The sequence below is a fragment of the Dendrobates tinctorius genome, unplaced genomic scaffold (genome assembly GCF_039654945.1).
Source record: "Dendrobates tinctorius isolate UK_male_01 unplaced genomic scaffold, ASM3965494v1 ptg000019l, whole genome shotgun sequence".
NCBI classification, from domain to species: domain Eukaryota; kingdom Metazoa; phylum Chordata; class Amphibia; order Anura; family Dendrobatidae; genus Dendrobates; species Dendrobates tinctorius.
The window spans coordinates 87248349-87825064 of NW_027361687.1; the positions used below are offsets into that span (position 1 = coordinate 87248349).

Sequence of the window (576716 nt, forward strand, 5' to 3'; positions counted from 1 at the left end):
AAGTGTTGAGACAGCCGTGCCTTTGTTTTGCTGATCCCCAAGTGTCCAGCGAGTGGAATCTCATGGGCAATGCGCAAAAATTCAGTTCTGAACTGTAGGGGGACAACTAGCTGTCTTTCCCTCAACCACTCCTTTTGGGAGTCTCCGGGTACTGTCTCCCGGTACAACCTTCCTCGTTCCCAGAACACCCTCTCCTTATCAGACTCGGAGGTGGGCGTCTTGGCGAGACCTCTCAATTTCTCCAGACTCACATCTGAGTGCAGAGCAGCCTGGAACTCCTTGCTGGAGGCTGCCAGAAGTGACGTCAGGAACTTCCTTACTGGGACCCTCTGGAACTGGCTCTGGGTTCACCTCTGGTTCAGTCTCTCCTGTAGCAGACGAGGGTCCAGAAGACAGTGCGCTACCTGCGATCTGGGCACTCTGACTGCGTGTGACAGCTGCTATGTATGCTGTCTCCCTGGGGATTTCTACAGACCCTCCAATCGGCGCTGCCATGGGCCCTACCTCCCCATCCACCCCCAACACCTCAGGAGCAGTGCTACTTATGGGCCAGTTACCTTCCTCGGTGGCACTGGTCAGCTGCATGGCATTACCTTCCTCATGGTCTCCATGCACCTCCCCATTTCCTTGAGCACCGTTGATTGCTCCTGCCAGGGGTTCCTCAGCCGTCTCTCTCTGCAGAGTGATGGGGCTGAGCACTTCGGTACCTGTGGACACATCTACCGTTTCAAAGAAAGGGTTAACAGGTTCAGTCGGCACAGATACATCATCATCATTCCTAGGAAAAGAATGGTTATCAGGTTTCTTTGGTACATTTACATCACCATCAGCATCATTCCTGGGGAAAGAATGGTTGTTAGATGCATCATTACTCATCAAGGCATTAGCAGGCAACACATTCCGTTTCCCGTCATCATCATCATCACCAACAACAGGGTTAACGTTACCCTTATCAAATTGGGGAAGGGTGTCAGGGACATAGTATGCAACCATCTGTCCCAAGTCAGTACCCAATAAAACATCAGTGGGCAGGTTTTCAGACACTCCCACCTCCCTCAACCCGCTCCCAGCACCCCAATCAAGAAAAACCCCGGCCACTGGCAAGGGACAACGGGTGCCTCCAATCCCGGTGACAGTCAGGGTTTTCCCCTCAACAAACTCTTCAGGGGCCGCCAGTCCAGGACAGATGAGGGTTCGTTCAGCCCCGGTGTCCTTCATGCCTGTAGCAAGATGGGCCCCCACCTGAACATTTTGAACGTTGTCATCAATCCTCCCAACCACACCTCGCACCAAAAGAACAGAAGCGTTGGGTCCAGAGGCCTTGGCTGGGGGGTTCTTCGGCCTATCCGGACAGCTGTAAAAGAAGTGACCAGGCCGCGTGCAGTGGTGACACAGGCGACTGTCAGTAGTAGGCCTGGTGATGGCAACAGGGACAGGGACTCTGGAGAGACGGCTAGCTGGGGCACTCGGGTTGGTTGCAGGCTTACCCCCTCTTCAGCTGGTGGTGACTGGCCTCCGCGTCTCTGGCTTCCGGTTGGCCTCATAGTTGTCGGCGATCTGCGCTGCTTTGTCCGCGGTCCAGGATGAACTGTCAGACCTCAGCTGGGCAGAGATGCAGGAACTGGTCTTTGATCATCAGGTCCCATAGCAGCTCAAAGGTGTTCACTGACAGGACCCACTTTGACCAGTGGATCCATGGACTGAGTCCTTGCACCACATCACTATAGCTATTGTGTGGGCCACGTTGGAGGTGCCAGAACTTCTTTCGGTATACCTCAGGTGTCAGCCGGTATTTGGCGATCAGGGCATGCTTTATGGTGTCAGTCATCATCGGCTTCTGGCGGAAGAGAAGCAAACGCCTCCAGAGCTTTGCCTTTTAGCCCTGGGGTCAAGTACCTGGCCCATTGGGCCTTTTCCAGCTGGTACTGTCTGCAGACTTTCTCAAAGGCTCGCAGAAACGTGTCCAAGTCCCCATCCTTTTCCATCATGGGAAAATGCTCTGCCCGGGGTTTAGGAGTCTGGGCACTGTTGGGCTCACCGCTTCGGGCTGTGTGGGCATTCCCCCCTTGTCGGAGCATCTCCAGTTCATGGGCTCTCTGAGCTTCTGCTTGGCGCTCAGCTCTCTCCGCCTCTGCCTGGCGTTCGGCTCGGGCCTCCTGCCGATATTGCTGAATCAGCCTCACCCGCTGCTCACTGTCTTCGGCGGGGAGTGCGTCCAAGACCGCTTGCAGGTATGTGTCCAGCGTGCTCTGGTTGAATGTGGGGCCAGCGCTCAGGAGTGGAGCCTCTGCTGCAGCCCCATTGTCACTTGGGCCAACTTCTGCATCCGCTGGACCCTGGGTATTGTCCAGCTGCACCAGAGCCACGATCATTTGATCTCTGGTTCTGCTTGCGGCGTCAATGCCTTGGTACGTGCATACTGCAGCAAGGGCTTCCTTCTTCTGCTGCTTATACCACTCCACTCTCACTGCCGCCATGAGTCTGTTCTCCAAAACCTATGATACAGGATTCCCGCAGGAACCATGCAGGTCTTTAGTGAGAGGGATGATTGCTCAAACCAAATCACAAATGCTCTAGGATTAACCCACAGCTCTGACACCAATATGTGATGAACATCCCACTTCTAACACCAATATGTGACAATCCCACCACTGACACGGGTGTATCAGCGGACGGAGGGATGCGACACACTGCCGGCACACGGCTATCACAGGCACAGTGGGACTTATCTTAGTTATAATAATAATAATAAATTTTATTTCTATAGCGCTGACATATTCCGCAGCACTTTACATTTCAGAGGGGATTTGTACAGACAATAGACATTACAGCATAACAGTAATCACATACAGTAGATTATAACAAATACCAAGAGGAAAGAGGGCCCTGCTCGCAAGCTTACAGTCTATGAGGAAAGAGGTAGACACGAAAGGTGGGTGGTAACAGTTACCCTGATTGTATGGACCAGCCATAATAAGTGTGTAACAGTACAAACACAGAGGGCTAATGGATGCATAAAGCATGTGGGAACATGATGCGGGGAATCTGGTTATGGTAAAACTTTTGGCTGTGCCACACAGCGATAGATTAGGTTAATGTGTTGAGGCGATAGGCCAGTCTGAATAAATGCGTTTTCAGGGCACTTTTAAAATTGTGGGGATTGGGGACATATCGTATTGACCTGGGAAGTGCATTCCAAACAATTGGCGCAGCAAGTGTAAAGTCTTGGAGACGGGAGTGGGAGGTTCTGACTATTGAGGATGCGAACCTCAGGTCATCAGCAGAACGGAGGGCATGGGTAGGGTGGTATACTGAAACAAGGGAGGAGATGTAGGGTGGTGCTGAGTTATGGAGGGCTTTGTGGTTGAGGGTAATAAGTTTATACTGAATTCTGGAGTGGATGGGTAGCCAGTGTAATGACTAGCACAAGGCAGAGCCATAAGTGTAACGATTGGTAAGGAATATGATCCTGGCTGCAGCATTCAAGACAGATTGTAGAGGGGAGAGTTTGGTAAGAGGGAGACAGATTAGAAGAGAGTTAAAATAGTCGAGACGAGAATGAATAAGAGAAACAGTAAGAGTTTTTGCAGAGTCAAAAGTAAGAAAAGGTCGAATTCTAGAAATGTTTTTGAGGTGCAGATGACAAGAGCAAGCCAGTGATCGAATGTGGGGGCAAAGGAAAGCTCGGAATCAAGTATGACCCCAAGACAGTGGGCCTGTTGCTGGGGAGTAATAGTGGAACCACACACAGAAATGGCAATGTTGGGTATAGGTACATTAGTAGAGGGAGGAAACACCAGGAGTTCAGTCTTTGACTGGTTCAGTTTCAGATATAGTGAGGACATATTAGACACAGCGTTTAGACAATCGTCGGTGTTTTCTAGAAAGGCTGGCGTGATGTCAGGAGAAGTGTATAATTGGGTGTCATCAGCATAGAGATGGTATTGGAAACCAAATCTACTGATTGTTTGACCAATAGGGGCAGTGTACAAGGAGAAGAGGAGGGGGCCTAGAACCGATCCTTGAGGAACCCCAACAGTAAGGGAAAGGTGAGAGGAGGAGGAACCGGCAAAAGATACAGTAAAGGAGCGGTCGGAGAGATAGGAGGAGAACCATGAGAGAACGGTGTCCTTGAGGCCAATGGAACGGAGCATAGTGAGGAGGAGCTGGTGATCCACAGTGTCGAATGCTGCAGAGAGGTCCAAGAGAATTAGTATGGAGTAATGACCATTTGATTTAGCTGTTAGTAGATCATTGGAGACTTTAGTGAGGGCAGTTTCAGTGGAGTGTAAAGAGCGGAAATGGGATTGGAGAGGGTCGAGAAGAGAGTTATCAAAGAGATAGAGGATAAGACAGGAGTGGAACAGGCATTCCAGGAGTTTAGAGATGAAGGGAAGATTAGAGACAGGTCTATAGTTAGCGGCACAGTTTTGGTCGAGGGATGGTTTTTTAAGTAGTGGATGTATGATGGCATGTTTAAATGAGGAGGTAAAAATACCAGAAGAGAGAGAGGTTAAATATTTTAGTTAGGTGAGGGGTGACAGCAGGGGAAAGGGACTGGAGGAGATGTGACGGAAATGGGTCACTGGTGCAAGTGGTTGGGCGAGAAGATGCAAGGAGCCTGCTTACTTCTTCTCCTGTGACTGGTTCAAAATCAGAGAGTGAGCTAGATGCAGTGGGGGAGGGAGGACAGTGCATGGTATGAGGTGATTGGGAGATAATTTCGTGTCGAATCTGGTCAATTTTTTCTTTGAAGTAATTGGCCAGATCGTCAGCTCGGAGCTCCGTGGTTGGGGCCTGTACTCTTGGGTTGAGTAGAGAATGAAAAGTGTCAAAGAGACGTTTCAGGTTATTGGACAGTGAGGTGATGAGGGTGTTGAAATAGGCTTGTTTGGAGAGGTGAAGGGCAGTGTTGTATGTTCTAAGCAAACTTAAAATGGATGAAATCTTCGTGTAGATTGGATTTTCTCCACAGACGTTCGGCGCACCTGGAGCACCGCTGAAGGAAACATGTTTGCACCGTGTGCCAGGGTTGTCGCCGTCTGCTTTGTGGTGTTCTATTTATAGGGGGTGCAAATTCATCCAGGGCACTTTGAAGTGTTTCATTGTAATGCTTCAATGCAGAATCAGGACATGAGAGGGAGGAGATAGGGGCCAATGAAGACTGCAAGTTCTTCATAAGTTTCTGGGTGTTAATGGCCTGTATGTTTCTATAAGTCTGGACAGTGGGGGTGACCTGAGCAGCCTGGCAGTTCTTGATATAGAATGAAAGAAGATTGTGGTCAGAGAGCGGGAGAGGGGAGTTTGCAAAATCATCCACTGCACAAAGCCGAGAGAAGACCAAGTAGAGGGAGTTTCCGTCTTCATGCGTTGGAGAATTAGTAAGCTGCGAAAGGCCAAATGAGGAGGTTAGAGATAAAAGGTGAGTAGCAGATGGTGAGAGGGGAAGAGCAATGGGGATGTTGAAATCTCCCATGATGATGGTAGGGATGTCATAGGAGAGAAAATGTGGAAGCCAAGTGGCAAAATGATCCAGGAACTGATGGGAGGGGCCGGGAGGAATATACACCACCGCCACTCACATGGAGAAGGGGGTGTAAAGTCTGACGGCATGGACCTCAAAAGAACGGAAGACTAGTGAGGGTAGATGAGGGATAACCTGAAAGGTACATTTCGGTGATAGGAGCAGACCAACACCTCCACCTGCTCTATTGTCTGATCTAGGGGTATGAGAGGTGTAGTCCCCCGTATGAAAGAGCAGCAGCAGCGGTAGTGTCCGACTGCTGGATCCAGGGTTCAGTAAGAGCCAGGAGGTTAAGAGAATTAGAAAGGAAGAAGTCATGGATGAAGGAGAGTTTGTTACACACTGAGCAAGAATTCCAAAGTGCACAATTAAGAGAGACAGATGGCATGCAGGGAATATTAATAAGATTAGAGGGGTTTCTGAGTGTAGCAGTCGGGGGGTTTGACTTTCTATAACATGGGGGACCTGGGTTGGGAGCAATGTCTCCTGCGACTAGGAGAAGGAGGAGAGAAAGAGTGAGCAGATGGTTAAGTGATTTGTGAGAGTGTCTCTTATGTTGAATGGTAGGACTGACTGGATCTGTGCAATTTAACAATGTGAAAAGAGCATGAGTATATACATAGGAGAGGAAAGGAGCGTAGAGACTTAATGCCAGGGCAGTGGATGTGTGTGAATGCAGCGGCCAGAATATAAATTACACAAATGCATATGGTATATATTTGATGTACTCCAAATGTACAGGGAGTAGATGTATATAAATGTCTTACCTGTCTCCTGCCCTGTCTAACTGCCATGTTATAACTGCCAGTAGTACTTTGATACATGTACTTCGATTACATGTGCATAAATGCCCCCTGCATAAATGCTCCCCCTAGCTATGTCTGAATATATAGGAGGTTAAGGCTAAGATTTTTTTTTTGCTCTCTCTCTTCTCGTTAATCAATCACACTAAATTGAGACACCAGGACCCAATAAAATGTTGTGGTCAAATAAACAGATGTCCAGCACTACATGGATCATAAAGCACTTTGAAAAGTTTCTTGACCTCACAACATCAGGGGACAAGCAGAGTAAGTTGAAATAACTATATACCAGATATAAGCTTGCATAGTTGAAAACACATAGATAGCATTCAGGATTAACTGCTTGGTGACATTGAATGGAGAAACACAGGAGTGGATTCAGAGCAGAGATTGAAAAAGCTGGTTACTAGAGTTGAGCGACTTTTGCTTCTTTAGGGTCGAGTTTCGTTTCATGAAACCCGACTTTTCCAAAAGTCGGATAGAGAAAAATCGGCCGACTATAGGGAAAAGTCGGGGGTCCGACCGAAACACGAAACCCAATGTAAGTCAATGGGGAATTAAAGTCGGCAGTGAGAGGAGGACAGAAAACACACCTACAGTGCCCATTTGAATGCCAAAAGCATCAATTCTTCTTACTTAAGCTTGTCAACCTTAATTAACTTCATAATACTAGTTACACACTGAAAAATGGGGGTTATTTGGCTAAAGTTGTGGGGGGGGTAGGGCTGGCTCCAGGTTTTCATGTGCCCTGGGCAAAAGAGCGCCCTTTTAACACATACCACAACTCATGATGCTCTGATACGGCAGAGAAATAGCGGTATAGTACAATGAAAAATACTTCACTTTTTACATCTCATGACGAGGCCCATCTATTTCTCCATACAGAATCATTGGTCCCATATAATGTTTGAAACAGTATATGATGAGCTCCACATAATGCTACAGTATATGTTGGTCCCCATGGATGAAGCTCTACTGTCTTATGGGCCCAAATAATGGTCCAAACATAATGGGCCCCATTTCTGATGCACTAGTGTATAATGGGCCCTGTAAATGCTGCTCCAGTGTCTGATGTCCACCTTTGGAATGTTCCAGTGTATGGTGGGCCCCATCTATCATTCTCCAGAGTATAGTGCTCCCCAAAAATTGCTGTCCCAACATTGAAAACAATGAAATAAGTCTCCTCGCTAGGGAATCTCTGTACTAGTCTGGACTCCTCGTCGTCCCCATCTTCCATCTCACTGCACAGTATTTCAACCTTGCAAGTGCTGTGATCCTGAGCAAGCAGGGGGGCCCACTTGTTAGCGACGGCACTGGCACAGGGCCCGATAGTACGGTGGTGTGTCTGACGGCGGGTGTGCTGAACCTGCACTTTCATCTGCAGCTTCCTCTTTGTCACCGTGTAAGATGGAAGTGTATATGGGAAGGGTAACCTCAGTTTCATCAGGGTCAGATTCAGGCCGTGTAGCGTGCGAGGGGAATGTAGTGGTCTGGGTCAATGTACCAGCAGATTCATCGAGCAGTGGCTGGGCATCAGTGCACTTGCGTCGCCCCCAGGAGTATGGTCGCCACAGTGGCATTACCTTCTCCCTAGGGAGTGTGATGTCATGCTTGGGAGCAACGAAGGATCTCTCTAGCAGGTTAACTTATTGGGCGGCGTTATTCCCACGAGTCATGACCCTCCAAACAGCGTTCATGAAGGCAAAGTGTTTGTTTTACGTGGGCAGTATGGTTGCAAAGCTGAACCTTAAAGGAATGTCCAGAAGGGCACTACCAGGAGTGGAGCCTACGGCGTAATTTGACTCAACATGGGCAACCTCAACCATCCAGCCACAAAAAAGATGCACACATTGCAAGCTTAATTCTGTTAACGAACGAGACTCCGTCATGCCCCGCGGTCCGAGTCCGGCTTACTAGAGGGACACGCGAGGCTCTGGCACGTGAGATTGGCCAATAACTGGTGTGTCATGCCCTTACATGTCCGTGGCTGCATGTGCGCTACACTGAAAAGGCCAGCGCTTGTCGCTTACAGGTGCAGATAACCCGCTGAACAACGTTAGTGATGGGTATCTGGGATTACAATTATTACCCGCGAACGATGATTTCCCAGTAAGTGCAGGTCAACCGCAGTTCCGGAATTAGGCCTAACCGTCATTCCTGAAAAAATGAAAAGCTTACGTGTGCAAACCACAGGTGCTGTAGCTTGCTTAACAGCTCGCCAGCCGTTCTCAGGCCCAGTATGGATTACACGTGATTGCACAAAGGTGAGAAAGGGTACCGTATCCCCGGATAACATGTATGGATAGCATAGTGTACACATTCAAAATATATGTCTATAGATCAGGAGGCAGGCTCAGACGGTGTCAGGCCCAGTATGGATTACACGTGATTGCACAAAGGTGAGAAAGGATACCGTATCCCCGGATAAAATGTATGGATAGCATAGTGTACACATTCAAAATATATGTCTATAGATCAGGAGGCAGGCTCAGACGGTGTGAGGCCCAGTATGGATTACACGTGATTGCACAAAGGTGAGAAAGGGTACCGTATCCCCGGAAAACATGTATGGATAGCATAGTGAACACATTCAAAATATATGTGTATAGATCAGGAGGCAGGCTCAAGCGGTGTCAGGCCCAGTATGGATTACACGTGATTGCACAAAGGTGAGAAAGGATACTGTATCCCCGGATAACATGTATGGATAGCATAGTGTACACTTTCAAAATATATGTCTATAGATCAGGAGGCAGGCTCAGACGGTGTCAGGCCCAGTATGGATTTGACGGCCCAGACTACACAGCGGAGGAGCAGGGAGAGGTAAAGATTGCAAATGCTGGGGCCCTGCCCAAGCAAGGGGGGCCCACTCGTGGGCGTCGGTACTGGCACTGGGCCCCTCATAGTACAGCGGTGTGTCTGACGGCGGGTGTGCACCACCACCGTCAGAGACACTTGATTGCACTATGAGGGACCCTGTGCCAGTGCCCGCGCCCAAGAGTCGGCCTACCCACCTGTCCAGGGCAACGGCACTCGCACGGTTTCATGCGCTAGGTGGTGACCCCGGCCATGGGGGGGGGAGGCAGCACAGTTAGGGAGTTTTAGAAAGTGGCATATGTTGATGTTGGACATTCAGCTGATGCAAAAGGCGAAATTGTTCAAGTCCCAGGAAGAGGAGAACCAAAGCAAGCCATTTTTCTGTCACCCTATGTGTCATCAGGGGAAGTGGGACAAAATCTTTGGAAACCCATGCATGGTTCATTTTAATGAAGGTTAGATCATCCACATTTTGGGTTGACAGACGGGTCCTTTTTTCTGTCAGGATTGATCCAGCTGCACTGAAGACTCTTTCCAATAGCACACTTGCAGCTGGGCAAGCGAGCTGCTGTAAGGCATATTGTGCCAATTCAGGCCAGGTGTCCAGTTTAGCGGCCCAATAGTCAAAGGGGAATGACCTGTGCGGGAGAACATCGATATGGGAGGAAAAGTAGTTTGTAACCATAGTTGACAACTGCTGTCTCCTGTCACTTTCCATCGATGCAGTATTACCAGTTGTGTGAGCGGTACTGGAAAAATCAGTGCACAACATTGTCATGAAACCCCTGTCTCCAGTGCCACTTCTGCTGTGTGCACCACGATCACCTCTGCCAAGCTGCCTCCGACCCGTACGGCTCGTGTGAGAACCATCACCGCTGCTGTGTGCTGGGAATGCCTCAACCAACTGGTTTACCAGAGTTGCTTGTTTATTAGCCAATATTAGGTCAAGGTTCTCGTGTGGCATGATGTTTTGTAATTTGCCTTTATAGCGTGGATCCAGGATGCTGGCCAACCAGTAGTCGTCATCGTTCATCATTTTGGCAATGCGGGGGTCCCTTTTTAGGATCTGCAAGGCATAATCTGACATGTGGGCCAATGTTCCCGGTGTCAATGATGCACTGTGAGTGCTTGTTGGAGGAGCACTTTCTGGCAAATCCACATCCCTCCAGTCACTCACAAACCCTGTACCAGACCTTGCCACGCCAACATTTTCACCTGCCCCACGAGATGCATCCTCCTCCCCTAAGTAATCATCCCCATCATCATCCTCCTCCTCCTCTTCTTCCTCCACCTCGTCCAGTAGAGGTCCCTGAGCAGACAGTGGCTGAATGTCATCAAGGATTCCCTCCTCCTCTTCCTCCTCGTCAACATTGGCTGCAGACGCCTGCTCCTTAAGGTGCATCATAGTTTGCATGAGCAGACGCATAAGTGGGATGCTCATGCTTAGGATGGCGTCGTCTGCGCTTACCAGAGAAAATGGAGAAAAAGCTACTGACCAAAATGCAGGGATCACTGCAAAATTACAAATTTTATTGGTAACAAAAAGACAACATCCATGTAAAAACATTTAAAAAGTCATACAATGACATGAAACTATCACAAAGGCTTATAATAAAGCCCAAAGAGCTCCTGCCCCTGATGAAGCCACCTTTTGGTGTGCGACACGCGTAGGGCACTCCACAAGCTCCCCCTTTGTATGTGGCATTATATAGGGATTATGCAGGCAGGATTTAATCTTGGTAATTTTAGCCTCTTGGCTACACCATGATTGCTATACTTTTCATCTATGCTCAGTACCCTATGGTGTTTATTCTCATGGCTCAGTTGCTTACATTTGTTATTACTTGCATTCATTATTGTACCATAGTCTATTTGGATGGATTATTCAATGGATCATTATGTTTAGTATTACATCTCTGAACATTTCTTCATTGCAGGTATGCTATTGTATGTGATATATTCTAGAGCCTTTTTTATGTATGTCCACTTACTGGAGGGAGCTCTTTGGGCTTTATTATAAGCCTTTGTGATAGTTTCATGTCATTGTATGACTTTTTAAATGTTTTTACATGGATGTTGTCTTTTTGTTACCAATAAAATTTGTAATTTTGCAGTGATCCCTGCATTTTGGTCAGTAGCTTTTTCTCTATTTTCTCAGTTTGTGTTTATACTGACTACTGGTTGATCCGCATATCTTCTTCAGTAGTGCCCTCCTGAGTTTTTACATGTCTGCGCTTACCAGCCGTGTGCATTCCTCAAAACACTGAAGGACTTTACAAAGGTCTTTCAGCTTCGACCACTGCACACCTGTCAACTCCATGTCTGCTCTCAAAGTGCCTGGCCGTGTATCCTCCCACAAATGCATTATGGCCTGCCTCTGCTCGCACAGCCGCTCCACCATGTGCAGGGTGGAGTTCCACCTTGTTGCAATGTCGATAATGAGGCGGTGGTTGGGAAGGTGGAGCAATCGCTGCAGCTTCTGCATACGAACGGAGTGTACAGGCGACCGGCGGATGTGCGCGCACAGTCTTCGCACCTTCTGGAGCAGGGCTGTTAACTCCGGATAATTTTTGAGGAAGCACTGCACCACCAGGTTCAAGGTGTGAGCCAAGCAAGGTATGTTGCTGAGTTTTGAAAGGGCTATGGCTGCCACAAAATTACGGCCGTTATCACTAACTACCTTGCCTGCCTCAAGATGTATACTGCCCAGCCATGACTCAGTTTGTCGCTGAAAGTACTCGGCCAGCACCTCGGCGGTGTGTCTGTCGCCCAAACACATCATCTGCAACACAGCCTGCTGACGCTTTCCACTAGCTGCTCGATAGGGGGACACCTCGTGTGCAACAGTGGCAGCTGCAGATGGAGTGCTCGTACGACTGCGCTCTGTGGACGAGCTTTCGCTTCTGGAGGAGGAGGAGGAGGGTCGAACACCTACAGCCAACTGTTTCCTATACTGTGGGCTAGGCAGCACTGTCCCACCACCGCTGTCCCCTGTGGACCCTGCATCCACCACATTAACCCAGTGCGCAGTGATGGACACGTAACGGCCCTGGCCATGCCGACTGGACCATGCATCTGTTGTGAGGTGCACCTTTCCACTCACTGACTGCTTGAGTGCATGGACAATGAGGTCTTTCACATGATGGTGGAGGGCTGGGATGGCTTTGCGAGAGAAGAAGTGGCGACTGGGTAGGTCATAGCGTGGTACTGCATAGGTCATGAGTTCGCGGAAAGCTATGCTTTCCACCAACCGATAGGGCATCATCTCTAACGAGATTAGTTTGGCAATGTGGGCGTTCAAACCCAGTGTACGCACATGAGAGACTGAGTACTTTCTTGACCTACTCATAGTCTCTGGGAGGGTGAGCTGGACTTGTGCATATGGTGGAACTAGCGGTGGACAGGGCGGACTGAGAGAGGGTTGATGATGGTGATGGAGTTGGTGTTCTTTCTGATGGCCTAGATTCAGTATTTCGTTGATATAACAGTGGGATTCCCTGACTGCTTTGGCCTTGCAACGACACCTCAACATTTGCTGCTGTGCTAACCGGTGGTTTTACAGTGGGGGAAACAATGTAGCGTTGCTGACTACCTTCTTTGTGATCAGTTGCACATGTGGTACTTGAGGTTTGGTGTTGTGTCCACGCTTGCAATTGCATGCTAGTTAAATGTCTAAGCATGCAACTGGTATTCAAATTTTTCAGATTTTTCCCTCGGCTAAAGGTCTTTGCGCACTTCTTACAGATAACCTTGGCCTGATCATGAGGATTTTGTTCAAAAAAGTGCCACACTGCACTCTTCCTACTTTGGCAGACACTTTGCGGCCTAGCACGCTGTGCTATTTTGACCGTCTGGACAAACTGTCCAGCAACTCTTCTGATTTTTGGAACCTGTCTTTGGAGTGCTCCGGGCCTGCCAGATAACAGCTGTTACGATGTCGATGTCTGCTGTGGATGCTCCTCCTCCTCCTCATCTGAGCTATTGGAAGCAGCACCCTCTTCCCCCAATGGATGCCAATCTGGGTCATCCATCACCTCCTCTTCAATGTCATGTGCACCTTCCTCTGTGTCCCCGTGTATGGTGGTATAGTATACGGGAAGGGGCACCTGAATCTCATCAGGGTCAGAATCTGGTTCATTACACTGCGAGGACAATGTAGTTCTCTGACTGAATGTACCAGCAGAATCATCTATCAGTGGCTATGCATCAGTGCACTCCATGTCAGATTCATCTTGGCCTGGGTAATTCACCATTTCACTTGATAACCAAGGCATGGTATGTGAAAACAGCTCCATGAAGTAATCAGTTGTATGGCCTGCGTCTTCCTTCAATCTTGGTTGGGGTGAAGGACACAAGGAAAGGTGTGGTTCATGAACATGACCCTCCAATGACGACTCAGTGCTTTTATTTTTTACAACTTCAGAAGAGGAGGCGATAGAGCTGGAGGCTGAGTCAGCAATGTAAGCCAAAACTTTTTCCTGATGCTCTGGCTTTAAAAGCGGTTTGCCAGCTCCTAGAAAACTAAGCCTTCGAGGCCTTGTGGAGCCAGACGATGACGCAGGCTCAACACCTCCTGCATTCAGTCCTATTTTGCTTTTGCCACTACCATCAGATCCACCACCAACACCATCATTACCAGCTTGCAACCCCCGTCCAATTCCACGGCCTCTTCCACCAGCCTTCCTCATTTTTGGTAAAAATGTACACAAAATCCCACAAACTATATAGTAATGTAAAACAAGGTACAAGGTTTATATAGGACAGGGGAGACGTCGAATTTCTGAACACACTTGTGGACACTGTTGTGTGAGGCCCAGTTAATATCACACCGCTATGTCACAGGCTCAATGTTGCAGGTGTGAAAAATGTCACTATAGGACAGGGGAGATGTAGAATTTCTGAACACACTTGTGGACACTGTTGTGTGAGGCCCAGTTAATATCACACCGCTATGTCACAGGCTCATTGTCGCAGGTGTGAAAAATGTCACTATAGGACAGGGGAGATGTAGAATTTCTGAACACACTTGTGGACACTGTTGTGTGAGGCCCAGTTAATATCACACCGCTATGTCACAGGCTCAATGTCGCAGGTGTGAAAAATGTCACTATAGGACAGGGGAGATGTAGAGTTTCTGAACACACTTGTGGACACTGTTGTGTGAGGCCCAGTTAATATCACACCGCTATGTCACAGGCTCAATGTCGCAGGTGTGAAAAATTTCACTATAGGACAGGGGAGATGTAGAATTTCTGAACACACTTGTGGACACTGTTGTGTGAGGCCCAGTTAATATCACACTGCTATGTCACAGGCTCAATGTCGCAGGTGTGAAAAATGTCACTATAGGACAGGGGAGATGTAGAATTTCTGAACACACTTGTGGACACTGTTGTGTGAGGCCCAGTTAATATCACACCGCTATGTCACAGGCTCAATGTCGCAGGTGTAAAAAATGTCACTATAGGACAGGGGAGATGTAGAATTTCTGAACACACTTGTGGACACTGTTGTGTGAAGCCCAGTTAATATCACACCGCTGTGTCACAGGCTCAATGTCGCAGGTGTGAAAAATGTCACTATAGGACAGGGGAGATGTAGAATTTCTGAACACACTTGTGGACACTGTTGTGTGAGGCCCAGTTAATATCACACTGCTATGTCACAGGCTCAATGTCGCAGGTGTGAAAAATGTCACTATAGGACAGGGGAGATGTAGAATTTCTGAACACACTTGTGGACACTGTTGGATTGTGTGAGGCCCAGTGAATATCACACTGATATGTCACAGGCTCAATGTCGCAGGTGTGAAAAATGTCACTATAGGACAGGGGAGATGTAGAATTTCTGAACACACTTGTGGACACTGTTGGATAGTGTGAGGCCCAGTGAATATCACACCGCTATGTCACAGGCAGAAATTGGCTAGTGTATGACAAACTACAAGGTGTATATAGAATTGGGCAGAATAGGAATCTCCCTAGAGTATAGGTCTGTAAGAACGGAACATGTCCTCGACTTATTCTTACAGAGTGACACACAGATAGCTTCGCTGTGGCCGTGATAACAGCCGTTACACGGTACTGAGAGAGGAGCGTGCACGTACACGGCTGTCCGGTGTCCGTAAAATGTTCAAGCTCCGTGTTTTTTAAGTATACGGGCTGACACACGCTGTCTCTCTATAGTTTTGAATGTGATCAAACAGCAAATATACTTAACTGTTTGAAAAGCAGACAAAACTAGAAGGTGGAGGTCTGTAAGAACGGAACATGTCCTCAACTTATTCTTACAGAGTCACACACAGATAGCTTCACTGTGGCCGTGATAATAGCTGTTACACGGTACTGTGTGAGGAGCGTACACCGCTGTATGGTGTGAAAAAATGCACGCTCAGTACCTCACCAGGGCAAAAAAAAATTTGGATTGCTTTTAAAAAAGCAGTTTGCAGAGCAGTGGGAAAACAGCAATGCAGCTATCAGGAAGCCTTATAAGGCAGCCTAACAACCAACACAGCTGATCCAGCAAAATATAGCCTCCACTTGCACTGCACACACAGTGACTGGTGTTTTGTACAGGCAAAATCGCTAGCAGCAGAAGCAGTTTTTGGTGTCTTCTTCCCTGCCTAACGCTCTCCCTACAGAATCAGCAGCAGCAGCTCTCCCTATTCTGAGATCAGCATGAGTAACATGGCGGTCGGCGTGCACGCCCTTTTATACCCCCTGTGACGCCCCACAAAGCAAGCCAATCACTTGCATGCCCTTCTCAAAGATGGTGGTGACCCCTGCCTATGTCATCACGTTGCCCACAGTGTCCGTGGATCCTGATTGGCTGAAAAAGGGCGGAAAACAAACTTTTGAAACGCGACTTTGGCGCTAAAGTCGCCGAGCTCGTGGCCGGCCTCACCCTTGGGTCGGGTTTTGTTTCATGAAACCCGACTTTACCAAAAGTCGGCGACTTTTGAAATTTTTCGACCCGTTTCGCTCAACTCTACTGGTTACATTTATGAAGAGAATAGAGATGCATGTCACATTCATCCATGTTTTAACTGCCAGTAATACTTTGATACATGTACTTCGATTACATGTGAATAAATGCCCCCTGCATAAATGCTCCCCCTAGCTATGTCTGAATATATAGGAGGCTATCCCACCACTGGCACCATGTGACAAAAATATCCAGCAAGCTAATATCGCTCTAACAATTTGCCGCAGGGGGGTATTTTGGGTACCCCACCACTGCTATCAATCTTCTACGAACTGGAGGGATTTATGTATATCCCACTTTCTCAGTTCCCCTTTGGAACTCACAGCTCTCCGGTGCCCCCCTCTTACCCTCAGTCAGGGACCTGCACCTAGGATAATTAGTCGCCGGACTGGCTGCTTGTTGTGAACCGGCGGTTAGGCTACTGCAGTGAGGGAATTATCAATGCTGTGGCAGCAGCCCCTCATTCAGCAATATAAGACCCTTCTGGACTGCCAAATAGCCGCAACAACCGTACACAACGCACTGCCACCAGCTCCTGGTTTCTCCGCTTAAGATATAGACTCAAGGGAGGGGTTCGAAGCCAACCCGAACAGTAGCGTAATTATCTAACAAAGGCGCTTAGTTCGTTTCTTAGAGCATGGAGACAAACTGAATAATCTTATCATTTATTTCCCAAAATGAGGGCAGTGATTACAGATAAAATTTGCTATAAAGTTGAGACATTACATATGTACAGTTACAAATATGAAACAAAAGAATGGATGAAAGCGGAAAGTACACTCACGGTTGTTCATGACTCTTTAGGCAAAACCATGTGGCTGAGTGGGGGATGGGCCGCTTAACCAAACGTCCCCGTTCATCTGCTCGTCTCTCTGGTACAAGGACTGGAGCTCTTCTGAGCTGGTTTTGCCAAGGGAATGCCTTATAGACTCTGCTGTGTGACATCACGGAAGGGGCAGTCTGGAGAGGGTCTGCCCCTACTCTTGGATTTAGAATCAAACTACAAAACTTAATATAACTATATCTAAACGATAAAAACCCGCACCAACACACATAGGGCATCATTGTTTGCGATTCACCGAATAGAATCCGAAGACACCAAGCATGCCGTACACAGGATGCTTTGTTTGGGAGCAATCTATCAGTTTCTGGAGGTCCTAGAACTATGCAAGAGGCACCGTAGCGAAGCCGGGTTCGCGCAGATCACAGAAATATGACTATTATTTCTCTGTCATGTATGGTTTTTGCAGTGCAGTCTCTGATAGTTTTATTCAGCAATATAGTCTTAAACAAAGGAACATCTGTTACACTTAGCTGTCCAGCGAGGGGGGATGGAGAGGCTTCGATAGGAAGTAGCCGGGTTCAGGTTTCACAGCTATCACATGAAGACACTGGTGTTTGCAGAAAGGGGGGTTTGCGGGTGCTGCTGCAAAGCTGGCAGTCTACATTGTCATAGAATGGGGGATTTCTAGAAACATCTTTTACAGACAAAGCCTCATACTTCACAGACATTGTATATCACACTAAGCATAAGACAGGAGCACCAGAGCAGGCTAGGGGATAAGGCAGGAGCCCCAGGGCGGGCTAGGCACAAAGCTGGAGCACCAGGGCAGGCTAGACACAAAGCAGGATCGCCAGGGAGGGCTAGGCAAAAGGCAGGAGCCCCAGGGCAGGCTAGGCATAAGGCAGTAGCCCCAGGGCAGGCTAGGCATAAGGCAGGAGCCCCGGGGCAGGCTAGGCATAAGGCAGGAGCCCCAGGGTGGGATTAGCATAAGGCAGGAGCCCCAGGGCAGGCTAGGCTTAAGGCAGGAGCCCCAGGGCAGGCTAGGCTTAAGGCAGGAGCCCAAGGGCAGGCTAGGCTTAAGGCAGGAGCCCAAGGGCAGGCTTGGCTTAAGGCAGGAGCCCCAGGGCAGGCTAGGCATAAGGCAGGAGCCCCAGGGCAGGCTAGGCTTAAGGCAGGAGCCCCAGGGCAGGCTAGGCTTAAGTCAGGAGCCCCAGGGTGGGCTAGGCTTAAGGTAGGACCCCTAGGGCAGGCTAGGCTTAAGGCATGAGCCCCAGGGCAGGCTAGGCTTAAGGCAGGAGCCCGAGGGTGGGCTATGCTTAAGTCAGGAGCCCCAGGGCGGGCTAGACATAAGGCAGGAGCCCCAGGGTGGGCTAGGCATAAGGCAGGAGCCCCAGGGCGGGCTAGGCTTAGGACAGGAGCCCCAGGGCATTTAAGGCATAAGGCAGGAGGCCCAGGGAGAGTTAGGCATAAGGCAGGAGCCCCAGGATGGGCTAGGCTAAAGGCAGGAGCCTTAGGGTGGGCTAGGCTTAAGACAGGAGCACCAGGGCATTTAAGGCATAAGGCAGGAGCCCCAGGGCTGGTTAGGTATAAGGCAGGAGCCAGAGGGCGGGCTAGGCTTTAGACAGATGCCAGAGTGATGGATAGGCGTAAGAAATATGCCCAAAGGCAGGCTAGGCATAAGGCTAACTCTTTGCACTCTTTGCATAAAAGGTTAGGCACCCATAGGGGTGAAGAGCTAGTTTTCACCCCCCTACTGTGTACTTGGACATTGAGGGCTAGATCCTTTGTTGTACAGAGCGGGGCCACTCCACAACCCCATGCTCCAAGCGACCAGGCACTTCTTGTCTGTCCTCCGTAAATGGGTGATGCCTTCTTCCCCACTTACTGTCGTGCATGTGCATTCAGACTGGACAAGAGCGAAGAGTGTACTGCCTTGTTTTGTGTGCCAAATCGACATTATGTTAAAGACTAATGTAATGTCTGCAAAGTATGATGTTTACTGTTGGAACCTTCCAGAATCTCCCCTTTCCTTCTGAGTTACATTGTACACTGTAAACATGAAGAGAGAAGGAAAATCCGGCACTGGAGACTTGATAAATCCACGATAAGTTTTATTCACATAATTTCATGATAAAACCATAAAGGGGAAAACAGACCCCCACGCCTGACGCGTTTCGAACCTTACACCAGGTTCTTCCTCAGAGACATGAAACAAAACAGTTCACAAAAATGATTATAAACATTCCTAATCATTCTAGACTCACTACTATATCGCAATGAAATTTTATCCATGTTATCTGATATTAATACATATCATCCTCTCAACAATGATCCTACAAGCTGTATTCAGCAGGGTTTATCTGTGATTTTGCAGGAGGGTCTTGCTTTGGGAGTATTGGACAAGCGCATGGCTGATTTTTTATATGTGGATAAACCAGTGTGTCCTGTATTTCACGCCTTACCCAAAATTCATAAAGGCGTGTTTCCTCCACCTTTCAGGCCCATAGTGGCCGGTATTGGAGGGGTTAATGAAAAACTCTCCGAGTGGATAGATAGAAAATTACAACCTTTGGTTTTGAAAACACCAGGTCACATTAGAGACACCAAACAGCTTCTGCAGGCACTTCAGGAGGTTGCATGGGGGCCTCACCACACATGGATAACATGTGATGTTGTTGCTCTATATTCATGTATACCTCATGATTTGGCATTATCTGCTGTTTCCACCATTTTGACTGAAGAAAGTAATTTCAGTTCTGATCTTAAAAAATTTATCATTATGGCGTTACAACATCTTTTGAACACCAATTTTTTCAAATTTGACACTAAGTACTATCTTCAGGTGTGTGGCTGCCCAATGGGGTCAAAATTTTCTCCTACTCTGGCCAACTTATATATGTCCTTTTGGGAGAACAAATATATATATACTATGGATAATCCCTATTTAGACAATGTATTGTGGTGGGGGAGATACATTGATGACGTGATCCTATTGTGGTTTGATCGTTGTGATGTATCTCCCTCTCCTGGCATGCTTGAGTTTTTTAAGTATATTGGGACTAATTCTTTGAATATTAAATTCACCCACGAAATACATGGCATTTGTGCCACATATCTAGATGTTAAAATTATGGGAGATGTCAAAACAGGGAATATATATACTTCCCTATATAGAAAAGATACCAGTGGTAATGCCATATTGCATGCGGATAGTTGTCACCCGCCACATGTGACACGAAATTTACCGTTGGGTGAATTAATCCGTGCCAAAAGATCATGCTCTAATGACGCTCTTTATGAATCCGAGCGTCGTAAAATTTGCACCAGGCTATCAAAAAGGGGTTATAAGAACTGGATGTTGAATAGGGCTATTAAGAAAGTGGATAACAAAACTAGGAGTAGTTTATTGCAGAATGACATGGTACACACTAATCAAAATAAAAATATTCCCACTTTTCCTACCGCTTTCAGTTCAGATTACAAGGGTGTTATTAAAATCATAAATAAACATCTTCCCTTACTGCATCAAGATCCAGTCTTATCGCAGATATTGGCTGGTGGACATAGGTGTGTTCCAAAGAGAGCTAAAAATTTGAGTCATTTTTTGTCCCCCTCATTGTATTTGTCTGATTGCACTAAACCTACGTGGTTAAATTACTTGGGTAATTATAAGTGTGGTGAAAAATTGTGTGGTTTGTGCCGCTATATGGATATTACAGATAAATTTGTTAATTTTAGTACACAACAAACCTACAAAATTAAAACCTACATGAATTGTAACACCACACACTTAGTGTATATGGCAGAGTGCACATTGTGCAGTTTATATTACATTGGCTGTACTACACGCAGCCTGAAGAGGAGACTAAGTGAGCACATCACCGCTTCTAATCCAGAGTCTATGTCCAGTCGTAGGAATGTGTCTGGCTTGTCCAAACATTTCCTTGAAATACACAAGGGTAATTTATACAGTCTTAAAGTTAAGGGAATAGAACGGGTATTGAAACCCCCCAGAGGGGGTGACTGGGAACATTTACTACACTGTCGGGAAGCCTTCTGGATACTTGCGCTTGATGCACGATATCCGCAAGGTTTAAATTTTAGAAATGATCTTATGTATTTCTATTGAGTGCTGAGATTTTTGGTGTTTTTTTTATTTTTTTTTTTGGGGGGGGGGGGGGGTTTGTCATTTGATAGTTGCTATGTATTTATGCATTTATACGTGTGTATTGCACATGTTTTTATATATTCTATGTCTTGTCCATTGTTGTTTAGGTCTTTTCCTTTTTTTTTTCCTTTCTTCTTGCAAGGGAGTGACTCCACCAGTGATGTGAGGGCTTAGTTGTCTGCCTCTTTGATTATACACATGTGTGGAGTCCCTCTGCTGATTAGGAATGTTTATAATCATTTTTGTGAACTGTTTTGTTTCATGTCTCTGAGGAAGAACCTGGTGTAAGGTTCGAAACGCGTCAGGCGTGGGGGTCTGTTTTCCCCTTTGTGGTTTTATCATGAAATTATGTGAATAAAACTTATCGTGGATTTTATCAAGTCTCCAGTGCCGGATTTTCCTTCTCTCTTCATGTTTGCAACACATGGTGGTCAGCCATTTGATCCCTAGGCACGACCGGCTTACAGGACTATTTTGGTGAGCACAAATTTCCCTTTCCCCTTCCTAATTTTCTAAATATACTGACTAACTGTGCTCCCATTAAGCCGCACATTTGTTAACATGCAAGCCGGGACTAAAAATATTACAGCAACTTGCTTGTTAAGAAGAAAAAAAGCTGATGAATTATTTGGCATTTCCTCTGATAATGAGGATAAGATTAGTATGGACATGCATTCACTTTTCTCTGAGTTGGAGAGAAAGATGACTTCTCACCTTAAAACTTGGTGGGACTCAGTGACTCTTGAGAAATACGTCAGTCATAAGATGATACCGCGAGGTTTGAGATTAAAGAAGGTACCGACTGTGATTTATAATGATACCTTTCTACAGAAGTGGAATGATATTTTGAGTGAATGCTCTTTGAAACTAATATCTCTTATTGTGGAGGAAGAATCTGTCAAATTGACTAACATTGAAGCTTCCATCAAAGATTTGGAGTCTAAGTTGGATGTATTTTCTGATCATATGACATTTTCTAAGAGCTATGAACGATTACATGCTAATATTGATAATTTGGAAAGCGGCATTACCAAGTCCAAGAAAAATAAGTTCCTGCGTGATCACAGGGACTATGACTCTAATATGGTTTATCCTTGGAAACAATTCACTCCGTATAAGCCTAGATCTATTCTCAAGAGGAATCAATCATTCCGTAGTAACAACGTCAGTTTTTCCTCATGTGAACAGTCTTTTAACTCACCTACTACTTCTGAGGGTTCAATGGACTCTAATCGGGTGTTACCTTTAACATCACATGCAAAAAACGATCAAAGAAAACAAGGCGAGGTGGACGCCGACGTAAGAAGAAAGCATCAATATGGTCTGCGGAATGTGAATCATTGGAGGAAATAAACGATAATATTGCTGCGTCTGATGAGTTTACAGTTATAAACATTTCAGCTACCATACTGAGTGAAGCTCAGCTGAGCGTTTTGAAGAGAGGACTTTCCTTTGTTCCTACATGTAGAGGGGATTTGTTTCAAACATTATGTGATGTCAATCGATTCGTGCGATTATTAACAGTTAAGAGACATTTCTTTACTCCTGAGTCTGGTATTGGTAATCAATTTTCTGATATATCATCCTTGAGTTCAAACAATGTTGATTTGTTGCCACTTGCTGCTCCTGTTAGAGATCAAATTTTGTTTGACATGTTGTCTAGTTTGGAGAACACAAATCAACATACAGCAGTACAATGTGACACAAATGTACAGATATCTAACCCCACTTTTTATCCCCTGATATCTAGAGTGCCCATTATGGACACTTTCCAGAGGGCAATAGAACGTGATGTTAAATCTCTGTTGGATTCAGATGTGCAGTCTTGTAGGAATTTATCTGCAATTGAGCAGCATGCGCTTCATTTACTAAGTAAGAACCAACATATAGTGGTCCGCCAATCAGACAAAGGGGGGTCAGTGGTGTTTCTAGACTCACTACTATATCGCAATGAAATTTTATCCATGTTATCTGATATTAATACATATCATCCTCTCAACAATGATCCTACAAGCTGTATTCAGCAGGGTTTATCTGTGATTTTGCAGGAGGGTCTTGCTTTGGGAGTATTGGACAAGCGCATGGCTGATTTTTTATATGTGGATAAACCAGTGTGTCCTGTATTTCACGCCTTACCCAAAATTCATAAAGGCGTGTTTCCTCCACCTTTCAGGCCCATAGTGGCCGGTATTGGAGGGGTTAATGAAAAACTCTCCGAGTGGATAGATAGAAAATTACAACCTTTGGTTTTGAAAACACCAGGTCACATTAGAGACACCAAACAACTTCTGCAGGCACTTCAGGAGGTTGCATGGGGGCCTCACCACACATGGATAACATGTGATGTTGTTGCTCTATATTCATGTATACCTCATGATTTGGCATTATCTGCTGTTTCCACCATTTTGACTGAAGAAAGTAATTTCAGTTCTGATCTTAAAAAATTTATCATTATGGCGTTACAACATCTTTTGAACACCAATTTTTTCAAATTTGACACTAAGTACTATCTTCAGGTGTGTGGCTGCCCGATGGGGTCAAAATTTTCTCCTACTCTGGCCAACTTATATATGTCCTTTTGGGAGAACAAATATATATATACTATGGATAATCCCTATTTAGACAATGTATTGTGGTGGGGGAGATACATTGATGACGTGATCCTATTGTGGTTTGATCGTTGTGATGTATCTCCCTCTCCTGGCATGCTTAAGTTTTTTTAGTATATTGGGACTAATTCTTTGAATATTAAATTCACCCACGAAATACATGGCATTTGTGCCACATATCTAGATGTTAAAATTATGGGAGATGTCAAAACGGGGAATATATATACTTCCCTATATAGAAAAGATACCAGTGGTAATGCCATATTGCATGCGGATAGTTGTCACCCGCCACATGTGATACGAAATTTACCGTTGGGTGAATTAATCCGTGCCAAAAGATCATGCTCTAATGACGCTCTTTATGAATCCGAGCGTCGTAAAATTTGCACCAGGCTATCAAAAAGGGGTTATAAGAACTGGATGTTAAATAGGGCTATTAAGAAAGTGGATAACAAAACTAGGAGTAGTTTATTGCAGAATGACATGGTACACACTAATCAAAATAAAAATATTCCCACTTTTTCTACCGCATTCAGTTCAGATTACAAGGGTGTTATTAAAATCATAAATAAACATCTTCCCTTACTGCATCAAGATCCAGTCTTATCGCAGATATTGGCTGGTGGACATAGGTGTGTTCCAAAGAGAGCTAAAAATTTGAGTCATTTTTTGTCCCCCTCATTGTATTTGTCTGATTGCACTAAACCTACGTGGTTAAATTACTTGGGCAATTATAAGTGTGGTGAAAAATTGTGTGGTTTGTGCCGCTATATGGATATTACAGATAAATTTGTTAATTTTAGTACACAACAAACCTACAAAATTAAAACCTACATGAATTGTAACACCACACACTTAGTGTATATGGCAGAGTGCACATTGTGCAGTTTATATTACATTGGCTGTACTACACGCAGCCTGAAGAGGAGACTAAGTGAGCACATCACCGCTTCTAATCCAGAGTCTATGTCCAGTCGTAGGAATGTGTCTGGCTTGTCCAAACATTTCCTTGAAATACACAAGGGTAATTTATGCAGTCTTAAAGTTAAGGGAATAGAACGGGTATTGAAACCCCCCAGAGGGGGTGACTGGGAACATTTACTACACTGTCGGGAAGCCTTCTGGATACTTGCGCTTGATGCACGATATCCGCAAGGTTTAAATTTTAGAAATGATCTTATGTATTTCTATTGAGTGCTGAGATTTTTGGTGTTTTTTTTTTTGGGGGTTTTTTTTTTTTTTTTTTGTCATTTGATAGTTGCTATGTATTTATGCATTTATACGTGTGTATTGCACATGTTTTTATATATTCTATGTCTTGTCCATTGTTGTTTAGGTCTTTTCCTTTTTTTTTTCCTTTCTTCTTGCAAGGGAGTGACTCCACCAGTGATTTGAGGGCTTAGTTGTCTGCCTCTTTGATTATACACATGTGTGGAGTCCCTCTGCTGATTAGGAATGTTTATAATTAGAGTTGAGCGACTTTGGTCGGATCGGGTTTCGTGAAACCCGAATGAAACAAAATAAGTTTCAGATGAAACTCGTCCGACTAGAGCAAAACAAAGTCGGAGTTTCGTCCGAAACCCGACACCAATGCAAGTCAATGGGAAATAAAAGTCGGACGAAACTCCGACTTTTTTTTGCTCTAGTCAGACGAGTTTCATCTGAAACTTATTTTGTTTCATTCGGGTTTCACGAAGCCCGATCCGACCAAAGTCGCTCAACTCTATTTATAATCATTTTTGTGAACTGTTTTGTTTCATGTCTCTGAGGAAGAACCTGGTGTAAGGTTCGAAACGCGTCAGGCGTGGGGGTCTGTTTTCCCCTTTATGGTTTTATCATGAAATTATGTGAATAAAACTTATCGTGGATTTTATCAAGTCTCCAGTGCCGGATTTTCCTTCTCTCTTCATGTTTGCAACACATGGTGGTCAGCCATTTGATCCCTAGGCACGACCGGCTTACAGGACTATTTTGGTGAGCACAAATTTCCCTTTCCCCTTCCTAATTTTCTAAATATACCTTCTAATTGTACACTGTAAGCTGGTAGCAGTCCCTTCCCCCAAGTCTTATCAGCTCTGCCAGCCTCTGAAACCTGAGAGTGAGCATTTCCTCTTGAAGTCTCCCCCCCTCCTTGGCCATGCCAGGACAGGAAGTCCTTTGTCTCTAGACATGTGCTTGGATCAATATGAGAAGTATTAAAACAAGTCATATTGCAAAAACCATACACAGCATGGATATAACAATCATATTTCTATGATCCGCGCAGACCCGGCTTCGCTACGGTGCCTCTTGCATAGTTCTAGGACCTCTAGAGACCGAGATATGGGTTGCTCCGAAATGGAGTGTTGTAACTAGTGCATTCTTGATGTTTTCTTGTTGGATTCGTTAAATCACAATCAATGATACCATATATGTGTTTGTGCGGGCTCCCCTTGCTAAGATATGTTCCCCATAAGTTTTGTAGCCAAATCATAACTTGAAGAGAGGGAGGTTGGACCTCTCCAGACCGCCCCTTTCATGAGGTCACAAACTCTAGTCTAAGGGATTCCCTCCCCAAACTCTGTCAGTTGGAGCTACAGCGTTCGTGCTGACCAGAACCCAGATGGGTGGAGACGTGTGGCTCCGCCTTCTCTCCCCAGCCGCATGGCTTGCCTGATACCGACTACGCACATGTGAGTGTATTCTCTGCTCTTTCATCCATTTTTGTTTTATACTTGTATTGTACATATTTTATGGCTCAACTTTATAGCAACTTTTATCTATACAATCACTGCCCACATTTTGGGAATAAATCGTAAAATTATCAGTTTTGTCTCCATGCTGTAAGAAACGAACTATATGGCTCTTTTAGATAATCGCTACTGATTGCAGGGGTTTGCCACGGACCCTCAATTTAACTTTGTGAATTAAGAAAAGCGTGGATGGTGGCAGTGTGGTGTGTGCGATTGATTAGGCTAGTTGACAGGACAGAAGGGTCTTATATTGCTAAAGGGGGGCTGCAGCCACAGCATTGATAATTCCCTTACTGCGGTAGCCTAATTGTCCGTGCACAACAAGCAGCCCATCCGGCGACTAATTATCCGAGGTACAGTTCCCTGACTGACCTGAGGTTAAAGGGGGCGCCGGAGAGCTGCGAGTTCCGAAGTGGAACTAAGAAAGTGGAATATACATAAATCCACGCAGTTCTTGGAAGGTTGTTAGCAGTGGTGGGGTATCCAAAATAACCCGCCCTGCGGTAAATTATTAGAGCAAGTTTAGCTTGCTGCATATTTGTCACATGGTGCCAGTGGTGGGATAACTAAGATAAGCCCCCACTGTGCCTGTGATAGCCGTGTCCCGGCAGTGTGTCGCGTCCATCCGTCCACTGATACACCCGTGTCAGTGGTGGGATAGTGACATAGTGGTGACACAGGGTCCGCTGTTCGTCGCGTTTTGGTGTCAGCGGGACCCCCGTTCGTCACATATTGGTGGCAGACGTTCGGCTCTTCATCACATACTGGTGGCAGCGGTGGGCTGTTCATCACTTATTGGTGTCAGAGCGGTGGGATAGTCCTAGAGCGTTAGTAATTTGGTTTGAGCAATCATTCCTCTCACTAAAGACCTGCACGATTCCTGCGGGAATCCTGCATCATAGGTTTTGGAGAACAGACTCAGTGGTTACTAGTCTTGAGACATTTTTGTGTACTTGCAAGTATTCCCACCCTTTTTCTTTGTTTTTCATTTCTATCTTTTATTTGGCAACCATGGCGGCGATGGGAGCAGAGTGGTATAAGCAGCAGAAAAAGGAAACTCTTGCTGGGTTATGCACGTATCGGGGCCTTGTTGCCATGAACCAGAACAAAGACCAACTGATCGCAGCTCTGGTGCAGCTGGACAACACCCAGAGCCCAGCGGGCGCAGGAGCTGGCCCCAGCCAAGGTGGTACCGCAGCTGAGGTCCAACCACCATATGCCGGTTCCACCTGCATCCAGGCCAGGCTGGACCCCTACCTGCAAGCGGCCTTGGATGCATTTCCTGCCGAAGACTGTGATGGACGTCTGCAGCTGATCCAGCAAGCTCAGGAGAGAGCTGAGCGCCAAAGAGAGGCTGAGAGAGCGAGCGCCAGGCACAGGCTGAGAGAGCCGAGCGCCAAGCAGAAGCTCAGAGAGCCCATGAACTGGAGATGCTCCGACAAGGGTGGAATGCCCCCACAGCCCGAAGCAGTGAGCCCAGCAGCATCCAGACTCCTAAACCCCGGCCAGAGCATTTTCCCGTGATGGAAAAGGATGGGGACTTGGACAAGTTCCTGCAAGCCTTTGAGAAAGCCTGCAGATAGTACCAGCTGCCTAGAGACCAAAGGGCAAGGTACTTGACCCCAGGGCTAAAGGGCAAAGCTCTGGAGGCATTTGCTTCTCTTCCCTTGGAAGACGACGATGATATGATGCCATAAAGCAGGCCCTGATCGCCAAATACTGGCTGACACCTGAGGTATGCCGAAAAAAGTTCTGGAACCTCCAACGTGGCCCACACGATAGCTATAGTGATGTGGTGCAAGGACTCAGGACCCACTTTGACCAGTGGATCCATGGACTGTCAGTGAACACCTTTGAGCTGCTACGGGACCTGATGATCAAAGACCAGTTCCTGCATCTCTGCCCACCTGAGGTCCGACAGTTCACCCTGGACCACGGACCACTGAATGCGGACAAAGCGGCGCAGATCGCCAACAACTATGAGGCCAACCGGAAGCCAGAGAGAAATGAGGATGATTGACCTCATGGAGATCAACATCCGACACTGCGGAGACACCATCACATGTTTCTCAACGCAGTGATTCTAGAGCACTGCCCCCATACCCTTATGGGAAATATGCAAAGCATGCAAAACAGAAGCCGCGGAGACACCATCACATGTTTCTCAACGCAAGCAATGACTAGCCAGGTCTTAAACCGGGAAAGAACAACCACGGGAAGGGTAGTCTCCAATGAAGGAAACCACCTATGCCAAAACATGGTATCCATCCACAGACAGCTGTTTCGGGGTATTTGCCCCTCATCAGTGTGGAGTAGGAAACTGGCTAGTAGGAGCAATGCCTAGTAGAAGACTGAGAAATGAGGATGATTGACCTCATGGAGATCAACATCCGACACTGCGGAGACACCATCACATGTTTCTCAACGCAGTGATTCTAGAGCACTGCCCCCATCCCTTATGGGAAATATGCGAAGCCAGAGACGCGGAGGCCAGTCACCACCAGCTGGAGAGGAGGTAAGCCTGCAACCAACCCCAATGCCCCAGCTAGCCATCACTCCAGAGGCCCTGTCCCTGTTTCCAACACCAGGCCTACTATTGACAGTCACCTGTGTCAACACTGCAAGCTGCCTGGTCACCATAGTTACACCTGTTCGGAGAGGCCGAAGAACCCCCCAGCCAAGGCCTCTGGGCCCAACGCTTCTGTTTGTTTGGTGGGAGGTGTGGTTGGGAGGATTGACGACAATGTTCAACCCGTTCAGGTGGGGGCCCGTCTTGCTACAGGCCTCAAGGACACCGGGGCTGAACGAACCCTCATCCGTCCTGGACTGGTGGCCCCTGAAGATTTTGTTGAGGGGAAAACCCTGACTGTCACCGGGATTGGAGGTACCTGTTGTCCCTTGCCAGTGGCCCGGGTTTTTCTTGATTGGGGTGCTGGGAGCGGGTTGAGGGAGGTGGGAGTGTCTGAAAACCTGCCCACTGATGTTCTATTGGGGACTGACTTGGGGAGGATGGTTGCATACTATGTCCCTGACACCCTTCCCCAATCTGATAAGGATAACGTTAACCCTGATGACGGGAAACGGAATGTGTTGCCTGCTAATGCCTTGATGAGTAATGATGCATCTAACAACCATTCTTTCCCCAGGAATGATGCTGATGGTGATGTAAATGTACCAAAGAAACCTGATAACCATTCTTTTCCTAGGAATGATGATGATGATGATGATGATGTATCTGTGCCGACTGAACCTGTTAACCCTTTCTTTGAAACGGTAGATGTGTCCACAGGTACCGAAGTGCTCAGCCCCGTCACTCTGCGGAGTGAGATGGCTGAGGAACCCCTGGCAGGAGCAATCAACGGTGCTCAAGGAAATGGGGAGGTGCATGGGGACCATGAGGAAGGTAATGCCATGCAGCTGACCAGTGCCACCGAGGAAGGTAACTGGGGCATAAGTAGCACTGCTCCTGAAGTGTTGGGGGTGGATGGGGAGGTAGAGCCCATGGCAGCGCTGATTGGTGGGTCTGTAGAAATCCCCAGGGAGACAGCATACATAGCAGCTGTCACAGGCAGTCAGAGTGCCCAGATCACAGGTAGCGCACTGTCTTCTGGACCGTCTTCTGCTACAGGAGAGACTGAACCAGAGGTGAACCCAGAGCCGGTTCAAGAGGGTCCAAGTAAGGAAGGGACCCTGATGTCACTTCTGGCAGCCTCCAGCAAGGAGTTCCAGGCTGCTCTGCACTCAGAAGCCAGCCTGGAGAAATTGAGACACCTCACCGAGATGCCCACCTCCGAGCCTGATAAGGAGAGGGTGTGATATACAATGTCTGTGAAGTATGAGGTTTTGTCTGTAAAAGATGTTTCGAGAAAGCCTCAATTCTATGACAATGTAGGCTGGCAGCTTTGCAGCACCACCCACAAACCCCCCTTCCCTTCTCTTCACACACACCAGTGTCTTCATGTGCAGAGAACTATGAAACTTGAAACCTGAAGTCTCAGTGTAGAATTCTTCTCCTCCCTCCCCTGCACAGCTACAGGAAATCCTTTGTCTAAGTCCATGCGGTGGAGTAGAACTTTAAGAGACCGCATTGCAAAAACCATACATAGCAGAGACAGAACATTCATATTTTTGTAATCTTAGCGGTCCCAGCTTCGCTGCGGTGGCTTTTGCGAAGTCCTCGGATGTCCAGAGACTGAGATATGGGTTGCGCCCAAATGCAGGGCCCTATCTCGTGCATTCTTGATGGGCTCAATACGCTGGGAAACATGATACCACCGGTGAGTTCATACTAGCTTCCCCCATAGAGTTATGATCTTCATAAGTTTTGTAGCAAAATCATAACTTGGAGAGAGGGAGGTGGGTCTTCCCCAGACTGCCCCTTTCGGTGATGTCACACACCCAGGGATATAAGGTACCCCTTCCGTACAGGGAGCTCAGAAGAGTTCCAGTCCTCGTGCCAGAGAGAAATGCAGATGAACGGGGACGTCTGGTTAAGTGGCCCATCCCCCACTCAGCCACATGGTTTTGCCTAATGAGTCATGAACAACCGTGAGTGTACTTTACGCTTTCATCCATTCTTTTGTTTCATATTTGTAACTGTACATATGTAATGTCTCAACTTTATAGCAACTTTTATCTGTAATCACTGCCCTCATTTTGGGAAATAAATGATAAAATTATTCAGTTTGTCTCCATGCTCTAAGAAACGAACTAAGCGCCTTTGTTAGATACTGTAATTACTCTACTGTTCAGGTTTGCTTCGAACCCCTCCCTTGAGTCTATAACTTAAGCGGAGAAACCAGGATCTGGTGGCAGCGCGTTGTGTACAGTTGTTGCGGCTACTTGGCGGTCCAGAAGGGTCTTATATTGCTGAATGTGTGGCTGCGGCCACAGCATTGATAATTCCCTCACTGCAGTAGCCTAACCGCCGGTTCACAACAAGCAACCTGTCCGGCGACTAATTATCCTAGGTGAAGTTCCCTGACCGACCTGAGGGTAAGCGGGGCGCCGGAGAGCTGCGTGTTCCAAAGGGGAACTGAGAAAGTGGGATATACATAAATCCCTGCAGTTCGTAGAAGATTGATAGCAGTGGTGGGGTACCCAAAATACCTCCCTGCGGCAAATTGTTAGAGCGAGATTAGCTTGCTGGATATTTTTGACGCATGATGCCAGTGGTGGGATAACTAAGATAAGCCCCCGCTGTGTCTGTGATAGCCGTGTGCCGCCAGTGTGTCGCGTCCCTCCGTCCGCTGATGCACCCGTGTCAGTGTTGGGATTGTGGCATATTGGTGACACAGGGTCCGCTGTCCGTCACGTTTTAGTGGCAGCAGGACCCCCGTTCGTTCCATATTGGTGTCAGAGCGGTGGGATAATCCTAGAGCATTAGTTCATCCTGGACCGTGAACCAACTAACGCAGACAAAGCAGAGCAGATCGCCGACAACTACGAGGCCAACCGGAATCCAGAGACGCAGAGGCCAGTCACCACCAGCTGGAAAGGGGGTAAGCCTGCAACCAACCCTAGTGCCCCAGCTAGCCATCTCTCCAGAGGCCCTGTCCCTGTTGCCGACAGCAGGCCGGCTACTGACAGTCGCCTGTGTCACCACTGCAAGCGGCCTGGTCACTTCTTTTACAGCTGTCTGAATAGGCCAAAGAATCCCCCAGCTAAGGCCTCTGGGCCCAACGCTTCTGTTCTTTTGTTGGGAGGTGTGGTTGGGAGGATTGATGACAATGTTCAACCTGTTCAGGTGGGGGCCCATCTTGCTACAGGCCTCAAGGACACCGGGGCTGAACGAACCCTCATCCGTCCTGGACTGGCGGCCCCTGAAGAAATTGTTGAGGGGAAAACCCTGACTGTCACTGGATTGGAGGCACCCGTTGTCCCTTGCCAGTGGCCCGGGTTTTTCTTGATTGGGGTGCTGGGAGCGGGTTGAGGGAGGTGGGAGTGTCTGAAATCCTGCCCACTGATGTTTTATTGGGGACTGACTTGTGGAGGATGGTTGCATACTACGTCCCTGACACCCTTCCCCAATCTGATAATAAGGGTAACGTTAACCCTGATGTTGATGATGGGAAACTGAATGTGTTACCTGCTAATGCTTTGATGAGTAATGATGCAACTAAACCTTTCTTTCCCAAGGTATGATGGAGATGTGAATGTACCAAAGCAATCTGATAACCATTCTGTTCCTAGGAATGATGATGATGGTGTTGTATCTGTGCCGACGGAACCTGTTAACCCTTTCTTTGAAACGGTAGTTGTGTCCACAGGTACCGAAGTGCTCAGCCCCGTCACTCTGCGGAGTGAGACGGCTGAGTAACCCCTGGCAGAAGCAAGCAACGGTGCTCAAGGAAATGGGGAAGTGCATGGGGACCATGAGGAAGGTAATGCCATGCAACTGACCAGTGCCACCGAGGAAGGTAACTGGCCCATAAGTAGCACTGCTCCTGAAGTGTTGGGGGTGGATGGGGAGGTAGAGCCCATGGCAGCGCCGATTGGTGGGTCTGTAGAAATCCCCAGGGAGACAGCATACATAGCAGCTGTCACACGCAGTCAGAGTGCCCAGATCGCAGGTAGTGCACTGTCTTCTGGACCGTCTTCTGCTACAGGAGAGACTGAACCAGAGGTGAACCCAGAGCCAGTGCCAGAGGGTCGCAGTAAGGAAGGAACCCTGATGTCACTTCTGGCAGCCTCCATCAAGGAGGTCCAGGCTGCTCTGCACTCAGATGCGAGTCTGGAGAAATTGAGAGGTCTCGCCAAGACGCCCACCTCCGAGTCTGATAAGGAGAGGGTGTTCTGGGAACGTGGAAGGTTGTAACGGGAGACAGTACCCGGAGATTCCCATAAGGAGTGGTAGAGGGAAAGACAGCTATTCGTCCCCCTACAGTTCAGAACTGAGTTGTTGCGGATTGCCCATGAGATTCCACTCACTGGACACTTGGGGATCAGCAAAACAATGGCACGGCTGTCTCAACACTTCTATTGGCCCAAGATGGGGACAGATGTAACACAATACTGCGGCTCCTGTGCCACCTGTCAAAAAGTGGGTAAGGTGGGGCCTGCTCTTAAGGCTCCCCTTATTTCTTTGCCGGTGATAGAGGAGCCTTTCCAGAGAATCGCGGTGGACATTTAAGGCCCGCTGGCCATCCACAGCAGCTCTGGAAAGCAATACATCCTCACCGTGGTAGACTACACTACCCGGTACCCAGAGGCAGTAGCTCTGTCTTCAACCAGGGCAGATAAGGTGGCTGACGCACTGGTGACCATCTTTTCAAGAGTAGGATTTCCCAGGGAGATGCTTACCGATCAAGGAACCCAATTCATGTCTTGCCTAATGGAGGCTCTCTGTGTGAAAATGCAGGTGACGCACCTGGTATCGAGTGCGTATCGCCCACAGACTAATGGTTTGTGTGAACGCTTCAACGGTACCCTCAAACAGATGCTCCGCATGCTGGTTGAGACCCAAGGGCGCGACTGGGAGCGGTACCTCCCACACCTGCTAACCGTATCCCAGCTGTCGCAGTTGGTGGAAACCCTGGAACCCTTCTGAGACGTGTTCACCAACCGACCTGGGAGGACGGAGTTAGCGGTTCATGAGGTGGACACCGGGAATCACGCCCCACTTCGGCGAACACCTTATCGGATCTCTGAGGCGGTGCAACAAGTCATGCGCCAAGAGATCGATGAGATTTTAAGGCTAGGGGTGATTCGATGGTCAAAAAGCACGTGGGCTTCACCTGTAGTCCTCGTGCCTAAAAAGGATCCAACCACCTGGTTCTACGTGGACTACAGGGGGCTCAACGTCATCACAACCTTTGATGCCCACCCGGATTTGAGTCGGGGATACTGGCAGATTCCCCTGAGGCGCAGGAGAAATCCACCTTTATCATCCCCTTTGGACTGTACGAGTCCACAGTCATGCCCTTCGGCATGAAAAATGCCCCTGCCACTTTCCAGCGGATGGTCAACCACCTACTTCGGGGACTGGAGGAGTACGCAGTTGCGTACTTAGATGACACCGCCATCCTCAGTTCCACCTGGGAGGAACACCTTCAGCATCTCCAGGAGGTGCTCAAGCATCTTCACCAGGTAGGCCTGTCCATCAAGCAGGGAAAGTGCCATATGGGCATTAGCAAGGTCCACTACCTGGGGCACCGGGTAGGCGGGGGTTCCATGAGTCCGGAGCCAGAAAAGGTGGACGCAATCGCGTCCTGGCCCACCCCCAGGACCAAGAAACAGGTGAAGTCCTTCTTGGGCACTGCAGGGTACTATATATAAAAAAATAGGAAATCTGGTACTCCCAATTGCAGAGAAAAGAATTTTCGTTTTATTCACAGCTTTAGTTTTCCAAAAGACATTTATTGTGTAACGTTTCGGTCCTTAAAATGGACCTTCTTCAGACCTGGGAATAATCTTGTCAATACTCACAAAAGACCTCGTGGGCCAGAGTAGCAGGGAGCAAATGTGAAAGAGCCGATCTGTTAAAACAAAAACCAGACCGTTTCATGTGTAGTCTCATTAGTGAATTCAAGGGTGTCCAGACACAACAAAAGTGTGCGCAGAGATTCAAAATCTCCATTATCCTCTCGTCACTTTGGTCACAGGCAGCTGTGCCATCGAGCCTGTCACATAGCGCTCAGATATCAGTGGGCCTCACACAATCCACAAGTGTCCAGTGTCCAAAAGTGTGCGCAGAGATTCAAAATCTCCATTATCCTCTCGTCACTTTGGTCACAGGCAGCTGTGCCATCGAGCGTGTCACATAGCGCTCAGATATCAGTGGGCCTCACACAATCCACAAGTGTCCAGTGTCCAAAAGTGTGCGCAGAGATTCAAAATCTCCATTATCCTCTCGTCACTTTGGTCACAGGCAGCTGTGCCATCAAGCGTGTCACATAGCGCTCAGATATCAGTGGGCCTCACACAATCCACAAGTGTCCAGTGTCCAAAAGTGTGCGCAGAGATTCAAAATCTCCATTATCCTCTCATCACTTTGGTCACAGGAAGCTGTGCCATCGAGCGTGTCACATAGCGCTCAGATATCAGTGGGCCTCACACAATCCACAAGTGTCCAGTGTCCAAAAGTGTGCGCAGAGATTCAAAATCTCCATTATCCTCTCATCACTTTGGTCACAGGCAGCTGTGCCCTCGAGCCTGTCACATAGCGCTCAGATATCAGTGGGCCTCACACAATCCACAAGTGTCCAGTGTCCAAAAGTGTGCGCAGAGATTCAAAATCTCCATTATCCTCTCGTCACTTTGGTCACAGGCAGCTGTGCCATCGAGCCTGTCACATAGCGCTCAGATATCAGTGGGCCTCACACAAACCAAAAGTGTCCACTGTCCACAAGTGTGTGCAGAAATTCTAAATCTCCCCTGTCCTATAGACACCTTGTACCTTGTTTTACATTACTATATAGTTTGTTGGATTTTGTCTACATTTCTACCAAAAATGAGGAAGGCTGGTGGAAGAGGCCGTGGAATTGAGCGGGGGTTGGCAGCTGGTAATGATGGTGTTGGTGGTGGATCTGATGGTAGTGGCAAGAGCAAAATAGGACCGAATGCAGGAGGTGCTGACCCTGCGTCATCGTCTGGCTACATAAGGCCTCGAACGCTTAGTTTTCTAAGAGTTGGCAAACCGCTTTTAAAGGCAGAGCATCAGGAAAAAGTTTTGTCTTACATTGCTGACTCAGCCTCCAGCTCTATCGCCTCCTCTTCTTCAGTTGTAAAAAGTAAAAGCACTGAGTCGTCATTGGAGACTCATGTTCATGAACCACACCTTTCCTTGTGTCCTTCACCCCAACCAAGATTGAAGGATGACGCAGGCCATAGTACTGATTACTCCATGGAGCTGTTTTCACATACCATGCCTGGATTATCAAGTGAAATGGTGAATTACCCAGGCCAAGATGAATCTGACATGGAGTGCACTGATGCACAGCCGCTGATGGATGATTCTGCTGGTACATTCACTCAGAGCACTACATTGTCCTCGCAGTGTACAGAGCCAGATTCTGACCCTGATGAGACTCAGGTGCCCCTTCCCGCACACTATACCACCATACACGGTGACACAGAGGAAGGTGCACATGACATAGAAGAGGAGGTGATGGATGACCCAGTTGTTGACCCAGATTGGCATCCATTGGGGGAAGAGGGTGCTGCTTCCAATAGCTCAGATGAGGAGCATCCACAGCAGACATCGACATCGCAACAGCTGTTATCTGGCAGGCCCGGAGCACTCCAAAGACAGGTTCCAAACATCAAAAGAGTTGCTGGACAGCTTGTCCAGAGGGTCAAAAGATCACAGCGTGCTAGGCCGCAAAATGTCTGCCAAAGTAGGAAGAGTGCAGTGTGGCACTTTTTTGAACAAAATCCTCATGATCAGGCCAAGGTTATCTGTAAGAAGTGCGCAAAGACCTTTAGCCGAGGGAAAAATTTGAATACCAGTTGCATGCTTAGACATTTAACCAGCATGCACTTGCAAGCGTGGACACAACACCAAACCTCAAGTGCCACATGTGCAACTGATCACAACGAAGGTAGTCAGCAACGCTACATTGTTTCCCCCACTGTAAGCCCACTGGTTAGCACAGCAGCAAATGTTGAGGTGTCGTTGCAAGACCACAGCAGTCAGGGAATCCCACTGTTATATCAACGAAAGACTGATTCTAAGCCATCAGAAAGAACACCAACTCCATCACCATCATCAACCCTCTCTCAGTCCGCCCTGTCCACCGCTACTTCCACCATATGCAGCTCTCAAGTCCAGCTCACCCTCCCAGACACTATGAGTAGGTCAAGAAAGTACTCAGTCTCTCATCCGCGTACACTGGGTTTGAACGCCCACATTGCCAAACTAATCTCGTTTGAGATGATGCCCTATCGGTTGGTGGAAAGCACAGCTTTCCGCGAACTCATGGCCTATGCAGTACCACGCTATGACCTACCCAGTCGCCACTTCTTCTCTCGCAAAGCCATCCCAGCCCTCCACCATCATGTGAAAGACCGCATTGTCCATGCACTCAAGCAGTCAGTGAGCGGAAAGGTGCACCTCACAACTGATGCATGGTCCAGTCGGCATGGCCAGGGCCGTTACGTGTCCATCACTGCGCACTGGGTTAATGTGGTGGATGCAGGGTCCACAGGGGACAGCGGTGGTGGGACAGTGCTGCCTAGCCCACGGTATAGGAAACAGTTGGCTGTAGGCGTTCGACCCTCCTCCTCCTCCTCCAGAAGCGAAAGCTCGTCCACAGAGCGCAGTCGTACGAGCACTCCATCTGCAGCTGCCACTGTTGCACACGATGTGTCCCCTATCGAGCAGCTAGTGGAAAGCGTCAGCAGGCTGTGTTGCAGATGATGTGTTTGGGCGACAGACACACCGCCGAGGTGCTGGCCGAGTACTTGAAGCGACAAACTGAGTCATGGCTGGGCAGTGTACATCTTGAGGCAGGCAAGGTAGTTAGTGATAACGGCCGTAATTTTGTGGCAGCCATAGCCCTTTCAAAACTCAGCCACATACCTTGCTTGGCTCACACCTTGAACCTGGTGGTGCAGTGCTTCCTCAAAAATTATCCGGAGTTAACAGCCCTGCTCCAGAAGGTGCGAAGACTGTGCGCGCACATCCGCCGGTCGCCTGTACACTCCGTTCGTATGCAGAAGCTGCAGCGATTGCTCCACCTTCCCAACCACCGCCTCATTATCGACATTGCAACAAGGTGGAACTCCACCCTGCACATGGTGGAGCGGCTGTGCGAGCAGAGGCAGGCCATAATGCATTTGTGGGAGGATACACGGCCAGGCACTTTGAGAGCAGACATGGAGTTGACAGGCGTGCAGTGGTCGAAGCTGAAAGACCTTTGTAAAGTCCTTCAGTGTTTTGAGGAATGCACACGGCTGGTAAGCGCAGACGACGCCATCCTAAGCATGAGCATCCCACTTATGCGTCTGCTCATGCAAACTTTGACGCACCTTAAGGAGCAGGCGTCTGCAGCCAATGTTGATGAGGAGGAAGAGGAGGAGGGAATCCTTGATGACATTCAGCCATTGTCTGCTCAGGGACCTCTCCTGGACGGAGGAAGAAGAGGAAGAGGAGGAGGAGGAGGAGGATGATGGGGATGATTACTTAGGGGAGGAGGATGCATCTCGTGGGGCAAGTGAAAATGTTGGCGTGGCAAGGTCTGGTACAGGGTTTGTGCGTGACTGGAGGGATGTGGATTTGCAAGAAAGTGCTCCTCCACCCAGCACTCGCAGTGCATCATTGACACCGGGAACATTGGCCCACATGTCAGATTATGCCTTGCGGATCCTAAAAAGGGACCCCCGCATTGCCAAAATGATGAACGATGACGACTACTGGTTGGCCAGCATCCTGGATCCACGCTATAAAGGCAAATGACAAAACATCATGCCACAGGAGAACCTTGACCTAATATTGGCTAATAAACAAGCAACTCTGGTAAATCGGTTGCTTGAGGCATTCCCAGCACACAGCAGCGGTGATGGTTCTCACACGAGCCATACGGGCCGGGGGCAGCTTGGCAGAGGTGTTCGTGGTGCACACAGCAGAAGTGGCGTTGGAGACAGGGGTTTCATGACAATGTTGTGGACTGATTTTTCAAATACCGCTCACACAACTGGTAATACTGCATCGATGGAAAGTGACAGGAGACAGCAGTTGTCAACTATGGTTACAAACTACTTTTCCTCCCATATCGATGTTCTCCCACACAGGTCATTCCCCTTTGACTATTGGGCCGCTAAACTGGACATCTGGCCTGAATTGGCCCAATATGCCTTACAGGAGCTCGCTTGCCCAGCTGCAAGTGTGCTATCGGAAAGAGTCTTCAGTGCAGCTGGATCAATCCTGACAGAAAAAAGGACCCGTCTGTCAACCCAAAATGTGGATGATCTAACCTTCATTAAAATGAACCACGCATGGGTTTCCAAGGATTTTGTCCCACCTTCCCCTGATGACACATAGGGTGACAGAAAAATGGCTTGCTTTGGTCCACCTCTTCCTGGTACTTCACCTATTTCGCCTTTTGCATCAGCTGAATGTCCAACATCAACATATGCCACTTTCTAAAACTCCCTAACTGTGCTGCCTCCCCCCCCATGGCCGGGGTCACCACCTACCGCACGACACCGTGCGAGTGCCGTTGCCCTGGACAGGTGGGTAGGCCGACTCTTGGGCGCGGGCACTGGCACAGGGTCCCTCATAGTGCAATCAAGTGTCTCTGACGGTGGTGGTGCACACCCGCCGTCAGACACACCGCTGTACTATGAGGGGCCCAGTGCCAGTACCGACGCCCACGAGTGGGCCCCCCATGCTTGGGCAGGGCCCCAGCATTTGCAATCTTTACCTCTCCCTGCTCCTCCGCTGTGTAATCTGGGCCGTCAAATCCATACTGTGCCTGACACCGTCTGAGCCTGCCTCCTGAGACATATATTTTGAATGTGTACGCTATCCATACATGTTATCCGGGGATACGGTACCCTTTCTAACCTTTGTGCAATCACGTGCAATCCATACTGTGCCTGACACCGTCTGAGCCTGCCTCCTGAGACATATATTTTGAATGTGTACGCTATCCATACATGTTATCCAGGGATACGGTACCCTTTCTAACCTTTGTGCAATCACGTGCAATCCATACTGGGCCTAACACCGTCTGAGCCTGCCTCCTGAGACATATTTTGAATGTGTACGCTATCCATACATGTTATCCGGGGATACGGTACCCTTTCTAACCTTTGTGCAATCACGTGCAATCCATACTGGGCGTGAGAACGGCTGGCGAGCTGTTAAGCAAGCTACAGCACCTGTCCAGACAAGTACAGGGATTCCCTAGCGAGGAGACTTATTTGATTGTTTTCAATGTTGGGACAGCAATTTTTGGGGAGCACTATACTCTGGAGAATGATAGATGGGGCCCACCATACACTGGAACATTCCAAAGGTGGACATCAGACACTGGAGCAGCATTTACAGGGCCCATTATACACTAGAGCATTAGAAATGGGGCCCATTATGTTTGGAGCATTATTTGGGCCCATAAGACAGTGGAGCTTCATCCATGGGGACAAACATATACTGTAGCATTATGTGGAGCTCATCATATACTGTTTCAAACATTATATGGGACCAATGATTCTGTATGGAGAAATAGATGGGCCTCGTCATGAGATGTAAAAAGTGAGGTATTTTTCATTGTACTATACCGCTATTTCTCTGCCGTATCGGAGCATGATGAGTTGTGGTATGTGTTAAAGGGGCGCTCTTTCGCCCAGGGCACATGAAAACCTGCAGCCAGCCCTCCCCCCCCCCACAACTTTAGCCAAATAACCCCCATTTTTCAGTGCGTAACTTGTATTATGAAGTTAATTAAGGTTGACAAGCTTAAGTAAGAAGAATTGATGATTTGGCATTCAAATGGGCACTGTAGGTGTGTTTCCTGTCCTCCTCTCACTGCCGACTTTTATTCCCCATTGACTTACATTGGGTTTCGTGTTTCGGGACGACCCCGACTTTTCCCTATAATCGGACGATCTTGCTCGACCCGACTTTTGGAAAAGTCGGGTTTCACGAAACGAAACGCGACCCTAAAAAACCAAAAGTCGCTCAACTCTAGTGGCAGCCATTCATCTGTTCATCACAAATTGGTGGCAGCGGTGGGCTGTTCATCACAAAGACAATACAACAAATAAAACTAATAAAGGCTAAGCATAAGGCTGGAGACCCAGGAAAGGCTGGGCATAAGTCAGGAGCCCAAGGGCGGGCTAAGAATAAGGCAGGAGCCCAAGGGCGGGCTAAGAATAAGGCAGGAGCCCAAGGGAAGGCTAAGCATAAGGCCGGAGCCCCAAGGAAGGCTAGGCATTAGGGAGGAGACCCAGGACAGCCTTAGCATAAGGTAGGAAACCTAGGGCAGGATTAGCATAAGGCAGGAGCCCCAGCACGCTATTAGCATAAGGCAGGATCCCCAGGGCGGGCTAGGCATAAGGCAGGATCCCCAGAGTGGGCTAGGCATAAGGCAGGAGGCCCCAGGGCGGGCTAGGCATATGGCAGGAGCCCCAGGGCGGGCTTGGCATGTGGCAGGAGCCCCAGGGCGGGCAAGGCATAAGGCAAAAGCCCCAGGGCGGGCTAGGCATAAGGGAAGAGCTCCAGGGCGGGATTAGCATAAGGCAGGAGCCTCAGTGCATTTAAGGCATAAGGCAGGAGCCCCAGAGCGGGCTAGGCTTAAGCCAGGAGCCCCAGGGCAGGATAAGCTTAAGGCTGGAGCACCAGGGCAGGCTGAGCTTAAGGCAGGAGACTCAGGGCGGGCTAGGCATAAGGCAGGAGCCCCAGGGCGGGCTAGGCATAAGGCAGGAGCCCCAGGGCGGGCTAGGCATAAGGCAGGAGCCCCAGACGGGCTAGGCGTAAGGCAGGAGCCAAAGGGGGGGCTAGGCGTAAGGCAGGAGCCCCAGGGCGGGCTAGGCTTAAGCCAGGAGCCCCAGGGCGGGGTAGGCTTAAGGCAGGAGCCCCAGGGTGGGCTAGGCTTAAGCCAGGAGCCCCAGGGCGGGCTAGGCTTAAGGCAGGAGCCCCAGGGCGGGCTAAGCATAAGTCAGGAGCCCGAGGGTGGGCTAGGCTTTAGACAGATGCCCGAGCGATGGATAGGTGTAAGAAATATGCCAAGGGCAGGCTAGGCATAAGGCTAACTCTTTGCACTCTTTGCATAAAAGGTTAGGCACCCATAGGGATGAAGAGCGAGTTTTCACCCCCCTACTGTGTATTTGGACATTGAGGGCTAGATCCTTTGTTGTACAGAGCGGGGCCACTCCACAACCACATGCTCCAAGCGACCAGGCACTTCTTGTCTGTCCTCCATAAATGGGTAATACCTTCTTCCCCACTTACAGTCGTCCATGTGCATTCAGACTGGACAAGAGCGAAGAGTGTACTGCCTTGATTTGTGTGCGTAACCGACATTAAGTTAAAGACAATACAACAAAGAAAACTATTAAAGGCTAGGCATAAGTCAGGAGCCCCAGGATGGGCTAAGAATACGGCAGAAGCCCCGGGGTGGGCCAGGCATATGGCAGGAGCCCCGGGGCGGGCCAGGCATATGGCAGGAGCCCCAGGGCGGACTAGGCTTAAGGCAGAAGCCCCAGGGCGGGCTAAGCTTAAGGCAGGAGCCCCAGGGCGGGCTAAGCTTAAGGCAGGAGCCCCAGGGCGGGTTAAGCTTAAGGCAGGAGCCCCAGGGCGGGCTAGGCATAAGGCAGGAGCCCCAGGGCAGGCTAGGCATAAGGCAGGAGACCCAGGGCGGGCTAGGCCTAAGGCAGGAGACCCAGGGAGGGCTAGGCCTAAGGCAGGAGCCCCAGGGCGGGCTAGGCCTAAGGCAGGAGCCCCAGGGCCGGCTAGGCATAAGGCAGGAGCCCCAAGGTCGCCTAGACTTAAGGCAGGAGTCCTAGGGCCAGATAGGCATAAGGCAGTAGCCCCAGGGTGGGCTAGGCATAAGGCAGGAGCCCCAGGGCCAACTAGGCATAAGGCAGGAGCCTCAGGGCGGGCTAGGCATTAGGCAGGAGCCCCAGGGCGGGCTAGGCATAAGGCAGGAGCCCCAGGGCGGGCTAGGCATAAGGCAGGAAACCCAGGGCGGGCTAGGCATATGGCAGGAGCCCCAGGGCAGGCTAGGCATATGGCAGGAGCCCCAGGGCGGGCTAGGCATATGACAGGAGCCCCAGGGAGGGCTAGGCATAAGGCAGAAGACCCAGGGTGGGCTAGGCATAAGGCAAGAGCTCCAGGGCAGGATTAGCATAAGGCAGGAGCCCCAGGGCAGGCTATGCTTAAGGCAGGAGCCCCAGGGCCGGCTAGGCATAAGGCAGGAGCCCTAGGGCCGGCTAGGCATAAGGCAGGAGCCCCAGGGCGGGCTAGGTTTAAGGCAGGAGCCAAAGGGCAGGCTAAGGTTAAGGCAGGAGCCCCAGGGTGGGCTTAGCTTAAGGCAGGAGCCCCAGGGCGGGCTGGGAGTAAGGCAGGAGCCCCAGGGCAGGCTATGCTTAACGCAGGAGCCCCAGGGCAGGATAGGGTTAAGGAAGGAGCCCCAGGGCCGGCTAGGCATAAGGCAGGAGCCCCAGTGCCGGCTAGGCATAAGGCAGGAAGCCCCAGGGCCGGCTAGGCATAAGGCAGGAAGCCCCAGGGCCGGCTAGGCATAAGGCAGTAGCCCCAGGGCCGGCTAGGCATAAGGCAGTAGCCCCAGGGCCGGCTAGGCATAAGGCAGGAGCCCCAGGGCCGGCTAGGCATAAGGCAGGAGCCCCAGGGCCGGCTAGGCATAAGGAAGGAGCCCCAGGGCCGGCTAGGCATAAGGCAGGAGCCCCAGTGCCGGCTAGGCATAAGGCAGGAAGCCCCAGGGCCGGCTAGGCATAAGGCAGTAGCCCCAGGGCCGGCTAGGCATAAGGCAGGAGCCCCAGGGCCGGCTAGGCATAAGGCAGGAGCCCCAGGGCCGGCTAGGCATAAGGCAGGAGCCCCAGGGCCGGCTAGGCATAAGGCAGGAGCCCCAGGGCCGGCTAGGCATAAGGCAGGAGCCCCAGGGCCGGCTAGGCATAAGGCAGGAGCCCCAGGGCCGGCTAGGCATAAGGCAGGAGCCCCAGGGCCGGCTAGGCATAAGGCAGGAGCCCCAGGGCCGGCTAGGCATAAGGCAGGAGCCCCAGGGCCGGCTAGGCATAAGGCAGGAGCCCCAGGGCCGGCTAGGCATAAGGCAGGAGCCCCAGGGCCGGCTAGGCATAAGGCAGGAGCCCCAGGGCCGGCTAGGCATAAGGCAGGAGCCCCAGGGCCGGCTAGGCATAAGGCAGGAGCCCCAGGGCCGGCTAGGCATAAGGCAGGAGCCCCAGGGCCGGCTAGGCATAAGGCAGGAGCCCCAGGGCCGGCTAGGCATAAGGCAGGAGCCCCAGGGCCGGCTAGGCATAAGGCAGGAGCCCCAGGGCCGGCTAGGCATAAGGCAGGAGCCCCAGGGCCGGCTAGGCATAAGGCAGGAGCCCCAGGGCCGGCTAGGCATAAGGCAGGAGCCCCAGGGCCGGCTAGGCATAAGGCAGGAGCCCCAGGGCCGGCTAGGCATAAGGCAGGAGCCCCAGGGCCGGCTAGGCATAAGGCAGGAGCCCCAGGGCGGGTTAGGCTTAAGGGAGAAGCCCCAGGGCGGGCTAGGCTTAAGGCAGAAGCCCCAGGGCGGGCTAGGCTTAAGGCAAGAGCCACAGGGTGGGCTAGGCTCAATACAGGAGTCCCAGTGCATTTAAGGCATAAGGCAGGAGCCCCAGGGTGGGTTAGGCATAAGGCAGGAGCCCCAGGGTGGGATTAGAATAAGGCTGGAGCCCCAGGGCAGGCTAGGCTTAAGACAGGAGTCCCAGTGCATATAAGGAATAAGGCAGGAGCCCCACGGCGGGCTAGGCATAAGGCAGGAGCCCCAGGTCAGGCTAAGCATAAGGCAGGAGCCCCAGGGCGGGCTAGGTTTAAGGCAGGAGCCAAAGGGCAGGCTAAGGTTAAGGCAGGAGCCCCAGGGTGGGCTTAGCTTAAGGCAGGAGCCCCAGGGCGGGCTGGGAGTAAGGCAGGAGCCCCAGGGCAGGCTATGCTTAACGCAGGAGCCCCAGGGCAGGCTAGGGTTAAGGAAGGAACCCCAGGGCAGGCTAGGCATAAAGCAGGAGCCCCAGGGCCGGCTAGGCATAAGGCAGTTGCACCAGGGCCGGCTAGGCATAAGGCAGTTGCACCAGGGCCGGCTAGGCATAAGGCAGGAGCCCCAGGGTGGGCTAGGCTTAAGGCAAAAGCCACAGGGCGGGCTAGGCTCAATACAGGAGTCCCAGTGCATTTAAGGCATAAGGCAGGAGCCCCAGGGCGGGTTAGGCATAAGGCAGGAGCCCCAGGGCATGCTAGGCATAAGGCAGGAGCCCCAGGGTGGGATTAGAATAAGGCAGGAGCCCCAGGGCAGGCTAGGCTTAAGACAGGAGTCCCAGTGCATATAAGGCATAAGGCAGGAGCCCCAGGGCAGGCTAGGCTTAAGACAGGAGTCCCAGGGCAGGCTAAGCATAAGTCTGGAGCCCGAGGGTGGGCTAGGCTTTAGACAGATGCCCGAGTGATGGATAGGTGTAAGAAGAATGCCCAAGGGCAGGCTAGGCATAAGGCTAACTCTTTGCACTCTTTGCATAAAAGGTTAGGCACCCATAGGGGTGAAGAGCTGGTTTTCACCCTCCTACTGTGTACTTGGACATTGAGGGCTAGATCCTTTGTTGTAAAGAGTGGGGCCACTCCACAACCCCATGCTCCAAGTGACCAGGCACTTCTTGTTTGTCCTCCATAAATGGGTAATGCCTTCTTCCCTACTTACATGTGCATTCAGACTGGACAAGAGTGAAGAGTGTACTGCCTTGTTTTGTGTGCGTAACCGACATTAAGTTAAAGACAATACAACAAATAAAACTAATAAGGGCTAGGCATAAGTCAGGAGCCCCAGGGGCGGCTAGGCGTAAGGCAAGAGCCCCAGGGGCGGCTAGGCGTAAGGCAGGAGCCCCAGGGGCGGCTAGGCGTAAGGCAGGAGCCCCAGGGGCGGCTAGGCGTAAGGCAGGAGCCCCAGGGGCGGCTAGGCGTAAGGCAGGAGCCCCAGGGCCGGCTAGGCGTAAGGCAGGAGCCCCAGGGCCGGCTAGGCGTAAGGCAGGAGCCCCAGGGCCGGCTAGGCGTAAGGCAGGAGCCCGAGGGCCGGCTAGGCTTAAGGCAGGAGCCCCAGGGCCGGCTAGGCGTAAGGCAGGAGCCCCAGGGCCGGCTAGGCGTAAGGCAGGAGCCCCAGGGCCGGCTAGGCGTAAGGCAGGAGACCCAGGGCCGGCTAGGCGTAAGGCAGGAGACCCAGGGTGGGCTTAGCTTAAGGCAGGAGCCCCAGGGCGGGCTTAGCTTAAGGCAGGAGCCCCAGGGCGGGCTTAGCTTAAGACAGGAGCCCCAGGGTGGGCTAGGCATAAGGCAGGAGCCCCAGGGCAGGCTGGGAGTAAGGCAGGAGCCCCAGGGCGGGTTAGGCTCAAGGGAGAAGCCCCAGGGGCGGCTAGGCCTAAGGCAGGAGCCCCAGGGGCGGCTAGGCCTAAGGCTGGAGCCCCAGGGGCGGCTAGGCGTAAGGCTGGAGCCCCAGGGGCGGCTAGGCGTAAGGCAGGAGCCCCAGGGGCGGCTAGGCGTAAGGCAGGAGCCCCAGGGGCGGCTAGGCGTAAGGCAGGAGCCCCAGGGCCGGCTAGGCGTAAGGCAGGAGCCCCAGGGCCTTCTAGGCGTAAGGCAGGAGCCCCAGGGCCGGCTAGGCGTAAAGCAGGAGCCCCAGGGCCGGCTAGGCGTAAGGCAGGAGCCCCAGGGCCGGCTAGGCGTAGGGCAGGAGCCCCAGGGCCGGCTAGGCGTAAGGCAGGAGCCCCAGGGCCGGCTAGGCGTAAGGCAGGAGCCCCAGGGCCGGCTAGGCGTAAGGCAGGAGCCCCAGGGCCGGCTAGGCGTAAGGCAGGAGCCCCAGGGCCGGCTAGGCGTAAGGCAGGAGCCCCAGGGCCGGCTAGGCGTAAGGCAGGAGCCCCAGGGCCGGCTAGGCGTAAGGCAGGAGCCCCAGGGCCGGCTAGGCGTAAGGCAGGAGACCCAGGGCCGGCTAGGCGTAAGGCAGGAGACCCAGGGTGGGCTTAGCTTAAGGCAGGAGCCCCAGGGCGGGCTTAGCTTAAGGCAGGAGCCCCAGGGCGGGCTTAGCTTAAGACAGGAGCCCCAGGGCGGGCTAGGCATAAGGCAGGAGCCCCAGGGCAGGCTGGGAGTAAGGCAGGATCCCCAGGGCGGGTTAGGCTCAAGGGAGAAGCCCCAGGGCGGGCTAGGCTTAAGGCACGAGCCCCAGGGCAGGCTAGGGTTAAGGAAGGAGCCCCAGGGCCGGCTAGGCATAAGGCAGGAGCCCCAGGGCCAGCTAGGCATAAGGCAGGAGCCCCAGGGTGGGTTAGGCTTAAGGGAGAAGCCCCAGGGCGGGCTAGGCATAAGGCAGGAGCCCCAGGGCGGGCTAGGCATAAGGCAAGAGCTCCATGGCGGGCTAGGCATTAGGCAGGAGCCCCAGGGTGGGCTAGGCGTAAGGCAGAAGCCCCAGGGCCGGCTAGGCGTAAGGCAGGAGCCCCAGGGCCGGCTAATCATAAGTCAGGAGCCCGAGGGTGGGCTAGGCTTTAGACAGATGCCCGAGTGATGGATAGGTGTAAGAAAAATGCCCAAGGGCAGGCTAGGCATAAGGCTAACTCTTTGCACTCTTTGCATAAAAGGTTAGGCACCCATAGGGGTGAAGAGCTAGTTTTCACCCCCCTACTGTGTACTTGGACATTGATGGCTAGATCCTTTGTTGTACAGAGCGGGGCCACTCCACAACCCCATGCTCCAAGCGACCAGGCACTTCTTGTCTGTCCTCCATAAATGGGTAATGCCTTCTTCCCCACTTACAGTCATGCATGTGCATTCAGACTGGACAAGAGCGAAGAGTGTACTGCCTTGTTTTGTGTGCGTAACTGACATTAAGTTAAAGACAATACAACAAATAAAACTAATAAAGGCTAGGCATAAGTCAGGAGCCCAAGGGCGGGCTAAGAATAAGGCAGGAGCCCCGGGGCGGGCCAGGCATATGGCAGGAGCCCCAGGGGCTGCTAGGCATAAGGCAGGAGCCCCAGGGCGGACTAGGCATAAGGCAGGAGCCCCAGGGCGGGCTAGGCATAAGGCAGGAGCCCCAGGGCGGGCTAGGCATAAGGCAGGAGCCCCAGGGCGGGCTAGGCATAAGGCAGGAGCCCCAGGGCGGGCTAGGCATAAGGCAGGAGCCCCAGGGCGGGCTAGGCATAAGGCAGGAGCCCCAGGGCGGGCTAGGCTTAAGGCAGGAGCCCCTGGGCCGGCTAGGCATAAGGCAGGAGCCCCAGGGCCGGCTAGGCATAAGGCAGGAGCCCCAGGGCCGGCTAGGCATAAGGCAGGAGCCCCAGAGCCGGCTAGGCATAAGGCAGGAGCCCCAGAGCCGGCTAGGCATAAGGCAGGAGCCCCAGGGCAGGCTAGGCATAAGGCAGGAAGCCCCAGGGACGGCTAGGCATAAGGCAGTAGCCCCAGGGCCGGCTAGGCATAAGGCAGTAGCCCCAGGGCCGGCTAGGCATAAGGCAGGAGCCCCAGGGCCGGCTAGGCATAAGGCAGGAGCCCCAGGGCCGGCTAGGCATAAGGCAGGAGCCCCAGGGCCGGCTAGGCATAAGGCAGGAGCCCCAGGGCCGGCTAGGCATAAGGCAGGAGCCCCAGGGCCGGCTAGGCATAAGGCAGGAGCCCCAGGGCCGGCTAGGCATAAGGCAGGAGCCCCAGGGCCGGCTAGGCATAAGGCAGGAGCCCCAGGGCCGGCTAGACATAAGGCAGGAGCCCCAGGGCCGGCTAGGCATAAGGCAGGAGCCCCAGGGCCGGCTAGGCATAAGGCAGGAGCCCCAGGGCCGGCTAGGCATAAGGCAGGAGCCCCAGGGCCGGCTAGGCATAAGGCAGGAGCCCCAGGGCCGGCTAGGCATAAGGCAGGAGCCCCAGGGCCGGATAGGCATAAGGCAGGAGCCCCAGGGCCGGATAGGCATAAGGCAGGAGCCCCAGGGCCGGCTAGGCATAAGGCAGGAGCCCCAGGGCCGGCTAGGCATAAGGCAGGAGCCCCAGGGCCGGCTAGGCATAAGGCAGGAGCCCCAGGGCCGGCTAGGCATAAGGCAGGAGCCCCAGGGCCGGCTAGGCATAAGGGAGAAGCCCCAGGGCGGGCTAGGCTTAAGGCAGAAGCCCCAGGGCGGGCTAGGCTTAAGGCAAGAGCCACAGGGTGGGCTAGGCTCAATACAGGAGTCCTAGTGCATTTAAGGCATAAGGCAGGAGCCCCAGGGTGGGTTAGGCATAAGGCAGGAGCCCCAGGGTGGGATTAGAATAAGGCTGGAGCCCCAGGGCAGGCTAGGCTTAAGACAGGAGTCCCAGTGCATATAAGGAATAAGGCAGGAGCCCCACGGCGGGCTAGGCATAAGGCAGGAGCCCCAGGTCAGGCTAAGCATAAGGCAGGAGCCCCAGGGCGGGCTAGGTTTAAGGCAGGAGCCAAAGGGCAGGCTAAGGTTAAGGCAGGAGCCCCAGGGTGGGCTTAGCTTAAGGCAGGAGCCCCAGGGCGGGCTGGGAGTAAGGCAGGAGCCCCAGGGCAGGCTATGCTTAACGCAGGAGCCCCAGGGCAGGCTAGGGTTAAGGAAGGAACCCCAGGGCAGGCTAGGCATAAAGCAGGAGCCCCAGGGCCGGCTAGGCATAAGGCAGTTGCACCAGGGCCGGCTAGGCATAAGGCAGTTGCACCAGGGCCGGCTAGGCATAAGGCAGGAGCCCCAGGGTGGGCTAGGCTTAAGGCAAAAGCCACAGGGCGGGCTAGGCTCAATACAGGAGTCCCAGTGCATTTAAGGCATAAGGCAGGAGCCCCAGGGCGGGTTAGGCATAAGGCAGGAGCCCCAGGGCATGCTAGGCATAAGGCAGGAGCCCCAGGGTGGGATTAGAATAAGGCAGGAGCCCCAGGGCAGGCTAGGCTTAAGACAGGAGTCCCAGTGCATATAAGGCATAAGGCAGGAGCCCCAGGGCAGGCTAGGCTTAAGACAGGAGTCCCAGGGCAGGCTAAGCATAAGTCTGGAGCCCGAGGGTGGGCTAGGCTTTAGACAGATGCCCGAGTGATGGATAGGTGTAAGAAGAATGCCCAAGGGCAGGCTAGGCATAAGGCTAACTCTTTGCACTCTTTGCATAAAAGGTTAGGCACCCATAGGGGTGAAGAGCTGGTTTTCACCCTCCTACTGTGTACTTGGACATTGAGGGCTAGATCCTTTGTTGTAAAGAGTGGGGCCACTCCACAACCCCATGCTCCAAGCGACCAGGCACTTCTTGTCTGTCCTCCATAAATGGGTAATGCCTTCTTCCCTACTTACATGTGCATTCAGACTGGACAAGAGTGAAGAGTGTACTGCCTTGTTTTGTGTGCGTAACCGACATTAAGTTAAAGACAATACAACAAATAAAACTAATAAGGGCTAGGCATAAGTCAGGAGCCCCAGGGGCGGCTAGGCGTAAGGCAAGAGCCCCAGGGGCGGCTAGGCGTAAGGCAGGAGCCCCAGGGGCGGCTAGGCGTAAGGCAGGAGCCCCAGGGGCGGCTAGGCGTAAGGCAGGAGCCCCAGGGCCGGCTAGGCGTAAGGCAGGAGCCCCAGGGCCGGCTAGGCGTAAGGCAGGAGCCCCAGGGCCGGCTAGGCGTAAGGCAGGAGCCCCAGGGCCGGCTAGGCGTAAGGCAGGAGCCCGAGGGCCGGCTAGGCGTAAGGCAGGAGCCCGAGGGCCGGCTAGGCGTAAGGCAGGAGCCCCAGGGCCGGCTAGGCGTAAGGCAGGAGCCCCAGGGCCGGCTAGGCGTAAGGCAGGAGCCCCAGGGCCGGCTAGGCGTAAGGCAGGAGACCCAGGGCCGGCTAGGCGTAAGGCAGGAGACCCAGGGTGGGCTTAGCTTAAGGCAGGAGCCCCAGTGCGGGCTTAGCTTAAGGCAGGAGCCCCAGGGCGGGCTTAGCTTAAGACAGGAGCCCCAGGGCGGGCTAGGCATAAGGCAGGAGCCCCAGGGCAGGCTGGGAGTAAGGCAGGAGCCCCAGGGCGGGTTAGGCTCAAGGGAGAAGCCCCAGGGGCGGCTAGGCCTAAGGCAGGAGCCCCAGGGGCGGCTAGGCCTAAGGCTGGAGCCCCAGGGGCGGCTAGGACTAAGGCTGGAGCCCCAGGGGCAGCTAGGCGTAAGGCAGGAGCCCCAGGGGCGGCTAGGCGTAAGGCAGGAGCCCCAGGGGCGGCTAGGCGTAAGGCAGGAGCCCCAGGGCCGGCTAGGCGTAAGGCAGGAGCCCCAGGGCCGGCTAGGCGTAAGGCAGGAGCCCCAGGGCCGGCTAGGCGTAAGGCAGGAGCCCCAGGGCCGGCTAGGCATAAGGCAGGAGCCCCAGGGCCTTCTAGGCGTAAGGCAGAAGGCAGGAGCCCCAGGGCCGGCTAGGCGTAAGGCAGGAGCCCCAGGGCCTGCTAGGCGTAAGGCAGGAGCCCCAGGGCCGGCTAGGCGTAAGGCAGGAGCCCCAGGGCCGGCTAGGCGTAAGGCAGGAGCCCCAGGGCCGGCTAGGCGTAAGGCAGGAGCCCCAGGGCCGGCTAGGCGTAAGGCAGGAGCCCCAGGGCCGGCTAGGCGTAAGGCAGGAGCCCCAGGGCCGGCTAGGCGTAAGGCAGGAGCCCCAGGGCCGGCTAGGCGTAAGGCAGGAGCCCCAGGGCCGGCTAGGCGTAAGGCAGGAGCCCCAGGGCCGGCTAGGCGTAAGGCAGGAGCCCCAGGGCCGGCTAGGCGTAAGGCAGGAGCCCCAGGGCCGGCTAGGCGTAGGGCAGGAGCCCCAGGGCCGGCTAGGCGTAAGGCAGGAGCCCCAGGGCCGGCTAGGCGTAAGGCAGGAGCCTCAGGGCCGGCTAGGCGTAAGGCAGGAGCCCCAGGGCCGGCTAGGCGTAAGGCAGGAGCCCCAGGGCCGGCTAGGCGTAAGGCAGGAGCCCCAGGGCCGGCTAGGCGTAAGGCAGGAGCCCCAGGGCCGGCTAGGCGTAAGGCAGGAGCCCCAGGGCCGGCTAGGCGTAAGGCAGGAGACCCAGGGCCGGCTAGGCGTAAGGCAGGAGACCCAGGGCCGGCTAGGCGTAAGGCAGGAGACCCAGGGTGGGCTTAGCTTAAGGCAGGATCCCCAGGGCGGGCTTAGCTTAAGGCAGGAGCCCCAGGGCGGGCTTAGCTTAAGACAGGAGCCCCAGGGCGGGCTAGGCATAAGGCAGGAGCCCCAGGGCAGGCTGGGAGTAAGGCAGGATCCCCAGGGCGGGTTAGGCTCAAGGGAGAAGCCCCAGGGCGGGCTATGCTTAAGGCACGAGCCCCAGGGCAGGCTAGGGTTAAGGAAGGAGCCCCAGGGCCGGCTAGGCATAAGGCAGGAGCCCCAGGGCCAGCTAGGCATAAGGCAGGAGCCCCAGGATGGGTTAGGCTTAAGGGAGAAGCCCCAGGGCGGGCTAGGCATAAGGCAGGAGCCCCAGGGCGGGCTAGGCATAAGGCAAGAGCTCCATGGCGGGCTAGGCATTAGGCAGGAGCCCCAGGGTGGGCTAGGCGTAAGGCAGAAGCCCCAGGGCCGGCTAGGCGTAAGGCAGGAGCCCCAGGGCCGGCTAAGCATAAGTCAGGAGCCCGAGGGTGGGCTAGGCTTTAGACAGATGCCCGAGTGATGGATAGGTGTAAGAAAAATGCCCAAGGGCAGGCTAGGCATAAGGCTAACTCTTTGCACTCTTTGCATAAAAGGTTAGGCACCCATAGGGGTGAAGAGCTAGTTTTCACCCCCCTACTGTGTACTTGGACATTGATGGCTAGATCCTTTGTTGTACAGAGCGGGGCCACTCCACAACCCCATGCTCCAAGCGACCAGGCACTTCTTGTCTGTCCTCCATAAATGGGTAATGCCTTCTTCCCCACTTACAGTCCTGCATGTGCATTCAGACTGGACAAGAGCGAAGAGTGTACTGCCTTGTTTTGTGTGCGTAACTGACATTAAGTTAAAGACAATACAACAAATAAAACTAATAAAGGCTAGGCATAAGTCAGGAGCCCAAGGGCGGGCTAAGAATAAGGCAGGAGCCCCGGGGCGGGCTAGGCGTAAGGCAGGAGCCCCAGGGCGGGCTAGGCGTAAGGCACGAGCCCCAGGGCGGGCTAGGCGTAAGGCAGGTGCCCCAGGGCCGGCTAGGCGTAAGGCAGGTGCCCTAGGGCGGGCTAGGCGTAAGGCAGGAGCCCCAGGGCCGGCTAGTCGTAAGGCAGGTGCCCCAGGGCCCGCTAGGCGTAAGGCAGGTGCCCCAGGGCCAGCTAGGCGTAAGGCAGGTGCCCCAGGGCCGGCTAGGCGTAAGGCAGGTGCCCCAGGGCCGGCTAGGCGTAAGGCAGGTGCCCCAGGGCCGGCTAGGCGTAAGGCAGGTGCCCCAGGGCCGGCTAGGCGTAAGGTAGGAGCCCCAGGGCCGGCTAGGAATACGGCAGTAGCTCCAAGGCTGGCTAGCCGTAAGGCAGGAGCCCCAGGGCAGGCTAGGCATAAGGCAGGTGCCCCAGGGCAGGCTAGGCGTAAGGCAGGAGCCCCAGGGCCGGCTAGGCATAAGGGAGGAGCCCCAGGGCCAGCTAGGCATAAGGGAGGAGCCCCAGGGCGGATAGGCGTAAGGCAGGTGCCCCAGGGCCGTCTAGGCGTAAGGCAGGAGCCCCAGGGCCGGCTAGGCGTAAGGCAGGAGCCCCAGGGCCGGCTAAGCATAAGTCAGGAGCCCGAGGGTGGGCTAGGCTTTAGACAGATGCCCGAGTGATGGATAGGTGTTAGAAAAATGCCCAAGGGCAGGCAAGGCATAAGGCTAACTCTTTGCACTCTTTGCATAAAAGGTTAGGCACCCATAGGGGTGAAGAGCTAGTTTTCACCCCCCTACTGTGTACTTGGACATTGAGGGCTAGATCCTTTGTTGTACAGAGCGGGGCCACTCCACAACCCCATGCTCCAAGCGACCAGGCACTTCTTGTCTGTCCTCCATAAATGGGTAATGCCTTCTTCCGCACTTACAGTCATGCATGTGCATTCAGACTGGACAAGAGCGAAGAGTGTACTGCCTTGTTTTGTGTGCGTAACTGACATTAACTTAAAGACAATACAACAAATAAAACTAATAAAGGCTAGGCATAAGTCAGGAGCACAAGGGCGGGCTAAGAATAAGGCAGGAGCCCCGGGGCGGGCCAGGCATATGGCAGGAGCCCCAGGGGCTGCTAGGCATAAGGCAGGAGCCCCAGGGCGGACTAGGCATAAGGCAGGAGCCCCAGGGCGGGCTAGGCATAAGGCAGGAGCCCCAGGGCGGGCTAGGCATAAGGCAGGAGCCCCAGGGCGGGCTAGGCTTAAGGCAGGAGCCCCTGGGCCGGCTAGGCATAAGGCAGGAGCCCCAGGGCCGGCTAGGCATAAGCCAGGAGCCCCAGGGCCAGCTAGGCATAAGACAGGAGCCCCAGAGCCGGCTAGGCATAAGGCAGGAGCCCCAGGGCAAGCTAGGCATAAGGCAGGAGCCCCAGGGCCAGCTAGGCATAAGGCAGGAGCCCCAGGGTGGGCTAGGCATAAGGCAGTAGCCCCAGGGCTGGCTAGGCATAAAGCAGGAGCCCCAGGGCGGGCTAGGCTTAAGGTAAGAGCCCCAGGGCAGGCTAAGGTTAAGGCAGGAACCCCAGGGCAAGCTAGGCATAAGGCAGGAGCCCCAGGGCGGGTTGGGAATAAGGCAGGAGCCCCAGGGCAGGCTATGCTTAAGGCAGGAGACCCAGGGCGGGCTAGGCTTAACGCAGGAGCCCCAGGGTGGGATTAGCATAAGGCAGGAGCCCCAGTGCATTTAAGGCACTAGGCAGGAGCCCCAGGGCAGGCTAGGCATAAGGCAAGAGCTCCAGAGCAGGATTAGCATAAGGCAGGAGCCCCAGTGCATTTAAGGCATAAGGCAGGAGCCCCAGGGTGGGCTAGGCATAAGGCAGGAGCCCGAAGGCCGGCTAGGCATAAGGCAGGAGCCCCAGTGTAGGCTAGGCATAAGGCAGGAGCCCCAGGGCCGGCTAGGCATAAGGCAGGAGCCCCAGGGCCGGCTAGGCATAAGGCAGGAGCCCCAGGGCCGGCTAGGCATAAGGCAGGAGCCCCAGGGCCGGCTAGGCATAAGGCAGGAGCCCCAGGGCCGGCTAGGCATAAGGCAGGAGCCCCAGGGCCGGCTAGGCATAAGGCAGGAGCCCCAGGGCCGGCTAGGCATAAGGCAGGAGCCCCAGGGCTGGCTAGGCATAAGGCAGGAGCCCCAGGGCCGGCTAGGCATAAGGCAGGAGCCCCAGGGCCGGCTAGGCATAAGGCAGGAGCCCCAGGGCCGGCTAGGCATAAGGCAGGAGCCCCAGGGCCGGCTAGGCATAAGGCAGGAGCCCCAGGGCCGGCTAGGCATAAGGCAGGAGCCCCAGGGCCGGCTAGGCATAAGGCAGGAGCCCCAGGGCCGGCTAGGCATAAGGCAGGAGCCCCAGGGCCGGCTAGGCATAAGGCAGGAGCCCCAGGGCCGGCTAGGCATAAGGCAGGAGCCCCAGGGCCGGCTAGGCATAAGGCAGGAGCCCCAGGGCCGGCTAGGCATAAGGCAGGAGCCCCAGGGCCGGCTAGGCATAAGGCAGGAGCCCCAGGGCCGGCTAGGCATAAGGCAGGAGCCCCAGGGCCGGCTAGGCATAAGGCAGGAGCCCCAGGGCCGGCTAGGCATAAGGCAGGAGCCCCAGGGCCGGCTAGGCATAAGGCAGGAGCCCCAGGGCCGGCTAGGCATAAGGCAGGAGCCCCAGGGCCGGCTAGGCATAAGGCAGGAGCCCCAGGGCCGGCTAGGCATAAGGCAGGAGCCCCAGGGCCGGCTAGGCATAAGGCAGGAGCCCCAGGGCGGGTTGGGAATAAGGCAGGAGCCCCAGGGCAGGCTATGCTTAAGGCAGGAGACCCAGGGCGGGCTAGGCTTAACGCAGGAGCCCCAGGGTGGGATTAGCATAAGGCAGGAGCCCCAGTGCATTTAAGGCATTAGGCAGGAGCCCCAGGGCAGGCTAGGCATAAGGCAAGAGCTCCAGAGCAGGATTAGCATAAGGCAGGAGCCCCAGTGCATTTAAGGCATAAGGCAGGAGCCCCAGGGTGGGCTAGGCATAAGGCAAGAGCCCCAGTGCGGGCTAGGCATAAGGCAGGAGCCCGAAGGCCGGCTAGGCATAAGGCAGGAGCCCCAGGGTAGGCTAGGCATAAGGCAGGAGCCCCAGGGCCGGCTAGGCATAAGGCAGGAGCCCCAGGGCCGGCTAGGCATAAGGCAGGAGCCCCAGGGTAGGCTAGGCATAAGGCAGGAGCCCCAGGGCCGGCTAGGCATAAGGCAGGAGCCCCAGGGCCGGCTAGGCATAAGGCAGGAGCCCCAGGGCCGGCTAGGCATAAGGCAGGAGCCCCAGGGCCGGCTAGGCATAAGGCAGGAGCCCCAGGGCCGGCTAGGCATAAGGCAGGAGCCCCAGGGCCGGCTAGGCATAAGGCAGGAGCCCCAGGGCCGGCTAGGCATAAGGCAGGAGCCACAGGGCCGGCTAGGCATAAGGCAGGAGCCCCAGGGCCGGCTAGGCATAAGGCAGGAGCCCCAGGGCCGGCTAGGCATAAGGCAGGAGCCCCAGGGCCGGCTAGGCATAAGGCAGGAGCCTCAGGGCCGGCTAGGCATAAGGAAGGAGCCCCAGGGCGGTCTGGGAGTAAGGCAGGAGCCCCAGGGCAGGCTATGCTTAACGCAGGAGCCCCAGGGCAGGCTATGCTTAACGCAGGAGCCCCAGGGCAGGCTATGCTTAACGCAGGAGCCCCAGGGCAGGCTAGGGTTAAGGAAGGAGCCCCAGGGCAGGCTAGGCATAAGGCAGGAGCCCAAGGGCGCGTTAGGCTTAAGGGAGAAGCCCCAGGGCGGGCTAGGCTTAAGGCAGGAGCCCCAGGGCGGGCTAGGCATAAGGCAAGAGCCCCAGGGCGTAATTAGCATAAGGCAAGAGCCCCAATACATTTAAGGCATAAGGTAGGAGCCTCAGGGCAGGCTAAGCCTAAGGCAAGAGCTCCATGGCGGGCTAGGCATTAGGCAGGAGCCCCAGGGTAGGCTAGGCGTAAGGCAGGAGCCCCAGGGCCGGCTAGGCGTAAGGCAGGAGCCCCAGGGCCGGCTAAGCATAAGTCAGGAGCCTGAGGGTGGGCTAGGCTTTAGACAGATGCCCGAGTGATGGATAGGTGTAAGAAAAATGCCCAAGGGCAGGCTAGGCATAAGGCTAACTCTTTGCATAAAAGATTAGGCACCCATAGGGGTGAAGAGCTAGTTTTCACCCCCCTACTGTGTACTTGGACATTGAGGGCTAGATCCTTTGTTGTACAGTGCGGGGCCACTCCACAACCCCATGCTCCAAGCGACCAGGCACTTCTTGTCTGTCCTCCATAAATGGGTAATGCCTTCTTCCCCACTTACAGTCGTGCATGTGCATTCAGACTAGACAAGAGCGAAGAGTGTACTGCCTTGTTTTGTGTGCGTAACTGACATTAAGTTAAAGACAATACAACAAATAAAACTAATAACGGCTAGGCATAAGTCAGGAGCCCAAGGGCGGGCTAAGAATAAGGCAGGAGCCCCGGGGCGGGCCAGGCATATGGCAGGAGCCCCAGGGCCGGCTAGGCTTAAGGCAGGAGCCCCAGGGCCGGCTAGGCTTAAGGCAGGTGCCCCAGGGCGGGCTAGGCGTAAGGCAGGAGCCCCAGGGCGGGCTAGGCATAAGGCAGGAGCCCCAGGGCGGGCTAGGCGTAAGGCAGGTGCCCCAGGGCGGGCTAGGCGTAAGGCAGGTGCCCCAGGGCTGGCTAGTCGTAAGGCAGGTGCCCCAGGGCCGGCTAGGCGTAAGGCAGGTGCCCCAGGGCCGGCTAGGCATAAGGCAGGTGCCCCAGGGCAGGCTAGGCGTAAGGTAGGAGCCCCAGGGCCGGCTAGGAATAAGGCAGTAGCCCCAAGGCCGGCTAGCCGTAAGGCAGGAGCCCCAGGGCAGGCTAGGCATAAGGCAGGTGCCCCAGGGCAGGCTAGGCGTAAGGCAGGAGCCCCAGAGCCGGCTAGGCATAAGGGAGGAGAACCAGGGCGGATAGGCGTAAGGCAGGTGCCCCAGGGCAGGCTAGGCGTAAGGCAGGAGCCCCAGGGCCAGCTAGGCATAAGGCAGGAGCCCCAGGGCGGATAGGCGTAAGGCAGGTGCCCCAGGGCCGGCTAGGCGTAAGGCAGGTGCCCCAGGGCCGGCTAGGCGTAAGGCAGGTGCCCCAGGGCCGGCTAGGCATAAGGCAGGTGCCCCAGGGCCGGTTAGGCGTAAGGCAGGAGCCCCAGGGCCGGCTAGGCGTAAGGCAGGAGCCCCAGGGCCGGCTAGGCGTAAGGTAGGAGCCCCAGGGCCGTCTAGGCGTAAGGCAGGAGCCCCAGGGCCGGCTAGGCGTAAGGCAGGAGCCCCAGGGCCGGCTAGGCGTAAGGCAGGAGCCCCAGGGCCGGCTAGGCGTAAGGCAGGAGCCCCAGGGCCGGCTAGGCTTTAGACAGATGCCCGAGTGATGGATAGGTGTAAGAAAAATGCCCAAGGGCAGGCTAGGCATAAGGCTAACTCTTTGCACTCTTTGCATAAAAGGTTAGGCACCCATAGGGGTGAAGAGCTAGTTTTCACCCCCCTACTGTGTACTTGGACATTGAGGGCTAGATCCTTTGTTGTACAGAGCGGGGCCACTCCACAACCCCATGCTCCAAGCGACCAGGCCACTTCTTGTCTGTCCTCCATAAATGGGTAATGCCTTCTTCCCCACTTACAGTCATGCATGTGCATTCAGACTGGACAAGAGCGAAGAGTGTACTGCCTTGTTTTGTGTGCGTAACTGACATTAAGTTAAAGACAATACAACAAATAAAACTAATAAAGGCTAGGCATAAGTCAGGAGCCCAAGGATGGGCTAAGAATAAGGCAGGAGCCCCGGGGCGGGCCAGGCATATGGCAGGAGCCCCAGGGTCTGCTAGGCATAAGGCAGGAGCCCCAGGGCGGGCTAGGCATAAGGCAGGAGCCCCAGGGCGGGCTAGGCATAAGGCAGGAGCCCCAGGGCGGGCTAGGCTTAAGGCAGGAGCCCCAGGGCCGGCTAGGCATAAGGCAGGAGCCCCAGGGCCGGCTAGGCATAAGGCAGGAGCCCCAGGGCCGGTTAGGCATAAGGCAGGAGCCCCAGGGCCGGCTAGGCATAAGGCAGGAGCCCCAGGGCCGGCTAGGCATAAGGCAGGAGCCCCAGGGCCGGCTAGGCATAAGGCAGGAGCCCCAGAGCCGGCTAGGCATAAGGCAGGAGCCCCAGGGCAGGCTAGGCATAAGGCAGGAGCCCCAGGGCAGGCTAGGCATAAGGCAGGAGCCCCAGGGCAGGCTAGGCATAAAGCAGGAGCCCCAGGGCGGGCTAGGCTTAAGGCAAGAGCCCCAGGGCAGGCTAAGGTTAAGGCAGGAGCCCCAGGGCGGGATAGGCATAAGGCAGGAGACCCAGGGCGGGTTGGGAATAAGGCAGTAGCCCCAGGGCAGGCTATGCTTAAGGCAGGAGACCCAGGGCGGGCTAGGCTTAACGCAGGAGCCCCAGGGCGGGATTAGCATAAGGCAGGAGCCCCAGTGCATTTAAGGCATTAGGCAGGAGCCCCAGGGCAGGCTAGGCATAAGGCAAGAGCTCCAGGGCAGGATTAGCATAAGGCAGGAGCCCCAGTGCATTTAAGGCATAAGGCAGGAGCTCCAGAGTGGGCTAGGCATAAGGCAAGAGCCCCAGTGCGGGCTAGGCATAAGGCAGGAGCCCGAAGGCCGGTTAGGCATAAGGCAGGAGCCCCAGGGCCAGCTAGGAATAAGGCAGGAGCCCCAGGGCCGGCTAGGCATAAGGAAGGAGCCCCAGGGCCGGCTAGGCATAAGGCAGGAGCCCCAGGGCCGGCTAGGCATAAGGCAGGAGCCCCAGGGCCGGCTAGGCATAAGGCAGGAGCCCCAGGGCCGGCTAGGCATAAGGCAGGAGCCCCAGGGCCGGCTAGGCATAAGGCAGGAGCCCCAGGGCCGGCTAGGCATAAGGCAGGAGCCCCAGGGCCGGCTAGGCATAAGGCAGGAGCCCCAGGGCCGGCTAGGCATAAGGCAGGAGCCCCAGGGCCGGCGAGGCATAAGGCAGGAGCCCCAGGGCCGGCGAGGCATAAGGCAGGAGCCCCAGGGCCGGAGAGGCATAAATCAGGAGCCCCAGGGCCGGCTAGGCATAAGGCAGGAGCCTCAGGGCAGGCTAGGCATAAGGAAGGAGCCCCAGGGCGGGCTGGGAGTAAGGCAGGAGCCCCAGGGCAGGCTATGCTTAACGCAGGAGCCCCAGGGCAGGCTAGGGTTAAGGCAGGAGCCCCAGGGCTGGCTAGGCATAAGGCAAGAGCCCAAGGGCGCGTTAGGCTTAAGGGAGAAGCCCCAGGGCGGGCTAGGCGTAAGGCAGGTGCCCCAGGGCCGGCTAGGCGTAAGGCAGGTGCCCTAGGGCGGGCTAGGCGTAAGGCAGGAGCCCCAGGGCCGGCTAGTCATAAGGAAGGTGCCCCAGGGCCCGCTAGGCGTAAGGCAGGTGCCCCAGGGCCAGCTAGGCGTAAGGCAGGTGCCCCAGGGCCGGCTAGGCGTAAGGCAGGTGCCCCAGGGCCGGCTAGGCGTAAGGCAGGTGCCCCAGGGCCGGCTAGGCGTAAGGCAGGTGCCCCAGGGCCGGCTAGGCGTAAGGCAGGTGCCCCAGGGCCGGCTAGGCGTAAGGTAGGAGCCCCAGGGCCGGCTAGGAATACGGCAGTAGCTCCAAGGCTGGCTAGCCGTAAGGTAGGAGCCCCAGGGCCGGCTAGGAATACGGCAGTAGCTCCAAGGCTGGCTAGCCGTAAGGCAGGAGCCCCAGGGCAGGCTAGGCATAAGGCAGGTGCCCCAGGGCAGGCTAGGCGTAAGGCAGGAGCCCCAGGGCCGGCTAGGCATAAGGGAGGAGCCCCAGGGCCAGCTAGGCATAAGGGAGGAGCCCCAGGGCGGATAGGCGTAAGGCAGGTGCCCCAGGGCCGTCTAGGCGTAAGGCAGGAGCCCCAGGGCCGGCTAGGCGTAAGGCAGGAGCCCCAGGGCCGGCTAAGCATAAGTCAGGAGCCCGAGGGTGGGCTAGGCTTTAGACAGATGCCCGAGTGATGGATAGGTGTTAGAAAAATGCCCAAGGGCAGGCAAGGCATAAGGCTAACTCTTTGCACTCTTTGCATAAAAGGTTAGGCACCCATAGGGGTGAAGAGCTAGTTTTCACCCCCCTACTGTGTACTGGGACATTGAGGGCTAGATCCTTTGTTGTACAGAGCGGGGCCACTCCACAACCCCATGCTCCAAGCGACCAGGCACTTCTTGTCTGTCCTCCATAAATGGGTAATGCCTTCTTCCGCACTTACAGTCATGCATGTGCATTCAGACTGGACAAGAGCGAAGAGTGTACTGCCTTGTTTTGTGTGCGTAACTGACATTAACTTAAAGACAATACAACAAATAAAACTAATAAAGGCTAGGCATAAGTCAGGAGCACAAGGGCGGGCTAAGAATAAGGCAGGAGCCCCGGGGCGGGCCAGGCATATGGCAGGAGCCCCAGGGGCTGCTAGGCATAAGGCAGGAGCCCCAGGGCGGACTAGGCATAAGGCAGGAGCCCCAGGGCGGGCTAGGCATAAGGCAGGAGCCCCAGGGCGGGCTAGGCATAAGGCAGGAGCCCCAGGGCGGGCTAGGCTTAAGGCAGGAGCCCCTGGGCCGGCTAGGCATAAGGCAGGAGCCCCAGGGCCGGCTAGGCATAAGGCAGGAGCCCCAGGGCCGGCTAGGCATAAGACAGGAGCCCCAGAGCCGGCTAGGCATAAGGCAGGAGCCCCAGGGCAAGCTAGGCATAAGGCAGGAGCCCCAGGGCCAGCTAGGCATAAGGCAGGAGCCCCAGGGTGGGCTAGGCATAAGGCAGTAGCCCCAGGGCTGGCTAGGCATAAAGCAGGAGCCCCAGGGCGGGCTAGGCTTAAGGTAAGAGCCCCAGGGCAGGCTAAGGTTAAGGCAGGAACCCCAGGGCGGGATAGGCATAAGGCAGGAGCCCCAGGGCGGGTTGGGAATAAGGCAGGAGCCCCAGGGCAGGCTATGCTTAAGGCAGGAGACCCAGGGCGGGCTAGGCTTAACGCAGGAGCCCCAGGGTGGGATTAGCATAAGGCAGGAGCCCCAGTGCATTTAAGGCACTAGGCAGGAGCCCCAGGGCAGGCTAGGCATAAGGCAAGAGCTCCAGAGCAGGATTAGCATAAGGCAGGAGCCCCAGTGCATTTAAGGCATAAGGCAGGAGCCCCAGTGCATTTAAGGCATAAGGCAGGAGCCCCAGGGTGGGCTAGGCATAAGGCAGGAGCCCCAGTGTAGGCTAGGCATAAGGCAGGAGCCCCAGGGCCGGCTAGGCATAAGGCAGGAGCCCCAGGGCCGGCTAGGCATAAGGCAGGAGCCCCAGGGCCGGCTAGGCATAAGGCAGGAGCCCCAGGGCCGGCTAGGCATAAGGCAGGAGCCCCAGGGCCGGCTAGGCATAAGGCAGGAGCCCCAGGGCCGGCTAGGCATAAGGCAGGAGCCCCAGGGCCGGCTAGGCATAAGGCAGGAGCCCCAGGGCCGGCTAGGCATAAGGCAGGAGCCCCAGGGCCGGCTAGGCATAAGGCAGGAGCCCCAGGGCCGGCTAGGCATAAGGCAGGAGCCCCAGGGCCGGCTAGGCATAAGGCAGGAGCCCCAGGGCCGGCTAGGCATAAGGCAGGAGCCCCAGGGCCGGCTAGGCATAAGGCAGGAGCCCCAGGGCCGGCTAGGCATAAGGCAGGAGCCCCAGGGCCGGCTAGGCATAAGGCAGGAGCCCCAGGGCCGGCTAGGCATAAGGCAGGAGCCCCAGGGCCGGCTAGGCATAAGGCAGGAGCCCCAGGGCCGGCTAGGCATAAGGCAGGAGCCCCAGGGCCGGCTAGGCATAAGGCAGGAGCCCCAGGGCCGGCTAGGCATAAGGCAGGAGCCCCAGGGCCGGCTAGGCATAAGGCAGGAGCCCCAGGGCCGGCTAGGCATAAGGCAGGAGCCCCAGGGCCGGCTAGGCATAAGGCAGGAGCCCCAGGGCCGGCTAGGCATAAGGCAGGAGCCCCAGGGCCGGCTAGGCATAAGGCAGGAGCCCCAGGGCCGGCTAGGCATAAGGCAGGAGCCCCAGGGCCGGCTAGGCATAAGGCAGGAGCCCCAGGGCCGGCTAGGCATAAGGCAGGAGCCCCAGGGCCGGCTAGGCATAAGGCAGGAGCCCCAGGGCCGGCTAGGCATAAGGCAGGAGCCCCAGGGCCGGCTAGGCATAAGGCAGGAGCCCCAGGGCCGGCTAGGCATAAGGCAGGAGCCCCAGGGCCGGCTAGGCATAAGGCAGGAGCCCCAGGGCCGGCTAGGCATAAGGCAGGAGCCCCAGGGCGGGTTGGGAATAAGGCAGGAGCCCCAGGGCAGGCTATGCTTAAGGCAGGAGACCCAGGGCGGGCTAGGCTTAACGCAGGAGCCCCAGGGTGGGATTAGCATAAGGCAGGAGCCCCAGTGCATTTAAGGCATTAGGCAGGAGCCCCAGGGCAGGCTAGGCATAAGGCAAGAGCTCCAGAGCAGGATTAGCATAAGGCAGGAGCCCCAGTGCATTTAAGGCATAAGGCAGGAGCCCCAGGGTGGGCTAGGCATAAGGCAAGAGCCCCAGTGCGGGCTAGGCATAAGGCTGGAGCCCGAAGGCCGGCTAGGCATAAGGCAGGAGCCCCAGGGTAGGCTAGGCATAAGGCAGGAGCCCCAGGGCCGGCTAGGCATAAGGCAGGAGCCCCAGGGCCGGCTAGGCATAAGGCAGGAGCCCCAGGGTAGGCTAGGCATAAGGCAGGAGCCCCAGGGCCGGCTAGGCATAAGGCAGGAGCCCCAGGGCCGGCTAGGCATAAGGCAGGAGCCCCAGGGCCGGCTAGGCATAAGGCAGGAGCCCCAGGGCCGGCTAGGCATAAGGCAGGAGCCCCAGGGCCGGCTAGGCATAAGGCAGGAGCCCCAGGGCCGGCTAGGCATAAGGCAGGAGCCCCAGGGCCGGCTAGGCATAAGGCAGGAGCCCCAGGGCCGGCTAGGCATAAGGCAGGAGCCCCAGGGCCGGCTAGGCATAAGGCAGGAGCCCCAGGGCCGGCTAGGCATAAGGCAGGAGCCCCAGGGCCGGCTAGGCATAAGGCAGGAGCCCCAGGGCCGGCTAGGCATAAGGCAGGAGCCTCAGGGCCGGCTAGGCATAAGGAAGGAGCCCCAGGGCGGTCTGGGAGTAAGGCAGGAGCCCCAGGGCAGGCTATGCTTAACGCAGGAGCCCCAGGGCAGGCTATGCTTAACGCAGGAGCCCCAGGGCAGGCTATGCTTAACGCAGGAGCCCCAGGGCAGGCTAGGGTTAAGGAAGGAGCCCCAGGGCAGGCTAGGCATAAGGCAGGAGCCCAAGGGCGCGTTAGGCTTAAGGGAGAAGCCCCAGGGCGGGCTAGGCTTAAGGCAGGAGCCCCAGGGCGGGCTAGGCATAAGGCAAGAGCCCCAGGGCGTAATTAGCATAAGGCAAGAGCCCCAATACATTTAAGGCATAAGGTAGGAGCCTCAGGGCAGGCTAAGCCTAAGGCAAGAGCTCCATGGCGGGCTAGGCATTAGGCAGGAGCCCCAGGGTAGGCTAGGCATAAGGCAGGAGCCCCAGGGCCGGCTAGGCGTAAGGCAGGAGCCCCAGGGCCGGCTAAGCATAAGTCAGGAGCCCGAGGGTGGGCTAGGCTTTAGACAGATGCCCGAGTGATGGATAGGTGTAAGAAAAATGCCCAAGGGCAGGCTAGGCATAAGGCTAACTCTTTGCACTCTTTGCATAAAAGATTAGGCACCCATAGGGGTGAAGAGCTAGTTTTCACCCCCCTACTGTGTACTTGGACATTGAGGGCTAGATCCTTTGTTGTACAGTGCGGGGCCACTCCACAACCCCATGCTCCAAGCGACCAGGCACTTCTTGTCTGTCCTCCATAAATGGGTAATGCCTTCTTCCCCACTTACAGTCGTGCATGTGCATTCAGACTGGACAAGAGCGAAGAGTGTACTGCCTTGTTTTGTGTGCGTAACTGACATTAAGTTAAAGACAATACAACAAATAAAACTAATAACGGCTAGGCATAAGTCAGGAGCCCAAGGGCGGGCTAAGAATAAGGCAGGAGCCCCGGGGCGGGCCAGGCATATGGCAGGAGCCCCAGGGCCGGCTAGGCTTAAGGCAGGAGCCCCAGGGCCGGCTAGGCTTAAGGCAGGTGCCCCAGGGCGGGCTAGGCGTAAGGCAGGAGCCCCAGGGCGGGCTAGGCATAAGGCAGGAGCCCCAGGGCGGGCTAGGCGTAAGGCAGGTGCCCCAGGGCGGGCTAGGCGTAAGGCAGGTGCCCCAGGGCTGGCTAGTCGTAAGGCAGGTGCCCCAGGGCCGGCTAGGCGTAAGGCAGGTGCCCCAGGGCCGGCTAGGCATAAGGCAGGTGCCCCAGGGCAGGCTAGGCGTAAGGTAGGAGCCCCAGGGCCGGCTAGGAATAAGGCAGTAGCCCCAAGGCCGGCTAGCCGTAAGGCAGGAGCCCCAGGGCAGGCTAGGCATAAGGCAGGTGCCCCAGGGCAGGCTAGGCGTAAGGCAGGAGCCCCAGAGCCGGCTAGGCATAAGGGAGGAGAACCAGGGCGGATAGGCGTAAGGCAGGTGCCCCAGGGCAGGCTAGGCGTAAGGCAGGAGCCCCAGGGCCAGCTAGGCATAAGGCAGGAGCCCCAGGGCGGATAGGCGTAAGGCAGGTGCCCCAGGGCCGGCTAGGCGTAAGGCAGGTGCCCCAGGGCCGGCTAGGCGTAAGGCAGGTGCCCCAGGGCCGGCTAGGCGTAAGGCAGGTGCCCCAGGGCCGGTTAGGCGTAAGGCAGGAGCCCCAGGGCCGGCTAGGCGTAAGGCAGGAGCCCCAGGGCCGGCTAGGCGTAAGGTAGGAGCCCCAGGGCCGTCTAGGCGTAAGGCAGGAGCCCCAGGGCCGGCTAGGCGTAAGGCAGGAGCCCCAGGGCCGGCTAGGCGTAAGGCAGGAGCCCCAGGGCCGGCTAGGCGTAAGGCAGGAGCCCCAGGGCCGGCTAGGCTTTAGACAGATGCCCGAGTGATGGATAGGTGTAAGAAAAATGCCCAAGGGCAGGCTAGGCATAAGGCTAACTCTTTGCACTCTTTGCATAAAAGGTTAGGCACCCATAGGGGTGAAGAGCTAGTTTTCACCCCCCTACTGTGTACTTGGACATTGAGGGCTAGATCCTTTGTTGTACAGAGCGGGGCCACTCCACAACCCCATGCTCCAAGCGACCAGGCCACTTCTTGTCTGTCCTCCATAAATGGGTAATGCCTTCTTCCCCACTTACAGTCATGCATGTGCATTCAGACTGGACAAGAGCGAAGAGTGTACTGCCTTGTTTTGTGTGCGTAACTGACATTAAGTTAAAGACAATACAACAAATAAAACTAATAAAGGCTAGGCATAAGTCAGGAGCCCAAGGATGGGCTAAGAATAAGGCAGGAGCCCCGGGGCGGGCCAGGCATATGGCAGGAGCCCCAGGGTCTGCTAGGCATAAGGCAGGAGCCCCAGGGCGGGCTAGGCATAAGGCAGGAGCCCCAGGGCGGGCTAGGCATAAGGCAGGAGCCCCAGGGCGGGCTAGGCTTAAGGCAGGAGCCCCAGGGCCGGCTAGGCATAAGGCAGGAGCCCCAGGGCCGGCTAGGCATAAGGCAGGAGCCCCAGGGCCGGTTAGGCATAAGGCAGGAGCCCCAGGGCCGGCTAGGCATAAGGCAGGAGCCCCAGGGCCGGCTAGGCATAAGGCAGGAGCCCCAGGGCCGGCTAGGCATAAGGCAGGAGCCCCAGGGCCGGCTAGGCATAAGGCAGGAGCCCCAGAGCCGGCTAGGCATAAGGCAGGAGCCCCAGGGCAGGCTAGGCATAAGGCAGGAGCCCCAGGGCAGGCTAGGCATAAGGCAGGAGCCCCAGGGCAGGCTAGGCATAAAGCAGGAGCCCCAGGGCGGGCTAGGCTTAAGGCAAGAGCCCCAGGGCAGGCTAAGGTTAAGGCAGGAGCCCCAGGGCGGGATAGGCATAAGGCAGGAGACCCAGGGCGGGTTGGGAATAAGGCAGTAGCCCCAGGGCAGGCTATGCTTAAGGCAGGAGACCCAGGGCGGGCTAGGCTTAACGCAGGAGCCCCAGGGCGGGATTAGCATAAGGCAGGAGCCCCAGTGCATTTAAGGCATTAGGCAGGAGCCCCAGGGCAGGCTAGGCATAAGGCAAGAGCTCCAGGGCAGGATTAGCATAAGGCAGGAGCCCCAGTGCATTTAAGGCATAAGGCAGGAGCTCCAGAGTGGGCTAGGCATAAGGCAAGAGCCCCAGTGCGGGCTAGGCATAAGGCAGGAGCCCGAAGGCCGGTTAGGCATAAGGCAGGAGCCCCAGGGCCAGCTAGGAATAAGGCAGGAGCCCCAGGGCCGGCTAGGCATAAGGAAGGAGCCCCAGGGCCGGCTAGGCATAAGGCAGGAGCCCCAGGGCCGGCTAGGCATAAGGCAGGAGCCCCAGGGCCGGCTAGGCATAAGGCAGGAGCCCCAGGGCCGGCTAGGCATAAGGCAGGAGCCCCAGGGCCGGCTAGGCATAAGGCAGGAGCCCCAGGGCCGGCTAGGCATAAGGCAGGAGCCCCAGGGCCGGCTAGGCATAAGGCAGGAGCCCCAGGGCCGGCGAGGCATAAGGCAGGAGCCCCAGGGCCGGCGAGGCATAAGGCAGGAGCCCCAGGGCCGGAGAGGCATAAATCAGGAGCCCCAGGGCCGGCTAGGCATAAGGCAGGAGCCTCAGGGCAGGCTAGGCATAAGGAAGGAGCCCCAGGGCGGGCTGGGAGTAAGGCAGGAGCCCCAGGGCAGGCTATGCTTAACGCAGGAGCCCCAGGGCAGGCTAGGGTTAAGGCAGGAGCCCCAGGGCTGGCTAGGCATAAGGCAAGAGCCCAAGGGCGCGTTAGGCTTAAGGGAGAAGCCCCAGGGCAGGCTAGGCATAAGGCAGGTGCCCCAGGGCCGGCTAGGCATAAGGCAGGTGCCCCAGGGCCGGCTAGGCGTAAGGCAGGTGCCCCAGGGCCGGCTAGGCGTAAGGCAGGTGCCCCAGGGCCGGCTAGGCGTAAGGCAGGTGCCCCAGGGCCGGCTAGGCGTAAGGCAGGCGCCCCAGGGCCGGCTAGGCGTAAGGCAGGCGCCCCAGGGCCGGCTAGGCGTAAGGCAGGCGCCCCAGTGCCGGCTAGGCGTAAGGCAGGCGCCCCAGGGCCAACTAGGCGTAAGGCAGGCGCCCCAGGGCCGGCTAGGCGTAAGGCAGGCGCCCCAGGGCCGGCTAGGCGTAAGGCAGGCGCCCCAGGGCCGGCTAGGCGTAAGGCAGGCGCCCCAGGGCCGGCTAGGCGTAAGGCAGGCGCCCCAGGGCCGGCTAGGCGTAAGGCAGGCGCCCCAGGGCGGGCTAGGCATAAGGCAGGAGCCCCAGGGCGGGCTAGGCATAAGGCAGGAGCCCCAGGGCGGGCTAGGCTTAAGGCAGGAGCCCCAGGGCCGGCTAGGCATAAGGCAGGAGCCCCAGGGCCGGCTAGGCATAAGGCAGGAGCCCCAGGGCCGGCTAGGCATAAAGCAGGAGCCCCAGGGCCGGCTAGGCATAAGGCAGGAGCCCCAGGGCCGGCTAGGCATAAGGCAGGAGCCCCAGGGCCGGCTAGGCATAAGACAGGAGCCCCAGAGCCGGCTAGGCTTAAGGCAGGAGCCCCAGGGCAGGCTAGGCATAAGGCAGGAGCCCCAGGGCAGGCTAGGCATAAGGCAGGAGCCCCAGGGCAGGCTAGGCATAAAGCAGGAGCCCCAGGGCGGGCTAGGCTTAAGGCAAGAGCCCCAGGGCAGGCTAAGGTTAAGGCAGGAGCCCCAGGGCGGGATAGGCATAAGGCAGGAGACCCAGGGCGGGTTGGGAATAAGGCAGTAGCCCCAGGGCAGGCTATGCTTAAGGCAGGAGACCCAGGGCGGGCTAGGCTTAACGCAGGAGCCCCAGTGCGGGATTAGCATAAGGCAGGAGCCCCAGTGCATTTAAGGCATTAGGCAGGAGCCCCAGGGCAGGCTAGGCATAAGGCAAGAGCTCCAGGGCAGGATTAGCATAAGGCAGGAGCCCCAGTGCATTTAAGGCATAAGGCAGGAGCTCCAGAGTGGGCTAGGCATAAGGCAAGAGCCCCAGTGCGGGCTAGGCATAAGGCAGGAGCCCGAAGGCCGGTTAGGCATAAGGCAGGAGCCCCAGGGCCAGCTAGGAATAAGGCAGGAGCCCCAGGGCCGGCTAGGCATAAGGAAGGAGCCCCAGGGCGGGCTGGGAGTAAGGCAGGAGCCCCAGGGCAGGCTATGCTTAACGCAGGAGCCCCAGGGCAGGCTAGGGTTAAGGCAGGAGCCCCAGGGCTGGCTAGGCATAAGGCAAGAGCCCAAGGGCGCGTTAGGCTTAAGGGAGAAGCCCCATGGCAGGCTAGGCATAAGGCAGGTGCCCCAGGGCCGGCTAGGCGTAAGGCAGGTGCCCCAGGGTCGGCTAGGCGTAAGGCAGGTGCCCCAGGGCCGGCTAGGCGTAAGGCAGGTGCCCCAGGGCGGGCTAGGCGTAAGGCAGGTGCCCCAGGGCCGGCTAGGCGTAAGGCAGGCGCCCCAGGGCCGGCTAGGCGTAAGGCAGGCGCCCCAGGGCCGGCTAGGCGTAAGGCAGGCGCCCCAGTGCCGGCTAGGCGTAAGGCAGGCGCCCCAGGGCCAACTAGGCGTAAGGCAGGCGCCCCAGGGCCGGCTAGGCGTAAGGCAGGCGCCCCAGGGCCGGCTAGGCGTAAGGCAGGCGCCCCAGGGCCGGCTAGGCGTAAGGCAGGTGCCCCAGGGCGGGCTAGGCATAAGGCAGGTGCCCCAGGGCGGGCTAGGCATAAGGCAGGAGCCCCAGGGCGGGCTAGGCTTAAGGCAGGAGCCCCAGGGCCGGCTAGGCATAAGGCAGGAGCCCCAGGGCCAGCTAGGCATAAGGCAGGAGCCCCAGGGCCGGCTAGGCATAAGGCAGGAGCCCCAGGGCCGGCTAGGCATAAGGCAGGAGCCCCAGGGCCGGCTAGGCGTAAGGCATGTGCCCCAGGGGCAGGCTAGGCGTAAGGTAGGAGCCCCAGGGCCGGCTAGGAATAAGGCAGTAGCCCCAAGGCCGGCTAGCCGTAAGGCAGGAGCCCCAGGGCAGGCTAGGCATAAAGCAGGTGCCCCAGGGCAGGCTAGGCGTAAGGCAGGAGCCCCAGGGCCGGCTAGGCGTAAGGGAGGAGCCCCAGGGCCAGCTAGGCATAAAGCAGGAGCCCCAGGGCAGATAGGGATAAGGCAGGTGCCCCAGGGCCGGCTAGGCGTAAGGCAGGAGCCCCAGGGCCGGCTAAGCATAAGTCAGGAGCCCGAGGGTGGGCTAGGCTTTAGACAGATGCCCGAGTGATGGATAGGTGTAAGAAAAATGCCCAAGGGCAGGCTAGGCATAAGGCTAACTCTTTGCACTCTTTGCATAAAAGGTTAGGCACCCATAGGGGTGAAGAGCTAGTTTTCACCCCCCTACTGTGTACTTGGACATTGAGGGCTAGATCCTTTGTTGTACAGAGCGGGGCCACTCCACAACCCCATGCTCCAAGCGACCAGGCACTTCTTGTCTGTCCTCCATAAATGGGTAATGCCTTTTTCCCCACTTACAGTCGTGCATGTGCATTCAGACTGGACAAGAGCGAAGAGTGTACTGCCTTGTTTTGTGTGCGTAACCGACATTAAGTTAAAGACAATACAACAAATAAAACTAATAAAGGCTAGGCATAAGTCCGGAGCACCAGGACGGGTTAAGAATAAGGTAGGAGCCCCGGGGCGGGCCAGGCATAAGACAGGAGCCCCAGGGCGGGCTAGGCTTAAGGCAGGAGCCCCAGGGCGGGCTAGGCGTAAAGCAGGAGCCCCAGGGCCGGCTAGTCGTAAGGCAGGAGCCCCAGGGCCGGCTAGGCGTAAGGAAGGAGCCCCAGGGCCGGCTAGGCGTAAGGAAGGAGCCCCAGGGCCGGCTAGGCGTAAGGCAGGAGCCCCAGGGCCGGCTAGGCGTAAGGCAGGAGCCCCAGGGCCGGCTAGGCGTAAGGCAGGAGCCCCAGGGCGGGCTAGGCGTAAGGCAGGAGCCCCAGGGCGGGCTAGGCGTAAGGCAGGAGCCCCAGGGCCGGCTAGGCGTAAGGCAGGAGCCCCAGGGCCGGCTAGGCGTAAGGCAGGAGCCCCAGGGCCGGCTAGGCGTAAGGCAGGAGCCCCAGGGCCGGCTAGGCGTAAGGCAGGAGCCCCAGGGCCGGCTAGGCGTAAGGCAGGAGCCCCAGGGCCGGCTAGGCGTAAGGCAGGAGCCCCAGGGCCGGCTAGGAATAAGGCAGTAGCCCCAAGGCCGGCTAGCCGTAAGGCAGGAGCCCCAGGGCAGGCTAGGCATAAGGCAGGTGCCCCAGGGCAGGCTAGGCGTAAGGCAGGAGCCCCAGGGCCGGCTAGGCTTTAGACAGATGCCCGAGTGATGGATAGGTGTAAGAAAAATGCCCAAGGGCAAGCTAGGCATAAGGCTAACTCTTTGCACTCTTTGCATAAAAGGTTAGGCACCCATAGGGGTGAAGAGCTAGTTTTCACCCCCCTACTGTGTACTTGGACATTGAGGGCTAGATCCTTTGTTGTACAGAGCGGGGCCACTCCACAACCCCATGCTCCAAGCGACCAGGCACTTCTTGTCTGTCCTCCATAAATGGGTAATGCCTTCTTCCCCACTTACAGTCATGCATGTGCATTCAGACTGGACAAGAGCGAAGAGTGTACTGCCTTGTTTTGTGTGCGTAACTGACATTAAGTTAAAGACAATACAACAAATAAAACTAATAAAGGCTAGGCATAAGTCAGGAGCCCAAGGGCGGGCTAAGAATAAGGCAGGAGCCCCGGGGCGGGCCAGGCATATGGCAGGAGCCCCAGGGGCTGCTAGGCATAAGGCAGGAGCCCCAGGGCGGACTAGGCATAAGGCAGGAGCCCCAGGGCGGGCTAGGCATAAGGCAGGAGCCCCAGGGCGGGCTAGGCGTAAGGCAGGCGCCCCAGGGCCGGCTAGGCGTAAGGCAGGCGCCCCAGGGCCGGCTAGGCGTAAGGCAGGCGCCCCAGGGCCGGCTAGGCGTAAGGCAGGCGCCCCAGGGCCGGCTAGGCGTAAGGCAGGCGCCCCAGGGCCGGCTAGGCGTAAGGCAGGCGCCCCAGGGCCGGCTAGGCGTAAGGCAGGCGCCCCAGGGCCGGCTAGGCGTAAGGCAGGCGCCCCAGGGCCGGCTAGGCGTAAGGCAGGCGCCCCAGGGCCGGCTAGGCGTAAGGCAGGCGCCCCAGGGCCGGCTAGGCGTAAGGCAGGCGCCCCAGGGCCGGCTAGGCGTAAGGCAGGCGCCCCAGGGCCGGCTAGGCGTAAGGCAGGCGCCCCAGGGCCGGCTAGGCGTAAGGCAGGCGCCCCAGGGCCGGCTAGGCGTAAGGCAGGCGCCCCAGGGCCGGCTAGGCGTAAGGCAGGCGCCCCAGGGCCGGCTAGGCGTAAGGCAGGCGCCCCAGGGCCGGCTAGGCGTAAGGCAGGTGCCCCAGGGCCGGCTAGGCGTAAGGCAGGTGCCCCAGGGCCGGCTAGGCGTAAGGCAGGTGCCCCAGAGCCGGCTAGGCGTAAGGCATGTGCCCCAGGGGCAGGCTAGGCGTAAGGTAGGAGCCCCAGGGCCGGCTAGGAATAAGGCAGTAGCCCCAAGGCCGGCTAGCCGTAAGGCAGGAGCCCCAGGGCAGGCTAGGCATAAGGCAGGTGCCCCAGGGCAGGCTAGGCATAAGGCAGGTGCCCCAGGGCAGGCTAGGCGTAAGGCAGGAGCCCCAGGGCCGGCTAGGCGTAAGGGAGGAGCCCCAGGGCCAGCTAGGCATAAAGCAGGAGCCCCAGGGCAGATAGGGATAAGGCAGGTGCCCCAGGGCCGGCTAGGCGTAAGGCAGGAGCCCCAGGGCCGGCAAGGCGTAAGGCAGGAGCCCCAGGGCCGGCAAGGCGTAAGGCAGGAGCCCCAGGGCCGGCTAAGCATAAGTCAGGAGCCCGAGGGTGGGCTAGGCTTTAGACAGATGCCCGAGTGATGGATAGGTGTAAGAAAAATGCCCAAGGGCAGGCTAGGCATAAGGCTAACTCTTTGCACTCTTTGCATAAAAGGTTAGGCACCCATAGGGGTGAAGAGCTAGTTTTCACCCCCCTACTGTGTACTTGGACATTGAGGGCTAGATCCTTTGTTGTACAGAGCGGGGCCACTCCACAACCCCATGCTCCAAGCGACCAGGCACTTCTTGTCTGTCCTCCATAAATGGGTAATGCCTTCTTCCCCACTTACAGTCGTGCATGTGCATTCAGACTGGACAAGAGCGAAGAGTGTACTGCCTTGTTTTGTGTGCGTAACCGACATTAAGTTAAAGACAATACAACAAATAAAACTAATAAAGGCTAGGCATAAGTCCGGAGCACCAGGACGGGTTAAGAATAAGGTAGGAGCCCCGGGGCGGGCCAGGCATAAGACAGGAGCCCCAGGGCGGGCTAGGCTTAAGGCAGGAGCCCCAGGGCGGGCTAGGCGTAAAGCAGGAGCCCCAGGGCCGGCTAGTCGTAAGGCAGGAGCCCCAGAGCCGGCTAGGCGTAAGGAAGGAGCCCCAGGGCCGGCTAGGCATAAGGAAGGAGCCCCAGGGCCGGCTAGGCGTAAGGCAGGAGCCCCAGGGCCGGCTAGGCATAAGGCAGGAGCCCCAGGGCCGGCTAGGCGTAAGGCAGGAGCCCCAGGGCCGGCTAGGCATAAGGCAGGAGCCCCAGGGCCGGCTAGGCGTAAGGCAGGAGCCCCAGGGCGGGCTAGGTGTAAGGCAGGAGCCCCAGGGCAGGCTAGGCGTAAGGCAGGAGCCCCAGAGCGGGCTAGGCGTAAGGCAGGAGCCCCAGGGCCGGCTAGGCGTAAGGCAGGAGCCCCAGGGCCGGCTAGGCGTAAGGCAGGAGCCCCAGGGCCGGCTAGGCGTAAGGCAGGAGCCCCAGGGCCGGCTAAGCGTAAGGCAGGAGCCCCAGGGCCGGCTAGGCATAAGGCAGGAGCCCCAGGGCCGGCTAGGCGTAAGGCAGGAGCCCCAGGGCCGGCTAGGCGTAAGGAAGGAGCCCCAGGGCCGGCTAGGCGTAAGGAAGGAGCCCCAGGGCCGGCTAGGAATAAGGCAGTAGCCCCAAGGCCGGCTAGCCGTAAGGCAGGAGCCCCAGGGCAGGCTAGGCATAAGGCAGGTGCCCCAGGGCAGGCTAGGCGTAAGGCAGGAGCCCCAGGGCCGGCTAGGCATAAGGGAGGAGAACCAGGGCGGATAGGCGTAAGGCAGGTGCCCCAGGGCAGGCTAGGCGTAAGGCAGGAGCCCCAGGGCCAGCTAGGCATAAGGCAGGAGCCCCAGGGCGGATAGGCGTAAGGCAGGTGCCCCAGGGCCGGCTAGGCATAAGGCAGGTGCCCCAGGGCCGGCTAGGCATAAGGCAGGAGCCCCAGGGCCGGCTAGGCGTAAGGCAGGAGCCCCAGGGCCGGCTAGGCGTAAGGCAGGAGCCTCAGGGCCGGCTAGGCGTAAGGCAGGAGCCCCAGGGCCGGCTAGGCGTAAGGCAGGAGCCCCAGGGCCGGCTAGGCTTTAGACAGATGCCCGAGTGATGGATAGGTGTAAGAAAAATGCCCAAGGGCAAGCTAGGCATAAGGCTAACTCTTTGCACTCTTTGCATAAAAGGTTAGGCACCCATAGGGGTGAAGAGCTAGTTTTCACCCCCCTACTGTGTACTTGGACATTGAGGGCTAGATCCTTTGTTGTACAGAGCGGGGCCACTCCACAACCCCATGCTCCAAGCGACCAGGCACTTCTTGTCTGTCCTCCATAAATGGGTAATGCCTTCTTCCCCACTTACAGTCATGCATGTGCATTCAGACTGGACAAGAGCGAAGAGTGTACTGCCTTGTTTTGTGTGCGTAACTGACATTAAGTTAAAGACAATACAACAAATAAAACTAATAAAGGCTAGGCATAAGTCAGGAGCCCAAGGGCGGGCTAAGAATAAGGCAGGAGCCCCGGGGCGGGCCAGGCATATGGGAGGAGCCCCAGGGGCTGCTAGGCATAAGGCAGGAGCCCCAGGGCGGACTAGGCATAAGGCAGGAGCCCCAGGGCGGGCTAGGCATAAGGCAGGAGCCCCAGGGCGGGCTAGGCATAAGGCAGGAGCCCCAGGGCGGGCTAGGCATAATGCAGGAGCCCCAGGGCGGGCTAGGCTTAAGGCAGGAGCCCCAGGGCCGGATAGGCATAAGGCAGGAGCCCCAGGGCCGGATAGGCATAAGGCAGGAGCCCCAGGGCCGGCTAGGCATAAGGCAGGAGCCCCAGGGCCGGCTAGGCTTAAGGCAGGAGCCCCAGAGCCGGCTAGGCATAAGGCAGGAGCCCCAGGGCAGGCTAAGCATAAGGCAGGAGCCCCAGGGCAGGCTAGGCATAAGGCAGGAGCCCCAGGGCAGGCTAGGCATAAAGCAGGAGCCCCAGGGCGGGCTAGGCTTAAGGCAAGAGCCCCAGGGCAGGCTAAGGTTAAGGCAGGAGCCCCAGGGCAGGATAGGCATAAGGCAGGAGACCCAGGGCGGGTTGGGAATAAGGCAGTAGCCCCAGGGCAGGCTATGCTTAAGGCAGGAGACCCAGGGCGGGCTAGGCTTAACGCAGGAGCCCCAGGGCGGGATTAGCATAAGGCAGGAGCCCCACGGCAGGCTAGGCATAAGGCAAGAGCTCCAGGGCAGGATTAGCATAAGGCAGGAGCCCCAGTGCATTTAAGGCATAAGGCAGGAGCCCCAGAGTGGGCTAGGCATAAGGCAAGAGCCCCAGTGCGGGCTAGGCATAAGGCAGGTGCCCCAGGGCCGGCTAGGCATAAGGCAGGTGCCCCAGGGCCGGCTAGGCGTAAGGCAGGTGCCCCAGGGCCGGCTAGGCGTAAGGCAGGTGCCCCAGGGCCGGCTAGGCGTAAGGCAGGTGCCCCAGGGCCGGCTAGGCGTAAGGCAGGCGCCCCAGGGCCGGCTAGGCGTAAGGCAGGCGCCCCAGGGCCGGCTAGGCGTAAGGCAGGCGCCCCAGGGCCGGCTAGGCGTAAGGCAGGCGCCCCAGGGCCGGCTAGGCGTAAGGCAGGCGCCCCAGGGCCGGCTAGGCGTAAGGCAGGCGCCCCAGGGCCGGCTAGGCGTAAGGCAGGCGCCCCAGGGCCGGCTAGGCGTAAGGCAGGCGCCCCAGGGCCGGCTAGGCGTAAGGCAGGCGCCCCAGGGCCGGCTAGGCGTAAGGCAGGCGCCCCAGGGCCGGCTAGGCGTAAGGCAGGCGCCCCAGGGCCGGCTAGGCGTAAGGCAGGCGCCCCAGGGCCGGCTAGGCGTAAGGCAGGCGCCCCAGGGCCGGCTAGGCGTAAGGCAGGCGCCCCAGGGCCGGCTAGGCGTAAGGCAGGCGCCCCAGGGCCGGCTAGGCGTAAGGCAGGCGCCCCAGGGCCGGCTAGGCGTAAGGCAGGCGCCCCAGGGCCGGCTAGGCGTAAGGCAGGTGCCCCAGGGCCGGCTAGGCGTAAGGCAGGTGCCCCAGGGCCGGCTAGGCGTAAGGCAGGTGCCCCAGGGCCGGCTAGGCGTAAGGCAGGTGCCCCAGAGCCGGCTAGGCGTAAGGCATGTGCCCCAGGGGCAGGCTAGGCGTAAGGTAGGAGCCCCAGGGCCGGCTAGGAATAAGGCAGTAGCCCCAAGGCCGGCTAGCCGTAAGGCAGGAGCCCCAGGGCAGGCTAGGCATAAGGCAGGTGCCCCAGGGCAGGCTAGGCGTAAGGCAGGAGCCCCAGGGCAGGCTAGGCGTAAGGCAGGAGCCCCAGTGCCAGCTAGGCATAAAGCAGGAGCCCCAGGGCAGATAGGGATAAGGCAGGTGCCCCAGGGCCGGCTAGGCGTAAGGCAGGAGCCCCAGGGCCGGCAAGGCGTAAGGCAGGAGCCCCAGGGCCGGCTAAGCATAAGTCAGGAGCCCGAGGGTGGGCTAGGCTTTAGACAGATGCCCGAGTGATGGATAGGTGTAAGAAAAATGCCCAAGGGCAGGCTAGGCATAAGGCTAACTCTTTGCACTCTTTGCATAAAAGGTTAGGCACCCATAGGGGTGAAGAGCTAGTTTTCACCCCCCTACTGTGTACTTGGACATTGAGGGCTAGATCCTTTGCTGTACAGAGCGGGGCCACTCCACAACCCCATGCTCCAAGCGACCAGGCACTTCTTGTCTGTCCTCCATAAATGGGTAATGCCTTCTTCCCCACTTACAGTCGTGCATGTGCATTCAGACTGGACAAGAGCGAAGAGTGTACTGCCTTGTTTTGTGTGCGTAACCGACATTAAGTTAAAGACAATACAACAAATAAAACTAATAAAGGCTAGGCATAAGTCCGGAGCACCAGGACGGGTTAAGAATAAGGTAGGAGCCCCGGGGCGGGCCAGGCATAAGACAGGAGCCCCAGGGCGGGCTAGGCATAAGGCAGGAGCCCCAGGGCGGGCTAGGCTTAAGGCAGGAGCCCCAGGGCGGGCTAGGCGTAAGGCAGGAGCCCCAGGGTCGGCTAGGCGTAAGGCAGGAGCCCCAGGGCCGGCTAGGCGTAAGGCAGGAGCCCCAGGGCCGGCTAGGCATAAGGAAGGAGCCCCAGGGCCGGCTAGGCGTAAGGAAGGAGCCCCAGGGCTGGCTAGGCGTAAGGCAGGAGCCCCAGGGCCGGCTAGGCGTAAGGCAGGAGCCCCAGGGCCGGCTAGGCGTAAGGCAGGAGCCCCAGGGCGGGCTAGGCGTAAGGCAGGAGCCCCAGGGCGGGCTAGGCGTAAGGCAGGAGCCCCAGGGCCGGCTAGGCGTAAGGCAGGAGCCCCAGGGCCGGCTAGGCGTAAGGCAGGAGCCCCAGGGCTGGCTAGGCGTAAGGCAGGAGCCCCAGGGCCGGCTAGGCGTAAGGCAGGAGCCCCAGGGCCGGCTAGGCATAAGGCAGGAGCCCCAGGGAGGGCTGAGCTTAAGGCAGGAGCCCCAGGGCGGGCTAGGCACGAGGCAGGAGTCCCAGGGCGGGCTAGGCACGAGGCAGGAGCCCCAGGGCAGGCTAGGCACGAGGCAGGAGCCCCAGGGCGGGCTAGGCACGAGGCAGGAGCCCCAGGGCGGGCTAGGCTTAAGGCAGGATCCCCAGGGCGGGCTAGGCACGAGGCAGGAGCCCTAGGGCGGGCTAGGCACAAGGCAGGAGCCACAGGGCAGGCTAGGCTTAAGGCAGGAGCCCCAGGGCGGGTTAGGCATGAGGCAGGAGCCCCAGGGCAGGCTAGGCTTAAGGCAGGAGCCCCAGGGCAGGCTAGGCACGAGGCAGGAGCCCCAGGGCCGGCTAGGCGTAAGGCAGGAGCCCCAGGGCCGGCTAGGCGTAAGGCAGGAGCCCCAGGGCCGGCTAGGCGTAAGGCAGGAGCCCCAGGGCCGGCTAGGCGTAAGGCAGGAGCCCCAGGGCCGGCTAGGCGTAAGGCAGGAGCCCCAGGGCTGGCGAGGCCTAAGGCAGGAGCCCCAGGGCCGGCTAGGCCTAAGGCAGGAGCCCCAGGGGTGGCTAAACCTAAGGCAGGAGCCCCAGGGCAGGCTAGGCGTATGGCAGGAGCCCCAGGGCAGGCTAGGCGTAAGGCAGGAGCCCCAGGGCGGGCTAGGCATAAGGCAGGAGCCCCAGGGCGGGATTAGAATAAGGCAGGAGCCCCAGGGCGGGCTATGCTTAAGGCAGGAGCCCCAGGGTGGGTTAGGCATAAGGCAAGAGCCCAAGGGCGGGATTAGCATAAGGCAGGAGCCCCACTGCATTTAAGGCATAAGCCAGGAGCCCCAGGGCGGGCTTGGCTTAAGGCAGGACCCCCGGGCGGGCTAGGCTTAAGGCAGGAGCCCCAGGGCGGTCTAGGATTAAGGCAGGAGCCCCAGGGCGGGCTAGGCTTAAGGCAGGAGCCCCAGGACGGGCTAGGCATAAAGCAAGAGCCCCAGGGCGGGATTAGCATAAGGCAGGAGCCCCACTGCATTGAAGGCATAAGCCAGGAGCCCCAGGGCGGGCTAGGCTTAAGGCAGGAGCCCCAGGGCGGGCTAGGCATTAGGCAGGAGCCCCAGGGCGGGCTAGGATTAAGGCAGGAGCCCCAGGGCGGGCTAGGCATAAGGCTGGAGGCCTCAGGGCGGGCTAGGCTTAAGGCAGGATCCCCAGGGTGGGCTAGGCATAAGGCAGGAGCCCCAGGGCGGGCTAGGCATAAGGCAGGAGCCCCAAGGCCTTCTTTGCATAAGGCAGGAGCCCCAAGGCCAGCTAGGCGTAAGGCAGGAGCCACAGGGCCGGCTAGGCACGAGGCAGGAGCCCCAGGGCAGGCTAGGCACGAGGCAGGAGCCCCAGGGTGGGTTAGGCATGAGGCAGTATCCCCACGGCAGGCTAGGCTTAAGGCAGGAGCCCCAGGGCGGGCTAGGCACAAGGCAGGAGCCCTAGGGCGGGTTAGGCATGAGGCAGGAGCCCCAGGGCAGGCTAGGCACAAGGCAGGAGCCCCAGGGCAGGCTAGGCACGAGGCAGGAGCCCCAGGGTGGGCTAGGCTTAAGGCATGAGCCCCAGAGCGGGCTAGGCTTAAGGCAGAAGCCCCAGAGCGGGCTAGGCTTAAGGCAGAAGCCCCAGGGCGGGCTAGGCATAAGGCAAGAGCTCCAGGGCGGGATTAGCATAAGGCAGGAGCCCTAGTGCATTTAATGCATAAGGCAGGAGCCCCAGGGCGGGCTAGGCATAACGCAGGAGCTCCAGGACGGGCTAGGCATAAGTCACGAGCCCCAGGGCGGGCTAGGCTTAAGGCACGAGCCCCAGGGCGGGCTAGGCTTAAGGCACGAGCCCCAGGGCGGGCTAGGCTTAAGGCACGAGCCCCAGGGCGGGCTAGGCTTAAGGCAGGAACCCCAGGGCGGGCAAGGCATAAGGCAGGAGCCCCAGGGCCGGCTAGGCATAAGGCAGGAGCTCCAGGGCGGGATTAGCATAAGGCAGGAGCCCCTGTGCATTTAAGGCATAAGGCAGGAGCCCTAGGGCGGGATAGGCATAATGCAGGAGCCCCAGGGCGGACTAGGCATAAGGCAGGAGCCCCAGGGTGGTCTAGGCTTAAGGCAGGAGCCTCAAGGCGGGCTAGGCTTAAGGCAGGATTCCGAGGGCGGGCTAGGCATAAGGCAGGATCCCCAGGGCGGGCTAGGCATAAGGCAGGAGCCCCAGGGCGGGCTAGGCATTAGGCAGGAGCCCCAGGGCGGGCTAAGCATAAGTCAGGAGCCCCAGGGCGGGGTAGGCACAAGGCAGGAGCCCCAGGGCCGGCTAGGCACAAGGCAGGAGCCCCAGGGCCCGCTAGGCATTAGGCAGGATCCCCAGGCCAGGCTAGGCATAAGGCAGGAGCCCCAGGGCCAGCTAGGCATAAGGCAGGAGCCCCAGGGCCAGCTAGGCATAAGGCAGGAGCCCCAGGGCCAGCTAGGCATAAGGCAGGAGCCCCAGGGCCGGCTAGGCATAAGGCAGGAGCCCCAGGGCCGGCTAGGCATAAGGCAGGAGCCCCAGGGCCGGCTAGGCATAAGGCAGGAGCCCCAGGGCCGGCTAGGCATAAGGCAGGAGCCCTAGGGCAGGCTAGGCATAAGGCAGGAGCCCCAGGGCATGCTAGGCATAAGGCAGGAGCCCCAGGGATGGCTAGGCATAAGGCAGGAGCCCCAGGGGCAGCTAGGCATAAGGCAGGAGCCCCAGGGGCAGCTAGGCATAAGGCAGGAGCCCCAGGGCCGGCTAGGCATAAGGCAGGAGCCCCAGGGCCGGCTAGGCACAAGGCAGGAGCCCCAGGGCCGGCTAGGCATAAGGCAGGAGCCCCAGGGCCGGCTAGGCATAAGGCAGGAGCCCCAGGGCCGGCTAGGCATAAGGCAGGAGCCCCAGGGCGGGCTAGGCTTAAGGCAGGATCCCCGGGGCGGGCTAGGCTTAAGGCAGGACCCCCAGGGCGGTCTAGGCATAAGGCAGGAGCCCCAAGCAGGCTAGGCATAAGGCAGGAGCGCCAGGGCTGGTTAGGCACGAGGCAGGAGCCCCAGGGTGGGCTAGGCTTAAGGCATGAACCCCAGGGCGGGCTAGGCTTAAGGCATGAACCCCAGGGCGGGCTAGGCTTAAGGCAGAAGCCCCAGGGCGGGCTAGGCATAAGGCACGAGCTCCAGGGCGGGATTAGCAGAAGGCAGGAATCCCAGTGCATTTAATGCATAAGGCAGGAGCCCCAGGGCGGGCTAGGCATAAGGCAGGAGCCCCAGGGCGGGCTAGGCATAAGGCAGGAGCCCCAGGGCGGGCTAGGCATAAGGCAGGAGCCCCAGGGCGGGCTAGGCTTAAAGCAGGAGCCCCAGGGTGGGCTAGGCATAAGGCAGGAGCCCCAGGGCGGGCTAGGCTTAAAGCAGGAGCCCCAGGGCGGGCTAGGCTTAAGGCAGGAGCCCCAGGGCGGGCTAGGCATAAGGCAGGAGCCCTAGGGCCGGCTAGGCATAAGGCAGGAGCTCCAGGGCAGGATTAGCATATGGCAGGAGCCCCTGTGCATTTAAGGCATAAGGCAGGAGGCCCAGGGCGGGCTAGGCATAAGGCAGGAGCCCCAGGGCGGGATAGGCTTAAGGCAGGAGCCCCAGGGCGGGCTAGGCTTAAGGCAGGAGCCTCAGGGCGGGCTAGGCTTAAGGCAGGAGCCCCAGAGCGGGCTAGGCTTAAGGCAGGAGCCCCAGAGCGGGCTAGGCTTAAGGCAGGAGCCCCAGGGCGGGCTTGGCATAAGGCAGGAGCCCCAAGGCGGGCTAGGCTTAAGGGAGGATCCCCAGGGCGGGCTAGGCTTAAGGCAGGAGCCCCAGGGCGGGCTAGGCATAAGGCAGGAGCCCCAGGGCGGGCTAGGCTTTGAACAGGTGCCAGAGTGATGGCTTGGCGTTAGAAACATGCCCAAGAGCTGGAGCCTCAGGGCGGGCTAGGCATAAGGCAGGAGCCCCAGGGCAGGCTAGGCATAAGGCAGGAGCCCCAGGGCGGGCTAGGCTTTGGACAGGTGCTAGAGCGATGGCTAGGAGTTAGAAACATGCCCAAGGGCTGGAGCCCCAGGGCGGGCTAGGCATCAGGCAGGAGCCCCAGGGCGGGCTTGACATCAGGCAGGAGCCCCAGGGCGGGCTTGACATCAGGCAGGAGCCCCAGGGCGGGCTAGGCATAAGGCAGGAGCCCCAGGGCTGGCTAGGCATAAGGCAGGAGCCCAATGGCAGGCTAGGCATAAGGCAGGAGCCCCAGGGCGGCTAGGCTTTGGACAGGTGCCAGAGTGATGGCTTGGCATTATAAACATGCCCAAGGGCTGGAGCCCCAGGGCGGGTTAGGCTTAAGGCAGAAACCCCAGGGCGGGCTTTGTATAATGCAGGAGCCCCAGGGCGGGCTAGGCATAAGGCAGGAGCCCCAGGGCGGGCTAGGCATAAGGCAGGAGCCCCAGGGCCGGCTAGGCATAAGGCAGGAGCTCCAGGGCGGGATTAGCATAAGGCAGGAGCCCCTGTGCATTTAAGGCCTAAGGCAGGAGCCCTAGGGCGGGCTAGGCATAAGGCAGGAGCCCCAGGGCGGGCTAGGCATAAGGCAGGAGCCCCAGGGCGGGCTAGGCTTAAGGCAGGATCCCCATGGCGGGCTAGGCTTAAGGCAGGAGCCCCAGAGCGGGCTAGGCTTAAGGCAGAAGCCCCAGAGTGGGCTAGGCATAAGGCAGGAGCCCCAAGGCGGGCTAGGCTTAAGGGAGGATCCCCAGGGTGGGCTTGGCTTAAGGCAGGAGCCCCAGGGCAGGCTAGGCATAAGGCAGGAGCCCCAGGGCGGGCTAGGCTTTGAACAGGTGCCAGAGTGATGGCTTGGCGTTAGAAACATGCCCAAGAGCTGGAGCCCCAGGGCGGGCTAGGCATAAGGCAGGAGCCCCAGGGCAGGCTAGGCACAAGGCAGGAGCCCCAGGGCGGGCTAGGCTTTGGACAGGTGCCAGAGCGATGGCTAGGAGTTAGAAACATGCCCAAGGGCTGGAGCCCCAGGGCGGGCTAGGCGTCAGGCAGGAGCCCCAGGGCGGGCTTGACATCAGGCAGGAGCCCCAGGGCGGGCTAGGCATAAGGCAGGAGCCCCAGGGCGGGCTAGGCATAAGGCTGGAGCCCAAGGGCAGGCTAGGCATAAGGCAGGAGCCCCAGGGCGGCTAGACTTTGGACAGGTGCCAGAGTGATGGCTTGGCGTTAGAAACATGCCCAAGGGCTGGAGCCCCAGGGCGGGCTAGGCTTAAGGCAGAAACCCCAGGGCAGGCTTTGCATAATGCAGGAGCCCCAGGGCGGAAGCAGCATAAGGCAGGAGCCCCAGGGCGTTAGAAGCATAAGGCAGGAGCCCCAGTGCGGAAGAAGCATAAGGCAGGAGCCCCAGGGCGGGCTAGGCATAAGGCATGAGCCCCAGGGCGGAATAAGCATAAGGCAGAAGACCCAGGGCGGGCTAGGCATAAGGCATGAGCCCCAGGGCGGGCTAGGCATAAGGCAGGAGCCCCAGGGCGAGCTAGACTTAAGACAGGTGTCAGACTGATGGCTATGTTTAAGAAATATGCCCAAGGGCTGGAGCTGGAGAATCCCATATAATGTAATGCAGACTTCACTTAGTACAAGGTGGGCCATGCAAATGGATACACCTAAATTATATAGGAATGGTTGGTGATATCAACTTTTTGTTTGTGGCACATTAATATATGGGAGGGGGGAACTTTTTATGATGGGTGGTGACCATGGGGGTTATTTTGGATCCAAACTTTTTTCTTTTTTTTTTTTTTTTTTTAATGGGACGAGGGTCATGTGACACATCCAACTTCTCGAGAATTTCACAAGAATAACAATTGTTTGCTTGGTTTTAACGTAACATTATTCTTTCATGCGTTATTTACAAGTTTCTCTTTGTTTACAGCCATCTACTTGTCGCATAAGTTAATACCTGAGAAGCGGATAGAAATTGTGTTGATGTCTGGTGATCGCAGTAATTGTGTCAATGCAGCAGATTTCAGTGCAAGACACCCTACATGCAAGAAAACGGTCACCATTCTTTTTTTAATTACGTGTATCCATGTAAATGGCCCACCCAACAAAGTTTGCCTCATCACTTTACATGATGTTCTGTGTAAACTGAGGGTCCTGTTCCAATTTTCCTGTAGAATGTAAGCCCGCAAGAGCAGGGTCCTCTTCACTTTGTATCAGTCTGTCATTGTCAGTTTTGTATACTGTGATATTTGTATTTTGATGTGACCCCGTCTAATGTAGAGCACCATGGAATTAATGGTGCTATATAATCCATTTTGTTTCGCCCATTCTGCAAATTCAGCTCGCTAATCTGGGTCATCCTCGTTGAGATGCTGCAGCAGCTGGATTTTGTAAGGGTGCCAATTGTGAGTAGCTAATATCCACCGAAGGGATGTTCTACTGATGCCAGATCGTCGTGCTAAATTTGCAGAATGGGCAAAAACAAAAATTGGAATAAAACCCTCAATTTACACAGAACATTATGTCCAGTGAAGAGGCCAACTTTTTTGGGTGGGCCATTTATATGGATACACCTAAATAAAATGGGAATGGTGACTGTTTTCTTGTGTAGGGTATCTTGCATTAAAATCTGCTGCAATGACCTAGGTACTGTGTTCACCAGACATCAACAAAATTTCTATCCGCTCCTCACGTGTTAACCTCTGCGACATGTCAATGGCTGTAAACAAAGAGAAACTTGTAAATAACTTATTAATGAATAAAGTTATGTTAAAACCAAGCACACCATTGTTTTTCTTGTGAAATTCTCAACAAGTTCCATGTGTCACATGACCCTCTTCCCATTAGAAAATAAAGTTGGATCCAAAATGGCCAACTTCAAAATGGTCGCCATGGTCACCACCCATAAGTTTTCCCCCTCCCATATACTAATGTGCCACAAACAAGAAGTTGATATCACCAACCATTCCTATTTTATTTAGGTGTATCCATATACATGGCCCACCTTGTATAATGCAGACCCCACATAGTAAAATGCAGATGAGGTTAGACAATAGACAAAGATCTCTTACCTGACATTATTTTTCAAGCGGTTGAAACAAAGCATAGGTAAAATAGACAGAAGCAATTCATTGCTAACATTTTTTTACAGGCTATTATGACATGGATATATGTTAATAAATCTTTAAAGACAAATAACTTTAGTAATTGAAGTCATGGTAAAATTCCCTACTATTCACTTTGTATTGTAACTTGGGGTTGTTTTTATTACCCACTTCCTATGACAGAGTACAATGTGGACCCCTACAGAGTACAATGCAGATCCCCATAGTACAATCCAGATCCCATATAGTATAATGCAGACCCCACAGTATAATGCAGACCCCCCCAGTGTAATGCAGACATGAAATTTAAGACAATAAAACCAAGACAAAGGGATTACTTACCTGACAACACAGCATTTTTCACACGGATGAAACAAAGCAATAGTATAAATACACAATACACTGAAGCTGTTCATGGCTAACATGTTTATTTACAGACTATTATGACATTCATAAATTTTTAAAAACAAATAACTTTTGTAATTTAAGTCAAGGTAAAATTCCCTACTATTTACTATGTATCGTAACTTAGGCCCCCCTCACACATAGCGACGCACCAGCGATCCCGACGATATGACCTTGTCAGGATCGCTGGTGAGCTGCCCAAACAGGCAGATCTCAGCAGCGATCAGGACAGCGACGACACGGGTAACAAGAGCACGTCGCTTAGTTACCCGCTGTGTACCTTAGATACCAGCGCGCTGGTGCGGGGAGCTGGTAACCAAGGTAAACAGCGGGATTCTAAGTGCTGCTGCGCTTAGAAACCCGCTGTTTACCTTAGTTACCAGCTCCCTGCACCAGCGCACACTGGTATCTAAGGTACACAGAGGGTAACTAAGTGACGCGAACGCTTAGTAACCCTCTGGTCTCCCGCCTGCCACACGCAGCGATGCATGCTGGCCAGCAGGAGACAATCGATGAAAAAAATGTCCAGGGCTTTTGAGCACAATCAGCGATACCCAGGCATGGGGCCGGTCGCTGATAGGTGTCACACACAGCGATATCGCTGGTGAGATCGCTGTTGCGTCACAAAACTTGTGACTCAGCAGCGATCTCGCTGTGTGTGACGGGGGCTTTAGAGTTCTGTTCATATTACTCACTTCTTGTGACAGAGCACAAATGCAGAGACACAGAACAATGAGGGGTGACGCAGAGCACAATGAGGGGTGACGCAGAGCACAATGCAGACCCCCACAGAGTACAAGGCACCCAGAGTACAACCAAGATCCCATATGGTATAATACAGACCCCTACATAGTGTAATGCAGATCGCACATAATATAATGCAGATACCACATAATATAATGCAAATCTCCCAATAGCATAATGCAGACCCCCACATAGTGTAATGCAGACCCCCACATAGTGTAATGCAGACATGAAGATAAAGACAATAAAACAGACAAAAGGATCACTTACCTGACAACACAGCATTTTCCATATGGACGAAACAAGGGAATTGTAAAAAACAAACTGTTCATGGCTATCATTTTTATTTACAGTCTATTATAACATACAGATGTATTTTAATGTGCAATATTGAACAAAAAAAGATGTGGCACTCACTATTTTAAATGAATGTGACAAAGTCCTTTATTACACACTTTGGCATTAGGACTAAAACATGATGTGGAGGTTTGAGAGGCATGCAGGGAGAGGCAGAGTGGACGACGACCGTTTCTCTTAACGCTTTAACAAGTCCAGACATATTTTAATAAATCTTTAAAATAAAAAAAACTTATGTAAATTTATGTCAAGGTAAACTTCCCTACTATTCACTATGTACTGTAACTTAGGGTTTTATTTACATTACCCACTTCCCGTGACAAAGAGTACAATGCGACATGCACAGTGCGACACAGACCCCCAATTACCACAATGCGGGCGTCACAAAGCACAATGCGGCGCGTCACAGAGCACAACGCGGCGCGTCACAGAGCACAACGCGACGCGTCACAGAGCACAACGCGGCGCGTCACAGAGCACAACGCGGCGCGTCACAGAGCACAACGCGGCGCGTCACAGAGCACAACGCGGCGCGTCACAGAGCACAACGCGGCGCGTCACAGAGCACAACGCGGCGCGTCACAGAGCACAACGCGGAGCGACACAGAGCACAACGCGGCGCGACAGAGCACAACGCGGAGCGACAGAGTACAACGCGGCGCGACACAGATCACAACGCGGAGCGACACAGAGCACAACGCGGAGCGACAGAGTACAACGCGGCGCGACAGAGCACAACGCGGCGCGACAGAGCACAGCTAGGCGCGACACAGAGCACAACGCGGCGCGACACAGAGCACAACGCGGCGCGACACAGAGCACAACGCGGCGCGACACAGAGCACAGCGCGGAGCGACAGAGCACAACGCGGCGCGACACAGAGCACAACGCGGCGCGACACAGAACACAACGCGGCGCGACACAGAACACAACGCGGCGCGACAGAGCACAACGCGGAGCGACAGAGTACAACGCGGAGCGACAGAGTACAACGCGGAGCGACACAGCACAACGCGGCGCGACACAGAGCACAACGCGGCGCGACACAGAGCACAACGCGGAGCGACAGAGCACAACGCGGCGCGACAGAGCACAACGCGGCGCGACACAGAGCACAACGCGGCGCGACACAGAGCACAACGCGGCGCGACACAGAGCACAACGCGGCGCGACACAGAGCACAACGCGGCGCGACACAGTACAATGCGGCGCGACACAGAGTACAATGCGGCGCGACACAGAGTACAATGCGGCGCGACACAGAGTACAATGCGGAGCGACACAGAGTACAATGCGGAGCGACACAGAGAACAATGCGGAGCGACACAGAGAACAATGCGGAGCGACACAGAGAACAATGCGGCGCGACACAGAGTACAATGCGGAGCGACACAGAGTACAATGCGGAGCGACACAGAGTACAATGCGGAGCGACACAGAGTACAATGCGGAGCGACACAGAGTACAATGCGGAGCGACACAGAGTACAATGCGGAGAGACACAGTACAATGCGGAGCGAAACAGTACAATGCGGCGCGACACAGAGAACAATGCGGCGCGACACAGTACAATGCGGAGCGACAGAGCACAATGCGGAGCGACACAGTACAATGCGGAGCGACACAGAGTACAATGCGGAGCGACACAGAGTACAATGCGGAGCGACACAGAGTACAATGCGGAGCGACACAGAGAACAATGCGGCGCGACACAGAGTACAATGCGGAGCGACACAGAGTACAATGCGGAGCGACACAGAGTACAATGCGGAGCGACACAGTACAATGCGGAGCGACACAGAGTACAATGCGGCGCGACACAGAGTACAATGCGGAGCGACACAGAGTACAATGCGGAGCGACACAGAGTACAATGCGGAGCGACACAGAGTACAATGCGGAGCGACACAGAGTACAATGCGGCGCGACACAGAGTACAATGCGGCGCGACACAGATTACAATGCGGAGCGACACAGATTACAATGCGGAGCGACACAGTACAATGCGGCGCGACACAGAGTACAATGCGGCGCGACACAATACAATGCTGCGCGACAGAGTACAATACGGAGCGACACAGAGCACAATGCGGAGCGACACAGAGTACAATGCGGAGCGACACAGAGTACAATGCGGCGCGACACAGTACAATGCGGAGCGACACAGAGTACAATGCGGAGCGACACAGAGAACAATGCGGAGCGACACAGAGAACAATGCGGCGCGACACAGAGTACAATGCGGAGCGACACAGAGTACAATGCGGAGCGACACAGAGTACAATGCGGAGCGAAACAGTACAATGCGGCGCGACACAGAGAACAATGCGGCGCGACACAGAACAATGCGGCGCGACACAGTACAATGCGGAGCGACACAGTACAATGCGGAGCGACACAGAGTACAATGCGGCGCGACACAGAGTACAATGCGGAGCGACACAGAGTACAATGCGGAGCGACACAGAGTACAATGCGGAGCGACACAGAGTACAATGCGGAGCGACACAGAGAACAATGCGGCGCGACACAGAGTACAATGCGGAGCGACACAGAGTACAATGCGGAGCGACACAGAGTACAATGCGGAGCGACACAGAGAACAATGCGGCGCGACACAGAGTACAATGCGGAGCGACACAGTACAATGCGGAGCGACACAGAGTACAATGCGGAGCGACACAGATTACAATGCGGAGCGACAGAGTACAATGCGGAGCGACACAGAGTACAATGTGGAGCGACACAGTAAAATGCAGATATGAAGTTAGACAATAGACAAAGATCACTTACCTGACAGCATTTTTCACGCGGATGAAACAAAGCCATAGTACAATGCGGCGCGATACAGAGTACAATGCGCCGCGACACAGTACAATGCGGAGCGACACAGAGTACAATGCGGAGCGACACAAAGAACAATGCGGAGCGACACAGAGAACAATGTGGAGCGACACAGAGAACAATGCGGCGCGACACAGAGTACAATGCGGCGCGATACAGAGTACAATGCGGAGCGACACAGTACAATGCGGAGCGACACAGAGTACAATGCGGCGCGACACAGTACAATGCTGCGCGACAGAGTACAATGCGGAGCGACACAGAGTACAATGCGGCGCGACACAGTACAATGCGGCGCGACACAGTACAATGCGGAGCGACACAGAGTACAATGCGGAGCGACACAGTACAATGCGGCGCGACACAGAGCACAATGCGGAGCGACACAGAGTACAATGCGGAGCGACACAGAGTACAATGCGGCGCGACACAGTACAATGCGGAGCGACACAGAGTACAATGCGGAGCGACACAGAGAACAATGCGGAGCGACACAGAGAACAATGCGGCGCGACACAGAGTACAATGCGGAGCGACACAGAGTACAATGCGGAGCGACACAGAGTACAATGCGGAGCGAAACAGTACAATGCGGCGCGACACAGAGAACAATGCGGCGCGACACAGAACAATGCGGCGCGACACAGTACAATGCGGAGCGACACAGTACAATGCGGAGCGACACAGAGTACAATGCGGCGCGACACAGAGTACAATGCGGAGCGACACAGAGTACAATGCGGAGCGACACAGAGTACAATGCGGAGCGACACAGAGTACAATGCGGAGCGACACAGAGAACAATGCGGCGCGACACAGAGTACAATGCGGAGCGACACAGAGTACAATGCGGAGCGACACAGAGTACAATGCGGAGCGACACAGAGAACAATGCGGCGCGACACAGAGTACAATGCGGAGCGACACAGTACAATGCGGAGCGACACAGAGTACAATGCGGAGCGACACAGATTACAATGCGGAGCGACAGAGTACAATGCGGAGCGACACAGAGTACAATGTGGAGCGACACAGTAAAATGCAGATATGAAGTTAGACAATAGACAAAGATCACTTACCTGACAGCATTTTTCACGCGGATGAAACAAAGCCATAGTACAATGCGGCGCGATACAGAGTACAATGCGCCGCGACACAGTACAATGCGGAGCGACACAGAGTACAATGCGGAGCGACACAAAGAACAATGCGGAGCGACACAGAGAACAATGTGGAGCGACACAGAGAACAATGCGGCGCGACACAGAGTACAATGCGGCGCGATACAGAGTACAATGCGGAGCGACACAGTACAATGCGGAGCGACACAGAGTACAATGCGGCGCGACACAGTACAATGCTGCGCGACAGAGTACAATGCGGAGCGACACAGAGTACAATGCGGCGCGACACAGTACAATGCGGCGCGACACAGTACAATGCGGAGCGACACAGAGTACAATGCGGAGCGACACAGTACAATGCGGCGCGACACAGTACAATGCGGAGCGACACAGAGTACAATGCGGAGCGACACAGAGAACAATGCGGAGCGACACAGAGAACAATGCGGCGCGACACAGAGTACAATGCGGAGCGACACAGAGTACAATACGGAGCGACACAGAGTACAATGCGGAGCGAAACAGTACAATGCGGCGCGACACAGAGAACAATGCGGCGCGACACAGAACAATGCGGCGCGACACAGTACAATGCGGAGCGACACAGTACAATGCGGAGCGACACAGAGTACAATGCGGAGCGACACAGAGTACAATGCGGAGCGACACAGAGTACAATGCGGCGCGACACAGAGTACAATGCGGAGCGACACAGAGTACAATGCGGCGTGACACAGAGTACAATGCGGAGCGACACAGAGTACAATGCGGAGCGACACAGAGTACAATGCGGAGCGACACAGAGTACAATGCTGAGCGACACAGAGTACAATGCGGAGCGACACAGAGTACAATGCGGCGCGACACAGAGTACAATGCGGCGCGACACAGAGTACAATGCGGCGCGACACAGAGTACAATGCGGAGCGACACAGAGTACAATGCGGAGCGACACAGAGTACAATGCGGAGCGACACAGAGTACAATGCGGCGCGACACAGAGTACAATGCGGAGCGACACAGATTACAATGCGGAGCGACACAGTACAATGCGGCGCGACACAGAGTACAATGCGGCGCGACACAGTACAATGCTGCGCGACAGAGTACAATGCGGAGCGACACAGTACAATGTGGAGCGACACAGAGTACAATGTGGAGCGACACAGTAAAATGCAGATATGAAGTTAGACAATAGACAAAGATCACTTACCTGACAGCATTTTTCATGCGGATGAAACAAAGCCATAGTACAATGCGGCGCGATAAAGAGTACAATGCGCCGCGACACAGTACAATGCGGAGCGACACAGAGAACAATGCGGAGCGACACAGAACAATGCGGAGCGACACAGTACAATGCGGCGCGATACAGAGTACAATGCGGAGCGACACAGTACAATGCGGAGCGACACAGAGTACAATGCGGAGCGACACAGAGAACAATGCGGAGCGACACAGAGAACAATGCGGCGCGACACAGAGAACAATGCAGAGCGACACAGTACAATGCGGCGCGATACAGAGTACAATGCGGAGCGACACAGAGAACAATGCGGCGCGACACAGAGAACAATGCGGAGCGACACAGAGAACAATGCGGAGCGACACAGAGAACAATGCGGCGCGACACAGAGTACAATGCGGAGCGACACAGAGTACAATGCGGAGCGACACAGAGAACAATGCGGCGCGACACAGAGTACAATGCGGAGCGACACAGTACAATGCGGCGCGACAGTACATTGCGGAGCGACACAGAGAACAATGCGGAGCGACACAGAGTACAATGCGGAGCGACACAGAGTACAATGCGGAGCGACACAGAGTACAATGCGGAGCGACACAGAGTACAATGCGGAGCGACACAGACTACAATGCGGAGCGACACAGACTACAATGCGGAGCGACACAGAGTACAATGCGGAGCGACACAGAGAACAATGCGGCGCGACACAGGGTACAATGCGGAGCGACACACAGTACAATGCGGAGCGACACAGAGTACAATGCGGAGCGACACAGAGTACAATGCGGAGCGACACAGAACAATGCGGCGCGACACAGAGTACAATGCGGAGCGACACAGAGTACAATGCGGAGCGACACAGAGTACAATGCGGCGCGACAGAGTACAATGCGGAGCGACACAGATTACAATGCGGAGCGACACAGTACAATGCGGCGCGACACAGTACAATGCGGCGCGACAGAGTACAATGCGGAGCGACACAGAGTACAATGCGGAGCGACACAGATTACAATGCGAAGCGACACAGAGTACAATGTGGAGCGACACAGTAAAATGCAGATATGAAGTTAGACAATAGACAAAGATCACTTAATTGACAGCATTTTTCATGCGGATGAAACAAAGCCATAGTACAATGCGGCGCGACACAGTACAATGCGGCGCGACACAGTACAATGCGGCGCGACACAGTACAATGCGGCGCGACACAGAGTACAATGCGGCGCGACACAGAGTACAATGCGGAGCGACACAGAGTACAATGCGGAGCGACACAGAGTACAATGCGGAGCGACATAGAGAACAATGCGGTGCGACACAGAGTACAATGCGGAGCGACACAGAGAACAATGCGGCGAGACACAGAGTACAATGCGGAGCGACACAGTACAATGCGGAGCGACAGAGTACAATGCGGAGCGACACAGAGTACAATGCGGCGCGACAGAGTACAATGCGGAGCGACACCGAGTACAATGCGGAGCGACACAGAGTACAATGCGGAGCGACACAGAGTACAATGCGGCGCGACACAGAGTACAATGCGGCGCGACACAGAGTACAATGCGGCGCGACACAGAGTACAATGCGGAGCGACACAGATTACAATGCGGAGCGACACAGTACAATGCGGCGCGACACAGAGTACAATGCGGAGCGACACAGAGTACAATGCGGAGCGACACAGAGTACAATGTGGAGCGACACAGTAAAATGCAGATATGAAGTTAGACAATAGAAAAAGATCACTTACCTGACAGCATTTTTCATGCGGATGAAACAAAGCCATAGTACAATGCGGCGCGATACAGAGTACAATGCGCCGCGACACAGTACAATGCGGAGCGACACAGAGTACAATGCGGAGCGACACAGAGAACAATGCGGAGCGACACAGAGAACAATGCGGAGCGACACAGAGAACAATGCGGCGCGACACAGAGTACAATGCGGCGCGATACAGAGTACAATGCGGAGCGACACAGAGTACAATGCGGCGCGACACAGAGTACAATGCGGCGCGACACAGTACAATGCTGCGCGACAGAGTACAATGCGGAGCGACACAGAGTACAATGCGGCGCGACACAGTACAATGCGGAGCGACACAGAGTACAATGCGGAGCGACACAGAGAACAATGCGGAGCGACACAGAGAACAATGCGGCGCGACACAGAGTACAATGCGGAGCGACACAGAGTACAATACGGAGCGACACAGAGTACAATGCGGAGCGAAACAGTACAATGCGGCGCGACACAGAGAACAATGCGGCGCGACACAGAACAATGCGGCGCGACACAGTACAATGCGGAGCGACACAGTACAATGCGGAGCGACACAGAGTACAATGCGGAGCGACACAGAGTACAATGCGGCGCGACACAGAGTACAATGCGGAGCGACACAGAGTACAATGCGGAGCGACACAGAGTACAATGCGGAGCGACACAGAGAACAATGCGGCGCGACACAGAGTACAATGCTGAGCGACACAGAGTACAATGCAGCGCGACACAGAGTACAATGCGGCGCGACACAGAGTACAATGCGGCGCGACACAGAGTACAATGCGGAGCGACACAGAGTACAATGCGGAGCGACACAGAGTAAAATGCGGCGCGACACAGAGTACAATGCGGCGCGACTCAGAGTACAATGCGGAGCGACACAGAGTACAATGCGGAGCGACACAGATTACAATGCGGAGCGACACAGTACAATGCGGCGCGACACAGAGTACAATGCGGCGCGACACAGTACAATGCTGCGCGACAGAGTACAATGCGGAGCGACACAGTACAATGCGGAGCGACACAGAGAACAATGCGGAGCGACACAGAACAATGCGGAGCGACACAGTACAATGCAGATATGAAGTTAGACAATAGACAAAGATCACTTACCTGACAGCATTTTTCATGCGGATGAAACAAAGCCATAGTACAATGCGGCGCGATAAAGAGTACAATGCGCCGCGCCACAGTACAATGCGGAGCGACACAGAGAACAATGCGGAGCGACACAGAACAATGCGGAGCGACACAGTACAATGCGGAGCGATACAGAGTACAATGCGGAGCGACACAGTACAATGCGGAGCGACACAGAGTACAATGCGGAGCGACACAGAGAACAATGCGGAGCGACACAGAGAACAATGCGGCGCGACACAGAGTACAATGCAGAGCGACACAGTACAATGCGGCGCGATACAGAGTACAATGCGGAGCGACACAGAGAACAATGCGGCGCGACACAGAGAACAATGCGGAGCGACACAGAGAACAATGCGGAGCGACACAGAGTACAATGCGGAGCGACACAGAGTACAATGCGGAGCGACACAGAGAACAATGCGGCGCGACACAGAGTACAATGCGGAGCGACACAGAGTACAATGCGGCGCGACAGTACATTGCGGAGCGACACAGAGAACAATGCGGAGCGACACAGAGTACAATGCGGAGCGACACAGAGTACAATGCGGAGCGACACAGAGTACAATGCGGAGCGACACAGAGTACAATGCGGAGCGACACAGAGAACAATGCGGAGCGACACAGAGTACAATGCGGAGCGACACAGAGTACAATGCGGAGCGACACAGAGAACAATGCGGCGCGACACAGGGTACAATGCGGAGCGACACAGAGTACAATGCGGAGCGACACAGAGTACAATGCGGAGCGACACAGAGTACAATGCGGAGCGACACAGAACAATGCGGCGCGACATAGAGTACAATGCGGAGCGACACAGTACAATGCGGAGCGACACAGAGTACAATGCGGCGCGACACAGTACAATGCGGCGCGACACAGAGTACAATGCGGAGCGACACAGAGTACAATGCGGCGCGACACAGTACAATGCGGCGCGACACCGAGTACAATGCGGAGCGACACAGAGTACAATGCGGAGCGACACAGAGTACAATGCGGCGCGACAGAGTACAATGCGGAGCGACACAGATTACAATGCGGAGCGACACAGTACAATGCGGCGCGACACAGTACAATGCGGCGCGACAGAGTACAATGCGGAGCGACACAGAGTACAATGCGGAGCGACACAGATTACAATGCGAAGCGACACAGAGTACAATGTGGAGCGACACAGTAAAATGCAGATATGAAGTTAGACAATAGACAAAGATCACTTAATTGACAGCATTTTTCATGCGGATGAAACAAAGCCATAGTACAATGCGGCGCGACACAGTACAATGCGGCGCGACACAGTACAATGCGGCGCGACACAGTACAATGCGGCGCGACACAGAGTACAATGCGGCGCGACACAGAGTACAATGCGGAGCGACACAGAGTACAATGCGGAGCGACACAGAGTACAATGCGGAGCGACATAGAGAACAATGCGGTGCGACACAGAGTACAATGCGGAGCGACACAGAGAACAATGCGGCGCGACACAGAGTACAATGCGGAGCGACACAGTACAATGCGGAGCGACAGAGTACAATGCGGAGCGACACAGAGTACAATGCGGCGCGACAGAGTACAATGCGGAGCGACACCAAGTACAATGCGGAGCGACACAGAGTACAATGCGGAGCGACACAGAGTACAATGCGGAGCGACACAGAGTACAATGCGGCGCGACACAGAGTACAATGCGGCGCGACACAGAGTACAATGCGGAGCGACACAGATTACAATGCGGAGCGACACAGTACAATGCGGCGCGACACAGAGTACAATGCGGAGCGACACAGAGTACAATGTGGAGCGACACAGTAAAATGCAGATATGAAGTTAGACAATAGACAAAGATCACTTACCTGACAGCATTTTTCATGCGGATGAAACAAAGCCATAGTACAATGCGGCGCGATACAGAGTACAATGCGGCGCGACACAGTACAATGCGGAGCGACACAGAGTACAATGCGGAGCGACACAGAGAACAATGCGGAGCGACACAGAGAACAATGCGGCGCGACACAGAGAACAATGCGGCGCGACACAGAGTACAATGCGGAGCGACACAGTACAATGCGGCGCGATACAGAGTACAATGCGGAGCGACACAGTACAATGCGGAGCGACACAGAGTACAATACGGAGTGACACAGAGAACAATGCGGCGCGACACAGAGTACAATGCGGAGCGACACAGTACAATGCGGCGCGATACAGAGTACAATGCGGAGCGACACAGAACAATGCGGCGCGACACAGAGTACAATGCGGCGCGACAGTACAATGCGGAGCGACACAGAGTACAATGCGGAGCGACACAGAGAACAATGCGGAGCGACACAGAGTACAATGCGGAGCGACACAGAGTACAATGCGGAGCGACACAGAGTACAATGCGGAGCGACACAGAGTACAATGCGGAGCGACACAGAGTACAATGCGGAGCGACACAGAGTACAATGCGGAGCGACACAGAGTACAATGCGGAGCGACACAGAGAACAATGCGGCGCGACACAGAGTACAATGCGGAGCGACACAGTACAATGCGGAGCGACACAGAGTACAATGCGGTGCGACACAGAGTACAATGCGGTGCGACACAGAGTACAATGCGGAGCGTCACAGAGTACAATGCGGCGCGACACAGTACAATGCGTCGCGACACAGAGTACAATGCGTCGCGACACAGAGTACAATGCGGAGCGACACAGAGTACAATGCGGCGCGACACAGAGTACAATGCGGCGCGACACAGAGTACAATGCGGCGCGACACAGAGTACAATGCGGCGCGACACAGAGTACAATGTGGAGCGACACAGATTACAATGCGGAGCGACACAGTACAATGCGGAGCGACACAGTACAATGCGGCGCGACACAGAGTACAATGCGGCGCGACACAGAACAATGCGGCGCGACACAGAGTACAATGCGGCGCGACAGTACAATGCGGAGCGACACAGAGTACAATGCGGAGCGACACAGAGAACAATGCGGAGCGACACAGAGTACAATGCGGAGCGACACAGAGTACAATGCGGAGCGACACAGAGTACAATGCGGAGCGACACAGAGTACAATGCGGAGCGACACAGAGTACAATGCGGAGCGACACAGAGAACAATGCGGCGCGACACAGAGTACAATGCGGAGCGACACAGTACAATGCGGAGCGACACAGAGTACAATGCGGTGCGACACAGAGTACAATGCGGAGCGTCACAGAGTACAATGCGGCGCGACACAGTACAATGCGTCGCGACACAGAGTACAATGCGGAGCGACACAGAGTACAATGCGGAGCGACACAGAGTACAATGCGGCGCGACACAGAGTACAATGCGGCGCGACACAGAGTACAATGTGGAGCGACACAGATTACAATGCGGAGCGACACAGAGTACAATGCGGCGCGACACAGTACAATGTGGCGCGACAGAGTACAATGCGGAGCGACACAGAGTACAATGTGGAGCGACACAGTAAAATGCAGATATGAAGTTAGACAATAGACAAAGATCACTAACCTGACAGCATTTTTCATGCGGATGAAACAAAGCCATAGTACAATGCGGCGCGACACAGAGTACAATGCGGCGCGACACAGTACAATGCGGAGCGACACAGAGTACAATGCGGAGCGACACAGAGTACAATGCGGAGCGACACAGAGTACAATGCGGAGCGACACAGAGAACAATGCGGAGCGACACAGAGTACAATGCGGCGCGACAGTACAATGCGGAGCGACACAGAGAACAATGCGGCGCGACACAGAGTACAATGCGGAGCGACACAGAGTACAATGCGGCGCGACACAGTACAATGCGGCGCGACACAGAGAACAATGCGGCGCGACACAGAGTACAATGCGGAGCGACACAGAGTACAATGCGGAGCGACACAGAGTACAATGCGGAGCGACACAGAGTACAATGCGGAGCGACACAGAGTACAATGCGGAGCGACACAGAGTACAATGCGGAGCGACACAGAGTACAATGCGGAGCGACACAGAGTACAATGCGGAGCGACACAGAGTACAATGCGGCGCGACACAGAGTACAATGCGGCGCGACACAGAGTACAATGCGGCACGACACAGATTACAATGCGGAGCGACACAGTACAATGCTGCGCGACAGAGTACAATGCGGAGCGACACAGAGTACAATGCGGAGCGACACAGAGTACAATGCGGAGCGACACAGAGTACAATGTGGAGCGACACAGAGTACAATGCGGAGCGACGCAGTAAAATGCAGATATGAAGTTAGACAATAGACAAAGATCACTTACCTGACAGCATTTTTCATGCGGATGAAACAAAGCCATAGTACAATGCGGCGCGATACAGAGTACAATGCGGCGCGACACAGAACAATGCGGAGCGACACAGAGTACAATGCGGAGCGACACAGAGAACAATGCGGAGCGACACAGAGAACAATGCGGAGCGACAGAGTACAATGCGGAGCGACAGAGTACAATGCGGCGCGATACAGAGTACAATGCGGAGCGACACAGTACAATGCGGAGCGACACAGAGTACAATGCGGAGCGACACAGAGTACAATGCGGAGCGACAGAGTACAATGCGGAGCGACAGTACAATGCGGCGCGATACAGAGTACAATGCGGAGCGACACAGAGAACAATGCGGCGCGACACAGAGTACAATGCGGCGCGACACAGAGTACAATGCGGCGCGACACAGAGTACAATGCGGAGCGACACAGAGTACAATGCGGAGCGACACAGAGTACAATGCGGAGCGACACAGAGTACAATGCGGAGCGACAGAGTACAATGCGGAGCGACACAGAGTACAATGCGGAGCGACACAGAGTACAATGCGGCGCGACAGTACAATGCGGAGCGACACAGAGTACAATGCGGAGCGACACAGAGAACAATGCGGCGCGACACAGAGTACAATGCGGAGCGACACAGAGTACAATGCGGAGCGACACAGTACAATGCTGCGCGACACAGAGAACAATGCGGAGCGACACAGAGTACAATGCGGAGCGACACAGAGCACAATGCGGAGCGACACAGAGCACAATGCGGAGCGACACAGAGTACAATGCGGAGCGACACAGAGTACAATGCGGAGCGACACAGAGTACAATGCGGAGCGACACAGAGTACAATGCGGAGCGACACAGAGTACAATGCGGAGCGACACAGAGTACAATGCGGAGCGACACAGAGTACAATGCGGAGCGACACAGAGTACAATGCGGCGCGACACAGAGTACAATGCGGCGCGACACAGAGTACAATGCGGAGCGACACAGAGCACAATGCGGAGCGACACAGAGCACAATGCGGAGCGACACAGAGTACAATGCGGCGCGACACAGAGTACAATACGGCGCGACACAGAGTACAATACGGCGCGACACAGAGTACAATGCGGCGCGACACAGAGTACAATGCGGCGCGACACAGATTACAATGCGGCGCGACACAGATTACAATGCGGAGCGACACAGAGTACAATGCGGAGCGACACAGAGTACAATGCGGAGCGACACAGAGTACAATGCGGAGCGACACAGAGAACAATGCGGAGCGACACAGAGAACAATGCGGCGCGACACAGAGTACAATGCGGAGCGACACAGTACAATGCGGCGCGATACAGAGTACAATGCGGAGCGATACAGAGTACAATGCGGAGCGATACAGAGTACAATGCGGAGCGACACAGAGTACAATGCGGAGCGACACAGAGTACAATGCGGCGCGACAGTACAATGCGGAGCGACACAGAGTACAATGCGGAGCGACACAGAGTACAATGCGGAGCGACACAGAGAACAATGCGGAGCGACACAGAGTACAATGCGGAGCGACACAGAGTACACTGCGGCACGACAGTACAATGCGGAGCGACACAGAGTACAATGCGGAGCGACAGATTACAATGCGGAGCGACACAGAGTACAATGTGGAGCGACACAGTAAAATGCAGATATGAAGTTATACAATAGACAAAGATCACTTACCTGACAGCATTTTTCATGCGGATGAAACAAAACCATAGTACAATGCGGCGCGACACAGAGTACAATGCGGCGCGACACAGTACAATGCGGCGCTACACAGAGAACAATGCGGCGCGACACAGAGTACAATGCGGAGCGACACAGAGTACAATGCGGAGCGACACAGAGTACAATGCGGAGCGACACAGAGTACAATGCGGAGCGACACAGAGTACAATGCGGAGCGACACAGAGTACAATGCGGAGCGACACAGAGTACAATGCGGAGCGACACAGAGTACAATGCGGAGCGACACAGAGTACAATGCAGAGCGACACAGAGTACAATGCGGAGCGACACAGAGTACAATGCGGAGCGACACAGAGTACAATGCGGAGCGACACAGTACAATGCGGCGCGATACAGTACAATGCGGCGCGACACAGATTACAATGCGGAGCGACACAGTACAATGCAGCGCGACACAGAGTACAATGCGGCGCGACACAGTACAATGCTGCGCGACAGAGTACAATGCGGAGCGACACAGAGTACAATGCGGAGCGACACAGAGTACAATGCGGAGCGACACAGAGTACAATGCGGAGCGACACAGAGTACAATGCGGAGCGACACAGAGTACAATGCGGAGCGACACAGAGTACAATGCGGAGCGACACAGTAAAATGCAGATATGAAGTTAGACAATAGACAAAGATCACTTACCTGACAGCATTTTTCATGCGGATGAAACAAAGCCATAGTACAATGCGGCGCGATACAGAGTACAATGCGGCGCGACACAGTACAATGCGGAGCGACACAGAGTACAATGCGGAGCGACACAGAGAACAATGCGGAGCGACACAGAGAACAATGCGGAGCGACACAGAGAACAATGCGGAGCGACACAGTACAATGCGGAGCGACACAGTACAATGCGGCGCGATACAGAGTACAATGCGGAGCGACAGTACAATGCGGAGCGACACAGAGAACAATGCGGAGCGACACAGAGAACAATGCGGAGCGACACAGAGAACAATGCGGCGCGACACAGAGTACAATGCGGAGCGACACAGTACAATGCGGAGCGATACAGAGTACAATGCGGAGCGACACAGTACAATGCGGAGCGACACAGAGAACAATGCGGAGCGACACAGAGAACAATGCGGCGCGACACAGAGTACAATGCGGAGCGACACAGAGTACAATGCGGCGCGACAGTACAATGCGGAGCGACACAGAGTACAATGCGGAGCGACACAGAGAACAATGCGGAGCGACACAGAGTACAATGCGGAGCGACACAGAGTACAATGCGGAGCGACACAGAGTACAATGCGGAGCGACACAGAGTACAATGCGGAGCGACACAGAGTACAATGCGGAGCGACACAGAGTACAATGCGGAGCGACACAGAGTACAATGCGGCGCGACAGTACAATGCGGAGCGACACAGAGTACAATGCGGAGCGACACAGAACAATGCGGCGCGACACAGAGTACAATGCGGAGCGACAGAGTACAATGCGGAGCGACACAGAGTACAATGCGGAGCGACACAGAGTACAATGCAGAGCGACACAGAGTACAATGCAGAGCGACACAGAGTACAATGCGGCGCGACACAGAGAACAATGCGGCGCGACACAGAGTACAATGCGGAGCGACACAGAGTACAATGCGGAGCGACAGAGTACAATGCGGAGCGACACAGAGTACAATGCGGAGCGACACAGAGTACAATGCGGAGCGACACAGAGTACAATGCGGAGCGACACAGAGTACAATGCGGAGCGACACAGAGTACAATGCGGAGCGACACAGAGTACAATGCGGAGCGACACAGAGTACAATGCGGAGCGACACAGAGTACAATGCGGAGCGACACAGAGTACAATGCGGCGCGACACAGAGTACAATGCGGAGCGACACAGAGTACAATGCGGAGCGACACAGAGTACAATGCGGCGCGACACAGAGTACAATGCGGCGCGACACAGAGTACAATGCGGCGCGACACAGAGTACAATGCGGCGCGACACAGAGTACAATGCGGCGCGACACAGATTACAATGCGGCGCGACACAGTACAATGCGGCGCGACACAGTACAATGCGGCGCGACACAGTACAATGCGGCGCGACACAGAGTACAATGCGGAGCGACACAGTACAATGCGGAGCGACACAGAGTACAATGCGGCGCGACACAGAGTACAATGCGGAGCGACACAGAGAACAATGCGGAGCGACACAGAGTACAATGCGGAGCGACACAGATTACAATGCGGAGCAACAGATTACAATGCGGAGCGACACAGTACAATGCGGAGCGACCCAGTACAATGCGGAGCGACCCAGTACAATGCGGAGCGACACAGTACAATACGGAGCGACACAGTACAATGCGGAGCGACACAGTACAATGCGGCGCGACACAGAGTACAATGCGGGGCGACACAGAGTACAATGCGGAGCGACACAGAGTACAATGCGGAGCGACACAGAGTACAATGCGGAGCGACACAGAGTACAATGCGGAGCGACACAGAGTACAATGCGGAGCGACACAGAGTACAATGCGGAGCGACACAGAGTACAATGCGGAGCGACACAGAGTACAATGCGGAGCGACACAGATTACAATGCGGAGCGACACAGATTACAATGCGGAGCGACACAGAGTACAATGTGGAGCGACACAGTAAAATGCAGATATGAAGTTAGACAATAGACAAAGATCACTTACCTGACAGCATTTTTCATGCGGATGAAACAAAGCCATAGTAAAAATAGACTGAAGCTATTCATTGCTAACATTTTTTTTACAGGCTATTATGACATATGGATATATGTTAATAAATCTTTAAAGACAAATAACTTTTGTAATTGAAGTCATGGTAAAATTCCCTACTATTCACTATGTACTGTAACTTGGGATTCTGTTACTTTTACCCACTTCCTATGACACAGAGTACAATGTGGACCCTTCAGAGTATAATGCAGATTCCACCAGAGTACAAACCAGATCCCATATAGTATAATGCAGACCCCACATAGTGTAATGCAGACATGAAGTTAAAGACAAAACAAAGACAAAGGGATCACTTACCTGACAACACAGCTTTTCTCACACGGATGAAACAAAGCAATAGTATAAATACACAATACACTGAAGCTGTTCATGGGCTAACATGTTTATTGTCAGGCTATTATGACATTTATCTGTATTTTAATAAATTTTTAAAAACAAATAACTTTTGTAATTTAAGTCAAGGTAAAATTCCCTACTATTAACTATGTATCGTAAGTTAGAGTTCTGTTCATATTACTCACTTCCTGAGACAGAGCACAATGCAGAGACAGAACAATGAGGGGCGACCCAGAGCACAATGCGGGGCAAAGCAGAGCACAATGCAAGGTGACGCAGAGCACAATGCAAGGCGATGCAAAGCACAATGCAGACCCCCCAGAGTACAAGGCACAGCCCCCCAGAGTACAATCCAGATCCAATATGGTATAATACAGACCCCTAATGTAATGCAGATCTCCCCATAGTATAATGCAGACCCCCGCATAGTGTAATGCAGACATGAAGTTAAAGACAATAAAACAGACAAAGGGATCACTTACCTGGCAACACAGCATTTTTCATACGGATGAAACAAGGCAATAGTAAAAACAGACAAACTGTTCATGGCTATCATTTTTATTTACAGACTATTATAACATACAGATGTATTTTAATGTGCAATATTGAACAAAAAAGATGTGGCATTCACTATTTCAAATGAATGTGAAAAAGTCCTTTATTACATACTTTGGGATTAGGACTAAAACATGATGTGAAGGTTACAGTGGCATGCAGGGAGAGGCAGACAGGATGATGATCGTTTCTCTTAACAATGCTTCAACTGGTCCAGATATATTTTAATAAATCTATCTGGACCAATGCGGCGCGACACAGAGTACAATGCGGCGCGACACAGAGTACAATGCGGCGCGACACAGAGTACAATGCGGCGCGACACAGAGTACAATGCGGCGCGACACAGAGTACAATGCGGCGCGACACAGAGTACAATGCGGCGCGACACAGAGTACAATGCGGCGCGACACAGAGTACAATGCGGCGCGACACAGAGTACAATGCGGCGCGACACAGAGTACAATGCGGCGCGACACAGAGTACAATGCGGCGCGACACAGAGTACAATGCGGCGCGACACAGAGTACAATGCGGCGCGACACAGAGTACAATGCGGCGCGACACAGAGTACAATGCGGCGCGACACAGAGTACAATGCGGCGCGACACAGAGTACAATGCGGCGCGACACAGAGTACAATGCGGAGCGACACAGAGTACAATGCGGAGCGACACAGAGTACAATGCGGAGCGACACAGAGTACAATGCGGAGCGACACAGAGTACAATGCGGAGCGACACAGATTACAATGCGGAGCGACACAGATTACAATGCGGAGCGACACAGATTACAATGCGGAGCGACATTTTACAATGCGGAGCGACACAGTACAATGCGGAGCGACACAGTACAATGCGGCGCGACACAGAGTACAATGCGGCGCGACACAGAGTACAATGCGGCGCGACACAGAGTACAATGCGGCGCGACACAGAGTACAATGCGGCGCGACACAGAGTACAATGCGGAGCGACACAGAGTACAATGCGGAGCGACAGAGTACAATGCGGAGCGACACAGAGTACAATGCGGAGCGACACAGAGTACAATGCGGAGCGACACAGAGTACAATGCGGAGCGACACAGAGTACAATGCGGCGCGACACAGAGTACAATGCGGCGCGACACAGAGTACAATGCGGCGCGACACAGAGTACAATGCGGCGCGACACAGAGTACAATGCGGCGCGACACAGAGTACAATGCGGAGCGACACAGATTACAATGCGGAGCAACAGATTACAATGCGGAGCGACACAGTACAATGCGGAGCGACACAGTACAATGCGGAGCGACACAGTACAATGCGGAGCGACACAGTACAATGCGGAGCGACACAGTACAATGCGGAGCGACACAGTACAATGCGGAGCGACACAGTACAATGCGGAGCGACACAGTACAATGCGGAGCGACACAGTACAATGCGGAGCGACACAGTACAATGCGGAGCGACACAGTACAATGCGGAGCGACACAGTACAATGCGGCGCGACAAAGAGTACAATGCGGGGCGACACAGAGTACAATGCGGAGCGACACAGAGTACAATGCGGAGCGACACAGAGTACAATGCGGAGCGACACAGAGTACAATGCGGAGCGACACAGAGTACAATGCGGAGCGACACAGAGTACAATGCGGAGCGACACAGAGTACAATGCGGAGCGACACAGAGTACAATGCGGAGCGACACAGATTACAATGCGGAGCGACACAGAGTACAATGTGGAGCGACACAGTAAAATGCAGATATGAAGTTAGACAATAGACAAAGATCACTTACCTGACAGCATTTTTCATGCGGATGAAACAAAGCCATAGTAAAAATAGACTGAAGCTATTCATTGCTAACATTTTTTTTACAGGCTATTATGACATATGGATATATGTTAATAAATCTTTAAAGACAAATAACTTTTGTAATTGAAGTCATGGTAAAATTCCCTACTATTCACTATGTACTGTAACTTGGGATTCTGTTACTTTTACCCACTTCCTATGACACAGAGTACAATGTGGACCCTTCAGAGTATAATGCAGATTCCACCAGAGTACAAACCAGATCCCATATAGTATAATGCAGACCCCACATAGTGTAATGCAGACATGAAGTTAAAGACAAAACAAAGACAAAGGGATCACTTACCTGACAACACAGCTTTTCTCACACGGATGAAACAAAGCAATAGTATAAATACACAATACACTGAAGCTGTTCATGGGCTAACATGTTTATTGTCAGGCTATTATGACATTTATCTGTATTTTAATAAATTTTTAAAAACAAATAACTTTTGTAATTTAAGTCAAGGTAAAATTCCCTACTATTAACTATGTATCGTAAGTTAGAGTTCTGTTCATATTACTCACTTCCTGAGACAGAGCACAATGCAGAGACAGAACAATGAGGGGCGACCCAGAGCACAATGCGGGGCAAAGCAGAGCACAATGCAAGGTGACGCAGAGCACAATGCAAGGCGATGCAAAGCACAATGCAGACCCCCCAGAGTACAAGGCACAGCCCCCCAGAGTACAATCCAGATCCAATATGGTATAATACAGACCCCTAATGTAATGCAGATCTCCCCATAGTGTAATGCAGACATGAAGTTAAAGACAATAAAACAGACAAAGGGATCACTTACCTGGCAACACAGCATTTTTCATACGGATGAAACAAGGCAATAGTAAAAACAGACAAACTGTTCATGGCTATCATTTTTATTTACAGACTATTATAACATACAGATGTATTTTAATGTGCAATATTGAACAAAAAAGATGTGGCATTCACTATTTCAAATGAATGTGAAAAAGTCCTTTATTACATACTTTGGGATTAGGACTAAAACATGATGTGAAGGTTACAGTGGCATGCAGGGAGAGGCAGACAGGATGATGATCGTTTCTCTTAACAATGCTTCAACTGGTCCAGATATATTTTAATAAATCTATCTGGACCAATGCAGCGCGACAGAGTACAATGCGGCGCGACACAGAGTACAATCCGTATATACTAACCTCATTGTATAATGCAGACCCCCCACATAGTATAATCTAGACCCATAGTATAATCTAGACCTCCACATAGTATAGTGCAGTACCCATACAGCATAATACAGACCCCACATAGCATGAAGACCTCCCATATTATAATGCAGACCCCATATAATATAATTTAGACCCCAAATAGCATAATGAAGACCACCACATAGCATAATGCAGACCCCATGTAGTATAGTATATGCTAACCCCATATTGTATAATGCAGACCCCCACACAGTATAGCGCAAACCCCATACAGTATAATACACAGTTTAATGAGAAACTAGGTCTGAGCTGAAAAAGTAAATTAATGTGTATGCAAAATGTAAACGCATATAAACACATGACCTTGAGGCTAAGTGCACACGTACCGGAACTCTCGCGGAAATTACCGCGAGAATTCCGGAATTCCAGTCCGCGGGAAAATCGCATTTTAAAATCCCGCGATTTTCCCACGGAAAAACTAGCATTTTGCAAGCGTAATTAGCTTGCAAAATGCTATCGTTTTCCAAGCGATCTGTAGCATCGCTTGGAGAACTGAATGACAGGTTGTTCACACTCTTCAAACATAGTGTTTGACGAGTGTGACCAACTTTTTACTACTGAGGCTGCCTATACAGCCTCAGTAGTAAAAGATAGAATGTAAAAAAAAAAAAAAACGGTGTTATTCTCACCCTCCGACGTCCCGCGCATCCGTTCCCAGTAATCCTTTGCGAAAATGCCCGCGATGACGTCAGTTCTCGCGGGATCGCAACGTCTCGCGGTAATTCGCGATGACGTCTCGCGAATGACCGCGAGACTTCGCGATCCCGCGAGAAGGGACGTCATCGCGAGCATTTTCGCAAAGGACTACTGTGAACGAGAGCGTGGAGAGAAGCGGGAAGGCTGCGCGGGACGTCGGAGGGTGAGAATAACAATATTTTTTATTTTAAATTCTATTTTTTACAGGGATATGGTACCCAAAGCCCGGAGGACAGTCTCCTCTCCTCCGGACCATGGGTACCATCCGCAATTGTTCTGCTTACTTTCCGCATGGTGTGCACAGCCACATGCGGGAAATAAGCGGAACAATGCATTCCTATGGGTGCGGGATCGCCGCGATTCCGCAAATTAATGAGCATGCTGCGGTTTTTACCGCGAAGCAATTCCGCCGCGGTAAAAACCGCAGCATTAGCACAGCATTGCGGAATCCCATAGGAATGCTTATTTTTCGCGTTTTCGCGGCAAAACCGCCGCGGAAACGCGAAAAAAACGCCACATGTGAACACAGCCTTACACAAAGAAAACCAAACACAAAAAACAAATATCCTAAAATAAAAAAGTAAAAAATAAATTGCAAAAATTTCATGAAGGTAGTAATAAGGGTATTTAGTAAACAATTATTCATCAAAAGAATGTACAAGCCATCCCGCCACGTCAAGACAACCCTTGTGGGACAACAGTCCTAACTCTTGTATTTAAAACTTTTCCATTTGTCAAGTGACGTAAATCTGATCAAGGACCGAGGGACTGAACCACCAGTAAAAGCATAGGCCAAACAGAATGGATTTCCCAACTCAGAAACGTAATGCTGACCTTATATTGCATAATTCAGACCCCCACATAGCGTAGTGCAGACCCCATACAGCATAATAAAATGAATACATAATACAATGAAGACTCCACTTAGTATAATGAAGACCCCACATAGTATAATACATATAGTATAATGCTGACCTTATATTACATAATGCAGACCCCCACATAGTATGACGGTCACATACAGTATAATGCATAACCCCATATAGCATAATGCAGACCACAAATAGTCTAATGCAGAACCCTAAATGGCATAATACAGACCTCACATATATATACAAGCCCAGCTACATATTAAATGCAAGGGAATAGAGCACCAATCGTGACCCCCTATATAGAACAGCACCAACTCCAAAAAGCATGAAAACTAAGGAGGAAATGGAGTACCAGGTGATAAATAGGTAAAAATCAGTATAAATTGTATTACATATTAAAAAAGTGCAAACAAAATACAATCACATAGACTTCAAAACCATACAGATAGATGGTGATCACCCATTAGTTGCCAAAGCATCAAATATCCATTAAATTGCCAATACAGAGCTATAGTAAAAGCCTCAAAGAAAGTCATCCCAGATAAACACTGACATAATTAAAAAGTGTAACACAAATAAATGTATATTCAGGGAGAGGCTTACCAAATAGATGTAGGGCAGGATGAGGAACCCCGACTCTCGTTCCGTTTAAAGCCAGCGAAACGAGCATGGGGGTTCCTCATCCTGCCCGTTTGGGTCACCAGCATACTGCCCTACATCCATTTGGTAAGCCTCTCCCTGAATATACATTTATATTACTCTTTGTTAGTTATGTCAGTGTTCATCTGGGATGACTTTGAGGCTTTTACTATGGCTCTCTATTGGCATTTAATGGATATCTGATCCTTTGGTCCGTGTGTAATCCGTATTTTTGGCGCACCCATAGACGTGCATTGGCGTATTACGGCCGTAGTACGCTGACAATCGCAGCATGCTGCGATTGGCACGGACTGTAGAATACGGATGAGAAATATACGGCTGGTGCGAGGTACCCCATAAAGAATCATTTGTCCGTGTCTAATGCGTGCTTTTAGCGCCTCTCACTCGGCCGTATTCGTCGCCAGTGTGACCCCGGCCTAAAAATAATGTACAACTACCTGATAATCAGTCAAGTGATGGCTCCCCAATCCGACTCACGTTTCACCGCTGGCTTCTTCTGGGAATTTTCATTGCGTTTTTAATAGACTATTAAATATTTAAATTTTAATATTCTGGATCTCTTCTTGTCTGTAGGCCCCACATATAGTATAATGCAGAATCGCATAGACCAGAACCCCATATAGCATAATGCAGACCCTACAAAATATAATGCAAAACCCATATTGCATAATGAAGACCCCGTATAGTATAATGCAAACCCACACATAGCATAATAGACCATCCACATAGCATAATACAGACCATCCCCATAGCATAATGCAGACCACATAGTAGCATACAGACCCCCAAATAGCATAATTCAGTCACCCACATAGTATAATGCAAACCCCACAAAGTATAATGCAGTACCCCGTATAGCATGATGTAGACCATTATAAAGACCTCATAGCATAATGCAGAAACCCATATGGTATAATGCAGACCCATGTAGCATAATGCAAATCCTATATAGCATAATGCAGACCCCACTTAGCACAGTGAAGACCCACATATAGTATAATGCAAACCCAACAATATGAAGACACCATATAGTAAAATGCAGACCCATACAGTATACTGCAAAACCACATTTTAGTATAATACATATAGTATAATGCAGAGCCCCCATATAGAGTACTTCATATAGTATAATGCAGAGCCCCATCTATAATATAACGCTGTAAGCGTCACTGTCTGAAGCCTTTAAAGACTGCGCAAGCGAGACGCGCCTGCGCAGTCTGGCTCCAGACAGGATGAGGCATCCAGCATTACAGGTAAGGGGTATGGCGGTACGCAAAGCGCTATCCGGTGCCATTTTACTGAAGAAACATTTGCAGTGTGTCTTCAGCAATATGGCACCAGACAGTGTGGTATGGGCATGCGCGTACTCCGGCGCCACACTCCTCCCCCGGCCTCCGACAGAACGGGACAGCGCTGGAACACAGGAAAGGAGGGCGAGTATAAATGTGGTTTTCTTTTGGGGGGTGAGAGGACCATGCATATCAGGATTGGGGGGTGAGGGGACCATGCATACCAGGTAAGGAGGGTGAGATGACCATGCATACCAGGAAAGGGGGGTGTGAGGATCATGCATACAAAGGACAGGGGGGTGAGATGACCATGCACACCAGGATAGGGGGGTGAGGGGGCTATGCATACCAGGATTATTATTTTTTTATTTTTTTTTTGGGGGGGGGGGGGGGGGTGAGAAGACCATGCATACCAGGATAGGGGGGTGAGAGGACCCATGCATACCAGGATTGGGGGGTGAGAGGTGCCATGCATACCAGGATGGGAGACCATATACCAATAAAAATGCTCACCACCCGGGCATAGAACGGGTTTCATAGCTAGTATAGTATAATGTAGAGCCCCAAAAAGTATAAAGCAAACCCCTTAAAGTATAATGCAGAGCACACATAGCATAATGAAGTCCACATAGCATAATATACTCAAACATAGTATAAAGCAGACCCTACATAGTATAATGCAATCCCCCATATAACATAATGAAGATTACACATAGCATAATGCAGACCTCCCAGACAGTATAATGCAGCCTGGGGTCTCCCTGACACACGGGCCCCATAGCAACATGCCATTGGCTGGGGGACCTAGATAAATGTCTAGTTTACTGCCTCAGTCATTGTATTGAAGCAGATAATTACCTGTGGTCCGCGTGCAGCCGCGCGTTATCACGCGCTGTATTGTCAGGAATAACAATGCACGTGGCAAGTATTTATAGAGCGCGGGGCTGCCATCACCGGAAGTGCGTCAGGACCGGAAGTGCGTCATCGCCGGTGACGTGTCATGTAGGTGGTTCTCCAGTTGTCATGGTCGCGGGGAGATGCCGGCGCATGCGCATTAGCAGTGGCCATCTGCGTAGAAAGGGCGAGAAGCCGGCGCATGCGCATTAGCAGTTGACACCTGTGTGGAAAGTACCGTTGTCATGGCAGCGGGCGGACATGCGTGGTTGGAACTGCCTTGTCAGGATGTAGCAGTGTCTGTTGTTAGGGATAGAAAGAAACGTAGGATAAAGCAGAGAATTGTGGGTGGAACAATCATAGTGTTACTCGAATGTATGGCAGGTGTCTACGTCTGATAAATGTGTGCCTAACGTGTCAGCACTTGTGTGACCCTGGATGTTACTAGTGTGAACACGGCTCATGCCATATCACAGAAAGACAATGTGAGATAAATGGGGATTGTCAAAGTAAAGAAACGTCATCCAAGCGATAAATATACAAAATAAACATTGTATGAAATAAAAAAAATACATAGAATGAAACGTATATTATACATGTAACACTCCAAGCCGGACGATACATTCCCAGCTTCAGATTAAACCAGCAATGACATCCGCCACAATCAAGAGACGCGACGTCACAAAGAAAAGCTGCAAATATTCAGTCCATCTGCCTGCAGTCTGGGACGGAGACATTGGGATTGTAGGAATTTATCTCCCAGAAAGAATTCATTATATGCAGGAAAGAAAACAAATCTCAAGTTTCCAAAGTATCTGATAGTAATCTCCGCAGTACAGGGCCAGGTTTAGACAGATTGGGGCCCTAGGCAAAATTCAAAGTGGGGCCCCATGCCCATATAAAACACCTACATGTTACACCGATATCAGTGTCACCAGTGTTTTCAGTCAGTGTGCCGTCCATGTGCCATCCGTGTTTTTCCGGTATGGATAATGGAAATGAAATTACAAAGCTTCTCATATACTTCCCATGTTAAACACAGATGGCACACGGACGGCACATGTACGGCACACGGACGGACATGTACAACACAGGGACAGCATGTTTATGAGTCGCCCTCCCAGGGCTGTGGGGTACTCGGTACTGAGCTGATGTCGGCGGGATGTGTCACAGCAGCGGTGACCCGGTCCGTGGCCCTGGGCGCCCAATTAATAGGGGAGGTTGAATGGTGAAATGTAGTTAATGGAATAGTTCGTGGTGGTTTTCGGCAAGTGAGGTGTTGAGCCGACGCTGCATGCAGATCCGCTGGGACTGATGGTGTGGTGCAGCAGAGATGGTATAGCTCCCCACAGGTGGAGCTGTAGCCCCAGGGCAGTGTAGGTGCAATGGATGAGGAGAGGCACAAGCGGTGTAGAAACTGGTACCAGATGTAGCGGTGCTGGGTGTGTTTTACTCCTACGTTCCGTACTATTCTTTCCTTCTTATGGAAGATCAGTTTTCAGTTCAATGTCTTTCTCTTTCTTTCCTTTCTCGTGCCAGCAGACCCAGGTCACTGAGATCTGCTGCAGCACTCCTTCCTCCATCCCTCTCTCAGGGATCTCCTTTCCTCACTCCTCTCTGAGTGACTTCCTCTGACTGACTCCTGAAATCCTAAACCTTCCCGCTCTTTTATGTATTCTAACTCCACCCGCCTCCCAGCACGTTTCGTGTTCCAAGCAGGGAGCCACCAGAGGTGCTCTGCTACACTCCAAGCAGGGAGCCGCAATGTGGCTTTGCTGAACTACCGTGTTGTGTGGGATGCAGGTGTTGGAGCGTGGTCAGGAGCCTCCAACTTACCTGGATGGTGGGGCACCACACCTCAGGAGGAGGTGCAGTACCTCTGTGGCGACTGAGCCTCAGGGGCACAACATTTACACAGACCCATAGACTTGTATTGGCCCTTGTCATCTGTGCTGCTGGGAAAACACGGACATGAGTGCAGCACCATAGGTCAAATAGGGGACATGAGGCATCCGTGAAAACATGATAGTTCGTGTGAAGGGGGCTTTACAGTCACATAATAGAAAACATTAGCAGAATTGCCGTCTTTTTCTACATCCTACCTCACAAACAGCAGAATAAATTCCCTAAATTCCCTCTGGCTCCGTGGCCGATGGTTCGGGGTCCCTCATGGTTATTATTCACTTTGCAGCTATAATATAAGGTGAAGCGACAAAACCCCTGCAGCCTAGTGCTAAGACTGACGGAGTCTCCCGGAGCCAAAAGACCCCTGCAGCCCAGTGCTAAGACTGGCAGAGACCCCAGGAGCCACAAGACCACTGCAGCCTAGTGCTGAGACTGGCAGAGACCCCAGGAGCCAGAAGACCACTGTAGCCTTGTGCTGGTGTAAGGAGGTGAGACAAGACGGAGTCAGCGGTGTGTGGTGCCCTTTAAGGCCGGAACTATCGGGGCTGTCACCACTGCTAGCAGGGGAGATTTCCTCTGAGAGGAAGAGACCATCTGATCAGACATCAGGGGGTGCGGGGTACTTAAGGAGGCCTGAGCGTGGGAATTGGTCAGGCTTGGCGTGAAGGCAACAGGAGACGGTTGACTCCCTCTCCACATTTCCAACTGACGACTCTGTGCCCAGACCTCCACGTGTTGACTCTGAGAATAATCTTGATACTATTGAATTACCATCTGTAGCTGTACCGCTGACTGCCCTTTCTTTACCCAGGATACCGGAACAACAGCTTAAGGACTACTCCGAGAGACCGCGGATTGTTGCGGCTAGTATACGTGTTCGTGACCCGTGCCCGGTGCCATTTCAGGGACATTCAAGCAAAGGACTGTTTCCACGATCCAGCATACCAAAGACAAAGAGGACTGAATCCTTCGGCACTGTCAGGCGATGGTGTTATTCGATTCTTCACAACAGAGCCAGAAACTTTGTGCACCGTTTGAGACACCGCCGGGAGATATTCCAGCCTTCCCCCTGTGAGATTCAACCGATAAGTGTCACGTTATCTTGTATAATCTTTTGCCATTGCCTTTACCTTCCTGCAAGGAGTATTACTGTTATCGATTGTTTAGTAAATACTTGTTAACCCTTTCTCTGCCACCGGTTACTCACTGCATCAGATGAATTATTCCCCCTTTACATTTTGGTGTAGTCAGCAGGATGCAGTCCGGTAGCATGGAAACAGCAGAACAGGTGGTGGGGCCCAGAACCAGTATTTCTTTGGGGGCCATGTTGAGTAATTTACCAAAGTTTACGTGGTCCAATACTATGTTGTGGAGTTGGAAGGAGCATATGAGGGGTTTGATGAGGATGCACCCGATGAGCCCCGCACTCGAGGCTGAGGTGGCCATTATGGCTCTAGATGGAGAGGCTCGAGATTCTGTGATGTTGCACACCCCCCGAGACTGAGACACATTTGCTAAAGTACTTGGGTCACCCTCCCAGGGCTGTGGGGTACTCGGTACCGGGCCGGTGTCAGGGGGATGTGTCACAGCAGCGGTGACCCGGTCCGTGGCCCTGGGCGCCCAATATCAATGGTGGTTTTTAATGTAGTTTATATGGAAAGTTTGTGACGCCACCTGTGGTGTTTGGCAAGTTAGATGGTAAGCCATCGCTGCTTGCAGATCCACTGAGACTGATGGTGGTGATGCAGCAAAGATGGTGTAGCTCCCAACAGGCGGAGCTGTAGTCCCAGGGCAGTGTAGGTGCAATGGATGAGGAAAGGCACAGAATGGTGTAGATGCGGATACCCAGATGTAGCGGTGCTGATGCGGGAATGAATGGGGACACCAGAGCTTGCAGTTTCAAAGCTTTACTCACAGTTCGTAGTGCACACAGGTGCCTGCTTCGGTAACGTGTCCTCCGGGGCAGAGGCCCAGCCAACCTCCAGGCAAGATAGGACTCGCCCTACCAGCACCCCGCCAACATATGCCTTCCTGAACGACTCCTCTATTGCACCTTTTAGTGTGAAGAGCTCCAGTACGTGGTTCTCTGAAGTTCCTCCAATCAGATCAACTCTACTTGTATGACAGACAGCTGTAGCCTGCTTTGGGGACTCCGTTCTCCTGAATCCCGGCTCTCTATCCGTTTGCTGTTGTGTCCCAAGTCTTAAATGGGAGTAGTGCATTTACAGCCTCCTACTCCACCGGTGTCTGCTGCAGAACCATAAGTGTCCATACAACCTCGGGGACCGGGCCCCGGCCTTGTGCTGAGAACCTATAGGCAGGGTTCCTATCCGACCCACTCCTCCTCTCTGTTCTCTCTCCTCTTCGTTCCGTACTTGTCTTTCTCTCTCTTATGGAAATGCAGGTTACAGTTCTACGTCTCCCCTTCTCTTTCTTTCCCGTGCCAGCTGGCTCAGGTCACTGAGGCAGCTGCAGCACTCCTTCTTCTATTCCTTTCCTCCGGGGGTTCTTCCACTAAGACCAGTCCTCAGCCTCTCCTGACTGACTGTCTTTCCTCCGCCTGACCTCCCTCTCTGGGACTCACCCCAGACTGACCTTCTGTCAGACTGACCTGTAATTCTATCTTTCCCATTCTTTTTATACTAACTCCACCCACCTCCCAGCACATCTCGTGTTACGAAGCAGGGATCCACAAAAGGTGCTCTGCTACCCACTAGCACTGAGCAGCAATCTGGTCCTCAGCTGAACTATCCTGTGTGTGGGATGCAGGTGTTGGAGTGTGGCAAGGAGTTCCCACCTTACCTGGATGGTGGGGCACTACACCTTAGGAGAAGGTGCAGTACCTCTCTGGCGACTGATCCTCAGGGGCGCCACATACCCCCCCCCGTTAAACACAGCACGTCCGCGGGCTGCAAGGTAAACAAAGTAAACAGGAAGGAAACATACAAATTTTTGTAATGCATAATAAACTTTTCTTATACTAAGCTTCCTAATATAGTGGTCCCCATGGATGAAGCTCCACTGTCTTATGGGCCCAAATAATGCTCCATATATAATGGGCCCCATTTCTACTGCTCTAATGTATAATGGGCCCTGTAAATGCTGCTCCAGTGTCTGATGTCCACCTTTGGAATGCTCCAGTGTATGGTGGGCCCCATCTATCATTCTCCAGAGTATAGTGCTCCCCCAAAAAATTCCTCCCAACCTATAAAACAATTAAATAAGTCTCCTCGCTTGGGAATCCCTGTACTCTGGACTCCTCGTCGTCCCCATCTTCCATCTCTCTGCACTTGGACTGTTTAAGCAGAGGGCGTACAGACATGATGTCATCGCGCTCTCTGACCAGAATGTCACTGTCAGGAAAAGCGGAAGACGTCATGGCAGTGGAGCAGGGAGAGGTAAGTATTTCAACTTTGCAAGTGCTGTGATCCTGAGCAAGCAGGGGGGCCCACTCGTTGGCGACGGCTCTGGCACAGGGCCCCTCATAGTACGGCGGTGTGTCTGAAGGCAGTGGCTGAGCATCAGTGCGCTTGTGGCACCCCCAGGAGTACGGTCGCCACAGTGGCATTACCTTCCTCCTAGGGAGTGTGATGTCATGCTTGGGAGCAACGAAGGATCTCTCTAGCAGTTAAACCAACACACAACACAGTTCCCTCTCCAGGCCAGCAGGGAGAGCTCTGAACCTGACTGCTGAGGAGCTGCTCTCTGTGGTTGGGAGGAGGGAAGTTAGGGCAGTCTGTGAAGGGAAGGGGAAGTGTGTGGACGTGAGAAGGGGAGCTGGAGGATGAGCAGAGTTAAGGCTCACTCCTAGCTGGAGCGCATGGTCCGGATTCCAGTCTCCGAGTTTGTAGGGACACTGACGGTCCTGCAGCAGAAACCGGAGTAAGCAGCAGCTGTAAATGCTCTGTCCCCAACTAAGGCTCGGAGGCCCCAGCAGCGATGTGTGTGAGCCAGAAGGAAAAGGCTACGGCTGCCTGCCATACGAGAAAGTTCCAAAAGAGAGTCAACAGGGGGAACTTCAGTGAACTCAGTACTGCGAGTAACTCCGATAAGCGCTAGAACAGAGGCCACACTACCTATCTGCAGAGAGAGAATTCTTAATTTGCTTCCAGGCTGACCAACTCCTTCTCCATCTGTACTCTGGGACCTGGATGCTGGACGGCACTTACCAAGTACAGGTAAAGGAACTGCACGACTGTGTCTGTCATCTTTCTCGTGCGCCTGGCGCACGCCTCTTCTACATCCTGCACTGCACACCATCTCCCAACTCTTTCATCTGCCCTGCGACTACGGCCCTACCTGTGCAGGGCTTCTACATCTTATCAGCACCACAACATCTGTCCCAAAGAAGCGACACTGCAGCGTGGGTCAATCAGATCAGAAACCACAGGTGGCGACACGTATCATTCACCTATAAACGTTATTCACACCTTTGCATGGATGTCCAGGGCCACGGACCGGGTCACCACCACCATGACACATCCCTCTGAGACACCGGCCCGGTACTGATTAACCCCACTGCCCTGGCTGGCCACCCACACTCCATGTCAGATTCATCTTGGACTGGGGAATTCATGATTTGACTTGATAACCAAGGCATGGTATGTGAGAAAGAGCTACATGGACTAATGTGAAGTGTGGCCTGCTGCATCATTCACTTTTGGTGGGGGTGAAGGACACAAGGAAAGGGGTTCTTCCTGACCAGGAGCCAGCACTTGATGACTCAGTGCTTGCATTTTTTGAAACTTCAGAAGAGGAGGGCATATCAGCTGGAGTCTGTTTCAGCAATGTAAGCCAAAACCAGTTCCTGATGCTCCGGCTTTAAAAGCGGTTAACCTACTCCCAGAAAAGGTAGCCTTCCAGACCTTCTGGAGCCAGACCTGACGCAGGCTCAACACCTCCTGCCTTAGCTGCTATTGTGCTTTTGCCACTACCAGCAATGTCTAATAGAATCACTGCACACATACACTTAAGGAGTATTTGCTCATTAGTGAAATTTATTGAAAACAAGTGCTCTTATAGTGATTGCGACAGAATGACGTTTTGGTCATTCAAGACCTTGATCACATTAGTCGCCGTAGTAGTTCTGAACTAAGGGCTGTCCTGAATTAGGTAATGGTCACTTATGCCTTTAGGTTACCCAGGGTTAGAGCGGACGCTCTATGTGGGGTGGTGGAGAGACGGTGGAGTGTGTTAACACTCAGTTGTAGTTAACACACTCCACCGTCTCGCCACCACCCCACATAGAGCGTCCGCTCTGACCCTGGCTAACCTAAAGGCAAAAGTGACCATTACCTAATTCAGGACAGCCCTTAGTTCAGAACTACTACGGCGACTAATGTGATCAAGGTCTTGAATGACCGAAATGTCATTCTGTCGCAATCACTATAAGAGCACTTGTTTTCAATAAATTTCACTAATGAGCAAATACTCCTTAAGTGTATGTGTGCAGTGATTCTAATAGACATTTATGTGGGACTCATGAGCCTCCTTCACTAGCACCATACCCCCGTACCTATCGTGTGCTAGTCTGTTGTGAGTTCATTTTCCCCTTCACTACTGAGGCCCGAGGAACTCCCTCTTCTGGTAAAGAAAGGTAGTGAGCCTGATTATCAAACACATGAGTCTGATGATGATGACTGGCTGAGTGGAGTTACTGACTGGATATAAGGCTGCCGATGCCCTTCTGCCCTGCGGGTGATTTCTCTGTGGGATCCTTGGAGACCAGTCTGAATTCCTGCTCCTCTAAAGCTGTTTTCTGCTCGGCTTTTTGCATTTGTGCTTAGACTTTGTTTACTTTGTTTTTTTTTGGATTTCTGCCATTCCCTGCTGGGGTGTGCTGAATTCCTTTAGCTCTGTCTTCTGAAAATACCTGAGTGCTGATTTAGTTTTTGAAGCCTAGCTGCTTCAGGGTCTTTTTCATATCAGCTTGTTGGCTTATGTCTTTGATAGGGTTTTGGCAGATTGCAGACAGCAACCTTCCTTTCCTGTTCTGTTTAGCTAGCTTGGGCCCCATCGTTTGCTCAGCCTATCTTTCTATCTGTGTGAGTGTTTTTTCATCTTGCTTCACCGTCATTATATGTTGGGGGCTGCCTTTTACTTTGGGGTCTGCTCTGGGGCAGTTTAGATTTCCTTTTCTGTCTTTAGGCTATTTAGCACTCTGGCTGTGATCGAGGGGTCTAGGGCATCGTAGGAACCCCCCACGGCTACTGCTAGTTGTGTTGATAGGTTCAGGGGTCTGCAATCTGATAGTTGCCAACTTCTCTGGTTTTCTGGACGTAGCTTCTATTTTTGTGTCTGCCTCCTACGGTGACTCAATCATAACACTAGCCATTGAATCTCATGCCACTACCAGCAGATGCACCACCACCATCAGTACCAGCTGGCCCCCCCACGCCCACGTCCGTGGCCTCTTCCACCATACTTCCAAATTTTGGAGAAAATTTACCCAAAATAACATCAGATATATGGTACTGTATCAAAAGTGTACAGCTGTATACAGTCAAAGGATAATTGTAAATCTCCGTATATATTTCATTAGTCACACAGATGCTCACAGGCTCAGTATGGATTAGACAAGAATATAAAAAGTAGAAAAAGGGTACAGTATCAGCAGATAGCAGGTATATATAGTATAGTTTAAACATTCTAAATCTCCGTATATATTTCAGGAGGCAGACACAAGCGCACTCCGGCTCAGTATGGATTACAACACAATATAAAAAGCCGTTAAACGGTAATGGATCTGAAGCGTACAGCTGTATACAGTGTAGGGGTCATTGTCAATCTCAGTATTTATTTCCAGAGTCAGAAACAGTCTCTCACTTGGTCAGTTTGGATTAGACCAGAATATAAAAAGCAGTAAATGGGTAATGTATCACAAGCGTAGAGCTGTATACAGTGTTGGGGTGATTTTTAAATCTACATATAAATTGCAGGAGTAACCCACAGACTCTCACATGCTCAGGATGGATCACACCACAATATAAAAAGAAGATCCGCAAGAAATTATCACACATGTGGGTCAATGTTCCAGGTGTCAATGATACACTTAGAGTGGTGGGTGGAGGATGATTTTCTGGCAGAAAGGGTACAGTATCACGAGATACCAGGTATATATAGCATAGTTTAAACATTAAAAATGTACATCTATATATCAGGAGTAGTGTTGAGCCGCCCCGCTAGTGTTCGAGATCGGTTCCGTTCGTCAAACAGGAGGCAAGTTCGTTGAATGTTCATCGAACGTTCGACGATCACCGTAGAACCCCATTGAAAACAGTGGCAGGCAAACACAAACACATACAAGTTCCAAGCCGGTCAGGCTACATCTACGCTCTTACCATTGTGGACCACTACTCAAGATTCCTGGCATTTGTGCCTGTCAAAGATCTAACTGCCAGGACAGCAGCCAGAGCATTCCAACAACATTTTTGTAGACCACATGGGTATCCTGAGAGAGTGCTCAAGGTCCAGCTTTCGAGGCAGAAGTGTTCCACGAATTCTGTAGCTTGTATGGTTGTAATAAGATCCGGACAACACCGTATCACCCACAGACCAACGGCATGTGTGAGAAGATGAACCAGGTGGTGATGGACCTCCTGAAGACTTTGCCCTTGGAGGAGAGAAATCTGTGGCCAGAGAAGTTGCCAGATCTGGTAGACCTCTACAACCATATTCCCGTGAACTCCACCAACTGTACCCCAGCTTACTTAATGAGAGCAAGACCTGGTAAGCTGCCTATTGATCTGGACATGGGAGTCCTGACCCCTGGAGTAACGTCACCAGATGCTGACTGGGACACGGAAAGGCGGCAACAGTACAGAAGAGCTCAGGAATGTTTGGAGAAAAGTCTAGCCCAGGCAAGACAAAAGCAGGAGAAGCTTTACAATCAGAATGCACCTGTCATCCCTTTGTCGCCGGGAGAGCAAGTCTTGAAAAGGAAGAGAAGATTGCACAAGTTGGATGATCAGTGGGAAGCTGAACCTTATACCATTATGCCCTCGAATTTTGATAATACTAAGGTATGCCTTGTTAGTAAGGATGGAGGCGAGACCTCAGCAGCGGTATCGAGAGATCATTTGAAGTTGTGCCCTGACCAGTTAAAAGAGAGAAAAGAAGAGCCAGATAACAGCCAACCCATAGTGGAAGAAAAGAAGGTCAGCACAATACTTGGAGAATTCCCTGCGAACTGGAATAAAGTGAATGATGCAATAGTGGTGCCAGTGTTGATATTTCCTCAAGTGGTAGCCCAGGAAGAAGTGACTCAAGAGAATCCTGAGGATGAGGAAAACCAGGCAGCAGATGCCACATCAGCAGTGGAGCCAGAGAACCCTCGCCCTGCCAGTGGTGAACCTGTTATGCCCCTAGTGAGTCTAAGAGTCCATAGGAGAGTGCTGCCCAGTTTACCACCCGGTAGTGTATCCAGTACCGTACACACTACACCAGTAGAGTTATGCAGGTCTACCCGCATCACACAAGGTATACCGCCCCTTAGATATCGTATATAGTTAAATCAATGTAAATGTTGAAACTGTTGAAATGTAAATGGGCAACTGTTTTTCAAGCTTTTGGGCCTACAGGTAACCTGTAAGAGTTCCCTTTGAATTTTTATGGACACTGAACCACAGGACTTGTGTGTGGTCAAAAACTTTATTTGTATATAATTTACCATTTGCCCAGGAATGGACCATGGACATTGATGCTGGACTTATCATCATAGGACCATTTTTGGGAACACTTGGTTCTTGTAAATTTTTCCTTTTAAATCTTGTACAAATTATTATTGTTTCAGTATTTGTATGTTATTCATGAATTCTTTTGTTCAGCCCTGGAGTGCTGACTTTCACTAGGGGAGAATGTGGCTCCCCCAGGAGTATGGCTGCCACAGTGGCTTTGCCTTCCTCCAGGGGAGGGTAATGCCAGGCTTGGAGGTAATGATGGGTCTCTCTCACAGTCAATCCATACATGCAACACAGTTCCTCTCCAGGCCAGCAGGGGGAACTCTGAACCAGGATTAAGGGGAGGAGTGCTCTCTGTGGGCCAATATGAAGGGGTGGTCAGTTAGTCTGCAGAGGGTGAAGTGTGCAGACGTGGAGAGAGAAGCTGGAGGTAGAGCTAGGAAGGAGAGCTCCCTCAGCTTGAGAGCGCATGAACTGGAGCCTGGTCTCCATGGTTGTACAGATACTAAAGGTCCTGCAACAGATACCAGAGGGGTAGGAGGCTGTAAATGCCCTACTCCCATCTAAGACTTGAGGCACAACAGCAGCTTGGATAGAGAGCCGGGATTCAGAAGAGAGGAGCCCCCGAGATAGGCTACAGCTGTCTGCCATGCAAGTAAGGTTCTTGAGAACATCTGTCAGGAGGAACTCTAGAGTAACTAAGTACTGGAGTGCTTCACACCACAAGGCACTAGAAAGGAGACTGCACAGCCCGTCTGTGAGAGAGAATCCATGAGTTGCTTCCAGGCTAGCCTGCTCTGTTACCATCTGTAATCAGGACCCTGGACTGCTGTTATCAAGTAAAGGTACAGCAATTGCCCCCCGCTGTGTCTTGTCTGCTTCCTACCCTGTCGGCACTGCTACATCCCCGTGGCAACCACATTTACACTGCCCTGGGACTACGGTTCCAACTGTGGGGAGCTGCACCACACTATCAGTCCCAGCGGATCTGCATGCAGTGTCGGCTTAACACCTCCCTTGCCGAACACCACAGGTGGCGTCACAAACTATTCCATTAACCACAAAAACCACCCTTGATTTGGGCGCCCAGGGCCACGGACCGGGTCCCCGCTGCTGTGACACATCCCCCCTGACACCGGCCCGGTACCGAGTACCCCGCAGTCCTGGGAGGGCGACCCATTAAGAACCACAGATTTAAGGAGGGACATATGGAAGTGTTTGGGAATGTGGAGTGAGGCAGGTAACTTTAACTTGTAAGCAACATCGTTAATTTGTCCCAGGATCTCGAAGGGACCGATGTAGCAGGGACCCAATTTATAGGAAGGAATCTTAACCCCTTAGTGACGGAGCCAAATTTTTGAAATCTGACCAGTGTCACTTTATGTAGTAATAACTCTGGAATGCTTCAACAAATCCCAGTGATTTTGAGATTGTTTTTTCGTGGCACATTATAATTTATGATAATGGTAAATTTAGGTCGATATCTTTTGTTTATTTATAAAAAAAAAATCAGAAGTTTGAGGAAAAACTTTGAATGATTATCCCTTTAATCCAGATAGTCATACCACAGCAAAACATTACTAAATAACATTTCCCACATGTCTGCTTTTCATCAGCATTCAGCACCATTTGTAAAATGTTCTTTTTTTGTTATCATTTTAGGAACTTTAAAAATATAGCAATAATTTGTAATTTTTTCAAGGAAATTTACAAAATTTATTTTTTTAGGAATCTATCGAAGTTTGAAGTTCCTTTGGGGGTCCCATATATTGGGAAACCCCAAAAAATTATACCTTTTTAAAAACAGCACCCCCTGACATATTGAAAACTGCAGTCAGGCAGTTTATTAACCCTTCTGGTGATTTTCAGGAATTAATGCAAAGTGACATGAAAAATAACAATGTGTATTTTTACCACTTAACTGCCGCTAACTTCAGAACAGGTTACCACAGCCGTCAGACTGGTATTTGGTCGTGAATTGCCATGGCAAACACCAAGACCACACAATCATTATCTGAGGGCACCAATGGGGATAAAGAGGAAACCACCTTACTCTGCTAACCTTTTATATGATGTAGTCACTATTGACAGCAGCATCTAAGGGGTTAAATTAATTTGGACGGTGCAAACACTGATTGTGGCTGATGTAGCAAGTTGTCACTTGTCACTGTTGTATTAGTTACCGGCCGGCTGGCCGTGTCACTCAGGACGGGGCACATTATCACCAACCGTACTTTTTTTTTCTGGTTAGCCTCAGGCCATGTTCAGACCTGTGAGTATTTGCTGCTGGGCCTCACTGAGGTGAGTGAGGAGCTGCATGGTGTGTTGAAGCAGTTCAGCAGCAATTATCAGGGTTTGAGACCTCCCGTTTGGCTCAACCAGGAAATCAAATAGCGGCTGGCAATGAAGCCCCCTAGAGGCGCTGCTGGGGAGCAGGACTTGCTCATATAGACGGACTAAGCCAGACAGGTGGGTGGAGTTGGTCCCCATGGTGCTGTCTGGGGTTCCCCGAGGTGAAGGGGTACGTCCCGGTAGTGAGTAGACTGGTGTGATAGTCTGCGGGGTTTACGCCAAATCTTCCTTACCACCGAAGAAACCGCCCCTCCTGGTCGTTCAGAGGAAGGCGACCAGGGAGTGTATTTTTCCCCCATTTCCCAGTTCCCTCACCGGTGTGAGCAGCAGATGTGCTGCGGGGGAGTAGGGGCATGTCTCAGGCCTCGCCATTAGCCAACCCAGAGAGGCTCAAACCTCATGGTGAAAAGGGTTGGAGGGTGGTGTTCCCGTGGTGAATAGCGGGGGTGTGAGTGTGGTGACACAGGGGGACGCCTCTGTTGTCAATCCCAGAATGAGTTTACCGAAATGTGACAAACGAATGTGTGGCAATAAACGTTCAGGTCCGGACCTGTGTGTGAACGAGCATGTATGGGTGGCCACCAAAAAACATCCAGTGGAAGTGTGTTGCGGAGTCTTACCAGCTCATAGTGAACATACACATACATAACTCGTTCCCCAGGTCGACGCTTTGGAGATGAGTGGTGCCTCCAGAACTTACTTTGCCAATACCAACGGTGCGTTTGTCATAAACCTGAGATGCAGGTAGTTGCAGGAGTGAACTCTGGATCTGGGCGTCCCCGCTGTAGGTGGTGCCTTGATGAGGAGTGGTCTTGAGGGTTCAGAGGCCCCTCATTAAGGGGAGGGTACTGTCATGATCCAGGTCAGATTTGACAGATTAAATGCACAAAGTAACCTTTTTTTTCCCTTGGCTGTGTACCAAAGGTGGTTTTGCCCCCGGTGGCCATTAGGGTTACTGCACTGTGGTGATTTCAGGTAGTTTTCCCCCAGTGGCCATTAGGGTCATTGCACTCTGGTTACCTTAGTTTGTGCACGTGATTAAGTAACAGGTGTGATTGCTCTATAAAAGAGTATCAGGTGTGTTAATCACTGTTGGTGATAGTTCCTCATTTGCAAGCAAGCTTGGGTAAAGGATGGAGCTGAACGAGAGTCAGCCCAGTCAGAGTGCTGGAGTAGCAGCTATGGTGTCTGCAAGGAGGGCTGACATGGATTGGTGGAGTGTCAGCTATGGTATCTGCAAGGAGTGCTGACATTGCTTGGTGGAGTGGCAGCTATGGTGTAGAGCTGCACTCAGGATGCTGGACTCGCTTGCTGACAGCTGGACTCAAAATGTTGGACTCTTTGGAAGAAAAGCTGGACTCATTTGCTGGACTCTGTTTTTGGACAGCTGCACGCAGGTGTGGACTCTGTTTGCTCCAAGGCTGCACTATGGTGCTGAGAAGAGTCCAGGACAACTCAGTCAGAGTCCTGGAGTGGCAGCTATGGTGTCAGCGAGAAGTTCGTGGAAAGCATGGTGGAGTGGCAGCTATGGTGTCAGTGAAGAATTCTTGCAAAGCTTGGTGGAGTGGCAGCTATGGTGTAGAGCTGCACTCAGTTGCTGGACTCTTTTGCTGAAGCTGAACTCAGGTGCGGGACCCTGTTGCTGGACAGCTGCACTCAGGTGCTGGACTCCGTTGCTGGACAGTGCACCCAGATGTTGGACACGGTGGAGGAAAAGATGCACGCAGGTGGAGGGCTCTGCTGCTGGGAGCGTAAGCAACAGAGCAAAGCTAAGTGGTGTTCCCCTGTTTTGTCACTTTTACTTATGTGTGTTTAGGTGCAGTGGTGGGATTAGTTTCCGCACTGACCAATTCCCTATTGAAGGTTTAGGTGCAGGGCGAGTCAGGGTTTTTAGGTTCCTGATCGGCGCCCGGTGCGGAACCGGCCTAGGGAACGTTAGGAGTGTAGAGACACTGACTCAGGGGAGTGCAGGAGGTCTCCATTTCCCCGTTCCCTATCACAGGGCCACCATTGTTATTGTTACCCAGGTTTTCCCTATTCCCTTGTCTTATTGTATTAGTTACCAACCTGCTGGCCACATCACATAGGACAGTTATATGTGCCGCGTCCTGTTGTATTAGTTACCGGCCGGCTGGCCGTGTCACTCAGGACGGGGCACGTGACAGACACCAGCTCTCTCTAGAGCTTCCTTAGTCTCCTTCCAAATCTTAGAGAATTCCACGGACAGAGAGTCGGCAGCTGGTACACCCAAAATAGGGGCGACGGGAAGAGGCATGCCAGCAGGGCTGGCTTCAGGTTTTTGAGGGCCCCAGGCAAAAGAGTCTCAGTGGGCCTCCACTTTAACACATACACGATTCATGCCGTGTGGCATCCGTGGTGCCGGCCAAAAACAGACTTGTTTTTCACACGAACACGCATGTGATCCACACAGACACACGCTCTGTGGCAAAACACGTTCAAGTGAAGGAGGCTATTGATTAGTAGTGTACGTATGAAAGAAAGATGAGAAAGAAAGAACAGAGAGAAAGAAAGAATGAAAGAATGAAAGAACAGAGAGAGAACAGAAAGAGAGTAAGACAGAACAGAGAGAAAGAAAGAAGGTAAAGAAAGAACAGAGAGAAAGAAAGAAAGAACAGAGAGAAAGAAAGGAAGAACAGAGAGAGAGAAACAAAGTACAGAGAGAGAAAGAAAGATTAGAGAGAGAAAGAAAGAAAGAAAGAGGGGAAAGAAAGAAAATACAGAGGGGGGAAAGAAAAAAAGAACAGAGAGAAAGAAAGAGTGGACAAAAAAAAGAACAGAGAGAGAAAGAAGGAAATAAAGAAAGAATGAAAGAAAGGGGGAAAAAAGAGCAGAGAGGGAGAGAGAAAGAAAGAGGGAAAAGAAATAAAGAAAGAACAGAGAAAGAAAGAACAGAAAGAGAAAGAAAGAGTGGACAGAAAAAAGAACAGAGAGAGAAAAAAAGAAAGAGGGAAAAGAAAGAAAGAAAGAACAGATAGGTAGAGAGAAAGAATGAAAGAAAGAAAGAGGGGAAGGAACAGAGAGAAAGAAAGAGGGTAAAGAAAGAATAGAGCGAGAGAAAGAAAGATGGGAAAGAAAGAACAGAGAGAGAAAGAAAGAACAGAGAGAGAAAAGAAGAACAGAGAGAGAGAAAGCGAGGAAAGAAAGAACAGAGAAAGAGAAAGAGGGGAAAGAAAGAAAGAACAGAGAGAGAGAAAGAAAAAAAGGGGAAAGAAAGAAAAGAGGGAGAAAGAGAGGAAAGAAAGAACAGAGAGAGAGAAAGAACAGAGAGAAAGAAAGAAAAAGAAAGAAAGAAAGAAAGAGGGGAAAGAAAAAGTAAGAAAGAACAGACTGAAAGAAAGAACAGAGAGAAAGAGAAAGAAAAAGGGAAAGAAAGAAAGAAAGAAAGAAAGAACAAGAGAAAAAAAGAAAGAGGGGAAAGAAAGAAAGAACAGAGAGAGAAAGAGAGGGGAAGGAATGAAAGAACAGAGAGAAAGAAAGAAAATGAACAGAGAGAAAGAAAGAGTGGACAGAAAAAAAGAACAGAGAGAAAGAAAGAAAGAAAGAAAGAAAGAAAGAAAGGGGAAAAAAGAACAGAGAGGGAGAGAGAAAGAAAGAGAGGAAAGAAATAAAGAAAGAACAGAGAAAGAACAGAGAGAGAAAGAGTGGACAGAAAAAACAACAGAGAGTGAAAAAAGAAAGAGGGGAAAGAAAGAACAGAGTGGTAATGAGAAAGAAAGAGGGGAAAGAAAGAAATATTGAGAGAAAGAAAGATGGGAAAGAAAGAAAGAACAGAGAGTAAGAGAAAGAAAGAGAAAGAAAGAACAGAGAGAGTAAGAAAGAACAGAGAGAGAAAGAGAGGAAAGAAAGAAAGAAAGAAAGAGGGGAAAGAAAGAGAACAGAGAGAGAGAAAGAAAGAACAGAGAGAGAGAAAGAAAGAAAAAAAAAGATTAGAGAGAAAGAAAGAAAGAAAAACAGAGAGAGAGAGAGAAAGAAACAGAGAGGGAAATAAATATTCTATAAAGATACCATAGCAGCCCAGCTACCATTGCAGTGCCCACCTGAGCCTCCCGATGCAGGACATATCATGATCCGCTTACATGGCTGGCATCCCCGATTCCAAGGCAATCCTGCTGTTCGCGCTGTTGGAGGACACGGTGATGGATCTGAAGCATTCTCTGAAGTGTCTCCATGGTTCCGTCAAAATCTCCTCCCAAAATTACCTCATTTCCAGTCAGCTTCCAGCATGTCACTTCCGGTAGAATGTCACGTGCGAGTTTTAAAGTGCTCCCTGGGGCTCCGCCGTGTAAGCGGGAAAAGTAAGCTCCCAGCTGGGGCAGTCTCTCTCTCAAAATTGGTACTGTCCCGCTGGATCCGGGACGGTTGGGCGGTATGAATGCTCCCCACCATACACCTCATACACACACGGCCCCGCACGCCTCATACACGCACGGTTCCGGTTTGAATTCCTCATACACACATGGCTCTGCTCTGTACACACACGGCTCCACTCCGTACACCTCGTACACACGCGGCTCCCCTCCGCACACCTCATACATACACGGCTCCACTCCGCATACCTCGTACACACACAGCTCCGGGCTCTGCTCTGTACACCTCGTACACATGCGGCTCCGCTCTGCACACCTTGTACACACGCAGCACCGCTCCGCACACCTCGTACACATGTGGCTCCGCTCCACACAACTCGCACACACTTGGCTCCGCTCTATACACCTCGTACACACACGGCTCCGGGCTCTGCACCGTACACCTCGTACACATGCGGCTCCGTACACCTCGTACACACACAGCTCCACTCCATACACCTCGTACACACACGGCTCCGTGCTCCGCACCATACACCTCATACACACACGGCTATGCTCTGGTACACCTCGTACACACGTGGCTCTGGGCTCCGCACCGTACACCTCGTACACAAGCGGCTCCACTCCGTACATCTCGTACACACACGGCTCCGCATCGTACACCTTGTACACATGCACACACGGCTCTGCTCCGTACACACACAGCTCTACTCCGTACACATGGGTCGCCCTCCCAGGGCTGTGGGGTACTCGGTACTGGGCGGGTGTCAGGGGAATGTGTCACTGCAGCGGTGACCCGGTCCGTGGCGCTGGGCACCCAAGCAATGGAGGAATGAAATGGAGTTTTAAATGAATAGTTCGTGACGCCACCTGTGGTGCTCGGCACGTGAGGTGTTAGGCCGACGCTGCTTGCAGATCCTCTGGGGCTGGTGGTATGTTGCAGCAAAGATGGTGAAGCTCCCCACAGGTGGAGCTGTAGCCCCAGGGCAGTGTAGATGTAATGGATGAGGAGAGGCGCAGGCAGTGTACAAGCCAGCACCCATATGGAGCGGTGCTGAGTGTGTTGACGCAATAATGAATGGAGGACACCGGGGCTTGTAGTTCCAAAGCTTTACTCAGTCTGCAGTACACACGGGTTCCTGCCTCCGGGCTGTGTCCTCCGGGACCAAGACTCAGCCAACCTCCAGGCAAGATAGGATGCTCCTCTCCAACACTCCGCCAACATGTACCTTTCTGAACGTCTCCTCAATAGCACCTTTAAGTGTAAAGATCTCTTAGTACTGAGTTACACTGGAGTTCCTCCTGACAGATGTTCCCAAGAACTCTACTTGTATGGCAGACAGCTATAGCCTGCTTCGGAGACTCCCTTCTCCTGATTCCCGGCTCTCTATTCAAGTGATGTTGTGCCCCAAGTCTTAGATGGGAGTATTGCATTTACAGCCAACTACTCCACCGGTGTCTGCTGCCAGCTGGCTCAGATCACTGAGGCAGCTGCAGCACTCCTTCCTCCATCCCTTCTTCCAGGGATCCCCACTCCTCTCCGAGTGGCTCTCCTCCTCCTCAGACTCCCCGTCTGACTGCCCTCGCAGACTGACTGACCTGACCTGTTCTGTAATTCTAATCCTCCTCACTCTTTTATATGTTCTAACTCCACCCGCCTCCCAGCACATCCAGTGTTCCAAGCAGGGAGCCACTAACGGTGCTCTGCTACACTCTATGCAAGAGCCGCAATGTGGCTTTGCTTGAACTACTCTGTTGTGTGGAGTGTGAGTGTTGGAGTGTGGAAAGGAGTTCCCACCTTACCTGGATGGTGGGGCACTACACCTTAGGAGAAGGTGCAGTACCTCTGTGGCGGCCGAGCCTCAGGGGCGCCACATACCCCCCGTTAAACACAGCACGTCCGCGGGCTGTAAGGCAAACAAAGTTGACAATACAGGAACATACAAAATTTTAATAATGCTGAATAAACATTACCTATACTAAACTTCCCAATATGAGAGGCACTCGTTCTTGAACGTTGCAATCAATTCTTAATTATCTATCAAAAATCTTAAGTCAAAAGTGCAAGTTTCAATACAATACGTAATTCAAAGTACTATCATCTATTGATCACTATCACTTCAGTACTCTCTATTAGTACATTTCTTCATCATCTTTTCCTTTCTCACATTCTCTACTTTTCTGTCATCAGCTCAAAGTGACTTTCACATCTACATTTTCAACTCTTTAATCTTTATTCAATTCTCTCTTTTCCCTGTCAAAACATTTCTTAATTCTATATAAAAGTAATTTCCTAGTCACCAATACTCTTATAGACACAACATTATCAAATACTTCACATTAAAACTTATCAACAGTTCTTGTAAGTGCTGGACACCTCTCCCAGCTGGGATCTCTTGCAGTGTCCCTTGATTGGAGTCTTGCTCCAATGAGGTAGATATTATCTTCGAAAAGTGTCCATGTAAAACCAAGAGAGGGCACCTAAAGATGTGCAACTATTTACAATTACAGTTTTGGATCATACAGCATCCATGATCTCCTCAGTTCCATTTAGAAAACAACGCTGCCAATAAAGCGGGGCAACTCTGGAAAAATAAACTAGGACATGATAACCAAAAATAGGAAAACTGGTGCAAAACAATGGCACAACTGTGCAAATAAACCCTCCTGGGTAACGAGAGTTAGTAATTTTTGCAGGTTACTAGTTGAGGTAGTCCCCTCCTGGGGTTCTGGAAGCTGTTGAACTGCTACCCGGTGCAATACTTTGGGTGTCTTCATCCTGTTGCTGATTGCTTGCTATAGGGTGCTGAAACCGTGGTAGAGGGAACCCATGATGCATGTCAGTGCCCATCAGCTGCTCTCCATTGGCAGGTGGTTCCATTGCCCTGATGCGGGGCTTGACATCTGGGGAAGTCATAGCCTGCTGGCGTTGGTAAGCGGCTATGCGGGGGCTTGGTAGCCAAGGGATCCCGAGGTCACTATCCCAAAGCGATCTAGATTCCTCCAATCCCCAAAGATGCTGAATCGTGTGCCCCTGTTCCAGCCGTACCCTCCTCAACAGCGACCTCCTCCACCTCCCCATCTCCGACAGTCCAGCACCCCCAGCCGACTCTTCCAGCTGCCCCATTTCGAGTTCCCACAAGCCAGCCTCGGACAGCGTGAATTCGGGGGTTAACCCATTAGGAGGGCCGTGGAATATACCTGGCGCCTCCTGGCAGTGCGGTCTCGGCTCCGGTGCAGGCGTAGTGGCGGTGGGACACCGGGGACGGCGGTGGAGCTAATGGCGGCTCCGCGGGGGTCTCTGGCAGGACCTGCGCAGCTGCGTCAGGTCCAGACGGGGGCTCTTCTCCCTCTACTCCAGCTCCCGTGGTCTTGTACCAGCTTCACATGGTCCAGGGCTACCAACTCAAGTGGCTGTTTTGTGATGATTGGCTGTAGAGGAGCTCTCTGGCTTGACGTTGGTATTGTCAAGTATTTACCTCGTGGGGAGATCAAGCATCTTGACTTACCCCCGAAACCCCACCGTGACCATAAAACCACTACCACCACCTCGGCGCCAACTAATACACAGACACCGGTATTTCTTTTGGAATTTTTATGGCCACAGCAGCCTTTTATTATAACAACAAACAAACAATAAACACTGTATTATAAATAACATGAGTAAAATGAATTTAACCCTGGAAGGAGAAGTCCTTGAAGCCACAAGATCATGGTGAAATAGTCCAAAATATTGTGAACAACCCCCGACCATTTGCTCCCAGCCGTTACCCCACAGGCTCGGGAGCACCAGCACACCAATAGATGTTGTCCACAAACTCCTTGGAGATCCGCCCTCTTCCGACGGAAAACTCCGCATCCACCTTTCACCAGATCACGACCAGCATACCTTTAAACGAAGGAGACCCTACCCACCGAGTCTCCAAAACCAATTTCCACCGACTTCAAGGACTCCCCCTCCCCCAAAACCGCCACGAGGGGCCTTTGAACGCCTCAATGACCCGAGACCCCCACAACCCGCCAAGCGACGGCCTTCTCTATACCCTCCTGAAGGGCGAGGGCCCAAATATCAGAACCCACTGCATTCAAGTGAATCCCGTCCGCCAACCAGTAATCGCCCTCACCCTTTTCCAAATCGAAATGTCGCACAGCAACTCCCCCATTTTTAACGATAAAAGCAGACACCGCTCTGTTGACCTTGATCCTGGCCCGATTGACCTTTTCCAAAGATCTCATGGACCGCCAACGCCTACGTGACACAATCTCAGACCACACAATCGTGATCTCCTGATACGTTACCCACAACCGCAAGCAATCTTGCTTAATGTCCTTGATCAATTCCCGAAAGGGACGGACAGCCAGATCGTTACCCCCAGCATGAATAACGAGAACATCTGGTGCCCGGTCCAACCGGACACACTCGTGAATTTCCGGCAACACCCGACGCCACAGCAGGCCCCTAAAACCGAGCCACCGCACCACCGCCACCGTTCTGGAAATCCCCAACTGTCTGCCATCGTTCCTGACATCAGCTCGCACCGCTCCCCAATAAACAAAGGAGTGACCAAATATCCAGACCAGCAGCGGTTCTGCACCTGAAACACAAAACGACACTCACAGGAAAACATATCTGCAGCAAAGATAGAACTCCAACCCCTGTAACATTCAATCGACCCCATGGACACCACCAACCAAGCCCACCTCCCTCACACCTAAGGCCGAACATAACTGCGATAACAATTAGACCTCCACCCGCCGATGCGCTGTATGAAAGAGGGACCCAAACCACGCTCAGCTGCCTCAGTCACCGCACCAATCCTAAAAGAATGAGAGGCAAATCGAGAATCATCTAACCCCAAGCACCGAATGGACTTTTTAAACACCGTGCCAAATTGATACCGAGACAAACTACCACCGTCTGCGTGACACAACAAAGATCTGCCCAAACTGGGACGAAGGTCCCAAAAATTACACAAACACTGAACAGGGCACATTCCAGAACCAGAAACGACACCCAACACAACTCGACGGCCTTTTCCAGACTGGTCCGTTTTTGACCTACGCAGCCAGAACTCAACCCCCTGGGGAGTCAAAACCACATCCCTGGCTAGCAACCCACCCATCGACTCTTTATTGTGAGACACGAGTTCCCCAATCCGCAGTGCCCCAAAAAATGCCAAGGAAAAAGCCAAACAAACAACACAACCTCATAACCATCTGCGCATACCGATCCCAGAACCAGTCCCAATTGCTCCAGCATATTAAACGACACGGGCCATCTTAAATCAGCCCCCCCTCGGAAACGGTGAAAACCTTTCGCCGCCTGTCTCACCAGAAACGTTTTCGTCAAATCCCTGCATCCACGCAATCGAAAACCGAAAGACAAACCAGCCAACAAACGTGTCACCTTCGCACGAGACCAACCTTCGCTCGCGCCCCGCCCCAACCAAGACAACAAAAGATCCTCTTGCTCAAGCCCAACCCCACTGGTGGGGCCAGCCGTAAGGACATTTTCTCACATACGCCACACATTCCGGTAGGCCTCCCAAGTTTTTGGTGCCAATGACAATACAATCAGTTACTCTGTGGCTCGTAAGCCACCCTCCACAGCTCCTCCGGACAAATCAGACCCTCGAACTCTGCTTCCGGAGCCAAGGAACGAAAACGATCCCACTGCAAACAAGAGAGAGAGTCAGCTATCTCATTCTTCACTCCAGGCACATGCGTCGCAGTCACATGCGCATTCAAAGACAAACATGATAGCACCAACTTCTGCAAAACCCTGACAACTGGAGGGGACGATGCAGTAAGACCATTAATCATGCTCACAACACCCATGTTGTCTCAATTAAAACGAACGCGCCGATTCGAAAATCCTGACCCCACAAACGTACCGCCACCAGAATCGGAAAAATCTCCAACAACATGATGTTATGCACCAACCCAGCCGAAACCCACGCAGCGGGCCACTGAGCTGCACACCATTGCCCTCTAAAATAGGCACCAAAACCGAATCCACCTGCCGCATCCATAAACAAATCCAAAGCATCGTTACAAACCACATCAGCCATTACCAACGAACGACCGTTGTACTCCTCCAAAAAGGACTCCCAGACCATCAAATCAGCCCTGAGCTCCGCCGACAATCTCACAAAATGATGAGGAGCCCGAATCCCCGAAGTAGCGCTAGCCAGCCTACGTGAAAAAACTCGACCCATCGGCATCACCCGACAAGCGAAGTTAAGCTTTCCCAACAGCGACTGAAGATCCTGCAACGATATGTTCCGCAACCGACGTGCACGAACCACTTCAAACCTCAAATCTTCTAGCTTGTCCTCAGGCAACCGAAATTCCCATTCGACGGTATCGATGACGATCCCCAAAAAACGCAAACATGTACTGGGGCCCTCAGTTTTTTCGGGCGCCAACGGGACCCCGAACCGATCCGCCACCCACTCAATCGCTTTCAAAATCCTGAGACAACGTGAAGAATCCACCGGGCCAATGCATAAGAAATCGTCCAAATAATGAACCACCGAATCAAAACCAGAAACGTCGCACACGACCCACTCAAGAAAAGAACTAAACGCCTCGAAATACGCACAAGACAATGAATAACCCATAGGTAAACACCTATCTACAAAAAACCTGCCTTCCCAAAAACAGCCCAACAACCTCACGCTTTCTGGGTGGACCAGAAGTAAACGAAAAGCGGATTCAACATCAGTCTTAGCCATAAGGGCACTGCGACCACATTTCCGGACCCAACTTGCCGCCTTGTCAAATGAAGAGTATACCACCGAACAAATCTCTGGATCAATACCATCGTTAACCGACCTCCCACGTGGGTAAGACAAATGCTGAATGAGCCGAAATTTATTGGGCTCCTTCTTCGGAACCACCCCCAACGGGGAAACCACCAAACTCGGAAAAGGAGGGGACACCAAAGGGCCCGCCATGCGACCCAACGAAACTTCTTTCCGGAGTTTCTCCGAAACAACTGAAGAATGCTCCAAGGTGGAGCGCAAATTTTTCAAAACAAACGGGATTTCAAACGGAGGACTCGGAATGCGAAAACCCTCCTTAAAACCTGAATACAACAGCCCCGCTCTTTCCCTATCAGGGTACCTATTTAGATAGGGGACCATCCTTTCCAGATTCGCTGGAGTCTCCCCCTTGCGAATTACCACCACCAGATCTGGACTTCCCTTTCTTGAAACACTTTGATGCCCCGTGTGAGGCACCATTGCAATGTGAGCAGAGGTGTTTAAATTTACAGTTGGCCCCGAACTTACACTGGCCGTCATTAAACTGCCAGCTCACCCCCGCCTTGTGCGTTCCTGACTGCCCTTGACCCCCGCCACCCGTAGAGCCGGAGTTGCCGCTATTCTGGCTGGTGCTTCCAGCCCCCCCATGAAAGGAACTCCCAGACTTACTTTGCGCTATCACACGCATCCACAAACCAATGTCTTTTTGGTCCCAGCAGATAGCCGGACGCACAGCTCTCCTCTGACGAAATTGCTCGTCATACCTCAGCCACGCCTGACCGCCATATACTCTGTAAGCCTCCCCAATAGTGTCCAAATAACAAAACAACGCTGAGCAATTATCGGGTGCCTGTTCCCCAATAAGACTCGCCAAAATGGCAAAAGCCTGCTGCCAATTTACAAATGTCTGAGGAATCAAGCGCCACCTCCGCTTTTCCTCATCCTCCTTTTTGCTATCCTCTTTCTTACATTTATCCAAATTAAACTTCTCAAGAGGCAATAGCGAAAATATTTCCACATATTCATCCTTCCAAATCCGCTCTTTCACCGCCTTTTTTAAATGAGCCCCCAACGAACCTTCAAAGCACACATACACCTCGCCATGCGCCCGATCATCCAGATGCACACGACACTCCTTTTCTCTGTCGGTTTGCACCGACACCGACACTGGCTCACCAGCACAAGGGCCCGACACTGCCGCGCCTTGACCTGACAACCCGCCACCCTGTGGCCCGACCCACGCTGCTACCGGTGACGACCCAACAAAACCCCGCTCCAAACGTAAAAGCAAGCTATGCACTTCCGCCAGCATTTCACATACACCCCCGGCCGACCCAGAACTGCTCAACCCAGCCTCAAACCCACCGCCCCTGGATTCTGCTAAGGGGCCCCCTACCACCACTGACGAAGATAAAAGCAGGTGACAAACAGGGGACATAGACGCATACTCACCGGGCTGCGAAGGGGCTGTGTGCCCTCCAGCCGGAAATCCTGGATCCCCTGACGCCTCGTGGACCTCGCGGCTCCCGGTGGCGGACTCACCGCCTTGTTGTTGTGGCCTGAACACCCCCGCAGCCTGGACCGGGGTAGGAGGCCTGAACCCCTGGACTGAACCAGGCAGCGGTATCCCCACATCCGAAGCCTCCTGGCCCCCCCCGCCGAGAGTCATTCCAGACGTGCCATCCCGAGGCACCTGGGTGCCTGGGGCCCCCACGGCAACTTTGAGCCCGACACTGTCCTCCGCTCGAATCTTCTTGCTGTCGGCCCCGACCCAGCCAGGCTGCTCTCCGGTCCCGCTGCAGCCCCAGGGCTGTAAAACACGTTCAGGGGGCCAAATTTTTCCTCCAATTACCTCCTCTAAAATCAATATGGACTTTGTCAATGCCTGTGACTCTCAATGACTTCGCATCACAATTGTGATGGATTTTAAAATGTTTAGCTATAGGTTTCAACAAATCTAGGTCATTGATGTCACAGGCATTAAGGATATCGTGGTAATAATCTCTGGTTCAAGTTTTGAGAGCTCGAGATGTTAAACCTACATATATTTTTGGACATGGACAAGTAGCGTAATAAACCACCCATATGCTATCACACGCGATGTGTTGTGTGATCTTATAGTTCTTCCTGCCATCACTTGATTCAAAATGGGTGGCTTGGCGCATATTGGGGCAGGCAATACAATTGCCACATGGGTGGAAGCCCCATTTCAATTTTAATGGCCCAAGTGTTAATTGAGGCTGTGGTCCCGGATAGTGGCTGTGGACCAATTGATCCCTTAAATTGGGTGAGCACCTGTAGGTGATGGAAGGATTCTTCGAAATGAAATTGCACAAGGTGGAATCAAGACAAAGAATGGACCAATATTTTTCTAGAGCTTTTTTCATTTCGTACCATCTTTGATTATACGTGGAAATAAATCTTACCGTAGAGTCATTTTTAGATTTCTCCCTTGGTTTAAGAAGCTCAGGTCTTTCAGCTTTTTTTGCCCTTCCATATCCTTTTTTAATACTTCTTTTAGAGTATCCACGTTCCGCAAATCTAGAAGATAGAGCACTTGCTTGTTCAGAAAAAACCTCATCGCTGGAGAAAATCCGTTTAATCCTCAAAAATTGTCCAGTAGGTATGCCATTGATGAGTGGCCTAGGGTGAGATGATTTGGCATGAAGCAAAGAATTGACTGCAGTTTCTTTTCTGTAAACATCAGTCTCCAAGAAACCGTTGTGACTTTTAGCAATCATAATGTCCAGAAAATCTATATTAGTCTGGCTGGATTTGCAAGTCAATTTGATATTAAGATTGTTGTCATTTAATATATCCACAAAATGGAGAAGGTCCTGTTCCGGGCCCTGCCACAAGAGCAAAATGTCATCTATGTAGCGGACCCAAAACAGGACCCCCACAATGAATGCTATAGGCCTGGAAAAAAATATGTCTCTTTCCCACATGTCTAAGAAAAGGTTTGCATATGAAGATGCGAATGAGGCCCCCATGGTGGTACCCTGCTGTTGGAGGTAGATGTTACCTTTACAGGTAAAAAAATTGTGCTCCAAGGAGAATTTGAGAAGATCAAGAAGGAGTTGTATAAATTCCTCATTGTAGTTAGTCATGTGCAAAAAACTTTTCACAGCTCGTATCCCATCGTCGTGATGTATTGACGTATAAAGGGACTCAACGTCCATGGTGACAAGCCACATGTCGTCATCAATCAGAATGCCTTCTATCCTTCTCAAAACATCGCTAGTGTCCTTGACATAGGAGGGCAAATTACTAACCAAGGGTTTTAGATGGAAATCTAAAAACTTACCTACAATTTCACAAAGATTACCATTTCCTGAAACAATAGGACGTCCAGTGGGTGTTTTAGAGTCTTTGTGAATCTTGGGAATAAAGTAGATACACGCCATTCTTGGATATTGCGGTATAAGGTGATCTTTGAGATCTTTGGTGATCACTCCTTTAATAAATGCTTCATCCAAAATTGCTTGAAGTTCTCCCTGGAATTGTGAAGTCGGATTAAAGGTAAGTTTTTTGTAGCATATGGTATCTCTCAGTTGTTTGAATGCCTCCCTTTCATACATTGATATCGGCCAAACCACTACATTCCCCCCTTTGTCTGCCGGTTTAATGATAACCCCTTTAAGATTTTTCAATTCCTTCAAATCTATTCTTTGAGCAGGTTCAAGTTGTCATTGAAAATTCTACTCGGAATAGACTCCAGCTCCTTGGTTACAAGCTTAACAAAAAGATCAATGTTAGGGTACAGATGCAAAGGGGGGAACTTTTTTGGAATTGGGGGAGTAAATTTACCTATACTCGTGGAGTTCTCAGATTCCTGTTCTAATTCTTCCAAAATAGATATTGCCCGCAATTCATTTTCATTCCAAGTTTCACCATTACTGGACTTACTATGACGTTTCTTCAACACCAATTTGCGGGCAAATAAGTGGAGATCCTTTATGGCTGCAAACGAATCGAAAGGTTAAGCAGGTGAAAAAGATAAACCAAGGCCTAAGACTTCCAATTGGGGCCCAGTCAGTGAAATATCCGATAAATTAATTACCTGTAGTCCTGAAGTAGAAGGAGTAACCGTACGTTTTTGCCTCCTGGGGGTATCATTGTGTCTCTTATAATTATTTCTTCTTAAATTATAGAAACGCCCACGCGGCTCATTCTCTTCCCTTGAAGATAGTGATGAAAGGGATGAGGATCTAGAAGCATTAGTGACCTTGTTTGAATTGTGAGGAAGCCATTTATACATGGTGCCACTTTTGAAATCTTGTAAATCTCTTTGAAATTTCTTTGCTTTAATTTCTTTTACTTCCTTCTCCCATATTAAAAATTGGGAGTCGATATCTTTATTAAAGGTTTCAAGTTCTTGAACAGATAGGGATTGTGAAAGCTTTTGGCGAATATTCTCAACCTCTACATCAAATTTGTCGAGACTTTTCTTATTATTCCCAATAAGTAGCTCAATGAATAATTTGGAACACCATGAACAAGCTTCTTCCCAGCGTGTTTTAAAAGTGTTGTCGTCAATAGGAAAAGAAGGCATGACCCGGACACGGAGGCCTCTAGGGATTAAACCCTTTGCAAGGTAATTCTCCAAGGAGGCCTTATTCCACCATGCACGGGTTCTCCTTTTTAAAATAGTTCTCATGGAGTTCTTTAAATCAGATTTATGCCCATTTTTAATATTATCAATATGTATGGTGTCCCCGCTAAACACAGTGTCCAAACAGGATAGCCAATTCTTATCTCTCTTTTTAAAATCCATCCTAACAAATGGAGAAAAAACTGTAAACAAGTACAGCAAGAAATATCAATGACCAAATAGATATAATGTTGAAATTTACTTGGTACTTCCAATATATATAGGAAAACCGAAAAAACAATGGAAGCTCAAATACCATAAAAAATTGATTTTTATTTAGTATATGCAACAATGCAAATTCTACATATTTTAATAATAAAAGACAATTTTTATTTAGTAAATGCAACAATGCCGATTAAAAGCAGGTAACACCAATACAAAAAATTGCTTGCACAAATATCCTATGGTATAGATGGATGATGCATTCCCTGCATAAAAATGTACCCAGATAAAGTTTGATGCAAAAAGGTTATTTTACCAAGAAATGTCCAAAAGACTAGCCTACATGACCAAATCCTTGTGAAATGTATATATATGGACGAAGGCTTATACCAAAATATAAGAGAGAAATCTCTATTAATAGAGCAATGCAAGCATAACAATAGTGAAATAAGTAAATTGACTATGCAAAAAAGGGGATACCAATTCCAGACAAACAAGTCCTCAAGATGTATGATTAAATTGCTATACTGGCATTGCCCAAGAAGACACTAAACTCTGCAGAGTAATCAATACAGAGGAGGACAATTTTATATTACAGGAGGATTTATGTAAACTTGAAGCTTGGGCAGATAAATGGCAAATGAGCTTTAATGGGGATAAATGTAAGGTCATGCACTTGGGTAGAACAAATAAGATGTATAAATAAGTGCTTAATTGTAAAACACTGGGCAAAACTATCACTGAAAAAGACCTGGGTGGACGACAAACGCACATTTAGTGGCTAATGTCAGGCAGCTGCTGCAAAGGCAAATAAAATAATGGGATGCATTAAAAGAGGCATAGATGCTCATGAGGAGAACATAATTTCACCTCTATACAAGTCACTAGTGCGACCACACTTAGAACACTGCGTACAGTTCTGGTCTCTGGTGTATAAGAAAGACATAGTTGAACTGGAGCGGGTGCAGAGAAGAGCAACCAAGGTTATTAGGGAACTGGGGGGTCTGCAATACCAAGACAGGTTATTACACTTGGGGTTATTTAGTTTGGAGAATCGAAGGCTTAGGGGTGATCTTATTACAATGTATAAATATATACTGGGACAGTACAAAGACCTTCCTAATGATCTTTTTACTCTTAGACCTGTGACGGGGACAAGGAAGCATCCTCTAGATCTGGAGGAAAGAAGGTTTAAGTATACTCACAGACGCAGATTCTTTACTGTAAGAGCAGTGAGACTATAGAAATCTCTGCCATATGATGTTGTAATGAGTGATTCTCTACTAAAATTTAAGAAGGGACTGGATGCTTTTCTTGAAAAGTATAATATTACAGGGTATATACACTAGTTTCCTTAATATTGTGTTGATCCAGGGAGCTAGTCTGATTGCCGTATATGGAGTTGGGAAGAAATTTTTTTCCCAATGTGAAGCTTACTGTTTGCCACATGGGTTTTTTTTTGCCTTCCTCTGGATCAACATGTTAGGGCTGGTTAGGATAGGATATGGGTTGAACTAGATGGACTTAAAATCTTCCTTCAACCTTAATAACTATGTTACTATGTATGTTACTCTATACCAAGTAATAGAAAGAAAATAAATGGATTCCAGCATGTAAGAGGAGTTCTTCAGGGTTTCCATTTAGTTGGCACGAATCACAGATGTGGGTGAAGGATCCTGTTTTGTGAACCAATTTGCACAGTACTGTCAGCCTCCCTTCTATTTCAGATATGGATGGCACAACACTCTAAGGAATGTGCCACTGACTGCGGTGCCCCTCCTCCACCACAGAATCATATAGCTGGGTAGAAACCTCCCCTTCTCCCCCCACTTTCATTCTTTGGTTGTGTTGGTTTTGCCCGTATTACAAGGGCCAATGGTGTGTTAGACATCTCAGCCCCCTCCCCCCAGCAATACCTGGGTATTTAAGGGCAGTGGCAGTGAGCACCTCTTCCCCTTTTGGGTCCCGGAGGTGTTCGTCTGCGCTGTCTGGTGAAGAGATAGAGAGAGAGATGGCTGATCCCGCGTTGGACTTTCTGCGTGCCAGGGCGTCGCAGGAGGGTGAGCAGTGGGTGCAGGCCCTGACTTCAGGGCTTAGAGTCTATCTATCTCCCAACTGCTGCTGCAGCGATATCAGGAGGCCGGCGGTCCATGAGGTGTTCCTGCCCATCTCAGCCCTTCCCCCATTACCCCTTCTGCTTTCTGGGCGCGCGTTTACGCGGGCATCAGAGAAGCAGAGTATCCCCATCTTTCTCTGCTTCATCTGTCGTGGCTTCGCCCCCTGTCACCATGTCTCTGCCCCCTGCGTGTCATAGTGCAATGGCTCCACCCACCGTTATGGCGCTGGTTGTACAGCCAGCAGCTGCTGTGGATCCCTCTGCGGCTGCTAGGCACTTGGGTGTGCACCAGTCAGACAGGGCACCAGGTCACTCTTCATCTGGCCATGCTCTCTGCTCTGTTGCCTGCCAACTCTTTGGCTATACACTCAGGCCGGATGGAGAGAGTGGCTCAGCACACTTTATCACAGCCCAGCCCCCCTTCACAGGACAGCGTGCAAAGCAGGGCAGACGCCATTACTGAGCCACCAACAGTAACCCCTTCACTACTGCTATATTCTGTGCAACCCCCATATAGTACGGGGATGTGGAAACCACAAAAAATACGACCAAAGATCCTATCCAAGCAAAAATGGTATCTCTTTATTAGGGAAGTACAAACAAATGGGAGAAAATGGGGAACATGTGCAAAGGAGCAAACAAAGTGCAGCAGTGCTAGAGGACGTGCAAGACTAACAACGGCCAAAACAAATATATTTGGATACCAAAGTATCACTCTCATGATATTCTAGAGGCAAAGGATATCTCATTGTAATCTCCAAAATTATATAGCAAAATACAATCAAAATTGCATACTTAATCACCAGCAATCAGATATATGACTTGCTTACAATGGCATTTAGAAGGCCTACACTATAACAGACCTGTGTCCGTGTACGTCCATACCTAATATGTACCTATAATCATTTGAATAGTGTGACCAAAATATTAGCGTAGCCAATTACTACTAATACCTCTAAATGAATATTATTGTCGGTGAGAGTTCGTCATGTCAGGGAGACACATTACCCACCCTCCCAGGGGACACATGCTAGCACCCACCCAGGAAGGGGTCAATAACCCCGAGATAGTATTACCTCAAATGGTGAAGGTTCAGACGACCGGGCGGTCCGCTCGTCACCCAACGCATCTTTCGGAGGTGTACTCCTTCGTCAGGGAGCGTGAAATCAAATAGAGTCCGCAGTTTAAAAACCGCCAGACCCGTGATGTGGACTGGAAGTGACGCATGCAGATGGGGTCTAAAGGCAGTACCTCAGCCCCCTCAGAAGATACACCTGAGCCTGCGTTAGTAGGCTTGCAGCAACCTCTTAGTGTGCCCCCTCCCCTGCCTGAGTGTGCTGTTTCTGGCATGGCTGCTTTCTGTATTGTGGTTTCAGGGGTCACTTTGGCTCCTGCTGTGCCTCAAGGGGTGGCTTCTTTTCCTGCTACTTCTAATGAGGATGAACCAAATAGGCGTAGTCACCGTGGTTCCAGTGGGTCCTCATCGACTTCATCCCATCGCCATCATCGTTATGGACGCCACTCATCACGCCGGCGTAGCAGGCATTCCACGCATGCACCTCTGAGGTTTAGATTTCACGGGCGGGGTCGCAGATTACGGTCCTCAAGATGGCGATCTCCGTGCAACTTCCGAGTCTTCCAGCGCATCGACAAGTCCCGATTATCAGCCTCGTTCTTGTGGCTAGAGACAGTAGCTGAGAGATACTGCCAGGGCGTCCAGCCTGGCTGAGCCGAGAGCGGCATCCAGGGCTGTCAGCCTGGCCCTCACTCATCCAGATGTCATTCCAGGTGCCGGAATTCCTCCTTCAAGTGGAGTCCCTCCTGCGACTGAAGTGGGTGAGTGCAACTTTTCTTTTGCAGCAAAAATGGATGATTCTGAGTTGTTACTGTGTGATGTTCAACATGTGACTGGACACACCGCCTCCAGCAGGGCGAATTTCTATCACACACGTGACCCTGAAAACACACTGCCTCCAGCAGGGCGAATTTAAATATTATGGGAAAACACCAGAGAAACCGATACAATGGAGGGCCCTGCGATAGGGAACAGGGACGTGGAGACCTCCTGCACACCCCTGAGCCAGTCTCTACACTTCTAACAGTCCCTACACAGGCTCCGCACCTGTCACCGAGCTGGAACCTAAGAACCCTAGCTCGCCTTGCACCTAGCCCTTTCTAATGAAATGGACGGTGCAGAAACTAATCCCACCACTGCACTGAAACACACATAAGGGAAGTCACAAACAGGGATAACACCACTTAGCTTTGCTCTGTTGCTCTTGCTCCCAGCAACAGAGTCCACCACCAGAATGCAGCTTTCCTCCAGAATCGAGGCTACTTCTCCAAGCTTTGTCAGAGCTGCAAGGAACACCTCTCTGTAATGCCTTCCATCACCAGACTTTACACCAGAGCTCTCCTGAGCTGCAAGGAACTCCTCTCTGTAGTTCCTTCCTCCACCAGACTTGGTTGGAAATGAGCAATATCACCAACAGTGATTGCAACACCTGACACTCTTTTATAGCAGAGCCAGAGCAATCACACCTGCTTTATAATCACGTGCACTAAACTAAAGTAACCAGAGTGCAATGACCCTAACGGCCATCGGGGGCAAAACTAGAACTGAAACCACCACGGTGCAATGACCCTAATGTCCACGGGGGCAAAACTATCTTTAAGCACACAGCTTAAGGAAAAAAAAAGGTTACTAGTGCATATATCTGTCATAATCCAACCTGGATCATGACATTTCGGCCCTTAGGGCTTTGAGCAATTTTCAACGCCGGTTGGTAATACACAAGTGAAGCAAAGGATCTCGGGAAGTAAAGTTGAGACACCGTTAGCCAGTATATTTAAAGATTCCCTTTATTTTGGTATCAGTCCTCTTGGTTCTCACTTAGAAAGCGAAACAAAAGAGAAAATATGGTCAATTGATTATATAGATGTATGGTCTTTAGTATTGGTTGACCAACATATGGTCGATAAGGAAAAGCGTTTAACTGAGAGGCCTTTTGATAGGAGCAGACAGAAGGTCGCAAAAACCATTAGTAATTGGTTACAGGCTTTTGCGGTTTTGGGCTGTGTCATGGGCCAAAATCATCCAGAACGGTGTTCTGATTTGTTCATTTACCAGGACATGATTTACACTTCTTACAAAGCGCATGGCGGTTCTGCCTGGTGGCGGTACGATGAGGAGTTCCGGAGCCGACTGGCCCTGCAGCCTGAAAGAGGTAGGGGGGTTAAGGCTACGGGTGTGTGGATCAGGTTAATGCTTTCTCAAAAACAGTCCCCCTTTCCAACAGTGGCCACTAATCACCCCTCAACAGCAGGTCACAACTCAGTTGTCATCCGTAGACCGGGAGCCTGCTGGTTATTCAACGAAGGTCACTGCCATTTCTATGGTTTATGCAAATATAAACATCAATGCTCCTCCTGCGGAGGAGCTCACCCCGCGGCACGCTATCCCTGCCCCACAAACAAATTGTCAGTCAAGCCTGCCTCTAGTGAAAGCAGGGATCATAAGGACCCCGGTGAGAGTATCCGCAATGGGCCCTTGGTTAGACCAGTACCCCAATAAAGATGCAGCGGGTCAAATTCGATTCAGTTTTTCATATGGGTTTTTCATTCCTTTCAAATTTACTAGGTCCCCTTTGTTTGCTGCTAATTTAAAATTGGCTTGGTACCACCCCGAAGTTTTATGCGAGAAGATCGATAAAGAAGTGAAGTTAGGCAGGATTTCGGGCCCATTCAACACTCCTCCTTTTTGTAACTTTAGAGTTTCCCCTTTGGGCTTGATTCCAAAAAAGGAACCTGGCACGATTCGTCTTATGCACGATTTATCCTACCCCAAGAGTCTGTCAATGATGGAATTTCTTCAGCGGACACATCGGTATTATATGTTTTGTTTGACAGGGCGGTATCCTTGGTTCGCCAGGCTGGCACTGGCATCCTCCTGGCAAAGTCTGATATCGAGTCGGCCTTCCGTCTCTTGCCAGTTCACCCTGTTTTCATCTGTTGGGATGCCAGGTGGATGGTGGTCATTACGACATGTGCCTCCCGATGGACTGTTCCATATCTTGTTATTATTTTGAACTCGAGTCGAGTCGGGTTTCATGAAACCTGACTTTCGCAAAAGTCGGGTCGAACGAAATCGGCTGACTATAGGGAAAAGTCGGAGGCCGACTGAAACACGAAACCCAATGCAAGTCAATGGGGAAGCAATGTCAGCAGGGAGTGGAGGACAGTAAACACACCTACAGTGCCCATTTCAATGCCAACAACATCAATTCTTATTACTTAACTTGTCAACCTTAATTTACTTCATAATAATAGTTATGCACTGAAAACTGGGGCTTAGAGTTGAGCGACTTTAGTTGGATCGGGTTTCATGAAACAAAATTTGTTTCAGCTGAAACTGGTCCGACTAGGGCAAAAAAAAAGTCAGAGTTTCATCCGAAACCCGACCCCAATGCAAGTCAATGGGAAATAAAAGCCGGCATTGAGCGGATGACATTCATCCAATCGATGCCGACTTTTATTCATCATTGACTTGCATTGGGGTCGGGTTTCGGACGAAACGCCGTCTTTTTTTTGCTCTAGTCGGACCAGTTTCATCTGAAACGAATTTTGTTTCATGAAACCCGATCCGACTAAAGTCGCTCAACTCTACTGGGGCTTATTTGGCTAAAGTTGTGGAGGGGTAGGGCTGGCTACAGGTTTTCGGGTGCCCTGGGCCAAAGAGTGTCAGTGCGCCCCTTTTACACATACCACAACTCATGATGCTCCAATACGGCACAGAAATATAGGTATAGTACAATGACAATTACTTCACTTCTTACATGACGTCACATGACTGATCTATTTTAATTTGTACAATAGCTCAAAAAAAGGACAGTATATTACTCCATAAAGTATTATGGCCACCACATTGTGCACCATACAGAATAATGAGCCCCATATATTTCTCCATACAGAATAATTGGTCACATATAATGTTCCATACAGTATATGATGAGCTCCACATAATGCTACAGTATATGATGGTCCCCATGGACGATGCTCCAGTGTGTTATGGGCCCAAATAATGCTCCATATATAATGGGCCCCATTTCTAATGCTCCAGTGTATAATGTGCCCCATAGATGCTGCTCCAGTGTCTGATCTGCCCCATTTATAATGCTCAAGTATATGATGGGCCTCAAGGATGATGCTCCAGTGTATGATGGGCCCTAATAATGCTCCATATATAATGGGCCCCATTTCTAATGCTCCAGTGTATCATGTTCCCCATAGATGCTGCTCCAGTGTCTGATCTGCCCCATTTATAATGCTCAAGTATATGATGGGCCTCAAGGATGATGCTCCAGTGTATGATGGGCCCTAATAATGCTCCATATATAATGGGCCCCATTTCTAAAGCTCCAGTGTATCATGTGCCCCATAGATGCTGCTCCAGTGTCTGATCTGCCCCATTTAAAATTATCCAGTATATGATGGGCCTCATGGATGATGCTCCAGTGTTTAATGGGCCCTAATAATGCTCCATATATAATGAGCCCCATTTCTAAAGCTCCAGTGTATCATGTGCCCCATAGCTGCTGCTCCAGTGTCTAATCTGCCCCATTTATAATGCTTCAGTAAATAATGGGCCTCATGGATGATGCTCCAGTGTATGATGGGCCCTAATAATGCTCCATATATAATGGGCCCCATTTCTAATGCTCCAGTGTATCATGTGCCCCATAGATGCTGCTCGAGCGTCTGATCTGCCCCATTTATAATGCTCCAGTATATCATGGGCCTCATGGATGATGCTCCAGTGTATGATGGGCCCTAATAATGCTCCATATATAATTGGCCCTTTTTCTAATGCTCCAGTGTATAATGGGCCCCGTAAATGCTGCTCCAGTTTCTGATCTGCCCCATTTATAATGCTCAAGTATATGATGGGCCTCATGGATGACGCTCCAGTGTATGATGGGCCCTAATAATGCTCCATATATAATGGGACCCATTTCTAATGCTCCAGTGTATCAAGTGCCCCATAGATGCTGCTCGAGTGTCTGATCTGCCCCATTTATAATGCTCCAGTATATGATGGGCCATAATAATGCTCCATATATAATTGGCCCTTTTTCTAATGCTCCAGTGTATAATGGGCCCCGTACATGCTGCTCCAGTGTCTGATGTCCCCCGTTTGGAATGCAGTATTTGATGGGCCCCATTTTTAATTAACCCAGGCATGGTATTTGAAAAAAGCTCAAATGAGTAATCTGAAGTGTGGGCTGCTGCATCCTTCACTTTTGGTGTGGGTGAAGGACACAAGGAAAGGGGTTGCTCCTGACTATAAGCCTGCACTTAGTGACTCAGTGCTTGCATTTTTTTAAACTTCAGAAGAGGAGGCGATAGAGCTGGTGGCTGTTTCAGCAATGTAACCCAAAAACAGTTCCTGTTGCTCCGGCTTTAAAAGCAGTCTACCTACTCCCAGAAAATGGAGCCCTACAGGCCTTCCAGAGCTACACCAAGATGCAGGCTCAACACCTCCCACCACCACCATCAGTACCAGGTGGCCCCCCACGCCCACGTCCGCGTCCTCTTCCACCATAATTCCTCACGTTTTGGAAAATGGACCCAAAATACCAGCAGATATATGGTACTGTATCAAAAGCGTACAGCTCCATACAGTCTAGGGTCTAGGGATAACAGTAAATCTCCATATATATTTCATGAGTCATACACAGATGTTCACAGGCTCAGTATGTATTACCCAATAAAATAAAAAGTTGAAAAAGGGTACAGTATCACCAGATACAAGGTATATACAGTATAGTATAGTGTAAACATTCTGAATCTCTGTATACATTTCAGGAGCCAGACACATACGCTCTAAGGCCCAGTATGGATTATACAAGAATATGAAAAGCTGTAAATGGGTAATGTAACACAAGCATACAGCTGTATACAGTGTTGGGGTAATCTTAAAGCTCCTAATATATTGCCGAAGTAACAGACATATGTTCACAGGCTCATTATGGATTACACCAGATTCTAAATAGCTAAAAAGGTTACTGTATCAGAAGCGTACAGCTGTATACAGTGTTGGCCAAATTTGAAATATCGGTATATATTTCCGGAGTCACCCTCAGATGCTCACTCAGTCTGGGTTTGACCATAATAAAAAATGTTGCAAAAAAGGTACTGGATAACAAGATAGCAAGTATATATATTATACGGTACAATTGTAATCTCTGTATACATAATCCCATAGTCACTCTCAGACACTTACTCAGTATGGATTTGACCATAATACTAAATGTCGAGCAAAGGTACTGTATAACAAGATACAAGCTGTATCGATTATAGGTTAAAAATTGGTATCTCCGATTCACTGTATATATAGAAGGCGTAAACCACGCACGCTCACTCACTATGGATGATACTGTAATACAAAATTGTGAACAAAGGTACTGTATCAGCACATACCAGGTATATCCAGTCTAGGGGTAATTGTAAATTTCCGTATATACTTCTATAGTCAGACACAGACACTCACAGGCTCACTATGTATTACACTAGAATTTAAAAAGTAGAAAAAGGGAAAGGTAGTCGAAGCGTACAACAATCTACAGTGTTGTGGTACTATTAAATCTTCGTATATATTTCAATCTCAGTAAGCCAGTCCAGACTCTCCGCTTCTGGAAACTACATGGATACAAGTACAGACAGAAAGTCGAGTGTTAGCAGAAATTTGGGAATTACTCATCGCAGGAAAACCTCCCGGTAGATGTTGAAGAGGCAATGCAGCCCCTCAATTACTGTGTCTGTGGAGACAGCGAAAATGGTTCTTTGTGAAGAAAGGATTGCTTTATCGCAGTAGCGTGGATCACATCACCGCTAGAGATGAGCGACTTTGCCTTTTTTCGGGTCGAGTCGGGTTTCGTGAAACCCTACTTTCGCAAAAGTCGGGTCGAACGAAATCGGCCGATTATCGTGAAAAGTCGAAGGCCGACTGAAACACGAAACCCAATGCAATTCAATGGGGAAGCAAAGTTGGCAGGAAGTGGAGGACAGGAAACACACCTACAGTGCCCTTTTGAATGCCAAAAACATCAATTCTGATTACTGAAGCTTTTCAACCTTAATTTACTTCATAATACTAGTTACGCACTGAAAAATGTGGGTTATTTGGCTAAATTTGTGGGGGGGTAGGGCTGGCTCCAGGTTTTCATGTGCCCTGGGCCAAAGAGTGCCCCTTTAACACATACCACAACTCATGATGCTCCGATACCGCAGAGAAATAGCGGCATAGTACAATGAAAAATACTTCACTTTTTACATCTCATGACTGATATCCATTCTTAATAGCTCTAAAAACGGACAGTATATTACTCCATACAGTATTATGGCCACCGCATAGTGCGCTATACAGAGTAATGAGGCCCATATATTTCTCCATACAGAATCTTTGGTCCCATATAATGTTTGAAACAGTATATGATGAGCTCCACATAATGCTACAGTATATGTTGGTCCCCATGGATGAAGCTCCACTGTTTTATGGGCCCAAATAATGCTCCATACATAATGGCACCATTTCTAATGCTCTAGTGTATAATGTGCCCTGTAAATGCTGCTCCATTGTCTGATGTCCACCTTTGGAATGCTCCAGTGTATGGTGGGCCCCATATATCATTCTCCAGAGTATAGTGCTCCCCAAAAATTGCTGTCCCAACATTGAAAACAATTAAATAAGTCGCCTCGCTATGGATTCCTTGTACTAGTCTGGACTCCTCCTCGTCCCCCATCGTCCATCTCACTGCAATTGGCTGTTTAGGAATAGGGCATACAGACGTGATGTCATTGCGCTCTCTGATCAGACTATCACTGTCAGGAAACGCGGAAGATGTCGTGGCGGTGGAGCAGGGAGAGGTAAGTATTTCAACTTTGCAAGTGCTGTGATCCTGAGCAAGTGGGGGGGGCCCACTCGTTGGCGACGGCAGTTGCACAGGGCCCCTCTAATAGTACGGCGGTGTGTGGCGGTGTGTCTGACGGTGGGTGGGGGAGACACTTTTGCGTACTATGAGGGGCCCTGTGCCAGTGCCGTCGCCCATGAGCATGCCCCCCCACCAGCTAAAGGAACCTGCACTTTCATCTGCACCTTCCTCTTTGTCACCGTGTAAGGTGGTATGGTATGCGGGAAGGGGAACCTGAGTTTCCTCTGGGTCAGATTCTGGCTGTGTAGAGTGTGAGGGGAATGTAGTGGTCTGGGTCAATGTACCAGCAGAATCATCTAGCAGTGGCTGGGCATCAGTGCACTTGTGGCGTCCCCAGGAGTACGGTCGCCACAGTGGCATTACCTTCCTCCTAAGGAGTGTGATGTCATGCTTGGGAGCAACGAAGGATCTCTCTAGCAGTTAAACCAACACACAACTAGTGTTGAGCATTCCGATACCGCAAGTATCGGGTATCGGCCGATATTAGCTGTATCGGAATTCCGATACTTAGTTCCGATACTTTTTTCATATCGAATACCGGAATCGGAAGTTCCCATAATGCTAGGAGCCCGCTCGATTTGATTCAGCCAATGGGGATCCTCAGAAGTGTGGGCATATCCTGTTAGGCATGTAGGCATGTTAACTACTGGCATGGCTGTGATTGGCTGCTGAAATGATGTCATGATGCACTATAAAAAGCGCTGCAGCCACCATTTCTGGTCTCTCTGCTGTGAATTCAGTTAGGGACAGGCTGCTGTTGAAGACTGTGAGGGACAGTTAGAAATAGCGATTCTAAAAACAATATTGTGCTTTATCCAGGCTACATAAACCACCACTGTAGCTTGCTTTTCCCTAGCAGCGCTGTTTTCACAGCTATCTGCAAGGGCTGTGTGAGTGCAGACCCGCGCTGTGTAGTGTGTCCTGCAGGCACGTCTGCTTGTAGGCCGGCCAGCGTGTGTCTCTGCCTCATACACATTTTTCTTTTATTGCTGCTTTTTTTCTCTCCTGTATAGTGTGCTTCCATACGTATCCATATACGTTGGTTGCAAACACTAAAGGAGTGGACAGCGGAGCCTTTCAGCAGCCTTTCAGTGCTATAGCCCATTTCTCTGCACTGTTTTTGTCTGTCTGATAGGTCTCTCTGTGTGTGAGTGCAGCTCACGTTGCAGTGTGTTCTACAGCCACCGCTAGCTGTAGTCCGCTCAGCGTGCGTCACTGCCTCATACATAGTCCTTTTTTTGCAGCAAATTTAGCCAGATTTTTGCTCCTATATTAGTGTGCTTCCAACCGCATCCATTGTCATTGGTTGGTTGCAAACACTATATAGGATTAGATAGAGGAGCCTTTTTGCTGGCTTGTGCCCTTCAGGGCCAGCCAGGCTAGTATCACCCTATTTTTTGGAGCCTCATCAATTGCATTGTAGGTTAGCTTCCTGCATTGTAATCGCTCCAAAAAGTTTGTGATACTATAGCTTTCAAACTTTGGTCAAATCCTTTCCTTTCCCCCCACCCAAAAAAAAAGGAAATAAAGTTCACCAAACACTCCACTTTACAGTTGTCTAGGCCACATTAGATCATATTAAAGTGTAGTACACACACTCTTAGCCAAATTAGTGTTTCTTATACTGGTTAGCAGGTGTTCAGGAATAAGAACACTAAGCCACCCCTTTTTTACTTTTCTGCCTATCTTTATCAGTCTACCAAGATGAAGAAGGCAGGGAGTAAGGCACGTGGTCGTGGCCGTGGAGTTTCAGCAGGGAGAGGACGGGGGGATTCAGCAGGGAGAAGACGTGGGGATTCGTTATCTGCTGCGGCCACCAGTGACCCGGCATCCCCACTTTTACCAGGCAACAGTCCTTCATGCGCAGCTTTGTAGGACCTCGCCGTACCCCACTGCTGCGTGATGAACAAATTGAAGCCGTTGTCGGATGGATGGCAGCTAACGCATCCACTTCAATGACTTCCGCATCCTCCCAAGGCCAGAGCACTGAAGAGCAACCATCTGTCTCTTCACCACCTGCCAAATTGCCCAGGCAGTCTGAGAGCCCTGGACAGGAGCCATCTCAATCTTTACTTCTGTTCTCAGAATCTGTTGGCTTGGAAAGAGGTGGCCAGCCAAGCAGCATTCTAGAGCGTGAAGAAGAGGGAGTATGCAGTGATGCGCAACTGCTTTGTCCCTCTGAATCTGAAGAGGCGGGTGGGCCAGTGCCTATGGTCAGCACACCTCAGTATGCATCAGATGATGATGAGACTCAGTTGCCATTTTCTGGTGCGTACGGTGCTGGCGAGACAACCCAGGACCAGCCGGTGCTTGAAGAGGGGAGTGGAGATCATGAGGTCATTGACCCATCATGGCGTCAGCCACAGGAAGGTGGTGGGAGCAGCTCTGAGGAAGAGATTCCCCGAACGGCCAAAAGAGGAGGGAGAGGGCGGGGGCAGACCTGGTTGCCTGTAGCCTCCACTTTGGCACCCGTGAGGAGCAATCCTCTTCCAAAACACAAAACGGGCGCTCCCAGGACTTGCAGTGCGTGGTCTTTTTTTGACACAGTTGCAGATGACATTTGCTTTGTCAAATGCAAGCTGTGTCATCAGAAAGTGAAACGAGGCAAAAATGTGACCAACCTCAATACCACAAATATGTGGAAACATGTGCGTACCAAGCACGAGGTGGAGTTACACAGACACACTGAAGATGTAGGCCAACCTTCAGCAGCACCTACCACCTCTTCAGCTCGTGTTGGGGCCTCTTCCTCCAGCTCACACACAGCTGGTTCGGCTTCCTCACTGGAACGCCATGGAAGAACCACTGCCACTGTTGTCCAGAGACCCAGTGAAATTCCACCCACTGAACCACGTTCGCAGTCATCAGCACCCTCCCAGGCCACTCACCAGCAATCGGTAGCACAGGCATGGGAGAAAAAGCGGCCATACTCGGCAAACCATCCCCGAGCACTGGCTCTGAATGCCGGCATTGCCAAACTACTGGCCCTTGAGATGCTGTCATTCAGGCTGGTGGAGACTGACACATTCCGGAACTTTATGTCATTGGCAGTTCCACAATACAATGTGCCCAGCCGCTTTTATTTCAGCAGGCAAGCTGTCCCTGCCCTGCAAAAGCATGTGGAGGGAAAAATTAAAAATGCGCTACTAAATGCCGTCAGTAGCAAGGTCCACCTGACCACCGATGCGTGGACCAGTAGCCATGGACAGGGACGATACCTTTCCCTCACTGCCCATTGGGTCAATGTTGTGGAGCTGGGTACAGATCTGGAGAGTGGCTCTGTACGTATTCTGCCAACTCCAAGGATTGCAGGAATGCAGTCTGTACATATTGAGTCCTCCTCCTACTCTAGTTCCTCGGAATCAGCACTGCGTGAGCCTGTTAGGCCAGATATGAGCACAGGTGTGGCCAAACGTCAACAGGCCGTCCTTAAATTAATTTCTTTGGGGAATCGGAGCCACACAGCACAGGAGCTCTGGAATGCCATCAAGCAGGAGAGCGATGTGTGGTTTGTGCCAGCGAATCTCCAGCCAGGTTTGGTAGTGAGTGACAATGGCCAAAATCTAGTGGCAGCTCTGGGCCTAGGCAACCTCACTCACATACCATGTCTGGCACACGTGCTCAATTTGGTCGTGCAGAGCTTTCTGAGGGACTATCCGGATCTTGATGCACTGCTGCACAAGGTTCGCCTAGCGTGTGCTCACTTGCGGCGTTCCAGCATGGCAAGATCGCGCATTGCATCTCTGCAACACCAATTCCGCCTGCCAGAACATCGCATCATATGTGACCTCCCCACCAGGTGGAATTCAACGTTACATATGTTGGAGCAGTTGTGTGAGCAGCAGGCAGCAGTAATGGAGTACCAGCTGCATCAGGCGCAAACAAGTCGCACTGTGCGCCGGACACACTTCACCACCACTGAGTGGGCCACTATGAGGGACATCTGCCAAGTTTTGCATGCCTTTGATGACTCCACGTGGATGGCCAGTGCAGATGATGCACTAATCAGCATGACTGTCCCCCTCATCTGTCTGCTTCAAAAAACCTTACAAGCACTAAGGAGGTTTTTGAAGAGGTCGAGGATGAGCAGTCAGAAATACCATCTGCTTCTGGCAAGTCTGCGCAACATGCTTCCACACAAAGGCCCAGGCAGGGGACACTTAGTGAGGAGGATGACGAGGAGTCAATGGAGGAGGAGGAACACATCTCTCCAGAGGAGGGAGGTACACAAGGCTCTAGTAGTCAGTGTGTACAGCAAGGGTGGGGTGATGCTGAGCAGGCAGAGATGCTGCCTCAAGCTGGGGACAGCGTTTCCGGTCCAGTTGGCAGTCTGCAGCACATGGTTGATTTCATGCTGCAGTGCTTGTTAAATGACCGCCGCATCGCCAACATTCTCCACACGGCTGATTATTGGGTGTACACCCTCCTAGATCCTCGCTACCGGGACAACTTACAAAGCCTCATACCACAGTTGAACCGGGAGCGAAAAATGCGGGAGTACCAAGAAACACTTGTGCAGGCCATCATGTTCTCCATTCCCCCCACAAGTGTTGCTGGTAGTGCTTTTCAAAGCAGCCATGTGGGTAGAGGCAGTGGAGGAAGCTCTGCACAAAGAGGTAGCAGAGGCAGTGCCGCAGGACAAGGCAAGTCCAGTATGGCCCAAATGTGGAAAAGTTTTGTGGGACCGCCACAAACGGCTACACCATCACAGACGGCTCCAGTCAGCAGGAGGCAACGTTTCCGTCAGATGGTGACAGACTACTTGTCGTGCCCTGTTAGTGTTCTCCCAGACGGCTCTTCCCCGTTCAAGTATTGGGTCTCTAAGCTGGATACATGGCCAGAGCTTAGCCAGTATGCATTGGAGGTGCTGGCTTGCCCTGCTGCCAGTGTATTATCGGAACGTGTCTTTAGTGCTGCAGGTGGTGTGGTAACAGACCGTCGCACGCGACTATCCGCCGATAATGTTGACCGACTTACTTTTGTGAAAATGGACAAGGCCTGGATCTCACCTGAATTTGCCAGTCCTCTTCCAGAATAAATAATTGGCTGGCAACAGGATCCAGGTCTCCTGTTGTGTTCATGTTTCTATGACCTGAACTTTATTTCCTGGGCTATAGCAACGCCCGTTGTTGCTCAGAAGTGCTGTCCGCACAGACAAAACACTCGCTCATGTGTAAGTGGGGTTCGGTAACGTCAGCTGATCCCCTGCTATGTGTACGGCAAACTCTCCTGCTGCCTACAACTTCTGACTACCTCTGATTTAATATTTTCTCTGATTTGCCCTCTGTCTCCACTCTGTTTTGAGTATTTCCTCCGGCCTACAACACCGCCTGTTTCTGCTCTCAAGTGCCGTCTGCACAATCCACACTTGATCCTGTGGTACATGGGTCCTGTAACATCTGCTCATCTCCAGAGTTGAGCACGGCAATGTCTCCTGCTTTGTCTACATTCCCACTACTTGTAGTGGAAATGTGGACAGAGCAGGAGACATTGCCTGACTCACCTCTAGGGAGAAGCTGCTGTTACAGAACCCCAGTAACACAGGAACAAGTGTGGGTTGTGCAGACGGCATTTCAGAGCAGCAACTGGCGTGGTTGGAAGCCAGCGGAAATACTCGAAACAGAGTGAAGACAGAGGCCTAATTGGAGTACGTTGACAGTTAGTAGTAGTCTAGAAACAATCGCAAACTGCCACCAAGTAGGCCTCGGCCTACTACCTGATTTTCCCTGGGCTCCGACACCGCCAGTTGGTGCTCAGAAGTGCTGTCCGCACAGACAAAACACTCGCTCATGTGTAAGTGGGGTTCGGTAAAGTCAGCTGATCCCCTGCTGTGTGTATGGCAAAGTGTCCTGCTCCCTCCACACTCAAACAACCTCAGATTTACACCTGGCTCCAAGTAGGCCTCGGCCTACTACCTCATTTTCCCTGGGCTCCGACACCGCCAGTTGGTGCTCAGAAGTGCTGTCCACACAGAAAAACACACTCGTTCATGTGAAAGTGGGGTTCGGTAACATCAGCTGATCCCCTGCTGTGTGGCGGGCAAACTGCTGCTGCCTCCAAATTTTAGCTACTTCAGATTTAAACATTCTCTGATTTGGCCTCTGTCTCCACTCTGTCTCTAGTATTTCCCCTGACCTCCAACATGTCCAGTTCCTGCTTACAGTTGCCGTCCACGCATTCCACACGTGTTCCTGTGTTACTGGGGTTCTGTTACATCAGCAGATCCCCCAATGTGTGTCCGCCACTGTCTCCTGCGCTGTCCACCTTCCCACTGCAAGCGGTGGGAATGTGGACAGAGCAGGAGACATTGGCAGACAAACATCAGGGGATCTGCTGACATTACAGAACACCAGTAACACAGGAACACGTGTGGATTGGGCAGACGGCTACTGTACGCATAAACTGGCGGTGTTGGTAGTCACGTGAAATCCTGGAAACAGAGTGGAGACAGATGCCTAATTGGAGCACGTTGACAGTCTGTTGTAGCCTACAAACACTGTAAAACTGCCACCAAGTAGGCCTCGGCCTGCACCCTGGTTCTCCCTGGGCTCCAACAACGCTAGTTGGTGCTCAGAAGTGCTGTCCACACAGAAAAACACTCTCGTTCATGTGAAAGTGGGGGTCAGTAACGTCAGCTGATCCCCTGCTGTGTGGAGGGCAAAGTGTCCTGCTCCCTCCAAAGTCAAAATACCTCAGCTTTACACCTGGCTCCTAGTAGGCCTCGGCCTGCACCATGATTGTCCCTGGGTTCCAACAATGCTAGTTGGTGCTCAGAAGTGCTGTCCACACAGAAAAACACACTTGTTCATTTGAAAGTGGGGTTCGGTAACGTCAGCTGATCCCCTGCTGTGTGGAGGGCAAAGTGTCCTGCTCCCTCCAAAGTCAAAATACCTCAGCTTTACACCTGGCTCCTAGTAGGCCTCGGCCTGCACCATGATTGTCCCTGGGCTCCAACACCGCCAGTTGGTGCTCGGAAGTGCTGTCCACACAGAAAAACACACTCGTTCATGTGAAAGTGGGGTTCAGTAACGTCAGCTGATCCCCTGCTGTGTGGAGGGCAAACTGCTGCTGCCTCCAAATTGTAACTACTTCAGATTTAAACATTCTCTGATTTGGCCTCTGTCTCCACTCTGTCTCTAGTATTTCCCCTGACCTCCAACACCGCCTGTTCCTGCTCACAGTTGCCGTCCACGCATTCCACACGTGTTCCTGTGTTACTGGGGTTTTGTAACGTCAGCAGATCCCTCAATATGTGTCCGCCACTGTCTCCTGCGCAGTCCACCTTCCCACTGCAAGCGGTGGGAAAGTGGACAGAGCAGGAGACAGTGGCAGACACACATCAGGGGATCTGCTGACATTACAGAATCCCAGTAACACAGCAACACATGTGGATTGGGCAGACGGCTGCTGTACGCATAAACTGGCGGTGTTGTTGGTCACGTGAAATCCTGGAAACAGAGTGGAGACAGATGCCTAATTGGAGCATGTTGACAGTCTGTTGTAGCCTACAAACAATCTAAAACTACCACCAAGTAGGCCTCGGCCTACACCATGATTGTCCCTGGGCTCCAACAACGCCAGTTGGTGCTCGGCAGTGTCTTTGGCACGGGGACTCCCTGTTGCCCAGCCAGGTTCCAGCACGCCTGCTGTTTCCGGGTAGTGTCAAGGTCACTATGCCACCAATCCGTTGTCCTGTCGTCTTGCGGCCGGGTTAGCCGACTCTACAGTGCCTGCAGTTTAGGTGACTCCTATGTGGGCTGCGGGAACTGGCACTGAAGGCTGGATCCGTAGTGCCAATGGGACATGGACCCCCTGTAGGACTGTGGGTTTCGGTAACTGCGGCCGGCTTGCGGCCTGGCTACTTTGCTTTGAATGGGTACCTTCTGCTACCCACCCGGGTTCCAGCACTGTCTGCTGGTTCTCGCCAGAGCCTTTGGCCTAGGTGCCTCCATCTCGGTATCCGAGGTCCAGCACCGTCAGCTGGTCCTTGGTAGTGCTTTCTAGCACAGGTACCTCCTGCCTAGTAACCGTGGTCCAGCACCGTCAGCTGTTCCTCGGTAGTGCCATTGGCTCTTGTAGCTTTTGCTACCCATCTGGGTTCCAGCACCGTCAGCTGGTTCTCGGCAGTGTCTTTGGCACGGGGACTCCCTGTTGCCCAGCCTGGTTCCAGCACGCCTGCTGTTTCCGGGTAGTGTCAAGGTCACTATGCCACCAATCCGTTGTCCTGTCGTCTTGCGGCCGGGTTAGCAGACTCTACGGTGCCTGCAGTTTAGGTGACTCCTATGTGGGCTGCGGGAACTGGCACTGAAGGCTGGATCCGTAGTGCCAATGGGACATGGACCCCCTGTAGGACTGTGGGTTTCGGTAACTGCGGCCGGCTTGCGGCCTGGCTACTTTGCTTTCAATGGGTACCTTCTGCTACCCACCCGGGTTCCAGCACTGTCTGCTGGTTCTCGCCAGAGCCTTTGGCCCAGGTGCCTCCATCTCGGTATCCGAGGTCCAGCACTGTCAGCTGGTCCTTGGTAGTGCTTTTTAGCACAGGTACCTTCTGCTTAGTAACCGTGGTCCAGCACCGTCAGTTGGTCCTCGGTAGTGCCATTGGCTCTTGTTCCTTCTGCTACCCATCCGGGTGCCAGCACTGTCTGCTGGTTCTCGCCAGTTTCTCAGCCTTCTTGTACCTTCTGCTACATTTCCAAGATCAAGCTTTTTGAAATTGTCTTTGGTAATCCTTATTGATCTCCATGACGATGACCCTGATGATGACGACCCTGAAGACCACACCAAAGAAGACCAGAAATATGACCCTAAATAATAAGACCAAGAGGACAAAGAACATGAACACAACCTCCAAGATACAGAACAAAAGACAGAAGAACAAGAAGCAGAAGAAGCAAAAGCAGAAGAACAGAAAGCAGAAGAACATTAAGCATAAGACAAAAAATCAGCATAGAAGAAATCAAAATTATTAGCAGAAGAAGACTAAGCAGTAAATGGGGGTGAGTCCGTTCCTCCTCGTGGTGCCCCTGGAAAATGCCTGCTGCTGCAGGCCAAACTGAACGCGGACAAATCCTGTTGTAAATCTTTTGTGACAGGCAGAACGTAAGGTGTAATCTTATAACTTTTATAGATAAGTACTACAGGAATGCCTGTCACCATAAGAAAATGAAGAAAAAGAAGAATAGGAAGAAGATGAAGAAATAGCATATGAAAATTAATAATAGCTGAATAAGAAGAATATGAAGAATGGAAAAAAAAATTAATGGGAAGAAGGTGAAGAAGAAGAAGATGAATAAGGTGAAGAAAAAGTTGATGAAAAAAATGCTACTGCTGCGGATCATGAAGGAGAAAGTGTGGGAGAAGTACAAAAGAAGGTGAAGAGCATGGAAGTTGTGAAACATACATATCTGACTAAATATAAAAAAGTTAACATAGTCAATATCTTTTTAACTCCGAACGTCTTGAAAAAAAAAATTGGAATTAATGCTAAGCCATGTGATTTGAATAAACCACTATGCTTTTAATGTCTCCTCCACCTCCCACAATACATTGTACATGATTCTTATTTGTTTTCAATTATGTAGAATTAGCCAACAAGGAAATAAAGGGCTTTTTTTAATTCCGATACCGGAAGTCCCATTGACTTGAATGGGACTTCCGGTATCGGAATCGGCGATACCCGATATTTTTTTCGTATCGGGCGATACCATCCGATACGATATTTTTGGGTATCGAACGGTATCGCTCAACACTACACACAACACATTTCCCACTCCAGGCCAGCAGGGAGACCTCTGAACATGACTGCTGAGGAACTGCTCTCTGTGGTCGGGAGGAGGTAAGTTAGGCCATTCTGTGCAGGGAAGGGGAAATGTGTGGACGTGAGAAGGGGAGGTGGAGGATGAGCAGAGATAAGGCTCACTCCTAGCTGGAGCGCATGGTCCGGATTCTGATCTCCGAGTTTGTAGGGACACTGACATTCCTGCAGCAGAATCCGGAGGAAGTAGCAGCTGTAAATGCTCTGTACCCAACTGAGGCTCGGAGGCCCCAGTCGGCCCCAGTCGGTTGCCAGACATACGAGAAAGTTCCAAAAGAGAGTCAACAGGGGGAACTTCATTGAACTCAGCACTGCGAGTACCTCAGATAAGCGCTAGAACGGAGACCACACTACCTATCTGCAGAGAGAGAAATCCAAATTGGCTTCCAGGCTGACCAACTCCTTCTCCATCTGTACTCTGGGTCCTGGACAGCACCTACCAAGTACAGGTAAAGGAACTGCACGACTGTGTCTGTCATCTTTCTCCTGCGCCTGGCGCACGGCTCAGCTACATCCTGCACTGCACACCATCTCCCAACTCTTTCATCTGCCCTGCGACTACGGCACTACCTGTGCAGGTCTTCTACATCTTAGCAGCACCACAACATCTGTCCCACAGAAGCACCACTGCAGCGCAGGTCAATCTAATCAGAAACCAGAGGTGGCGTCACGTATCATTCACCTATAAACGTAATTACCACTTTGCATGGACGCCCAGGGCCATGGAACGGGTCACCACCACCGTGACACATCCCTGTGAGACACTGGTCCGATACCGATTAACCCCACTGCCCTGGCTGGCCACCCACACTCCATGTCAGATTCATCTTGGACTGGGGAATTCACAATTTGACTTGATAACCCAGGCATGGTATGATAGAAAGAACTACATGGACTAATGTGAAGTATGGCCTGCTGCCTCATTCAGTTTGGGTGGGGGTGCAGGACACAAGGAAAGGGGTTCTTCCTGACCAGGAGCCAGCACTTGACCACTCAGTGCTTGCATTTTTTGAAACTTCAGAAGAGGCGGGCATATTTGATGGAGTCTGTTTTCGGCAATGTAAGCCAAAAGCAGTTCCTCATGCTCCGCCTTTAAAAGAGGTTAACCTACTCCCAGAAAAGGTATCATTCCAGGCATTCTGGAGCCAGACTATGACGCAGGCTCAACACCTCCTGCCTTAGCTGCTATTGTGCTTTTGCCACTACCAGCAGATGCACACCACCATCATCACCAGCTGGCCCCCCCACACCCACGTCTGCGGCCTCTTCCACCAAATGTCAAAATTTGGCACAAAATAGACACAAAATAACATCAGATATATGGCACTGTATCAGAAATGTACAGCTCTATTCAGTGAAAGGATAATTGTCAATCTCCATATATATTCCATCAGTCACACAGAGACACTCCCAGGTTCAGTATGGATTAGACAAGAATATAAAAAGTAGACAAAGCGTACAGTATCATCAGATAGCAGGTATATATAGCATAGTTTAAGCATTAACAATGTACGTCTATATATCAGGAGTAGTGTTGAGCCACCACGCTAGTGCTTTGGTTCATCACACAGGAGGCAAGATCGTCGAATGTTCATCAAACCCCATTGAAAACAATGGCAGGCAAACACAAACACATAGAAAACAATTACAAAACACCTTAAAAGGTGTCCCAAAGCAGAGAAAATGCTCAGAAGACAAAAATTACATATGGAAAAGGGCAACTACATTTAGAAAAGATGTGGAGGAGTAAAAGGAGGAGGTGGAGGAGACACAGATATAGGCTTGTCATTCCCTTATGAAGTCAAGAAAGGCTGGAATAAAAATGTAAAATACCAACCAAAAAAAAAAATTCTGAAATCGAACACGTCGGACTTCCCACCAATAAATTATGCCAACTGGCAATCGGGCGGCGTTATTCCCACGAACCTCCAAACAGCGTCCATGAAGGCAAAGTGTTTGCTTTCCGGGGGCAGTATGATTGCAAAGCTGAACCTTAAAGGAATGTCCAAAAGGGCACCACCAGGAGTGGAGCCTGCTGCTTAATTGGACTCCACCCAGGAAACCACAACCATGCCATCTCAAGAAAAGATGCACATATTGAAAGCTTTGTCGATTGTGTGTGTGGTGTGGTATGTCCGTTTGTAGTTGTGCTAGCAATTTGTCAGCTTTATTCCGTTAACGGACGAGACTCCGGCATGCCCCCGTGGCACGCATCATGCTTACTAGAGGGATACGCGAGGCTCTGGCACTATCATGGTCTATCATGGCATTACATATCCGGGCTGAATGCGCGCTACACTGAAAGGACCAGCTTTTGTCGCTTACAGGTGCAGATAACCAGCAGAACACCGTTAGTGATGGGGATCTGTGATTCCATTTATTCCCCGCGAACGATGATTTCCCAGTAAGTGCAGGTCAACAGCAATTTCTGAATTAGGCCTAACCGGCATTCCTGAAAAAATGCAAAAAATTACATGTCCAAACCACACTTGCTGTAGCTTGCTTAACAGCTCGGCAGTCGTTCTCAGGCCCAGTATGGATTCAAAAAGATTCTAGAAAGTTGATAAAGGGTACAGTTTCACCGGGTAACACTTATATATGTAGCATAGTTTACACATTAAAAACCTATGTCTATATATCAGGAGGCAGGCTCAGACGGTCTCAGGCCCAGTATGGATTAGACGTGATTGGACAAAGGTGAGAAAGGGTACTGTATCACTGGATAACAGGTATGTATAGCATAGTTTACACATTAAAAACCTATGTCTATATATCAGGAGGCGTCTCAGGCCCTGTATGGATTAGACGTGATTGGACAAAGGTGAGAAAGGGTACCGTATCACTGGATAACAGGTATGTATAGCATAGTTTTCACATTAAAAACCTATGTCTATATAACAGGAGGCAGGCTCAGATGGTCTCAGGCCCTGTATGGATTAGAGGTGATTGGACAAAGGTGAGAAAGGGTACCGTATCACTGGATAACAGGTATGTATAGCATAGTTTACACATTAAAAACGTAGGTCTATATATCAGGAGGCAGGCTCAGACGGTCTCAGGCCCAGTATGGATTAGACGTGATTGGACAAAGGTGAGAAAGGGTAACGTATCACCGGATTACAGGTATGAATAGCATAGTTTACACATTAAAAACCTATGTCTATAGATCAGGAGGCAGGCACAGACGGTCTCAGGCCCTGTATGGATTTGACCAGCTTGTACAAAGTTGAGAAAGGGTACATTATCACTGGATAGCAGGTATATATAGCATAGTTTATATATTTAAAATCTCCATGTTCTCAGTATGGATTAGACAACAATCTAAAAAGTAGAAAAAAGGAAATGTATTTGAAGCGTACACCAGTACACACTTTTGGTGTTATTTTTAAATCTTCATATATATTTCTGTCTCAGTAAGACAGTCCAGCCTCTCAGCAATAGGAAATGAGATGCATACAATTACTGACATAAATTCTAGTGATTGCAGAAATCTAGGAATTCCTATTCACGGGATAAACTTCCGTCACAATTCTCAGAGGCGATGCAGACCCTCAATTAATTAGTGTGTGGAGACAGTGAAAACCTTTCTTTGTGAAGAAAGTGTTGCTGTATCGCAGTACCGTTGATTCCATCACCATTACTCATCTCCATCAAATTTTGATCACAGGGAGAGATGTAGACATGGTGCTCACTGCCTATCATGATCTGTCACGTAACTTTGGAGTGCAAAAGACAGAAGCCACAGGCCGTAGGCAATTCATTTGGATTGGCATGAGAGGGCACAAAAAATGTGCGCTGGAATGTCACACGTCTGTGGGTAGGAAAACTGTGAAAGCTGATGAGAAACCACCACTGCATCTCATTGTGAGTCGACGTCCATAAGAAATGGAAGCCATTGATCATCTGAAGCTAGATCCCGGCCAGCGGGACAGGGCATAGCTACGTCTTAACCATCATCTTCTATCATTTCACCAAATTTGTAGTGGCAGTTGCAGTGAAGGATTTGACAGCCTAGACTACACATCGGAGGAGCAGGGAGAGGTAAACATTGCAAATGCTGGGGCCCTGCCCAAGCAAGGGGGGCCCACTCGTGGGCGTCGGTACTGGCACTGGGCCCCTCATAGTACGGCGGTGTGTCTGACGGCGGGTGTGCACCCTCACCGTCAGAGACACTTGATTGCACTATGAGGGACCCTGTGCCAGTGCCCGCGCCCAAAAGTTGGCCCACCCACCTATCCAGGGCAATGGCACTCGCACGGTTGCGTGCGCTAGGTGGTGACCCCGGCCTTGGGGGGAGGAGGCAGCCCAGTTAGGGAGGTTTACAAAATGGCATATGTTGATGTGGGACATTCACCTGCTGCGAAAGGTGAAATTGGTCAAGTCCCAGGAAGAGGCGTACCAAAGAAAGCCATTTTTCTGTCACCCTATGTGTCACCAGGGTAAGGTGTGACAAAATCCATGGAAACCCATGCATGGTTCATTTTAATGAAGGTTATATCATCCACATTTTGGTCAACAGACGGGTCCTTTTTTCTGTCAGGATTGATCCAGCAGCACTGAAGACTCTTTCCGATAGCACACTTGCAGCTGGGCAAGCGAGCTCCTGTAAGGCATATTGTGCCAATTCAGGCCAGGTGTCCAGTTTAGCTGCCCAATAGTCAAATGGGAATGACCTGTGAGGGAGAACATCGATATGGGAGGAAAAGTAGTTTGTAACCATAGTTGACAAGTGCTGTCTCCTGTCACTTTCAATTGATGCAGTATTACCAGTCGTTTGAGCGGGACTTGATAAATCAGTCCACAACATGGTCATGAAACCCCTGTCTCCAACGCCACTTCTGATGTGTGCACCACCAACACCACTTCCAAGTTGCCCCCGGCCCCTATGGCTCGTGTGACAACCATCACCGCTGCTGTGTGCTGGGAATGCCTCAACCAATCGGTTTACCAGAGTTGCTTGTTTTTTAGCCAATATTAGGTCAAGGTTCTCCTGTGACATGATGTTTTGGAATTTGCCTTTATAGCGTGGATCCAGGATGCTGGCCAACCAGTAGTCATCATTGTTCATCATTTTGGCAATGCGGGGGTCCCTTTTTAAGATCTGCAAGGCATAATATGACATGTGGGCCAATGTTCCCGGTGTCAATGATGCACTGCAAGTGCTAGGTGGAGGAGCACTTTCAGGCAAATCCACATCCCTCCAGTCACGCACAAACCCAGTACCAGACCTTGCCACGCCAACATTTTCTCTTGCCCCACGAGAAGCATCCTCCTCCACTAAATAATCATCCCCATCATCATCCTCTTCCTCCTCTTCTTCCTGCACCTCGTCCACGACAGTTCCCTCAACAGACAATGGCTGACTGTCATCAAGGCTTCCCTCCTCCTCTTCCTCATCATCCTCGGCTGCAGACGCCTGCTCCTTGATGTGCGTCAAAGTTTGCATGAGCAGACGCATAAGTTGGATTCTCATGCTTATGATGGCGTCGTCTGCGCTTACCAGCCATGTGCATTCCTCAAAACATTGAAGGACTTTACAGAGGTCTTTCAGCTTTGACCACTACACACTTGTCAACCTCATGTCTGCCCTCAAAGTGCCTGCCCATGTATCCTCCCACAAATGCATTATGGCCTGCCTCTGTTCGCACAGCAGCTCAACCATGTGCAGGGTGGAGTTCCACCTTGTTGCAACGCCGATAATTAGGCGGTGCTTGGGAAGGTGGAGCAATCGCTGCAGCTTCTGCATATGACTGGAGTGTACTGGCAACCGGTGAATGTGCGAGCACAGTCTTCGAACCTTATGGAGCAGGCCTGTTAACTCAGGATAATTAGTGAGGAAGCACGGCACCACCAGGTTCAAGATGTGAGCCAAGCAAGGTATGTTTCTGAGTTTTGAAAGGGCTATGGCTGCCACAAAATTCCAGCCGTTATCACTAACTACCTTGCCTGCCTCAAGATGTAGACTGCCCAGCCATGACTCAGTTTGTCGCTGAAAGTAGTCGGCCAGTACCTCCGCCGTGTGTCTGTCGCACAAACGCATCATCTGCAACACAGCCTGCTGACGCATTCCACTAGCTGATCGATAGTGGGACACATCGTGTGCACCACTGTCAGCTGCGGATGCAGTGCTCGTGCGACTGCACTCTGTGGACAAGCTTTTGCTTCTGGAGGAGGAGGAGGGTCGAATGCCTACAGCCAACTGTTTCCTATACCGTGGGCTAGGCAGCACTGTGCCATCACAGCTGTCCCCTGTGGACCCTGCATCCACCACATTAACCCAGTGCGCAGTGATTGACACGTAACGGCCCTGGCCATGCCTACTGGACGATGCATCAGTTGTGAGGTGCACCTTTCCACTCACTGATTGCTTGAGTGCATGGACAATGCAGTCTTTCACATGAAGGTGGAGGGCTGGGATGGCTTGGTTGATGATGGTGATGGAGTTGGTGTTCTTTCTGATGGCCTAGATTCAGTCTTTCGTTGCAATAACAGTGTGATTCCCTGACTGATTTTCCCTTGCGACGACAACTCAACATTTGCTGCTGGTGGTGTGCTAACCGGTGGACTTAAAGTGGGGGAAACAATGTAGCGTTGCTGACTACCTTCTTTGGGAGCAGTAGCACATGTGGTACGTGAGTTTTGGTAGTCTGTCCACGCTTGCAAGTGCATGGTGGTTAAATGTCTAAGCATGCAACTGGTATTCAAATTTCTCAGATTTTTCCCTCGGCTAAAGGTCTTTGCGCTCTTCTGACAGATAACCTTTGCCTGATCATTAGGATTTTGTTCAAAAAAGTGCCACACTGCACTCTTCCTACTATGGAAGACATTTTTAGGCCTTGCACGCTGTGCTATTTTGACCGTCTGGCCAAGCTGTCCTGCAACTCTTTTGGTTTTTGTAACCCGTTTTTGGACTGCTCCGGACCTGCCAGATAACAGCTGTTGCGATGTCGATGCCCGCTGCGGATGCTCCTCCTCCTCTTCTGAGCTATTGGCAGCGGCACCCTCTACCCCATTAGATGGCAATCTGGGTCAACAACTGGGTCATCCATCACATCCTCTTCAATGTCATGTGCACCTTCCTCTGTGTCACCGTGTATGGTGGTATAGTATGTGGGAAGGGGCACCTGAGTTTCATCTGGGTCAGATTCTGGCTCAGTACACTGCGAGGACAATGTAGTGCTCTGAGTGAATGTACCAGCAGAATCATCTATCAGTGGCTGTGCACCAGTGCACTCGATGTCAGATTCATCTTTGCCTGGGTAATTCACGATTTGACTTGATAACCCAGGCATGTCATGTGAAAACAGCTTCATGGAGTAATGTGTAGTGTGGCCTGCCGCATCCTTCAATTTTGGTTGGGGTGAAGGACACAAGGAAAGGTGTGGTTCATGACCATGAGCCTCCAATGATGACTCAGTGCTTTTATTTTTTAAAACTTCAGAAGAGGAGGCGATAGAGCTGGAGGCTGAGTCAGCAATGTAAGCCAAAACTTGTTCTTGAAGCTCCGGCTTTAAAAGCGGTTTACCTACTCCCAGAAATGGGAGACTTTGAGGCCTTGTGGAGCCAGACGATGACGCAGGCTCAACACCTCCTGCATTAGGTGCTATTTTGCTTTTGCCACTACCAGCAGATCCACCACCAACACCAACACCATCATTACCAGCTGCCAACCCCCGCCCACTTCCACGGACTCTTCCACCACACTTCCTCATTTTGGGGGAAAATGTACCCAAAAAAACACCAACAATATGGTACTGTAAAACAAGGTACAAGGTGTATATAGTAGTGGGGAGAATTTGAATCTCTCTAGACTTCAGGACACAGCTGGATTCTGTCAGGCCCTGTTTATTTTACACCGCAATGTGACAGGCAGATTCTGGATGGTGTAATAAAGGTGGATAGAGGACTGTGGAGAATTGGAATCTCTCTAGACTTCAGGACACAGTTGGATTCTGTCAAGCCCTTTATTGTTGTGAGTTCATTTTCCCCTTCGTCACTGAGGTCTGGTGAACTCCCTATTCTGGTAAAGGAAGGTAATGAGCCTGATTATCAGGCACCTGAGTCTAAGGATGATGACTGGCTGAGTGGAGTCACGGACTGGATATAAGGCTGCCGACGCCCTTCTGCCCTGCGGGTGATTTCTCTGTGGACTTCTAGGAAACCAGTCTGATTCCTGCTCCTCTAAAGCTAAGTTTTCTGCTTTGCCTTTTAGCATTTGTGTTTTGTTTTTGTTTGCCTTGCTTTTCTGGATTCTGCCATTCCCTGCTGGGGTGAGCTGAATCTCCTTTTGCCGGTTGCTCTGTCTTCAGAATATTCCTGAGTACTGACATAGCTTTTTGAAGCCTAGCGTCTTCAGGGCCTTTTTCACTGTTAGTCTGTTGGCTCTTATTTTCATAGGGTTTTTCACGGATTGCAGACAGCAGCCTTCCTGTCCTTTCCTATCCAGTTAGCTTGGGCCCCGTCTTTGCTCAGTCTATCTTTCTGTCTGTGTTGTGTTCTTTCTTCTTGCTTCACCGTCATTATATGTGGGGGGCTGCCTTTCGCTTTGGGGTCTGCTCTGGGGCAGTTTAGATTTCCCTTTCTGTCTTTAGGCTATTTAATTCTCCGGCTGTGATCGAGGGGCCTAGGGCATCGTAGGAGCCCCCCACGGCTACTGCTAGTTGTGTTGATAGGTTCAGGGGTCTGCAATCCGATAGCTGCCAACCTCTCTGGTTTTCTGGACTTAGCTAGCATTTCTGTTTTTGCCTCCTACGGTGACTCAATCATAACAGAATCACCCGCCATACCGCAGAGCCTAGGGTACTCAATAGCAGTAAAGAATTGTGTTTAAAAAAAAAAAAAGTGTGTATATTCTTTCCTCTACATCTCTGAGGCCGTAGGGGGAATTTTTTTTTCTCTCAATGGAGATAAAGCAATTGTCTGATCGTGTGGAGCAGCTCGCTGTAGAAGTGCGGGGAATTTCCACCTACCTTGCTCGTTGGCATGCTGTTGAACCAAAGATCCCTACACCTGATGTATTTTTTGGGGATCGATCTAAATTTTTGAGTTTCAAAAATAATTGTAAATTATTTTTTGCCTTGAAGCCTAACTCGTCAGGGAGTACCGCGCAGCAGGTTAAAATTGTCATCTCTTTGCTGCGTGGCGATCCCCAGGATTGGGCGTTTTCTTTGAAACCAGATGATCCTATTCTGACTAATGTGAACGCTTTCTTTCAAGCCTTGGGGTTGTTGTATGACGAACCTAATACTATTGATCAGGCTGAAAAGACCCTGTTGGCATTGAACCAGGGTCGAGATTCTGCAGAGTTGTACTGTCAAAAGTTCCAAAAGTGGGCGGTCCTTACTATCTGGAATGATAATGCCTTGGCTGCTGTCTTTCGGAAGGGTTTGTCAGAAGCCGTAAAAGATACTATGGTGGGATTTCCTGTTCCCTCTGGTCTGGACGATTCTATGTCATTAGCCATTCAGGTTGATCGGCGTTTACGTGAACGCAGGATTGCACGAGAGGTGTTGCTACCGGTAGAACAGACGTCTGAACCTATGCAATGTGATAGAGTTTTGTCTAAGGCGCAACGTCAGGAGTTCAGAAGGCGTAATAAGCTGTGTTTTTTCTGTGGAGATGCCTCGCATATTATTTCTGTTTGTCCTAAATGAGAGAAACGCTTTGCACACACGTTTTCTGTTGGTGGTGTTCAACCTAAGTTTCTTCTGGCAATTACTCTGATCTGCTCCCTGTCCACATTTTCCGCCAAGGCTTTTGTGGATTTGGGAGCAGCGCTAAACCTAATGGACTTGGATTTTGCTAAACATTGTGGATTTCCGATGACACCTCTGCAGACGCCTATCCCTTTGAGGGGGACTGATGCTACTCCTTTGGCGAAAAATAAACCTCAGTTTTGGACCCAGGTGGTCATGCGGGTCGCCCCAGACCATCAAGAAAATTGCAGATTTTTGGTGTTACATGGTCTGCATGATGCCGTTGTTCTGGGGTTTCCCTGGTTGCAAATTCATAATCCAGTCTTGGATTGGAAATCTGTGTCTGTGGTGAGTTGGGGTTGTCGGTGTGCCTGTAGTGAGGCTCTGGTTTCTTCCACCTCTCCTCAGTCGCATGATGTTCCTGACTATTTGGCGGACTTTTATGATGTATTTAGTGAGAATGAGTCTGTGTCCTTGCCTCCTCATAGGAGTTATGACTGTGCAATTGAACTGAGCCCGGGGTGTAAATTTCCCAACAGTTGTCTCTTCAATTTATCTGTACCCGAGCACGAGTCTATGCGGTCCTATATTAAGGAGGCGTTGGAGAAGGGTCATATTAGACCATCCTCTTCACCCTTAGGTGCCGTTTTTTTTTTGTGGCCAAAAAGGATGGTTCTTTAAGGCCTTGTATTGATTATCGTGCCCTCAACAAAATTACTATTAAATATCAGTATCCGTTACCCCTGATTTCGGATCTATTCTCTAGAGTTGGAGGTGCTTGCTGGTTTACCAAGCTTGACCTCAAGGGGCGTATAATCTTATCCGCATTAAGCAGGGGGATGAATGAAAGACGGCGTTTAATACTCCGGAGGGACATTTTGAGTACCTGGTGATGCCTTTTGGGCTCACTAATGCCCCTTCTGTCTTCCAGTGCCACATGAACGATATTTTCCGAGACTTTGTCGATAAATTTTTGATTATCTATCTGGATGATATTTTGATCTTCTCCAAGGATTGGGATTCTCATGTGTTCCAGATCTTGAGGGAGAATTCCCTGTATGTCAAAGGATCGAAATGCCTTTTTGGAGTACAGAGGATTTCATTTTTGGGATTTATTTTGTCTCCATTAACTATTGAAATGGACCCGGCCAAGGTACAGGCCATTTATGATTGGGTTCAGCCCACTTCTTTGAAGGCCCTCCAGAAGTTTTTGGGTTTTGCTAATTTTTATCGGAAATTTATAGCAAAATTTTCTAGTATTGCCAAGCCATTGACTGATCTGACTAAGAAGGGTGCTGATTAGTGTTGAGCGATACCGTTCGATACCCAAAAATATCGTATCGGATGGTATCGCCCGATACGAAAAAAATATCGGGTATCGCCGATTCCGATACCGGAAGTCCCATTCAAGTCAATGGGACTTCCGGTATCGGAATTAAAAAAAGCCCTTTATTTCCTTGTTGGCTAATTCTACATAATTGAAAACAAATAAGAATCATGTACAATGTATTGTGGGAGGTGGAGGAGACATTAAAAGCATAGTGGTTTATTCAAATCACATGGCATAGCATTAATTCCAATTTTTTTTTTCAATACGTCCGGAGTTAAAAAGATATTGACTATGTTAACCTCTTTTATATTTTGTCAGATATGTACTGTATGTTTCACAACTTCCATGCTCTTCACCTTCTTTTGTACTTCTCCCAAACTTTCTCCTTCATGATCCGCAGCAGTAGCATTTTTTTCATCAACTTTTTCTTCACCTTATTCATCTTCTTCTTCTTCATCTTCTCCCCATTAATTTTTTTTTCCATTCTTCATATTCTTCAGCTATTATTAATTTTCATATGCTATTTCTTCATCTTCTTCCTTTTCTTCTTTGTCTTCATTTTCTTATGGTGACAGGCATTCCTGTAGTACTTATCTATAAAAGTTATAAGATTACACCTTACGTTCTGCCTGTCACAAAAGATTTACAACAGGATTTGTCCGCGTTCAGTTTGGCCTGCAGCAGCAGGCATTTTCCAGGGGCACCATGAGGAGGAACGGACTCACCCCCATTTACTGCTTAGTCTTCTTCTGCTTATAATTTTGATTTCTTCTATGCTGATTTTTAGTCTTATGCTTAATGTTCTTCTGCTTTCTGTTCTTCTGCTTTTGCTTCTTCTGCTTCTTGTTCTTCTGTCTTTTGTTCTGTATCTTGGTGGTTGTGTTCATGTTCTTTGTCCTCTTGGTCTTATTATTTAGGGTCATATTTCTGGTCTTCTTTGGTGTGGTCTTCAGGGTCGTCATTATCAGGGTCGTCGTCATGGAGATCCATAAGGATTACCAAAGACAATTTCAAAAAGCTTGATCTTGGAAATGTAGCAGAAGGTACAAGAAGGCTGAGAAACTGGCGAGAACCAGCAGACAGTGCTGGCACCCGGATGGGTAGCAGAAGGAACAAGAGCCAATGGCACTACCGAGGACCAACTGACGGTGCTGGACCACGGTTACTAAGCAGAAGGTACCTGTGCTAAAAAGCACTACCAAGGACCAGCTGACGGTGCTGACCTCGGATACCGAGATGGAGGCACCTACGCCAAAGGCTGTGGTGAGAACCAGCAGACAGTGCTGGCACCCGGATGGGTAGCAGAAGGAACAAGAGCCAATGGCACTACCGAGGACCAACTGACGGTGCTGGACCACGGTTACTAAGCAGAAGGTACCTGTGCTAAAAAGCACTACCAAGGACCAGCTGACGGTGCTGGACCTTGGATACCGAGATGGAGGCACCTAGGCCAAAGGCTGTGGCGAGAACCAGCAGACAGTGCTGGCACCCGGATGGGTAGCAGAAGGAACAAGAGACAATGGCACTACCGAGGACCAACTGACGGTGCTGGACCACGGTTACTAAGCAGAAGGTACCTGTGCTAAAAAGCACTACCAAGGACCAGCTGACGGTGCTGGACCTCGGATACCGAGATGGAGGCACCTAGGCCAAAGGCTGTGGCGAGAACCAGCAGAGAGTGCTGGCACCCGGATGGGTAGCAGAAGGAACAAGAGCCAATGGCACTACCGAGGACCAACTGACGGTGCTGGACCACGGTTACTAAGCAGAAGGTACCTGTGCTAAAAAGCACTACCAAGGACCAGCTGACGGTGCTGGACCTCGGATACCAAGATGGAGGCACCTAGGCCAAAGGCTGTGGCGAGAACCAGCAGACAGTGCTGGCACCCGGATGGGTAGCAGAAGGAACAAGAGCCAATGGCACTACCGAGGACCAACTGACGGTGCTGGACCACGGTTACTAAGCAGAAGGTACCTGTGCTAAAAAGCACTACCAAGGACCAGCTGACGGTGCTGGACCTCGGATACCGAGATGGAGGCACCTAGGCCAAAGGCTGTGGCGAGAACCAGCAGAGAGTGCTGGCACCCGGATGGGTAGCAGAAGGAACAAGAGCCAATGGCACTACCGAGGACCAACTGACGGTGCTGGACCACGGTTACTAAGCAGAAGGTACCTGTGCTAAAAAGCACTAGCAAGGACCAGCTGACGGTGCTGGACCTCGGATACCGAGATGGAGGCACCTAGGCCAAAGGCTGTGGCGAGAACCAGCAGACAGTGCTGGCACCCGGATGGGTAGCAGAAGGAACAAGAGCCAATGGCACTACCGAGGACCAACTGACGGTGCTGGACCACGGTTACTAAGCAGAAGGTACCTGTGCTAAAAAGCACTACCAAGGACCAGCTGACGGTGCTGGACCTCGGATACCGAGATGGAGGCACCTAGGCCAAAGGCTGTGGCGAGAACCAGCAGACAGTGCTGGCACCCGGATGGGTAGCAGAAGGAACAAGAGCCAATGGCACTACCGAGGACCAACTGACGGTGCTGGACCATGGTTACTAAGCAGAAGGTACCTGTGCTAAAAAGCACTACCAAGGACCAGCTGACGGTGCTGGACCTCGGATACCGAGATGGAGGCACCTAGGCCAAAGGCTGTGGCGAGAACCAGCAGACAGTGCTGGAACCCGGGTGGGTAGCAGAAGGTACCCATTCAAAGCAAAGTAGCCAGGCCGCAAGCCGGCCGCAGTTACCGAAACCCACAGTCCTACAGGGGGTCCATGTCCCATTGGCACTACGGATCCAGCCTTCAGTGCCAGTTCCCGCAGCCCACATAGGAGTCACCTAAACTTCAGGCACTGTAGAGTCGGCTAACCCGGCCGCAAGACGACAGGACAGCGGATTGGTGGCATAGTGACCTTGACACTACCCGGAAACAGCAGGCGTGCTGGAACCAGGCTGGACAACAGGGAGTCCCCGTGCCAAAGACACTGCCGAGCACCAACTGGCGTTGTTGGAGCCCAGGGACAATCATGGTGTAGGCCGAGGCCTACTTGGTGGTAGTTTTAGATTGTTTGTAGGCTACAACAGACTGTCAACGTGCTCCAATTAGGCATCTGTCTCCACTCTGTTTCCAGGATTTCACGTGACCACCAACACCGCCAGTTTATGCGTACAGTAGCCGTCTGCCCAATCCACACGTGTTCCTGTGTTACTGGTGTTCTGTAATGTCAGCAGATCCCCTGATGTTTGTCTGCCAATGTCTCCTGCTCTGTCCACATTCCCACCACTTGCAGTGGGAAGGTGGACAGCGCAGGAGACAGTGCCGGACACACATTGGGGGATCAGCTCACGTTACAGAACACCAGGAACACAGGAACAAGTGTGGAATGCGTGGATTGCAACTGTGAGCAGGAACTGGCGGTGTTGGAGGTCAGGGGAAATACTAGAGACAGAGTGGAGACAGAGGCCAAATCAGAGAATGTTTAAATCTGAAGTAGTTACAATTTGGAGGCAGCAGCAGTTTGCCCTCCACACAGCAGGGGATCAGCTGACGTTACCGAACCCCACTTTCACATGAACGAGTGTGTTTTTCTGTGTGGACAGCACTTCCGAGCACCAACTGGCGATGTTGGAGCACAGGGACAATCATGGTGCAGGCCGAGGCCTACTAGGAGCCAGGTGTAAAGCTGAGGTATTTTGACTTTGGAGGGAGCAGGACACTTTGCCATACACACAGCAGGGGATCAGCCGACGTTACCGACCCCCACTTTCACATGAACAAGTGTTTTTTTCTGTGTGGACAGCACTTCCGAGCAACAACTGACGATGTTGGAGCCCAGGGATAGTCATTTTGTAGGCTGAGGCCTACTTGGAGGCAGTTTAAGATCAGTCGTTGTTTGAATTTGGAGTCAGCAGCTGTTTGCCCTCCACACAGCAGGGGATCAGCTGATGTTACCGAACCCCACTTTCACATGAACGAGTGTGTTTTTCTGTGTGGACAGCACTTCCGAGCAACAACTGACGATGTTGGAGCCCAGGGATAGTCATTTTGTAGGCTGAGGCCTACTTGGAGGCAGTTTAAGATAAGACGTTGTTTGACTTTGGAGGGAGCAGGACACTTTGCCCTCCACACAGCAGGGGATCAGCTGACGTTACTGACCCCCACTTTCACATGAACGAGTGTGTTTTTCTGTGTGGACAGCACTTCCGAGCACCAACTAGCGTTGTTGGAACCCAGGGACAATCATGGTGCAGGCCGAAGCCTACTAGGAGCCAGGTGTAAAGCTGAGGTATTTTGACTTTGGAGGGAGCAGGACACTTTGCCCTCCACACAGCAGGGGATCAGCCGACGTTACCGACCCCCACTTTCACATGAACAGGTGTTTTTTTCTGTGTGGACAGCACTTCCGAGCACCAACTAGCATTGTTGGAGCCCAGGGAGAATTATGGTGTAGGCCGAGGCCTACTTGGTGGCAGTTTTAGATAGTTTGTAGGCTACAACAGACTGTCAACGTGCTCCAATTAGGCATCTGTCTCCACTCTGTTTCCAGGATTTCATGTGACCACCAACACCGCCAATTTATGCGTACAGCAGCCGTCTGCCCAATCCACATGTGTTCCTGGGTTACTGGGGTTCTGTAATGTCAGCAGATCCCCTGATGTGTGTCTGCCACTGTCTCCTGCTCTGTCCACGTTCCCACCGCTTGCAGTGGGAAGGTGGACAGCGCAGGAGACAGTGGCGGACACATATTGTGGGATCTGCTGACGTTACAGAACCCCAGTAACACAGGAACACGTGTGGAATGCATGGACGGCAACTGTGAGCAGGAACTGGCGGTGTTGGAGGTCAGGGGAAATACTAGAGACAGAGTGGAGACAGAGGCCAAATCAGAGAATGTTTAAATCTGAAGTAGTTACAATTTGGAGTCAGCAGCAGTTTGCCCTCCACACAGCAGGTGATCAGCTGACGTTACCGACCCCCACTTTCACATGAACGAGTGTTTTTCTGTGTGGACAGCACTTCCGAGCAACAACTGACGATGTTGGAGCCCAGGGATAGTCATTTTGTAGGCTGAGGCCTACTTGGAGGCAGTTTAAGATAAGACGTTGTTTGACTTTGGAGGGAGCAGGACACTTTGCCCTCCACACAGCAGGGGATCAGCTGACGTTACTGACCCCCACTTTCACATGAACGAGTGTGTTTTTCTGTGTGGACAGCACTTCCGAGCACCAACTAGCGTTGTTGGAACTCAGGGACAATCATGGTGCAGGCCGAAGCCTACTAGGAGCCAGGTGTAAAGCTGAGGTATTTTGACTTTGGAGGGAGCAGGACACTTTGCCCTCCACACAGCAGGGGATCAGCTGACGTTACCGACCCCCACTTTCACATGAACAAGTGTTTTTTTCTGTGTGGACAGCACTTCCGAGCACCAACTAGCGTTGTTGGAACCCAGGGACAATCAGGGTGCAGGCTGAGGCCTACTAGGAGCCAGGTGTAAAGCTGAGGTATTTTGACTTTGGAGGGAGCAGGACACTTTGCCCTCCACACAGCAAGGGATCAGCCGATGTTACCGACCCCCACTTTCACATGAACAAGTGTGTTTTTCTGTGTGGACAGCACTTCCGAGCACCAACTAGCGTTGTTGGAGCCCAGGGAGAATTATGGTGTAGGCCGAGGCCTACTTGGTGGCAGTTTTAGATTGTTTGTAGGCTACAACAGACTGTCAACGTGCTCCAATTAGGCATCTGTCTCCACTCTGTTTCCAGGATTTCACGTGACCACCAACACCGCCAGTTTATACGTACAGCAGCCGTCTGCCCAATCCACACGTGTTCCTGGGTTACTGGGGTTCTGTAATGTCAGCAGATCCCCTGATGTGTGTCTGCCACTGTCTCCTGCTCTGTCCACATTCCCACCGCTTGCAGTGGGAAGGTGGACAGCGCAGGAGACAGTGGTGGACACATATTGGGGGATCTGCTGACGTTACAGAACCCCAGAAACACAGGAACACGTGTGGAATGCGTGGACGGCAACTGTGAGCAGGAACTGGCGGTGTTGGAGGTCAGGGTAAATACTAGAGACAGAGTGGAGACAGAGGCCAAATCAGAGAATGTTTAAATCTGAAGTAGTTACAATTTGTAGTCAGCAGCAGTTTGCCCTCCACACAGCAGGGGAACAGCTGACGTTACCGAACCCCACTTTCACATGAATGAGTGTGTTTTTCTGTGTGGACAGCACTTCCGAGCACCAACTAGCATTGCTGGAACCCAGGGACAATCAGGGTGCAGGCCGAGTCCTACTAGGAGCCAGGTGTAAAGCTGAGGTATTTTGACTTTGGAGGGAGCAGGACACTTTGCCCTCCACACAGCAGGAGATCAGCCGACGTTACCGACCACCACTTTCACATGAACGAGTGTGTTTTTCTGTGTGGACAGCACTTCCGAGCAACAACTGACGATGTTGGAGCCCAGGGATAGTCATTTTGTAGGCTGAGGCCAACTTGGAGGCAGTTTAAGATAAGACGTTGTTTGAATTTGGAGGCAGCAGCAGTTTGCCGTACACACAGCAGGGGATCAGCTGACGTTACCGAACCCCACTTACACATGAGCGAGTGTTTTGTCTGTGCGGACAGCACTTCTGAGCTCAACTGGCGGTGTCAGAGCCCAGGGAAAATCAGGTAGTAGGCCGAGGCCTACTTGGTGGCAGTTTGCGATTGTTTCTAGACTACTACTAACTGTCAACGTACTCCAATTAGGCCTCTGTCTTCACTCTGTTTCGAGTATTTCCTCTGGCTTCCAACCACGCCAATTGCTGCTCTGAAATGCCGTCTGCACAACCCACACTTGTTCCTGTGTTACTGGGGTTCTGTAACAGCAGCTTCTCCCTAGAGGTGAGTCAGGCAATGTCTCCTGCTCTGTCCACATTTCCACTACAAGTAGTGGGAGTGTAGACAAAGCAGGAGACATTGCCGTGCTCACCTCTGGAGATGAGCAGATGTTACAGGACCCAGGTAACACAGGAACAAGTGTGGATTGTGCAGACGGCACTTGAGAGCAGAAACAGGCGGTGTTGTAGGCCGGAGGAAATACTCAAAACAGAGTGGAGACAGAGGGCAAATCAGAGAACATATTAAATCAGAGGTAGTCAGAAGTTGTAGGCAGCAGGAGAGTTTGCCGTACACACAGCAGGGGATCAGCTGACGTTACCGAACCCCACTTACACATGAGCGAGTGTTTTGTCTGTGCGCACAGCACTTCTGAGCACCAACTGGCGGTGTCGGAGCCCAGGGAAAATCAGGTAGTAGGCCGAGGCCTACTTGGAGCCAGGTGTAAGGCTGGGTTCACAAGTGACGTTTTTTTTGCGTTTCCGCGGCTGTTTTAACCGTGCGATTTTGCCGCGAAAACGCGAAAAATAAGCATCCCATGCATTCCTATGGGATTCCGCAATGCTGTGCTAATGCTGCGGTTTTTACCGCGGCGGAATCGCTTCGCGGTAATAACCGCAGCATGCTCATTAATTTGCGGAATCGCGGCGATCCCGCACCCATAGGAATGCATTGTTCTGCTTATTTCCCGCATGTGGCTGTGCACAACACGCTGAAAGTAAGCAGAACATTTGCGGATGGTACCCATGGTCCGGAGGAGAGTAGACTGTCCTCCGGGCTTTGGGTACCATATCCCTGTAAAAAAAAGAATTTAAAAATAAAAAATATTGTTATTCTCACCCTCCGGCGTCCCGCGCAGCCTTTCCGCTTCTCTTAACGCTCCCGTTCCCAGTAGTCCTTTGTGAAAATGCCCGCAATGGCGTCCGATCTCGCGGGATCGCGAAGTCTCACGGTCATTCGCGCGACGTCATCTCGAATTACCGCGAGACGTCGCGATCCCGCGAGAACTGACGTCATCGCGGGCATTTTCGCAAAGGACTACTGGGAACGGATGCGCGGGACGTCGGAGGGTAAGAATAACACTATTTTTTACATTTTATCTTTTACTACTGATGCTGCATAGGCGGCCTCAGTAGTAAAAAGTTGGTCACACTCGTCAAACACTATGTTTGATGAGTGTGACCAACCTGTCAATCAGTTCTCCAAGCGATGCTACAGATCGCTTGGAGAACGCTAGCATTTTGCAAGCTAATTACGCTTGCAAAATGCTAGTTTTTCCGCGGGAAAATCGCAGGAATTTAAAATGCGATTTTCCCGCGGACTGGAATTCCGGAATTCTCGCGGTAATTTCCGCGAGAGTTCCGGTACGTGTGCACTTAGCCTAAATCTGAGGTTGTTTGACTGTGGAGGGAGCAGGACACTGCCATACACACAGCAGGGGATCAGCTGACGTTACCGAAACCCACTTACACATGAGCGAGTGTTTTGTCTGTGCGGACAGCACTTCTGAGCAACAACGGGCGTTGCTGTAGCCCACGAAATAAAGTTCAGGTCATAGAAACATGAACACAACAGGAGACCTGGATCCTGTTGCCAGCCAATTATTTATTCTGGAAGAGGACTGGCAAATTCAGGTGAGATCCAGGCCTTGTTCATTTTCACAAAAGTAAGCCGGTCAACATTATCGGTGGATAGTCGCGTGCGACGGTCTGTTACCACACCACCTGCAGCACTAAAGACACGTTCCGATAATACACTGGCAGCAGGGCAAGCCAGCACCTCCAATGCATACTGGCTAAGCTCTGGCCATGTATCCAGCTTAGAGACCCAATACTTGAACGGGGAAGAGCCGTCTGGGAGAACACTAACAGGGCACGACAAGTAGTCTTTCACCATCTGACGGAAACGTTGCCTCCTGCTGACTGGAGCCGTCTGTGATGGTGTAGCCGTTTGTGGCGGTCCCACAAAACTTTTCCACATTTGGGCCATACTGACCTTGCCTTGTCCTGCGGCACTGCCTCTGCTACCTCTTTGTGCAGAGCTTCCTCCACTGCCTCTACCCACATGGCTGCTTTGAAAAGCACTACCAGCAACACTTGCGGGGGGAATGGAGAACATGATGGCCTGCACAAGTGTTTCTTGGTACTCCCGCATTTTTCGCTCCCGGTTCAACTGTGGTATGAGACTTTGTAAGTTGTCCCGGTAGCGAGGATCTAGGAGGGTGTACACCCAATAATCAGCCGTGTGGAGAATGTTGGCGATGCGGCGGTCATTTAACAAGCACTGCAGCATGAAATCAACCATGTGCTGCAGACTGCCAACTGGACCGGAAACGCTGTCCCCAGCTTGAGGCAGCATCTCTGCCTGCTCAGCATCACACCACCCTCGCTGTACACACTGACTACTAGAGCCTTGTGTACCTCCCTCCTCTGGAGAGATGTGTTCCTCCTCCTCCATTGACTCCTCGTCATCCTCCTCACTAAGTGTCCCCTGCCTGGGCCTTTGTGTGGAAGCACGTTGAGCAGATTTGCCAGAAGCAGATGGCATTTTTGACTGCTCATCCTCGACCTCTTCAAAAACCTCCTCACTTAGTGCTTGTAAGGTTTTTTGAAGCAGACAGATGAGGGGGACAGTCATGCTGATTAGTGCATCATCTGCACTGGCCATCCGCGTGGAGTCATCGAAGGCACGCAAAACTTGGCAGATGTCCCTCATAGTGGCCCACTCAGTGGTGGTGAAGTGTGTCCGGCGCACAGTGCGACTTGTTTGCGCCTGATGCAGCTGGTACTCCATTACTGCTGCCTGCTGCTCACACAACCGCTCCAACATATGTAACGTTGAATTCCACCTAGTGGGGAGGTCACATATGATGCGATGTTCTGGCAGGCGGAATCGTCGTTGCAGAGATGCAATGCCCGATCTTGCCATGCTGGAACGCCGCAAGTGAGCACACTCTAGGCGAACCTTGTGCAGCAGTGCATCAAGATCCGGATAGTCCCTCAGAAAGCTCTGCACGACCAAATTGAGCACGTGTGCCAGACATGGTATGTGAGTGAGGTTGCCTAGGCCCAGAGCTGCCACTAGATTTCGGCCACTGTCACTCACTACCAAACCTGGCTGGAGATTCGCTGGCACAAACCACACATCGCTCTCCTGCTTGATGGCATTCCAGAGCTCCTGTGCTGTGTGGCTCCGATTCCCCAAAGACATTAATTTAAGGACGGCCTGTTGACGTTTGGCCACACCTGTGCTCATAATCTGGCCTAACAGGCTCACGCAGTGCTGATTCCGAGGAACTAGAGTAGGAGGAGGACTCAATATGTACAGACTGCATTCCTGCAATCCTTGGAGTTGGCAGAATACGTACAGAGCCACTCTCCAGATCTGTACCCGGCTCCACAACATTGACCCAATGGGCAGTGAGGGAAAGGTATCGTCCCTGTCCATGGCTACTGGTCCACGCATCGGTGGTCAGGTGGACCTTGCTACTGACGGCATTTAGTAGCGCATTTTTAATTTTTCCCTCCACATGCTTTTGCAGGGCAGGGACGGCTTGCCTGCTGAAATAAACGTGGCTGGGCACATTGTATTGTGGAACTGCCAATGACATAAAGTTCCGGAAGGTGTCAGTCTCCACCAGCCTGAATGACAGCATCTCAAGGGCCAGTAGTTTGGCAATGCCGGCATTCAGAGCCAGTGCTCGGGGATGGTTTGCCGAGTATGGCCGCTTTTTCTCCCATGCCTGTGCTACCGATTGCTGGTGAGTGGCCTGGGAGTGTGCTGATGACTGCGAACGTGGTTCAGTGGGTGGAATTTCACTGGGTCTCTGGACAACAGTGGCAGTGGTTCTTCCATGGCGTTCCAGTGAGGAAGCCAAACCAGCTGTGTGTGAGCTGGAGGAAGAGGCCCCAACACGAGCTGAAGAGGTGGTAGGTGCTGCTGAAGGTTGGCCTACATCTTCAGTGTGTCTGTGTAACTCCACCTCATGCTTGGTACGCACATGTTTCCACATATTTGTGGTATTGAGGTTGCTCACATTTTTCCCTCGTTTCACTTTCTGATGACACAGCTTGCATTTGACAAAGCAAATGTCATCTGCAACTGTGTCAAAAAAAGACCACGCACTGCAAGTCCTGGGAGCGCCCGTTTTGTGTTTTGGAAGAGGATTTCTCCTCACGGGTGCCAAAGTGGAGGCTACAGACAACCAAGTCTGCCCCTGCCCTCTCCCTCCTCTTTTGGCCGTTCGGGGAATCTCTTCCTCAGAGCTGCTCCCACCACCTTCCTGTGGCTGATGCCATGATGGGTCAAGGACCTCATCATCTCCACTCCCCTCTTCAAGCACCGGCTGGTCCTGGGTTGTCTCGCCAGCACCGTACGCACCAGAAATTGGCAACTGAGTCTCATCATCATCAGATGAGCACTGAGGTGTGCTGACAATAGGCACTGGCCCACCCGCCTCTTCAGATTCAGAGGGACAAAGCAGTTGTGCATCACTGCATACTCCCTCTTCTTCACGCTCTAGAATGCTGCTTGGCTGGCCACCTCTTTCCAAGCCAACAGATTCTGAGAACAGAAGTAAAGATTGAGATGGCTCCTGTCCAGGGCTCTCAGACTGCCTGGGCAATTTGGCTGGTGGTGAAGAGACAGATGGTTGCTCTTCAGTGCTCTGGCCTTGGGAGGATGCGGAAGTCATTGAAGTGGATGCGTTAGCTGCCATCCATCCGACAACGGCTTCAATTTGTTCGTCACGCAGCAGTGGGGTACGGCGAGGTCCTTCAAAGCTGCGCATGAAGGACTGTTGCCTGGTAAAAGTGGGGGATGCCGGGTCACTGGTGGCCGCAGCAGACACCGAATCCCCACGTCCTCTCCCTGCTGAATCCCCCCGTCCTCTCCCTGCTGAAACTCCACGGTCACGACCACGTGCCTTACTCCCTGCCTTCTTCATCTTGGTAGACTGATAAAGATAGGCAGAAAAGTAAAAAAGGGGTGGCTTAGTGTTCTTATTCCTGAACACCTGCTAACCAGTATAAGAAACACTAATTTGGCTAAGAGTGTGTGTACTACACTTTAATATGATCTAATGTGGCCTAGACAACTGTAAAGTGGAGTGTTTGGTGAACTTTATTTCCTTTTTTTTTTGGGGGGGGGGGAAAGAAAAGGATGTGACCAAAGTTTGAAAGCTATAGTATCACAAACTTTTTGGAGCGATTACAATGCAGGAAGCTAACCTACAATGCAATTGATGAGGCTCCAAAAAATAGGGTGATACTAGTCTGGCTGGCCCTGAAGGGCACAAGCCAGCAAAAAGGCTCCTCTATCTAATCCTATATAGTGTTTGCAACCAACCAATGACAATGGATGCGGTTGGAAGCACACTAATATAGGAGCAAAAATCTGGCTAAATTAGCTGCAAAAAAAGGACTATGTATGAGGCAGTGACGCACGCTGAGCGGACTACAGCTAGCGGTGGCTGTAGAACACACTGCAACGTGAGCTGAACTCACACACAGAGAGACCTATCAGACAGCCAAAAACAGTGCAGAGAAATGAGCTATAGCACTGAAAGGCTGCTGAAAGGCTCCGCTGTCCACTCCTTTAGTGTTTGCAACCAACGTATATGGATACGTATGGAAGCACAATATACAGGAGAAAAAAAAAGCAGCAATAAAAGAAAAATGTGTATGAGGCAGAGACACACGCTGGGCGGCCTACAAGCAGACGTGCCTGCAGGACACACTACACAGCATGGGTCTGCACTCAGACAGCCCTTGCAGATAGCTGTGAACACTGCTGCTAGGCAAAAGATAGCTACAGTGGTGGTTTATGTAGCCTGGATAAAGCACAATATTGTTTTTAGAATCGTTATTTCTAACTGTCCCTCACAGTCTTCAACAGCAGCCTGTCCCTAACTGAATTCACAGCAGAGTGACCAGAAATGGCGGCTGCAGCGGTTTTTATAGTGCATCATGACATCATTTCAGCATTCAATCACAGCCATGCCAGTAGTTAACATGCCTACATGCCTAACAGGATGTGCCCACACTTCTGAGGTTCCCCATTGGCTGAATCAAATAGAGCGGGCTCCTAGCATTATGGGAACTTCCGATTCCGATATTCGATATGAAAAAAGTTTCGGAACTAAGTATCGGAATTCCGATACAGCTAATATCGGCCGATACCCGATACTTGCGGTATCGGAATGCTCAACACTAGTGCTGATGTGTTGAATTGGTCTCCGGAGGCTGTTGCTTCCTTTCAGGAGCTGAAGCGAAGAATTACCTCCCCCCCGGTTTTGCGGCAACCTGATGTCTCACTCCCGTTCCAGGTAGAGGTGGATGCTTCTGAGATTGGTGCAGGAGCTGTTTTGTCCCAAAAGGATCCTGTAACATCTAAAATGAATCCCTGTGCTTTCTTTTCTCTCCATCTGAACGTAACTATGATGTGGGGAATCGGGAACTGTTGGCCATGAAATGGGCATCTGAGGAGTGGAGACATTGGTTGGAGGGAGCTAAACATCAAGTTGTGGTCCTCACTGACCACAAGAATTTGATTTACCTAGAGTCGGCTAAACGCTTGAACCCTAGACAGGCTAGGTGGGCCTTGTTTTTTACACGTTTTGATTTTGTGGTCTCTTTTCTTCCGGGAACTAAGAATGTCAAGGCAGACGCCCTCTCTAGGAGCTTCTTTGCTGATTCTCCTGTGGTGACCAAGCCTGCTACCATCTTAGGCGAAGGGGTAGTTCTTTCTGCCATCTCGCCTGATTTGAGACTTGCTCTGCAAGAGTTCCAGGAGGACAAACCTGAGCGTTGTCCCAGTGGAAAGTTGTATGTTCCTGACCAGTGGAAGAAGAGAGTGATGTCTGAAGTTCATTGCTCTGCATTGGCTGGTCATCCAGGTATTTTTGGTACTAGAGATCTGGTGAGTCGCTCTTTTTGGTGGCCCACCTTGTCTCATGATGTCAGGAATTTTGTGCAGTCCTGTGGGACTTGCTCCCGGTCTAAATCTTGTTCTCGCTCTAGTGGGTTGTTGATGCCTTTGCCGGTCCCCAGGAGGCCATGGACCCATATTTCAATGGATTTCATCTCTGATATGCCTGTCTCTCAAAGAATGACTGTTATTTGGGTGATTTGTGATAGGTTCTCTAAGATGGTTCATCTTGTACCACTCCCTAAGTTGCCATCTTCCTCTGAGTTGGTGCCCCTGTTTTTGCAACAGGTGGTTCGCTTGCACGGGATTCCTGAGAACATTGTGTCTGACAGAGGAGTTCAGTTTGTGTCTAGATTTTGGAGGACTTTCTGTTCCAAGCTGGGAATTCAGTTGTCCTTCTCCTCTGCTTTTCACCCTCAGACCAATGGGCAGACAGAGAGAACAAACCAACCAGACCTTGGAGTCGTATTTGAGATGTTTTATTTCCGCTGATCAGGATGATTGGGTTTCATTTTTGCCCTTGGCCGAATTTGCTTTAAATAATAGAGCTAGTTCTGCCACTTTGATGTCACCTTTTTTTTGTAACTTTGGGTTTCATCCTCGATTTTCTTCAGGGCAGGTGGAGCCTTCTGCCTGCCCAGGTGTTGACACTTTGGTGGAGAGAATGCACCAAATCTGGGACCAAGTGGTAGATAAGTTATCTCTCTCCCAGGAAAAGGCCCAGCGGTTTTCCAATCGACATAGGACCATTGGTCCCCAGTTTAAGATTGGTGATATGGTGTGGTTATCATCAAAAAATATTGCTATGAAGGTGGCTTCTCCTAAGTTTAAGCCTAGATTTATTGGACCCTACAAGATTTTGGAGATTATTAATCCGGTCTCTTTTCGGTTGGCTCTCCCTGTCACATTTAAAATCCATAATGTGTTCCATAAGTCCTTGTTGAAGAGGTTTGTTGAACCAGTTGTTCCTGGGGTGGCACCTCCGGACCCTGTATTGGTTGAAGGTAACATGGAATATGAGGTAGAGAAAATACTGGATTCCCGTCTGGCTAGACGGAGACTCCAGTATTTGGTTAAGTGGAAGGGTTATGGTCAGGAGGATAATTCCTGGGTCTCTGCCTCTGATATTCATGCCAAAAGATTGGTGCGTGCCTTTCATCGGGCTCACCCTGATCGCCCTGGTGGCGTGGATGAGGGTTCGGTGACCCCTCCTCAAGGGGGAGGTACTGTTGTGAGTTCATTTTCCCCTTCGTCACTGAGGTCTGGTGAACTCCCTATTCTGGTAAAGGAAGGTAATGAGCCTGATTATCAGGCACCTGAGTCTAAGGATGATGACTGGCTGAGTGGAGTCACGGACTGGATATAAGGCTGCCGACGCCCTTCTGCCCTGCGGGTGATTTCTCTGTGGACTTCTAGGAAACCAGTCTGATTCCTGCTCCTCTAAAGCTAAGTTTTCTGCTTTGCCTTTTAGCATTTGTGTTTTGTTTTTGTTTGCCTTGCTTTTCTGGATTCTGCCATTCCCTGCTGGGGTGTGCTGAATCTCCTTTTGCCGGTTGCTCTGTCTTCAGAATATTCCTGAGTACTGACATAGCTTTTTGAAGCCTAGCGTCTTCAGGGCCTTTTTCACTGTCAGTCTGTTGACTCTTATTTTCATAGGGTTTTTCACGGATTTCAGACAGCAGCCTTCCTCTCCTTTCCTATCCAGTTAGCTTGGGCCCCGTCTTTGCTCAGTCTAGCTTTCTGTCTGTGTTGTGTTCTTTCTTCTTGCTTCACCGTCATTATATGTGGGGGGCTGCCTTTCGCTTTGGGGTCTGCTCTGGGGCAGTTTAGATTTCCCTTTCTGTCTTTAGGCTATTTAATTCTCCGGCTGTGATTGAGGGGCCTAGGGCATCGTAGGAGCCCCCCACGGCTACTGCTAGTTGTGTTGATAGGTTCAGGGGTCTGCAATCCGATAGCTGCCAACCTCTCTGGTTTTCTGGACTTAGCTAGCATTTCTGTTTTTGCCTCCTACGGTGACTCAATCATAACACTTTATATTTTACACCGCAATGTGACAAGCAGATTATGGATGGTGTGAGAAATGTGGATAGAGGACTGTGGAGAATTGGAATCTCTTTAGACTTCAGGACACAGTTGGATTCTGTCAGGCCCTTTTTATTTTACACCGCAATGTGACAGGCAGATTATGGATGGTGTAAGAAAGGTGGATAGAGGACTGTGGAGAATTGGAATCTCTATAGACTTCAGTAAACAGTTGGATTCTGTCAGGCCCTGCTTAATTTACACCGCAATGTGACAGGCAGATTCTGGATGTTGTAAGAAAGGTGGATAGAGGACTGTGGAGAATTGGAATATCTCTACACTTCAGGACACAGTTGGATTCTGTCAGGCCCTGTGTCTATAACACCGTAATGTGACCGGCAGAAAATGCCTAGTGTATGACAATCTACAAGGTGTATATAGAATTGGGCAGAATTGGAATCTCCCTAGAGTGTAGGTCTGTAAGAATGGACAAACTCCTCGACTTTTCCTTACAGAGTCACACACGTAGATAGCTTCAATTTGGCCGTGATAACAGCCGTTACACGGTACTGAGAGAGGAGCGTGCACGTACACCACTGTACGGTGTATGTAAAATTGTCAAGCTCCGTGTTTTTGTATACGGACTGACACACCCTGTCTCTCTCTAGTTTTGAATGTAATCTAACAGCAAATATGCTAAACTGTTTGAAAAACAGACAAAACTATAAGGTGTAGGTCTGTAAGAATGGACAAACTCCTGGACTTTTCCTTAGAGTCACACACGTAGATAGCTTCAATTTGGCCGTGAAAAGCGCTAGCAGCAGAAGCAGTTTTATTTTTCTTTTTGCCTTCCTAACGCTCTCCCTACAGATTCAGCAGCTGCAGCAGCTCTCCCTATTCTGAGATCAGCATGAGTAACATGGCGGTCGGCGTCCCCGCCCTTTTACACCCCCTGTGACGCCACACAAAGCAAGCCAAACACTTGTATGCTCTTCTCCAAGATGGTGGTGACCGCTGCCTATGTCATCACGTTTCCCACAGTGTCCGTTCTTTCTGATTGGCTGAAAAAGGACGCTAAAGCATCTTTTGAAACGTGACTTTGGCGCTAAAGTCGCCAACCTCGTGGCCGACCTCACGCTAAGGTCGGGTTTCGTTTCATGAAACCCGACTTTGGCGAAAGTCGGCGACTTTTGAATTTTTTCGACCTGTTTCGCTCAACTCTAATCACCGCTACTCGTCTCCATCAAATTGTGATCACAGGGAGAGATGTAGACATGGTCCTCACTGCCTATCATGATGTGTATGGTCATTTTGGAGTGCAAAACACAGAAGCAACAGGCTGTAGGCGATTATATTTGATTGGCATTAGAGGAGACATTGAAAAATGGTGGCAGGAATGTCACAAGTCTGTGACTATCACAACTGTGAAAGGTGATCATAAAGCACCACTGCATCCGCTGGTAAGTTGACGTTCATTACAAATGGTAGCCATTGATCATCTGAAGGTAGAGGCCAGCAGGACAGGCCATAGCTACATTTTAACCATCATCGATCAATACTCCAAATTTCTAGTAGCCGTCCCTGTGAAAGATTTAACTGCCCAGACTACATAGCGGTGGAGCAGGGAGAGCTAAGTATTGCAACTTGCAAGTGCTGTGGCCATGACCAAGCAGGGGGGGTACACTCGTGTGTGATGGTACTGGCACAGGTCCCCTCATAATACGCTGGTGTGTCTGACGGCGAGTGGGCCCCCCCACCATCAGAGACACTGCATTGTACTATGAAGGGCCCTGTGCCAGAGCCATCTGCCCTCAGTGGGCCCATCCACCTGTTCAGAGCAACGGCACTTGCCGGGTGCACCAGGTGTTGACCCCAGCCATTGCTGGGTGGGGAGCCCACTTAGGGAGGTTTAAAAAATGGCATATGTTGATGTGTTGCCTGGACATTCAGCTGCTGAAAATTGCGGAATTGGGCAAGTCCAAGGAAGAGGACAAAAGCGAGGCAGTTTACAGCATACATACATACTACATATATTCAACATTCATACAACATACATACATACTACATACATACTACATATATGCTACATTCATAAAACATACATACATTCTACATACATACTACATATAAACAACATTCATACATACATACTACATATATACTACATATATACTACTGTACATTCATACAACATACATACTACATACATACTACATACATACTACAAATATGCTACATTCATACAGCATACATACATACAACATACATAAAACATACTACAGATATACTACATACAAACTACATACATACAGCATACATACCTACTACACATATACTACATTTATACTACATTCATACAGCATACATACATACTACATACATACATAGTCCCTAGTCTCACTTTATGGCAAAAGCTGCGTGGGAACTTTCTCACACAGCAATGCCAAAAGTGAGACTAGGGACTATTTTTTTTACAGTGGCGGAGGAATACATTGCGGAAGGATACCTACCTCCTGTCATTGGATTCCTGGAGCTCCCTAGAGAGTGGTTGCATCAGCTGATGCTGCTGTTCTCCACGGAAGATCGTCATGGGACACTGTGGATCAGGGAGTATTTGGTGGTTTGTTTTTTTCATATTTTTTTAACAGATGACACTGGCTTTGGGGTACAATATGACAAGTAATGGTGAGTATGTACTCTATGTTATATGTACTGTATATCTATATGTATGTATTGTATGAATGTATGAATGTATTGTATGTAATATGTAGTATGTATGTAGTATGTATGTAGCATGTTTTATGTATGTTGTATATATGTATGTAGTATGTATGTATGTTGTATGAATGTAGTATATATGTAGTATGTATGTTGTATGAATGTAGTATATATGTAGTATGTATGTAGTATGTATGTATGTTTTATGAATGTAGTATATATTAAGTATGTATGTAGTATGTATGTAGTATGTATGTATGTTGTATGAATGTTGTATATATGTAGTATGTATGTATGCTGTATGTATGCTGTATGAATGTAGTATATATGTAGTATGTATGTAGTATGTATGTATGCTGTATAAATGTAGTATATATGTAGTATGTAGGTAGCATGTATGTAGTATGTATGTAGCATGTATGTAGTATGTAGTATGTATGAATGTTGTATGAATGTAGTATGTATGTATGTTGTATGAATGTTGTATATATGTAGTATGTATGTAGTATGTGTGCTGTATGAATGTAGTATGTATGTAGTATGTATGTATGCTATATGAATGTAGTATATATGTAGTATGTATGTAGTATGTATGTATGTTATACGAATGTAGTATATATGAAGTATGCATGTAGCATGTAGTATGTATGTATATATTGTGGTGTAGTGACCACTATGTCAGCTAGGGGGTGCTGTGTGGGTGTCCCAGGACGGGTGTACAGGCACATTCAGTGTGGTAACAGGAGCAGGGTCCTAAATGACCATTATGGGTCTCAAGGTGGGTGGCCTTGAGATGCAGACTCCAGGGTGTATTGATCAGCAGAGGTACTGCTGATATTTCTGTTACACTGTGTCAGGGAAGCCTGTGTGTGTCTGTGCAATAGAACCTTTAGTGATGTCATAGCCAAGTGATCACCTGTGGGTGTGGTTACAAGGCTATGTAATTGAGGTGTTTGGCACATGTGAGAGAGGGTGAGGGAGTCTGTTAGAGTGTGGACAGACTTCCATGTGTTCAGGTGGGACACTACAGAAAGTTGTATATGGGGAGAACTACACCTCCCAGCATGTGCTGAGACTCTCGGTCCGAGTCTCCAACCACGGACATTTGTGTTCTTTTGCCTAAGCTAGAGGCTATTTTGGTAATGTGCTGCCTTGTGGGTTTATGATGCAAATAAACCTCATGAACTTTGGGAAGAACCTGTCGCATATTTGTCTCCCGCTGCACCTAAGCGAGTCACATCCCTACAATATGTTGTATGAATGTAGTATATATGTAGTATGTATGTTTTTTTTTTTACATTCAACACATTAGCCGGATGATGGGACTACTACTGTCCCATCATTGGCTAATGTGTCAATCACTGTCATTGTAGCAGGCATCACCTGATGGGACTTGTAGTCCCATCGGACGATGCCTGCACACCCAAACAGACCTCTGGCAGGCCCGTACAGACCACCGGCAGCCGGCACAGACCCCCGGCAGGCCCGTACAGACCCCCGGCAGGCCCGTACAGACCGCCGGCAGCCGGCACAGACCCCCCGGCAGCCGGCACAGACCCCCGGCAGGCCCGTACAGACCACCGGCAGCCGGCACAGACCCCCGGCAGTCGGCACAGACCCCCGGAAGGTCCGTACAGACCCCCGGCAGCCGGCACAGACCCCCGTTAGGCCTGTACAGACCCCCGAGATACCCGCACAGAGCCCGCCCGCACACTCAGACACGCACAGTGTCCACCCATGCACCGCCCATACTCTTCCCCCCCTCCCAAACTGGATGTACAAGGAAAGAAAGGGTCTTTTTTAAATCCGATATTTCTGTCCAATTGACTTGAATGGGATTTCCAGTATCGGAATCGGCGATACCCGATAGTTTTTGTGTATCGGGCCGATCCATTCCGATCCGATATTTCTGGATATCGGATGGTATCGCTCAACACTACTCCTCGGCTTTTTTTTTCCAGAGTCACACACAGATAGCTTCACTGTTTGAAAAGCGGACAGCTTTATAAGGTGTAGGTCTGGAAAAATGGAAAAACTCCTCGGCTTTTTTTTCTAGAGTCACACACAGATAGCTTCTATTTGTCCGTGATACCAGCCGGTACACGGTAGTGTGTGAGGAGCGTACACCACTATACGGTGTGTTAAAAAATGAACGCTCAGTAACTCATCAGAACCAAATAATAAAAGTTGGAGTGCTTTGAAAAAAGCAGTTTGAACAGTAGTGTGCACACAGCAATGCAGCTATCAGGTAGCCTTAAAAGGCAGCCTAATCACCACCAGCGCTGCTGCACACAGCAAAAATCCTCCCCTGTCACTGCACACTAACTGGACAGTGAAAACGCTATCAGCAGAAGCAATTTTTTTTTCGTCTTCCCTGCCTAACGCTCTCCCTATTCAGAACCAGCAGCAGCAGCACCTCTCCCTATTCTAAGATCGGCAGAAGTAAGAGGGCAGTCGGCGGTCAAGGCCTTTTATACCCACTTTGACGCCACTCAAAGCCAGCCAATCAATTCATTGCCCTTCTCTAAGATTGGTGGTGGCCGCTGCGCATGATATCGCGTTGCCCACAGTGTGCGTCCTCCATCATTGGCTGTGAAAAGGCGCTGGAATCAATTTTTGAAACGCGACTTTGGCGCTCGGCGACCTCATGGCCGACCTCACGCTATGGTCGGGTTTTGATTGGCGAAACCCGACTTTAGCGAAAGTCAGCTATTTTTTAATTTGACCGACCCGTTTCACTGAACTCTAGTTGTAAGATCGGGAACGGGTTTCAGGTCTGTCACACACTACTTGGATGATTTTCTGTTTGTGGGGCCAAAAGATTCAGTCGTGTGTTCACAGTTATTGAATTTTTTCAAGGAGATTGCTCACCATTTTGGGGTGCCTTTATCTGAAGAAAAAACTGTCGGTCCAGTTACGACCCTGTCCTTCTTAGGTATTGAAATTGACACCGTGAACATGGTCTATTAAACACCAGTTGAAAAAGTGGAAAAACTGATGTACTTAATTGAAGGTTTTTGTTCTGTTAAAAAAGTTACCCTACAACAAATGCAATCCTTACTCGGGCTCCTGGTTTTTGCCTGAAAAGTCATGCCAATGGGTAAGGTGTTTTCAAGGCGTCTGTCATTGGCTACTAGGGGGGCTTCTCTCCCCGGCCATAAGATCAGGATAACAAGAAGTTTACGTGCAGATTTGGAAGTGTGGAAAACATTCTTGATTTCATTTAATGGCCGTAATTGTTTCATGTCTTCAGAAATTACCAGTCAGGAGTTACAGTTATTTTCAGATGCGGCCGGGTCGGCTGGTTTTAGTGTAATTTTCAAAGAACAGTGGTGTGCAGACGAGTGGCCAGAGTCATGGAAGGCTCAGGGGTTTTGTAAAAACCTTACGCTACTGAAACTTTTCCCCATTGTTGCAGCGGTGGAGATATGGGGTACTCAGTTTGCCAACAAAAAATATGTTTCTGCTGTGATAATCTCAGTGTGGTTCATTGTATAAATCAGTTGTCTTCCTGTTGTTAGTTCATTTTCCCCTTCATTACTGAGGCCCGAGGAACTCCCTCTTCTGGTAAAGAAAGGTAGTGAGCCTGATTGTCAAAGACCTGAGGCTGATGATTGTGACTGGCTGAGTGGAGTTACGGACTGGATATAATTCTGCCGACGCCCTTCTGCCCTGCGGGTGATTTCTCTGTGGGATCCTTGGAGACCAGTCTGAATTCCTGCTCCTCCAAAGCTAAGTTTGCTGCTCGGCCTTTTGCTTTTGTGCTTTGACTTTGTTTTTGCTTTGTTTTTCTGGATTTCTGCCATTCCCTGCTGGGGTGTGCTGAATTCATTTAGCTCTGTCTTCTGAAAATACCTGAGTGCTGATTCAGTTTTTGAAGCCTAGCTGCTTCAGGGCCTTTTTCATATCAGCTGGTTGGCTTATGTCTTTGATAGGGTTTTGGCAGATTGCAGACAGCAGCCTTTCTGTCCTTTCCTATCTGGGTAGTTTTGGGGCCCCGTCTTTGCTCAGTCTATCTTTCTGTCTGTGTTAGTATTTTCATCTTGCTTCACCGTCATTATATGTTGGGGGCTGCCTATTGCTTTGGGGTCTGCTCTGGGGCAGTTTAGATTTCCCCTTTCTTTCTTTAGGCCTATGTATTTCTCCGGCTGTGATCGAGGGGTCTAGGGCATCGTAGGAACCCCCCACGGCTACTGCTAGTTGTGTTGATAGGTTCAGGGGTCTGCAATCTGATAGTTGCCAACTTCTCTGGTTTTCTGGACTTAGCTTGTATTTCTGCTTTTGCCTCCTACGGTGACTCATTCATAACATCTTCCCCTCCAGTTCTATGCCTTTTTCGTCACCTGGTTCTTGTGTGTTTGAATAAGAACATATGGTTCCGGGGTCACCACGTTCCAGGAGTAAAAAATGATATCGCTGATGTTTTGTCGCTTTTCAATTGGCAGGTTTTCAGGGAGCTCCTCCCCAGTGCCCACCCGGTTGGCCTGCCTTGCCCTCCTTCTCTCTGGAACATTGTTGCCAACAGTTGTTGTCATTGGTCCGTTCGTCAGTAGCTCCCTCTATGTGGCAATCATACTGTAAGTCTTGGGTTTAGTGGTGCCGTTTGATCAAGGGGAGACCAGTTCACTCTTAGCAAGTTTTTTCCCTGAGCTTGTTCTAGTCTGGTCAGAAATTGTTCCCAGAGCAGTGGTGCAGGGTGCCCGGGATAGGATGGCAGTGGAGTGGACTAGGCGCACCATCAACGCACGTATGTCCAAGTTTGTGCTGGATAAGTTTGGTGTGGTGGTGAGGCACCGCCAGCTGGAGGGTGACAATGCAGCTCTCTTGAGGTCACTTGGTGTCCACCTCATTGATATTGGTATATTGGTTTAGATATCCTGTTGTCAGGACTCCCAGATGCGATAGAACAAGCATTGTATTTGTTGAGTGGGGGTTGGAGTCCCGCGTAGGTCTACACGGGATCCTCCTTGGCTGTTTCAAAAAAGGAAGCAATGGAATGGTGAGGCTAAGTAGGCTGACTTGCCTACAGATGTTGCAGGGCATTTGGCTACTGGCCGTTTTAAAAGTGCTTCCATATACAGTGGGGCAAAAAAGTATTTAGTCAGTCAGCAATAGTGCAAGTTCCACCACTTAAAAAGATGAGAGGCGTCTGTAATTTACATCATAGGTAGACCTCAACTATGGGAGACAAACTGAGAAAAAAAAATCCAGAAAATCACATTGTCTGTTTTTTTTTTCATTTTATTTGCATATTATGGTGGAAAATAAGTATTTGGTCAGAAACAAGCAATCAAGATTTCTGGCTCTCACAGACCTGTAACTTCTTCTTTAAGAGTCTCCTCTTTCCTCCACTCATTACCTGTAGTAATGGCACCTGTTTAAACTTGTTATCAGTATAAAAAGACACCTGTGCACACCCTCAAACAGTCTGACTCCAAACTCCACTATGGTGAAGACCAAAGAGCTGTCAAAGGACACCAGAAACAAAATTGTAGCCCTGCACCAGGCTGGGAAGACTGAATCTGCAATAGCCAACCAGCTTGGAGTGAAGAAATCAACTGTGGGAGCAATAATTAGAAATTGGAAGACATACAAGACCACTGATAATCTCCCTCGATCTGGTGCTCCACGCAAAATCCCACCCCGTGGGGTCAGAATGATCACAAGAACGGTGAGCAAAAATCCCAGAACCACACGGGGGGACCTAGTGAATGAACTGCAGAGAGCTGGGACCAATGTAACAAGGCCTACCATAAGTAACACACTACGCCACCATGGACTCAGATCCTGCAGTGCCAGACGTGTCCCACTGCTTAAGCCTGTACATGTCCGGGCCCGTCTGAAGTTTGCTAGAGAGCATTTGGATGATCCAGAGGAGTTTTGGGAGAATGTCCTATGGTCTGATGAAACCAAACTGGAACTGTTTGGTAGAAACACAACTTGTCGTGTTTGGAGGAAAAAAAATACTGAGTTGCATCCATCAAACACCATACCTACTGTAAAGCATGGTGGTGGAAACATCATGCTTTGGGGCTGTTTCTCTGCAAAGGGGCCAGGACGACTGATCCGGGTACATGAAAGAATGAATGGGGCCATGTATCGTGAGATTTTGAGTGCAAACCTCCTTCCATCAGCAAGGGCATTGATGATGAAACGTGGCTGGGTCTTTCAACATGACAATGATCCAAAGCACACCGCCAGGGCAACGAAGGAGTGGCTTCGTAAGAAGCATTTCAAGGTCCTGGAGTGGCCTAGCCAGTCTCCAGATCTCAACCCTAGAAAACCTTTGGAGGGAGTTGAAAGTCTGTGTTGCCAAGCGAAAAGCCAAAAACATCACTGCTCTAGAGGAGATCTGCATGGAGGAATGGGCCAACATACCAACAACAGTGTGTGGCAACCTTGTGAAGACTTACAGAAAACGTTTGACCTCTGTCATTGCCAACAAAGGATATATCACAAAGTATTGAGATGAAATTTTGTTTCTGACCAAATACTTATTTTCCACCATAATATGCAAATAAAATGAAAAAAAAACAGACAATGTGATTTTCTGGATTTTTTTTTCTCAGTTTGTCTCCCATAGTTGAGGTCTACCTATGATGTAAATTACAGACGCCTCTCATCTTTTTAAGTGGTGGAACATGCACTATTGCTGACTGACTAAATACTTTTTTGCCCCACTGTATATATATATATATATATATATATATATATATATATATATATATATACATACAGTACATATAGAAATTAAAAGCTGTGACCCTCACCCAGCAATTACTTGTGTTTGTCTGTCTCATTATTGATAAGGTAGTTTTGGGAAGGGGAGGGTGAGAGATATGATTGGGATTTTGGTTAGGGGTCACCGCAGTCTTGGTAATAAAACAGTTCATTTTAATTAAACAGAAAAGCCTAGAATACATTTTCCATTATGAGAAAATCCTTCACATTTTAACCTAATTTATAGAGTTGGACTTCTTGTTTTTTTTTTTTTTTTTTTTTATTTTCCAATAATCTTTATTAGAGTTTCAAGATTTTTGAGGGAAGGGAGGGAATACAAAAACAGAGGGAGGGTAAGGAAACAAAAATCCCTGTAAAGACAGGGAAGCCCCCAAGCATGGGGGAATAGACCAGGGTTTCCCAACTCCAGTCCTCAAGGCACACCAACAGATCATGTTTTCAGGATTTCCTTAGTATTGCTCAGGTGATAATTGCTTCACCTGTGCAATACAAAGGAAATCCTGAAAACATGATCTGTTGGTGTGCCTTGAGGACTGGAGTTGGGAAACCCTGGAATAGACAGACTATATACTGTACATAAGACATCAGAGATCACAAAGTTTTACATATTAGCTTAAAAAATGCAAGTAATCATTTGAGTGATCATCGAGTTAAATATCAGTAGAAGTAAAATCAGTACACAGGATTATGTTATACTTCACATATCTGTGTTAGCTACTAAAAGCTGCAAACTCGATGTTACCAACCAGTTGCGTATCTTTCTAAAGTAAGGCTTATCATAATGATTTAAAATCTTCTTATCAGTACCTGCAAAAAAAAAGACTGTTACCCTTATTTGCCTCCAATGTGTCAATTAACAAACATATATAAAGTAGAATGTAGGAGATATAGTAGTCTGCCCCGTCCGGGACATCCGTTGATATCCCTAGGACCTATTGGGGGTAATGTCCGGTTCAATTCCAGAATATTAAGAAGTGGAATACATTAACAATTAAGACCACTGAGAAAACCTGGAGCAAGTATAAATAGTAAATGCAATTCTTTCAGTCAAGATAATGGTCTGAGTTCAAGGAGGAAGAGATTTTGCGGGGGATCTTAAAAATTCTAAGAAGTCAGTCCCTTCGTCTGGAGAAGTGATGGGGACCAGCTTCGTTGCATATTTCACCAGTAAAGTCGAAGATTGAGTCCAAAAATATGGTATCTCGGCACGTAGCAGTTCGCGTGTAGTAGAGGAGAATGATTTCCTTTTTTTTAAAGTGCTTCTTGATAAGTCTTTAAAAAAGGATAGATGACTATAGCGGGAAGATTTGAATTCTGGATCTTTAGACAGTCCAAGAAGCGCACTTCTTAACCAGTTTGGATGAAACGACACAATAACATCTCTTGCTAAATCTTGCGGCAGTTCAAGTGGTCTGCGTATTTGAAAAGTTTTTTCAATCAGATAAGCTTCGTTGGCATTGGGGAATAAGGAGGTGACCATTGAGGATATGTAACTCTTTAGCTGGAAGACCTGAACTGACTCAGGAATCACTCGTATTTTTACATTGTTTTTTCTTTTAAAATCTTCATAATTGGACAAGGTGGAGTTGAAAGAAGCAATGTCCTTTTTAATAGCATTCAGTGAGTCTGAGAACGCGGACAGCATATGGGAGTCGCTTGATTGTAATATGTTGTTTTTAAGTTTGAGTGACTCAATTATCTCTGGATCATGGGGATAACGTCCAGAAGCCCTTGAAGAAATCGGAGCAATTAAATGTGTATCGTCGGCTAGTATTGTTGATGACTTGTGATTTCCATTAGGAAGGTCGGTCAATTTTAAAGTAATAGGGGGTCGGGACTCATGCTTTCCATGGGGGTCGGGAACTTCAAGATTTTTTATGGTGGTTTTAAAATTTCTAGCAGAATTAGGATAGGAGTCGTCAGTGAGGCGCAATAAAGTGTCCCTAAAAAGATTTTTAATAAAGATTTCAGATGCCTTGAACTCTTTTTGTTTAAATAAGTTACTCTGGATAGTATGGTTTTCTACCGAAACATCTAATGATTTCAAGAGGGCAACACACATTTTGGTTACGAAATCTTCTGAAGGATGGTCACCTGAGGCGGGTATGTCGTCTATCAACATAGTGTTAATCTCAGAAGTACTATTTCCCTCAGAGGAAGAGTATGAAGATAAAATCTTATCACTACCATTTACTTCATATGAATCAACTTCGTAAAAGGATTCTGTAGATGCTCTCCAGATCATCATCAAAACCAAATGTAATCTCATTTATCTGGGAACTTGCCATCTTTTTTTGGTATGCCTCCCCTTTAAATGCTATAAAATTGGTAGGGTCTGTATGAAATCCATTTTTTTCCCCATCCCCCAATTTGAATTGTTTAGAATGTTGTTTTTTACACTCCTGGACCTCAGGGATTTTAGTAGCATTGTTTTCTAAAAATATTGTGTTATTTATCACCCCAGATGACCGATCCACAGATCCCTTCCCTCCATATTCTACTAATTCTTTTTTATAGTTTAAGGCCTCATCCAGAGCCTTCTGCTCATTTATGGTTTTTAATTGTTCCCCTTGTGATGAATTGAAGTATAATTCCCCATTCATGCTCTGCTGTGATGGAGTTTTCCCCCGTTCCTCCTCCCCCAACGGTTGAGTCCAGGCACCTCCATTTCTGAGTGTTGCAGGCACAAACACCGCTGCATCATATCTCAAGTTGCCTTCTCCTGGTTCAAAACATTCCACTCCCATCTCCCCCCACCATGTTCCAACTTCTGTCCCTTGTATGTTCACTCGATAACTCCCATTAGTCTCTTCCCCAGACATAAGCACCGACCTTCCACCACCTGCTGTATGAAGCTCCAGTCCCTGTCTCCGGGCATCTGACGCCCCCCCGGCGTCCAACACCAGCCGCTGCAAAGATCGCGCTGGCCTCTGCAGTCCCATCGCCGGCCGCATTATATCCTGACCTCTGTCGCCAGGTTCCCGATGTCCCCCGGATCCTCCAGCTGCTGACAAAGCCGCATCAAGTATGGAGAGCGTAGCCGTGGCTTCTTCCATCACAAATAAGGTCGCCGCTGCTGTTCCCGCTCTGCCTCCTCCATCTCCCTCTGCGTCGCATCCCAGCAAGGCCCCGACGGGACTCACCGCTGTGATCTCCTGCTTCTCTGTCTCCACGGCAACCATGCGATCCTTCTTGCCGGCCGCCTGGGGAGACATCACCGCTGCATTCCTTGGCCCGCTCCTCACCCCTGAGCTAGATGACAGCGTCCAGACAGTCCTCTTCTGTAGTGCCGGTTCCACGCTCCTCTTCTGTACAGTTGCTGCAGCGGTATTACTGCCTCTCCTCCTGCCGCCGGGAGCCGGTGGTGACGTCATCACCCTTCTTCCCGGTTCTCTGTAAATGCTCCGGTTGCTTGATTTTGAGCCGGTAGGCTCCTTCAGCGGCAGCGCTTCCATCTTCTTAGTCACAGGCTTCTCTGCAGCCGCCATCTTTCTTCCACCAGACAGCGGGGATGACACAGCATTTTCAGGCCGCTTGTTTCCAGCCCCTGCAGAAAGCTTTTTATCCACTGGATTTTCCTCCTTCTTCATTTCTTTAGTTCCAGGCATGTTCTCATAGGTCTTCCACATCAGGTAGTTGCAGAAAATCCACTTCTTCTAGGCTTTAGGTAGCTTCTTTTAGGGGAATCTCAGGAGCTCTTGCAAAGCACGTCTGCTCCTGGCCCCTGCAAACCACGCCCCCCGACTTCTTGTTTTTTTAACATCTTTATGTCTCTTTCTCTACAGTATAACCGGAGATGTCTAAGCACCTGCATACTCTCTAACTCCAATGGATCATTACTGATGATTTATGATTAACTGTATTTTCTTTTAGCAAATTTTAATTAAAATTAACTTATATAATAGAAAATTATTATGATTGACTGAATCTATTAAATATTTTTTCCGTAGAAAAAAATAATTCTAACAAAGTTTCTAATTAAATCTATAAATATTGTGTTATATTTTATTGCTTGATGTTTCCAGAAAACTCCATTGCCACAACTCACAGCTGTTAGTAGAAAGCATCATTTAGAATATCCTATCATCACCAGCTCTTCCTTCCCAGGAGCTTAATGCTCACATTTTAGCGAAAAATCAAGAACATGTGAAAGGCTCCATTCAATTATATGATAACTAAGCGGTATATGCAAACTTGCGGATGGATCAAAATCGGCAAAATAAGTCTATGGGGGTCTGTGAAAAAAATCACACAGCATTCAGATGCCATCTAAATGCTTTCTGTATTTCATGGACTGCTAGATAGGAAAATATAGAGAGACTGTGTTTTTCTGTTTCTCATCTGAGAAAAACTGATTAAACGTATAACAAACTCTGATGACAAAAGCTGACACATTGACCAAACTCTGATGTAACTCTGCTCTGATAAAGAAACGCTGGTGAAATTTGGATGGATTTTCTTGTATGAGAAAATCACTGATGTTTGAATGAGCCCTAAGTGTGAAGTACCCTGTTTGTAGGTAAACCTGTTTGTTCTCCTTTTAATGTATTCATTTTTTATACCTCACTATTGGAATAAAATATATGCAAAGCCTGGTCACAGGTCCTCTTTACAAGGAATCTGGCAACATGAGTTCACACTCTACCCAAAGTCAATAACGAGAGACCTGTCAATCTTCTGCCACACTGGGAAGAGCTGGACAGGGCCAGTACCAACCTAGTCTAATCTCTGGCTATGGCCCCAGTCAGATCTTCTAACTACATTTTATCTAAAATTTCAGACACTTAAACCTGGCTGCAGTGATGCATTCAGGCTCCGATTCATGTTTCTCATGGTTTAGATAGCATGAATCAGCTGATCGCTTCCCTTTCATCTCTTTCTTACCCTGTAGCATGAACAGGTGAAGCATTGCTTTTAATTAATGACGACTTGTATACTGTTTGCTATAGTTCATCAAGTGATTGCCTTTTCTTCTAGATATTATTTTGTTCCCAGCAGCTGAACCTTTGATAATCCATGAATATGTACATTCCCCCAAGCTGTGTATCCACGAAGAACTTCACATGACATATGTATAAATATATTTCACCTCTCGCAAATGATGTCCTGATATTCTGAGGCTAGACAACGCCATTCCTACAGTGACTGAGGTCACACAATCTGCAGTGCCTGTTTCACATGTAAGTCTCCGATCTTGTGTATTCTCCAATGATAGCAATCTGGTAATTGACCAAGTGGAGCACGGTCTGTAACTGGTTTTATTCAACTATGTCTCTAAACATGTTGTGCTGGCTAACTAAGTATAATTTGTTAATGGTATTGCATGATTTTTTTGCATGAAATTCTAGATATTTCTATTGCAGGACAACCACATAGGGCCTTAGGACATGATTTTTCACTATAAGATATATCATACATATTACATATAACTACTCTATGTGTCATCTGGGACTGATGCTCTTTATGCTTATGTTCTTGGTTTTGCATGAGACTTATATATTTATTATTATTTGGACTCTTTATAGTCTCTGAGTAAGATCTTCTGTTTGTGGATGACATACACAGTAAAAGTGGATTGCCTCACTTGCAAATAAGGTAACCAAATGCTCTGACATCTGTAAAATGATCACATCATTGTATGAAGCAATAGCTAAGTAAACATCAAGCATATACAATAGTTCTCCTTAAAATACTATGAGACTTATGGAGATATGACAAGCAATAGCACCATACCTCCTCCATAGCAACTCAATTTTTGAGGAATGATGGGGAAAATACAGGTGCTTCTCACTAAATTAGATTATCATCAAAATGTTAATTTATTTCAGTTCTTGAAAATAAAAAGTGAAACTCATATATAGAGTGATTACAGAGTGATATATTTCATGTGTTCATTCCTGTTAGTGTTGATGATTATGGCTTACAGCCAATGAAAACCCAAAAGTCATTATCTCAGTAAATTATAAAAAACAAAATTAGAAAATTAACAAAAAAACACCTGCACAGGCTTCCTAAGCATTTTAAAAGGTTCCTTAGTCTGTTTCAGTAGGCTCTGCAATCATAGGGAAGACTGCTGACTTGACAGATGTCCAGAATGCAGTCATTGACACAATCCACATGGAGTGTATGCCACAAAAGGTCATTGCTAAAGAAGCCGGCTGTTCACAGAGTACTGTATCCAAGCATATTAATGGAAAGTGGAGTGGAAGGAAAAAGTGTGGTAGAAAAAGGTGCTCAAGCAACCGGGATAACCGCAGCCTTGAAAAGATTGTTAAGAAAAGGCCATTCAAACATTTAGGGGAGATTCACAAGGAGTAGACTGCTGCTGGAATCATTGCTTCAAGAGCCACCACACACAGACGTATCCAAGACATGGGGGCTACAAGTGTCACATTCCTTGTGTCAAGCCACTCATGACCAATAGACAACACATCTTCCTTGGGCCAAGGAAAAAAAGTACTGGACTGTTGCTAAATGTCCAAGGTGTTGTTTTAAGATGAAAGTTAATTTTGCATTTCATTTGGAAATCAAGGTCCCAGAGTCTGGAGGAAGAGTGGTGAGGCCTCAGTCCAAGCTGCTTGAGGTCTAGTGTGAAGTTCCCACAATCAGTGATGGTTTGGGGAGCCAAGTCATCTGCTGGTGTAGGTACACTGTGTGTTTTATCAAGATCAAAGTCAGTGCAGCCAGTCTGCCAGGTATTTTTAGAGCAACCTGGGCTTCCATAACACCTCAGCAGTGCCACAGGCTGATTTCCTCCATGCCAGGCCGCAATGATGCAGTAATTGATGCCAAAGGAGCCCCGACCAAGTATTGAGTGCATTTACTGAGCATACATTTCAGTAGGCCAACATTTCGGACTTTAAAATCATTTTTCAAGCTGGTGCTATAAAGTATTCTAATTTACTGAAATAAAGACTTTTGTGATTTCATTGGCTGTAAGCCATAATCCTCAACATTAACAGAAATAAACACTTGAAATAGATCATGCTGTTTGTAATGACTCTATATTAAATACATTAATATATTACATATATTACGAGTTTTATTTTTTGCATTAAAAAACTGAAATAAATCAACTTTTTGATGATATTCTAATTTAGTGAGAAGCATCTGTAAATCTCCCATTGTTGCAATGGGTGGCAGAAAGTGCAGATAGGTCCAGAACATTTATCACATGTCCTGGTATAATCTACCAGCTCTAATGAGCAAGATGTTTAAGTAAATACCTGCTTTAGTTGTTTTAGTATGCTTGTCATTTAACACATTAGCATTGTAAAATGCCTGAGGCAGATCCTTCATCTTTGCATACACTGGGTATGACAATGATAGATGTTATCAAAATAAATGCTTTGAATGCTTAAATACTATAAATTGGAGCAATCAGGTTGTATAAATAGTTAATGCCGGGTCAGTATCAAGAAGTCAGAGTCGGGAACAAACCCATAGTCACACATAGCGACTTACCAGCGATACCGACACCGATATCAAGGTGTCAGGATCGCTGGTAAGTCGCTATGTGATCGCTGGTGAGCTGTCACACAGACAGCTTCACCAGCTGATGATCAGCACAGCGATGCTGAGCGCCCGGCATCGCTGTGTTCATTAGCGCTGATGCCATATCCTTGTAAAAAATAGAATTAAAATAAAAAATATTGTTTTATTCCCACCTTCCGACGTCCCGCGCAGCCTTCCTCTCTCCACGCTCCGGTCCCAGTAATCCTTTGCGAGAATGACGGCGAGAGTCACGGTCTCGCGGGAGCGCAAAGTCTCGCGGTCATTCGTGCAAAGGATCACTGGGACCGGGAGCGTGGAGAGAGGCGGGATGGCTGCGCGGGATGTCGGAAGCTGAGAATAACAATATTTTTTATTTTAATTCTATTTTTTACAGCTGATCGCTGGTCTTCCGCCTGTCACACGCAGCAATGCGTGCTGGCCAGCGGGAGCCCAGCGACCAAAAAAATGTCTAGAGGTTTCTTACAGCGATCAGCAATACCGGCAGGGGGGCCGCTCGCTGATCGCTGTCACACACAGCGATCTCGCTGGTGAGATCGGTGTTACGTCACAAAAGTTGTGACTCAGCAGCGATCTCGCTAGCGAGATTGCTATGTGTGACTCTAGCTTAAGCCAGTAGGAAAGTCTAAACACAAGTAAATTTCAAGAACTGGAAGTGCAGAATAAGCTAGAGTAGCTCAGAAGAAGTAAACCTGAGGGAGAAACACCTATAACTGGTAATTGGAAGCAGCAAGTTAAGGGTTAAAATATTGTATAGCCCAACTCAAGTCTCACAACAGGGAGTTAATGATGCAATACTTTCAGAAATTAAACCCAAAGCTCCCTGCATGGATGGCAGTACAAGTCCGAGAATACTACATAGAATTGCTGCCATGTTGTTCCATGTCATCCGCAATGAATGTGTGGTGCAGCCTACTGGCAAAAGCAGAATGACTGAGTACAGATTTAGATGTTGCTGCTATTTTTTTGTACTAGAAAAAGAGGTTAACCCCTTAATGACAAGTGACATACTGGATACGTCATATGCTGCCTCCCTTATTTTTATGTGGACTCACAAGTTGACCTTGCATCTTTGCTGATATAAGATGGCTGCGATAATCAGGAATTGTGCACAACTAAGGTCAAGGTCAGACTTGCAAGTACAATGCGAGAAACTGGCGCGAGTCTCTTGCATCGATACCTGGCATTGCCGCCGGTACTTGGAACCGGAGTGTGTGGCTGCATGTATTCCTATGCAGCCGCAAACTCCAGTCCGAGTGTCGGCTGCACTGCCCGGTATTGATGCGAGTATCCGCATTGTACTTGCAAGTCTGACCCCAGCATTACAGATAGGCTCGTAGCCTGTTAAGTGTCGCTCTTACAGCACGCCGACACGGGATCGCGCTATTCGATGTGCCCATGACTTGATCAATGCCATGATGCTGAAGACCCCTTTGCCTGTCATGACAGTACTCCTGTGAAAGACAGCTTCTGACTGGCTTTCATAGGTGACCATGATTTTTGCTACATACAGCAATACTGTGGCATTACTGTATATAGCACAAGCGTTTGGATGATCGCAGGTTCAAGTTCCCTAAACAGATTGTCAAACACAGTGAGAAGTAAAATAAAAATGTTCTATAAAAATATGAAAAAAAAAATTAGACCACCATCCTTTTCCCCGCATTAAAAATTAAGAAATGAGAAAAATAAACACATAATTGATATCAACTACTGAAAGCCAAAAAAGAGTAAATATTTCTCTCTCACCCATGACAGCACCACGGAGAGAGGGGATCCGCCCTTCAGGGACAGGAACCTACAGAAAAAGGGCGGTACCTCTCCTCCGCCTTCAGTTGGGTTCCTGTCCCTGACGGGGGGACCCACAGTACGGCGTACCTGTGAGGAGTCCGGGGCCGGCCTGTCCGGGTATCGGCAGCGGGGAGGCCCCTGTCGCGGCAGGTGCGGTGCCCAAAGCCGCCACCGCCGGGGCCGATGCGGGCTGCCGAGTGAGCGGGGGGGAGAGACGCCGGAGTCGCCGCTCCGGAAAGGAGGTCGGGGCTCAGTGGGACCCGGTGGAGCATGGGCAGCGCCATGGTACGGAGAGTACCAAGATGGCCGCTGCCCCGGAAGTAGACCAACGACTTCCGGGTCCCGAAACCGGGCGCATGCGCAGGAGCGCGCTTCCCGACCAGCGCGTGCAGAGGGAGCGGTGACGTCACGCGGCGCCAAGTTTAAAAAAGGTGAGGTGCAGAAACTCCTGGCTGGAAGCAATCCTAACAATGGAGGATAGCGACCAGCAACAGGAGCAGAGGCAGCAGCTGAAACAGCAGCAGCAGCAGCACCACCAACACCACCACCGACAAAAGGAACGAAACACAGAGTGGCATTCCAGCAGTCACTCCACGCGGCGTAGCACGTAAGCAGCGAGGAGCAGAACGCCACCAGGAGATCAGCCTATACAGGACCTGACTCCGTCTCCCGAACCGGTACCTGCAGCCGCGCGCCTTTTTTGGGGTAAGTGATCTTTGTGAATGTCACCCTTGTAATGCAATCCCTCTCCCTTATTAGGGAAAGAAGAAGGCTAAAAAGAAGAACAGGGAATGTCCCACTTGCGCTAAACCCCTACCGGTATCATGGGAGAAAAAACTATGCGAGTCCTGTACAAAAGAAATTGTTTGTCAGGAGACTCCGGATTTCGCATCTGACCTAAGGGCCGCAATTAAATCAGAGGTCCAGAGTGCCCTCGAATCCCTTAAACATAAGGATAAACCGAGGAAAAAAGACACGGTAGAAACCTCCCAGTCAGACTCTTCCACATCGAGAGAAATCTCGACTAAATCCTCAGAATCCGCCTCCTCATCCTCAGACGAGGAAACAGGAGGACGCCATTGTTTTCCCCTAGAAGAGGTAGACAAACTGGTGAAAGCTGTAAGGTCTACCATGGGGGTATTGGACCCGAGGCCGGATAAGACAGTCCAGGACATAATGTTCGGGGGGCTAGGCCAGAAAAAACGGAGAGTATTTCCGCTAAACGAAATCGTCAAGGGTCTAACCAACAGGGAATGGGACAAGCCAGACAGGAAAAATACTACAGTCCCTTCCCTTAAAAGGAAATATCCCTTTGAGGAGGAGGCATCCACGTCTTGGGACAGAGCCCCGAAACTCGATGTGGCAGTCGCTAAAGCCTCAAAGAAATTCGCCCTTCCCTTTGAGGACATGGGCACCCTCAGGGACCCCGTAGATAAGAAGGCAGATACCTTTCTAAAGGGGGCTTGGGAGTCTGCAGGTGGTAACCTCAGGCCAGCGATAGCGGCGACATGTACCTCAAGAGCCCTAATGGTATGGGTGGACCAACTTGAGAAACAGCTGAGGGAAGGGACACCTAGAGATAAAATTCTAGATTCTATCCCAGTAATAAGGGGAGCGGCTGCATTCCTAGCAGACTCATCGGCCGATTCAGTCAGACTGTCGTCCAAAACAGCAGCACTTTCAAACGCGACCCGAAGGACACTATGGCTTAAAAATTGGCCAGGGGACCTTCAGACCAAAATGAAATTATGTTCCATCCCCTGTGAAGGAAAATTCCTTTTTGGGGAAACGTTAGATGACATCCTCCAGAAAGCAGGGGACAAGAAAAAAGGATTCCCAAATTTAGGGCCAGCGGCATTTAAAAGACCCTTTCGGAATAGGAGGTTTTTTCAGAGAAGACCACCAAGGGAACAAAAGTGGGATGATAAAAGAAGAGATAGAGGCTTCTTCTTTAATAACTCTCCCCGGGACAAAAAGCCCTCCAAGTGACAGTACGCCAAGGGTGGGAGGAAGGTTATCCTTTTTCCTTCCAGCCTGGAGGAGAATTTCAACAAACCCCTGGATAATAAACCTAATCCAGGAGGGCCTAAGGATAAACTTTTTCTCTCTCCCGCCTCAAAAATATGTAACAACGCCGCTGAGAGCCAGCATGCGAGAACAGGAAGCGCTAGAAAGCGAGGTTCTAGGCCTAGTAAAAAAAGGAGTCCTCCAGGAGGTCCCCCTGCAGGATATGGGCAGAGGGTTCTACTCCCCTCTTTTTCTAGTGACCAAACCAGACGGCACCTTTCGTACAATTATAAATCTGAGAAACCTAAACAAATACGTCAAGAACCAGAGCTTCAAAATGGAGTCGATCAAATCTACCACCAAAGTCCTGTTCCCAAACTGCTACATGACTGTGTTGGACCTCAGCGACGCTTATTATCACGTCCCTATCCACAAAGACTCCAGGAAGTATCTGAGGTTAGCCGTCTCAATAAAAGGCAAGGTCAAAGAATTTCAGTACAGAGCCCTGCCGTTCGGAATATCGATAGCCCCGTGAGTATTCCACCAAAATAGTAGCGGAAATGATGGCTCATATAAGGGAACAAGATATAATAATCCCGTATCTAGATGATTTCCTAATAGCGGGCAGCTCGGCTCAAAAATGCAGGGAACAGAGAGACAGGGTGATGAACACTCTACAAGACCTGGGCTGGCTTCTAAATCTAAAAAAATCAAGATTGGAGCCCAGCAGGGTACAAGAATTCTTGGGCCTAACACTAGACTCAAGCATTCAGGAGTGTCGCCTCCCAAACCACAAAAAGGAGAAGATCGCTCAAATTACAGCAAGAGCAATCCAAAATCCCTCCATGACACTAAGGAAGGCCATGTCACTGTTGGGTTCACTATCTGCCTGCCTACCAGCAGTTCAATGGGCTCAGTTACACACGAGAAATCTCCAGTGGGACGTATTGGCCAACCAGGCAGAAGTAGGGGGACACCTAGAGGGTCGCATTACCCTAAATTCAAGCACTATTCATTCCCTAGCTTGGTGGGGAAACCAGGAGAACCTGTCCAAAGGGATCCCCTGGGCACCAAAGATAACACACGTAGTGACAACAGATGCCAGTCCCACAGGATGGGGAGCGCACATGAACAACGAGGTGACTCAGAGCGAATGGGGAAATCAAGAATTAAGAGCCTCCTCAAATCAAAAGGAGCTTCTAGAAGTAGGCTATGCCCTGACACACTTCCTACCCCTACTCCAGAACCACCATGTCCGTATCCTTTTGTCAATCGGGTCACAGTGGCCTATATAAACCACCAGGGGGGAACCAGGTGCCGAACCCTAATGGACACATCCGCCAAAATCCTCAAACTAGCGGAGGCAAACCTATTATCTCTGACAGCCCTACACATCCGCGGTACAGAGAATCAAAGGGCAGACTTTCTGAGCCGCACCCAATTGCGACAGGGGGAATGGGTACTAAAGCAGTCCATTTTTCGGCAGATTGTAAAAATGTGGGGGACCCCAGACGTGGATCTGTTCGCCGACTTCAAAAACAAAAAAGTAGACGCCTTCTGCTCCCTAGATCCCAGGGGGAATCCTCTAACTCTGGACGCATTTATGCTCCCATGGACACAGAATCTAACATATGCCTTTCCCCCAATCATGCTCATTCCAGCAGTCCTAAAGAAAGTCAGGCAGGACAGGGCAAGAATGATACTGATAGCCCCCTTCTGGCCCAAAAGAACCTGGTTTTCCTGGCTAAGAATGCTCTCAGTAACCGACCCATGGGTCCTACCGGATCTCCCTGACCTGCTATCGCAGGGCCCAGTGCTACATCCTCAGGCACCGAACCTCCATTTAACAGCATGGAATTTGAGAGGGCACTGATGAGGGACAGGGGTTTTTCAGAAAACCTGATAACTACACTACAAAAGAGTAGGAAACCGGTTACAATGAGAGCTTATGGTAGAATATGGAAACAATTTCTATCCACCTCTAGGGCAAAGGTTCAGGACGGGGTTCAGATTGATAAGATCCTAGAATTCCTACAAGTGGGCCTAGAACAGGGTCTGGCGGTCAACACATTAAAAGTACAAATAGCGGCATTAGGCGCGCCCTCTATAACCATGATGTGGCAGGTGACCCCTGGGTAGCACGGTTTATTAAAGCCGCAACCAGATCGAGGCCAATAGCCAGTCAAAGATTACCATCATGGGACCTGAATCTTGTACTTTCAACACTGACAGGCCCTCCGTTTGAACCAATTCACTCGGCACCCCTAAAAATCCTATCTCTTAAAACGGTGCTTCTGGTGGCACTAACATCAGCCCGAAGAGTGAGCGATATTCAAGCCTTGTCAGCGGGGCCTCCTTTCACAAAAATTCTAGAGGATAGAGTTATCTTAAAACCTGACCCAGCCTATTTGCCCAAAGTGTCATCACATTTTCACAGGTCCCAGGAGGTAGTCCTTCCTTCCTTCTGCCCAAATCCAAAAAATAAGGGGGAAGAAAAGTTCCACACTTTAGATGTTAAAAGGTGCCTAGTACAGTACTTAGAGGCCGCCAAAAAGTGTAGGAAGGAAGGCTCTCTCTTTGTATGTTTCCAGGGTCCTCGGAAGGGGCTCAAAGCATCCAAGAGTACCCTGGCAAGGTGGATAAGGGATGCGATTGCCCTGGCATATTCATCCAGCGGGAATACCATCCCAGAAGGGCTGAGAGCTCATTCCACAAGGGCAATGGCGACCTCATGGGCTGAAAGATCTGAGGTATCAATAGAACAAATCTGTAAGGCGGCCACCTGGTCATCGCCTTCGACCTTTTTTAGGCACTATAGATTAGATCTAGCCTCTACATCTGACCTGACCTTCGGGAGAAGGGTCCTTCAGGCGGTGGTCCCTCCCTAAGCTACCAATCTCTGAAATTCTCTCCGTGGTGCTGAGAGAGAATAGCTTAGTTACTCACCGATAACGGTGTTTCTCGGAACCCATGACAGCACCCAGAGCGACCAGAATGGTGACCGGTCTGCAAACCCTGTCTTATGAGGAAAGGTTGCAGGATTTGGGATTGTTTAGTTTGCAAAAGAGAAGACTGAGAGGAGACTTAATAGCTGTCTACAAATATCTAAAGGGCTGTCACATTGTAGAAGGATCAACTTTATTCTCATTTGCACAAGGAAAGACTAGAAGCAATGGGATGAAACTGAATGGGAGGAGACACAGATTAGATATTAGAAAAAACTTTTTGACAGTTGGAGTGATCAATGAGTGGAACAGGCTGCCACGAGAAGTGGTGAGTTCTCCTTCAATGGAAGTCTTCAAACAGAGGCTGGACAGACATCTGACAGGGATGATTTAGCGAATCCTGCTTTGAGCAGGGGGTTGGACCAGATGGCCCAGGAGGTCCCTTCCAACTCTACGATTCTATGATTCTATGATTCACCCGCTTATTCCCCTCCCCTTCACGAGTATAGTGAGCACGTGTTATTGTTAGTAGAGTGTTTCCGTTTAGGCACGGTGCTTTGATAAGTAAGCAGTATTATAATATTGTGTATGTATTTCTGTTGTCTAACTAACCTGGAGACCCTCTGATGCTCTGTAACCAACTGAAGGCGGAGGAGAGGTACCGCCCTTTTTCTGTAGGTTCCTGTCCCTGAAGGGCGGATCCCCTCTCTCCGTGGTGCTGTCATGGGTTCCGAGAAACACCGTTATCGGTGAGTAAATAAGCTAATCTTCAAAGAGTTTAGAAAAGATATAATGAAATTTATTGAATCAACAGATACATTACATTAATAACAAAGACCATGATGAATAGCAATGCCATAATTGGAAAGATTTTTTTCTATGCATTGATTGGAGTTGTAAGCGCAATACCCAAGCCTATTTTCCTTGAACAGGAAGCAGGCAACACTCAATATACTAGTATGTCATACAGACCAAGTCACAATTAAGTGATATACAGATCAGGAATGTTACACATACTTAATTAAAATGTAAAAAAAAAAAAATACTTTATTTAGAAATAATATAAAATTTGACAAACAAATCATATAAAACCAGCTGCCTGGTTGGATTTGCATATTACTTAGTCTAGCTGCAAAGGCAGAATCACAATGTCAAAAAAGGGAAAATATTACCTTATATATCTTATAAATGAAAGGGAATAATTTCAGTCCTTGTTATGTAATTGCATATTTTTTACTGCTGCTGTAGCTGTTCTCCTTGCCTAGGTGGGTTTGAGACAACCGCTTTTATATGTTTTGATTGTCAAATTTTATATTCCTTCTTAATAAAGTATTTTTGGGGATTTTAGTCAAGTATGAGTAACACTCCTGATCTGTATGTCACTTAATCTGTCACCCCATTTTTCGAGTATCAGCAGCCGGCACCGTCATCAGGGGCTTATCTACAGCATTCTGTAATGCTATAGATAAGCCCCCGATGTAACCTGAAAAATAAGAAAAATGAGTACTCACCGGGGGGTCGGTCCGGTCTTGGTCCGATGGGTGTTGTGGTCCGGCGCCTCCCATCTTCTAACGGTGACGTCCTCTTCTTTGCTGCCTGTCGTGGCTCCTGCGCAGGCGCACTGCTTTGCGCTGTTGAGGGCAGAGCAGAATACTGCAGTGCGCAGGCACCGAATCTCACCGTTGGGACCTCTAGACCCAGGCTAGAGTTCTGCTAAACCCGCCACCACGCGTCGGGACAGCACAGACATTTGACCTTGGACAGTCGACACCCTCTCTACCTCTTCCCGGCGTCCGATGCCGTGACACTGTCTTCTGAGTGGAGCTCTCCTTCTCCCGCCGTACTATTCCCTCCAGGGGTGATGTTCCCTCCAATTAGCAGGACCTTCAAGGGGTGAGCGGATCTTTGCCATCTCTTTTCCCGAGTAGGGCAATTTTTGGACAGGTGTCCCACTCTTCTGCACACCAGCACTCACGTCTGTGTCTCCTGGTTGGTGCTTTGGTCTGAATCGTCAACCTCGGTGGGAAGTATCTCTCATCTGCAGTTGCTCTTCACTCCAGGATATGAGGTAACACTCTGAAGCAGACACTGAAGTCTTCTTCATGCTCCGCACCTCTCCTCTATCTCCCTTCGTCTGCTTTCACGTGTTACCTCGGGGTATGCCGCTGGTCAACAAGACAGCAGTTAGGGCTTCTCCAAGACTCTTGATTTTTTTTCCCAAATTCCTCTTATCTTCAGCTGTGAATCATGGGTCCATGACGTCTCTTCTTCATTCGGGCTGAGTACTCTGCAATTGTAGCATGTAGGCGGTCTTCTTCGCCGAGTGGCACTAGTGTCACGTTGGGGGGGCCGTCTCTCTGTCTCGCACCCCCTCTCCTTTGTACCCAATGAAACAGTCGCATGCGCAGCTCCCCTATGTCAGTGGGGTCCCCATGCGTCTCCTCAAGTATACGTAGTACTTTGTCCAGGGTATCTCTTGCCTGGGTGGGTCTAAGCATAATAGAGTCCCATGCATCTTCCACTAGGGCCATCACAATTATTTCTGCCTCCAGGGCCGGCATCATGGAATGCATCCGCATCATCCCTCGAGTGCGCTCCTTCCAACTCGACAACATAACATTGCATCTAGTGAATTTTGGAAAATTAATTAATATGGCTCCCAGGGAAATGCTAGACCTGGGGCCTCTACAAATTGCTTGGTCTGCCCCCTCCACACCATTATGTGACATCTTGCCAACTACGCCACTTGTAATAATGCTACAGGTACTGATGATGTCACCACTGATCGGAGTCAGACCAAGAGCTAGGGTCCCGTTACACTAAACGACACACCAGCGATCCCAACGACGATACGACCTGGTCAGGATCACTGGTGCGTCGCTACATGATCGCTGGTGAGCTGTCAAACAGGCAGATCTCACCAGCGATCAGGACAAGTGAGGACGCTGGTAACCAGGGTAAATAGCGGGTAACTAAGAACGCGCGTCGTTTAGTTACCCACTGTGTACCCTGGTTACCAGCGTGCTCACGCTGGGAGCTAGTATCCAAGTTAGGCAGCGGGTAACTGCAAGTGCTTAGTTACCTGCTGTTTACCTTGGATACCAACTCCCAGAGTGAGCACGCTGGTAACCAGGGTACACAGCGGGTAACTAAGCGCCACAAGTGTTGAGCGACTTCAATATTGTCGATCACACTCATTTAGCGTCCTGAACTCAGAGCGTGTAACTACAATCGAAATGCTTCTGTGTGATGTGCAATATTTTAGCATTTGGGGCCCCATTTTAAAATTGGCCTAGGGCCCCACTTTGCCTAAAACCGGCCCTGCTCATACACATGACATGATGCAGCATCACAGATCACAACCTCTGCCAGGGCCTCCTATATAAGATACACACACACCATACTCTTATATGGCCTAATACAGTATGTCATATGAGGCCTGAATACCGACTGTACAGACCACATTATCATCCTCCTGTATGCCGTACATAGGCAGAGAGTGCGGTCTGTACAGTATCTAAGAGGTCGACACTCAGTATGTCTTATAGGGTGACTAATAGGAGGCTGACACTCAGTATGTCTTATAGGGGGTCTAATAGGAGGCCGACACTCAGTATGTCTTATAGGGGGCCTAATAGGAGGCCGACAGTCTATATGTCTTATAGGAGGCGACACTCTGTATGTCTTATAGAGGGCCTAATAGGAGGCTTAATAGGAGGCCGACAGTCTGTGTGTCTTATAGGGGGCCTAATAGGAGGCCGACACTCTGTCTTATAGGGGTGTAATAGGAGGCCGACAGTCTGCATGTCATATACGAGGCCAATATGCTATACATACCGCAATATCGGCATCCTATATACTGTACATACCACACTCTCAGCCTCTTATAGAAAGTATCTGTTATAGGAGACCAAGAGTGCGGTCTGTATGTGATATAGGATGCCAAGAGTGCAGTGTGTACGATATATGAGGCTGAGAGTGCGGTCTGTATGTGCTATAGGATGCCAAGAGTGCAGTCTGTACGATATATAGGAGGCTGAGAGTGCGGTCTGTATGTGCTATAGGATGCCAAGAGTGCAGTCTGTATGATATATAGGAGGCTGAGAGCGTTCTCTTTTGCACACTGTACAGCTTGCCCAATGGCACGTTTTGGTGGGAGAGCCCAAAAAAATGAACGCGTAATAAAACCCTTTATGTTAGCCATAGGGTGGGCCCCTAGAGTCAATTCCCCTGGTGGGCCCTAGGCACCCCAGTCTGACCCTGGCAGGGTCTTTTTTCTCCCACGTTGGCACCCTCAACAGTGACGCTTGAAGTCTCTGTAGTCTCTCCTCTGGATGAAGCTGGGACCTCAGGGGTTAAAGCAGGAAGCAGGGAGACGCTTGGAAACTGAGTCTCTCCTGCTTTAAATCTCTGAATGATACATTGACAGTATCTCTGCAGGAACGATGCTGCGCACACTGGGAAGTCTCTGACACACTCTGGGGTCTTGGCACAGCGGTCCCCGGGACTGCGCTCACGGGTCACTATCTCTGCACTGTCAGGGGAGAAGTCTCCTCTGGTCACGGAGGCTACTGAGTCCACGTACTCACATACAGCTTTCACTATGTCTCAAATTTCAGTATCAGTGCTCTGAAGGGGAGTCCTCTCTCTCTGGGAGAGCTGTGCTGCAGCCTGCTTTCTCTCTGGTGTGCTCCCCCCTGTCTCTGGCACACTCTCCTCTGTGACTGGCGCACTCTGCTTTCGTGCCCTCTGCCTGCACAACTTCCAGTCCTCAGCCCCTTCCTTTTCCTCCCTGCCCCTTGCAGTCACATGTTCCAGTTGGTCCAGGGCAGAAAGTCTTCCCCCTGGCAACCCTGCTGTCTGGCTAAGTGGTTCCGGATAAGGAGCAGGGGAGGTAACCTCCTTTGATCTCTTTTTCCTCTTCACCCCCTTACAGAAGTATGACAATTGTCACAATTCTAAGTAGATAAGTCTAGGTACTTGCTCTGATTGCCCGATATATTAAATTTTTAGAAACATATATGGTAATATCTGTTAAGCGTCAGATTCCTGCAGCTGCACAGCAGGAAACCAGAGCCATACATCCAGCAGTCTCCCATTCCTTTCCGAGCGCTCAGGGACCTGTACAGCAATCTTGGCGATCCAGGCGCCCTGCTCAGACCAGCTCTCTGGGTCTGGATGTTGCTGCCACCTCTGTACCAGCAATTGTAGCGCAACCTGCTTTGCAGGAAACCACTCCAGAGGCTAAGTCCTCTCGCCACACTACTGGGCATGCCCACAAGACGATCTCCCAGTGAAGATCGGGGGTCACGTACTCAGGTCCTTGTCCTGATCTGATTGGCCCATCTCAGAGGTCTGGAAGGTCCCGGAAGCGCATGGCTATAAAAGGCCCGCATGGCTACTCGCCCATGCGCTAGTATAGACTATACTTGCTATGTGTGAATGGTGATGGATGTATGATTCTGGTGACTCACTCATTATGAAACCCCTTCCCTCTGATATTACGTATGTGGTTAGGGAATTAGAGTTATAGTCAGCGCCAGTCAGTGGCAAGCCATACGCCACAGTGCATACCGCACCGCTACACTAGCGTCCGATAGTGTGATGCCTCACGGCACTGTCGTACAGCGGCAGTAGTTACCGCCGCGTGCAGTTAGCAGCACTTACTGGTGTCCACGGTACCGAAGCCGCACGCATTGTAGGTCAAGACGGACACCGACCTCTGCCTTGCGCCGTGTCCTGTGACCATATACCGTGTGTGCACGCCAGCTGAGACCTGTGAAGCTAACACGCTCGTCATTTATGCTTTATTTAAACTAAAGTGCCTCTGTGAGTTTAACAAAGTCTGCTCTGCGCACCTCGGGTGACGTTTAACCCGAGCGCAGTATACCGCCATATAGCGAATCTGCCATTACTCAGCAGTGGTTGTTACACCTACTGCATGGTGGACCCCGGGCGGCGAACGCACTTCCTATTATTTATATTTAGTGCTTTCCGCCCTCCCTAACAATAACAGACCAAACCCAAAATAAAATGTAATCTATGGTGCATTACCCATGCCCCACGATGTATGGCCTGATGTCCCAACATACTTTTCATGATAGCCTTCTTCTTGTGGTGGAGCTCTTGAGTTCTTTGAAATCTTGAAGGGATTTCAGTCAGGGTTTCCATTTACAAGCAACTTTCACAGTTGGATGATGTAACAGTTTCCAAGCACACTGTTATACAACACTGTTCCGGGCAACTTAGATAGTAAGATTTTAATCAAGCTGCTTCTCGTCATAAGGTACTGACACACTTAGCGATGTACCAGCGATCCCGACCAGCGATATGACGTGGTCAGGATCGCTGGTACATCACTAAGTGGTCGCTAGTGAGCTGCCACACAGGCAGATCTCACCAACGACATAGCAGGGGTCGGGGGTCGCTACTTACCTGTCAGACGCGGCGATCCTGTGTCCTCCTGCCCGGCTCCACGCTCGTCTCTCCACAGGAAGCGCCGCAGGAAGCTGACGACGAGAAACAGTCCAGGACGTTCTCGCGCGATTAGCGATAACCAGCGGGGGAGCAGGTCGTAGGTAAGTATCAGACATAGCGATATCGCTAGCAATATCGCTATAACGTCACAAGTTATAGCGATATTGCTAGCGATATCGCTTAGTGTGACAGTGCCTATACAATTCTTCCAGGCAAACATACATGAAAGTCTTTTCACAGGCAATTTCTCTTCACACACAGTGTCTTTACACAGAGCATGAACTGTACCTTACTGGGCAATGAGGTGGGCACATTAGGAGGGATGAGTCCACTACTGTCGGTTATCTCTCACTCTTATCCTGCTGTAAAACAGAGATTGCTCCTGGATAGAGAAGAGTGAATATTTCAGTGTTCGATTCAGATTATGTTCCCTGAATTTGCAATATTCGCCGAACGCCATTCACCTCATTGGGAGTAAAAAACAAACACATGCACAAAACCTTATAACGGCCCCAAATGCTGCCAAAACACAAAATTAGGAGCAGACACCAGGAAAGTGGCCTCAATTTACTCACAGTACTATAGGCCTGACGGTCTTGGATGCCTACTGATAAAGGCAACTCGCATGAAGGAGGCCCAACCTTGAGTGTGTAGAAAGATGCACCGGATCAGGGGTACCGCTCTTGTGCCAGTCTGGGAACTGTCGGGGCTTTCACCATAGTTGCCGGGGGGAAGCTTTCTGACACAGACAGACCTCTGAACTCAACAGCAGATGGCGTGTCAAGGATAAGAGGCTGTGCACGGGAAAGCATCAGTCTTGGAGGAAAGACAGAGCGCGTTGCAGGGGAAGGTTTGTTCTCCCTCCTTAGAGCAACGTGATAGCGCAGCCCTGCGCTGTAGATCCCCGAGATACGAGCACACTGACTGTGAGTAGGAAGCTGCTGTGTTCCCGCTCGCTCCTGTTACTGAGAAGCTGACTCATACCATCCCGGTGATTGCTGCGACGGTGCCGCCTAAGACTGACCTGGTGACTCACACGGAATTGGGTAATTCCTCCCCCATCTCCACCGCAAAACCGAGTCAAGCACCGCTGGTGGTGTTTCAGACTGTGCCGCATTCCACACGATGAACTGTGAACGCAGGATCTCGCTTAGGACAGCAAGGATATGCAGCCTTCATTGGGAACCAGATCCTCAACTTATTCAGGACCATGCCAAAGACTTCACGCGCCACTCCCGTGGACGGCATCATGGGATTTCAAGCCTCTACAGCCAGGAAGCCAGCGGACTGATAACTTTATGTGCTTTCTGAACAGTTGTTCTTTTCTTTATCTCACTCCCCATACTCCCTGCTTAACCCATTATCTCCCTGCGTGGAGTATTCCCTGTAATAAAAGAAATAGGAAAAGTGTTCCAGCTCTTTAAAATCACAAACATTTTTATTCATCCATTTAAAACATGAAAAAGGCAAAAAAAAATCCTCAGGTAACATGGACATGTGCCAGGGGGAGATTGTGTTCAGCGACGCTTTTCGATCTGTATATAGATCTTTATCACAGATTAACATTGCTCAACAGCACAATGTAAATATAATACATTCCAACCAATCAAATTCAGTAACATGTCACATGGTCAAACGAGATGATATCCTCATTATTTGGGGGAATCAGGTATCTGCTATACAAGATTTTATAAAATACATTAATTCCAATGATTACAATATACAATTTACGTATAGATGGGAATAAGATTTCCTTTTTGGACTTAGATCTGCAATGACAAGTGGATCAGTTGATCATCAGTGAAATGCATTGTAAATCCCTTAGTGGGAACACGATCATACATGCCAATAGTGGTCACCCAAAGCATACAATAAAAGCCATTCCGGTAGGAGAACACATTAGACTTAAGAGGAATTGTAGTAATGAGGAGGATATGAATGAGGAATTTAAAAATTGATATAAAAAATTGGAAAAATGGAACTACCCAGATAGGTCTTTAAAGCAGGCACGTAGTATAGCTTTGAACAAAAATATGGAAGATTTGGGTAGAGATAAGGGGAGGGGGAAAAATAAAAATTACTGATAGGGGTTTGTTATAAGTCTCCAAAAATCATGGAAGCAACAGAGAATATCCTCATAAAGCAAATAGATGAAGCAGCGACTCAAGGAGAAGTCATTATTATGGGGGACTTCAACTACCCTGAAATACATTGGGGAACCGAAACCTGCAGTTCCAGCAAAGGTAATAGGTTTTTGACTACTATGAGAGACAATTACCTTTCACAACTGGTTCAGGACCCAACAAGAGGGGGGGGCACTGCTAGACCTAATATTAACCAACAGGCCAGACCGCATATCAAATGTAAGGGTTGGGGGTCACTTGGGTAATAGTGATCACAAATTAATAAGTTTTCATGTATCCTTTAATAAGATGTGTAGTAGAGGGGTTACAAGGACACTAAACTTCAGGAAGGCAAATTTCCAACGGATGAGAGATGATCTCGGTGCAATTAACTGGGACGATATCCTGAGACATAAAAATACACAAAGAAAATGGGAGACGTTTATTAGCATCCTGAATAGGACCTGTGCACAATATATACCGTATGGGAATAAACATGCGAGAAATAGGAGGAAACCACTATGGCTAAATAGAGCTGTAAGAGGTGCAATAAGAGATAAAAATAAAGCATTTAGAGAATTAGAGCAGGTAGGTAGTGATGAGGCATTAACTAAATACAGAAGATGAAATACATTCTGTAAAAAACAAATCAAGAGAGCAAAGATTGAGACAGAGAGACTCATTGCCAGAGAAAGTAAAAATAATCCCAAAATATTCTTTGACTACATAAATAGTAAGAAACTAAAAAATGATAGTTAAAACCACAATACACCGGCACTCCTAACAGTGCCAACTGAAGCTGCAGGTGCTCTAGCCGCCTCTGTGCTGATAGCTGGCAGTAATAAGTACAAAAATTCAAAAAATAAAAGCAAAAAGTGCACCGCGCTAGAGTTGCTGCTAAACAGGTGAAAAAATGCCTGCTTGCAATAATTGGTGACTGAAGAGATATAGATAATATGGAATGTCAATGGTAAATAACCTGCCTACCTTAAGATGAACCGGTACTCCAACCAGAAAATGATGCCAAAGTGAAATGGGGGTCATGTGAAGTAAAATCGCTTTATAGCTGATCCCCATAAATGGCTGCAACGGGAAGGTCCTGGGCGCTGGAGCAGGGAGGTGTAAACTGAGCCATACACCGGTGGTTGCACAGGATCACAGTGACACATGGGATGAGTGCACCGGCTGAAGGAAGGCTGGGAACCGGAAAGCGTCCTCCCCTGGATGGAACCCACCTAACCCTCACCGAGAGCTTGATGCGCGGCGTATGCCGGCCGGAAGACGCCGCTACCAGTGTCGGAGTGGAGAGGGGGCGTGGTCTGGGTGACGTCACCTAGACGGGGAGCTGGGAACCAAGAGACAGTAGCTGAGATGGGACCCCGCTTTTACGATCGCCGTTATTAACCCTATAACGGCGACCGCAAAAAAAAAAGCTGCGATTTTACATTTAATTTCTCTTTCCTCTGATGTGATCGCACTTCAGAGGAGAGAGAAAGAGGGTCCCCGATCCCCCCGGTACCTCTCCGTGGTCTTCTATCCCCACCCGGTGGTCCTGCATCCCGCCGACGTCCTCTGGTGGGCGCCACCATCTTGGATACGGGGAAAATGGCTGGCGCATGCGCAGTGCGCCCGCCGGGAATCTGCCGGCTCCGGCTGGCAGATTCCATTCATTCATTTTGATCACGATGATAAACTATCATCGTGATCAAAATAAACAAAATAGTACATAATCCCCCCCCGTTTATCACCCCTTAGGCTGGTTTCACATTAGCGCTTTTTAAGCGCACGCACGGCCGGGGGTAGCTCCGCCCCCGAGCCGGCTCTCTGCCCGGCGTGCCCGCCCCTTGTAGCGCCGCCTCCTAGGGCACAGCGGCGCCTGCGATCGGCGCACCCTATCTTTAGCATAGGGTGCGCAGATTGTGCGCAGGCCGTGCGCTAGTTGCGCTTTGACCTGCGCTGCGCACTTTTGACGGTGCGCCGTGCGCGCCAAAATCAAACTTTTCGGATTTTGGCGCGCACGGCGCACCGTCAAAAGTGCGCAGCGCAGGTCAAAGCGCAACTAGCGCACGGCCTGCGCATGATCTGCGCACCCTATGCTAAAGATAGGGTGCGCCGATCGCAGGCGCCGCTGTGCGCTAGGAGGCGGCGCTACAAGCAAGGGGTGGGCACGCCGGGCAGAGAGCCGGCTCGGGGGCGGAGCTACCCCCGGCCGTGCGTGCGCTTAAAAAGCGCTAATGTGAAACCAGCCTTAGTTAGGCCAACTTAACGAAATAAAGAAAATATTTTTTTTTCAGTTTTCCATTAGGGTTAGCGATAGGGCTAGGGCTTGGGTTAGGGTTAGGCTAGGGTTAGGGTTGGGCTAGGGTTAGGGTTAGGGCTAGGGCTCGGGTTAGGGCTAGGGTAAGGGCTCGGGTTAGGGCTAGGGTTAGAATTAGAGTTAGGGGAACTAGGATTAGGGTTAGAATTAGGATTAGGGATTAGGGTTGGGATTAAGGTTAGGGTTGGGATTAGGGTTAGGGGTGTGTGGGGGTTAGGATTGGAGCAAGAATTGAGGGGTTTCCACTATTTATCAACTTTGGGGGTCTAAAAATTGGGTCTAAAAAATCACTTTTGTGGAAGTAAAAAATACTTTTTATTTTCACGGCTCTGCGTTTATAAACTTCTGTGAAGCGCTTGGGAGTTCAAAGTGCTCACCACACATCTAGATAAGTTCCTTAGGGGGTATAATTTCCAAAATGGGGTCACTTGTGGGAGGTTTCCACTGTTTAGGCCCATCAGGGGCTCTGCAAATGCAACATGACGCCCGCAGACCATTCCATCAAAGTCTGCATTCCAAAATGGCACTCCTTCCCTTCCGAGCTCTCCCATGCGCCCAAACAGTGGTTTCCCCCCACATATTGGGTATCGTCGTACTCAAGACAAATCGCACAACAACTGTGAGGGTATGAATTCTCCTGTTACCCTTGTAAAAATAAAAATTTGGGGGCAAAAAATCATTTTTGTGGAAAAAAAATGGATTTTTTATTTTCACGGCTCTATGCTATAAACTTCTGAGAAGCACTTGAAGGTTCAAAGTGCTCACCACACATCTAGATAAGTTCCTTAATGGGTCTAGTTTCCAAAATGGGGTCACTTGTTGGAGGTTTCCCCTGTTTACACCCATCAGGGGCTCTGCAAACGCATCATGATGCCCGCAGACCATTCCATCAAAGTCTGCATTCCAAAATGGCACTCCTTCCCTTCCGAGCTCTCCCATGCGCCCAAACAGTGGTTTCCCCCCACATATTGGGTATCGTCGTACTCAAGACAAATCGCACAACAACTGTGAGGGTATGAATTCTCCTGTTACCCTTGTAAAAATAAAAATTTGGGGGCAAAAAAATCATTTTTGTGGAAAAAAAATGGATTTTTTATTTTCACGGCTCTATGCTATAAACTTCTGAGAAGCACTTGAAGGTTCAAAGTGCTCACCACACATCTAGATAAGTTCCTTAATGGGTCTAGTTTCCAAAATGGGGTCACTTGTTGGAGGTTTCCCCTGTTTACACCCATCAGGGGCTCTGCAAACGCATCATGATGCCCGCAGACCATTCCATCAAAGTCTGCATTCCAAAATGGCACTCCTTCCCTTCCGAGCTCTCCCATGCGCCCAAACAGTGGTTCCCCCCCACATAAGGGGTATCAGCATACTCAGGACAAATCACACAATAACTGTGGGGGTATGATTTCTCCTGTTACCCTTGTAAAAATAAAAATTTGGAGGCAAAAAAAATCATTTTTGTGGAAAAAAATGGATTTCTTATTTTCACGGCTCTACGTTATAAACTTCTGTGAAGCACTTGAAGGTTCAAAGTGCTCACCACACATCTCGATAAATTTCTTAATGGGTCTAGTTTCCAAAATGGGGTCATTTGTTGGAGGTTTCCACTGTTTAGGCACATTCTGCGTTGAAAAATTCAAACGGCGCTCCATCCCTTGCGAGCTCTGCCGTGTGCTGAAAAAGTGGTTTACCCCCACATATGGGGTATCAGCGTATTCAGGAGAAATTGTACAACAAATTTTGTGGTTGATTTTCTCTTTAACCCTTGTGAAAATAAAAAAAATTGGTTCTGAAGTAAAATTTTTGCAAAAAAAAGTTAAATGTTAATTTTTTCCTTCCACATTGCTTTAGTTCCTGTGAAGCACTTACACGGTTAATAAACTTCTTGAATGTTGTTTTGAGCATGTTGAGGGGTCTAGTTTTTAGAATGGTGCCACTTTTGGGTATTTTCAGTCATGTACACCCCTCAAAATGACTTTAAATATGAAATTTTTTGTGAAAAAAGTACTTTTTTTACGGATCAATTTGTGAAGCACCTGGGGGTTCAAAGTGCTCACTATGCATCTAGATAAATTCCTTGGAGGGTCTAGCTTTCAAAATGGGGTCACTTGTGGTGGAGCTCCAATGTTTAGGCACACAGGGGCTCGCCAAACCCGACATGGCAACCGCTAAGTATTCCAGCATATTTTCCATTCAAAAAGTCAAATGGCGCTCCTTCCCTTCTGAGCCCTGCTGTGCGCCCAAACAGTGGCTTATGACCACATATGAAGTATCGGTGTACTCAGAAGAAATTGCCCAGCAAATTTTAGGATCCATTTTATCCTGTTACCCTTGTGAAAATGAAAAAATTGATGCTGAAAGAAAATTATTGTTGGAAAAATTAAAATGTCCATTTTTTCCTTCCATGTTGCTTTAGTCCCTGTGAAGTACCTGAAGGGTTAATAATCTTCTTGAATGTAGTTTTCAGTAGCTTGAGGGGTGCAGTTTTTAGAATGGTATCACTTTTGGGCATTTTCTGCCATATAGATCCCTCAAAGTGACTTCAAATGTGAGGTGGTCCCTAAAAAAATGGTTTTGTAAATTTTGTTGTAAAAATGAGAAATCGCTGGTCAACTTTTAACCCTTATAACTTCCTAACAAAAAAAAATGTTGCTTCCAAAATTGGGGTGATGTACAATAGACATGTGGGAAATAAAAGGGGATAAAAATTTAAAGTTTTAAAATTGCAAAATTTTCAAAATTTTCGCCATATTTCCATAAATGGTAGATCTTCCAGTGAGAAACTTATGGTGGAGGGCGGCATAAGACAGGCCAGTGGACAGGAAGCTGAAGAACAACAGAAATGGAACATTTTAGAATGCACAAATTAACAAAAGACCAGGTACATACATACCAAACTTGTTAGTGATTCAGATCTACTAACACACATATATTTGGTCGCACAATGACTAAGTGATATTCAGTACATATTACACATGACATTCTGGTCTGTAAGTTTAAACATATCTGGAATAAGATGAGGGCATTAAACTCAGTCCAAGAAGCAAAAAATACATACTTTGGGCAACACATTATGAAGATAGCGAATGTAGTTGTGTAGTACATACCGTAATGTGAGTAGAAGTCACTCCTCTGCAGATATAGCTTTGCGCATCCTTGTGTCCTGAAAGGTTATCCCAGGACGCACTGTCTCCAAGAGTAGATCAAATGTTGCAAGGCTCATGCGACAGTATTGGTAAAATTTTTCCGGATGCTCCCGCAGAGAAGAATAGAGGCGGTGAAAATGACCTCTTGTGAGTCGTTGCTTCAAAAGTGGATGGACCCACATGTGTCTCCTCCTCCGCGGATCCACTATCACTGGGTATGGTTGACCAAAGCGGCGTGACAAAAGTCAGTTGAAGAGAACCTGCTCAGTTGTGTTGAAACTCAGACTGTCTGCCATGGAGGAGGAGGAGTGCCGAGAGATGGCTGCTCTAGCATGAGGCTCCTGAGTTTTTTAGTTTTTTTCCCGTTTAATTGTTCATTCTTCCTTTGGTTCACTCACCATTGCGTAGCTACAGAATTCGGCAGAGCTAGGAGTAGTGTGGAGACTGAGATCAGCTGGGACCGGTGTCTTTCTGTCCTCGTGGAGCTCCGTGCCTGGACTCAGCTGGGAGAGAGTGAAGCTGCTGGCTGCCTGCCAACTTTCCTACAACTTGTACCCATTTCCAGCAAACAGATGATCCAAGGATAAGAAACCTGGTGGAGTGTGCGGTGCTGGAGTTTGTTGTGAGTTCATTTTCCCCTTCGTCACTGGGGTCTGGTGAACTCCCTATTCTGGTAAAGGAAGGTAATGAGCCTGATTATCAGGCACCTGAGTCTAATGAGGATGACTGGCTGAGTGGAGTCACGGACTGGATATAAGGCTGCCGACGCCCTTCTGCCCAGCGGGTGATTTCTATGTGGACTTCTAGGACACCAGTCTGATTCCTGCTCCTCTAAAGCTAAGTTTCTTTTTTGCCAGTTAGCTTTTTGTTTTGTTTTTTGTTTTCCTTGCTTTTCAGTATTATGCCATTCCCTGCTGGGGTGAGCTAAATCTCCTTTTGCCTGTAGCTCTGTCTTCAGTATATTCCTGAGTACTAACATAGCTTTTTTGAAGCCTAGCGTCTTCAGGGCCTTTTTCACTGTCAGTCTGTTGGCTCTGATTATCATAGGGTTTTTCACAGATTGCAGACAGCAGCCTTCCTGTCCTTTTCTATTTAGTTAGCTTGGGCCCCTCTTTGCTCAGTCTATCTTTCTGTCTGTGTTTGTATTTTCATCTTGCTTCACCATCATTATATGTTGGGGGCTGCCTATTGCTTTGGGGTCTGCTCTGGGGCAGTTTAGATTTCCCCTTTCTTTCTTTAGGCCTATTTAATTCTCTGGCTGTGATCGAGGGGTCTAGGGCATTGTAGGAACCCCCCACGGCTACTGCTAGTTGTGTTGATAGGTTCAGGGGTCTGCAATCCGATAGCTGCCAACTTCTCTGGTTTTCTGGACTTAGCTAGCATTTCTGTTTTTGCCTCCTACGGTGACTCAATCATAACAGGAGTTGTTCTGGAGATCTTGTGGTCCATGTGGAGCTGTAGGGCTACAGGATTCAGCAGAGCTGGGAGTAGTGTGGAGACTGCGATCAGCTGGGACCGGTGTCTTTCTGTCCTCATGGAGCTCCGTGCCTGGGTTCAGCTGGGAGAGAGTGAAGCTGGCGGCTGCCTGCCAACTTTCCTACAACTTGTACCCATTTCCAGCAAGCAGATGATCCCGGTATAGGAAAACTGGTGGAGTGTGCGGTGCTGGAGATGTTCTGGAGATCTTGTGGTCCAGGTGGAGCTGAAGGGGTGAGCTGGGCAGGTTTGGACTGACTGTTGGTGTGTCCCCTGATGTCCCTGTCTTGTTGCACCCATGCCCTCCCCCCCAGCAGTGCTGGGAGCACCCTTTATGGAAAGTTGTACATTTAACTCTGCTAAGCTGTGACTGTTCAGTCTTTATAGCTACAAGCTGAGTGTAATCATGGCCACTGCACTCTGTAAACCTACTCTTATGATTTCAAGGGACGATTTATTATTCTGGAATCATCCGCAATTTCTCATGGACTCCCCTTCTTGGAGCATGATTGCTAATTCAACAATTGAATACATAAAATCCATTACTACTGTGAAACCTGTGGAGGTGTACTGCAAGAGAGGTAGGAGAGGAGGTGTCCTGGCACGCCTTCGGAGGAGAGGGTTCAGAACAGCTCTTCCTTCACTCCACTTGGCTAATGTCCGTTCCTTATCTAACAAAATGGAGGATCTGAGCTTACTTTGTAACATGAGATCTGATATGGCCAATTCAGCTGCTCTTTGTTTTACTGAGACCTGGTTGAATGAGACCATCCCTGATTGTAGTCTGGATCTACCTGGTTTTGTTATCTACAGAGCTGACCGTGATTGTGTAGCTTCAGGTAAACAAAGGGGGGGTGGGGTATGTCTCTACATCAACACTAGCTGGTGCTGTGATGTTAACATACTGGGAAAAGGTTGCTCTCCAGATCTAGAGTATCTTGCACTCAATTGTAGACCATTTTACTCTCCAAGAGAGTTTTCATCTATGGTTCTGGTTGCAGTATATATTCCCCCTCAAGCATCTGTTAAAGCTGCTATTGGTGAATTAGCTTGCAAAATATCAGAATGGGAGAAAGGATCTCCAGAAGCATTTGTGATCGTAATGGGGGACTTTAACAAAGGAAAACTCAACCTGGATCTCCCCAAATTTACTCAACATATAAACTGCTTCACGAGACAGAACAATACGCTTGATCACTGCTATACAGTCATAAAAGGGGCCTACAGGGCAGTGAGGAGAGCAGCAGTGGGCTTTTCAGATCATTGTCTAATTCATTTAATTCCAGCCTACAGGCAAAGGTTGAAAACATCCAAACCTACAGTTTATACAAAGAAGACATGGTCTGAGGAGGCAAAATTGCAACTACAAGCATGCTTTGAATGCATGGACTGGGAGGTATTCCAGGAAACATGCTCGGGTCTGGATGAATGGGTTGATGCAGTGTCCTCATATATCCTGTAGGGCTGAGGAGAACCAGAAGTGAACCCGCAGGACCGCGACGATGAACCTCCTCGGGGCGAGCTGGCCAAGTGGACTACCCCCTATACAGGGAGCGTCTGGGGCAAGCCTCGGAGAGACTATCGCCGCGGAAGCTGATACCCAGGGACAACAGCAGGAGGAAAACCAGAGGTGGCCACAAGGGTTGCGGAAGGACCAGCAGGGGAGGGTTTGTAGACAGGAACGGATTTAGGCTGACGATGGTAGATATTGCAGGAGAGGACTTGAGACCGGGGACGGGTGAGGCAGGCACTAGGAGAGAACACAGGGAGAGATTACAAGCAGACACAGGGACACAGAGAGCAGGACAGAGTGCTAGGCTGGGAAAGCGCAGGGACGCGTGGACCTGAATCAGCAGTGCTAGACACAATTGATATTCAGGCACTGGGCAGGAGGCGAGGCTACCTGATATAGGACTGCAGGCAGCGCTTCCGGGTCAGGGTCGGCCAGGAGGTGGAGCAGCAGCAACAGGGGAGATGAGTGGCAGGATCACTGGCGCGCAGTGCGCAGGCGCACCCGACGGGCATGGAAGGCCGGTTGCAGCGGCGGCAGAGAAGGAGCAGGATGGCGCGTGCGCACCTCGGGAGCACGCCGGGTGAGGTGAGTGCGCCGGTGTTCGGGAGGAGGGGCAGAGGATGCACACTCGGGCGGCATGATAGAAGCAGCGGGGAGCGTGGCAGCGAGTGGCGTGACATATCCGTTTTTGTGAAGACACGTTTATTCCATCCAAATCTGTCCACTTTCAGGGAAACAACAAGCCGTGGTTTACAAATAAAGTCAGGTTGATCCGTAAGAGAAAAGAGGAGGCTTATAAAGCAGGCAATATTACTGAATTCAAGAACCTTAGGAACTCGCTATCTTAAGAGATCAAGTTAGCCAAACACGAGTATGCAAAGATTCTGGAGGAAAGGTTCTCATCAAAAGATACTAGATCTGCATGGAGAGGATTAAGAGAGGTCACCAATTATAAAAGCCACCCCACTATAGTGAACCCCAGCAGAAGTCTGGCAGCAGATTTAAATGAATTCTACTGCAGATTTGAGGCAAGCTCTACACACAGTGGCTATTCATCTCTAAGCTCCTCAGTCTGTTCATATAAAGATCATTCATTGTGCAACACCCAAGTAGTGATCTCCGAGGCAGAGGTGATATGCATCCTGAAGGGACTTAAGGTCAAAATGGCACCTGGCCCTGATGGTGTATCTCCAATGTGTCTGAAAGTATGTGCTACCCAGCTTGCCCCTATACTGACAAATATATACAATGTGTCACTGAAAGAGTGCGTTGTACCTCAGTGTTGGAAAAGTTCCACAATTATCCCTGTCCCCAAGAAAGTGGGATCCTCTGAGTTGAACAACTATAGACCAGTAACACTCACATCTGTAGCTATGAAAGTCTTCGAAAGAATTATGATGTCCCACCTGATAAAATTTACGCAGAAGCTATGGGACCCGCTTCAGTTTGCCTATAAGGAGAATCGTTCGGCAAACGACACTGTCAATCTGGCACTGAAGTACATTTTGGATCATACAGATGAACTGCACTCATATGTCCGGATTCTTTTCATGGACTTTAGCTCAGCGTTCAATACCATTGATCAGAATTTACTTCATAAGAAAATGGTAGCTCTTGGAGTCCCTCTCAACTTATGCTTGTGGATTTATAACTTCCTGACAGCCAGGAAACAGAGTGTAAAAGTTGGACCATTCAGTTCGGACACCTTGGTCACAAACATCGGGGCACCTCAGGGGTGTGTTTTGTCCCCGTTACTGTTTTCTCTCTATACGAATGATTGCATCTCTTCAGCAGACTCAGTAAAAATCTTGAAATTTGCCGATGATATGACACTGATTGGTCTCATCAGGGGAAATGCTGAAGACTTGTATCGGAGTGAGGTGAAAAGAATATGTGACTGGTGTAAAGCCAATAATCTTGTACTCAACACTAAAAAAACTGCTGAGATAGTTGTGGATTTTAGGAAAGATCAACATGAGATACTTCCAATCTACATCCATGACGAAGTGGTTCTTAGGGTCACAGAGACCAAATTCCTTGGTGTTATCATCTCTCATGATCTTAAATGGGGGAAAAACGTGGATGCTGTAATAAGAAAAGCACAACAGAAGATGTTCTTCCTGCGTCAGCTGAAAAGATATGGTTTGTCTAAGAATCTGCTGATCTTATTCTTTAATGCTGTCATCAGATCTGTGATTTGTTCCTCTCTGATAGTCTGGTATGGGGGATCCACTGCGCATGACAAACTCCGCTTACAAAGGACTTTCAGAACAGCAGAGAGAATTATAGGTTCCCCCCTGCCTAAAATGCAGGATCTTTATGATAAGAGTATTCGATCCCACGCATTGAAAATTTAATCCGATCCCTCTCACCCGGGACACTCCACATTCCAACTACTCCCTTCCGGACTTCACTTCAGAGTCCCCAAATGCAGCACCAACCGCCATATGAACAGCTTCTATCCACTCTCTGTTCAACAATTAAATCGTCATGTGTAGACTATATACTGTATCTGTCTTGTTAGATGTTACTTGTTGTATCTGTTGTTATATATTATGTTGCCTCTTTGCCACAAAGAATTCCTTGTATATATGTAATATGTACTTGGCGATAATAAATTTGATTGATTGATTGATTGATGTTGCACATACAACACCAACACACCTAGTCAAGGCAAGGTCACAAATGGACAGAATGGAGGCAGCCACCTGTTCCTGAGCCAATAAATAGGATGCAGGCTAATGATTTAAATAGTTTGCAGGCCTCAAAACCGTTAAATGTCAATTTTGCAAGCCTGCGAGAAAATCTCGCCATACGGATTACATACGGATGCTGACATGCGCAAAATATGCGACCATGCCTTGCTTACAGATGACTACGGAGCACTATTTAGGGGTCATTCATCCGTATTACGCATGTAAAATTCGGACCGTATTTTGCGTCGGTAAGTGTGACCCCGGCCTAAGAGGTAAACTGCAGCATCGCTGCAGAAACATTAGAAGGAGAGGGGGGAGTGAAAAACAAAGTCTTTTGTTTCTTGTGCTTCTTTGGGGCAGGAGTCACCTGCCTGTACCGACTACCACCGTGTGACCGCCTTACATTGCTTGACGGCCTGGAGATGGTGGACCGTGTCCGTGATGAGAAAAAGAGGGAATGTGGGTCACCCCTCTGCTGCTCGGTGGTGGCGGTGCTCCTTGAAGGAGAATATGTGGTGTCGGTGCTCCTAGAAGGAGAAGTGTTGTCGGTGCTTCTTGTGGGAGAAGTGGTGGCGGCGATCCTAGTAGGAGAAGTGTTGGTGGTGCTCCTAGGAGGTGAAATGGTGGTGGTGCTCCTAGGAGGTGAAGTGTTGGCGGTGCTCCTGTGATGAGGAGTGGTGACGGTGCTCCTAGGAGGTGAAGTGGTGGCGGTGCTCCTATGATGAGGAGTGGTGGCGGTGCTCCTAGGAGGCGAAGTGGTGGCGGTGCTCCTACAATGAGGAGTGGTGGCGGTACTCCCTTACTGATGCTGAGTGGTGGCGGTACTCCTGGAATCATGAGGAGTGGTGGCGGTGCTACCATACTGATGCTGAGTGGTGGCGGTGCTCCGAGACGGAGATGTTGTGTTGGTGCTCCGACCAGAAGAATAGGTGGCGGTGGCCGAAGCTGGTTGTGTGGTGGCGGTGCGCCAAGATGGTGGAACAGTGGTGGTAGTGGTGCTCCAGACAGGAACAGCGCTTGCCATGGTTGTGGCGGGGGTGGAGTGTCCAGCAGCACTCGGCATTGGTGTGGTGTATTGGTGTCTGGCTTGGCTAGGAATGCAGGTGGCCGTGCAGTGGTATGCAGCAGAAGTCGGTACTGTGGTGAAGCAAGTCAGTGGTGGCACAGGTGAGAATGACACCACTGACTGCTGTATGTACTGATTCTGTTGCATAGCCTGTAAGTAAGCAGTGTTGCAGGCCTGTAACACATTCAGCTGTTGCTCAGGACTAAGGTGTTCCGCCTTGGCCCGTTCAATTTTACTAAAGAAATGGTGCGCTGGTCTGTTGAGGTCGACCTCCAGCCGGTCAAGGCACTGGTCGACAGAGTGGAAGCGGTGTTCCATTTGGGTAAAACCGCATTCCATGAGTGAAAAAACGCTTTCCACTCTGTCTGACAGCGACTTGAGGCTGGCATGAAAGGCCTCGCCCAAGTGCATGAACTGGGGCAAGACAGGCCTGTCTGAGGCCCTCTGCCACTGGCGGGTAGTGCCCACATAACCAGTGGCAGAGACCTGGGACAGGGGAACACCTGTATGACCAGCTTCCTGGTCACCAGCTGTCCGTGTTGCTGACCAGCAAGATGCTTCCTGGCTGTCGGATGGCTGGGACAGGTCCGAGGTCGATTGATGAAGGACCGCTCCAGGGACAGGTTGCAGGGTGCTGCTCCAGGTGCTGTGGAAAGAAAATTAAATCATTACTATCATGCATTTACAAGAAGCATCAGCTGTGGAATAGAAAAGCACAGGTTATTAAAAAAAATATATATATAATACTTACGGACTGACCGGTCTCAGGAATGCCAACTCACGATGATAGCGGTACTTTGTTCTGGCCCTTGCCGCTGAACCACTGCAAACCTGTCCCTCAGCAAGAACATCAGTGTTGAAGCGGTCTTTCATCGAGAGCCATGTGCGGACTTTGTTCACTGTTTAAAAAACAAAGAAACACGACATCACAAAAGAATTCAATACACAATGCAGTCACTGTTGATCAAGAGGACACTGGTTTGTTTACAGCAAGAATATATCTTGCAAGAAACACACCAGTTTCATCAGCAGCAACAGTTAAAGCATGATCAATACAGCATTACAATACACAATGCATTCACTATTGATCCTGAGGACACTGGTGTGTTTACTGCAAGAATATATCTTGCAAGAAACACACCAGTATCATCAGCAGCAAGAGTTAAATGATAATTAATAAAGCATTACAATACACAATACAGTTACTGTTGATCCTGAGGACACTGGTGTGTTTACTGCAAGAATATATCTTGCAAGATACACACCAGTATCATCAGCAGCAATAGTTAAAGCATGATCAATACAGCATTACAATACACAATACAGTCACTGTTGATCCTGAGGACACTGGTGTGTTTACTGCAAGAATATATCTTGCAAGAAACACACCAGTATCATCAGCAGCAACAGTTAAAGCATGATCAATACAGCATTACAATACACAATGCAATCATTGGTGTTCCTGAGGACACTGATATGTTTACTGATAGAATATATCTATCAGGAAACACAACAGTATCCTCAGGAACAAGATTCAATGCGGCATCACACCTCAGGGAAATACTTACTAATAGAAAAAAATGTTAAAAAAAAGGGACCTTCAAAGACTGGATATTTACATTACGTCTCCTCACCGTGACTTGGCCAGGCTGCTCCCGCTGTTCCACCTCACTTGCCAGGTCCGATGCTGAGGTCTGCAAAAGAACACAAATTATTACCCATTTGTAGAGGCAGCTATACTTACACAAAGGCAGCAAAATCCTCACCTCATGCTCTGCTTGGGCCAGTTCTTCTTGGGATGGCGAATATTCAGATCCAGAAGACATGCTTGAATAAAAAAAAAAACATTAGTACATAATATATTTTAAAGGACAGGCACACATATATAGATTTTAGAATACTCACATTTTAGCTGCTGAAGCTGTTATCCAAAGTTGTGTCTTGTCTCTTGCTGGGTGGGTGTATTGTCTCTTGCAGTGCTTCTTATCTCTTGCAGACTGTCTGTAGAGTAAGTGGTCTGGCACTACAGACCCCTTCTTTTATGTACACTCCTCCAAAACAATGTTGCTTGTTTAGGGGGTGGATTAAACAAGTGTCTAGACATTGTTTACTCTTAAAGTGCGCGCTCACAAGGCGCTGACATGCGCACTTCACAGCGCACGTCAGCGACCCCATAGACTATAATGATGTTTTTCTTGCACATTGCGTGCGCACACGCATGCATGCGATTTTTTAACGATGTTGAGCTGAACAAAAAATGCAACATGTAGCGTCCGGCGCGTCTGGTCGCACATCTGGAAAATGTGCAGCGCACGAAAACGCTGAGGCACATGTGCAATAACTAGACACTGTGCCCGGCACTTTAAAGATAGGGGACAATTGCGTGTGCGACCGATAGCGCACGATGCACTGTGTGATAAAACACTAGTGTGAAACCAGCCTAAGGCCCTGATTTCTTTAAAAGTGAACACTCCTTGATTGGTGTTCATCTGCTGCATTGGTTGTAGTGGAAGACCTGTCAGTCTCTATTATACAGGGTGGGCCATTTATATGGAAACACCTTGGTAGGGTGTGTGTATATAGTTTCACCTAAATTAAATCGGAATGGTTGGTGATATCAATTTCCTTTTTGTGGCACATTAGTATAAGGGAGGAGGAAAACTTATCAAGATGGGTGGTGACCATGGTTGCCTTTTTATAAATGGCCCACCCAGGCACAGTTGTGGCCAAAAGTGTTGACACCCCTGCAATTCTGTCAGATAATACTCAGTTTCTTCCTGAAAATGATTGCAATCACAAATTCTTTGGTATTATTATCTTCATTTAATTTGTCTTAAATGAAAAAACACAAAAGAGAATGAAACAAAAAGCAAAATATTGATAATTTCACACAAAACTCCAAAAATGGGCCAGACAAAAGTATTGGCACCCTCAGCCTAATACTTGGTTGCACAACCTTTAGCCAAAATAACTGCGACCAACCGCTTCCGGTAACCATCAATGAGTTTCTTACAAAGCTCTGCTGGAATTTTAGACCATTCTTCTTTGGTAAACTGCTCCAGGTCCCTGATATTAGAAGTGTGCCTTGTCCAAACTGCCATTTTTAGATCTCTCCACAGGTGTTCTATGGGATTCATGTCTGGACTCATTGCCGTCCCACATCTGAGTTGAAGTAGGCCGCAAATTAGTCCCTCATTTGGCCAACTTCAACGGATGACCTGAGAGGGTGCTGAGTAAATTCAGGCAATGAGTTAGGAGGTGCATCATCGAGCTCAAAGTTCGGGTGCTCTCTAACCATCACAAAATTATGTAGAACCACACAGGCCTTCACCACCTCTTCCACTGTTTCCAGTTTCAGATTAATGGCTGTGCCGAGAATGCGCCATCTGGAGACAAGCATACCAAAGGCACACTCAACAGCTCTTCTGGCCCTGGTCAGCCTGTAATTAAAAATTCTTTTGGTGTGGTCCAAGGCCCGGCTGGAGTAGGGTTTGAGAAGGTTTTGGCACATCTGGAATGCCTCATCCCCAACCATTACAAAGGGCTGTGGTGCACCTTCGGTGTTGGGAAGAGGCCGTGGCATGGGGAAATTAAACTGGCTGCCATACAACCTCCGGCCCATGTCAGAGTTCTTAAAAGCCTGGGAGTCATTCCCACGGCCAAATGCACCAATGTCAACTGCAACAAACAGACAGTCTGCATCTGAAATGGCCATGAGTACTGTAGAAAAGTACTTTTTATAGTTATAGTACTCAGAGCCTTTTCTTTTTGGATGTGTTTCCCATCAACGGCACCCAAACAGTTTGGGAAATTGCAGATTGTCCAGAATCTTTCAGCAATTTCAATCCACTTTTCCATGGTGGGCAGGGGCATAAATTCGGGACCGTGAACGTCCCACAAAGCCCGGCAGATGTCCGCAACTATTCCAGACAAGGTTGATATTCCAATCCAGTACTAGAAGTGCAGTGAAGAGAGGCTCTCTCCAGTAGCCAGGAATCTGGGAAACTGAGAAACAACAAAAATTAATATTTGTGTATATGGATTTTTACAACACCAATAAATAAAATTTAAAACAAGAAAAAAAAATGGCATACAAATAAATATGCAGCCTTTTTTTTACTACTTGGCATAAAAATAATACTGCAGCCTTTGGTTATCTACATGACAGAACAATAATTCTGCCAGCTTTGGAATAGTACATGTGAGAACAAAGAAAATTATGCAGGCATTGGTTTTGCAATACTATGTACCGGAATGTGACCAGGAGCCGTTCCTCAGGAGGAATCGCATGACGGAGCTGTGTGTCCTTCTCCGGAGGGCATCTTGGACACGACCAAGCAAATACCTGAAGCTTTGTTGGGACATCTGTGTGTAATCAGTAAATTTATCCGGGTTTGCCTGGAGCTTGCTGTAGAGGGTGTGGTACGCTCCATGGCTCTCCCGGAGTTCAATAATCAGATGTATCCACACACGCCGCCGCTGCCGTCTTCGCTGTCTCTCTCCCTTTGTTGATGGCAAACAACTGCATAAGCCTGAGCCATCCTGATGTCCAGATCCAAGTTGAAGTGAAAACTCTTCCAGCGCAGATCCATGTTGTCAAGAGAAAATTAAAGCAAATGTGAAGAATTTAGCTGTAAAGTGGGTCTATATAAAGAATTCCAATAACACAAGCCCACTGCTGTCCCATTGGTGGAGTCTGTTGCAAGAATTTTTCAAGGATTTTCCTCCTGTGATTGTGACACCATGTGCATAAAAAAAGCAAATGCATGGAAAAACGCATGAAAACGCATACAAACGCAGCGTTTTTTGTCGTAATGTGCATGATGATGCGACGAAAAATCGCAGCGTTTACAAGTGTTTGTAAGAGTTTTTTGCATGCGTAGCATGTGCGCTCGAAACGCTGTGCAAAAAAGCGCAAGTGTGAAACTAGCCTAAGTGGGTTAGTCGTCATCTGTAATTTATAAGCAGTAATTCCCTTGTGGCAACTTGATATTAATAGATGCAGGCCTTTGCTCCTATGGCTTATCGGATGCTCTCTGATGCGGCCGTGTGATACATTGCTTGGAGGTCTATTTTTCAAAATGGGGTCACTTATGGGGGGTTTCCACTGTTTAGGTACATCAGGGGCTCTCCAAACGTGACATGGCGTCCTCTCTCGATTCCAGCCAATTTTACATTCAAAACCTCAAATGGTGCTCCTTCCCTTCTGAGCCCTGCCATGGGCCTAAAGAGTTGTATTCCTCCACACATGGGGTATCGGTGTACTGAGGAGAAATTGCACAACAAATATAGTGGTTCATTTTCTCCGGATACCCTTGACAAAATTTTAAAAAATTGTGTTCGAAGTAAAATTTTTGTGAAAAAAAGTTAAAAGTTCATTTTTTCCTTCCACATTGCTTCAATTCTTGTGAAGCACCTGAAGGGTTAATAAACTTCTTGAATGTGGTTTTTAACACCTTGAGGGGAGCAGTTTTTATAACAGTGTTACTTTTGGGTATTTTCTGTCATCTAGGTCCTCAAAGTGACTTCAGATGTGAGGTGGTTCCAAAAAAAAAATGATTTAGTAAATTTTGTTGGAAAAATGAGAAATCGCTGGATAACTTTCAACCCTTATAACTTCCTTAACAAACAAAAATGTCCAAAAATTGTGCTGATGTAAAGTAGACATATGGGAAATGTTATTTATTAACTATTTTGTGTGACATAACGCTCTGATATTAGGGGCATAAAAATTAAAAGTTTGAAAATTGTGAGATTTTCAAATTTTTTGCCAAAAATACACTTTTTTCACAAATCAACCCAAAGTAATTTTGAAGAAATTTTTTCCACTATCATAAAGTACAAAATGTCATGAAAAAACATTCTCAGAATCAGTGGAATGGTTTGGACAGGATTCTTGCCCTACACTCGCAGGGTTAAGTGTATCCATGCAGGCCTTTGCTCCTATGGCTTATCGTGTGCTCTCTGATGCGGCCGTGACATGCATGCATACGTGTCTGACCCCACCATGCTCTCATCTTTCAGCATCTTAATGGACTGCTGGTTGCCATGGTACTACCAGGTGCCGTGCACCTCATGACGCCGACGCTGACTTGCATTGCGGGCTCTATGGCAACGGGATGCGTCGCATCCAGTCACGGTAAGGATACCTCCGGTCCGACAGATATTTATATCCACCGATGTTAGTCTTTAGTCACGCCCCCGATGAAGGGCTACACCTCCAAAACGCACGTCGGGGTAGACACGTTGACCCGGGCCACCTGGACACATGTGGGTTCCCCTGCATAAGGCATTGATACCGTTGGCTATGTTCATTTGACCTATGTACATAATGCTTTTCTATGGAACGGGTTAAGCCCTGTGTTTATTTGGGCGATGGATGGGAGGGACACTTAGATGTATGTCTTGCCACTTGGAGATATATTTAATTTTATGTACTTAGTCCTTCTCCCCTTAATTAGCATGAATTACATAATATGATATGGAGTAATAAGTTTATATCCCATATTGCATGGTTATATGGTGGCCTTATGTCTATGATGTACTAAAACTATTTATTAATGTACAAAGAGAATATCAACAATAGGGTCAAAGCATCTCTCTGTTTGCATGGTTGCACTTTGGATCTGTTTGCACATGTTGTCCATTGGTCCTGTCTTGTATAACTAATAAAGGATATATTTTCTATCTTATCTGGATCTTTGATTGCCTTTTTTTGCTTGTGGTCTCCACATTCCCTTTTTTTGCTTCCAGGATGGTGTGGAAGAAGACAGTAAGTTGGGGAGTTGCAGCAGCTCTGATGATGGTGAGGCTGTAGCTCCGGTAGTGGTGAGGAGGCAACGGGGTCATTGCAGGCTGTAAGCTTTCCTGAAGAGGTGGGTTTTCAGGTTCCATCTGAAGGATCCGAATGTGGTTGATAGTCGGACGTGTTGGGGCAAAGAATTCCAGAGGATGGGGGATATTCGGGAGAAGTCTTGGAGGCGGTTAGGTGAGGAGCGAATAAGTATGGAGGAGAGAAGGAGGTCGTGAGAGGACCAGAGATTACGTAAGGGAAGATATCGAGAGATTAGTTCAGAGATATATGGTGGAGACAGGTTATAGATGGCTTTGTAGGTCTGTATTAGTAATTTGAACTGGATACGCTGAGGGAATGGGAGTCAGTGAAGAGATTTGCAGAGGGGTGAAGTGGAGGAGTAGCGAGGAGAGAGATGAATTAGTCAGGCAGCAGAGTTAAGGATGGACTAGAGAGGTGTGAGGGTGTTAGCAGAGAGGCCACAGAAAAGGATGTTGCAGTAGTCGAGGTGGGAGATGATGAGGGCATGCACAAGCATTTTAGTAGATTGAGGGTTGAGGAAAGGATGGAATCTGGAAATATTTTTGAGCTGGAGGCGACAGGAGGTGGAAAGAGCCTGGATGTGCGGTTTGAAGAACAGGGCAGAGTCAAGGGTTACTCCGAGGTAGCGGACTTCTGGTATGGGGGAAAGCATGATGTCGTTAATTGTAATAGATAGGTCAGGTAAGGAAGATCTGTGAGATTGAGGAAAGATGATGAATTCAAATTTGTCCACATTGAGTTTGAGGAAACGAGAGGAGAAGGATATTGCTGATAGACACTCCGAGATTCTGGACAGCAGAGAGGTAACATCTGGGCCAAAAGGTATATCTTAGTGTCGTCAGCATACAGGTGGTGCTGGAATCCATGGCACTTTATGAGTTGTCCCAGGCCAAGTGTATGGATTGAGAAGAGTAGCATATCAACAGTTGAGGACAGCTATCCATGCCGAGTTTGAGCAATGGCTGTCTATACTCAACCTGCAGCCAAGGAAGGCCATGTGCAATAATGGTGTAGGGGAAAGGGCCCTGGAAAAAGGGCCCGCCGTGTGTCCAGGCCGGAACTAGGGGGGCTGTCACCCGAGTTCCCGAGGGGTATGTTCCCGGGGGAACAATTTCAGGCCAGGACCAACAGTCGACCAGGATATGTGAGGGTGGGTCAAAGAAAGGGGGCGGAGCTACTATAAAATAAGCGGTGGAGACCAGCAGGGGCGTCGAGAGAGACCAGAGACAGGAGGGAGGAGTCTAAGTGGCATCCAGGAGCAAGAGTGAGTCAGCACTTTCGGGACAGCAGTGACGGGGGCTTACCTGACAAGGGAAGTGGCCGGTGCTGAGCAGTGCGAGGAGGATACTCAACGAAACCCATGGCTACCTCTGCCCCATTCCATACCGCAGCTGCAGCCTGTACAGCGAGACCCGCAGCCGCCTCTGCCTCGCCTCCCGATGAGACAACCCCGGCGGTGGGGGACTGGCAACTCTTCTTTGGCTGGACCCAGCGGCTAAGGTACTGCCCGGACATCCCCCGGACACAAACTCTGCAGGACTTCAAAACAAAAAAGAAAAAAAAAGCAGACCACTGATAGGAATGCACACTGCCAGTAAATCATAAAAAGAGATGACTTTATTGATAACAAATGATTAAAACATTAAAAAACACACAGTGAAAACTGCATAGGTCCTGTGCACACCATAAGTATTATAAAGATAGTACAAATAATAGCTCCATAAGAAAAAGCCAAGTGAGAATCAAATACAATCATATAAATAGCAATTCATTTAACTATGCAGGAGATTTCAAACAGACATAAATGGTCACTAGATAAAGAGCTGCACAATAAATCCCTCATGGAAAAGCGGACCACTATACCACATCAAACAGCTACAGGCATAAATCGGCCTGGAGAAAGGAATGCACACTATAGCATGCTGAAATGGGTATGCCAATGCATCGGCCAAATATATCAATCTGTAAGAGTGCAAAAGCACATACAAATGGGAAAAAAAAAATGCTAAGATGAAAACATCCACACAAAAAGAAGGCACAAGGCCTGACATAAGGGTAGTGGTCCTTTGAACATTCAGAAAGAGTCCGTTACATACATACCAAAAATGGAGCCATGGGAGACCAATTGGTGAGCACAGGGCGCAGAGGCGGGAAGTTAGAGATGAGCGACTTTGCCTTTTTTCGGGTCGAGTCGGGTTTCATGAAACCCGACTTTCGCAAAAGTCAGGTCGAACGCAATCGTGAAAAGTCGAAGGCCGACTGAAACACGAAACCCAATGCAAGTCAAAGGGGAAGAAAAGTCGGCAGTGAGTGCAGGACAGGAAAAACACCTACAGTTCCCATTTTAATGCCCAAAACATCAATTCTTATTACTTAAGCTTGTCAACCTTAATTTACTTTATAATAATAGTTAAGCATTGAAAACTGGGGGTTATTTGGCTAAAGTTGTGGGGGGGGGGGTAGGGTTGGCTCCAGATTTTCGTGGGCCCAGGGCCAAAGAGTATCACTGGGTTCCTTTAACACATGCCACAATTCATGATCCTCTGATATGGCAGAGAAATAGCGGTATAGTACAATGAAAAATACTTCTCTTCTTACATCACATGACTGATATCTATTTTAAATTCTCCAATAGCTCCAAAAACGGACAGTATATTACTCCATACAGTATTATGGCCACCGCATAGTGCGCTATACAGAGTAATGAGGCCCATATATTTCTCCATACAGAATCATTAGTCCCATATAATGTTCGATACAGTATATGATGAGCTCCACATAATGCTACAGCATATGTTGGTCCCCATGGATGAAGCTCCACTGTCTTATGGGCCCAAATAATGCTCCATATATAATAGGCCCTATTTCTAATGCTCCAGTGCATAATGGGCCCTGTAAATGCTGCTCCAGTGTCTGATGTCCTCCTTTGGAATGCTCCAGTGTATGCTGGGCCCCATATATCATTCTCCAGAGTATAGTGCTCCCCAAAAATTGCACCCAACCTTTAAAACAATTAAATAAGTCTCTTCGCTAGGGAATCCCTGTACTCTGGACTCCTCGTCGTCCCCATCTCCCATCTCTCTGCACTTGGACTGTTTAGGTAGAGGGTGTACAGACGTGATGTCATTGCGCTCTCTGACCAGAATGTCACTGTCAGGAAACGCAGAAGACGTCACGGCGGTGGAGCAGGGAGAGGTAAGTATTTCAACTTTGCAAGTGCTGTGATCCTGAGCAAGCAGGTGGGGGCCCTCATTGGCGATGGCACTGGCACAGGGCCCCTCATAGTACAGCGGTGTGTCTGATGGTGGGTGGGCCCTGGGTTGGCCCTCTGAGCCCTCCCACCGGCAAAGACACTTTTGCGACCGGCAGATACACTTTTGCGTAATATGAGGGGCCCTGTGCCAGTGCTGTCACCCATGAGTATGCCCCCCCCACACCTGCTCAAAGAACCTGCACTTTCATCTGCACCTTCCTCTTTGTCACCATGTAAGGTGGTATAGTATGCGGGAAGGGGAACCTGAGTTTCATCAGGGTCAGATTCTGGCTGTGTAGAGTGCGAGGGGAATGTAGTGATCTGGGTCAATTTACCAGCAGAATCATCTAGCAGTGGCTGGGCATCAGTGCACTTGTGGCTCCCCCAGGAGTACGGCCGCCACAGTGGCATTACCTTCCTCCTAGGGAGTGTGATGTCATTCTTGGGAGCAACAAAGGATCTTTCTAGCAGTTAAACCAACACACAACACAATTCCCACTCCAGGCCAGCAGGGAGAGCTCTTTACCTGACTGCTGAGGAGCTGCTCTCTGTGGTCGGGAGGAGGTAAGTTAGGGCAGTCTGTGAAGGGAAGGGGAAGTGTGTGGACGTGAGAAGGGGAGCTGGATGATGAGCAGAATTAAGGCTCACTCCTAGCTGGAGCGCATGGTCCGGATTCCGGTCTCGGAGTTTGTAGGGACACTGACGGTCCTGCAGCAGAAACCGGAGGAAGTAGCAGCTGTAAATGCTCTGTTCTCAACTAAGGCTCAGAGGCCCCAGCAGCAACGTGTGTGAGCCAGAAGGAAAAAGCTACGGCTGCCTGCCATACGAGAAAGTTCCAAAAGAGAGTCAACAGGGGGAACTTCAGTGAACTCAGTACTGCGAGTACCTCAGATAAGCGCTAGAACAGAGGCCACACTACCTATCTGCAGAGAGAGAATTCCTAATTTGCTTCCAGGCTGACCAACTCCTTCTCCATCTGTACTCTGGGTCCTGGACGACACTTACCAAGTACAGGTAAAGGAATTGCAATTTGCAGGGAATTCTCCAAGTATAGTGCTGACCTTTTCTTCTTCTATGGGTTGGATGTTATTTTGTTCTTCCATTCTTTCCTTTAACTGGTCAGGGCATAATTTCAAATGATCCCTTGATACTGCTGCTGTGGTTTCTCCTCCATCTTTACTAATAAGGCACACCTTGGTATTGTCAAAGTTTGAGGGTAGAATGGTGTAGGGTTCAGCTTCCCATTGGTCATCCAATTTATGCATCCTCCTCTTCCTTTTTAGGATTTTTTCTCCTGGTGACAAGGGAACTGCAGGTGCATGCTGATTGTAGTAACTTTCTTGTTTTTGTCTTGCCTGAGCTAGACTCTTTTCCACACACTCTTGTACTCTACGGTACTGTTGCTGCCTCTCTGTGTCCCAGTCCGCATCTGGTGACGTCACCTCAGGTGTAAAGACTCCCATATCCAAATCAATAGGCAGCTTACCAGGCCTCACTCTCATTAGGTAGGCTAGAGTGCAGTTGGTGGAATTCACAGGAATGCGATTGTAGAGGTCAGCCAGATCTGGCAACTTTTCTGGCCACAGATTCCTCTCCTCCAAAGGCAAGGTCTTCAGTAGGTCGATCACCACCTGATTCATCTTTTCACACATGCCATTGGTCTGTGGATGGTACGGTGTTGTCCTGATCTTCTTACAACCATACAAGTTACAGAATTCCTGGAACACTTCTGCCTCAAAAGCTGGACTTTGATCTGTGAGCACTCACTCAGGATATCCGTGTGGTCGACAAAAGTGCTGTTGGAAGGCTCTGGCTGCTGTCCTGGCCGTTTGATCCTTGACAGGCACAACTACCAAGAATCTTGAGTAGTGGTCAACGATGGTAAGAGCATAAATGTAGCCTGAACGGCTTGGGACCAGCTTCACATGGTCCAGGGCGACCAATTCAAGTGGCTGTTTGGTTATTATTGGCTGCATAGGAGATCGCTGGCTGTTACGGTCCTTTCTGTGCAGGTTGCATTGTCCACACTCCCGGCACCAATTTTCAATGGCTTTCCTCATACCAGCCCAGTAAAATCTCTCCCAGAGCAGGGCTTCCAACTTCTTCCATCTGAAGTGTCCAGCTCCATTATGGTATGCTTCCAAGACCATTGATGCCTCTCTCTTCGGGACTACCACCTGCCAGATCAACTCATGAGTGCGGGCATTGATACTCCTCCGACACAGCTTTCCTTCATAGATGAACAGCCGACCTCTTTCCTTCCACAACTGTTGTTGGGTTTCTTCAGGAGCATCTGACTCTGGGAGTGAGTCAGCTTGTGACAGTAGCTCTTTCACCAGGCGGACTGCGGGGTCGCTATCCTGAGTTTCTGCCCAGTCATGATGAGGCAATGGATTTAGGGTGGCCTCTTTCAAGCCAGACCGTCATTGGCATTCTTGTGGCCCGCTCGGTACTTGATGGTGAATTCATAGTTAGACAGTCGAGCCATCCATCGCTGCTCCAGTGCACCTAGTTTTGCAGTTTCCAAGTGAGTCAACGGGTTGTTGTCCATGAAGATGGTAAACTTGGCTGAAGCTAGGTAATGCTTGAATCGTTCAGTCACAGCCCAGACTATGGCAAGGAACTCCAGCTTGAAGGAACTGTCAGTTCCTTTCAGTGGGACGAAGCTTCCTGCTGGCGTAGGAGATCACTCTTTCTTTGCCATTCTGTACCTGTGACAGTACTGCTCCCAGTCCCACGTTGCTGGCATCAGTATACAACACAAAGGGATTGTCATAATCTGGGTAGGGCAGAACTTAATCTCCTGTGAGAGCCATCTTCAGTCGGGTGAAGGACCTCTCCAACTCGTCTCTCCATTCTAATGTGGAACTTTTCTGTTTGGCTTTCTTGGACTGCCCCACCAGAAGATTTTGCATAGTAGTGGCTATCTCAGTGAAGCCTTTGATGAACCTTCGGTAGTAGCCTACCAGCCCGAAGAATTGACGTACTTCATTGACGTTGCTGGGCTTCTGCCAGTCCCGGATGACTGTGACTTTGTCAGGATCGGGTGCCACACCTTCTGCACTCACTACATGACCGAGGTACTGTACCTTGGGCTTCAGGAGGTGGCATTTGGAAGGCTTCACCTTCAGGCCAAAGTTGGACAAGGCTTCAAACACCTCAGCCAGGTGCTTCAGATGGTCTTCATAAGTCTTGGTGAAAACAATGACATCATCAAGGTAAAACAGGACTGTCTCGAAGTTCTTGTGTCCCAGACAGCACTCCATCAGCCGTTGGAATGTCCCAGGAGTGGTGCAGAGCCCGAATGGCATGTAGTTGAACTCGCAGAGCCCATTGGGGTGGTGAAGGCCATTTTCTCCTTGTCCGCCTCTGCCACGGGAACCTGCCAATACCCACTAGTGAGATCCAGGGTGGAAAAATAGTAAGCAGTTTTAAGTGCAGCTAATGACTCCTCAATTCTGGGTAATGGGTAAGCATCCTTATGTGTAATGCTGTTAATTTTCCTGTAATCAACACACATTCTCATGGTACCATCCTTTTTCTTTACAAAAACTATTGGAGCTGCCCAGGGGCTACAACTGTCTCTGATAACCCCTGCTTCCTTCATTTCTCTCAACATACTTTAGGCACATTGATATTGTGTTGGGGGTATAGGCCGGTACCTTTCCTTAATGGGTGGATGTTCTCCAGTGGGGATATGGTGTTGAACCCCTTTTGCCTTCCCAAAATCTAGAGCGTGTTTACTGAATACCCCTCATACTCCTGGGTCACCCGGTAAACCCCATTCTTTTGGTATGAAGGGGTGGAGTCAGTCCCCACCTGCAGTTGCTGGAACCATTCCTTCAGCTGCTTTACAGAGCCATTGTCCTCCACCTAGTCGGATGAGACAAAGGGCTCTGCTGCCCGCAATGCATTATTACTGACAGTGAGCAGCTTAGCAACTGTGGCATACCGAGGTATGGTGGCCTCCTTCTCCCCACAATTCAAAAGGCGTACGGGTACTCTCCCTTTACGTACATCAACTACCCGTCTGGCTGTCAGGACACTGGGCCTGCTATCAGAGTATACTGGCTCCACCAATGCCTGGTAATCTTTTCCTCTGAGGCCTATGGCTGTCCGACACCAAATCAACATTTCACATCTGGGGGGTATTGCAATGGGGAAAGCATCCCTCACTCTGACGCTGCCAAATTCTCCGCCAGAGAGTTCTACCTGCTGTCTTTGCATCAGGGCCTTGACCTCCTTCTGCAGGACTCGTTGTTCACTGGAACCAGCAGTCTCAGCCACCTGTTGCAACAAGACAATAACCTCGGAAAGACAATTTTCAATTACATTTGTACCAAGAGTCATCATGGGATTACATTCTCGTCGATCAATATCCACAACTATCAGACCTTGAGATTTTAACTCTACCCGACCCAATTTAACAGTAATTTCTTTACATCCTACTTGTGGTAAAGACTGACCATTACTGGCAACTACTGTGAGCTCATCACTTGGGCCACGGGTAAGTTCAGAGTCCACCCAATACCGTTTGTAGAGGATATAGGGCATAGTGGTCACCTGGGAGCCAGTGTCCAGCAAAGCGTTAATAGGGATGCCGTCAATCACCACTGGAAGGATCGGTCTCCCTCCAACATACTTGGCTCGCCAGTCCTTTGGGCCTTGTGGTCCTACTCCTGGGGGATGGCCCTCTTCCCCAGGGGTTGCTCGTTTAAATAACAGAATCTTGCAAGATGGCCTGCCTTGTGGCAGTGACGACAGATGGGATGTCCGTCCTGGTCATAGCGATCGTTGTTCCTCCCTCGGAGTGGCGGGGTTCTCTTCTTCCGGAGCCATGGGACATCCTCTGGACTGGAAGAAAGCTGGATCTTCTCCTTGGAGGACACCTGCAGGGACTGCACGGTTTTAGTAAGTGCAGCCATCCCTTTGGTCAACTCCTGGACCTGAAGACGCAGCTCTTCCGTTGGATCTTTATCCAGAGTCTGTGCATCAGCCTCCACAGGGATGGAAGGGAAAGATGTTGCTTCCTGATGGTAGGTGATCGCTGGGCGCCTAGGGGGTGCTGGACAGCTGACAGTTGGTTCCTGCAGCACCCAGATAGCCCTGTCCTTGAAATCAGCAAAGTCTAGGTCAGGGTTTTGTAGGGCTATGATGCGTAGGTGTGCTCGGTGGGTACTGGATAGGAGTCCTTCAATAAATTGCTCTTTTAGCAGTCTGTCTCCATCTTTCACACTGTCAGAGTCAATCTGCTTGACGGCTCGCAGCGCCCCCTGCAGGTTAAGAGCATAGTCCCTTATATTGTCCTGCGCTTTCAGTTTACATCCAAAGAACCTCATCTTGATTTCAGCTGCAGTGCGGGTGTCAAAGGTGCTTCTTAGCTTGGCCAAAATCTTTTTAACAGTCTCTTTGTCAGTGTCCTGCCAGGCTTTTACTTCTCTCTGTGCTGCCCCTGTTAGCTGCCCAATAAGGATATTCACCTTCTGGCTTTCAGATAGAGGATACACCTCAAACAAACTGCACAGTCTCTCTTTAAATTCAGGGTATGTGACTCCCCTGAATACTGCGGTAGCCAGGTGGCTCCCGGTATGTAAGGCGTAGGCAGCGGCATTATGGGGACCGCTGCAGGGGGCGCTGTTTCTTGCGGTGCCCTGGAAGCAACACTGGCCGCTGGATTCAGCGGCACTACTGGAGCCGCAGCCACATTGAGCCCTGCATCTTGCGGCACTGAGGGGTTTGCGGGGGCGTCCGCCGCTGCATCGGCACTTGCCTCAGACATTCTCCTTCCCCCCTAGTTAACGATTGCCAGGCCCCGGGTTGAGCGGCTTACCAGCTGTAGGCCTCAACTCCTCCCTTCTCTCGCGCTGTCCTCTCTTCCCGCACGGCACTTCACTTCCTTGCGCTCTTTGGCAGGCTCCGCCCATGACGGCCCACCTCTTTGGTTTCCCACGTGCGCCAAGCAGCGGGGTAATGGCGGCAATTTTACAGTCTATAGCACACAACACAGTCTCTGGCACACAGGACCCGGGGATACCGGGCTCTGTAATCCTGTTCGTGACGCCAAAATGGGCCGGCCTCCCAGGGCTGTGGGGTACTCGGTACCGGGCCGGTCTCTCAGAGGGAAGTGTCACAGCAGCGGTGATCCGGTCCGTGGCCCTGGGCGCCCATGTAAAAGGGGGTTTGAGTGGTGGAATAAAGTTTATGAGTGATTCGTGATGCCACCTGTGGTGTTCGGCAATGAAGGTGTTAAGCCGGCACTGCAGACAGATCCTCTGGGACAGATGGTGGGGTGCAGCAGTGATGTTATAGCCCTCCATAGGCAGGGCTGTAGTCCCAGGGCAGAGTAGATGAAGAGAATAGGAGTTGAGGAAGAGGGTGCAGTGTCTGGCACAGAGTTGTAGTAGTGCTGAAGAAGTTGCAGAAAGAAGGCAAGGACACAGCAGAATGTAGTTGCTTTACCTTTACTTTGAAAGTGCAGTCCAGGGTCCAGATTACAGATGGCACAGGAGATGATTAGCCTGGAAGCAACTTAGGAATCTCTCTGTCAGATGGGTTGTGTGGTTTCCTCTCTAGCGCTTATTTTTAGGTACTTGCAGTACGGTGTTACACTGAAGTTCCACTTGCTTATTCTCTTTAGAACTCCCTGGTATGGCAGACAGCTGTAGCCTTCTATCTCCTTTGGCTCACATGTCGCTGTGGTGCCTCCGAGTCTTAGATGGGAATAGAGCATTTACAGCTTCCTATTCCTCTGGTTTCTGTTGCAGGACCGTCAGTATCAATACAACCTTGGAGACCAGGCTCCAGATCATGCGCTCTAGCTGAGAATGAGCCTCAACTCCCTTCTCAATCTCCCCGCTCCACTTCTTACGTCCACACACTTCAATCCTCACAGAACTAACTACTTTTTCCCCTTCCTGGCCCCCAGAGAGCAGCTCTTCCCCCAGTTTTGGTTCAGAGCTCCCTCTGCTGACCTGGAGTGGGAACTGTGTTGTGTGTATTGATTAACTGCTAGAGAGACCCTTCATTGCTTCCAGGCATGACATCACACTCCCTAAGAGGAAGGTAATGCCACTGTGGCGACCATACTCCTGGGGGCGCCACAGTTGCCCCCTACGGCTCGTGTGAGAACCATCACTGCTGCGGTGTGCTGGGAATGCCTCAAACAAATGGTTTACCAGAGTTCCTTGTTTGTTAGCCAATATTAGCTCTAGGTTCTCCGGTGGCATGATGTTTTGGAATTTGCCTTTATAGCGTGGATTCAGGATGCTGGCCAACCAGTGGTCGTCATTAGAGATGAGCGACTTTGCCTTTTTTCGGGTCGAGTCGGGTTTCATCAAACCCGACTTTCTCAAATGTCGGGTCGAACAAAATCGTCCGATTATCGTGAAAAGTTGAAGGCCGACTGAAACACGAAACCCAATGCAAGTCAATGGGGAACCAAGGTCGGCAGGGAGTGGAGGACAGGAAATACACCTACAGTTCCCATTTTAATGCCAAAAACATCAATTCTTATTACTTAAGATTGTCAACCTTAATTTACTTTATAATAATAGTTAGGCATTGAAAACTGGGGGTTATTTGGCTAAAGTTGTGGGGGGGGGTAGGGCTGGCTCCAGATTTTCTTGGGTCCAGGGCCAAAGAGTCTCAATGGGCTCCTTTAACACATGCCACAATTCATGATCCTCTAATATGGCAGAGAAATAGCGGAATAGTACAATGAAAAATACTTCACTTCTTACATCTCATGACTGATATCCATTTTAAATTCTCCAATAGCTCCAAAAACGGACAGTATATTACTCCATACAGTATTATGGCCACCGCATAGTGCGCTATACAGAGTAATGAGGCCCATATATTTCTCCATACAGAATCATTAGTCCCATATAATGTTTGAAACAGTATATGATGAGCTCCACATAATGCTACAGTGTATATTGGTCCCCATGGATGAAGCTCCACTGTCTTATGGGCACAAATAATGCTCCATATATAATAGGCCCCATTTCTAATGCTCCAGTGCATAATGGGCCCTGTAAATGCTGCTCCAGTGTCTGATGTCCACCTTTGGAATGCTCCAGTGTATGGTGGGCCTCATATATCATTCTCCAGAGTATAGTGCTCCCCAAAAATAGCTGTCCCAACATTGAAAACAATTAAATAAGTCTCCTCGCTAGGGAATCCCTGTACTAGTTTGGACTCCTTGTCGTCCCCAACTTCCATCTCACTGCACTTGGACTGTTTAGGCAGAGGGCGTACAGACGTGATGTCATCGCGCTCTCTGACCAGAATGTCACTGTCAGGAAACGCGGAAGATGTCACGGCGGTGGAGCAGGGAGAGGTAAGTATTTCAACTTTGCAAGTGTTGTGATCCTGAGCAAGCAGGGGGGGCCCACTCGTTGGTAGAGTTGAGCGACTTTTGGTTTTTTAGGGTCGCGTTTCGTTTCGTGAAACCCGACTTTTCCAAAAGTCGGGTCGAGCAAGATCGTCCGATTATAGGGAAAAGTCGGGGTCGTCCCGAAACACGAAACCCAATGTAAGTCAATGGGGAATAAAAGTCGGCAGTGAGAGGAGGACAGGAAACACACCTACAGTGCCCATTTGAATGCCAAAAGCATCAATTCTTCTTTCTTAAGCTTGTCAACCTTAATTAACTTCATAATACAAGTTACGCACTGAAAAATGGGGGTTATTTGGCTACAAACTGTGGGGGGGAGGGCTGGCTCCAGGTTTTCATGTGCCCTGGGCGAAAGAGCGCCCCTTTAAAACATACCACAACTCATCATGCTCCGATACGGCAGAGAAATAGCGGTATAGTACAATGAAAAATACCTCACTTTTTACATCTCATGACGAGGCCCATCTATTTCTCCATACAGAATCATTGGTCCCATATAATGTTTGAAACAGTATATGATGAGCTCCACATAATGCTACAGTATATGATGGTCCCCATGGATGAAGCTCCACTGTCTTATGGGCCCAAATAATGCTCCAAACATAATGGGCCCCATTTCTAATGCTCTAGTGTATAATGGGCCCTGTAAATGCTGCTCCAGTGTCTGATGTCCACCTTTGGAATGTTCCAGTGTATGGTGGGCCCCATCTATCATTCTCCAGAGTATAGTGCTCCCCAAAAATTGCTGTCCCAACATTGAAAACAATCAAATAAGTCTCCTCGCTAGGGAATCCCTGTACTTGTCTGGACAGGTGCTGTAGCTTGCTTAACAGCTCGCCAGCCGTTCTCACGCCCAGTATGGATTACACGTGATTGCACAAAGGTGAGAAAGGGTACCGTATCCCCAGATAACATGTATGGATAGCGTACACATTCAAAATATATGTCTCAGGAGGCAGGCTCAGACGGTGTTAGGCCCAGTATGGATTGCACGTGATTGCACAAAGGTTAGAAAGGGTACCGTATCCCCGGATAACATGTATGGATAGCGTACACATTCAAAATATATGTCTATACAGCATGAGGCAGGCTCAGACGGTGTTAGGCCCAGTATGGATTGCACGTGATTGCACAAAGGTTAGAAAGGGTACCGTATCCCCGGATAACATGTATGGATAGCGTACACATTCAAAATATATGTCTATACAGCATGAGGCAGGCTCAGACGGTGTTAGGCCCAGTATGGATTGCACGTGATTGCACAAAGGTTAGAAAGGGTACCGTATCCCTGGATAACATGTATGGATAGCGTACACATTCAAAATATATGTCTATACAGCATGAGGCAGGCTCAGACGGTGTTAGGCCCAGTATGGATTGCACGTGATTGCACAAAGGTTAGAAAGGGTACCGTATCCCCGGATAACATGTATGGACAGCGTACACATTCAAAATATATGTCTATACAGCATGAGGCAGGCTCAGACGGTGTTAGGCCCAGTATGGATTGCACGTGATTGCACAAAGGTTAGAAAGGGTACCGTATCCCCGGATAACATGTATGGATAGCGTACACATTCAAAATATATGTCTATACAGCATGAGGCAGGCTCAGATGGTGTTAGGCCCAGTATGGATTGCACGTGATTGCACAAAGGTTAGAAAGGGTACCGTATCCCCAGATAACATGTATGGATAGCGTACACATTCAAAATATATGTCTCAGGAGCCAGGCTCAGACGGTGTTAGGCCCAGTATGGATTGCACGTGATTGCACAAAGGTTAGAAAGGGTACCGTATCCCTGGATAACATGTATGGATAGCGTACACATTCAAAATATATGTCTCAGGAGGCAGGCTCAGACGGTGTTAGGCCCAGTATGGATTGCACGTGATTGCACAAAGGTTAGAAAGGGTACCGTATCCCTGGATAACATGTATGGATAGTGTACACATTCAAAATATATGTCTATACAGCATGAGGCAGGCTCAGACGGTGTTAGGCCCAGTATGGATTGCACGTGATTGCACAAAGGTTAGAAAGGGTACCGTATCCCTGGATAACATGTATGGATAGCGTACACATTCAAAATATATGTCTATACAGCATGAGGCAGGCTCAGATGGTGTTAGGCCCAGTATGGATTGCACGTGATTGCACAAAGGTTAGAAAGGGTACCGTATCCCTGGATAACATGTATGGATAGCGTACACATTCAAAATATATGTCTCAGGAGGCAGGCTCAGACGGTGTTAGGCCCAGTATGGATCGCACGTGATTGCACAAAGGTTAGAAAGGGTACCGTATCCCTGGATAACATGTATGGATAGCGTACACATTCAAAATATATGTCTATACAGCATGAGGCAGGCTCAGATGGTGTTAGGCCCAGTATGGATTGCACGTGATTGCACAAAGGTTAGAAAGGGTACCGTATCCCTGGATAACATGTATGGATAGCGTACACATTCAAAATATATGTCTCAGGAGGCAGGCTCAGACGGTGTCAGGCACAGTATGGATTTGACGGCCCAGATTACACAGCGGAGGAGCAGGGAGAGGTAAAGATTGCAAATGCTGGGGCCCTGCCCAAGCAAAGGGGGCCCACTCGTGGGCGTCGGTACTGGCACTGGGCCCCTCATAGTACAGCGGTGTGTCTGACGGCGGGTGTGCACCACCACCGTCAGAGACACTTGATTGCACTATGAGGGACCCTGTGCCAGTGCCCGCGCCCAAGAGTCGGCCTACCCACCTGTCCAGGGCAACGGCACTCGCATGGTGTCGTGCGGTAGGTGGTGACCCCGGCCATGGGGGGGAGGCAGCACAGTTAGGGAGTTTTAGAAAGTGGCATATGTTGATGTTGGACATTCAGCTGATGCAAAAGGCGAAATAGGTGAAGTACCAGGAAGAGGTGGACCAAAGCAAGCCATTTTTCTGTCACCCTATGTGTCATCAGGGGAAGGTGGGACAAAATCCTTTGAAACCCATGCGTGGTTCATTTTAATGAAGGTTAGATCATCCACATTTTGGGTTGACAGACGGGTCCTTTTTTCTGTCAGGATTGATCCAGCTGCACTGAAGACTCTTTCCGATAGCACACTTGCAGCTGCGCAAGCGAGCTCCTGTAAGGCATATTGTGCCAATTCAGGCCAGGTGTCCAGTTTAGCGGCCCAATAGTCAAAGGGGAATGACCTGTGTGGGAGAACATCGATATGGGAGGAAAAGTAGTTTGTTACCATAGTTGACAACTGCTGTCTCCTGTCACTTTCCATTGATGCAGTATTACCAGTTGTGTGAGCGGTATTTGAAAAGTCAGTCCACAACATTGTCATGAAACCCCTGTCTCCAACGCCACTTCTGCTGTGTGCACCACGAACACCTCTGCCAAGCTGCCCCCGGCCCGTACGGCTCGTGTGAGAACCATCACCGCTGCTGTGTGCTGGGAATGCCTCAAGCAACCGATTTACCAGAGTTGCTTGTTTATTAGCCAATATTAGGTCAAGGTTCTCCTGTGGCATGATGTTTTGTAATTTGCCTTTATAGCGTGGATCCAGGATGCTGGCCAACCAGTAGTCGTCATCGTTCATCATTTTGGCAATGCGGGGGTCCCTTTTTAGGATCTGCAAGGCATAATCTGACATGTGGGCCAATGTTCCCGGTGTCAATGATGCACTGCGAGTGCTGGGTGGAGGAGCACTTTCTGGCAAATCCACATCCCTCCAGTCACGCACAATCCCTGTACCAGACCTTGCCACGCCAACATTTTCACTTGCCCCATGAGATGCATCCTCCTCCCCTAAGTAATCATCCCCATCATCCTCCTCCTCCTCTTCTTCCTCCACCTCGTCCAGGAGAGGTCCCTGAGCAGACAATGGCTGAATGTCATCAAGGATTCCCTCCTCCTCTTCCTCCTCATCAACATTGGCTGCAGACGCCTGCTCCTTAAGGTGCGTCAAAGTTTGCATGAGCAGACGCATAAGTGGGATGCTCATGCTTAGGATGGCGTCGTCTGCGCTTACCAGCCGTGTGCATTCCTCAAAACACTGAAGGACTTTACAAAGGTCTTTCAGCTTCGACCACTGCACACCTGTCAACTCCATGTATGCTCTCAAAGTGCCTGGCCGTGTATCCTCCCACAAATGCATTATGGCCTGCCTCTGCTCGCACAGCCGCTCCACCATGTGCAGGGTGGAGTTCCACCTTGTTGCAATGTCGATAATGAGGCGGTGGTTGGGAAGGTGGAGCAATCGCTGCGGCTTCTGCATACGAACGGAGTGTACAGGCGACCGGCGGATGTGCGCGCAGTCTTCGCACCTTCTGGAGCAGGGCTGTTAACTCCGGATAATTTTTGAGGAAGCACTGCACCACCAGGTTCAAGGTGTGAGCCAAGCAAGGTATGTGGCTGAGTTTTGAAAGGGCTATGGCTGCCACAAAATTACGGCCGTTATCACTAACTACCTTGCCTGCCTCAAGATGTACACTGCCCAGCCATGACTCAGTTTGTCTCTTCAAGTACTCGGCCAGCACCTCGGCGGTGTGTCTGTCGCCCAAACACATCATCTGCAACACAGCCTGCTGACGCTTTCCACTAGCTGCTCGATAGGGGGACACATCGTGTGCAACAGTGGCAGCTGCAGATGGAGTGCTCGTACGACTGCGCTCTGTGGACGAGCTTTCGCTTCTGGAGGAGGTGGAGGAGGAGGAGGGTCGAACGCCTACAGCCAACTGTTTCCTATACTGTGGGCTAGGCAGCACTGTCCCACCACCGCTGTCCCCTGTGGACCCTGCATCCACCACATTAACCCAGTGCGCAGTGATGGACACGTAACGGCCCTGGCCATGCCGACTGGACCATGCATCAGTTGTGAGGTGCACCTTTCCGCTCACTGACTGCTTGAGTGCATGGACAATGCGGTCTTTCACATGATGGCTGGGACGGCTTTGCGAGAGAAGAAGTGGTGACTGGGTAGGTCATAGCGTGGTACTGCATAGGCCATGAGTTCGCGGAAAGCTGTGCTTTCCACCAACCGAAAGGGCATCATCTCAAACGAGATTAGTTTGGCAATGTGGGCGTTCAAACCCAGTGTACGCGGATGAGAGACTGAGTACTTTCTTGACCTACTCATAGTGTCTGGGAGGGTGAGCTGGACTTGAGAGCTGCATATGGTGGAAGTAGCGGTGGACAGGGCGGACTGAGAGAGGGTTGATGATGGTGATGGAGTTGGTGTTCTTTCTGATGGCCTAGAATCAGTCTTTCGTTGATTTAACAGTGGGATTCCCTGACTGCTGTGGCCTTGCAACGATACCTCAACATTTGCTGCTGTGCTAACCGGTGGGCTTACAGTGGGGGAAACAATGTAGCGTTGCTGACTACCTTCGTTGTGATCAGTTGCACATGTGGCACTTGAGGTTTAGTGTTGTGTCCACGCTTGCAAGTGCATGCTGGTTAAATGTCTAAGCATGCAACTGGTATTCAAATTTTTCAGATTTTTCCCTCGGCTAAAGGTCTTTGCGCACTTCTTACAGATAACCTTGGCCTGATCATGAGGATTTTGTTCAAAAAAGTGCCACACTGCACTCTTCCTACTTTGGCAGACATTTTGCGGCCTAGCACGCTGTGATCTTTTGACCCTCTGGACAAGCTGTCCAGCAACTCTTTTGATGTTTGGAACCTGTCTTTGGAGTGCTCCGGGCCTGCCAGATAACAGCTGTTGCGATGTCGATGTCTGCTGTGGATGCTCCTCATCTGAGCTATTGGAAGCAGCACCCTCTTCCCCCAATGGATGCCAATCTGGGTCAACAACTGGGTCATCCATCACCTCCTCTTCTATGTCATGTGCACCTTCCTCTGTGTCACCGTGTATGGTGGTATAGTGTGCGGGAAGGGGCACCTGAGTCTCATCAGGGTCAGAATCTGGCTCTGTACACTGCGAGGACAATGTAGTGCTCTGAGTGAATGTACCAGCAGAATCATCCATCAGCGGCTGTGCATCAGTGCACTCCATGTCAGATTCATCTTGGCCTGGGTAATTCACCATTTCACTTGATAATCCAGGCATGGTATGTGAAAACAGCTCCATGGAGTAATCAGTAGTATGGCCTGCGTCATCCTTCAATCTTGGTTGGGGTGAAGGACACAAGGAAAGGTGTGGTTCATGAACATGAGCCTCCAATGACGACTCAGTGCTTTTACTTTTTACAACTGAAGAAGAGGAGGCGATAGAGCTGGAGGCTGAGTCAGCAATGTAAGACAAAACTTTTTCCTGATGCTCTGCCTTTAAAAGCGGTTTGCCAACTCCTAGAAAACTAAGCGTTCGAGGCCTTATGTAGCCAGACGATGACGCAGGCTCAACACCTCCTGCATTCGGTCCTATTTTGCTCTTGCCACTACCATCAGATCCACCACCAACACCATCATTACCAGCTGCCAACCCCCGCCCAATTCCACGGCCTCTTCCACCAGCCTTCCTCATTTTTGGTAGAAATGTAGACAAAATCCAACAAACTATATAGCATGTAAAACAAGGTGTCTATAGGACAGGGGAGATTTTGAATTTCTGCACACACTTTTGGACACTGGACACTTTTGGATTGTGTGAGGCCCACTGATATCTGAGCGCTATGTGACAGGCTCAATGGCACAGCTGTGACCTAAGTGACTAGAGAATAAGTGAGATTTTGAATCTCTGCACACGCTTTTGGACACTGGACACTTTTGGATTGTGTGAGGCCCAATGAATATCTGAGAGCTATGTGACAAGCTCGATGGCACAGCTGTGACCTAAGTGACTAGAGGATAAGTGAGAGTTTGAATCTCTGCACACACTTTTGGACACTGGACACTTTTGGATTGTGTGAGGCCCAATGAATATCTGAGCGCTATGTGACAAGCTCGATGGCACAGCTGTGACCTAAGTGACTAGAGGATAAGTGAGAGTTTGAATCTCTGCACACACTTTTGGACACTGGACACTTTTGGATTGTGTGAGGCCCAATGAATATCTGAGCGCTATGTGACAAGCTCGATGGCACAGCTGTGACCTAAGTGACTAGAGAATAAGTGAGATTTTGAATCTCTGCACACACTTTTGGACACTGGACACTTTTGGATTGTGTGAGGCCCAATGAATATCTGAGCGCTATGTGACAAGCTCGATGGCACAGCTGTGACCTAAGTGACTAGAGGATAAGTGAGAGTTTGAATCTCTGCACACACTTTTGGACACTGGACACTTTTGGATTGTGTGAGGCCCAATGAATATCTGAGTGCTATGTGACAAGCTCGATGGCACAGCTGTGACCTAAGTGACTAGAGGATAAGTGAGAGTTTGAATCTCTGCACACACTTTTGGACACTGGACACTTTTGGATTGTGTGAGGCCCAATGAATATCTGAGCGCTATGTGACAAGCTCGATGGCACAGCTGTGACCTAAGTGACTAGAGGATAAGTGAGAGTTTGAATCTCTGCACACACTTTTGGACACTGGACACTTTTGGATTGTGTGAGGCCCAATGAATATCTGAGTGCTATGTGACAAGCTCGATGGCACAGCTGTGACCTAAGTGACTAGAGGATAAGTGAGAGTTTGAATCTCTGCACACACTTTTGGACACTGGACACTTTTGGATTGTGTGAGGCCCAATGAATATCTGAGCGCTATGTGACAGGCTCGATGGCACAGCTGTGACCTAAGTGACTAGAGAATAAGTGAGATTTTGAATCTCTGCACACACTTTTGGACACTGGACACTTTTGGATTGTGTGAGGCCCAATGAATATCTGAGCGCTATGTGACAAGCTCGATGGCACAGCTGTGACCTAAGTGACTAGAGGATAAGTGAGAGTTTGAATCTCTGCACACACTTTTGGACACTGGACACTTTTGGATTGTGTGAGGCCCAATGAATACCTGAGCGCTATGTGACAAGCTCGATGGCACAGCTGTGACCTAAGTGACTAGAGGATAAGTGAGAGTTTGAATCTCTGCACACACTTTTGGACACTGGACACTTTTGGATTGTGTGAGGCCCAATGAATATCTGAGCGCTATGTGACAAGCTCGATGGCACAGCTGTGACCTAAGTGACTAGAGGATAAGTGAGAGTTTGAATCTCTGCACACTCTTTTGGACACTGGACACTTTTGGATTGTGTGAGGCCCAATGAATATCTGAGCGCTATGTGACAAGCTCGATGGCACAGCTGTGACCTAAGTGACTAGAGAATAAGTGAGATTTTGAATCTCTGCACACACTTTTGGACACTGGACACTTTTGGATTGTGTGAGGCCCAATGAATATCTGAGCGCTATGTGACAGGCTCGATGGCACAGCTGTGACCTAAGTGACTAGAGAATAAGTGAGATTTTGAATCTCTGCACACACTTTTGGACACTGGACACTTTTGGATTGTGTGAGGCCCAATGAATATCTGAGCGCTATGTGACAAGCTCGATGGCACAGCTGTGACCTAAGTGACTAGAGGATAAGTGAGAGTTTGAATCTCTGCACACACTTTTGGACACTGGACACTTTTGGATTGTGTGAGGCCCAATGAATATCTGAGCGCTATGTGACAAGCTCGATGGCACAGCTGTGACCTAAGTGACTAGAGAATAAGTGAGATTTTGAATCTCTGCACACACTTTTGGACACTGGACACTTTTGGATTGTGTGAGGCCCAATGAATATCTGAGCGCTATGTGACAGGCTCGATGGCACAGCTGTGACCTAAGTGACTAGAGAATAAGTGAGATTTTGAATCTCTGCACACACTTTTGGACACTGGACACTTTTGGATTGTGTGAGGCCCAATGAATATCTGAGCGCTATGTGACAAGCTCGATGGCACAGCTGTGACCTAAGTGACTAGAGGATAAGGGAGATTGGATTGCTTTTAAAAAAGCAGTTTGCGGAGCAGTGGGTAGACAGCAATGCCAGCCTGTCAGGAAGCCTTAAAAGGCTGCCCAACAACCAACACCACTGATACACCACTATATAGCCTCCCCTTGCACTGCACACAGTGACTGGTGTGTTGTGCAGGCCAAATTGCTATCAGCAGCAGAAGCAGTTTTTTTTTCTTGTCAGCAGGACAAAAAAAAAAATTGGGATTGCTTTTAAAAAAGCAGTTTGAGGCCCAATGAATATCTGAGCGCTATGTGACAGGCTCGATGGCACAGCTGTGACCAAAGTGACTAGAGGATAAGGCAGATTGGATTGCTTTTAAAAAAGCAGTTTGCGGAGCAGTGGGTAAACAGCAATGCCAGCCTGTCAGGAAGCCTTAGAAGGCAGCCCAACAACCAACACCACTGATACACCACTATATAGCCTCCCCTTGCACTGCACACACAGTGACTGGTGTGTTGTGCAGACCAAATCGCTAGCAGCAGAAGCAGTTTTTTGGTCTTCTTCCCTGCCTAACGCTCTCCCTACAGAATCAGCAGCAACCTCTCCCTATACTGAGATCGGCAGAAGTAAGATGGCGGTCGGCGTGCACGCCCTTTTATAATAATAATAATAATAATTTTTATTTATATAGCGCCAACATATTCCGCAGCACTTTACAATTAAGCGGGGACATGTACAGACAATAAATTCAATACAAGTTAAGACAATTCAAACAATGACATTAGGAGTGAGGTCCCTGCTCGCAAGCTTACAATCTACAAGGAAATGGGGGGACACAGTAGGTGAGAAATGCTTGTTAATTCAGGTCTGGCAATTATAATAGGGATTTTCATATAAAGCTGCATGATCCGGTCATCAGCCCGTGTGTTTAAGTGCAATAGACAAGTATCAAGTGCAGTTATGTGCATGAAGGGTGTGGAGACAGATGAATAGTAGGGTGCAGATTCAGAATAATATTTGGAAGGAGGGAACAGGGCAAAGTTAGCTTGCTGAGTAGTTGATGTGATAGGCTTCTTTGAAGAGATGGGTTTTCAAAGCGCGCTTGAATAGGTCAGGGCTAGGTATCAGTCTGATTGTCTGGGGAAGTGCATTCCAGAGAGCTGGAGCAGCACGAGAGAAGTCTTGGAGACGGAGGTGCGAGGTTCGGATTACGGGGGATGTTAGTCTTAGGTCATTTGTAGAACGGAGGGAACGTGTAGGGCGATAGACAGAGATGAGAGAGGAGATATAAGGCGGTGCAGAACAGTGGAGAGCTTTATGGGTGAGAGAGATGAGTTTATACTGGACCCTGTAGCGAATAGGTAGCCAGTGTAATGACTGGCATAAGATGGAGGCATCGGTGAAGCGGCTGGACAGAAATATGACCCTGGCTGCCGCATTCAAGATGGATTGGAGAGGAGAAAGTTTGGTAAGAGGGAGACTGATCAGAAGAGAGTTGCAGTAGTCCAGACGAGAATGAATAAGAGCGACAGTAAGAGTCTTAGCAGTTTCAAAGGTGAGAAAAGGTCGGATTCTGGAGATGTTTTTAAGATGCAGGTGACAAGAGCGACTGAGTGATCGGATGTACGGAGTAAAGGAAAGTTCAGTGTCGAATATGACCCCAAGACAGCGGGCATGCTGCTTGGGAGTTATGGTTGAACCCTCCAGGGTTATTTCGATGTTAGGTAGAGTGAGGTTAGTAGAGGGGAGAAACACAAGAAGTTCAGTTTTAGAGAGATTTAGTTTCAGATAGAGGGAGGACATGATGCTAGAGACAGCAGACAGACAATCCTTGGTATTTTGAATTTTATACCCCCTGTGACGCCCACCAAAGCAAGCCAATCACTTGCATGCCCTTCTGAAAGATGGTGGTGACCCGTGCCTATGTCATCACGTTGCCCACAGTGTCCGTGGATCCTGATTGGCTGAAAAAGAGCGCAAAACAAACTTTTGAAACGCGACTTTGGCGCGTAAGTCGCCGACCTCGTGGCCGACCTCATCCTAGGGTCGGGTTTCGTTTCATGAAACCCGACTTTGCCAAAAGTCGGTGACTTTTGAATTTTTTCGACCCGTTTCGCTCAACTCTACTCGTTGGTGACGGCACTGGCACAGGGTCCCTCATAATACGCCGGCGTGTCTGATGGCGGGTGTGCACCCCCACCGTCAGAGATACTTGATTCTACTATGAAGGACTTTGTGCCAGTGCCGTTGCCAAAGAGTGTGCTCACCCACCTGTCCAGGGCAACAGCTCTCGCACGGGTGTGTGCGCCTGGTGGTGACACCGGCCCTGTCGGGGGAAGCAGCCTAGTTAGGGAGGTGGAAAAATTGGAATATGTTGATGTTGGACATTCAGCAGCTGCAAATGGAGTAACTGGAGAAGTCCGCGGAAGAGGAGGACAAAAGCAAGCCATTTTTCTGGCAACCTACGTGTCAGCAGGGGAGGGTGGGACAAAATCCTTTGAAATCCATGCATGATTCATTTTAATGAAGGTTAGATCATTAACATTTTGGGTCGACAGATGGGTCCTTTTTTCTGTCTGGATTGATTCAGCAGCACTGAAGACTCGTTCAGATAACACACTAGCAGCAGGGCAAGCGAGCACCTGTAAGGCATATTGTGCCAATTCAGGCCAGGTGTCAAGTTTACTGGCCCAATGGTCAAAGGGGAATGACCAGTGAGGTAGAACATCGATATGGGAGGAGAAGTAGTTTGTTACCATAATTGACAACTGCTGTCTCCTGTCACTTTCGATCGAGGCAGTATTACCAGTCGTGTGAGCGGTACTTGAAAAATCAGTCCACAACATGGTCATGAAACCCCAGTGCCCAACGCCACTACGGCTGTGTGCACCACGAACACCTCTTCCATGTTGCCCCCTACGGCTCGTTGGAAAAACATCACCGCCGCTGTGTGCTGGGAATGCCTCAAACAAATGGTTTACCAGAGTTGCTTGTTTGTTAGCCAATATTAGCTCTAGGTTTTCCTGTGGCCTGATGTTTTGAAATTATAGCGTGGATCCAGGATGCTGGCCAACCAGTAGTCGTCATCGTTCATCATTTTGGCAATACGGGGGTCCCTTTTTAGGATCTGCAAGGCATAATCAGACATGTGGGCCAATGTTCCAGGTGTGAATGATGCACTGCGAGTGCTGGGTGGAGGAGCACTTTCTGGCAAATCCACATCCCTCCAGTCATGCAAAAACCCTGTACCTGACCTTGCCACACCAACATTTTTTCTTGCCCCCTGAGCAGACAATGGCTGACTGTCATCAAGGCTTCCCTCCTCCTCGGCTGCAGACGCCTGCTCCTTAATGTGCGTCAAAGTTTGCATGAGCAGACGCATTAGTGGGATGCTCATGCTTATGATGGTGTCGTCTGCGCTTACCAGCCGTGTGCATTCCTCAGAACACTGAAGGACTTTACAGAGGTCTTTCAGCTTCGACCACTGCACACCAGACAACTCCAGGTCTGCCTGCAAACTGCCTGCCCGTGTATCCTCCCACAAATGAATTACAGCCTGCCTCTTTTCGCACAGTCTCTGAACCACGTGCAGGGTGGAGTTCCACCTTGCTGCAACGTCGATAATTAGGCGGTGCTTGGGAAGGTGGAGCAATCGCTGCAGCTTCTGCATACGACTGGAGTGTACGGGCGACCGGTGGATGTGCGAGCACAGTCTTCGCACCTTATGGAGTAGGGGTGTTTGAGCCGGGCAAGGTATTTGTCTGAGTTTTGAAAGGGCTATGGCTGCCACAAAATTGCGTCCGTTATCACTAACTACCTTGCCTACCTCAAAATGTAGACTGCCCAGCCATGACTCAGTTTGTCGCTGCAAGTAGTCAGCCAGTACCTCCGCAGTGTGTCTGTTGTCGCTTAAACACATCATCTTCAACACAGCCTGCTGACGCTTTCCACTAGCTGTTCGATAGTGGGACACCTTGTGTGCAACACTGGCAGCTGCGGATGGAGTGCTCGTGCGACTGCGCTCTGTGCACGAGGTTTCACTTCTGGAGGAGGAGGAGGGTCGAACGCCTACAGCCAACTGTTTCCTATACCGTGGGCTAGGCAGCACTGTCCCACCGCCGCTGTCCCCTGTGGACCCTGCATCCACCACATTAACCCAGTGCACAGTGATGGACACGTATTGTCCCTGGCCATACCTACTGGACCATGCATCTGTTGTGAGGTGCACCTTTCCACTCACTGATTGCTTGAGTGCATGGACAATGCGGTCTTTCACATGCACGTGGAGGGCTGGGATGGCTTTTCGCGAAAAGAAGTGCCAACTGGGTTGGTCATAGCATGGTATTGCGTAGGCCATGAGCTCGCGGAAAGCTTTGCTTTCAACCAACCGGTAGGGCATCATCTCTAACGAGATTAGTTTGGCAATGTGGGCTTTCAAACACAGTGTACGCGGATAAGAGGATGAGTACTTTCTTGTCCTACTCAGAGTCTCTGGTAGGGTGAGCTCGACTTGAGAGCTGCACATGATGGACCTAGCAGTGGACATGGCGGACTGAGAGAGGGTTGGTGATGGTGATGGTGTTGGTGGTCTTGCTGATGACCTAGATTCAGTCTTTCGTAGCAATAACATTGTGATTCCCTGACTGCTTTGGCCTTGCGACGACACCTCAACATTTGCTGCTGGTGGTGTGCTAACCGGTGGGCTTACAGTGGGGGAAGCGATGTAGCGTTGCTGACTAGTGACTACCATCATTCGGAGCAGGTGCACATGTGGTACGTGAAGTTTGGTAGTCCGTCCACGCTTGCAAGTGCTTGGTGGTTAAATGTCTAAGCATGCAACTGGTATTCAAATTTCTCAGATTTTTCCCGCGGCTAAAGGTCTTTGCGCACTTCTTACAGATAACCTTTGCCTGATCATTAGAATTTTGTTCAAAAAAGTGCCCCACTGCACTGTTCCTACTATGGAAGACATTTTGAGGCCTTGCACACTGTGCTAATTTGACTGTCTGCCCAAGCTGTCCTGCAACTCTTTGTGTTTTTGTAACCCGTTTTTTGACTGCTATGGGCCTGACAGTTAACAGCTGTTGCAATGTCAATGCCTGCTGCGGATCCTCATCCTCCTCTTCTGAGCTATTGGCAGTGTCACCCTCTTCCCCCAATGGATGCCAATCTGTGTCAACAACTGGGTCATCCATCACCTCCTCTTCAATTTCATGTGCACCTTCCTCTGTCACCATGTAAGGTGGTATAGTATGCGGGAGGGGGCACCTGAGTTTCATCAGGGTCAGATTCTGGCTCAGTACACTGTGAGGACAATGTTGTGCTCTGAGTGAATGTATCAGCAGAAAAATCTAGCAGTGGTTGTGCATCAGTGCACTCATCTTGGACTGGGGAATTCACGATTTGACTTGATAACCCAGGCATGGTATGTGAAAAGAGCTCCATGGAGTAATCTGTAGTGTGGCCTACAGCATCCTTCACTTTTGGTAGGGGTGAAGGACACAAGGAAAGGTGTTGTTCCTGACCAGGAGCCTCGACTGACGACTCAGTGCTTTTATTTTTTGAAACTTCAGAAGAGGAGGCGATAGAGCTGGAGGCTGTGTCAGCAATGTAAGCCAAAACTTGTTCCTGAAGCTCCGTCTTTAAAAGTGGTTTACCTACTCCCAGAAAAGGGAGCCTTCGAGGCCTTGTGGAGCCAGACAATGACACAGGCTCAACACCTCCTGCCTTAGGTGCTATTGTGCTTTTGCCACTACCAGCAGATGTACCACCACCACCATCAGTACCAGCTGGCAACCCCCGCCCACGTTCACGGCCTCTTCCACCATACTTACTCATTTTATGAAAATGTACCCAAAATACCACCAGCTATATGGTACTGTAAAACAAGGTACAAGGTGTATATAGTATTGGGGAGAATTTAAATCTCCCTAGAGATTTTAGGAGGCTGAACAATTATCTCAGGTCCACTATAGATTACACCTCAATTTAACTGGCTGAAATTGGCTGGTGTATGACAAAGTACAATGTGTATATAGTATTGTGGAGAATTTGAATCTCCCTAGAGATTTTAGGAGGCTGAACTATTATCTCTGGCCCACTATAGATTACACCTCAATTTAACAGGCTGAAATTGGCTGGTGTATGACAAAGTACAAGGTGTATATAGTATTGGGGAGAATTTGAATCTCCCTAGAGATTTTAGGAGGCTGAACTATTATCTCAGACCCACTATAGATTACACCTCAATGTAACAGGCTGAAATTGGCTGGTGTATGACAAAGTACAAGGTGTGTATATAGTATTGGGGAGAATTGGAAGCTCCCTAGAGATTTTAGCAAGCTGACAATGATGCTCTCAGTCCAAGTATGGCAGCAGGCAGCCTAATAAGCAGGACTGCTGCACACAAAAGTGTGGAAAAATGAACGCTTGGTAACTGTGAAGAAAAGTATTTTTGCTTTTAAAAAGGCAGTTTGCACAGCAGTGTGCAAACAGCAATGCAGCTATCAGGGAGCCTTATAAGGCAGCCTAAAAACCAACAGAGCTGATGCACAAAAATATAGCCACCCCTGTCACTGCACACAAACTGTTGTGTTTTAAGTGAAAATCGCTACCAGCAGAAGCAGTTTTTCTGTTCTTCTTCCCTGCCTAACGCTCTCCCTTATTCATAATCAGCAGCAGCAACCTCTCCCTATGCTAAGATCGGCAGAAGTAAGATGGCAGTCGGCGTGCATGCCCTTTTATAGCCCCTATGACACCACACAAAGCAAGCCAATCACTTGCATGCCCTTCTTAAAGATGGTGGTGACCGCTGCCTATGTCATTGCGTTGCCCACAGTGTGCGTCCTCCATCATTGGCTGAAAAAGGGCGCTGGAAGCATCATTTCAAACGCAACTTTGGCGCTCTGGTCGCCGACTTCATGGCCAACCTCACACTATGGTCGGGTTTCGTTTCATGAAACCCGACTTTAGCGAAAGTCAGCGACTTATGAATTTGACCGACCCATTTCGCTCAACTCTAGCGGGAACCCAACACGTGTCGCCATTACAAGGATGGCTTCGTCAGGGGAAGTGAGTGTTGTTATCCATACAGCCATTAAATACCTCAAATATAAGTGGTAAACATCAACATGTGTGCAGGAATACGCCGGACCGGAAGCGGAAGTGACGGTTGATATACAGTGCTGGCAGATGTCTCTGCCAGCACAAGCCCAGTGCACACGCGCCGCTACAACCAGCGCGATGCACGGGACCAGATGCAGGAAAAAGACCTATAGCGCATACGCAGCTCCCGGGAGCAACAGAAATAAGAGCCCAATGTAGATGCACTAAAGATGTGCGAATAGATTGAATAAAGCCTCAACAACAGAAATGTAAACAGACCAAATGAGAGACAAGAGATAATCCCCCATAGAATGAAAAAAAAACTAAATTAGTTGTTTGCATAGATAGAAGATTGAACACATTATACACAAATAAACAAAAAGGACTTTATTGTGTTTTTTCTTTCTAATATGTAGCATAAATATATGCAAATTGTGCATGCAGACACATTGTGCATGTATTGATAAAAAAAAATACAAAAGAGGTTTTTTAAAAGAAAAATATATGTAAAAATAAAAATGAAAAGAAACAAAAAAATGTTTTGGTTTATAAAAATAGAGAAATTAACGCACAGTGCCAATGAATGACCAAGTAAAATATGTGTAGGCAGAAATGCACGTGCACATATACACACACACAATAAGCGTGTGTGTATACAGGTACATGCGCATATGCAAAAATGAGCCCACCTGTGTGGAGGCCATTATATAAAGCATGTGTGCAAAACTGTGCGTGTGTATATGCACATACACCCGCACATGTATGGTAAATGTACTGTACACATCAACCCACACGCATAAAAATGAGCCCAAAAAGAAAAAAAAATTTATTATGGTGTAAAAAACAAAAAAACAAAAATGTGCAGTACTGAAACACTCCGTTAAGAGATGTCTGATGATACAAATATCGGATGACCAAGGAGACATTGTATGGTGTATGGTTCTCTGGCTGAAATATCATACATTAAAAAAACACGCAGGCCTAAAACCAAAATGTCCAAATGTCCCGAAGAAACTGTGGATCCAATCTTCTATATGTTGGATAAAAACGAGGAGTCCAAAGAGATTTCTTCTTCCAAACTTGAAAAGAGTCACATGTTCCTATTGAGTAAGGATACAGAAGTCCAAACAGGAACCTCCAAATATGGGATAGAAAATTCTATCCCCAATCCATTATGGAAGCCAATCCACGACACATAGATCCAAACGGAACCTCCAAAGAAGAGGACGAAGCCATTTTCCATCCACTATAGACATCACTCAGAAGTATAGCGAGTTCAGACCCAGAAAAAAGGTGTAATTCAACCTAAAAAGCCTGTGAACAAAAGATCTTCATTAATCCCAGTTGGTGCTATGGAATGTAATGAGAAAATTCACCGTGATTCTGCCTGTAATAATTTATTCTCAAGGGGTCCACCTCTGCCGGATCCATACACTTGTTGAAGACCCACAACAGAAGAATTAGAACATCTACCTCCATGATACTTAAAGTGTGAAGCCACCAAAGTTAGGGTCTTACCTTTCCGGGCATCAATGGACGCTGTGTTGATGGTAGAGAAGTGTTTTTGAATCCTCCGGCGTAACTCCTGGGAAGTTTTACCAACATAAATCTGTGGACACGGCAGACAATGGCATAAACAACATTAGTTGTTTTACAGTTAATGTTTAACTTGAGTGTGTGTTTTTAGAAAAAATTATTGGCACTCAACTTTTTGCAATAAGTGAAGGGTTTTATTTGCAGTCACATATAAACGTTTCGGCTGTAACAGTCAGCCTTCATCAGTACCCTGCGAGGTCAATAAAAAACAAAATATAAACAAATCAGATGCTACACATAGGTTCAATGCCAAAATAATAAGTTAAAGAAAAAACTATTCATAGGTGCACAGTGCATCAGTGATTGGGAGGACGGGTTAAAACACTGAGAGGTGAGGTTTAGACAAAAGAAGAAATAGGAGAAACAAAGCGGACAAACCCGGACTGCTCTTGTTCACTAGATCTCTGAACATCTACAATTACATGACAATTCAAATGTGTCAAATATTTGTATGATCCTATTGGAGATTATGGGTGAGGCTCCATTAGGAGTGGACTATCACATACTTACAAAAATAAGCAGCCACTGTAGTAAAATAAGTAAGAAATGTGCCATCTACACCGAATTATGAGGCCTAGAGACCTGATATATGGGTAAATATTTAATATAACCTAATCGGATAAATAAATATAAAATAAACCATGAGCATATAATCAGACCTGGAAGAGAGGGCACTTTAGATCAGCATCCACAGGATGTGGAAGAAATAGAATCACTCTTGTGTGAGGTCTGGTGGGAGAGACACAGGAAAAATCTGGTAACTGAAGTCTATTGCAAATCAGTCAATGAAAAAGAAAAGAAGTGTTTACCTACATTTAACTTAAAGTTGGAGTGACTTAGTTGTCACTAAGTATGCAGGAAAGCGACCTCAGGAATATATAAGAATATATAGATGGCCGTGTGCATATGTATATGTATTGTTAGGAACGGCGGAACGCACTAAATAAAAATAATAATAAAGTGCGTTCGCCGCTCGGGGTCCACCGTGCAGTAGGTAATGTAACTGCTGCTAAATGGTGGCAGGAGCAATATGGTGGAAATGCACAGAGGGTTAAACTTCACCCAGGTGTGCAGAGCAATCTCAGTTAACTCACAGAGATGCCAAAAAGCTCAAACACAAATGACTGAGCCTGTAGTAGTCACAGTACTCAGTAAAAAACGCACACACGGTATAAGGTCACAGGAGTAGCCCAAGACGGCGGCACTATGTCCGTCTAGACCTACCATGTGCGCGGCAATGCAACTGCGAATGCAAAGGAGGCTGCTACTTCAGGGCGGCGCGGACACTGCCGCTAAACGACAAAGGCAAAGCGCAAGCACAATGTCGGACGCTAGCAGCTGTGGATGTTGCAGCAGAGGAGCACTGGCACTGATTCTAAACTCAGTCCCTATCCACATGCGTAATATCAGAGGGCAGGGGTTTCAAATGAGTCAGTCACCAGAATCATGCATCCATCTTCACACACACACAGCAGCAAGTAAGTCTATACTTATTTGTTGACAAATATGAACGCAACTGGAGTCTTGTGTCGGACACGCCTGGAGAATGGCGCGAGACACTTCCATGGGCTCTGGGGGTGGAACCTCTGGCTCGGGTAGTTCCAGAGGCTCAAAAAAATTGGGAGCTGGTGTAACCTTCCATTTGGATTGAGCACGCTCCATACCGCGCTCCGAAAAAAGGAGATCAATGCGGGTAGAAATGGCAATCAGCTCTTCCAAACTGGCAGGAACCTCTCTAGTGGAGAGAGCATCTTTAACGTGCTCCGCCAAACCTCTCCAAAACACAGGGATGAGGGCTTTATCGGACCACTCCAACTTGGAAGCCAGTGTCCAAAAGCGGACGGCATACTGACTAACCGAGAGAGCACCCTGAGTCAAAGCCAGAAGCTGAAGAGAGGTATCGTGCGTGACCCGTGGACCGAGGAAGACCTGCTTTATAGCTGTTAGAAAGTGAGCAGCGGTCCGGACCTCTGGGTCACCACGCTCCCATAGTGGCGTAGCCCACTCCAACGCTTTGCCCGACAGCAGGGAAACAATAAACCCCACCTTGGCCCGTTCCGTAGGGAATCATGCAGCCAGTAACTCTAGCTGAATGGAGCACTGGCTGATGAAACCCGTACAGGAGGCGCTATCGCCAGAAAATTTATCGGGCAACGGGAGGCGGGTAACTGTCGGCGCGGGGGAGGAAGTGGACATACGGGAAACCGCATCTGTGATTGCCTTTACAGCAGCTTCGGTGGATTGTGCAGCTGAGAGAGCCCTCTCAAGAGTGGCCAGCCGGCCCTCAAGCTGCCGAATACACTGCAAGAGTTGCTGTTGTTCTGCCATCACTAGCCAGACCCTGGCGCTAGTATAATGTTGGGAATGGCGGAACGCACTAAATAAAGATAATAATAAATGTGTTCGCCGCTCGGGGTCCACCGTGCAGTAGGTGATATAACCGCTGCTAAGTGGTGGCAGGAGCAATATGGTGGAAATGCACAGAGGGTTAAACTTCACCCAGGTGCGCAGAGCAATCTCAGTTAACTCACAGAGATGCCAAAAAGTACAAACACAAATGACTGAGCCTGTAGTAGTCACAGTACTCAGTAAAAAACGCACACACGGTATAAGGTCACAGAAGTAGCCCAAGACGGCGGCACTACGTCCGTCTAGACCTACTGTGTGCGTGGCGTTGCAACTGCGAATGCAAAGGAGGCTGCTACTGCAGCGCGGCGTGGACACTGCCGCTATACGACAAAGGCAAGACGCCTTGTCGGACGCTAGCAGCTGTGCATGTTGCATCAGAGGAGCGCTGGCGCTGATTCTAACTCAGTCCCTATCCACATGCGTAATATCAGAGGGAAGGGGTTTCAAATGAGTCAGTCACCAGAATCATGCATCCGTCCTCATACACACAGCAGCAAGAAAGTCTATACTAGCGCATGGCGGAACAGCGATGCGTGCCTTTTATAGTAGCCGGGACCTTCTGCACGCTTCCAGATCTCTTAGATGGACCAATGAGAACTGGAGCGGGACCTGAGCACATGACTCCTGATCTCCAATGGGAGATTGTCCCATGAGCATGCCCAGTAAGAGGACAGAAAGACTTAGCCTCAGGAGAGATTTGCTGCAAGGCAATCTCCTCTGCAATGGATAAATAGGAGGAGAGTGCAGAATGTGAGGATCTGGATCCCTGCTGAGTAAACACAGAAATCCGACTGCTAACATGTATATATGGATGGCCGTTTCTGTGGGTAAATGAAGGCAGGGATTAAAGGCGGCTGACATCCAGAGTAAAATAAGTCTGTGTGATAGGAAGTCAGTTCTCTTACCATTGGTGGGTGGTGGCGCTGTGTGACCCGAATGGTAAGCGGAATCCATCACTAGTGTGACAGGTCCTGGAAGCGTGTACTGTCGCGGTAAATGAAGGTGGAGGGCGGGATATGCTCGGTTATGATAGGAGCGCGTCACAGGAAATGACGTGGTGGTACGTGTCATCGTTCTAAAACCCTGTGAAACAGAGCGGTGAAGGAGTGGCGTTCCTGTGTGTGACGTGTGGGGGAGTTGGGGCGGACTTGCGCCTTCTATGTGCCTGCACTCAGTGTCCAAATATGAAGGCCTTGGCAATCTATATAATGCCTTGTGTCAGAACATGTATGTCTGCACTACGTTTGTAGTAAGGATGGCGCAGATCAGCGCCTTCTATATATCTGCGACCTGTATGCTGCCTTGTGTTTGAGCACCTAGGTCTGCGCCGCCACTGAGGTTATGTCTGTATATAAAGAGCCTATTCTTGTTTGGGAAAAGGAACTAAGAGCATAAAGGAAAGAAAAAAGGGGAAAAATGGTGTTGGAGGACAAAGAACTGAGGGACTAAAGAACCGAGGGATACGGGAGGGGAGAGTCTGAGGGGTAAACAAGACCAGGAAGGTGACATTTGCGTGATGTTTCAATAGAGACGACTCTGTGGAGATAAGACAATATGAATTGTCATGCATGATACCAATAAGTTCAATGACAAAAACAGATCCACACAATTAGTGTAACCATATCATAACATTGTGGATTTCAATTAAGTTAGTTTGATATATGACAAATACCATAATATGTGGATAAATAGAAGCCTATGGTCAGAACACACTACACTCTGTACGGAATAAACTAATTAAATGAAAGATAATAAGTCATATTCTCTATTCAGGCCTTTTGGAGTTAAGGTCTATAATTCATGTATCCAAAAGGCTTCTCTTTGTTTGAGAAGTTGGATACGATTGCCGCCTCTTCGGGGAGAAGGGACGTGCTCGATGACTTGAAATTTCGATTGTGGAATGGTGTGTCCGGCTGTTCTGAAGTGATGGGGTAAGGGTAGTAGTGTATTTCCACATCTTATTGTGGACTTGTGTTTGCTGATGCTGTCCTTTATCGGTTGTGTGGTTTCACCGATATAAAGAAAACTGCATGGGCATTTAATCAAGTATATCACATAGGTTGTGTCGCAGGTGGTAAAGTCTTTGATCTTATATCGCTTGCCCGAATGTGGGTGATAGAAATCGTCACCCTTTAGTACATTCCCACATTGGTTGCAATGTAAGCATGGGTGGGTGCCTGTCCTAGGAGTGGAAAGGAATCTTTGTGTCGATGATCTTAAACCAGAGGCAATATCAGCTTTAATCAAAGTGTCCCAGATGTTTTTAGGGCGTTTGTAACATGGTAGGAAGTTCTGACGAAATTCAATGACCTCAGGATGTGCCTCCCTCAGGAGACCCCATTGTTTCCTTATGGAGCGATGCAAAATGTGTACATATGGATGAAACGTATGCACAAAAGGTATTCAACCTGTTGTTGTAGTGCGAGTCGAGGTGGGAGGATGAAGTGCATGATACAATAGGTCAGAGGGATAGCCTCTCCCTTTAAATTTTTTGTACATCTCTTTTAGTCTAGTCTCACTGATGGCAGGATCAGAGACAATACGTTCAACCCTCCTGAATTGTGATGAGGGTATGGATTTCTTAGTGGACAGGGGAAGTAGTAAACTATTGCGATCTGTTGATTTAACAAAAAGATCATTGCTCAAATGCCCTTCTCGACTCTTGATAATCTTGGTGTCTAGAAAACTCTCTTCGTGTAAATCACTCGTGATGGTAAAGGATAAGCCAGACCAGGCCGTTTTCAATGTGCTGTGGAACTCCTCCAAAGAGTGTGGGGGACTTTTCCAAATACAAAAGACATTGTCATATTGAACAATGGGTCTTGAAAAGAGGGTTGGAATACACTATTTCGTCTTCAAAAGTAGCCATGAATGCATAGGGTGGCGCGACGTTGGACCCCATAGCGGTCCCCTTCATCTGCAAATAAAATGTGTCCTCAAAGAGGAAGTAGTTTTTAGTGAGTACCAGTGTAAGTAAGTCAATACAGAAATCGACCATGTCACTACCCATTTGAGATCTTAGTAATTGTCGTTTAACACAGCTGATGCCCAGGTCATGTGGAATTGAAGTGTAAAGGTCCTTAACGTCAAAGGACACTAAAAGGGAGTCTCTAGGAATAGGGCATAAAGAATGTATGACCTTAAGAAAATCCCATGTATCCAATAGAAAGGATAGTGCTTGGCGTGTGAGGGGGGTAAGTATTTTCTCCAACAGTATGGAAAGTGGTGACAGAATAGATTCTGTCGACACTACTATAGGTCGGCCTGGGGGGCATTCCAATCTCTTGTGTATCTTTAAAAGAATGTAAAACACCGGAGTAATGGCGTCCGATTTTGTCAGGAAATCACGTGTTTTTGTGTCAATCACCCCTCTGAGGCTATAATCAGTGATAATGGTATTAATGGAATCTTTTACACTTCTTATAGGATCATGTGACAATTTTGTATAGAACTATCACTGAGTTGGCGCATCACCTCTTTTCAAGTAGTCCTGTCTGTCCATTACAACGATCGCCCGTCTTTATCGGCGGGTTTAATGATGATGTTGGGGTCTCTACGAAGGGCTTCTAATGCTTGAAAGTCTACTGCATCGAGGTTAGGGGAAACATGTAGTCTCCCATTCTCGATGTCCTGCCGTAATTTGAAGAATGCTTTATCAATAAATTCAATAAAGGATTCCACCGCATGTGAGCCAGGTGGAGGTCGGTATGTGCTCTTATTGCGGAGCCCCAAACGGTCGATAGAAATAGGACAAGGAGTAATAGATGGAGGGGAAAATACCTCTTTGTCCTTTTTGGCAAAATGTACTAAGAGTCTTATACAGCGATAAAACCGTTGTAAGTCCATGTCCATTTGAAAAGTACTCATTCTGAACGAAGGGCAATAGGATAAACCCTTCTGCAGAAGATTGTTTTCTGCAATACTGAGAGATCTGGAAGAAATATTAATAACTAGGGAATCTGTACCTGGGATCTCGCTATCCTGTAGGAATCTGAGCCTCTTCTTCCTTTGGCACGGCGGACCCTCTTCTGCGTGGTCGTCTTCTGCGTTGATCTAAAAAATGTGATGATCCTGAACGATAATCTCTTCTGTCTGTCTCAGAGCCTGACGTAGAAGGATCATTCGAGGATTGATGATCAAATCTGGAGGAGTTAGATCGAGAAGTGATGTTATAATGCCAATGGTACACCCTATTATTATTATAATCTTCTGTGTCTCTCTGGAATTTAATCCTCTTCCTCTGCTCTGTGTCCCGTCTATGTTGGTCTATGACCCCCTTAAGCTTATCTTTTAGAGAATTAAGTTACTCAGTCATACTAGAAGAAGCAAATTGTGACTCAATGTTCTTAATGGTGTCACGACTGGTATTGATAGCTGCCTGTAGATGTTCAACAGTAAGAGCCATTAGGTCAAATGAGCATTTATTCAATATTTGCTCAAACTTCAGGCAGAAGTCCGGGGAGTCACTAAATAAGGTGAGTCGTAACGGGACCCTGAGTCCTCTAGGGATGCGCTGGACTTGGAGGTATTCTGATAATGTCGCACAGTGAAGTTCAAGATTCGTCTGGTGTCTTAGTTCACGCTCCAGGTCTCTCCCTCTCGTCTCCTTAGGTGGGACTTTAAGGAATTCACTAGAAAAATTTAGCTTAGAAAGAATGGCATTAGTTTCTTCTTGATTGTATGAAAAAGTCAAAGAGGACATAGCAGCTAGCGTGCACACGTAAGGGTGAGAACGTTACAAGTATATCGTGGCACAGCTGTGTTGGTGCACAAAAGAAGGTTCCCACACCAGTATAGATAACTAGAAAAAATTTTTGGCACTCAACTTTTTGGAATAAGTGAAGGATTTTATTTACAGTCACATATAAATGTTTCGGCTATAACAGTCAGCCTTCATCAGTACACTGCGAGGTGAAAAAAACCCAAAATATCAATGGACGCTGTGTTGATGGTAGAGAAGTGTTTTTGAATCCTCCGGCGTAACTCCTGGGAAGTTTTACCAACATAAATCTGTGGACACGGCAGACAATGGCATAAACAACATTAGTTGTTTTACAGTTAATGTTTAACTTGAGTGTGTGTTTTTAGAAAAAATTATTGGCACTCAACTTTTTGCAATAAGTGAAGGGTTTTATTTGCAGTCACATATAAACGTTTCGGCTGTAACAGTCAGCCTTCATCAGTACCCTGCGAGGTCAATAAAAAACAAAATATAAACAAATCAGATGCTACACATAGGTTCAATGCCAAAATAATAAGTTAAAGAAAAAACTATTCATAGGTGCACAGTGCATCAGTGTTTGGGAGGACGGGTTAAAACATTGAGAGGTGTTTCTAGTGAATTCCTTAAAGTCCCACCTAAGGACCTACATTGAGCTCTTATTTCTGTTGCTCCCAGAAGCTGCGCATGCGCTATAGGTCTTGGGTCTTTTTTCTGCATCTGGTCCCATGCATCGCGCTGGTTGATTCCTGCACACTTGTTGATGTTTACTACTTATATTTGAGGTATTTAATGGCTGTGTGGATAACAACACTCACTTCCCCTGACGAAGCCATCCTTGTAATGGTGACATGAGTTGGGTTCCCACCTCTGTGCCCTGTGCTCACCAATTGGTCTCCCATGGCTCCATTTTTGGCATGCATATAACGGACTCTTTCTGAATGTTCAAGCGACCGCTACCCTTATGTCAGGCCTTGTGCCTTCTTTTTGTGTGGATGCTTTCATCTTAGCATTTTTTTTGGCCATTTGTATGTGCTTTTGCACTCTTACAGATTGATATATTTGGCCGTTGCACTGGCTTCATTGGCATACCGATTTCAGCATGCTATGGTGTGCATTCCTTTCTCCAGGCCGATTTATGCCTGTAGCTGTTTGATGTGGTATAGTGGTCCGCTTTTCCATCAGGGATTTATTATGCAGCTCTTTATCTAGTGACCATTTATGTCTGTTTGAAATCTCCTGCCTAGTTAAATGAATTGCTATTTATATGATTGTATTTGATTCTCACTTGGCTTTTTCTTATGGAGCTGTTATTTATACTATCATTATAATACTTATGGTGTGCACAGGACCTATGCGGCTTTCACTGTGTGTTTTTTAATGTTTTTAATCATTTGTTATCAATAAAGTCATCTCTTTTTATGATATACTGGCAGTGTGCATTCCTATCAGTGGTCTGCTTTTTTTCTTTTTTGTTTTGAATTCATGTATTGACAACTGGTTTGCACCTCCGCCCTATATTCATTCAGGTATTAGCAGTGCACCAGTTCACATTCTTCATTCTACCAACTCTGCAGGACATCAGAGACCGATAAGTGATACTCCATTGTTCATATTCCCGTTTAGTCCAAGGATCTGTAGCCGGCCATATAGCTGTCACTTCTTGCCGTACCGTTTAGTTCTGTGTTATTTGTGTATTTGTGTTTGGCTTCCCTGCATGGAAAACCATTGTCAGCTTTATCCTTTATCTATATATAAAAGTTGAGTTTAACCCTTGCTCTGTCTCCGGCTCGTCACTTCATCCTGTGTACCTGTGAGTACCACAACAGTACAAACCTGGTGGCGGCCCTATACCAAGCTAACCTTACACACATGCCTTGCCTGGCTCGCAACCTCAACCTGATGGTACAGCAATTCCTCTGCCACTCTCCCAACCTGGATGCGCTGCTGCAGAAACAACTGTCGTGCTGACTTCCACCATTCCACTTCAGTTGGTATAGAGATATTTTGTACTACCGGTTAACCTGTTGATATACGATATGACCACACCGTGGAATTAAACTCTGCACATGTTGCATCAACTCTGGCAGCTGATACCTTGTGCAATATGACGTTTTTCATAGCCTGGCACAACGCAATACGGACGTTGTGCAATTCCCACTTGCGTAGTGGATACAGTTGAATGACTTCTGCACCCTGCATGTTTTGTTAAAGGCTACTAAGATGGTTAACAGTGATGATGCCATCATCAGCATCCCTATTACTGTTATCTACATGCTGGAGCACACATTAAATAGTGTGGGTGAGGAAGTGGTGGAGATACAGTAGTCCTGAGGGAAGAGGGGGAAGCAGAGGAGGATACTTTTAGGATTAACAATTTCTATAAGTTCAGGTCTGATGTCTCACAGATGGTTGCCATCAAAACACTTTGGAGTTAGACCTCTTGAAAGAGACTGACCCATGAGCGCCTTCTTGCAGCACTATTTGCAACATGAATTTTACCCTTATAGTTATGATTCCAAATAGTGCTGACTACTGAATTGCCAGTGTGTTCTATCCACATCACAAAAGTAAATTTTGCCAGTTGCTGCGCCCCTGGAAAGGGACTCGCCCATGCTACAGCATCAAAACATGCTGGAAGACAAACTAGATCAGTGTTCCCCAACTCCAGTCCTCAAGGCCCACCAACAGGTCATGTTTTCCTTAGTATTGTCCAGGTGATAATTCCATCACCTGTGCAATACAAAGGAAATCCTGAAAACATGACCTGTTGGTGGGCCTTGAGGACTGGAGTTGGGGAACCCTGATCTAGATGGCAGTTTTCACCAACACAGCAGTGAGGCACACAGTTTGCATTCCTGAGATAGCCTTCCAACCACAGAAACATTCACTTGTTAACACAAATATATAAGCAGTCATGCAGAGTTTGTATGTTCTACCCGTGTTTGTGAGGGTTGACTCCTAGTAATTATTTTTCTACTCATATTACAAAGACATACAGATAGTAAATTTGGATTGTGAGTCCCAATGGTGACAGTGCCTGTAATGTCTGTAAAGCGAATGTTGAATTATTAGCTCTATATAAGTGATAAAACTCCACAAAAAATTTAAAGTGATGCTCAGCCACAGTCAGGTGGCACACAAATCATTTTCACAGATTACTATTGTCAGAAAAATGTAAAGATCGTAACATGGGTAGCTGACTCAAGACAGAGATGGACTGCCGGTATCGGAGGCCTACTGCTACAGGCAACACACATGAAGGAGACCCAATGGGGAATCTACACATTTGCAAAAATTTATTTGCATGCACCAACAAAATGACATCAATTTCACCACAGTAGAAATAGTTTAATAGGGACTGACAGATCTTCCACTACACCCAATCCAGCAGGTAGACACCCTATATGAAGTGTTCCTGGTTAAAGAAATAAGGGCCTTACACCACAGATGTGACATCAATTTCACCACAGTCGAAATAGTATAAAAGGGACAGACAGGTCTTTCACTAAAACAAACCCAGCAGATGGACACACAACCAGGGGTGCTCACATTTAAAAAAAATTAGTGGCAGACACCAACCAAGTGGGATCAATTTTCCCACAGTAGAAATATTATAATAGGGACTGAGAGGTCTTCCACTACACCAACCCAGCAGATGGACACCCAAGCAGGACTGTTTATATTTCCACAAACTAGTGTTAACATCTCCAGTAGCAACAGCCAGCACATAAGCCCCACTAAAGATATCAGAGACTGCAAGATAAATACAGCACATTAAAAACTACAACATACAGTAACATAAGATGCTTTTAGATAGGACATCACGTTAGTGGTTCACTAGTGCTTACAGAAACATTAACACCTATCCACATACACCTCGAACACTAAGGCTAAGCCCCCTTCCACCACGATCTCACTTTTTCCCAGTCATGTTGCAAAGATAGTGTGCTAGAAGCACACTGTTAGAAACTAAAAATTAGATTTTTTTTACTCTGCACAACCTCTACACACAGCTGAATTTCAGCAACACAAAATTAGAAGGTGTGATGAATCACATTGCTCACAGAAGAATTGTTTCAGTGTGGATGAGGCCTGTATGACAAAGAAGATCTGCTCCAAAAAATTTCAAAATGAAATGTTCCCTACTGAATGACGATAGCAACAGATGTTTTTTCGCGTTTTTTTGTGTCGATGAGGCCTGTATAACATTAACTACATGTTCCAAATAATTTATTCTTGAGATGTCCCCTACTGTATTACTTTAGTAACAGAATAATTTTTGTGAGCATAACATAGACTAGATGCTCAAAACAATTTCAATCTGAGATCTCCCCTTATGAATCACATTATTAACACAAGAAAAATATTTTTAGTGGAGGAGGCCTGTATAATCTAGAAGATTTTCCGTGGCATTGAAACGCCCTATTTCCAACAGTTGCTGCTGGTAAGGTGCAGGTTTGCAGCAGAAATATGGCCAACAGTACGTTACATGAACTGATCAGGAAAAGGGCCATGGAACCGGGGGGAATTGGATCGGATAACAGGATCAATGGACGTATGAGATCCAGGATCCAGCCTACAATGATTACTCATTTAACCAACACAAATTACCAGAGAGTGTTTGATGTCCTTCAGAAGTTAGGGGTAACAGATGCACATCTCAAGCTAGGCATAAAAGATGGCCATGAGAAATTGAATGCCAAAGATGCACATAATCTAGAACATAGGCTGAAAGCAATTTCAAACTCAGATCTTGGCTGCAGTATCACGTTTGTAAAAAAAATAAAACAAATTCATTTTAGTGTGCAACAGCTCTGCACACAGAATTTCAATGCCACTAAATGAAAAGGTTGGATATAGCGGGCTGTGTCATGTTTTGCAACACAAAAAAATTATAATTTTTTAAATGTGCATTAGGTCTGCAGACAGGTTCATATCACCGCCACAAAATGACAACGTGGTATACGGCTGGTGATATGATATTTAACAACAGAAAAAAATTATATACAGTATTTATATTTTTTTAATGTGCATGAGCTATGTACACTGTTGAATTTCACAGCCACTAAATAACAAGGTGAGATATGGCATTGTGAATCATGCTAGCAACTGCCCAAAAATATGGCTTGCTGTTTCACATTTAACTAGTGAAAACATAAGATTTAGAGCACTATACTTGTGCATGGAGCACAACAGAAGCAGTGCACAACACACTTGTGGACATGTGCCCTGCTGGCTCTGACTATGGACGTCAGTAATGGCAAAAAAAGGCTGGAAGGTAAATTTAACAGCCACACTGTACACTAGCTAGCTATACTATCTGACTGATACACAACCGCCTAGATAACTAGCTAAAATCTTGCTGATAACAGTGCCAGTGTCAGGAGCAGTCTCTCTGTGCTGTTAGGCTAGGTTCACATTAACGTTTGTGTGTGCAGCATTTCCTCTGCATGTCAGAATGCATACAAACGCATGTTTATGCTGCCTTTTTTATCTGCATCAGCTTACGCACAATGTAAAAAAACACTGCGTTTGCATGCGTTTTTGCATGAATTTGCATTTTTTCAGCGCATGCGTTCGGAGAATTTCCTTGACACAAGCCACACCCAATGGGCGTCTCATTTCCTGGACATGATTATGTGAAAAACACATGCATTTCGAACACATGCGTACGCATGTCCTTGCGTACGCATTCGTTCCCATAGACAGTAATGCATTTATTTGATGCACTCATCCGCATGCGCATGAATGCGCATATTTGACGGATTTTTGCCACTTCCAAAAATCCAACATGATGCGTTTGCCGGACCCCGCCGCACACCGAAAAACAACGCATACATACGCTGATGCATGCGAACTGATGCAAACGCATGCCCCTGCATACATCATGTTAAAGATAGGGAAACATGACGCATACGGATTACTACGGATGAAACGCTGCACAAACAGCCGCAAATGTGAAATCAGCTTTACAGTGTCAAAATAGCGCTAAAACAAGATATCCACTCTATATATGGAAAGGAACAGGTGATTTCAGCAGCCAATGACACAAGTCATTGTGTCAGGACATTGTGGATGTTTCCTGCACCCTAATTGGCTAGCCGCTATGTGCACACATAAAGTTAGGGGAAAAAAATTACTACTTACAAGTATACCATGCCTCTGAGCTCTGCAAACCCCCTCCCCTCATCAAATGCAAAATGCACATGATACACCACCAATATGATTGCTAAAGTGCTGAAAATAATTTGGTGGCAGCGCAGATATTTTCCCACACCTTTACGGAATGTTACAGATTTTTCAGATTTTATAAAACTTTGCTCGTGTTTCCGATCACGAATCCAAACGTGCCACATTTGTGCCAAATTTATGTTTGACGATGGTTTTCCGCTCATCACTACTTAAGTACTCCTTCACCATCTTGGTCAACTACTCCATCCTTGTCTTCACATAAGGCCAGTTTCACACGTCAGTGTCTCCGGTACGTGTAGTGACAGCTTTCTCATGTACCGGAGACACTAACACACGTAGACACATTCTAATGAATGTGTCTATGCAGATGTCAGCGTGTCTTTATGGACCGTGTGTCCGTGTGCAAAACACGCTGACATGTCCGTTTTTGTGCAACAGCACGCATTATATGGACCCATACAAATCAATGGGTCCGTGTAAACATGTACCGCACACAGATGCTGTCCGTGTGCGATCCGTGTGCGTTTTTAAAAGTCAAATGGTTAACATTGAAGCTAATATTTCCAATACACGGACATGGACACACGGATGGTACACACGGACATACGGATAGCACACGGATGTCACACGGATGGCCTATGTATCCACACGGACACACGGACACGGATAGCTCCGGTACCGGTTTTTCCAGTACCAGAATTATCTGGACGTGTGAAACTGCTCTGAAGCAAACAGAGGCCTAATACAGGCACTTCCCAATGATCAATGAATCCTACAAAAAATGGAAGTCAATGCCCAATGTAAATTAATTGTAATCCATCTTTATTCAAACATATTTTTTATATAAACAGTCAGCAATGGAGCTATGTACAAGAAAAGACTACTTTCACAGGTCACAGCAAGTACAATTATACACTGTTCAAGGTGTTGCACATAATTACTTCAGTAACAGGTATATACTTTATAATACAAGTGGCCATAAACTTAAGCCTACAATATTTATATATTAATCCCTGTATACTGAGCAACACACAGGTTAGATTGAAAAAAGTTTTTTTTTTTTAAATATTGAAAAAACCTCACCTAAAAATATAAATGTATATATATATATATATATATATATATATATACATATATAGCGCACAATACACACCAAGGAATTATCGATGACAGATTATTTAATTTATAGTTTGCAAAGTGCAATAGCGCATAGGAGCAAAAAAATCAATAAAGTTATTTTATTGATCGGATGGTAAGTACCCAAGATGCAGATGTGTAAGGCAAATTACAAAGATGAAATTTCTAGATATATTAGTGGCATGAAAGCAGTAACTATATCTGTAAGGCTAGTTTCACACTTGCTTTTTTTTGCAGCGCGTTTTTCCCGCAAAAAAACGCATTGAAAAAACGCATACAAAAGCATACAACTGCTGCATTTTTTTCAAGCATTTTTATGAGCATGCATGAAAAAAACGCAGCGTTTTTAATGCGTTTGTATGCATTTTTAGTGCGTTTTTACCGCATTTGCGTTTTTTTCCAACATTAGGTGGCCCCTCACACTAACCCAAACCATGACTTTACTAACCCTAACCCTGACCCTAACCCTGACCCTAACCCTGACCCTAACCCTAACCCTGACCCTAACCCTAACCCTGAACCTAACCCTAACCCTAACCCTGACCCTAACCCTAACCCTAACCCTGACCCTAACCCTTAACCAAACCATACTTAACCCTAACCCAAACCCTAAACCCTAACTAACCCTAACCCTGACCCTAACCCTAACCCTGACCCTAACCCTGACCCTAACCCTAACCCTAACCCTGACCCTAACCCTGACCCTAACCCTAACCCTAACCCTAACCCTGACCCTAACCATAACCCTGACCCTAACCCTTAACCAAACCATACTTAACCCTAACCCAAACCCTAAACCCTAACTAACCCTGACCCTGACCCTAACCCCAACCCTAACCCTGACCCTAACCCTAAACCCCCTTAACTAACCCTAACTCTAACCCAAACCCCTAAATTCCATGGTTAACAAAAAAAACGCATGTGCAAAAAAACGCATACATAAGCATGCCAATGCGCTCATATGCGCACCCATAGACTTATATTGGGTGTCTTGCTGTAAAAAAACGCATTGCGCGCGCATGCGTTTTTTTGAGGCAAGTCGGACGCACAAAAAATGCAACAGGTTGCATTTTGTGCGCCCGAGCGCATACCGCAAAAAAACGCATGCGCGGTAAAACGCGTACAAACGCATGTGTATGCGCACATAAGCGCATCCCATGCAAAGTATAGGGAAAAAAAACGCATGCGCTATTTAGCGCTAAATTACCGCGAAAAAAAAAACGCAAATGTGAAACCAGCCTAAGGTGCAAATAGTGCCCAGCAACATTTAGAATTAATGGAGATTTTTATATCAAGTAAAAAATCATAGTGTAGAAAGTCACACCAAGGAAATTATACTTGACCTGGGAGCAGTCTTGATTCCTGATGCCCCCGCTTGTATTATAAAGTATATACCTGTTACTGAAGTAATTATGTGCAACACCTTGAACAGTGTAGAATTGTACTTGCTGTGACCTGTGAAAGTAGTCTTTTTTGTACATATCTCCATTGCTTACTTTTTATAAAAAAAATATGTTTGTTTGAATAAAGATGGATTACAATTAATTTACATTGGGCGTTGACTTCCATTTTTTGTAGCATACTCCATCCTTGTCATAGATACACCCGCAGATAGCCGTTGCTGATATGAAGTTTTCATGAAAATGGCCCAGTTGGTGGACATTTCTCCCCGAGTTGCACCTGGTGTGCGTGACCCTCCCCTGTAATCCTTGTGGGTGAAAAGAGCTGGTACCTCTGCCAACAGCGTTGTCTGATGTTAAGGTTTACAATGATGCACTGAAAAGGGCACGTCTGACTCTGACATGTGAGAAGGTAATTTCTCCTTGTACTGTGGGTCAATAAAGGTGCACAGTCAGTATTTCGTGGTGGACAAAATGTCTTTCACGTGGAAAAGGCATCTGGACATGAACTGTGTCATCTGAAGCAGACTACAAAGAGTCAAATGTTCAGTGTCCCCACCAGGACTAACACTAACCATTCTCTCCTCACCATGCCTCACCTCCTCTTCCTCTTCAGGCCATTCATGCTGGACAGGCATGAAGCTAGGATTGTGTAGACCAAAAACTCCTGTTCCTCGTCATCACCCAGTGTGGCGTGTGAATTTTGTCTGAGGCTGGGCTGCGTGGTATCTGCCAATGTAAAATCTTGCTCCATAGCAACCTTCTCGGCATTCAAAGCTTCCTCTTTGAGATTCTGCAGTGAACGTTTTAATAGACAGAGCAGCAGTATGTGGTTATGTTGATAATAGCTCATCAGCACTCACCATCTTAGTGCAGTACTCAAAGTTTTTAAGAACCTCACAAATGTCAACGATCTACAACCACTCAGCAGTTGTTATGTGTGGGGTTGAGTGTTACTTTGACGGGCATTGAGAAGTTGGAATTTAGACATTGCCCTCTGCTGCTCACTAAGCCTTGCCAACATATGACAGGGTGAATTCCAGCGTGTGGGCAATTCACAAATCAGTCAGTGACAAGGCAAATTAAAGCACTACTGCAGTGCAGTCAGACTAGCAAAAGCCTGAGATGACTTTCGAATATGGGCACTGACTTGACGTACCTTGGCAAATAGGTCTGGCAAGTTAGGCTATGTTTTTAAAAAATGCTGTACAACCAAGTCCAGAACGTGGGCCATGAATGGAACGGGTACCAGCTTGCCGAGCTTTAAAGCCATCACCGAGCTATGCCCTTTATTGCACACAACCAGACCTGGTTGGAAGTTCAGCGAGGAGAGCCACTGATCGGTCTGGTCTTTTATCCCTTTCAACAGCTCTGCTGTGTTGTAAGCTATATCATCTAAACAGATGAGCTTCAGAAGAGCGTGCTGCCATTTCGCCAAGGCAGTGTTGCAGAGCTCCCAGCTGAGGAGTGATGGGCAGGCTAGCTCAGCTGAGGATGAAGAGGAGAAGGAGATACATTAACTGGTTATATGAGATGGCTGAAACCCTGATGGAAATTGGGCCTGCTATTCCTGTTGTGTGATGTCCCAGCCTCTGATTCTGTCCCAGACTCTACCAGGTTCACCAAATGTGCCATTAGGGAAATGTAATGTCCCTGTCCGCAAGAACTTGTCCATGTATCTCTGGTTAGGTGGACTTTCCCTGTGACTGTGTTGTCCAGAGCACGACTGATATTATTTACCACATGCTTCTGCAATGCGGTGATGGCACATCGTTAAAAATAGTGGTGGCTGGGATTTGAGTACTGTGGGGCTGCCACCACTAAGAGGTCATGGAAAGACTCAGATTCCACAAGCCGAAACAGCAACATTTTCAGGCCTAGCAATATGGCAATGTAGGCATTTAGCATTTGGGCCTGTGGGTGGGTGGATGGATATTTCTGCTTCCTGTTAATGTCTGGGGCAGTGATGACTGAACGCTGCAATGGGACAATGAACTGGACATGGTGGCTGACTGTTGTGTCTGTGCAACTGCAGGTTGTGGGCAGGAGGCATCAGTGTCTGCTTCCTGGACAGCAGATTTGTAAGGCCATAACAGAGGGGAAGTGGTACTTGTTACACCCTCACACATATAGAGTTTGTCCCCAGGAGTTCCGCTCACCTACTGGGGTGCTTGGATGCCTCGTGATTCTACATGCTGGTTATATTTTGGTTGGTAGTGTTTTTTCCCTCTTCTCAGCTTGGTATGGCAGATGCTGCAAATTACAGTTGTATTGTCTGAAGGACTTTCTGAAAAAACTGCCATACAGGGTGTGAGGCAGTGACTGGTATTACAGGTAGGGTCGCTGTATTTTTCCCCAAGGATGTGCCTGGAGGCGTATGAAGGCCACAGATTCAAGTTAAAAGCCCTGCAGTAAAGAGTATGGCTGTGTCAGGTCCAGAATCAGTCTGGTATTTGGAAGTGTATGGAGCAGAAGGCTTTGCAGAGATCCATCTGTGTGCGGCAACACAGGTAAGCAGAGCCAAACAGCCAAGGGAATTGAGAGGTCTGGCACCTGTAGCGTACACAGTGGTGCAGTTGCCTACGGCAACAGCTCAGAAGAGGAACTTTAGTGACTGTAAACTGAAGGATATCGTGTACTGTGGAAAGTTGTGAGTATGTGAGTAAAGAGACATTAATACGGCAGTGCAGTCACCCACAGCAACTGGTCATGAAGGTGGATCAGCGTGTTTATTGACTGTGTAATCCTGAGGATATGTGCCCAGCTGCGATCCAGAGGATGTCGTGTGCTGTGTTTATATGAGTTGGATGTTAATGCTGTGAAGTAAACGCATTAAAGAGACTTTTGTTTTGGAACTTTGCTGGGTCACTGCCTCATCACTGCATAAGTGTGCTACCACAGCATTACATATGGTGGAAGGAATGTGGGCAGTGTGAACTGAGGCATACCCAAAGCGTGCTACATGTTGGTGATTAAGCCTGCAATGCTGCAGCTCAAGACTGCTGATAAAATGGAAGAGCTTTTGAATCAGCTAATCCTTAGTCAGCAAGAGGCATGGCAGTAGCAGCAGCGGCAAGAAGAGTATTGACAGCAGGAGCAGCTACAATTGCAATTGTATCAGCAACAGCAAAAAACTAATGAGCTGATTCTGCAGAAGTTTACGGTCATGAAAGACTAACCCTCCACAGTGACCCTGATCCTTTCTGAGGCCCGGAATAAAACCCGAAGAGAGCTGAGGAAGACGAGTCCTGAGGATAACATGGAGACCTTCCTCACTATATTCGAACACACTACAGAGTGGGAGAGCTTACCGATGTCACAGTGGGCTGAAGTGGTGGCCCCCTTCCTGACGAGAGATGCCCAGAAGGCTTACCTGAACCTCACTTGGGAGGATGCCCTGGACTGTGAAAATCTGAGAGGTGAGATCCTTGTCCACCTGGGGGTTAATACATATGTGCAGGCTCAGTGGGTGTACAGAGGTCCTTTGTGGAATCTCATCCCGCCAGGACTCAGGCATATGACTTGTTGCAGCTGGTGAAAAGTGGCTCCAGCCCGAGGCTTTAACACCATCCCAGATGGTAGAGAGAGTGGTGGTCGACCGGCTGGTGCGAGCTCTGCCAGCAGCCATACAGCGTTGGGTGGAGCAAGGTGACCCAGTCACTCTGGACCAGGTGGTTGGACTGGTAAAGCAATATACAGCAACTCAGGACTTTATACTGGACACTGCCTCAATTCAGCTGTCACATAAGGCCCCACAAGCATAGGAGCCAGGGAAAAGTACACAACCCTCTGTTGGGGCTAAACAGGACCGAGCCCGGGATCAGAGGCTAACCTGAAGTGAAGGTGACAAAAGTCCACTTTCCCCAAAATGACCCCAAAGTATAGTTGTACCCCAGTGATCAGGTGTTGGCGGTGACAATGACCCGGCCATATGGCTTCCAATTGCCTGCAGGTGTCTGAACCCATGGACTACGGGTATCGATGCCGTATGTCTGTGTATGCCCAGCTAGTCGGTACCGCCACTACAGGCAATGCCGACAGTGAACCCCCAGCTGTGCCAGGTACTTGTGAATGGGTACCAAACAGAGGCTCTCCTGCTGGACTCCAGTAGCTTAGTGACTTTGGTCTATGGGTCCCTTGTTGCCATGGATAACCCCAAAGGACTGAAAGTGGAGGTGATGGGTATCGATGGGTAGATCTGGGAGTATCCGACTGCAGAAGTGAATTTTTCAACATCATGGTGGGACATTAAACATGCGGTGGGAATGGTGAAGACTGAAGACCCTTCCATATGGGGCTGTGTTAGGAAGAGATTTGCCACTGTTCTGGAGACCAGGGTCAACCCTCTCAAGGTAAATGTTGTTCTGAGCATAGAACCCGAAGTCCCCAAGTCAGGGATATCTGTCATAGGGTAAGCCAACCTAGGGACAGGGTGTATCCCTGATAGGTTCCCCCTAGAGGTTGTGACAAGAAGTCATGGACACCCCAGTGAACCCCGAGCTGGGGATGTCCCCTGGTAAGTTCAGGACAGCTCAGTTCCTGGATCCCACGTAGAAACATGGGTATAAAAAACGCATGTATAAAATGAAAGCCCGGAGGAATTGGGAGTGTGTGGTCGCAGAGGCGACTAGGGATATATGCATGAGGAATCCTCTGGCACCAGTCAAGGATGTGGCCGGGGGCCAGGGTAAAATGGATAGAGCTCTTGTTAAAATGCAGAATTGGGAGGCTCATGTTCAGGTGCGACGTGGTATGGATGTATGTCCGAAGTTGCCAGGGTGAACCTCGACGTTTTGGCGGGACATTGTTAGCAGCGGATTAATCAGCGTAACATCCAGAGTCAGCAACACAGAATGTAGATTTATTCATATCCAGGTTGAACAGCTTACAGCATGAAATGTGATCAATCTGGTATCTGCTGTGGCTTGAAGCATGGGAGCATTACAACAACAAGAAGTGAAGAGAAGGAGGGGGCATCCTGTCTGTTTTTTTTTTTTCACTGAACTTTGTTAACAATCTCACAATATGCACAATATATAAAACAGTACAGTAGTAGTTGTTGCAATACATACAGATCAATATGCATTATTCCAACACCCCCACTCAATAACTACTTATCCTCTTAGTCCCAGTGTGGTCCTCAATTCTTGGAACCTGGCTCGTGCTCCAACACCCCCACTTGCACTTGATTGCCTTTTTGCCCTGTGGCAGCTTGGTAAATTTCCAAGTTTGAAGTTGATGAAGCGATTTGATTTCCTCATTAGCAGCATTGATCCACTTTGTTCTTTCATGGACAGGTAGTTCTTGCATTTCATCCCATGACTGCGGCTCTGATTCAGATAGTGTCTTGACTATGTAGGATAGACGTTTAGCTGGTACGCCTCTGTTTGATCTTGAAGATCTCCTGATTTCAGATTCACCTGATTTTTCTGTTGTTCCTTCAGTGGTTGAAGAATCCAGCCAGACCTCTACGTCCTCCTTGTTATTGTCTTGTAATTGTGACTTCAGCTGGACTACTGGCGTGATGTCACAAAACTTGGGGGACACAAAGTTCTCATCAATCACTACATCTCTACTTATTGTGACCTTGTTTGTTTCTGGGTGTAGAATCCTATAACCTTTCTGGGTTTCACTGTAGCCTACCAGGATCCCTTCCTTAGCGTGAGATTCCCACTTAGTTCGCCTTTCTTTGGGAACATGTACAAGCGCTTTACTTCCGAATATTCTTATATGATGTAGTTTTGGCTTTCTGCTGTCCCATTGCTCAAACTGAGTTTTCTCTGTAGCTTTACCTGGTAGTCTGTTCTGAAGATAGCAAGCTGTCATGATTGCTTCACCCCAATATGCTGTGGGCAGATTTGCATCAAACAACATACTTCTTCCACTTTCACTTAGAGTTCGGTTCCTTCTTTCCGCGACACCATTTTGCTCAGGATTGTACGGTACAGTGGTCTGAAATAGGATTCCATTTTTCTTTAAAATGCTCTGTGTCTCATTACTTGTGTATTCAGTCCCTTTATCTGCACGTAGAGTCTTTGGCATTCTCCCAAATTTATTATATACCTCAGCTAGATATACTTCAAGTTTCTCTGGAACTTCTTTCTTGCTGTGAAGCAGATGGACAACTGTACAGTATATCTTGAATGATCATCAATAAATGTGAGAAAATATCTCTTCTTCCCAGGAGTCTGAGTGCTCATTGGACCACAGACATCTGTATGTATTAAATCTAGTGTCTGTTCTGTTCTTGTAGTACTTCTCTTAGGAAAAGCTTTTCTAGATATTTTCCCTTTGATGCAGCTAGTACATTTCATTATCTGGTTACATAGATCAATTGTAATGTCCTCAGCTAGTTGCTTTTGAACTAACTTCCTTATTGCTTCTGGGTCTCTGTGTGCTAGGCGCCTATGCCATACATGAATGCAGTTATTGTGCCTTTCTTCCTGAGCAGTATACACACACTCTTTGCATTTAAGCTGGTAAAGTTCATTTGTGATTTTTCCATCTGCTAGTGTGTGGCCCTCTTTTGAGATGATGCAGCTATCATGCTTAAATGTAACTTCATTTCCTTGTTTTGTGAGTTTCATCACAGATAGTAAATTACTCTCAAGACTAGGCACCTAGAGCACATCTTTTACTGAGATCTTCTTGCTTTGTGTTGGTGAGATTTGTCAATCAATATAACCATCTCCTATACCTTGTGAAGTCATGTACTGACCATTAACCATAATCACTTTCTCTGACTTACTTTGGTTAAGCTTAGAAAAGAAGTCCCTGTTATTAGTCATGTGACTAGTTGCTCCAGAGTCTATACACCATGCATGCTTTGATGTATTTACACTGACAGTAAATGCAGTTTCAGTATTCACAGAATCATTTTCTGCAGACACAGCACTTTTAACCCTTTGAAGACTGCTTTGCTTTTTCAGCTGATTCATTCTAGCTTTACAGACTCTGCAGTTGGCTTTCAAATGTCCTGATTTCTTGCAAACAAAACATTCACGTATTTCTTTTAGGTGCTTTCTGTTATCATTTAGATGTTGTGTCTGTAAAGCAGATTCTGCATCGCATGTCTTGCTGTTTACACCTTCCGTTTTCCGCTTATATTCATCTATGAGCTTCCCTCTGACATACTCCAATGTAAGCTCATCATCTGGGTGCGCATCTAGTGCGGTTACAAGCGTGTCATAGTTTTCTGGAAGACCACTAAGCAGTAATGCGGCTACATGAAAGTCCTTCAAATCTTCCCCAATGCCTCTAAGGCATTCTACAATCTCTAGAATGCTTGTTACTGTATGTAGTCCTGCATATCCTGGCCATTCTGTAGTTTAGACTGGTACAATTTTCTCATGAGATAAAGTTTATTGCTTAAATTTATCCTCTCATGCACCTTTTGCAGCTGCTCCCACATTTCTCTTGCAGTTTCACTTTTACACACATGCACAATCTGATCATCATCTATACTGATTGATATGGTACTTTGTGCTTTCTGATCCATCTCTATCCACTCCTGTGATACTGGGTCAGGTTTAGGCTCCTGTGTGTATTTCCACATACCTTCTCTTATCAGCAGCAATTTCACTTTGAATTTCCAGGATTGATAATTCTGGTTAGTGAGACTTGGTACTGTAAACTTCATGGAGTTGCTGCTGCTGGTGGCCATCTTTGCTGTCTTCCTTTCTTTTCTTTTCTCTGTGCTCTGGGGATCTGGGACTCTAGGACTCTGGGCCCATAACCTGTTAGCAGCAGATTAATCAGCGTAACATCCAGAGTCAGCAACACAGAATGTAGATTTATTCATATCCAGGTTGAACAGCTTACAGCATGAAATGTGATCAGTCTGGTATCTGCTGTGGCTTGCAGCATGGGAGCATTACAACAGCAAGAAGGGAAGAGGAGGTGGCATCCTGTCTGTTTTTTGTTTTTGTCACTGAACTTTGTTAACAATCTCACAATATGCACAATATATAAAACAGTACAGTAGTAGTTGTTGCAATACATACAGATCAATATGCATTATTCCAACAGACATATTCACCGAAGCACTGGTAAGGGTACAGAGGAAATGGTACCAAGGGCCCAAAGGCAGGCACCTAGGTGGCAAGATGACCTGCGGGGGTAGCGAACCCAAAATAAACAAGGTCGAGACCACCCAAAACTGGCCCAAATCTGTCAGTCAGGAAAGTAGGCATGTCTTCTGCAACTGAGAACAGGGTGGTGGGTGGTCACATAACAAAGTATGGAGAGAAATGTGTAGGGGAGGGATGTTCGCATCAACCAATGGTTACGGTCCCTACTTTGGTTTCTCAGTACACTGTTGGGCAGGGGTGTCACAGGGTCATGCGGATGCATGTGGGGTGGCAAGTGTTCAACCCCACAGGTTTGAACAGAGGGAGTTGGTTTGTGAGACAGTGACTGGTGTTACAGGTAGGGGTTGCTGTATTTTTCCCCCAGGATGCGTCTGCAGGCATATGAATGCCAGAAGGCCACAGATTCAAGTTAAGGCTGTGTGCACACGCTGCGGATTAGGTGCGGATTCAGCCGCGCGGATTTTGTAAAATCCGCAGGTGAAACCGCAGGTCAAAACACCTGCGGTTTTACCTGCGGTTTTGCCCTGCGGTTTTTCATCTCCTCAATGGAGGAGATGGCAAACCGCAGCGGAATCCGCAGAAAGAATTGACATGTCAATTCTTTCTGCGGATTGAAAACTGCAGATAATCCGCGCGGAAAATTCTGCATCGTCTGCATTGCGGTTTTTGATTCCCATAGGGAATCATGGTACTGTACACCGCAGCAGAAACTGCTGCGGGTCCGCAGCGGCCAAAACCGCTGCGGAACTGCAGCAAAATCCGCAGCGTGTGCACACAGCCTTAAAGCTCTGCAGTAAAGAGTATGGGTGTGTCAGGGCCAGTTTCAGTCTGGTGTTTGGAAGAGTCAAGAGTAGAATGTTTTGCAGCGCTCCATCTGTGAGAGTCAACATAGGCAAGTTAACCCAAACAGCCAAGAGAGATGAGAGGTCTGGCACTCACAGAGTACACAGTGGTGCAGATGCCCACGGCAACTGGTAAAAGGAGAACTAGCGTGTTTACTGACTGTAAACTGAAGGACATTGTGTACTGTGGAAAGCTGTGAGTAAAGAGATATTAACACAGAGGTGCAATCGCCCACAGCAACCGGTCATGAAAGTGGATCAGCATGTTTAGTGGCTGTGTAATCCAGAGGATTTGTGCCCAGCTGTGATCTAGAGGATATCGTGTGCTGTGTTTATATGAGTTGGACATTAATGCTGTGACATAAACACTTTAAAGAGAGTTTTGATTGGGAACTTTGCTGGGTCACTTGCCTCATCACTGCATAAGTGTGCTACCACTGCATTACAAGGGGAACAACGCACCTTTGGCCTGTTACCTAGCAGAGTGGGGGGGCTCTGTGGAATGGCTGACTGAGTTCTTCCTCCCTGCATGCCACTGCTCCAGGTTGGATCAGCGACCTTATCATCAACAACGTTATCTTCCAATTCATCAATGTGATCCTCCTTTTGAGTTGCGATTTTATTCTGGTCTGATGGCAACTGTGCATCATCATTATCCTACACTTCTTCACGCATGAATTGATGTTCTCCAACGTGGCTTTCTTCTGGCCGTGGATGTTCAAGTGTTTGTGCATCACTGCACTCCACCTCCTCATGACCCTTTTAATGGTGCACAGTGAAAGGCCAGAATAAGCACAAGGGAATGCAAACAGTTCCTTGGAGTGGCCTGCTTTGGTTTCATATGTATCCAGTAACTCTTGATGTGGGAAGGAAGGAGGACCAGGTTGAGGATTGTGAGACAAAGCCTCTTGGCTACTGAGACTGGACCATGTGGTAGACTTGGTGGTGCTGCTTGTCAACACACTGGAGCTTTTGTCTCCCATCCAACTCACAACATTCTCACACTTATCTGGGTTTGACAGTGGTGTAGCGAGCAGACCAAATTTTGATAGGAAAATAAAACAATATAAAGTCACCTTCTAATCTGCCACACGGCCTTGGCGGGCACCACCACATCCACTTCCCCGTTTCTTAACGTCACCCTTTCCCATATTGAATGCATTATGAAAAAAAAATTGACTTTATTTGTCTAAAGTACCCTCACAGAGGTGTTATGTACAAATTCCCTGTACCTAGCAATGTGTAGGTAATTTTTTGTTTAGCTATCACCTTTAAATAGTGACACTTGTGTATGTCAGCAGGCTTTACGCCAGTTGCACAACTGCTATTTCCCCATTATCATAGCAATTTTTATTTTTATCACCTTTACTACATACACCAAAATGAGACACTGGAAAATTACTGGTAAATAGTGAAATTTGTGTGTCTCAGCAGGCTTTGCACCAGTTACAGAAATGCTAAATAAATATACACTATTTATTTAATCAATAGAATAGCTTTCTTTTTTATATCGCCCTTATTACACATGCGAACAGCAGACTCAGGAAAATTACTGGTAAATAGTGATGTTTGCATATCTCAGCAGGCTTTACACCAGTCGCACAAATGCTGGATAAATATACGCTATTTAACCAATAGCAGATTAATTTTTTTATATCACCTTTATTGCATGCGCCAATAGCAGACTCAGAAAAAATAGTGGTAAAAAATGACATTTGCGTATGTCAGCAGGCTTTACACCAGTCGCATATCTGCTAAATAAATATACGCTATTTCAGCAATAGGCAAGTAATATTATTTAGCTCTAAAAAAGATGTTTAGTATATGCTGGAACTGAAAAATATTTTTTAGCTGTAAAAAAGGTGGTCTAGTCTATGCTGGTACTGAGAAATATTATTTAGCTCAAAAAAGTTTAGTGTATGCTGGCACTGAGGAATATTATTTTGCTCTAAAAAGAGCTGCTTTGTATATTATGGTACTGGATATGAAACCTTTCCTCTCTCCCTACACCTACAATCCGATCCTATACTATACACAATGCAACATGTACTTGCAATGCTAACAATCTGCCTGCTTTTCCCTCTCCCTCGTATTAAATCTGTTCCTACGCTATCTCAACTAACAGAGAACTAATCTTCACTCAGTAGCTCTTAAAAGGGCTTTTTGGACTCAGAAACTCTCTCTATACTCTACTTTCACTCTCCCTACGCTAACCCTGCACTCTCGTTATGCTGTTTCCACATGCAACATGTGTTAAGCCCCCATTACACACAGCAAAGTTTTGTGATGCAACAGCGATCTCACCAGCAAGATCGCTGTGTGTGACACTTACCAGCGACCGGCCCCCCTGCCGGGTATCGCTGATCATCCTGGAATGGCCAGGACATTTTTTTGATCGCTGGTCTCCCGCTGGCCAGCATGTATCGCTGCGTGTGGCAGGCGGGAGACCAGCAATCAGCGAGCTGGCGCTGGTAACTAAGGTACACATCGGGTTTCTAAGTGGCGTGCAGCGCTTAGAAACCCTATGTTTACCTTGGTTACCAGCTCCCTGCACCAGCGCGCTGGTAACTAAGGTACACAGTGGGTAACTAAGAGACGTTCATCGCTTGTTACCAGTGTGTCGCTGGTGCTGATCGCTGGTGAAGCTGCCTGTTTGTCAGCTCACCAGCAATCATGTAGCAACACACCAGCAATCCTGACAAGGTCATATTGTTGTCGGGATCGCTGGTGCATCGCTATGTGTGACGGGGCCCTTAGATGGTGGCGGCAGGGCTTAAATATCCCCTATGACTTTGTAAGGCCAGCCAATTAAAGTAATGCAACAAGAAAGATGGCAATGGCGTTACTGTGACTGGCAAACAAGCCCAGCATGTTCATTAGCTGCAAATAAAGGGCCAAACTTGCTGGGCGGGTCACTTGTAGAGACCATGGCGAATTGTAAATTGCTCACCGAATAATGAATTGTCCGAATAGCATACTATTTGTGCAAGTAACAAATAGTGCTGAATGTATTCACTCATCACTAGTTAGACTATTAAAAGGTTTACAAATTTGGCAGCTATTTTTCTTTTTTTCAAGGAAATTTACAAAACAATTTTTTAGGGACCTATTCAGTTTTGAAGTGACTTTGTGGGGCAAATGTTCTGTTATTTGTTTCCTGTCATGGATCTGACTCCTTGGATATCTCCAGGCTTTTTTATTACATGAGACTTGTGATACATTCCTCCATTACAAGATGTCTGCTAACAACAACTGACCAACAAGTTCTTACACTCTATAGCACACACATCAATGTAGTGAGACCCCTAGAGGCCACATCACATATAACACATTGCTACATCCTTTCTCTTTTAACTGGAAGAACAATAAATTTAATAAAACAATGTATACCATGACCAAGTTAGAGCTATAACATAATAAGTCCAGTCAGATATAATCTTTGAGGTGCGCCGACTTTCAGATAATTCTGCCAGCTCTAGTAACATAAGATGTGTCACTGCCTACATCTGATAGTTCTTCTGATTCTGGTTATATGCCTTCTGATATTGCCTGTCCCTGGCCAGAATCCTCACCCTGATGGTCAGCTATCACTGTTGGTACCTGACTTGTACTTGCTGCCTCATTGTCTTGGGTGTCAGGATACTGCTCAAAAGGCCATGAATCATCTCTTTCTTGTGATTTCCTCAGATATCTCCGATTTCTCCATAGTTTTCTTCCTTCTTCTGTTATAATTTAGTTGGACTGAGGTCCTAGTTTCTGGACAAGTTTTGCCTTTTGCTGGTGTTTGTCAAATGTGCTCCTTGGCTGCAGCCGAATGTTGTCATTTCTCTGGAGCTCAGGCAGGTCCTTTGCAGATTTATTGTAATAGAAAGCTTGCCTATCTTGATTCTTCTGTAATTTAGCTTTGATGTTTCCCAGCATCTTTGGCTTTAACAGATGACTAGCAGCTGGTAAGAGTGTCTTTGTACGCCTACTCATGAGCCTCTGTGCCGGACTGCTGTCTAGGCCTTGAGTGGGTGTGTTTCTATGATCCAGTATAGACAGATATACATCAGTACCTGCTTGTTTTGCTTTCTGCATGAGTCTTTTGGCTGTTTTTACTGCTGACTCTGCTTTCCCATTACTCTGAGGATATCTGGGAGAAGACATCTGGTGTTCAAATTCCCATTTCTCGCTGAAGGTTTTGAACTCTTTCAAAGTAAACTGCGCCGCATTGTCCAAGAAAACGATATCTGGAATGCCATACCTGGCAAAATGGGCCTTGAGTTTTTTAATCACTGTTCCCGCCCTCTGTCCTGCAACAAATCAATCTCCCGGAAGTTAGATAAATAGTCCACTGTAATCAGGTAATCTTTGTCATTCCATATGAACAAGTCCGTTCCTATTTTTGACCATGGCCTATGTGGAATTCCATGTGGTTGCAATGTATCCTTTGGTTGCTTATCACTGCAGGATGCACATATTTCACATTGTGCTATATAATTTTTAATGTGCTCATTAGTGTTGAGCATTCCGATACTGCAAATATCGTGTATCGGCCGATATTCGCTGTATCGGAATTCCGATACCGAGTACCGATATTTTTTCAATATCGGATATCAGAAGTTCCCATAATGCAATGAGCCACTGTTGTGGCTCTGATTGGCTGCCGAAATGACGTCATCATGATGCGCGGTCTGTGCGCATCATGATGCGCTGTCAGTTCAGGCCTTCCGGGGGGTCTGTGCCAACTGCCCGGGGGTCTGTACTGGCCTGCCGGGGGTCTTTGCCGACTGCCCGGGGGTCTGTGCCGACTGCCGGGGGTCTGGACCGGCCTGCCGGGGGGCTGTGCCGGCCTGCCAGTGGTCTGTGCCGACTGTCCGGGGGTCTGTGCAGGCTGCGGGGGTCTGTGCAGGCATCGTCCGATGGGACTACAAGTCCCATCGGGCGATGCCTGCTACCATGACGGTGATTGACACATTAGCCAATGATGGGACAGTAGTAGTCTCATCATCCGGCTAATGTGCTGAATGTAAAAAAAACAAAACAACATACTACATGCTACATACATACTACATGCATGCTACATATATACCACATGCATGCAACATGCATACTACTTATATACCACATATATACTACATGCATGCAACATACATATATACTACATACATACTACATGCAACATGCATACTACATACATACTACATATATACTACATGCATACTACATATATACCACATATATACTACATGCATGCAACATACCTATATATACTACATGCAACATGCATACTACATGCATGCAACATACATATATACTACATGCATCATGCATACTAAATATATGCCACATGCATGCAACATGCATACTACATAAATACCACATATATACTACATGCATACTACATATATACCACATGCATGCAACATACATATATACAACATATATACTACATGCAACATACATTCTACATATATACTACATGCATGCAACATACATATATACTACATATATACTACATGCATGCAACATACATACATACATACAACATATATACTACATGCATGCAACATACATACTACATATATACCACATATATACTACATGCATGCAACATACATATATACAACATATATACTACATGCAACATACATACTACATATATACTACATGCATGCAACATACATACTACATATATACCACATGCATGCAACATGCATACTACATATATACAACATATATACTACATGCATGCAACATACATATATACAACATATATACTACATGCAACATACATACTACATATATACTACATGAATGCAACATACATATATACTACATGCAACATGCATACTACATATATGCTACATGCATGCAACATGCATACTATATATACCACATACATACTACATGCATGCAACATACATATATACTACATGCAACATGCATACTACATATATACTACATGCATGCAACATACATAAATACATACATACTACATACATACTACATATATACTACATGCATGCAACATGCATACTACATATATACCACATATATACTACATGCATGCAACATATATACTACATGCAACATGCATACTACATATAAACTACATGCATGCAACATACTACATATATACCACATGCACGCAACATGCATACTACATATATACTACATGCATGCAACATACATACATACAACATATATACCACATGCATGCAACATGCATACTACATATATACTACATATATACTACATGCATGCAACATACATATATACTACATGCAACATACATACTACATATATACTACATGCATTCAACATACATACAACATATATACTACATGCATACTACATATATACCACATGCATGCAGCATACATATATACAACATATATACTACATGCATGCAACATGCATACTACATATATACCACATATATAATACATGCATGCAGCATACATATATACTGCATATATACCACATTCAACATACATACTATATATATATACTACATATATACTACATGCATGCAACATGCATACTACATATATACTACATGCATGCAACATATATACATACTACATATATACCTCATATATACTACATGCATACTACATATATACCACATGCATGCAACATACATATATACAACATATATACTACATGCATGCAACATACATATATACAACATATATACTACATGCATGCAACACGCATATTACATATATACCACATATATACTACATGCATGCAGCATACATATATACTACATATATACTACATGCAACATACATACTACATACATACTACATATATACCACATGCATGCAACATGCATACTACATATATACTACATATATACTACATGCATGCAACATACATATATACTACATACAATACATTCATACAATACATACATATAGACATACAGTACATATAACATAGAGTACATACTCACCATCACTTGTCACTTTGATCCCCGAAGCCATTGTCATCTGTGGAATAAATATTAAAATAACAAACCACCAATATACTTACCCCTGATCCGCAGAAGTCCACGAGTGTCCCACAACGATCTTGCGTGGAGAACAGCAGCATCAGCTGATGCTACCGTTCTCTACGGACTCCAGGAATCCAATGAAGGGAGGTAGGTATCCTTCTGCACTGTATCCCTCCGCCACTGTAAAAAAAAGTCCCTAGTCTCATATTCACTGTATCGGAATTCCGATACCGAGTACCGATATTTTTTCAATATCGGATATCGGAAGTTCCCATAATGCAATGAGTCACTGTTGTGGCTCTGATTGGCTGCCAAAATGACGTCATCATGATGCGCGGTCTGTGCGCATCATGATGCGCCCTCAGTTTGGGCCTTCCGGGGGGTCTGTGCCAACTGCCCGGGGGTCTGTACTGGCCTGCTGGGGGTCTTTGCCGACTGCCCGGGGGTCTGTGCTGACTGCTGGGGGTCTGTACCGGCCTGCCGGGGGGCTGTGCCGGCCTGCCGGTGGTCTGCGCCTACTGTCCGGGGGTCTGTGCAGGCTGCGGGGGTCTGTGCAGGCATCGTCCGATGGGACTACAAGTCCCATCGGGCGATGCCTGCTACCATGACGGTGATTGACACATTAGCCAATGATGGGACAGTAGTAGTCTCATCATCCGGCTAATATGCTGAATGTAAAAAAAAAAAAAACATACTACATGCTACATACATACTACATGAATGCTACATATATACTACATGCATGCAACATGCATACATACTACATATATACCACATGCATGCAACATGCATACTACTTATATACCACATATATACTACATGCATGCAACATACATATATACTACATACATACTACATGCAACATGCATACTACATATATACTACATGCATGCAACATGCATACTACATATATACCACATATATACTACATGCATGCAACATACATATATATATATATACTACATGCAACATGCATACAACATATATACTACATGCATGCAAAATGCATACTACATATATACCACATATATACTACATGAATGCAACATACATATATACTACATGCAACATGCATACTAAATATATATACCACATGCATGCAACATGCATACTACATATATACCACATATATACTACATGCATACTACATATATACCACATGCATGCAACATGCATACTACATATATACAACATATATACTATATGCAACATACATACAATATATATACTACATGCATGCAACCTACATATATACTACATATATACTACATGCATGCAACATGCATACTACATATATACCACATATATACTACATGCATGCAACATACATACATACAACATATATACTACACGCATGCAACATGCATACTACATATATACCACATATATACTACATGCATGCAACATACATATATACTGCATATATACTTCATGCAACATGCATACTACATATATACTACAAGCATGCAACATACATACATACTACATATATACCACATGCATGCAACATGCATACTACATATATACAACATATATACTATATGCAACATACATACTACATATATACTACATGAATGCAACATACATATATACTACATGCAACATGCATACTACATATATGCTACATGCATGCAACATGCATACTATATATATACCACATACATACTACATGCATGCAACATACATATATACTACATATATACTACATACATACTACATATATACTACATGCATGCAACATACATACATACTACATATATACCACATGCATGCAACATGCATTCTACATATATACTACATATATACTACATGCATGCAACATACATATATACTACATACAATACATTCATACAATACATACATATAGACATACAGTACATATAACATAGAGTACATACTCACCATCACTTGTCACTTTGATCCCAGAAGCCATTGTCATCTGTGGAATAAATATTAAAATAACAAACCACCAATATACTTACCCCTGATCCGCAGAAGTCCCACGACGATCTTGCGTGGAGAACAGCAGCTTCAGCTGATGCTACCGTTCTCTACGGACTCCAGGAATCCAATGAAGGGAGGTAGGTATCCTTCTGCACTGTATTCCTCCGCCACTGTAAAAAAAAGTCCCTAGTCTCACTTTATGGCAAAAGCTGCGTGGGAAATTTCTCACACAGATCTTAATCCCATTGAGAACTTGTGGTCAATCATCAAGAGACGGGTGGACAAACAAAAACCTTCAAATTCAGACAAAATAAAAGCATTCATTTTGCCAGAATGGACTGCTATCAGTCAGGATTTGATCCAGAAGTTGATTGAGAGCATGCCAGGGAGAATTGCTGAGGTCCTGAAGAAGAAGGGTCAACACTGCAAATATTGACTTGCTGCATTAACTCATTCTAACTGTCAATATAACCTTTTGTTACTCATAATATGATTGCAATTATATTTCTGTATGTGATAAAAACATCTGACAAACACATAAAAACCAGAGGGCAGCAGATCATGTGAAAATATAATATTTGTATCATTCTCTAAACTTTTGGCCATGACTGCAGGCCGGCACAGCCCCCCGGCAGTCCGCACTGAACCCCGGAAGGTCCGTACACACCCCCGAGAGGCTGTACAAGGACAGAAAAGGGTTTTTCTTATTCCGATACCGGAAGTCCCATAGACTTGAATGGAACTTCCGGTATCAGAATCGGCGATACCCGATACTTTTTTCGTATCAGGCCGATACCATCCGATCCGATATTTTAGGGTATCGGATGGTATCGCTCAACACTAGTGGTCATTCATACCTGGCCAATAAACAGATTCTCGTGTTCAACGTAGATATCCTTCCATGCCTAAGTGAGAAGAGTGCACCGTTTTCATTATGTCTCTTCCGAGAACTTCTGGTGTAACTGCCCTGTCTCCTTTAAAGATGATTACTTGCTGCACTGACAATTAATCTCTTATGTGGAAGAATAGGTAAGCTCTGCTTAGTGTATCTGCAATCAGTAAGTCTCTTCCTGGGAGAGTACCCAATGTCAAAATCATATTTCTGAAGTCGCAACAGCATACGCTGTAGTCTCTTTGGGGCATTTAGTAGTGGTTTCTTTGTAATGCTCTCCAAAGGTTTGTGATCTGACTGTACTCTTACCCGTCGACCATAGGTGTATTGGTGAAACTTCTCCAACCCAAATACCACAGCCAGTAGTTCCTTCTCAATCTGAGCATATCCCTGCTCTGCTGTTGAAAGGGCTCTGCTTGCAAATGTGAATGGCTGTTTGTTCTGCATTAATGTACAATAGCTCTAAGGCCTTTGTCTGAAGCATCACTTTGTACCACGTCTTCTTGATCTGGATCAAAATACTTTAGGGTTGCTGCATCTGCAATAGCTTTCTTTACTGATTGGAAAGCAGCCTCCTGGCTTTCCATCCATTCCCAGAGCACATCTTTGTGGGTTAGCTGTCTCAATGGCTCACACATGTCTGACAGATGACTGCAAAATTTGGAGAGATAATTTACTATGCCCAAAAATCGTTGTACTCCACAAAGATCAGTAGGGGTTAGCAAATTTTGTTCTCACCTTTTCAGGATGCACTTTTACATCGTTTGAAGTCAGACGATGTCCAGTATAAGCCACTTCTGTAATTTTCAATTTGAATTTGTCCAAGTTCAGCTTTATATGTGTTGCTCTGCATCTGTCCAAAAATTGTATCATCTTCTCATCGTGATCCTTGATTGCAGATTCCATATCTTCACCCTCTCCCACTATTAGTATATCATCTGCTATTGTCTTCACTCCAGGAAGTCCTTCCAAAGCCTGCATTAACATCTGCTGGAACACCTCTGGAGCAGGTTTTAGTCCCATGGACATTCTCAGCCATTTAACCCCTTCATGACCCGGCCTATTTTGACCTTAATGACCTGGCCATTTTTTGCAATTCTGACCAGTGTCCCTTTATGAGGTAATAACTCAGGAATGCTTCAACACATCCTAGCGATTCTGAGAATGATTTTTCGTGACATATTGGGCTTCATGTTAGCTGTAAATTTAGGTAGATAATTTTTGCGTTTATTTGTGAAAAAAATGGAAATTTGGCAAAAATTTTGAAAATTTCACAATTTTCAAATTTTGAATTTTTATTCTGTTAAACCAGAGAGTTATGTGACACAAAATAGTTAAGAAATAACATTTCCCACATGTCTACTTTACATCAGAACAATTTTGGAAACAAAATTTTTTTGTTAGGAAGTTATAAGGGTTAAAAGTTGACCAGCGATTTCTCATTTTAACAACAAAATTTACAAAACCATTTTTTTTAGAGACCATCTCACATTTGAAGTCACTTTGAGGGGTCTATATGGCAGAAAAAACCCCAAAGTAACACCATTCTAAAAACTGCACCCCTCAAGCTACTCAAAACTACTTTCAAGAAGATTATTTACCCTTCAAGTGCTTCACAAGGACTAAAGCAACATGGAAGAAAAAAATGGTCATTTTAATTTTTCCAGCAAAAATTTTCTTTTAGCATCAAATTTTTCATTTTTACATGGGTAAAAGGATAAAATGGATCCTAAAATTTGTTGTGCAATTTCTCCTGAGTACACCGATACCTCATATGTGGTCATAAACCACTGTTTGGGCACACAGCAGAGCTCAGAAGGGAAGGAGCGGCATTTGACTTTTTGAATGGAAAATATGCTGGAATATTTAGCAGACACCATGTCCTGTTTGGAGAGCCCCTGTGTGCCTAAACATTGGAGCTCCCTCAAAAGTGACCCCATTTTGGAAACTAGACCCTCCATGGAACTTATCTAGATGCATAGTGAGTATTTTGAACCCCCAGGTGCTTCACAAATTGATCTGTAAAAAAGTACTTTTTTTTCATAAAAATTTTCTTTTAGCCTCAGTTTTTTCATTTTCACATGGGCAACAGGGTAAAATGGATCCTAAAATGTGTTGGGCAATTTCTCCTGAGTACACCGATACCTCATATGTGGTCATAAACCACTGTTTGGGAGCACGGCAGGGCTCAGAAGGGAAGGAGCGCCATTTGACTTTTTGAATGGAAAATATGCTGAAATATTTAGCGGTTGCCATGTCGCATTTGGAGAGTCCCTGTGTGCCTAAGCATTGGAGCTCCCCCACAATTGACCCCATTTTGGAAACTAGACCCTCCAAGGAACTTATCTAGTTGCATAGTGAGTACTTTTATCCCCCAGGTGCTTCACAAATTGATCCGTTAAAAAAGTACTTTTGTTTTCACAAAAATTTTCTTTTAGCCTCAGTTTTTTCATTTTCACATGGGCAACAGGGTAAAAAGGATCCTAAAATTTGTTGGGCAATTTCTCTTGAGTACACCGATACCTCATATGTGGTCATAAACCACTGTTTGGGCACCCGGCAGGGCCCGGAAGGGAAGAGGCGCCATTTGACTTTTTGAATAGAAAATTTATGTTTGGAGAGTCCCTGTGTGCTTAAACATTGGATCTCCCCCACAAGTGACCCCATTTTGGAAACTAGACCCCCAAAGGAACTTATCTGGATGTGTGGTGAGCACTTTGAACCCCCAAGTGCTTCACAGAAGATTAGAACGCAGAGCAGAGAAAATAAAAAATCATTTTTTTTCCTCAAAAATGATTTTTTAGCCTGCTATTTTTTATTTTCAAGAGGGTAACAGGAGAAATTGGACCCCAAAATTTGTTGTCCAGTTTGTCCTCAGTACGCTGGTACCTCATACGTGGAGGGGAACCACTGTTTGGATGCACGTCAGGGCTCAAAATGGAAGGAGCGCCATTTGACTTTTTGAATGGAAAATTAGCTCCAATCGTTAGCGGACACCATGACGTGTTTGGAGAGCCCCTGTGTGCCTAAACTTTGGAGCTCCCCCACAAGTGCCCCCATTTTGGAAACTAGACCCCCTAAGGAACTTATCTAGATTCATAGTGAGCACTTTGGACCCCCAGATGCTTCAGAGAAGTTTATAACGCAGAGCCGTGAAAATAAAAATCTTTTTTTTTCCTCAAAAAATGATTTTTTTAGCCCACTAATTTTTATTTCCACAATGGTAACAGGAGAAATTGGACCCCTAAAGTTGTTCAGGTTCTCCTGAGTACGCTGGTACCTCATATGTGGGGGGACCACCGTTCGGGCACACGTCGGGGCTCAGAAGGGAAGTAGTGACGTTTTGAAATGCTGACTTGATGGAATGGTCTGCGGGCGTCATGTTACGTTTGCAGAGCCCCTGATGCACCTAACCAGTGGAAACCCCCCACAAGTGACCCCATTTTGGAAACTAGACCACCATGGAACTAATCTAGATGTGTGGTGAGCACTTTGAACCCCCAAGTTCTTCACAGAAGTTTATGAAGCAGAGCCGTGAAAATAAAAAATCATTTTTTTTCCACAAAAATAATTATTTTAGCCCCCAATTTTTTATTTTCTCAAGAGTAACAGGAGAAATTAGACCAAAATTTGTTGTGCAATTTCTCCTGAGTACGCTGATACCACTTATGTGGGGGTAAACCACTGTTTGGGCACACGTCGGGGCTCGGAATGGAGGGAGCACTGTTTGACTTTTTGAATGCAAAATTGGCTGGAATAAATGGTGGCGCCATGTCACGTTTGGAGACCCCCTGATGTGCCTAAACAGTGGAATCCCCTCAATTCTATCTCCAACCCTAACCCCAACACACCCCTAACCCTAATCCCTACCCTAATCATAACCCTAACCACAACCCTAACCCCAACACACCCCTAACCCTAATCCCACCTCTAACCCTAGCCACAAGCATAACCCTAATCCCGACCCCAACCCAACCCTAACCCTAATCTTAACCCTATTTCCAACCCTAACCCTAATTCCAACCCTAACCCTAATTCTAACCCTAAGTCTAACCCTAACCCTAAGTCTAACCCTAACCCTAATTCTAACAGTAACCCTAATTCTAACCCTATCCCTAATTCCAACCCTAACACTAGCCCTAACCCTAATGAAAAAATAAAAATATTTTCTTTATTTTATTATTTGTCCCTACCTATGGAGTTGATAAACTGTTTATCACAGTGATCAAAATAAATGAATGAATCTGCAGCTGGCAGAATCCGGCGGGCGCACTGTGCATGCGCCTGCCATTTTCCAAGATGGTGGCGCCCATGATGCTGGACACCGGGACAGCCAGAGGGACAGAAGGTGCCGGGGAGGGTGAGGGGAGGGGATCAGAAGGCTGGGGGGAGCGGAGGGAAGGGGGAGGGGAGCTGAGGATGACTGTGGCGACCGATCGCTGCCGTTAGTCGGTGGCTGCGACTGATAAGTGCCGTCAGTCAGGGGGGGTCTCATTAGTGTCTGCAGCCATGGCCGATGCTATTGCAGCATCGGCAATGGCTTGATTGTAATATTTCACCAAATTTCATTGGTGAAATATTACAATCGCACTGCACATGCACCCGACATTTTCCAAGATGGCGGCGCCCATGAGCCAGAACGGCGGGACACCAGGAGACAGAGCGGGACTCTGTGGTGATCGGACTGCAGGGGGAGCGGAGGGAAGGGGAGGAAGAGCAGATTGTGACGGCAGCAGCCAATCGCTGCCGTCAGTCCGTGGCGCGGGCCGATCGCCCCTGCCAGCCAGTGTGGGGGGGTCAGATTAGTGTCTCCAGCCATGTCCGATGCTACTGCAGCATCGACCATGGCTGGATTGTAATATTTCATCAAATTTCATTGATGAAATATTACTATCGCTCTGATTGGCTGTTTCACTTTCAACAGCCAATCAAAGCGATTGTAGCCATGTGGGGGCTAAGCCACTCCCCCTGGGGTGAGGTACAAAGCCCCCTGTATCTACGGGTCAGGTGACCTTTCAGTGACCCCGGTCACCCGACCCGCAGGGGGGCTTTGAAGACATGACACAGTATATGCGTCATGGGTCGGATTGGCACCGACTTTCATGATGCATACGCTGTGTCACAGGTTGGGAAGGGGTTAAAGCATCGAAATGGTGAAGAAAATGTTGTCAATAAACTTGATTCTTCAGTCAGTGCCAAATGCAAAAATCCATTTGGTAGAACATCATCTAATGTTGGCATGGGGTAATGATTTCTTTTCAGCGCCTTGTTGAGTGGCTTAGGATCAGTGCATATTCTAAGGCCTCTTTCACACATCAGTTTTTTGCCTTCAGGCGCGATCCGGCTTTTTTTGGAAAAAACGGATCCGGCAAAATGCAATGCCGGATCCGGTTTTTCCCCATTGACTTGCATTAGCGCCGGATCGTGCCGGATGGCATTGCGTTTCATCCGTTTTTTGCCGGATCCGGCAACTTGTCTCATTCTGGCGTCTTGAAAAAACGTCTACTGTAACGTTTTTTGTCTCCGGCGAAAAAGCCGGAAGCGCCGGATCCGGCGCTTCCAGCTTTTTGCTACAATGAAAGTCTATGGGCGCCGGAATGCGCCGGATCCAGAAAAAGACGGATCCAGCAACCGGATCCGTTTTTTTTAAGTCTGCGCATGCTCAGATCCAATTGGCCAGCCGCCAGGAACAGAGACGGATCCAGCAAAAAAACGGATCCGTTTCTACAGTTCTCCAAAATTTATGCCGGATCCGTTTTTTCTAAAAAAAAGCCGGATCATGCCTGACGGCAAAAAACTGATGTGTGAAAGTAGCCTTAACTTGCCAGATGGTTTCTGCACTATGACCAAACTGCTGATCCAATCTGTGCTCTTATGGACTGGTGCTATCATGCCTCTTCTCTGTAAATCTTGCAGTTCTACTTTCAGCGGTTGCATTAAAGCTACAGGCACTCTCCTTGTAGGTAATCTGGTAGGCTGCACAGTGTTGTCAATTTCTAGCCTATATTTACCTTCAAAGCACCCATCACCTTCAAATAAATCAGCATATTTAATTTTTATTTTGTGAATATCCAAGTTGTGCTCTGCGTTTAGTTTGGGATTTGGTATATCCTGGGAAACGTCAACAGACATAATATTCTGAGACTGTACTTTTATTAAGTCCATTGCCTGAACAGCTTTTACTCCCTATAATGGTACATGGTTACCACCACGCAACACGGTGAATTCAGCTCTAAAACTCTTTCTGTTACATGGGTTCCGTATTTTGAGCTTACATGTCCCCATCAGTTTCAGAACACTTTTGTTGTACATCACCAGGACCTTGTCAGTTGGCTCAACAGAAACCTGTTTGTTCAGCAGAGCAGATGGAATTACATTGCAGCTTGCCCCACAATCCAGCTGAAATCTAATGGGCTTCTCATCCAACAAGAATGTTGCATAAAGCTGCTTGGCATCCTTGCCTACTGACTGCCTGACTACATTGATTTCTCTGCTGCAGGCTGCAGTTGTAGCCATGTAACGTCCTCTGCACTGTCAGTGTCTGGTGTCACAGTGTGGAGCTGTCTGTACTGTTTGCCTGTTCCTTGCCTGCAGACAGCTGAGGAATGATTCTTCTTTCCAGATGATCTGCAGGTTTCCCCATATGCTGAACACTTGGTTTTGTCTCTCTCGTCTTTTCCCACAATACTTGCAGTGGACAGTGCTTATAGGGGAGCTTGGTCTTGTCTTTCCTTTCATAGATACTGCATGTACCTTATCATCATCATTATCACTGGTGCCTGCCATCATCTTAAGGCTGTGTTTTGACAGCTCAGCAGCCCTGCAGATTTGCATGCATTTCTCTAGTCATGTCTTCCTCTCTCAGTAATCATGTTTTGAGACGACTGTCTCTTATGCCACACACCATTCTGTCTTTGATTAGACTGTCCCTGATCTCTCCAAAACCAAATGTTGTTGCCAGCCTCCTCAGCTCTGTCAGATATCTGTCCACATTTTCACCATCCTCCTGATGTCTTGTGAAAAAGTTATATCTTTCCACTGTCTCATTCTTCTTTGGGTCACAGTGTTTTTCAAATGCCTGCACAATATCTGCTAGCAGGAGGTTGTCTGTGTGTGGGAGTAAGGTGTGGGCTAATTCTCTGCCATTTTCCCCAATAAGGTAATAAAACAGCTTCACTTTTCGTTTATCATCAGTGGGGGCCACTGTGAGACCCACATAAAGTGTAAACTCTTCCTTCCAATGTCTCCAAGTCAGGGACAGATTACATGAAGTCACATCCAGTCCCTGATTGGGCTTCAGACCAGTCTCCATTTTGCAGTAATGTCAGGGAGTCTGTACTTACAGGTGCTGTGATTCTCTGTGATCCTCTGTACAGTCCCAGCCTCACACAAGCTCTGAGGATTTGCAGGTTCTGTGCCCAGCTGCCACCATGTTCTGTTATTTGTTTCCTGTCATGGATCTGACTCCTTGGATATCTCCAGGCTTTTTTATTACAAGAGACTTGCAAAGCATTCCTCCATTACAAGATGTCTGCTAACAACAACTGACCAACAAGTTCTTAAACTCTATAGTACACACATCAACGTAGTGAGACCCCTAGAGGCCACATCACATATAACATATTGCTACAGCATATATACTGGAAAACATTCAATAGTTATACTATTTAAAAAAGCAACACTCCTCAACATATTTATAACTGCTGTCAAGTAGTTTATTAACGCTTCACGTGTTTTGGAGGAATTAATAAAAAGTGGAATGACAAGAATGAAAAATTATATTTTTTATCACTAAAATGTTGCTAACATCTGTATAGTCCGTGATAGCTGGCTGAATCTAAAGCCATTACTTGACCTTGGATAGCTATGGCATCCATCAGGACTACTCATTCATGATCTCAGGGTGCTATTTGTGTTAAAGATGAAGCCCCCATTTAGATGTCACTTTCACAATTGACAGCAGCAGTTAGGGGGTTAAATAACCAATGGTGATGCCAATACCAGTCGAGTCTGATGCAGAAGGTTGTACAGCTGAAAGCTGCTGCATTTTTTAAATGGACAAGGAGTGTAAATGCAACCTTAGTGAAAAGTTGAGCTTGCTTGATAGACGTTATCCCAAATATCTTTTACCAAGCCTCTAGAGCCAAAGATTTAGCTGTTTATCACAAAACAAAAACATGTATTTTAAAGTAATCAATTGCTTATTGTTTTTATTACAGGAATAATGGAAAAAGATAGACATAAAGTGATCAACTTTTTTATGGCATATGCCATTTTGATACTTGTTTTAGCACTAAATGTCTATGCTGAGCATGGAATAATTGTGAAAATTAAACAAGGGAAGGTCAGAGGTTTCCATATACCTACAAATTCTGGATCAGTGATTGCCTATCTGGGAATACCTTATGGAGAACCACCAACGGGAACACAAAGATTCAAAAAGCCAGAGCCTCGAAAACCATGGCAAGGTGTCTATGACGCTTCAAAATTTGGTAAATCCTGTTATCAAAAAAAAAAAGCTCGAGTTAATTTTCCCGATAAAGATATGTGGCAAGTCAACAATGAAATGAGTGAAGATTGTCTATTTTTGAATGTTTGGGTTCCATCATCTAATCCAAAGTCTGCACAAGTAATAATATTTATCTATGGTGGAGCTTTCATTTCTGGGACTTCATCTATGGAACTATATGACCCGAGTATTCTCGCTTACTCAGAGGACATGATTGTGGTATCAATGAACTACAGAGTTGGAGCTCTAGGCTTTTTGGCATTACCAGGAAATAAAGACATTCCAGGAAATGCTGGCATGTTTGACCAACAGTTGGCACTTCGGTGGGTTCACGAAAACATTGCATCTTTTGGGGGCAATCCTGACAGTGTTACCTTGCTTGGACATAGCTGTGGAGCAGCATGTGTTGGCTTACATTTACTTTCTCCCGGAAGCCAAAAGTACTTTAATAGGGTGATTGTGCAAAGTGGTTCTCCTAGTGCGGGATGGGCAATGAATTCTCACAAAAGAGCCAAGAGGCTAACCATGAAATTAGCCAAACTTTTAGACTGTCCAGTTGATAATGATGATGCACTGGTAACATGTCTTCAAAACACAGATCCTACAAAAATAGTCGAGAAGCAATTATTGGTGGAAACAAAATACCCATTTTCTCTTACACGCCTTATACCAATTATTGATTTTGACTTTATTAGTGATATGCCAAATAATATTATAAAGAAAATGTCTAAACAAATTGAAATTTTAATAGGTGGCACCAAGGATGATGGAAATCCTTCTACAATAACGTGGGTACCTGGTATGAGTGCAGAACATGACAGTCTTTTAACCACTGAACAGGTAATGCAAGGAATTAAGGGGTTATTCCCAATAACTGGAGATATTGGAATCAAATCCATATTTCTTGAATATAAAGATTGGGAGGATGAACACAACTTGGAGAAAAACAGAGAAGCCATGGAGCTTATATTACGAGATTATTACATGATTTGTCCAATGAAATATTTTGCTGATGAAATGGCAAAACGTGAATCAAACATATATTTTTATGAATTTAACCATCGCTCCTCAAAAGAAGTTTGGCCTAAATGGATGGGAGTCATTCATGCTGCTATCCTGCCATTTATGTTTGGAAAGCCTCTCACTAAAGGAAGTAATTTCACTGAAGAAGAACAGTTGCTCAGCAAAAGAATTATGAAAACCTGGGGTAATTTTGCAAGAACCGGGTATGGCATAGTTTAACAGTCTCTCTATAAGTAACGATTAATGATATGGACACCACTTACCAAAAATAAGAATGTCGCCTTTAGGTAACATTTTTATTTTATTATTTTACTTTTCATTTGGTCTTTCATCTGCCAGGGCTTAAAATACTGACCTACACAGCAAAATTGGGCACTTTTGTTGACACCCCCTTCCATCCACTATGGCAAACCTAACAGCAGCACCACAACTTAGTGTCATAGGGATCGCATTATATGCCATGTTTAATTGGTTACTCTTTTCTATAGGAAAAGTAATACCTTGCTGATTGTTGAGAGTTCAACCATTTGAAACCCTTATAATAACAATAATAATAATAACAATAATAATAAATTTTACATCTATAGCGCCAACATATTCGGCAGCACTTTACATTTCAGGAGGAGACAATAAAGACAAAACAGACTAACCACATAATTCAACAGCTATCAAGAGGAGTGAGGGCCCTGATTGCCAACTTACAATCTATGAGGAAATAGGGGAGATATAAAAGGTAAGTGGTAAAAAGTAGAGTTGAGCGAAACGGGTCGAAAAATTTCAAAAGTTGCCGACTTTTGGCAAAGTCGGGTTTCATGAAACGAAACCCGACCCTAGGATGAGGTCGGCCACGAGGTCGGCGACTTACGCGCCAAAGTCGCATTTCAAAAGTTTGTTTTGCGCTCTTTTTCAGCCAATCAGGATCCACGGACACTGTGGGCAACGTGATGACATAGGCAGGGGTCACCACCATCTTTCAGAAGGGCATGCAAGTGATTGGCTTGCTTTGGTGGGCGTCACAGGGGTTATAAAAGGGTGTGCACGCCGACCGCCATCTTACTTCTGCCGATCTTAGCATAGGGAGAGGTTGCTGCTGCTGATTCTTTAGAGAGAGCGTTAGGCAGGGAAGAAGAAAAAAAAAACTGCTTCTGCTGCTAGCGATTTTGCCTGTACAACACACCAGTCACTGTGTGTGCAGTGCAAGGGGAGGCTATATTGTGGTGGATCAGTGGTGTTGGTTGTTAGGCTGCCTTCTAAGGCTTCCTGACAGCTGCATTGCTGTTTACCCACTGCTCTGCAAACTGCTTTTTTAAAAGCAATCCCAATTTTTTTTTTGTCCTGCTGAGGTACTGAGCGTGCATTTTTTCACACCATACAGCGGTGTACGCTCCTCACACAGTACCGTGTAACGGCTGTTATCACAGCCACAGTGAAGCTATCTGTGTGTCACTCTGTGAGAATAAGTCGAGGACATGTTCCGTTCTTACAGACCAGCACCTACTAGTTTTGTCTAGCTTTCAAACAGTTAAATATATTTGCTGTTTGATCACATTCAACACTATAGAGAGACAGCGTGTGTCAGTCCGTATACTTAAAAAACACGGAGCTTGACAATTTTACGTACACCGGACAGCCGTGTACGTGCACACTCCTCTCAGTACCGTGTAACGGCTGTTATCACGGCCACAGTGAAGCTATCTGTGTGTCACTGTGGAAGGATAAGTGGAGGACTTGTTCCGTTCTTACAGACCTACACTCTAGAGAGATTCCTATTCTGCCCAATTCTACATACACCTTGTAGTTTGTGATACACTAGCCAATTTCTGCCTGTGACATAGCGCTCTGATATTCAGTGGGCCTCACACAATCCAAAAGTGTCCAGTGTCCACTAGTGTGTGCAGAAATTCAAAATCTCCCTTATCCTGTAGTCACTTTTTTCACACCTGTGCCATCGAGCCTGTGACATAGCGATCTGATATTCTGTGGGCCTCACACAATCCAAAAGTGTCCAGTGTCCACTAGTGTGTGCAGAAATTCAAAATCTCCCTTATCCTGTAGTCACTTTTTTCACACCTGTGCCATCGAGCCTGTGACATAGCGCTCTGATATTCAGTGGGCCTCACACAATCCAAAAGTGTCCAGTGTCCACTAGTGTGTGCAGAAATTCAAAATCTCCCTTATCCTGTAGTCACTTTTTTCACACCTGTGCCATCGAGCCTGTGACATAGCGCTCTGATATTCAGTGGACCTCACACAATCCAAAAGTGTCCAGTGTCCACTAGTGTGTGCAGAAATTCAAAATCTCCCTTATCCTGGAGTCACTTTTTTCACACCTGTGCCATCGAGCCTGTGACATAGCGCTCTGATATTCAGTGGGCCTCACACAATCCAAAAGTGTCCAGTGTCCACTAGTGTGTGCAGAAATTCAAAATCTCCCTTATCCTGTAGTCACTTTTTTCACACCTGTGCCATCGAGCCTGTGACATAGCGCTCTGATATTCAGTGGGCCTCACACAATCCAAAAGTGTCCAGTGTCCACTAGTGTGTGCAGAAATTCAAAATCTCCCTTATCCTGTAGTCACTTTTTTCACACCTGTGCCATCGAGCCTGAGACATAGCGCTCTGATATTCAGTGGGCCTCACACAATCCAAAAGTGTCCAGTGTCCACAAGTGTGTGCAGAAATTCAAAATCTCCGTTATCCTCTAGTGACATTTTTCACACCTGCGACATCGAGCCAGTGACATAGCGCTGTGATATTCAGTGGGCCTCACACAATCCAAAAGTGTCCAGTGTCCACAAGTGTCTGCAGAAATTCAAAATCTCCCCTCTCCTATAGACACCTTGTACCTTGTTTTACATTACTATATAGTTTGTTGGATTTTGTCTACATTTCTACTAAAAATGAGGAAGGCTGGTGGAAGAGGCCGTGGAATTGGGCGGGGGTTGGCAGCTGGTAATGATGGTGTTGGTGGTGAATGCAGGAGGTGTTGAGCCTGCGTCATCGTCTGGCTCCACAAGGCCTCGAAGGCTTAGTTTTCTAGGAGTTGGCAAACCGCTTTTAAAGCCAGAGCTTCAGGAAAAAGTTTTGTCTTACATTGCTGACTCAGCCTCCAGCTCTATCGCCTCCTCTTCTGAAGTTGTAAAAAATAAAAGCACTGAGTCGTCATTGGAGGCTCATGTTCATGAACCACACCTTTCCTTGTGTCCTTCACCCCAACCAAGATTGAAGGATGACACAGGCCATACTACTGATTACTCCATGGAGCTGTTTTCACATACCATGCCTGGATTATCAAGTGAAATGGTGTATTACCCAGGCCAAGATGAATCTGACATGGAGTGCACTGATGCACAGCCGCTGATAGATGATTCTGCAGGTACATTCACTCAGAGCACTACATTGTCCTCGCAGTGTACAGAGCCAGATTCTGACCCTGATGAGACTCAGGTGCCCCTTCCCGCACACTATACCACCATACACGGTGACACAGAGGAAGGTACACATGACATTGAAGAGGAGGTGATGGATGACCCAGTTGTTGACCCAGATTGGCATCCATTGGGGGAAGAGGGTGCTGCTTCCAATAGCTCAGATGAGGAGCATCCACAGCAGACATCGACATCGTAACAGCTGTTATCTGGCAGGCCTGGAGCACTCCAAAGACAGGTTCCAAAAATCAAAAGAGTTGCTGGACAGCTTGTCCAGAGGGTCAAAAGATCACAGCGTGCTAGGCCGCAAAATGTCTGCCAAAGTAGGAAGAGTGCAGTGTGGCACTTTTTTGAACAAAATCCTCATGATCAGGCCAAGGTTATCTGTAAGAAGTGCGCAAAGACCTTTAGCCGAGGGAAAAATCTGAAAAATTTGAATACCAGTTGCATGCTTTGACATTTAACCAGCATGCACTTGCAAGCGTGGACACAACACCAAACCTCAAGTGCCACATGTGCAACTGATCACAAAGAAGGTAGTCAGCAATGCTACATTGTTTCCCCCACTGTAAGCCCACCGGTTAGCACAGCAGCAAATGTTGAGGTGTCGTTGCAAGGCCACAGCAGTCAGGGAATCCCACTGTTATATCAACGAAATACTGAATCTAGGCCATCAGAAAGAACACCAACTCCATCACCATCATCAACCCTCTCTCAGTCCGCCCTGTCCACCGCTACTTCCACCATATGCAGCTCTCAAGTCCAGCTCACCCTCCCAGACACTATGAGTAGCTCAAGAAAGTACTCAGTCTCTCATCCGCGTACACTGGGTTTGAACGCCCACATTGCCAAACTAATCTCATTTGAGATGATGCCCTATCGGTTGGTGGAAAGCGCAGCTTTCCGCGAACTCATGGCCTATGCAGTACCACGCTATGACCTACCCAGTTGCCACTTCTTCTCTCGCAAAGCCATCCCAGCCGTCCACCATCATGTAAAAGACCGCATTGTCCATGCACTCAAGCAGTCAGTGAGTGGAAAGGTGCACCTCACAACTGATGCATGGTCCAGTCGGCATGGCCAGGGCCGTTACGTGTCCATCACTGTGCATTGGGTTAATGTGGTGGATGCAGGGTCCACAGGGGACAGCGGTGGTGGGACAGTGCTGCCTAGCCCACGGTATAGGAAACAGTTGGCTGTAGGCGTTCGACCCTCCTCCTCCAGAAGCGAAAGCTCGTCCACAGAGCGCAGTCGTACGAGCACTCCATCTGCAGCTGCCACTGTTGCACACGAGGTCTCCCCCTATCGAGCAGCTAGTGGAAAGCGTCAGCAGGCTGTGTTGCAGATGATGTGTTTGGGCGACAGACACACCGCCGAGGTGCTGGCTGAGTACTTGAAGCGACAAACTGAGTCATGGCTGGGCAGTGTACATCTTGAGGCAGGCAAGGTAGTTAGTGATAACGGCCGTAATTTTGTGGCAGCCATAGCACTTTCAAAACTCAGCCACATACCTTGCTTGGCTCACACCTTGAACCTGGTGGTGCAGTCCTTCCTCAAAAATTATCCGGAGTTAACAGCCCTGCTCCAGAAGGTGCGAAGACTGTGCGCGCACATCCGCCGGTCGCCTGTACACTCCGTTCGTATGCAGAAGCTGCAGCGATTGCTCCACCTTCCCAACCACCGCCTCATTATCGACATTGCAACAAGGTGGAACTCCACCCTGCACATGGTGGAGCGGCTGTGCGAGCAGAGGCAGGCCATAATGCATTTGTGGGAGGATACACGGCCAGGCACTTTGAGAGCAGACATGGAGTTGACAGGTGTGCAGTGGTCGAAGCTGAAAGACCTCTGTAAAGTCCTTCAGTGTTTTGAGGAATGCACACGGCTGGTAAGCGCAGACGACGCCATCCTAAGCATGAGCATCCCACTTATGCGTCTGCTCATGCAAACTTTGACGCACCTTAAGGAGCAGGCGTCTGCAGCCAATGTTGATGAGGAGGAAGAGGAGGAGGGAATCCTTGATGACATTCAGCCATTGTCTGCTCAGGGACCTCTACTGGACGAGGTGGAGGAAGAACAGGAGGAGGAGGATGATGATGGGGATGATTACTTAGGGGAGGAGGATGCATCTCGTGGGGCAAGTGAAAATGTTGGCATGGCAAGGTCTGGTACAGGGTTTGTGCATGACTGGAGGGATGTGGATTTGCCAGAAAGTGCTCCTCCAACCAGCACTCGCAGTGCATCATTGACACCGGGAACATTGGCCCACATGTCAGATTATGCCTTGCAGATCCTAAAAAGGGACCCCCGCATTGCCGAAATGATGAACGATGACGACTACTGGTTGGCCAGCATCCTGGATCCACGCTATAAAGGCAAATTACAAAACATCATGCCACAGGAGAACCTTGACCTAATATTGGCTAATAAACAAGCAACTCTGGTAAATCGGTTGCTTGAGGCATTCCCAGCACACAGCAGCGGTGATGGTTCTCACACGAGCCGTACGGGCCGGGGGCAGCTTGGCAGAGGTGTTCATGGTGCACACAGCAGAAGTGGCGTTGGAGACAGGGGTTTCATGACAATGTTGTGGACTGATTTTTCAAGTACCGCTCACACAACTGGTAATACTGCATCAATGGAAAGTGACAGGAGACAGCAGTTGTCAACTATGGTTACAAACTACTTTTCCTCCCATATCGATGTTCTCCCACACAGGTCATTCCCCTTTGACTATTGGGCCGCTAAACTGGACACTTGGCCTGAATTGGCACAATATGCCTTACAGGAGCTCGCTTGCCCAGCTGCAAGTGTGCTATCGGAAAGAGTCTTCAGTGCAGCTGGATCAATCCTGACAGAAAAAAGGACCCGTCTGTCAACCCAAAAAATGGATGATCTAACCTTCATTAAAATGAACCATGCATGGGTTTCCAAGGATTTTGTCCCACCTTCCTCTGATGACACATAGGGTGACAGAAAAATGGCTTGCTTTGGTCCACCTCTTCCTGGGACTTGACCTATTTCGCCTTTTGCATCAGCTGAATGTCCAACATCAACATATGCCACTTTCTAAAACTCCCTAACTGTGCTGCCCCCCCCATGGCCGGGGTCACCACCTAGCGCACGACACCGTGCGAGTGCCGTTGCCCTGGACAGGTGGGTAGGCCGACTCTTGGGCGCGGGCACTGGCACAGGGTCCCTCATAGTGCAATCAAGTGTCTCTGACAGTGGTGGTGCACACCTGCCGTCAGACACACCGCCGTACTATGAGGGGCCCAGTGCCAGTACCGACGCCCACGAGTGGGCCCCCCTTGCTTGGGCAGGGCCCCAGCATTTGCAATCTTTACCTCTCCCTGCTCCTCCGCTGTGTAGTCTGGGCCGTCAAATCCATACTGTGCCTGACACCGTCTGAGCCTGCCTCCTGATGTATAGACATATATTTTGAATGTGTACGCTATCCATACATGTTATCCGGGGATACGGTACCCTTTCTCACCTTTGTGCAATCACGTGCAAGCCATACTGGGCCTAAAACCGTCTGAGCCTGCCTCCTGATGTATAGACATATATTTTGAATGTGTACGCTATCCATACATGTTATCTGGGGATACGGTACCCTTTCTCACCTTTGTGCAATCACGTGCAAGCCATACTGGGCCTAAAACCGTCTGAGCCTGCCTCCTGATGTATAGACATATATTTTGAATGTGTACGCTATCCATACATGTTATCTGGGGATACGGTACCCTTTCTCACCTTTGTGCAATCACGTGCAAGCCATACTGGGTCTAAAACCGTCTGAGCCTGCCTCCTGATGTATAGACATATATTTTGAATGTGTACGCTATCCATACATGTTATCCGGGGATACGGTACCCTTTCTCACCTTTGTGCAATCACGTGCAAGCCATACTGGGCCTAACACCGTCTGAGCCTGCCTCCTGATGTATAGACATATATTTTGAATGTGTACGCTATCCATACATGTTATCCGGGGATACAGTACCCTTTCTCACCTTTGTGCAATCACGTGCAATCCATACTGGGCCTAACACGTCTGAGCCTGCCTCCTGATGTATAGACATATATTTTGAATGTGTACGCTATCCATACATGTTATCCGGGGATACGGTACCCTTTCTCACCTTTGTGCAATCACGTGTAATCCATACTGGGCGTGAGAACGGCTGACAAGCTGTTAAGCAAGCTACAGCACCTGTGGTTTGCACATGTAAGTTTTTCATTTTTTCAGGAATGACAGTTAGGCCTAATTCCGGAACTGCGGTTGACCTGCACTTACTGGGAAATCATCGTTCGCGGGTAATACTTGTAATCAGTGATCCCCATCACTAAGGTTGTTCAGCGGGTTATCTGCACCTGTAAGCGACAAACGCTGGCCTTTTCAGTGTAGCGCACATGCAGCCACGGACATGTAAGGGCATGATACACCAGTTATTGGCCAATCTCATGTGCCAGAGCCTCACGTGTCCCTCTAGTAAGCCGGACTCGGACCGCGGGGCATGACGGAGTCTCGTTCGTTAACGGAATTAAGCTTGCAATGTGTGCATCTGTTCTGTAGCTGGCATGGTTGAGGTTTCCCAGGTGGAGTCGAATTTAACCGTAGGCTCCACTCCTGGTGGTGCCCTTCTGGACATTCCTTTAAGGTTCAGCTTTGCAACCATACTGCCCACGTAAAACAAACACTTTGCCTTCATGAACGCTGCTTGGAGGGTCATGACTCGTGGGAATAATGCCGCCCAATCAGTTAACCTGCTAGAGAGATCCTTCGTTGCTCCCAAGCATGACATCACACTCCCTAGGAGGAAGGTAATGCCTCTGTGGCGACCGTACTCCTGGGGGCGACACAAGTGCACTGATGCCCAGCCACTGCTCGATGAATCTGCTGGTACATTGACCCAGACCACTACATTCCCCTCGCACGCTACACGGCCTGAATCTGACCCTGATGAAACTCAGGTTACCCTTCCCATATACAGTTCCATCTTACACGGTGACAAAGAGGAAGCTGCAGATGAAAGTGCAGGTTCGGCTCACCCGCCATCAGACACACCACCGTACTATCAGGGGCCCTGTACCAGTGCCGTTGCCAACGAGTGGGCCCCCCCTGCTTGCTCAGGATCACAGCACTTGCAAGGTTGAAATACTGTGCAGTGAGATGGAAGATGGGGACGACGAGGAGTCCAGACTAGTACAGGGATTCCCTAGCGAGGAGACTTATTTGATTGTTTTCAATGTTGGGACAGCAATTTTTGGGGAGCACTATACTCTGGAGAATGATAGATGGGGCCCACCATACACTGGAACATTCCAAAGGTGGACATCAGACACTGGAGCAGCATTTACAGGGCCCATTATACACTAGAGCATTAGAAATGGGGCCCATTATGTTTGGAGCATTATTTGGGCCCATAAGACAGTGGACCTTCATCCATGGGGACCAACATATACTGTAGCATTATGTGGAGCTCATCATATACTGTTTCAAACATTATATGGGACCAATGATTCTGTATGGAGAAATAGATGGGCCTCGTCATGAGATGTAAAAAGTGAAGTATTTTTCATTGTACTATACCGCTATTTCTCTGCCGTATCGGAGCATGATGAGTTGTGGTATGTGTTAAAGGGGCGCTCTTTCGCCCAGGGCACATGAAAACCTGGAGCCAGCCCTACCCCTCCACAACTTTAGCCAAATAACCCCCATTTTTCAGTGCGTAACTTGTATTATGAAGTTAATTAAGGTTGACAAGCATAAGTAAGAAGAATTGATGCTTTTGGCATTCAAATGGGCACTGTAGGTGTGTTTCCTGTCCTCCTCTCACTGCCGACTTTTATTCCCCATTGACTTACATTGGGTTTCGTGTTTCGGGACGACCCCGACTTTTCCCTATAATCGGCCGATCTTGCTCGACCCGACTTTTGGAAAGTCGGGTTTCACGAAACGAAACTCGACCCTAAAAAACCAAAAGTCGCTCAACTCTAGTAAAAAGTTCTTATGTTGTATGGTCCAGCCATAAATATCATTAATAGGGTATTGAAATAGTGTTGCATGAAGCAGTCACCAGTCAGGATATGTATAAATACAGATATCGAGAGCTATTAAGTTCATGTGTAAGCAGGTTGAAGGATGTAGTGACAGACAGAAGGCAGAATACGGGTTAACCAAATGTAACAATTTAATAGAACAGGGTATTCACTCCCTGCAGGGAGGTAAATAGTTAAAGAATTGATAATAAGAGTAATGGAAGCAAAACAATAGCAGTCCAGTTAAGGAACTTATCGTGTCCTGATTCCACAGGGGTTGTGCACCAGCAGCGTACGGGGAGATGTCCTCAGATGGGGTCCGTCTTCTGGCAGCAGTGATCATTCTCCGGTACCCTCCGCTGAGCCCCTAGTCTATAAACACGTGCAGCTGAAGCAAACAAGGACAAAGCACTCCCAGCGTCAAACGGGAATGGGAGCAAAGTCGCTGGCAGGAAAGGCCGCAAGATTCTGTCTGGTACTTGGCCTTCTCTCCTCTGCTCGTGCGAGGTACTCGCAGTCACTGAGTGCATGATACCTCACTCCTCAGTGGTCCAGTCATGGCATTGGTACTCAGGGAACAGAGCACGTTGCTCACCCGGCTGCACGCTGCTGCTAGTTGGCGCCAAACTGCCGGCTGTTGCGTGTGCTTTTGCTTTTATAGGGCCGCTGCTACCTGGGCCATAAGGTTGGTCCGGCTCCTCATTTTTTCGCCCGGGAAAAATTGGGAGACAGCCTCAACAGTTCCAGACTCGGCTCGGTACAGGTACCCGCAGCCCGATCTCCCTCTTTACACATGTGTGAGCAGGTTGCGGGATGCAGTGACGCACGAGTGGCAGAGCAATGGTTAACAATTTAATTGAACAGATAAGGTACTCCTCTCAGGGAGATAAACAGTTACATTGCAAATAGTAGGAAGCAAATAATGGTAATGTGATAGCAGTTCTCTTATCATGTCTGGGGTTTTCCCTGGCCGCAGATGATCTGGTGAGGGTTGAAGTCTCAGCAGCGGCCGGTGCAAAGTCTTTAAGGCCAGTTTCACACATTCTGATATTTCCAGTACTGGAAAAAATGGTACCGGAGATATCCATGTCCGTGTGTCTGTGTGTCAATTTGTCACATTCGTGTGGCATCCATGTGCTATCCGTGTGTCTGTGTGAACCATCCGTGTGTGATCCGTGTGCTGTCCGTATGCTGTCCATGTGTCCGTGTCCGTGTATTGAAACAATTTGTTTCAATGTTTTACCCTATCACTTTTAAAACGCACATGGTTGGAACACGGAGGGCACACGGACACCATCCGTGTGCTGTACGTGTTTACACAGACCTATTGACTTATATGGGTCTGTGTGATCTGTACTGTTGCTCAAAAACGGACATGTCAGCATGTTTTGCACATGGACACATGGGGTCCTTGAAAACACGCTGACATGTACACAGACCCATTTATTTGAATGGGTCTACATGTGTCAGTGTCTTTGGTACGTGAGAAAACTGTCACCACACGTACAGGAGACACTGACGTGTGAAACTGGCCTAAAGGAGATTCTTCAGTTCACAGTATATCTTCTGGAGGCAATGAGTGGTCTCCGGTTTTACCCATTGAGCCCCTAGTCCATGAGCCTGTGCAGCCAACACAATAATAGATGCAGCAATCCTGGGGTTAACCGAGGGCTGTGGCTCACTGCCTGGCAGTAAGGACCGCAAGGTACTGTCCTGTAACTGGCTTTGGCTCTCTGCATGTGCACCGACTTTACTGTCATTGGGCGTGTGGTGCCTCTTACACTAACTGTCTCGCTGGTGGCACCAGGAGCTGTCTGCTGCAGCCTGTCACTGCGCCGGCACTTTGGGTGTTGAGCGCTCCGCCCACCTTGCTGCTCACACACTGATGGCGGGAACTTCTCTCCCGCTTCACGCACTATAGCCTTAGATTCCGGCTGGGTTCCATGTTCAAGCACGCCCCCACTGCCCGGGTCATTGGGCCTGTCTGGTCCCCTATTCCATCCCCTGGTAAACATGGGACGCAGCCTTGACAGTTCCTGACCTGACTCAATACAGGTATCTGCAGCCTGATCGTCCTCCTTACACTCCCTCTCTCCTTTAGCTCGCCATTCCATGGGCGAAAGTTCTTGCAGTAGATGTTGACACTCTTTCATTTCTTGAACAAATTTCTGTTGCCAAATAAACTGATCCTGTTCATAATGAGTGGGAGGTATTCAGTGTGGCATAATTCACGTTGAGTGGTAGAGTCCGGTTGGCTGGTATAAGACGGGGATACGTCCAGTTCCGATGGAGTAGCCATCTCTGGAGTTGCGGGTCGACATACTGTCCCTGGACTGGCTACCGGTGAACTCTCCAAGTCTGAGGGTGATGCAGGTGGTTCTTCCTCATCATAATCGGGAGTCATGAGAATAGGCGCCTCGATGGGGCTTGGCTCTCTCCTATCCTCTTCAGGGCCCCAGTAGAGGCAAGGATGCAACATGTTGTGGTGAATTATTCGGGTAGGTGCCTCCTCTTCTCTTTCAAGTTGAACTTCATACACAGGACCAGCATTGTCAACTTGACATTTCACCCGATAAGGAGTTTTCTCCCATCAATATTCCAACTTGCCTCATGGCCTCTTGTCTTGGACCAGCACTAGATCTCCTACTTTATGAGCTGTCCCTCAGTGGGGCGGTGCTTTGAGGTGCTGAAGCTCTCGTAACTTAGTCTGTTCCAGCTGTTGATGAGTCTGCAATCGGTGTCTATGCTTTGTGACCGAGGAAGACACCACTGTCTGTGGATAGTCTTCTTCTGGGTCCAGCTCTGTGATTTCTCATCCACTCCACCCAAATAATTGGGTATATGAAGTGTATCCTGTTGTGTGGTGCAACCAGTTGTTGTACACCCAGACCAATTCAGCCACATACTCAGGCAAACGGAGTTTCTGATCTTCCTCCAAGGTTCTCAGCATTTGTATCAGTGTCTGGTTGAAGCGTTCACAGGCTCCATTCCCTTATGGATGATAGGGCATTGTCCTCGACTTCTCAGTTCGATACGGATGATGTAACTCCTCCATCACCCGGCCTTGGAAACAAGTGCCATGATCAGAATGAATTCACTTCGGGAATCCGTACATCTGGATGAAGTCTCAATGGATAGCCTGTGCAGCTAACTTGGCAGTTTGATCCCAGGTAGGAGTAACCATTGCAAACTTGGTAAGCATGTTCGTTACTACTCGGTACTCGCCCGAGTATCACTGTGCTCAGTGTACTCGGCGAGCACCAAGTATTTCCGGGATTACTGTAACAACCTTGCTGGCATCGCTGCATGGCCTCCCATTCCACACTCACCAACTTGCTCACAGCTCCAAGCCATGCTGTGATTTCTATCTGCTGCCAGCTTCATGCTCTGTCCCTCTTATCTCCTGTCTGCTGTGTTCATGTTTCCTGGCTGTGTGTATAGTGGGCGGTGCCTGAACTCTCTAGTTTTTATGGAGTCAGGGTGCACCTGGCTAATGTGTCCCTGACCAATTACCAAGACCCCTCTACTACTTAGGGCTGCTCCACCCACTGGAACCTTGCCTGAGCAATGTCTAAACTAGTTTCTTGCTGCTGAGTAAGCCAGGCCCTGTCCTGTGTCTCGCCTTTTCTGAAGGCTCTTATTGCTTAGGACCTTGCCTAGTACTTCTCTGTCTGCCCTCCAGGAGGCAGAATATCCTGGTCTCTGGGTCTTGTCTTAGTTTGTCTTGTACCTGTCTTGCAGCCTCCAGGAGGCAGTATTTCCTGGTCTCTGTGCCATTACTCCTTGTCTTGTCTTGGACTAAGCATAGCTTTGTATCTGTGTATACTTCGGTCCCTGTACCTTGTCTCATACTGTTTCCCTGCCTGAACTCTGTCCTACCTCTGCTGTCAGTCTCCTTTCCTGTAGTTCCTTTCCCTGATGTGCCTTTTCTGGTGTCCTCCCTATCCGCTTGTGCTCTGTACTCTAGTGGTTCCGCTCTATTCTGCATTTGCTCTGCTTCTGCTGCTGCAGAACCTCATGATGCAGCTTCTCTCTACAGACCTTGTGGTTCAGCTTTGCTCTGCTCCTGCTACTGCAGAACCTCTTGCTGCAGCGCCTACTCCTCACTCCTGCAGCTCCACCTACTCATCACTCCTGCAGCTCCGCCTACTCCACACTCCTGTGGCTCCACCTACTCTGCACTCCTGTGGCTCCGCCTACTTCACTCTCCTGCCTGTATCTGTACCTGAACCTCCTGTGTGAACAGGTTGTTCCTTCATATTCCACTCCTTCCTGCCTGCAGCAGTACCTGCATCCGCTGTGTGAAGAGATCCAAACCTGTTCCTTCATATTCCACTGCGTCCTAACTGTAGCCGTACCTGCACCCACTGTGTTAACAGGTCTCTACCTGTTCCTTCATACACCCCTCCTGCCTGCACTGTGTCTCTCCCGTGCCAGCCTGCCCTGTGTCTCAAAGCTGTGCTTGCTTGCCAGTGTCTCAAAGCTGTGCCCACTTGCCAGTGTCTCAAGCCGTGCCCACCTGCCCTGTAACTCAAGCCGTGCCTACCTGCCCTGTGTCTCAAGCTGTGCTTGCCTTGCCTCTGTCTCAAGCCATGCCTGCCTGCCCTGTGTCTCAAGCCATGCCTGCCTGGGTACCAGCCGTGTTTGTCATGCCTACCTGCCTGCCTGTCAGTCGCACATGTCCAAGTGCCACCATCTCCCCAAGTGAGATCAGCAGCCACAGCCAGACACCACCCTGGAATGGCATCTGGCAGCTGCCTGCGCACAAGCCTGACCTCACCATTAGAGGCTGCAGAGAAGACCAAGGCAGCTGTCTTAGTCATGCTCCTTCCAGGATAGTCTGGTTTGTGGCACAGTGGGGCCACAACCCCCCGGCTCACGCCCACCAGTCAGGTGAGCGTGACAGTTTGCTCAGGTCATGGTCCCCGCTGAGTCCCACATCCTTCCGCTCGTAGAGCACCATGAGCAACTTGAAAAATTTGTTCCACCAAGGGTGGCTCAGATTGTTGAGACTTCTGAACCAATCATAGCCTTAGAGACTATCTACAAGCAACTTCGGGCCTATGAGGAGCACGACCCAGCAGATCCGCCTAGGTTCTATGTGAATCCAGAAGAATGCCAAGGGTTCCTGAAACAGTGCCTGCGCTACATCTTGTGGAATGCAGCTTGTTTCCCCTCTGACCGGTTCAAGGTGGGATATATCACGTCCTACCTAGCAGGAGATGCTTTGTTAGGAATCCCGAGCCTTGCATTCGGCAGTCTCCCTTTCCTCTCCGGCCGCAGAGGAGGCTGCTCAGCAGACTCGCTGATCCCGGCGCTCAGCTCAGACCAGCTCTGTGGGTGTGGTTGCTGCTGCCACCTCTGGTCCAGCAATAGCAATGCATGCTGATCAGCAGCGAGTTACTCCAGGGACTAAGTCCTCCTTTCGGTCCACTGAGCATGCCCGTGGGGTCAATCTTTCATTGGAGATCGGAGGTCACATGCTCAGGTCCTTCTTCAGCTTGTATTGGACCGTCAGGAGGGTCAGGAAGGTCCCAGAAGGACGCTGGAATAAAAGGTTCGCATGGCCGCTCGGCCATGCGCTAATATAGAAAAATATTAGACCATGTGGAGTGAGTGTTGTAGGCATATATGAATGTCTATGGTGAATGACTCATTATGAAACCCCTACCCTTGGTACGCATGTGTTGTGTAGCCTAGCCTGCTAGCGCCCAGGCTGAGGTCCAGGTAGAGGCTGAGTCAGAGACTGCCATCAGCATTCACCGGTGGCTTTGTCTACACGCCACGGTGCACATAGTCTGCACTCCTCGGTGGTCAGCGTCCATTAGAGGTGTCCACAGGTGCGACACCTCACGCTCACTAGGTCTAGAGGGACTCAGACCTCGTGTCCTTGGGGCCGAGTTCTGTGACCGTTTACTGAGCGCTCTCTTTCCGAGTGCTGTGTGTTTTAACAGGCTCCGGCATTTATGTTCTGCGGTCCTGCTGCTCGGTGACGTAACAGAGTCCGCTCCTGTTCACACCGGGTGATGTTAACCCACGTGTGACCTATTGTATACCGCTATATACATCCGCCATTGCTAAGCAGCAGTTTACCACCTCTGCACGGTGGACCCCGGGCTGCGAACACACCTTATTATTATTTTATTATTTGGTGCATTCCGCCAGCCCTAATATGCTTTACTATGGATCTGTCCCCTCTGGGAAGCAGGGGATCCTATTGTCATGAACCTAGAGGCCTTCCTGGTGGCCTTCCATGGAGTCTTTGATATGCCTTGTCCAGCTGCTTCTGTGAAATCTTCCCTGCTTAGATCAGAGACGCGCTCCAGACGGGCGAAACCCGTAATGAAACCACCACGCCAGACCATGGCCATCTGTGACCCTCCAGTTCCTCTACTCGTTAAGGCAGCTACCTGAGTGAAGCCTAAGAATGTTGATGAAAGTGGGCTGGCAAAGCAGCAGCCCGAAATCAGCCGTAAGAAGGGCATACGGTGTCGCTACAGTTGTGAGGAACACATGTACGGTCTCTGTCCAAGGGATCTAAAGCTCCAAAGTCCTGAGCCTGTAGGAAAGGCGGCCCTTGGCGAGAGCACTCCCTCTCCATTAAAAGTTATGACTGTTTCTCTGCCTTCTGGGTGGTTTGGTGTGTTCAAGCCATACGGAGTCGGTGTGTGGTCTCTGTCTTGCAACTCCCGAAATCGGCGTGAGCGTTGTCTAGAGGTGGCCGAGTCCTATTTGAGAACAGTCTAGTCCTGCAAAGACAACTACAGCTCCAGGATAGAGCTTTATACACGAAGAAGTTCGTCTTCCACTTGTTGGCTGGTATGCCCATGGGTCATTCTGAACCAGAGATCCTTGTGCCCATTTATGTCTGGAGACCCAGCAAGGTACTTCGCTTGAAAAAAAACCAAGTGACAAGGTGTCTGGTTCCCTTGGATCCGACTCAGTCAGCTATGTCGCCTTCTTTGCCTGGTCTGCTGGTCATCTAGTCAAGGTGTGACGAGGGGGAAGCAGAGGCATTCTCGTCACACGTCTCCAGTGACCAGTTCCCAGGAACATCCCTGTCACGTGAAAGTTTTTCTCTGAACCATGGTCAGAAGATGATTCCTGTAAAGATGCCTTCGGATTCCATGTGGCAGGTGGAGGAAAAGGTTGGAACAGAGGTTTATGTGACCCCGTTTTTCACCAACCAGATGGGAAAGATCCAGTTTTCTCTAGATTACGGGCAGAGGATGGATCTTGTACTTGTACCCTCGGCTTCCATTTAGCTGGCTGGTGAAGATGCCAAGGCAAAAGTGCTTCCCTCTGTTCCAAAGGAGGAGGTCCAATTTTCTTGGGATAACGGGCTAAAGTTGGACTCAGTGAATGTATCTTCAGTTTCCAGCTGGCCAGCTGATGTAGAGGTCAAGTCTGAAGCTTCCAGGTCCCTGCTTTCTGTCAATCAGGAGGAGGTCCAAGTCCTTGTACCCTCTGTCTTGGAAGCTGACCTCCTCAGTCACCAAGAGACTTGGCACTCTATGATTCATGATGGCACGCCTACTTCACCTTACCTGAAGGATCTCATGTCAGGTGGACTGTGGGTGGTCTCGCACTCCTTCTTCTGGTCATTCTGGCAGGCTAGAAGAAGAGGGGCAGTAAAGGGGGGGTACTGTAACAACCCTGCTGGCATCATTGCATGGCCTCCCATCCCCCACTCACCAACTTGCTCACTACTCCAAGCCATGATGTGATTTCTATCTGCTGTCAGCTCCATTCTCTGTCCCTCTTATCTCCTGTCTGCTGTGTTCATATTTCCTGGCTGTGTGTACAGGGGGGTGGCACCTGAACTCTCTAGTTCTTATGGAGTTAGGGTGTACCTGGCTAATGTGTCCCTGACCAATTACTAAGAGCCTTCTACTATTTAGGGCTGCTCCACCCACTAGAACCTTGCCTGAGCAATGTCTAAACTCAGTTAGTTTCTTGCTGCTGAATAAGCCAGACCCTGTCCTGTGTTTCGCCTTCTCTGAAGGCTCATATTGCTTATCTCTGTAACTTGCCTTGTACTTCTCTGTCTGCCCTCCAGGAGGCAGAATATCCTGGTCTCTGGGTCTTGTCTTAGTTTGTCTTGTACCTGTCTTGCCTCCTCCAGGAGGCAGTATTTCCTGGTCCCTGTGCCATTACTGCTTATCTTGATCTAAGCCTAACTTTGTATCTGTGTATACTTTGGTCCCTGTACCTTGTCTCGTACTGTTTCCCTGTCTGAACTCTGTCCTACCTCTGTCAGTCAGTCTCCTTGCCTGTGGTTCCTTTCCCTGCTGTGTCTTTCCTGGTGTCCTCCCTGTCTCCGTACTCTAGCAGTTCCGCTCTGTTCTTCCTTTGCTCTGCTCTTTCTGCTGCAGAACCTCTTGCTGCAGCTTCTCTCCACAGACCGTGTGGTTCAGCTTTGCTCTGCTCCTGCTGTTGCAGAACCTCCTGCTCCAGCTTCTCTCTGCAGACCTTGTGGTTCAGCTTTGCTCTGCTTCTGCTGTTGCAGAACCTCTTGCTGCAGTGTCTACTCTGCACTCCTGTGGCTCCGCCTACCCCGCACTCTTGCTGCTCCGCCTACTCCACACTCCTGTTGCTCCGCTTACTCTGCACTCCTGCCTGTAGCTGTACCTGCACCCGCTCTGTGTGCAGGTCCAAGCCTGTTCCTTCATACTCCACTCCTTCCTGCCTGTAGCCATACTTGCACCCGTAATGTGAACAGGTCTCTACCTGGTCCTCCATATACCCCTCATGCCTACCCTGTGTCTCTCCCATACCAGCCTGCCCTGTGTCTCCCCCGTGCCAACCTGCCCTGTGTCTCAAAGCCATGTCCACTTGCCAGTGTCTCAAGCCGTGCCCTCCTGCCCTGTGTCTCAAGCCATGCCTGCCTACCCTGTGTCTCAAGCCATGCCTGCCTGCCCTGTGTCTCAAGCCATGCCTGCTTGCCCTGTGTCTCAAGCCGTGCCTGCATGCCCTGTGTCTCAGTCTTGTCTGCCTGGGTACCAGCCGTGCTTGCCGTGCCTACCTGCCTGCCTGTCAGTCGCACCTGTCCAAGTGCCACCATATCCCCAAGTGGGATCGGCAGCCACAGGCAGACACCACCCTGGAGTGGTACCTGGCAGCTGCCTTCCGCACAAGCCTGACCTCACCATTAGAGGCTCCAGAAAAGACCAAGGCAGCTGTCTTAGTCATGCCCCATCCAGGGTAGTCTGGTTTGTGGCACAGTGGGGTCACAACCCCCCGGCTCACACCCACCAGACATGGCATGAGTGCAACACTTACTTGATGGGAACTCGGGGCTCCACCCAGCAGTTTTGGCGGACTTTAGAGACCCAATCACGGTGCAGGGATTGTCTGACAGGCCATGAAACAATGAAGCAATCTTTCTTGTGGCCGTGCAGTGATTGCCTGGCTGCACAGCAACATCAGGGGTATAAGGGACCGGACGCTGCCCTGCTCACCGCATTCAGCTCAGGATTGATAGAGTGTAGGGAGAGTGGCTGCCTTGATAGGGTCAGAATTGGGCATTTCTCATTTCTACCATCCTAAATACTTACATCCAGCTAAACCAACAGTCCTTGTAAGGACTAATTCTGAAGTACCACAGGTTCCAGTGTTAGGCAGGCAGGGTAGTGTACGTTGCTGTATACACATCAGTAAAAGACCTGCAGGCACTGTATGTGTGTATATAGAGCATTGCATATATCATATCTGTGTGTGCTGAAATTTTGGCCTCTTTACATCTTTTTTCTATTTTTTGCCTGGCTGTTAGTTTTGCTTAAATAAAGCAGTATTTAGGCCAAAAAAAGGCCACCCATTTTTTGGTGCGGTATCTTCGTGCCAGCTGTTATCTCTGCGTGGTGACATTTTGGCCAGTTTATGACTTTTTTCTCTTTTTTACCTGGCTGTTAGTTTTGCTTAAATAAAGCAGTAGAGTTGAGCGAAATGGGTTTGCCAAATTCAGAATCCGCCGACTTTTGCTAAAGTCGGGTTTCGCCGATCGAAACCCGACCAAAGCGTGAGGTCGGCCATGAGGTCACCGACTTGAGCACCAAAGTCGCGTTTCCCACAATCCTTCCAGCGCCTCTTCTTAGCTAATCATCAAGGACGCACACTGTGGGAAACGCGATTACGTTGGCAGCGGCCCCACCATGTTAGAGAAGGACATGCAAATGATTGCCTGGCTTTGTGTGGTGTCACAGTGCCCATAAAAGGCCATGACCGCCGACCGCCATCTTACTTCTGCTGATCTTAGCACAGGGAGAGGTTGCTGCTGATCATTCTCAATAGAGAGAGTGTTTAGGCAGGGAAAAACTAAAAAAAATTCCTTCTGCTGATAGCGATTGTCACTGTAAAACACAACAGTATAGTGTGCAGTGACAGGGGAGGATATATTTGTGTCCAGCAGCTCTGTTGGTTATTAGGCTGCCGTATATGGCTCCCTGATAGCTGCATTGCTGTTTGCACACTGCTGTGCAGAGTGCTTTTTTAAAAGCAAAAATTATTTTTTTTCCTTTTCTCAGCACAGTTAGCAAGAGTTCATTTTTTCACACTTTTTGTGCAGCAGCTCTGTTGGTGATTAGGCTGCCTTATAAGGCTCCCTGATAGCTGCATTGCTGTTTGCACACTGCTGTGGAGACTGCTTTTTTAAAAGCAAAAATCCTTTTATTCCTTTTTTTCTGCACAGTACTGAGCGTAAATTTTTTCACACACCGTATAGAGGTGTACGCTCCTCACACACTACCGTGTACCGGCTGGTATCATGGACAAATACATGCTATATGTGTGTAACTCTGTAAAAAAATACACGAAGATTAACATTTTTCCATACATACACCGAATACAGATGTCCGATTGTCAAACAGTATCGGATATCTGGTGTTTTTATTACAGTCACATCTACACAGAGTCAGCGTGTGTGTGACACTACATAAATACATATACGGACATTTCCATTTCCCCATACACCGTATTGACTGCTGTCCGCTTCCCTAACAGTATCGGATATCTGGTGTTTTTAGTTATTACGGTCACATCTCCACAGAGTCAGCGTGTGTCTGACACTCCGTAAATACTTATACCGACATTTCCATTTCCCCATACACCGTATTGACTGCTGTCTGCTTCTCTAACAGTATCGGATATCTGGTGTTTTTAGTTATTACGGTCACATCTCCACAGAGTCAGCGTGTGTGTGACACTCCGTAAATACATATACAGACATTTCCATTTCTCCATAGACCGTATTGACTGCTGTCCGATTCTCTAACAGTATTGGATATCTGGTGTTCTTATTATGGTCACATCTACACAGAGTCAGCGTGTGTGTGTGACACTCCGTAAAATACATATACGGACATTTCCATTTCTCCATACACCGTATTGACTGCTGTTCGATTCTCTAACAGTATCGGATATCTGGTGTTCTTATTACGGTCACATTTACACAAAGTCAGCGTGTGTGTGTGACACAGGTTTTGTAGTTCGTCCACGCTTGCAAATGCATGTTGGTTAAATGTCTAAGCATGCAACTGGTATTCAAATTTCATAGATTTTTCCCTCTGCTAAAGGTCCTTCGGCACTTCTTACAGATAGCCTTTGCGTCATCAGTAGGATTTTGTTCAAAAAAGTGCCACTAACCTCCATTAAAATGAACCATGCATGGATTTCCAAGGATTTTGTCCCACCTTCCCCTCATAGCACATAGGTTGGCAGAAAAAAGGCTCGCTTTTGTCTTCCTATTCCTCGGACTTCTCCAATTCCTCCATTTGCAGCTGCTGAAAGTCCAGACTACACATAAACATATGCAATTTTTTAAACCTCCCTAACTGTGCTGCCCCCCCGGACCGGGGTCACCACCTGGCGCACACGGGCAAGTGCTGTTGCCATGAACAGGTGTGTGTGCCCACCCTTGGGCGATGGCACTGGCACAGGGTCTCTCATAGTACAATAAAGTGTCTCTGAAGGTGGGGGGGCCCACTCGCCGTCAGACACACTGCTGTACTATGAGGGGCCCTGTGCCAGTACCGGCACCCATGACTGGAACCACCCTGCTTGCAATACTTACCTCTCCCTGCTCCAACGCTGTGTAGTCTGGCCAGTTAAATCCTTCACAGGGACGGCCACTTCAAATTTCGTGTACTGATCGATGATGGTTAAGATGTAGCTATGTCCTGTGCTGCTGGCCTCTACCTTCAGGTGATCAATGACTACCATTTGTAATGGATGTCAACTCAAAATCAGCCGCAGTGGTGCTTTATGATCACCTATCACATTTTTCAGTCATAGACGTGTGACATTCCTGCCACCATTTTTCAATGTCTCCTCTCATGGCAATCCAATAGAATCCCCTACGGCCTGTGTCTTCTGTGTTTTGGACTCCAAAGTGACCAGACAGATCATGATAGGCAGTGAGGACCATGTCTACAGCTCTCCCTGTGATCACAATGTGATGGAGACGAGTAACGGTCATGGGATCGATGCTACTGCGATACAGCAACCCTTTCTTCACTAATTTCCGTTTTATCTGTATCCACAGTAAAAGTAATTGAGGGTCAGCATCGCCTCTGCTAATTCTCCCTGGAGGTTTTCCCGTGATTAGTAATTCAAACTTTTCTGAAATCACTCGACTTTCCATCTGTACTTTTATCCATCTAGCTTTCTGTAGCGGAGAGTCTGGACTGGCTTACTGAGACTGAAATATATACGAAGATTTCAAAGTACCCCAATACTGTATAATGGTGTACGTTTCAAATACATTTCCTTTTTTCTCATTTTTATATTCTTGTGTAATCCATACTGAGCCTGTGAACGTCTGTCTGTAACTCCAGAAATATATTTGTAGATTTAAGATTACCCCAACACTGTATACAGCTGTACGCTTGTGATACCTTACCCATTTAATGCTTTTAATATTGTGGTCTAATCCATACTGAGCCGGTGACAGTCTGTTTCTGACTCTGGAAATATATACTGAGATTTACGATGCCCCCCTACACCGTATACAGCTGTACGCTTCTGATCCATTACCCTTTTACTGCTTTTTTTATTGTGTAATCCATACTGACCCTGAGAGCGTCTGTGTCTACCTCCTGAAATAAGTAGGGAGATTTGCAATGATTAAACAGTACTATATCTACCTTGTATCTGGTGAAACAGTACCCTTTTTCTACTTTTTATATTCTTGGCTAATGCATACTGGGACTGAGAGCGTCTGTGTCTGCATCCTGAAATGTCTACGGAGATTTTGAATGTTTAAACTATACTATATATACTGTGAGAATCATGTGGGAATAGTGGATGAGGGCAGGTATATCTCGCCCAGATTCCTTTCCTATGTGGCCTAGTCTGGTCAGTATCGCACCTGCTTACTAATGGATAATGGGAGGTGGATATAAAAGGATGCCAGGTGGTTGTGTGAGTGTCTCAGCCTGGGAACACAGAGAGCCTGTCTGTGTGAGAGACACACACGTGAGTGAAAGCAGTGCCCACTGCAACTGTGGTTTCGCTGGACGGGAGAAGCCCGCCAGTTGGTAGTTAGGTTGTCCATTGTTTAGTTAGTGCCGGACAGGCAAGGATTTGTTTTATGTTTTATTTCCTTTTGCATTGCTTTCACCGTTAATAAACCTGACCCAGGGTCAGGTACACCCAAATCCCAGCTCTGAGCCTGAGTTTCATGCAGAATGCACGTGACCTTTGACCCCAGCAAAGGCGATCCCGGAGTGTTTTATCACATTGTGGTGGAGAACGCGGGCATCACGTTGCAAGCATGAGCATGGAGGACGTGGTGAAAGCGCTGGTACAGTCCACCGCCGTCCAGCAAGAAGCTAATCGGGTGATGATGGCCCAGCTGAAGGAGTTGGTGGACATGACAGCTACCGATCGTTCGCTTCTCCAGCAGGTGGCGCAGCGCCTGGCAAGCCTACAGGAGGTTAACCTGGAAGCCGAGTCGGGAGTGTTTCATGTGAGTCAGTACTGGCAGAAGATGACGACCGAAGATGACGTCGAGGCATACCTGACCACGTTTGAACGGATGGCGGTGCGAGAAAAATGGCCGAAGGCACGATGGGCCGGCCTGATTGCCCCGTTTCTTTCCGGTGAGGCCCAAAAGGCGTATCATGACTTGGAACCTGAAGCTGCGCAGGACTTTGACAAATTGAAATCCGAGATCTTGGCCCGGCTGGGAGTGACGACCGCTGTCCGTGCACAGAGAGTGCATCAATGGACTCATCAGCTGGATAAACCACCGCGGTCACAAATGTTCGACCTGATCCACGTGACAAAGAAGTGGCTACAACCCGAGGTGTTGACAGCGCCAGAGATAATTCAGAGAGTCGTCATGGACAAGTACCTGAGAGCTCTACCGCCAGCCCTGAAGAAGTGGGTAAGCCATGGAAATCCTACGACGGCAGATCAACTGGTGGATCTGGTTGAACGTTACTCTGTGGCGGAAGGACTCCGAGACGACGCTACCCCACCTCGTTCTTCATCATCTCCACGGGGAACCGGTAAGACTGTTCCAGGGAGTAGGGGAGATGGAAAAATCCCTAAGACAGTGGGGGAGGAAAACGGGACTGCCCGCACTGCGAGGCCGAGAGTAACGAACTATGGTCTAAGCAAGGGGCCCGTTAGGTGTTTCCGCTGCCAAGAGATGGGACATATTGCTGCGAACTGTCCGGTCACTACTGAACCCATGCAGTGCGACGTCACAGACTCTAAAAACCGCATGTCTATGGTTGCACGGGTAGTGAGTGTGAATGCCGGTCAAAAGGATGTGGAAAAACACATCCGGCGGCAGGTGTTGGACCTGGCCCACGGACATGTGATGGGAGGTCACCTGGGAGTCCAGAAAACCACCGAAAGGATATTACACTGTTTTGTTTGGCCAGGCATGCATCACGATATTCGTGTATATTGTGTGTCTTGTCCTGACTGCCAAGCCTCTGCACCTAAGCCCCGGTTCTGTAGCCCTTTGGTACCCCTACCTATTATTGAAGTCCCGTTTGAGAGGATTGGGATGGATTTAGTTGGGCCCCTTCCACGGTCTGCACGTGGACACCAACATATCCTGGTCATCTTGGATTATGCCACTCGTTACCCAGAGGCCATCCCTTTGTGTAACACGGCCACCAAGACGATTGCCAAGGAACTGGTGCATGTGTTTAGTCGGGTCGGTATACCGAAACAGATACTCACCGACCAGGGGACCCCCTTTATGTCCAGGGTAATGAAGGAGCTCTGCCGGTTGTTACAAATCGAACCGTTACGCACATCCGTGTATCACCCTCAAACAGACGGGTTGGTCGAACGGTTCAATAAAACTCTGAAGCAGATGCTGAGAAAGGTGATAGACAAGGATGGGAAGAACTGGGACTATTTACTTCCGTATTTGCTTTTTGCCATCAGGGAAGTACCCCAGTCTTCCACGGGATTCTCGCCTTTCGAGTTATTGTACGCCCGACGTCCTCGCGGACTGTTAGACGTGGCAAAAGAAACCTGGGAGGGTCAGGTCACTCCGTTTAAAACAGTGATAGATCACGTCACACAAATGCAGGATCGTATTGCGGCTGTTATGCCTGTCGTCAAAGAACACATGATACAGGCTCAAGGAGCCCAAAAAAGAATCTATGATAGGGGCGCCAAGATCCGTACGTTTGCACCCGGAGATAGGGTGTTGATCCTGGTCCCCACGGTGGACAGTAAGTTCCTGGCAAAGTGGCAGGGCCCCTTTGAGATCAAGGAAAGAGTTGGTGAAGTAAACTACAAAGTATACCAGGCAGGTAAATGGAAACCTGAACAGATTTATCATGTAAATCTGATAAAGCCCTGGAAGGATCGGTCTGCCTTGTCAGCGGAGCTGGCCCGTCCTGTCTGCTCGCATACCATACCGGAGGCACGGGTTGCAGAGACTCTCTCGGAGTGGCAAAAGACTGAGGTCAGGCAGTTTCTACTTCACAACCAAAAGATTTTCTCAGAAAAACCCGGGCAGACTATGCTAATGAAACATGACATCGTAACGGAACCTGGTGTCACAGTTCACGTAAAGCCCTACCGAATCCCGGAAGCGCACCGTGAAGCCGTTTCCAGAGAAGTGAAGGCAATGTTAGAGTTAGGAGTCATTGAGGAATCGCACAGTGCGTGGTCCAGCCCGATTGAGCTAATTCCTAAACCGGACGGCACCATCCGGTTCTGCAATGACTTCAGGAAACTGAATGCGGTCTCAAAATTTGATGCCTATCCTATGCCCCGGGTCGACGAGTTAATAGATCGGTTAGGAAAAGCCCGGTATATTACGACCCTAGATCTAACAAAGGGGTATTGGCAGATCCCTCTGGCTGAGGCTGCCAGAGAAAAGACGGCATTTGCTACGCCGGAAGGTTTATTTCAGTATGTGTATATGCCGTTTGGACTGCACGGGGCACCGGCCACCTTCCAGAGACTGATGGATCGAGTCCTGAGGCCACATAGGCGGTACGCTTCGGCCTATTTGGATGACATTGTCATTTACAGCTTGGACTGGGAGACTCATCTCCAGAAAGTACAAGCTGTGATTGACGACCTGTGGGAGGCAGGTCTAACCGGGAACCCCAAGAAATGTCACATCGGGCTAGAAGAAGCCCGGTATTTGGGGTATGTAATTGGGAGGGGTGTTGTTAAACCCCAGGTTGATAAGATTCAGGCGGTTCAGGACTGGCCACAATCTGTCAACAAGAAGCAGGTGCAAGCCTTCCTGGGGATCGCCGGCTATTATCGCCGGTTCATACCCAATTTTGCAGCCATCGCTACCCCCCTGACGGATCTTACAAAAGGGAAAGACACCGTCATGATTAAATGGAGTTTAGCGGCTGAAGAAGCCTTCCTTGGCCTAAAACGGGCACTTTGCTCTCAGCCCGTACTGGTGACTCCGGACTTCCGCAGCGAGTTTGTGGTACAAACGGATGCCTCTGATACCGGTATCAGGGCCGTACTCTCACAAGTGAGGGACGGAGTGGAACACCCAGTCCTCTATCTCAGCAGCAAGCTGAATAAACACGAGCAAAGGTATGCAGTCGTGGAAAAAGAGTGCCTCGCCATTAAGTGGGCTCTAGAGGCCGTCAAATATTACCTGGTGGGCCGAAAGTTCAGGCTGATCACTGACCATGCCCCTCTCAAGTGGATGCACTTGAACAAGGAACGGAATAGCCGGGTGACCCGGTGGTTCCTTGCCCTGCAGGCCTACACTTTTACGGTGGAGCACCGCCCAGGGGTACAGATGGGAAATGCAGATGCCCTGTCCCGAGTGCACTGTTTGGCGGGTGTCATTGCTCGACCGGAGTGGTCTGAGCAGAGGGGGGGATATGTGAGAATCATGTGGGAATAGTGGATGAGGGCAGGTATATCTCGCCCAGATTCCTTTCCTATGTGGCCTAGTCTGGTCAGTATCGCACCTGCTTACTAATGGATAATGGGAGGTGGATATAAAAGGATGCCAGGTGGTTGTGTGAGTGTCTCAGCCTGGGAACACAGAGAGCCTGTCTGTGTGAGAGACACACACGTGAGTGAAAGCAGTGCCCACTGCAACTGTGGTTTGGCTGGATGGGAGAAGCCCGCCAGTTGGTAGTTAGGTTGTCCATTGTTTAGTTAGTGCCGGACAGGCAAGGATTTGTTTTATGTTTTATTTCCTTTTGCATTGCTTTCACCGTTAATAAACCTGACCCAGGGTCAGTTACACCCAAATCCCAGCTCTGAGCCTGAGTTTCATGCGGAATGCACGTGACCTTTGACCCCAGAAAAGGCGATCCCGGAGTGTTTTATCACATTACCTTGTATCTGGTGATACTGTACCCTTTTTCTCCTATTTTGATTGTTGTCGAATCCATACTGGCCATGACAGCGTCTGTCTCTGCCTCAAAAAATATAAACGTAGATTTAGAATGTTGAAACTATACTATATATCCCTAGTATCTGGTATTAAAATGAAACGCCACACAGGGCCGGGGGTTACTCAGTACCAGGCCTTTCAGGCTCTTTTAAAAAATAGGCCCAATTTCTAGGAGCGGGTCTCATAGAGTTGGAATGCCCATACACTAAGTGTGTTGTGTCATGATACCAGTGCTGGGTAACCGTCACTGCTGGGGTTAATGTTCTGACCTCAGTGCAGACTCTCACCTGCACACCTGGGACCTATTATGGTGGCCTCTCATTGGTTCTGGTGAGGCTTCTTATAGCCTCAGGAAGCTCCCATCCCCCTGTCAGTTATACTTTTGCCCTTGGCATTGTGTGGTGACCCCTGAGTGTGTTAGTGCTGTGTTCTGGTTGCATGATTCTCTGTGTATGACTCGGTCTGTTCTCTGGATTTTGCTTTGGATTCTGCTTGGTACCTTCTACGTCTGTTTGGTTTTGATCTCTGCTTGGCCCTGACTATCCATTCTGTCTCGTCCCTGGTACTTTACTGATATCTTGTGTATGACCTTTGGCTTTGTCTGACCTCTCGTCTGTTTATCCCTCCTGCACCTTGCTTGCCTGTACTGTGCATGACCCCGGCTTTGCCCGACTTTGAGTTTTCTACCTTCTTTTAAAGCAGGATGCTAAGCCCCACCCCCTTGCAGTCACATGACCGTAGGTCCCGTGTCGGCTTGCTAAGCTTCTACATTCAGGTCCTGTGCATCTTTATTTTCCGGCTGTTCTTGTCCCCAGGGGTCCCTACGGTGCGGTGAGTCCCTGCTTAGCGGAGGCTGTACGCCGGCGCTGTCAGGACCCTGACATTATAGCTGACCATTAAGCTTTTTGGGGGTTTTTTATGCAGAGAGTTTGGATCCCATACAGTCTCTGGCTGACCAGATGAAAAGTCTGAGTCAGATGTTTCAGGGTTTATCTCTGGAGCATCAAGCTCTGGCTCGTTCTCAGCAGCAGGTTTCTGAGACAGTATGGGGAGCTCTAGCTGCTGGGTCTCTGGGGGCTGGGGCGAGTGATGTTGTTTTGGTGTCCCCAGAACCACCTGTTAAACTGCCTGACTTTTTTTCTGGAAACAAAAAGGAGTTCAGGGTCTTCATGGAGGGGTGCAAACTTTTTTTTAGTTTGAGACCACGTTCCTCTGGGGACGAAAGTCAGAAGGTTGGGGTCATTATGTCTCTGTTAAGAGGGTCCCCACAAGCTTGGGCTTTCTCCCTTCCTCCCACTGCCCCTGAGAGAGTGTCTGTGAATGCATTCTTTGAGGCCATCGGGCACATTTATGATGAGCCTGACCGAGTGCGATTGGCAGAGGACATGATGATGAGCGTCTGTCAGGGGAAACACTCAGCTGAGTGGTTTTGTACTGAATTCCACCGCTGGGCCGCAGAGGTCTCTTGGATCGACGCCGCACTACGAGGACTCTTTGGCAGAGGCTTGTCCGAGCGGCTGCAGGATGCCTTGGCGTTACATCCCCTATTGCACCCGCAGCGCTCACCTGGGGTCCTCCTCCTGCCGGCGCCCCCCTCTCCGCTCTCACGCCGTCCCCTGTCTGGCTTTGCAGTGGTTCGGCGCGTCGGAGGTCCGCGCATGCGCGCTTGCCCTTCCTCGGCCTCTGTGCATCCTGGGGGCACGTGACCCGGTGGCTCCGCCCCCATCATGGAGGTGCCCACCGGGTATTTCAGCTGGGCGTCTAGACAGGTAAGACGCCTGTTTGTCTTAGCCTGTGGCGCCCACTATCCTTGCGCAGCGTCACCCTTAGCCATCAGGTCCCCGCGCACCCTCTGTGCTGCGCTCTCCTGTATCTCTGCCTTGGTCCCCGTCTGTAGCCTGCTTCTGTGTCTCCCTGTCTCTGCCTACCGTCCTCCTTGGTTCCTCTGCTTCCTCCTCCTGTGTTCCCCTGTTTCGGTCCCTCTCCTGTACCTCTGCCCTATTGTTGCCTACCTCCTGTATATTATGCTCCTTCCCCTGTCTCGTTCCTTGTCTCATTTCCCAGGCCCAGCCTTTCCTAACCCCCTTTCGCTCATCTTGCTTTCAGCTTCTGGTCCCGGTTCCGTCCTGACCCTTCGGGCTTCCTCAGCCTGCCTCCTGTTACTTTGGATCTACTCTACCCCTCATATACCTTCCCACACTCTGATCTGCTCTCCTGTATTTACCCTGGGTCGTCCCTTTGGTTCCGGCTGTCGTGGTTCCATCTCCCTTGGGCCTGCCCCTAACACTCCATGTATAGGGGGTGGTCATCACCTGGTCCGCTCGCCCTCGGGGGGCTCTGGATCCATGACCCAGAGGGTCCACTCTCGGGTTTTCTACCTAGAACCCTAACATCCCCCACCTAACTCTCTCGAGGACACCATGACCCATGCCGTCCGGATGGACCGCAGGCTGCAGGCCAGAGGGGTGATGCAGGTGGAAACTCCATTGTTCCCCAGTGGAAAAGAGACTGCCCCTGAACTTATGGATGTAGGCGCCCTCTCCCTGAAGGATACGGAGAGGAAACGCTGGAAGGACAAGCAGTTATGCTTTTACTGCAGTAAAACAGGTCATTGGAAAAGGGAGTGTCCTGATTGCCCGTCTTCAACCCGGTCGGCGGGAAATAACTAGGTCTGGGTAGTCAACGGGGAGACTACTCAGACCCTCAGGGACCCTTTTCCTCATTTTCTAAAGTGTTACTGCATGTGGATCTGTTTGTGGACGGTAGTTCTTTTTCCTCTACAGCCTTCATGGACTGCGGATCATCGATTAACCTCATTGACTCCCAACTGGTCACACACTGTAAGATAGGGACAGTTAGGCTAAAGGTTCCGATCAAGGTGATGGCCATTGACTCCTCTCCCCTCACTAAGGATTCTCTTCATGTCTGACTTGTTTTCGCTCATAGTGGGCACTACTCATGTGGAAAACCTAAGTTGTTTTGTTCTGGACAATCTACCTGCAGGGTTGGTGTTGGGCATGCCCTGGTTACGTCATAACCCAGTTATTAACTGGAAAATGGGGGAGATTTTTCAATGGGGGTTTAATGATTTTAAGTTATGTGATAAATCCGCACTGCTGGTTGAACCTGTTAATTCTGTGTCTGTATCATCTGTTGAGCTGGAAGGTATTCCGGAATGCCTGAAGGACTTTGAAGATGTATTCTCCGAAAGCGAGGCCAAGACGTTACCGCCACATAGACCCTTTGACTGCGCCATTGAGCTGGTCCCGGGGGCTAAATTACCTAAAGCCCGTCTGTTTAATTTGTCCGGTCCTGAGCGCTTGGCTATGAAGGAGTACATTGCTGAAAGTCTGCGCAAAGGACACATGCGTCCTTCAGTCTCACCTGTGTTGGCAGGTTTCTTTTTTGTAAAGAAAAAAGATGGCGGGTTACGTCCCTGTCTCGATTTTCAGGGGCTTAATCAGATTACGGTACGGAATACGTACCCCCTTCCGTTGATTCCCGATTTGTGTAACCAACTATCAGGGGCAAAGTGGTTTTCTAAACTGGATCTTCGGGGGGCATATAATTTGATAAGGGTCCGAGAGGGGGATGAATGGAAAACCGCGTTCCTCACGACCGAGGGACTGTTTGAAAATTTAGTCATGCCGTTTGGTCTTACCAACGCCCCAGCCATATTTCAGAATTTCATCAACGTGGTATTCTCGGATCTAATTGGTCATTTTGTCATTATCTACTTAGATGATATTTTGATATACTCCTCCGACAAGCATTCTCATTTGGAACATGTACGACCTGTTCTCCAAAGACTGAGAGAAAATCATTTGTATGCCAAATTGGAGAAATGTGTATTCTGTGTGCAAGAATTGTCTTTTTTGGGATTAATTGTATCCGTTGAGGGTTTTCGCATGGACCCCAAGAAGGTGCAGGCCATTGCGGACTGGGTGCAACCCCGAGATCTTAAGGGTCTTCAGCGCTTCTTGGGGTTCGCCAATTATTACCGCAAATTTATCCGGGGGTTTTCGCATGTGGTCAAACCTCTGATGGATCAAACATGCAAAGGTGCGAATGTGAGAAATTGGTCCTCACTCGCAAAAGAGGCCTTTGCGACGCTGAAAAAAATGTTTTAAGTCTGCTCCTGTCTTGGTACAGCCAGATCCTTCCAAACCATTTATGGTGGAGGTGGATGCGTCCGAGGTGGGAGTGGGGGCAGTGTTATCCCAAGGGTCTGCCACTCTAACCAACCTCAGGCCATGTGCTTTCTTTTCCAGGAAGTTCTCTGCTGCTGAAAGAAATTATGATGTAGGCAATAGCGAGCTTCTTGCGGTCAAGTTAGCGTTTGAGGAATGGAGGCACTTTTTGGAGGGGGCCAGTCACCCGGTTACTGTGATCACTGATCACAAAAATTTGTCATACATTGAGTCTGCTAAAAGATTAACGCCCAGACAGGCCCGTTGGTCACTTTTTTTTCTCGTTTCCAGTTTACTATTACATTCCGTCCAGGGTCAAAGAATGTCAAGGCTGACGCCTTTTCTCGTAGTTTTTACACTGTGTCTGCCCCTGAGCTACCATCCTCCATCCTGCACCCTGGGGTGGTGTTAGCAGGGATCTCGTCTGAATTGGAACAGGAAGTTGAGAGGGCTCAGTCGCTGGCTCCTGCGGCCAAGCCTGGGGGCAAGTTGTTTGTCCCAGAGCAACTTCGCCTTAAACTCTTGCAAGAGTTCCACAAATCCAAGTTGTGTGCTCACCCTGGTATATCAGCCACATGACTGGCGGTGGCTAGGATCTTCTGGTGGCCTACTCTTGGTTCTGATATAAAGAAATTCATTTCTGGTTGTGGGGTCTGCGCTCGTTCTAAAAGCTCTCATAGCCGGCCGGCGGGGGAGCTGATGCCCATGGAAGTTACCGAAAGACCGTGGACCCATCTGTCCATGGATTTTATTACCAATCTTCCCTCTTCCAGGGGTAATACAGTGGTATGGGTAGTGGCGGACAGATTTTCAAAGCAGGCTCATTTTGTACCCCTGTCCTCATTACCTTCTGCTGAGACCTTATCCAGATTGTTTGTGCAGCATGTGGTCCACTTGCATGGGGTACCCCTGAATGTGGTGTCTGATCGTGGTGTGCAGTTTGTGGCTAAGTTTTGGCATGCTTTCTGCAAAAAATTAGGGATATCTCTGTCCTTTTCGTTTGCATACCATCCTGAGAGTAATGGTCAGACGGAACGCACTAATCAGTCTCTGGAACAGATCCTCAGATGTCTGACTTCTGCTAGACAGAATGACTGGTGTGATATACTGCCATTGGCTGAATTTGCCTTCAATAGTCGGGTGAGTCAATCCACTGGTATGTCCCCTTTCTTGATCAACTATGGATTCCGTCCTCTTTTTGGTGAGTTTTCTCGTCTGGATTAGGGGTGCCCCGGGGCTGAGGACTCTGTTCAGCGGTTAAAAGATACATGGGCAGAAGTCCAGCGGCGTATATCTAGGTCTCAAGGCATGTATAAGTTTTTCGCGGACAGGAAACGAACACCTGGATCCATGTTTCAGGTTGGAGAGAAAGTTTGGCTCTCCACGCGAAACATTAAGTTAAAGATTCCATCAGCCAAGTTGGGCCCCAAATTCATTGGCCCGTACAAGATTATGGAAAAAATCAACCCAGTAGCTTACAGGCTGTGCCTTCCACCCTCTTTCAAAATCCCTAACGTCTTCCATAGATCTCTATTGAAACCATTTTAGAAAAAGGGGGAGACAGGGCGCTTCCAATGTGTAGGTCTGTATGGAAAGTAGATGAGTGCACAGCAAATGTTAGGCTCTACTACAGCAGCGCAGTCTCTTATTGCACTACCAGCCTTCTCTTTGAAACCATTTCAAGCAGTGCGGGGTCCGAGTCCGCTGCTTCTCCGGTTTCGGTTGAGGGACATGTGGAATATGAGATTGGTCACATCGCAGATTCTAGGTTGGTACGGCGGTCAGTACAGTACCTAGTTCATTGGAAGGGGTATGGGCCAGACGACAGGTCCTGGGTGCCGGCCCGGTTGATGCATTAGGATCATCTGGTTCGGGCTTTCCATGCTAGATACCCAGACAAGCCTGGGGGTCCAGGGGCCCCCCGTTGAGAGGGGGGTACTGTCATAATACCAGTGCTGGGTAACCGGCACTGCTGGGGTTAATGTTCTGACCTCAGTGCAGACTCTCACCTGCACATCTGGGACCTATTATGGTGGCCTCTCATTGGTTCTTGGGAGGCTTCTTATAGCCTCAGGAAGCTCCCATCCCCCTGTCAGTTATACTTTTGCCCTTGGCATTGTGTGGTGACCCCTGAGTGTGTTAGTGCTGTGTTCTGGTTGCATGATTCTCTGTGTATGACTCGGTCTGTTCTCTGGATTTTGCTTTGGATTCTGCTTGGTACCTTCTACGTCTGTTTGGTTTTGATCTCTGCTTGGCCCTGACTATCCGTTCTGTCTCATCCCTGGTACTTTACTGATATCTTGTGTATGACCTTTGGCATTGTCTGACCTCTCGTCTGTTTATCCCTCCTGCACCTCGCTCGCTTGCCTGTACTTTGCATGACCCCCGCTTTGCCCGACTTTGAGTTTTCTACCTTCTTTGAAAGCAGGACGCTAAGCCCCGCCCCCTTACAGTCACATGACCGTAGGTCCCGTGCCGGCTTGCTAAGCTTCTACATTCAGGTCCTGTGCATCTTTATTTTCCGGCTGTTCTTGTCCCCAGGGGTCCCTACGGTGCGGGTGAGTCCCTGTTTAGCGGAGGCTGTACGCCGGCGCTGTCAGGACTCTGACATGTTGGCTGTCAAACATTTGCCCCTGGGGGTAGATATCAACATAGTGTGGCCTTTTTTTGGGGGGAGGGCATCATAAACTCCTTTCACCTTTCAAAACTGTTACGTGGTTTCATACACAGTTGCTGCTGGGAAGGTGCAGGTTATTAGTAGTGTTGAGCGATACCATCCGATACTGAGAAGTATCGGATCAGATTGGATCGGACCGATACCCCAAAAAGTATCAGTATCGCCGATTCTGATACCGGAAATCCGATACAAGTCAATGGGACAGAAATATTGGAATTAAAAAAAACCTTTCTTTCCTTGTACATCCATTTCAGGAGGGGCGAAGAGTGTGGGCGGTGTGTGGGCGGACACTGTGTGTGCGGACGGGGTCTGTGCGGGCCTGCCGGGGGAATGTGCCGGCTGTCGGGGGTCTGTACAGGCCTGCCGGGGGCCTGTGTCGGCTGTCGGGGGTCTGTACGGGCCTGCCGGGGGCCTGTTGTTCCGGCTGTCGGGGGTCTGTACAGGCCTTCCGGGGGCCTGTGCCGGCTGTCGGGGGTCTGTACGGGCCTGCCAGGGGCCTGTGCCAGCTGTTGGGGGCCTGTGCCGGCTGTCGGGGGGTCTGTACGGGTCTGCCGGGGGCCTGTGCCGGCTGCCGGGGGTCTGTACGGGCCTGCCGGGGGCCTGTGCCGGCTGTCGGGGGCCTGTAGGCCTGTCGGGGGCCTGTAGGCCTGCCGGAGGCCTGTGCCAGCTGCCGGGGGTCTGTGCGGGTCTCCTGGGGGTTTTGTGTGTGTGCAGGCATCGTCAGATAGGACTACAAGTCCCATCGGACGATGCCTACTACAATGACAGTGATTGACATATTAGCCAATGATTGGACAGTAGTAGTCCCATCATCCGGCTAATGTGTTGAATGTAAAAAAAAAACATACATACTACATACATACTACCTATATACAACATTCATACAACATACATACTACATACATACGTCATATATATTACATTCATACAACATATATACATACTGCATATATGCTACATTCATACAACATACATACATACTACATATGTACTACATTCATACAACATACATACATACTACATACATACCACATATATACTACATTCAAACAACATACATACTACATATATACTACATTCATGCAACATACATACTACATACTACATGCATGCTTCATATATACTACATTCATACAACATACATACATACTACATACATACTTCATATATACTACATTCATACAACATACATACATACTACATACATACTTCATACATACTACATTCATACAACATACATACATACTACATACATACTACATATATACTACATTCATACATACATAGTACATACAACATGCATACAACATGCTACAGACCCCCGGCATCTGGCACAGGCTTGTACAGACCCCCGACAGCCAGCACAGGCCCCCGGCAGGCCTGTACAGACCCCTTGCAGTCGGCACAGACCGCGCATCATGATGACATAATTTCATCAGCCAATCACAGCCAAAACAGTGGCTCATTGCATTATGGGGACTTCCAATTCCGGTATCCGATATTGAAAAAATATTGGTACTCGGTATCAGAATTCCGAATATCGGCCGATACCCGATATTTGCAGTATCGGAATGCTCAACCCTAGTTATTAGTCAAAATATGGCGGACGAATTGTTGGATGAAGTGATGTGAATGGGAGGTAAGAAATACAGGATCCAGCCAACAATGATTCGTTGTTTAGCCACCATCAGTTACCATCATCAGTTTCATGCCTGTCAGAATGATCGGTGTACCAGATGCACATGTGAGACTCGCCCTAAGAAATGCTCATCCAAAATATGTTGCCAAACACACACATGTCTGTATAAAGGGTAAAGTGCAACATGTTATTAAAATGCTGAATTATAGAAATCAGATCAGTGTAGGAGAAAAACCAAACAAAGTGGTGGATGCTCGTGAAAAGCTAAGTTTAAAGAGGCGTGCACGACCATAACTATAAACACACCCGTGCAGCAAGCTTCTTCATCTTCACCCATGCATATTGCCAATAATATACAAAGGTCACAGTCTAAAATTAATTGTCGAAGTGTAACCAACACTGTTAAAGGAATACCACAAAACATAAATAACCACGACTCTTTGAAAAACCTCATTTCCTCTTTATAACATATGGACGATGATGGTATTGATGACGACAAAAAAATTTTCCACATCAACACCAAGAAGATGAAGATCACAGCTGCAAAAAATTTTACAAAAAGGCAGTGAATGCCTTGAAAATCTTTTTCTCTAGGTCAAAGTTTACCTCTTAATAAAGTGTTACCAAATCAAATGAGGCATACAGAGCTCTCTGGTGTACTCAGCAAGACAGATGATGTATTCTGATTTGTCCATGTCCACATTTATAAAGTGAGCAGAAAAGAAGGATGATTATTGGGAAAGATGTGTGATTTTGGTCAGTAAGGAGGTGAAGTCAGGTGCAGATAGGTGGTTCTGTGTGTCATCTGCGTTGTGGTGATGTGGCAAACTGTGCCATTGCATCAGCTGGCCCAGGCCGAAGGTGTAGATGTAGAAGAGTAGGGGTCCTAGAACAGAGCCTTGGAGAACAACGAAAGACAGGTGTTGAGGTGAGGAAGTGGTGTGGTAGAGGGAGACCTTGAATGTCCCCCTACCATTTTTCTTGTTTTTTAAAGACTCCACCACCGCTATGGCCGCATCTGTAGGGGTAGTAAAACTACCAGTCTTATCACCAACAGCATTATCAGGCACATGGCAGCAAAGTAACAGACTTTGTTGATTGAACACCAGGCTCCATGAACAGTGTGTGCCAGTGATACCACCACTTCTTCTGCTGTTGTGCATGCAAGCCAATCCCCTGTCCACGATGCATGTGAAGTTGCCTCCTGCCCTGCACCTGTCGTTGACCACAGTCAAATTGCATCATAGTCAAGCACATACATCATCTCCTTGTCCCAGCGCAGCCCTCAGTTGTCCATACCCTAGTAATTGGACCGTAAGCGGAAAGATGCAGCCAATGGCCCACAGGACACAGTACTAAATTCACAAATTTGTCATCTGCTTGCACTTGAAATGTTGCATTCTAGGCTCTTATGCTCTTAGGAAACAGACGCTTTCCGCAACCTGATGGCGGTGACCATAAAAAGGTAATCAGTCCTCAGCCAGCACTATTTCTCCCGGTCTGTCATCACGATATTTGACAAGCAAGAACATGTCCCACAACATTACCAGTGCCATCAACAATGCTGGTACAGGGAAAGTGCACCTAACTACAGACAAATGGATGAGTGCTTGTGGGCAATGACGGTACATCTTGCTGATGGCACACTATGTTTATGTACAAAAAGTCATGACCCAGCCAGACATTGGGAGACCATGTAAAAGATGCATGGGGTAGACAATTTTTGGAAGGCTTTGTATGTCATATTTAGGGTTTTGAACTGTAGCCTATGAGCAATAGAAAGGCAGTGAAGGGCATGGCAGAGAGGAGTGGCTGTGGAATCACGGCAGGACAGTTGGATTACTCTGGCAGCAGAGTTTGGATAGATTTGAGTGGTGCAACAGTGCTAGATAGGAGGGTACAGAGTGTAAGGTTGCAATACTTGAGGCGGGAGATCATGAGGGCGTGCACAAGCATTTTTTAAGTTTAATGGAATGTATAAATCCAGGAAATGTTTCTGAGTTGTAATGGATAGGAGGAGGCAAGGGCTTTGATATGTAGTTTGAAAGAGAGGGCAGAGTCGAGGATCACCCCGAGGCCACGAACATGCAAGAATATTTGTCCCAGTGTGCCGTCCTGCCATGACACAGGCACATGTCCCACAGCATTACCCGTGCCCTCCACAATGCTGGTACTTGGAAGTCCAAATAACCACAAACACGTATAGAAGTGCTTGTCGTCAAGGACCATACATCTCAGTGAGGGTACACAGGGTTAATATAATGGAATCCGGGACACACTCAGACCTTGGTACAGTGGCCCTCCTCACAAACACAGAGTATTGGGTGCCCTACATCAATCTGGGTTGCCCCCACAGTGTACAGCTCCTGCACCTCCTCCTTCGCCTCCTCTTCAGCCTCCAGCTCCAAAAGTTAGCACATCAATCACAAGCTGGAAGCACTGCAGCACTGCCTAATCAAAGCTGGAATAGGCTGTTTGAAGCTACTATGCTTCTGTGACAAACGACACAATGCTGGAGTAGTGGACAGCTCTGAAAACAGCAGGCATATTGGTGGATGAGACCGCTGAACCCACAGCCAGTCATGTTTATGTGTGACAATGGGTGGAACCAGATGGCTGCTCTTTGGTAAGCTCACACACGTGCCATGCCTGGCACATGCGCTTAACCAAATTGGTCAATGTTTTTTGAAAAGCGACATGGAGCTGGCCGATCTGCTCGTAAAAATACAACACTCTAAATACCCATTTTAGAAAGTCAGCTACAGCTTCATCCGCCCTTGCCATGATTCAGCAGCGCTTGCTGCGTCTGGCTCACCGACTGGTGTGCGATGCCCCCCAGGCCTTGGAACTCTACACTGAAGATGTAGGAAAGGATTTCTGAGCAGAAGAGGGCAGTTGGTGACTAATCTACTAGCTTCAACAAGCTTGTCGGTATTCAGTTCTGTCTTCACACATAACATCTGAAGTGTGGATATGGATGTCTGACATGTGTACCATCCTCCAAAACTTTGAGGAATCCACCAAGAGGTTGAGCGTCAATGACACCATAATTGACGTCTCCTTCCTGCTTATCTGTGTTCTAATTTAAATATTGAGAGTTATAATAGAGCAAAAAAACATATTTACAGTTTAACAGTTTGAAACACAACAGTCCTAAATAACAACGATAACAATAATCCAATATTTAAATATAGCTACCCTGCTCATGACGGTTTACAATCTACACTAAGTAACAACGATAACAATAATTTAACCCAAACAAAACAATCCTGCTCATGACAACTTACAATCTAAAATGAGGTGGGGGAGATTAAAAATGCAGGGGTGTATTTACAAGAAGGTATTTACAATGATGTTTGTTCTATGATCTTACTGAGGTTCATTGTAAGTGTCTGAGGCCTGAGGACAAGGAGGAGGTGGACAGCATTGTCAGTCGCCCCCTTGGTGACGATGCGGAAGTCTTGCCTGTTAGCAGTCTATGATTCATTTGGCTGACTTTATTTTACGCTGCCTTTCCCGTGACCCTGGTGCCCTCAAAATTTTGCACAGACAGGCAATACTGATTTGTTACACTTCTAGACCCACGGTTATCGGAGAACTTTATATCTCTTAGTCCTGAGGCAGACAGGTGTACTAAAATGTTGTAGTACCAGAGGGCCTTTATAACGGAATTATCAACAAAATTGCTATTTCAAACACTGGTGGCAGAGGACACAGTTCGTTGGCCAACCAAGGAGTATAGGTGAAAGAGACATAATTCCAATACAGCAGAGGCAGTGGAACAATGGCAAAGTTCATTATGACACAGGCACAGGTTACTGTCACAAGGAATGCAAATGTTTTGGAAGATGCTGAGGGAGTACCTTGCTGACCGTACCAATGTCCTCTGTCATTTCTCTGTGCGTTAAAAATATTGGTTATCCAAGCTGGACACGTGGCATGAGCTGGCTCTCTCTACTGCGCACATGCGCTGTACTCAAGGTCAAGGAGTGCACGGCGCCTCGCTCTCTGGTGGTTACAGGGCAAACAGCGCCTTGCTAAATAGTAGTACTGCTTTTAGTAGCCAGAAGCTATGGGAACAGTCCTTTGCAGCGCCACTGCTCTAAGGACGTAGCACGCTACTCAGTCTCCTATGCGCTGCTTGTCCATGCCAAAAATTATTGCTGTCTTGCCCGCCTTCTCTTAAGCTGGCCCCCTGCCTCTAGGTCACCGTGTCTGTCTGCCTGCTTCGGGTGCATATTTCACTGCCCCCCTTGCAGCTCACACGGTCACAGCTGGTGACTCACTTCTCTTTTTTTTCCCCCAGTGTCATGATCTGACAGTTTTAAATTGCACTGGGTGAACTTTTTTTACTTTGGAAAGTTCCAAGGTGTCTTGACTGTCCCCGGTGGTGGTTAGTTTTATTGCACTTTAGGTTTTTGTGCACTTAATTATGGATCAGGTGTGACACCCTATAAAGGTGTGCTAGGGGTGTGCAATCACTGCCTGTGATATTGTGAGTTTGTTTTCACTTTGAGTTTGAGAGCCTGGAGGAAGGATGGAGCTGGTGAGGAGTCCTGCGCAGCTTAGCCAGGGGGGACGTGTTTCAGCTATGGTGTCTGGACGAAGGGCTGGCATGGCGTGGTGGGGTCGCAGTGATGGTGTCAGCGGGAAGTGTCTGCATGGTCTGGTGGAGTGGCTACTATGGAGAGTGGCACTCACCATGTGGGACTTGGCCGCTGAGCTGGACTCAAGCATGCTTGACTTCGTGGCAGAAGCTGAACTCATCCTTGGGACTATGGTGCTAAGCAGCTGCAACTGGTGGTGGACTCTGCTCCAAGGCTGCACTAAGGTGAAGGATCCTGTTATGGTGATGGATCCGGATGGAGGAGAAGACGCATGCAGGTGGAGCGCACGCAACAGAGCAAAGCTAAGTGGTGTTTCCCCTGTATTGTCTCTTTCCTCATGTGTGTTATTAGTGCAGTGGTGGGATTAGTCTCCGCACCGACCCATTCCCTAGTGAGGGTTTAGGGTCAGGGTGAGCAAGGGCGTTAAGGTACGCGTGCGGCGACAGGTGCGGAGCCTGTTTAGGGAATGTAAGGAGTGCAGGGACACTGGCTCAGGGGAGCTTAGGAGGTCTCCACGTCCCCCATTCCCTATCGCAGGGCCCACCATTGTTAAAGTTACCCAGGTTCCCCGTTTATTATTTGATTTATTGTATAACGTGTAATACCTAAATCCGCCAGGTGGAGGCGGCGTATCCACCTGCACGTGTTATTATTTAAATGCGCCCCACAGGAGGCGGAGTATCCAGGGTCACGTGTGTTATGGGTCCGCCTTGCGGTATCATCTGCGTCCTGACACACGTGATCATGACACCCAGCTTCCGGACTTGTTCTCTGTCTAAACTCAACCCCTCGTTCTGTGAAATGGGGCCTGTCCATTGCCCTATTCCTTCCGCCGGTTAACAGGGGAGGCAGCCAAAACAGGTCCAGAACTGTCGCAGCACAGGTACCTGCGGACCAGTCATCCTGACTCTGGCAAATCAGTTATTTAATGCAATCAGCATAGAAGGCATGTATTTCCAAATTTCAAGAGAAAATTCTACAATACATTCACAACTGTTTTAATTTGAAGGGCTTTGTGGCTCATATCATTCCACAAGATGACACTAGTCTTTCTGTGGAAAATAGTTTCACCACTGTGTATGTATAGAATTATGTAACATCATTGGTGTGATTAATTATTCATACCTATTAGCTTCACAATATATTTATCTTTTTCTTCAAGGTTTTTGAATATAATGTGTTGTAAGAGTTGAAGGAAATTGTTGAATTGTGTTTTACCTCAAATGTGAAACTAATTGTCAATTGTCATCAATACTATTTCTCCATTCCGTGTGCGGCTAAACACCTAATTGGTGTTATTGAGTTTCTTTGGCAAGAAAACCACAGCTACACCAATACCATGTGATTTTCCAATTAATTCATCATGCTGCTGAAGTAGAGGTGAAAATAGGGACCTACATAACATCTGGGGACTGTAGTCAACATGACATTGCCAACACCCACTGGGGTATAGCTCCCAATTTCACATAGTTTGGGCCCAGCTCAACAGAGTTGTCATACAAAAAAATCCTTCAATAACAAGTATGATGGATTGTCTCTAGGAAACACGCATATAGTATTTTTATTATTATTATTATTATTATTATTATTTAGTTATTTATATAGCGCCATTAATTTCATGACAAGGGGTTACATTCAAAGGAATAAATATTGTTTAAACCAAAAAAAATTACAATAACAGACTGTTACAGAGGGGAGAGGACCTTGTCCTTGCGGACTTTCATTCTGCGGGAGAATGGGAAAGAGGCAGAAGGTGGAAGGTGCAGCAAATCGGGAGGTGGAGATGCGGCAGCTCATGTGGTGGTGTAGAAGTCACATCTCCGACCACCACGCTTTCCAATTGACATCTCTTGAAATGCAGCTGAAACTTCAAAATCTCTATCTTCAGTTCTAGACAATGCATGGGCTCCTTTTAAACATCAGCGGCCAACCAGTTAAGTATTAGTAGGTGAGGGCTTGTCAGAATCCTGCCCAGGAACACCAGGCTTCAGTTGTTCCGAGTCTTGTCCCCGTGAACTTCCACATAATCTTGCTCTGGCTCTTCCAGGCATGATTTCATCATGAAGATTTAGCATTCATAATACAGAGACAGTGTACAAGACAGAGTACAACAGCATCAAAGCATTCACCCTCTGCTACCCAGACTTTCTATCTGCACAGTCACTGCCTCTAGGTGGAAGATGATGACGGTGGTAGTAGTTGAAGCATTTAACAGAGTCATGAAGCTGCCATAAAAGCTTTTAACCAAATTATTTTTACCGATATCCCCCACTGCAAAATGTGGCCTGTTTTTTTTTTAAAAAGCAACAGAGTGCTTCATATAATTGGAGTAACAGACAGGAAAACACTGGAATACCGGCCTAAAGTTCCCAAATTTCAATCACACGTACGTATGAGGCGTGTCACAGATATACCACACTGTAAAATATATATATATTTTTATTGGATGCAAAAGAGTGCTGGATGTAACGAAAGTGACAGATTGGCAAAAAATGGAATTTAGGCCAAAAATGCTTCAATTTGTGAGACATGGATGTATGAGGCGTGTCACAGATATACCCCAATGTAAAATGTGGGCTGTTTTTTAAAATAATGCAACATAGTGCTGTATATAAGTCCAGTGACATCGCCGGACAAAAAAAGAAATCAGCCATAAACTGGCCAAAACTTTGAGCATGCACAGATATGAGCTGGAATGGAGATACCACTACTAGAGTTGAGCGAAACGGGTCGAAAAAATTCAAAAGTCGCCGACTTTTGGCAAAGTCGGGTTTCATGAAACGAAACCCGACCCTAGGATGAGGTCGGCCACGAGGTCGGCGACTTACGCGCCAAAGTCGCGTTTCAAAAGTTTGTTTTGCGCTCTTTTTCAGCCAATCAGGATCCACGGACACTGTGGGCAATGTGATGACCTAGGCACGGGTCACCACCATCTTTCAGAAGGGCATGCAAGTGATTGGCTTGCTTTGGTGGGCATCACAGGGGGTATAAAAGGGCGTGCACGCCGACCGCCATCTTACTTCTGCCGATCTTAGTATAGGGAGAGGTTGCTGCTGATTCTGTAGGGAGAGCGTTAGGCAGGGAAGAAGACAAAAGAACTGCTTCTGCTGCTAGCGATTTGGCCTGCACAACACACAAGTCACTGTGTGTGCAGTGCAAGGGGAGGCTATATTGTGGTGTATCAGTGGTGTTGGTTGTTGGGCTGCCTTTTAAGGCTTCCTGACACGCTGGCATTGCTGTTTACCCACTGCTCCGCAAACTGCTTTTTTAAAAGCAATCCAATCTCCCTTATCCTCTAGTCACTTTTGTCACAGCTGTGCCATCGAGCGTGTCACATAGCGCTCAGATATCAGTGGGCCTCACACAATCCACAAGTGTCCAGTGTCCAAAAGTGTACGCAGAGATTCAAAATCTCCATTATCCTCTCGTCACTTTGGTCACAGGCAGCTGTGCCATCGAGCGTGTCACATAGCGCTCAGATATCAGTGGGCCTCACACAATCCACAAGTGTCCAGTGTCCAAAAGTGTACGCAGAGATTCAAAATCTCCATTATCCTCTCGTCACTTTGGTCACAGGCAGCTGTGCCATCGAGCGTGTCACATAGCGCTCAGATATCAGTGGGCCTCACACAATCCACAAGTGTCCAGTGTCCAAAAGTGTACGCAGAGATTCAAAATCTCCATTATCCTTTCGTCACTTTGGTCACAGGCAGCTGTGCCATCGAGCGTGTCACATAGCGCTCAGATATCAGTGGGCCTCACACAATCTACAAGTGTCCAGTGTCCAAAAGTGTACGCAGAGATTCAAAATCTCCATTATCCTCTCGTCACTTTGGTCACAGGCAGCTGTGCCATCGAGCGTGTCACATAGCGCTCAGATATCAGTGGGCCTCACACAATCTACAAGTGTCCAGTGTCCAAAAGTGTACGCAGAGATTCAAAATCTCCAATATCCTCTCGTCACTTTGGTCACAGGCAGCTGTGCCATCGAGCGTGTCACATAGCGCTCAGATATCAGTGGGCCTCACACAATCTACAAGTGTCCAGTGTCCAAAAGTGTACGCAGAGATTCAAAATCTCCATTATCCTCTCGTCACTTTGGTCACAGGCAGCTGTGCCATCGAGCGTGTCACATAGCGCTCAGATATCAGTGGGCCTCACACAATCCACAAGTGTCCAGTGTCCAAAAGTGTACGCAGAGATTCAAAATCTCCATTATCCTCTAGTCACTTTGGTCACAGGCAGCTGTGCCATCGAGCGTGTCACATAGCGCTCAGATATCAGTGGGCCTCACACAATCTACAAGTGTCCAGTGTCCAAAAGTGTACGCAGAGATTCAAAATCTCCATTATCCTCTCGTCACTTTGGTCACAGGCAGCTGTGCCATCGAGCGTGTCACATAGCGCTCAGATATCAGTGGGCCTCACACAATCCAAAAGTGTCCACTGTCCACAAGTGTGTGCAGAAATTCTAAATCTCCCCTGTCCTATAGACACCTTGTACCTTGTTTTACATTACTATATAGTTTGTTGGATTTTGTCTACATTTCTACCAAAAATGAGGAAGGCTGGTGAAAGAGGCCGTGGAATTGGGCGGGGGTTGGCAGCTGGTAATGATGGTGTTGGTGGTGGATCTGATGGTAGTGGCAAGAGCAAAATAGGACCGAATGCAGGAGGTGCTGACCCTGCGTCATCGTCTGGCTACATAAGGCCTCGAATGCTTAGTTTTCTAGGAGTTGGCAAACCGCTTTTAAAGGCAGAGCATCAGGAAAAAGTTTTGTCTTACATTGCTGACTCAGCCTCCAGCTCTATCGCCTCCTCTTCTTCAGTTGTAAAAAGTAAAAGCACTGAGTCGTCATTGGAGGCTCATGTTCATGAACCACACCTTTCCTTGTGTCCTTCACCCCAATCAGATTGAAGGATGACGCAGGCCATACTACTGATTACTCCATGGAGCTGTTTTCACATACCATGCCTGGATTATCAAGTGAAATGGTGAATTACCCAGGCCAAGATGAATCTGACATGGAGTGCACTGATGCACAGCCGCTGATGGATGATTCTGCTGGTACATTCACTCAGAGCACTACATTGTCCTCGCAGTGTACAGAGCCAGATTTTGACCCTGATGAGACTCAGGTGCCCCTTCCCGCACACTATACCACCATACACGGTGACACAGAGAAAGGTGCACATGACATAGAAGAGGAGGTGATGGATGACCCAGTTGTTGACCCAGATTGGCATCCATTGGGGGAAGAGGGTTCTGCTTCCAATAGCTCAGATGAGGAGCATCCACAGCAGACATCGACATCACAACAGCTGTTATCTGGCAGGCCCGGAGCACTCCAAAGACAGGTTCCAAACATCAAAAGAGTTGCTGGACAGCTTGTCCAGAGGGTCAAAAGATCACAGCGTGCTAGGCCGCAAAATGTCTGCCAAAGTAGGAAGAGTGCAGTGTGGCACTTTTTTGAACAAAATCCTCATGATCAGGCCAAGGTTATCTGTAAGAAGTGCGCAAAGACCTTTAGCCGAGGGAAAAATCTGAAAAATTTGAATACCAGTTGCATGCTTAGACATTTAACCAGCATGCACTTGCAAGCGTGGACACAACACCAAACCTCAAGTGCCACATGTGCAACTGATCACAACGAAGGTAGTCAGCAACGCTACATTGTTTCCCCCACTGTAAGCCCACCGGTTAGCACAGCAGCAAATGTTGAGGTGTCGTTGCAAGGCCACAGCAGTCAGGGAATCCCACTGTTATATCAACGAAAGACTGATTCTAGGCCATCAGAAAGAACACCAACTCCATCACCATCATCAACCCTCTCTCAGTCCGCCCTGTCCACCGCTACTTCCACCATATGCAGCTCTCAAGTCCAGCTCACCCTCCCAGACACTATGAGTAGGTCAAGAAAGTACTCAGTCTCTCATCCGCGTACACTGGGTTTGAACGCCCACATTGCCAAACTAATCTCGTTTGAGATGATGCCCTTTCGGCACAGCTTTCCGCGAACTCATGGCCTATGCAGTACCACGCTATGACCTACCCAGTCACCACTTCTTCTCTCGCAAAGCCATCCCAGCCCTCCACCATCATGTGAAAGACCGCATTGTCCATGCACTCAAGCAGTCAGTGAGCGGAAAGGTGCACCTCACAACTGATGCATGGTCCAGTCGGCATGGCCAGGGCCGTTACGTGTCCATCACTGCGCACTGGGTTAATGTGGTGGATGCAGGGTCCACAGGGGACAGCGGTGGTGGGACAGTGCTGCCTAGCCCACGGTATAGGAAACAGTTGGCTGTAGGCGTTCGACCCTCCTCCTCCTCCTCCTCCTCCAGAAGCGAAAGCTCGTCCACAGAGCGCAGTCGTACGAGCACTCCATCTGCAGCTGCCACTGTTGCACACGATGTGTCCCCCTATCGAGCAGCTAGTGGAAAGCGTCAGCAGGCTGTGTTGCAGATGATGTGTTTGGGCGACAGACACACCGCCGAGGTGCTGGCCGAGTACTTGAAGCGACAAACTGAGTCATGGCTGGGCAGTGTACATCTTGAGGCAGGCAAGGTAGTTAGTGATAACGGCCGTAATTTTGTGGCAGCCATAGCCCTTTCAAAACTCAGCCACATACCTTGCTTGGCTCACACATTGAACCTGGTGGTGCAGTGCTTCCTCAAAAATTATCCGGAGTTAACAGCCCTGCTCCAGAAGGTGCGAAGACTGTGCGCGCACATCCGCCGGTCGCCTGTACACTCCGTTCGTATGCAGAAGCTGCAGCGATTGCTCCACCTTCCCAACCACCGCCTCATTATCGACATTGCAACAAGGTGGAACTCCACCCTGCACATGGTGGAGCGGCTGTGCGAGCAGAGGCAGGCCATAATGCATTTGTGGGAGGATACACGGCCAGGCACTTTGAGAGCAGACATGGAGTTGACAGGCGTGCAGTGGTCGAAGCTGAAAGACCTTTGTAAAGTCCTTCAGTGTTTTGAGGAATGCACACGGCTGGTAAGCGCAGACGACGCCATCCTAAGCATGAGCATCCCACTTATGCGTCTGCTCATGCAAACTTTGACGCACCTTAAGGAGCAGGCGTCTGCAGCCAATGTTGATGAGGAGGAAGAGGAGGAGGGAATCCTTGATGACATTCAGCCATTGTCTGCTCAGGGACCTCTCCTGGACGAGGTGGAGGAAGAAGAGGAGGAGGAGGAGGAGGATGATGGGGATGATTACTTAGGGGAGGAGGATGCATCTCGTGGGGCAAGTGAAAATGTTGGCGTGGCAAGGTCTGGTACAGGGTTTGTGCGTGACTGGAGGGATGTGGATTTGCCAGAAAGTGCTCCTCCACCCAGCACTCGCAGTGCATCATTGACACCGGGAACATTGGCCCACATGTCAGATTATGCCTTGCGGATCCTAAAAAGGGACCCCCGCATTGCCAAAATGATGAACGATGACGACTACTGGTTGGCCAGCATCCTGGATCCACGCTATAAAGGCAAATTACAAAACATCATGCCACAGGAGAACCTTGACCTAATATTGGCTAATAAACAAGCAACTCTGGTAAATCGGTTGCTTGAGGCATTCCCAGCACACAGCAGCGGTGATGGTTCTCACACGAGCCATACGGGCCGGGGGCAGCTTGGCAGAGGTGTTCGTGGTGCACACAGCAGAAGTGGCGTTGGAGACAGGGGTTTCATGACAATGTTGTGGACTGATTTTTCAAGTACCGCTCACACAACTGGTAATACTGCATCGATGGAAAGTGACAGGAGACAGCAGTTGTCAACTATGGTTACAAACTACTTTTCCTCCCATATCGATGTTCTCCCACACAGGTCATTCCCCTTTGACTATTGGGCCGCTAAACTGGACACCTGGCCTGAATTGGCCCAATATGCCTTACAGGAGCTCGCTTGCCCAGCTGCAAGTGTGCTATCGGAAAGAGTCTTCAGTGCAGCTGGATCAATCCTGACAGAAAAAAGGACCCGTCTGTCAACCCAAAATGTGGATGATCTAACCTTCATTAAAATGAACCACGCATGGGTTTCCAAGGATTTTGTCCCACTTTCCCCTGATGACACATAGGGTGACAGAAAAATGGCTTGCTTTGGTCCACCTCTTCCTGGTACTTCACCTATTTTGCCTTTTGCATCAGCTGAATGTCCAACATCAACATATGCCACTTTCTAAAACTCCCTAACTGTGCTGCCTCCCCCCCCATGGCCGGGGTAACCACCTAGCGCACGACACCGTGCGAGTGCCGTTGCCCTGGACAGGTGGGTAGGCTGACTCTTGGGCGCGGGCACTGGCACAGGGTCCCTCATAGTGCAATCAAGTGTCTCTGACGGTGGTGGTGCACACCCGCCGTCAGACACACCGCTGTACTATGAGGGGCCCAGTGCCAGTACCGACGCCCAAGAGTGGGCCCCCCTTGCTTGGGCAGGGCCCCAGCATTTGCAATCTTTACCTCTCCCTGCTCCTCCGCTGTGTAATCTGGGCCGTCAAATCCATACTGTGCCTGACACCGTCTGAGCCTGCCTCCTGAGACATACACTCACTGGCCACTTTATTAGGTACACCATGCTAGTAAGGGGTTGGACCCCCTTTTGCCTTCAGAACTGCCTCAATTCTTCGTGGCAGAGATTCAACAAGGTGCTGGAAGCATTCCTCAGAGATTTTGGACCATATTGACATGATGGCATCACACAGTTGGCGCAGATTTGTCGGCTGCACATCCCTGATGCGAATCTCCCGTTCCACCACATCCCAAAGATGCTCTATTGGATTGAGATCTGGTGACTGAGGAGGCCATTTGAGTACAGTAAACTCATTGTCATGTTCAAGAAACCAATCTGAGATGATTCGAGCTTTATGACATGGCGCATTATCCTGCTGAAAGTAGCCATCAGATGTTGGGTACATTGTGGTCATAAAGGGATGGACATGGTCAGCAACAATACTCAGGTAGGCTGTGGCGTTGCAACGATGCTCAATTGGTACCAAGGGGCCCAAAGAGTGCCCAGAAAAAATTCCCCACACCATGACACCACCACCACCAGCCTGAACCGTTGATACAAGGCAGGATGGATCCATGCTTTCATGTTGTTTACGCCAAATTCTGACCCTACCATCCGAATGTCGCAGCAGAAATCGAGACTCATCAGACCAGGCAACGTTTTTCCAATCTTCTACTGTCCAATTTCGATGAGCTTGTGCAAATTGTAGCCTCAGTTTCCTGTTCTTAGCTGAGAGGAGTGGTACCCAGTGTGGTCTTCTGCTGCTGTAGCCCATCTGCCTCAAAGTTCGACGCACTGTGCGTTCAGAGATGCTCTTCTGCCTACCTTGGTTGTAACGGGTGGCAATTTGAGTCACTGTTGCCTTTCTATCAGCTCGAACCAGTCTGCCCATTCTCCTCTGACCTCTGGCATCAACATGGCATTTCCGGCCTCAGAACTGCCGCTCACTGGATTTTTTTTCTTTTTCGGACCATTCTCTGTAAACCCTAGAGATGGTTGTGCGTGAAAATCCCAGTAGATCAGCAGTTTCTGAAATTCTCAGACCAGCCCTTCTGGCACCAACAATCATGCCACGTTCAAAGGCACTCAAATCACCTTTCTTCCCCATACTGATGCTCGGTTTGAACTGCAGGAGATTGTCTTGACCATGTCTACATGCCTAAATGCACTGAGTTGCCGCCATGTGATTGGCTGATTAGAAATTAAGTCTTAACACACAGTTGGACAGGTGTACCTAATAAAGTGGCCAGTGAGTGTATATTTTGAATGTGTGCGCTATCCATACATGTTATCCAGGGATACGGTACCCTTTCTAACCTTTGTGCAATGACGTGCAATCCATACTGGGCCTAACACCGTCTGAGCCTGCCTCATGCTGTATAGACATATATTTTGAATGTGTACGCTATCCATACATGTTATCCGGGGATACGGTACCCTTTCTAACCTTTGTGCAATGACGTGCAATCCATACTGGGCCTAACACCGTCTGAGCCTGCCTCATGCTGTATAGACATATATTTTGAATGTGTACGCTATCCATACATGTTATCCGGGGATACGGTACCCTTTCTAACCTTTGTGCAATGACGTGCAATCCATACTGGGCCTAACACCGTCTGAGCCTGCCTCATGCTGTATAGACATATATTTTGAATGTGTACGCTATACATACATGTTATCCGGGGATACGGTACCCTTTCTAACCTTTGTGCAATGACGTGTAATCCATACTGGGCCTAACACCGTCTGAGCCTGCCTCATGCTGTATAGACATATATTTTGAATGTGTACGCTATCCATACATGTTATCCAGGGATACGGTACCCTTTCTAACCTTTGTGCAATGACGTGCAATCCATACTGGGCCTAACACCGTCTGAGCCTGCCTCATGCTGTATAGACATATATTTTGAATGTGTACGCTATCCATACATGTTATCCGGGGATACGGTACCCTTTCTAACCTTTGTGCAATGACGTGCAATCCATACTGGGCCTAACACCGTCTGAGCCTGCCTCATGCTGTATAGACATATATTTTGAATGTGTACGCTATCCATACATGTTATCCGGGGATACGGTACCCTTTCTAACCTTTGTGCAATGACGTGCAATCCATACTGGGCCTAACACCGTCTGAGCCTGCCTCATGCTGTATAGACATATATTTTGAATGTGTACGCTATCCATACATGTTATCCAGGGATACGGTACCCTTTCTAACCTTTGTGCAATGACGTGCAATCCATACTGGGCCTAACACCGTCTGAGCCTGCCTCATGCTGTATAGACATATATTTTGAATGTGTACGCTATACATACATGTTATCCGGGGATACGGTACCCTTTCTAACCTTTGTGCAATCACGTGCAATCCATACTGGGCCTAACACCGTCTGAGCCTGCCTCATGCTGTTTAGACATATATTTTGAATGTGTACGCTATCCATACATGTTATCCGGGGATACGGTACCCTTTCTAACCTTTGTGCAATGACGTGCAATCCATACTGGGCCTAACACCGTCTGAGCCTGCCTCATGCTGTATAGACATATATTTTGAATGTGTACGCTATACATACATGTTATCCGGGGATACGGTACCCTTTCTAACCTTTGTGCAATGACGTGCAATCCATACTGGGCCTAACACCGTCTGAGCCTGCCTCATGCTGTATAGACATATATTTTGAATGTGTACGCTATCCATACATGTTATCCGGGGATACGGTACCCTTTCTAACCTTTGTGCAATCACGTGCAATCCATACTGGGCGTGAGAACGGCTGGCGAGCTGTTAAGCAAGCTACAGCACCTGTCCAGACAAGTACAGGGATTCCCTAGCGAGGAGACTTATTTGATTGTTTTCAATGTTGGGACAGCAATTTTTGGGGAGCACTATACTCTGGAGAATGATAGATGGGGCCCACCATACACTGGAACATTCCAAAGGTGGACATCAGACACTGGAGCAGCATTTACAGGGCCCATTATACACTAGAGCATTAGAAATGGGGCCCATTATGTTTGGAGCATTATTTGGGCCCATAAGACAGTGGAGCTTCATCCATGGGGACCAACATATTCTGTAGCATTATGTGGAGCTCATCATATACTGTTTCAAACATTATATGGGACCAATGATTCTGTATGGAGAAATGGATGGGCCTCGTCATGAGATGTAAAAAGTGAGGTATTTTTCATTGTACTATACCGCTATTTATCTGCCGTATCGGAGCATGATGAGTTGTGGTATGTGTTAAAGGGGCGCTCTTTCGCCCAGGGCACCTGAAAACCTGCAGCCAGCCCTCCCCCCCCACAACTTTAGCCAAATAACACCCATTTTTCAGTGCGTAACTTATATTATGAAGTTAATTAAGGTTGACAAGCTTAAGTAAGAAGAATTGATGCTTTTGGCATTCAAATGGGCACTGTAGGTGTGTTTCCTGTCCTCCTCTCACTGCCGACTTTTATTCCCCATTGACTTACATTGGGTTTCGTGTTTCGGGACGACCCCGACTTTTCCCTATAATCGGACGATCTTGCTCGACCCGACTTTTGGAAAAGTCGGGTTTCACGAAACGAAACGCGACCCTAAAAAACCAAAAGTCGCTCAACTCTAACCACTACGACAATTTTTTAAAATTTTTTGGGGGGTAAATACTGCTTTATATAAGTCCAGTGACACCCCGGACCAAAAAAGAAAACAGCCGTAAACTGGCCAAACTTTGAGCACGCACAGATATGAGCTGGCACGTAGATACCACACCGAAAAATGTGTTGCCTGTATTTTTTTCATTTTTTGGCTTAATACTGCTGTTTATAAGTACAGTGACAACCAGGACAAAAAAAAGAAATCAGCCGTAAACACACACAGATATGATGAGCTGGCACGTAGATACTACAATGAAAAATGTGTGGCCTGTATTTTTTTTTTTTCATTTTTTGGCTAAATAGTGCTGTATATAAGTACAGTGCCAGACAGCAAAAAAAAAAGTTTTAGCAGACAGATGGATGAGGCATTTCACAGATATACCACATTGTAAAATATGTGGCTTGTCTGTATTTTGTGAGGGGTTAAGCAAAATAGTGTCACGAAATTGTGTAAGACACTCAAAAAAAGAAAATTATTCAACCGTACCACATAAAAAATAAATATTTCTCTGCACACTCAAAAGGGATGTTTGGGACACCTTTAAAATTGCTGGATTTTGACGCTGTGCTAGGAAAATGATCTGGCTGTATTGTGCACTGTCAAAAAGCAAATGGAAGAAAAAAAAAGGGCACTGGATTGCTTTGCAATAAAAAAAAAGCTTTATTAGCCCTGGCCCAAAAAATTTTCAAAGCCAATGGCACCTGGGGCTAGGTATATACGGCCAATGTATCCTACAGGAAGGGAATGGACCCTCTTGATGTATGCAATGATATCTTTATACACACATACAGTTCCTGTAGGCCTTGCACTGATGTGTATACAGCGACATACACTAACCTGCCTGCCTAACACTGGAACCTATTTACTCTGGAATTAGTCCTTAGAAGGACTGTTGGTTTATCTGGATTTGAGCTATCTAGGATGGTAGACCCCACACTCACTAATAAATCCCCAATTCAGACCATATCAAGGCAGCAGTTCTCCCTACACTATCTCAATCCAGAGCTGAATCTGGCGAGCAGGGCGGCGTCTGGTCTTTTATACCCCTGATGATGCTGTGCGGCCAGCCAATCACTGTGTGAGGAGGAGGACTCCCAGACAATGAATGGGCAGGTACCCAGGAGACCGCCATCATGGTTCCTGAGGGAACAATACTGGGAGGATAGTAAAAGGAAAGACTTGACTGACGTTGTCAGGGAAACAGGGGGCGGGGCAAGCTTAAAAGGAGCAGGGGGCGTGCTGAAGTGGCAGTTGACAGAGAGCCGGACAACAGACAGGAAGCCATGTGAGACAGAGAGGACCGAGTGAGCGGACGGTGTGTTCTGGAGAGACCGACAGGGCCCTGTAAAAGGAAAGCTGCAGACTTACTGACAAGTGACATGTGAGAGCCTTGCACCGACGGCCGCTCCCCTCATACAGTCGCATACAGCCGCCCCCGCTGTTTCCCGCCCTGCTGTGACCAGTCCACGACCTCCACTGACCGCTGCAACTACAGACCATTCCTTTACAGCGGTAAAGACACTGCCCCCCTGCCTTCTTCCAGAGCTGCGGCCCTGTCATCACCGGCCCCAGGGGGCACCACCTTGCTACAGGCGGCAGTAGAGGTCCCCGTCCGGTTTGCTAAGGGACCCTGAGCAGAGGTTGGTGAACGGTTATATTTAGAGACTGCGTCATAACTCCGCGGTGAAACGAGAGCCGCAAGGAGACGCCTGTTGCGACCCATCAGCACCGTTTCTTCAGTGCCTGTTGCGCCCCACCGGCATCGTTTCTTCAGGGCCTGTTGTGCCCCACGGGCCCAGTTTCTTCAGGGCCTGTTGCGCCCCACCGGCTCCGTTTCTTCAGGGCCTGTTGCGCTCCACCGGCATCGTCTCTTCAGGGCATGTTGCGCCCCGCCGGCATCGTTTCTTCAGGGCCTGTTGCGCCCCACCGGCATCGTTTCTTCAGGGCCTTTTGCGCCCCTCCGGCATAGTTTCTTCAGGGCCTGTTGCGCCCCACCGGCATTGTAGCATCATTCCTTCAGGGCCTGTTGCGCGCCACCGCATGGTTTCTTCAGGGCCTGCTGCGCCCCACCGGTATCGTTTTGTCATGGCCCGTTGTGCCCCACCGGCATCGTCTCTTCAGGGCCTGTCGAGCCCAGTTTCTTCCCGGAATACCGAGGCATCAAAGCAGCCGCATCAGCGACCTCTACGCGGCCACGCTTGTGATCCTAACAGACCCCTGGAAGGATAAGTTTAATATAGGAGATAAGGACCCGTAGTTTGGTCATACGTGGCCTACAACACCCAGACTAGCCGGATTAGTCGCATTTAGTATAAGAAAACGTGTTGTAAATGTTATTGAGTCCCTGCGAGGACAGTTTGTGGTTGCCTAATTGGCTTGTTTGTCAAAGCCCCAGCGGCACCAATTTATAAACGTTTATTTTACAAATCACCCTCAGTCTCGTGTCTCGTCACTGCATCCTGAGAACCTGTCTGAACCCTACAACTGCATAACGACAACAAAGTTGGCTGCGGCGTTTCAGTGCCTGGCAGACAAACCCTGCATCATGAATGGGTCTCTGAAGTCCACCAAAAAAACTGGGTGGAGACCCGAGTTCCCGACGAATTATCCCAGAAATGCTCGGTGTTTGCAGAGTACACCGAGTACCGTGATACTCGGGCAAGTAACGAGTGCTGGCGAGCACGTTCGCTCATCACTACCACTTTCTCTTCCTGTGGGCAGATCACTATCTATTTTATTTCATATTAATACTGCTGTTAGCTGTGTTTTACTGAAATTATAGGTGCTAGGAATCATCTGCTGGAAATTAGTGTTCATTCTGGTCACATACATCTCTTCCACAGTCTATATCTTGATTGCTGTTTTCATGCACTGATTGACAGATTCATGATTTTTATTGTGATCTGTACCCAGAAATTCCTCAAAGTAGGCAAAATTAAATGATTTAATGTATCCATTCACAGTTTCCCTGTAGTATCTCTATGTAAGAGGTAGTGATGGGAGACTTTACGCCACTGGAGCTGGAATTATCACTTCTGAACTCTCCAGTGAATCATAGAATCATAGAATCATAGAATCGTAGAGTTGGAAGGGACCTCCTGGGCCATCTGGTCCAACCCCCTGCTCAAAGCAGGATTCGCTAAATCATCCCAGTCAGATGTCTGTCCAGCCTCTGTTTGAAGACTTCCATTGAAGGAGAACTCACCACTTCTCGTGGCAGCTTGTTCCACTCATTGATCACTCTAACTGTCAAAAAGTTTTTTCTAATATCTAATCTGTGTCTCCTCCCATTCAGTTTCATCCCATTGCTTCTAGTCTTTCCTTGTGCAAATGAGAATAAAGTTGATCCTTCTACAATGTGACAACCCTTTAGATATTTGTAGACAGCTATTAAGTCTCCTCTCAGTCTTCTCTTTTGCAAACTAAACATTCCCAAATCCTGCAACCTTTCCTCATAAGACAGGGTTTGCAGACCGGTCACCATTCTGGTCGCTCTTTTCCGAACTTGCTCCAGTTTGTTGATGTCTTTTTTAAAATGTGGTGCCCAAAACTGGACACAATATTCTAGATGAGGTCTGACCAAAGAGGAGTAGAGGGAAATAATGACTTCACGTGATCTAGACTGTATGCTTCTGTTAATACATCCTAGAATTGCATTTGCCTTTTTTGTTGCTGCATCACACTGTTGACTCATATTCAGTCTGTGATCTATTAGTATACCCAAATCTTTTTCACATGTGCTGTTGCTTAGGCCTTTCTTCCCATTCTGTATATGCTTTTTTCATTTTTATTGCCCAGATGTAGTACTTTGCATTATTCCCTGTTAAAAACCATTCTGTTAGTTGCTGCCCACTTCTCCAGTTTATTTATATCTTTTTGAATCCTCTCTCTCTCTTCTCTAGTATTAGCTATCCCTCCTAGCTTTGTGTCATCAGCAAATTTAATCAGTTAACCCTCAATTCCTTCATCTAAATTGTTGATAAAGATGTTGAACAATACAGGGCCCAGGACAGAGCCCTGTGGTACCCCACTTGAGACATTCTTCCAACTGGATGTGCAGCCATTTATGACCACTCTTTGGGTCCGATCACTAAGCCAGTTATGAATCCACCTAACAGTTGCCTTGTCCATTCCATACTTAGTCATTTTTTCAATAAGGATTGTATGAGATACTTTGTCAAATGCTTTGCTGAAGTCAAGATATACTATATCTACAGCATTTCCTTGATCCACCCAATCAGTGATTCCGTCATAGAAGGAAATTAAGTTAGTCTGACATGACTTATTAGTTACAAACCCATGCTGACTCTGTTTAATCACTTCATTCTTATGCAGGTACTGACATACATGTTGTTTAATAATTTGTTCAAAGATCTTTCCTGGTATAGAAGTCAGACTCACCGGCCTATAGTTGCCTGGGTCCACCTTCTTACCCTTTTTGAAGATAGGGACAACATTTGCTCTTCTCCAGTCTTCTGAGACTTCTCCTGTTCTCCAAGAATTTTCAAAGATTATGGCGAGAGAGAGGGGTTCAAAAATTTCTTCTGCTATCTCCTTCAGTACTCTGGGGTGTAATTCATCTGGACCTGGAGACTTGAATTCATTTAGGTTAGCTAAGTGTTTCCTCACTATCTTTCTGTTTATAGATATCCTGGATTCTTCTATTCCCTTAATAGGACAGTGAAGAACAGTTGATGTTACATTTCCTTTCTGAGAGAAAACAGATGCAAAATAGGAATTTAAAAGTTCGGCCTTCTCAACATCCTGTCTTGCCATTTCATCATTTTCATCTTGTAAAAATCCTATAGCATCTTTGACTTTTCTTTTACTTTTGACATATCCCCAAAATCCTTTATTATTGCTTTTGACATCTCTTGCAAGCCTCAATTCATTGTCAGCTTTAGAAAAATCTGATTTGTGCCCTGCAGGTTCTGCAGACAACATTATATTCTTCTTTAGATATGCCTCCCTCTTTCCATTTTATAAACATTTTTTTCTTCCGTTTTAGCATGTGCTTAAGTTCTGTGTTCATCCATCCTGGCTTCCTTAAATGCTTCCTATTCTTCCCTCTTTTCGGAATTGTTAACAATTGTGCTTTGAGAATTTCATTTTTCAAGATTTCCCATCCTTCCTGGACATTTTTGTCTTTAAAGATATCCAGCCATTGGATCCCTCCAATTCTCTTTCTGAATCCCTTAAAATCTGCCTTTCTGAAATCTAACCTTGACGTCTGAGTCTTCACAGGTCTTCCTCCTCTAGTTATCCAAAATTCTAAAATAGCATGGTCGCTACCTCCTAGGGTCCCAGCCACTTTTACCTCCTCAACCATTTCCTCCCTGTTTATAAGGATTAGATCCAAGGTAGCAGTTCCCCTTGTTTTCTCCCCTACCGTTTGGAAGATAAAGTTGTCAGCAAGAGAGGATAAGAATTTCCTTGACCTGTTAGTTTTGCCTGAGAGAGATTCCCAACAAATGTCTGGATAGTTGAAATCTCCCATGACAACTATGTCATATTTTTTGGAGAACTTGGCCATTTGATGCATAAAGAGTTCATCCATATCTTCAGCTTGCACAGGCGGCCTGTAGTAAATGCCTACAATGGTGTCCTTTCCATTGTTCTGTCCTTGTATTCTTACCCAAACAGTTTCTACAGAACTCCCAGTCTCTGAAGCTTCAATCTCTGTGCAGATATATGCATTTCTAACATACAATGCGACACCTCCTCCTCGTTTATCAAGTCTGTTTCTTGCAAATAAGTTGTATCCTTCTAGTCTTGTATTCCAGTCATGTGTATCGTCCCACCAAGTTTCAGTGATTCCAATGACATCATATTTTTTTTCCTGTGTTAATAGTTCCAATTCTCCTTGTTTGTTGCCCATGCTTTGTGCATTAGTATAGAAACATTTTAGTTTGTGATTGGTTTCTCTTTCTCCAATATTTTTATTATTTAGATTCTTTTGTCTTTGTTCTTCCTTTCCACTTCTAATAGCAGAGTTCTCAATAGCATTTGTCAGGTGTATGGCTTTTTCTGGTCTTTTGCTTCCCTTCCCATGTTGTTCTAGTTTAAAGCTCTCCTTACAAGTGTAGCAAGGCGACTTCCAAATACTTGTTTTCCAGTCTTCGTAAGGTGCACCCCATCTCTAGCAAGTAGTCCATCGTAAAGGTAATTCACTCCGTGATCCATAAATCCAAATCGTTGCTGACGGCACCATCGACGTAGCCAGTGATTTGTTTACATCTATTTCTGGGTGCTTTTTGAAGTTATCACCCAATTAACCAACGGAATACCAAAAGGCCAATTCCTACTCAGATGAATTTCTCAGATTTTTGCAAATAAGGGACCTTTTTAACCCATTAGTGACAGAGCCAATTTGGTATGTAATGACCAAGCCAATTTTTACAATTCTGAGCACTGTTACTTTATGAAGTTACATCTCTGGCAGGCTTCAATGCATCCCTCTGATTCAGTTTTTTCGTGACATATTGTACTTCATGTTAGTGGTAAAATTTATTTGATAAATCTAGTGTTTTTTATGAAAAAAAAACCCTGGAAATTTGGGGAAAATTTTGAAATTTTCAAACTTTTAATTTTTGTACCTTTAAATCAGAGAGTGGTGAAACACAAAACAGTAAATAACATTTTCCACATGTCAACTATACATAAGCACAATTTTGGAAACAATTTTTTTGTTAGGACATTTTAAGGGTTAAAAGTTGACCAGTGATTTCTTATTTTTCCAACAAAATTTGCAAAATCATTTTTTTAGGGACCACCTCACATTTGAAGTGAGTTTGGGGGGTCAATATAACAGAAAATACCCAAACGTTACACCATTCCAAAAACTGCACCACTCAAGGTGCAAAAAACCATATTTAAGAAGTTTATTAACCCTTCAGGTGCTTCACAGGAACTAAAGCAATGTGTAAGGAAAAAATGAACATTTTACTTTTCCACAAAAAATTTACTTTGGAATCAAATATTTTGTTTTCACAAGGGTATCAGGAGAAAATGAACCACAAAATTTGTTTTGCAAATTCACCTGAGTACGTAGATACCCATGTGCAGGGGAAAACCACTGTTTGGGCGCATGGCAGGGCTCTGAAAGGAGGGAGCATCGTTTCACTTTTTGAACGCAAAATTGGCTGGAATCTATGGTGGGTGCAATGTCGTGTTTGTAGACCCCCTGATGTACCTAAAACAGTGGAAACCCCCTCGATTCTAACTCCAACCCTAACCCCTAACCCTAATCCCAACTCTAACCATATCCCTAACCACAACCCTAACCCTAACACACCCCTAACCATTATTTGAACCCTAACTGTAATCCCAACCATAACCACAACCCTAGCACCAACATAACCCTAACCTCAACCCTAACTCTAGCCCCAACCCTAGCCCAACCCTAACCCTAGGCACAACCCTTACCCTAGCTAAACCCTTACGCTAGCCCAACCCTAACCCTAACTGTTGTGAGTTCATTTTTCCCTTCACCATTGAGGTCTGATGAACTCCCTCCTCTGGTGAAGGAAGGTAGTGAGGCTGATTACCAAACACCTGGGCAGCTAGATGATGACAGGGTGGCTGGAATTGAGGACTGGATATAAGGCAGCCGACGCCCTTCTGCCTTGCTAGTAATCCTGCTGGATTCTTGGAGACCAGTCTGATTCCTGCGTCTCAAAGCTAAGTTTTTCTGCTCTGCTTTGTTCTCTTCAGTTTTGTTTGTGTTTTGCCTTGTTTTTTGGGAGTTCTGCCATCCCCGGCCGGGGGTGAGCTGAATTCCATTTTTGTCTCTGATCTGTTGATCTTTTGCTCTGTCTTCAGAATATACCTGAGTGCTGATATAGTCTTTTTTGAAGCCTAGTGACTTCAGGGCCTGTTTTTCCTATCAGTCGGTTGGCTCATTTTGGATAGGGTTTTTGCAGATGGCAGACAGCAGCTTTCCTATCCTGTCCTATTTAGTTAGCTTGGGCCCCATCATTTGCTCAACCTATCTTTCTATCTGTGTTAAGTTTTCATCTTGCTTCACCGTCATTATATGTTGGGGCTGCCTATTGCTTTGGGGTCTGCTCTGGGGCAGTTTAGTTTTCCCCTTTCTGTCTTTAGGCTATGGAGTTCTCTGGCTGTGATCGAGGGGTCTAGGGCACCGTAGGAACCCCCCACAGCTACTGCTAGTTGTTGTGGATAGGTTTAGGGGTCTGCAATCCGATAGCTGCCAACCTCTCTGGTTTTTCTGGACTTAGCTACTATTTTGTTTTTTCCTCCTTCGGTGACTCATCATAACAGAATCACCAGCCATACCGCAGATCCTAGGGTACTCAATAGCAGGAGAAAATTGTAAAAAAAAAGGAAAAAAAAAAGTGTCAGAATTTTTTTTTTTCGTGCATATTTTTTCCTCTATATCTCTGAGGCCGTAGGGGGAATTTTTCTCTCAATGGAGAAGAAGCAATTGTCTGATCGTGTGGAGCAGCTCGCTGCTGAAGTGCGGGGAATTTCCGTCTATCTTGCTCATTCACATGCTGCTGAACCAAAGATTCCTACTCCTGATGTGTTTTTTGGGGATCGGTCTAAATTCTTGAATTTCAAGAATAATTGTAAATTATATTTTGCCTTGAAGCCTAACTTGTCGGGGAACTCCGCGCAGCAGGTTAAGATTGTCATCTCTTTGCTGCGCGGCGATCCCCAGGATTGGGCGTTTTCTTTGAAACCTGATGATCCTATTCTGAATAATGTGAACGCATTTTTTCAAGCCTTGGGGTTGTTGTATGATGAACCTAATGCTATTGATCAGGCTAAAAAGACCCTGTTGGCATTAAGCCAGGGTCGGGATTCGGCAGAGTTGTACTGTCAAAAATTCCGAAAGTGGCCGGTCCTTACTACCTGGAATGATGGTGCCTTGGCAGCCCTCTTTCGGAAAGGTTTGTCAGAAACTGTAAAAGATACTATGGTGGGATTTCCTGTTCCCCCTGGTCTTGACGATTCTATGTCATTAGCCATTCAGGTGGATCGGCGTTTACGTGAACGCAAAACTACACGAGAGATGTTGCCACCTGTTGAACAAATGTCTGAACCTATGCAATGTGATAGAGTTTTGTCTAGGGCGCAACGTCAGGAGTTCAGAAGGCGTAATAAGCTGTGTTTTTTTTGTGGAGATGCCTCGCATATTATTTCTTTCTGCCCTAAATGAGAGAAACGTTGTGCACACACATTTTCTGTGGGTGGTGTTCAACCTAAGTTTCTTCTGGCAATTACTCTGATCTGCTCCCTGTCCACATTTTCCGCCAAGCCTTTTGTGGATTCGGGAGCAGCTCTGAACCTGATGGACTTGGATTTTGCTAAACTTCGTGGATTTCCTATGACACCTCTGCGGACGCCTATCCCTTTGAGGGGTACTGATGCTACTCCTTTGGCGAAGAATAAACCTCAGTTTTGGACCCAGGTGGTAATGCGGGTCACCCCAGACCATCAAGAAAATTGCAGATTTTTGGTGTTGCATAATTTGCATGATACCATTGTTCTGGGGTTTCCCTGGTTGCAAATCCATAATCCAGTTCTGGATTGGAAATCTTTGTCTGTGGTGAGTTGGGGTTGTCGGTGTGCCCATAGTGATGCTCCTGTTTTCTCCACCTCTCCCCAGTCGCATGATGTTCCTGACTATTTGGCTGACTTTTATGATGTATTTAGTGAGAATGAGTCTGCGTCTTTGCCTCCTCATAGGAGTTATGACTGTGCAATTGAGCTGAACCTGGGGTGTAAATTCCCCAAGGGTCGGCTTTTCAATTTATCTGTACCCGAGCATGAGGCTATGCGATCCTATATTAAGGAGTCATTGGAGAAGGGTCATATTAGACCATCCTCTTCACCCTTAGGTGCTGGTTTTTTTTATCATGGCTAAAAAAGATGGTTTATTAAGGCCTTGTATTGACTATCGTGCCCTCAACAAAATTACTGTTAAATATCAGTATCCGTTACCCCTGATTTCTGATCTATTCTCCAGAGTTAAAGGTGCTTGCTGGTTTACCAAGCTTGACCTCAGGGGTGTGTATAATCTTATTCGCATTAAGCATGGGGATGAATGGAAGACGGCGTTTAATACTCCGGAGGGACATTTTGAGTACCTGGTGATGCCTTTTGGGCTCACTAATGCCCCTTCTGTCTTCCAGTGCTTCATGAACGATATATTCCGAGACTTTGTGGATACATTTTTGATTATCTATCTGGATGATATTTTGATCTTCTCCAAGAATTGGGACTCTCATGTGGAACATGTTCGGACTGTGTTCCGGATTTTGAGGGAGAATTCCCTGTATGTCAAGGGATCGAAATGCCTTTTTGGGGTACAGAGGATTTCACTTTTGGGATTTATTTTGTCTCCGTCAACTATTGAAATGGATCCGGCCAAGGTACAGGCCATTTATGATTGGGTTCAGCCCACTTCTTTGAAGGCCCTACAGAAGTTTTTGGGTTTTGCTAATTTTTATCGGAAATTTATAGCTAATTTTTCTGGTATTGCCAAGCCATTGACGGATTTGACTAGGAAGGGTGCTGATGTGCTGAATTGGTCTCCGGAGGCTGTTTATTCCTTTCAGGAGCTGAAGCAAAGATTCACTTCTGCTCCGGTTTTGCGGCAACCTGATGTCTCACTCTCGTTTCAGGTGGAGGTGGACGCTTCTGAGATTGGTGCAGGAGCGGTGTTGTCCCAAAAAGATCCTGTGACATCTAAAATGAATCCTTGTGCTTTCTTTTCCCGAAAGTTCTCCCCATCCGAACGTAACTATGATGTGGGGAATCGGGAACTGTTGGCGATGAAATGGGCATTTGAGGAGTGGAGACATTGGTTGGAGGGAGCCAAACACCAAGTCGTGGTCCTTACTGACCACAAGAAGTTGATTTACCTGGAGTCGGCCAAGCGCTTGAATCCTAGACAGGCTAGGTGGGCCTTATTTTTCACACGTTTTCATTTTGTGGTCTCTTTTCTTCCGGGCACTAAGAATGTCAAGGCAGACGCCCTCTCTAGGAGTTTCCTTGCTGATTCTCCTGTTGTGACTAAGCCTGCTACCATCTTAGGCGAGGGGGTAGTTCTTTCTGCCATCTCACCCGATTTGAGACGTGCTCTGGAAGAGTTTCAGGAGGACAAACCTGAGCGTTGTCCCAGTGGAAAGTTGTATGTTCCTGACCAGTGGAGGAAGAGAGTGATGTCTGAAGTTCATTGCTCTGCATTGGCTGGTCATCCAGGTATTTTTGGTACTAGAGATCTGGTGAGTCGGTCTTTTTGGTGGCCCCGCTTTGTCTCATGATGTCAGTAATTTTGTGCAGTCCTGTGGGACTTGCTCCCGGTCTAAACCTTGTTCTCGCTCTAGTGGCTTGTTGATGCCTTTGCCGGTGCCCAGGAAGCCATGGACCCATATTTCAGTGGATTTTATCTCTGATATGCCTGTCTCTCAGAGAATGACTGTTATTTGGGTGATTTGTGATAGATTCTCTAAGATGGTCCATCTTGTACCACTCCCTAAGTTGCCAACTTCCTCTGAGTTGGTGCCCTTGTTTTTGCAACAGGTGGTTCGCTTGCACGGGATTCCTGAGAACATTGTATCTGACAGAGGAGTTCAGTTTGTGTCTAGATTTTGGAGGACTTTCTGTTCCAAGCTGGGAATTCAGTTGTCCTTCTCTGCATTTCACCCTCAGACCAATGGGCAGACGGAGAGAACAAACCAGACTTTGGAGTCGTATTTGAGATGTTTTATTTCTGCCGATCAGGATGATTGGGTTTCATTTTTGCCCTTGGCCGAATTTGCTTTAAATAATAGAGCTAGTTAATTCCTGGGTCTCTGCCTCTGATATTCATGCCGAAAGATTGGTTCATGCCTTTCATCGGGCTCACCCAGATCGCCCTGGTGGCATGGATGAGGGTTCGGTGACCCCTCCTCAAGGGGGAGGTACTGTTGTGAGTCCATTTTTCCCTTCACCATTGAGGTCTGATGAACTCCCTCCCCTGGTGAAGGAAGGTAGTGAGGCTGATTACCAAAAACACCTGGGCAGCTAGATGATGACTGGGTGGCTGGAATTGAGGACTGGATATAAGGCAGCCGACGCCCTTCTGCCTTGCTTGTGATCCTGCTGGATTCTTGGAGACCAGTCTGATTCCTGCGTCTCAAAGCTAAGTTTTTCTGCTCTGCTTTGTACTCTTCAGTTTTGTTTTTGTTTTGCCTTGTTTTTTGGGAGTTCTGCCATCCCCGGCCGGGGGTGAGCTGAACTCCATTTTTGTCTCTGATCTGTTGATCTTTTGCTCTGTCTTCAGAATATACCTGAGTGCAGATATAGTCTTTTGAAGCCTAGTGACTTCAGGGCCTGTTTTTCCTATCAGTCGGTTGGCTCATTTTGGATAGGGTTTTTGCAGGTGGCAGACAGCAGCTTTCCTATCCTGTCCTATTTAGTTAGCTTGGGCCCCATCATTTGCTCAACCTATCTTTCTATCTGTGTTAAGTTTTCATCTTGCTTCACCGTCATTATATGTTGGGGGCTGCCTATTGCTTTGGGGTCTGCTCTGGGGAAGTTTAGTTTTTCCCCTTTCTGTCTTTAGGCTATGTAGTTCTCCGGCTGTGATCGAGGGGTCTAGGGCACCATAGGAACCCCCCACGGCTACTGCTAGTTGTTGTGGATAGGTTCAGGGGTCTGCAATCCGATAGCTGCCAACCTCTCTGGTTTTTCTGGACTTAGCTAGTATTTTGTTTTTTCCTCCTTCGGTGACTCATCATAACACCTAACCTTAGCCCCAACCCTAACCCTAGACCCAACCCTAACCCAAGCCAGACCCCAACCCCAGCCCCTAGCTTAACCCCTACCCTAGCCTCAACCCTAACCCTAGCACAACATTAACCTTAGCCCCAACCCTAACCCCTAACCCCAACCCTAACCCTTGCCCAATCATAACCACACCTCTAGCTCTAGCTCAACCCCTAGCTCAATCCTAACCCTAGCCCCAACCCTAGCCCTAGCCAAACCCTAACCTTAATGGAAAAATGGAAATAAATACATGTTTCTTATTTTATTATTTTTAGCTAACAAAAGGAGTGATAAAGGGGTTTGATTTACTATTTTTTTTATTTTGATCACTGTCATAGGGTCTAACACATTGATCAAAATGAACCAAGAAAAAAATCTCCAACTGTTACCAGGTGCCGCATGTGCCTGCCATTTTCATACTGGAAGAAGACGCTGGCTGCCGGGTAACAGGACTGGGGGATGCAGGAGGGTCCAGGGACAATGGAGGTGCAGAGGTGGCTCAGGGGACCACATTTCTCTCTCCTCTGATGTGCTTGATCACATCAGAGGAGAGAAAAATTAAATGGCAAATCTTTTATTTTTCCGGTAACCAGATAATGGTGATCACAACACTGGGGTCAGTTATAACAAACCCGGATCATGCTCTCTGGGGTCTCAGCTACCCCCAGTGGCCGAGCCCCCCGATAATTTCTGACTCTGGGGGGTGCTATACACTTAATTCTCAGGGCCTTTAAAAAGCTGCACTGCGGAATAAGTATCCTTAACTGCCGCCACTAAAAGGTGTATCGGTGATCGTTAAGGGCTTAAAAAAAGATTTAGGAAAAGGGGCTATCCTGTCAATTTTGCCAATTATGCATTTCATCATGCATTGATGGCTGGAGAACCCTACTTGCACCCCGATCCAGACAAAAGGATGAGGATGTCACATGACTCACTGGTACATTCAGTTAGATAGGATTATGGCTGTTTTAGGGCATACTGAGGTCTGGTCCTGACATTGGACACTGTATAACACCTCTACTACCTGTGACATTTAGGAGGGGCAGGTCCTTAAAAGATCAACCGGTGCACAGTCACTATATGCCCCTAAGCAGAGCTGCACTTGGCTTGACCGTAAATCACTAGATATGTTCAGATGCTTTTGCATTATGTAGCAACTAGTAACACATTTGAAAGTTCAACAAACGGGAGAACTTATAACATGATGGATTTTGCTAAATGCAGAATAGCGGGAGTGGTCTATGTCTGTAACTGCTCTTGTCCCATGTATTATGTGGGCAAAACTAAAAGACAGGTGAGAGTGCGTGTAAGTGAACACTTGGGGGATGTTTGCAATGGAAGGGACACCCCCCCTGGCCAGGCAAGGGGAGGACACTAAGGAAATCTCTTTGAAGATTATTGAGGTCATCCCTCCTGCTGTAAGAATTTCGAATTGGGATAAAAATATTCTCCAACGTGAGGCAAGGTGGACTTTCTTCTGGCTAGAGTCCATGGCCCCTAATAGGAATAACGAACGTCAGTTTCTTGTAATCGCTGTCTTTGTCTATTGGTGCAGGTCTTTGAATTAGTTATAGTCTCTGATGTATAGGTTTCTTAGTGCCCTTTTTTCATTATTTTTTTTTTTCATACTGGAATATATTTTCTATTGATTATTAATATTGGGGGCATTTCCAGCCCTGACATAACTGGGCATCGAAGGCCATACTTTTTTTTATTAAACTCCTCTTCTGGAGTATTTTTATCTGATTTGTCTGGTGTGTATTTATGTGACATGAAGCGCATTGTGTGTCTGGCATGTATTCATGGCACAATTTGCATCATAAATTATATAGATGCTAATTTAGTATCTATGTTATTGAAACTATGAAACACCATTACAATTCAGGAAGAAAAAAATAGTAGGACCTTTCTGTAATATGCACTACTTACTATGTATATGGTCCATTGAAGCTAATATCTGCTCCAATATTGCTCTAATATCTGCTCCAATATTTCTCCAACTATAGCCAGTTTACGGCTGTTTCATTTTTGGGACTATTTGTACCTTTTTTAAATACAGCAGCATTTAGCCCCCCAAACAAGTAAAAAAACAACACATTCATTGTAGTGTTATCTTGGTGCCAGCTGATGTCTGTGCATGCTCAAACTATAGCCATTTTACGGCTCTTTCATTTTTTAGGCTATCTGTACTTTTTTTTTTAAATACAGCAGCATTTAGTCCCCCCCCAAAAAAAAAACTACACATTCATTGTAGTGGTATCTCGGTGCCAGCTGATATCTGTGCATGCTCAAACTATAGCCATTTTACACCTGTTTCATTTTTGGGGCTACCTGTACCTTTTTTAAATACTGCATCATTTAGCCCCCCCCCCAAAAAAAAACAAAAAAACATTTATTGTAGTGGTATCTTGGTGCCAGCTGATATCTGTGAGTGCTCAAATTATAACAATTTTATGGCTGTTTAATTTTTTGGGCTGTCTTTTTTTAAATACAGCAGCATTTAGCCTAAAAAAAAAAATCTCAACACATTCTTGGTGCCAGCTGATATCTGTGCGTGCTCAAACTATAGCCAGTTTATGGCTGTTTCATTTTTGGGGCTATTTGTACCTTTTTTAAATACAGCAGCATTTAGCCCCCCAAAAATGTAAAAATACCCAACACATTCATTGTAGTGGTATCTTGGTGCCAGCTGATATCTGTGCGTGGTCAAACTATAGCCAGTTTACAGCTGTTTCATTTTTGGAGCTATCTATGCCTTTTTTAAACACAGCAGCTTTTAGCCTTTTTTAAACACAGCAGCTTTTAGCCTCCCCCCGCAAAGAAAAACCTAACACATTCATTGTAGTGGTATCTCGGTGCCAGCTGATATCTGTGCATGCTCAAACTATAGCCAGTTTACACCTGTTTCATTTTTGGGGCTATCTGTACCTTTTTTAAATACAGCAGTATTGAGCCCCCCAAAAAATTAAAAAAACAAACACATTCATTGGAGTGTTATCTTGGTGCCAGCTCATGTCTGTGTGTGCTCAAACTCTTGCCAGTTTACGGCTGTTTTGTTTTTGGGGGCTGCCTGTCACTTTGATTTAAATACACGAGAATTTAGCCCACAAAATGATAAAGGACACCCAAACAATGTAGTGCCAGCTACTATCTGTGTGTGCTCAATCTCTTGCCAGTTTACGGCTGTTTCATTTTTGAGGGCTGCCTGTCACTTTGATTTAAATACACGAGAATGTAACCCACAAAATAAAAAGGCCACACATTAAGGCTGTGTGCCCACGTTGCGTTTTTGTAAGCGTTTCCGCAGCGTTTGTGTCAGCTCATTTACAAGATGCTTCTAATTAATTAGCATGCGTTTTTGGCTTTTTGTGCCAATGCATGCGTTTTTAACCGCTCAGGAATCGCTTAGCGGCTAAAAACGCAGCATGCTCATTAATTCCCGCATTGCTCAGCATTTTTAGCCATCCCCAATGATCCCAGAAATCGCGTGTCAAAAAACGCGTCAAAAATCGCGCAAAAACGCGCGGAAAAAGACGCGCGTTTTCTGGGAAAGGGGATCCTTTTCCTGAGCGTTTAAAAACGCTAGCATGGGCACATAGCCTCATTGTAGTGGTCTCTCCTTGACAGCTACTATCTGTGCTTGCTCAAACTTTGGCCAGTTTATGGCTGTTTGATTTTTCGCCTGCCTGTCACTATTGTTATATCCAGCAGTCTTTTGTATAAAAAAAAAATAATAAGGAATACAGTCTGTTATCTCAGGCAGAGGCCTGGTGTATCTATGGTGGAAAAATCTTTGCTTTGCAGGCCTACAGTACTTACCACATCCAATTGTTCTCCAAAGACATCCATTTGTTGGCAGCTTTTTACCTCTTTCATTACTCCATTTAAAATGGGTAAGGCAAGGGGCAAGGGACGGGAAAGTTGAAATTATGCTGATGGTGCATGCAGAGGATGAGGCCGTGGCAAAGCTTACAGTGGGCCAAAGCAAAGACCCACATCTTCACGATTGAAATTTCTGTCCCAGTTTCTAGGGGACCGCACCACAACACTATTGAAGCCAGAGCAGTGTGAAAAGGTTGTTGGTTGGATAGCGGATAATGCTTCAAGTCACTTAGCCACCAACACCACCATGTCTTCCACACGGTCAAGTCTGAATAGCCGTGAGTGTGGACCGGATATTACTAAAAAAAAAAATTTTTTAAATTCCCACATGAGAACGCTGGCAGCAGACGTCAGTTTGTTGTACGGCCAAGGAGTCCAAGCAAGAGAGACAGAAGTACAATCCAGGTCAGGCAGGGGAACAATGGCAAAGTCCTGGGAAATTTTTCTCAAACCCTCCACATTGGCAAGGGGTGTTGTCACTAGAAGTTCAATGTTTGAGAAGATGGTGAGGGAGTACCTTGCAGATCATACAAGCATCCTCCGGGCTCCCTCTGTGCCTTTTAGTTATTGGGTATCCAAGCTGGAACTTGCTCCCTATGCCTTGGAGGTTTTTAGTGCCGCTGGGGGAATTATAACAGATAAGCGCATCAGCCTGTCAACTGACAATGCTGACAGGCTGATCCTTATCAAAATGAACAAGGGCTGGATTGGGCGAGACTTCGGTACACCTCCAAATGAAAACATCAAAATATAACTTTAAATGGATTGTCTTTTTTGGGGAGGTGTATTCTCAGGCACTTCTTGACAACCACACATGTGTATCTATCTGCTTCCTGAGTTGGTCTGTTTGCTGTTAGCCTCCTGCTTATCCTCATCATCCACAACCAGTAGAACACCAGGGCGAAGGGATTGCGTGATGCAAAAGTACCTCAACTTTTGGCAAGGGTATTATATAATATTTCTATTTATATCACTGTCTCTGAGTTGTTGCTAGGGACAAACCTATCTCGTCGAACACATTGTGTCTTCATATCTATGAACCTGTGTTTGCCCCTCCGTTTTGTTATTTTCTTTCATATGTGGCTTCACATTTGTAATTTAGTTGTTTAATTTCAGTATGGCTTCTCATTATATCTCCTCATTGTCCACAGCTACATGACCAGGGTTAACGTGTTCTGTGCTGCTACAGGCAGTCATATTTTTGGCAAGGGTGTCCATGATGCCCATAGTCTATTTTTTAAAAAAGGTAACTCCCATTGGGGATTTGTTTGTCAGGTCATGCACTCAATTACAAATCTCAGAGACCCACACCCCTACATTGGGCATACTTATTAACTTGGTTTCCTGCAATGTCTCTTCCTTGTCTCCGACTACCTGACCTAGATGAAAGTGTTCTGTACTGTTATAGGCCGGTGAATTTTGGGCAAGGGGGCAGTGATGGCACTAGTATATCTTTAGAAAAAGGTATCCCCCATTGGTGAAATGTTTGTCAGCCTATGCACTCCTTTACAAGTCTCCGAGACCCACACCCCTACATTGTGCCTACTTTTTAAATCATTTTCCTGCAATGTCTCTTCCTTATCTCCGACCACATGACCTGGGTGAACGTGTTTTGTACTGTTATAGGCCAGTGAATTTTGGGCAAGAGGGGCTGTGATGTAAATAGTATAGTTTTTAAAAAAGTATCCCCCATTGCTGAAACCACATCCTTGTTGGCAAAGACTTGATAACATTTATGAGATTTAGATTTTAATATGCTCTGTGAACACTACAAGCATTAACCAACGGAAAAATATAGAAACCATCTTTAGAAATGTTTAATAGCTCTGTGATAAGAATACAATGTTAATTTTTCAAACTGTAGGCATAAATGTTCTTCAAAACATGAACAAAATTTTAGATATCCGTAGTCTAAAACCTTAAGAATTGTGTTTGAAAACTATTGCCATGTTGCTTTTAGAAAGTGTAAGGGTTACTGCCCGACGGACCATACAAGGTCGAGGGATCAAACATGGCAGCTGGATTATTGCCAAAAGAAACATGAGCCTGAAAAGTGGGTGGTACAGGATGGCCAAACAGGGGCTGCTGCTGGTATGGGGTTTTTCTGTTTATTTGATTATTTTGGGGGCATAGACTGAAAATTATTGTTGTTTTGGTCAGCAATTTTCTGGAGGTTATTTGACAGATAAGTCAGAATATTTATCAGCTCTGGCATGCCAACTTCTCCCATACCAGGTATCTCCTGCCCTACAGGTGGGTGTCCTTGTTCCGCCATCAAATTCTTCTCCCTTTTGACATCTTCTAATATAGATGTGAACATGTCATCAGAAATATCCTGATCCTCCTCTCTCTGAATTTTGGGGACCTTTCTGGGACATGAAGACCAGAATGGATGGTTTTGAAAAAGTAGAGCCAGTAAAAGATGAAGATGTTCATCCTCAAGACCTGGCCCCCTAAGGGGCGTAGTTTGGCAGTTATTGGCTGGCATGCTGGAAGTGGAATTATAACGGTCTCCATGTTGTTGGCATTGATAATTGCATATCTTACTTTGCGGTTGAGGTAGGAATAGAGCCGACTGTAGAACACCGCATCACTGCAGGTCTGAGGGCAGAAATGCAGGAGGCACATATCCTTGGTAAATGTAGGCCAGATGAGATCCACATATTCCCAGACTGATTCCTGAGAGATGACTCCTTTAGTTGTGATCTTCTTTGGAAATTTCTGACAAAGGTGGGCACTTTATCCCGAAACTTGCTTGGCTGTAACTTTGAGCGTCTTAATAGAAACATCTGAATCAAGCCTTTACATATTTCAGTTTCATATGAGGATGTGGAGTTGCCCACAGGGCCTTAAGTTACTAGATACCAGGCCTGTCAGGTTCTTTAAAGGGGATGTCACGGTGGCAGTGACCCAGTCCGTGGCCCTGGGCGTCCAGTAAAAAATAGAGGATAATTATGTGGTGTTTGGTCGTGAGTGACGCCACCCATGGTGTTCAGCAATGGGTGGCCGACGCTGCGGTTTTGGTCCACTGGGGCTGATGGTGATGCAGCAAAGATGGTTCCGCTCCCCATGGGTAGAGCAGGGCCCCAGGGCAAATATATTTGATTGTTTAGATCAGATGGTGGTGAACGTTGGGGTGTGGAGGAAAAGTGAAGGACACAGAGAGGTGCTTTTTTCTTTATCTTTTACTTGAAAGTAATTGCAATCTGGGGTACCACATACAGAGGATGGATTGATTCTGGCTCGTATGGAGGCATTCAGGGGATCCACCCTGCCAGGTGTGGTTGGGGACCTTCCTTCTGTGCTCTCTTTTTGGGTCCCTGCCACTTGTATCTAAGCTGCAACCCTCTCCTGCGTTATGATTGCTAACCTGTATGGCTGACAGTGACAGCGTGAGCCTATATCACGGGCACTGTCTTGTTCACTGTCAGCCACGGGTGCCCTTGGTCTGCTGCCGAGGCTTCAGGTGTTCAGTGTGGCCCAGGAACTTGCTGTCCCCTGCACTCCAGATTCAACTGTCAGGGCATACAGCTCCTGCCCAGCCAAGGACTATGGCGTACCTTTTTATCAGCGCTTCCCTCTGGGGTCAGCAATACACAATTTTAGTTCCCCAGAGCCCTTGTCTCAGCTCCTGTCCCTTCCCTCTCCACAGACCAACTCCAACTGTCTTGTCATGAGCTCCAACTGCTCTCGTTTCCATGACAACTCTCTTGTATACTCTCTCAGCTGTCTTCTTACTGACTCACTAACCACACCTGCTGGCCAGAATTTATAATGAAGCTTCCCTTTCTGGCCTGTAGCTGAAATTGTCATGTACACTGTGTTACCTGGCATGGGGACACCCCTCTTGCCTCCAGGCATGACATCACACCTTAGAATGAGGCAATGTCACTGTGGCAACCGGATCCTGGGGTGCCACAGATGCATTGTCACTAGTATTGAGCGATACCACCCGATACTGAAAAATATCGTATCGGAATGGATCGGCCGATCTAAAAAAAGTATCGGGTATCGCCGATTCCGATCCCGGAAGTCCCATTCAAGTCAATGGAACAGAAATATCAGAATTAAAAAAAACCCTTTCTTTCCCTGTTGGTTAATTCTACATGGAGAAAAACAACTAATAATAATGTAGAATGTATTGTGGGAGGTGTAGGAGACATTAAAGCCATAGAGGTTTAGCCCAATCAAATGGAATCGCAGGATTTATTTTTTTTTAAAGACGTTCGTAGTTACAAAGATATTGACTATGTTAAAGTCTTTAATTTTTTGTCAGATATGTATGTTTCACTACTTCCATGCTCTTCACCTTCTTTTTTACTTCTCCCACACTTTCTCCTTCATCATCTTCAGCAGCAGCAGTATCTTCTTCTTCTTTTATTCTTCTTCTTTTATTCTTCTTCTTTTATTCTTCTTCATATTCTACTTCTTCATCTTCTTCCTATTCTTCTTCATCATATTCTTATTTGTGTCAGACATTCCTGTAGTTGTTATCTATAAAAGTTTGAAGATTACACCTTCCGTTCAGCCTGTCACAAAAGATTTACAACAGGATTTGTCCGCGTTCAGTTTGGCCCGCAGCAGCAGGCCTTTTCCAGGGGCACCACGAGGAAGAACGGACTCACCCTCATACACTGCTTAGTCTTCTTCTGCTTATAAATTAGATAATATAATTTACTCTGATTTTTAGTCTTATGCTTCATGTTCTTCTGCTTTTGGTTTTTATGCTTCTTGGTCTTCTGTCTCTTGTTGTTCTGCATCTTGGTGGTTGTCTTCCTGTTCTTTGTCCTCTTGGTCATCAGAATCTTCTGTTTGGTCTTCAGGGTCATCGTCTTCAGGGTCATTGTCAGGGAGATCCAGAGTGAGAATCAAAAACCATTTCCACAAGCTTGAACTTGTAAAAGTAGCAGAAGGTACAAGAAGGATGAGGAACTGCCGAGAACCAGCTGATGGTACTGGAACCCGGAGGGGCAGCAGAATGAACAAGAGCCAATGGCACAACCGTGGACCAGCTGACGTTGCTGGAACACGGTTACTAAGCAGGAGGTACCTGTGCTCCAAAGCACTACCAAGGACAAGCAAACGTTGATGGAACTCGGATACCAAGAAGGAGGCACCTAGGCCAAAGGCACTGCTGAGAACCAGCTGAAGGTGCTGGAACCCGGATGGGTAGCAGAAGTTGCAAGAGCAAATGACACTAGCGAGGACCAGCTGACGGTGCTGGAACCCGGTGGGGCAGCAGAAGGAACAAGAGCCAATGGGAGAACCGTGGACCAGCTGACGGTGCTGTAACACAGTTTCTAAGCAGGAGGTACCTGTGCTACAAAGCACTACCAAGGACCAGCAGACGTTGCTGGAACTCGGATACCAAGAAGGAGGCACCTAGGCCAGAGGCTCTGCTGAGAACCAACTGACGGTGCTGGAAACCGGATGGGTAGCAGAAGGTACCCATGAAAAAAATAAAGTTGCAAGGCCGTGAGCCGGCCACAGTTACCGAAACCTACAGTCCTACAGGGGGTGCTTGTTGCTTGTCCTATTGGCACTACGTAACCAGCCTTTATTACCAGAACCCGCAGCCCACATAGGAAGCACCGAAACTGCAGGCACCATAGACTCGGCTAACCCGACCGCAACACAACAGGACAATGTATTGGTGGCAAAGTGACGTTGACACTACCCGGAAACAGCAGGCGTGCAGTAACCAGGCTGGGCAGGAGGGAGTACCCATGCCAAAGACACTGCCGAGAACCAGCTGATGGTGCTGGAACCCGGAGGGGCAGCAAAAGGAACAAGAGCCAATGGCACAACCGTGGACCAGCTGACGTTGCTGGAACGCGGTTTCTAAGCAGGAGGTACCTGTGCTAAAAAGCACTACCAAGGACCAGCAGACGTTGCTGGAACTCGGATACCATGAAGGAGGCACCTAGGCCAAAGGCTCTGCCGAGAAACAGCTGACGGTGCTGGAACCCGGCTGGGCAGGAGGGAGTACCCTTGGCAAGCACACTTCTGAGCAGCAACATGCGATGTTGAAGCCCAGGGGTCAATCAGGCAGCAGGCGGAGGCCAACTTGGAGCGAGTTTTATATTGGTTGTACACAACTACTGATTGTAACCATGATCCACTTTGGCCTCTGGCTCTACTGTCTCTAGTATTTCCCCTGGCCTCCAACCACGGCAGTTGCTGCTCTGCAGAGTTGTCTGCACAATCCACACTTGTTTCTGAGTTACTGGGGACATTGCCAGACACACCACAGGGGATCAACTGACGTGACTGAGCCCCAGTAACACAGGAACAAGTGTGGATTGTGCAGACGGCACATCAGAGCAGCGACTGGCGGGGTTGGAGGCCAGGGGAAATACTAGAGACAGTACAGCCAGAGGCCTAAGTGGACCACGGTTAAAAGTCAGTAGTAGTGTGATGTTGGAGGCAGCAGGACACTTTGCCATCCGCACAGCAGGGGAACAGCTGGCCTTACTGAACCCCACAGACACAGGAGCGAGTGTTTCTATCTGTGCGGACGGCACTTCCAAGCTACAACTGGCTGTGTTGAAGCCCAGGATCAATGCTCTGAGCAGGCTGAGGCCTACATGGAGCAAGTGGAAAATAACATGTAGTATGATGTTGGAGGCAGCTGGAGACTTTGCCATCCGCACAGCAGGGGAACAGCTGGCGTAACTGAACCCCACAGACACAGGAGCGAGTGTTTCTATCTGTGCGGACGGCACTTCCAAGCTACAACTGGCTGTGTTGAAGCCCAGGATCAATGCTCCGAGCAGGCTGAGGCCTACTTGGAGCAAGTGGAAAATAACATGTAGTGTGATGTTGGAGGCAGCAGGAGACTGCCATCTGCACAGCAGGGGAACAGCTGGCGTTACTGAACCCCACAGACACAGGAGTGAGTGTTTCTATCTGTGCAGATGGCACTTCCAAGCTACAACTGGCTGTGTTGAAGCCCAGGATCAATGCTCCGAGCAGGCTGAGGCCTACTTGGAGCAAGTGGAAAATAACATGTAGTGTGATGTTGGAGGCAGCAGGAGACTTTGCCATCTGCACAGCAGGGGAACAGCTGGCATTACTGAACCCCAGTAACACAAGAGCTAGTGTGTGTTTCTCTGTTAAGACGGCACTTCTGAACACCAACTGGCATTGTTGGAGCCCAGGATGAGGCATGGAGGTGGCTGAGGCCAACTTGCAGCACATTTTATAGAGGTTGTAGACTACTACTGATTGCAACCGTGCTCCACTTAGGCCTCTGGCTCCACTGTTTCTAGTATTTCCCCTTGCTTCTAACCCTGCCAGTTACAGCTCTGAAGTGGCATCAGCACAATCCACACTTGTTCCTGTGTTACTTGGCCTCAGTCCCGTCAGTTGATCCCCCGAAGTGTGTCCGGCAAGGTCTCCTGCTCTGTCCTCATTCACACTACTAGTAATGGGAATGTGGACAGAGCAGGAGACCTTTACGGACACACATCAGGGGATCAACTGACGTGACTGAGGCCAAGTAACACAGGAACAAGTGTGGATTGTGCAGATGCCACTTCAGAGCTGTCACTGGCGGGGTTGGAGGCCAGGGTAAATACTAGAGACAGGGGAGCCAGAGGCCTAAGTGGAGCAGGGTTAAAAATCAGTTGTAGTTTGAATGTGGATGGAGCAGGAAACTTTGCCGTCCACACAGCAGGGGAGCAGCTGGCATTACTGAACCCCACTAACACAGGAGCGAGTGTTTATATCTTTGCGGACGGCACTTCCAGGCTACAACAGGCTGTGTTGTAGCCCAGGACCAATGCTCTGAGCAGGCTGAGGCCTACTTGGAGCAAGGAGAAAAAGCGTTGTAGTGTGAGTTTGGAGGCAGCTGGAGACTTTGACGTCCACATAGCAGGGGAACAGCTGGCGTTACTGAACCCCACTAACACAGGAGCGAGTGTTTATATCTGTGCGGACGGCACTTCCAGGCTACAACTGGCTGTGTTGTACCCCAGGATCAATGCTCCGAGCAGGCTGAGGCCTACTTGGAGCGAGGAGAAAAAGCGTTGTAGTGTGAGTTTGGAGGCAGCTGGAGACTTTGCCGTCCACACAGCAGGGGAGCAGCTGGCGTTACTGAACCCCACTAACACAGGAGTGAGTGTTTATATCTGTGCGGACGGCACTTCCAGGCTACAACAGGCTGTGTTGTAGCCCAGGATCAATGCTCCGAGCAGGCTGAGGCCTATTTGGAGTGAGGAGAAAAAGCGTTGTAGTGTGAGTTTGGAGGCAGCTGGAGACTTTGCCGTCCACACAGCAGGGGAACAGCTGGCGTTACTGAATCCCACTAACACAGGAGCGAGTGTTTATATCTGTGCAGACGGCACTTCCAGGCTACAACTGGCTGTGTTGTAGCCCAGGATCAATGCTCCGAGCAGGTTGAGGCCTACTTGGAGCGAGGAGAAAAAGCGTTGTAGTGTGAGTTTGGAGGCAGCTGGAGACTTTGCCGTCCACACAGCAGGGGAACAGCTGGCGTTACTGAACCCCACTAACACAGGAGCGAGTGTTTATATCTGTGCGGACGGCACTTCCAGGCTGCAACAGGCTGTGTTGTAGCCCAGGATCAATGCTCCGAGCAGGCTGAGGCCTACTTGGAGCGAGGAGAAAAAGCGTTGTAGTGTGAGTTTGGAGGCAGCTGGAGACTTTGCCATCCACACAGCAGGGGAACAGCTGGCGTTACTGAACCCCACTAACACAGGAGCGAGTGTTTATATCTGTGCGGACGGCACTTCCAGGCTACAACAGGCTGTGTTGTAGCCCAGGATGAAGCATGCAGCAGGCGGAGGACAACTTGCAGCTGGTTTTATAGAGGTTGTAGACTACTACTGATTGTCATCGTGCTCCACTATGGCCTCCGGCTCCACTGTCTCTAGTATTTCCCCTGGCCTCCAACCCTGCCAGTTACAGCTGTGAAGTGGCATCTGCACAATCCACACTTGTTCCTGTGTAACTGTGGCTCAGTCCCGTCTGTTGATCCCCTGATGTGTGTCTGGCAAGCTCTCCTGCTCAGTCCTCATTCACACTACTAGTAATGTGAATGTGGACAGAGCAGGAGACCTTGCCGGATACACATCAGGGGATCAACTGACGGGAATGAGCCACAGTAACTCAGGAACAAGTGTGGATTGTGCAGACGCCACATCACAGCTGTAACTGGCGTGGTTGTTGGCCAGGGGAAATACTAGAGACAGTGGAGCCAGAGGCCTAAGTTGACCAAAGTTACAAATCTGTAGTAGTTTGCATGTGGATGGAGCAGGAGACATTGCCGTCTACACAGCAGGGGAACAGCTGGCATTACTGAACCCCACTGACACAGGAGCTAGTGTGTTTTTCTCTGCGGAGACGGCACTTCTGAACACCAACTAGCGTTGTTGGAGCCCAGGATCAAACATGGAGCAGGCTGAGGCCTGCTGTTTTTTGAATGTGGAGGCAGCAGGAGACATTGCCGTCCACACAGCAGGGGAACAGCTGACGTTACTGAACCCCACTACCACAGGAGCTTCTGAACACCAACTGGCGTTGTTGGAGCCCAGGATGAGGCATGGAGCAGGCTGAGTCCTGATGGTGTTGACATGTGGAGGCAGCAGGAGACTTTGCCGTCCACACAGCAGGGGAACAGCTGACGTTACTGAACCCCACTGCCACAGGAGCTAGTGTGTTTTTCTCTGTGAAGACAGCACTTCTGAACACCAACTGGCGTTGTTGGAGCCCAGGATCAAGCATGGAGCAGGCTGAGGCCTGCTGTTTTTTGAATGTGGAGGCAGCAGGAGAAATTGCCGTCCACACAGCAGGGGAACAGCTGACGTTACTGAACCCCACTAACACAGGAGCTAGTGTGTATTTCTCTGTGAAGATGGCACTTCTGAACACCAACTGGCGTTGTTGGAGCCCAGTATGAGGCATGGAGCAGGCTGAGGCCTGATGGTGTTGGCATGTGGAGGCAACAGGAGACTTTGCCGTCTACACAGCAGGGGAACAGCTGGCATTACTGAACTCCACTAACACAGTAGCTAGTGTGTGTTTCTCTGCGAAGACGGCACTTCTGAACACCAACTGACGTTGTTGGAGCCCAGGATGAGGCATGGAGCTGGCTAAGGCCAACTTGCAGCACGTTTTATAGAGGTAGTAGACTACAACTGATTGTAACCGTGCTCCACTATGGCCTCCGGCTCCACTATCTCTAGTATTTACCCTGGCCTCCAACCCCGCCAGTGACTGCTCTGAAGTGGCGTCAGCACAATCCACACTTGTTCCTGTGTTACTTGGGCTCAGTCCCGTCAGTTGATCCCCCGATGTGTGTCCGGCAAGGTCACCTTCTCTGTCTTCATTCTCACTACTAGTAATGGGAATGTGGACAGAGCAGGAGACCTTGCCGGACACACATCAGGGGATCAACTGACGTGACTGAGGCCAAGTAACACTGGAACAAGTGGGGATTATGCAGACGCCACTTAAGAGCTGTCACTGGCGGGGTTGGAGGCCAGGGGAAATGCTAGAGACAGTGGAGCCAGAGGCCTAAGAAGAGCAAGGTTAAAAATCAGTAGTAGTTTGAATGTGGATGGAGCAGGAGGCTTTGCCGTCCACACAGCAGGGGAGCAGCTGGCATTACTGAACCCCATTAACACAGGAGCTAGTGTTTTTCTCTGTGCAGACGACACATCTGAGCGACAACTGGCTGTGTGGAAGCCCAGGGATTATAGTTCAGGTGGTAGAAACATGAACACAACAGGAGACCCGGATACAGTTGCCAACCAATTATTTAGTCGGGAAGAGGACTGGCAAATTCTGGGGAGATCCAGGCCTTGTTCATTTTCAGAAAAGTAAGCCGGTCGACATTATCGGAAGAAAGTCGCGTGCGACGGTCTGTTAGTACACCACCTGCGGCACTAAAGACACGTTCCGATAATACACTGGCAGCAGGGCAAGCCAGCACCTCCAATGCATACTGGCTAAGCTCTGGCCATGTATCCAGCTTAGAGACCCAAAACTTGAAGGGGGAAGAGCCATCTGGGAGTACACTCACAGGGCAAGACATGTAGTCTGTCACCATCTGACGGAAACATTGCCTCCTGCTGACTGGAGCCGTCAGTGATGGTGTAGACAATTGTGGCGCACACACAAAACTTTGCCACATTTGGGCTATAGTGGTCTTGCCTTGTGCTGAGGCCCTGCCTCTGCTCCCTCTTTGTGCCGAGTTTCCTCCACTGGGTAGTCACTGACCCTGTAGTAAGGTTAAGTTTTGTGATGAGCTGTTGTATCTGTTGTGATCACATTTATGTTATTAATATCTGAACTCAGTGAATCATTGGTTTTCAAAGGTGCGTGAAACAGATCCTCCAAGGTAAACATTTGATCTAGTGATATATCGATTTCAATCAACCCCTTGTGTGTGAGCTTTATCATTTGCTCTTTTTGATTTAGTTCCTCCTCTGCTCTCTGAATCATCTCCAATATGTGCTGCCTCTTCTGGTTTCTACAGTCACAAGCCATTTCTGCAGGACTCATCAGAACCAGATATTGTGGGGTGATCTCACCTAATACCACATGTTGAAAGAAACCCTTATTTTTGGGGTCCTTCATATTGAAAAGAAGACTTCTGTACTTAGTTTTCTATCTTATAATAAACAGGAAAGATGTATATCTTTGTACCGTGTAAGCCAGTAGGTAAAAAAATATTCAGAATTGAGAGTCCTCAGTGGTTGATACCTTTTAATGGCTAAGGCTACTTTCACACTTCAGGTTTTCGGCGTCAGGCGCGATCCGGCGTCGTGCCGGAACGCCGGATCCGGCAAATGTTTAGTAAAACCGGATGTGACGGATCCGGTTTTCTGCCGGATCCGTCTTTTTCTTGACAGACAAAACTGGATCCGTCTCATCCGGTTCATCCGTTTTTCGCCGGATTACGCCGGATCCGGTTTTTAAAATTGACCCTTGTGGCCTTCCGAACGGGATTGGCTACTGGAAAACTATATATAGCATGTTCCTACAGCCCTTCTTTGACAGGTTGTAGAGGAGAAAGTGCAGGTTGGAGAGAAGAGCAAGTTATTGGCGAAGATGGATGTTGTCATTGGAAATATTTTGAAGAATTTGGCGGATTTTATAGCGGAGGCGAATCGTTTGAGGGTGATTGTTCTGGAGAAGGAGAGAGCGAGACAGCAGCGCATCAGTTATCGTAGACGACGTTTGTGGATCCACCCCATCACAGCCAAGAGAATGACGCGTGGGGTCTATTCTACACTCTGCATGGACCTTCGACGAAACCCGGATAAATTTTTTGGATATGTTAGGATGAAAATGGAGAATTTTGATTACTTGGTGGAGCGCATTGCACACCTCATAAGAAAAGCGGACACCTATTGCCGCTTCTCTGTTTCACCCACAGAGCGTCTGATGGTGACTTTAAGGTAAGCCACATTTATTGGATGTGATCGCATCAGAGCACACTTTCACTGCAATCTTGTTGGTGGTAGTTTGTATCTCCAAGTGTTATAGCTCAGTTTTGGTATGTAATGCTGTGATTTAAAACTAATTTATTGTTTTTTAATTCCCCACAGATTTCTTGCAACTGGAGAATCCCTTTCGTCACTGCATTTCCAGTACAGACTCGGGATTTCCACCATATCTGGAATAGTGAAGTACACATGCCGTGCACTGTGGGACTCCTTAGCTGAAGAGTTTTTACCAGAGCCCACAACAGAGAGGTGGATTGAAATTGCTGACAAGTTTCAACAGATATGTCAGTTTCCCAACTGCTTGGGCGCTGTGGACGGGAAACATATCCGCATTGTAAAGCCAGCTGGATCGGGATCAGAATATTTCAATTACAAGAAATATTTTTCAATTGTCCTCATGGCCATCGCTGACGCGGAATACAAATTTATTGCGGTTGATATTGGGGCCTATGGCCGCTCCAATGACTCTCAAGTTTTCAAACTGTCTGCCATGGGGCGTAAACTGTATGGAAACACCTTCCAGTTCCCACCACCTAGACCGCTGCCGCAAACATCTGGTCCACCTATGCCATTTGTCTGTGTAGGGGATGAAGCCTTCCAGCTGTCAGAACACCTTTTGAAACCATACTCTAGCAGAGGATTGACAAGACCAAAACGCATTTTTAATTACCGCCTCCCAAGAGCAAGAAGAATGGTTGAATGTACCTTTGGTATTCTGACAGCCAAATGGCGGGTCCTATTGACTGCGATCAACCTCAAGACAGAAACTGTGGACGAGGTGATCAAAGCGTGCGTGGTACTCCACAATTTTGTTATCTGCAAGGAACCCATTTCCATTGAGGACACCTCTGAAGAAACCACCTTGCAAGATTACCATGACATTACCACTAGAAGTTCTGTGACGGTTTCAGTAATGAGGGACAATTTTGCACTATACTTTATGTCACCTCAAGGCAGAGTACACTGGCAGGATGACAGAGTGTGAAAGATTTGTGCCCAACCAAACTTGTGTACCTTCTGTACCAACAGTATATACCTTTGCCAACCAAAGTTGGCTATCTTGTCATGGTCTCTATTTTTAGCTTTAGGCCACAGGTGTGTACCTGGTTGTGTTTTATGCAAAGTATTTCACCTTTTAACAAAAGTTGTGTACATTGTTAGGAAATCACCAACAATAAACACAACTTTTTAGGTGAAATACTTTGCTTCAAACACAACCAGGGACACAACTGTGGCAAAAAGCTAAAATTTACCCACAGTTATATACCTAGTTTTGAATACCATTTCACCTTTTAAATACCCTGTATTTAACCTTTTTCGCCGCAGAAAGAAATGACAGACAACCAGTGTAAAATAATTTAACTTTTATTGAAAAATGTTTTTTTTAGTAAACTTTTTTAAAATTTTAATAAACTTGTTTAATAAAGCTTTGAAACTATAAAACTGAAACCATAAAACTGGTCATTTTTATTTAAATACACACATTATAAATCTGTGTAGTGTGTGGTGGAAATACTGCTGTAGGGGCTGCGTGACACTTTGACACTGGGAGTGTGGAGAGAGGACTGGGATCGTGGTGGGGAAGGAACAGTTAGAGGTGAAGGTGTGGAAAAAACTACAGAATGGGTGGACATGTGGGAAGCAGAAGAGGTGGTGGGTGGTGGAGTGGAGGGTTGGGCAGGGACTGTAGGAGCAGATGATGTTGATGGCAAGTTGTATGGGGAAGGAGTTTGGTACGGGGCAGGTTGCTGGAAGTGGGGAGATGTCTGGTACGGGGCAGGTTGCTGGAAGTGGGGAGATGTCTGGTACAGGGCAGGTTGCTGGAAGTGGGGAGATGTCTGGTACGGGGCAGGTTGCTGGAAGTGGGGAGATGTCTGGTACTGGGGAGGTTGCTGGTACTGGGGAGTTTGCTGGTACTGGGGAGGTTGCTGGTACTGGGGAGGTTGCTGGTACTGGGGAGGTTGCTGGTACTGGGGAGGTTGATGGTGCTGTGGAGGTTGATGGTGCTGGGGAGGTGGATGGTGCTGGGGAGGTGGATGGTGCTGGGGAGGTGGATGGTATGTAATAGGAGGGGGAGGATGGAAAGTGGCTGGAGGGGGTGTAGATGTAATAGGAGGGGGAGGATGGAAAGTGGCTGGAGGGGGTGTAGATGTAATAGGAGGGGGAGGATGGAAAGTGGCTGGAGGGGGTGCAGGTGGAGGAACTACTGTGGTGGGAGGAGGAGGTTGGGAGGTAACTTGCTGGAGAGCAGCGTGGCATGAATGCATTACATGCATCTGCTGGGCAGGAGAGAGCGTTTCCATGCGCTCCACAACAGACCTGAAAAAGGTGTGGTTTGGCGAAGATCTTGCTTCTGAATGCATGGTTTGCAGAAGTGTCTTCACCTCCAGAATGCTGGAGTTGATCTGCTGATAGCCTGCGGAGATTTGTTCTGACAAGACTTTTAGACAGTTCTGGAAAGATGCATTCAGATGCAAGAACTCTGGCGCATAAGTCTTTTCCTGACCCCTCTGCCGCTGCCGCCCAGTACCCGCAGGTGTACTAGAGGTGGCAGGGGCAGAAGGGTGGGGTAAAGGGAAAGCGATCTCCTCACCAGCAGCTTCATGTAATGTAGGCGGCCACGATGCTCCTGTGCTGGTGGATGGGACAGATGGGTCGAATGTGTGGGAAGGCTGGGAAGGTGCAGATGTACCGGGGCGGTCAAAGTCTCCCTCGGTGCCGGTCTCCTCAGGGATCGCCTCAGAAGGGTCCAATCGTGCAGGCTCCCGAGTGCTGCTCACCGTGCTGTGGAATAAAGAGAAAAAAAAACAATTAAAATAGTGACATGGTATGGCCCTGGCTGAAAAAAAAAAGTTACATCTAAACATTTTTTTGTCACATGTGGTGTGTAATATTTACCTTCTGGTGAGCATTGTCTCCCGGAGGAACGACAGGGCTCGTGCGTACTTGTACTTGCTCCTGCGTCCTCCAGATCCACTCGGGGCCCGCATCTCTTTATTGAACTCCTTCTTGAAACGATCCCTCACAGACCGCCACCGCTTCACAATCCTCTCCCCTGAAACGAGAAAGGACAAAGTGGTTAGTTTACAACATCAGTGTTTCCCAAACTCCAGTCCTCATGGTCCCCAGGGGTCGTGTTTTCAGGATTTCCAAAGTAAATAGAAATCCTGAACACATGATCCGTGGGGACCACGAGAACTGGAGTTCGGGAAACACTGGTTTAAATCAAGCAACCGGTACTGTATATACTTACGCTCTTTAATCTGGGCCCGAGCTTCGAGGTCCTCCCAGCGGTCCACAAGGAGCGAACAGATTTCCTCCCAGAGTCGTCGGGTAACGATCAGGTCAGCGTGGCGTCGGTCAGCCATATTCCAGAGCGGCTCCCTTTCTCTGACGAGATCGATGAGGCGGTCGACATCAATCCCTCCATCCTCACCGTCAGAGTCGGGAGCACGCTGTGAAGGCTGTTAAAGAAAAAGACAAAAATAACATAATTAGCCTCCACAAAAGAAATTAAATAAAAAGTGCAAAAAAAACAAAGCAAAAATATTTATACTTACACGCTGGTGACCGCCGCGTTGCTGTCGCCGACGACCCTGGGAGGCACTGCGAGGACCTCTTGGCCGAGCACCAGATTGGGAAGACTAGAGAAGAAAACAAAAAATGTTATATCTTTGGATGTAGGCATTTGTTTGCTGTGTGTGGGCTGCAGAACATTGTTTTCTATGTGTTGTGTGTAGTGTGATGTTGTGTTTCTGCGTTTGATGCAAAAAACTTACCAATTGTGAGCCCACTCCAAGTGTCTGTCCACCCCTTCCTTCTTCTTCTGGGAGCTCCTCTTCATCTTGTGATTCCTGTTTTGAAATAAAAGGCAATGAATACACATATATTACAGAGATGATGGATTTTGGAAATAAAAACTTACCGTCAAACGCTGACGATGCGAGGGAGGGCTCCCAGAAGATGTGCTGTCTTCCTCATGGCCAGACTCCATGGCTGTGGGTGGTGTTTCTGCTGCTGCCATTGCTGCTGCTGCTGCTGCATCTATTGGGCGGCTGTTCAATAAAGAGAAACAAAGGGCCAATGAATATCTTGATATTCCATAGCCCTAGTTTGGAGGAATGGGGGATTTGATAATTACCGTCTCTCATCTGCTGCTGGACTCCCCTCCCGTTGTTCAGCATGCTGCTCCATTTGGGGTGGTGCTGATGGTGCTGCTGCTGCAGATGTCTGCTGCCTTCTCCTGCTCCTGGTTCTTGGCTTGGGTGGCATGTTGGGTGTGGCTGAGGGTCCCATTGTCTTGCTTTTATATATGTCCTGTGGGCAGAGCTACTGAGCATGCTCAGACCAAAAAAACCGGATCCGGCACATTGCGGCGCTCATAGGCTTTCATTGTATGAAAAAGCCAGACACGCCGGATCCGGCGTGTCCGGCTTTTTCGACGGATACAAAAAACGTTACAGTCACCGTTTTTTCCAGACGCCGGATCGCGTCACATTGCCGGATCCGGCGAAAATCGGATGAAACGCATGGCCATCCGGCTCGATCCGGCTCTAATGCAAGTCAATGGGGGGGAAACCGGATCCGGCATTGCATTTCGACGGATCCGGTTTTAGTCAAAAGCGCCGGATCGCGCCTGAAGCAGAAAACCTGATGTGTGAAAGAGGCCTAACTGAAAAGATGGTAACACATTGCAAGCTTTTGAGACTACTCAGGTCTCTTCATCAGGCATTGACTAATACAAAATCTGAAGAATTACATATTTATGCACAACACAGCACAGAAAAAAATGCAAGAAATAAGACAAATGACGTGAAGCAAAACTATCATTATGGGAGAGGGATAAACATAAATATTGGACCAGTTCATAGATGTAGAGTGGAACTTTTATTGTCCACTGGGGTCTGGTTCTGTGTTGTGATGCCCCCACAAGGTCTTAGGAGCAAATTCCTTAATCGATGTAAAAAAGCATAAATCCATGCAACATATTCATTCCAGCATTGAGAGTGTCAAGGGTCGTCATGAGCTTGTAATCCCAAACTTTTCTGTCTCCGAGATGTGACGTTGCCTTTTAATATCAATAATTTCATGTGTATGGTGCTGTGATCAGGCATACAAAAATGTTTTGCCACAGGTAGATCCATTCTTTTTTCTCTTATTTTGTGGCGATAAGAATTCATCCTTGTTCTCAGTTTTTGCTCGGTCTCTCCCACATACAGACCCCCAGTTGGACATTTAGTACAAATAATTAAGTATACCACAGCAAAATTTCAACTGCAAGCAGACGAGAAATGTGTGAACTTAGTACTGTGGCCTCTGGGGCGCTGGCTGCCTATTTACGCTTGCGTTCCATTGACTGGGATATGGACAACTGAAGGCTGCGCTGGGACAAAAATGTGGACGTGCTTGATGATGGTGGTAGTTGAGTGTGGGCAATGACAGGTGCAGGGCAAGAGGCATCTTTGCATGCAACGCAGACAGGGGATTGGCTTGCACGCACAACAGTGGAAGAAGCAGTGTTTTCACCCACAGACACTGTTCCTGGAACCTGGCGTTCGGCCCACAAAGTCGAGTGCTTTGCTGCCATGTGCCTGATCATGCTGGTGGTGGTCAGGCTCTCAGTTTTGCTACCCTTGCTGATGCGGGCATGGCAGGTGGTGCAAATGGCCTGTTTGGAGTCTTTAAAAAACAACCAGACTTGGGAAGACCTAACAGTTATACTGCCAAGTTCCGTTGTGTTGGTGTTACGAGTAACGGTTGCCCACCTTCTATCTGCAGGCACCACACTGCTTCTTCCTGTCTGTTGGGGTGATACACCTCCCGGCCTCTGTGTGCTGCTGTCCTCACTCTGCACGTCATCCTGCCAGGCTGGGTCAGTTACAATATCATCCGCCACCTCGGATTCCACATCCACACCCTGGTCCTCCTCCTGACTTGCTTGGAATCGTGTCTCATCATCGTCCACCTCATGTGACATGTCCCCATCGTGTGACCATGGCTGCTCAAATATCCTGGCCGCTGCATTCACACACATCCACCGCCCTGGCATTAACTCTCTACACTCTATCCACATTGGCCCCTCACTCCTTTCCTCTCCTATTTATAGCACTCACGCTCTTTTCACATTGTTAAATTGCACAGATCCAGTCAGTCCCACCATTCAACATAAGAGACGCTCTCACAAATCACTTAACCATCTGCTCACTGTTTCTATCCTCCTTCTCCTAGTCGCAGGAGATATTGCTCCCAACCCTGGTCCCCCTTGTTATAGAAAGTCAAACCCCCCAACTGCTACACTCAGAAACCCCTCTAATCTTATTAATATTCCCTGCATGACATCTGTCTCTCTTAATTGTACACTTTGGAATTCTTGCTCAGTGTGTAACAAACTCTCCTTCATTCATGACTTTTTCCTTTCTAATTCTCTTAACCTCCTGGCTCTTACTGAAACCTGGATCCAGCAGTCAGACACTACCGCTGCTGCTGTTCTTTCATACAGGGGACTACACTTCTCTCATACCCTAAGATCAGACAATAGAGCAGGTGGAGGCGTTGGTCTGCTCCTATCACCAAAATGTACCTTTCAGGTTATCCCTCAACTACCCTCGCTAGTCTTCCGTTCTTTTGAGGTCCATGCCGTCAGACTCTACACCCCCTTCTCCATGCGAGTGGCGGTGGTGTATCATCCTCTCGGCCCCTCCCATCAGTTCCTGGATCATTTTGCCACTTGGCTTCCACATTTTCTCTCCTGTGACATCCCTACCCTCATCATGGGAGATTTCAACATCTCCTTTGCTCTTCACCTCTCCCCATCTGCTACTCACCTTTTATCTCTAACCTCCTCGTTTGGCCTTTCACAGCTTACTAATTCTCCAACCCATGAAGGCGGAAACTCCCTCGACTTGGTCATCTCTCGGCTTTGTGCAGTGGATGATTTTGCAAACTCCCCTCACCCGCTCTCTGACCACAATATTCTTTTATTCTCTATCAAGAACTGCCAGGCTGATCAGGTCACCCCCCCTGTCCATACTTATAGAAACATACAGGCCATTAACACCCAGAAACTTATGAAGAACTTGCTGTCTTCATTGGCCCCTATCTCCTCCCTCTCATGTCCTGATTCTGAACTGAAGCATTACAATAAAACACTTCAAAGTGCCCTGGATGAATTTGCACCCCCTATAAATAGAACACCACAATACAGACGGCGACAACCCTGACACACCCTGCAAACACGTTTCCTGCAGCGGTGCTCCAGATGCGCCCAACGTCTGTGGAGAAAATCCAATCTACACGAAGATTTCATCCATTATAAGTTTATGCTTAAAACATACAACACTGCCCTTCACCTCTCAAAACAAACCTATTTCAACATCCCCATCACCTCACTGTCCAATAACCCGAAACGTCTCTTTGACACTTTTCATTCTCTACTCAACCCAAGAGTACAGGCCCCAACCACGGAGCTCTGAGCTGACGATCTGGCCAATTACTTCAAAGGAAAAATTGACGAGATTCAACAGGAAATTATCTCCCAATCACCTCATACCATGCACTGTCCTCCCTCCCCCACTGCATCTAGCTCACTCTCTGATTTTGAACCAGTCACAGAAGAAGTAAGCAGGCTCCTTGCATCTTCTCACCCAACCACTTGCACCAGTGACCCATTTCCGTCACATCTCCTCCAGTCCCTTTCCCCTGCTGTCACCCCTCACCTAACTAAAATATTTAACCTCTCTCTTCTGGTATTTTTACCTCCTCATTTAAGCATGCCATCATACATCCACTGCTTAAAAAAACCATCCCTCAACCAAAACTGTGCCGCTAACTATTGACCTGTCTCTAATCTACCCTTCATCTCTAAACTCCTGGAATGCCTGGTCCACTCCCGTGTTATCCGCTATTTCTTTGATAACTCTCTTCTTGACCCTCTCCAATCCGGTTTCCGCTCTTTACACTCTACTGAAACTGCCCTCACTAAAGTCTCTAATGATCTACTAACAGCTAAATCAAATGGTCATTACTCCATGCTAATTCTTTTGGATCTCTCTGCAGCATTCGACACTGTGGATCATCAGCTTCTCCTCACTATGCTCCGCTCCATTGGCCTCAAGGACACCGTTCTCTCCTGGTTCTCCTCCTATCTCTCCGACCGCTCCTTTACTGTATCTTTTTGCCGGTTCCTCCTCCTCTCACCTTCCCCTTACTGTTGGGGTTCCTCAAGGATCGGTTCTAGGCCCCCTCCTCTTCTCCTTGTACACTGCCCCAATTGGTTAAACAATCAATAGATTTGGTTTCCAGTACCATCTCTATGCTGATGACACCCAATTATACGCTTCTTCTCCTGACATCACCCCAGCCTTTCTAGAAAACACCGGCGACTGTCTAAATGACATCTAGCATCATGTCCCCACTATATCTGAAACTGAACCTGTCAAAGACTGAACTCCTTGTGTTTCATCCCTCTACTAATGTACCTATACCCGTCATTGCCATTTCTGTGTGTGGTTCCACTATTACTCCCCAGCAACATGCCCGCTGTCTTGGGGTCATACTTGACTCCGAGCTTTCCTTTGCCCCCCACATTCGATCACTGGCTCGCTCTTGTCATCTGCACCTCAAAAACATTTCTAGAATTTGACCTTTTCTTACTTTTGACTCTGCAAAAACTCTTACTGTTTCTTTAATTCATTCTCATCTCGACTATTGTAACTCTCTTCTAATCGGTCTCCCTCTTACCAAACTCTCCCCTCTCGAATCTGTCTTGCAGCCAGGATCATATTCCTCACCAATTGTTACACCGATGCCTCTACCTTGTGCCAGTCATTACACTGGCTACCCATCCGCTCCAGAATTCAGTATAAACTTATTACCCTCACCCACAAAGCCCTCCATGGCTCAGCACCACCCTACAGCTCCTCCCTTGTTTTAGTATACCACCCTACCCACGCCCTCCATTCTGCTGATGACCTGAGGTTAGCATCCTCAATAATCAGAACCTCCCACTCCCGTCTCCAAGACTTTACACGTGCTGTGCCAATTCTTTGGAATGCACTTCCCAGGTCAATATGATTAGTCCCCAATCCCCACAATTTTACGCGTGCCCTGAAAACGCATTTATTCAGACTGACCTACCGCCTCAACACATTAACCTAATCTATCCCTGTGTGGCACAGCCAAAAGTTTTACCATAACCAGGTTCCCCGCATCATGTTCCCACATGCTTTATGCATCCATTAGCCCTCTGTGTCTGTACTGTTACACACTTAACATTATGGCTGGTCCATACAATCAGGGCAACTGTTACCACCCACCTTTCGTGTCTACCTCTTTCCTCATAGCCTGTATGCTTGCGAGCAGGGCCCTCATTCCTCTTGGTAATTGTTATAATCTATGTGATTATTGTTATGCTGTAATGTCTATTGTCTGTACAAATCCCCTCTGAAATGTAAAGTGCTGCGGAATATGTCGGCGCTATAGAAATAAAATTTATTATTATTATTATGCTCAAATATTTGGGCATCGCTACATGCGATCTCATCTTGCCCACTCTTCAAGTGAACCGGACGAGAGGTCCGAATCTATAAATGGAAAAGTGAACAGCTATTTGGAGTGTCCAAGTGTGGGATCAGTTGTCTCCAGGCACTTGGCATGGTGGGAGGAAGTAGGATCAGGGTGAGGTATATGTTGTCCAGATTCACAGCTACTCAGACTTGATCGTGTGGAAGACAGGGTGGTAGTGGTGGTTGCGGCAAACTGACCGGAAGCATTATTTGCTAACCAACCAATAACCATTTCACACTGCTCTGGTTTCAATAGTAATGTCTTGGTGCAGGCCCCAAGTAATTGGGTCATGAAGGTCGGACGAGAAGATGTGGGTGTTTGTTGCGGCACAATTTCAGCTTGCCCACTGCCTTGGCGTCTGCATGCACCATCACGTCCACTTCCCCATCCCTTGCCACACGCCTTTCCCATTTTAAGTGGACTACAATATTTTACATGTTCACTACAAATCGCTGAATTGGGAGCGAACTTGTATGTGATCTGTGTGCAGGAAAACCACACTTTAAAACATCTGTACTGTAGGTAAAAATTTATTTTTGCTAATCAAACTATTGTCAATAACTAGGGTAAGACTCAGCAAAAACAGTAGAATGTAGGCCTGAAATGCCACAATTTGTAGCCCACAGATAGATAAGGTGTCTGACAGAGATACCAGACTGTGGCCTGTATGTTTGTATTTTTTTAACAGAAAAATACTATATAGGATAAAACACAGCCAAAAAAGGAGAATGGAGGCCTGAAATGCCACAATTTGTTGCCCACAGATAGATCAGGCATCTGAGGGAGATACCAGACCGTTCAATATGTGGCCTGTATTTTTTTATTTTTTTGCCCAGCTAAATTGTGTCAACATGTAGGCTAAGATAAGACACAACATAAAAATTCTATGGAGGCCTGAAACTGCTCAATTTTGAGCGCAATGATATGCGATCCGTGTGGCATACAAAACACGGTGTAAAATATCCCCTTTTTATCATAATTTTTAATAAATATTTTGCAAATAGTAAGAGGGTCTTTTTTAGTGTTATTTGGTGCTTCTTGAAGTATGTTTGAGGTCATTGTCATGCTGGAAAACAAGAGTTGAGCGAAACGGGTAGGTTAAATTCTAAAGTTGCAGACTTTAGCTAAAGTTGGGTTTCGCCGATCGAAACCCGATCATGGCGTGAGGTCGTCCATAAGGTCGCCGACCCGAATGCCAAAGTCGCGTTTCAAATAATGTTTCCAGCGCCTTTTCTCAGCCAATGATGGAGGACGCACACTGTGGGCAATGCAATGACATGGGCAGCAGCCACCACCATCTTAGAGAAAGGCATTGAAGTGATTGGCTGGCATTGTGTGTCGTCACAGTGGCTATAAAAAGCCGTGACCACTGACCGCCATCTTACTTCTGCCGATCTTAGAATAGGGAGAGGTGCTGCTGCTGATTCTGAATAGGGAGAGCGTTAGACAGGGAAGAAGAAAAAAATAGCTTCTGCTGATAGCGCTTTTCACTGTACAGTTAGTGTGCAGTGAAAGGGGAGGATTTTTGTTGTGTGCAGCAGCACTGGTGGTGATTAGGCTGCCTTTTAAGGCTACCCGATAGCTGCATTGCTGTGTGCACACTGCTGTTCAAACTGCTTTTTTCAAAGCACTCCAACTTTTATTATTTTGTTCTGGTCAGTTACCGAGCGTTGACTTTTTCACACACCGTATAGCGGTGTATGCTATTCACACACTACCGTGTACCGGCTGGTATCCAGGACAAATACAAGCTGTGTGTGACTCTGGAAAAACAAAAAGAGGAGATTTTCCATTTTTCCAGACCTACACTGTATAGAGCTGTCCGCTTTGCAAACAGTTTTGTATATCTGCTGTTTGATCACGGTCAAAACTATACAGAGACAGCGTGTGTCACTCCGTATAAAATTAGACTGAGATTTACAATTTTCCATACAGACACCGTATAGAGCTGTCCAATTCTCAAACAGTATTGTATATCTGCCATTCGCATTACGGTCACATCTACACAGAGTCAGCGTGTGTGTGGCACTCCGTAAATACATATACGGACATTTCCATTTCTCCATACACCATATTGAGCTGTCCGATTCTCAAACAGTATTGTAAATCTGCTGTTCGCATTACAGTAACATCTATACAGAGTCAGCGTGTGTGTGTGACACTCCGTAAATACATATACGGAGATTGTTAGTTACACAAAAAACATATAAAGCTGTACACTTCTGATACAGTACCGTATATCTGCTTGTTGGATTACGGTCAAATACATACTGGGAGAGCGTCTGTGACTAACAAAATATATACGTAGATTTAATTTTTTTAATACACCTTACATAGCTGGATGCTCCTCATACAGTACCATCTCTCTGCTGGTATTTTTGGTACATTTTCCCAAACATGAGGAAGTATGGTGGAAGAGGCCGTGGACGTGGGCAGGGGGGCGCGGCTGGTACTCATGGTGGTGGTGCATCGGCTGGTTCTGGCAAAAGCACAATAGCAGCTAAGGCAGGTGGTGTTGAGCCTGCGTCATCGTCTGGCCCAAGAAGGCCTCTAAGGCTCCCTTTTCTTGGAGTAGGAAAACCGCTTTTAAAGCCGGAGCATCAGGAACAGGTTTTGGCGTACATTGCCGAAACAGCCACCAGCTCTATTGCCTCCTCTTCTGAACGTTCGAAACCTGCAAGCACGGAGTCGTCAGTGCAGGGTTCTGGTCAGGAAAAACACCTTTCCTTGTGTCCTTCACCCCCATCAAAAGTTAAGGATGCGGCAACCCACACTTCAGATTACTCTATGGAGCTATTTTCACATACCATGCCTGGGTTATCCAGTCAAATCCTGAATTCCCCAGTCCAAGATAAATATGACATGGAGTGCACTGATGCACAGCCACTGCTAGATGATTCTGCTGGTACATTCACCCACAGCACTAAATTGCCCTCGCAGTCTACTGAGCCAGAATCTGACCCTGATGAAACTCCGGTGCCCCTTCCCGCATACTATACCACCTTACATGGTGACACAGAGGAAGGTAAAGAGGAAGCTGCAGATGACTTTGAAGAGGAGGTGATGGATGACCCAGTTCTTGACCCAGATTGGCATCCTTTGGGGGAGGAGGGTGGCACTGGCAATAGTTCAGATAAAGAGAAGGATCCGCAGCAGGCATTGACATCGCAGCAGTGGTAATCTGGCAGGCCCGTAGCTGTCCAAAAACGTGGACCAAAAACTAAAAGAGTTGCAGGACAGCTTGGCCAGACAGTCAACTTAGCACAGCGTGCAAGGTCAGAAAATGTATACCATAGTAGGAAGAGTGCAGTGTGGCACTTCTTTGTCCAAAACCCTACTGATGAGGCAAAGGTTACCTGTAAGAAGTGCGGAAGGACCTTTAGCCGAGGTAAGCAACTCAGAAATTTGAATACCAGTTGCATGCTCAGACATTTATCCAACATGCACTTGCAAGCGTGGACGGACTACAAAGCCTCAGGCAGCACATGTGCACCTGCTCTGACTGAAGGTAGCCAGCAATGCTCCATCGCTTCCCCCCACTGTAAGACCACCGCCACCGTTAAGCACACCACCAGCACTAAATGTTGAGGTGTCGTCGCAAGGCCAAAGCACTCAGGGAATCACAATGGTTTTGCAACACAACACTGAATCTAGGCCATCACCACCAATACCATCACCAACCCCCTCTCACTCCATCCGGTCCACCGCTACTTCCCCCATAAGCAGCTCTCCAGTCCAGCTCACCCAACCAGGCACTCTAAGTAGGACAAGAAAGTACTCATCCGCGTACACTGTGTTTGAACGCCTACATTGCCAAAATAATCTCATTAGAGATGATGCCGTACCGTTTGGTTGAAAGTGAAGCTTTCCGCGAGCTCATGGCCTACGCAGTCCCACGCAATGACCTACCCAGTTGGCACTTCTTTTCTCGAAAAGCTATCCCAGCCCTCCACCTGCATGTGAAAGACTTCATTGTCCATGCAGTCAAGCAATCAGTGAGTGGAAAGGTGCGCCTCACAACAGATGCATGGTCCAGTAGGCATGGCCAGGGCCGTTACGTGTCCATCACTGCGCACCGGGTTAATGTGGTGGATGCAGGCTCCACAGGGGACAGAGGCGGTGGAACAGTGCTGCCTAGCCCACGGTATAGGAAACTGTTGGCTGTAGGCTTTCGACCCTCCTCCTCCATAAGCGAAAGCTCGTCCACAGAGCACAGTCGCATGAGCACTCCATCCGCAGCTGGCAGTGTTGCACAGGAGGTGTCCCACTATCGAACAGTTAGTTGTATGCATCAGCAGGCTGTGTTAAAGATGATGTCTTTAGGCGACAACAAACACATCGCGGAGGTACTGGCCGACTACTTGCAGCGAAAAACTGAGTCATGGCTGGGCAGCCTACATCTTGAGCCAGGAAAGTAGTCAGTGATAACGGACGTAATTTTGTGGCAGCCAAAGCCCTTGCAAAACTCACACACATACCTTGCCTGGCTCACACTTTGAACCTGGTGGTGCAGTGCTTCCTTAATAATTATCCAGAGTTAACGTCCCTGCTCCATAAGGTGCGAAGACTGTGCTTGCACATCCGTCACTCGGCCGTACACTCCAGCTGTATGCAGAAGCTGCAGCAATTGCTCCACCTCCGAAAGCACCGCCTAATCATAGACGTTGCAACAAAGTGGAACTCCACCCTGCACATGGTTGAGAGGCTGTGCGAACAGAGGCAGGCTATAATGCATTTGTGGGAGGATACACGGGCAGTCAGTGTGAGGGAAGACGTGGAATTGTCGGGTGTGCAGTGGTCAAAGCTGAAAGACCTCTGTAAAGTCCTTCAGTGTTTTGAGGAATGCACACAGCTGGTAAGCGCAGACGACGCCATCATAAGCATGAGCATCCCACTTATGCGTCTGCTCATGCAAAGTTTGACGCACATTAGGGATCTGGCGTCTGCAGCAGAGGAGGAGGAATAGGAGGAAGAAGAGGAGGAGGGAAGCCTTGCTGACAGGCAGCCATTGTCTGGTCAGGGAACTGTCAAGTACCGCTCACACGACTGCTAATACTTCATTGATTAAAAGTGACAGGAGACAGCAGTTGTCAACTATGGTTACAAACTACTTCTCCTATATCGATGTTCTCCCTCACAGGTCATTCCCCTTTGACTATTGGGCCTCTAAACTGGACACCTGGCCTGAATTGATACAATATGCCTTACAGGAGCTCGCTTGCCCTGCTGCTAGAGTGTTATCTGAAAGAGTCTTCAGTGCTGCTGGATCAATCCTGACAGAAAAAAGGACCCCGTCTGTTGCCCCAAAATGTTGATGATCTAACCTTCATTAAAATGAGCCATGCATGGGTTTCAAAAGATTTTGTCCCACCTTCCCCTGATGACACGCAGGATGCCAGAAAATTGGCTCGCTTTTGTCCCCCTCTTCCTCGGACTTGTCCAATTCCTCCATTTGCAGCTACTGAATGTCTAGCCTACACATCAACATATGACATTTTTTAAACCTCCCTAACTGGGCTGCCCACCCCTCCCAATCGCTGGGGTCAACACCTGGCGCACCCGGGCAAATGCCGTTGCTCTGAACAGGTGGATGGGCCCACTGATGGGCGATGGCCCTGGCACAGGGCCCCTCATAGTACAATACAGTGTCTGACGGTGGGGGGCCCACTCGCTGTCAGACACACCAGTGTACTATGTGGGGCCCTGTGCCAGCACCGTCACCCACGAGTGTGCCCCCCCTGCTTGGTCATGGCCACAGCATTTGCAAGTTGCAATACTTACCTCTCCATGCTCCACCGCTGTGTAGTCTGGGCAGTTAAATCCTTCACAGGGACGGCCACTAGAAATTTGGTGTAATGATCGATGATGGTTAAGATGTAGCTATGGCCTGTCCTGCTGGCCACTACCTTCAGATCATCAATGGCTACCATTTGTAATGGAAGTCAACTTAAAAGCCGATGCAGTGGTGCTTTATGATTACCTTTCACAGTTGTGATAGTCACAGATGTGGGACATTCCTGCCACCATTTTTCAATGTCTCCTCTCATGGCAATCCAATAGAATCGCCTACGGCCTGTGGCTTCTGTCTTTTGCACTCCAAAATGACCAGACACATCATGATAGGCAGTGAGGAGCATGTCTACATCTCTCCCTGTGATTACAATTTGATGGAGATGAGTAACGGTGATGTGATCCACGCTACTGCGATAAACCAATCCTTTCTTCACAAAGAACCATTTTCGCTGTCTCCACAGACACAGTAATTGAGGGTCTGCATTGCCTCTGCAACATCTACCAGGAAGTTTTGCCGCGATGAGTAATTCCTAAATTTCTGCAAACACTCGAATTTCCGTCTGCACTTGTATCCATGTAGTTTCCAGTAGCTGAGAGTCTGGACAGGCTTACTGAGATTGAAATATATATGAAGATTTAAAAGTACCACAACACTGTATACTTGTGTACGCTTCGAATACCTTTCCCTTTTTCTCCTTTTTAAATTCTGGTGTAATACATACTGAGCCTGCGAGTGTCTGTGACTGACTCCGGAAGTATAGACGGAAATTTACAATTACCCCTAGACTGGATACACCTGGTATCTGCTGATACAGTACCTTTGTTCAAAATTTTTTATTATGGTATCATCCATAGTGAGTGAGCGTGTGTGGTTTACGCCTTCTATATATACGGTGAATCGGAGATACCAAATTTTACCCTATACTCGATACAGCTTATATATCGTTATACAGTACCTTTGTTCGACATTTAGTAATACGGTCAAATCCATACTGAGTAAGCGTCTGAGAGTGACTACGGGACTATATATACGGAGATTTCAATTGTACCCAATAATATATATACTTGCTATCTTGTTATCCAGTACCTTTTTTACAACATTTTTTATTATGGTCAAACCCAGACTGAGTGAGTATCTGAGGGTGACTCCGGAGATATATACTAAGATTTCAAATTTGGCCAACACTGTATACAGCTGTATGCTTCTGACACAGTAACCTTTTTTGCTATTTAGATTCTGGTGTAATCCATAATGAGCCTGTGAACGTCTGTCTGCTACTCCGGAAATATATTTGGAGATTTAAGATTACCCCAACACTGTATACAGCTGTATGCTTGTGTTATATTACCCATTTACAGCTTTTCATATTCTTGTATAATCCATACTGGGCCTGAGAGCGTTTTTGTCTGCCTCCTGAAATATATACAGAGATTCAGAATGTTTACACTATACTATATATACCTTGTATCTGGTGATACTGTACCCTTTTCAACTTTTTATTTTATTGTGTAATCCATACTGAGCCTGTGAGCGTCTGTGTATGACCCATGAAATGTATACGGAGATTTACTGTTATCCCTAGACTGAATAGAGCTGTATGCTTCTGATACAGTACCATATATCTGCTGGTATTTTGGGTCCATTTTTCAAAACATGAGGAAGTATGGTGGAAGAGGACGCGGACTTGGGCGTGGGGGGCCACCTGGTACTGATGGTGGTGGTGGTGCATGTGCTGGTAGTGCCAAAAACACAATAGCAGCTAAGGCAGGAGGTGTTGAGCCTGCGTCATGGTGTAGCTCCAAAAAGCCTGTAAGGCTCCCTTTTCTGAGAGTAGGTAGCCTACTTTTAAAGCCGAAGCATCAGGAACTGTTTTTGGCTTATATTACTTAAACAGCCTTCAGCTCTATCGCCTCCTCTTCTGAAATTTAAAAATATGCAAGCACTGAGTCGTCAGTGCAAGCTTCTGGTCAGGAGCAACCCCTTTCCTTGTGTCCTTCACCCACACCAAAAGTGAAGGATGCGGCAGCACACACTTCAGATTACTCCATGGAGCTCTTTTCACATACCATGCCTGGGTTCATTAAAAATGGGGCCTATCATATACTGGAGCATTCCAAATGTGGGACATCAGACACTGGAGCAGCATTTACAAGGCCCATTATACATTGGAGCATTAGAAATGGAGCCCATTATATATGGAGCATTATTAGGGCCTATCACACACTGGAGCATCATCCATGAGGCCCATCATATACTGGAGCATTCCAAATGGGGGACATCAGACACTGGAGCAGAATTTACGGGGCCCATCATACACTGGCGCATTAGAAATGGAGCCCATTATATATGGAGCATTATTAGGGCCCATCATACACTGGAGCATCATCCATGAGGCCCATCATTTACTGGAGCATTCCAAATGGGGGACATCAGACACTGCAGCAGCATTTACGGGGCCCATTATACACGGGAGCATTAGAAAAGGAAACCATTATATATGGAGCATTATTAGGGCCCATCATACACTTTAGCATCATCCATGAGGCCCATCATATACTGGAGCATTCCAAATGGGGGACATCAGACACTGCAGCAGCATTTACAGGGCCCATTATACCCTGGTGAATTAGAAATGCAGCCCATTATATATGGAGCATTATTAGGGCCCATAAGACACTGGAGCATCATCCATGGGGCCCATCATATACTGGAGCATTCTAAATGGGGCAGATCAGACACTGGAGCAGCATCTATGGGGCACATTATACACTGGAGCATTAGAAATGGGACCCATTAAATATGGAGCATTATTTGGGCCCATAACACACTGGAGCACCATCCATGGGGACCATCATATATTGTAGCATTATGTGGAGCTCATCATATACTGTATGGAACATTATATGTGACCAATTATTCTGCATGGAGAAATATATGGGGCTCATTATTCTGTATGGCGCACAATGTGGTGGCCATAATACTGTATGGAGTAATATACTGTCCTTTTTTTGAGCTATTGTACATTTTAAAATAGATCAGTAATGTCATGTAAGCAGTGAAGTATTTGTCATTGTACTATACCTATATTTCTGTGCCGTATCGGAGCATCATGAGTTGTGGTTTGTGTTAAAGGGGCGCACTGACACTTTTTGGCCCAGGGCACACGAAAACCTGAAGCCAGCCCTACCCCTCCACAACTTTAGCCAAATAACCCCCAGTTTTCAATGTGTAACTATTATTATGAAGTAAATTAAGGTTGGCAAGCTTCAGTAATAAGAATTGATGCTTTTGGCATTGAAATGGGCACTGTAGGTGTGTTTACTGTCCTCCACTCCCTGCCGACTTTGCTTCCCCATTGACTTGCATTGGGTTTCGTGATTCAGTCGGCCTCTGACTTTTCCCTATATTCGGCCGATTTCGTTCGACCCGACTGTTGCAAAAGTCGGGTTTCATGAAACCCGACTCGACCCTAAAAAAGGCAAAGTCACTCATCTCTATGGAAAACCCATGACCTATGATGCAAACCCAGGTCTCTGACCCCGAACACTACATTGCAACTCAAAATCCTTTGTGAATCTTTACATTTCATAATGTCTTGAACACAGTCAAGACAACCAATGCCAGGAGCACCAAAACAACCTGAAAATATCTTTGAACCTCTGCCATATTTGACTATAACAACCATATCCTTTTCTATGTAGGCCTCATTCCGTTTACAGTAAACAGTAAAATGATGTGCTTTACCAAAAAGCTCTATCTTGGTCTCATCTGCCAACAAGACGCCTGCTGGACCTCTAAAAATAGTGGTGGCTGCCTGCTGGCCCTCTATAAATTGTGAGGACCACCTTATGACCCTGCAAGTTTCTAAATTTACAGTATTAACACTAAACAGAAAAATTGCCCACCTGAAATGGGTATATTATATTGCAGTAGCAATATATGGCTATGACCCGCCCCGGAGGCAGTAGGGTACTCAGTGCTGGGCCCGTTGATTTCAATGGGAGATGTCACAGTGGCAGTGACCCAGTCCGTGGCCTCAGGCAGTCAATGTAAAAGGGGTAGACTGATGGGGATAAAGTTATTGAGATGATTCGTGATGCCACCTGTGGTTTCTGGTCAGTTTGACCAGCGCTGCAGGGTAGCTTCTCTGGGACAGATGGTGTTGTGTAGCAATGATGTTGAAGCTCCCCACAGGTGGAGCTGTAGTCCCAGAGCAGTAGTAATAGGTGTTGAGGGAGAGGGTGCAGTGTTAGGCACAGAGATGTAGCATTGCTGAAGGAGTTGCAGGAAGAAGGCAATGACACAACAGGGTGCAGTTTCCTTTACCTTTACTGTGCTTTGTCAGTGCAGTCCAGGATCCAGATCACAGATGGAACAGGAGTTGATTAGCCTGGAAGCAACTTAGGAATCTCTCTATGCAGATGGGTTGTGTAGTCTCCTTCCTAGCGCTTATCTGAGGTACTTGCAGTACTGAGTTACACTGAAGTTCCCCTTGCTTGCTCTCTTTTAGAACTCCCTCATATGGCAGGCAGCCATAGCCTTCTATCTCTTCTGGCTCACACACGTTACTGCTGTGCCTCCGAGTCTTAGTTGGGAACAGAGCATTTACAGCCTCTCGTTCCTCCGATTTCTGCTGCAGGACCATCAGCATCCACACATCTTCGGATACCGGACTCCGAACCATGCGCTTGAAGCCAGAAGTGGGCCTGAATTCACCTCTATCCTCCAGCTCCTCTTTTCCACATCCACACACTTTGTCCTCCTCACAGAACTCACTTAACTTCCCCTTCCTGGCCCCCAGAGAGCAGCTCCTCCCCCAGTTTGGTTCAGAGCTCCCTCTGCTGGCATGGAGTGGGAACTGTGCTGTGTGCTGTATTTACCTGATAGAGAGACCCTTCGTTGCTTCCAAGCTTGACATCAATCCTCCCAAGGAGGAAGGTAATGCCGCTGTGGTGACCATACTCCTGGGGGTGCCACAGCTATGCAAAGCATAGACCGCTGCTTGCCCTCCAAAAATGCTTAGCAGGGATTGGCTTCCAGCTGTCTAAAACTGTTGAATGAGGGCCCGCTGCTGGTCCTCTAAAATTAGTAAGGGCCACCTAAAGACCCTCTACAAATAATGAGGGACACCTGATGGCCCTGAATAAAAAAACTTTGTGACTTTCAGAGTCTCTCATTCATAAATTAAACAGGATATGTCTGATCATGCCTCATACACCACATGGCCAGATAAGGTAGCAAAATGTTCAAATTACATTTTCTGGTGAATACTTTTATCACCTTTGAAAGCAATGCAATCATGCAAAAAACGCAGCAAAAACACTGCATGTGAACTTAGCCCAAGGAGTGGAGGACCATTTTTTTTTCTTATTTATTTTGCCTCATATACAAGTCATTATCCTGGAAAGAATATTTATTAACATTTTTTCTCGTAAATTCATTTTATCTTCAGTTTTGTATGTTTTATTGTCAGCCTCTAAAAGTGGAATAATACTCTGACAACATTGTTCCCCGCAGCGACCTTGGGTTCAGAATGCTTCCAGGAGTCTTCCTCATACTTTTCTTATGCCATTTCAGTCATATTTACATTGATTAGAGCAATTTTTAGATCCCTCCAGACCTTTGGGGGAGAGGGTAGGGAGCGCCAGAAAACAGCTTGAGTTTTGCATTGACTCCCATTATGCTCATTACTTGTGCCAAGCACTCAAGCATTTTAGTGCTCGCTCATGACTAGTTGACTAGTCTTGATGAATCGACCCCTTAGAGTATTATTTTATTTTTATAAATAATCATTTTCTTGCAGAATCCCTCATGATGAAGACAATGCATTTACATGGCCTCCGTACACATATCAAGAACAAAACCATGTCGTACTGAAGACTGGAAAATGGGAAGTTCAAAGAAATTTATATTCTAAACGATGCCGCTTTTGGAATTTCCTCCTTCCGAAACTTGTAGGAGAATTTGGTAAGGAAATGTTAGTGCAAAGTGATATGCTATTAATTAGTCTACTTCAAATATATAAGGGCTAGGACAAGGCATTGATGGTTACTTAGGAAAAAGTTACTGTAGAAGATGGATGGAAACTTGTGGTTAGTGTATGGCTAAGAGAAAAGGTGAAGATTTCAGGCATGTTATAGGTGACTGAGAAAACAACATGGGATGACACAGAATTAAGCAACCTACAGATTTGGAGATACCCTATATAAGGAATTGGACATGCAATGCTGGAGTGCAGGACAAAATTAAGTGAGCTAGTTTTCTGTGGATCAGTTTTAGTGTAAATTTATTTTTTTTGGAAAAATAAGTAATCTGAATGACTTTAAAGGAGGCATGGTCATCGGCAGTAGAATAGCCGCTAGTAGGTTTTTAAAAGCTTGCCAGTGATTTTAGAGTTTTCTAGTATAACAGTGTCAATAGTATGCCGAGCAGTGAAAAAATGTATGGTCTGGTCCGATTAATCAAGACAGCATGCTGATAGGTGAGTCATAATTCTAAACAAGTGCATGAATCAATGAATGAACCATTCATGATCAGGTGTGAGGCTGAGTTCACACGTGGCGTTTTTTTCGCGTTTCCGTGGCGGTTTTAACCGCATGATTTTGCCGCGAAAAATAAGCATCCCATGCATTCCTATGGGATTTCGCAATGCTGTGCTAATGCTGCAGTTTTTACCGCAGCAGAATTGCGGCGATCCCACACCCATAGGAATGCATTGTTCTGCTTACTTTCCACATGTGGCTGTGCACACCATGCGAAAAGTAAGCAGAACAATTGCGGATGGTACCCACGGTCCGGAGGAGAGGAGACTGTCCTCTGGGCTTTGGGTACCATATCCCTGTATAAAAATAGAATTTAAAATAAAAAATATTGTTATTCTCACCTTCCGACGTCCCGCTCAGCCTTCCCGCCTCTCTCCACGCTCCTGTTCCCAGTAATCCTTTGCGAAAATGCCCGCGATGGCGTCCGTTCTCGCGGGATCGCGAAGTCTCGCGGTCATTCGCGAGACGTCGCGATCCCGCGAGAACGTACAAGAACGTACATCATCGCAGGCATTTTCGCAAAGGATTACTGGGAACGGGAGCGTGGAGAGAGGCGGGAAGGCTGCATGGGACGTCGAAAGGTAAGAATAACACCATTTTTTATTTTTTTATTATTTTTTACATTTTATCTTTTACTACTGATGCTGCATAGGCGGCCTCAGTAGTAAAAGGTTTGTCACACTTGTCAAACACTATGTTTGACGAGTGTGACCAACCTGTTAATCAGTTCTCCAAGCGATGCTACAGATCGCTTGGAAAATGCTAGCATTTTGCAAGCTAATTACGCTTGCAAAATGCTAGTTTTTCCGTGAGAAAATCGCGGGAATTTAAAATTTGATTTTCCCGCGGAATGGAATTCGGAATTCTCGCAGTAATTTACGTGAGAGTTCCGCTACGTGTGAACGAGGCCTTAAAAGTTCAGACTGGTGGAGGTGCAGTAATGGTGGATGTTTTCTTGGACACCCTGTGTCCTCTGATACTTGTGGATTGATATTTGGAGAATAGGGTTTACCTAAGTATTGTGGACCACCAAGTTCATCCCTTTATATTTACCCAATTTCAGAAGGACACTTTTAGCAGGACAATACACTCTTCCACAAGGGTCGTATAGTTATGGATTAGTTCCAGAAACGTGACTGCAAATTTTCCTTGCTCCTCTGACCTTCACAGTCCAAAGTCCTAATTTGTTCAGAGACTGTTAGTACCTTCATCTAATTTGTGGCAACTACTGTCCACATGGGCAAATATTCCTACAGATTGATATCATCACCTAGTGGAATCTATGCCACAATAAGTTTACTTGGTTTTGTAAGCCAAAGGAGGTTCAACACTCTACTAGATTGGTGACTCTGATAAAATGGCCATTTAGGGTACTTATGGAAGTATGTAAGTTATGGCATTGGGAAAAAAGCTACCGGGTCATGAAGACCCCATTACAGAGAAATAAGGAGGTTAGACTTAAGAGACAACTGATTATTTGTATCAGGGTATGTGCACACAGTCATGTGCAAGGAGGATGCTGGTTGTGTTATACAGTGAGTTCCCATTGCTGCTGATTAAGTTACTAAAGGAACTAAATGAAATAAGTCAAATGTAATTATTTAAAAATGTTTAAATTATTAAGAAACAAAAAATAACACATAAAAGTTCAAATTACCTTTCCCCCTTCCAAAAATATAGAATTTTTTAAAAAGTCAAATCTATGGAAATATTAAATTAATTAAAGGAGGTGTCTACTACTTGGACGACCCCTTCTTGATCTAAATGTTTGATCCCGATAAAAAGAGACCTTATACTCACCCCCGTGCCGTCGCCATTCCAGCGGTGTTGTCACTTGCTCTCCCTGGGGCTCCTGTGCTGTTGTTGTGACATGTGACCCCGGCGCCCAATCAGCACTGGCAACACTGTCTCCGTCTTCATATGGATTGAACATGAAGAGAAAGTTCAGGCTGCAGCTGATCTCAGACTTCCTCATCATGGGGACAGTGATGCCAGCGCTGATTGGACACCTGCATCACTTGTCACAACAACCACAAGGTAGTCCCGGGGAGAGCGAGAACCATCGTCACGGGAATGGCGCCAGTGCGTGAGATGAGTATAGGCTTTTATATTTTAATCATGGCCAAGTGTGGGATATGACAAGAAGTTATCCTTGTAGTCATCAAGTTTTTTCACCCTTTTAATGAATGTCTTAAATACAAATCTAAATGTCTGAATTGCCTTTTTCGGCCAATCGCACTTCCCCAACAAAATGCAACAAGAATGGATCAAAACATTGTATGAATCTAAAATAGCACCAATTAAAGCAACAGCTTGCAACAAAAGGTAAACAAGCCTTTATTCAAGTAAAAATATATTAAAAAAATACAAATACAGCGGCAACACAAACCAATATATTTTTGCTAAGTTCTGAATTTTTTAAATTGCTAAATATCTATATATAATAACATACATGTTTGACATAATTGTACTGATTTTGAATATTTTGAAGTCGTTTTTACTCGAGTCATCAAAGATTTATGCCATAAAAGTGGTGAAAAACCTTTGATATGCTGCAACATCTTTTCCACGCCACTTTGTATGAGCTCTGTCGAAATTGGCAGAGCTAAGGAGGAGCTGGTAAGGGGCATGGCCACGTTCCCCATCAAACTCATCAAATGTGGCATATTATCTATTCCAGAAATACTAGCATTTCTATCATAGAGCGCAGAGACGCACAACACTTAAAAGAGATGCCGAATTCATTATGTGGCGGAATTCTCAGAATAATTTTGTGCCATTTTCTCTGTCAAGGCTGGAGTAACATGAGCTGGGGCTATGCCAGTCTCGATGAATTGGTATCATACTTTTTAAAAGAAAAAAGCAAAAGTGCAAAATTTAAAAATTGCCCGTTCCAGCATAAATACGGTACTATAAACCATAGCTTGAAATAAACAGCAGAGCCAGAAAGAGGGTATTAACACCAATACAAAATAAAAAATGTATACTTAGTAGTACTAAAAAAGCTACTAAATACTCTCATTTCTTTTAGATAAAGACTTTGATGGAAATTTATGGAGTTCTAATGTGACTGCGGAACAAGTGTGCCCCAGGGATGCACGATCAGAAGATTCTTGCCAATCAATTTTGAACTGAAGATTTATTGTTGCATACAACTGTGTAATTTCCAGATTGCAAATCCAACAAAAACATTAACATGTATTAAATTTAAAGCTGCGTTCACATGTTGTGGTTGTTTAATGTGATCATAGAAAGCAAAAAGCACAAATATCCTGAACTAAAAAGTAAAAAATAAACTGCAAATAATGCATGAAGGTAATAATAATAATAATAATAATAATAATAATAATAATAATAAGGGTATTTACTAAACATAATTTTGATCAAAATAATGCACAAGCCATCCCGCCACGTCACGCCAACCCTTGTGGGACAGTCCCTACTCTAGTATTTAAAACCTTTTCACTTGCCAAGTGACGTGAATGTGAATAAGGATCGATCGGCTGAACCACTAGTAAAAGCATAGGCCAGATGGGATGGTTTTCCCAGCTCAGAAAAAGGGCGGTCACACCCTTATATGCACTGAATGCACAATGAAATGAATGAGTTTTTTATTTTTTTTATTAATGTGATCATAGTAGAACTGTAACGAACTGTGCCTATCACACACCAGCGCCATACTCCTTCATAACATGCGCCATACATATACTGCTATGCGGGAGATGCGTTCCCGCAAAGAGCAGAATATCTATGGTGGCACGATCGCACGGCGTCACGCTGAGCGCCGCAGCCATCACATGTGGGTGTCAGCTGTATGTGACAGCTGACACCCCTTAGCAATGCCCACGATCAGTGCTAGTACCGAATTTGGGCATTTAACCCCTCTGCTGCTTCTGTCAGTAGTGACAGCTGTATAGAGAAGCATCGCACAGGGAGGGGGCTCCCTACGCACTTCTATTAGGCCAACACGATGCGCCAAGGGGTCCTTCTGGGTCCTGAGGGAAGGTGGCTTGTGAGCGCCTGCTGAAAGCAGGCGCTGGCATGCCTTCTTCCCTGCCTGTCAGATCCTGATCTGAAACTCTGCAGTGCAGTGTGTCAGATCAGCAATCTGATGTAATATTGTAATGTCTTATCCTGGGACAATGTGAAAAAGTTTAAAAAAAATTACAAAGTATAAAAATATTTTTTTTAAATCCTTAAATAAAGAAAAAAGTAAATATTTTTTCCAATAAATTCATTTATGGAAATAAAAAAATAAACAATAAAAGTCCACATATTTGGTATTGCCACGTCCGTAACAACCAACTCTATAAAACTGTCCTACTAGTTAACCCTTTCAGTGAACACCACAAAAAATAAAAAACGAGGCAAAAAACAATTCTTTATCATCATAATGTTGAACAAAAAGTGCAATAAAATGTGATAAAAAAGACAGGTGCAAATGAAAATGGTACCGCTGAAAATGTCATCTTGTCCCACAAAAAACAAGCCACCATACAGCTCTATCAGCAGAGAAATAAAAAAGTTATAGCTCTCAGGATAAAGCATTACAAAAATAATTATTTTTTCTCTAAAATAGTTTCCATTGTGTAAAAGCGCCAAAACATAAAGAAGTATCGCTGTAATCATACTGACCCGAACAATAATGCTGTCTAACTAATTTTACTGCACGCGGAACGGTATAAAAAAAAACTGTTTTTTGTTCATTCTGTCTCCCAAAAATCAGAATAGAAAACAATCAAAAAATGTTATGTGCTCAAAAATGGTACCAATGAAAATGGCATCTCGTCCCGCAAAAAACAAGACCTCACATGACTCTGTCGGCCGAAATATAAAAATATTAAAGTTCTCAAAATATAGCAACGCAAAAACTAGTTTTCACAATATAAAGTGTCTTTTAGTATGTGACAGCAGCGAAACATAAAAACCCGATATAAATCTTGCATCGCTGTATTCACACCGACCCGAAGTGTAAAGTCGCCTAATCACTTATACCACACAAGGAACGGCGTAAAAAATAAATAAAACAGATTCTTCACCTACTGTATTTTTTTTTCATTCTGCCTCCCAAAGATCGCAGAAAGGCTCAGCGCACATTTATCCTGTGCTCTGCACAGAGCGCATACACCTGGGTTTCCCTGTAAATCTCTGAAATACGTGATTCAGACAGAACCACCGGCGGAAATTTCCCTACAATGAGGCACATGGAGTCACTGTTGACGCCGTAGGACCTGTGATCTGGAGGTGTCCGTCTTTTTAGTATTGCACAGTTTTGTGCACTTCTGAAAAGGACACTGCTGAACAGAGCCAAGATGGAGTCCAGAGTAAATCTGCTGCCTCATTATAGTAAATAGATCCCTCAGGGTTTCATCTGAATCACATCACTTGGAGATTTAGATGGAAACCCCAAAGTAAGTGGTCAGCATAGAGTGCCAGATAAATGTGATCCCAAATTTTATGGAAAATGTTCACAATAAAAGCTTGAACTCAATCCACGTAAAAAAAAAAAAAAACCCCAGTGAGGTCTGTTATCTGTTAATGGAAATATAGGGGATTCCACGTTACTGGAAGCATAGAGGCTCCGGTAAAGCGAAATGGTTCATAACTCCCCAAAAGAAATTCAGCAAATTCTCTGCTCCCAAATCCAAATGTACCCTCCCTTCTGAGCCCCAGTGTGCCTAAACAACATTTAGCGCCCACATGTTTGTCATTTCTGTAGTGATCAAAGCCCTCTTAATTTACAGGTGCATGTCTCCAGAAGTATATGGTTGGGCATAATGTACTGGTGACTGCAACATACCGGTCACTACAATGGCAGTTTGCAATTTTCACTCAGCAACATCCACTACTGCCTGTTTCCACACCCATAGAGTCAAAATCATCACTACATCTCTAGATACATTCCCAAAGGGTTATAAATTTCCAAAATAGGGTCATTTGAGGTGGGATTCTGCTTTTCTAGCACTTTGGGGCTCTTTGTATGGAATCCACAAAGTAGTCTAGGAAAATCTCCGCTCCAGGAGGCAAATAGCCCTTTGTCCCTCCTGAGTCACTCCGTATGGCAAAGTAGTACTGTACAGCCACATATGGGATATTTCTACATTCAGCAGAAATTGTGGGACATATTCTGGTGCCATTTTATCCATTTTCCAGTGTGAAAACTTGGGGATAACACACAATCTTGGTGGTAAAACAGATTTTTTTTCTTCACTGCCCAATGGTATAAAAGTCTGTGACACACCTGTGGTGTCAATATAATCACTGCATTCATTGAGAGACTTAGTTGGTAAAATGGGGTCAATTATGGAGGATTCTGCTGTTCTGGCACCTCAGGGACTCTGCCAATGTAACATGGCACCCTCAAACAAGTGCTGTAATATGGCGCTACTTCCTTTCTGAGCTTTGCACTGTGCCTCAAAAGTAGTTGTTGACCACATTTGGGGTATCGGTGAACTCAGGAGAAATTGCACAAGAAATATTGGGGTCCATTTTCTCCTTTTGCCCTTGTGAAAATTTAAAATTTGCAGCTAAAAAAGATTTTTGTGGGAAAAATGTGATTTTTTTTATTTTCACGGCTTAACATTAAAAACTTCTGTGAAGCACCTGGCAGTTCAAGGTGCTCAATACACATCTAGGTAAGATTCCAAAGGGGTCTAGTTTCCAAAATGGTGCCATTTGTGGGGGGTTTCTACTGTTTAGGCATATCAGTGGCTCTTCAAATGTGACAAGGGGTCTGCTAATTATTCCATCAAATTTTGCATTCAAAAAGTCAAATGGCGCTCTTTCCCTTCCAAGCCCTGCCTTGTGCCCAAACAGTAGTATTCCCCCACATATGGGGTATCAGTCTACTCAGGAGAAATTTCTCAACAAATTATATGGAGCAATTTCTCCTGTTACCCTTATTAAAATGCAAAATATGTAGCTAAATAAATTTATTTGGGAAAAATTAGATTTATTTTATTTCCATGGCTCTACGTTATAAACTTCTGTGAAGCACCTGTGGGTTCAAAGTGATCAATACACATCTATATAACTTCCATAAGGGGTCTAGTTTAGAAAATGGTGTCACTTGTTGGGAGCTTCCTCTGTTTAGGCAAATCAGGGGTTCTCCAAATGTGACATGGCAACCATTAATTATTCCAGAATATTTTACATTGAAAAAATCAATCCCAGCCCTGCCTTGCACCCAAACAGTTGTTTTCCTCCACATATTAGGTATCTGCGCACTCAGAAGAAATAGCACAAGAAATTGTATGGAGCAATTTTTCTTGTTGCCCTTATGAAAATTCAAAATTTGGAGCTCAAAAAGATTTATCTGGGAAAAATGTGATTTTTTTATTTTTATTATACACTGTATAGAGGTGTCCGATTATCAAACAGTATCGGATATCTGGTGTTCTTATTACTGTCACATCTGCACAGAGTCAGCGTGTGTGTGTGACACTCCATAAATACATATACGGACATTTCCATTTCTTTATAACCGTATTGAGCAGTCCGATTGTCAAACAGTATCGAATATCTGGTGTTCTTATTACTGTCACATCTTCACAGAGTCAGCGTGTGTGTGTGACACTCCATAAATGCATTTACGGACATTTCCATTTCTCTATACACCGTATTGAGCTGTCCGATTGTCATACAGTATCGGATATCTGGTGTTCTTATTACGGTCACATCTACACAGAGTCAGCGTGTGTGTGTGACATTCCGTAAATACATATACGGAGATTGACAGTTTCACCAACAATGTATACAGCTGTACACTTCTGATACAGTACCGTATATCTGCTTGTTGGATTATGGTGAAATACATACTGGGTGAGCGGCTGTGACTCACAAAATATATACGGAGATTTCACTTTTTACATACACCTTACACAGCTGTACGCTACTCATACAGTACCATTTCTCTGCTGGTAATTTTTGGTACATTTTCCCAAGCATGAGGAAGTCTGGTGGAAGAGGCAGCGGACGTGGGCGGGGGGGGCGCAGCTGGTACTGATGGTGGTGGTGCATTGGCTAGTTCAGTCAAAAGCACAATAGCAGCTAAGGCAGGAGATGTTGAGCCTGCGTCATTGTCTGGCACAAGAAGGCCTTTAAGGTTCCCTTTCCTGGGAGTAGGTAAACCACTTTTACAGCCAGAGCATCAGGAGCAGGTTTTGGCTTACATTGCCGAAACAGCCTCCAACTCTATTGCCTCTTTCTGAAGTTACAAAAACTGCAAGCACAGAGTCGTCAGTGCAGGCCTCTGGTCAGGAACACCACCTTTTGTTGTGTCCTTCACCCACACCAAAAGTGAAGGATGCTGCAGTACACATTTCAGATTACTCCATGGAGCTCTTTTCACATACCATAAGATGAATCTGACTTGGAGTGCACTGATGCACAGCCACTGCTAGACGAATCTGCTGGTACATTCACCCACAGCACTACATTGCCATTGCAGTCTACTGAACCCGAATCAGACCCTGATGAAACTCAGGTGCTCCTTCCCGCATACTATACCACCTTACATGGTGACACAGAGGAAGGTACAGAAGAAGGTGCAGATGACATTGAAGACAAGGTCATGGATGACCCAGTTGTTGATCCGGATTGGCATCCATTGAGGGAAGAGGGTGCTGGTGACAATAGGTCAGAAGAGGAGAAGGATCCGCAGCAGGCATCGTCATTGCAGCATTGTAGCTGTCAAAAAACTGGGCAAGAAAACTAAAAGAGTTGCAGGACAGCTTGGCCAGATGGTCCAATTAGCACTGCGTGCAAGCCCTGAAAATTTTTACCATAGTAGTTAGTGTGCAGTGTGGCACTTTTTTGAACAAAATCCTACTGATGATGCAAAGGTTATCTGTAAGAAGTGCCGAAGGATCTTTAGCAGAGGGAAAAATCTAAGAAATTTGAATACCAGTTGCATGCTTATGTGTCGCCAACAATTCTTATCTAACTATCTAAAATTTTTAATTCTAAGTGCAATTCTCAATTCAAAGTGCTATTCCTCTTTAACACATTTTCTTTATTACTTTTCCTTCCTCACATTTTCTACTTTCACTTTCTCTTTTAGACGCAAGACGCTGACCGTATATACCTTGACCGTCACCTGTCACTTTCAATTCTTTATTCACAGTGCTCATCTCTATATCAGACATTCCTAATCTTCTATAAAAGCTATTTCTCTGTTACTAATATTCTTATAAAAACACATTATCAAATACTCTATAGTAAAACATTCGAAGATTCTTGTAAGTGCTGAACACTGCTCCCAGCCGGGATTTCTTGCAGTGTCCTTTGAGGTAGACATCATTCTTCGAAAAGTGTCCATGCAAAATACTATCTTCGCAAAGTGTCTTTATGTAAAACCAAAAGAGAGCACCTAAAGAGGTGCAAACTATTTACAAGAGAGCTTTGGATCATACAGCGTTCACGATCTCCTCAGTTTCAAACGAAGAAAACGCTGCCAATCTGGAACTAGGCAACTAGGTGCAAAACCATGATAAACAAAAATAGAACAAGGCACAACTGGTGGAATAAACCCTTCTGGGTAACGAGATTTGTGGAAATTTGGCTAATTGTGGTCCCCTCCTGGGGTTCTGGAACTGGAACCACTACCAGATGTGAGGTATTCATTTGCAATTCGCAGGTATTTTTCTTCCCATGGTGTCAGGTTAGAGATCTTTGACTTAGGCTGCCGGGATGGAGTTGATGCAAGGGCAGCCAGATTCCTGGAAGCAGGTACCTGAACGGTCTGTGTGGCAGCTGTGGGTGGAGGAGCAGCAACAGGTCCCTTCGGCTTGTACCTCTCAATAAGCTCCCCTGGGATACGACGTACATTCAGGGCGTACCATCCCCTGTGCCCCTCATGCCAGGTGAAAGTCACGTACTCCCTAAGCCGCACATCTCTATCAGGATGTCCCTTCCTCAGGTGTGACTCGACATCCCTCCTGCTGAAGAACAAGTCACTGATCCTCTTGGGGTCGGCAATGAACCTGAATCCTCTCTCATGGTTCACATTCAACACTTGCCCCCATCCAGTTGCATCCCGGGAACCGTAATGCCCAGCATGGGCCCTCTCTTTCCTGTCCAAATCCGGGCCCAGCACAGCCAATCTCCGCTGTTCACTCTCCAGGTATTCGGCCGCCAGCTCCCGGATGGTAGCTCGGCAACGGGCCTCATTCTTTTCCTCCTCCTGCCGGGACCTGCTTCTATCCACTGGGTCCCACGGCACCACCGTCAAGGGTTCCGGTGTCTCCCCTGGGGACTGGCTTCCCGGTCCCAAACCAGGTCTAGCACAACCTGGCCAGCCGCTGCAACTGTGGTACACCCCAGGGCCTTCCCAGGTGGAGGAACATCTGACATACCTGGGGCCTCCTGGCGGTGCGGCCTTTGCTCCGGTGCAGGCTTGTGACAATGGGCAGCTGCTGGAACATCCACCGGAAGAGTTGGCCTGAATACCGGCGGTGATGAAGCAGATGGTGGCTTCGGGTCCGCAGGGGTCTCTGCAGCGACCTGCGCTGCCGCGTCAGGTCCAGGCGGGAGCTCCGCTTCCACTCCTGGGTCCTCCGATAACTCCTCCGGGCAGGCGGCACTCAGCCGTATGGTCAGGGTGGAAGTGTATATCAGCGCTGCCCGGGGACAGTCCGGTGTGGTGGTGGCAGGTACCGATGGAGGGGGTACCGCAGGTGCAGGCCCCGCCGGGGTACGCTGTCTCAGCTTCTCTAAGGCTTCCTTCCTCAGCTGCAAATGGGTGGTCAGTTCGGTAATTTCGTCTTCTAATTGCTGGCAGTTCATTCCGGAGACGGGGTCGGAGCCTTCAGCCATGGCGCCGGGGAGATTCGGTTCCCCGCACTCCGCAGGCCTCCTTCCCTCTCTTCCCAAAATGGCTTTCTGGCGTTCTTCTTCCTGCCTCGGCTCCCTTCCTGCCACTGGCTTCTTCTGCCCCTCCTTCCGGGGGCGGCGTTTTCTTCCAGCGCCTCCATACTAAGCCAGTATACGAACCCCTCGGGGGGGGTGGGCCATGTATCTGTCACAAAGTAATTCAGGTAGGGAAGGCCCAATACTCTTCGCGGTCTTTTCTTAGGACCTCCCATCTCTTCATGCCCTTCTTCTCCATGCCAGCAGCCATTTTTGAGATTCATGTCACAGTCTATTAAATTTGGTCTTCTGCACATTTTCAAAAGTTCAAAGTCTGACAAATCATAGGCGCACAGAACCAGATGGCATCGGGTCTCGTCATCCTGTTCGTGACACCAAAATTGGGTCACCCTCCCAGGGCTGTGGGGTACGCGGTACCGGGCCGGTGTCCGGGGGACGTGCTGCGGTGGCGGTGACCCGGTCCGTGGCCTTGGGCGCCCAATAAAATGGTGGTTTAGGTTATAGTGTATATGGATAGTTCGCAAATGTGATGTTAAGCCAACGCTGCCTGCAGATCCGCTGGGACCGATGGTGTGGTGCAGCAAAGATGGTGTAGCTCCCCACAGGTGGAGCTGTAGTCCCAGGGCAGTGTAGATGCGCTGTTAGAGGAGAGGTGTAGGCAGTGTGGATGTTGGTGCCCAGATGTAGCGGTGCTGAAGATGTTGCGCACGAATGAATGGAGGACATCAGGCTTGCAGTTTCAACGCTTTACTCACAGTTCTTGGTACACACTGGTGCCTGCCTCCGTGCCGTGTCCTCCGGGGATGAGACTCAATCAACCTCCCAGGCAAGTCAGGGCTCTCCTCTCCAGCACTATGCCAACATGTACCTTTCCTGAATGACTCCTCCAATGCGCCTTTAAGTGCGAAGCACTCCAGTACTTAGTTACCCTGGAATGCCTCTCTTCAGATGTTCCTAGAACTCTACTTGTATTACAGACAGCTGTAGCCTGCTCGGGGACCTCCTGGATCCCGGCTCTCTATTCAGTTGCTGTTGTGTCCCAAGTCTTTGATGGGAGTAGTGCATTTACAGCCAACTACTTCACTGGTGTCTGCTGCTGAACCATAAGTGTCCATACGACCTCGGGGACCGGGCTCCGGCCTTGCACTGAGAACCTATAGGCAGGGTTCTTCTCTCAACCCACGACTCCTCTCTGCTCTCTCTCCTTCGTTCCGTACTTGTCCTTCTCTCTCTATGGAAACTTAGGCTACAGTTCTACGTCCTTCTCCATCTCTTCCTTTCCCGTGCCAGCTGGCTCAGATCACTGAGGCAGCTGCAGCACTCCTTCCTCCATCCCTTCTCCCAGGGATCCTCACTCTTCACAGAGTGACTGTCCTATGCTACGCCACCTGCCCTCTTAACAGACTGACCTCATCGGTCCTTCTGACAGACTGCCCTGTAATCCTACACTTTCCTCATCTTTTATATCTAACTCCACCCACCTCCCAGCACATCTCGTGTTACAAAGCAGGGTTCCACGAAAGGTGCTCTGCTACCCTCTGAGCACCTAAAGCTGCAATGTGGTCCTGCTGAACTATCCTGTGTGTGGGATGCAGGTGTTGGAGTGTGGAAAGGAGTTCCCAACTTACCAGGATGGTGGGGCACTACACCTTAGGAGAAGGTGCAGTATGTCTGTGGCGACTGAGCCTCAGGGGCGCCACACTTAGACATTTAACCAACATGCACTTGCAAGCGTGGACGGACGACAAGAGCTTAGGTAGCACATGTTTACCTGCTTCTACTCAAGTTAGCCAGCAACGCTCCATCGCTTCCCCAACTGTAAGGCCACCAATAATCACACCACCATCAAGAAATGTTGAGGAGTCATCGCTAGGCCAAACCAGTCACGCAAACACAATATTTTCGCGAGGAAACACTGAATATAGGCCATCAATACCCTCACCATCACCAACCCCTTCTCAGTCCGTTATGTCCAATGCTAGTTCCCCCATATGCAGCTCTCAAGTCCAGCTCACCCTACCAGACACTCTGAGTAGGACAGGAAAGTACTCATCCTCTCATCCACTTACACTGGCTTTGAACACCTACATTGCCAAACTGATCTCATTAGAGATGATGCCCTTCCGTTTGGTAGAAAACAAAGCTTTCTGAAAGCTCATGGCCTATGCTGTCCCACGCTATGACCTACCCAGGCGGCACTTCTTTTCTCAAAAAGCCATCCCTGCCCTCCTCCGGTGTAACAACCCTGCTAACATCACTGCATGGCCTCCCATCCCCCGCACACCAACTTACTTTCTGCTTCAAGCCATGCTGTGAATTCTCTCTGTTGCCAGCTCTGTGCCTCTGCTCTCCATGTTTCCAGACTGTGTGTATAGGGGGGCGGAGCCTGAACTATCTGGTTCTTATGCAGTCAGGGTGCACCTGTGTAATCTGTCCCTTACCAATCACCTAGAGCCCTTGACTATTTAGTTTCGCCACACCCACTGACCTTTGCCTGTACAATGTCTAAACTCAGTTAGTGTCTTGCTGCTGAGGAAGCCAGGCCCTGTTCTGTGTATCTCCTTCTCTGGAGGAATACGTCTTGTCTTGCCTTGTACCTTGTCTGCCTGCCAGGAGGCTGAATATCCTGGTCCTTGAGTCTTGTTCCCAGTGCCTTGTCTGTTCTCTGCCTGCCTGCCAGGAGGCTGAATATCCTGGTCCATGTATCTTTGTCCCTGTCTCTGTCTGAACTCAGTCTTACCTTTGTCTATCAGTCTCCCTTTCTCCTTGTCCGTGGCTCCCTTCCTTGCTGTGTCTTTCCTTGTGTCCTCCCTGTCTGTGTATCTGCACTCTCGCAGCTTTATCTGTGCATCTGCACTCTCGCAGCTTTATCTGTGCATCTGCACTCTCGCAGCTTTATCTGTGCATCTGCACTCTTGCAGCTTTATCTGTGCATTTGCACTCTTGCCGCTTTATCTGCATGGCTCCTGCTGCCGCTGCAGAACCTCTTGCTGCAGCTTCTCTCCACAGACCTTGTGGTTCTGCTTTGCTCCATTCCTGCTGCCGCTGCAGAACCTCTTGATGCAGCTTCTCTCCACAGACCTTGTGGTTCAGCTTTGCTTCACTCCTGCTGCCGCTGCAGAACCTCTTTCTACAGCTTCTCTCTCCACTCCTGCCTTCACCTGCACCTCCTGTGTGAACAGGTCCAAACCTGTTCCTTCTTATTTCACTCTTGCCTGCCTGCATCCATACCTGCACCTCCTGTGTGAACAGGTCCAAACCTGTTCCTTCATATTCCACTCTTGCCTGCCTGCATCCATACCTGCACCTCCTGTGTGAACAGGTCAAGACCTGTTCCTTCATATTCCACGCCTGCCTGCATCCACACCTGCACCTCCTGTGTGAACAGGTCCAAACCCGTTCCTTCATATTCCACTCCTGCATCCATACCTGCACCTGCTGTGTGAACAGGTCTCTACCTGTTCCTTCTCAAGCCGTGCCCGCCTGTCCTGTGTCTCAAGCCGTGCCCGCCTGTCCTGTGTCTCAAGCCGTGCCCGCCTGTCCTGTGTTTCAAGCCGTGCCCGCCTGTCCTGTGTCTCAGCCATGCCCGCCTGTCCAGTGTCTCAAGCCATGCCCGCCTGTCCTGAGTCTCAAGCCATGCCCGCCTGTCCTGTGTCTCAAGCCGTGCCCGCCTAAACCAGTGTCTCCAAGCCACGCCTGTTTGCCCAGTGTCTCCATGCCATGCCTGCTTGCCCTGTATGTCGTACCTTCTTGCCCTGAGTCTCAGTCTGCCTGTCAGTCACATCTGTCCAAGTGACTTGTCTCCAAGTGGGATCAGCAGCCACAGCCAGACACCGCCCTGGAGTGGCACCCGACAGCTATCTGCCGCACAAGCCTGACCTCACCATCAGAGGCTCCAGTGAAGACCAAGGTAGCTGTCGCCGTCACGCCCCTTCCAGGGTAGTCTGGTCTGTGGCACAGTGGGGCCACAACCCCCGGCTCGCGCCATTCAGCCAAGGCGCGGACGTGACAACCGGCATGTGAAAGACTGCATTATCCATGCTCTAAAGCAATCAGTGAGTGGAAAGGTGCACCTCAAACAGATGCATGGACCAGTAGGCATGGCCAGGGCCGTTACGTGTCCATCACTGTGCACTGGATTAATGTGGTGGATGCAGGCTCCACAGGGGACAGCAGTGGTGGAATAGTGCTGCCTAGCTCTCGGTATAGGAAACAGTTGGGTGTAGGCGTTCCCTCCTCCTCCGGAAGAGAAAGCTCGTCAACAGAGCACAGTCACATGAGCACTCCATCCACATCTGTCAGTGTTGCACACAAGGTGTCCTACTATCAAACAGCTAGTGGTAAGCGGTAGCAGGCTGTTTTAAAAATTTTGTCTTTGGGTGACAGTAGACACACCGCGGAGGTACTGGCCGACTACTTGCATCGACAAACTGAGTCATGGCTGGACAGTCTACTGTTGTGAATGAGTCACTGGAGGAGGAAAAAACAAAAATGCAAGCTAAGTCCAGAAAACCGGAGAGGTTGGTAGCTAGCGGATTGCAGAACCCTGATCCTATTCACAACAACTAACAGTAGCCGTGGAGCGTTCCTACGGTGCTCCTAGACACCTCTTCACAGCTGGAGAACTAAATAAGCCTAAAGAAAGAAAGGGGAAATCTAAACTGCCCCAGAGCAGACCCCAAAGCAATAGACAGCCCCCAACATGTATTGTTGGTGAAAAGCAGATGAAAACACAAACACAGACAGAAAGACAGGCAGAACAAACGATGGGGCCCAACTAACTAGATAGGAAAGGACAGAAAAGATGCTGGCTGCAATCCGCAAAAACCCTACCAAAAATGTCCCAACACATCTGATAGGAAAAACGGCCCTGAAGTCACTAGACTTCAAAATCCCTATATCAGCACTCCAATATATTCTGAAGACAGAGCAAAAAAGATTTAACCGATCAGGGACAAAAATGGAAATTCAGCAGAGCCCCAGCCGGGGCTGGCAGAACACAAAACTAAGCAAATCAGACAAAATCTCATGGAACAATAACAGAGCAAAACTTAGCTTTAGAAGACAGGAACTGAACTGGAGGCCAGAGCTCAGAGCAGAGAAATCTCCAGCAACCCTACAGGGCGTCGGCTGCCTTATATCCACTCAGAGATTCCGGATGTCCAATCGCAATCCACCTCTTCAAGTGACAGGTTTCTCCCATCCAAATCAGTTTCACCACCTCCTTTCACCAACAGAGGGAGTTCATCTAACATCAAAGGTGAACGAGAAAATGAGCTCACAACAGTCTATATCTTGAGCCAGGCAAGGTAGTCAGTGATAATGGGCAGAATTTTGTGGCAGCCATAGTCCTTTCAAGACTCACACACATACCTTGCCTGGCTCACACCTTGAACCTGGTGGTGCAGTGCTTCCTAAATAATTATCTGGAGTTAACACCCCTGCTCCATAAGGTGCGAAGACTGTTCGCACATCCGTCGCTCAAACGTCCACTCCAGTCGTATGCAGAAGCTGCAGCGATCACTCAACCTCCCCAAGCACCGCCTAATCATAGACGCTGCTACAAGATGGAACTCCACCATGCACATGGTTGAGAGGCTGTGCTAACAGAGTCAGGCTGTAATGCATTTGTGGGAGGATGGACGGGCAGGCATGGAATTGTCGGGTGTGCAATGGTCAAAGCTGAAAGGCCTCTGTAAAGTCCTTCAGTGTTTTGAGGAATACACATGGCTGGTAAGCGCAGACGACACCATCATAAGCATGAGCATACCACTTATGCATCTGCTCATGCAAAATTTGACACACATCAAGGATCAGGCGTCTGCAGCTGAGGAGCAACAGGAGGAGGAGGAGGAGAGAAGCCTTGATGACAGTCAGCCATTGTCTGGTCAAGGAACTGTCGTAGACGAGGTGGAGGAAGAAGAGGAAGATGAGCAGGAGGATGAGGGGGATGATAGGGGGATGATTATTTTGGGGAGGAGGATGCTTCTCAGGGGGCAAGAGAACATGTGGGTGTGCCAAGGTCAGGTAAAGGGTTTGTGTGTGACTGGAGGGATGTGGATTTGCCAGAAAGTGCTCCTCCACCCACCACTGGCAGTGCAGCATTGACACCTGGAACATTGGCCCACATGTGTGACTATGCCTTGCGGATCCTAAAAAGGGACCCCCACATTGCCAAAATGATGAGGGATGATGACTACTGGTTGGCCAGTATCCTCGATCCATGCTATAAAGGCAAATTACACATCATGCCACAGGAGAACCTAGAGCTAATATTGGCTAACAAACAAGCAACTCAGGTAAACAGGTTGTTTGAGACATTCCCAGCACACAGCAGCGGAGCTGGTTCTCCCAGGAGCCGTAATGGGCAAAATGCAAGAGGTGTTCGTGGTGCACACAGCCGAACTGGCGTTGGAGACAGGGGTTTCCTGACCATGTTGTGGTCTGATTTCTCAAGTCCCGCACACTAATACAGAATCGATTGCAAGTGACAGGAGACAGCAGTTGTCAACTATGGTTACAAACTACTTCTCCTCCCATATCGAGGTTCTCCCTCACAGGTCATTCCCCTTTGATTATTGGGCCTCAAAACTGGACACATTGCATGAATTGGCACAATATGCCTTACAGGAGCTCGCTTGCCCTGCTGGTATTGTGCTATCTGAAAGAGTCTTCAGTGCTGCTGGATCAGTCCTGACAGAAAAAAGGACCCGTCTGTCGACCCAAAATGTTGATGATCTTACCTTCATTAAAATGAACCATGCATGGGTTTCCAAGGATTTTGTCCCACCCTCCCCTGATAACACATAGGTTGCCAGAAAAAAGGCTCACTCTTGTCCTCCTCTTCCTCTGACATCTCCAATTCCTCCATTTGCAGCAGCTGAAAGTCCAGCCTACACATCAACATATACAGTCATATGTTAAAGTTTGGGCACCCCTATTAATGTTAACCTTTTTTCTTTATAACAATTTTGGTTCTTGCAACAGCTATTTCAGTTTCATATATCTAATAACTGATGGACTCAGTTATATCTCTGGATTCAAATGAGGTTTATTGTACTAACAGAAAATGTGCAATCTGCATTTAAACAAAATTTGACCGGAGCAAAAGTATTGGCACCCTTATCATTTTCTTGATTTGAACACTCCTAACTACTTTTTACTGACTTCCTGAAGCACTAAATTGGTTTTGTAACCTCATTGAGCTTTGAACTTCATAGCCAGGTGTATCAAATCATGAGAAAAGGTATTTAAGGTGGCCACTTGCAAGTAGTTCTCCTATTTGATTCTCCTATGAAGAGTGGCATCATGGGCTCCTCAAAACAACTCTCAAATGATCTGAAAACAAAGATTATTCAACATAGCTTTTCAGGGGAAGGATACAAAAAGTTGTCTCAGAAATTTAACCTGTCAGTTTCCACTGTGAGGAACATAGTAAGGAAATGGAAGAACACAGGTACAGTTCTTGTTAAGCCCAGAAGTGACAGGCCAAGAAAAATATCAGAAAGGCAGAGAAGAAGAATGGTGAGAACAGTCAAGGACAATCCACAGACCACCTCCAAAGACCTGCAGCATCATCTTGCTGCAGATGATGTCACTGTTAGTGATGGGCGAGTCCTAAATTACTCGGAATCGCTTGACTCTAGCGAGTCCGAGCCCGGGACTTGCTACTCGTTGCGAGTCTAGCGAGTCCAATGTTAATGAACGGGGAAGCGAGTCTTAGCGAGTAATGTGCGATTTACAAATCGCAGATGTGTCTCGGAAAGCGCTTGCATTGGCGATTTGTAAACCCCACTCGCAACAGTTTGTTGCTGCTGTGTCCGAGTCCAAACTCGCATTTGTTTGTCTTATTTAGCGCCGATGAGGCGAGGGAAGCGATTTTCTCTAGCACACACCATGCTTTGAGCAAACAGGAAATAATCCGAGTCGAGTTGACATACGCACACACACACAGAGCAATACAGAGCAATCATGGCCCGTGTCAATGTCAACACGCTGCAGTTGATTGATCTGGTGGAGGCTCGGCCCCTGCTTTGGCTCCCCACTGACCCTGCCTATGGGCATAACATCCAGCGGACTACAGCCTGGAGGGAGATCGCTCAAGTGATGTTCCCTGCACTGCTACGGCCACGACCTCGTCCCTTTGCAACCTCTTTTTTGGGAAATTGTGGTTTTTGTGACATTGTTGACAAATGCACAGTCACCGAGATGGAGTTAGGTGGTGCTGTAGGCGTCACTTGCTGGCGGGGTAAGTGTGTGTGCTGACACCTAGCAGTGAAGCTGCACACTAGTCCCTGCACTGTGCACTGCACTGTAAGGCTTGATCCTCCCTGCCTGCCTGCCTACAGTCTACACAGTACTCCTCTGTCCTCCTGGTAGCTCTCAGAAGAGCTGTTTGGGTTTAATATAAGGAATCTTGAAGTTTCCCTACACTAACTGACAATCCCTATGATCTGCTCAAGCATCTACCTCACCCTGCTCTATCTCAGATCTCTCAGGAATGTAGAGGAAATGGCGGTGGAAAAGGCTTATATACAGCCTCGCCTCTCATACATGACATAGGCATCACGATGGACAGAAGCCAATCATAGTCCTGCCACAACCAACATTACTGAATATGATTGGCTAACATGCTTGTCCATCTAAAAAAGTTTTCTGACCTAACACGCTAGGCTGTCTCGGAAGCTTTGTAGGAACATAACAGATTCTATATTTGCGAGTCCCGAATCCAATATACAGGACTCGGGATTCGTAGACTCGCTCAGACTCGCTCACAATCGCTGTGTGTTGACATAGGCTGTCTTGGAAACTTGTAGGAACATAACAGATTCTGTATAAGCGAGTCCCGAATCCAGTATACAGGACTCGGAATCGTAGACTCGCTCAGACTCGCTCAGACTCGCTGAGATATAGCGAGTCTAGCGGGTGAGAAAAAAAACTCTGACAAAACTAGGATTGCCATTGACTTGCATTGAACTCGTTACTGTGCGAGTAATCACTGGGAGACTTGCCGAGTAACGAGTCCAGCGAGTCCCTTACTATTCGCCGAGTAACGAGTCCTAGCAAGTAGACTCGCCCATCCCTAGTCACTGTGCATCGGTCAACAATACAGAGCACTTTGCACAAGGAGAAGCTGTATGGGAGAGTGATGCGAAAGAAGCCGTTTCTGGAAGCACGCCACAAACAGAGTCGCCTGAGGTATGCAATAGCACATTTGGACAAGCCAGTTACATTTTGGAAGAAGGTCCTGTGGACTGATGAAACAAAGATTGAGTTGTTTGGTCATACAAAAAGGCGTTATGCATGGAGGCTAAAAAACACAGCATTCCAAGAAAAACACTTGCTACCCACAGTAAAATTTGGTGGAGGTTCCATCATGCTTTGGGGCTGTGTGGCCAATGCCGGCACCGGGAATCTTGTTAAAGTTGAGGGTCACATGGATTCAACTCAGTATCAGCAGATTCTTGACAATAATGTGCAAGAATCAGTGATGAATTTGAAGTTACGCAGGGGATGGATATTTCAGCAAGACAATGATCCAAAACACCGCTCCAAATCTACTCAGGCATTCATGCAGAGGAACAATTACAATGTTCTGGAATGGCCATCCCAGTCCCCAGACCTGAATATCATTGAACATCTGTGGGATGATTCGTAGCGGGCTGTCCATGCTCGGCGACCATCAAACTTAACTGAACTGGAATTGTTTTGTAAACAGGAATGGTCACAAATACCTTCATCCAGGATCCAGGAACTCATTAATAGCTACAGGAAGCGACTAGAGGCTGTTATTTTTGCAAAAGGAGGATCTACGAAATATTAATGTCACTTTTATGTTGAGGTGCCCATACTTTTGCACCGGTCAAATTTTGTTTAAATGCAGATTGCACATTTTCTGTTAGTACAATAAACCTCATTTGAATCCAGAAATATAACTGAGTCCATCAGTTATTAGATATATGACACTGAAATAGCTGTTGCAAAAACCAAAATTGGTATAAAGAAAAAAGGTTAACATTAATAGGGGTGCCCAAACTTTAACATATGACTGTACCATTTTTAAAACACTCAAAACGGGCTGCCCCCCCACCCCAGGCCCGGGGTCAACACCTGCCACACCAGGGCAAGTGCTGTTGCCCTGAACAGGTGTGTGTCTCAACCCTTGGGTGTCAGCACTGGCACAGGGCCTCTCATAGTACAATAAAGTGTCTCTGATGGTGGGGGGCCCACTCGCCATCAGACACACTGGCGTACTATGAGGGTCCCTGTGCCACTACCGGCGCCCTCGAGTGGGTCCCCCCTGCTTGCTCAGGGACACTGCACTTGCAATACTTAACTCTCCCTGCTCCACCGCTGTGTAGTCTGCCCAGTTAAATCGGTCACAGGGACGGCCACTACAAATTTGGTGTACTGATCGATGATGGTTAAGATGTAGCTATGTCCTGTCCTGCTGGCCTCTACCATCAGATTACCAAAGGCTACCATTTGTAATGGACGTCAACTCCAAATCGGATGCAATGGTGCTTTATGATCACATTTCACATTTTTCATAATCACAGACGTGTGACATTCCTGCCACCATTTTTCAATGTGTCCTCTCATGTCAATCCAATAGAATCCCCTACGGCCTGTGGCTTGTGTGTTCTGCACTCCAAAGTGACCAGACAGATCATGATAGGCAGTGAGGACCATGTCTACATATCTCCCTGTGATCACAAGTTGATGGAGACGAGTTACGGTGATGGGATCGACACAACTGCTATACAGCAACCCTTTCTTCATTAATTTGCGTTTTAGCTGTATCCACAGTTAAAGTTATTGAGGGTCAGCATCGCCTCTGCGAATTCTCCCGGGAGGTTTTCCCGTGATTACAAATTCAAAAACATCTAAAAACACTCAACTTTACGTCTGTACTTTTATCCATCTACCTTCCTGTAGCGGAGAGTCTGGACTGGCAGACTGACACTGAAATATAAACGAAGATTTCAAAGTACTCCAACACTGTACACTGGTGTACATTTCGAATACATTTCCCTATTTTTCATTTTTATATTTGGGTGTAATCCATACTGAGCCTGTGAGAGTTTGTGTCTTACTCTGGTAAAATATAAGGAGATTTAAAATGACACCAACACTATATGCAGCTGACCGATTTTTAAAACATTACCCTTTTGCAAGTTTTTATATTCTTGCGTAATCCATACTGAGCCTGTGAACATCTGTCTGTAACTCCAGAAATATATTTGTAGATTTAAGATTAACCCAACACTGTATACAGCTGTACGCTTGTGATACCCATTTACTGCTTTTTATATAATGGTCTAATCCATACTGGGCCAGTGAGAGTCTGTTTCTGACTCTGGAAATATCTACTGAGACTTACAATTACCCCAACACAGTATGCAGCTGTTCGCTTCTGATGCATTACCCTTTTACTGCTTTTTATATTGTGTAATCCATACTGACCCTGAGAGCAACTGTGTCTGCCTCCTGAAAAAAATAAGGAGATTTATAATGTTTAAACAATACTATATGTACCTTGTATCTGATGATACAGTAACCTTTTTATATTTTTTATATTCTTGGCTAATGCATACTGGGACTAAGAGCGTCTTTGTCTGCCTCATGAAATGTCAACGGAGATTTAGAATGTTTAAACTATACTATATATACCTTGTATCTGGTCATACTGTACCCTTTTTCAACTTGTTACATTATTGTCAAATCCATACTGAGCATGTGAGCATATGTGTCTGCCTCCTGAAATACATACGGAAAATTTTTTTGTATTATAAGTAGACTATATATACACCTTGTATCTGTTGATCCAGTACCCTTTGTGCCCAAAATTCATCCTCCACCCACCACTCAAAGTGCATCATTGACACCTGGAACATTTTCACACATTTGTGATTATTTCTTGTGGATCTTTTTATATTATGGTGTGATCCATACTGAGCCTGTGAGAGGCTGTGTGTTACTCTTGAAATATATATGTAGATCGCCAAATGACCCCAACACTGTATACAGCAGTACGCTTGGGATCCATTCCCCTTTTACTGCTTTTTATATTGTTGTGTAATCCATACTGGGCCTCAGAGCATCTGTGTCTGCCTCCTGAAATAAATACGGAGATTTTGAATGTTGAAACTAAACTAAATATACCTTGGATCTGGTGATACTGTACCCTTTTTCTACTTTTTAGTTTGTTGTCCAATCCATACTGGCCATGACAGCGTCTGTGTCTGCCTCCTCAAATATATACTTAGATTTATGTTGAAACTATACAATATATCCCTGTTATCTGGTGTTAAAATGAAACGCCACGCACGGCCGGGGGTTACTCAGTACCGTGCCTTTCAGGCTCTTATAAGGGGGAAGTATGTCATGGTGGTGAATGTGACCCAGTCCGTGGCCCTGGGTGTCCAATAAAAAAGATGACAGTTCAGATGAGGGGGAAGATGGTATGATAATTAATTTGGAAAAGGGGGATTGTGACGCCACCCGTGGTACTCGGCTAGGGTAGCCGACGCTGCAATGCAGATCCTCTGGGCCGGTGTTAAAGCAGACAAGATGATGAATCTCTCCACGGGCAGAGCTGTATCCCAGGGCAGTTGAGATGGTGTTTGTGAACCGTTGACGGTGATGGTGAGTGTAGCGTGTGTAGCAGGCGAGTTGTAAAAGCCACCAAGGACGCAGTTGGGTGCAGTTTCTGAGTTTTTCCTCAAAAGTTTGGTGCACAAGATGACCCGATTGGTACTGTGTCATCTGAGGGAGGGGTCCGGCAAACTCAAAGGTAGATCAGGAACACCTGTTCAAGACTCCTCCTTGTGTATCCTTTCTTGGCCGTGTCTCTGCACTGATCTCTCCCTTCCTTCCTGCTGTGGGCCTTCGCAAACAGTGTCCCAAGCTGGCAGCCACGGATCACACGGGTCTACGTGGGTCAGGCTCCGGAGTCCTTTATTCCAACTGCTGCCTTTTTGAGTATTGAATGCAGCTGCGACTGAGGCACTTAAAGTTACTTCAGCCTCCGTCTTTCTAGCTGAGCCCTGTATTTCTCCACTACCTTCAGGAGCCTCCTTCCCCAACGAGGCCTGGTCCATTCTTCTCCAGAAACGGTCTTCACGGGTGGCTTATTGCACTTCCCGTGCCCCAAGGACCCCTTCCTTCTAGTCTACGAGCTTGAACAAGATTTTTCTCTCTTCTCTGACCCTCAGGTCTCTCACAGCAATCCTGCTCTTACTCTGTCCTGTCACCCTGAGGTAATTTTCCTTTTATATCTTTACATTGTGCCACTGGCAAAGACAAGATGTAATTTATCTTTGTGCATGTTATTTCCTAAACGTAGCCTATGATCATAGTCCATTTTCAGTTTCCTTTTTGTTTGTTGTCAGACAAAATCCCTTTAGTAAAATCTGTACCATATGTCCATAGTCATAATATAGTTTTTTGTCAATATACACCTGGCTTCAGGAGAAACTTATGCCTCCCTGCACTTCCAATTTCGGCTGGGGAAATCGACCATTTGCCAACTTGTTCGGGAAACCTGTGATGCGATTTGTTACAACTTGCAACCACTTGGACTACCGACACCAACAACAGAAATGTGGTTATCGAAAGTCCAAAATTTTGAGGATGTAGCAAATTTTCCCGATTGCATTGGTGCCATGGGCGTGAAGCACAATCGGATTCAAAAACCAGTGTATAGTGGTTCCCTGTACTATAACAACAAAAAATACTTTTCAATTGTATTAATGGCTGTTGCGGATGTTAGATACCGCTTTATTGCAGTTGACATCGGTGCATATGGATGGACGGACGAACGATTCCCGAGTCTTCAAAGAGTCCAACATGATGAAATGTTTGTACAGCAACCGTTTCAAAATACCCTCAGCACAACCTCCTCCGGGCATGGAAGGCCCAAGTTTACCCTTTGTTTTAGTTGGGGATGAGGCGTTCCAACTCAGAAGAAATCTTATAAAGCTGTAGTCAAGCCACAGTCTAAACTACACCAGACGCATTTTCAATGATCGGTTCAGCCGGGCAAGACGTTATGTTGAATGCACATTCGGTATTTTGATCACAAAATGGAGGATTTTACTATCTTGCATGCAACTGCAACTAGAAAATGTGGACTGTGTAGTGAAGGCTTGCATCTGCCTGCACAATTTTGTGTCCAGACATGAATGCCTGCTGGTTAACCCTGATGACTGAGTCAAACCTGATGAGCATTGAGTCGAGTACTGTTCATTCGCCAGTTGAGATCATGCAAATACGAGATCAATTTGCAAATGATTTTGTCAATGAAGGTCAGGTTCCATGGTAAAACAGCCATGTGTCATATTTTTAAGTAAAATTTGATGTTATTGACATATGTGCAATGTGGTCTGTCTATTTTAAGGATGTCTTTTTAATGATAACAATAGAAATATGCCAGAAGAATAACTCCCTGCTATGGATGCTTCATTGTTGTTGTTACGATGCTTCACTATCGGTATCAATCTAACAATCGATCTGCTTCATCCTCAGGTATGTCTCCTGGCTGCAATACCATCATCACCCATCTTTCCTGAACCGCAATCACCCCTGTATCTGTCTATTAATGCTTTATCTGTCCTTTTGGATCTTGTTTATTCCTTCCTGACTTCTAATTAATCCCCTCCTGTGTCTGACCAGTCTCCCTGCTGCCCCTCTCTCCTGTTCACATCTGGCCTCTTGATGTGCAGTTGAGTTGTTATAAATTGAGAGTCATTGGTCTGTCTGGTCTGTCTAATTTAAGAATGTCTTTTTATGGGTAACAATAGAAATATGACAGAAATGAGCCAGAAGTGAACAGAAGGTACGATTAACCACTGTGTTAAAAAAATCTAAATTTCTTTCTCTTTTCTCCACACTTACTCTCACCATGCTGACATATGCTCTAATGGTTTTGCCTCCATTACTCCTGACTCTCCTTCACTATCCACAAACCCCCGCACCCTCTAACCAAGTAATAATCTCTCCTTCCCTTTTGCTCCCCCACCTGGCCTCCTCCGCTGACCTGCTCCTCAATCTCAGATCTCTCCTAATAACACACAAAACAAATCACACACTTTCCGTCTCCCACCTGCTCTGCCTCTCTCTGCTTCTCCCCACTGCTGGCGACAAAAAGTATCTCCCAACCCTAGACCCCCACAGCTCATACCTCCCATTATTACCCCCTTCTATCGCTCCCAACCCAATACAAACACCCAAAATCTTTCCAACCTCAAATCCATGCCCTTCACGCCCACCACCCTGCTCCCTCTCTCTGGATCACTCTGGAATGCCCGCTCCGTCTGCAATAAACTCCATGGGATTCACGACCTCTTTACCTCTCACAATTTTTCCTCCCTTGGCCTCACCAAAACATGGCTGACACCATCCGACACCGCCTCCCCTGCTGCGCTATGCTATGGCGGACTCCACTTCACCAACAGTCCTCGCCCTGACAACAGACATGGTGGAGGAGTGGGTCTTCTCCTTTCTTCCAACTGCACCTTCAACCCAATCCCACCTCTTCCCTCCCTTATCCTCCCCTCTTTTGAAGTCCACTCTGTCCGCATCTACTCTTCCTACAACCTCCAAGTGGCTGTCATATACCGACCTGCGGGGCCGACCACTGCCTTCATTGACCAATTCTCTACCTGGCTCCTTCACTTTCTCTCTGCTGACATTCCCACCATGATCATGGGTGACTTCAACATCTCCATTGACACCCACCAGGCAGCAGCTTCCAAACTCCTGTCCCTTACTTCATCCTTTGGACTTACTCAGTGGTCCTACTCAGCCACCCACACAGACGGACACACATTAGACCTGGTCTTCACCTGTCTCTGCTCCCTATCTAACTTCACAACCTCCCCTCTCCCTCTATCTTACCTCCATCTACTCACGTTCTCATCCCTTTCCTCCTCACCTGTCACCCATATCCAGCAACATGCGCACCCCTGCAGAAACCTTGCACATCTAGACACTCACACTCTCTGACTCTATCCTACCACTGTCCTCCATATCTTCACTCCATGACCCAGACACTGCCACTAGTTTCTACAATGCCACTCTTGCATCAGCCATCGACTCGGTTGCCCTTGTCATGCATAACAAAGTGCAACAAATCAATAGACAACCCTGGCACAAGAGCACTACTAAAAAGCTTCGGCAAGCATCCAGAATTGCTGAACAGTGCTGGAAGAAAACGCATTCACAAGACGACTTCACTGCACTCAAACAAGCAACACTTGTATCTTCCTTATCCCACAACCCTAAACAGTTGTTCAATACTTTTAACTCTCTCCTCCGCCCACCACTGCCCCCTCCAACTTCCCTAACCTCTGCTGAGGACTTCGCCATGCACTTCAAAAACAAGATAGACCAAACATGGCAAGTCTTTATTACTCAATCACCACAACCCCTTTGTATACCAGACCAATGCCCAAACCTCATAACCTCCTTATCTAACATCACTGAAGGGGAGCTTGCTCATCTTCTCTCCAAATCACACCTTACCACTTGTGCACTCGACCCCATCCCATCCCACCTCCTCCCCAACCTCGCCACCACTCTTATCCCATCTCTAACTCACCTCTTCAACCAATCACTAACTTCCGGTACCTTCCCTTCTGCTTTCAAACATGCCACAATCATGCTTATCCTCAAAAAGCCAACACTCGACCCAACCGCTATGTCCAGCTATCGCCCAATATCACTGCTCCCATTCGCTTCCAAGCTCCTGGAGCGGCACATCCATGCTTAACTCTCCCATCTCTCAGCTAACCTGCTCTTTCACAATCTACAATCCGCCCCCCATCACTCCACTGAGACAGCCCTGACCAAAATTACTAACGACCTACATACAGCCAAAGTGAACGGCCTATACTCTATATTCCGCTTCTAAACCTGTCCTCTGCCTTCGACACAGTTGACCACTGCCTCCTACGACAGATCCTCTCTTCCTTTGGCATCAAAGACCTCGCCCTATCCTGGATCTCCTCATACCTCTAACTACACACTCTGTCTCCCACTTTCACACAACCTCCTCATCCCACCTTCCCTCTGTTGGAGTCCCCCAAGGCTCTGTTCTAGGACCCCTACTCTTCTCAATCAATACACTTGGCCTTGGGCAACTCATAAAGTTCCACGGATTCCAGTATCACCTTTATGCTGATGATACTCAGATCTACCTGTCTGGCCCAAACCTCACCTCTCTGCTCTCCAAAATCCCAGAGTGTCAGCCATATCCTCCTTCTCCTCCCGCTTCCTCCAACTGCATGTGGACAAATCTGAACTGATCATCTTTCCCCCCATCTCACAGATCTTCCTTACCTGACCTATCTATAACAATCAACGACATCACGCTTTCCCCCGTACCGGAGGTCTGCTGCCTCGGAGTAACCCTTGACTCTGCCCTGTCCTTCAAAAGCTCCACCTCAAAAATATTTCCAGAATCCATCCCTTCCTCAACCCTCAGTCTACTAAAATGCTTGTGCATGCCCTCATCATCTCCTGTCTCGACAACTGCAACATCATTTTCTGTGGCCTCCCTGCTAACACCCTCGCACCTCTCCAGTCCATCCTTAACTCTGCTGCCTGACTAATTCATCTCTCTCCTCGCTACTCCTCCTGCTTCTCCCCTCTGCAAATCTCTTCACTGGCTCCCACTCCCTCAGCGTATCCAATTCAAATTACTAATACTGACCTACAAGGCCACCGTATGTCTCTGAACTAATCTCCCGATACCTTCCCTCACGTAATCTCCGATCCTCCCAAGACCTCCTTCTCTACTCCACACTTATTCGTTCCTCACCCAACTGCCTCCGAAACTTCTCCTGAATAGCCCCTATCCACTGGAATTCCTTGTCTCAGCACATCTGGCTATCAACCACACTCAGATCCTTCAGACAGAACCTGAAAACCCACCGCCTCCTCACCACTACTGGAGCTACCGCCTCACCATCACGGGAGCAGCTGCAACCCCCCAACCTACTGTCTCCTTCCTCACCAGCCTATAGAATCTAAGCCCGCAAGGGTAGGGTCCTCTCTCCCCTCTATATCAGTCTGTGATTGTTAGTTTGTTTACTGTAAGTGATATCTGTAATTTGTGTAACCCCTTCTCATGTACAGCAACATGGAATCAATAGTGCTATATAAATATTATTATTATTTTGTGTAGATAGTGATTATTGCATTATTTTTGGTTCTTTTGGTTATGATACCCTGATTTTCAATTAATGTATATATTTTTTAAATTACATTTTCAAATCTTATTTTGCCTATAATAAAACAGTTTTATAACAAGTCAGGAATACAATGGTTTGACACTCAAAATGTTGATAGACATTTTAAACATATGCGATCCCATAGGGATTTACAAAAATATTCAAATTTAAGTCTTGGGTTAAACAAAACTTTTCAAGGCTATATTGCCGAACTGTGTGAATTTTTTAAAATTTTTAGAGATTGTGCTATTGCCCAGGCGTATTGTCTGTCCAACTGAAAACTGGACTGCTACATTGCTGGTGCATTTCCAGACCTGGTTCACCATGGCCTCTGAGTTGCTTGTTGCTTGGTATGACAGCATGGCCATGGTACAATGGCATGCACTTGTTTTTGTTTTAGAGGAAGTGGGTTCCTGAGGGGCCAAAAATTCCTCTACTAGATCATTAAATCTATGTCGAAACATTAAATATCTGTGCGGTGGTATGTTTTGTACTAAAGGGACAGACGATAAAAGCAGGAGCTTCCAATCATTGGCAGTGTACACTAGGGTGACCGCAAAAAATCGATGTCGTAATTTTGTCCGTCTGGACCCCACAAAACGATTCCCCTTTCCAGATATTGAGAGAGCCAAAATTTGAGCTCGATCAAACGACGTTAACCCGTGCCACTCGTCGCTCAAAGTTTGAAAAAATCCAAATTGAGGTATTTTAAGATTTAGGTATTTTGCATAGTCTGTTAGACTATAAAGAATGTGACAACAACATTGCAGAAATAGCCCTGACCAAATTTTCGAACCATTTGTGGTATTTGAATGCAGAGTTGGTGGGATTATCGTTTTTTGATCCCACCATTACAGACAATGAAAAGTTGTTAATGGCTAATAAATTGCTCAGTAGCACAGATGAACCATCAGAGCACGCTAGGGTTGTAAATCCAAAAGTTAGGAAAGAAAAATTAAAAGAGGTAGGAAGTAACCGACTTTAACGACCTTCTGACAAAAGATGAAGAACAAAAGCAATATGTCCTGCAAGTTGTAAGCAAATGCCGAGCATTATATTCTGACGTTTCAAAAACTACTTTAACAAAAGCTCTAGAATAGAATAGATAACTATGTAAAATTATCAACTCATGTAGGTTAGCATGCTCTGATGGTTCATCTGTGCTACTGAGCAATTTATTAGCCATTAACAACTTTTCATTGTCTGTTATGGTGGGATCAAAAAACGATAATCCCACCAACTCTGCATTCAAATACCACAAATGGTTCGAAAATTTGGTCAGGGCTATTTCTGCAATGTTGTTGACACATTCTTTATAGTCTAACAGACTATGCAAAATACCTAAATCTTAAAATACCTCAATTTGGATTTTTTCAAACTTTGAGCGATGAGTGTGACGTCTGCCTGCGGTCTGGACTGCAGCCAGACAGCACCCCGAGAAACACTGAGACCCTTTACCCCTATACAGGGATCTGGATTTATAGCAGAGCCCAGGAGGCGCTGTCTGAATAGGAGCAATGACCAGAGCAGGACGGTCGCCAGAAAGGTGTTCCAATACAGGACACAGAGGCAATGATATCCGAGACTAAACCAGTCAGGCAGAAATGGTATAAAAACAGTAGACAGTAGCAGAGTCAGATTCCAGGCCGAAGCCAGAGTCATAAACCAGGAGGGCAGCAGAAGTACAGAATCGTTAGGCAAAAGCAGAGTCAGAATCCAGGCCAAAGTAAGAGTCATAAACCAGGAGAGCAGCAGAGGTACAGAATCGTTAGGCAGAAGCAGAGTCAGAATCCAGGCCGAAGTCAGTGTCATAAACCAGGAGAGTCGCAGAGGTACAGAATCGTTAGGCAGAAGCAGAGTCAGAAGTCCAGGCAAAAGTCAGAGTCAGTAAAACAGCAATTCACACAGTAACACGCAGGGGAACCAAGAATATATCCGGCGGCCTGCAAGAGCAGTCCCAAGGTATTTGAGGGATCAGGTCATCCCTTACAGGCCCGTGGCCTGATGATGTCATCCGGACCGCCCCCAGGACCAGGCTGGATGGTAATGCACCAGCCCCTTCATGACTGATCGAGGAGCGAAGCCTGCGTCCAGCGGACGCCTGCGCAGGAGCCTCATGACTATCGCCGCCATCACTCGGGTTTGAAGCACAACGCCTCCCAGAGACCAAGGCCAAGACTGCAGGCCACGGGTCAGCCGGTGATAGGACAGTCCGGGGCCTCCTAGTGGTCGAGGCTGGGACAGCAGGCCCTGAGTCTGACGGTGATGTGATAGTCCGGCGCCTCCTACTGGCCGAGGCTGGGACAGCAGGCCCTGAGTCTGATGGTGATGTGATAGTCCGGCGCCTCCTACTGGCCGAGGCCAGGACAGCAGGCCCTGAGTCTGGCGGTGCCGTGACAATGAGCGGCACGGGTTAATGTCGTTTGATCGAGCTCAAATTTTGGCTATCTCAATATCTGGAAAGGGGAATCGTTTTGTGGGGTCCAGACGAACAAGATTCTGACATTTTTTCCCCCCATATGAGATCCGGTCACCCTAGTGTACACAGATTCTCAAGATTGCAAGTCCTTAATTTCCTGCCTTATATCTCTGTGTTCGCTGTGACAAAGATCCTCTAAATGTTGGAGTCCATCAACAATTATGGCATCGACTTAATCTTTGGCAGATGATCGCTTGCGTCCGCGTTGTGCTTGCAAATGGGCACTGACAACAGGAGCAACAGTACTAATGTCCATTGATCGTGGCTCGCTTAGGACAGACACATCTTCAGTGCCCGTCTGTTGGTTTGGTTCCTGGCGAGATGGCTCCTGTGCCTCTGCCTCTCGAGGCGCAGCTGTACTGCAGATTGTTCTACCAAAAAAAGCATAATATAGATTTTCTGAAACATTTGTTGCTCTCAAACATTTTTACCAACACAAACAATAACATTATGTTTACTTACGATCACTGGGACAACGTGTTCTGCAGAAACATCAGTTGTTCGTAGTGAACGTAAGTTGGTGGTTCGTTTGCCAGAAGATCCACTTCGGGTGTTTTGGCTGTTCCGGTAGTCATGGACAAATCGATCTCTTATTGATCTTCAGCGGGTATGGACTGCATTGGCTACAAAAAAAATACAAAACAAAAACAACAATTATTTCTCTTTAGCAATTTTTAATGAACATAGATTTCAGTTGACTATTAATTACCAATTGTTTTTTTACTTTGCCAGACACCGAGGATCCAACTTGCAAATTATTTTCTCCCACAATCTCCATTTTTTAATAATATCATTATGCGAGCTGTCACTCTGATCCCATTTGGAAGGATTGGCATGCACCAATGCTATAAGAGTCTCATTTTCTGTCAGGATTCGTACCGGGGTCTAGTCTGTGTTCCACAGCAAGTCTCGCTGCCTTACTGGCTGTGCCACACAACCAGTCTTAATATACAGTTTCTGATCAACTAGTTCCTTTTCGTTCATCGTTCTTCCTCCGTTCTGGTGATTGGCTGCTTCACTGTTTCCTGTGCTATGTCCCGCCTTCTTCCTATTTAGCACTCCACAGGGCTTTCACTCCTTGCCGGTGATTCTTCTGTGGTACGGATTCCTGCCTTCCCTACCGCGCAGTCCGGTACTACTTCAGACAGCCTCCCGGTCTCACTTTCGTTGAGTACCTCTGGGACTCCAGCCTTCCACTTTTGTCTTTGCTGAAAGCTTAGTATTTTTTGTGTTAGTTTGGGGTTTCGTGGTTTTACCCTTCAGGTTCACTCACTCTTTAGTTTCACTCTAGTAGCCCTCCTTGCTGCTGCTTGTCTCCCTTAGGTTGTCCTGCACTCATTCCACCCTCGGTTACCCCCACTTTAGCTCCCTGCACTTACGCCGAGGTAGGGACCACCGCCCAGTTGTCGCCCACCGGTTAGGGTGGGACCGGCAAGTAGGTAGGGTCAGTGGGGGGTGGAGCTCAGTGGCACCTTCTTCCCTCGCCGTGTGGTGGAATCATAACAGAATCACCGGCCGTCCCTATGGACGCTATGACCTCTTTAGTCAATCAAATGCAGGGTCTTGCTCAGCTGGTGCAAGATCTTGCTGCACAGGTCCAGCGTCAGGAGCAAATTCAAGCAGCTGCCGTTGCAGGGACAACTAATTCTGAGCCTAGAGTTAACTTACCCGAGCCATTTTTCGGAGATAGAAGCCAATTTGCTTCTTTTAGAGAAAATTGTAAATTATATTTTCAATTACGACCTCTTTCTTCTGGCCCCCCAGCTCAAAGAGTCCGTATCATAATCTCTCGCTTACAGGAGGGACCCCAAGAGTGGGCCTTCTCTCTGCCGCCAGATTCAAATCTCCATGATTCAGTAGACAACTTCTTTCAAGCCTTAGGGAATATTTATGATGAGCCTGACCAAGTCGCTTTGGCCGAGGCAAACCTTACCTCCCTGACCCAGGGTGATCAGGAGGTAGAGGTTTATTGCACCCAGTTTCGTAGATGGAGCTTAGCTACCCGTTGGAATGATCCCGCCCTTCGGAATCAATTTCAGCGGGGCCTTTCACCAGCCCTAAAGGATGAACTGGTACACTACACCCTGCCCCAGTCTCGGGAGGAGCTGATGGCTTTAATGGTCAGAATAGATCACAGGTTAAGGGCGTGGAGATCGGAGCAGGCAGCAGCGCAGGTTTCCGTTTTCTCTAGGGTCACTCCGGCTGTTCCGAATCTGCCAGCTGCCGAACCTATGGAATTGGGAGCCATGCAAGCTACCACGTTTCCTAGTCCTTGCCGTCCACGCCACGCACTTGGAACCTGTTTTTACTGCGGGGATCCTCGGCACTGGATAAAGGATTGCCCGCGGCGCCCTGGCACTCCACAGGAATCTTCTCGGAATACACCACCTAGGCCTGTGGGTGGACAGGTAATTCCTTTAAGTTCTAAGAGACTCTTAGTGCCAATTTCTATTGCTTTCACCTCCTCTAAGGGAGAAGGAGTTGCCATGATTGATTCAGGGGCTACTGCTAATTTTATGTGTTATGAGTTTGCTGTCTCTTTGGGTATTTCTTTAATTCCACTTGCTCACCCCACTAAATTAGTTGGTATTGATAACACCCCACTAGCAAGTGGGGAGATTAGTCTCTGTACTCCATTGCTATCATTTCAGGTTGGTGTACTGCATGTGGAACAGCTGTCATTTTTGGTTATGCATGACCTCCCAACTAGTGTCATACTGGGGCTTCCATGGCTCCAGCTCCATAACCCCCACATTAACTGGGTTTCTGGCGAATTAGAGAAGTGGGGTGCAGATTGTTCACAGAAATGCTTGTTAACACACGTTTGTGGTATCGTCTCCGTACAAGCTTCTCTTCAGAATCTTTTGGGCCAATTCGCAGATGTCTTTTCTATGAAGGAGTCTGAGCGGTTGCTACCTCATCGCTCCTATGACTGTACTATCAATCTGGTTCCCAATTGTAAATTCCCTAAGGGACGCCTATATAATTTATCACCTACTGAAAGAGAGGCTTTACGTGAGTATGTACAAGAGGCTCTAAGAAAGGGGCATATCCATCCGTCCACCTCACCCCTGGCCGCAGGTTTCTTTTTTGTCAATAAAAAGGATGGAGGACTTAGGCCGTGTGTAGACTACCGAGGTCTTAATGAAATAACTGTCCGTAACCAATATCCACTACCGCTGATTCCGGACCTGTTTAACCAGGTTCAGGGGGCTCGATGGTTCTCGAAGTTGGACCTGAGAGGGGCGTATAATCTCATTCGTGTAAAGGCTGGCGACGAGTGGAAGACCGCCTTCAATACCCCCGAGGGCCACTTCGAGTGTCTAGTTATGCCCTTTGGGCTGTGCAATGCTCCGGCGATTTTTCAAAATTTCACCAATGACATTTTCCAACATGCTATTGGCCGCTATGTAATTGTCTATCTGGATGATATTTTGGTGTTCTCTCCTGACTGGGACTCACATTTGAATCATGTAAGGGATGTACTCCAGGTACTCCGCAATAACCAACTTTTCGCCAAGCAAGAAAAGTGTATTTTCGGGGTCCAAAGTCTATCTTTTTTGGGTCATATTTTGACACCCCAGGCCATCACAATGGAGCCGGAGAAGGTAAAAGCGGTTCTTAATTGGGCTGGTCCTGCATCTTTGAAAGCTCTTCAAAGATTTCTGGGGTTTGCCAATTTTTACCGCAAGTTTATAAAAAACTTTTCCATTGTGGTGAAACCTCTCACAGATCTTACTGTGAAAGGTTCCGACTTGGCAAACTGGAGTAAGGATGCAGTGGACGCCTTCACGTTTCTTAAGGAGAGCTTTGCCACTGCTCCTGTTCTTACCCAGCCCGATCAGGAGAGACCCTTTGTTGTTGAGGTTGACGCCTCGGAGGCAGGGGTGGGGGCAGTACTTTCACAGGGGACTTCGTCTTTGACTCATTTGAAACCCTGTGCGTTCTTCTCAAAGAAGTTTTCCCCAGCTGAAAAAAACTATGATATCGGGAATAGGGAACTGCTCGCTATAAAATTGGCCTTTGAGGAATGGCGGCATTTCCTGGAGGGGGCCAAGCATCCTGTTACTGTCCTCACCGACCATAAAAATCTTGAATATCTCAAAACGGCTTAATCCAAGACAGGCAAGGTGGGCGTTGTTTTTTTCACGTTTTAATTTTGTGATTTCTTTCAGACCCGGCTGCAAAAACGCCAGAGCAGACGCGCTATCTAGAAGCTTCTTGCCTGAACAACCGTCAAACATCCCACCTGTTCCCATTTTACCTGATAAAGTATTTTTGGCTGCTAATTCCTCTGATTTGTTTGCTGAAGTTAAGCAATTTCAACATTTGTCTCCGTCCGGCTCTCCTGATAATAAATGGTTCGTTCCCTGTCATTTGCGTTTGAGACTGCTGAATGAACACCACAACTCTCCTCTTTCAGGTCACCCTGGTATCTCTGGTACTATGGAGTCAATCTCCAGAAATTTTTGGTGGCCGACTTTACGCCGGGATGCCACTGCCTATGTCAAGGCGTGTGACATTTGTGCCCGGTCTAAGGTTAACCGCTCACGGCCTTTGGGAGAACTATGTCCTCTACCTGTTCCCTCCAAGCCATGGACACATCTTTCCATGGACTTTGTTACTGATTTACCTTCCTCCCTGGGAATGACTACCTTGTGGGTTGTGGTGGATCGCTTTTGTAAGATGGCGCACTTTATTCCTTTACCCAAATTGCCATCCGCCAAGCAATTGGTCCCCTTGTTTCTAAACCATGTGGTGCGGCTGCATGGAATACCTTCTAATATTGTGTCAGATAGGGGTACCCAATATGTCTCCAAATTCTGGAGAGCTTTCTGTAGTAAAATTGGCGTTTCCCTTGCTTTCTCATCGGCCTTTCACCCGGAGACCAATGGGCAGACAAAACGGGCCAATCAAGCCCTTGAACAATTCTTACGTTGCTATGTGGCTAATAAGCAAGAGACCTGGGCATCTTTTATTGCCCTGGCAGAGTTTGCCATAAATAATAGGGTGAACTCTTCCACAGGGATATCTCCCTTCTTCTGCAACATGGGATTTCACCCTAAATCCAGCTCTTTCTCTGAGGACCCCTCGGACAATCCTGAGGTAGAGATTGTTTCCTCTGATCTGCGGTCAGTTTGGGAGCAAGTCCAAAGCAACATCAAAAAGGCTCATGAGTCACAGTGCCACTTTGCTAATATGAAAAGGAGGAGAAGTCCTTCCTTTGAAGTTGGGCAGAAAGTGTGGCTTTCTACTAAAAATCTGAAACTAAGAGTCCCCTCTGGTAAACTGGCTCCCCGGTACATTGGTCCTTTTAAAATATCTCAGATAATCAACTCTGTTTCTGTCAAATTGGACCTCCCCCAGGCGATGAGAGTGCATAGGGTATTCCATGTCTCTCTCCTAAAACCTTATGTACCTCCAGTTTGTCCGGCTGACACACCTCCTGCTCCTGTTGTTGTACTTGGTCACCCCGAGTTTGAGGTAAGAAAGATCCTGGACTCCAGGAAGGTTCGTGGGGTCCTGCAGTACCTGGTGGACTGGAAGGGGTATGGCCCTGAGGAGAGGTCGTGGGTGTCTCATTCTGAGGTTCATGCTCCCAGGTTATGTAAGAGGTTCCATATCAATTTTCCTGAGAAGCCTTCCCTGAGTGAGGGTCCAGGGGCCCCTCATAAAGGAGGGGGTAATGTCAGGATTCACACCGGGGTCTAGTCTGTGTTCCACAGCAAGTCTCGCTGCCTTACTGGCTGTGCCACACAACCAGTCTTAATATACAGTTTCTGATCAACTAGTTCCTTTTCGTTCATCGTTCTTCCTCCGTTCTGGTGATTGGCTGCTTCACTGTTTCCTGTGCTATGTCCCGCCTTCTTCCTATTTAGCACTCCACAGGGCTTTCACTCCTTGCCGGTGATTCTTCTGTGGTACGGATTCCTGCCTTTCCTACCGCGCAGTCCGGTACTACTTCAGACAGCCTCCCGGTCTCTCTTTCGTTGAGTACCTCTGGGACTCCAGCCTTCCGCTTTTGTCTTTGCTGAAAGCTTAGTATTTTTTGTGTTAGTTTGGGGTTTCGTGGTTTTACCCTTCAGGTTCACTCACTCTTTAGTTTCACTCTAGTAGCCCTCCTTGCTGCTGCTTGTCTCCCTTAGGTTGTCCTGCACTCATTCCACCCTCGGTTACCCCCACTGTAGCTCCCTGCACTTACGCCGAGGTAGGGACCGCCGCCCAGTTGTCGCCCACCGGCTAGGGTGGGACCGGCAAGTAGGTAGGGTCAGTGGGGGGTGGAGCTCAGTGGCACCTTCTTCCCTCGCCGTGTGGTGGAATCATAACATTTTCAATGTCCAAGGGCTCTTCATCAACATCAATGTGTCTTCTTTTTTTGGATGGCTGCTTGGACTATGTAAACACTTAAAAATTATAAGTGGATTTGTTCAGATTATGTTTATCACATCTCCTAGACCACAATATGTTCCAGCCCCGTTTTGTAAGCAATTTTTATATTTTTAACACTTTCATATTTTTAAAAATTATATTGTAATGTTATTGGTTTATACCTATATAGGGGAGTTCATTGTTTGTTTTGGTTAATGTAATGAAACAAATGTAGTTTGTTATGATAAAAAAGGGTTTTTAAAGCTTTTATTTTGTGGTGTTTTATGTATTTTTCAAACGGTTATGCTCTGTTTCTATAATGGTTTTGTGAAAAAAAAAAAAAATTGGTTGGTTCAAAATGTATACTTTGTGTGATAATTACCACTGCAGTGGGAGGTGATGCAACACGGCGAGGCTGTTTTTTCTCTTTTGCAACCTACAATTTTGAAAAAAAAACGTTTACGATTCTTGTTGCAATTTATTTATAAAAATGAAAATGTTTTTCTTGCATGTACCTTTTTGGCCTCTTTATTTGATTGTTTTTTGGGGGGGGGTGGCCTGGTTGGCTTCGGATCTGAAGATTCCTATAATTTGCAATAAAAACATGATTACACAAGATTCCCCTCAATACACTAGAGTGGCACACAACATTTTTCAGGGCTTTTTATAAATGGCATGACTTTACCGATTGAGGAGAAGACTGCAGACACGCTGCTGCGACTAGATCCCTCAGTATCCGACATCTGTGTACATACAAAACCATACATTTAGTACACATACATCGGACGGCTACTACACACTCAAAGGATTTATACATATATATATAATTGTACTTACATTGCCTCAGGTCGCTCACACACTAGACACCCCCCTGTGTAGCTGGTGTTTTGAAGAGTGTGTCTGCAGAGTGTATGCTCTAAAATGGCTGAAATGATATTTCCTGTCACATGACCACAACAAAAACCCTCATGAACGCAATCCAACGCATGGTTTCATTTAGACATTTTGTTTGATTTGCATCTGTCTGCATTTGCAATAGACTTCAATGGCAGAACTAACGCTTACGTTACCCGTGTGTACGCTGTACCGGACCAGAAAACGCTGCAGACTGTGTTGGAAGGTGCGTCACAAAATAGCGGAATATTGCAAACACATGCCAATTTTGACATGCGTTACACTAATGGAAGTCTATGGATGCATTAAAATGTCCGTTACATTGCGTTAAGGCTTCTTAAAAATGCATCCATTAAACCGATTGTCCTAGAGCAATGTGAACCTAGCCTTATAACTTCCTAGCAAAAAAAAATTATGTTTTCAAAATTGTGTTGATGTAATGTAGACATGTGAGAAATGTTATTTATTAACTATTGTGTGCAATATGACTCTCAGATTTAAGGTCCTAAAAATAAAAAGTTTGAAAATTGTGAAATTTTCAAAATTTTCATCAGATTTCCAATTTTATCACAAATAAACACAAGTCATATGAAAGAAATTTTACCACTTTAAAAAAGTACAATATGTCACTGGTCTCAGAATCACCAGCATCTGTTGAAGTGTTCCAGAGTTATGACCTCATAAAGTGACAGTGGTCAGAATTGTAAAAATTGGCCTGGTCAGGAAGGTGAAAATAGTCTTCAAGGTGAAGGGGGTAATTATCGACAGCTCAGGGTAAACTCTCTGTTGGGCAAGTCTTTTCACTGAGTTTTCAAAGGAGAAACTGAGCAGAAACTCAAAGTTTTTGAGTAGTTTTGGGATTTTAGAGAAGGGTGATTTTCTGCTTAGTTTCTACTCCAAAAACTCCTTGAAAAATGTTCAGACTCTTTGGGCTTATTAGGAAAAACATATTTTATAAATCAAAAAACTGACTGTCACATCCAAACATGAATTAGGTGTGAACAGGTGCCTACCTAGAATCACCAGTTCATATACAATCAAACAAGGTAGCACACTGCAGCGCTATAGCATGCAAAAATGAAACATGAAAATTGAATTAGATTACTGCACTAGAAATATGGAAAACTCAGAATGCTTAGCGCATACAAGACACAAAACCACTGTAGACTCCAGGTTTGCTGAACCCAAACCATGTGACTCTTCCCATCATGACATCACACAGGTCCTGGCAGCTCTGCAGGTGGAGATAAAGTGGACCTCCTCCCACCCGCTCTATGAAGGTCCACATTAAACCAGTCCTTTATGCAACTTTAAAATATCCCTCATCACACGTAGTCTGCTGGAGTAAAATACTCTGGTTTCTTATCATTGATGCACAGTGACACATATCTCCCCTCTATTACCTTACCAGTGACTTTGTCACATATTCCCCCCTCTGCCCAAATCCGGGGGATTTGGCACCTTCACTCGCTAAGCAGGGGATTCTGGACAGGGCATCTACGCTCCCGTGCAACTTTCCTGGCTTATGTTTGATGTGAAAAGTGAAATCATGGAGGTCTAAGAACCATCTAGTCACCTGAGCATTTTTACCCTTCTTTTCTCTCCGCCACCTCAGATGGGCATGCTCAGATTCCAGCTTAAACCTACGGCCTAGCAGGTATCTCAGGGTATCTATGGCCAATTTTATGGCCAAGCACTCCTTCTCCATGATGGCATAGTTTCTTTCACATAAAGAGAGCTTCCGGCTCAGATGAAGCATGGGATGCTCCTCACCATTCACTTCCTGAGACAGCACGGCTCCCAAGCCAACATCTGATGCATCTGCCTGGATCACAAACTCCTTTCTGAAGTCTGGTGTGACCAGGACTGGATGTTTACATACGCCATCTCAGTCTCAGCAGACCATTTAATCAACATCAATCTTGTGCTTTGAATGAGGTCCGTCAATGGCGTGGCAATCATGGCGAACCTTGGGATAAACTGCTGGTAGTAACACAGAATTCCAAGAAACACGCTGACTTGCTTCTTGGTAAGTGGTTGCGACCATTTCTGAATCGCCTCAATCTTGTATATCTGAGGCTTGATCTCTCCCCTCTTGACAACATAGCCTAGGTGTTTGGCTTCTTCCTTTCCTATAGCACTTTTTTTTACTTTATGGCAAATCCCACATTGCTCAATGCGTCCTGTACTGCCTGTACCTTTGGTAGATAACTACCCCAGTCAGGGCTGAAGACCACAATGTCATCTAGGTAGGCTGAGGCATACTTCTAATGAGGAGCCAGGACCCGATCCATAGCCCACTGGAAGGTTGCTGGAGCCCCCTGTAGACCAAAAGGCATTCTGGTGTATTGGAAACACCAATCAGTCATCGAGAAGGCCGTCTTCTCCTTAGCACTTACCACTTAGACATGGGGATCTGCCAGTAGCCCCTCATTAGGTCAAGGGTTGTAATGTACCTCGCGGTTCTCAATCTCTCAATGAGTTCATCCACCTGGAACATTGGATACGCATCACATTTAGAGACCTCATTCAGTTGGTGTTAATCATTGCAAAACTGACACTCACTGTCGTGCTTCGGTACAATAATGATGGGACTCGACCATCCACTTTTCAACTCCTCAATCCCCCCAAGGTCTAACATCCTCTTAACCTCATTGGATGTGATTCAGGAATTCTACATGTCATGCTCGGCCACCTGCGTATGCCCTGACAACTCTGAGAACAGGTCACAGTTCTGCTCCAACAGTTCCCGCCACTGTTGTCTCTGGCCTGGCATGAGAGTCTCTGCAACAGTGACATCATCCACAGTGGCTTTGTGGCAGACAAGGGGTTTCCAGCGATTGCCAATCTCTTATCATGGCTTGAGCAAGTTCACATGGTATATTTAGTGTGTCTTTCTTCGGCCAGGCTGGTGTACCTTGTAATTCACCTCGCTCAGTTTATCCACCACCTTGTATGGGCCTTACCACTTGGCTAGGAACTTGCTCTCCACTGTGGGGATAAGCACTGGCCCGCAGTCCACAGGCTGGAACTGCCTCACTCTCGCTGAGTGGTTATACTTCCTTACCTGTTCCTGCAGATGATGCTCCTTCGTGATTGGCAACACTATCACCATTCTCTCCTGTACGACTGGACGACTTGATCTATGACTCTCCGGTGTGGAATGACCTTGACTTCTCAGGTTTCCATGGCAATGTCCAGGAGCACTCGCGGATATTGACCATACATAAGCTTGAACAGTGAGAAACCAGTATAAGATTGTGGAACTTCTCTGATTGAGATGAGCAGGAATGGAAGCAAATAGTCCCAGTCTCGACTGTCCTCAATGACCTTCTTGAGCATTGCCTTCAAGGTCTTATTGAAGCTCTCTACTAGGCCATCTGTCTGTGGATGGAAGACTGAGGTTCACAGCTTGCCAATCTGAAGGAGCTTACAAAACTCTCTCATTACCTTGCTCATGAAAGGAGTTCCCTGGTCTGTCAATATCTCCTTTGGCAGACCCATCCGTGCAAAAATATGAACAAGTTCCCAGGCGTTAGACTTGGCTGAGCAGTTTCTTTGTGGTACTGCTTCAGGGTATCGGGTCGCAAAGTCCATGACAACTAAGATGCATTGGTACCCTCATGCAGATTTAACTAAAGGACCCACTAGATCTATGGCAATCATTTGAAATGTGACCTCTATCACCGGTAATGGAACTAGTGGACTTTATAAATGAGTAGAGGGAGCGGTTATTTGACAGGTGGGGCAGGACCTACAATAATTTATGATCTCCTGGTAACACCTCAACCAATAGAACCTCTGGATTATTCTTTCCTGTGTTTTCTCTACCCCCAGATGTCCCCCCAAAACACGTGAATGGGCCATGTCTAAATCCCTCTGCCAGTAGGGAACAGGAACCAAGAGCTGCTCCACTATCTCCCCTCCCCTCAATGGGGCCACCCTAAACAGTAACTCTAAATTAATGGCGAAGTGTGGGAACCTGGTGTCAGCCCCCAGCTCTTGAGCAGCCCTATCTATCACAGACACATTTTTAAACGCATTTTCATGGCAAGATCCCGCATCTGAGCCGAGCCAAAATTTTCCCCAGAAACCCCCAGATTAGGAACCTCGGCCTCACTGACCCCAGTCTCATCCTTGTCACCTCCCAGAACACAGAAGGGGAACTTCACCACCTCTGGCTGTGATGGGGATTGATCAAGGTTGAGCTGACTTCTGTCTGAGTCACTTAGCATCCTGATCCTTTCCCCACAAGTCCCAAAACAGGCTGAAGTCCTGCCCGATTATCACAGGGTGTAGCAAGTCTCTCACATCCCCGACCTCATGGGACTCAGTGCCACAGTTTGTTTTTATATACACTCTGGCAATAGGGTAGTCCTTGGCATCACCATGGATACAGAGGATGCCCACATGTTTCCTTGGGATCAATTGGTTGGGAAGTGTGGCCCTTATCAGGGTCACCAAACTCCCCAAGTCCAATAGTCCTGACACCAGCACCCCATTTATGGCCATGGGACATGACTGAGGCCACTCTCCGGGCTAATGGTCCACACTGCAAGCAGAATAAGCAAAATACGAGCAAAACACCTACCTTGGCTGCAATCGTCTTCTCAGAAAACAATGTACAATGGGCAGCGATGTGTCCACGACCGTGACACCACCAACAGATCATGTATTTAACCGCAGTCTTTTGCAAAACTTCAACGGCTCTTTTGGACCTCGGACTTCCCCTAGTGGTGGCTCTGCTACCCTTCTTTTGGGACTCAGGCACCCGCTGGGTACCCCAGTTTGGATATGCACCACCCACGCTGCAACCATTTCTGTACCAGATGCAGCAAGTTGAACATTTGGGAGTGAGGAGGTTTATCACTGCAATACATGCAGTGATTAACCCTTTGTGCTCAGACAGACATAGTCACCCCGGAGCGTGCCAGTATCTCAGTTTTTAGTTTGTAATATTCCCGAGCATCTCGTAAGGCCAGGTCATAATAAGCCTTCTGAGGTGTGCTGGTTGGGGGGCCAGGACCTCCACCCACTAGTATGGTGGCAGTCTCTCTCGCTCCGCTACCCGCTCAAAAACAGTTAGAAATGGCTCTATATCATCACCCGGGGTCATTTTCTGCATCGCTCGTCTTACTACCTTCTGGACGTGCGTGTCGTCACCTGGACTTGTGGGCTGGGCTTCAGGTTTCCCATGAACTGCCTCAGCAAGCAACTCGATCTGCTGCTGCTGTAGTCTGAACTGGCATTGATGCTGTTGCAGTTGCTGGATAAGCAACTAACTCGTCTCCTGATGTGCCAGCTTTTGTTGCTGCTGCACGCTCACCAGATGGCGAGGACACTGTGACAGTTGTAGCACTGTGAGGAAAACCCAACCAGGGGGACTGAGGAGAGAGAAAGTCAGGGGGGTGGTCCTGACACAAAAGTACCGCAGTATAGATGAGGCACCGAGGTAAAGCATACCGTATCGAGAGACACGACTGATCAGTAAAAGTACTGTTGGTTTACGGGCCTAAGGCGGCCACAGTGACGGATCTGACAGGAGCGTCGAAGAGTGAAGCGGGGGACGGTGCGTATATGTACGTCCCCGATGTAAAATACGGTGTGCATCAAGCGGCCCTGGAAACGGAGGGTCGATAATTGAAGTGAAGTGAATTGAAGTGCGGTGTACTTCGGATGCCGTCAGGCGGATGGCAAGAGAATAAACTTGGACCTGTTGTACCTGAAACCTGCCTTATCTTGTGTCTGTACATCACTGCGCGGTATATAGAGGGACCACCCCCCAGTCCGGCCCACGACCCTACACAGGCAAGGAGAAAGCCTGCAGCACTGCCTGTGGCAGATTGCTGATCTGTCACAGTGATCTGTGATGTGACAGATCAGCGATCTGTCACAGTTCCCACCTGGGACAATGAAATAAAGTTAAAAAAAAAAAAAAAGTGGAAAAATCATTTAAAAAAAAAAATATTCCCTAACAAATTCATTTTTTGGAAATAAAAAAAACAAAATAAAAGTACACATTTGGTATCGCCGCGTCCGTAACGACCCGCCCTATAAAACTGTTCCATTAGTTAACCCCTTTAGTGAACCTCTTAATAATTAAAAGTAAAAAACGAAGCAAAAAATAATGATTTATTATCATACCACTGAGCAAAAAGTGCACTAACGCACGACCAAAAAGATGCTTATAAATATCCATGGTACCGCTGAAAACATCATCTTGTCCCGCAAAAAACGAGCTGCCACACAGCGTCATCAGCAAGAAAAATAAAAAAGTTATAGCTCGCAGAATAAAGCGATGCAAAAATAATTATTTTTTATATAAAATTGTTTTCATTGCATAAAAGCGCTAAAAGATAAAAAAGACATAAATGAGGTATCGCTGTAACCGTACTGACCCGAAGAATAAAACCGCTTTATCAATTTTACCGCACGTGGATCACTGTAAATGCACCCCCCCAAAAAAAATTTCATGAAACACTGGTTTTTGTTCATTCTGCGTCCCAAAAATCGGAACAAAAAAACGATCAAAAGATGTCACATGCCCGAAAATGGTACCAATGAAAATGTCAACTCGTCCCGCAAAAAATAAGACCTCACATGACTCAGTGGGTCAAAACATGGAAAAATTATAGCTCTCAATATGTGGTGATTAGTGTTGAGCATTCCGATACCGCAAGTATCGGGTATCGGCCGATATTCGCTGTATCGGAATTCCGATACTTAGTTCCGATACTTTTTTCATATCGAATACCGGAATCGGAAGTTCCCATAATGCTAGGAGCCCGCTCGATTTGATTCAGCCAATAGGGATCCTCAGAAGTGTGGGCACATCCTGTTAGGCATGTAGGCATGTTAACTACTGGCATGGCTGTGACTGGCTGCTGAAATTATGTCATGATGCACTATAAAAACCGCAGCAGCCGCCATTTCGGGTTCACTCTGCTGTGAATTCAGTTAGGGACAGGCTGCTGTTGAAGACTGTGAGGGACAGTTAGAAATAGCAATCATCAAACATATCTATTGCTCTACCCAGGCTACATAATCCACCACTGTAGCATTTTTGGAGCCCAGCAGCGCTGTTTTAATAGCTGTCTGCAAGGGCTGTGTGAGTGCAGACCCATGCTGTGTAGTGTGTCCTGCAGGCACGTCTGCTTGTAGGCCGCCCAGCATGTGTCTCTGCCTCATACACATTTTTCTTTTATTGCTGCTTTTTTTTCTCCTGTATAGTGTGCTTCCATGCGTATCCATATACGTTGGTTGCAAACACTAAAGGAGTGGACAGTGGAGCTTTTCAGCAGCCTTTCAGTGCTATAGCCCATTTCTCTGCACTGTTTTTGGCTGTCTGATAGGTCTCTCTGTGTGTGAGTGCAGCTCATGTTGCAGTGCCACCGCTGGTTGTAGTCCGCTCAGCGTGCGTCACTGCCTCATACATAGTCCTTTTTTTGCAGCTAATTTGTCCAGATTTTTGCTCCTATATTAGTGTGCTTCCATCCGCATCCATTGTCATTGGTTGGTTGCAAACACTATATAGGATTAGATAGAGGAGCCTTTTTGCTGGCTTGTGCCCTTCAGGGCCAGCCAGACTAGTATCATCCTATTTTTTGGAGCCTCATCAATTGCATTGTAGGTTAGCTTACTGCATTGTAATCGCTCCAAAAAGTTTGTGATACTATAGCTTTCAAACTTTGGTCACATCCTTTTATTTCCCCCCCCCCAAAAAAAAAAGGAAATAAAGTTCACCAAACACTCTACTTTAGAGTTGTGTAGGCCACATTAGATCATATTAAAGTGTAGTACACACACTCTTAGCAAAATTAGTGTTTCTTATACTGGTTAGCAGGTGTTCAGGAATAAGAACACTAAGCCCCCCTATTTAACTTTTCTGCCTATCTTTATCAGTCTACCAAGATGAAGAAGGCAGGGAGTAAGGCACGTGGTCGTGGCCTTGGAGTTTCAGCAGGGAGAGGACGGGGGGATTCAGCAGGGAGAGGACGTGGGGATTCGGTGTCTGCTGCGGCCACCAGTGACCCGGCATCCCCCACTTTTACCAGGCAACAGTCCTTCATGCGCAGCTTTGTAGGACCTCGCCGTACCCCACTGCTGCATGACGAACAAATTGAAGCCGTTGTCGGATGGATGGCAGCTAACGCATCCACTTCAATGACTTCCGCATACTCCCAGGGCCAGAGCACTAAAGAGCAACCATCTGTCTCTTCACCACCTGCCAAATTGCCCAGGCAGTCTGAGAGCCCTGGACAGGAGCCATCTCAATCTTTACTTCTGTTCTCAGAATCTGTTGGCTTGGAAAGAGGTGGCCAGCCAAGCAGCATTCTAGAGCGTGAAGAGGGAGTATGCAGTGATGCGCAACTGCTTTGTCCCTCTGAATCTGAAGAGGCGGGTGGGCCAGTGCCTATTGTCAGCACACCTCAGTACTCATCTGATGATGAGGAGACTCAGTTGCCAATTTCTGGTGCGTACGGTGCTGACGAGACAACCCAGGACCAGCCGATGCTTGAAGAGGGGAGTGGAGATGATGAGGTCCTTGACCCATCATGGCGTCAGCCACAGGAAGGTGGTGGGAGCAGCTCTGAGGAAGAGATTCCCCGAACGGCCAAAAGAGGATGGAGAGGGCGGGGGCAGACTTGGTTGCCTGTAGCCTCCACTTTGGCACCCATGAGGAGCAATCCTCTTCCAAAACACAAAACGGGCGCTCCCAGGACTTGCAGAGCGTGGTCTTTTTTTTGACACAGTTGCAGATGACATTTGCTTTGTCAAATGCAAGCTGTGTCATCAGAAAGTTAAACGAGGGAAAAATGTGAGCAACCTCAATACCACAAATATGTGGAAACATGTGCGTACCAAGCACGAGGTGGAGTTACACAGACACACTGAAGATGTAGGCCAACCTTCAGCAGCACCTACCACCTCTTCAGCTCGTGTTGGGGCCTCCTCCTCCAGCTCACACACAGCTGGTTCGGCTTCCTCACTGGAACGCCATGGAAGAACCTCTGCCACTGTTGTCCAGAGACCCAGTGAAATTCCACCCACTGAACCACGTTCTCAGTCATCATTACACTCCCAGGCCACTCACCAGCAATCGGTTGCACAGGCATGGGAGAAAAAGCAGCCATACTCGGCAAACCATCCCCGTGCACTGGCTCTGAATTTTGAGATGCTGTCATTCAGGCTGGTAGAGACTGACACCTTCCGGAACTTGATGTCATTGGCAGTTCCACAATACAATGTGCCCAGCCGCTTTTATTTCAGCAGGCAAGCCGTCCCTGCCCTGGAAAAGCATGTTGAGGGAAAAATTAAAAATGCGCTACTAAGCGCCATCAGTAGCAAGGTCCACCTGACCACCGATGCGTGGACCAGTAGCCATGGACAGGGACGATACCTTTCCCTCACTGCCCATTGGGTCAATGTTGTGGAGCCGGGTACAGATCTGGAGAGTGGCTCTGTACGTATTCTGCCAACTCCAAGGATTGCAGGAATGCAGTCTGTACATATTGAGATCTCCTCCTACTCTAGTTCCTCGGAATCAGCACTGCATGAGCCTGTTAGGCCAGATATGAGCACAGGTGTGGACAAACGTCAACAGGCCGTCCTTAAATTAATTTCTTTGGGGAATCGGAGCCATACAGCACAGGAGCTCTGGAATGCCATCAAGCAGGAGAGCGATGTGTGGTTTGTGCCAGCGAATCTCCAGCCAGGTTTGGTAGTGAGTGACAATGGCCGAAATCTAGTGGCAGCTCTGGGCCTAGGCAACCTCACTCACATACCATGTCTGGCATACGTGCTCAATTTGGTCGTGCAGAGCTTTCTGAGGGACTATCCGGATCTTGATGCACTGCTGCACAAGGTTCGCCTAGAGTATGCTCACTTACGGCGTTCCAGCATGGCAAGATCGCGCATTGCATCTCTGCAACGCTGATTCCACCTGCCAGAACATCGCATCATATGTGACCTCCCCACCAGGTGGAATTCAACGTTACATATGTTGGAGCGGTTGTGTGAGCAGCAGGCAGCAGTAATGGAGTAGCAGCTGCATCAGGCGCAAACAAGTAGCACTGTGCGCCGGACACACTTCACCACCACTGAGTGGGCCACTATGAGGGACATCTGCCAAGTTTTGCGTGCCTTCGATGACTCCACGTGGATGGCCAGTGCAGATGATGCACTAGTCAGCATGACTGTCCCCCTTATCTGTCTGCTTCAAAAAACCTTACAAGCACTAAGTGAGGAGGTTTTTGAAGAGGTCGAGGATGAGGAGTCAGAAATGCCATCTGCTTCTGGCAAGTCTGCGCAACGTGCTTCCACACAAAGGCCCAGGCAGGGGACACTTAGTGAGGAGGATGACGAGGAGTCAATGGAGGAGGAGGAACACATCTCTCCAGAAGAGGGAGTAAAGGCTCTAGTAGTCAGTGTGTACAGCGAGGGTGGGGTGATGCTGAGCAGGCTGGGATACTGCCTCAAGCTGGGGACAGCGTTTCCGGTTCAGTTGGCAGTCTGCAGCACATGGTTGATTTCATGCTGCAGTGCTTGTTAAATGACCGCCGCATCGCCAACATTCTCCACACGGCTGATTATTGGGTGTACACCCTCTTAGATCCTCGCTACCGGGACAACTTACAAAGCCTCATATCACAGTTGAACCGGGATGGTAAAATTCGGGAGTACCAAGAAACACTTGTGCAGGCCATCATGTTCTCCATTCCCCCCGCAAGTGTTGCAGGTAGTGCTTTTCAAAGCAGCCATGTGGGTAGAAGCAGTGGAGGAAGCTCTGCACAAAGTGGTAGCAGAGGCAGTGCCGCAGGACAAGGCAAGGCCAGTATGGCCCAAATGTGGAAAAGTTTTGTGGTACCGCCACAAACGACTACACCATCACAGACGGCTCCAGTCAGCAGGAGGCAACGTTTCCGTCAGATGGTGACAGACTACTTGTCTTGCCCTGTTAGTGTACTCCCAGACGGCTCTTCCCCGTTCAAGTTTTGGGTCTCTAAGCTGGATACATGGCCAGAGCTTAGCCAGTATGCATTGGAGGTGCTGGCTTGCCCTGCTGCCAGTGTAGTATCGGAACGTGTCTTTAGTACTGCAGGTGGTGTGGTAACAGACCGTCGCACGCGACTATCCGCCGATAATGTTGACCGGCTTACTTTTGTGAAAATGAACAAGGCCTAGATCTCACCTGATTTTGCCAGTCCTTTTCCAGAATATATAATTGCCTGGCAACAGGATCCAGGTCTCCTGTTGTGTTCATGTTTCTATGACCTGAACTTTATCTCCTAGACTACAGCAACGCCCGTTGTTGCTCAGAAGTGCTGTCCACACAGACAAAACACTTGCTCATGTGTAAGTGGGGTTTGGTAACGTCAGCTGATCCCCTGCTGTGTGTATGGCAAAGTGTCCTGCTCCCTCCAAACTCAAAGTACCTCAGATTTACACCTGGCTCCAAGTAGGCCTCGGCCTACTAACTGATTTTCCCTGGGCTCCGACACCGCCAGTTGGTGCTCAGAAGTGCTGTACACACAGACAAAACACTCGCTCATGTGTAAGTGGGGTTCGGTAACGTCAGCTGATCCCCTGCTGTGTGTACGGCAAACTCTCCTGCTGCCTACAACTTCTGACTACCTCTGATTTAATATGTTCTCTGATTTGCCCTCTGTCTCCACTCTGTTTAGAGTATTTCCTCCGGCCTACAACACCGCCTGTTTCTGCTCTCATGTGCCGTCTGCACAATCAACACTTGTTCCTGTGTTACCTGGGTCCTGTAACATCTGCTCATCTCCAGAGGTGAGTCCGGCAATGTCTCCTGCTTTGTCTACATTCCCACTACTTGTAGTGGAAAGTGGACAGAGCAGGAGACATTGCCTGACTCACCTCTAGGGATCTGCTGACATTACAGAACCCCAGTAACACAGGAAAACGTGTGGATTGGGCAGACGGCTACTGTACGCATAAACTGGAGGTGTTGGTGGTCACGTGAAATCCTGGAAGCAGAGTGGAGACAGATGCCTAATTTGAGCACGTTGACAGTCTGTTGTAGCCTACAAACAATCTAAAACTGCCACCAAGTAGGACTCGGCCTACACCATGATTGTCCCTGGGCTCCAACAACGCCAGTTGGTGCTCGGAAGTGCTGTCCACACAGAAAAAAACACTCGTTCATGCGAAAGTGGGGGTCGGTAACGTCAGCTGATCCCCTGCTGTGTAGAGGGCAAAGTGTCCTGCTCCCTCCAAAGTCAAAATACCTCCGATTTACACCTGGCTCCTAGTAGGCCTCGGCCTGCGCCATGATTGTCCCTGGGCTCCAACAACGCCAGTTGGTGCTCGGAAGTGCTGTTCGCACAGAAAAAAAACACTCGTTCATGTGAAAGTGGGGGTCGGTAACGTCAGCTGATCCCCTGCTGTGTGGAGGGCAAACTGCTGCTGCCTCCAAATTGTAACTACTTCAGATTTAAACAGTCTCTGATTTGGCCTCTGTCTCCACTCTGTCTCTAGTATTTCCCCTGACCTCCAACACCGCCAGTTCCTGCTCACAGTTGCCGTCCACGCATTCCACACTTGTTCCTGTGTTCCTGGTGTTCTGTAACATGAGCTGATCCCCCAATGTGTGTCCGGCACTGTCTCCTGCGCTGTCCACCTTCCCACTGCAAGTTGTCCTGTCGTCTTGCGGCTGGGTTAGCCGACTCTACGGTGCCTGCAGTTTAGGTGACTCCGATGTGGGCTGCGGGAACTGGCACTGAAGGCTGGATCCGTAGTGCCAATCGGACATGGACCCCCTGTAGGACTGTGGGTTTCGGTAACGGCGGCCGGCTTGCGGCCTGGCTACTTTGCTTAGGATGGGTACCTTCTGCTACCCACCCGGGTTCCAGCACTGTCAGCTGGTTCTCGCCAGAGCCTTTGGCCTAGGTGCCTCCATCTCGGTATCCGAAGATCCAGCACCATCAGCTGGTCCTTGGTAGTTCTTTCTAGCACAGGTACCTCCTGCCTAGTAACCATGGTCCAGCACCGTCAGCTGTTCCTCGGTAGTGCCATTGGCTCTTGTAGCTTTTGCTACCCATCTGGGTTCCAGCACCGTCAGCTGGTTCTCACCGGAGCCTTTGGCCTAGGTGCCTCCATCTCAGTATCCGAAGTCCAGCACCGTCAGCTGGTCCTTGGTAGTGCTTTTTAGCACAGGTACCTTCTGCTTAGTAACCGTGGTCCATCACCGTCAGTTGGTCCTCGGTAGTGCCATTGGCTCTTGTTCCTTCTGCTGCCACTAGGGGTTCCAGTACTGTCAGCTGGTTCTCGCCAGTTTCTCAGCCTTCTTGTACCTTCTGCTACATTTCCAAGATCAAGCTTTTTGAAATTGTCTTTGGTAATCCTTATTGATCTCTATGACAACGACCCTGATGACGATGACCCTGAAGACCACACCAAAGAAGACCAGAAATATGACCCTAAATAATAAGACCAAGAGGACAAAGAACATGAAGACAACCACCAAGATACAGAACAAAAGACAAAAGAACAAGAAGCAGAAGAAGCAAAAGCAGAAGAATAGAAAGCAGAAGAACATTAAGCATAAGACTAAAAATCAGCATAGAAGAAATCAAAATTATAAGCAGAAGAAGACTAAGCAGTAAATGGGGGTGAGTCCGTTCCTCCTCGTGGTGCCCCTGGAAAATGCCTGCTGCTGCTGGCCAAACTGAACGCGGACAAATCCTGTTGTAAATCTTTTGTGACAGGCAGAACGTAAGGTGTAATCTTATAACTTTTAAAGATAAGTACTACAGGAATGCCTGTCACCATAAGAAAATGAAGAAAAAGAAGAATAGGAAGAAGATGAAGAAATAGCATATGAAAATTAATAGTAGCTGAATAAGAAGAATATGAAGAATGGAAAAAAAAAAATTAATGGGAAGAAGGTGAAGAAGATGAATAAGGTGAAGAAAAAGTTGATGAAAAAAATGCTACTGCTGCGGATCATGAAGGAGAAAGTGTGGGAGAAGTACAAAAGAAGGTGAAGAGCATGGAAGTTGTGAAACATACATATCTGACAAAATATAAAAATGTTAACACAGTCAATATCTTTTTAACTCCGAACGTCTTGAAAAAAAAAATTGGAATTAATGCTATGCCATGTGATTAGAATAAACCACTATGTCTTTAATGTCTCCTCCACCTCCCACAATACATTCTACATGACTCTTATTTGTTTTCAATTACGTAGAATTAGCCAACAAGGAAATAAAGGGCTTTTTTAAATTCCGATACAGGAAGTCCCATTGACTTGAATGGGACTTCCGGTATCGGAATCGGCGATACCTGATATATTTTTCGTATCAGGCAATACCATCCGATACGATATTTTTGGGTATCGAACGGTATCGCTCAACACTAATTACAGGAGGATTTATGTAATCTAGAAGCTTGGGCTGATAAATGGCAAATGAGCTTTAATGGTGATAAATGTAAGGTCATGCACTTGGGTAGAACAAACAAGATGTATAATTATGTGCTTAATTGTAAAACACTGGGTCACTGAAAGAGACCTGGGTGTATGGGTGGACGGCAAACTCACATTTAGTGGCCAGTGTCAGGCAGCTGCTGCAAAGGCAAATAAAATAATGGGATGCATTAAAAGAGGCATAGATGCTCATGAGGAGAACATAATTTTACCTCTATATAAGTCACTAGTGCGACCACACTTAGAACACTGTGTACAGTTCTGGTCTCCGGTGTATAAGAAAGACATAGCTGAACTGGAGCGAGTGCAGAGAAGAGTGACCAAGGTTATTAGGGAACTGGGGGGTCTGCAATACCAAGACAGGTTATTACACTTGGGGTTATTTAGTTTGGAGAATCGAAGGCTTAGGGGTAGAGTTGAGCGATACCGTCCGATATTTCAAAGTATCGTATCGGATGGTATCGGCCGATCTTTAAAAAAAGTATCGGTATCGCCGATTCCGATACCGGAAGTCCCATTCAAGTCTATGGGACTTCCGGTATCGGAATAAGAAAAACCCTTTCCTGCCCTTGTACAGCCTCTCTGGGGTCTGTACGGGCCTTTCGGGGGGCTGTGCCGGCCTGCCAGGGGGTCTGTGCAGGCTCCGGTGGTCTGTGCCGGCCTGCCGGGGGGCTGTGCCGGCCTGCCGGTGGTCTGTGCAGGCTCCGGTGGGCTGTGCCGGCCTGCCGGGGGGCTGTGCCGGCCTGCCGGGGGGCTGTGCAGGCTCCGGGGGGCTGTGCCGGCCTGCCGGGGGGCTGTGCCGGCCTGCCGGTGGTCTGTGCCGGCCTGCCGGTGGTCTGTGCAGGCTCCGGGGGGCTGTGCCGGCCTGCCGGGGGGCTGTGCCGGCCTGCCGGTGGTCTGTGCAGGCTTCGGGGGTCTGTGCAGGCATCGTCCGATGGGACTACAAGTCCCATCGGGCGATGCCTGCTACCATGACAGTGATTGACACATTAGCCAATGATGGGACAGTAGTAGTCCCATCATCCGGCTAATGTGTTAAATGTAAAAAAAAAAAAAAAAAAAATAAAATTACATGCTACATACATGCTACATTCATACAACATGCATACTACATACATGCTACATTCATACTACATACTACATACATGCTACATTCATACTACATAAATACTACATGCAACATACATACTACATATATACTACATACATACTACATACTACATACATGCTACATTCATACTACATAAATACTACATGCAACATACATACTACATATATACTACATACATACTACATATATACTACATGCATGCTACATACATACTGCATGCTACATACATACCACATACATACTACATACATACTACATACATACTACATGCATGCTACATGCATGCTACATGCTACATACATAACACATATATACTACATGCATGCTACATACATACTACATGCTACATACATACCACATACATACTACATGCATGCTACATACATACTACATGCATGCTACATACATACTACATGCTACATACTACATATATACTACATGCATGCTACATACATACTACATGCTACATACATACTACATATATACTACATGCATGCTACATACATACTACATACATAATACATGCTACATACATACTACATATATACTACATGCATGCTACATACATACTACATGCTACATACATACTACATGCTACATACATACTACATATATACTACATGCATGCTACATACATACTGCATGCTACATACATACTGCATGCTACATACATACTACATGCTACATACATACTACATATATACTACATGCATGCTACATACATACTGCATGCTACATACATACTACATACATACTACATGCTACATACATACCACATATATACTATATACATACTACATACAATACATTCATACAATACATACATAGACATACAGTACATATAACATAGAGTAACATACTTACCAATACTTGTCACATTGTTCCCCGAAGCCATTGTCTTTTCCGGAATAAATATTAACATAACAAACCACAAAAATACTCACCCACGATCCGAAGCAGTCCACGAGTGTGTCCCACGACGATCTTGGGTAGAGAACTGCAGCATCAGCTGATGCTGCCGTTCTCTACGGGCTGCAGGAATCCAATGACGGAAGGTAGGTATCCTTCCGCACTGTATTCCTCCGCCACTTAAAAAAAAAAAAAGTCCCTAGTCTCACTTTATGTGTGGCGGAGGAATACAGTGCGGAAGGATACCTACCTTCCGTCATTGGATTCCTGCAGCCCGTAGAGAACGGCAGCATCATCTGATGCTGCCGTTCTCTACCCAAGATCGTCGTGGGACACACTCGTGGACTGCTTCGGATCGTGGGTGAGTATTTTTGTGGTTTGTTATGTTAATATTTATTCCGGAAAAGACAATGGCTTCGGGGAACAATGTGACAAGTATTGGTAAGTATGTTACTCTATGTTATATGTACTGTATGTCTATGTATGTATTGTATGAATGTATTGTATGTATGTAGTATATATGTGGTATGTATGTAGCATGTAGTATGTATGTAGTATGTATGTAGCATGCATGTAGCATGTAGTATGTATGTAGCATGCATGTAGTATATATGTAGTATGTATGTAGCATGCATGTAGTATATATGTAGTATGTATGTAGCATGTATGTAGTATGTATGTGGTATGTATGTAGCATGTAGTATGTATGTAGCATGCATGTAGTATATATGTAGTATGTATGTAGCATGTAGTATGTATGTAGTATGTATGTGGTATGTATGTGGCATGTAGTATGTATGTAGCATGCATGTAGTATGTATGTAGCATGCATGTAGTATGTATGTAGTATGTATGTAGTATGTAGCATGTATGTAGCATGTATGTGGTATGTATGTGGTATGTATGTGGTATGTATGTAGTATGCATGTAGTATATATGTAGTATGTAGCATGCATGTAGCATGCATGTAGTATGTATGTAGCATGCATGTAGTATGTATGTAGCATGCATGTAGTATGTATGTATGTAGTATGTATGTAGCATGCAGTATGTATGTAGCATGTATGTAGTATGTATGTAGTATATATGTAGTATGTATGTAGCATGTAGTATGTATGTAGCATGCATGTAGTATGTATGTAGTATGTATGTAGTATGTATGTAGCATGCAGTATGTATGTAGCATGTATGTAGTATATATGTAGTATGTATGTAGCATGTAGTATGTATGTAGCATGCATGTAGTATGTATGTAGTATTTTTTTTTTTTTTTTTAACATTTAACACATTAGCCGGATGATGGGACTACTACTGTCCCATCATTGGCTAATGTGTCAATCACTGTCATGGTAGCAGGCATCGCCCGATGGGACTTGTAGTCCCATCGGACGATGCTTGCACAGACCCCCGGACATCAGCACAGCCCCCCGGCAGGCCGGCACAGCCCCCCGGCAGGCCGGTACAGACCCCCACAGGGTGCACAGACCACCGGCAGGCCGGCACAGCCCCCCGGCAGGCCGGTACAGACCCCCACAGGGTGCACAGACCACCGGCAGGCCGGCACAGCCCCCCGGCAGGCCGGTACAGACCCCGGGCAGTCCACACAACCCCCCGGCAGGCCGGCACAGCCCCCCGGCAGGCCGGCAGAGACCCCCGGAAGGCCCGAAATGACGGCGCATCATGATGCGCACACACCGCGCATCATGATGACGTCAGTCTGTCAATCAACTTGGAACTTCCGATTCCGATGCCGAATTCCGATATTGAAAAAATATCGGAAGTCGGTATCGGAATTCCGATACAGCAAGTATCGGCCGATACCCGATACTTGCGGTATCGGAATGCTCAACACTACTTAGGGGTGATCTTATTACAATGTATAAATATATACTGGGACAGTACAAAGACCTTCCTAATGATCTTTTCACTCTTAGACCTGTGACGGGGACAAGGGGGCATCCTCTACGTCTGGAGGAAAGAAGGTTTAAGCATACTCACAGACGCGGATTCCTTACTGTAAGAGCAGTGAAACTATGGAACTAGTCAAATAAAGGTATAAAGCCAGCTCACCGACTCAATAGGAGCACGGAACACCATCCTGTAGTGGTCGATTTCCATGAAGAAAAAGAGAAAAAATCCAGCTCCAAGCGAAATTCAAATTTCCAAAATTTATTCCAACATGGACAGTAAACAAATCAGCTCCAGGACTGCGTCAGCTCACACAGGAGCGATAAAGCGACGCTTTTCGATCGCTACATGCGATCTTTATCAAAGCTGGCATATCAAGATCACACACGAGTATATAAAGAGACAGGAACCAATCATCTAGCTAATACATGTCACATGACCAGAAGGTCCTGCTCTAAGAAATGCAATTCACCACATAACGAGATCATAAGAATTACATCGATTTTATATAGAAAAATCATTTAAGATATGTCCACATAAATGTAAAAAAATATTTGTTGATATAAAATATCACAATTTTATCAAAATTCAAACGATTTCGTTAAGTAAAAAAATCATGTGACCAAAAGGTTCTCTTGGCGATATTACATATATCAATTAGCGGAATGATATAAAATTCACATGATTCAACAAGAAAACATATGGTGAAGAACATGCAAATATAAAAAACGTTATTCAAATGAAAAATACTTTGAAAATTCAATAGTGGAACATGATTTTGTTCTTTTTATTTAATCCATCAGGAAATCTGGTTCCCAAATTAAAAATGCAGAAAGCCTCCCGGGTGAGCAGTGTCCTTCTGGTATCACCACCCCTAGAAGATTTCCTGATTTTTTCAATGCCTGTTACCTGGAAAGAGACGACATTGCGAAAATGGAAATTAATAAAATGCTTGGCAGCGGAAGAAATATTGCGGACCCCATCTGACACATTAGTTATATCATACAAATGTTCAACTACCCTAGTTTTCAATTTCCTAGTTGTGCATCCTACTGTACATAGGATTTATTGCACAAAGTGCAGACAATTTTATATACCACAAAATCCGAATTACAATTAATAAAACTATTTATTCTATATGATTTGGTATTATCATTGTTATAAAAAATTTTAGATTTCACCATGTGTTTGCAAGCCCTACAATTGTTCCCTCCACATTTATAATTCCCTTTATTGTCTAACCATGTACCAATATTTTTTCGTGATGAACAAACTAGGAGATAAAATGTTTCCTAAAGTGGGGGCTCTGCGTGCTACCACATTGCAACCATTTTCTAAGACTGTTGCAAATACAGGATCTTCATATAACAATGGTAAAAATGTATTTATGATTCCTTTAATTTCATTAAATTGGGAACTATATTAAAAACATACAAAGGGACTATTAGAAATGGTGATTTTTTTTATCTTTCCTATTATCCAAGGAACCATCATCCCTCACTAAATTCAAGGCTCTATTCAACATCCAGTTAGGATAATTTCTATCACTCAATTTGTTACAGGATTTGAACAATTCCTGCTGTAAACCATTGTTATTATTACAATTCCTCTTTATTCTTATAAGCTCACCGACAGGAACTGACTTCACTGTATGTTTGGGATGACCACTGTTGGCATGCAGGATAGTATTGCCTGCCATCGATTTTGAATAAGTACAAGTAGATATCAATTGACCCGGAATACCATGCAAGAATAGATTCAAAAAGGAAATTTCATTTTTATTACACATAAATGTAAATTTCAAATTATAATCATTGGAATTAATATACTCCACAAAGTCTGGCATGGCAGAGACATCACCCCTCCATATAATCAGGGTGTCATCAATGTATCTACCATACCAGATGATGTGGGAAGCAAAAATATTAGATGCTGAATACAAAAAATTGTATTCCCAAAATGACATAACAATATTGGCCAAAGACGGTGAAAATTTGGCACCCATCGCCACGCCTTTACACTGTAAATAATATTGATGATCAAAAGAAAAAAAATTGTAAGTCAAAAGATAAAAAGTGACCTGTAACATAAAATCAAATCCAAAGAATAATTACTGTATTTCACAAGATGAAATTCTAAAGCCTGCAGAGCAATTTTATGCGGTATGCTCGTATAAAGAGCTGTAACATCATAACTCACCCAAGAATATTCATGCAACCATTTTTTCTGTGTTAAAATATCTAAAACATCTTTGGTATCGTTAATGAAACCTGGAATCACACTCACTAAGGGTTGTAGCAAAGAGTCCAACCACTCTCCCAAATGTTCATTAATGAAACCGATTCCAGAGGCAATGGGTCTCATCGAAGGAAATTTCTTATTTTTATGAATTTTTGGTAGACCATGAAGTATTGGTAAGATCGGATTAGTGACTTCCAAAAAATCAGCCTGTTTCTTCGTTAGAACCCCTATTGCAACACCATCTTGTAGAATTTTATCCACCTTAATTTTATATAAAGAGGTAGGATTACTGGATAATTTCTTATATATGGATGATTCAGAAAGCATTTCTTGTACTTTAGCTTGGTAATCAAGAGAGTTCATTATAACCACCACTCCACCTTTGTCCGACATTTTGATGACAATGTCCATCATATCTTTCAACTCCTGAACTGCCTTTCTCTCCAGAATAGAAAGATTAGTTCTTTTATATTCACTTTTATTATTTTTCAATATTTTCAATTTACGCTCCACAGCTTCCAGAAAGCGATCCATACATTCAGAACGTGACTGAATCGGATAAAAAAAAGGGTTTTTGGTTTTTAGAGAATCAGATTGATTGATTAAAACATCACCATTACCATTTTCTCCTGACAATTCTCTCAATGACATACAGTGGGGCAAAAAAGTATTTAGTCAGTCAGCAATAGTGCAAGTTCCACCACTTAAAAAGATGAGAGGCGTCTGTAATCTACATCATAGGTGGACCTCAACTATGGGAGACAAACTGAGAAAAAAAAATCCAGAAAATCACATTGTCTGTTTTTTTTTCCTTTTATTTGCATATTATGGTGGAAAATAAGTATTTGGTCAGAAACAAAATGTCATCTCAATACTTTGTGATACATCCTTTGTTGGCAATGACAGAGGTCAAACGTTTTCTGTAAGTCTTCACAAGGTTGCCACACACTGTTGTTGGTATGTTGGCCCATTCCTCCATGCAGATCTCCTCTAGAGCAGTGATGTTTTTGGCTTTTCGCTTGGCAACACGGACTTTCAACTCCCTCCAAAGGTTTTCTATAGGGTTAAGATCTGGAGACTGGCTAGGCCACTCCAGGACCTTGAAATGTTGAAATGCTTCTTACGAAGCCACTCCTTCGTTGCCCTGGCAGTGTGCTTTGGATCATTGTCATGTTGAAAGACCCAGCCACGTTTCATCATCAATGCCCTTGCTGATGGAAGGAGGTTTGCACTCAAAATCTCACGATACATGGCCCCATTCATTCTTTCATGTACCCGGATCAGTCATCCTGGCCCCTTTGCAGAGAAACAGCCCCAAAGCATGATGTTTCCACCACCATGCTTTACAGTAGGTATGGTGTTTGATGGATGCAACTCAGTATTCTTTTTCCTCCAAACACGACAAGTTGTGTTTCTACCAAACAGTTCCAGTTTGGTTTCATCAGACCATAGGACATTCTCCCAAAACTCCTCTGGATCATCCAAATGCTCTCTAGCAAACTTCAGAAGGGCCCGGACATGTACAGGCTTAAGCAGTGGGACACGTCTGGTACTGCAGGATCTGAGTCCATGGTGGCGTAGTGTGTTACTTATGGTAGGCCTTGTTACATTGGTCCCAGCTCTCTGCAGTTCATTCACTAGGTCCCCCCGCGTGGTTCTGGGATTTTTGCTCACCGTTCTTGTGATCATTCTGACCCCACGGAGTGGGATTTTGCGTGGAGAACCAGATCGAGGGAGATTATCAGTGGTCTTGTATGTCTTCCATTTTCTAATTATTGCTCCCACAGTTGATTTCTTCACTCCAAGCTGGTTGGCTATTGCAGATTCAGTCTTCCCAGCCTGGTGCAGGGCTACAATTTTGTTTCTGGTGTCCTTTGACAGCTCTTTGGTCTTCACCATAGTGGAGTTTGGAGTCAGACTGTTTGAGGGTGTGCACAGGTGTCTTTTTATACTGATAACAAGTTTAAACAGGTGCCATTACTACAGGTAATGAGTGGAGGAAAGAGGAGACTCTTAAAGAAGAAGTTACAGGTCTGTGAGAGCCAGAAATCTTGATTGCTTTTTTCTGACCAAATACTTATTTTCCACCATAATATGCAAATAAAAGGAAAAAAAAACAGACAATGTGATTTTCTGGATTTTTTTTTCTCAGTTTGTCTCCCATAGTTGAGGTCTACCTATGATGTAAATTACAGACGCCTCTCATCTTTTTAAGTGGTGGAACTTGCACTATTGCTGACTGACTAAATACTTTTTTGCCCCATTGTAAGTGAGATCTGCTCCTGAAAATCAAGCCCATGATATTCATTGAAAAAAAACGGATCAGAATCCTCCAATACCGCAGCTGAACCAGTCCAATAATGTTTCCTAATGGTTAGATTACGAATAAATTTATTTACATCAAGCAATGTCGAAAACAGATTAAAATCCTTATCAGGAGCAAAATTGAGCCCATATGCCTGTCACGCTCGCGCCTTGGCTGAATGGCGCGAACCGGGGGGTTGTGGCCCCACTGTGCCACAAACCAGACTACACTGGAAGGGGCGTGACTACGACAGCTACCTCGGTCTTCACTGGATCCTCTGATGGTGAGGTCAGGCTTGTGCGGCAGATAGCTGTCGGGTGCCACTCCAGGGTGGTGTCTGGCTGTGGCTGCTGGTCCCACTTGTCACTTTGACAGAGGCTATAGACAGGCAGGCAGGTAGACACGACAGGCACGGCTGAGACACAGGGCAGGCGGGCACGGCTTGGAGACACAGGACAGGCGGGCACGGCTTGGAGACACAGGACAGGCGGGCACGGCTTGGAGACACAGGACAGGCGGGCACGGCTTGGAGACACAGGACAGGCGGGCACGGCTTGGAGACACAGGACAGGCGGGCACGGCTTGGAGACACAGGACAGGCGGGCACGGCTTGGAGACACAGGACAGGCGGGCACGGCTTGGAGACACAGGACAGGCGGGCACGGCCTGGAGACACAGGACAGGCGGGCACGGCTTGGAGACACAGGACAGGCGGGCACGGCTTGGAGACACAGGACAGGCGGGCACGGCTTGGAGACACAGGACAGGCGGGCACGGCTTGGAGACACAGGACAGGCGGGCACGGCTTGGAGACACAGGACAGATTGGCGTGGTATGAGAAGGAGCAGGTAGGAACCTGTTCACACAGCAGGTGTAGGCAGGAGGGAGTGGTGTATGCTGGAACAGGATCTGGACCTGTTCACACAGGATGTGCAGGTATGGATATAGGCAGGAAGGAGTGGAATGTGAAGGAACAGGTTTGGATCTGTTCACACAGGAGGTGCAGGTAGGCAGAGCCGCAGGAGTGCGGAGCAGGCAGAGCAGGAGGAGTGTGGAGCAGGCAGAGCCGCAGGAATGCGGAGCAGGCAGAGCCGCTAGGGAGCCGTGCAGACAGAGCGGCTAGGGTGCAGATGCACAGATAAAGCTGCGAGGGTGCAGATGCACAGATAAAGCTGCGAGGGTGCAGATGCACAGATAAAGCTGCGAGGGTGCAGATGCACAGATAAAGCTGCGAGGGTGCAGATGCACAGATAAAGCTGCGAGGGTGCACATGCACAGATAAAGCTGCGAGGGTGCACATGCACAGATAAAGCTGCGAGGGTGCACATGCACAGATAAAGCTGCGAGGGTGCACATGCACAGACAGTGAGGACACAAGGAAAGACACAGCAGAGAAGGAACCACAAACAAGGAGACTGACAGACAGAGGTAAGACTGAGTTCAGACAGAGACACAGGGACAAAGACACAAGGACCAGGATATTCTGCCTCCTGGCAGGCGGACAGAGTACAGACAAGATACTGGGAACAAGACTCAAGGGCCAGGATATTCTGCCTCCTGGCAGGCGGACAAGGTACAAAGCGAGACAAAGAGTATTCCTACAGAGAAGGAGATACACAGAACAGGGCCTGGCTTCCTCAGCAGCAAGATACTAACTGAGTATAGACATTGCACAGGCAAGTCTCAGTGGATGTGGCAGGGTTAAATAGTCCAGGGCTCTAGGTAATTGGTCAGGGACCCATTAGCCAGGTGCACCCTGACTGCATAAGAACCAGAGAGTTCAGGCGCCGCCCCCCTATACACACAGTCAGGAAACATGGAGAGCAAGCAGGAAAACAAGAGGCATAGCACATGGAGCTCAGGGCTGGCAACAGACAGAATTCACAGCATGGCTTGAAGCAGAAAGTAAGTTGGTGTGCGGGGGATGGGAGGCCATGCAGTGATGCCAGCAGGGTTGTTACAATGCCAATACCTTCATTTGTTCAGGTGATAGAGTCCTGGAGGAAATGTTAAGTACACTTTCAGAGACATTTATTTTCTTTTGAAATTTTTCTTGCGGCGACTCATCATGCCAAAATTGTTTTCTATGCTTGCGCCCGCAGCGCCTTTTGCGTTTTTTGATCTATTAAAATTAACCGAACTTCCAGAAGAAATTTCTGATATATCTAAATTACTTTCAATAGAATCCCCTTCAGAAGAAAAACTGACACGCTGTTTAGATTGTGATTTTTTGTAATTACCTCGCTTCAAAATGGATTTAGGTGATTTGGAGGATTCCCAGGTGCTCCAATCAAACACTGTGTTCTGGGAGTAGTCCTCCAAATCCCGTTGGAATTTGCATTTTTTCTCTGCATAATATCATCCTCCAATGCATTCATGTTATCTTGGATGTTTTTAATCCACTCATCATACTTAATCATCGAATCTGCTGCATTGAAAGACTGTTTGATATCAGCAATTTCCTTCTGGATGTCAGACAATTTAGTTTCTTCATACTTAATAATTAAACGCATCAAATTCAATGAGCAGTTATTCCAAACCACATTCCATTCCTCCACAAATTTATCACAAAAGATTGTGGTACACTTCTTTTTAATCCTAAGTCCACGAGGAACCATGTCCTTGGAAGTATAATTTTGTAAGGTGGTTAAATCCCACCAAGTTTTCATCTCTTGTACCATCAGCTTTTCCAGCTGTATATAAGAGGCAGACACACCAGAGGGCACATTCCCATCCACAGGTACATAAGAAAAAACCTGTGTGGCTTTCTTGATTCTCTCCATTACTATGGGGATGCATTATAATACAGAGGCTGATTATGGGGGTGCATTATAATAAAGAGGCTGTCTATGGGGATGCATTAAACTCTAAACTCTGACACTAAACTCTGCAGGGTAATCAATACAGAGGAGGACAATTTTATATTACAGGAGGATTTATGTAAACTAGAAGCTTGGGCTGATAAATGGCAAATGAGCTTTAATGGTGATAAATGTAAGGTCATGCACTTGGGTAGAAAGAACAAGATGCATAATTATGTGCTTAATTGTAAAACACTGGGCAAAACTGTCACTGAAAAAGACCTGGGTGTATGGGTGGACGACAAACTCACATTTAGTGGCCAGTGTCAGGCAGCTGCTGCAAAGGCAAATAAAATAATGGGATGCATTAAAAGAGGCATAGATGCTCATGAGGAGAACATAATTTTACCTCTATATAAGTCACTAGTGCGACCACACTTAGAATACTGTGTACAGTTCTGGTCTCCGGTGTATAAGAAAGACATAGCTGAACTGGAGCGGGTGCAGAGAAGAGCGACCAAGGCTATTAGGGAACTGGGGGGTCTGCAATACCAAGACAGGTTATTACACTTGGGGTTATATAGTTTGGAGAATCAAAGGCTTAGGGGTGATCTTATTACAATGTATAAATATATGCCGGGACAGTACAAAGATCTTTCTAATGATCTTTTTACTCTTAGACCTGTGACGGGGACAAGGGGGCATCCTCTACGTCTGGAGGAAAGAAGGTTTAAGCATACTCACAGACGCAGATCCTTTACTGTAAGAGCAGTGAGACTATGGATCTCTCTGCCATATGATGTTGTAATGAGTGATTCCCTAATAAAATTTAAGAAGGGACTGGATGCCTTTCTTGAAAAGTATATTACAGGTTATATACACTAGTTTCCTTAATATTGCGGTGATCCAGGGAGCTAGTCTGATTGCCTATGTGGAGTCGGGAAGGAATTTTTTCCCCCAATGCGAAGCTTACTGTTTGCCACATGGGTTTTTTTTGCCTTCCTCTGGATCAACATGTTAGGGCAAGTTAGGATTGGATATGGGTTGAACTAGATGGACTTAAAGTCTTCCTTCAACCTTAATAACTAAGCTACTAAGTATTATAATATAGAGGCTGCCTATGGGGAGTGCATTATAATATAGAGGCTGCCTATGGGGATTGCATTATAATATAGAGTCTGCCTATGGGGGTGCATTATAATACAGAGGCTGCCTATGGGGAGTGCATTATAATATAGAGGCTGCTTATGGGGGTGCATTATAATACAGCGCCTGCCTATGGGGAGTGCATTATAATATAGAGGCTGCCTATGGGGGGTGCATTATAACATAGAGGCTGCGTATGGGGGTGCACTATAATATAGAGGCTGCCTATGCAGGTGCATTATATTATAGAGGCTGCCTATGGGGGGTGCATTATAATATAGAGGCTGCCTATGGGGGGTGCATTATATTATAGAGGATGCCTATGGGGGGTGCATTATATTATAGAGGATGCCTATGGGGGGAGCATTATAATATAGAGGCTGCCTATGAGGGGTGCACTATAATATAGAGGCTGCCTATGCGGGTGCATTATATTATAGAGGCTGCCTATGGGGGGTGCATTATAATATAGAGGCTGCCTATGGCGGGTGCATTATAATATAGAGGATGCCTATGGGGGGTGCATTATAATAAAGAGGCTGCCTATGAGGGGTGCACTATAATATAGAGGCTGCCTATGCGGGTGCATTATATTATAGAGGCTGCCTATGGGGGGTGCATTATAATATAGAGGCTGCCTATGGGGGGGTGCATTATAATATAGAGGCTGCCTATGGGGGTGTATTATATTATAGAGGCTGCCTATGGGGGTGCATTATAATATAGAGGCTGCCTATGGGGGGTGCATTATAAAATCGAGGATGCCTATGAGGGGTGCATTATAATAAAGAGGCTGCCTATGAGGGGTGCACTATAATATAGAGGCTGCCTATGAGGGGTGCATTATAATATAGAGGCTGCCTATGCGGGTGCATTATATTATAGAGGCTGCCTATGGGGGGTGCATTATAATAGAGAGGCTGTCTATGGGGGGTGCATTATAATATAGAGGATGCCTATGAGGGGTGCATTATAATAAAGAGGCTGCCTATGAGGGGTGCACTATAATATAGAGGCTGCCTATGCGGGTGCATTATATTATAGAGGCTGCCTATGGGGGTGCATTATAATATAGAGGCTGCCTATGGGGAGTGCATTATAATATGGAGGCTGCCTATGGGGAGTGCATTATAAGATAGAGGCTGCCTATGGGGAGTGCATTATAAGATAGAGGCTGCCTATGGGGAGTGCATTATAATATAGAGGATGCCTATGGGGGTGCATTATAATATAGAGGCTGCCTATGGGGGTGCATTATAATATAGAGGCTGCCTATGGGGGTGCATTATAATATAGAGGCTGCCTATGGGGGTGCATTATAATATAGAGGCTGCCTATGGGGGTGCATTATAATATATAGGCTGCCTATGGGGGGTGCATTATAACATAGAGGCTGCGTATGGGGGTGCACTATAATATAGAGGCTGCCTATGCGGGTGCATTATATTATAGAGGCTGCCTATGGGGGGTGCATTATAATATAGAGGCTGCCTATGGGGGGTGCATTATAATATAGAGGATGCCTATGGGGGGTGCATTATAATATAGAGGCTGCCTATGAGGGGTGCACTATAATATAGAGGCTGCCTATGCGGGTGCATTATATTATAGAGGCTGCCTATGGGGGGTGCATTATAATATAGAGGCTGCCTATGGGGGGTGCATTATAATATAGAGGATGCCTATGGGGGGTGCATTATAATAAAGAGGCTGCCTATGAGGGGTGCACTATAATATAGAGGCTGCCTATGCGGGTGCATTATATTATAGAGGCTGCCTATGGGGGGTGCATTATAATATAGAGGCTGCCTATGGGGGGGTGCATTATAATATAGAGGCTGCCTATGGGGGTGCATTATATTATAGAGGCTGCCTATGGGGGTGCATTATAATATAGAGGCTGCCTATGGGGGGTGCATTATAATATAGAGGATGCCTATGAGGGGTGCATTATAATAAAGAGGCTGCATATGAGGGGTGCACTATAATATAGAGGCTGCCTATGCGGGTGCATTATATTATAGAGGCTGCCTATGGGTGGTGCATTATAATATAGAGGCTGTCTATGGGGGGTGCATTATAATATAGAGGCTGCCTATGGGGGTGCATTATAATATAGAGGCTGTCTATGGGGAGTGCATTAGATTAGATTAGATTAGATTAGATAAACTTTATTGATCCCGGAGGAAATTACAGTATTACAGCAGCAGAACAAAGATCAAAGATCAAGAACATTACAAGAACAATACACACTTTACAAAATAAGTCTATATGGACAGCAGATGCGGATAGACTGGTACTTGTAACTCACCAATTCCCCCCCATACACTTTGAACTTCATTTAGTCTTGGGATGCTTTACACTTATACATTTGTTAAACATCCCCACAGCTGTCGGAACAAACGATTTTCTATATCTTTCCTTTTTACACATTAGTTGGAGTAGACGCTTGCTGAATGTGCTCTTTTGCTTCGCAAACAGTTCATAGAGCGGGTGTGTATTGTTGCTCATTATAGCCTTGCATTTCTTAGTAATTCTATCCTCTAATACCTCCTCGAAAGACCTGAGTTGTAGACCCACCGCCGCACTAGCCTTCTTGATAAGTTTATTCAGCTTATTCGCGTCAGCTGTGCGCACACTACTACCCCAGCATATAATTGCATCAAAGATTGCACTCGCCACAATGGATTGGTAGAACATTTCAAGCATTTTGCTACACACATTAAACGACCTTAACTTCCTTAGGAAGTAAAGTCTACTCATCCCTTTCTTGCAAACCTTCTCCATATGGCACCTCCAATCAAGCTTGCTGTCCAGGTGAACCCCCAAATATTTGAAATTCTCCACCATCTCCACATCCTGACCATCAATAGTGATAGGTAAGCAATCCTTCATGCACCTTCCATAACTCAACACCAGCTCCCTGGTTTTCTTTACGTTGAGTTCTAAATGGTTAGCCTGGCACCAGTCAACAAAGTCCAAAACCACCCTTCTGTATTCCTCCTCCCCCCGGTCTCTCTCAATACCTCCGACTATCACTGAGTCATCAGAGTACTTCTGAAGGTGACAAAGGTCTGATTTATACTGAAAATCAGCTGTGTATAACGTAAAAAGGAATGGCGACAGCACCGTTCCCTGAGGGGCTCCAACACTACTCCGCACACTATCCGATACGGCCGCCCCCAACCTCACAAACTGTGGCCTGTCCGACAGATAATCAATGATCCAATTCACTAGTCCCTCATCAACCGCCATTTCAACCAGCTTTTTACGTAATAATAGTGGCTGTAAGGTGTTGAATGCACTGGAGAAATCGAAGAACATGGCACGCACAGTGGTTCTATCATTGTCCAAAAAGGAATGTACTGTTTGTAGTAGATACGCTACAGCATCGTCCACCCCCAGACTCTGCCGATACGCAAACTGAAGGGGGTCCGTAAAAGCAGACACCCTCGGACACAAGTGGGCAAGTACAATTCTCTCCAAGGACTTCATCACATGCGATGTTAAGGCCACCGGTCTATAGTCATTATGGGAGCTCGGGAAGGTAGTCTTGGGAACCGGCACCAGGCAAGAAGTCTTCCATAGAACTGGTACTCTCTGTGATTGTAAGCTCCAGTTAAACAGGTGCTGGAAGACAGTGCACAACTGATTCGCACACACTCTGAGGACACGTGGACAGATACCATCAGGCCCTGCTGCTTTACCCATGACCAGCTTACTAAACTGTTCCCTCACATCATTTTCGGAGATCAAGAAAGACTCCGACTTCCTCCCCCCAGTTGATATTGCTCGTCTCTCCCCGGCCCTCTCCTCTGTTGACATGGCACATTTATTGTTGAATCTGTTGAAAAAAACATTCATTTCATTAGCCATGATCAGCCCCCCACCCCCCTGATCTGACCTTGCCTTAAACCCAGTCAAAAGCTTCATTCCAGCCCACACTTCTCTGGAGTTGTTATGTGACAATTTATTTTCCAATTTAATTCTGAATGCTTCACGGGCAATCCTAATTTTCCCCTTTAAGTCTCTCTGAACAATTTTCATTTCCTCCTTGTCCTTCCTTTCAAAAGCTTTTTTTTTCCTGTTTAGTAGATGTTTCAATTCTTTTGTAATCCAAGGCTTATTGTTTGCAAAACACCGAACCTCATGAATAGGTACAATATTGTCAGTACAAAAGTTGATGTAATCAGTAACTCTCCTGGTAACCTCATTAACATCATCATTAGGTTCCCTGGCACATAACACCTCCCAGTCTGTGCATTCAAAGCAGTCTTGTAAAGTCTTTTCAGCTGCCGGAGACCATTTCCTTATCCGTTTAATTGTCGCTGGTTGTTTGCAGACAACTGGTTGATAAGCTGGAGACAATAGTATGAGATTGTGGTCAGATTTCCCCAGGGGGGGCAATGCAGATGATGAGTAAGCATCCTTAACACTGGCATAGAGGAGATCCAATATATAATTGTCCCTTGTAGAACATTTGACATATTGATAGAATTTTGGTAATGAGATCTTGGCTCTATTAAAATCCCCAGAAATGACAGTTAGAGAGTTAGGGTGTTTCGTCTGAAGCCGGGCAATCACCCCAGACAGTACATCCCCAGCTGCCTCTGGATTTGCAGATGGTGGTATATACGACACCACTGCAATAACAAGAGAGAATTCTCTAGGCAGATAGTAAGGCCTGAGGCCCACTGCTAATAGTTCAATGTTTGGGCAACAATGTCTCTCCTTTACTGTTACATGCCCCTGATTATAATATAGAGGATGCCTATGAGGGGTGCATTATAATAAAGAGGCTGCCTATGAGGGGTGCATTATAATATAGAGGCTGCCTATGCGGGTGCATTATATTATAGAGGCTGCCTATGGGGGGTGCATTATAATAGAGAGGCTGTCTATGGGGGGTGCATTATAATATAGAGGCTGCCTATGGGGGGTGCATTATAATATAGAGGATGCCTATGAGGGGTGCATTATAAAAAAGAGGCTGCCTATGAGGGGTGCACTATAATATAGAGGCTGCCTATGCGGGTGCATTATATTATAGAGGCTGCCTATGGGGGTGCATTATAATATAGAGGCTGCCTATGGGGAGTGCATTATAATATGGAGGCTGCCTATGGGGAGTGCATTATAAGATAGAGGCTGCCTATGGGGAGTGCATTATAAGATAGAGGCTGCCTATGGGGAGTGCATTATAATATAGAGGCTGCCTATGGGGAGTGCATTATAATATAGAGGATGCCTATGGGGGTGCATTATAATATAGAGGCTGCCTATGGGGGTGCATTATAATATAGAGGCTGCCTATGGGGGTGCATTATAATATAGAGGCTGCCTATGGGGGTGCATTATAATATGGAGGCTGCCTATGGGGGTGCATTATAATATATAGGCTGCCTATGGGGGGTGCATTATAACATAGAGGCTGCGTATGGGGGTGCACTATAATATAGAGGCTGCCTATGCGGGTGCATTATATTATAGAGGCTGCCTATGGGGGGTGCATTATAATATAGAGGCTGCCTATGGGGGGTGCATTATAATATAGAGGATGCCTATGGGGGGTGCATTATAATATAGAGGCTGCCTATGAGGGGTGCACTATAATATAGAGGCTGCCTATGCGGGTGCATTATATTATAGAGGCTGCCTATGGGGGGTGCATTATAATATAGAGGCTGCCTATGGGGGGTGCATTATAATATAGAGGATGCCTATGGGGGGTGCATTATAATAAAGAGGCTGCCTATGAGGGGTGCCCTATAATATAGAGGCTGCCTATGCGGGTGCATTATATTATAGAGGCTGCCTATGGGGGGTGCATTATAATATAGAGGCTGCCTATGGGGGGGGTGCATTATAATATAGAGGCTGCCTATGGGGGTGCATTATATTATAGAGGCTGCCTATGGGGGTGCATTATAATATAGAGGCTGCCTATGGGGGGTGCATTATAATATAGAGGATGCCTATGAGGGGTGCATTATAATAAAGAGGCTGCCTATGAGGGGTGCACTATAATATAGAGGCTGCCTATGCGGGTGCATTATATTATAGAGGCTGCCTATGGGTGGTGCATTATAATATAGAGGCTGTCTATGGGGGGTGCATTATAATATAGAGGCTGCCTATGGGGGTGCATTATAATATAGAGGCTGTCTATGGGGAGTGCATTATAATATAGAGGATGCCTATGAGGGGTGCATTATAATAAAGAGGCTGCCTATGAGGGGTGCATTATAATATAGAGGCTGCCTATGCGGGTGCATTATATTATAGAGGCTGCCTATGGGGGGTGCATTATAATAGAGAGGCTGTCTATGGGGGGTGCATTATAATATAGAGGCTGCCTATGGGGGGTGCATTATAATATAGAGGATGCCTATGAGGGGTGCATTCTAAAAAAGAGGCTGCCTATGAGGGGTGCACTATAATATAGAGGCTGCCTATGCGGGTGCATTATATTATAGAGGCTGCCTATGGGAGGTGCATTATAATATAGAGGCTGCCTATGGGAGGTGCATTATAATATAGAGGCTGCCTATGGGGGGTGCATTATAATATAGAGGATGCCTATGAGGGGTGCATTCTAAAAAAGAGGCTGCCTATGAGGGGTGCACTATAATATAGAGGCTGCCTATGCGGGTGCATTATATTATAGAGGCTGCCTATGGGAGGTGCATTATAATATAGAGGCTGCCTATGGGGGGTGCATTATAATATAGAGGCTGCCTATGGGGGGTGCATTATAATATAGAGGATGCCTATGAGGGGTGCATTCTAAAAAAGAGGCTGCCTATGAGGGGTGCACTATAATATAGAGGCTGCCTATGCGGGTGCATTATATTATAGAGGCTGCCTATGGGTGGTGCATTATAATATAGAGGCTGCCTATGGGAGGTGCATTATAATATAGAGGCTGCCTATGGGGGGTGCATTATAATATAGAGGCTGCCTATGGGTGGTGCATTATAATATAGAGGCTGCCTATGGGGGGTGCATTATAATATAGAGGCTGCCTATGGGGGTGCATTATAATATAGAGGCTGCCTATGGGGGTGCATTATAATATAGAGGCTGCCTATGGGGGTGCATTATAATATAGAGGCTGCCTATGGGGGGTGCATTATAATATAGAGGATGCCTATGGGGGGTGCATTATAATAAAGAGGCTGCCTATGAGGGGTGCATTATAATATAGAGGCTGCCTATGCGGGTGCATTATATTATAGAGGCTGCCTATGGGGGGTGCATTATAATATAGAGGCTGCCTATGGGGGGTGCATTATAATATAGAGGCTGCCTATGGGGGTGCATTATAATATAGAGGCTTCCTAATGGGGTGCATTATAATACAGAGGCTGCCTATGGGGGGTGCATTATCATATAGAGGCTGCCTATGAGGGGTGCATTATAATATAGAGGCTGCCTATGCGGGTGCATTATATTATAGAGGCTGCCTATGGGGGGTGCATTAGAATATAGAGGCTGCCTAATGGGGTGCATTATAATACAGAGGCTGCCTATGGGGGGTGCATTATAATATAGAGGCTGCCTATGAGGGGTGCATTATAATATAGAGGCTGCCTATGGGGGGGTGCATTATAATATAGAGGCTGCCTATGCGGGTGCATTATATTATAGAGGCTGCCTATGGGGGTGCATTATAATATAGAGGCTGCCTATGGGGAGTGCATTATAATATAGAGGCTGCCTATGGGGAGTGCATTATAAGATAGAGGCTGCCTATGGGGAGTGCATTATAAGATAGAGGCTGCCTATGGGGAGTGCATTATATTATAGAGGCTGCCTATGGGGAGTGCATTATAATATAGAGGATGCCTATGGGGGTGCATTATAATATAGAGGCTGCCTATGGGGGTGCATTATAATATAGAGGCTGCCTATGGGGGTGCATTATAATATAGAGGCTGCCTATGGGGGTGCATTATAATATAGAGGCTGCCTATGGGGGGTGCATTATAACATAGAGGCTGCGTATGGGGGTGCACTATAATATAGAGGCTACCTATGCGGGTGCATTATATTATAGAGGCTGCCTATGGGGGGTGCATTATAATATAGAGGCTGCCTATGGGGGGGTGCATTATAATATAGAGGATGCCTATGGGGGGTGCATTATAATATAGAGGATGCCTATGGGGGGTGCATTATAATAAAGAGGCTGCCTATGAGGGGTGCATTATAATATAGAGGATGCCTATGCGGGTGCATTATATTATAGAGGCTGCCTATGGGGGTGCACTATAATATAGAGGCTGCCTATGCGGGTGCATTATAATATAGAGGCTGCCTATGCGGGTGCATTATAGTATAGAGGCTGCCTATGGGGGGTGCATTATAATAAAGAGGCTGCCTATGAGGGGTGCATTATAATATAGAGGATGCCTATGCGGGTGCATTATATTATAGAGGCTGCCTATGGGGGTGCACTATAATATAGAGGCTGCCTATGCGGGTGCGTTATAATATAGAGGCTGCCTATGCGGGTGCATTATATTATAGAGGCTGCCTATGGGGGGGTGCATTATAATATAGAGGCTGCCTATGGGGGGTGCATTATAATATAGAGGATGCCTATGAGGGGTGCATTATAATAAAGAGGCTGCCTATGAGGGTGCATTATATTATAGAGGCTGCCTATGGGGGGTGCATTATAATATAGAGGCTGCCTATGGGGGGTGCATTATAATATAGAGGCTGTCTATGGGGGGTGCATTATAATATAGAGGCTGCCTATGGGGGGTGCATTATAATAGAGAGGCTGTCTATGGGGGGGTGCATTATAATATAGAGGCTGCCTATGGGGGGTGCATTATAATATAGAGGCTGCCTATGGGGGGTGCATTATAATATAGAGGATGCCTATGAGGGGTGCATTATAATATAGAGGCTGCCTATGTGGGTGCATTATATTATAGAGGCTGCCTATGGGGGGTGCATTATAATATAGAGGCTGCCTATGGGGGGTGCATTATAATATAGAGGCTGCCTATGGGGGGTGCATTATAATCTAGAGGCTGCCTATGGGGGGTGCATTATAATATAGAGGCTGCCTATGGGGGGGTGCATTATAATATAGAGGCTGCCTATGGGGGTGCATTATAATATAGAGGCTGCCTATGAGGGGTGCATTATAATATAGAGGCTGCCTATGCGGGTGCATTATATTATAGAGGCTGCCTATGGGGGGTGCATTATAATATAGAGGCTGCCTATGGGGGGTGCATTATAATATAGAGGCTGCCTATGGGGGGTGCATTATAATATAGAGGCTGCCTATGGGGGGTGCATTATCATATAGACGCTGCCTATGAAGGGTGCATTATAATATAGAGGCTGCCTATGCGGGTGCATTATATTATAGAGGCTGCCTATGGGGGGTGCATTATAATATAGAGGCTGCCTAATGGGGTGCATTATAATACAGAGGCTGCCTATGGGGGGGTGCCTTATAATATAGAGGCTGCCTAATGGGGTGCATTATAATTCAGAGGCTGCCTATGGGGGGTGCATTATAATATAGAGGCTGCCTATGGGGGGGTGCATTATAATATAGAGGCTGCCTATGAGGGGTGCATTATAATATAGAGGCTGCTTAAGGGGGTGTATTATACTATATTGAGGACTATCTGGTGTATTACGCTATATCAGGGGTCCCCAACCTGTAGCTCGGGAGGCACATGTTTCTCGCGGTCCCATGAATTGTGGCTTGCGACTGTCTGCCAGCATGGTGCATTAGCTCCAGGTCTTGCAAACAGGTATTAAGAGTACATCACAAAATAGTGATTTACGTGAGTAGCCCTGCACAGAAGAGCAGAACTGGATGCACATATCCTGGCCTTAGGGGTTTAGAGATGTTTTGAGTATGGTATGCTGGAGGATGGTACTACCTGTTAGGGCGGTTTCACACGTCCAGATATTTCCGGTACCGGTAAACACGGTCCTGGTGCAATCCGTGTCCATGTGGACACGTATACCATCCGTGTGTCATCCGCTTGCGATCTGTGTGTACGTGTTTTCCATCTGTGTGCTGTCCGTGTGTCATCTGTGTGCTGTCCGTGTGTCATCTGTGTGCTGTCCGTGTGAATGCGTATCCAAACCTAAGGTTTCTATGTCCAAATGAATGGTTAAAGCGTCAATTTAATGCTTTAAAATGGGAAAGGCGTGAGCCATTAGTGATGAGTGTTTCAAAAATTGACAAAAGGGTTAATACAATGACATATTATCTTAGGGTTGTGTGTTATTATTCCTTAGGCCTCTTTCACACTTCAGTTTTTTGCCATCAGTCAAAATCCGCCAAAATTTGAAAATGGTGGACCTGCTTTTTCTTGTTGCGGACCCGCCATTTTCCCCATTGGGATACATTAGTGGCGGATTTTGACGGATGGTCGTCCATTGCGTCCGATATTCGGCGGATCCGCAAAATTCTTTGCGGATTCTGTCTGAGGGGGACGGAGCTTGTAACGTTTTTTTCGCCGTCAAATTGGCGGATGACGGCGGATCCGCCGTCATCCGCCATGCGGTAGAATGGGCGCCTATGGGCGGCGGATCCGCCGGGATCCGCGATTTTGCGGAATCCGCCGGCAGGATCCGCAAAATCGTACTGGGCATGCCCAGAAAAAAAGATACTTTTCCAGACAGTCCCAAAACTATATAAGGTTGGCTAATTGGGCCCAGACATGCAGTGTCAGCCAGCAAGCCTGCCAGACGGACACCCACCAAGCCTCTGCCAGGACACCCACCAAGCCTGCCAGGACACCCACCAAGCCTCTGCCAGGACACCCACCAGCCTGCCAGACGACACCCACCAAGGCTCTGCCACAGGACACCCACCAAGCCTGCCAGAGGACACCCACCAAGCCTGCCAGTACCAGCTCACATACAAGTATGAGTATACCTATTTATGACATTTCTGTGTGTGTGTGTATGGCCTGCTAGTGTGTGGTCTGCGAGTGTTGCATGTCTGTTTTTTTTTTTTTTCAGACTTTTTTTTTCTGTTACTTGTGTACTGCATTTAATTTTCATACAACTGTAATTATATTGTATTTTTTGTGCTGTGATTGAGTGGTGTATGGTATGTGGTGTAATTGGGCCCAGACAATCCGGCACCAGCAACACAAGACACCAAGCAAGATATCCGACTGCAGCCTGCCTGACAGAAGATTCAACTAGAGCTATAAAACCTGCCTGCCCAGCTGCAAGTCTACCACCTGCAAGACCCCTGGAGCGTGTGTGCGTGTGTGTGTGTGTGTGTGTGTGTGTGTGTGTGTGTGTCTGTAATGCATTTTTTTTTTATTTTCCATTTTTTTTTTCTGTTGCTTGTGTACTGCATTTTATTTTCACACAACTGTAATTATATTGTATTTTTTATGCTGTGATTGTGTGGTGTAAGGCCGGTTTCATATTTGCACTTTATAGCGCAGCGATGACCCGCACACGGCCGCCGCTAATCCCCGTCCCATCCGGTCATCGCCACCTACTAGCACACATGGACGCTTGGGATCTGCGCACCCTATGTTTAGTATGGGGTGCGCAGATGGTGCGCTGGCAGGATTTTACTGTGTGCTGCGCACTTTTGAAGGTGTCCCATGCGTGACAAAATGCAACATGCTGCATTTGGCGCACAAGGGCACACCTTCAAAAGTGCGCAGCACACAGTAAAATCCTGCCAGCGCACCATCTGCGCACCCCATACTAAACATAGGGTGCGCAGATCCCAAGCGTCCATGTGTGCTAGTAAGCGGCGATGACCGGATGGGACGGGGATTAGTGCAAATGTGAAACCGACCTAACTGGTATTGTATGTGGTGTAATAGGGCCAAGACATCTGGCAACAGCCACACTGAAGACACCGAACCAGACATCAAACTCAGCTGCAAATCTTCCACCTGCAAGTGTGTGTGTGTGTGTGTGTGTGGCCTGGCTGTGTGTGGGTTTTTTTATTTTATTTTCAAATTTGCAATTGTGGTGTTATTAATGTATCTGTTGTAAATTGGTGTTTTTTTTATTTTTCATTTATTGTGGTATTTAAAATAAAGAGCAGAGGAGCTCCTATTTGTTGGAAAAAAAAAATAATAAAAAAAAAAAAAAATAATAAACTGTTTTTAAAAAATCTCCTTTTGTATCATTTAAAAAAAAGGTAAAATTAAGTTACCATAAAGGTACATAAGTGTGGTAAAAAGTGAGATTGCAACATGAAAATAATCTGGGTATACACAGCTGAGTTTTTAAGGGAATTCAAAAACATCCAAACACAGTGTGGGTATACACAAAATAAACACCTTCAATCACTGGTTACACTCTCGGTGAGAGTTTGAGGGAATACAAACACTGGTTTACACACCTTAATCACTGGTTACACTCTCGGTGAGAGTTTGAGGGAATGCAAACGCTGGTTTACACACCTTAATCACTGGTTACACTTGGTAACACCTTCAATCACTGGTTACACTCTACACTGGTTTACACACCTTCAATCACTGGTTACACTTGGTTACACTTTTTCAGGGAATTCACATGCGAAAAAAAGTGGGTTTACACAAAATATTACACACCTTCAATCACTAGTTACACTCGGTGAGAGATAAGGAAATGTAAACATGAAAACACTTAAAATCATTTTCTTAATACTTACAGATCACTTCATAATGAAGAACCAAAAAAGCAGCAGAGATGGTCAGCCAGACCGCAGAAGGGATCTTCAAAGAGACCGCAGCAGAGAGGAACGGCGACAGCGCAGCAGAGAGGAACGGCGAGTGCGCAGCAGACACGAACACCCAGGCCGCGGCAGAGTACACGCAAGTTTCCCTGTAAGTATAAAGACCTGAAAACTTATTATGATCGTTTGTATAGTAGCTTAACAATTATCTTTATACTTCCAGATAACTTCAGCAAGCACCACCAACCAGACCGCAGCGGAGACTGTGAGGAATGCAGCAGCGAACACGGTCGGACAGGCCGCAGCAGAGAAAGTCGGACAGGCAGCGGAGATGGTCGAACAGACCGCAGCAGAGACGGCCAGCCAACCTTTATTTTCCCTGTAAGTATAAAGGCCTGAAAGCTTATTATGATCCTTTGTATAGTAGCTTAACAAGTGTCTTTATACTTGCAGATCACTTCAGGAAGCACCGCAGCTGCCAACGCAGCTGCCAACGCAGCAGCCACAAACCATAATGTCTTCTCCTGAAAGCTCCCCCTCACGTCATCAGCGAGCTGAGGTAAAAAAAATTTTTTTTTTTTTAATTTAAACTAATTTTTTTTTTTTGGGTTAAAAACACTATCCTATTATGTTTTAACAGGAAACTGATTCAGAGGAGCTTCCAGGAGGAGACGTGCAGGGTGGAGAGACGCAAGGAGGGGGTGCGCAGAGTGTAAGTTTAGCACATACATAGATACATAATGCTACACCCAACACAAACATTCATCACAGTGCACACACCATAACTACGCATCCATCGAAACAAATTTTTTTTTTTTTTTTCCCACAGTCTTCAGAATCCGGTGCCCGTACTAGAGTGACTCCCAGGACATCCCAGGGTCATCAAGGTGATGCATCTGGTGGTCGGCAAACGGTAAGTAACCCTATTTGGATAATTGTTTAAATGAACATCATGTGTTTGAATAGAATGTAATTTTTTGTTTTTTCTTTTGTTTTTTATCTTCACAGGTTTCACAGCGTGCTCCCCGCAGACATCTGGAGGAGGGTGTGGTCATCGATACTGATGACCTCATCCGTGAGGTGGAAAACCGGGAGCCGCTGTGGAACATGGCAAACCGTCTACACGCCGACCAACCAACCACCCGACGGCTCTGGGATGAGGTGTGTTCCGAGGTTATTGACAACTGGGAGGAACTCAATGCGAGGGCCAGGGATTTTGTGCGTAAGTATTACAACTTCAGTAACTTATATTCCAGCATGTGAAGTGTTGAATACTAAACCTTTTTTTTTTTTTTGCTTCACAGGTGACAGGGTTATCACACGGTGGCGGTCGCTCCGGGATCGCTTCAAGAGGGACTACAACAAAGAGATTCAGACCCCGAGTGGATCGGGAGGACGCCGGGGACCCCAGTACAAAAACTACAAAGCCCTGGCGTTCCTGCGATCTACAATGGTGTGCAGAAGGTAAATATTCCCCAAACAATTTCTGTAGTAGAAATGTTTAACCAAATTTTTTTTCAGCAGACTTAAATTAAATATCAATATTTTTAATATACATTTTTTTTCTCCTTTTTTTTAGCACCATCTGCAGCACTCGGGAGTCTGCATCAGAGTTGCGTCCCTCTGGAGTGATCCCTAGTGAGACCGCCCCCGGTGACCACATCGAGGTATCCGACCCCTCTGTACCTACACTCTTGTCTCATCCCTCTATCCCCTCCACCAGCACTGGAGCAGCAGGGCAGACTTCATCACATGAAGCTGCTGGTGACGACTTGTTCCCTGTTCCCCACCCCTCAGACACTGCCGCAACATCTCGACCAACTTTTGGTTCTGGCTGGCAGCGTCTGAGGAGTCAGGAAAGGATGACCTTGTCTGACTGTTTGAGTCTAAACTCATCTGTTCAACACGGTTTCCACACTTATGGACAACGGTTATCTTCTGGGTTGACCATGATCAATCAAAGTATCATGGAACTCAGAAGATACATGGAACAGATGAATTTAGAATCAAACCAGACACCAAGACATACCTTTTTTCAATCTGTTGTCCAGCAAATGGAAGGTTTAAGTACTCACCAGCAGATGCGTGTGATGCAAGCCTGTCAGAATGCTCTAGTGGAAGTGCTTGCTGAAGCATCTCATCCTCCCCCTGTCCATCCTCCCTCTGTCTATTCTTCAACAGTCCATCCTTCCCCCGTCCATCCTTCCACCACCATCCATCACACAGCCATCCCTCCTCCTACCACTCCATCTCCTTTCTCTAGTTCCCCATTCCATTCATCCCAGTACCTACCTTCCCCATTGCATTATACCCCAATGCCCTCACCATACCCACCCCCACATACACCTTCAATGTACCCACAAACCTCGTCTGTCCATCCACTCCCATCCCAACCACATGTGTTAAACCCCCCTTCCACTTCTGGTCCTCACCAACTCCCTCCCCAGTCCTCTACCCCCCCCTCGATGTGGTCAACCCTGTTAACCACTCCAATACTATCTCCACCCAACATTATCACACTCTGTGATGTTTTCTTAACAAAAAAAAAATTACAAAAAAGGTAATATATACCAAGAAAAAAAAGTTACAAAAAGTAATATATACCAAAAAAAAATTACAAAAAAGGTAATATATACCAAAAAAAAAAAAAAATTACAATATTACAAATTCAGAAATAAACTGGCTTTTTTTTCAAAAAACTTTATTGTGTTTCTTTTTTTGCTTCTTTCTTTTGAAATATTCAAATTACACCAGTGGTGTAAAAGGTAAACACAACACTTGGTAACACAACACACAACAATATTTACCAGTACACCAGTGGTGTACAAGGTACAAAAAAACACTTGGTAGCACAACATTTGGTACCATTTCAAAGTGTGAAACGCTTGGTACACAACACTTGGTAAAATTTCAAAGTGTCACATTTTACACTTGGTACCCAACACTTGGTAACATTTGTAAGTGCAAAACAACACTTGGTAAAACTTTATGCTTGGTACCCAACAATTGGTACCCAACAATTGGTAACACTGGTAAAACTTTATGCTTGGTACCCAACAATTGGTAACACTGGTAAAACTTTATGCTTGGTACCCCACAATTGGTAACACTGGTAAAACTTGGTAACACTGGTAAAACTTTATGCTTGGTACCCAACAATTGGTAACACTGGTAAAACTTTATGCTTGGTACCCAACAATTGGTAAAGTGTAAAACTTGAAGAAAAAAAAAAATGGTAAACCAAATCACATGGTAACAATGCTTGGGAAAGCCAAACACTTGGTAACATTTCAGTTAAAAAAAAAAAAAAAAAAGTTACTCACAATTGGTATAGAAAATTATATCATGTCATCTTGCCAGTCCACTTGTCCCTCAGGTGTCACAAAATAGTCTGCAAAGGTGTCCCTGATTCTTGCCACTGATCCAGTACCCCGAAACGTTTGTTGCTCATAATCCCACAAGGTGGTTCCAGACAGATTATCATCGATGGAAAGGACAAAATTGTGCAGGATTACACAGGCCTTCACCACCTCATCCACAGTCTCTGTTTTCATTTTCATGGCTGTTAACAGGACTCTCCATTTGGCAGTTAAAATTCCAAACGCGCACTCCACCACTCTGCGCGCTCTAGTTAACCGATAGTTATAGATTCTTTTCCGGTGTGTTAATCCACGACTACCGTATGGTTTGAGTAGGTGTTTAGATAGCTGAAAAGCATCGTCGCCAACGCACACAAAAGACATTGGTGGGCCTGTTGTTCCAGGGAGTGGTCTTGGAGGTGCGAAGTTAAAATTGTCTCCATACAAGCGACGGCCCATGGTGGAAATCTTGAACACCTGAGAGTCATTAGAACGACCGTATGCACCAATGTCCACGGCAATGAATTTGCAGTTTGCATCCGAAATGGCCATCAGCACAATAGAAAAGTATTTCTTATAGTTGTAAAACTGTGAACCAGATCCCATAGGTTTCACAATCCTGACATGCTTGCCATCCACGGCACCGATGCAGTTTGGAAACTGACAGATTTCTTGAAACTTCTCTGCAATCTCCAGCCACCTCTCCTGTGTTGGCTCTGGAATGTATTCCTCCTGTAGAGAATCCCATAATGCCCGGCAGGTCTGTTGTACAATTCCAGCAATAGTGGAAATCCCAATCCGGAACTGGAAATGGAGGGAGGTGAAGGATTCTCCAGTTGCCAGGAATCTGTTAAAAAAATTGAAACAGTAAAATTAATACAAACTACAAGCCATAACATAACAATAAAATCCTGCAGAATCTAAAACATTTTAAAAGGTAGATAACTTACCGAAGGGTCACCATCAAACGCTCCGCCGGTGATATAGAAAACCGCATTTGTGTGTCCCTTCTCCGGATTTGTTCTCCAACACGATCCACCAATATCTCAAAGAATTCCAGCTGCATGCGCACGTAGTTGAAGAACTTGTGCGGATTATCCCTCAATCCCAGGTACAATGTGGAAAAAACACCACGAGTGAACCTCTGCGCATTAATGGGATGAATCCACTGGCGCTGTCTCCTCATACGCAGGATTCGCAATCTTCTTTTCTCGGTCTCGAGAGCAATAATTGCCAACTGATTCAAGTGAAGATCCAATTCCACACTGAAGCTGTCAATACTCGCAATAACTCCTTCCAGACTCGCACTAACTCCTTCCATCGCTGCCACTAGCTCTAAAACCTTTCAAAGAAATTGTATCACAACACCCTAGATATATTTCTCCCTAGTTTCCAGCATCCAATCACATTTGAGAGCATTTTCCAAGAGCGAATCATATTTGGGAGCATCCCATTTTGGAGGTGTGGAAAAACGGATCCGCAAGAAAACGGATCCAACGGATGTACAAAACGGATACCAACGGATGAACGGATCCGTTTTGTTGAGGATCCGCAGTAAAATTGGTATGGCGGATCCTTAAAAAAACGGATCCGTCCCATCAGCTTGCATCCGTTTTATACATTTTTTTGCGGATCCGCCATTTTCAAATTTTGGCGGATTTTGACTGATGGCAAAAAACTGAAGTGTGAAAGAGGCCTTAGGCCTCACAAATATGTCTATTTCAAATGAGGCGTTGTTGTGGTTGGCATGGCTTGTGTCACGTCGCTTTGGGGTTCGCCAACTTATGCTTGGTCAGTAACCACGGGGAAATAAAAGACTATGGGTTCACCCTATACTATTACTCCGTGGGGCACATGGTCATTTTACCAAGTTGTATGTTGAACTTCGCCAATACCCATTGAAGTTTGTGGCTTTTTGTCACCTATCCATTTCTGGATTTGACACAATTCTGGAGTTTTTGCGTCCTTACCTTCTCAGACAAGACACCTGCATGCGACTAAGCATTTCTCCGGAGGAGCGTTTGCTAGTAACCTTGAGGTAACCTTTGTAAATCACACATTTGACTTAGGCTTTCACATTATATTGTGTAATGTTTGATTTCCCTAGGTTACGCACTAAACATTATTTAACCCCTTCACTACCAAGGGTGGTTTGCACGTTAACTCCCGGGCCAATTTTTACAATTCTGACCACTGTACATTTATGATGTCATAACTCTGGAACGCTTCCATGGATCCCGGTGATTCTGACATTGTTTTCTCGTGACATATTGTACTTCATGTTAGTGGTAAAATTGCATTCAAATAACTTGCGTTTATTTGTGAAAAAAATGGAAATTTGGCGAAAATTTTGAAAATTTCGCAATTTTCCAACTTTGAATTTTTATGCCCTTAAATCACAGCGATACGGCACACAAAAAACTTAACACATAACATTTCCCACATGTTTACTCATGGAACCAAAATTTTTTTTTGTTAGGAAGTTATAAGGGTTAAAAATTGACCAGCGATTTCTCATTATTGCAACACCATTTTATTTTTAGGGACCACATCACATTTGAAGCCACTTTGAGGTGTCTATATGATAGAAAATACCCAAAAGTGACACCATTCTAAAAACTGCACCCCTTAAGGTGCTTAAAACCACATTCAAGAAGTTTATTAACCCTTTAGGTGCGTCACAGGAATTTTTTGAATATTAAAAAAAAATGAACATTTAACTTTTTTTCACAAAAAAAATACTTCAGGTTCAATTTTCTTTATTTTACCAAGGGTAACAGGAGATATTGGACTGCAAAAGTTATTGTGCAATTTGTCCTGAGTACGCTGATACCTGATATGTGGGGGGGAACCACTCTTTCGGCGCATGGCAGAGCTCAGAAGGGAAGGAGCGCCGTTTGACTTTTTCAATGCAAAATTGTCTGGAATTCAGATCGGACCCTTTGTCGTGTTGTGAGAGCCCCTGATGTACCTAAACAGTGGAAACCCCCCCAAGTGACCCCATTTTGGAAACTAGACCCCCAAGTAACTTATCTAGATATGTGGTGAGAACTTTGAACCCACAAGGGCTTCACAGAAGTTTATAACGTACAGCGGTACAATTAAAAAATCATATTTTTTCCACAAAAATGATCTTTTCACCCCCAATTTTTATTTTTCCAAGGGTAACAGGACCCTAAAAGTTATTGTGCAATTTGTCCTGAGTACGTTGATACCCCATATGTGGGTGTAAATGACTATTTGGGCGCATAGCAGAGCTTGGAAGGGAAGCAGCGCCATTTGACGTTTTTGGCTAGAATTGAGATCGGACACCATGTCGCGATTGGAAAACCCCTGATGTACCAAAACAGTGGAAACCCCCCACAAATGACACCATTTTGGAATCTAGACCCCCCAAGGAACTTATCTAGATGTGTGGTGAGAACTTTGAACCCCCAAGGGCTTCACAGAAGTTTATAACGTACAGCGGTACAATTAAAAAATCATATTTTTTCCACAAAAATGATCTTTTCACCCTCAATTCTTATTTTTCCAAAAGTAACAGGACCCTAAAAGATATTGTGCAATTTATCCTGAGTATGCTGATACCCCACATGTGGGGGTAAACCACTATTTGGGCGCATGGCAGAGCTCGGAAGGGAAGCAGCGCCATTTGACGTTTTTGGCTGGAATTGAGATCGGACACCATGTCGCGTTAGGAAAGCCCCTGATGTACCAAAACAGTAGAAACCCCCCACAAATGACACCATTTTGGAAACTAGACCCCCCCAAGGAACTTATCTAGATGTGTGGTGAGCACTTTGAACCCCCCAGTGCTTCACTGAAGTTTATAACGTCCGGGCGTGAAAATAAAAAAATCGTATTTTTTCCACAAACATCATCATTTAGTCCCCATTTTCTTTATTTTCCCAAGGGTAACAAGAGAAATTGGACCCCAAAAGTTGTTGTCCAATTTGTCCTGAGTACGCTGACACCCCATATGTGGGAGAAAACTACTGTATGGGGACACGTTGGGGCTCGGAAGGGAAGTAGTGACGCTTTGGAATGCAGACTTTGATGGCATGGTCTGCAGGTGTCATGTTGATTTTGGAGAGCCCCTGATGTACGTAAACAGTGGAAACCCCCCACAAGTGACCCTGTTTTGGAAACTAGACCCCCTAATGAACTTATCTAGATGTGTGGTGAGCACATTGAACCCCCCAGTGCTTCACAGAAGTTTATAACGACCGGGCGTGAAAATAAAAATATCGTATTTTTTCAACAAACATCATCTTTTAGTCCCCATTTTTTTTATTTTCCCAAAGGTAACAGGAGAAATTGGACCCCAAAAGTTGTTGTCCAATTTGTCCTGAGTAGGCTGATACCTCATATGTGGGAGAAAACTACTGTATGGGCACACGTCGGGGCTCGGAAGGGAAGTAGTGATGTTTTGGAATGCAGACTTTGATGGATTGGTCTGCGGGTGTCATGTGCGTTTGGAGAGCCCCTGATGTACCTAAACTATTGAAACTCCCCATAAGTGACCCCATTTTGGAAACTAGACCCCCCACGGAACTTATCTAGATGTGTGGAGAGCACTTTGAACCCCCAAGTGCTTCACAGAAGTTTATAACGCCTGGGCGTGAAAATAAAAAAAACATTTTTTTCCGCAAAATTATATTTTTGCCCCCAATTTTTTATTTTCCTAAGGGTAACAGGAGAAATTGGACCCCAAAAGTTGTTTTGTAATTTGTCCTGAGTAGGCTGATACCCTACATGTGGGGGTAAAACACTGTTTGGGCGCATGGCAGAGCTTGGAAGCGAACGAGCACTATTTGACTTTTTCAACGCAGAATTGGCTGGAATTGAGATCAGACGCCATGTTGCCTTTGGAGAGCACCTGATGTGCCCAAACAGTGGAAACCCCCCAATTATAACTCCAACCCTAACCCCAACACACCCCTAACCCTAATCTGAGCCCTAGCCCTAACCCTAACCCTAGCCCTAGCCCTAGCCCTAACCCTAACCCTAGCCCTAACCCTAACCCTAACCCTAGCGGGAAAATGGAAATAAATACATTTTCTTTTAGTTTTATTATTTTTCCCTAACTAAGGGGGTGATAACGGGGGGTTTGATTTACTATTTATGCCGGTTTTTATGTTTGGCAGCTGTCAGACGCTAAAAGACGCTTTTTATTGTAAAAATAGTTTTTGCATCACCACATATTGTGAGCTATAATTTTTCCGTATTTTGACCCACTGAGTCATGTGAGGTCTTATTTTTTGCGGGACGAGTTGACGTTTTTATTGGTAACATTTTTGGGCACGTGACATGTTTTGATCGCTTTTTATTCCAATTTTTGGGACGCAGAATGAACAAAAACCAGCGTTTCATGAATTTCTTTTGGGGGGTGCGTTTACACCGTTCCGCGTGCGGTAAAAATGATAAAGCGGTTTTATTCTTCGGGTCAGTATGGTTACAGCGATACCTCATTTAGGTCGTTTTTTTATGTTTTGTCGGTTTTTTGCAGTGAAAACAATTTTATATAAAAAATAATTATTTTTGTATCGCTTTATTCTGCGAGCTATAACTTTTTTATTTTTTGTGGATGACGCTGTATGGCGGCTCTTTTTTTGCGGGACAAGATGACGTTTTCAGCGGTACCATGGATATTTATATGCGTCTTTTTGATCGCGCGTTATTGCACTTTTTGTTCGGTGGTATGATAATAAATCATTATTTTTTGCTTCTTTTTTTATTTTTATTTTTTAAGGGGTTCGCTAAAGGGGTTAACTAATGGGACAGTTTTATAGGGCGGGTCGCTACGGACGCGGCGATACCAAATATGTGTACTTTTATTGTTTTTGTTTTTTTTATTTTGAAAAAATGGATTTATTGGGGAATATTTTTTTTTTTTTTACTAATTTATTTAGCGATTTTTTTTAATTATTTTTAACACTTTTTTTTTTTTTTTTTTTTTTTTTTTTTACTTTATTACCTTGTCCCAGGTGGGACATCACTGTCCTGTGACAGATCGCTGATCTGTCACATCACAGATCACTGTGACAGATCAGCGATCTGTCACAGGCACTGCTGCAGACTTCCTCATGCCTGCGCTTTGCAGGCAGTGAGGAAGTCAGCTCCCTGCAGGCCCCCGAAGGCCCCCGTCGCCATCTTGGATCCGGGGGCCTGTAGGGAAAGAGTCCCCCGCAGCAGCGCTGCACATTGAGCTGCCGTGGAGGGCTCAGGGAAGCACGGAGGGAGCCCCCTCCCTGCCGATGCTTCCCTTTAACCCCCGGTACACCGCGATCGCGTTTGATCGCAGTGTACAAGGGGTTAACGTGTCGGGGGCGGTCCGTGACCGCCCCTGACACATTGTGCCGGGTGTCAGCTATGATAATTAGCTGACACCCGGCCGCGATCGAATTTATGTCTTGGGTTAGGCTAATGCTTACTTGTAGGAAAGTATATTTTGGCAGCAAGAAAGAATGTGTCTGCAAAAATAAAGACCACCCTGAAGCATTGTGTGTGGTTTGGAATGCTATCATGACACATGACGATCAGCTTGAACATACATACTGACATTGCTAATTTCAATAGAAATTGCCTTTTTCCAAGCTCAATAGTTTTGCACACTTGAGTCTGTGACATATATATCTGCACATTAAAAATATTTGAACTGTGTGCAAAGCATGTTTTCTATCCTGTCATCTCCTGATGTTCTAGCACCCAACCCGCCAGAGTAATTGTTGCCTTGTGAGTGTAGAAAATATATACATCTATGTATGTATAGTGTCAACATATGTTTTGATATCAGAAATATATGTATATATACAATACATACATATATCTCATTGATATTGCAAGCTGTCATTGTGCTTACTATCTGCGCCACATGATTTGCCACCTTTGACAATGCAATTGGTGTGTCCAATACCAACAGCACTCACCTAATGTAAGAGTTGGAATGCTGAACTTGATTAAGCCAGGGACTTCTATTGTGTCTTGTCATTTTCTTAAAAATTACTCTAGCAGCATGCTGAAACTTGTTTTCATTAGTATCCTAAGCCAATGCGAGCTAGCTAAATAATAAATTCAAACACTATCATTGCTCAACATAAGTGTAAAAGCCAATACATTAGAATTTGTGTAGCATTTCACAAGTTGACACTAGTGTGAATGAGCTGTAACAGTCTGACAAAGTGTGAACAAACTGTGTGCCCATGATTGTACCTTCTTTAATTATAGTATATTTCCAGTAATGTATATTGTTGGCCATGTGAACAAAACGTACACACATTTAATAAAGATGATCGGCTATATCTACATTGTTAGCAATTGCTGTGTGCCATTACATTTTAGTTTTTACACAATAAACAATGTACTAAATGTGAATGTTTTCATGCCTGTTTGTTGTAACAGATTCATTTGTAAAAATAAAACAAAACACATAGGAACAATTAAACAAATTGTTTATTTTTGGTTCCAACATATGGCTTTAAAATGTGTTTTACATTCCAAGCTGAAAAAATAGAAAGCTATGTATTTAGCTTACAATACAACAAGAGTCTCACCTCCAACCTCCGCCCCCCCCAAAAAAAAAGGGTGCAAGCCCACACACACCCAGATATATACCAAATATTTAGGCTGATATCAAAACTATTCCAGATAATGAAAGGCTATACAGGAGCCAAACACAATGTGATGGCCTATTAAAACAAAGCACCTTTATAATTTTTGGGAATGTTGTTCTGGCTGCATTTTGGGGGCCTCAACATATTTCGCAAGATTACTTTCAAATCAACTAAATCACTTTGACTAGAGAAAGACTCGTCACTGGGATTGAGTGTGCTTTCATGTTCTGGGCTGGCAGAGTGTGTGCCCATTTAACCTTGAGACAATTGGCCCTGGAGTGTTGGTGTTTGATGAGGTGTGGATGTGAACATTGTAGGGGAAACATATGGAGATGGTGGTTAAGGTTGTTGTTCCAAAGACAGTCCCAAAAAGGATGACTGGACATGTTGTGGGTGAACTGAAGTACTTTCTGACTCAGATATCTGGCTGGCATAGGATTGTCATGTAGTATTCTCACCTCTTGTCAAATGGCTGTGTGCAACAAAATGCTCAAACACAGGTGTCTGCTGCCTTGCTGGTAGAGCAGAGGGCTGTGGATGGGCAAAACTAACAGCACTGCTATCACCCACAGAGATGATGGAAGGCACGTTTTGAGATTGTTGGCTGTAGGTGCTGGTGGGGGCAGACCCTTGGACATAATGATGTCTGGAGGCACAGGAAGGAGGAACCAAAAAACTGCGAGACCTTTTTTGTGAAGAATGTCTTGAGGCAGGAGCTAAAGACCCAGAAGCATGGCCGGCCATTTGGCCATAATATTGGCTAGAGGCAGGAGCGCCAGAATAAGGACCGGACATTTAGCCATAATATTGGCTTGAGGAAGGAGCAGGAGGGCCAGAATAATGGCCGGACATTTGGCCATAATGTTGGCTTGAGGAAGGAGCAGGAGGGCCAGAATAAGGGCCAGACATTTGGCCATAATGTTGGCTCAAGGAAGGAGCAGGAGGGCCGGACATTGGGCCATAATGTTGTCTAGAGGAAGGAGCTGGAGGCAAAGGAATGGATGGAGCCATGCTCTCAGCTTGTTGTGCTGCTGTGATAGGTTCAGCCCGCGAGGATAGTGTTTCAACATTTGGCACATCTCTGATTTTGGTATCAGATGCCATTTGTATGGGAAGCTGGCCAGTTCGCCATTGTTCTATGGGCCCTAGAACATGGTTGGTTCCTGCTCTCCCTGACATGCAGCAATGAGTGTCAATATAGCAGCCCATACACGTTCCTGCCATTCTTCAGGAACTTTCGCTAGTCAGTGGGAGAGGGACCTACAAAACCGTTCTACTGAATTTTCGGGTGTCAGGGAATTCAGGATGCTTAAAACTCGCGCATCAATCAGCTCAGGCAACATTCGTGTGTCTTCATGTCGCCTGTTTCGTAGATCTCTGAGAGTGTGGGCAAAATAGCGAGGGACATTGGCTGTTGATCCTGACTGTGTTGCTGGGGCTGATGATGTTGATGCTGCCTGTGGCGCTGGGGCTGCTGCTTGTGATGTTGCTTCACCAGATTGTTGTGTGCTTCCCTGAGCAGCATCAGTAGAGGCTTCACCGGCATCAGACACCTGTTCAGGCTGTGTTGGTGGAGTGGGGTCCGCTGGGGGTTCAGTCTCTGAGGCTGAGGTACATGCCAATGATCTGTCATGGGTGGGCCAGTCATCCAGGTTGTCATACGTCCTAGGAGAAAAAACATTGTGGCATAAATATAGATAATTGACACCAAACAATGAATCAACTAACTAGTTACATTGTTGAAATTTTGGAAAACATGAAGGTAGGTGTTGACTATGGAAACTATTCAAATTTTCACATACAGTATCCACTTGTGTATGTGTAAAATTTGAACATTCTTAATATTATGGAACTATGGGTCGACAATTTTGGGGGGCTGTTTAAAACATTTCTGTAAAGAAATTTTTGTACTAAAAACAGTGTTGTAAGGTTATTATGTTTTGGCAAACACACAGAGTCACTTACGAATTTAGCTCCAAGATTGGCCTTAGGAAAGCTAAATTGCGGTGGAACACATATTGCCTCTTCTTGGAAGCACTGGTAGTGGAGGGGATTACATTCCCGCCTGAACTGGTCTCTCGCTGAGCGCCAACGCCGTTTGACCAAATCAACTGTTGGTAAAGTGTTAAAAATGCAAAAATTACAGAAAGCACAGCATTAAAATATTATTTCAATACCAACATAAGATTTTCAGCTATGTTGTATTTCCTAATGTTTGGTTTATGGATCATGATGGCTTAACAAAAAAATCAAAACAATAAAAAATCCACTGGCGCTGACCACTACAAGAGATGGCCTGGTGGTACCTAGACATAATCTGTGCTCAAACTGTCAAAATAAACCGTAGATAAATGAGAAAATAATGTACCGCGCTCCCAAACTGCATACAAATTGGGCTCCAAAGGCACAATGTGTTTAGAAGTGAAACTGAAAGTAAATTAAATTCAAATGTCTCACAAAAAGCCAGGTTCTGCTTCACGTCACTTGTCTTATCTATTGCATTTTTTCTAGGCTGTATTGTGCATAAATATGTGACTCTTCAGATTTTGTATTAGTCTAGCCTGATGAAGAGACCTGAGTAGTCTCGAAAGCTTGCAATGTGTTACCATCTTTTCAGTTAGCCATTAAAAGGTATCAACTACTGAGGACTCTCAATCCTGAATATTTTTCTATCTACTGGCTAACACGGTACAAAGATATATATCTTTCCTGTCACAAAAAGCCTACACTTCTCAGGAGAGTGAAGGAGATAAGAATCAAACATGCCTGCAATAATACTGGTGCACTGTAACAGGCTACTGCTGCAAAACATAGAGGCTTACCCTGACTCTGGCTGAAGAGCAGGTGCCATCCTGATCGCAGTACGTAGGCCACAATGGGGACCAATGGGTGCAGAGTAGTGATGGGCGAGTCCTAAATTACTCGGAATCGCTTGACTCTAGCGAGTCCGAGCCCGGGACTCGCTACTCGTTGCGAGTCTAGCGAGTCCAATGTTAATGAATGGGGAAGCGTGTCGTAGCGAGTAATGTGCGATTTACAAACAAAGACTGTGTTGGCAAGGACGATTGTGTACTGCCAGAACCAGTGGTCGAGGTCTTATCAGCCATCCAAGATGTTATCTGGTCATGCTCTTCCGGCCTCAAGACACGTTTTTGTTGAGTACTGGGAATTCTAGACAGGAGAAAGGTAGCTCTATCAATCCTCATCTGTCTACCTGTACCAGTGCCTTCTTGGGCACGACTGCTACGGCCACGACCTCGTCCCTTTGCAACCTCTTTTTTGGGAAATTGTGTTTTTTGTGACATTGTTGACAAATGCACAGTCACCGAGATGGAGTTAGGTGGTGCCGTAGCTGGCGGGGTAAGTGTGTGTGCTGACACCTAGCAGTGAAGCTGCACACTAGTCACTGCACTGTGCACTGCACTGTAAGGCTTGATCCTCCCTGCCTGCCTGCCTACAGTCTACACAGTACTCCTCTGTCCTCCTGGTAGCTCTCAGAAGAGCTGTTTGGGTTTAATATAAGGAATCTTGAAGTTTCCCTACACTAACTGACAATCCCTATGATCTGCTCAAGCATCTACCTCACCCTGCTCTATCTCAGATCTCTCAGGAATGTAGAGGAAATGGCGGTGGAAAAGGCTTATATACAGCCTCGCCTCTCATACATGACATAGGCATCACGATGGACAGAAGCCAATCATAGTCCTGCCACAACCAACATTACTGAATATGATTGGCTAACATGCTTGTCCATCTAAAAAAGTTTTCTGACCTAACACGCTAGGCTGTCTCGGAAGCTTTGTAGGAACATAACAGATTCTATATTTGTGAGTCCCGAATCCAGTATACAGGACTCGGGATTCGTAGACTCGCTCAGACTCGCTCACGATCGCTGTGTGTTGACATAGGCTGTCTTGGAAACTTGTAGGAACATAACAGATTCTGTATAAGCGAGTCCCGAATCCAGTATACAGGACTCGGAATCGTAGAGTCGCTCACAATCGCTGTGTGTTGACATAGGCTGTCTTGGAAACTTGTAGGAACATAACAGATTCTGTATAAGCGAGTCCCGAATCCAGTATACAGGACTCGGAATCGTAGACTCGCTCTGACTCGCTGTTGACAGCGATGTGATATAGCGAGTCTAGCGAGTGAGAAAGAAAAACTCTGACAAAACTAGGATTGCCATTGACATGCATTGGACTCGTTACTGTGCGAGTAATCACTGGGAGACTCGCCGAGTAACGAGTCCAGCGAGTCCCTTACTAGCAGGAGAAGAAAATGACGACGAGGCTTCTGGACAAGGAGAAGAAGCTGAGGAAACGCCTGGCAGAGAAAGGCATCGACTACGACTTCCCGGGATTTGCTGCGGAGAAGCGGCAGAGAGCGTCCTCGGCCGACGCTGACACCTCTGTGACCAGTCAGGACTTGACCCCCGTGTGCACCCCGTCCGTGCTGGAGAGGAGGAAGACTGCACTTATCAATGCTGCCGACACCAGCGACGATGAGATTGTTCTGAAATTACCAGAAGTTGAAACTCCCGCCAGAAAACAGAAAGAGCCGAGGAGGACGGGAAAGAAGAAGAAAACTAAAAGTGTGAAATAATAGACTGGGGGCTGCATGGACCCGTGGAGAGACCTCCTGTCCGCAGGTGGCGTGGACGTCTCTCCCGATAACTCGGCGCACATACAGACTCCTCCGGAGCTTTCCTCTGAGATGGCGGGTGCAGAGGGAGCAGGACTCGGACTCCATGACGGGTCTCTCTGTTCTGCTGCACGGATCCAGCTCTTCTGTCCCGGCATCACCCGGTTATTTTGTGCCTTCGCCCCTGGGAATCGCTGTTCTGTTGCTGATTTCGTTAATAGTTTGCGGATCGGCAGACTTAATCTCGAGGCCTCACGTGATTGTAATAAACCCGGATGTTGTCGGTGTCTGTAACTCGAGGTTGTCAGCCTTCTTGGTTGTGTCATCATTAGTCTCTGAATGTGTTTCCATCCTGGCAGTGATCCGCTATGTTCTCCGGTCCTGGGACTGCACCGCCCACGAGGATCCACTGCAGTTAGTACAAGGTGCGATGCTAGACGCTCCGCTCGTACTCCGTGCTGGTGCATTGTCTGCTCGCTCCTTTCTCCTCTTCCTGTGATGTTGCATCTTGATATTTTTCATTACAGCTCCGGTGATGAGCCGACCCAGGTACAGTTAGGTCCATATATATTTGGACAGACAACATTTTTCTAAACAAGCATTTCTCACCTACTGTGTCCCCCCATTTCCTTGTAGATTGTAAGCTCGCGAGCAGGGACCTCACTCCTAATGTCACTGTTTGAATTGTCTTAACTTGTATTGAATTTATTGTCTGTACATGTCCCCGCTTAAGTGTAAAGTGCTGCGGAATATGTTGGCGCTATATAAATAAAAATTATTATTATTATTATTATTATTATTATTATTATTCGCCGAGTAACGAGTCCTAGCGAGTAGACTCGCCCATCCCTAGTGCAGAGCAGGCTGGGATGAAGAGAAGTGTAGACTTTTTGTGACAGGAAAGATGTACATCTTTGTACCGTGTTAGCCAGTAGATTGAAGAATATTTAGAATTGAGAGTCCTCAGTGGTTGATACCTTTTAATTGCTAACTGAAAAGATGGTAACACATTGCAAGCTTTCGAGACTACTCAGGTCTCTTCATCAGACTTTTTTTGAGACATTTGAAGTGAATTTACTTTCTGTTTCACTTCTAAACACATTGTGCCTTTGGAGCCCAATTTGTATGCAGTTGGGGAGCGCGGTACATTATTTTCACAAAAATGTCCAAACGCTTTTGGCCTGGACACTAAAGGGGGTTTTACACTAAGCGATATCGCTAGCAATATCGCTAAAATGTCACTGGTTTTGTGACGTTATAGCGATATTGCTAGTGATATCGCTATGTGTGATACTTACCAACGACCGGCTCCCCCCGCTGGTTATCGCTGATCGCGCGAGATCGGGCGGCTCCATTTCTCACCGTCAGCTTCCTGCTGGGGCTTCCTGCTGTGACGACGAGCGATGCGTGGAGGCGGGCGGGAGGACGTCGAGATCGCTGTGTGTGAAAGGTAAGTATCGTGCGCTGCGTCGCTGCTGCATCGCTGTGAGATCTGCCTGTGTGACAGCTCACTAGCGACCATTTAGCGATGCACCAGCGATCCTGACCGCGTCATATTGCTGGTCGGATCACTGGTACATCGCTAAATGTAAAAGGGCCTTAACACTAAGAAGTGTGTGACCATTTTCATCCATGCTGTGACCCAAAATGTGATGTTTGTTCACCATGCCCATGTCTAAAATCCGCTTAGAAACAACATAGCCTGCCAGACTTGTGGTGTGTAGAACAACACAAACCTTCACACAAGTAAAAATTACCAGCAGACATATGTAAGGGCTTGCAGTGTGTAAAATATTATGTGTGGTGTCCAGAATTAAGTCTAAATCTTCAATTTTGCACACTCAGACAGATTCAATGGTGGGTCAACCAACAAATGTGACATACAAACAGTCCAAGTGTGTTTTTTTTGGCAATATGTTGTGTATGGGCGGTTAATAATAGTATGAAGCAAATGATGATCCTTACATGTAAACTAAGTCATAAGCGATCACCTTATTATTTAAAAAACGTCATTTAGACTTGCAAGGCTAATTTTTTTTTTAATTTGCGCCAGAAATTCACACATGGCTAAATATGGCAGCCTGTACAGATATGGTTTTATACAGTACAGACTGTTAAATATGATATAACACAATTGTTAGCCCATGGAACAGTGCAAAACTTCACATTGTTAACACATGTCTGTTGTCAAGTAGCCATTGATTTAGCAAGGTAAATGTTTTTCTTTACAAATGTAGTATCCCTACAACAAAAGTGTGACAGACATGAAGCTAGTGAGCAACACAAAAATACTGCCACAGACACACACTGCATGGTTTTAAAGTTTTCACCAAGTATGGTTAATGATGAATTTGTATATTAAATAGAGGGATCAGACTATAAACCTAGGACTAAATGTAATATATATGATGTGATTCAAGAGACAAATGCAAAAAATATTAAGCTAATGTTTTTTTTTGCTACACATGTCACCTTGCAAATCTAACCATGTAAAATCTGGTCACATGAAAACATTTTTGAATTTGATTGTTAAAAAGGAACATCTATGGGGTAACTTACCAAACTTTGCCTGCTTGGCTGGTGAATATGTGGCCCAACCAGGTCTGGGGTAGAGCTGTTCAGCTACAGCAAACCAAGCACGTTCTATGGCCAGCCTGTCATGGTATCCGTCAGATCGAGTGTCCCAAAGTTCGGGATGTTGCTCCACCAGACGTATAAGCTGTTCTGTGTCCACACGTGGGGCCATAATTTTGTGAAGAATGACCAAACCACAAACTTGCAACCACTGTGAGAAGAGTCCAACTTCACCTCACTCCAAAAACTGTCCAGACTGTGAGCCAACTTTTTTGCAGGCAATGTCCAGACACCTGGCTGGTATTGATACAATTGGTTTCAACGTTAACCCTATATTTTGGAAAACACACACGGATGGCACACGGACAGCACACGGACGCCGTCCGTGTGCGGTACGTGTTTACATGGACCCATTGACTTGTATGGGTCCGTGTGATCCGTGCTGTTGCACAAAAACGGACATGTCAGCGTATTTTGCACACGGACACACGGTCCGTGAAAACACACTGACATCTGCATAGACGCATTCATTAGAATGTGTCTACGTGTGTCAGAGTCTCCGGTACGTGAGAAAACTGTCACTACACGTACCGAAGACACTCACGTGTGAAACTGCCCTTAGAGGAAGTGCTCAAAGCTGGATGTGACAGTGTGTTGGGAGTCCTTGATGGGAGAATACTGAATGGGGGTATTGTGGGAACCCCTGGATCTCGGTGTGGAAAAGCATTGGTTATCACTATACCTGTAATGGGGGTTTTGAGTGACACTACTTTGAAGGAGATGGGAGCTAGATGTGGCTCGCAACCCTCTGTCTAAGCTGAATGTGGCTCTCAAGGTCCGAAAGGTTGGAGACCACTGTGCTATATGGATACTATCTAGGGGGCCATCATACAGTGATTATAGTGACGGGGTCATCATACAGTGAGGGGGCATTATACTGTGTATAAGAGAGCATCAAACTGTTAATAAGGGAGTTGTACAGGGGGAGACTTGGGACATTATTAAATGTAAAGTGGGCACTTATTATAGGGGAACTTGGGTTACTGTGACTGTCAAAGGGGCACACAGGACACTATTACATTCTAGGGGACAAAATGTGGGCACTGTTTTCTAAGGGCACTTGCACCCAGCATCACTATATTGTAGAGGGTTGCTTTAAAATTTAGAGGTCACACAGAACAACACAGCAGGTACAGTAATAGGGACACATACGTCAGCAGCAGCTCAGTATTGGGGTATCAGGTGCAGTAATAGGGTCACATATGGCAGCAACGGCTCAGTATTGGTGTATCAGGTGCAGTAATAGGGTCACATATGGCAGCAGCGGCTCAGTATTGGTGTATCAGGTGTAGTAATAGGAACACATATGGCAGCAGCGGCTCAGTATTGGGGTATCAGAATCCTTCCATTCACCTCTGATTCATTGAAGAACTGTTATTTTGAGTGGGCGGGTGGGTGTACCTTATACACTGTGAGGGTTTTTGAGGCTAATGTATTACGATGTACCCATTTATTGATCTACTGTCAGCTGTAATAATATGGTATATATATTTATTGTACTGTTGTGCATTGCTGAACCTGTTGTGGTCTAAGATAGATAATATATGTTATTTATATTATGATCATGCACTTTTTATACTGTCTTATCGTGAGGTATATTTTGGTGTATATGTGCCTTTTTATTTTGGCTTACGTTTAGTAGAGGGGTTCTTACTATCTAGTATGACATTCTGTGTTCATTAACCCCTTTCTGCCATTAGACGTACTATCCCGTCCATGTGTCCTGGGACTTAATTCCCAAGGACGGGATAGTACGTCTAATGCAATCAGCGGCGCCCACGTGGTGAGCGCCGCTGAACGCGGCCGGGTGTCAGCTGATTATCACAGCTGACACCCGGGACAATGTGTCAAGGGCGGTCACGGACCGCCCCGACACGTTAACGCCTTGTACACCGCGATCAAACACGATCGCGGTGTACCGGGGGGTTAAAGGGAAGCATCGGCAGGGAGGGGGCTCCCTCCATGCTTCCCTGAGCCCCCCACAGCAGCGCAATGTGCAGCGCTGCTGCGGGGGACTCCTTCCCTACAGGCCCCCGGATCCAAGATGGCAACGGGGGCCTTCGGGGGCCTGTAGGGAGCTGACTTCCTCACTGCCTGCAAAGTGCAGGCATGAGGAAGCCTGCAGAACTGCCTGTGACAGACTGCTGATCTGTCACAGTGATCTGTGATGTGACAGATCAGCGATCTGTCACAGGACAGTGATGTCCCACCTGGGACTATGTAATAAAGTAAAAAAAAAAGTGTAAAAATAATTTTAAAAAAATCGCTAAATAAATTAGTAAAAAAAAAAAAGTATTCCCCAATAGATTCATTTTTGAAAATAAAAAAAAACAATAAAAGTACACATATTTGGTATCGCCACGTCCGTAGCGACCCGCCCTATAAAACTGTCCCATTAGTTAACCCCTTTAGCGAACCCCTTAAAAAATAAAAAACGAAGCAAAAAATAATGATTTATTATCATACCACTGAACAAAAAGTGCAATAGCGCGCGATCAAAAAGACGCATATAAATATCCATGGTACTGATGAAAATGTCATCTTGTCCCGCAAAAAATGAGCTGCCATACAGCATCATCCGCAAAAAAATAAAAAAGTTATAGCTCGCAGAATAAAGCAATGCAAAAATAATTATTTTTTATATAAAATTGTTTTCATTGCAAAAAAACGACAAAACATAAAAAAAGACCTAAATGAGGTATTGCTGTAATCGTACTGACCCGAAGAATAAAACCGCTTTATCAATTATACCGCACACGGAACAGTGTAAACACACCCCCCCAAAAGAAATTCATGAAACGCTGGTTTTTGTTCATTCTGCGTCCCAAAAATCGGAATAAAAAGCGATCAAAAAATGTCAGGTGCCCGAAAATGGTAACAATAAAAACGTCAACTCGTCCTGCAAAAAATAAGACCTCACATGACTCGGTGGGTCAAAATACGGAAAAATTACATCTCTCAATATGTGGTGATGCAAAAACTATTTTTACAATAAAAAGCGTCTTTTAGCGTGCGACAGCCGCCAAACATAAAAACCGCCATAAATAGTAAATCAAACCCCCTGTTGTCACCACCTTAGTTAGGGAAAAATAATAAAATTAAAAAAATGTATTTATTTCCATTTTCCCATTAGGGTTAGGGCTAGGGTTAGGGTTAGGGCTAGGGCTAGGGTTAGGGTAAGGGTTAGGGTTAGGGCTAGGGTTAGGGCTAGGGTTAGGGCTCAGATTAGGGTTAGGGGTGTGTTGGGGTTAGGGTTTGAGTTATAATTGGGGGGTTTCCACTGTTTGGGCACATCAGGTGCTCTCCAAATGCAACATGGCGCCTGATCTCAATTCCACCCAATTCTGCATTGAAAAAGTCAAATGGTGCTCCTTCCCTTCCAAGCTCTGCCATGCACCCAAACAGTGTTTTACCCCCACATATAGGGTATCAGCATACTCAGGACAAATTGCAAAACAACTTTTGGGGTCCAATTTCTCCTGTTACCCTTAAAAAAATAAAAAATTGGGGGCAAAAATATCATTTTTGTGGAAAAAAATGATTTTTTTATTTTCACGCTCAGGCGTTATAAACTTTTGTGAAGCACTTGGGGGTTCAAAGTGCTCACCACACATCTAGATAAGTTCCGTGGGGGGTCTAGTTTCCAAAATGGGGTCACTTGTGGGGAGTTTCAATAGTTTAGGTATATCAGGGGCTCTCCAAACGCACATGACACCCGCAGACCAATCTATCAAAGTCTGCATTCCAAAACGTCACTACTTCCCTTCCGAGCCCCGACGTGTGCCCATACAGTAGTTTTCTCCCACATATGAGGAATCAGTGTACTCAGGACAAATTGGACAACAACTTTGGGGGTCCAATTTCTCCTGTTACCCTTGGGAAAATAAAAAAATTGGAGACTAATTGATCATGTTTGTGGAACAAATACGATTTTTTTTATTTTCATGCCTGGGCATTATAAACTTCTGTGAAGCCCTTGGGGGTTCAAAGTGCTCACCACACATCTAGATAAGTTCCATATGGGGTCTATTTTCCAAAATGGGATCATTTGTGGGGGTTTCCACTGTTTAGGTACATTAGGGGCTCTCCAAAGGCAACATGACACCCGCAGACCATTCCATCAAAGTCTGCATTCCAAAACGTCACTACTTCCCTTCCGAGCCCCGACGTGTGCCCATACAGTAGTTTTCTCCCACATATGAGGTATGAGTGTACTCAGGACAAATTGGACAACAACTTTGGGGGTCCAATTTCTCCTGTTACCCTTGGGAAAATAAAAAAATTGGAGACTAATTGATCATGTTTGTGGAAAAAATACAATTTTTTTATTTTCATGCCTGGGCATTATAAACTTCTGTGAAGCCCTTGGGGGTTCAAAGTGCTCACCACACATCTAGATAAGTTCCATATGGGGTCTAGTTTCCAAAATGGGGTCATTTGTGGGGGGTTTCCACTGTTTAGGTACATTAGGGGCTCTCCAAAGGCAACATGACACCCGCAGACCATTCTATCAAAGTCTGCATTCCAAAACGTCATTACTTCCCTTCCGAGCCCCGACGTGTGCCCATACAGTAGTTTTCTCCCACATATGGGGTGTCAGCATACTCAGGACAAATTGGACAACAACTTTTGGGGTCCAATTTCTCCTTTTACCCTTGGGAAAATAAAAAAAATGGGGACTAAAAGATGATGTTTGTTGAAAAAATACGATATTTTTATTTTCACGCCCGGTCGTTATAAACTTCTGTGAAGCACTGGGGGGTTCAAAGTGCTCACCACACATCTAGATAAGTTCCTTAGGGGGTCTAGTTTCCAAAATGGTGTCACTTGTGGGGGGTTTCCACTGTTTAGGTACATCAGGGGCTCTCCAAAAGCAACTTGACTCCCGCAGACCATTCCATCAAAGTCTGCATTCCAAAACGTCACTACTTCCCTTCCGAGCCCCGACGTGTGCCCATACAGTAGTTTTCTCCCACATACGAGGTATCAGCGTACTCAGGACAAATTGGACAACAACTTTTGGGGTCCAGTTTCTCCTTGTACCCTTGGGAAAATGAAAAGATTGGTGACTAAAAGATCATGTTTGTAGAAAAAATACGATTTTTTTATTTTCATTCCCGGGCGTTAAACTTCTGTGAAGCACTGGGGGGTTCAAAGTGCTCACCACACATCTAGATAAGTTCCTTGTTGGGCCTAGTTTCCAAAATGGTGTCATTTGTGGGGGGGTGTCTACTGTTTTGGTACATCAGGGGCTTTCCAAATGCGACATGGTGTCCGATCTCAATTCCAGCCAAAAACGTCAAATGGTGCTGCTTCCCTTCCGAGCTCTGCCATGCGCCCAAATAGTCAGTTACACCCACATATGGGGTATCAGCGTACTCAGGACAAATTGCACAATAACTTTTAGGGTCCTGTTACCCTGGGAAGAATAAAAATTGGGGGTGAAAAGATCATTTTTGTGGAAAAAATATGATTTTTTAATTGTACCACTGTACGTTATAAACTTCTGTGAAGCCCTTGCGGGTTCAAAGTTCTCACCACATATCTAGATAAGTTCCTTGGGGGGGTCTAGTTTCCAAAATGGGGTCACTTGGGGGGGTTTCCACTGTTTAGGTACATAAGGGGCTCTCCAAACGCGACATGGCGTCCAATCTGAATTCCAGCCAATTTTGCATTGAAAAAGTCAAACGGCGCTCCTTCCCTGCTGAGGTCTGCCATGCGCCGAAACAGTGGTCCCCCCCACATATCAGGTATCAGCATACTCAGGACAAATTGCACAATAACTTTTGCAGTCCAATTTCTCCTGTTAGGCCGGGATCACACACAGCGAGATACGGTCGAGTCTCGCAGGTTAAAACCAAGCTCTGGCGCCAGCACTCTGGAGCAGCGCGTGCAGCCACACAGCAATACATGGAGCTGCACGCTGCGCTCCGGAGTGCCGGTGCCAGAGCTTGGTTTTAACCTGCGAGACTCGGCCGTATCTCGCTGTAGTGTGACTCTGGCCTAACCCTTGGTAAAATAAAAAAAAATTGAGCCTGAAGAATTTTTTTAGTGAAAAAAGTTAAATGTTCATTTTTTTTTAAATATTCAAAAAATTCCTGTGACGCACCTAAAGGGTTAATAAACTTCTTGAATGTGGTTTTGAGCACCTTAAGGGGTGCAGTTTTTAGAATGGTGTCACTTTTGGGTATTTTCTATCATATAGACCCCTCAAAATGGCTTCAAATGTGATGTGGTCCGTAAAAATAAAATGGTGTTGCAAAAATGAGAAATCGCTGGTCAATTTTTAACCCTTATAACTTCCTAACAAAAAAAAATTTTGGTTCCAAAATTGTGCTGATGTAAAGTAAACATGTGGGAAATGTTACTTATCAAGTTTTTTGTGTGCCGTATCTCTGTGATTTAAGGGCATAAAAATTCAAAGTTGGAAAATTGCGAAATTTTCAAAATTTTCGCCAAATTTTCGTTTTTTTCACAAATAAACGCAAGTTACTTGAATGAAATTTTACCACTGACATGAAGTTCAATATGTCACGAGAAAACAATGTCAGAATCACTGGGATCCATTGGAAGCGTTTCAGAGTTATTACCTCATAAAGGGACAGTTGTCAGAATTGTAAAAATTTGCCTGGCCATTAACATGCAAACCACCCATGGGGCTTAAGGGGTTAATATTACTTATGGTGGTTTGTGATTAATTCCCTCTTTATTGGCGTTGAATTAGAGTGCTAGTGCATAGTGTATGGGGTTGGGGATATATTGTACCGGCCATTATGTTTTGGGGTGTATATATATACTTTTGATCAAGATTTAACATAGATATTTTTATGATCTACTCCCCATATGGCATAGTCTATTTATGTTTATGGGCAGTATCATGCCCAGTAGACCTTATTATAATATTTGTCTGAAGTTAGTGTCTTTAAATATGGTCCCCTTTACAATGACGCTGAAATTATGTGCGGAGTTTATTTATGGGGTAGGGGAATTTTTGATCTGGCCACTATATTCTGGGGTTGTTGGATCAAGATTACAAATATATACCCTCCTTTGATTTATCCTTCTTCCCTCCTTACAGTGTATATTTTATTATGATTGAGGGCCGCACCATGTTTTCGTTGGACTTCCTCATTATGGCTGCCCGCACTGAATCTTCTTGAAAATGGCGCTGATTTTGTACACATGCGTGGGTGGTACTATGATCCCGTTAGACTCCCTCATTATGGCTGCCCGCATTAATCCTGCTTGAAAATGGCGCTCATCTTGTGCGCATGCGCGGTGTGTCCGATTTCGGTGCGCATTGCTCCGGCCATCAGTTCATGGGTCGCGCGCATGTTGATGAAGTCCTAGTGGTGATTTTACCACACATGCGTGCGGCTCATTGGTGGCGGCGGGTTATCGCGATAGTACCGATCGGCCCCACTGGGCATGTGCCGCTTTGATTACCGACACCGGGGACGCCGCATTTATATATGGGTGAATGACACTACATAGGTACTTCCCCTTGAGAAAGCCGAGGCGAAACGCGTGTCAGGGTTGAGTGAGGCATCTCCCCTTCTCTGCAATCCCATTATTGGTAAGTGACACGGGCATTATGGACACCGGGTAGGATCCCGGGTCTTTGATTGAGATATGTTTTTTGCGCCGCACTCTTTTGCACCTGCGTATTGAATGGAGACATAGTCCTGGGATAACTATATAGCACACTTAGGTGACTTGAGTGCATTGATTTTTGTATGCGGCTCTTCTGCCTTTTGTCACTTTATATGTAGGGGTGATTTCTTGCTCTGTAATTGGATGATTCTTTCTATTTCACCTCATATATGTATTTATAAATGTCTGATACTCTTTTAAATGTGAGATAATAAAGGCTTGCTTTTATCTTTTCATACACCCTTTGTTCCATGGTTGATGGTTACTCCATTTTTCTTCAATTTGCATGTTGCTGGGAGTACTCCACTATTATTTGTATAGTCCTCACTTTTGGTGGGGGAACTACTAGTGTTGCTTCAACTGGTTCCTGGCCACGTATGATAATTATGAAGGTTTTGAATTTTCTTTCCATATTGGGGTATCAGGTGCAGTAATAGGGACACATATGGCAGCAGAGGCTCAGTATTGGGGCATCAGGTGCAGTAATAGGGACACATACGGCAGCAGAGGCTCAGCATTGGGGTATCAGGTGCAGTAATAGGGACACATACGGCAGCAGCGGCTCAGTATTGGGGTATCAGGTGTAGTAATAGGGACACATATGGCAGCAGCGGCTCAGCATTGGGGTATCAGGTGCAGTAATAGGGACACATATGGCAGCAGCGGCTCAGCATTGGGGTATCAGGTGCAGTAATAGGGACACATATGGCAGCAGAGGCTCAGCATTGGGGTATCAGGTGCAGTAATAGGGACACATACGGCAGAAGAGGCTCAGCATTGGGGTATCAGGTGTAGTAATAGGGACACATATGGTAGAGGCTCAGTATTGGGGTGTCAGGTGCAGTAATAGGGACACATACAGCAGCAGCGGCTCAGTATTGGGGTATCAGGTGCAGTAGTAGGGACACAGACGGCAGCAGCGGCTCAGTATTGGGATATCAGGTGCAGTAATAGGGACACATACGGCAGCAGCCGCTCACTATTGGGGTATCAGCAGGATGAGCAGTTTGTGTAGGTTGAGAATAATCCAATTGGTGACAGTGCTGAAAATGTGAGAAGTGAAATGTGTCTTTGTTGTAGCAGAGTCCTGGCTGGAGAAGTCATGTCGGTCTGGGCCAGATTGAAAAGACGTGAAAAGTGAATGATTCCATCAGAAAAAACGTCAGCGGTAAGTCATTATCTGTACCTCTTCTGTAATCTATTATATGTTCTGTAGGACTGGTATTTACCACTGACCATATGGTGGTAATATCAATATTGGTCTTTTTATATATAGATTATCTTTGGCAGCAGCGCGGTCATCTGCTGAGGTTCTCTGGTTAGGGGCCCACTCAGAAGTTTCGCACCCCCCCGAACAGTAGAATGGATGTCATTACACAATATTAGGCAAGAATATTAGAAAAAGATAAACTAATGGTTTTTTTTGTTTTTTTTTTGGGACAGGGAAGAAAAGAGGAAAGGGAGAGGTATAGAAAAGGGATAGAGTTCATGTATGAATTTATAAATCATTATATCTTTATCCTAAACCTACTCTATGATATTATACCTTCTGAGAGTTATTTTTGTGATTGTTTCTGATGTTTAGATCATGCCTACTATATGATGCATTTTTTCATATATGTTTATATATTGTTGATTTTTGTGGCAGTTATTCCATATTATTGTTGATTCATTACTAAATATTTAAATCATTTGTATAAAACATGTTCAATATAGGTATTTTTCTGGCAACATTTTTGAACTGAGTTTCAACCATCAACTCAGATGTTTTTAATTGGTTTGTTCCACTGTTTTTAATTAAGGGTCATTTGAATATGTTCCACAAAGGAGGATATATTGTTAATGTTGGAGCTCAGTTCAAATAGGACCGTGAGGAAGGCACATAGTGCTGAAACATGTAGTCCCTTGCTGGAATGTTACCAATTGATTGGAGTTCCTCATACTTTTTATGACATAATGGATTAATAAAGAAGAAGTTTTTACAAATCTGGTGAACTTTCATCCTTTTTCTGGATCCCAATTTTCTCATATTTCTATTTGTTGGAGCATACTCCCTGCCTGGATCCGTGCAAAGTATAGGGTGAACACCGATTACTGCATCAAGAGGAACTCCTTTATGGTGAGCTGGTTATATGTTTTTCACATTGCTTGAATATATATATATATATATATATATATATATATATATATATATATATTCCAAAGAAATAGTAATCTCACATGGTTTTCATGTGATGTAATTGGTCTGTATCCATCTATTCCACATATTATAGCTCTCAAATGTTTATCTATCTCAGGAAATATAGCAGCTATTCGGAGGTTCTATGTAATTTTTTACTTGAAGCAACAAAATTTCTCTTGAGCCATAATTATTGCATGTTTGACAATAGGTATTTTTTGCAGATGAGCGGTGTGAGTATGGGGGCAAAATTTTCCCCTTCACTCGCTAATATTGTAATGGCAACCTGGGAAGAGAACTTTATCTACATACCTTCAAACCCATTCGGAGCGAATCTGGAGTGGATGGGCAGATATATGGATGATCTGGTCTTTGTTTTAAAAGATATGGAGGATGATGCCCAGTTTTTCCTTGAATATTTAAACAGCAATGATTATAATCTCCAATTTACTGTTTTTTCTGAGAAGTCACATATTGATTTTTTAGATGTAACATTTCTTGCTAATATTGAGGAAAATAGAGTATTGGTACTTCCTTACCAAAAACCAACTACTTCAAACAGTATTCTGGCAGCCACATCTTGCCATCCCCCACATGTCATCAGAAACTTACCTATTGGTGAGCGCATCAGGATTAAACACAATAGTTCTGATGACTCTGCATACATAAGTGAGAATAATAATAAACATAACACCCAAACCCATTTCCCAAAAAATGATGGGTAACAATACGCATAATCAATGAACATACCAAACCCATAGGTGTTAAACTATGAGCATATTCAAATAGTGTCGGACCAAGAAAATCTTAAATGAATTTTATTTATTGCACAAAACACACAATTTATACAAGCATGATTAAATTTGTTGGTGCCTCAAACCAGACAGAAAAAGGATCTGCAGTGTGAAACGCACGTCGGGGTCTGGAGGAATAGGCTGTTACTGTACATTTAACTGAACGGGAACTGCCGTCTCAGGTATGGGTATTCAAATTAGGTTTTCTAATGTTGTTCTGGCTACTGAACTGCACTGAGCGTCCTGTCAGCTCCTAGTTAGAGCTAGTGGCATAGAGCACACTCTGGGCTGTCTATTTATGTGGACATTATCTGAGTTATGCATATGCACTTTACAAACTATTACTATTAGGCCGGGGTCACACTGGCGATTAAATCGGACGAATGCAATGCAATAAAAAATCGCATTGCATTCAAACCCATGTTATTCTATTGGGCAGCTCCCATCATGCGATTTTTGATCGGATCCGATCCTCGGACTGAGACAATCGCAGCATGCTGCGATTGTCACCGATTTTCGGATCGGATTTGACAATACAAGTCTATGGGGGCGAGAAAAAATGGGACTAATAACGGACTAGATGTGTGAGTTGCGATAAAATCGCACCCGGTGTCCTTTAGCAAAAGCCGGCAATTCTTCCAATACAGTAAAATCACAGAGACCTGTTAAATAAAGAATGAATAGATCTAGACACACACATATATATATACTGTGTGTGTGTGTATATATATCTCTATATATATATATTTTATACATGTCATAGAGACACATTTATATATATATTTCGAATTCATACAGTTCATCATAGCAGAATAGCCGCAGAAACATTTGCTGGCTTTTGTATCATTATTCTCCTGCCTGACATGAAATGACACATGGTTTACATATAGTTAACCATTTCATTTCATGTTTTTTTTGTTATGTCTATCACAATTAATTAGATGAGGGTTTGTGGGTAAAATTTTGGAGTTGTAGGGGTTCATTTAAGGGGTTAATTCGTTGTATGAAATTACGGGGACTCCCTGCAGCCTCAGTAACGTCAGCAGGAGTAAACATGAGAAAACCTAATTTGAATACCCATACCTGAGACGGCAGTTCCCGTTCAGTTAAATGTACAGTGACAGCCTATTCCTCCAGACCCCGATGTGCGTTTCACACTGCAGATCCTTTTTCTGTCTGGTTTGAGGCACCAACAAATTTAATCATGTTTGTATAAATTGTGTGTTTTGTGCAATAAATAAAATTCATTTAATATTTTCTTGGTCTGACACTATTTGAATATGCTCATAGTTTAACACCTATGGGTTTGGTATGTTCATTTATAAGTGAGAGTAAAAAAAGTTTGTAGCAGATTACAAAATCGTGGTTACCCCAAGTGGTGTTTGGAAAGACCCCAATCTATTGTTGGTAACATCAGCAGAGATTCTTTACTTCAACATAAATGTAAGGAAAATAAAATAAAAAATAATATCATTACATTCACCAAGGGGTTTAGTCCACAATTCAGTCAGATCACTAATATCATACGGTAATATTTACCTATTTTACAACAAGATACAATTCTCAGAAAGATCTTGGACAATCGCACAGTCCGATTTGTGCCAAAAAGAGTGACTACATTAAAAAACCTTTTATCTCCTAGCTTATTTGTGGACTTAGAATGAGATAAAAAGAAAAACTGTCTCAGTGCCACTGTTTTCCACAAATGTGGAACTAACGTGTGCAAATGTTGCCAATATGCCACAAAAGATAAAAAATTTGTCAACTTTACAAATAAAAAAGAGTTTCCAATACGCAGTTTTATAAATTACTAGCTGAAGAGCCCGGCGTTGCCTGAGCATAGTAACCAACTGTGGTTAGTTATAACAAATTATAATTATTATATTGCTCATAAAACCATTTCACATAATATATTCAACACTACAGATTTGCAACACAAATTAACTAAATGATTACCCAAATATTGATAGTATTTTATTTTCAACTCATTCAAGAGCCTTTTGATAAACAACATGTGTATCTGTGTATCTAACATTATCCTGTGTGATACTGACTGCTGAGCTGTGTACCTAATCCTATCCTGTGTGATACTGACTGCTGAGCTGTGTATCTAATCCTATCCTGTGTGATACTGACTGCTGAGCTGTGTATCTAATCCTTTCCTGTGCGATATTGACTGCTGAGCTGTGTATCTAATCCTCTCCTGTGTGATACTGACTGCTGAGCTGTGTACCTAATCCTATCCTGTGTGATACTGACTGCTGAGCTGTGTATCTAATCCTTTCCTATGCGATATTGACTGCTGAGCTGTGTATCTAATCCTATCCTGTGTGATACTGACTGCTGAGCTGTGTATCTAATCCTTTCCTGTGTGATTCTTTCTGCTGAACTGTGTATCTAATTCTATCCTGTGTGATACTGACTGCTGAGCTGTGTATCTAATCCTATCATGTGTGATACTGACTGCTGAGCCATGTATCTAACCCTATCCTGTGTGATACTGACTGCTGAGATGTGTATCTAATCCTATTCTGTGTGATACTGACTGCTGAGCTGTGCATCTAATGCTATCCTGTGTGATACTGACTGCTGAGCCATGTGTCTAATCCTATCGTGTGTGATACTGACTGCTGAGCTGTGTATCTAATCCTCTCCTGTGTGATACTGTGTGCTGAGCTGTGTATCTAATCCTATCCTGTGTGCTGAGCTGTGTATCTAATACTATTCTGCGTGATACTGACTGCTGAGCTGTGTATCTAATCCTATCCTGTGTGATACTGACTGCTGAGCTGTGTATCTAATCCTATCCTGTGTGATACTGACTGCTGAGCTGTGTATCTAATCCTATCCTGTGTGATACTGACTGCTGAGCCATGTGTGTAATCCTCTCCTGTGCGATATTGACCGCTGAGCTGTGTATCTATTCCTATCTGTGTGATACTGACTGCTGAGCCATGTGTCTAATCATCTCCTGTGTGATACTGACTGCTGAGCTGTGTATCTAATCCTATCCTTTGTGATACTGACTGCTGAGATGTGTATCTAATCCTATCCTGTGTGTTACTGACTGCTCAGCCGTGTATCTAATCCTATCCTGTGTGTTACTGACTGCTCAGCCGTGTATCTAATCCTATCCTGTGTGATACTGACTGCTCAGCCGTGTATCTAATCCTATCCTGTGTGATACTGACTGCTGAGCTGTGTATCTAATTCTATCCTGTGTGATACTGGGCTCCCCCTGCAGTCTGTGTCAGAGGGTGGTCTGTGTTGGCACAGTAATAAATTGTGTTATTTCCAGCTCTACAGAAGGACGATAACACCATAGAAATGATAAGAATAATAGGCCAAATTATTTGGTGAATTGGAACGTGCGGGGTTAAAATTTCGCCTCACAACATAGCTTAGGACGCTCTCGGGGTCCAGACGTGTGACTGTGCCAAATTTTGTGGCTGTAGCTGCGACGGTGCGGATGCCAATCCCGGACAAACACACACACACACACACACACACACATTGAGCTTTATGTATTAGATAATACGGACAATGTCATTTATCGAATTCAATGCAATATTTGTCAGCTTCAATATGTGGGTTGTACTATGAACCCCCTGAAAAAACGCATCCGTAAACATTTGTCCGATGCGGTTAATTTACCGCTGGGAGGTTACTCTGCAGTTTCATGGCATTTTGCCAACAAACATAATGGAGATCTAAAATCTTTCTCCTTCAAAGGAATAGAGAAAGTGTCCAAGCCCACTGGGGGGGCAATTTACATGAAAAAATCCTGGCAACGGAAAGTAAGTGGAATTTTTTTACTAGAAACTGGAGTGCCGTGCCGTCTGAATAGCCGTATGGACTTGATAACGCAATATTAAACATAAATGGTGATACTACAATAATGGTTTCACAGTAACATTAATTGATCAAGTATCAAATAATTCCAATATTAACTATTCTTGTGCTGTGGAATATCTCAATGTTTCATACAAATCTCTGGATCTTATAGGTATCGATTGATTTTATTTGTTTTTAATATTAATTTTAACCCCTGCCATGTGACGTACTATCCCGTCCATGTGCCCTGGGACTTAATTCCCAGGGACGGGATAGTACGTCATATCGATCAGCGGCGTTCACTCGAGCGCCACTGATCGCGGCCGCGTGTCAGCTGATTATCACAGCTGACACCCTGCACAATGTGTCAGGGGCGGTCACCACCTCCGACACGTTAACCCTTGGCACACCGTGATCAAACACGATCGCGGTGTACCGGGGGTTAAAGGGAAGCATCGGCAGGGAGGGGGCTCCCTCCGTGCTTCCCTGAGCCCCCCACAGCATCGCAATGTGCAGCGCTACTGCGCGGGGGCTCCTTCCCTGCAGGTCTCCGGATCCAATATGGTGACGGAGACCTTTGGGGGCCTGCAGGGAGCTGGCTTCCTCAGTGCCTGCAATGCGCAGGCAAGGAGGAAAGTCTGTTTCAATGCCTGTGACAGATTGCTGATCTGTCACAGCGATCTCTGTTGTGACAGATCAGCGACCTGTCACAGGACAGTGATGTCCCCCCTGGGACAATGTAATAAACTTAAAAAAAGTGTAAAAATAATTTTTAAAAAATCGCTAAATAAATTAAAAAAAAAAAAAATATTCCCTAACAAATTCATTTTTTGGAAATAAAAAAAACAAAACAATAAAAGTACACATATTTGGTATCGCCGCGTCCGTAACTACCTGCCCTATAAAACGGTCCCATTAGTTAACCTCTTTAGCGAACCCCTTAAAAAATAAAAATAAAAAACGAAGCAAAAAATGATTTATCATACCGCCAAACAAAAAGTGCAATAACGCGCGATCAAAAAGACGCATATAAATATCCATGGTACCGCTGGAAACGTCATCTTGTCCCGCAAAAAACGAGCCACCACACAGCGTCATGAAAAAATAAAGTTATAGCTCGCAGAATAAAGCGATGCAAAAATAATTATTTTTTTATCTAAAATTGTTTTTATTGCATAAAAGCGCCAAAACATAAAAAAACATAAATGAGGAATCGCTGTAATCGTACTGACCCGAAAAATAAAACCACTTTATCAAATTTATCTCACGCAGAACAGTGTAAACGCACCCTCCCAATTCATGAAATGCTGTTTTTTTTTCATTCTGCGTCCCAAAAATCGGAATAAAAAGCGATCAAAAGATGTCACATGCCCGAAAATGATACCAATAAAAATGTCAACTTGTCCCGCAAAAAATAAGACCTCACATGACTCGGTGGGTCAAAATATGGAAAAAATATAGCTCTCAATATGTGGTGATGCAAAAACTATTTTTACAATAAAAAGCGTCTTTTAGCGTGCGACAGCTGCCAAATATAAAAACCGCCATAAATAGTAAATCAAATCCCCCGTTATCACCCCCTTAGTTAGGGAAAAATAATAAAATTTAAAAAATGTGTTTATTTCCATTTTGCCATTAGGGCTAGGGTTAGGGTTAGGGCTAGTGCTAGGGTTAGGGTAGGGTTAGGGCTAGGGCTAGGGTTAGGGTTAGGGCTAGGGTTAGGGTTAGGGCTGAGATTAGGGTTAGGGGTGTGTTGGGGTTAGGGTTGGAGTTAGAATTGGGGGGTTTCCACTGTTTGGGCACATCAGGTGATCTCCAAACGCAACATGGCGTCTGATATCAATTCCAGCCAATTTTACGTTGAAAAAGTCAAGCGGCGCTCCTTCCCTTCTGAGCTCTGCCATGCGCCCAAACAGTGTTTTACCCCCACATATGTGGCATAAACATACTCAGGACAAATTGCAAAACAACTTTTGGGGTCCAATTTCTCCTGTTACCCTTAGGAAAATAAAACATTGGGGGCAAAAATATCATTTTTGTGGAAAAAAAATATGATTTTTTTTATTTTCATGCCCGGGCGTTATAAACTTCTGTAAAGCACTTGGGGGTTCAAAGTGCTCACCACACATCTAGATAAGTTTCGTGGGGGGTCTAGTTTCCAAAATTGGGTCACTTGTCAGGAGTTTCAATAGTTTAGGCACATCAGAGGCTCTCCAAAGGCAACATGACACCCGCAGATCATTCCATCAAAGTCTGCATTCCTAAACGTCACTACTTCCCTTCCAAGCCCGGACGTGTGCCCATACAGTAGTTTTCTCCCACATATGAGGTATCAACGTACTCAGGACAAATTGCACAACAACTTTTGGGGTCCAATTTCTCCTGGTACCCTTGGGAAAATAAAAAAAAATGGGGACTAAAAGATCATGTTTGTGGAAAAAATATGTTTTTTTTTTATTTTCACGCCCGGGAATTATAAACTTCCGTGAACCACTGGGAGGTTCAAAGTGCTCACCACACATCTAGAAAAGTTCCTTGGGGGGTCTAGTTTCCAAAATGGTGTCACTTGTGGGGGGTTTCCACTCTTTAGGTACATCCGGGGTTCTCCAAATGTGACATGGTGTCCGATCTCAATTCCAGCCAAAAAAGTCAAATGGCGCTGATTCCCTTCCGAGCTCTGCCATGCACCCAAATAGTCGTTTACACCCACATATGGGATATCAGCATACTCAGGACAAATTGCACAATAACTTTTAGGGTCCTGTTACCCTTGGGAAAATAAAAGTTGGGGGTGAAATGATCATTTTTGTGGAAAAAATATGATTTTTTAATTGTACGGCTGTACTTTATAAACTTCTGTGAAGCCCTTGTGGGTTCAAAGTTCTCACCACACATCTAGAAGTTCCTTGGGGGGTCTAGTTCCCAAAATGGGGTCACTTGTGGGGGGTTTCCACTGTTTAGGTACATCAGGGGCTCTCCAAATGTGACATGGCGCCCAATCTGAATTCCAGCCAACTTTGCATTGAAAAAGTCAAACGGCGCTCCTTCCCTTCTGAGCTCTGCCATGCACCGAAACAGTGGTTCCCTCCCACATATCAGGTATCAGCGTACTTAGGACAAATTTCACAATAACTTTTACAGTCCAATTTCTCCTGTTACCCTTGGTAAAATAAAAAAAATTGAACCTGAAATATTTTTTTTGTGAAAAAAAGTTAAATGTTATTTTTTTTTTTTTAAATATTCCAAAAATTCCTGTGAAGCACCTGAAGGGTTAAACTTCTTGAATGTGGTTTTGAGCCCCTTAGGCTATGTGCACACGCTGCGGATTCCGCTGCGTTTCCGCAGCGGTTTTGGCCGCTGCGGACCCGCAGCAGTTTTAGCTGCCGTGTACAGTACCATTCAAATGAATGGTAAAAAAAAACCGCTCTGCTGACGTTGCGGAAAAATCCGTGCGGATTTGCTGCGGTTTTGAAACCGCAGAAAGAATTGACATGTCAATTCTTTGTGCGGAATCCGCAGCGGGTTCCTATCTCCACCATTGTGGAGATGGTAAATCCGCAGGACCAAACCGCAGGCAAAACCGCAGATAATCCGCAGGTCTTTTGACCTGCGGTTTATCTGCGGTTTTTGCAAAATCCGTGCGGATTAATCCGCAGCGGATTCCGCAGCGTCTGCACACACCCTAAAGGGGTGCAGTTTTTAGAATGGTGTCACTTTTGGGTATTTTCTATCATATAGACCCCTCAAAGTGGCTTCAAATGTGATGTGGTCCGTAAAAATAAAATGGTGTTGCAAAAATGAGAAATCGCTGGTCAAATTTTAACCCTTAACTTCCTAACAAAAAAATTTTGGTTCCAAAATTGTGCTGATGTAAAGTAAACGTGGGAAATGTTATATATTAAGTTCTTTGTGTGCCGTTACTCTGTGATTTAAAGGCATAAAAATTTAAAGTTGGAAAATTGCAAAATTTTCGCCAAATTTGCGTTTATTTGTGAAAAAACGGAAGTTATTTGAATGAAATTTTATCACTACCATGAAGTACAATATGTCACGAGAAAACCGATCCATGGAAGCGTTTCAGAGTTATTACCTTATGAATGGACAGTGGTCAGAATTTTTTAAAATTGGCCCCGGTCATGAACGTGCAAACCACCCTTGGGGGTTAAGGGGTTATTCATTTGTTTTTTTCATGTTAGTGAAGTCCTTGGGGATGGAACAACACCGCAAAGGGTTACTGCTGGTTACAGGGTTAACTTGGCTGAACTAAATCCACTTGGAATCTCCTATACACACTAGCTAGTTTCTAGAAAGAGTAACACCCAGAAATTGTGATGTTTTCCCTGCTTTATACTATATATGCGGTTTTGATTCATTCCTCACTTGGACCTTGAGAAAGACACATGTAGTGTCGAATCATGTCGCCCAAAAGGGATTGACTATATTCAAAATTGCTACTGAAGAAACATGGAACCTTTTAATGGAAAAATAAAAGTAATATTTTATTCTACCATTGGACTGATCGCTGGAGAAACTATACTATTTCCTCTACATGCAAGGATTTATCCCAATCTGTTTTCCGTGCGAACTGCTGCCACAGGCTGGACTTATTCCTGGTTTTCGTCAAAGCGGTGAGCAGGCTGTGCATATATATTCTGTCAATGGGACAGAAATATCGGAATTAAAATAAACCCTTTCATTCCTTGTAGGTTAATTCTACATGAAGTAAAACAACTAAGAATAATGTAGAATGTATTGGGGGAGGTGGAGGAGACATTAAAGGCATAGAGGTTTAGCCCAATCAAATGGAATAGCAGGAATATTTTTTTTTTTTACAAAGATATTGACTATGTAAACATTTTGTATATTTTGTTAGATATGTATGTTTCACTACTTACATGCTCTTCACCTTCTTTTTTACTTCTCCAACACTTTCTCCTTCATCATCCTCAGCAGCAGCATCTTTTTCATCAACTTCTTCTTCACCTTATTCATCTTCTTCTTCTTCACCTTCTTCCTATTATTCTTTTTTTGTACATTCTTCATATTCTACTTCCTCATCTTCTTCCTATTCTTCTTCTTCATCATATTCTTATTTGTGACAGGCATTCCTGTAGTTATCTATAAAAGTTTGAAGATTACACCTTCCGTTCTGCCTGTCACAAAAGATTTACAACAGGATTTGTTCGCATTCAGTTTGGCCTGCAGCAGCAGGCATTTTCCAGGGGCACCACGAGGAGGAACGGACTCACCCCCCATACACTGCTTAGTCTTCTTCTGCTTATAATTTAGATAATATATTTTGCTCTGATTTTTAGTCGTATGCTTAATGTTCTTCTGCTTTTGGTCCTTCTGCTTTTTGTTCTTCTGCTTCTTGGTCTTCTGTCTCTTGTTGTTCTGCATCTTGGTGGTTGTTTTCATGTTCTTTGTCCTCTTGGTCATCTTCTTCAGGGTCATCTTTTTGGTCTTCTTCGGTGTGGTCTTCAGGGTCGTCGTCTTCAGGGTCGTCATCAGGGAGATCCAGTGTGAGAATCAAAAACCATTTCCACAAGCGTGAACTTTGAAAAGTAGCAGAAGGTACAAGAAGGCTGAGGAACTGCCGAGAACTAGCTGATGGTACTGGAACCTGGATGGGCAGCAGAAGGAACAAGAGCCAATGGCACAACCGTGGACCAGCTGACGGTGCTGGAACACGGTTACTAAGCAGGAGGTACCTGTGCTATAAAGCACTACCAAGGACCAGCAGACGTTGCTGGAACTCGGATACTGAGAAGGAGGTACTACTAGTAGTGGGAATGTGGACAGAGCAGGAGACATTGCTGGACACACATCAGGGGATCAACTGATGTTACTGAGCACCAGTAGCACAGGAACAAGTGTTGATTGAGCAGACCACACTTTTGAGCAGCAACTGGCGGTGTTGGAGGCCAGGGTAAATACTAGAGACACTGGAGCCAGAGGCCTAGTTGGAGCACGGTTAAAAATCAGTAGTAGTGTGATTTTGGAGGGAGCAGGAGACTTTGCCGTCCACACAGCAGGGGAGCAGCAGACGTTACTAAACCCCACTAACACAGGAGCTAGTGTTTTTCTCTGTGAAGACGGCACTTCTGAACACCAACTGGCGTTGTTGGAGCCCAGGATCAAGCAGGGAGCAGGCTGAAGCCTGATGTGTTTTGAATATGGAGGCAGCAGGAGATATTGCCGTCCACACAGCAGGGGAACAGCAGACGTTACTGAACCCCACTAACACAGGAGCTAGTGTTTTTCTCTGTGAAGACGGCACTTCTGAACACCAACTGGTGTTGTTGGAGCCCAGGATCAAGCATGGAGCAGGCTGAGGCCTCTTTGCATCAAGTCTAATATCGGTTGTAGACTACTACTGAGTGTCAACGTGCTCCAATTAGGCCTCTGTCTCCACTCTGTTTCTAGTATTTACCATGGTCTCCAACACCGCCAGTTGATGCACAGAGTTGCCGTCTGCACAATCAACACTTGTTCCTGTGTTACTGGAATTCGGTCAGCTGATCCCCTGATGTGTGTCCGGCAATGTCTCCTGCTCTGTCCACATTCCCACTACTAGTTATGGGAATGTGGACAGAGCAGGAGACATTGCCGGACACACATCAAGGGGATCAGCTGACTTTACTGAACACCTGTAACACAGGAACAAGTGTTGATTGTGCAGACGGCACTTCTGAGCAGCAACTGGCGGTGTTGGAGGCCAGGTGAAATACTAGAGACAGAGTGGAGCCAGATGCCAAATCAGAGAATGTTTTAAATCAGTAGTAGTGAGGTTTTGGAGGCAGCAGGAGATATTGCAGTACACACAGCTGGGGAACAGCTGACGTTACTGAACCCCACTTACACAGGAACGATTGTGTTTTTCCGTGCCTACAGCATTTCTGAGCTCCAAATGGTGGTGTTGGAGGCCAGGATCAATCAGGGTGTAGGATGAGGCCTACTTGGAGCAATTTTTATGCATGATGTACTTTGAATTTGCAGGGAGCAGGAGATATGGCCGTACACACAGCAGGAAACAACTGACGTTACTGAACCCCACTTACACAGGAATGAGTGTTTTGTTCTGTGCATAAAGCACTTCTGAGCAACAACTGGAAGTGTTGGAGCCCAGGTATTACAGTTCATGTGGTAGAAACATGAACACAACAGGAGACCTGGATACTTTTGCCAGCCAATTATTTATTCTGGAAGAGGACTGGCAAATTCCAGGGAGATCCAGGCCTTGTTCATTTTCAGAAAAGTAAGCCGGTCAATGTTATCGGAGGATAGTCGCGTGCAACGGTCTGTTAGTACACCACCTGCGGCTCTAAAGATGGGTTCCGATAGTACACTGGCAGCAGGGCAAGCCAGCACCTACAATGCATACTGGCTAAGCTCTGGCCATATATCCAGCTTAGAGACCCAAAACTTGAAGGGGGAAGAGCCGTCTGGGAGTACACTGACAGGGCAAGACATGTAGTCTGTCACCATCTGACGGAAAAGTTGCCTCCTGCTGACTGGACCCGTCTGTGATGGTGTAGCCATTTTTGGCAGGCACACAAAACTTTTCCACATTTGGGCCATACTGGCCTTGCCTTGTCCTGCGGCACTGCCTCTGCTACCACTTTGTGCAGAGCTTCCTCCACTGCCTCTACCCACATGGCTGCTTTGAAAAGCACTACCTGCAACACTTGCGGGGGGAATGGAGAACATGATGGCCTGCACAAGTGTTTCTTGGTACTCCCGAATTTTACCATCCCGGTTCAACTGTGATATGAGGCTTTGTAAGTTGTCCCGGTAGCGAGGATCTAGGAGGGTGTACACCCAATAATCAGCCATGTGGAGAATGTGGGCGATGCGGCGGTTGTTTCTCAGGCACTGCAGCATGAAATCAACCATGTGCTGAAGACTCCCAACTGGCCCAGAACCGCTGTCCCCTGCTTGAGTCGTCATCTCTGCCTGCTCTGCATCACCCCACCCTCGCTGTACATACTGACTAGATCCTTGTGTACCTCCCTCCTCTGGAGAGATGTCTTACTCCTCGATTGAATCCTCCTCACAAAGTGTCCCCTGCCTAGGCCTTTGTGAGGAACCACGTTGAGCAGACTGTCCAGAAGCAGATGGCATTTGTGACTCCTCATCCTCCATCTCTTCCAAAACCTCGTCCCTTAGTGCTTGCGCTGTTTTTTGAAGCAGGCAGATAAGGGGGACAGTAATGCTGACTAGTGCATCATCTGCACTCGCCATCCACGTGGAATCATCGAAGGCACGCAAAACTTGGCAGATGTCCTTCATAGTGGCCCACTCTGTGGTGCTGAAGTGTGACCGGCACACAGTGCGACTTGTTTGCGCCTGATGCAGCTTGTACTCCGTTACTGCTGCCTGCTGCTCACACAACCGCTCCAACATATGTAACATTGAATTCCACCTGGTGGGGAGGTCACATATGATGCAATGTTCTGGAAGGCGGAATCGGCGTTGCAGAGCTACAATGCGCGATCTTGCCATGCTGGAACGCCGCAAGTAAGCGCACTCTATGCGGACGTTGTGCAGCAGTGCATCAAGATCCGGATAGTCCCTCAGAAAGCTCTGCACGACCAAGTTGAGCACATGTGCCAGACAAGGTATGTGAGTGAGGTTGCCTAGGCCCAGAGCTGCCACCAGATTTTGGCCATTGTCACACACTACCAAGCCTGGCTGGAGATTCGCTGCCACAAACCATACATCGCTCTCCTGCTTGATGGCATTCCAGAGCTCCTGCGCCGTGTGGCTTCGATTACCCAAAGAAATTAATTTAAGTACGGCCTGTTGACGTTTGGCCACGACTGTGCTCATATCGGTCGTATCAGGCTCCGGCTGCGCTGATTCTGAGGAACTTGAGTATGAGGATGAGTCAATGTGTACAGACTGGATTCCTGCAATCCGTGGAGTTGGCAGAACACGTACAGCGCCACTCTCCAGATCTGTACCCGGCTTCACAACATTGACCCAATGGGCAGTGAGAGAAGGGTATCGTCCCTGTCCATGGTTACTGGTCCACGCATCGGTGGTCAGGTGGACCTTGCTACTGACGGCGTTTAGTAGCGCATGTTTTATTTTTCCCTCCACATGCTTTTGCAGGGCAGGGACGGCTTGACTGCTGAAATAAAAGCGGCTGGGCATGGTGTATTGTGGGACTGCCAATGCCATGAAGTTCCGGAAGGTGTTAGTCTCCACCAGCCTGAATGACAGCATTTCAAGGGCGACTAGTTTGGCAATGCCAGCATTCAGAGCCTGTGCTCGGGGATGGTTTGCCGAGTATGGCCGCCTTTTCTCCCATGCCTGTGCTACCGATGGCTGTAGAGTGGCCTGGGAGTGTGAGGATGACTGGGAACATGGTGCTGTGGGTGGAATGTCACTGGGTCTCTAGACAACAGTGCTAGAGGTTCTTCCATGGCGATCCTGTGAGGAAGGCGAACCAGCTGTGTGTGAGCTGGAGGAAGAGGCACCAACACGAGCTGAAGAGGTGGTAGGTGGTGCTGTAGGTTGGCCTAGGTCTTCAGTGTGTCTTTGTAACTCCAACACGTGCTTGGCCTGCACATGTTTCCACATATTTGTGGTATTGAGGTTGCTGACACTTTTCCCTCTTTTGCCTTTTTGATGACACAGCTTGCATTTGACTAAGCAAATGTCATCTGCAACTGTGTCAAAAAAGGACCATGCACTTCAAGTCCTGGGAGCGCCCGTTTTGTGTTTTGGAAGAGGAGTGCTCCTAACGGGTGCCGAAGTGGAGGCTACAGGCAACGAAGTCTGCCCCCTCTGTTATGAGCTCATTTTCTCGTTCACCTTTGATGTCCGATGAACTCCCTCTGCTGGTGAAAGGAGGTGGTGAAACTGATTTGGATGGGAGAAACCTGTCACCTGGACAGGTGGATTGCGATTGGACATCCGGATTCTCTGAGTAGATATAAGGCAGCCGACGCCCTGTAGGGTTGCTGGTGATTTCTCTGCTCTGAGCTCTGGCCTCCAGTTCAGTTCCTGTCTTCTAAAGCTAAGTTTTTTTTCTCTGATATTGTTCCATGATATTTCGTCTGATTTGCTTTGTTTTGTGTTCAGCCAGACCCGGCTGGGGCTTTGCTGAATTTCCGTTTTTGTCCCTGATCGGTTAATTCTCTTTTGCTCTGTCTTCAGAATATATCGGAGTGCTGATATAGGGATTTTGAAGTCTAGTGACTTCAGGGCTGTTTTTCCTATCAGACGTGTTGAGACTTTTTTGGTAGGGTTTTTGCAGATTGCAGCCAGCATCTTTTCTGTCCTTTCCTTTCTAGTTAGTAGGGCCCCATCGTTTGCTCTGCCTGTCTTTCTGTCTGTGTTTGTGTTTTCATCTGTTTTCACTGTCAATACATGTTGCGGGCTGTCTATTGCTTTGGGGTCTGCTCTGGGGCAGTGTAGATTTCACCTTTCTTTCTTTAGGCTTATTTAGTTCTCCAGCTGTGACGAGGCGTCCAGGACCACGGTAGGAATGCTCCACGGCTACTGTTAGGTGTTGTGAGTAGGATCAGGGGTCTGCAATCCGCTAGCTACCAACCTCTCCGGCTTTCTAGACTTAGCTTGTATTTTTGTTTTTACCTCCTCCGGTGACTCATTCATGACAGAATCACCAGCCATACCGCAGATTCTAGGGTACTCAATAGCAGGAGAGAATTGTAAAAAAAAAAAAAAAAAGTGTCAGAATTTTGTTCTGTATATTTTTTTCTCTTGGGCCGTAGGAGGAATTTTTTTCTTAATGGAGATTAAGCAATTGTCTGATCGTGTGGAGCAGCTCACTGCTGAAGTGCAGGGAATTTCTGCCTATCTTGCTCATTCACATGCTGCTGAACCAAAGATTCCTACTCCTGATGTGGCTTTTGGGGATCGGTCTAAATTTTTGAATTTTAAGAATAATTGTGAATTATTTCTTGCCTTGAAGCCTAACTCATCGGGGAGCTCTGTGCAGCAGGTTAAAATTGTCATCTCTTTGCTGCGCGGCGATCCCCAGGATTGGGCATTTTCTTTGACACCTGGTGATCCTATTCAAACTAATGTGGATGCATTTTTTCAAGCCTTGGGGTTGTTGTATGATGAACCTAATGCTATTGATCAAGCTGAGAAAGCCCTGTTGGCATTGAGCCAGGGTCAGGATTCTGCAGAGTCGTACTGTCAAAAATTCCAAAAGTGGGCGGTCCTTACTACTTGGAGTGATGGTTCCTTGGCAGCTCTCTTTCGGAAGGGTTTGTCAGAAACCGTAAAAGATACTATGGTGGGATTTCCTGTTCCCTCTGGTCTGGACGATTCTATGTCATTAGCCATTCAGGTTGATCGGCGTTTACGTGAACGTAAAATTACATGAGAAATGTTGCCACCTGTTGAACAAATGTCTGAACCTATGCAATGTGATAGTTTTGTCTAGGGCGCAACGTCAGGAGCTCAGAAGGCGTAATAAGCTGTGTTTTTTTTCTGTGGAGATGCCTCTCATATTATTTCTGTCTGCCCTAAACGAGAGAAACGTTTTGCACACACATTTGCTGTGGGTGGTGTTCAACCTAAGTTTCTTCTGGCAATTACTCTGATCTGCTCCCTGTCCACATTTTCCGCCAAGGCTTTTGTGGATTCAGGAGCGACTCTGAACCTGATGGACTTGGATTTTGCTAAACGTTGTGGGTTTCCTATGACACCTCTGTGGACGCCTATCCCTTTGAGGGGTATTGATGCTACTCCTTTGGCGAAGAATAAACCTCAGTTTTGGACCCAGGTGGTAATGCAGGTCGCCCCAGACCATCAAGAAAATTGCAGATTTTTGGTGTTGCATAATTTGCATGATACCATTGTTCTGGGATTTCCCTGGTTGCAAATCCATAATCCAGTTTTGGATTGGAAATCTGTGTCTGTGGTGAGTTGGGGTTGTCGGTGTGCTCTTAGTGACGCTCCTGTTTTCTCCACCTCTCCCCAGTCGCATGATGTTCCTGACTATTTGGCTGATTTTTATGATGTATTTAGTGAGAATAAGTCTGCGTTTTTGCCTCCTCATAGGAGTTATGACTGTGCAATGGAGTTGAGCCCTGTGTGTTAATTTCCCAAGGGTCTACTTTTCAATTTATCTGTACCCGAGCACGAGGCTATGCGATCTTATATTGAGTCGTTGGAGAAGGGTCATATTAGACCATCCTCTTCACCCTTGGATGCTGGGTTTTTTATCGTGGCCAAGAAAGATGGTTCATTAAGGCCTTGTATTGACTATCGTTCCCTCAACAAAATTACTGTTAAATATCAGTATCCATTTCCCCTGATTTCTGATCTATTCTCCAGAGTTAATGGTGCTTGCTGGTTTACCAAGCTTGACCTCAGGGGGCGTATAATCTTATTTGCATTAAGCATGGGGATGAATGGAAGATGGCGTTTAATACTCCGGAGGGACATATTGAGTACCTGGTGATGCCTTTTGGGCTCACTAATGCCTCTTCTGTCTTCCAGTGCTTGATGATTGATACTTTCCGGGACTTTGTGGATACATTTTTGATTATCTATCTGGATGATATTTTAATCTTTTCCAGGGATTGGGACTCTCATGTGGAACATGTTGGGACTGTGTTCCGGATTTTGAGGAAGAATTCCCTATATGTTAAGGATCGAAATGCCTTTTTGGTGTACAGAGGATTTCATTTTTGGGATTTATTTTGTCTCCGTCAACTATTGAAATGGACCCGGCCAAGGTACAGGCCATTTATGATTGGGTTCAGCCCACTTCTTTGAAGGCCCTCCAGAAGTTTTTGGGTTTTGCTAAATTTTATCGCAAATATATAGCTAATTTTTCTGGTATTGACAAACCATTGACTGATTTGACTAAGAAGGGTGCTGATGTGCTGAATTGGTCTCCAGAGGCTGTTTCTTCCTTTCAGGAGCTGAAGCGGAGTTTCACTTCTGCTCCGGTTTTGTGGCAACCTGATGTCTCACACTCCCATTTCAGGTAGAGGTGGACGCTTCTGAGATTGGTGCAGGAGCTGTTTTGTCCCAAAAAGATCCGGTAACATCTAAAATGAATCCCTGTGCTTCGTTTCCCGAAAGTTCTCCCCATCTGAATGCAACTATGATGTGGGGAATCGGGAACTGTTAGCCATGAAATGGGCATTTGAGGAGTGGAGACATTAGTTGGAGGGAGCTAGACATCAAGTCATGGTCCTCACTGACCACAAGAATTTGATTTACCTTGAGTCGGCCAAACGCTTGAATCCTAGACAGGCTAGGTGGGCCTTGTTTTTCATGCATTTTGATTTTGTGGTCTCTTTTCTTACGGGCACTAAGAATGTCAAGGCAGAAGCCCTCTCTAGGAGTTTCTTTGCTGATTCTCCTATTGTGACCAAGCCTGCTACCATCTTAGGTGAGGGGGTAGTTCTTTCTGCCATCTCGCACGATTTGAGATGTGCACTGGAAGAGTTTCAGGAGGACAAACCTGAGCGTTGTCCCATTGGAAAATTGTATGTTCCTGACCAGTGGAGGAAGAGAGTAATGTCTGAAGTTCATTGCTCCGCATTGGCTGGTCATCCAGGTATTTTTGGTACTAGAGATTTGATGAGTCGGACTTTCTGGTGGCCCGCCTTGTCTCGTGATGTCAGGAATTTTGTGCAGTCCTGTGGGACTTGCTCCCGGTCTAAACCTTGTTCTCGCTCTAGTGGGTTGTTTATGCCACTGCCGGTGCCCAGGAGGCTATGGACCCATATTTCAATGGATTTTATTTCTGATATGCCTGTCTCTCAGAGAATGACTGTTATCTGGGTGATTTGTGATAGATTCTCTAAGATGGTCCATCTTGTACCCTAAGTTGCTATCTTCCTCAGAGTTGGTGCCCTTGTTTTTGCAACAGGTGGTTCGCTTGCATGGGATTCCTGAGAACATTGTATCTGACAGAGGAGTTCAGTTTGTTTCTAGATTTTGGAGGACTTTTTGTTCCAAGCTGGGAATTCAGTTGTCCTTCTCCTCTGTGTTTCACCCTCAGACCAATGGGCAAACGGAGAGAACAAACCAGACTTTGGAGTCTTATTTGAGATGTTTTATCTCTGCTGATCAGGATGATTGGGTCTCATTTTTGCCCTTGGCCGAATTTGCTTTAAATAATAGAGCTAGTTCTGCCACTTTGATGTCACCTTTTTTTTGTAACTTTGGGTTTCATCCTCGATTTTCTTCAGGGCAGGTGGAGTCTTCTGCCTGCCCAGGTGTTGACACTGTGGTGGAGAGAATGAACCAGATTTGGGACCAAGTGGTGGATAAGTTGTCTCTCTCCCAGGAAAAGGCCCAGCGGTTTTCCAACCGGCATAGGACCATTGGTCCCCGGTTTAAGGTGGGTGATATGGTTTGGTTGTCATCAAAGAATATCTCTATGAAGGTGGCTTCTCCAAAGATTAAACCTAGATTTATTGGACCTGTGATAAAACACTCCGGGATCGCCTGTGCTGGGGTCAAAGGTCACGTGCATTCAGCATGAAACTCAGGCACACAGCCGGGGTCCGGGTATAACTGACACTGGGTCAGGTTTATTAAAAGTGAAAGCAGTGCATAAAGGAAAACAACATAAAACAAATCCTTGCCTGTCCGGCACTAACTAAACAAGGTATAGCCTAACTACCAGCTGGTGGGCTTCTCCTGTCCAGCCAAGCCACAGTTACAGTGGGCACTGCTTTCATTCACGTGTGTCGCTCACACAGACAGGCTCTCTGTGTCCCCAGGCTGAGACACTCACACAACCACCTGACATCCTTTTATATCCGCCTCCCATTATTCATTAGTAACCAGGTGCGATACTGACCAGACTAGGCCACATAGGAAAGGTATCTGGGCGAGATATACCTGCCCTCATCCACTATTCCCACATGATTCTCACAGACCTTTCAAGATTTTGCAGATTCTTAATCCGGTCTCTTTTCGATTGGCTCTTCCTGTTACATTTAAGATCCATAATGTGTTTCATAAGTCTCTGTTGAAGACGTTTGTTGAGCCAGTAGTTCCTGTGGTGGCACCTCCTGACCCTGTATTGGTCGAAGGTAATGTGGAATATCAGGTTGAGAAGATACTGATTCTCGTCTGGCTGGACGGAGACTCCAGTATTTGGTTAAGTGGAAGGGTTATGGCCAGGAGGATAATTCTTGGGTCTCTGCATCCGATATCCATGCCGAAAGATTGGTCCTTGCTTTTCATCGGGCCCATCCTGATCGGCCTGGTGGCGTGGATGAGGGTTTCGGTGACCCCTCCTCAAGGGAGAGGTACTGTTATGAGCTCATTTTCTCGTTCACCTTTGATGTCCGATGAACTCCATCTGCTGGTGAAAGGAGGTGGTGAAACTGATTTGGATGGGAGAAACCTGTCACCTGAACAGGTGGATTGCGATTGGACATCCGGAATCTCTGAGTGGATATAAGGCAGCCGACGCCCTGTAGGGTTGCTGGTGATTTCTCTGCTCGGAGCTCTGGCCTCCAGTTCAGTTCCTGTCTTCTAAAGCTAAGTTTTTGCTCTGTTATTGTTCCATGAGATTTTGTCTGATTTGCTTAGTTTTGTGTTCAGCCAGCCCCGGTTGGGGTTTTGCTGAATTTCCATTTTTGTCCCTGATCGGTTAATTCTCTTTTGCTCTGTCTTCAGAATATATCGGAGTGCTGATATAGGGATTTTGAAGTCTAGTGACTTCAGGGCTGTTTTTCCTATCAGACGTGTTGGGACTTTTTTGGTAGGGTTTTTCTAGTTAGTAGGGCCCCATCGTTTGCTCTGCCTGTCTTTCTGTCTGTGTTTGTGTTTTCATCTGTTTTTCACCATCAATACATGTTGGGGGCTGTCTATTGCTTTGGGGTCTGCTCTTGGGCAGTTTCGATTTCCCCTTTCTTTCTTTAGGCTTATTTAGTTCTCCGGCTGTGACGAGGCATCTAGTGCTACCGTAGGAACGCTCCACGGCTACTGTTAGTTGTTGTGAATAGGATCAGGGGTCTGCAATCTGCTAGCTACCAACTTCTCCGGCTTTCTGGACTTAGCTTGTATTTTTGTTTTTTCCTCCTCCGGTGACTCATTCATAACACCCCTCCCTCTCCCTCCACTTTTGGCCATTCGGGGAATCTCTTCCTCAGACCTGCTCCCACCACCTTCCTGTTCCTCACGCCATGATGGGTCAAGGACCTCATCATCTACACTCCCCTCTGCAAACACCTGCTTCTCCTGGGTAGTCTCGCCTGCACCGTACGCACAAGAAAGTGGCACCTGAGTCTCCTCATCTGATGCGTACTGAGGTGTGCTGACCATAGGTACTGGCCCACCCGCCTCTTCAGATTCAGAGGGACAAAGCAGTTGCGCATCACTGCATACTCCCACTTCTTCACATTCTAGAATGCTGCTTGGCTGGCCCCCTCTTTCCAAGCCAACAGATTCAGAGAACAGAAGTAGAGACTGAGATGGCTCCTGCACATGGCTCTCTGACTGCCTGGGCAATTTGGCAGGTGGTGAAGAGACAGATGGTTGCTCTTCAGTGCTCTGGCCCAGAGAGGATGTGGAAGTCATTGAAGTCGATGCGTTCGCTGCCATCCATCCGACAACGGCTTAAATTTGTTCGTCACACAGCAGTGGGGTACGGCAAGGTCCTACAAAGCTGCGCATAAAGGACTGTTGCCTGGTAAAACTGGGGGATGCTGGGTCACTGGTACCCGTAGCAGGCACAGAATCCCCACATCCTCTCCCTGCTGAATCCCCACGTCCTCTCCCTGCTGCAACTCCACCCCCACGACCACGTGCCTTACTCCCTGCCTTCTTCATCTTGGTAGACTGATAAAGATAGGCAGAAAAGTGAAAAAGGGGGGCTTAGTGTGCTTATTCCTGAACAGCTGCTAACAGGTATACTAAACACTAATTTTATAAAGTGTGTGGACTACACTTTAATATAAGCTACTGTGGCCTACACAACTGTAAAGTGGAGTGTTTGGTGAACTTTTTTCCTTTTTTTTTTTTTTTTCAAAAAAAAAATAAGGATGTGACAGATGTGAAAGGGATAGTATCACAAACTTTTTGGAGTTATTACAATGCGGGAAGCAAACTTACAATGCAATAGATGAGGCTCCAAAAAAATAGGGTGATACTAATCTGGCTGGGCCTGCAGGGCACAAGCCAGCAAAAAGGCTCCTCTATCTACTCCTATATAGTGTTTGCAACCAACCAATCAAGATGGATACACTAATATAGGAGAAAAAAAACAGGAAAAATGAGCTGCATAAATAAATAAAAGGAATACGTATGAGGCAGTGACGCACTCTGAGCGGACTACAACCAGACGTGGCTGCAGAACACACTACAACGTGAGCTAAGCTCACACACAGAGACCTCTCAGCCAGCCAAGAACACTGCAGATAAGTGGGCACTAGCACTGAAAGGCTGCAGAGAGGCTCCGCTGTCTACTACTAGTGTTTGCAACCAACGTATATGGATACGGATGGAAGCACACTATATAGAATTTATGAAAAATAAGCAGCAATAAAAGAAAATTATGTATGAGGCAGTGACACACGCTGGGCAGCCTACAACCAGACATGGCTGAAGGACACACTACACAGCGTGAGCTGCACTCACACTGCCCTTGCAGACAGCTGTAAACAGCGCTGCTAGGCAAAAGAAAGCTACAGTGGTTGTGTCATGTCCGCCATGTCTGTCATGTGTTTTGTCTCAAGAACTCCTGGAGCGATGTGCAAGCGCATATCTTGTCTGCTATCCTGCATGTTCCCTAGAGCAGTGTGCACACTCACCTCATGTCTGAGCTGCAGGATGCCTGCATTTCTGCTCTGCCTTCTTTGATCTTCTCGGCATGTCTAGAATCCCTGATCATGTGATCCTGCACTGTCTGGTTCTGTAATCATCTCGTCATGTCTGAAACCTTGATCATGTGACGTTTCCTAAGATCCTGCACTGTCTGGTTCTGTGATCATCTTGTCATGTCTGGAACTCTGATCATGTGACTATGCTCTGTTATCCTGTGGATCTGAACCCGGAAGTGCTCCCCTGGTCCTGACCTGGAAGAGGAGGTGCTATGCCCTATATCAGGCCGTCCCTTCCTATGCTCAGGGCCTGAGTATTGTGTGGTGTCCCTGCATGGCTGCTTGGTCTGTGGGGCGCTCCCTCTATTCTGTGCCATTGCACTCTGCCCTGTCGTGCGTCTTTGCACACGCTCCGTGCTCGTACTCCATCTCTTGTCCTGTGCCTTGTCTTATGTTTGTCTGTTGTGCCATGTTCGTCCTTGTCCTGCTTGGACTTGTAGTCCTTCTGTTATTCTCTGCCTTGCCTGTTCTCGCTATGCCTTGTTCCGTACCTTGCCTTGCTCTGCCTTGTTCCTCCCTATGGTCTCAGTCTTTGCTTGCTCTGCCTCGCTCTCTCCTATGGTGCTCTGTAGTGCTCCCTGGCACACGCACCATCCCTCCTTTCTTTCCTTTCATGCTCTTTTCCATGTCTAGTCCCAAGACTCTGGGCTTCGGCCTACGCTCCGCTGCTAGCTCTGTTCTTGCTCTGACCTGATTCCGTGTTTCTGCCTATGCTTCCGTCCCTGGTTCCATACACTGCCTAAGCCCTGCCTTGTTTCTCGTCTTGTCTTCCCTTGCTCTGTTTCTTCGTGTGCCCTTTGCATACGCCTGGCCTTCCTAGCCTCCTGTTTGTGCCTCAGCCGTGCCCGCCATAGCCGTGCCCGCCTGCTTGTGCCTCAGCCATGCTCGTCGGTCAGTGACAGCTGTGTCGCCTGCCATGCCTCAGCCGGGTTCGCTGGAGTCTTGCCCATCTGTCAGTGCCGCAGCACGATCAGCTAGCCAGTGCCCCAGCCGTACCCTCTGTGCTCCCTTGCACTTCACGCTGTTTCCGCACTGTGCTCTGCGTGCTCTCTAAAGCACGCACAGGACCTCGCCTGCCCATGGCATACCTCCCCGTGCTTCTGTAAAAGTACGCGCAGGCTTTGCCATGTCCCCTGTCGTACCCTCTTGCACGCACAGGCCCTAACCCTGTCCAGGAACCCTGACGTGCCTCTCTGCACGCGCAGGCCTCTGCCTCACCTGGACCCTGGCGTGCCCCTTTGCACGCTCAGGACTCTGTCTGGTACCTTGTGCCTTGGCGTGTCTCTACACACGCACTCTGTCTCGTACCTTGTGCCTTGGCGTGTCTCTACACACGCACTCTGTCTTGTGCCTTGGCGTGTTTCCACACACGCACCCTGTCTTGTTTTGTGAACCCTGGCGTGTCCCCTACACACGCACTTAGTCTTGAACCCTGGCGTGTCCCCTACACACACACCTTGCCTTGCACCTAGTCTTGAACCCTGGTGTGTCCCCTACACACGCACCTAGCCTTGAACCCTGGCGTGTCCTCTACACACGCACCTTGTCTTGCACCTAGCCTTGGACCTCGGCGTGTTCCCTAACGCACCATGCCTGGATATCTGTCATGCCTCCTTGCCTGAAACCTGGTTTGCCTGCCGGATGCCCGGAACCTGCCGATCGCTGCCAGAGATAATGAGCTGGATGACTGCAGCCTGACGTCCGGAGCTGATGTCCGCAGCCTGATGCCTTGATGATGTCGATCGTTGCCAGCAGTCCAGAGTCCGATGCCATCATGCCTTTACCTGAACCTAGGCGTGCCACCTGGCACGTACCATGCTATGGACCTTGGCGTGCCCACGCACGCACCTTTCCGTGTTTGCTTTCTCATGTTTTTACACTGTATGTGATCCTGAGTTATCCTAATGAATATACCTTGCACCTATGTCTTGTCTTGTCTTGCTTCCTGCTCGTCTTTGTAGTCAGACACTTGCACTTAGTGTCCCCCTGAGCCAGTCATCTGGTTCCAGCAGTCGTGGTGGCTCACCCCCTTGGTCTTGCCCCTGACACTCCCTGTATAGGGGGTGGATTCTCACAAGGTAAGCTGGTCCTCGGTGGGTGGGTGCCGTGACCCAGAGGGTCCACTCAAAAAATGGACTCGGCGTAAGCTGACACTTCGTCATAGAATACTCAGGCCATGGACTCCGCTGGTACCTCGGCTAACCCGTCTGATGAAGAATCTGATCTGCTCTGTTTCCTGGACTCTCCTGAAAATGGCGGTACCCCGGCCACTCTTCTGATGTAAATCAGACCCGGCCCTTGACCTCTGAACTCGTTTGGAAATGATGGCAGCCAGAGTAAGAAGACTAGCTTGTCTACCCGCAGCCCTCCCCACTGGATTCCCGTGTTTTGTCCGCGGCTCCTGTGTCTTGACTGGTGCAGGTGTCCGTTTCAGATGTCGGATCAACTTCGTTGGAGTGGTTTGTACTAAACGCTGGTTTCTGCCGAAGAACTTTTTTTTTCTTCTTTCCAGCCCCGGTAAGAGGGGGCTTAAGGAGGGGGGTACTGTCATGTCCGCCATGTCTGCCATGTCTGGTTTGTCTCAAGAACTCCTGGAGCGATGTGCATGCGCATATCTTGTCTGCTATCCTGCATGTTCCCTAGAGCAGTGTGCACACTCACCTCATGTCTGAGCTGCAGGATGCCTGCGTTTGTACTCTGTCTTCTTTGATCTTCTCGTCATGTCTAGAATCCCTGATCATGTGTTCCTGCCTGGATCCTGCACTGTCTGGTTCTGTAATCATCTCGTCATCACGCACGCACCTTTCCGTGTTTGCTTTCTCACGTTTTTACACTGTATGTGATCCTGAGTTATCCTAATGAATATACCTTGCACCTATGTCTTGTCTTGTCTTGCTTCCTGCTCATCTTTGTAGTCAGACACTTGCACTTAGTGTCCCCCTGAGCCGGCCGTCTGGTTCCAGCAGTCGTGGGGGCTCACCCCCTTGGTCTTGCCCCTGACACTCCCTGTATAGGGGGTGGATTCTCACAAGGTAAGCTCGTCCTCGGTGGGTGGGTGCCATGACCCAGAGGGTCCACTCAAAAAATAGGCTCAGCAGGAGCTGAGTCCGTCACAGGTTGATTATGTAGCCTGGGTAAAGCACAAGATTATTTTGACAATCGTTATCTCTTACTGTCCCTCACAGTCTTCAACAGCAGCTTGTCCCTAACTAAATTCACAGCAGAGTGAACCAGAAATGGCGGCTGCGGCGGCTTTTATAGTGCATCATGACATTTCAGCAGCCAATCACAGCCATGCCATTAGTTAACATGCCTTGTAAAATAATGCGTATTCTTGTAAAATACTCAGGACTAGTTACCAGATAAAAATGTAGTGGTTTATTTGGATTCTTCCATCAAAGAAAAGATTATTACAGAAAAACATAAAAATAGGTGCACGATTATAAAGAGATGTCCATTTGTTCATAGCAAAGTTTGTAACCTTCTTTCTCTGGGATGGCAAAATGGTGTCTGGCTCTGTTCGACTTCTCAAATAGCAAAGTTACATACCAGCTGTTCGTAATGTCATGTCCGAGCAAGGATGACTCCTCGAATGTGTTTCATAGTGATAGGAAAGTGGAGAGTGACCTCTACAGTGAGCCATGATTTATATACGTCTCTTAAAGCATGTGATCTGTGTATATATGGAGACGACCTTTTAACATGAGCTAAACTTAAATATGTAGTGGAGCTGACATTTACCACTTGCTAAAATAGCACATGCAGTGTCAGTGGAAGGCAATGTCCAGTATAGAGCTGAGTGTAATAAGAATACAACTCCATAACTAATATATATAAATCCATAACTAATAATATTTAACAATTCCCCCTTTTGAGGGAGACAGACATTAATTGGAACCCTCAAAATATAACAAGATCTTGTTTCTTCTTTGACAGAATAATTTAATATCAATAATATTAGATTATTGTTATACACACTTAACGATGTGAATTCATGTTATGGTAAGCCGGGAACAATATTCATATAAAATATGTATAATTATACTTCCCTAAGTCTAAATTGAAGCATCTCAGGTCCAGTCATCATCATCTGATGTCATCTGGTCTTCATTTTGATGTCTTCTGTCTTCTTCTTGGCTCTTTTAAAAACACAGTTTTTCTATAGCATATAGATGTTGTAGAAATCATGTTGTGTATAAAATCAAAGTCCATAAATTCAAATGTTGATACGAAAACAAAGTCTATAGATGAAATGCAGCTTTAATATCTGTGCAGTGTCACCTTTAAAATCCTGGGCTTACATTGGCTCCCCTTGGATATTCTGGAATCCTCCATGGGCACTGGTCTTTGAACAGGTGTGATGTCTTTGGTCAGCAAAGCAAGGGTTAAAATGACTCTTCTTGCTAAACATAGCACCATAACCAGTCCTTAGTCCTAATGCACAGGACATATGTCAGGGTTGTAGCTTCCTGACAATTACCTTATTGTTCACCAGCCTTCATTAAAGCTTTACAGGTGATTGGAAACCTCTGGAACTTGATAAGAACGTGATAACACAGTTCACATCAGCATCATAGGATCATCGTCCTCTGGTTGTCAGGTTAGACACTTTAATCGTGACTGTCAGTGGTGGATACTGCACTTGTGACTGTCAGTGGTGAATTCTGCACTTGTGATTAACACAGTCTATTACTCAGTAATCATAGCTTTGTTACCTTCTGGGACTTCTGGATAGCGGCATTCTTCTTGCAACTGATAAGAATCAATAAAGTTTAGAAATATGAAAAGTCTTAACGTAATTTCAGTATCTTGCTTGAAGTCTTCATTCCCTATTCTATACCAAATCTGGTAATTTTCCTAACCTATAATATCACAGCGTACCATAACAATCAGTAATATCCATATAATTATTATCAGAATTTGTACCATATATGGATTTCAATGATTGAAGTAATAAACCAATAATAAGTGATAATACATTATCCATATTCTTCATGTGATAGAACATTTTTTTTCCTTTTTATGTCATAGGTGTAATTACCTTTTTCAACCCATAGGTGTCACTGTCTTTTATGTAACCAGTGTTTTCATCTTTATTAATAAAGAATATATTTATTATACTAATATGTAGGAATGTATAGCCATGAACCAAAATAAGAATATATGAGTGAGCGAATGAATGAATAAATTGTTGCATATAACTCAGAAGTGAAACATTTTCCTTTGTAATAGAACCATATCATCACTATATTTAATGAAGCAATATTCTATAGTTATGGTAGCTATTACTTTATTAAATAGTGATTGACAGAAAAAATAAAAATGTAAGAATTAGAATAAAAATAGAATAAAAAATTGAAAATTAAGAATAAGAATAAAAATAAGGCCTTTATGTTGATGCAGAGTAGTTATGTCTTCAGCAGCATATACCCTTAATATTTCCATGATCTGGATTATTTCATAATTGTCATAAACTTGTGTTACCAAAATATTCAAATTATGCAACTTTGCATGTAATACTCTTCTTAGTGTAAATAAATGACTCTTTATAATACTTAATGTTATTATACCCAATACTTATACCATTGTACCTTATTTATATTTCTTTTTTATTAAAATGTGTGAAGAAGAGGTATTAATCAAATGTGATGATGTGGTCAGGATCAAAAACATATTTTCCCCCTTAATACCAAAAAATATTGTTTTATGAAATAATTCATTTATCAAAACCAAAATTAAAAATAATTTATAAATTGTGTGAATTTATGCTTGCTTATACCATTATTTGTCTGAAAATGTGTAACCATTAAAATTAATTTGAATATCATAAAATTTTCCTTTGGAAAAATTAATTTAAATGTAGATTTTCTTCATAAACCATTTTGATGTGCGATTGCACTTATCCACAATTAACTAAATCAAGAAATAATTACTATAGAAACATAGAAATATATGTTGTGTAGATAATATTTCATTATATATTCTAATATTCTAATTATTCTAATAATTTAACTGATCTGCATATTTCTCCTGAAAATAAAGGTTTTTGGGTTTTTTTTCTCTTGCATTCAGAATCCTGAGGCCTCACACATCAAACGTATCACATTACTCCTAAGCAGCTGCTCATACACGCAGTCATCTGTCACTCAGACTGTGTCACATATAAGTTTAAACCAAATTACCCCACATACGAAGGTGTGATGAATACATGTATTTCAACCCAAATTATCCTAATTATCTCAATCAATGCGCATTGTAAACTAGTAAGTTTAGTATCTTAATATTTCTTTGAATATTCCCCAAATACACATGACATAAATATATGTTGTATAGCTATACTTGAAACTTTAGGCCTGGAAAAAATTCCATTGGTTTGCAAAAGACTCCTTAAAAATTCTTTTCCTAAAGAACAGGGACATAGTATACTGGTATACTTATTATTAGAACCAAGTTCAAATTTCACATGCTGTGGTAGTCATTCACGCCATGCAGTAAAGGCATCCACGCAGAACACATTTTAAAATGCAGTTAGTTATTTCCTTTTAAGTGTTAAATATAAAATCATGCAATTATTGCAACTTCCTGTGTAAATAAAGGCATGGATCCATGTAAGAGAGTTTTTCCCGATTTAAGTCCTGCTTTGAAATGAAAATTCTAAGGAAAAATAAAAGAGAAGGTTAATATCATATTCATCCAGAAACAAACCAATTGCAATATTCTAAACTGGAGTAAATTTTATTTTCACTACAAAATACAGTTCTACAATCTCTACTTCAACAAACACTCTATATATACTGTATGAATATGTATATCTACAAAACTATAGAACTACAGAATTATACTCTATAAAATAATTACATATAACTGACTAATACATTGTATAACACTTTTACACAACATATAATTACTTTTTTAGCCAATTCCTAAACCCAAACTTATTTCTTTGTAACTCATGGATTCTCTGAGCAAAGTGATCAGTTTACAGGCCACGATGTCACTCACCACCTGCTTCTGTCTGTCAAATTCGGCCATCTTTTTTACAGTTCGAATTTTTCTTGACTCAATCTGTGAAGTTTTTTCAGTGGTCCTTTCCATAATTTCAAACGGTATAAAGCGAACGTGCAATTTTCTTCGTTCTTCATAGATTTGATTTTGGGGAAAACTCATTTTAGAAGGCTTTGCTAATACAGGCTTCTGATAAAGTTTTGCTTTGCCTGTCTTCACAAAATTAGCACGATTTACTGTCCTTTCACGATTCTCGTGTTTTCTGGCAAAATCAAAGGATTGCGCACATTCAAATAAAGAATATTTTTGTGACGCAATAACACGAGATGCAGGATTTAGAAACCAAAATTTGCTTACAAAACTCCTTATGAGGGACTGTGTTTTGACATTCTCACTCAGCATTTTGCACAGACAGTCATATATGGACATAAACGTGAAAGTGCATTCCTTCCGACCAATCCTTAATTTTTGAAGAAAATCAATATCTGAATGATTTTCATTTGATGCACAAAAAATAAGAATTTGTAATCTGTCTTTATCATTTAAGTTCTCATGTTTTTCACCAGATATCTTTAAAGATAATCTCCTAGCAAAGTTTACAGGGATCCACATTTTGAACAACTGATTCTTCTCCTCGTTAGATAAATCAAATTTGTCGACACAACTTTCAAAAACCTCAGAGTTTCTACAAACATGGATTTTGTTATCATATGCAGGAATGATTTTGCATATTTTTAACAAATTTTTTCTTACTTTACTTCGGATTTGGGCCTGTGAGTGATCTATTTTTAGTGGTACGTCTTTCCCTTGTACGTCCTCTACGTCAGTTCTGAAGTCTCCTCCTACTTCTCCATCTTGTTTCACGTCTGCAAGGTCACCTTGAATGGCTGCTGCTACTTGTAACTGTTTCTCCACATTACAGTGAATCTCGAGAACATCACTATTTTCCTTCACACAATCATTTTTGGATTTCTCTGACAGATCTATGAAATATATGTACCATCTGTAGAATATTTTTCAACATATCTCTTTCTCTAGTCAAGGTTACCAGCTTAGAATCTATCTTCAGATTTTCCTTTTCACATTCTGCATATAAACTAAGCCATAATACTTCTGAATTAGACTTGTCTACAGACTTAAATTTCAATTTACTCTGCTTAGCAAAAGAAGTAACGAAATCCATTTTATTTTTCTTACCTTGAAATATCTCCGCTTGTTCCTTTGATGGACAAAGCTGGGCTCTTGTCTTCACACGTCTGGCTTCAGCACGTCTGGCACTTGTAGTACTTCTCAATCCATCTGGCAATTCTTAGTCCTCACTTCTAGGTTCTGTCTGATTCTTGTGAGTAGTGGAGTTCCTAATAACTTGCACATATGACTGACGTTAGCAATGTTCAATCCCCCTTTTGGGCAAGTTGAGGGAAATCCGCAAAAAAAGTACAAAAATTCAGATCTTGCTGGCTCTCCAATGTAAAATAATGCGTATTCTTGTAAAATACTCAGGACGACTAGTTACCAGATAAAAATGTAGTGGTTTACTTGGATTCTTCCATCAAAGAAATGATTATTACAGAAAAACATAAAAATAGGTGCACGATTATAAAGAGATGTCCATTTGTTCATAGCAAAGTTTGTAACCTTCTTTCTCTGGGATGGCAAATGGCGTCTGGCTCTGTTCGGCTTCTCAAATAGCAAAGTTACATACCAGCTGTTCGTAATGTCATGTCCGAGCAAGGATGACTCCTCGAATGTGTTTCAAGGTGATAGGGAAGGAGAGAGCGACCTCTACAGCGAGCCATGAATTATATACGTCTCTTAAAGCACGTGATCTGTGTATATATGGAGACGACCTTTCACCATGAGCTAAACTTAAATATGTAGTGGAGCTGACATTTACCACTTGCTAAAATAGCACATGCAGTGTCAGTGGAAGGCAATGTCCAGTATAGAACTGAGTGTAATAAGAATACAACTCCATAACTAATATATAAATCCATAACTAATAATATTTAACATGCCTAAAAGGATGTGCCCACACTTCTGAAGATTCCCATTGGCTGAATCAAAGCAAACTGGCTCATAGGATTATGGGAACTTCCGATTCCGGTATCCGATATGCTAAAAGTATCGGAACTCCGTATCGGAATTCCGATACCGCTAATATCGGCCGATACCGGATATTTGCGGTATCGGAATGCTCAACACTACACATGACACAATTCATGATCCTTTGATACGGCAGAGAAATAGCGGTACAGAACAATGAAAAATACTTAAATTCTTACATCACATGACTGATATCCATTTTAAATTCTCCAATAGCTCCAAAAACAGACAGTATATTCCTCCATACAGTATTATGGCCACCGCATAGTGCGCCATACAGAGTAATGAGGCCCATATATTTCTCCATACAGAATCATTGGTCCCATATAATGTTCCATACAGTATATGATGAGCTCCACATAATGCTACAGTATATGTTGTTCACCATGGATGAAGCTCCAGTGTCTTATGGGCCCAAATAATGCTCCATATATAATGGGCCCCATTTCTAATGCTCCAGTGTAAAATGGGCCCTGTAAATGCTGCTCCAGTGTATGGTGGGCCCCAGATATCATTCTCCAGAGTATTGTGCTCCCCAAAAATTGCTCCCAACCGTTAAAACAATTAAATAAGTCTCCTCGCTAGGGAATCCCTGTACTCTGGACTCCTCGTCATCCCCATCTTCCATCTCTCTGCACTTGGACTGTTTAGGCAGAGGTCGTACAGATGTGATGTCATCGCGCTCTTTGACCAGAATGTCACTGTCAGGAATAGTGTTTGGTTTCCGGGGGCAGTATGGTTGCAAAGCTGAACCTTAAAGGAATGTCCAGAATGGCACCACCAGGAGTGGAGCCAGTGGCTTAATTGGACTCAACACGGGCAACCTCAACCATGCCATCCACAAAAAAGCTGCACAGATTGCAAGCTTAATTCCGTTAATGAACGAGACTCAGGTATGCCCCCGCAGTCCACATCCAACTTTCTAGAGGGACACGCGAGGCTCTGGCACGCGAGATCGGCCAATAACAGGTCTCTCATGCCCTTACATGTCCGGGGCTGCACGAGTGCTACAATGAAACGACCAGCGTGTATCGCTTACAGGTGCGGATAACACGCTGGACCCCATTAGTGATGGGGATCTGGGATTACAATTCTTCCCCGTGAACAAGCATTTCCCAGTAAGTGCAGGTCCACCATAATTCCGGAATTAGGTCTTAATGGCATTCCAGAAAGAATGTGAAAAGATTTAGTGTCCAAACCTCAGGTGCTGTAGCTTGCTTAACAGCTGGGCTCCTCTGCTGAGTAGCATACACAGTTACTAGGCCCAAAAGGATTTTCAGGACAATATGCGGTAAAAAATTATTAGAAACACACGGTGTAGCTCCTTCACAGGTGTATTACACCGCTGGCTACCAGACACCACTACTATGCCCTAAAACTGTCTATTGGATTGGCATGAGAGGGCACATTTAAAAATGTGGGCAGGAATGTCACACGTCTGTGAGTAGGAAAACTGTGAAAGCTGATGATAAACCACCACTGCATCTCATTGTGAGTCGACATCCATAAGAAATGGAAGCCATTGATCATCTGAAGCTAGAGCCCGGCCAGCAGGACAGGGCAAAGCTACGTCTTAACAATCATCTATCAGTTCACCAAATTTGTAGTGGCAGTCCCAGGGAAGGATTTGACAGCCCAGACTACACAGCGGAGGAGCAGGGAGAGGTAAATATTGCAAATGCTGGGGCCCTGCCCAAGCAAGGGGGGCACATTCGTGGGCGTTGGTACTGGCACTGGGCTCCTCATAGTACGCCGGTGTGTCTGATGGTGGGTGTGCACCCCTACCATCATACACTTGATTGCACTGAGGGACCCTGTGCCAGTGCCTGCGCCCAAGAGTCAGCCCACCCACCTGTCCAGGGCAATGGCACTCGCACGGTTGCGTGCACTAGGTGGTGACCCCAGCCATGGGGGGGAGGCAGCCCAGATAGGGAGGTTTAAAAAATGGCATATGTTGATGTTGGACATTCAGCAGCTGCAAATGGAGGAATTGGAGAAGTCCGAGGAAGAGGAGGATAAAAGCGAGCCATTTTTCTGGCAACCTATGTGTCATCAGGGGAAGGTGGGACAAAACCCTATGAAACCCATGCATGGTTCATTTTAATGAAGGTTAGATCATCAACATTTTGGGTCAACAGACAGGTCCTTTTTTCTGTCAGGATTGAGCCAGCAGCACTGAAGACTCTTTCCGATAGCACACTAGCAGCAGGGCAAGCGAGCTCCTGTAAGGCATTTTGTGCCAATTCAGGCCAGGCGTCCAGTTTAGAGGCCCAATAGTCAAAGGGGAATGACCTGTGAGGGAGAACATCGATATGGGACGAGAAGTATTTTGTAACCATAGTTGACAACTGCTGTCTCCTGTCACTTTCAATCAATGCAGTATTACCAGTCGTGTGAGCGGGACTTGAAAAATCAGTCCACAACATGGTCATGAAACCCCTGTCTCCAAAGCCACTTCTGATGTGTGCACCACGAACACCTCTTCCATGTTGCCCCCTACGGCTCGTTGGAGAACCATCACCGCTGCTGTGTGCTGGGAATGCCTCAAACAAACTGTTTACCAGAGTTGCTTGTTTGTTAGCCAATATTAGGTCAAGGTTCTCCTGTGGCATGATGTTTTGGAATTTGCCTTTGTAGCGTGGATCCAGGATGCTGGCCAACCAGTAGTTGTCATCGTTCATCATTTTGGCAATGCGGGGATCCCTTTTTAGGATCTGCAAGACATAATCACACATGTGGGCCAATGTTCCAGGTGTCAATGATGCACTGTGAGTGCTGGGTGGAGGAGCACTTTCTGGCAAATCCACATCCCTCCAGTCACGCACAAACCCTGTACCAGACCTTGCCATGCCAACATTTTCTCTTGCCCCACGAGAAGCATCCTCCTCCCCTAAATAATCATCCCCATCATCATCATCCTCCTCCTCCTCCTCTTCCTCTTCTTACTCCAACTCGTCCAGGAGAGGTCACGGAGCAGACAATGGCTGACTGTCACCAAGGCTTCCCTCCTCCTCTTCCTCATCCTCCTCGGCTGCAGACGCCTGCTCCTTAATGTGCGTTAAAGCTTGCATGAGCAGATGCATAAGTGGGATGCTCATGCTTATGATGGCGTCTGTGCTTAAAAGTCGTGTGCATTCCTCAAAACACTGAAGGACTTTACAGAGGTCTTTCAGCTTCGACCACTGCACACCCGAAAAACTCCATGTCTGTCCTCAAAGTGCCTGGCCGTGTATCCTCCCACAAATGCATTACAGTCTGCCTCTGTTCGCACAGCCTCTCAACCATGTGCAGGGTGGAGTTCCACCTTGTTGCAACATCTATGATTAGGCGGTGCTTGGGGAGGTGGAGCAATCGCTGCAGCTTCTGCATACAACTGGAGTGTACGGGCAAGCGACAGATGTGCGAGCACAGTCTTGGCACCTTATAGAGAAGGGATATTAACTCCGGATAATTAGTAAGGAAGCACTGCACCACCAGGCTCAAAATGTGAGCCAGGCAAGGTATGTGTGTGAGTTTTGCAAGGGCTATGGCTGCTACAAAATTATGGCCGTTATCACTGACTACCTTGCCTGGCTCAAGATGTAGACTGCCCAGCCGTGACTCAGTTTGTCGCTGCAAGTAGTCGGCCAGTACCTCCATGGTGTGTCTTGTCACCCAAAGACATCATCTTTAACACAGCCTGCTGACACTTACCACTAGCTGTTCAATAGTGGGACACCTCGTGTGCAACGCTGCCAACTGCGGATGGAGTGCTCGTGCGACTGCACTCTGTGGACAAGCTTTGGCTTATGGAGGAGGAGGGTCAAAAGCCTACAGCCAGCTGTTTCCTATACCATGGGCTAAGCAGCACTGTTCCACCGCCGCTGTCCCCTGTGGAGCCTGCATCCACCACATTAACCCAGTGTGCAGTGATGGACACGTAATGGCCCTTGCCATGCCTACTGGACCATGCATATGTTGTGAGGTGCACCTTTCCACTCACTGATTGCTTGAGTGCATGGACAATGCGGTCTTTCGCATGCAGGTGAAAGGCTGGGATGGCTTTTTGAGAAAAGAAGTACCGACTGGGTAGGTCATAACGTGGAACTGCGTAGGCCATGAGCTCGTGGAAAGCTTTGCTTTCAACCAAGAGGTAGGGCATCATCTCTAATGAGATGAGTTTGGGAATGTAGGCGTTCAAACACAGTGTACGCGGATGAGAAGATGAGTACTTTTTTGTCCTACTCTGAGTGTCTGGTAGGGTGAGCTGGCCTGGAGAGCTGCATATGGGGGAAGTAGCAGTGGACCGGATGGAGTGAGAGGGGGTTGGTGATGGTATTGGTGGTGATGGCCTAGATTCAGTGTTGTGTTGCAAAACCATTGTGATTCCTTGAGTGCTTTGGCCTTGCGACGACACCTCAACGTTTAGTGCTGGTGGTGAGCTTAATGGTGGCGGTGGTCTTACAGTGGGGGAAGCAATGGAACGATGCTGGCTACCTTCAGTCGGAGCAGGTGCACTTGTGCTACCTGAGGTTTTGTAGTCCGTCAACGCTTGCAAGTGCATGTTGATTAAATGTCTAAGCATGAACCTGGTATTCAAATTTCGGAGTTGTTTACGTCAGCTAAAGGTCCTTCTGCACTTCTTACAGGTAACCTTTGCCTTATCAGTAGGATTGTGGACAAAGAAGTGGCACACTGCACTCTTCCTACTATGGTATACATTTTCTGGCCTTGCACACTGTGCTAAGCTGAACGTCTGGCCAAGCTGTCCTGCAACTCTTTTAGTTTTTGTTCCACGTTTTTGGACAGCTACGGGCCTGCCAGATAACTGCTGCTGCGATGTCAATGCCTGCTGCGGATCCTTCTCATCTGAACAATTGCCAGCGCCACCCTCCTCCCCCAATGGATGCCAATCCGGGTCAAAGACTGGGTCATCTATCACCTCCTCTTCAAAGTCATCTGCACCTTCCTCTGTACCTTCCTCTGTGTCACCGTGTAAGGTGGTATAGTATGCGGGAAGGGGCACCTGAGTTTCATCAGGGTCAGATTCTGGCTCCGTAGACTGCGAGGGCAATGTAGTTCTCTGGGTCAATGTACCAGCAGAATCATCTAGCAGTGGCTGTGCATCAGTGCACTCCATGTCAGATTTATCTTGAACTGGGGAATTCAGGATTTGACTGGATAACCCAGGCATGATATGTGAAAAGATCTCCATAGAGTAATCTGAAGTGTAGGCTGCCTCCTCCTTAACTTTTGGTGGGGGTGAAGGACATAAGGAAAGGTGTTTTTCCTGACCAGAACCCTGCACTAGCAACTCCGTGCTTGCAGGTCTCGAACGTTCAGAAGAGGAGGCAATAGAGCTGGTGGCTGTTTCGGCAATGCATGCCAAAACCTGTTCCTGATGCTCCGTCTTTAAAAGTGGTTTTCCTACTCCAAGAAAAGGGAACCTTACAGGCCTTCTTGGGCCAGACGATGATGCAGGCTCAACACCTCCTGCCTTAGCTGCTATTGTGCTTTTGCCAGAACCAGCCGATGCACCACCACGATCAGTACCAGACGCGCCCCCCTGCCCACGTCCGCGGCCTCTTCCACCATACTTCCTCATGTTTGGGAAAATGTACCAAAAATACCAGCAGAGAGATGGTACTGTATGACGATCGTCCAGCTGTGTAAGGTCTATTAAAAAAATTAAATCTACATATATATTTTGTTAGTCACAGACGCTCTCTCAGTATGTATTTGACCGTAATCCAACAAGCAGATATACGGTACTGTATCAGAAGTGTACAGCTGTATACATTTTTTGTGTAACTAACAATCTTCGTATATGTATTTACGGAGTGTCACACACACACTGACTGTGTATAGATGTGACCATAATGCGAACGGCAGATATGCAATACTGTTTGAGAATCGGACAGCTCTATATGGTGTCTGTATGGAAAATTGTAAATCTGTCTATTTTTATACGGACTGACAAACGCTGTCTCTGTATAGTTTTGACCATTATTAAACAGCAGATATACGAAAATGTTTGAAAAGCGGACAGTTCTATACGGTGTAGGTCTGGAAAAATGGAAAATCTCCGGTTTGTTTTTCCAGAGTTACACACAGCTTGTATTTGTCTGTGATACCAGCCGGTACACGGTAGTGTGTGAGGAGTGTACACCGCTATACGATGTGTGAAAAAATGAACGCTCTGTAACTGACCAGAACAAAATAATAAAAGTTGGAGTGCTTTGAAAAAAACAGTTTGAACAGCAGTGTGCACACAGAAATGCAGCCTTAAAAGGCAGCCTAATCACTACCAGCGCTGCTGCACACAACAAAAATCCTCCCCTTTCACTCCACACTAACTGTACAGTGAAAAACACTATCAGCAGAAGCTATTTTTTTTCTTCTTCCCTGCCTAACGCTCTCCCTATTCAGAATCAGCAGCAGCACCTCTCCCTATTCTAAGATCGGCAGAAGTAAGATGGCAGTCAGTGGTCACGGCCTTTTATAGCCACTGTGACACCACACAAAGCCAGCCAATCACTTCAATGCCCTTCTCTAAGATGGTGGTGGCCGCTGCCCATGTCATCGCGTTGCCCACAGTGTGCGTCCTCCATCATTGGCTGAGAAAAGGCGCTGGAAGTATTATTTGAAAGGCGACTTTGGAGCGCGGTTCGGCGACCTCATGGCCAACCTCACTCTATGGTCGGGTCTCGATCGGCGAAACCCGACTTTAGCCAAAGTCTGCGACTTTTGAATTTGACAGACCCGTTTCCCTCAATTCTAAAATATATATGCAGAATAGCCATTTATTCTTTATTCATTTGTCGGCTTTTGTAAAATAATTGCAAAAGCTGACAGGATATGAGACATGGTTTACATATTGTACAGTAAACCATTTTATTTCATTTAGTTTTTTATATGTGCATATATACACATAGAGTGTGTGTGTGTGTGTATGTGTAATATATATATACACACACACGTGAGTGACACACATATAGTATATCTATACCCGTGTATAAGCCTACCACCTTATGCTGCTGCGCAAGGGTTAATGCTGCCCCATAAGATGCTCCATAAATGCCCCATATGCTGCTGTGTATTGGTTAATACTGCCCCATAAGATGCTCCATAAATACCCCCCATATGCTGCTTCTCAAGGGTTAATGCTGCCCCATAAGATGCTCCATAAATACTCCCCATAGGCTGCTGCACAAGGGTAAATGCTGCTCCATAAGATGCTCCATAATTACCCCCTATATGCTGCTGAAAAAGGGTTAATGCTGCCCCATAAGATGCTCCATAAATACCCCTTATTTGCTGCTGCCGCTGCAATTAAAAAATAAAGACATACTCACCTCTCCATCGCTGAGGGCCAGGTGCCGGTGTCCTGAGCCCCCGGCACCGGCCATATTTACCGGTCCCTGTTCCATTGCCGTCCACTGCTGTCTCCCGTGTCTCTGCAATGACGTCATTGCGACCTCTGACCTGAATGTCACAGCAGGAGGACCAGGAGACACAGCGGTGCATGGCGATGGAATGGGGACAGGTGAATATTGCTTTGCCCCCCGTCATACTCATCCCCTCCTGGCGCACGGTCTTCTCTGCAGCCCCTGCTTCTCCATCGGTTGTCTGCTTCCTGCGTTCAGTGGTCACATGGTACCGCTCATTAAACTCATAAATATGCGCATATTCATGAGTTTAATGAGCGGTACCACATCACTGCTGAACGCAGGAAGCAGAAGACCAAGGGAGAAGCAGAGGCTGCAGAGACGTGCCAGGAGGGGGTGAGTATGGTCTCTGACACCCCCGCCCAACACCGGTATATGTATAAGCCGAGAGGGGGACTTTCAGCCCCAAAAAATGTGCTGAAAATCTCGGCTTATAGCTGAGTGTATATACGGTATGGGGTCCCCCTATTATTTATAGACAGCGACACTATACTACGGTAATTGTATTTGTCACTGATAGAGATATATATATATATATATCTCTATCTCTCTATCTATATCTATTACATAGTAAGATTGAACAAAAGCTGTTAATTCATTTGCCGGCTTCTGTAAAATCATTACAGAGCCGGACATGAAATGACACATGGTTTACATACAGTAAACTATTTCATTTAGTTTTTTTATATGTCTTTGACTAATAATTAGATTAGGGTATGTGTGTAAAATTTGGGACATCTAGGTGTCAAATTAAGGGGTTAATTAATTGGAAAAAATAGCATGGGCTCCCGCGGTAAAATCGCAACCAGAGAGGTAAAGCAGGTGAGTGAGGGCAGATTTTAATAGCCTTGATGGGGACCATTCTTTTTGTCCCCCCCCGGCTACAAAAATCTGCCCCCAGACACCACAGAAAAGGAACATCTATAAGATATGCCTTTTCTGTCACCTATCATCTCTATTCCCATTGCCCTGTAGAGGTGGCTAATGGGTTAATGTCACCTTGCAATTGGAAGGTGACATTAAGCCGATTAATAATGGAAGTGTGTCAATAAGACACCGATCCATTATTAACCCTAGACTAGTAAAGAGTTAAGAAAAACACTCAGACATTAAGTAAAAATTATTTTAATGAAATAAATACACCAAGTTTTTGACCAAAATTTTATTCCTCTGCTAAATCCATAAAAAACCATCGACCTGTAACAAAATTAGAACAAAAAAGCAACTATATCCTTACCTCTCCGCTGGTCAGTCAGGTCCCCCGCTGCAATCCATCAGAAGGGGTTAAGTGGTTTATAACGGGACCGGTGCTAGTGTGACCAACCCGCTCTAAACCACTGCCAGAATGATTTAGTTCATCTCTGCACAGCCTCCCTGGCTGCCCGGAGATGAACTAATGAGCGTGGGAAAGTTTCTGCATTTTTTCCCACACTGTCAGTTCACCTCTGGTGAGCCAGGGGACTCCGTGCAGCCTCACTGATGTCACTGGCTGACCGGAGATGAACTAATGAGTGTGGGGAAGTTTCTGAATTTCGGCATTTAGTGTTCTGGACTTGGCGGTTCAGCTTTGTATAAATAATAAAGGCTACGCCGCAAAGTAACTGTACTCCAGTACCCTGGTGGAGCCTGAGGTTCCTTGTACCACCTTGCTGTTAGTCTGTCAGTTCACATATCAAAATGAGAGAAATGGTTGCACTCAATTGCATTAAGACATGTCAATATGAAATATATGAAGTGTGAATAGCGTAATGGCTTTTGAAATTTAGAAAAAACTTATGAGATGCTTAGCACAAAATTTGGCCAAAAAATGTGAGCCCATTCACCAACGTCAAGGTAATCTCATGATCAAATGGGTCCCTAATCTAATTGCCTAGTGTGAACACTTACCTCTGTCTAATAACTTCCAGTATTTATAGGAAGGTTGGAACCAAATGTGATTGGATGGAAAAAAAATCACAGCTTGGTGAAGGGCTAAGCACCTCATATGTTTTTTCTAAATTTCAAAAGCCATTATGCTATTCACACTTCTTGTATTTCACATTGATGTGCCTTAATGCAATTGAGTGCAACCATTTCTCTCATTTTGACATGTAAGCTGTTTTTTTGTATGCACCTATTCAGACTAGTTCTTGATGTGCAGTCAGTTTTTCTGTAATTTGTATGCTAGCTTTCTGACTGAGCACTCCGCCCTTCACCAAACTGATTTTAATTACATCCAATCACATTTGGTTCCGACCTTCCTATAAATATAGGCTTTACCAAGTTAACCGCCCCAATACTCTGGTTAACATGTTCTCTATGGTAATAATTGTTACCCCCAGTGGTAAGTTTTTCCCCTCTGGTCTTGTTAGATGCCTCTTAAGCAAACTCAATGAGTATAAATTGTCTTTATGGCCAACTTAAATATTGCAACCTTTAAAGATAAAGGCATAAACATCCCACAGAAAAGATCACAATTACTAAACCATTTTAGAAAAGAACAAAATTGATGTAGTTTTTTTTCCAAGAAACTCATTTCAAGAAAACACATACCCCCATAACCAAGAATAAAATATTCACTAGATGGTGCAACTCTGCTTCCCCAAAAAAAAAAATAAAGGGGTCTCCATTGTTAAAAGTAAAAATCTCCCTTTTGTTTTCAAAGATGTCTTACTGGATGGGGATGGGAGGTATATCTTTTTGAAATGCATGATTTATAATAGGACATACACATTAATAAACATATACGTATTTTTCGGACTATAAGACGCACCACAAATTTTCAGAAGGAAAGTAGGGAAAAAAATAATAATGTGTCAAATGGGGGTCCGTCTTACAGTCCGAATTCAGCTTATCAGGGAACGGATCCGGCACAGGTGGAGGAGTGGTCACAGGGGTCGTTCGGTGGTCCAGGCTGGTGCAGTGGCGGCGGCTCTGTGCTGGGGCAGGTTGGTTGTGCTGAGGCTTGTGGACTGTGCTGGGGCAGGTGGGCTGTGAGGGGCACTGTGCTCTGCTGGGACAGGTGGGCTGTGCTGGGGTACTGTGCTGGGGCAGGTGGGCTGTGCAGTGCTGGGACAGGTGGTCTGTGCTGGGGCAGGTGGGCTGTGCTGAAGCACTGTGCTCCGGTGCAGGGTCGGCAGCTCCGGTGCAGGAGCAGCGGCTCCGCCGGCATTTCCTCAAAGCCCGGAGGGCCCCGCACATCCGTTGCTGCCATGTTGTGGTGGCCTCCGGGAACATGGATGCCGGGAAGATGGACGCTGGTCTGGGGACGGTGCATGCTCAGGTTCAGATCTCATCCCGAGACCTCGGGATGAGATCTCGTTGCCGAGATTTGAATCTCATCTCCTGAGAAAGTCCTACCTATTGACATCCCACAATCCTTCTTTCAAAAAAGTAAAACTCTGATATCTAAATTTATTTGGCAAAAACAAAAGTAGTAGGATCAAACATTCAACACTAATAAAAAGGAAATGCAAAGGAGGGCTTGGTCTGCCGGACTTTTGAAAAGTACAGACTTGCCTCATATATGGCTAGAATCAAAAGAAGGTAAGAATCTTTCCCCCTAGGAAATTATGGGTCGACATTGAACTTGATTTCTTAAATAAAAATATTAACCATTATCTCAGGCCAACACCATATAATAAAATTAAATACTCTGAAAATGTAAACCCGTTAACCAAATTATCAATAACTCTGTGGAACAAGACTAACAAGCACAATTTTGTTCCAGATATCTGTACACATACCCCACTGCTACACCTGATCCCAAATAGATATAGAGCCATTAAAAATAAACTCAAAACTCTAGGAAATCTCTCCTATATACATATCGGTCATCTTATTCAAAAAATATCATCTCTACTAATGAACTTAAGATTTTATTTAATGGCGTTAAAATGACAAACAGAACTTGAATTCATAAAAGAAACAGTTAGAATTCACATCCCTAATATCTCTAACAACCCTACTGATATATTGACGCAGGATATTTTTTTTTAGTTCAGAGACGAGCAAGAAAATATCAAAAATTTATAGAATACTCTGCGATTCAGGAGAACCTCCTAACTTTATAAGTAAATGGGAGAAGGAATTGAATATTTCACTGACATCAGAGGAAATTCCTAGGCTTTGGAAGGAGTTTCGCTCCTCGCCCTCAACGAGCTATCAAGAATTAAATTATAAGATTATTTCTCGTTGGTATAGAACCCCAGATAATCTTTATAGGATTGATAAGTCTTTGTCATCTAGCTGCTGGAGATGTAATTTATCACCAGGTACGCCTTCCCATATTTGGTATGAATGCACTAAAATCGCCCCTTTCAGGAAAATGGTACATGGTCATGTACCCTACCCTCTCCTACTGTATCCTCTCCCATCCCTGTAGACTGTGAGCCCTCGCAGGCAGGGTCCCCTCTCCTTATGTACTTGTGTGTCCCTTGTCTTACACATGTTTACTATACTTGTCTATATTTCCCCTTTTCACATGTAAAGCGCCATGGACTAAATGGCTCTATATAAATGCATAATAATAATAATAATAATATAAAAAATGTTTTTCGAACATTGCCCCCTTTGACACCCAAACAAATCCTCCACAATGTTCAACCCCAATACAAACATGTAAGTGATTATATTGTAAGTTCCCACCTACTTAGCGCAGCCAAAACTCTGGAAAGATACTGACCCACCTTCCCTCTCAGAATGGATAAACGAAGCCAATAGCATTTATTCTCTTGAAAAAACTCGGTTGACCTACTGTAAACAAGATAAGCTACAAAAAAGATGGCACAATGGTTCATGTACCAAAATGCCATGAAGCTTTAATGCAAAGAATTCTCTTAATATACATTGTTTATGCTTTATATGTTTGTATACACTTTACTCTCCGATATTGTAAATAAAAAGATAGAGGCTACTGTCTGATGGGACTACCTTCCACAATTTTCCCTTTCCCATCCTAATCTTACCTTTTCCCCCCATTTCTCCTCCCTCCTTTTCTCCCCAAACCCTTACCCTGAACCTCCCTTCTTATAAAGAAAACTGAATGTTAATTATATTGACTTGTATGCTGTTACTATTTCTGTAATAACATTCTTAAATAAAGAATTTATAAAAAAAAAAAAATGGTCAAAAACTAGGTGTATTTATTTCATTAATATAATTTTTAATGTCTGAGTGTTTTTTAACCCTTTACTAGTCTAGGGTTAATAATGGATCGGTGTCTTATTGACACCTCTCCATTATTAATCGGTTTAATGTCGCCTTCCAATTGCAAGGTGACATTAACCCATTAATATTAACTCATTAGCCACTGCTACAGAGCAATGGGAATAGAGGATAAGTGCAAGAATAGGCACCTCTTATAGAGGTGCCTCTTCTGGGGTGTCTGGGGGCAGGTTTTTGTAGCCGGGGGGGCAAAAACAATGGTCCCTCTCATGGCTATTAAAATCTGCCCTCACTCACCTGCTTTACCTCTCTGGTTGCGATTTTACGACAAATGAATTCATGGCAGTACTGTGCAATATATATATATATATATATATATATATATACACAATGTATCTATAATAAAACGCTGTAAGCGTCACTCTGTCCGAAGCCTTTATAGACTGCGCAAGCATGATGCGCCTGTGCAGTCTGGCTCCAGACAGAATGAGGCAGTCAGCGGTGAGGAGTGTGTATGGTGCCGGAGATGGCGATACCGTACACACTGCATACCGCCATCTCCATCGCCATTCTTACATACCTGACCGGGATGAGCGTTGCCGCGGCGCTTCTCTTCGGCCGGAGACCTGGCCAGGAGTGCGGCCGGAATCGCGCATGCGCATAGCACGATCCGGCACCATTTTACTGAAGACACACTTGCAGGAAAGAAGGGGGAGTATAAATGTTTTTATTGTTTTTTGTTGGGTTTTTTGTATGTGCGTAGTATTAATAGGAGTGAGGGGACCATGCATACCAGGATAGGGGGGGGGGTGAGTGGACCATGCATACCAGGATAGGGGGATGAGGGGTACCATGTATACCAGGATTGGGGGGTGAGAGGGCCATGCATACCAGGATAGGGGGGGTGAGGGGACCATGCATACCAGGATTGGGGGATGAGGGGGCCATGCATACCAGGATAGGGAGGATGAGGGGTACCATGCATACCAGGATTGGGGGGTGAGGGGACCATGCATACTAGGATTGGGGGGTGAGGGGACCACGCATACCATGATGAATAGGGTGCCATGCATACCAGTTTTGGGGAGGTGAGGGCACCATGCATACCAGGGTAGTAATGAGGGGTGCCATGCATACCAGGATAGGAGGGTGGCAGCACATACCAGGATGGGAGACCATATACCAATAAAAATGCTCGCCACCTGGGCGCAGAATGGGTTGATAGCTAATATATAAATAATAGAAAAAAAGAGAAACAGCACAGTACTTAGCTTCGGGTGCACAGCCCCAGGCAAATAGTCCAGTATCCGCCACAATATCCAATATTCATTCCAAAAAGAAGGCAGCACTCCATAGTTAGTCTTTCAAGTGATAGTGAGTTTTATTAGACCCACATAACCAGGCAACACTTTGGCTCAAATTAGCCTTTCTCAAGCAGTGGGTGTTACAAAAAAGTGTCTATGTTAATTGGGTCTATAAAATCTCATAATAGTGCCAATCATATTACACAATATGTTACAAAATACATTTAGAGTGCATAAAATCTTTTTCATGATAATCCATACGGTAATTCACATGTGCAAATAGTGCCAAAGTGCTTTGTGCCTTATACAAAATTCCATTTCTATATCATTAACAACATAGTGGCTCATCATTTGCATTGGTTGTACAGTGATACAGTATCTAATACAGCCCCCTCAGATTACATACCGCCACATGGAGGATGCCATGAACGCTGTTTCTGGCGTTCCTGTAGTTCTACTGCGCATATTCCATGCGTCATTGCTGTTGTCATACTTCAACGGCCAATAGAAAACGTTGTGTGGCATTATCCTTTCAGGCGCAGGCGCACTACAGCTTTATCACCTCTCAAGCGTCATTTTGTGTGTGGCAACAAATCAGTTCTCTTCATATGCAACCGCACTAAACCTCCATTGTCATAAATATAAAGCCAAGTGTTTTTTGCTTGAACTATACTCCTCTAATTATTTAAAGTGCTCTTGTCTCTTATTATAGCCGCAAGTATTCTTATACATATACATTGAGGGATTTATATACCATAGTTTACAAGGACATTCCAAAAGGTATATCACAAAATCAGAGTTACAAGTTAGATACTGATTTATCTTGTATGTTTTAGAAGTTTCATGATGCTGAAATGTAGAACCCTTAAACATCAAAGTGCAATTTATACATGACAAGCATGGGTAGCAGCCTGTCTTTTTCCTACCGTCAATGTTGTTTGAAAATTTCTTTTAAAAGATCCAACATCAGACTTAACCAGATAGTTTCCAATATTTTTATTCTTTTTATATGAAAAAAGTGGTGGCAAAGTTAATTCCTCAATATGAGGTAAACATCTCCCTAACATTCCCCAATGTTTGTTTATAATCCTGGCTATATCTTTACTTTCCTCATTGTATGTAGTTATAACAGGGATTCGATTTAAGCATTTTTTCTTATTGGCGCCAGATCTCCTACAAATTAACTTATTCCTATCCTGTTCCATAACCTTCTTTTTAGCTTTTTCCAAAAGATTTCTAGGATAACCCCTATTCAGGAATTTTTTAATCATAGTATCCATCACCACATCCACTTCATTATCCCTTTTCACAATCCTCCTTACCCTCAATAGTTGACTCAATGGTATTGACCTTATCATGCTGCGTGGGTGTTGGCTATCATATACCAACAGATTATTTTTATCTGTTTCTTTAGTATATAGTGTAGTAACCAATTCACCTTCTGTCTGTTTTACAAGGACATCTAGAAACTGTATTTGTGTCCTTGAAGAGACTAAAGTAAACTTGATTGTTTCATCAATGGTATTAAGAAACCAGTGGAATTCATTAAGCTCTTCCTCTGAGCCAGTCCAGAGGAGGAAAACATTGTCTATGTATCTCTACCACACCAACGCATGTCGAAAGTGGTGGGGCACATAGACGAAGAAGTGGCAATCCAACATTTAAATTAATATAGTTCTTATCGCATAGCGCCCAATACATACTGAGATAAGATCACCAAGGCACAAGGGAGAAAATGACAAGGAGGAAGTAAAGATAGCAGCACACCGGCGTCACCCCGATGCGCGTTTCGGCGAGCCTTGTTGATCTTATCTCGGTATGTATTGGGCGCTATGCGTCTTGATTTATGTTACCATTATATGGCTATTATGCTTAATGATTGCTACTTGGGCAATATAATTAACCTCTTCTATGATTGTTACTTGGGCGATATAAGTAATCCTTTTGTATGATATTATATTGGAGGGAATATGTGATAAGAACTATATTAATTTAAATGGTGGATTGCCATTTCTTATATAGTAATAAGATTTCCTCATTGCTATTTGAGGCAGCACACCTGTGTCCCGTTTGTTTGTTTGTTAAACTGCACATAGCACTTTGGTGTATATCACCATGTATCTGTCTCCATATTTGCAATTTATTTAATAAAATATTTTCATATTTGATTACTTTGGACTTGATGATCGTTTTTGTTGGTTGTGGTTTGTATGCTATATAGCGATCAGTCCATTATTTGGGGTTTTAATACATCATTTTATATAATATAATACTTTATCTTTACAATAATGATACCCCTATGTCTGCTGAGTCCATTTTTCAAATTTTGTGGCTGTAGCTGCGACGGTGCGGATGCCAATCGCGGACATACATGCGCACACACACACACACACACATACACACCCACATTGAGCTTTATATATATATATATATATATATATATCCTATATTTATGATAACTATATATTATATATATAACTAGCTATGAACCCGTTCTACGCCTGGGTGCAGACCATTTTTATTGGTATATGGTCTCCCATCCTGGTATGTGCTGCACCCCTCCTATCCTGGTATGCATGCCCCCCTCATCCCTATAATGGTATGCCTGGCCCCCTCATCACTATAATGAAATGCATGGTACCCCTCATCCCTATCCTGGTATGCATGGCCCCCTCATCCGTATAATTGTATGCATGGTACCCCTCATCCCTATCCTTGCATGCATGGCCCCCTCATCCCTCTCCTGTATGCATGGCCCCCTCATCCCTATAATGGTATCCATGGTACCCCTCATCCCTATCCTGGTATGCATGGCCCCCTCATCCCTATCCTTTTATGCATGGCACCCCTCATCCCTATAATGGTATGCATGGCCCCCTCATCCCTATAATGGTATGCATGGTACCCCTCATCCCTATCCTGGTAAGCATGGTACCCCTCGTCCCTATAATGGTATGCATGGTACCCCTCATCCCTATCCTGGTATGCATGCCACCCTTATCCCTATAATGGCATGCATGGTACCCCTCATCCGTTTAATGATATGCATGGTACCAGTCATCCCAATCCTGGGATGCATGGCCCCCTCATCCCTATCCTGTATGCATGGCCCCCTCATTCCTATAATGGTATGCATGGTGCCACTCATCCCTATCCTGGTATGCATGGTCCTCTCACCCCCTAATCCTGGTATGCATGGTCCCCTCACCCCCCAATCCTGGTATGCATGGAGCCACTGATCCAGCAGTCATGTAATGTTAGCCCCCTCTACCTCACATCTGGGGGCAGCGCTGCCTGTGAACCACACAATGCAGGCAGCACAGCGGCAGGCCCTGCCATGTCTCCTGCCTCGTAGCCTGGCCAGACAGTCCCCAGGTCTGCTGCTCACATGGAGGAGGGAGGAGGAGGTGGAGCAGCTCCCCTCCCCCTCCCCAGTGTGCAGTGGTGATACAGGCCACGCGCACTCGTGCTCCGGAGCCTGCACCGCGCCACCCCCAGCCCCCCGGCAGCTGACAAACCCTGACAGGTCTATGTATACACTAATGTGCATGTGTCCGATGCGAGTGGGGCCGAAGCATCGCTTCTGGCGCCTGTCAGTGAGGTGTGCTGGTCACTGACATCTTTGGGGAGTTCCCCATGAACCACACCACCATGATGGCGCCAGAGGTAATTCTATAATATAACGCTTGGAGCGTCACTCTGTACTGCGCAGGCGTATCGCGCTTGCGCAGTCTATAAAGGCTTCAGACACAGTGACGCTTCCACCATTATAGATGTAACTATAAATAGTATAGAGAAAAAGAAAACAGCAGCACATGTACATGAATCTAGGCCATGTGAAAACACAGAAAAACATTAAAAGTTTCCATTCAATTTAGATAATAATCCTCAAAAATATCTTTTTTCTTTTTTCAAAAAAAATTTATGAAAATGAAGGTTCTTAGTGCACAAATTCGCCAGTTCATGTAAGCCCATCAACCACGGCAAGGTGACCTCCCCTGATGGGTCCCTGCTCTACCGTGCATAAGCCACTTCTGGGCCACCAGCCTACAATTTTGGACAAACATGTCACTACCGGGCTAAGCCTACAACCCCCCCCTTTTTTTTTTTTTTTTAAAGTGTAACACCCCTTTATGGCTACCACTGTACCTTGGGTGTTATGGGGGGTCTCACCTCTTCTGTATGCAGTGCCTCCACCCGAATCTTCATTGGAGCTCTGTCTCTGGGCTCAAGATGGACAGTCATCTTCTGCCAGGGGCTGATTTGGGAAACCCCTGACACAGGTTGATACACACTCAGGAAGCAGGAGTACAACAGTTTAACAGATTTATTGCTATGCAGCAGAATTAAAATGGATTTAAAGGAATAAACATGCAATGCGATTAACTGTACTCTGTAAAAGTCATATACACATCACAGACTAATTAAACCCCAACCCTGCAAATTTAACGTGCCAGATTCCCCCTCTTTTGCATTTACTCAGTCCAACTGTTGGGGCCAAGTTGCCGTGGATATTGGGGCACAAAGTAGAAACCGTAGGTGCACTTAAATGAATGTTGCTGTCAATAGTCTCGGTTGCAGTGTACTCACTGTAAGTGGCGCTGATAGAATCACAAGTCTCAGAAGAACACTCACTGTGTCTCCAACAATCGGAGGATTCTTTAGAGTCCAGCTGAGGGATTTAGACCTTTATCCGATGGGAGTGCCGGCAGGACTCTCTGGATCTTTGCTCTCTCCAGCAACACGGGTATCTCCGCGGAGTACCCCACACTGCAACTTAGGGGAATCAAGATCCACACCGCTCTGTTTCTCATAACAAGCAGCAGCCACGTTTTCTCTCCTCTCCCTCTTTACTTTCACTTTCTCCTCAGCGTCCTCCCCCAAGTCCCTCCTCCTCCCTTCTATCATCTCACTGGAACAAGGATCCCTGGGAGTTGTAATCTTCTGCCACTCAGGAGAAAAACGATTAGTGTCTGTAGGTCCCTGTTTAACAGCCACTGCAAAACTCTCCTTAGAGTCTGTAAGCTCCAGCATGCCGGTGGATGCTCTGACAGTTCCCTGTGCAGGTGTTACATTCTCCCCCTGGTGAGTCATTGAAAGTGTCCCATCATGATATGAGGATTTACCACCTGAAACATGAAGGGGGTTATAGTATCCTGACTAAAATCAAATTTACATGCACACAAACCACCACCTGGACACATGGGAGATACCAAGAAATAGAGCCAAACAGAATTGAAATTAGAGGGTATCAGTCTAGGGACCTCAGTGGTATGTCCCATTCTATCATAAATCAACATCATGGGGGGTCCTAACGTCCCGCTTGGGACGAGTGTGTACCGAGGGGGCCCCCTCCTCAACTCCCGACTCTTGTCTCCAAAACGGGCTCCTCCAGATGGATCTTTTCATTCAATAAATGTCCTTCTTCTGGACTCTCCCCCAACTCTCCCCCAATTGTAGACAGAGTGCATTAGCCTCCTGACAAATGTCCTTTGTTCGTGTTTCCACTTCAGGAGTCTGGTTTTCAAGGCCCGAGCCTGTGGGGCATGGGTCCTCGGTCCATCTGTAACTCCATTGACCGTCAGCTTCCCATTCATCCCCAGACTCGCTGCCACTTTCTCCTGAGGCAACCCCAAGCTGGTTTGGGGGTTCACCCCTACGACTTCTCCTTTTACCTCGGGCCTCTCGGGGGTCTGTGCCGACTGTCGGGGGCCTGTGCCGGCTGCCGGTGGTCTGTGCGGGCCTGCCGGGTGTCTTGTGTGTGTGCAGGCATCATCCGATGGGACTACAAGTCCCATCGGGCGATGCCTGCTACAATGACAGTGCCGTACAGACCACCGGCAGCTGGCACAGCCCCCTCACAGTCGGCACAGACCCCCCGCAATCGGCACAGACCGCGCATCATGATGCGCACAGACCGCGCATTATGATGACATCATTTCAGCAGCCAATCACAGCCACAACAGTGGCTCATTGCATTATGGGGACTTCCGATTCAGGTATCCGATATTGAAAAAATATCGGTACTCGGTATTGGAATTCCGATACAGCGAATATCGGCCGATACCCGATATTTGCAGTATCGGAATGCTCAACACTACTGAAGACACATTTGCAGTGTGTCTTCAGCAATATGGCGCTGGACAGCGCTATGGGCATGCGAGTACTCCGGCGCCAGACTCCTCCTCCGGCCTCCAGCAGAACGTGACAGCGCTGGAGCACAGGAAAGAAGGGTGAGCATAAATGTTTTTTTTTTGTATGTGTGTAGTTTAATAGGGGTGAGGGGGACCATGCATACCAGGAAAGGGGGGAGTGGGGACCATGCATACCAGTATTGGGGGGGTGAGGGGATCATGCATACCACGAAAGGGGAGTCAGGGGACCATGCGTACCAGGAAAGGGGGAGGTGAGGGGACCACGCATACCAGAAAAGGGGGGTGAGGGGACCATGCATACCACGAAAGGAGGGTGAGGGGACCATGCATACCACGAAAGGAGAGTGAGGGGGCCATGCATACCAGGACAGGGAGGTGAGGGGACCGTGCATACCAGGATGAGGAATAAGGTGCCATGCTTACCAGGATAGGGATGAGGGGTGCCATGCACACCAGGATAGGAGGGGGGCAGCACATACCAGAATGGGAGACCATATACCAATAAAAATGCTCACCACCCGGAGAACGTATATATGTGTCTCACTGACTATATATATATATATATATATATATATATATATATATACACACACACTCACTGGCCACTTTATTAGGTACACCATGCTAGTAAGGGGTTGGACCCCCTTTTGCCTTCAGAACTGCCTCAATTCTTCGTGGCAGAGATTCAACAAGGTGCTGGAAGCATTCCTCAGAGATTTTGGACCATATTGACATGATGGCATCACGCAGTTGGCGCAGATTTGTCGGCTGCACATCCCTGATGCGAATCTCCCGTTCCACCACATCCCAAAGATGCTCTATTGGATTGAGATCTGGTGACTGAGGAGGCCATTTGAGTACAGTGAACTCATTGTCATGTTCAAGAAACCAATCTGAGATGATTCGAGCTTTATGACATGGCGCATTATCCTGCTGAAAGTAGCCATCAGATGTTGGGTACATTGTGGTCATAAAGGGATGGACATGGTCAGCAACAATACTCAGGTAGGCTGTGGCATTGCAACGATGCTCAATTGGTACCAAGGGGCCCAAAGAGTGCCAAGAAAAAATTCCCCACACCATGACACCACCACCACCAGCCTGAACCGTTGATACAAGGCAGGATGGATCCATGCTTTCATGTTGTTTACGCCAAATTCTGACCCTACCATCCGAATGTCGCAGCAGAAATCGAGACTCATCAGACCAGGCAACGTTTTTCCAATCTTCTACTGTCCAATTTCGATGCGCTTGTGCAAATTGTAGCCTCAGTTTCCTGTTCTTAGCTGAGAGGAGTGGTACCCAGTGTGGTCTTCTGCTGCTGTAGCCCATCTGCCTCAAAGTTCGACGCACTGTGCGTTCAGAGATGCTCTTCTGCCTACCTTGGTTGTAACGGGTGGCAATTTGAGTCACTGTTGCCTTTCTATCAGCTCGAACCAGTCTGCCCATTCTCCTCTGACCTCTGGCATCAACAAGGCATTTCCGGCCACAGAACTGCCGCTCACTGGATTTTTTTTCTTTTTCGGACCATTCTCTGTAAACCCTAGAGATGGTTGTGCGTGAAAATCCCAGTAGATCAGCAGTTTCTGAAATACTCAGACCAGCCCTTCTGGCACCAACAATCATGCCACGTTCAAAGGCACTCAAATCACCTTTCTTCCCCATACTGATGCTCGGTTTGAACTGCAGGAGATTGTCTTGACCATGTCTACATGCCTAAA

General features: G+C 47.6%; 1 protein-coding gene across 5 annotated transcripts; it reads left to right on the forward strand.

Annotated features, from left to right (window-relative positions):
* The first annotated feature begins 203004 nt into the window (after positions 1-203004).
* Positions 203005-421927, forward strand: LOC141083086 (acetylcholinesterase-like). Of its 5 annotated transcripts, XM_073567261.1 has the most exons (7): positions 203060-203152; positions 203498-203567; positions 239069-239183; positions 311916-312188; positions 312957-313431; positions 416151-416314; positions 419921-421927. In XM_073567261.1, the coding sequence occupies exons 3-7, from the start codon at positions 239093-239095 to the stop codon at positions 420022-420024; spliced, it is 1107 nt and encodes a 368-aa protein (XP_073423362.1). In that variant the 5' UTR covers positions 203060-203152; positions 203498-203567; positions 239069-239092; the 3' UTR covers positions 420025-421927. The 5 variants fall into 5 exon arrangements, with proteins under 5 accessions (XP_073423361.1, XP_073423358.1, XP_073423360.1 ...); XM_073567257.1 differs by having other exon boundaries at positions 203059-203152; positions 311916-313431; XM_073567259.1 differs by lacking the exon at positions 239069-239183 and having other exon boundaries at positions 203059-203152; positions 311916-313431.
* Positions 421928-576716: the final 154789 nt, after the last annotated feature.

Excerpts from the sequence above, each read along its gene's own strand:
- LOC141083086 (XM_073567257.1), top strand. The coding sequence starts at position 239,093 with ATGGTACTACCAGGTGCCGTGCACCTCATGACGCCGACGCTGACTTGC. Across the intron at positions 239,184-311,915 it reads ATGCGTCGCATCCAGTCACG|GAATAATGGAAAAAGATAGA; the intron begins GTAAGGATACCT and ends TTTTTATTACAG. Across the intron at positions 416,315-419,920 it reads GAAACTTGTAGGAGAATTTG|ATAAAGACTTTGATGGAAAT; the intron begins GTAAGGAAATGT and ends CATTTCTTTTAG.